Genomic DNA, 410,603 nt, shown 5'->3' on the forward strand with positions numbered 1-410,603 from the left:
GCATTAAATTCCTAGGTTGAGAAGAGGCTTGGAAACAAGTACAGCAAATCCTGCTGTGCTGTCAATGTCCGCTGACATTGTTAGGTGAAAGTGGGCTAGTGGAAGCATGGAGTGCTCTGCACACTTTTGCGAACGTGAAGTTGCTTTTACAATTGTCGTTCAATCAGTCTCCATATTTAGATGCATACTCCAACCAGCCCTTTCACCAGGAAAGCATGACAGTAGAATCACCTTTTTGAGGTCGCTGTACAGCACACATGGCGAACAGTTGAGAATTATGCCTGTGAGCCTTTATTAACAAAAGAGAGATCCCGAGAGTAACAGCAAAAGGTCTCGTAGGAAGACAGGTTAAAAGACCTCATTTGCTTGTGTTGAATGAATAAGAACGCCTCCGCGTCCTTTGGGTCTTGAGCAAAAATTGTTATTACAGGAGTAGCAATAAGAAATCGGCATCGAACCAAAGGGAAGCCAGAACATGGAGGCGGTAGGAACAACAGTGAAAAGCATGTCAGTCATCATTTGCCTGTTGGTCACAGAACAGCGACCGTTGGCACCATTGGGATTACTGTCCTCTTTTCCTTCTTTCCCTCTCTCACAAGTAACAACCTCACAATGAACTGTCCCTCTCTCTCTCTCAGCTATTTTTTATGCACTACACTGAAAACTCTGGGAGAAGAAACAGAAGGTGGCTCTGCACCAACATACGTCTTACACACATGCACACTGACACATGCCCCCACATTATAAAGGTACAGGATCTACACACATCTCAGAAACTGTGCTCACATGCAGAAATCAGCAAGCTTTAACAGCAAATTTCTGGAACACATCCTTAAAATGATATGTTTTGTTTTCATTCAGCCAGAGGAGGCAGTCCTCCCTGCAAAACAGTTCGCAATCGTGAATTCATTGCCACATGCAGGCAACCGGACATCAGAGCTTGTACGGGGCTTGGGAAGCGAGGCTGTGACTGTGCTGTGAGCTGCAGCATTGAAGTACAATAAGTGTGAAGGGAAAGAAATGCTTGACAGGACACAAGAACTGATAGAAATTACATAAAATGTGCATGGCTACAATTTCACGATGTGCTCACGTAAAAAGCCAGCAGCCTCTGAAATTTGTCTGAAGCAAGTACCCACCAGGGAGAGCCTCATGAACATGAATACATGACTTGAATATATGCAATGTGCAACACATGAAAGTCAACCAACACTGCTTCCATTTGTCATTCAAGAGGCATGATAGAACAGAAAGATATTGGCAAGTTTCCGTTTGGTTACTTCAGCCTTACGAAGCCCATATAATTCAGAAGCACCTGAGCATGTATTTATTTTATTTAATCCTTCAGGTATAATAATAAGTCAGAATCTATTACCTATGATCTGACTGACCAATGCCATTTTGGGGATTGATGAAAATGTAGTGTTTAATTCTTCAGTGCTTTGTGAAGTGGATGGCAAAAATTATGTGCCCCATGACAGACCAAAAGGACAAACAAGAAGTGCTTTAACACACTACATCCACAAGGGTATCACAACAGATGAGGTCGGTTGCACTAGTAAATTGTGAGCACAGTAAGGAATGAAAATTCGTTTCGTTCAATAATGTCCCAAATGGGCTAGAAAAGGAAACAGTAGCTCATTTAACGAGGTATTTTTTGCACAGTGCAGCAATACAGCAGAGCAACAAATTTGCATGGAACAATGAACAAAACATTTCAGGAGCCTTTCCCTCCCACCCACTTCCCAAAAGCTACAGCTACGTTCACAGGCTCTACCTCCTACCATCCACACCAGTTTATACACATTGCACATTGCATAATGGCTGCTGCCAAATCACATAGCTTTCTTAACCAAACAAAATTACATATTTCAGCTGCGTCAAATTTTTCTATACCTTCTCCATGTCATGACAGAACACTACAATGAGCTCTAGTCATGCATTTCTACATACATTCTTGATTTCATATGCTTTCTCTTTACTCATATGAAAATGATGCAGATTTCACATCAATTCTGCACAATTACTGTACAAACACAAGTAAACACTGCATACAGAAACTTTCAATAGGAAACTACATCCAAGATAAGTATCACTGTGAAGACAAACAAATAAGCACAGTCAGGTCTACAGCATGTGTACCAGAAGAAAATTGTGCATCAAACATTAATCTTTGTAGGTGGTGGAAATAAGGAGGCCACAGTAGACACCTCGAGGTGCGACTAAGTCAGCATAGTCGACAGGGTGCACAGTTGCTACCACTTAAGCCAGACAATGTCAATCACTGGGAGCATTTAAACATTAAATATCAAGAGATTTTTCCGAGCTAACTTATGTGCGACATCTTCGGAAACCCATGTGATCAGGAGAAACAAAACATACCTTTTTTCTTTTCTCATTTTTGCACCAACTGCACTTTATACAAGTTTCCAAACACAGTGGCAAGCTGAGTCAAGGCATGAGATACAGGTGCCATCAGAACTTTTCAAACAAAGTGCGATGCACTGTAAGCATGATGCAGCATCGTATCACATCTTACAGTGGCATTGCACTTTCTTCTTAAGAGTCATGTTTCTCTGTCAAAAAGAACCCTGCCAGCTGCTGCACAGAGGTGCACAACATTTAATGGCTACTTTGGTTTGCAGTGTTTAGATATATTTTCACTTATGTAAATTTACGCTACAGCAAAATTTGGCTTGCAGAGCTGTAAGCAAATTGTCACTTATCAACTTGCTGCATGAATTGCAATTAAACTGCAAATTGCCATAAAACCGCTGCTTCAATTAAAGAAGTTTTTGAAAAGGGCTGCCCACAGATTCCCATGAACCCCCATAAAAAGAAAAGCTTCATATAGTTTATTTTTTCCCAATGTTATAGCTGAATTGATTTAAAGGACAACAAGAACTCTGCAAAGTAGTTAATGTCTATGTGAGATAAAAAATTTCCAGGACTCGATAAGCTGTTTTTACATATTACACAAATTGCAGCATTAGTCCAATTTAGCATGCTGCTGTTCCATTTTGTGCGTATGTTCATCCTATGGCTCGTCACCAGAGAAATTGGACAGCTCCACAGCAGACATCACTCACAAAAATATCAGTTAAGCAATTATATTTAGTAGAAAGGGATGTTGATGCAGCCAATATTCACTTCCAGGTAGTTTGATTACAAACAAAATTGTTTCAGAAGCAAGTATTTCAGATATGCAAATACACACACATATTTTGGATATTACTTCATAAAAAACAAGTGTATGGTAGAGATAGTAAGGTAGCGCCAGCTGGTAATGTACCTTTCTTGTGACAATTTTTGCACATATAAATTTTTTCTGTATGCAGGTAAATTAACACACCATGCCTGCTCATGCCATCAATATGCTATATGGCAGGTTGTACGTGCTAAGACACTTAGAATGTTGCAGCAACTGTCCTTAACCCTAACGCTTCTCAAGATGGCCATATGGCAGTTTTTATAAATGCTTCCTTCCAAAGACAAAAGCCATCTGAACTTCTCACAATACTTCTTGTTCTAATGTTTATAATGTCTGCTTTGCCTCTTTTCATGCCAGAGCAAATGTGATAGAAGTTTAACCAATGCGAAAATTTTAACAAATAATTGTATATGAGTAGATACTACTGCTGTCTCCTTGTACATGTCATATCTCGTGTTCTGTACTCAGTCATTATAAGAAAGCATCAATTTTCCCAACAATTCAGGCTTACAAATGTTTTAATATGTGCGACCGGTTTTACGAGCTGCCACATTCCCCTTGTGAACTTTAACAGAAAATGCATGCTCTAAGTCCCTCAGAATTGCCTTGTAACATCCAGTCTCTACTGGTAACCAATACAAGACCATTTCAAGACTAACATTTGCAAGCCCCATGTATGTTCATTGCTTATATTTGCTGCTGATGGCAAGGAAACAGCTAGCACCTAAATATTGCAGCTAAATTACAGCCTGACAGTATATCGATATTACAGCAGTTTTGTTCCAGCATGATGTCTACGAATTCAGAAACAGGAAAAAAAAAAGACTTTTCAACAACACAGATAATAAGCACCATGCAAATGTTAATTATCAAAAAGGCCGAGCCCATATTACATGAAAAAAAAGGGAGGGGGGGGCTGACAATAACGAACAGCAGTGTTTTCATCTGTGCAACTAGTTTTATGAACCGCCACATTTCCCCTTGTGCAACAGCAAATGTCCTTGAACAAAGCTTGAGAGCTGCAGGTACTTTTTACATGACTCATGCACAAGCCATGTAAAATGCAATGTAATTCCACAAGGAATCTCAACACTCACTCCTGCTTTCCAACACTTTTAAAAGACACAGGCTGTATTTGTGTCCATTTCCCGCAATGGTCTCAAAAAGGACCTGAAAGATTTTCAGAGGGCACCAAGCTTTGGCACCAAAATCAACCAAAGCTTGGCGTTGACACAATTTGCCCAAAACAAAGTACACTAGTCCTGTGCTATGTGCCACTCTGACCACACTATGTACATGCAGCTCAGCACGAGGGCATCTAGTAAGCAGAGTAGAAAAGTAATGGCAGGACTTTGCAGACACCTTGCACGGAAAGTGCATTCCTCACTTAGTCGTCTGCCCAGCACAACCAAATGCGTCAGACCATCACAAGTTCTACAGCAAAGGGGCACTGTGGCCAAACGTTCCAAGTGCACACTAAGTGGGATCGGTCCTCAGAAATGCGCTAAATTTTTGTGGCCTGAGAATGGCCACCGGTAGCCACACAGCCGTCGAGGCTCCGTCCATGGAAACAACTATCATCATTTTGCACAACCCTGAAATTACTGTGTGGTACAAAACGGGAGAAAGAGAGACTGAGAGACTAGTACTGTAAGCAACAACCATGGTGTGTCACTTCAATGACTCAACCGGAGCATCCTACTAACTTTCGGAAATTAGTGACCGTGCTATCAGAAGTTATGTACACATTTAGCATGGTCGGTTAATTACAAGCCTGCATTTGCAGCGCGGAAGTGACGTCAGTGTCGAAAGGTCTAAATCTAGTGGCTCCTCAACATTGCAGCAGGTGGAATGTGTAAAGTAAAGGAGTTGTGAAAAAAAAATGCCAATAAACATTCTTGCGCAGTAGCACTATACACAGGCGTGCAGGTCACATAGAGCTGTCCATCTATTCCCAATTGCACCCACAGGTTCCAACAGGTACACCTAAGTGGTTGTGGGGCAAAAAAGTGTTCGAACAGATGGACATCTCAATAACCACTGACCTTGCCCTTGGAGCATGCGTCTAAACTGCAGATAGAAAGGGGTTGTAGTCAGAACAATATCCCTTCTCGGAGGAAGAAAAATTATTCTAATAGTATAACTGAGCTGCTAATGCCATGTGCCACATCTAAAAATCATAGCTTTAAAATTGACACAATATAAACATCAGAGAGAATGACGACTCAATGCTTGTTAAACAAGTTGTTACTTTGCATTAAGGCAGTACAGTTGCTCAAATGTTAGAGCAATGTGAACGGCTCTAGAGCACTTAGCACCAATGATCAACAAACATCAGTGCAAACAAGAAAAAAGAAAAGAAAAATTAAGAGTGACAAAGGAACGTAACTATGATAGTGAGAAGCTGGATGACAAGGGATACAGAAATATCCTTTCAAGTTTCTTCAGTGCCTGCAGAAAAGCAGCCCAGGGTGACGCCATCGCTGGTCACTGACATCCATGGCAGTGGTTGCACTTTTGTCGCGATGGTGGTGAAAGGCTGTGTACTCCACGGGCTTTTTTTGCTTCAGCACTGCCCTGGCACAGCTACTGCACAATTTTCACCCTCAGTCACTGCAATCCCACAAACAGCATCTTGTGGCTGCCTTGGGGCACAGTCTGCGTAGTCATCACGCCACTCTATCCTTCAGTCTTTCAAGGAGCCATTGATTGTCACTACCACTTTCCTGGAGCCTGAAAAAGTAATGTCACAGCTAAGTGTTGAGTGGAAATAAAAATTGTACAGAAATCATCAAAGATGATTGTAAAGTAAGTGAATCCCTACTCTCTTGGCTACTCTTGCCACCACACCTCTCACCAATCTTCACTGACCAATGGGCCGCTTCAATTGGAGCCATCCATGGAGTTCCTTGCAATATTACTTAAAGGGAAAAAACGACGCTGCGGCACTGTTGTACGCGTGAGAAAGCTGGGATGTCATGGCTTCGGATTAGCATCATTCTTGGAGAGCCAAGTTACCTCGAACATTTCATATGTCACAAAGGTTCACTCTTACTAAAACAGCACTTAGAGAGCTATTTTTCTTTAACATTACACAAAAATATTTTTCATTCAATCATGAGGACTTGTGCTTGAATTCACAATTATGAAACATAAGTACTGGTGAGCCACTAAGATTGGAGGACATATGACATGGTCCGAGTTTGCTGTGCGAGAGTTTGTCATCAGTTTTACGCACAAGCATAACTGGTCAGCCCACGAAATCAGCGGTGTTTGTCTGAAGCAGCGAAGCAAGCGAACGAGGAAGGCGCCTGGGCCTCCGTGCTGGCTCCGGTTTCTCTGCAAATTTTGTCTGCACATTTAATTAACACTGTGCGCAACGACAACACAGAAATTTAAGGATAAAAATCATTATGCGTCCTTCATACTCTTTAAACTAACGCTTTGAACACAAAGTATGACACGCATGTGCCTGAAATTGCACTGCTGGAATGTTTGCTATCAATGGATAACGAAAAAAATTTATGAAGAAGCAACCCCGCTTACTATTCAAGAATAGATTGAGCATGCAGTGGGAGGCAGCACTATATTACACTCTGTTATGGAGAGTGCTATGAACCACAACCAACTCACCCAAGTCTACCCTAATACTCCCCCTTACCACCATGCCTTAACCGTGCGTGGAAGCCAATCGGTACTTCGAGTGCCACTTCCTAAGCAACACGTTCAGAACCCCGCGCAGCACCTGCCACCACCTCTGATCACAGACGCTGCGCCTCTGGCCGCAGCATCTCAACGACAGCGCCTCAAAGTGGTAGCTGTCATGAGGGAAGAATGCGAGAATGGCCTCCTTACCACTGTGCCACCATGTGGTACTGAACGGTACTACCCTGCCAGCAGCACCACCATACTGTCCCAAGGCACGGCTGCATGCAGTCACACTGGCTTTATTTTGAAAGCAATCTGCTTTGGGGACACAGTCTAGGTGGGCAGACGACTCGTAGCTTTACGTGCACCGTGTTCTCACCGCTCAATTTGCGTTGAAGCGATAGACAGCATGAAGGTCACTTTGCTCACTGCTGCTGCCGTGATTCCTCACGCCAGCATTTTGACAGCGAGTGCCGGCGGTCAAGTGTGAAGTGTTCATGTTTGCCTGAGCATGCTAACACCATGCTAGGTAATTTAGATAGTAAGCAAATGTTTACAATGGGGCCTTCTACTCCGGCGGCTGCTGCATACGGCGCAGCCATGCGAGCACTGTCTTGAATACGTTCTGCGATGCAGATAGTGTAGGCATTTAGGTGCACTGAGGGCCGATAGCATCGTGTGCGCTACAGCACCCATACACTTGCGGGTCACCCGCATTCACGAAGTGAAACGTCACTGTAACTTTTTGTTTGATCACGCTTGCTTATGCACTGTAGCGAGTAAACTGTATTGGAAGATGTAGTACGGGTGAATGAAAACATTTTGTGAGGATTTTGTTCCAAGAAAGCTTTAGCCAGGCAGCCATGACCATGTCTCAGGCCAAGTCACATTCAAGACAAAGCCTCGCACACCCACATACTGGCATTCCCAAGGCAGCACAGCATCCGACAGGAAACTCACATAGACAATGATGCCAGATTTCCCACTACCTAGGTAATATTGTAAGAGTTTATGAAGCCATCTTTGAAGTGTTACATGATGCACTAACTGAGAGTGCTGAAGTAGAATGCATCACTGAGGCACATTATTTCTGCTGCAACCAAGTCCACATGCACATCTAATGCAGTGGGGATGATGTCATCCCTGACGCAACATATAGATCAAATCCATACCCTAAACATACACTATCCTGGTAGTGAAGTCATACGGTATCATCATGAACACTTAAAACTTTTTTCTCTATCCCTTTCTATACACATGCCTTATTTTATTTCTTCAAGCAATATATGTGCCAAAGTCAGCCTACCAATACTTTGATGCAAACTGCTGAAATTTAGCATTGTTTCCCATTTCTCTAAAAAATGAATGACTAGTGCCTTTCAAGGAGCATGACACAGTCACCAAACATTTTGTAGTTTTCTGCAAGAAACTGTACTAAAGGGTCTGTTATGGTTATACACGTCTAAAAACTGGGCGGTAAAAGCACATTTCTGTCCAAAAATAGAGTTAGAATTCGCCAGCTCTAAGCCCCACCCTCCAGCGCACGCCGCCATATTGCCAAGCCATGTGTGACGTCATGTGCTGCATGCAACCGAGCCATAGTCTGCAACAATATCAGCCACCGCACCATGCGAGGTCAGAGCATAGCTGCCGTTTGTTGCTGTATTTGCTCCAGATATCACAAGCCATGTCTTCTACAACGCCAATGAAGCAAGCGACGAATCTCTAAGCAGCAGAAGCTGCAATGGCACTACACAGTTTGACTTCGACCTCATCGCCAGCAGCTCAGTGACAAAACATGACCTCGGAGATATGCGCATGCCAGCTATCATAAAGTTTCTAAATAAATTCCCTAGAAGGAAATGTGGCACTAGTGTATACAGGGGCTCTCCTGAGCGTTGCCTCAACCTACATGGGAATGATGGGAAGTACAGGCTTCGGATTGACTTCAATCTTTAGACTAGCAGCGTTTGCTTGCGGTGCCGTAAAGGAAGCTATACTCAAATATTATGGCATAACATCTAATTTTATTTCTGCAGTATCTTATATAATGCACAACACATTACATAAGTTTGGTATGGCTTTGAGGTTGAAGCACGGTTTGCGACCAGGGAACACCAGGGTGTGCATTCTTCTGCAATTCTGTTCTCGATTTAGCGCCAAAGAATAATTATTTCTTTATTTTTACAACAACAATAAGAACCGTGCATGTACTTATACAAAAATACTCAAGTATTTATGTAAATAAAAATTTTGTATCGTGAGAAAGGGTTGTGCCTTTGAGAGGAATGCTACAAGTGTCGTCTGCTATGACACCTGCTCGCTGCGAACGTGACATTTTTCTCACATACGACAGGCACTTGCGAACTCTCTTGGTCTTTCGAAAGACTGCGTTGGCTGTCACGATTGCTGTACATCTTCAAGTACTTTCAAGCACATATGCTGCAGTGCTAGCTAGGACACTTGCGGCCTCCTATGAGTATGCTTCAATATATTTTATTTTGAAGTACCGCTTCTGAAGCGTTCGCCAGCAGCTGTTATGGCGTGACTTTGCACTTACCCATTTTGCGACAGCAGACTACAGCCAGGAAGCAGCAACGTTCCCTACCACAAGTAAGTTTGTGTTCTCAAAATCCTAAAACACACATTTCAGTGAGCACATAAACGGGCAATGCGTAATGAAGCCCTCAATAAAATTTGAATGTCAAGCCACTGGAAGTACAACTGTCTATGCCTTGTATCAGTAGTGCCTTCCTTTTGCTCTTCTGAAGTTTCATAAAGTATGTAACGCTACAGCGCCAACCTAACACATTTAACAAACCAAGGTCGAAACGCTCAAAACATGTTCTTTCAACATTTATGATGCTGTCCCTTTCTCGTCAGGGCTTCGACATCACACTGCTACACAAACATCGGCCCAGCCACTGGCCCAGCACACCATCGCCACTTCGAGCAACAGAACAAAGGCAGAGAGCTTTGCGTCGCACCGCCCCACTGCGGGTTATAGCAATTGCGCTTGGAGCGAAACCAAAACTGCCAAAAAATACTTGTACACTAGTTCGCCAGTCAACAAAATGCCAATCCGTAGCCTGTACTTCCCATCATTCCCATGATGGTTGAACGATCGCAGCGCCAGGTTTCCCTCTAGCTATAGTAATATGAAACTCTATGCCCGCTATGAACAAAGTCGGCGCATGCATGTCTTGGAGGCCATGGAAGAAGACGGCATAGTAAACATGATCAACATAAGATGGGGACACTGGTGCTGCACGAACTGCTGCTTATGCCTTTACACACTGTTGCTTAGCCAGCCAATCACAGAAGACAGAGCTTGGAGCTACTTCGCACAATGCAAATTGTTACGCATGTAGACTGTTAGCTGACATGAATTCCATGCATGCATGTCTCTCGGATCCATACTCAATGAAACTACGATTTTGTTAGTCTGCAGCGCTTTCCCACCAGTTAGTTTTGTTTTTTTTTCCTCTGTAGTTGTGTGCAGAGGAAAACTGGAAACAAATTCCCGTGCACATGTATCCGTGGTGCAAGGAGTTAACGTGATGTATGCTTTGCCTGAACCTTGAAATTGCTTGAACTTACTTTAATGCACTCAGTATCGGTAAAAAATATAGCAAGGCTAACGCTTGGCCGGGGCACTGCCTGCCAGATGGGTCAGTGCACAAACACGGTCAGCATTGCGCCTGGATGCAGCCTAGCTTTTTCACAAGTATCTCAAACTCGGCAAGCAGGAACAAATCGTCGCTATAGCCATCTGGCGTGAAGTGTTCTGAGAACAAAACAAAAGTGTCAGATGAGCGCCAGTCCTTCCTGCCCGCATTTATCTCCCAAGCCTTACGCTCAACGCACTCCTTGAAGAACCTGAAGTACAATACGGAGCACTCCTGGCTCCATTCAATCTGGCACCCTGCAGCGCTACATAGGCACAGCGGCGGCACTGTTTCAGTTGCTGCAAGCTGAAAAATTCCCATGGCAAGCTTAACAAAGCAGAAGTTTCCCACATGCATGCACAGCTGAAACAGTTATTCTTTGCCAGAACATACATGCTTGCTCGGAAAGCATGCAGCTTGTGACATCAAGGCTTGCGTGCATGCTAGTGTTGCTCGACTGTTGTGCCGTTCAAGTGTAATATAAAAAATTCAATTACAAATTACGTGCTGGCTCAAATGCGCTAAAATTTCACCAACATGTTCTTGAATGCATAAGGATTACCTCACACAATACAGATTATGATCGAAAATTGTGTGTCATGCCCACCGACAGGCCTATCAGCATTTGACAACATGTATGAAACATGGACAGACTTTCCTAAGCTTTCTGACATAACATTCTGACCTAGAGATGAAGACCATCTTAAACACTTGAAAATGATAAGCATGGTTTGCACTTTGTACAACATTTTTTTTTAAATTTATTTTCATCCTTTGTCACTGGCTTGCATGCAGCTGTGTTCATATCACCAGATTCACTGCAACATGTGACACAAAAGGAATGGAATTGAAGAGAAAGAATAATTGGAGGGAGACTCTGTGGCTTTAGTGTTGGACAAATAATAAGTGCCTTGCCATGGCACTCCATGTTCATCAAGTTGCCATTCTCAGCAAGCAATGCTTCCACACAGACATAGTAAACAGCAAGACTGAGGTGCTCACAGGGATGTGTCATGCTAGCTCGAGGGCAAGCACAGCATGTTTCTTTTGCTCTGCACACTAATATATCACATCATTTCAATCGATGACCATCGGAACATCAAATCACAAACAGTAGAACTTCTCGTCATGTGGCAGCAGCGCTGCTGCTCTGATGGTGCCTCCGATTAAGTAAACGGTGCCACAGTGAAGTAAATGGCACGAGTTCGATCCCACCTACCACTGAAAAAATTCTCAAGGATTTCTTTTTAGTCCCTGAGGAGTGGCACGTACCCTATGGCACATACCCAGTGACCTAATTTGTGCGAAAGAGGTCCATCTAAGAGCAGCGCGTACCCAGTGACCTAAGTTGACGTGAAAGGTTCGCTGATGAATGCCTCGCACCCAGTGAGTCAAGTTGGCGCAAAGGGGTTCGTTGATGAGCGGCACATATTCATTGACCCGAGTTGACGTGAAAGAGGTTTGTTGAAGAGCAGCACCGAGCCAATGGCACATACCCATTGACGCAAGTTGGCATGAAAGGTTTGATCAGTTCCACATACCCACTGACCCAAGTCGGCACAAGAAGGTTCATTGATGAGCGGCACATACTGAGTGACTCAAGTTGGCGTAAACGGCGTTCGCCGAAGGGCGGCACATACCCAGTGGCCCAAATTGGCATGAAAGAGGTTCACTGAAGAGCCACACCTCCAGTGTCACATACTCAGTGAGCCAAGTTGACCCATCAGTTGGTTTCAAATATGTTCGTTCAGCATAGCAGCCCAATTCTCTACCCACTAGACCATGAACTACCCAGTGACCCAAGTTGGCAGAAATGGTTAGATAAGAGACATAGAAACATGACAACGCAGAAACATCTCAGAAAGTCTGTGTTGTATCCTAAGAATGCCAACCACATTAAAATGTTCCGTTGAAGAAACTGCTTTACCACACGTGCATAGAAAAAATATATGACAATATGAGCCAGATACATGCATATGAGGAGGAAAAAATAAAGGGCTGCAGAGTGTGCTGCACTCAGAAGGTCACTGACCTGCCCTGTTTCTATGCTCGCAGAGCCAGATGCCCTGCCAGGTTCCCAGGTTGAGCTTGCCATCCGTGATCGGAATGGACAGGCTCGACCCAAATAGAATAGCCTTGATATGGGCAGGCTGAAATGAGAAAAGAAGGTGAGCAGCTGGCGAGTGGCTTGTTGTAGCAGCAGCAATACCAAACAGTTTGCACTGCCTAGCACTGAAATTGCAGTTTTCTGCTCAAACTGAATGCCACCAACAAGGGTAATGAACTGAATTACGGGCTTTAACACGCCAAAACTGCACAGTGGGTTATGAGGCGCACTGTGGTGGCGAGCTCTGGATGAATTTTGACCACCTGGGATTTTTTTAATGCGCACCTAAACGTTAGCACACAGGCATTTTTGCATTTTTCTACCATTGAAATCCAGATGCCGCAGCCAGGAATAGAGTATGTGACCTTGGGCTAAGCAGCAAAACACCACAGTTACTGAGCTGCCATGTGGGTCGACAACAGCATGTCAAATTCTTTTTTTTTTAAGCCTTTCGCAAGATGTGCCTCTTCAAAACAATTCGCCTGGCTCTTTCTGAAAGATTGCTATGATGTGATAATTGGCACCTTAGCCCGAAGACCGGCTCCTCAAAATTCGGAGTGACGAAAAGCCATGTGAAGAGCCAGTCAGTGATGTGGGCTTCATTAAAATCTGCCCGGAACAAAAAAACAAACGACTTGAGGCCACTTTAAATTGTGTGCAGTGTCTATTTTCCAAGAGTCAACACACTGATGGACTCCAAAGAAAGTGAAAAGAAGCAAGGAGTGCTATCAGAGGAGGCCGCTTTGCAAAAGCTAGCTTCTAAGCTTGACATCATGCTCACTCTCAAATTTTTCCTTCCTCTATAACCTCTATAGTGGCCTAGATTTTTACCTTTAAAACTTAAAAAGAAAATCTGTTGTGCTTTGCCATTACTCAAATTTTGCAGCAAGACCGCATCTTATGGCGTTGATCGCTAAATTTAAAACTTGAAAGTTGCTACTGTCACTTGCCTGGTTTTTTAAAAAAAAAAGTAAGATTGCTTTCATTTGCACCTCTCACCATAAGTTATGTACAAAAATACCACCTGTGACATCACTAGTCACTTCCAAAGCCTGCAACACTTTTGGCAAAGGATGGTCCTTGAATCTGGTTTTCATTACTCTGAGGCAGTGGCATAGCCAGAAATGTTTTGTGAAAGGGGGGTATAGATGTTTACAAGGCAACAGGTTAGAAAAACGCAGACAGGAACCATGGCATAGTGCCTACATATTCCGATGTCTTCTCTCTTTTCATTGCCTACACTGGCTGGCTGTGTTCATTTAACTTCATCTTTTTCTACAGGGGGCATCCACTTGACCAGGGATGGGGAGGGGAAGGAAGGGGAAAGGGGCTGGGACGGCCACATATTAAAACAAAAATTTCGGGTAGGTGCACGGGCCCAGGATGCCACCCCCTGGCTTCGCCACTGCTCTGAGGGAGCCCTCACTGGTGGCTCTCTAATTTTTTATTTATTTCAAACCAGGAGAGTGACAGTTCCAAGTGTTTTATACTGAACAAGTCAGAAAACTTGCTGAAAAACTTGAGCAAAAGCAGTAATAAATGAAAAAGAATATTTTTTGTAAGTTTTTATGATAACACATTTACACAATTGTTTCAAATTTATGTACATTTAGTTGAAAACAGGTATACTTTCATCTTTTAAAATTTTGATTGCACACTTTGAAGAGTTCAAGGGAGAAATGGCAACTACCCAAGAAGTAGCTAGCTGCACAATTTGGCATTGCATTACCTGCTGCAGGCAACTAAAAGAAACTGTATGTACATGAATAGCGGTTAACAGTTGCTGTTGACATGGGCAAGGACTTTGTCATCTACACAACAAGTTTTGCAGACTTCCATTAACAGTCAAACATATGGCAAAAACAAAGTACATAGGCTCATGCAATTTCTGCATTAGACAGAATCTTACCATGTCATCAGGGCCTTCACAGGAGTGCTGGTAAGGTAAATTCTGGAAACAATTTGAAAGAAGGCACAATTACTGATGGAAGTTAATACAGGAAGCATAGCTTGAAGCATTTGAAAAGTGGCACTGTACTTACCTCTGGTACTAATTTATTCATGAAGTTCTCTACATCATCTCTGAAAACACATAAGAGACAAGAATAAAGCACTTCATGCGTGAACAAACATTTACAGCAAGCACCTGTTCAGCAAGTTCGCACAATATGGAGCGATTGCACTTTCTCCGATTAAGAAAATGAATGTGCAAGCTATGAGTACAATACTCGCAACAACAAGCTTGCGTGTTATTAACATATCTGAGGCATGTACATCCAAAAAATGTGTTTATTTTAGAAGTACGCAAATATTTGCAGTTAACTACAATAAAAAGCTTAGAGACAAGCAACATATTTTAGTTATCTAATAAGCAATGCTGCTAGAGCACTTATGTTGCATGTGAGTGAGCACTGAAGCGCTATTCAAGCAAGTTGTGTTGACAGCACACAGTGGAGCTGCTGCTGATTGATAAAGAAAACATGGTTTCTCACCTTAGCATATTTTGCTAAAATGGAGCTTCTTAACACACAACTTTCAGAAAGTGTACATAGTGCATCATATTACATGTATGCAGCATGCAAAAATGATGATGAACATTCAGCTCACCTAACATCTGGATCCCAGTTCTAAAAAGAAAAGACAGGATAAAAGATAGCAAAAGTGTCAACAAGGCAAGAAACGTTGCCTGTCCAAATATGCTATTGAAAAAATGCTCACCTCATTCAATGCCAAACTTGCAGATGTGTGCATAACTGTAACCAAATGGTAAAGAACATGTTAAGACAAGTTATTCAAATTTGAGAAAAGAAGGGTCAGCTAAGCTTTGCATGACACATTAATACAATGGTTCTTTAAATTTCTATCAACAGGTATGAGTCACAGAGTTCAGATTAAAACCGCCTAATTAAAACAAACATGATATATAAAAACATAAAAAAAAAAGATATATTGTCTGCTAATTGAGAATAAAGTAGACCTGATTTAAGGGACTTGCGATTCTCAACTACAAGAGGGCTGAAAAATTCAATCGCTTTTCCATGCGACAGTAGTGCAAACATGCCAGAGATTAAAAGCATATAACTGCTACTTCTGTTTGAAATGTTGGGTAATGTGTATGGTTATCTTACAAAGGTACCTGCTCTAGAAACAACATGGCGCACTTTACAACCCAGATTGTTTCACATAAAATGCTATAAATCAGTTCTCAAAATTAAACTGGCGAATTTTGCATGACCACCACTTTTGTGCAGTGCTTAAAATCCTCCATTGCAAAAATATTAATTATTGCCACCTCAGTTACTAAACTTAGATAAGCAATAGCATTGAGCCAGGTACAAACATGCAGTGCATATGCACACCATGTCATTGAGTTCTGTCAGATATGTAAAACAGCACATGTCTGAGGTAGTGCAGCTATTTTCCAACGTGTCAGAAGAGCACATTCTACCATTAAGACACGTGCTGCATGAAAGAGCACCACTAATCACGAGCTGGTATGACACTTGCACAGTTCTCCTACCTATTTTTTTCTTTTTTTTGCTCGTACAAAAAAAAATGTGCGAGTAGATTTGTTTGTTTCCGCACTACCTTTCTGTAACCACGGTGTCTCCCTCTAGAACTGCTTCAGAAAGTGACTTCGTCACGGTACTCGTTGGCGTAGTTACGTTCGTACCCTTACCCGCATTAAGGAACTATGTTATTGAAGTCACTGCTTTCTAAAGTTCGCGTGTTTTTTTTTTTTTTTTTCTTTTTTAGTACTGTGTCAGCACTTCGTATTATCCAGATATTATTAGTACAGTTCTGGCGCTGCGTGCAGAACGTGGCAAAAACGAGTTCTGGACTGCAAGAGCATGAACTACCCAGTTTTATCAGTCACAAATGTTACCAGCATTAAGGCAAACTAACGGCAGAGCGCGCAACTACAGATAACGGCAATACATGGCGTAAGTGGCATTATAAACATTGCGAAACTTCGACTGAGGATGTCTGTTGGTAGAAAGTAACTCTCCGTCCTTTCTCTGCACACGTATACTGGCTTTAGAGAAGGAATGTCACCGGTATTTCAGGAAGATTATGATTTATTAAAATAACATTGTAAGCGAACGCATGATGCGGCGAAGAGGCAAATCACGGCAGCTGCCACCGCAGGTACCCGCCAAGCGTACAAATCAAAACATTTTTTTTTTTTTTTCGTGCACGTTTTTCTATAAAGCGATAGGCAGACGCACAAATTTACAGGAGAGGCGCGACGAGTAAGGTGAGATAACCACACACGAACATCAGCAAATACGACCGCCTTCAAGGACGAAGGCTGTGTTATTTCTTTAAGCTTGTGGATTTCGGAAAGCATACGACGAGTGCACACGAGAGTACAGCATCAGTGTCCTATAAATATGCTACTATTCCTCGTTCGATTAAACCGTCTGGTAAGCGCAAGGCGCACAAGTTTCTACCGTCAAATCAGTCTCGTGTAAGCATCCAACATGAGAAGCTGAAGGTGCGAGACGATCCGTTCAATTGCTTACTCTGTATGTGAAAGAGGCCGACGGCGAACTGGGAAATCTCTGGCACTTGTTTCACAACCTCGTCCGTTATCAGATGGCCGCCCCGATGTTGTGGCCTCAGGTTGATCTTCCTCTGTACCCAAGAAGAACCGTGCCTTATTCCGCTGCCACTGGCCGTCGCCATCACTTCCGAATCAGATGGGATCGCTCTCCACGGGAAAGTTTTTCTTTATCGGCACATCTTTTCTTTCCTTTTTTTTCCTACGCATGGACATACGAGCTGTACGTGCACGCTATACACGTTGATTGAGAATGTGGGCATGCGCCACCTGGCATAAATAAAGGTGTCACTAGGCAAGTCTTTTTTTTTTTTTTTGACTGTTTTTGTACTTAGCATTATGTCCCAACTAGCCAACAGCAAACTCTCCTTTTTGGAGTTCGCTCGCACCCAGCCACAGCCTCTGTGCCAAACATGTTGGACTGCGGAACGATTGTTCTCTTTCTCTGATGGAAAAGCAGTGGCGTAAAATTATGGCCTCCGAGATTCTATCATCCGTTCTGAAGACATTTCATGTCGGAGGCCATGCAAAACCTTATTCGGAGTTTTACGAAATTCGAAGCTCCCACGAAAATCTGAATTTCTGCATCGACGCCGCTATCATGCTAAGCAGCAATTCACAACAGCTCCCAAAATTATTTTTCCTCAATTCTACGTGTGTCAAGTACGCATTGAGTAGGGGAGCTGGAAGAGTCGCGGTACGGTTTAGAATCATTTATTCCGACACTTTATTTCCGCGTACCATTATTATTGTTCTTCTTTTATGACGTAACAGGCGTGTCCTTTTGCCAGAGGGAAAAAAGTTATCAAAGAGCAACCCTAAGAGATGCGCGCACTTCTTTTATTACGCGGGGAAATTTTTCCGAAAGAATATTGTAGATGCTAAATAGAAAAATGAAGAATGCAGTGTATGTAAATCGGGGTTTCCACGCCAGCCATTGCGAATTAAACCGAAATATTACTTCCAAACAGCGCTTACCTTTGTAATAAGAGGACATATATGAGGAATAAGCAGGAACCTAGAGTCACTAATCGAATAAATTAAGTGACTCCATCCGACCTATTTAGAGCCAGTGTCAACACCGACGTCGGTTTGTGCAGACGAATGTCGCTGCAGCAATTAGGTTGAGATGATTACACGAGGAAAAAAAAAAGCAATCTGTATTTTTTATGGCCAATGTGAGGGGTACCAGCCTTGGTTGCTTAATGGCTACGGTGTTGGGCTGCAAAGCTCTAGGTTGCGGGATCGAATCCCGGCCACGACGGCCGCATTCCAATGGGGCGAAAACACGCGTGCACGTTAGGTGCACGTTAAAGAACCCCAGGTGATCCAAATTTCCGGAGTCCCCCACTACGGCGTGCCTCATATTCAGATCGTTGTTTTGGCCTGTAAAACCCCAATTCTTTTTCTTTTATTTATCTGTGTGTGTGTGTGTGTGTGTGTGTGTGTGTGTGTGTGTGTGTGTGTGTGTGTGTGTGTGTGTGTGTGTGTGTGTGTGTGTGTGTGTGTGTGTGTGTGTGTGTGTGTGGGAAGGGGGGGGGAGAGCAAATACGGTATATAGGCGTTTCCTTTCTTCGCTGCTACATAGCAGTGCGTTACCTTCAGCCAAACCGTAATTCTAAAACCAATAATCACTGCTAAAACATTCCCCAGATTTCCTGATCGAAGACCGCGATGTGAAAAATTACAGCAAGAAAAAGGCATATGGAGAAAATTACCATTTGTTGTTAACGCTTCCGAGCCTGCTTTCGACTCTTGTTTAATTAATGTACAGAACGAAATATAAACAGCCACAATTCGCTCAGTTTGAATGAATGTCCAAATCCGAATCGGTTGTATGTAGTACATGTCTCTTGACATAGAGCACGTGCTCGCTCGTGACGACAGTCGCCGGCAGTCGGTGCGCTGAAAGGAAAAAGAAGAAACTGATAGCAATGTCCCCTCCAAGAAAAAGAGAAAAAAGCACTCATTCTCACGCGCCCAGAAGGCTCGACCAATAGGATTTACATACGTGTACCGGTGGCTTCGCGAATCCAAAAATCTTTGCGTGGCCAGTGTGGACCAGCGAGTTGGCCGTAAGCGCGTCGCTTCGAAGATGTCCAAAATGAAGATGGAGTTCGTGGTTCTGGTCTTCGCCTTTATGTTTGCAGGACGCGTTTTATGCGGTGATATGGACCAGACACTGAGCGAAGGTGAGCACCCACTCTTATAGCCTATTCCACGGTTTCGTCACTTTGCACGCAAGCCGGGTGTATACATTGTGGTGCCGTATCTGGTACCAGAGATGGTAATAGAGGTAGTCCTTCGGTCCAGGACAGGTATTCGCTGGATGTGTTGCTATTCGCATCTCCGAAGAGGCAGCGAGTTAGAACCACGAATCGACCTCTTGACAGAACGCCGAGTATGAAGACGTGAATGCTGAAGTATAAATTATACAGCGACGTGATGGCGCGACCGCTTTTTACCCCGTGCAGGTTTCCGCGGTCATTTTTGTAGCTTCAGTTAACCCAGGACGAGACGGCGCCAACGAAATATTAATACCCCAGTCACATCATAGGCACTTCCGATGTCGGTCGGACTTCTCTCGCGATTGGCTCCTTTGCGCAAGTTGCGAGAGGAAGCCTAGTGGTCATGAATTTCGATTCGGATCGACCTCGATTGCGATAGAAAGTGGCCGTGTGTATACCCTAGCCGCACGGGGCCCTTTTGATCGCGATCGAATTCCCCTATCACTATGGGCTCCTTTGGAGAAATTCGATCCCGATCGGGCTTGATCACGATCGAAAGCGCCTGGCGTGTTGCATAAACCTAAAGACAACACAAAGCAATTCGCTGCGCTTTAAGACTCCTTCATTCTCGCTCTCTTCTTCTATATTGTCTGCAATAGGCGATAGTTCGCAACGCGAATGTATTTGATATACAGTATTGGACTCTCTTAGGTTATTCCTCTTTGTCGGTACAGTTGGCATGGTGAAACCGATAAGATTGGCCAAGCTTAAACGTTTTGCACCAATACTACCGCCGCTGGTCTGTCTCAACACCATAAAGCTATCGTATATAGACGACCATATGTCGCTTTTTTTTTCGAAGATTCGAAGCTGAACCATAATTGCTCAGAAGCGAAACACGTGACTCGAAAAAACAGCTAGCTAGCCTTTGCTTGTCGCGATGGGTAGTTCTCAGGATTATATATGTTATGCGCGCACTGCAGGTACCGGTCGCAAAGAAGCCAGTCTGGACGTGGACAGTGGTAAGCTGGCACCGGAGCTGCAACCCTCGGTATGTGAAGCGACCAGCCTTGATGTTTCAGACAGCTTTAGTTATTTAGCTAGTTACGACGCAATTTCTCCTTGTCTTTTCTTTTCCTACTTGGTGTGATAGAAAAGTCAATGCTAATAATGAAGCACGTCGAGTTTCCAAACACGCTGCAGATTTTCTAAATGTTCACCTTCTTTCGACTGAGCGGTACCTGTTCCCCGCAGATACCGAAGCCTCCTATGTGACGTCACAAGCCGGTGGTGCCATCGAATTGTAGTGAAGTTGCATGTTTTAAACAGCGAAATCATTCGATAGACACTGTTGTTAAGCAACGCCAAACAGCGACAAAAAAGTAATAATAATATAAAAGCAGCTAGGGCGCACCGTCGCCACCCCATTGCTGATCTCCGCGGCTTAATCAAAGCCAGTCACTATACCTTTAAATATATTTTAAGCCTCACGATTGGTGATGTCAGTGAAAATGCTATTCTAGCCACACTGTGAAAAAATGTTGAAGAAAAAATTAACTACTGCACATTTATTAATACCATTCTGTTTTCCGTTTCTTACGTTTTCTGTGGTTTCACCGATATTTTTTGTTGGCGGCTTCTTCCTTCATTTTACAGTAACTTTTTGTTACAGTTTACTCCTTTACGGAAACAAATTTTACTCCCCTTCTCACTGCAGTTTTCAGCGAGTACTCCTAAAAACGTTCGCACCCTTTAGGACATATCTGGTCATCGAACAATAATCATCTGCCATGGCGTGTGTTCTCTTTCTTGAAAGCTCTGCACTCACCACTAGTAAATGAGGGTGGATAGGGCGTCCGCAAGCTCACTCACGCACGTGGCATTATATGGAGATGATCATCCATATGACCTACCGCACGCTCGTATAACGTCAACCTGCACGTGCAACTTGTCTGCAGAGCCATCTGGCAGCGGTATACCTCTAAGCGAGCGCTTAGAGGTATATGACTGACTTAGAGCAATATGACTGCGCTAAATGTGCAGTCCCAGAAGACCGAGGGTGGCGAGAGCGAGGCCAAAGCGGCGGAGGCCAAGGCTTCGGAAGGCGGTGAACAGCAGGGAGACGAGAGTGTGCAAGTGGAGACGGAGGACGACGAGGCCAAGGAGAGCGCGGCCGACGAGGAAGAAGAGCAGCCCAAGAAGCCGAAGTTCGAGCAGGACACAGCTCCCACGCTCACCGATGTTGACATCGAGGCTATGGGCGTGACCGTCGAGAAGAACGTGTTCAAGCTCAACATCTCCAACTTCTACCAGGTGGTCAACAACACGCGGTACATGCTCATCAACTTCTACGCGCCCTGGTGAGGCCCCAATACGTATCATTATGTCGGCGCTATATAGGGTATCACTAGCATTAGCCAACCTGTCCAACTAAAAAAAAACAAGAACATTTCATAAACACGCTGCAAGATACGATTTTAAGACATATATGCGGTGTTCGGTTGTCAGAGCGCTGACGATCGAACACCGTAGGTGTTATAATTGTCTCTTGCACCGTCTTTCTTTTTTTTTTTCATTCAACGTCTTGGCTCACGTTAGCTGGGGCACTCGGTATACGTAGCAGTTCCGCTTGCAGTGTGCATGCGTGAACTCATGCATTATTATTGCGTACATAATTAAAATGGCTTGCAACATAGCGTCCAAAGCGAGTGGCTTTGCGCATTTCATCACACAGATGTCAGAATCGCTAAAAGTCTCGATGTTAATGTTTAGCATTTCTCAGCTTTGTACGCTGACAAGATAACTGCAACTCCTAAGCAGAAGATTACACGTCGTTGCAGACGAATCAAACAGAATTAAAAAGAAACAGTAAGAGCCATTAACGTGTGCGTTGCGATGCTAAAACTTTATTTGTATATTCGGCTCAGGTGACCCAGGGTGTAAAAGCGGTTTTCATTTGCCACGATGGAGCTTTTGTGACGCCTTAAATGTTTAAGTGCTGAGATGGGTAGTGCCGCATGACGCCCCAGCCACGAGACTTCAGAATGAACTGCAGAGCGCAAGCAGCAAGATTGCGGCGCTGTGCGAGGCGCGGTGTACTAATGGCAAGCCGAATGAATCAACGAAACGAGCATGACTGGAAACCGAGGAAAACGCGCGTGGACGGTGCTGCACGTTACATGCACGAGTCGCATGTGTGCAGGTGCGAGCACTGCGTGAAGATGGAGCCCGAGTACGCGCGGGCGGCCCTCACGCTCCGGAGACGGGACCCGCAGGTGGTTCTAGCCAAGGTCGACACCACGGTCGAGCAGAAGCTGGCCAACCGCTTCGGCGTCAACAAGTACCCGACGTTGTTCTTCTCGCACCGCGGAAACACCAGCGAGTACGAGAACACCTTTTCGGCCGAAGGTCAGTCTTCCTCATTTTCGGAAGCCCATGTCTTACACAAATGGCCAATGTGCACATGAGCTACTAACCTGTTGCTGGGCCGTGCTGTGATGCTTTATATTTCTACGGAATTAGGGAGGCGAAAATACGTACACACAGAAGCGCCTTGAAGGACCCATCGACCCCCGGTTACACCTCGACATAGTTGAGGCTGTACGATGCGGCAGTTCGCTCTCTTGACTATATACATAATTCGCAAATTGTCAAATTTTACCAACACACGAAGGGCTACTGCAGGAAACGCTCCCCCTCTCCCCATTTTAAAATCGTGTTCAAGGTGGTGTCTGTATAAGAGCCGGTCTTTTCGTTGAAGTGTTGAAAAAAGTAGTTTCGCTCAAACGGCGAAGCATCGATTGCAATAGCAAATTAGTAGACAGCTATACGAAGTAAGGATAGCAGTTTTATCGACCGTATAAACTTGTAAACACTCGCTTACTAACTAAATTAAGAAGCAGCGTGCACAGGCCAACATGCACACATCACACTCGTTGACCGCGAACAATCGCTGTCAAAACGCTGGCGTGAGGAAGCGCGGCAGCAGCAGGGAGCGAAGTGACCTTCGCGCTGTCTATCGCTTCAATACAAACGAAGTGGCGAGAACACAGCACACGCAAAGCTACGAGCCGGTGGCTCACCTCGACTCTGCCCCCAAAGCAGATCGCTTTCAAGATAAAGCCCGCGTTGCTGCCTAGGTACCGGGGGCGAGGACTTACGGAGTCTCCATCTGTCGGAAGCGCCTCCTTTGCGTAGTATGAGGGATAACGTGGCGCGCTCCTCGTAGGTTTGGCTTACGGCGCTCAGTAAAAACACCACGCGGCAGCCTTCCTTGAGATTTCTGCAAGTACTCTCAACACGAGGGATGTCTTTCACTGGCAAAATAATAATCTTGGGCAAACTGAAAACACGGAATCATTTACAGACGCTATGTCTTTACCGAATATGTACAGTGAACGCCACTGCGCGTGGTCGCCTCGATGGAGACTCCAGAACCGGCTTCTTGCGTGAAAGGTAGGCAAACGCTGAGAGCAAACAATGTGAAATATGTTCTGATAGTGGGCTGTCTGTATAACTGAATGGAGCATAACAGAATGAAGCCTCAATGCAGCGATCGCACTGGTTCGAAGCGACCGACTACGCGTCTGCATGCATGTCCGCGCACAATGTTTTGCTTTCGCTACGAGTGCGTTTTCGCACCGTGCCGTGAGCTTTAGGCGGCAGAATATGAGCATCTTATAGTACACAAGCAACCATTGTTGCGTGCACGCTATCGTGCACGCTATCAGAGCTGTTCAAAAATAATTTCGTTATATAGACTTCGACGACTACGGCGACTGCGATGTGTCGTCGCGACGATTCAATCTTTTTTTTTCTTCTACATTCTTGGACGTTTTTCAAGTTTCGTCGCACTGTATGTTTATAGGCCTCAGCGTGCGTTTTCCCGCTGCTTCTTTTTTTGTAATCCTGTGCATTATTTTATAACACAAACATGACCATGTACCATGCCTTCTTTTAATGTGATTCTTACCGCTCCCTTTTCATTCAAGTGAACTTGTCAGTGTCTAGCATCAACAAGTTCATAGACCAAATAAAGCGTCATGACACTAGCCGGGCAGCGGGCGAGCGTCTCAGTGCGCGTTTTCTGCTACTCGCCGAACATCGAAGTCCCGACGCCGTATCAGAAATCTTCCTCGCGGCTGTACTTGATGCATACCAGAGTTGCAGCCGATGGCTGTTTGATGGTTCTAAGTTTCGCGAGCCAAGCTTCATGCAGCTTCTTGTCCTGCGGCTACGTGTGAATAAGACTGACACCAGGCTCTGTTGCGTTCGTCCGGCTTTGCGGCACCGAGCAGTAGCCTACCATGCTGCACGCCTCCAAAAGCCACTACCTATTATATTGCTTTTAAATGCTGTCAAGCAGGTACCCAAGGCAGGAAAATTTCACCACTTAATCAGAACCACAGCGCAGGTGGTTGTCAGTTCGCTTCGGCGCTTCCGAAGCAGCCGACGCGGCCGCTGTGTCCACTTGATCCCTCATGCCACGTCACGCCGACGGTGGCGCCAGCTTTTCCAGTGGTGGAGCTCGCCCCATAAACGCACCCATACACCCGCTCCCCCCCCCCCCCCCGGTTTTTTGCGGTGCGCTTTCTCCCCGCTTTCTTCCCTTGAGCGCGCGAGGCGCGAGATTGAGCCGCGATCGTCGACTCACCCTCGCACGCTTTCACTCGCACATACAGCATACGGCGCACGGCGACATTGTTATCCCCCTTGGACTTTGTACGGAACATCAAGGCGACGGCGCCGGGAAAAAATTGCCCGCAATGTTTCTATAATTGCTATCGCAATAATATATGAGGAAACTGCTGCACTAACACACGCCTAAACATTAAGCATTGGAAAGCGTGCGGTATATCTAGCCTTTTCTTTGTATAGAATATTTTTTTTTGTATAGGAGCTCTTTTTTAGACGCTCGTCCACACGATCCGGAGTTAGAGTCGCACCTTTTATTGTGTGGGGACACTCGACCCTCACGCATCCCCTGATATTCTTCCCGCATGGCATTCGTGTCACCTGTAATCAGGCTTCTCCGCGTAGCTAAGCGCCGGCACTGGGCGGTGTGCTTGTAGATTAGTACGAGAGATGGTGCGATTGTTGCGCTACTAACGACACCTAACGTCAAGGTTACTTGGGCGCCTCTTTTAGGCTTGGACCATGGAGGAAGGACGTGGCTTGGACATAGCATAAAGACTTGGAGTCGGCCAGCTGCGTGGCCAGTTTCGCGCGCTCGGCGGCCGTTTGCGGGACCGTCCTGCGAAATGCTTAGGAGCAGGGCATCGGAATGGACGAACATGATCGTTCGAACGCGCCACCGTTCGCGTGACCGTGCATGTCAACGATTAGGCGTTGGTGTCCAGCATGCGCGCGAGCGTATTCGCTCGCTATCAGGTCGGGTGAGCCGGACTTACTCGAGTTGTCGCGCACCCATCGGCATGTTCTATCGGTGGTTGGGCTGGCTGGATTGCTGTACAAGAGGCGCAATAAATGTTCTTGTGATTGTCTGCACGACTGTTTTGTTCCGTTGTCCCAAGATCACGTCCGAGACCCCACAGTTGAAAGTATGATCTGGACTAACAGGCGCGCTCTTACAAACCTATCAGTGGTTTCTGTGCACTACAGGAAAGCTTTGGCAAGTTATAGAACGGGTGTGCTCTTCTCTTTTCAGATATTCTGGGAGCCAAGTGCTCAGTAACGAACCCGTTTTGGAAAGGTGCCAACAAACGCTGTTTAGGGTCTATCTTTTAACTCCTGTCAAGATTGCCATGCGCGACTCTCGGCGCCCCGTAACGTTCCCGACATGAAAGTACCGGGCGCGCCGCGCCGTATGACGATTACCGTTGCCTGTCAAGTTACACCATAATTGGCGTACAGTTTTCTAGCGTGACTGTACTCTATGTTATTCTTTTGGTGCGTACCCTTGTCACGCTTGTTAATAATCACTATTGTGGGTATTCTTTTTTCTTCGACGCTATACACCCGGTGCATCCCATGCGTAGAGTTACTGTATATGGATCCCCAAAGAGAGCCAGTAACTCTACACCGTATACACTGTAAACATACTTGCACCATTAAGGGTCCTTAAGGATGCAGATCGTAAACCCGTAATGGTGTAAGTTATCGACAGAAAACACCCTTAAGGGTGTAAATCGGGTTACAGTGCGTAGAACGGACACGGGTGTGAGAGCGTCAGGTCTCTGCGCGTCCATTTAACGCAACGCGGTGTATCCTTCGTCATATGGCACCGCCCTCTGAAAATACTTAACCAATATACCTTTCCTATTTTAACCGCGTCCAGTTTTCACCCGTTCGTTGACGCGCACCGCTCTTCCAACAGGTATCGTAGACGCGATGGCAGAGAAGACTGATCCAATGTTCGAACCACCACCGGAGGCGACGCTGGAACTGACCGCAGTGAACTTCACGCTGACCATCAACAACGCCAAGTTGATTCTCATCTACTTCTATGCTCCATGGTACGTGTTTCGCATGTCGGTCTTTCGCCCTGAGCGATGTGTTCGCTATTGCATGTTGACATTTTGCACCCTCGCTACAAAGTTTGTGGATCACTGCATAGGATAAGCAGCTAACTCTCTGTGTGCCACTTTTTGGCTCTATCTGGAATCGAATTGAAAGCCTGCGCCTGACTGCGCGAACATCGATCCGCTTTTTCTGACAGCGAAGGTTGACGTGGATTCGAGCGAATATGAACGGTTCCACAATTTAAAATTTTATAGATTAATGGATGAAATTTCCTAACATAAAGGTATAAATAATTATCCAGTAATTTGCTCATGCGCACAGAGGTGGCACCATTTGTAAACAAATGTTTTACTTTGACCGGAAGCGACCTGCTTTCCGAACCCCCCCCTCACACACACACACACACACACACACACACACACACACACACACACACACACACACACACACACACACACACACACACACACACACACACACACACACACACACACACACACACACATATATATATATATATATATATATATATATATATATATATATATAATGTGGGTGTGTGGGTGGGGTTCGGAAAGCAGGTCGCCCCCGGTCAAAGTAAAACATTTGTTTACAAATGGTGCCACCTCTGTGCGAAGCTGAAATTATATGTTCTTCCAAGTTACAATTAATTTTTATATATATATATATATATATATATATATATATATATATATATATATATAATTTCAGCTTCGGTATTTCGTAATGGAAAGTAGACAAGGAATTGGAGAGGATGATCGCAGCGCCATCTAAGAATTGCATGCGAAATCTGCCTGAGTGAGCGACAACGTATATAGCAGGAAGGAATGCACGTCGAAAGCAACTGCTTATGTGCCGTCTGCTCGTTATATATATATATATATATATATATATATATATATATATATATATATATATATATATATATATCGCTGCACCTCAGTGACGTCTGCGGAGGAGAGTAGGCTTCGTGGCGTTCGTTGTAAGGCAAGAAATCAGCTGTCGGGGACGCCTAAGTTCCTTCGTTGTACCGCAGGCAAATTCCGTGTAGTGGCCGTTGTTGTAGAGGCTTTCACACTGCATGTTAAAGGATAGGAATTCGGCAAGGACAAAATTAATCCTTCGTTATACATGATATACATGTTATACTTCGCTATATACAGGTAATTTCGCTGTAGACGTTCGGCTTACATAAGAAGTATATCGTCTGTATGCCTTGCATGCTTGAAAAGTGCAACAAAGGGCTTAAATATAAATAGCACCCACTTAACATCCTTACGGGTGTCAGGTGGGTGCGATTCAGTGTTATCGTGAATCTCTTCTGGCGGCTTTTTACTTTTTTTTTCGCAGTATACTGTACACATGGTGGCAAGCACCGGGGTATTTCAACGGGGATATGAATGAAAGACGGCCTGTCTCGCTGAGTGTGCGATGCAACAGCATTCATCACGCTCGGTAAAAACGGCATTTCACACTCTAGCTAATTGAGTTAGAGTATACTCCAACGTAAGGGGAAAAAAGTTCGGGACACGAAATAATGTATCATTGGGCCGCACGAAACAACAGGGGGCAGAAAAGGACAGCATCACTACATAGCGTTGTTTCGCTGGACGGCGCCGGTTACGCGGGAAGGTCAAGTGATACAAGAGACGTACAACTGGACGCCACGTTCCTTGCGTCCGTCCTTCGCTGCTTTTTTAGTACACATGTCGAACCAACTATGCATAGTCCATCAAGTTGCTGTGCTCAGCATGATCGCCCAGCGTGCGATCATGCTGAGCCGTTGCGTGTCAAAACGCCAGGGTGCAGAGACATCGCTGTGCACGCTGCAGGTGCGGTCACTGCCGCCGCATGTCGCCCGAGTTCGAGCGAGCTGCGCGGCGCCTGAAGGAGTACAACATCCCCCTGGGCAAGGTGGACGCCACCAAGGAGAAGAGCCTGGCCGAGGTCAACGAGGTGCGCAGCTACCCGACGCTGCTGCTGTACCGACGCGGACGCCGCTTCGAGTACAACGGTCCGCGCGAGGAGACGGGCATCGTGAACCACATGCTCAACCTGTCCCAGTACCCCAGCAAGGAGGTCAGCTCGCTGAAGCAGTTCAAGAAGGCCATCCACCCCATCACCATCACCGTGCTCGCAGTGTTCAGCAAGTCCCGCGGACCCTTCTACAAAGAGTTCGAGGCTGCAGGCACGTATCTTCGCATGTGTACAATCTCGCGAGAGCGTGTGTATATTATGTATAGAACGACGCAAATGCCTCGCTATAGTTTCTTTCCGCTCACTGTTTGCAAATCGATTTTGGGTCCCAGATGACGCGACTAGTGTCAACACGGCACTGACACTTCTCGCAAATTGCGGATCGAATAACACTGAGTATGGCTAGTCGTTAAACATTTTGTAACAGATAGGATATGGGCCGGTGGTAGCCCGGTCTGCGTCATATATAGGGGCAACATAGCTCGGTCGTCTCGGTTGACTTATTGCGCACCTCCACCAAAATTGTAGCCGATTGGATAAGTTTATTTACAAGATTGCGGATAGTTAGCGCAAGGTATACAGGACGGTCAGACGAAACCAAAAGGCAGTTAGCGGCCAGCACGATGCGCGCTCTTCTTTTCGTATACCTTCGGCTACGCCGAGCCGTGTGACATCTTGTCAATAATGAGAGGCTGAATGCTGCGAAATGCGCATTGAGAAACGTGTCGGTCACCCGGCTACCTCGATCGGCGTCATGCAGTTACGATATTTCTTTCCACGTAAAGTGGAACTGGTACTTTTTACAAACGAGTATGAAACCAAAGCGGAAGGAACACGTACCGCGCTGCGACAAATAACGTCACCGAATCGCGGCCCCGAAGAACTGTAGATGCACAAGATATGCATAATATCGTCACATAAGTAGTATCTGGTGCACCACGTATAGTCGCGCACCAGATACTCCTGTGTGCGTGCGTGCGTGCTTGTGTGTGCCGTAAAAATGCGTTAAGCTTCTTTTTTTTTTTTGTTTGTTTGCACGTACAGAAGTATCTGTGTAGTCCTGTTTTGCCTATAGATAAATCAGGATCAAATATAGGGCACAAAATTAAAGAAGTGAAGCTACTCCAAATCGCGTAGGCGATATAGGGTACTCAATAGTCACTGCGATGTGGCGCCTCACTATACCAACGGTGGCGAGACCCGATGGGTGCATTTTCGCTTATGCACGCGCGCGTTACAAGTTTGCCTTGGGGATGCTTGCAGCGAACAACCTGCGCGGTCGGCACACCTTCTACCACACCTACTCGATGGAGCTGGCCAGGCACTACAAGGTGACCGAGAGCTCGCTCGTGCTCTTCCACCCCGAGATCCTGCAGTCCCAGTACGAGGAGCCCTACTACACCTTCAGCAGGGTGCGTCATGGGCTGTCTTTCTTTCAACCATAAATGGAAATAGTCGCAGCTTTGGAAGGTATTCTCGGTAGTCCTGATCGTGCTTTGGCTTGAACTCTGGCAGCTGTTTCAAAGTATATAGCTGCAGCGTTAATTCTTTAAAGCTTTATATCTGTCTTGGTTGCACTTCCACGTGTTCAAGTTGCTAAGCCAGCCAAGCAGTATCCTGTTGCATGTTGCGACGCGGAGTATTACAATGGCAAGGGATTGGAAGGAATGCAGTGAATACAGCCTGATCGAGCGCTTCACTTAAAGGGCCCCTCACCAGGTCTGGCCATTTTGAGCTGACAAACGCAGAGCATACATTGCGCGATAAGAGTGTGTCTGCGAATTATTACATCGATACGAAACGCGGAAAGATTTCAAATTATAAGCCGAACGCCGTTTTCCCTTCTCCTCGCGACCGCCGCGCTCCAAGCCGGTGGATGACGTGCTAGTGCGCCTACGTAGTACATGCGTGTTTGCACTATGACATCGCTCGTGGTGATACGTGAATTCGAGAATTAAGCAAGGCAACATCTGTTATTAGTGTAATATGTTGCTTGAATAGAATTAAAGCTTCGAGAAATAATAAAACACACAAACCGAATGTCTACATGTTTTTGTTTTACTTCGCACCGCAGCACGAGAGATGTACTTTCATTTCGTCTGCTTGTTCCCACGTCGTGCAGTCGCGCGCGCTGCCGCCGAAACTGTCATCTTCAACCGTATTCCAGCGCGGGATCATGCTCTCTGATCCGCTTGTGTCTGCCTCAGTATTCGTGTAGGACTGACTTAATTATACCGCTAGTCAGGTGTCTTCGTGCACAGCACGCAAAATCGTGCGCTGCGCGAAACGAGACAATAGAGTTTTAGAATAGGGGCCCCAAACGTTTTGGGGCCCCAAAGAAATAGCGTCGAAGCCACTGCGCATGCGCGAGACGCAAACTGCGTTTGGTTTTTGCGTTGGGAACGCTATTTCACCGATTTAGCGGGAGCTCAAATAGCGTTCCCAAAAGCTTTGCGTCAACAAACATGGCGGCACCCATCGAAGCGACGGCTCTGACCTGGCACCAAACTGGGTTCGATTCGCGGAAACGCGTGAAGTTCGCAAGCTAGAAGTGACTGCAGTTATCGCTTTCTCTCAACTAGCGTATGTTATGAAGATTGATTCATTAGACGCCGCTGATTCCGAATTCGAGTGTGGATTTTATGGCTCGTAGGCCTAACACGGCAAGATAGATAGGAAAGATAGATCAGCCGAAACCGCACTCCTTGGGATAAAGGAAAAAATTCTAAACAACATTGAAGAAAAGGCACACACCCTGGGAATTTTCCTCGACTTCAGAAAGGCATTCGACTGTGTTCAGCACGATGTTCTAATAAGAAAGCTTCCACTTTACGGATTCCGTGGCGTGTCGTTGACCTTAATTGAGAGCTATTTAACGTCAAGAGAGCAGTTTACTGTCATAAATGCTGCAGCCTCACACGTAAAAACAATAAAATATGGTGTGCCTCAGGGATCTATTCTCGGACCTGTACTCTTTATTTTATACCTGAATGATATTGTGAATATACCAGGCAGCGAAAACCTAGTGTTGTACGCTGATGACACTAATGTCTTTTTCTCAGGTATTGACCCCTATGCGCTCGAAAGAAAGGCTAACTATTGGTTGACCGGCTTGAGTACATGGTTAAAACTAAACAAGATGCAATTAAATACTAGTAAGACCAAATACATTCTCTTCAGAGCAAAAGGTGTAAAAGCTCCTGACAACCTAAACTTAAACTTTGAAAACACTCAGCTGAAACAGTGCTCGCAAATTCGTTTTCTAGGTGTTCTGTTTCAAGAAAATCTCTCATGGAATTCGCATGTTGATCAGCTTCGAAGTGATCTTTGTCGGGCGGTTGGCATTTTAAACAAATTGAGATATCTCCCGGCGTCCATAAAACGGCAAATATACTATTCATTAATACATTCCCGTTTAAGCTACTGTTCCCTTGTATGGTTAACGACGACAAAAACAAATCGAGATTCCCTCTTTGCAATTCAAAAGCGGGCGTTACGAGCTATTGGGAAAATACAGTTATTGCGCAGCTGCTGGCCCTTGTTTAGGTCTTATGGAATACTAGAAATAAGTAAACTGCACACATACAAATTATGTCTGGAAATATTACGCCAGTACAAACTAGACAAAATAACCTTCGAAACCACCTATCACACTAAACTTAGCACATACGAACTTAGGAAACAATGTATGGAAACACCTCGTGTACGCACTAATTACGGTTTTCAGAGGTTAGGATGGCAAATTCCTGACTTAATTAATCAATACCCTATTATTCTGGATACTGTACGCAACACTCCCTCTATACGTAAATACAAAATGTTAATTAAAGCAATGCTCATAAATGAACCTTAAAGGTGAAAACTGAACGTATACCTATCACTAGAGTGTTTTGTAAATACTGCTATGGTCGAATTGTGTTTTGAAGTATGCTGTTTGTTTTTCCGCCGAAAGCCTGTGTTTTGTAAGGATGTCTTATGTATTGTGTAAAAAATATTGAATGTGTGTTCTATTATGTAATGCTCTTTCTTGATTTTTGTAGCCTGTGGTGCCGCCTGTCATCCGGGTGGCGTGGCCTCGTCAGGCAAAGTATGCCTTTTGCCACGTCACCCTGGACAACCTTTTCGTTGTCTTAAATAAATTCTGAATGAAATGAATGAAAAAGCTTGGCTGGTGAAGGCACGTAAAGTTGGTTTTGTTGCTCAAAACTAAGCACAACTAATTGTTTGCTGCTTGAAGAATAACCTCTAAATTGTAATTAAACGCAAATACACGCAAGTCAAAATTACTATTCATATAATAAAATGAAATATTTTATTTAATTGTTTTTAATCGTTTTTCTTAGACGCCGTAGTGGCGCTGTCAGCGCAAGACGCTATCCGCAAACGCAAAGCCCTTTTCTAAAACTCTTCACTCCTGCGTGCCCCAACGCTAACACCCGCAAAGCTGTTTGGGGCCCCAAAATATTGGGGCCCCTATTCTAAAACTCCCTAATCACAACAGCTCGCGCACGACCCCGTCAGCAGAAGTGCGCCGCGCCGAAAAAAAAAAAAAAAAAAAAAAAGAGGGGGAAAAAAATGAAGGCGGAGCCCGTAACGTATGCGTCACGCGATCCTCGAGGTCCGGTACGGGAGAACGCAGGGAAGGAATTCCACTTGCGGAGGCTAGACGGGGCAAGTGGAGTGGCGCTCGCCTCCTGAAATCATGGATTCGCGGCACTGAAATATTTCTATCTCGGCTATTATGGAACCGATTTGAAAAATTTTTGCTGCAGAAGGCTCCCTAGAGGACACGTAACTGCTTGCAGCGTACAACCAAAATTAGCTATAGGGCTTGGTGAGGGGCCCTTTAAGCAGGGTGTCGAACCGAACCGGAACTGAACCGAAAACCGGAGCTGAACCATTATTTTCAGCTGAACTGGGATAGAACCGAACCGACCCTGAAGCGGAACATTTTGCAGGAACTGTTCTTAACCGGTTCGACCACAGATCCAGTCCAGGGTCGTTGCTGAAATTCAACGAAATCAGATGACGCCTCTTGTATACGGCGATCCGGCTAAGCGCGCGGTGTTAACCGAATGAACCGCGTGCGCATATGGTCGGCGCAAATACACGCAGTGCGCACAGTCGGCGGGCACTGTCTATAGAAAGACTGCCGCTGACGCTACATCAATCGTCTTGGTGGATACTGCTTGAGCTCAGGACATTCTGTTGTGCTCAGGAACAGTAGCAAACTGGTTGTGCTGTCCGATGTGCGTGTTGCAGTTTGTGCTGTTACTTGTTACTTTTGCAGCACGATTGTGGCTTCGTGGAAACTTGGTTTCAGTAATACCCGTGTTCGGTTGAATTTTTTCTCGGCACATTAGAGTTTTAGAATAGGGGCCCCAATACTTTGGGGCCCCAAAGAGCTTTGCGGGTGTTAGCGTTGGGGCACGCAGGAGTGAAGTTTCATAATAGGGCTTTCCGTTTGCGTATAGCGTTTTGCGCTGACAGCGCCACTACGGCGTCAAAGAAGGGCTATTAGAAATAATTATTTATGATAGCAATAGTAATTTTGACTTGCGTGTATTCGCGTTTAATTACAATTTAGAAGTTATTCTGTAAGCACTAAACAATTAGTTGCGCTTAGTTGTGAGCAAACCAACTTTACGTGACTTCACCAGCCAAGCTTAGCCGTGTTAGGCCTAGGAGCCATCAAATCCACAATCGAATTCAGAATCAGCGGTGTCTAATGAATCAATCTTCATAACACACGCTAGTTGAGAAAAAGCGATAACCGCAGTCACCTAGCTTGCGAACTTCACGCGTTACCACGAATCGAACCCAGTTTGGTGCTAGGTTAGAGCCGTCACTTCGATGGGTGCCGCCATGTTTGCTGACGCAAAGCTTTTGGGGCCGCTATTTGGGCATTTCAGAGAACTGACGCATTTCAGAGAACTAAGTAAAAACGAGCAGTTGTGCCAGTGGTCCGCTGTTTGAATCTTGCCATCGGACAATTTCATTTATGTTTATGAATTAAAGCCAACGTCTTAGCGACTTCACCACGACTTTTCCGTATCGGGTACGTTTCAAACCTCCTGTTTAAACACCCGTGTACTTAGATGTAAGTGCCCGTCGAAGAACCCCCAGGTTGTCAAAATTAATCATGAGTCATCCATATACGGCGTGCCTCATAATCAGATCGTGGTTTTAGCACGTAAAACCCGATAATTTAATTTAAAGCGCTATACTGCCGTTAAATGCTACGTTTCTGTCTTCTGAGAGATAAGTGCCACCGGATTCGCATTCAGTGGAGGCAGGGACTGTGTTAGCGGGGACCCCTGGGGAAACTAACGTTTCTGGCTTAATTACGAGTTTTGAAACAATTACTGCACCCTCTTTTTCACCCCATCATTCATGCGATATACGCATGGAGTAGGTTTCCCCGGTGTCCTTGGGTGAACTAAACGAGGCACCTTGTTCACAATCGGCGAAAATGTGGGGAAGGGCGCAGGTGATGTGCTGAGAGTTGAATGTTAGGGTTAGTTACTTCCTTTGCAGTAAATTCTATACATGTGGATGCGCTCTGGAGCACTATATAAGTGCGTTTTAAGAATAGGCGCATAATTTAGTCCGCTGTCCTGGAGACCTCTTGCGAAGTTAAGAGTGCGACTCCGTGCGAGGGTGAAGTACGACTCTGCTAAAAATTCCTCAAGCTCGAAAGTGTCACAAGCGGGCAACGTTCTAAAGCGTGTGGTTGAATTATACGGACAAATGAAATTGTTAATGCAACTTCTCCAAAGAAACAGCTTCGCACCGAATTGAACTAAAAAAAATGTTTTACGTGCCAAAACCACGATGTGGTTATGAGGCACGCCGTAGTAGGGGACTCAGGAAATTTGGACCACCTGGGGTTCTTTAACCTGCACCTAAATCTAAGTACTGTGGGGATTCGCGACTCTCACGCGTCCCCTGATATGTCGTCTTCCCCGCATAGCTTCCGTCTCCTGTAATCCGGCTTCGCCGCGTGGCCTGGGGCACGTAGCGGTCGGTGTGGTTGAAGCGCAGTACGAGAGATGGCGCGAGTGTTGCGCTGCTAACGCCGCCTCTCGGCGGGGTTACTTGGGCGCGAAAAGGGGAAGGCGCTTCCCCTTTGGCTGCTAGTCGGCGAACGCCGCGGACGTCCTGCGCGTGTACCGATCCATGCTTCTGCGAGACCGTCTCGCGTGGCCTCCTTCGAACGCGCCACCGTTCGCGTGACCGTACGCGCGAACGACCAGGCGTTGGGATCAAGCATGGGGCGAACATATTCGCTCGTTATCCGGTCGCAGTGAGTCGGACTTCTTAGATTTGTCGCGTGCCCATCGGCATGTTTTGTGGATAGCAACTCGGCTAGCAGGCATTGATCTATGAAAGGTGCAATAAATGCCCTTGTGATTGTTTGCACTACTGTGTTGTCGTTCCTTTGTCCCAAGAGCATGGGTGTGAGAACCCCACAGTACATAGGTGTTTTCGCATTTTGCCCCCACCGTATTGCAGTCGCCATGGTCGGGATTCGATTCCGCGACCTCGTGCTTCACAGCCCAGCACCACAGCCACTCAGCAACCATGGCGGGTGTTGCGAATTGAGCTGTGGTACTGAAAAATCGCATAAGTTTGCTGCATTTCCTTTTTTAACTATAAATGATCTCTGTATACAAATTAATCTTTATTCTTTGCACGTCTGCGATGGCTGCGCACCTTATTTAAAATATTGTGCATTAGTTCAGTGATTTCACGATGTTACTGATTAGGCTTCTCCACGCATTTTAGCTATAAATTTATGGATTCAGGAAGCATTCTTACGTTGCTCAATTTCGCGAGATATTACGTGTACTATTAGAACTATAGGCGCCTTAATTACGTTTTTGTGTCTCGCTTATTTTCTCTATTAGATAGCGGCCGACATCGCAACTGCACCACATGGTGTCAGAACTCCTCGAATATCCTCCTTTTAAAGCGAAGCTTTCTTTGCCTCTTCGTTCGACTTTCTCACTGCTGCTGTCCGGCACACCACGTCGGGGGGTGGTTCAAAGCGTGTATATACATAGGAGCGTGGCAGAGAAGAAAAGAGGAGCGTGGAATTCATTTGGACCGCACCGCGTCGAATGTGCACAATGCCCTCTGGAGTTTCCGGGTCGTCGCCACATTAGCTTCTTGACAGCTGTAATTATCCCCGATGCGATGTGCCATGTGAGGCAATGACAATGCTCAACCCTCTCAGAGGTTATGAAATATGGCGCACAACGCCTCAAGCAAACACCTCTCCCTTTGCGTTTTGTGTGCTACGCAGACGAAAAGCAGTGGTGCACGCAAGGTAACGTTTAACACCCGAACCGGAACCCGAACTCGAATCGAAAGTGTGTCGGTTGGACACCCTGCTTTAGACAACACCGAATTTCGACAACGCTCAGCTGTGCCGCTCTCACTAATTGTCACACAACCCCTCGTCCGTTATAACGATTAAATCAATGTACCGAGAGAATTTTCAGCCACACACGGGTATTACTGAAACCATGTTTCGAGCTAATTCGCACCAGAAGGCCTTAGTGGCACGTGGGTCTATGGATTCCACAAAACGCAGTTTTGCAGCGAGTTCGATCACGCGACTTATCATTCGGCTAGCAAAGCTATGAACGTAGTGAAATCACGAGCGAAAGCATTAGACAACAAAATTCACTTGTTCAAAGGCAGCTTGCCAGCTTAACACACCCGCATATAACTCTAGCGGACGCGACGAACTTTCTGTTCGAATGAACGACGCCCTAAGCGAATCTCGACCTCATCGAAAGCGGCGCCAGAAGGTTCCGTAACTCCCCTAGAAATCAGTTTTTATCGTTTGACAAATCTGAATCGTACACGTTCGGCGCTCCCACCGCGTGCAGCCTGACGCGACACAGGTGCACATGGAGCGATTCATGGAGGAGCACCTGTTCCCGCTGGTCGGCTTCCGGGACGTGGCCAACCTCTGGAAGTACATCAACAAGTATCCCCTGGTTGTCGTCTTCTACGACGTCGACTTTGGCTTCGACAACAAGGAAGGTACGCGACTGCAGCCACATGCACATACATGTACGTGTGCCTGAAGCCTCGAACGACTATACATCGGAATCGAAAAAAAAAAAAAAAATTCTGATTGTGACGCATGGGACGGAGGAGAGAGCTATAGGTGATGGGGCAGCCTCCCACCTATTTTTTTCAAACACTGCGTGTAGCTTGTCCTACGAGGTTTTTTGGGGGCGTTTCTATAAAGGAGACTAGCGCAACGGCCGCGCCAGACGCGTATAAAAAAAAGTGCAACGTGCGTGGTTACCGCGTGAAGTCGATTACATCGGACACGAATGGCGCGCGCAGAGACGCAGCGCATCCGGAACAAGGTTCTGAAGGTTGCCCAGCAGTACAAGGGCCGCGTGCTGTTCGCCGTGTCGCATGAGACTGACTTCGAGGACGACCTGAAGAGCCTCGGCCTGGAGGACAGCGGCGCCGAGGTCAACGTCGGCATGTGGATGTCCGAGCGCGAGCGCTACCGCATGGCGCCCGTGGACGACTTCAAGAGCGCAAACCTGCGCAACTTTGTCGAGTCCGTGCTCCAGGGTGAGAGCGAGCGCGCACGCCAGCGGTGAATGAATTTGTTCCTGCATAGTGAATCGGCGCAAATTGAGAGCGAACGTACTTCTTATTCGACGAGGACTTTGCCGCGACTCGAGCGACCACGCTTGGGGACAAGCTTGCGCTCATAATGCAGCGAGTAACCAGATCAGGGTGTAAGGTTTTTGGTTATATATGTATAAGGCAATAGGCGATTTTCGTAAAGAAAGGATACGCGAGATCGGCAGGCATCAGGAATGCGCGGGGTGTTTTCGCTCGCAGAACGGGACGCGCAGAAGCAGAGTCAAAACCCGGCACCCAAGCGAACAGGCAGCCGTTGCAATTTACGCGCGGCCGCTTCACGTGACACGAGGCGGTAAATGTCGCGCGCAGGCACGCTGAAGCAGTACGTGCGGTCTCAGACGGCGCCGCGCGAACAGACGCGTGACGTGCTCACGGTGGTGGGTAGCACGTTCGAGGAGCTGGTCATGGCCTCCGACAAGGACACGCTCATCATGTTCCGCGGCCCGGACTGCCACATGTGCGACGAGCTGGTCGAGGAGCTCGAACTCTGCTACAACCGCATCGACTACCAGGCGCCCGACCGCTTCCAGTCGGCCATCATCGACGCCACACAAAACGACTTCCCGGGCATATTCAAGGTAGGTGCTCTTACGAACACTTGTGAGGAAAGCTTACCGTTAATGCTTGCCGTCGCGTTGGAAGAGGCAAGTACGGTCGTCGTACGAAGGCCGAGTTGAAAAGATGCCCGCGAACAGACTGGTTACGCCGTTCGGTTGTGCCCTCTTTGAGGTTGGTGGCATCGGCATGCCGAGACAGAACTGCAAATATGTGCTGTCGAGCTTGAGTTGCAACACGGGATCCCGCTACCAGGAAGGCTCCAAAGCTTTCTCTCTCTCTGTATACATGGCAGTGCCGAGAGAGAACTTAGTGAAAGAAAAAGTGGCGAGTGCATATCGAAGTTAGAACTTACTACCCGATATATTTTGCCTGCATATATGCATGTATTGTCAGAAATATAATAAGGTAAAACGTAATGTGAGTGCCGGCTAGCGCCTGAACCAAGTGAAGGAAGCGCCTCTAATTGCACCATGCGTGCAGAGGTGCATCATACTGCACCTTATTGACGCCTGGACTGCACGGTACCCTCAGTGAGGCACGCCCCTTTTCGTCTTGCCCTTCCACAAGTAGACAGTGAATCATCTATTTAAACAGTCGTGTTTTTTATAAGAATCAGCGTTATCGGTCGTTAGAGGCAGATATGTCACGATATATATCCACGTAGCGTCTCGCAGTTCAGCTGAGGACACGTTGACTTAAGCTACCTTTGGTCACTACTTTGTATGCCAGCGATCTCTGCAACCATGGGACGCATTCTGCCTGAACGTTTAGGGGCACGTCACAGCCGCATAACAGGCCTTGATATCGCGTTCGCAAGCCGAACTTTGGCACCACCTCAACCGGATAATTTCCTCTCCACAGGTCGACGACTTCCCTACCATCTACTTCGTGTCAGCTAAGGACAAGATGCACCCCAAGTTGTTCCAGGGCATCCGCAAGGCTTTCGGGCTAATCAAGTTCGTCAAGGAAAATTTCTCCTACGATATCCCCGACCGCTCAGACTTCAGCGTCTTCCCTGCCTTCAAGCGGCCCAAGCCGCCCAAGGACGACAAAAAGGCGAAGGACGACAAAGCCAAGGACGAGAAAAGCGACGCTTCCGCCAAGCCAAAGGAAGAGCTGTAGCTTTTTTTTTTTTTTTCATTTCTCTCACCCTTGTTCTCACATTCTCATTTTGCCATCGCTTGGGGGGCCCCTCCCCAATAAAAAAGGCATCTTGTTGCATCATCACAAATATTTTTTACCTGCATGAATGTGCAATAAATGCTCTGTAGTCACTGTTACCCTTTAGCACACTTTTCAAGTTATTTGCGCGTGTTGTGGCAAAATGCAGCAGGCACGCGAGCACGTACAGTCGGGAGCAGAAGTCTGAGGAACACGGCACCAAGAAAAAATATAAATTTCTAGAACAGCTGTGCAAATTAGAAATTTGCTCAATACACTGCTGCCTTTGTCGAAGGGGTGCACACAGGCTCTATCACTTGATTTCAACCTGGATGCTCTAACAAACGAGCAAAAGACAACCTTCCAGAGAAGGTGGGGGTCCCCTCCCCATTTCCCCCCGTAGGTGTGTTAATGATGGTCTGTAAAATGCAAGAATCCCGTTCGCTCAATTGTTCTATTTACCGGTTCTTACTATTTACCACTAACAAAATTCCGTTCTAGTTGATAACCTAGGCTGAGCGCCGCTCGAACCTGACAAAACCAGAAAAAGAATGTGAATAGATTATCATATCCTGATCCATGCCTCGTTGAGACAGCTGTACTGTTATTAGCGCGCATCCAGACGTCGCGTGTGTTTCCCACGTTTTGAGGTAACATTTTTCTTGTTCAAAGGTAAAATTGCTTTATTTCTTTCCCACATGGATAGATGGAATAACTTTACTGAAAGGTCCTGCGAGCTACGGGGCGCAAGGCCCCATATAGCGGGCTACACAAGCGGACACACAAGCGCTCGTGTGTCCCCCTTCACTGTGTCCTTGTCGATTGTGCGCGCTAAATATTTCACTATATATGAATTTAACTCCCTGGCCGCATCGTGGGCTCGCTGGACAGCCAACATAAACAACACCCTACTGACACCGAATCCCGCATATGCACAAGTGCGAGTGAGAGCCCGAAGAAAAGTTTAAAAACCATGTACAGACTTGATAAAACTTTCCTATTGTAAACCTCCAACATAAGGACATTGCTGTAAGCTTTCCATGCTTTCAAACTTTTTAATTATCCTAATCCAGCGGGCACTTCATAAATGAGCAGTTATATTGTTTGCTCCAATGTGCATGTTTCAAGGATCATACCTAGCTGCAAAAATTAATGCGATCACTCAAACGTTCAGTTTTCCATACACGGATACGTCCTTGCTTAACACACGCTGATGGCACAAAAACGTATGAAGCTCCGGTAGTCAGTCAATTTAACTGAAGCAAGTCAGCCCCTTAAACAATTCTCAAGCCACCTTCCCCGAAACTTCTTCCAACATTGTTTTACCTTCGTTGCGACCACCAGAATAGTCATTGCGAGGCCGCATACGCCATGTCTCTGTATCAGTATTTGTACCCAGCTGTCACAAAAACGCAACTAAAGTTGACAGCATGCGGGACGCTGGGATTTCGAAACTATGTAAAATGGCGTCTCCGCGAACGTTTAGGCATGTCGGATTGACGAATTCAACTGGCTAACAAAAGCAGTTATCGTTGCTATCGTCGGCACATGGGGAGAGGGGTTTACATTACGGAAAATTTTCCTTTTTTACCTGATTTTTCCCATATGAGAAATCTCCCACTATTTGGCAACACTACCCTTTTTTTTACGAGGTTTTACGTGCCAAAACCACTTTCTGATTATGAAGCACGCCGTAGTGGGGTCTCCGGAAATTTCGACCACATTGGGTTCTTTAACGTGCACCTAAATCTAAGTACACGGGTGTTTTCGCATTTCGTCCCCGTCGAAATGCGGCCGCCGTGGCTAGGATTCGATCCCGCGACCTCTAAGCAGCCCAACACCTAGCCACTGAGCAACCACGGCGGGTTAACCTAGTGCTAAAGTGCATGTAAGCCGAGTGCTTGGAAATTAATTCACTTGGGGGTCAAAGGAACAGCTTGACTTGGCTTTCTGCATCATTCTACCAAAGGAAGCCTCCACAGAAGCAACCGCGGCGGGTGCAACACTACCTACAAGTCTTCTCAGCTATTATACAAGCATCATGTCACTAAATTTTGTATCTAAAATTATGCATCGCGTGTTAAACTGAACGCGTCCCACAGCGAGCTGGCAAAGTTTAGCATATATATATATTTGTGCTTTACCTTGACTATGACCGCTGGATAATAATAAAAAAAAAAAGGTACTGCCTGCCACGTCAGGCGGGCGGTATTGAGAGAGAACTCGGCCGCTTGGCTGGGTCGAACGGCGCTAGCTCTCGGGGACGGGACGCGTCGGTTTCCAAGGGCGACGGCTTTGGAACTTTATTCGAAGTGCGTTCCTCACGTATTTCCTAGGCCAATCCCAAAGAACCGTCCCCGACTGGTAGCGCCAGGCCGGATCACAGCGTTTTCGATGCATGCGACAAGCCGCACTTTTTTTTTTTTTTTACACCAGCGGCCGTGCCTTGACTCTCCAGCTGGAAGCAGGGCTCCCTTGAGAAAAAGGGCGCGCCTGCTTTTGTTAGAAATTTCAGCTGTTCTCGCGCCATGCATTGCTGATACACTTTGCAGAAGGGATCATCAGCACGGGATCTATGCACTGCGTGTTTGGAATGTCTAAACCTGTGAGATTGTTTAAGCGCATACGTCTGCAAAATAAATGGATGGATGGATGGATGCATAACTTTAATAAGGTCCTGAGGTACGCGACTCAGCGCGCTGCAAAATAAATGAAACACCAACATTACTGGGCCTTTGGGGCTCTTGCATTACCCAGGGGGCGCTGTGAAAATGGTGCTAAAAAGCGCCCTCTGTCCTGAACTGGGTAGTACCAAGCTCGGTCGTCTGCTTCGGAAAGCACGTTTACAATATGGACCCGCCACTTTCGGTTTTGTTGTACCACGGCTTGCAGCGAATATCGGGCGCCGAGTATTTTTTCATGGGTTGCAAGCTGCGTAAAGGCAATAAATTATGCAACGCCGAACACGTGTAGGCCGTTCAAGAAATAAGCGGCGATGTTTTATAGCGCGGCGTCAATCGCAAGTGAAACGAGTCGCGTACGAAGTTGAGCTTCAGGTAAGGTTTGCACGCTGCTAGATTCAGGCGCACAAACGCGAGGAAATGCTTGCTATAAATGAATTCACAGCAGCGATTAACAGACATCGTGTGTACGGAACTGCTCGAGCACACGATCGTACGCGCCGCGACGGTAGCGGTCTTTCGACATGCCGCCAAATGGTGGGCCTCCTGCAATCTTTGTTGACTGCATGCCGCTAGACTAGTTATGCCTGCACTGTAGTAACGGCCATCTGTCTCTTTAGCAACTGATAAATGATGCAATGCATATGAGCTCGCAGTCACGTACGTGCGAATCGCGCTGCAGCGCGAACTCGTGCGCTACCTTGCTGCGCTGCCTCAATGTGCTGGCGTGAGGTCAAGGATGAGCACATTTGACTCTCTAACCTGTGCTGCTCGTAGTGGGGTAGTGAATTGTCACCGAATCAGCCCGACCATTTGCGGTCATTTGCACACACCTGGTCACTTCACTTCGCGCCAGTCGAATTATTAATTGTAGCTGTGGCCGGGTTTCGAATCGTGAATCACCAGCCATGCCTGCTGCTATGTCGGTCTGCCGTCGCGACTGTAGGTGCAAAATACCGAATTTTAGAACGCATATAATCAAGCAAGCTTCAAGACAGGCGAAGCAGTCAGCATGGCGCGAAGTATCGCTTGCCCAGCGCGACGAACAGCAGCTATCCAGCGCGCCGACGCTCCGCTTTGTGAGGCCTTGAAGGAAAACGGTAGAATGTGATGTTGGGATTCAGGCCTTCTTGTTCATGGCAGCCCACGACGCAGAAATAACGACGGTGACGCTTTTGCGAGGCTGAGCTAGGTCTCTCCGGATCGGCGTCGCCGATTCCTTCTGCTTCCAGCATTTCGTCTCACGGAGAGTCCGTTTTCGTTTATAGGCTGCGGCTAGCTCGCAGCGTGGTCTGTGAGAAGTGACGAGCTTTTTCGCACTCGCAACAGGGCAGAAAAAAACGCGAATCAACGCAAAACTCGGGCTAGAAACGTGCTTCGCTACAGCCAGGGCTCAATACTAGCCAAACTGGTACTACCAAGGTAACGTTTCGCGCGCCGCCACCAGGCGCCGCTACTATACCTCAACCTCCAGCGCAAGACGCCCATGGCGCAGCAAGTTTTGGGCATAGGGGCCGCATCGGACAATGTTGTGTCGTCCTTAAATTGCGGGAGCTCCGGCTCATGCGCACCCCGCAGACCAGGCACGTACTCAGGATTTTTTTTTCGGCGGGGGGGGGGGGGTACATTTACTAGAGTAAATGTGAATAATGCCCACCGTTCGCCATAAAAACGCGTAAACCCGCAAAAGAGAAATAAGCTGCATCTCGCAGATATACGCCTGGAGGTAGACCTCTCCTTTGCTTGACAAACAAGGAACCACATCAAATGGACCCGCGCAGGAAAGAAGCGCAGGAAGAACAGTGCCAAGAACAAGTGAACAAGCGAAAGTGTAAAATAAAGATTTCTAGACAGCGTTTTTTTTTTACTTAGCTCTGGATGAAATAAATACAAATATATATTTGCGGAACAATCACAGTTATATTGGGTCCCTTGTTTACTGCTCTACCAAGTGACAAAACCGACTCGTATTGTTATTTGGGAAATTGCGTAACAATGCGTGGCTACCAGTCCCATACAACCGCATACAGCGCAGGATGCTGCGGTTCTAGACGTACTGCGCCCACCGCAGAGCGTTAGAAAAACACACACATAAGCATAGCTGAGAAATGGCTACGTCAGGCGGTTAGACTGATACGGTAGCAGTGTCATTCAAAACACACGGACTCATTCTCCACTTCTGGTGGCGTTTTTGCTACTTCTTTTTAAATAAAAAGATGTTGATCTATAAATAGCTTCACAAGCAACGGTTAAATTTGATAATTTTCATTTTTTTTTTCCTGTTTGGCTGTTGCCTCGGCTCTCTCCCTTGGTAGATTGCTTAATTTCTCAACTCCTTGCGACTCTTGTTTCCAGTTGCCAATTTTGCATGACCAGTGCTGTACAATTACGGCAAAACCAGACGAGGTAACAGGTGACATTCATATTCCTTATGGGTTTAACGGTTATTGCAGGGTTTGATCACAGGCGCTGTTTCACATGATTTTATTTTCCACCTTATCAAACCTATATCACGGGTATATGGTCCAGAGGATACGTTAGCGTTGTGGCGAGCTGTTACTCAAGGAAATAATGAAGCAAAAAGAAAAGTTAAACACAAATGGCGCTGTCTCCGGCTGCAACAAGCTCCACGAGCATACAGGCCAGCTGACTACGAACCGAATCCCTTTCCTGGTCCCTGAATCAGTCTAAACAAAGGTTCAACTAATGAAGCAACAGCTACCATTGGAATAGATGGTGACAACTGAACGCATCTCGAGCTAATCGCGCTGGCACCGAATTGATGTGAAAACTGGCCTTCACACCCCAGGAGATGCCAATAACTACCGCCATCCCAAAGGAGTGAAAAACGCAGCAAAATGTCCACCGAATAGCTGTCAAGTCTCAAGAATGATTTGGCAGTGCTTTAGCAATGTGTGTAAAGAGTGGTGGTGCGAGCTAGCAGCATGCAAGAGGCTTGAATCACTGTCCAATTTGCTGCAAGAGAGTTATTTTACATGAGCATCGATCAGTACGTTTTGAGTGTTTGACAGAGAATAATTCACTTTACCCAGTTTTGTTATATTCGGATTTGACTGCACTTCAAGCATAAAACTTTGGACAGAGGCTGTGTGTATCCACACTATCTGAATATAGGCTTTTTACGCTATATAAGGTTCCATTGCAGTTGGTGTTTAGAGTAAGAATTATATATTGTTTTGCTAATGTTTCTTAGGTGGCGTGGTCAGCAGTACTTCTTACGTAGCAAAGTGGTGTGCTGACAGTTGCTGTGCTTAAATGCACTTAGGTATGAAATGGCAAAAGATTGATAGTGCACTCAAATGCATCATGTGAATTTTGGGCACGATGATTTTACGTGTAGAGCTAAAACAGAGCAACTTTAGAAAAATATGAAACAATTGTTGATCTTTAATCAAAGCATCACTGTATCACAAAAAAATGTAATCAAAACCTCATGACTGCTCACAGGCATACATGTACAGCCCAATTTCTATGCAATATCTGAGATTTCATAGTAATTAGCATGTTATGTTTGAGCAAGTCACTTAACATGACACTGCCGTTTGTGTAAATGTATAAATAAATGGAAATAAATCAGCACACAATACAATAAGACAATGTCTGTTTTATGAACTAAAGATTACACTCTGTACCACAGACAACAAACCACTTTATAAAGAGCTGAGAATGTAAAGATAAACAAGCTGCATAAGTTACATTATTAACCACTAATAAGAAAACACACGCCAACATAAATACCACCAACCAGCTGCTAAGCTGATATGTAACACTAAAATGTGTGCTAATAATCCTCTCACCTCAATCAATTTCTGTTAACACGAGAGTATGCGCCATTTCAACACAAGGTCAACAACATCAAGGTCTTCATTTCTGGAAACCACATGTACAAAAAATGGCATCTTCTTCCTTAGAGGACAACAAAAGTCTAAGACGGCTCTCTGCATCATCTGTTCATTCCGACCTTAAGCCAAAAATAAAATTCTAACAAAATGCTTAGAATGCACACATTACCAAAGAACACTGGTGTACACAGCACAAATGTAGCCATTATAAAGCTTAATAAATATATTAATTTAACCATAAACATCCAAGCCAGACTAGACAAGAAGCAGAAATGAAAATATCAGGGTTCATCATGAAACAGCTGATGCAAATAATATTGTACAAAGCTGAAGCATGTACCATCAAGAAAAATAAGACAGCACTACTTCAGGTCAGCAGTAGATACTGAATTGCAATGTAGTTGTTCAATCAGACAAGGGGGAAAATATGCTTAGAGCTCGTCAAAAGTTGAGCCGTAGGCACAATGTATATTCAGTGCTGTAGTGACACTTGAGAAAATAAGTTTTTTTTGCAAACACTGCAGAGCTTCAGGAACACTCAAGTGATTCAGAACTAAACCACTCTTTGTATGCACTGTTGGGTGGGAGCCAGACAATGTTGTCCTTTAAAAATGCCTGGAAAAGGAAATATCACCAACATATGTTGCGCAGATATGAATGTAAAAAATTGTAATTTCTCCGTTGACAATTAGCTGCAAGCAATCTGGCTAACCCTGTGTCATCAACAATGTATTGTGCAGTGACAGGGAAATAGCATTTAGTGTCATCCCACTCTGACTGATATTTAGACAGATACCTCCCAGAATTGTATGCTTTGTCCAGCTATAGCCACAAACTGCACATGTGACAAGTGAGCGCACCTTTGGAATGAAAACCAACAAAGAATCCAAAAGGCTCTTGCAAGCACTTTCTTACTGTGTTTAAGTAAGGAGGTTAAAGAAATAGAATGGATTCCAATCGCTTCATGATTTTTGTACCCTTGTGGTACAACGATTAGCGATATGAGGCAGCAGTGCCACGGAACAAAAATACAGCAACAAAAAATTGACTGTGAAGTTCAAGATGGTAAGACTACAGGGGCTTATCTCACTCCCGTGCTCGAGCTGTTTAATATGCCCCCAGCAAAGTCTGTGTTTAATTATGACTGCCTTCTTGCATTAAGAATTAGAAAAACTAAGCAAGGCAAGAGCTATGTTGCACTTACTTCTTCTGTGAGAAACACTTATCGGTGAGAACAAAACTTAGAGCACAGAAAGCAAATGGCTATGGAAAGTATAAAGCTGCATTTCAAGATGTGTTAAAGGCAAGAAAACGTGAGCTGCTTGTGTATACATAACAAGATATGAAAAAGAAAGGGGCAGGGCTAACATTGAGAGAGAAAACTGTTAGGACACCTCAGCATCACACAACACTGCACGAAAATCGGTACAAATACACACCACACGCACATATCTGAGATCACTCAAGGTACATTACACTGGCCAATGGGTGCTGCTTCATTCGGCAAAGCTGAAGGCAAAGGCCCAAAGACTACTACCATACTGTGAATATGCAGCACACTTGACAAGCAATAACGTGAGTGATAGAATTAAATATCTGCAAAGCAGCCACAGCAACTATTATTTTATTATATATTGATGTGTAAGCTTTTCTCCACAGCTGATTCTAACACATAAGTAACACAAAGAGGCACTAAAGATAAAAATACCGACTGAAGCTAGTAGGTAGATTACAACACAGAGTTGAAAATGTCACTCTTGCCAAGCACAGCGATATTGAAGTAGAGAAAATGAAGAACACGGGGCAGGATATGCACCACAACTGCAAAAATGCAAAAACGGCTCCCAAAGCACCTTGCAATCGAGGCATGCCTGGCCAAGCTTGTGCTCTCTTGTAGGCCTACATAATCTTAAAAGTGGTGGACTCGCCCCTACTACGTACAAGCCATTACCAGACAGATCACAAACCTCGACATGGCTGACAACAAATGGAACAAAGCAGGTAAAGCCGGACCAGAGTTCTTGAAATAAAGTTTACCTTCTTTCTGATCCCAATGATGTCTAAAGTCCCTTGTTAAAATGTAAAATAGTAGCTGATCAACGATAAAACAAGATTGTTACATTACATATGACCATAAATGGAAATACAGTCTGGCCAACCTAACCAGGTTTTCCTGTTGAAAAACTCGCAGATGCTACTTTTTCAACACTGTCCAACAATGGAATATTTTATGGCAGCATACTGGCCCTCAGTGTGTGCTTGGAATAAGTATTCAAGCCATTAAACTGGGAAGGCTTAGGAGTAAGGATCAACGGCGATCATCTCAGCAACCTTCGATTTGCAGATGACACTGTCCTGTTCAGCAACACTGGGAACGAGTTACAATTGATTGAGGACCTTAACAGAGAGAATATAAGAGTGGGGTTGAAGATTAATATGCAGAAGACAAAGATAATGATCAATAGCAGGGCAAGGGAACAAGAGTTCAGGATCGCCAGTCAGCCTCTAGCCTGTGAAGGAGTACGTTTAGCTAAGTCAATTACTCACAGGTGACCCTGATCAGGAGAAGATAAATTATGGAAGAACAAAAATGGGTTGGAGCGCATTCGGCAGACATTGTCAGATCCTGACTGACAGCTTACCATTATCATTATAAAAAAAAAAAAAGTGTACAATCGGTGCATTCTACCGGTGCTAACATATGGGGCAGAGACTGGAACTAGGCGACTGACAAAGAAGCTTGAGACCAAGTTAAGGACCGCGCAAAGAGCATTGGAACGAAGCATTATAGGCATAATGTTAAGAGATAGGAAGAGAGCGGTACGGATCAGAGAGCAAACGCGGATAGCCGATATTCTAATTGACATTAAGAGAAAGAAATGGAGCTGGGCAGGTGATGTAATGCGTAGGTTAGATAACCAGTGGACCATTAGGGTTACGGAATGCGATCCAAGAAAAGGGAAGTGCAGTCGAGGACAGCAGAAGACTAGGCGGGGTGATGAAATTAAGAAATTCGCAGGCGCTAGTTGGAATCGGTTGGTGCAGGACAGGGGTAATAGGAGATTTTTATGGAGAGGCCTTCGTCCAGCAGTGGACATAATATAGGCTGATGATGATGATGACTGGCCCCCTCTGTGCAGCACTCCACTCAGTGTGGACAGCAGAGTTCAGATGGGCATGCGTTCGGAGATCATCGGTGCAGAGCAGTACCACTGCACTCTAAAGGGCAAGCTCTTGTCAACTGCAATATTATTAGCAGCTTATCTCTTGGAGCAGGGCACAAACACCGAGGGGTTTCTAGGACCCCAATCTACTACTCTTAGCTTGATTTAATGTCTCCCTTTAAGTGTCCCTTAAGGGCATAAATTGAAAGATGTTATTTTAGCATTGATGGACCCAATCGCAGGGTCCTACAATTGCATTGTTACCCAAGTACAATAGCAAATTACGAGATAACCTAATATATACCATGGTTCCCAAGAGTAAGAGAAGCCATGCCCTATGGATAAACTTTGTCATCACTCGTGTACAAGTGGCACGTGACCAACCACCTACCAATGCAATTTGCTTACTTGTAATTGAATGCACCAGGTACTTGTCCGTGAAAAGATTTCACTTTCCTCTATGTCACATGCACAATTATTTTCAATGCGTTTTCTGCTATTATAGAGACTCTTGCAGATTTAGGGAGCTGTCATCAGATAACAGCTGCGCAAGCTCCTAGATTGCTCCAATTTGGCATGGAGGAACCATGGAGTCTTGCTAAGCTAACCCAGAAAGCAATGCATGTGGAATGGGCACAGCGCTCACCAAACAAGCTGTGTGCCATTGCTATCACTCTCAATGATTGACGTAATAGTTCTGCAGAAGCCTGCAAGGCGGGGAGAAGTAATTAATAAAGGTAAAATGAGACCTCCACCCAAACGTCGCAAATTGCTACAAAGGAAACCCATATGGGTTCCAAGAAAGAAAAGCCTCAAAGTTGAAGAAAAATTCACCCTGGTCCGGGACTCAAACCCAGGACCACCACCTTTCCGGCGCAGCCGCTCTACCATCTAAGCTAACCAGGCGGCTAGCAGATGGCAGGGCGAAGTCAAATTTGTCAACAATTCGAAGCAATGAGTTTGACGTAATAGTTCTGCGGAAGCTCGCAAGGTGGAGAGAAGTAATTAATAAAGGAAAAGGGAGACATCCACCCAAACGTAGCAAATCGCTACAAAGGAAACTCATACGGGTTCCACGAAGTAAAGCCTTGAAGTCGAAGAAAAATTCGTCCTGGCCCAGGACTCGAACCCGAGACCACCGCCTTTCCGGGCCAGTCGTCCAGCTAAGCTAACCAGGCGTCTAGCAGATGGCAGGGCGAAGTCAAATTTGTCAACAACTCGCGCCCTTGCGGGCTTCCACAGAACTATTACGTCAAACTCTTGCCTTCACTTTGAGTTGTTGACAAATTCAACCTCACCCTGCCATCTGCTAGACGCCTAGTTAGCTTAGATGGTAGAGCAGCTGCCCCGAAAAGGCGGTGGTCCCGGGTTTGAGTCCTTGACCAGGATGAATTTTTCTTTGACTTCGAGGCTTATTTTCCGTAAAACCCATATGGGTTTCCTTTGTAGCACTTTGCTACGTTCGGGTGGATGTCTCTTTTTTCCTTTATTAATTACTCTCCATGATTGTTTACAGCACATGCCTGCACAGAGAGCATATTTCTCCCATTATAAATTTTTTTACGCTTTCAGTAGAGTTGCTCCTGGGGGAGTATTCTGCAAGTGTTCGCCTAGTGGACATGTACATTTCCTCGGCTGCTGGAGTTATGATTGGCTGGACTGGGGTACGTGTCATAAGGAGACAGGCACCCCCAGCCAATCAGCACTTCAGCAGCAGACAAAATGGACATGTCCACTAGGTAGACACTTACAGAATTGCCTCCCAGGTTTAGACAGTTTACTGCAATGATCTGTGCACTGTATTACTTTAAATCCTTAGCTCTTTCTTTCATTCTGCTGCTATGGAAAATACTTTCAAGAGTGCACAGAAGTTGGCTTACTGCATAACATTTTTCTTTTGCAAACAAGAAAGTATAACCATGCACATTTGCAAGAGAACTTAAGTTCTACTGCGCAAAAGAATGGAAAAAAAAAAGAAAAAAGAGATTTATATCAATTTGGTACATACTTTAACAGATTTTGATGATTTGAGGAAACCACCATTAACATATGGTACATATCTACGCACTCCATTGCACTTTCCCATAAAACTACTATAAAATTTTCACATAAAAGCAACAATAACGACACAGATTTTGCTAAGTCACCAAGTGAGTGACTAAGTGAGTGACTAAAGAACGGCATCCATCTCACGCTTTAGACACTAAATGTCTTACTCGAAGTGAACACCTGACAGAAGAGCATTGATCCCATATCCCCTTCAGGCATCAATCGAGTCTTTCCATTTAGTCTAGTTATATCAGATTTTTCTGTATCTTCAGAAACATGAAAAGCGTGTTGCTGCATAACAGATTATAAATTTTAAATTCTTCAGTCAGTTTTGTCAACTCTACAGAATGTGGACTTCATGCAAGAACTCTATATAACATCTCATATAAAGGCACCAACTATTTCATGTCTAGCACAATTGAAAAGCATCGGTCCAGCCGCTTGAAACACACAATGTATGTAAAACACTGTAAAAAAACAATGAAACAAAGTGTCCAATGATTACGATCTTCCTAATGGAAAATGTGAGCGCAGCTCGATACGCATTTTCATTTCGCGATATACTGAGGCAATGAATTTGAGACCGAAATCACAGCATAACTGGCAGTGGGCCAGTGCCGTTAGCGCCTTCACAGAGGGAGGGGCAGTATGTGAATGCTGGCACGATGAGCGGCATCGGGGCCAACTGTGATAGAAGGCGATGACGACCGCGTTCGCGCGGTTACACCGAGGGGCGCCGACACTTTACCCAGGAATGGGTGCCTAAGAGGCGCACTCTAAAAGTGGACCCGCTACACGACGACATACTAAGAGCAAATACCAAGACATCTACCTTCCAACTCATTTTTTACTAAGACAACTTACACATATTACTCAAACTTGCAACATAGGTCCAATCATAAGTGTTTCACAATGTCTGCGACACATTTTAGATATGATTATTTTCATAAGTGCTTTTTCTTTTGATGCACTATCTTGGTGTGCACAATTGTGCACACAGCTCCTGAAGGGGATGTGTTTCTCTTGTGATCACCTGCTTGTGTTGAAGCTTTATATGAAGCACAGACGAATCCCGATACATAGTCTCCTGAATTCAGGCATAATGGAAAACAAAAAGCACAGTTGAATGAAGAGATCAAAACATGACAAAAGTCAATACGGGTAGTTCTAAAGCTCATAGATGTGCTCATTCAATATGGCCACTCAAGTTATGTACAAGGTCTTGTTGACAACAGTTTATGCTTTGAAAATGGTCAATGCAACTGCCATGGAGCTCTGTTCTGATCTTTGGTTGGTTTGTTTTCCTCCTCAATCAAACAGAGGCCTAGAGAAAATGGCTGTGCTGGTAAAAACTGGCCATAACAGCTGCACATGGAAGAGTGACTGTGGCTGCAACAGTTTAAAAAAAGAAAAAAGAAAGAAAAAGAAAAGATCGCAGCGCAGTATGATATGGGAAGTACGCCAAGGATAACCCCAATGCTGCCTGAACTCATTTGCATTGATTTTCTTTAGCTGCGAAATTAATTACCCGGTGTTCAAAATAACATACTATATCCTCAAAAGATCCGCAAGATGAAAAAAATGGAAAAAAAATGTTGCATCCTGTCACTCAGGAAAGGTCACACCAGTGGCACATGGCAGGCTCGTTACAGCAGGGCACAGCGGGAGTTCCTCCACCACCTTCTCCGTCGCTTCTGGTTGACCTGTGGCGGTTGATTTCTGTATGGGTTTGGTCAGGATAAACAACAGGTGGTCAGCAGGCACGAGTGGGGCATGAAGAATAGGAGAGAAGGACCACTCTCTTTAAGCTAATGGACTCCTGCATTGGCTGTTGTTCCTAATAAACGGTGAGCCATTTCTCATGCTTACATATGTCATGTCAGCCTAGTACATCTGTTGCAAGCTATGCAATCTTCCAAATTCTTGCCCTTCTCACACTGCACTTTGCATTTGACACGGGATAAGCTTGGTCTTCTGCTGCCATTTCTCTCGGAATGTGCAGTGCGCTTCTCACATTCTTTCCACATTCACACACATTCACCCATTCTACATATTCTCACATTCTATGCCGCTGTCTAAAGCTTTCAGCAAGACCACAATGTGGCTTTGACACCTGCACTGACCTGGACATATCTGATACCACGCAGTCCACTCACACCGATTTTCAGGACACACCCAACACCACGAAAGCTGCCGTCCATTCGGGTGCGTTTTGAGTTCGTCACATAAAAGATGGCATACAATTCAACATTTGTTGTTTGCTTGAAAAATTCAGGTTCCAATTGTAATTAGTCAGAAGCTACCTAATACGTAAAAAAAATGAAAGGCCGGACAAAAATTTTATGTCGGTACTCTGAAATTGTTGGCTTTGACACCAAATTTATCAGCTTTAATTATGCATTGCACATAAACCAAATGTGCCTCAGAGCAATATGGCAAAATTTGAGTGCATTTTATGCAGTAGAAGTTTGTACTTGAATTGTTTTATGTCAGTTGAAACGTGCAGGAGTCAGGCAACACTGATGGAAGACAAAATGGTGCGCGCTCTGTGGTCAATGCGCATGGTTTCGTTTTTGCATTTCTGCCTCGGCAGTCAGCCCGAGATAGTTTCTACAGCCATTCTCTGGTTTGCGCTATATCTCTCACGTGAATGAAACAATTGTGGGCACAATGCAACGGTGACACCCTTGCTGCATCATTGGCTGCCAGAGCATGTGCAAGGCAAGTCTGACATCATTCTTCCAAAAAAGCATACGAAACATAAGGCATGGGAGCTGAACGTGGTGCAAAATGACTGGTAGGCTTTGGACTCTTCAATGTTGTGCTCCAAACACTTCACACCAGAAAGGTACATGTCAAGCCTGTGCCTTCCCGCCGAGTTTGGTGTCTGCTGGAGCCTCTCAGCAGCGAGAGGGTGGGCGTGCACACTTTTGGCACGGTGAAGACATGGTTTTGGAGCTGACAATTCAGCGGCTGCTCTGCATTCTTTTACGTCGCACAAGCCATGCCAAAACGGCAGTCACTGTCAGTGGGAGGGGCTTAGAGATCTTAAATGGACATTTTGAGTTAAAATGTACTCCAAGAGGTAACACTTTTTTGTACTCCGTCACGTCGCATATTGGCCCCTCTACTCTGTTATAATTATTAGATATGATTAGTTCAATGGTCACGTCATGGACCAAAGCTTTAAACCACAAATGCAGTACTGAAGGATTAAAATTTCATTTTATATAGGCTGAACAAAGATGGAAAGCTGGGTGAGCTTATACATATTCACGTTGGCAAAGGTTTATTTAAAAATTACAGATTAAAGCAAAGAAACACAGATGGACACGTAAGCATTGAATTTCAGCCTTTGCAGACATTAATTGTATTATGTTCTATTGCAGGACGAGTTTGAATAGAACAAATTCCTGTCTTAAGAGAGCAGACTAACACATTTTGCTATCTTGCATACTTGCAGCGCAGTAACGAACCTACGTAATAAGTACACATATTCTATTGCTCTCAATAAACATTTATTGAATCAACAAATGCACAAACATATTTTTTAGGCATGCGTAACGAAAAAGTGCCTGTTCCATTTAGAGTTAATGTTAAATGCTGGCATTAGCATGGTCGACTCATTCCACAGCACTCACCTAATTATCCTCACCACTTCATGAAATGCAGCATCCACGTTTAGAGGTGGGTCTTTGGCACTTGTCTCAATGTAGCTTATCTGCAAGATGCAAGAGTCCTCTTACTATGAACTACATGCACTACAAGTTCACAAAGGTATGCACTGTTTCCCCACAAGTGTGTGCGACGTGGCTGGCCAGCACTTTGTCACATTTACAACCCACACTGTTAGTAAAGGAGACTGAATAGAATAAATGTAGTGTGTTTTTATGTTATACACCATCAGATGTCACACCCCTCAATGACTGCAAGCTAAGTTGTTAATACCCCTGTTTGTATTGAACTACGTGTTACAGGCTACGGAACTGCAAGGGTACCACCGTGGGCAGCTCTCGATTAACAGCAATCCTAAGAGCTCAGGAGAACTATTATAGGTTATTATGGTGCCAACCCAACAATTTAATGAAAGCAAACTTAGTTTTTCTTTCAAGAAAGTTCTTCAATCTCGTGGATAGAGGAAGGCTACAGCGTGGGAACCGACGGAGACAAACGAGGCACACAAAGTACAGACACAGCACTCACTTTCAACAAAAACGTTTATTCTGCCGGTGCGCAGCTAGTTTTAAAGGGAACACTTGGCAAAAAAACAAGATCACACATGCGCACAAATCCTGCTCATACTGCTATCACACCCTGGCATTAGAATCAAGGTAGGTCAGCTCTTTCACACAAGGCTATCGAGGGACAACTGACAGTTATTTTCCGCACGAGAAATTGCAGTAGCCTCGATAATTTCCGCACTACAGTGCAGTTCCCGTGCTGTAGCCTTCCTTCAACCAAAAAGCCCGCCTAGTTACTCTGCTCAGCTTCATCTTGTAGAATATGGAAGAACTGATTTGCCATATTTCTGCAATTGAGTGTTCACTTCAACACTAAGAATTAGCCAAGGCAAGCTGTAGTAGAACACCAGAGCTGTAGCATACAAGAGTATTGACATAGTGGAATCAAGATAAATATCACAGTGCTGTGGCCAGGGGCTCAATTCAAAGCTTAAAATAGAAATGCAGAATGTTGCTAGCTACTCTAAGGCCCCTTTATATACCAAGCCGAAGCTGTACTTGTCCTTGCTGTTTGTACCAATATCCTCCCAAGACCGTTTGTACACTGCACATTTACTTCAATCATTCTCAAAACCAACTTTGAAGAAATTACGTATTTACCTTGGATATGATTTAAGATTCATGTGTGAAAGTAGTTTAATCAATTTCTTTCCACCAGCTTTTGAGAAATTCGCCAGTACATTGACATAGGCTGCTGCGTTGGTATAGACAAGGAAATGCAACCATGAAATCGTTTTTGAACGTGCCAAACTGATGTGAAAAATTGAGGGTGCGGCATCAAAGAGGCAACCCACCACACAATGTTGCATCTTCATTCCTTGTTTACTCAAAGAAAATGAGTTTGTACCATATCATCAAACATGAGGAAGATGGTTACTTTGTCCACATACATAGAGATGTTACTTCTGGCATTCAACAGTGGCATGCAAACAAAATAATGTTTTTTTCATTAATAAGAGCCAACTCATAAAGTCAATTATGTTCCTGGGATGCCTTCAGGTCTCGGGAGGATATGACCAAGGACGAGCCATATGCTTCTAGGCCACATTAGTCTATGCTCCTGATTTCTCTTGGTATCATTCATTCAGACAATTAAGCTCCGACCTTGAGCGAGTGATGAGGGTAAGTATCTTTTTCATTGCAGATGTCTTCCACCTGAAATTTACACAAGCATGTGAATACAAGAAAGATAAACCACACATGTAATATATTTTTTGAATACACATATAAAATGTGCAATAATTTGCTAGAATAAAAGGAATGGTAAAATTAGTAAACCTTTGCAAAAAAATTTGGGAGCTAAAGTGTTAAGAATGGCATAGCACATGCTTCGCCAAATCACTTTCCACATGTTGGTGCTTCATGTGCTACAGCCACCCAAGGTGTTGCATACATAAATACCCTCTTTCTTGTCTCTTATATTCCTTCCTCTGAGGCCCATGCAAAATATGTACAGGTTCTGGCCAGTAGAAAGTAGCAGCTAGCATAGACTGTTTCTGGTGTCAAGGAGCCATGTACAGACTTTCAGTTAGCTCAAATAAATGCCCAGTCTGGTTTGCAAGAGCGTAGCCCAGTGCAGCTTTGACCTGCAGGTGCATTTGGGATTTTGTCATGACTGCGTCTGCTGGTACAGGGCTAATTTAGATGCAAGGGTCATTATGGCCAACTAAAAGTTTTTTTGCAGAATGGACGCAGGTCAGTTCTATCAATTGCCAAAAAACTATGAGGCCTCATGTCCAACTAGGTTATAGTCACAATGGGATGCACGTATTTGGTATAAACAGCACCTCTTGCAATAATGTGTGTACATTCCTGCTATAATCCTAGGAACCCTTGTGCAAACATTTGATTGGTTGAATGTTGAAATTCATCTATACAGGGCAACGCATCCATACTCTTTTCTGTTTGTATGGACTGTGGGGTGGGAGCAAGTAAGCAATGGTTCCCTAGTACTATGTGAGAGGGCCAGGTTCCCCAAGGCCAAAGTGTTTAGGCACTACTGGGTAAGAGCTTTCAATCTTTTCATGACACAAATAGAAAGCCTGAAATCAAACAGGCCACAGACCCTCAGCTGTTGGGCAAGCTCTCGGCCTTGTTCTTCAGAGACTCGTCGGAGGTGCACCAGGTCCACTTTGTTGGCCACCAGCAACATGGGATACGAATCACGGTCTTTGACACGCAGGATTTGAGTGTGGAAGTGGCCGATGTTGTCAAAGCTCTGCTTGTCTGTCACAGAGTACACGAGCAGGAAGCCATCCCCCTTGCGCATGTACTGCTCACGCATAGCACTGAACTCTTCTTGGCCCGCTGTATCCAACACTGAAAAATGAGCATGTAAAATTGCAGCCATGTAAAGCGCAGACACTGATTACAGTCATACTAGCTTATGCATTAAATATGTAACTCATCCATCAGCAGGTTTGGGCACTGCAAACAGACATGCACAGGGCATAAATAACCCAGTAACAATTATGTCTGCAAAGTATTACACCAATGTACATTGCAAAAGAAGCTGAGAATTCAAACAAATGCCTCCGCATCTTTCATCTTGAAGGATTCACTCTCCCCTGCAGCAGAGACGATGTCACAGGCTATCTGCTCTCACGTGCATGCTGCCTGCTGTACCAGCATACCAGCTGTTGTGGACTTGCACAGGCACACGACACAAACCCTTGTTCTGACACGAGCCCTTGTTCTGACAGTCTGGCCTCCACAGAACCTGCATGCAGACTTCAGAAAGTGAAGTCGAGTCAACTGTAATTACAGGGTCTTACTGGTCTTCCTGCACGATGCAGGGTTGGTTTCTTACTTACAAGGTTGTTTTTTTTCTTCTTTACTATGCCGTAAGGCAGCTCTACACAAAATTAAAAAAGAAATGCAGGCAACATCAATGCAAGCCCTGTGAAATGCAGAGCACGCAAACTAAATCTGCAAATGCACCGCAAACAACAGAAGGGATTGAAAAAGAAATTTCAGTAAGGAAAGTAGGAGTTGCGAGAGTCTAATGGGGCCTCGAAGCTGGGGAGAAATGTTGCTTGCAGGCACTGGTTGAGGCAATGCGAAAGAGCCTCTGCTGTGGGGAGGGTAGCTTGCCTCCTTGCATCACCCGACTCTCCACATTTGATCTCTCTATTACTATTCTAAATGAAATAATTTTGTAACTTAACCTACACCAAAAAATCACTAGGCACAGCCGTCAGGGCTGATATGTCTCATATATTTTAATCAACAACCCAATCCCGTTTTCCCCTTTATTATACCGGTGTCACATGACTTCTGATCTCCAGCGAGCCATATCCGAATCAAAATTCTAGACCACCACTGGCTCCTTCCCACAGCTTGAGCATAGGAGCCAATCATGAAAATTCGATTGTGATCGAAAGTGCACTGTACGACACTTGCATCATTCAACACTGACCGTGATGTCACAAATGACATAGCGGACGACACTTAGTAAATTGGCAGCTCGTGCTACATTGTCTGCCCCACCTCCACCAGGCCAACCATCCTCATCCTCTTTATCAGGAGTTTTTAGATAACTTGCTCACAGCACATTAATACAGTAACTTCAAAAGGAGCCGAGACAGCTTTCATCTCTCTCCTGGAGCACTGGAAATCATGGTACAGATAATTTACAGTGGCACTATGCCTCCTATGTCTGGACCAGTCAAATAAAAACTGATGCCCTTTACCACACCCGAGACAACCTAACTGAATCAACACGTAAAAACAGAATGGCTTCAGAAGACTTGACAGTGTTAAGTTGAGAACTATTGCTAAGCCCCATATATATATATTTTTTGTCCCACTTTGTTTTCGACATTAAGTCATACTTGCAGCACTGGAGTTCATTACTGAATGAAGTGGTTCGTCCACCTGGCTGCACTGCGGCTAAAGGAACAGTTGGCAAACATCTGGCAACAGCTTAGTACTTTCTCAAGTTAAAGAAGCCGTTTCAACGCAGCGATTAACAAAAAAGTTCTTGCGAGAGGCATCCGTGTGCACACAAACTGCTACAAGATCTGCTCGTGAGTCACTGCGTCCACCTTCAGGTATTTAGCACTTCTTTATGAACTACATAGAGAATGGGACAGCTTTGTTTACGTAGTACTTGGTCATTTATGTGCTCGAAGAGCGAACCACGAGGACTATGGACGATCGGCGTTCATTATATCGCCCGCAACGTTGGCATTAGGCAGGCTCCACAGTGATTTCGCTCGTAGACTGTCTTTAAGCTGTAGCCTGCGCGTCGATCAGCTCCAAGCGCGCACAGCGCAGCACTTACCATCCAGAATGCACCCCTGGCCGTCAATCTTGCAATGCTGTACATACGAATCTTCGATGGTCGGATCGTAGTCCGTGACGAAAAGTTTCTGAATGAACTGGATGGTCAGGGCCGACTTGCCGACCCCGCCGTCACCAACCACGACCAACTTGTAGGTGATAACGTTGTCACACGGCGGCTCGGCCATTGTCGCCAATAGTTCTGGATACTACTCGAAAACCTAACCGCGCCAAAAACACAGCCCTTGGCTCATAACAATAAAAAGAGTATTTTCCGGTATGAGCAAGCACCGTACTGTTTTTACACAACACGCCGAGGCCTCTGGAGCGATTAGGGTTAAACCCAGCATAATTTTATCACACGTCTGTTGACACACGTTACATTTTCTAGATGAAATGGTACACACACAAAACGCATGTTCTTCAAAGCGCTGGACTCGACACTTCTAAGCTGGCGCAAGCTGTCTGTAGCATCGCACAACACATAATCACTACACTAAGGCGCAAATGAATCATGCGCGTAGAGAGACCACAGAACCGACAGAACACCTACACATAGAATAAAGAACCAGACGAACCAGAGACGAGATCGACGAGATCAAACACGCGAAGGTATCGCCACCTTTGGGCTAGTATTTCAGATTTCAGATAGCTACGCTAGCAATGAACAAAAGCTAAATCGAATGAAATAAAACTCAGCTTACCAGGTGAATGCAAACGCACTTTTTTATCGCGGATAAATATTACGCATACGAAACGGCTATCATCCGAGAAAAACGAAAGTGAAACCAGGCGCGCTATCGTCGACTACTTCTTCGGAAGTACATAAATCATGCCATAGCTGCATCGCCTCTTGTATAAGCTACGATCATAGTTGCATCGTTGCATCTGGTGACTGCAACAGTAGGAAAGCGCAGTTAACTCAATGCAATGCGTGCTCAAAGCAAGCGTTATGCCTACGTTATGTCCATAGTAGTTACAATAGTGTTTTTAGATGTTTTCGTTCATAAAGCTTGTTCTGAAAGCCGAAGCTAGCTAATATTTTGGAAAAGAAACGTTTCCAGGGTTTTTACAGGAAGATGGCTTCATTGAGTGTGACTATTAGTGCCCACGCCCACTTACCCTGAATATTCCTTATTTCCAGATTTAGGCCAAAGCATCATCCTTTACTAAAAAATAAAGTTCAATGAGAACAATTGCACACATCAGCACGAACTCTTTATTGCTCGTTGTTTATATAAATTTTATTGTATGTGCCTTAGCGTATCAAGAATTGGTGCGTAAAAGTGCACTAAACAAGCATATCAAAATACAGCTGCGTTGCTTTGGTGGAATTTTATGACTTCAGATGTTGATGTATGTCCAGAACTTCAATGGTGTGATTGGTGGTTGCGTCTGTGCCTTGACAGGGGAGCCAGTTCTGAAGAGGTAGAAAGCCTTTCCTTCGTGGCCAGTGGTACACGAAGCTGACAGCACCGATACACCGTTTTTCACAAGTGCACCTGAAAGAGCAAAATTATCACTAGTTTGCATGAGCAGAAAATATTAAGTGTACGTTGAAATTAGCATACATATCACCAGGTTTCTACAATGCGCCATGCAAGCAGTATTCTTGCTTTTAAGAAGTGCAGGGTTTCAATAGAGAAATGTAACTCCATGCAGGCATACGGTAGAAAAAAATTCAGCAAGAACCATCTGAGGATGACTGTTGAAGTCAAGTGTAGCTTCCTGGTTGATTTGTTGAGATATGCTGCTAAGACACTTATTGGTTAGCATCATCATCATCAACAGCCTACTTTAAGTCTACTGCAGGACAAAGCCCTTTTCCTGCGACCTCCAATTAGCCCTGTCCTGTGCCAACCGATTCCAACTTGTGCCTGCAAATTTCTTAATTTCATCACCCACCTAGCCTTCTGTCGTCCTCGACTGTTTCCTTTCTCTTGGTACCCATTCTGTAACCCTAATGGTCCACCAGTTATCTAACCTACGCATTACATGACCTGCCCAGCTCCATTCCTTTTTCTTAATATCAGTTAGAATATCCGCTATCCCCGTTTGCTCACTGATCCATACCGCTCTCTTCCTGTCTCTTAGCGTTACACCTATCATTCCTCGTTCCAACGCTCTTTGTGCGGTCCTTAACTTGTCTTCAACCTTTTTTTTGTCAGTCTCCAATTTTGAGCCCCATATGTTAGCACCGGTAGAATGCACTGATTGTACACCTTTCTTTTTAGTGATAATGGTAAGCTTCCTGTCAGGATCTGAGAATGTCTGCTGAATGCGCTCCAACCCATTTTTATTACTCTTAACTTTCCATCTCCTGATCAGGGTCTCCTGCAAGTAATTGATCTAGGTAAACATACTCCTTCACAGACTCTAGAGGCTGCCTCACAATCCTGAACTCTTGTTCCCTTGCCAGGGAACAAGAGTTCACTGATCACTATCTTTGTTTTCTGCATATTAATATTCAACCCCACTTTTACACTCTCTCTGTTAAGGTCCTCAATCAGTTGTAACTCGTCCTCAGAGTTACTGAACAGGACAATGTCATCTGCAAAACGAAGGTTGCTGCAATATTTGCCGTTGATCCTTACTCCAGGGCCATCCCAATTTAATAGCTTGAATACTTCTACCAAGCATGCAGTGAATAGCATTGGAGAGATTGTGTCTCACTGTCTGACCCCTTTCTTTATACGTATCTTCCTACTTTTCTCGTGGAGAATTAAGGTAGCTGTGGAATCTTTATAGATATTTTTCGAAATATTAATGTAAGCCTTCTCTGCTCCTTGATTACGTAATGCATCTACGACTGCTGGTATCTCTACTGAATCAAATGCCTTTTCATAAGCTATGAAAGCCATATCAAGAGGTTGATTGTACTCTGCAGATTTCTTCTGTTTGATTACATAGATGTGATCCATTTTACAGTATCCCTTCCTAAAGCCAGCCTGTTCCCCTGGTTGACTGAAGTCAAGTGTTGCCCTTATTCTATTTGAAATTATCTTGAATATTTTATACAATACTGGAAGTAAGCTAATGGGCCTATGATTTTTCTATTCTTTAATGTCTCCCTCCCTTATTGTGGATTAGTATAATGTTGGCATTCTTCCAGTTCTCTGGGAGCCTTGAAGGCAGCACACATGTACTCTGGCAACATTTTTAGGTATGCAGATCTGAATGAAATGTGTATTCTGCATTTTCCTTAGCACTTGAATTACGTGCGACAAGTAGTGCAACTGTGAATTGTGTAGTTTTTCCTTGAAATAACTTTAAGATTGGTGTGCACACTTGCGATTTGTGCCCTCAAATGGATAACTTCTACTGGCCAACGTGTGCTTACTGCTCTAACATCCCTACAGGAGGTGCAGCACTGGTGCTGACATCTCACGAAGTTGTCTTTAAACAACATGCACGAGACTCTTAATTATTGCCAAGGAAAGTAATAATTAAGAGTCCCATGCATGTTGTTTAAAGACAACTTCGTGAGGTGTCAGCACCAGTGCTGCATCTCCAGTGATGCATGCAGTGACGCATGCAGGGAGGCAGAGAAGGTCCCATGGCCGGAATACACTGGGCTGAGTACCCCACTCCTTGACGAAGCCTTCTCCGTATTAGAGGTTAAACACATCCTCTTTAACCTCAATAGCAAGTCTGCTCCAGGACCAGATGGCATCACAAACAAACTTCTAAGGAACTTGGATAACAAGGCAACAGAGATTTTAACAAATGAGATCAAACGAGTCTGGGAGTCGGGGCAAATCCCTTATGAATGGAAGGTGGCCAAGGTAGTTTTCATTCCCAAGTCGGGGAAGCCTATTAGTATGGAAAACCTCCCGCCCATCTCGCTCACTTCATGCCTTTGCAAAGTCCTGGAGCATGTAGTTCATAATCGCATATCAAGTCACATTGAGCGACATTGCCTCTTTCCTAACAACTTGATTGGATTTTGACCTTCCCTCTCCACAATGGATGCAATGCTCCTATTGAAGAAATCAATCTTTGATAACTGCACTAGAGACGTGATGGGCGTTCTGGCCCTAGACTTGGCTAAGGCCTTTGACAGGGTCAGACACCAACACATCTTAGGTGAGATATCCCAGCTCAATCTCGGCAGCAGATTTTTTAACTTTACTAAATCCTTCCTTAGTGAATGCATGGCGTTCATTAGAGTTGGGATGGTTACCGAAGGGCCTTTCCCTCTAGGTTGTCTCGGCACACTGCAGTGGTCGGTGCTGTCACCCCTGCTCTTTAATAGCGCTATGAACAGGCTCTCCGAGAGGTTGGCTAGCATCTCATATTTACGGCATGTCATCTACGAGGACGACATAACCATCTGGGTCCCCGGAGGGTTGCTAGCCAGATTAGAGAAAAGCTTACAAGAAGCTGTTAACATCGCAGAGGATTTCCTCGCTAGCACAGGGTTGACGTTCTCTCCCACAAAGTCAGAGCTACTGCTGTACAGGAAAGTGAGACAAAGAGGCAAAACTAAAGGATTAGCACCACTGGAATCACTTCCTATTCAGATAAAACTAAAGTGGGCACGTGCATACCCAGAGTTGATTCTGTTAAAATCTTAGGGCTAACTATTAATTCCAAAGGACATAATAGAGAAGCTCTGAGCCATCTAACAGGACAGGCAAACTGTGTTCTGAAACTCATTGCTAGGGTAGCTAGGTGAAGGAAAGGATTGAAGGAGGACAATCTCATCCGGGCCTTTCAGGCATTGTTACTAATTTACGTATCTTACACTGCACCTTATTTAGAATGGACACAAGCTGAAACTAAGCTTGACTCTTTCATTTCAATGGGACTCAAAAGGACCATTGGACTGCCACAGTCTGCTAGCATGGAAAGGCTGCTGGCCCTGGAAATCCACAATACTGTTGATAAGATTATTCAAGCACATTGCATAGCCCAAATCACTCGACTCTCTGCGACTAAACCTGGCCTTAAAATCCTGGAGGAGGCCGGCACTGAACCCCGGTATAGCCCTGAACCTACTAAATCTCTCAGCAAAGATACCAGGTCTCACTTTGTAACAGACCCTGTGCGCCGTAACATTCATCCCGTGTATAATGTGGGCCGGAGGAACGCACGAACAAGGGCAATCCTACAAAATTTACATCAACACTACATCAACACAAGCTAGATGCACTTTTTGTCGACGCAGCACGGTATCCCACAGGAGAAAGATTCTTCATAACAGTGGCGGACGTAAAGGGAAAAATCATTAGCGCAGCTTCTGTGAGGGTGAAGATGTCCCATGTGGCGGAGGAGGCTGCTATTGCTCTAGCAATTAATAGTGGTAAGAAGCCAGCCTTTATATACTTGGACTCACGCTCGGCCATTCGCCCCTTCTCGTCCGGATTGGTAACGGAAACAAGCAAGGTCCTTCAGGATCAGGACTTCACTATCAAAAGTGAAGAGCAGGGATATCACCACATTTCTTGGTTCCCTGCTCACCTAAGGGACATCACTGTACCGAATGCGATTAACCCGAATGAGGCTGCCCATAGGTTTGCGTGTGACCTCACGAACCGCACAGCAGAACCTGGGGCCTCAGAAATTCCCACAGATTTAGGAAAACACCTGCTCCATACATATCATGTGATTACCACTCATTACAAGCTTAGCCGTAGAACCTTCGCCCTACCACACCCCAAGCTTGACAGGGCCCAGGCCTCTACGCTTAGAATGCTACAGATTAGATCTTACCCTACCCCTCACTTAATGCACTTAATCTACGAGGAAAACTCACAGGAATGCCGCAATTGCGGATACGAATTTTGTAATTTCAAACACATGCTCTGGCTGTGCCCTGCCTTAGAGGCCTCTTCACTTCAAACCAAGGACTCCTGGGAATCCGCCCTGAAGTGACCAGAACATCAACAACTCCAGGCCGTCCAGAAGGCCCATGATGTTGCGGTGGGTCTCGGCCAGCCAGTCCCATCACGGGTGAAGCCATCGGCTCATCCCGTGTCCCCCAAGACGCGAGCTCTTCAGGACCTCAATAAAGTTCTTGTCATGTCATGCCATGTCTTAATTATTGCCACCATTAGTGACTGTGGTAAACTTATTTTACTGCTGTAAAGGTTTTTGTAGCAACATGACATTCATAAAGCAATCATTTATTTGTTGAGGCAAAAGCCTTTGACAGTGTTGCAAATAAAGAAGAAGGTGCACCAAGCACAAGCGGCAGAGTGCTTATGTGCCAAAGACATTAAGGTCATTATCATCATTATTATTATCAGCCACAGGCAGTGCTCACACAGTTGCTGCCAGATGATGGAGGAGTCAGACGTCTGGGTCTGGGTCTAATCCTTGTCGTCGTTTGCTACATTTCAAGTGGTGATGAAACCCACCCTGCTGTCTGGCCCTCGAGTTCCAGCAATGAAGAAACTTCGCACCAAGCACAGCTTCACCCGGAGCGCCATCACCAAAGCCATTGGTATGATCGATGCCCTGCTGACAGATGAGGCCACCCCTACACGAGCGCCGCACCAGCATCTCAAGCTCGTTTTAGCGAAGCAGGCGGAGCTCATCAAGTTCGACCGTGCCACACAAGTTACGCTCATGGATGAAGACCTGGAGGCAGACTTGGCCACAGCTTTTAAGTACGAACAAAAGGTCACCTTTACCAATAAAATCATGCGCCTCACCACCGAGCCGCATCCACCAATCAATCCTGTCCCCGTCGACTCCACCACGAGTCTTGCAGCACAACTTTACTCGACACCATACCCAGCTGCCCCTTCCGCCTCACCCGGAGTGTCGCCCGTGGCATCGCTCTCCTGCATTGCCCTGCCAAAGCTACATAACTCAATGTTTTCTGGGGAGCGGCATGACTGGCAAGGCTTTTGGGACCAGTACCAGGCAAGCATTCACAGCAATAACTCACTATGCGAGATAGACCAATTTAAATATCTGCAGACATACCTGTCCGGGTCAGCTAAGACGGCAATTCAGAGTATCTGCCTCGCCGAGGCCACCCACAATGTTGCCACCAAGGTGCTGTCTGACTGGTTTGGCCGTCGTGACATATTGGTCCATGACCATCTGGACCACCTACTCACAATAGCACCCATTGGTAGTTCAGCAGATCTCAACAAGCTTTGAAACCTCTACAATGAGATCACTTTCCACACAAGCGCACTGGAGGGGCCATGGCATTTCACCAGACGAGTATGCTGCTGTTCTGTGACGCGTCATCATGAAGGCCTTACCACATGACCTTGGTATCCTGTACAGTCAGCAGCTGAAGGAGGCTTCTTCGTCGAACCACGCTGACACGGCAGCGGTTACAGAAGAGAAGTCCCAGCAAGTGAAACATCTTATGACCTTCCTACGAAGTCAAGTCGAGGCGAGGGAGGAAGGCTGTCTCGACCAAGCCAGCTCATATGCAAGCCAGTGGCATTATCAATGGGAATCGCAACCTCCTGAGCTAAACCTGCCCTCTGCAATGGCTTTATCAATTGAAGTAAGATCGCCGTGCACGCGTCCCTGCCTCCTGTGCAATGCATCGGACCATACAGGTCAGCAACGCTCCACATCACTCACTTCAGAAGAAAAAGGCAGGAAGCTTCAGGTGCGCAGGTGTTGCTTCCACTGAGCCAAGCGCAACCACATCACCAGTGAATGCCGAAGTGTTAGAAACTTGCGATATGCTTACTTTACTGGAAAATACTTGACGTCACTGTGCAATATATGCACTCCAAGTCAAAATCAATCAAAGTGTCTGGGCAATGCATCTGCACCGTCCATGCAATGCACAGGCTGCCGGAATCCATCGACGCACCGCCTCGTGCAACTTCCATGTCAACGAGTAGCACCAGATTCACGCCTGTATTCCTACAGACAGGTAGACCTTGGGCTGTCGCACCAGCAAGGTCAATTTTGCTGCGGTTACTTTTAGACATGGGCAGCCAGCGCACTTTTGTTCGGTGGGGCGCTGCTAGAAATCTTAACTGTCCTGTTCAAGGCATTGAGCACCTCAACCTATTTACCTTTGGGAAAGTGCATCGCCTTGTGACTTTTACATATAACCGAGTGTCCATCACATTCTGGAGCCAGCACTATACCAATGACACCACTATAGATGCCCTCAAAGTGCCGGAAATTTCTGCGGTAAGCAATCCACCAGTGGATGGCGCAATCTTTACCATGATCACAAACCTCGGCCTTTTTCACGGTGATGCAAGTCCTGAAGCAGCTACTTTCCGAGAAAACGGGATCAGCCTTCTCATTGGCTCCGATATCTATTGGGATGTTGTAACTGGCGAGATATCTCGATTATCGCCTCAAGTTACTGCAGTGGAAACCCGTTTTGGATGGACTGTTCAGAGAACCCTTCATGACTTCTCCCAAGGTTCAGCTGCACAAAGCACATCTGGTCTTTGGTACTGGAGAGCCTCCCAGAGACAATGCATCATTGAAAGCAGACAGTTCTTTGATGTTGCACCTGAACAGAGTTAGCATACGAGACATAGCTCAGGAAGGTAACGAATACAAGTACGAAGCTCCCCTCTTAATGGAAGGGCCTGGGACAGTGCCACAGCTCCTTCATTGTTTAACAAGCTCCCATACAAGAGTGCTCCTGTCCAGAGAACAAGCCATCACCATGCTTAAGAAGGACAGAAAGAAATGCAGCTAGAGCAAAAGAAAGAAAGAAAGAAAGAAAGAAAGAGAAGGGAAATGCAAAGAACACAGAAGACTTCAAGAGACACAAGAGTAGCAAGATTGCCGATCATGGAACGCCACCTAAAGCAGCTGCCACAGACGTGCCTAAGGAACCCAAATCCAATAGTGGCATCACAAAGACTCCCAAAGGCAAGAAATGTCCACCTCCTACAAGACTGTCCAAGAGTAACAGATGAGGCTCAAGGCCATTTCCAATGATGGTTTCATGTGCTCTGGATGGTAATTCTAAGAGTACAAGCATGACAATACGAAACTATATCAGGACACAGAGGCACAAGCTTTGCCCTTCCGGAATGAACGCCAGCGCACAGCGGTCAATGGTCAACACTCAACAAAGCTCAACACAAGCGGATATACACGTCCTGCACAAATGCTATGTCGAGCCACGGGGGCCCGTGTGATGGAAGGCCACTGGCGCCTTCACATTTCTTGGCAAATGTGCAATGTGCTTGCCTCACGAGTTGGGATCCATGCTACCCAAATCAACTTTCAACATACATCGACAAGCTTTAGCAGACCATCTCTGGAAGCGCTGGCGTAAGGAGTGCTTGCTGCTTCTGCACTCTGCACATGAGGCGACACCGAAGCTGCCACCACGACTACAAGTTGGAGACGTTGTCGTGGTACACAATGACGATTCGCCACCTGTCCTGTGGAAGCTGGCCCAGGTGTCTGAACTGCTTCCCAATTACGACAGCCTCACTCGAGCATGCTGCCTGAAGTTGGCGTTCCGAACGTTCAGCATCTCCCATAAAGCTGCCAGGCAATGAATGGGACGCTGCACAAGTTACAACATGCACTTACCGATGACTTCGGCAAATGTGTTCGGGCTGTTGTCTCCTATTGCAACCAGCATGCCACCAGGCGACAGAAGCTGCGTAGGTTGAAAAGCAGCGCCATCCAAGGAGCACAGCAGCAGAGTGGGGCCACTCACGGTGCCTACAACAGTGTGGCCCACAGACCCACTCTTCACAGACAGGACAACTTCAGCCTCGCCAAATGCTGCTTGTGGCACATGCTTGTGGGAAGCCTGCAGACAGAGTTTTGCACAGAATGTTTACCCAAATGGCAGCTACTTATTTAAGGCAACAGTGTAGAGATGCCTTTTGTTCAATTCGTAACACACATGAAAATTGTGGCCATCAACCAATACCACAAGAGCCATCAACATCTCTATCTTTGTCCCTATTGTAGCAATAGCTGCCTTCCAATGTTGGCTGCCACTTCCCTATCGATGGTTTGATTGGTACTATAACACGACCGCAGAGTTCCGTGGCAATTATTTGAGCCACCAAGAGCGAGGTGACATATGTTGATGTGCTGGCAGTTCAGCATCTGTGTGCATGGGCTGTGGCTTTTACAAGCCCTAGTGAACATTCAATGAAATGCCAATAAATTTTCTATGTCTTATAGCATCAGCTGTTAAAGTTTAAGTCAAGGTGTCTTGCCCATCTGGCACACTGTGTGGAAAGGCTGAGTTTGAGAAAGATGTGCAAAGCTTAAAGGGGCACTGAAACACCTTTCCTTGAAACTAAGCAACAGGCAGAAAGGGGTGCAACACTTCCTTAAGAAATACAGTATTCTCAAAAATGTTTACAACTTAAAATTAGGGGTTTTAGTGGCCAAACACCATGATAGCATTATGAGGCATGCCGTTGTGGTGAACTCCAGATTAAATTTTGACCACTTGGGCTGCGTTTTTGCATTTCACCTCTATCAAAATGCAGCCGCTGCAGCCGTGATCAAACCCGTGACCTCAGCAGCCACTAAGCTACCAAGAAGAGTCCCAATAATGTTTTGAAAGGAACTGATATGAGTAATATAATATTGACTGTAACATTTATTTTCTTATTCCACCTCAACTCATCAATTCCTCTAAGCTGGAGCAGGGCTGTGCCCCGTCTTTCACTCCTTTCTTTCTTTTGTTCCTACCACAGCATGCTTATTGTAAAACAGAGACCACAGATATGCTAGTGGACGCGCGCAAGCTCGCGTCCACAAAGACGTGCGACAGCGCCCACTCACAGACGCCCTAGCAGACGCCACTTTGTACTTAGTTATTGACAGTGCTTCAAAATGCTTCGACATATATAACCGTAATTGTTAGATTTTTATAGCTGTTAGATCAGCACAATAAGGAAAGAAGAAGCACTTTCTTGCATGATATAAATCTGCTTCACTGAGAGTTGAATGTACAGTAACGTAGCTGCGTAGCCAGGCGTGCAGACGCAAGGCAGCCCAAGCGCGTGATAACAGAGAGGAGCTGTTTCCTGAGATCACGCCGCATTTCGACATGTACGAGCCATGTAACACCGTCTGCGCATGCGTGGGCACGCGGATGCGAGCTTGCACGCGTCCGCAAGCGTACGTGTGGTCTAGGTTTAACCCTTCAAGGCTGGCATCTGGAAACAGCACTGAAGCACCACAAACCAATGGGGAGAGGACATGTTAACAACTATTGCTTCTCCATTAAAAATCATGTGGAAGGGCGTGCACGTGTATGCCCAATAGTTGGCATCTATGGGCTACTGCACTTCATGTCACATCATTGCTGATGTCCTCTAAGGTCTGGAAAAAAACTGCTGTCTTCAGAAGGCTGAAATAGAGAGCACACAATCTAATATGCGAGATTGTAGGTTCCCTGTTGCATGCAGCAACATATCTGGCCAGTATGTTCAGAGAAGTATAGTATACATACTGTATTTACTCGCATAATGATTGCACTTTTTTGTCAGAAAAATTGACGCAAAATCAGGGGTGCGATCATTACGCGGGTTAAATTTCCCGTGAAAAGAAAAAAAATTTTTTTTTCGTCCCACGTTTGCTGCGGGACACCAAAACAAAAATTTAACGTATCAGTGTAACAATTTTAACGTATCAGTGTAAACGTGGCTACTATCGTTGGTGGCTACTGTCGTTGCCGCTCGCGATTTGTGGCGTGCCCACGAGTGCAGATGAGAAGAATTGAAAGGTGCCTTTTTTGTTGTTGTTGACCACAACCATTATAAAGCTTAGACATAATAAAGGCAAGTTTAGTTGCAGCTTTTTTTTTAGTCATGGAAGTGCAGAAAGTGATGAAAGTAAGGAAATGAGGCATCTACTTAAGTATGTTTGGTGCGTGCAGACCGCTTGGTTTGTCTTGAAGAATCGTTCACATAGCATTCGACAGATGGTAAGCGCGATCATTATTAGCTAGACTTGGCACACGACATATCGCTGCGGCAAGTTCGAGATGCGATCATTACACTGGAAATTTTAAAAAATCGAATTTTGACGACAAAATTCAGGGGTGCGATCATTACGCGAGTGCGATCATTATGCGAGTAAATATGGTATTGGGCATGTTTCTTTACCTTGTTGAAGAAGTGTTTCAGAGCCCCTTTAAACAGTGACTAAAAGATAACCACACAAGACATGACAAGTATCTGTAGTACTACCGATAGAAACCATAAATGTTACCGGGTTGAAATGTAAAAAGTTATGAGGAGCTCTTATGGAAAAAAAGCAGCAAAAGTGAAATTCTGAGAGCTCCAGTGTACTTCTGAAATTTGTTAATGATCACTATATGAATAAGGTAAGAGCTAGTGGATTGAAACACTCTGTGAAGTGATGGGGTAGGAAACGTTTGGTAAAGGCTTGTAGCAATGGAGAAGTGTGGGTCTGGATGAAAGGCGGGCAGGCAAGGCAAACCTGACATCATGCCATAGCATGTGTAAGGGTGCTTCTGTAGTGGCGTGAGAAGTTGCACAATGGATGATGTCATGTTTTAGTACAAAACAAAGTATGCTGTTGACATGCTTTGATTGCTGTGGATCTTACATTGCTGAATTTCAATTATTCTCCATGTGCCTTGCAACAAACTAAAAGAAAAAAGATCTGATGCAGAAATTTACGCCATAAGAGAAAAGGGATAGATCAGGTGTGTTTGCAGGGTCCTGGATGGTGGAAACTCCCAAGCATAATCTTTGCAAGCTTGCTAAAGGCTTAGGAGGAGGAGATTGCAGACACTGTATTTGATATGCAATACTAAAAGTTGCATAAATCAGCAAGGGCTTCTCTGTTTAACAGTTGCGTGTACTCTACATTCATTTGTTAAATCGTCAGCTAGTGAAAATTCACAGACTGTGCATGGAGCTGGAGATAGCGTCCTTCATCTGAGCCCAAACACAGCCTAGCACGGCTGAAGCATGTGCACTTGTAAAGGAATGTTCTGCACATAGTGACCACTGGCCATGTTGTGCTGAATATGATGGTTGACGGTTCTCATCTGATATTTGAAGTTAAGCAACACTCTCCTTGGTCAGTAAGTGGGAATGAAAGCATCCTATATAACACCAAGCACAGATGGCTCCCCTGTTGCTATGGGATAGTCCATGTACCTGCCAGGAGCAAGACAGAGGAGATGTCCCACTCCTCCAACACGTAACAGGCACCTAACCACAATGACATGGCTAGCACAGATGGTCTTGAGTCTGTCAAGAGGTAATGCAGCAAACCAAATAAATTCACTCTCATCTTAAAAAGGCGATATGTGTGAACACACCTTGATACCAGCATCTGATGAAAGCACGGTGACATTGATGAAGTTAGCATGGCTTTGACCAAATTGGTTCAGAAGGCCAATACAAGCTGCAGATGTGAGGAACTGACCCTTCTTCTCAAGCCCAGCACCTGGAAAAAAAGGGAAAGAGAGACACACATGAACAAAAAGAGACAAAGTGTAAAAAGTACCTGTAAACAATAGAGCAGTGTGCATCACTGAAGCTTGTGTATTCAAAAAGATTTGCTCCCAGAATGAAACAATCACAAATACACCAATCACCTCTTGTAGTCAGCTCAACCTGCAGTCCAGATGCCAGAGAGCCTGCCAGCCCAGCTGCAATCTTTCCCAGAGCAATGCAGAGATCTGCCCAGGGCTTGTTCTCAGGAACTTGTGTTTGGGACAGTGATGGAGCATTCACCTGAGTAACCAGTATACAAAACATGACCATTTGGTCCGCATGTACAGTCTACGCTTGTTACAATGGACCCACATACAACAGACTTTCAGATATAACGGGCCATATTTCACCTTAGTTTGGTCTGCCTATTTTATTAATGCAACAAAGTTTGTGAACCATGCTACAATGGACTATCGGCTACAGCGGACGAAATTAGCGGCAATTTTTGTCAAAATCGGGGGTATAAAATGGACTGTTGCCATGTCAGTAAGGGCTGGCAACTGACTTGCGAGGGTCAGCTGACGATCGCGGCTCAATATTTCGCGTGCGAGGGAGGGAGGAAAGAGGGCCGGAAGTGCACCGTCTTGCGTACGCGAGGCACGGGGAGGAGGCGCGAGAAAGAGGGGGGGGTTTACTCCATTAATAGCACAAGCTATAAAGTGTTACTTGTTTTCCTAGACACACATATGCCCAATGAAGAGCTAGATTTCAGAATCCTAGTTTCGGCACTGTCTGACAGTTCAACGTGACAATTATGGTCAACAACTTCGGCGTCTTATTATGAGCACGTTGCCCCTCCATTAGCACAGTAACCACACATATCGAAGGTCACCTGGCATAATGGAAAAGTAGCAGCAGCAGCATGAACTGGTCAATTGCCCTCTAGATTTTATATACCTCACTCAATATCATATTCAGTTTTTCCACATTCATTCATTCAGAACTCCACATTCATAGAAGGCCGCAAATGTAAACTGCTAGAACAATGCTAGCTCCATGCTGGTTGATGAAAAAATTTTGCTGCCTGCATGACACTGCCATGCTGATAAAGCTGGGGTAACAGCATGGTATCAGGGGTTGATAACACATGACACATACACAAAAAAAGTAAATAAACAAAATATGTAGGGCAGTCAATGTGACCACAATCAAATGAGAATGCTTCATTTGCACTTTTGTGTCCTTGACTGCTTGCCAAATTTCATTCAAGATATTGGCTAGCAAGGTGCGCCATGGTGACTGTTCTAGGAATTAGTATGCTGCAGTCGCAGAATGATTACAGTGTTTCATACTGGATAAACATAGATGATTAACCATTCCACATCCAGTTCTTATGGTTTGGTGTGCTCCAGCCTAATTTACTGTCAAGAACAAATGAACAAAAACTGGCAGGCTTAAGCTACTCTTACATTACCAATAACTAGTAGCTCATTTCATTCCTCAGTCTACTTATATTCGTGTTGTGGCACCCTCTTCTGCCATGGTGCTTTCAAAGAGTACGCATGTGCTCCTAGGCTGTTAATTATTAGGCTTCTGGATTTTTGGCTTTGGTCAGTTGATGTGAAGGCTTTAGCTGCACCTCTCCGTCATCTGGTTCAGTGGCAAGTCTTTTTTATTTATGACTGCATACTCCGCTGTTAGCAAGTAACAAAGTGACACTGTCTCTCACACTTATATTTTTCTTTAATTGCTCATCCCTGGCCTCATGGCAAGCCCTCTTCTCCTCTCCATGTATCATTCTGCACAGCCCAGTGAATCTTCTCTTCCAGAAACAGACATGTTCAGCCCATTCTTTAGCTTATGACACTTGTTCAAAGTGTAAGGTGAATGTGGAGTAGCGAACTTAAATATCATTTTAGCACTAGCAGGCAAGGACAAAAGGGACATGTAGACACCACAATGCCCTATTGCATCATGGTGTATAAGTTTCCCATTTGCTTTTGTGTGCTAGCACTAAAATGTTATCCAAGTTTATTTCAACATGCCCAACACCCATCAGTGGAGTAGCAGTTAAAGTGTTGGGGGATTGAATTGCGTCCCGGGCCTTTGAGCCGGCATTTGCCTACTCTGTCGTCCCTAGGATTCTCCCTTTCCACCAGTGATGGTTGCTAGGGGTGGCTTTTTCCACCAACCAGTTTGCGGTTGTGGCGTTCGCACTGCTGGCCTTACCAACACCGCTGGCTCTGGCGAGGGAGCTTCTTTCTCTCGGGCAACACCAGGAGCATACATGTTTTTCCTTTTATCCACAGGCCCTTTTGTTTTGGGCATTGTTCCAACTTGAGCTCGCCCACAGTGCCTTGCACCCATGGCATTCCTTGTACCTGGTGCTGCTCCTTTTATGAATGCTAAGCCGACAAGCAGTGCCTAGAGCTCGTGTGTGGTTGTACTATGCAGAGCCGCACTTGTTGAAGGCCCAAGCCAGCTAAGCTTGGTATAGTTCTCACGAGGGGGCCCACTGGTCATCGTGAGAGTATGCAGCATAGCTACAGGGACATTTTTCGGTATCAGCGAGTTGCGGGGAGCCATCCTCCCACAACAATAGGCTAGTGGCCCCTTTTGTCTGTATTTTTTCTCTTGTCACAAGAGCTTTTTTGTTTCCCGCACCTCCCCGGCATTGGCCGTTTATGCAGTGTTGTGTGTCATCCGAGGCGAATAAACTGTTACTGATAACTTAGGGCAATACTGTGTTTATTGCCACGCAGCACACTGTGCCCTTTTGCAGGCTAAACATGCACCCTGGATTATGTGAGGTGACAGCTGAAGGGGACCTGTGACTGTGACCCACAGTTGTTGGTACTTCTTTGATTTATCAGACCCCCACAAGTGCTTGGCTTGAAGCACTGGTTCAATTCACGACACTACCTGCAACCTTCTTGTGTTTTGCAAGAAACATTAAAACTTTTGTTGATAGATGGATACGTTCGACCAGTTTCCTAGTTCATAACTGCTGTTCACAGAAAAAAAAAAGAGAGAGGCACATAAATTGCCACAAGATGTGGTGCGAACAGTAGCTCTCACCACTCCTGGAACAGTCTGTCCTTTGGAGAGGGCAACAAACTGCTCAGCAATTTCCTGAGCCACACGCAGCTGGGCCTCCTTGGTGTTGGCACCTAAGTGAGGGGTGCAGACAACCTTTGGGTGGTCAATGAGCTTGGTGTTCTTGGGAGGTTCCTGCATGTATAATCATGAATAAATATTGTAAGGTACCAAAGGCAGCAGGAAAAAGAAAAGAAAAGGCAATTAAAGTTGTTGCATTATTGTGATTTAGCCAAGACAACAAAAGTATTCTCGCAATATAATCAGAATGGCCCTTTAAACACTGCAGCATACTGCAGGTGTCAATATTTTCCGTAGGTAGTAGGTGCGCCTAATTATTATCAACTTCAGATATCACCTCCCCAGAATGAAACGCATCCCATCACATGAAATAAAAGAATATGGACTACATATGTTCAAAAGTAGCATGATCTTCAAATCATCTGACTATAATCCCTTTAAAACTCTTTTGCTTATGTTCTCAGAAAATATTGCATAAAGTATGTATCAAGTAAAAGCTGCTGCGGGCAACCCAAGTATGAAATATCCCTTCCTGTCCTCACCACTTTCTTGCACCCCAAAAAACAACTTTAAATTTAGCTCCAAAATGAAACTTAGAAAAAATACAAAAACTGCACCTGGGCAGGTGCTTTTGGCTAGCTGCAGGTAGCTTGCCATGGTGGCTTATAAGATTAATCTGTCCACATCACATATTCACTTAGTTATCAAGAAGAAGAAAAAAAGAGTATTGCCATCTTAAATAATCGAAGTGTGAGGAGCGATAGGTACTTAAATGGTACATGCAAAACAGACACAAGCTCCAGAAGATAAACTCAAAAACTCAGAACACATAAAACGCATAAACTCAAAGCCCTTCTACTCCGTACACTCCAAAAAAGTTGAAAGAACTATATGTGTGCAAATACTGGCTCAAATTAAAAAGATTATTGAGTCAATGTTCTGACAAGTTTACTGCGTTTTTTCCAAGGTAAACTGTTACATAAATGCTAAATTATAATTTCTGATCTGTGCTCAGTCATGGACAACGTGTAGGTGCACAACCTAAGCAGAATCATTCAGATAAGGACTGAATAGTACTATTCAGAGTCTACATTTGGCTATACATTTTCCTACACTGCCAATCATGAATGTGCTCAAACGTTATGCAGCCACAGTGCTCTGCATAATTCAGCTCAATGGCATTCCCAAGGAGTACTCCCCAGCTACTTTCAACAACTGAGTGCTTCAAAGCACACGCAAGGCCTTTTGCTCCTTTGTCCTCGCAGATTATGCTCTCGGCCTTCTACTGTAGCTGAACGTTTTCCCTACCGCATCCATTGGACACTGCACTTTGAGACCTTTGCGCTGCGCATGAACACACTGCACACATAGCAGGAAAAGTAAAGGTTAGTTTTTTATAGATCTAGTTTTTCCCCTCATTGTGGCAATTTTTGAACGAGCTCTGAAGATGTTTGTGCACTTCAAAACATTGGAGATCTTGCAACTCCCCTGCGTCTGCAGCAGATTTAATTGACAGGTCAAGCAACAGCGAGTCAGAGGTTACTGTCTTTTCATGCGACTGATCCTGAGAGTGATGACGATGGAAATCAACCCAGAACTTAAGGTGCACTGCTAGTTCATGCTCCTCTGCCAACTGTGACCTATCGCCTTAACAGAAACATTAAAGACATGTTAGTGCACGCAAAAACCAGTCAACATCATTCCCCCGTAATAAAACAATGTTCTCGCCCCAGGTAAAAAACCTACAGGCACCTTCAAAGTGACCTTAAAATTAATAGCACTGCAAATAGCTTACACACAAAATGAAAACTAGCTTTACTTGCACTAGTTCCAATGTAATTTATATGCTTTAATGTTCGTTCTGTAAGAAAATATATATAGGTGAAACGGGACAATCAATGAACATCAGGTTAAATGGACATCACGCCAACACAGCTAAAATGCTTCTCAAAGCCATCGTCGCCAAGCATTTAAACCAACCAGGTTATAACTTTGATGAACTTAAACTCGACACCCTGGAGTCAAATTTCCGTGCTGTGCGAGACAGAATATACAGAGAATAATACCTCAACCACAAGTTCAAGACATCGCAACCAATAAGCATAAACGTTTCAAAGGAAGCTTTAGAAACTATTCGCTATGCTAAATTTCAAGTTACAGGCAACAGCACCTGGTTATTTTTATTTCTAATTGGGTTGCTCAGCTTCGTCTTTTTTTTAAATCTTCCTTTCTTTCATTTATTTGTTTATATATTCATTAATTTTTTTCCGCGAGCACCATTTTCTGCTGCTACTTTTATTTTCTCTTCCAGTGAGACTATAGCTCACTGACCTCCCATAGAACAGATGGCTATTAGATAGCGAAACATTCTGTATATTTCAAACATTTTTTAGCATTTCTTTTTCTTTTTATATACAAGTGCATCTTTACAAGTTCTGTTCGATGTTATTCTACAATGTTGCTTTGGCAATTTATATGTTTAATTATATAAATCTCGTTAATAAATGTTCTATGCCTGAAAACCAGATTCCTTTTGCTTTGCTTTCATGTATTGCATAAAATTTTCAGTGCAATGCTTTCTTCAGAAAAAAAATATATATTGGTGTTACCTATAAAAAAAGAAAAGGCAGAGGTAAGAGTGGCGACAGTAACGACTGCGACAAGAGCCACCGGTATTCGCATTGAAGACAGACTCTGCCAGTGACCACCACAGCTGCGTAACTATTTAGATGTCTCGAAAGGCAAGTGAAATTTTAAGAGGTGCATTAATAAAATGTTTAAACAAAGGGGGAAAAGAAAAATAAATAATTGGAAAGCAATCAGATCATCAAATGCAAATATTGTGCTGCCAATGAAAATCACTATGACACCAAGACTGTATACAAGTAAATCAAAGATCTAAGCCAAAACTTCTCAGTCAATGAAAGCACTTTTTGGTAGGAGTGCCTGCAGTATTAGAAACAGGCTTCATGCTATATTAGCAGGTCTCTGCTTCTGATCAACAAATATTACAGCATCAGATGCTCTGTCCTGAACCAATTTGAACTGCTTTAAGGATTAGTGGATTTGGGTAAGCCTTGTGTGGAAGGCCTTACTTCAACGAAGACATCCAGCCCAGCTCCGCCACAATGACCAGACTCCAAGGCAGCCAGGAGGTCATCCTCATTGACAATACCACCTCTGGCAACATTCACGACCTTCACCCCTTTCTTGCACTTCTGCAAGCTAGCTTTGCCAATGAGATCTGCAATAACAGGAAAATGAAGGGTTGGTATGAGGTACTGCTTCAAATGCCACATGAGAACTAATATAACCGCTGCACTGGTTTCTCTTTCTTTGAAAGAAAGGTATGAGCAGACTAAATTTTACTTTGACAAAACTACTGTTCATGTGCAATCAACAAAATATATGTTGAAACTACATTTTGTGTTCCCTCTGTGGGGCGCACTGCACGTAACCTATATGCGTGTGAATCTGTCAGTCACTTCATTTGATACTTTGTTGCCCTTGATGTGGTGTCCTCTCCTTTGATATGCATTTTGTTAGTCAAACCACTACTAGTATCTTCACACAGTTGTTTCAGGCTGCACTGGCAATGCCGCAATGGTAATTTAGCACAGCCTTCAACCTACATTGCCAGAATAAGCAGGCTATATTGATAGCTATAATTAGGCTTCGTTACTCTAGTGAAGCCTGTTTAATACCACAATAGACAAGTTGGACTTGCCAGATGTGAAAAAGATACTTGTGGCACGTTCAACTGGCCATTTCAAAGCCCTCCATCAGACTTGCAAAGGTTGCGTACGACAGAAACTAAGCGTCATATACCATGCAAGTACCTACAAGGTAGCTTTCCTGCAATGCAAAATTTAAATTGCAATAAAGGTGCCATCCGTCCTTATTGCAAATGTTAGGTGCAATGTAGCATGTGCTAGTGCACATTCAGCTTGTGTAAAAACCTACATACTGAGGTTCAATCATTTCATAGCCCCTGTATTGATAATTTTGCAGATAATGTTATTTCCATTTGAATAGCACCATCGCAAGACGATTCTGGCATGCAGCACAGGCATTTGCGAAAGCCAAACAGACAAGACGCTACATGCTGCACGTAACTAACGCAGAGAGGATGGCCTGCATCCCCACTGTGAATAAAATTTTGCAGGGCAGAAAAGCAGCCTTGTAGGTTTTGCGACAGCTGTGTATAAAGCTTAGTTTCTGTGTTAAAACAACCTCTGTAGAGATCCAAAAAGGCCAGTTTTTAGGTGCCTCAAGTACCTTTTTTACACGTCACCTATCCACGCTAAATCCACTTAATCAACTGACATGCTCATTCTCATAAATGTTCCCAATGGCCACAGTTCATAATATGCCAAGCGTTGTTTCTTATGCAGATAACTTTTTATATGCCATATGTATTCTCTTGCCATTTTTGCAGATAGGCTACGTGGCTGGGCAAGCACTAGCAGCAAAAAAAAAACTTCAATAATTCTGTTGATTAAGTAATATGAGCTAATTAACATTATAATTATTTACCTTAGGGCACATGTAATCTCCAAATTATAGTGAAGGAGCAGGCAAGTCATGTCTGCTTAGAATAAATCCTAAAACTAGCACAATTTCTGAGAGGTGATCTTAAAATGTACTATGAAATACATTGGCATCCCAATTAACAGTTACACAAAAGCGTACTTTTAACAGTTCAAGATGATCTTAAGTGAAACACCAAGGCATTGTTTAAAAGGCTTTGGGGATTGATATCTTGAAAGTGGTGCTAGTCTTATAATTCCTGCTATGCAGACGTGATTTCACACCTGCTTTCAATTTTGCAATTGCAACATGTGCCCTGAGGTTAGTAAATAAGAAGTTAACTAGCACATTTCATGTAATTAGCAAATTAACATTGAAAATTTTCTAGCGGCTAATGTCTGCCTAGCCATGTAGCCTATATGCAAAAACGGCAGGGGCCTACATATGACAGTTTCATTTTGAAGTGTCCCGCATAAGAAAAAACATCTGGTAGGTGCGTGCATGTGCATGTATATATATACAAAGGGACAATTTTTGTACCCAGCATTACAGCATACTTATTCAACAAGTTTAGCACCCTCATTTCCCTCCCTCTCCAAACAAGTTGAATTGTTCACCCTTAGTTTGAGGTATGAGAGGCGTGTGGACGGTTATGTAGTCAGCCAGAGGCCAGATCTCATCAAGACTTAAGCTCTCCACTCCGAACTCCCTGGAGACTTCCTTGGGAACAATGGGGTCAAAACCAATGGTCTGAAAGAAGATAAAAAATATGGCCACTTACATCAATAAAATAATGATCACTGTTAAACCATTATGTATGAGAGTTGCCCAGAGGCAAGACACCAGAAAATCTTTTTTCTTGCCATGTTTCAGAATCCACCTTTTGCGACGCCGAACTGCGTATGCGTAGCGCCCTAGCGGCTGAGGACCGAAGCGATTTAGAAGGTGCGCTGCACGGCCAGACTTGAGTCTCTCCGAGTGAGTCGAGACCAGTTGTGGCAGGCGCTGCACTTGACAGTTAAATAGAGCACAAGCCCTTTCTCTTAGACTCTTACAAACTGGAACATATCTGTGTCTGGCAGTTCTACATGAAGTTTACCCCGACTTATATCGCGACAACGCTTGCCCATCCTGCAGACCTCCACTCTAGCACACATGCTCTGGGAGTGTGGGTCGAGACACCCCAAGTTTAGCAAGGAGGAGGGGGACTCGCTTATGCATAGCCCCGCTGTAAACAAGCAAATCCTGGCTGTCTGGCGTGCCCGCAACCAGGCTGCTGGGCTAGAACTGCTGGTCCTGACGTGGGACTAGCCAGCTGCGCGACGAGCTCATGTCCTCGCTGGACCTCCAATAAAGTTCTTTCACTCACTTGTCAGCCTCGCCATTCTCGCTGCCATGTGCACGGAATGCCTTTCGAACATTATTGCCATCAAAATTTGACACGATGCCAATGTCGTGTGTCGCTTACGGCTGCACCTCCCGTGACCATTCCAGCAGGACAATGCGTTTTTCGAATTTCCATCGGTAAAGCGCGATCGACAGCGCCATGAAGCGTGTATTAGGGCTGTGAAGCGGCAGATGCTCTCTGTTTTTGTCGTTACTGACTCGTGCAAATATACTAGAAAAAGAAACAAATATATGTTTTAGCTAGTGAAACAAACGACCTCTGAGCTCACGTGAGCCCGCTGAGTGAGACGCGAAGTGTTCTTTCTTTTCCTTTTTTTTTCTATCGTCTCTGTGGAACTGCCACTAGAACGCAGTCATTTCGCAACTTCACACCGTGTGCACTTACAGCACACGAACGCTCGTAATGTCAGCGCAGTTATCTGTCGGAGCCAAGCGGGCCTGCACTGCCGGGCTGACGTGTGAAAGTGAGCACCGTGGAAGTAGCTGATGGTGCCAGTTAGCAATTGTTCCTAGTTGTTGTTTCGTCATTCTTGTCAGCACTAAGTGATATTTACTCGCAGAAAAGGCTTATGTTCGTTTAGTGAATCGTGATGTAGTACCGCATGTACTAAGGCCCATTTTCCCGTGCGACGTCTTCTGCAGTCAAGTAGCGCGTCTTATTGTGTAAGTGACATTTCTGGGGCACCTTCACTGTCGCCCGGATATCTGGACCATACCGATGCTGTTTGTGTACATGTACCAGTTAAAAAAAAAAAAAAAAAAGAGAAGAAGAAGAAGAAGAACGGACACGGTTGACTGCTATGTTCGTACCGTAGCACGTTCTAAGAAGTAGACAGGTGCCCCACAAACAAGAGGTATCACCGATTCTGGGCATTATGACCATTTTTTGGCATTTTTGTAGAAATCACACACACTTTATGTGGGTAAATTTTGTATGCAATTGGCCTCCCCACTGCCTGTGTGTGTATGCATGCCTAGCAGTATGGCATACCATAAAGCAAGACACGCAGTGGTAAAACATATTTGCCCTAAGAACTACACCTCATGTCCTATTCGAGTCATACGTTTTTGTGCGTAGTCATACTGTTTTACTGCTTATTCACCTTACACCGCAGGTGCAGTGGTTTCAGGTCAAGAAGGAGCTTGTACAGCATTGCCGAAGTGCTTTTTTACGTCCGTTCGTCACGCTCAAGAAACCTCCGGGTAACAAAGCATTCACCAGCGGGCTCCATGGCTAGCTGATGATGACAAAATATGACGGCGCGTATACGTTGCTTCGGTTTTTGACTCACACGCTACTCGTTTGGTCACGAGTCTTGCGTGGGGCTGCTGTCGTGGCACGCAGCGGCGCCTGCCAAATTGTTTCTCGTGACCACCGCACGATGGCGCCACAATGCATTGCAAAAGGGGGATTGTGTATGGAGTTTCTGGCTAAATTTCTGGTCTTTGGCCAACATTGAATAAGAAAGCGCCATTTGTTCGATTACAGCAGGAACGGAGGACATGAAAGTTTGGCATGCGATTCCCTTTCCTTTGAAAGCACTGTCAGAGGAGATAGACTGATGAAAGATCACCAGCTGGAGTGGTATCACACAAGTCATCATCATCATCATCATCATTAGCCGCAGCAGCAGCAGCAGCCTATCTTATGTAAACTGCAGGACGAAGGCCTCTACCAGCGATCTCCAATTACCCCTCTCTTGTGCTACAATGTTCCAACATGCATCTGTAAATTTCCCAATTTCATCACCCCACCAAATTTTCTGTACCGGTTATCTGGCCTACGCATTACATGGCCTTCCCAGCTCCATTTTTCTTCTTTAAATGTCAACTAGGATATTGACTACCTCCGTTAGCTCTCTGATCCACACCTCTCTTCCTGTCTATCATCATCATCATCAGCCTGGTTACGCCCACTGCAGGGCAAAGGCCTCTCCCGTACTTCTCCAACTACCCCGGCCATTAACGTTAACGTTACGCCTAAGCCTGATAACGTTACGTCTAACATTTTTCATTCCATCACTCTTTGTTAACATCCAAGTTCATCACACAAGTGACATAAAGCAAATGCCGTGTACATCTGTTTCACATGCAATTACTTAAAAAACAAGTAAAAGTAAGTAACACTAAATTCAGCATAAGGCCTAAAGTTGGTGTTCAGAAGACAAAGCATATGCAGGTATCTACGAAGGTTGCGACACCCGCATAATGCATAAATTTTATCCATTAAAAGTGACCAGTTGCTGCGACTGCAGGTCATGCAAGATGCACACCAATGCAAAACAATGACAAGTCCGAAACTTCATGCTTGCCTTCATTCCAAATGACTGCATCCTCAATGCCACTTCCTTGCCAATCCTTCCAAGTCCAATGATAGCAAGTGTCTTCCCGTACAACTCGTTACCCATAAAGGTCTTTCTGTCCCATTTGCCTCCTTTGAGAGACATTGTGGCAGCTGGAATTTCTCTGTTAGAGCAATGAGACAGATGAAGATATTTACAAACTAGCGATGATAATATGGCCTACAGAATAAGTGACACATAAGTGGAATTAATTATCAATCAATAAATCAAATGGCTTGCTTGACATTGATTGCACAGTCATCATCAGCAGCCTATTTATGTCTACTGCAGGATGATGGCCTCTCTCAGCGATCTGCAATTACCCCTGTCTTGAGCCATCTGAGACTATAGAATAAATTCGTCTATTTGCTGACAATTGTGTTTTGTTTAGAGAAGTTACCTGCATTGCAATACGATGTGCAATGTTATGTATGTATGGTACACATGTGTATATTTTGAATGAATGAAAGAATGTGATGCTGCCTCTGCCCAAATGAGAGATGGTGGATTTGTCAAGCTGTCCAATGGACAGCCTTTTTTCCGCCACCCCCCATCTGTACCTTACAAGATGGAAATAAACTTTCATTTCATTTTCATTTCATTACTGACCAATGTGACCTTAACTCTAACTTAGGCAATGTGTTGAAATGGTGTGAGCAATGGGGAATGCTTCTTAATGCAACTATGTGTGTCTATCACCCCATAACGCAAAAAAAGATCCCCTTAGGCTACACTTCCAATTTGGCTGCAGTACTTTTACTGAAAGTAGCCTGCTATAAATATTTAGGCTTAACATTAACGAGTGACTTATCATGGAATTTGCACATAAATACCATCTGCTCTGCTGCTTTTCGGAAACTATGCTATGAGTATGCTTGAGTATGCTTCGATAGTTTGGGACCCTCACACAAAAATTAACATTAAGAACCTAGAAAGAATTCAAAGAAAAGCAGTACGATATATTTACAGTAATTTTAAGGCTACTGACTCCCCCAATGCATTACTAACCGATAACGGCATTAAACTATTACAAATTCGAAGAAACAAAAGTCGGCTAAAGTTTCTTTCAAACTTAATCATAGGCTAGCCTTAGACACCGCAAAATACGTATCCCCCTTGATAAGCAGACCCACTCGACACCAATACCCTCATTCTCTACCAATTTTCGCAAGGACTGACACTTTTTGGCACTATTTTTTTTCCACAAACAATAGATGACTGGAATAAACTAACTGAAGCATACCCCCAGCGACCGTGAGCTGTATATCATTTGTGTAAATAATCTTGTTATTTCGTGTATTAATTATAGTTGTATTGTAATCAAGTTTAAATTTTTCTTAATCGTCTACCTTATGACCAAACAATTTGTGTGAAAAATGTGTTACACACTTGTTTCATCTTCAAAAGTGTGGCAGTTTGGGCGAGTTGGTATGTCATGACTTTTTTAGGCTTGTAGTGCAGCTCAGAACGAGCAAAAAAGGAAGGTGGAAGAGGTAATGAACAGGAACGGAGAACAGGGTGAGTGCTCACCCTGTTCTCCGTTCCTATTCATTACCCCTTCCACCTTCCTTTTTTGCTCGTTCTGAGCTGCACTACAAGCCTAAAAATGTTGTTTCATCTTGTTCTGTGCATATAATCTTTTGTATTTTGCTCACCTTGCTTGGGCTTCTTGTCCGTTGCATTGTATAAAAAAAATAAAAATAAATCTTAAACCTTCAAATTTTCCACTTTCATCACACCACTTAATTCTCTGCTGCTCTTGACTGCACTTCTGTTCCCTTGGCTTCCATTCTGTAACTATAGACCAATGGTGCCTCACGCCGCATTACTTGGCTGGCCCAGCTCTATTTTTTTCCCTCTTAATGTAAACTAGAATATTGGCTACCCCCTTTTACTCTCCGACCCACACCGCTCCGCTCTCTTCCTGTCAGTTAAAGTTACACCTAACATTTTCTTGTCCCATCGCTCGCTGCACGATCCTTAATTTCTTCTCAAGCTTCCTAGTTAAGTTCCAAGTTCCTGCCCCATATATTAGTACCTGTAGAATGCAATGATTGTACACTTTCTTTTTTTTTCTTCAAGGATTGAAATTAACCTGCACAGTACAAGTTCTTAAATAGGCTGGACCCATATGACTGTACTCGAGACACGGCAGAAAAAAACAATCCTATGAAAAAGAAATGCTGGTGTAAATGGCTTTATAGTTACCTAGAGAGAGTGATGATCATGGCGCATGTCAGTTCAGCTGCACTGAGAGTATTGCCGCCAGGAGCACTGCAAAAAAGCGATCAGACTCGGTGACTATTTGGTTTCCGTAACTCAATTACCATGGCAGTTACGGGGCACCAACTCTGACACAATAAGGTATGTTGCCCATTGCGTTTTTTTTCTTTTTTTTTTTTGCCTACAGCTGCTTCACCAGTGGCATTTTCTTGTATCCCTTAATTGGCTATACTGTGTACAGCTAGACCTGTGTGAAAATTTATGGAGATCACATATCTCATGTTACCTTTTGCGAGTGTGAAGGTACTACTGTGAGTAACGCTGTGTACGCCATTTAATATAATGTGTTTTTCATAATACAATTTATAAGCAACACTAATGTGGCCCTTATGTATACGCTAATCATCGTATTCAAAGCTTTCCCAAGGGCAGTTTGGATGTGCGGCACGGGCCGCAAAAACGGCATTTGGTGAAGCAAATAGCAAAATACTGCCGGACATTGCCCTCGTGGTTATTGCGTATGGTACGTCCTATCATCAACGCATCTCCGAGGCTTTCGTCCTTATCTGTGTCCATTTGTGATCTGTGTTGGCCCTGTGTAGCTCACTCACTTGATGACAAGGATTCCCTGTCTCGTGGCAGCATCGCAGTCGATGTTGTCGACACCCGTGCCGGCGCGTCCAATGACCTTGAGTGATTGCGCGGCTTTGATAACATCGCTCGTCACTTTCGTGGCCGATCGTACGATGAGACCGTCGTACCCCTTCATGGCGAAAAAACAAAACAAAACAATAATAAAGCCAGCAACAGCCGCGTTCGTGAACTGCAAAACTTTCCAGCTTATTTGCTTTTGCTGCCATACAAGATGCCACGCGTGCCGCCTTCATGTTCTGTGCACTTAAAACCTTCGCGGGGCCCGTTTGAAACAGGCCGATTACTTGCGCAAAAGACAACGATAACACTAAACTGAACGACTCCCTACGAGTTCGTGGCACGTGTTAAAGACAACGTGGCGCACGGATTTTTTTTATTTGTATACTTTCAATAAAAGCAGTCGGCATTAGCTTGTGCGATTTACGTATGGGGCGTTGCCCCAGCGTGCATGCGCTTGCAGTTTCGTTGATTACCCGGATTATTCTAGTACACTGTACCTGGATCGCTTCCAGCAGCTCGGGCTTGGTGTGGTCGGTCTTGAGCGTCACTTGGACGCCGTGGTTTTCGAGGATCTTGACGCAGGAAGCATCAACCGCGTCGCTGATGAGGACCTTCTTAATTGCTAACGCCATGCTGCCGCTCTGTAGTGTTCCACTCCCGGTAACAATGCGAAAAGTCGGAGAATGCGTACGTGCGTGCGACGTGGTCTGACGGAAAGCGGATGAACGCGTGTATGCGAGCCCCCAAGATACAACAGACTGCTGTGGCTGCGTGCGGGTGACGTTTGCCGGGGCGAATGGGCAGAGTGGGGAAGGACCGGTCCGAGCGAGCGGCCCTTCGCCAAGCAGCCAACCACGGCACGAATATTCGACACGACAGAGGCGAGAGAGCTACGGAAGGCAGTGTCTGTGGGCACCCGCAGTTTAGACGCGTCACAGACCCACAGATTATGCCTTCCGTTTCGTCAGGCACGCGGGCAAGCCGGAGAGACGGCTCGCTTACTTAATCGTGCTTATCACTAGAGACGGCGGCCAGCGAGAAAGGATGGCTCGCGATAAGAGCATCGGATGCCTAGCGCACTGCATTTTATCTCGGCGCGGTTCGCAGTCGCATATAAAAAACGCGTTATCACTATTGTAAGGAGGCGAAAAGCGGACACTTGAACACTGCCTATGCTGCGTCATCCTGTTGATCAGACAGTCGGCTGACCGATAGCATCACAGGCGTAGTTTTCATTTTTCCGGGGATGGGGGCTGGGGCTCCACCAGCTTTATACAAGTTCTACACATGTATAAGTTCTATATGCAAGTTCTATATATATATATATATCTTAAACTTCGTGTGACCTCGAAAAATTGAGCGCTGAAGTGACAGCGTTATACGAGCACGAGCATATACAAGACCTCATAGTAGGAGACAGTTTAACTTCACAGCCCGAGTCCTCTGGGTGGTATAACCTTCCTTTGTGTAATTGTCTTATACTTTGGCATCACTAATACTGCTTTGCCTTTCCGGCAAAACTGCAACCTTTCTCTCTTTTTTTTCCTTTTCTGTGAAGCACTGCTGCGCATGATCGACTGCTGTTGATTCTTATTTCGAGTGAATCCGGCTTGGCCTCATTTCCGTTGCCGAGTAAATTACAGTGTTCCCCAACTATCATGCACCAAGACTTAAAAAAGGAGTAGTTGTGTTATGCAAAGAAAACCTAGTGCATATTATTTTCTAGTACAGTTTAGTATCCACCAGTAATTCTTTCGTTACTGAGATTTAATTCGGTAATTGCAATGGATTATCTAACTCATTTTGTGCGCAATTTTGTAACTCAATTGTGCGCAATTAGTACGTCACTGAAAATACTGCAGTTAGATGTCATGTTGGGGTGCCTACAAATGCCTCATTTTCAAAGCTTCAATGAGGCATTTGTAGACGCCCCAAAATGACATCTAACTGCAGTATTTCCAGTGATGTACTAATTGCGTAAAATTTTTTCTGACTGGCAAAGAAATCTCGTGAAGTATGAAAAATACTAAGCGAGTGCACTCCCACCCCCATCATAAAGCAGTGCCCTCAAATAAGCTGATTGAAAGCAACTGCATTGCCTGTCACAAACCCGAAGTGACCGTGCATCACTTTGATAATGGTATGGAAGGAGCAGCAACAGCAGGTTTTGCAGCTATTCCTTCCTTTCATTTCTATGTCACACTTATTATCCGTCTCTCAAGGCCGACTGATCACATTGATAACAAAAGCCCCTTGATAACGTGGCCGAAGCACCGCTCTGACCACGCACGAAATGTGAAAAGAAATGTATTAGGCATAGCATCTTTCAACATCCTGGCTTTGCTCACACCACATCGAAAAAGTGTGTGTGAATCTATATTTCGTGACACAAACTTGCTTCGCACCAAAGCCAAATTAAAGTGACCGTTTGATTTTTCATGAAAGTGTATACGTGCTGCAAGAACAGGTTCATGTAAAAAAATAAAAGTGGAATAAACAGACCGGGAAGCAACCAATGTGTATAGAAAAGGCAAAACCGATGCGTTCAAGAAAGTGAGTATACCACTTCTAAATGAGCCGAATTGGCAATCGGATGTGGGGGGGGGGGGGGGGGGGGACATCAGATTGCAGTGTGCCCTTATTATCTATGAATTCATAAGCTCCGCTTGAATACCAGCCTAGAGGACACGTTCGAATAGGTATCCTTTTTTTTTGCAGCTATGCAGTAATGTTTCCGTTTAATCACATTTTCAGTGGCTTTCTTGGTGACCTACACCGGAATTATACAGCAGACAATCGTTATCCTTGCCTTAAACTAATCTGATGTTCATCTCGATCATGTAAGCGCAATCTTTCACATAACGCCAAAGAAAGAAATCGAGTGGAAAGAGGTCAGACGACCTAGCGGGCCAATTTACAAGCCAGTGCCTTCCGATCTATTGCGTATGAAAAGTCACATCCAGCCAGTTTCGTGCTCGGCTGCAGCTGTGTGCGGGTGCCCCATCTTACTGATACCACAGAAGTGGAAGACGGGACAGTGGGACTTTGCTGAGAAACTCATCCACCATTCCTCCAAGGGTTTCGTCCATGTGACACTGTCCAGTCAGTGTGTGATCGAAGAAGATGGCACCCATTATAGCACCGGCGTAAATTCCAAACCTCACATTCAGCAACCATTGGTACTGGTGCCAATTGCGCTTTACCAAGTGTAGATTGGAGTCCCTCCAATAATGTGCATTATGCAAATTTACCTGGGTGTTTCTGCAAAAAGTCCGGTGACTCATCAGCTTTTGTGAGGACCTAATTAGAGAAATCTAGACAATTCTACAGGTCCATATCTGCCAAGCATTGGTGCTAGTTAAGGTGGTACTGGTGAAACGCTGTCATTTAGAATCCTCCAAACTGATGACTTGGAAATTCTGGGCGGCCACATCCCGCACGCTAGCATGAAGGTTTGAGGCCATAAATGCTAGAACATCCGTGCTTAGGCTAGGACTCAAAACTGGAGTCCTCTGCCGCTGTTTCTTGAAGCTGCTCGTTTGTCTCAGGTTTTCATGATTTCTGATGATAGTCAATGCATTTTGTCTACCGCCACACTTCCATGACTGATATATATATATCTGCGGCCTTGCTCTTGTTGCCATTTGCAGATCCCAAGGCGAGGCTCATGTTTACTTTCTGCTCATTAGAGAAACACATGGCGACTGGGACGAAACAAAATGCACCTTTAAACCTTTGCACTGACATTGTCAATTCGCTTTTGTGATGGTAGGTATTGTGGGGAAAAAGAAAGAAGAACATCAATGCACTTTAACTACGCTAAGACAACAGCTATCGCAGCTTGTTTCCAACACCAAACATGACGTGTTACTTCGGCTGAGACGCAGCAGATAAAGCACTAGCTTGATCACGATGTTTTTATTTCCTTTATTTCGTTCTGGATAATTCAGTTGGAGCCTGTTTGAGGGCGCTGCTTTATGATCCGGGTGGGAGCGCAGTCACATGGTATTCTCCATATTTTGTGGGGTTTATCAGTCGGAAAAAAATTAGTACACAATTAGTACATCACTGAAAATACCACAGTTAGATGTCCCTTGGCTGTGCACTCAAATGCTCAGTGACACATTGATAATTACGATAGTATGTCTCCAGTTAGATAATTACAATGACCTAACTAAATCTAAATAACGAAAAAGTTACTGGCAGCTACTCCACTGTACTGTAAACAATATGCACTAGGTTTTCTTCGAGTAAAGCATTGTTTTTTTTTAAGAATCTTGGTGCAGGATAGTTAATTAGGACACCTTATATATATTTATGACCTTTGCATGCAACTGACGATGTTTCCATACCTTATAAATGTTGTAAATTATAATTTTTTGTAATGAGTCGTGAGCATTGCTTACTGGAAAGTGAAGCAATAGCGAAACACAGAACGTTCACGTGCATCGTCTCTGCCGAAGGGGTCGCTGACGCCTATAGTTTTTCATGGTCAAAAAAGCACGCAAAGCACTCTGAAGTCTGGTGAACTTACAGCAAGATATTCATTCTCTAGGCATAGGCTATCCATACCTTTAGAAATAATTGTTAATTGGCTACTTCCTTCTCTTTCAAAAATATAATGAAATTTGTCCTGTGTGCATATTTAAATATATTGTGTATGAACATGGTGTTTACAGTGGAAATTTAAAAGCATGTTGAAGTGAGAAAATACGGATGAGGCAGCCGCCGCTAGTGCTTCTAATGCACGTGTCCTCCTGTTGTCAGGATTTGCAGAAATAAAGCGAAAGTAAGAATTTAATGCCGTGGACGCCCGCGTCAACACTGATGCTGTAAGTTATTAGCCCCAGTAAAATCTCAAGTGAAAAGGTCGAGGAAAGTCTGAAGAAACCTGAAATGATGTGGGTGACAAAGCTCTGGTAACGGCACTTTAGGTGTAGGGGGGGGGGGGCTCAGCCCCCCCCCCAAGTAAGAACTCCGGAGGGGGCTCAGGCCCCGGAGCCCTCCCTGTAGTCGGCGCCTATGGATAGCGCTCTGCAGTTCCACTGGCGCAATATTGTGCGGCTTGCTCAATCTTCTTTATGATTCATACATAAATGCGTAGTGTCACGGCCCTGACAGTGGCGGCAGACGCACATTTTAACAAATGCACATATACACAAATTCGCGTTCAGAGGCTACCGCACCTTCGTTAAAACGCAGGTTTATTAAGCTAGAGCATTGGGTAGAAAAATTTTTAGTGTTTTATTGACGATGCGTGTCGCTGCGAAATTGCGGCTCATATTAATTATCTTTTTTTTTTTTCTTTCACTGAGCTGGATAGCAGCATTCAAAAGCAAACTTTGTAAAGGAATGTTTTTATTTTCTCACTTGCATTCTGAACAGACATGAATAGGCAGGGTGCATACGTCAAGCAATATGCACATACAATAAGTGTTAACACCACCAACTCGATTTCATACATAAGCTTCTAAAACAAACTTGTATAAAAAGATAGCTGCTCGAAAGACAAGCCTAAGCAATACTATATGCCAACCCTGCCGTGACAAGCTCCTTTGACAAACTTGTGTTGGATTTGCCAACCATAAACTCACAACTATGGTAATTCACATGACCTAGCATTATTCTCTCTCCCTCTGCAACAACTGGTTGCAGAAGGAGGTAGATTGTTCAGGCTAAACTAGATAAAGAGATCATCAACAAGCTCTTCTTTGGCGTACATTTTTGCTGAACCAATGCACAATCAAGCCTACAAACGTTTTTCCAATCATGTGCATCTGGCAGTGACACGACCAGTGCAGCTATATCTGATTGCAGGAATATGTTGGAAGCGAATAGGCATTATACAGAATGATGTATCCTCAATGCCTCCTGCCTTTCCTTTTCTTACATGCTTCTGCAATGATCAGCTGCAGCAAGTCGTCACATCCAAACCACATACCACATACAGTTCAAACCAGACCTGCCACTGTTGGCAACGAAATGCACAAATGTGCACCATCCCAAAATACATGCTTCTTACACATACTCACTACATGCCTTCAACATTGCAAAAACGCTGACATGTGAGCGGCATTTTCACAAATGTGCATAGGTTAGGAAAAAAAAGTGTAGATCTTTGGAAGCAAACTTGTAAAAGGCCATTTTGTTCAAGCTCAACTAAAAATCCCCCCTTTCCCCTTCGAATTTTGCTTCTCACAAACAGAATGAGTTCATGACATACAACGTGACACACTTAAAGGGTTTAGCTATTTTGTTAGTGCAGCACTCCTAAAATGAGGGGGCAGGCTACTTGACCAGTCACAGGGATTGTCCCAGATCTGAAAGATAAACACACAAATCTTTTAAAAAAGAAAACGCTGTTAGCAAACAAGTGCCTGTAAGGCAACCTTCTTCACCACTGGGAGTAGAAACAGCCCAGGATTCTTACACTCACACACACAAGCACTTTCATTCAAAGTGTCATCCAAACCACAGGTACCGAGCAGGAAGGGGCCGCCAAAAACACAGCGCGAGCAAGAGCGCCAATGGTTCTTGGGCCTCTCTCCCTTGAGTAGCATTCCTTGCACGAAATTCTCCGACTTGCACCGAGCCCTCAGCTAAGACTTGAGCAGCAAGAAAGAAGGTCCTACCAACATTTTGAATTTAGAAGTTAGAAAACGCGCTGTACTTCCTTGCACCCGCCAACACAGAATTCCACTGGTCAATCTGGAGCACCTTTATTTGTCTGTGGTGGAAAATACTGTTTATTGATTTAAGGCTCACCTGCCACAACTTAACCTGACTGAAATAGCTCTCTGGCCGCACTGCAGGGATGGTATTGCAAGTCGCAGTCATTTGCGTCGGTTACAGGTAACAAATTACACTCAAACGCAGTGTGGAGCTCCAATGAGAAATTTAGATTAGCAAAATCGAAGTGATTTCAGCGCTTACTTGAGTACTATGGTAGCTCCACCGAAACGACCAGGGGAATTCACGATGAGACTGCTCATCCCCCTAAAACTGAAAATGACATTTCCAGCAGAGACTGTTTAGACGTAACACGCACTTGATCAAAACACTAAACAGCATTACTCGCACACTCTGTGCGATCATTTTGAGGAGAGATACGACGCCATGGCACAGATGCTCAAACTAGTTGCCATGGGCATGTTGATGGTGATAAATAACACAAACTGTTAAGTGCAATTTTGAACCCTTGCATAGGTCCAAATTTATGCAGACTGACATAGCCATTGAACATGTTGGATACAGCACGCAAGAAAAATCACGAAATCAAGGTGGCCATTGCGCACTGCAGCGAACACCAAGAGAGTAATGCAGTGGACGATGATTTTGTCGAGGTAAAGCACTATGCTACTACCTTGTCTCTAAAGGACTTAAGACTCCTTCAAATAAATGAACATGGCTGCGCAAAGGTTTACAAATATCTGACTGCTGGTTAATTAGGTTTACTACAAAATAAGACATGCTCATAGCCTGTTTGATGGCTTTTATCAAACTAATGTGCGTCACATAGTAATGTCATGTGCAAAAATTTTGACACATGCAATGTGCTGCTTTTGTTCTGAAGTGGGCAAAACAGTCTGCCAGCCACACTATTAGTGGCATAAGTAGTTGATTGACCAAACATTTTCAGGGCAATGTACATTTTTACAAAGAATTACTGAAGTAAGCTTGTTAATGTACACGTCAGACACACTTAACCTTAAGATTTTGTTGCAGGAACAGTGAAAATGTCTCCCTAATCATGACTGTTTATCATGAGCTAAAATTTAGTTACTGCCCACAAGTGGGCCCAGCTTTGCTCACTGCTATGTAAAGCTGTGCCCCAACTACGAATCTCTCATGACCTGCGATGCATGTAACATGCCTCGGCATTTATGTGCACGAAGGAAGTTATCTTTGGTACTTCCTCCCTTTTGCGTAACTAACCTCCTTAACACTGCTTGGCCAAAGCAGCGACTCTAAACAGGCACAGTAAAAATTCGGGAACAGGAATGACAGCTGATAGAAAAGGGTTAATGTTTCAAAGCACACACACAGGTAAGTGCATAGGGGAAGAGGACGGCGCAATGGTACTTCCTTGCTGCTTCATACTACTCAGTCACATTGTTGACGACACAGTTTTTGAGAAGGACATTCGCAATGTCCAATCCTGTCCTCCAAGGGTGCACCTTGGCCTTGGCCTGCTCGGGGTCCTTGGCAAGTTGCTTGGCAAGTGGGTAGTCAGCACGGGGAAAAATGAGGTCGCAGGGCCGTAGCCGTAGGCATGGGCAGAGGTCATTGTTGCCATCGCCAACGTATGAGACCGTGTCAAAGTTTACGCCCTGCTTTCGCCGTCGCTCCAGGTACTCCTCCATGATTGAGCCCTTGCAGAGGTTCACCGAACTAAGTTTGCACCAGTTCTGCATGTGGTACTCGCTGATTTGAAGACAGCCGTTGGCATCAAAAACTGCGTAGTTGGTGAAGATTTCGTGCACCAGGGGCCGCACTCCAGAGGCCTGTGAGAAGGAGGAGGAGCAATGGATTGTGGGTGCAGAAGAGAAGCATGTTATAGAATCTGACTATAGTAAACCAACGAACTGCACAGGCCCTGAGAAGCAGTCCTGTGGTGGCTCTCGAGTTGCCATCATGTGAGGCACAACCTTTACAGCTGCTTTTGATGCAAGAGCATCAAGCGGCCTATTGAGCAAAAAAGCCAGCGTGTGTCATCTGCAGCAGCGAAAGGGAACCTAAACTAGTATTGCCATTGGCTGCGATGCTGTGTCATGAGCTGCGCCTTGATGGAGCAGCGCGGGTGTAAGGGAACACCTGCTCTCTCAGTAACGCACCAGGTGTTGCGTGAGGGGAGAGGGCATCTCCATGATGCCACGTCGCTCTCGCTCTTGGCATGAGTGCTCCTCGGCAGAGCATAGCGGGCGAGAGGGAACACCTGCTGTGGCAGTAGTGCGTTAGCTGTTTCGTGAGGGGAGAGGGCATCACCACGTCGGTGGCATGAGGCATTGGCACGGCAGGCTGCTGCTGCTTACTGGCTCGGGCAGCACATACTGCTACGGTACATTGCTCACAGTACAAAACTAGGACTGCTCAGTGCCGTTCAATAGGACATTAATGCTTTTGCAGTCACAGCTCATAAGAAGTGCTTAGGTTTCCTTTAATTTTAATTTTCCAATTAGCCTTTCTAAAATGTGCATGAACTGTTGCCGTAAAAGGGTGCTGAAACACTTTTCCAACTAATCATAGAACAGCCTCACCACTATAAAAGGATGTCACCTTATAAATCTCCTGCCATAAAATTTTGTCTAATCCTTCAAGTTTAAGTGGAGTTAAAGGTAGTTATTGCATCGATGCACAGCTTTCTCATTTCATCTCCACTAACACACTGGAAGCTACACAAGAAAGATGGCAAGGAGGCAAGGCCCAGTGCAAAAGTTTGGCACTTTCTTTTGTCTTTCTTCACAACGCTACTTCCGATTCAGGCATGTGCGGCGCTTCCTCGGCACAAGGCGGGCGCTCCAGTCACTGATCTCTACTGTGTTTTGCTCACTATAGTAGAGATCAGTGGCTTCAGCTGCCCTGCATCGCCACACACCTGCCACCCAGAGAGACCAATCAGAGCATGTGGTTGCCAGCGCATTCCACCAGCGAGAGAGGGCTTGTTGCACCACCTCATGGTGGCCACCGTATCTACGCTACGCGTAACTGTCATGCGTAGTATAGGGAAATGCGGAATGTTTTTCATGCGCACAGCAGAGCTGGAGTGCGTGCTCATGTGTTCCAGTCTGACCGTGCTTTGTAGTGCGGACTGGCTTTGTCCTTCACCAGTTTGACTGACGGTTAGTAGCCAAATCCAGATTGTGCATTTTGAAGCACTATCAACAGCTCAATACGAAGTGATGTCTATCAAGGTGTCTAGCCAGGCATGAGTGCTTGCTGCCACTTGTGAGACGTGGCAGGCACAAGGCATGTACAGCTAGAACGTGCAAGCAAGTGCAGTCTAGAAGACGACAATATGCATTGGTGAGTACTGTTGTAGCACACTCAGTACAAGGCAAGGTACCAACTCAGGCATGCAATATTTGAATGAGCATGCATGTAGTACGCCGGGTGCAGCCTCACGTAGTCAGAGAAGAAAAGGCAAAATTATGCAGATGACCATTGAATGAGACGTAATCAATTATGAATAGATTACATTTTTGTTTGCTGTAATCTTTATATTGATCCAAATAGATATGGCTACAAAAGAAATCACCGCAGTCACGAAACTAGGTAGGGGTGCTGGCTGTTCTTTCGCCTTTCATATAGTGGCATACCTTGTGGGAGTACTCCTCCGTGCTCTTGGGACAAAGGAACGACAACACAGTAGTGCAAACAATCACAAGGGCATTTATTGCACCTTTCATAGATCAATGCCTGCTAGCCGAGTTGCTATCCACAAAACATGCCGATGGGTGCGCGACAAATCTAGAAGTCCGACTCACCACGACCGGATAGCGAGCGAATATGTTCGCCCCATGCTGGATCCCAACGCCTGGTCGTTCGCGTGTACGGTCACGCGAACGGTGGCGCGTTCGAAGGCAGGCCACGCGAGGCGGTCTCGCAGAAGCATGGGTCGGCGCGCGCGCGGGACGTCCACGCTGTTCACCGGTCCGCCGGGAAAGAGGCAGCCTGTTCTCCCCTGCGCCCCCAAGTAACCCTGCCGTGAGGCGGCGTTAGCAGCGCAACACTCGCGCCATCTCTCGCACTGCGCCCCAACCACATCGACCGCCGCGAGCATCACGCAGGCCACGCGGCGAAGCCGCACCGCAGGAGCTATGTGGGAAAACAAGAGATCTGGGGACGCGTTATGCGGGAAAAACATATCGGGGGACGCGCGAGAGTCGCGCATCCCCTACAACCTCTGGCCTCTGTGCACAAAAGCTTCTCACTTTTGTACACACGTGAGCAACCTTGTCGCCTTGCTGCCTCATTTTGCATTTTGCCCACGTGGTGCAGGTTTCTCAGCTCAATGCATAATTGTTTTCGCAACATTTTTATTGTTCGCAGTGCTGCACTGAACTAAGAGCAACTGAAGAAGAGATGTTACGCAGCCCCAGGATGCTCAACCAGCGTCATCAGCACAGTGAAGCAACTGGAATCCGTGAACATCGAACATGTAGGCAACCACGGAGTGCAAACTTCTGCTCCGTAGGTGCTTCAGGCTCTTACCACTGGCAGCAAGGAGTTACATCAGTGGGTGAAAGAAATGGGGAAAGACGACTGCGCAAAATCTGATTTGAGGCATGCATATTTTTTCGTCTATTTTGAAATTTCTTGGCTGAATAACTTTGTACTTCATACACCTATCGCTGCCATTCTTGTTGCATTTATCTCTCCAACAATCAATCTGCACAACCCGCAACCGAAAACCAGTGGCTTAAAAAGTGTTTGAGGGCCCCTTTAAAGGACCAATGAAACAAAATTTCAAACTCGAGATGTGTATGTTGTTTGATTCCCCGGTATACACAGGTTCCTCTGGCCAAGTATTAATGGAAAACATTGCATGAACATATTTTAATTTGGTTTTAAAGTCAGTACGTGTGGCTCATCTCAAACTGCACCACCTCGCGACAACATCATCAATGTAACATGTTTAGAGGCTGCTTGGCTCTCTGTGACGCTTTGCCAGCTCCACAAATATTGCCAATGTCCTGGATAGGGATACTTGCACAGAGCACGACTGGATGCTGCTTCCTCACATCGGTGTCGGGCTGGTCATCTGCTTGCATCTGAGGAGACATGCGGCATGATCCAGCATCCGACTTGGTTACCAACTACTACACCCAACCAATTTCCAAAGTTACGATGGAATGCAGCATTGGAACGACAGCATACGAACAACCAACTCATACAGTTTGCACGAGATGAGCGACAGAGCTGGCACTGACAGCAAGTTGATTCTTTGCTGGTTCATCACCACAAGCGAGGCGTTCGTGTCTATTGCCACTCATGGAGGCACAAAAATTGGCTACAATTTCTGATATGAAACAGTAACTAACAGAATAATGTTATGATGAAAGTGCACCTGTTCTCCCAAGCAGTGCCCAGTACTAAAACATTGGCATGATTGGGAGCCGTGATGCCAGGGAATTTAGTCTTGCAGACGGACAGCATACACCAACAGTATCGACGAGGTGTCTTGCCTGGCTTACACATTTGCTCTTTGAGCCAATAATATTGAGAATCAGAATATTGAGAGTTAGATTTATTACAGCACGACACAATTGTACAAACGTTAATATTGTTGGCCAAAAATTAGCACTCTACATGATAAACTGCAGCCAGACCACAAGTGTCATTGGCTACAGTGGCCAGCAAGTAGGCCTACTGGCTCGATCAGCGGCTATCATTGGTGCCATATGTCAGAGAACGGCACACCTTTGTGAACTGTTTGTTGCTCGTAGTAGTACACTTTTACTGAAATGTTCTATGTAAAATGATTGAGCGTCATGCAAAGATATTTTTTTTTGTACTTCTCAATGAGGACATGAAGTCTTCTGTTCATATATACATGCAGGGATGCCAGATCTGGCTGGAGCCTATGTGCTGCTCACTTACTCACACGCCTGCCGCTTGTGTACTGAATCATCGTATGCGGCAAATTTGAAGGGCAAGCATTGTGTGAAGGATGCCACGTGAAATTCTATCATGTGCAGTAGTAGTCTGAAAAGTTCTGAACACACCAGCATGACGGGGCATCGGTGTGGGGCACAGCAATGTTTAACGAAGCAAAAATATGGCATTGAAGCAGCCATATATAATTTTAATTGTTTTCCCACTTGGAGTCCCAGCAACAGTGGGTCAACTTGCAACAGCAGTTGGACTGAATGGACACCAGGAAAGAGCAGTTGAATTTGTTCGGTTCACTTTGCGATAGCCATTGCACATGTTTTCATCTTCATCAATGCTTGCTGCGGTGTGAATTTTCGACTTGCTACTCTCGCAATTTTCGACTTCATGCTGTGAATTTTCAACTTGCTGGCAGGAGCCAAACTGAAAATTACCTGCTACATCCACGATGCCAGTGATTCCAACTTGCACATGGTTGGCCTCACCTAACAATGATGCTGACCACGAATCTGACACCGACTCTATAATGTAACATGCTTGCGACTAGCAGACGAATATTGCAATTGGCAATTCAATAAGCATGCTGCTCAATGTTACCGGTTTTTGAGCCCACGTGCTCGATTCAGTTGCAAACACCATGACGCAGTGCTCATTTCTTATGGTTCTTGGCATGCAGTAGGAAGGTACACTAGAACTGATCATTATTGAAAATACTACTGGTTATTTGTCACATTGGCACATTTACGGCTTCATTCCATGGTTATCAGACACAAAGCAAATCATTAAAGGGGTCTAAACCACCCCTTGGGCTTGGTGAGAAAACAGTGTGCGGATGGCATACACTGCTGTGAACATCCCAGCCATATTTTGCAGTCGTGCGTGCCATGCGGAGCTCACAAGCTGAGCACAAGTTTACCTTTTCCTTCAACACTGTCTTTTTAAATAGAGGCCTCCTCCTCACCAGTTTTGAAGCTGCTTACCAGTGCCACATGTCATCACATAGCGGATTCCCATAGATGGCTGCTATTGGCCTATAGCTGACATCAATCAAGAAGGATGTTTTGACCAGAGCACTTCCACCTACTTTTACTGCATATACGAAAGGAAGTAGTTAATTTAACAGGCTTAAGTAAGCAAAAATCTGCATTTCAAATTTATTCTTATTGTTTTCGTAGCCCTGAGGTCTCACTACTTTTGATCTGTCTAGAACAATCAACTACCCTCAAACCACGAGCAACTTAACCCAAGACCACATGCCCCCTATGCCAGCTGTACCTCGCAAGGAATGGCGGTTCGCATCTACAAAGGACAAGCACCAGCGCATGCTCACTCCCAGCCCCACCTGGATAGATGCCTTGGCATACATTGCTTCGTATTGAGCTACTAATATTGCATCAAAAGGTGCAATCTTTATTTGGTTACTATCCCTGCAGGACAAAGCTGGTCCACACCATGCATGCAGCACAACCAGATGGGAGCACAAGCAGCGTGCGTACTCCAGCCTTGTCGCGCACACGGAAAGCACCAAACATTATGCACTACAGTTGATGCACAGTGTAGATAGCACTGCTGCAGCGGGGTGCCATGATGAGCCCTCTCACCATTGACAACCGCATTCTGACTGGTATCTGTGGGTGATGACTCGGGTGTGATGATGCGAGCCAGCCCGTGCACCTGACGACATCTGATTGCATCAGGTTGTCTGGTTCCCGAGTTGCACACCTTCAAGGTGTGTCGCTATTATGGTCGTCGCTTGTTACATTAGGAATCCTTTCAACGCGAGTCTGGAGTGTGGCATTCTGCAACTCGCATGGGTGAACATTAAGCCAACATTTAGTTCCAGCCTTGGAAATTGTGTGTTGCCATAGAGATAAGTGAAAGAAAATGACCTACTCATGCCACTTCGTACGAGAAAAGCTGTTGCACGTAGCTATCTAGTCATACTGCAGCACAGTGAAGTATGTGTTACTACGAGTGCCCGTAAATGTCCTCTAAAAGAAGAAACAACACTGAAACCAGGCGACCTAACACCATAGGTGGTGTACTGCCATCGACAATGCCTCGTCACCGGCGTCGCCCTGCTCCTTCAGAACAGTGGACGTTGAGGGAGAATGAGAAAGGTAAATATTGCACTCTTAGTATCTATGCTCGTACTAGGTCTTTTTGAAAAATTATTTTGGCAACATTCGCGGAAGGCACCATACTCATTCCAAGGCATTCTTGAGGTTTCAAAGAAAGGTGGTGCTGGGACCCTTTAAAGCATAAAATCAAAAACAAATTTTACTGCCAGTGGTCCTTTGAAACAAGCCTGTTACATTTTGTCTGGCACAATATTTTCGATACCCAGTTAAACAAGCATGACAGCTGCATGAGGACAACTCTGCATAACTGAACCAACAAAGCAGAAAGGAGTAAGCACACAAACATGGCAACTCAGTTCTGCGGAAATGCAGCTGTATACCAAGCGATACAAAGTAAAGCAAATACAGTCACCCATCCAAGTGTGGCATGAAGCTGCCAAGGAAACCCACTCATAAAGAAAGCTATGCAGCAGAAGACAAATTCATCCTTGACAGGGGATCGAACATGGGACTGGCGCCTTTCTAGGGTGGTCGCTCTACCATTCGAGCTAACCAGGAGGCTAGCAGATTGCAGGGCGAGGCTGAATTAACTGAAAGTGCAGGGAACACTGAATATGGCAAGTCAGCTCTGCAGAAATCCATGAAGTGCGGGAAGTTTCATGAAGGGAAAATATTGTAATCCACCAAAGTGTAGCATAAAGCCATGAATTTCAGATTTTTTTTCAGCTGCAAAGCTTTCTTACTGAAAAACCCACACAAGTTTTTTTTTTAGCTTTATAGCTATAGGTGGGCGAAAATCTTTATCTTTCACAATCGCATGTGCTAATAATAAAGGGTGATTAAAATTGATTACTAAGTAGCCTGAGCCGTTATAATAGAAAGTTGCATATGCTCTGCTCTGTCTAAATGACTCTGCATAGAATAGGTTACTAACACAATAAGCTAAAGCACCTTGGTGACTGCAGAGAAAGCAGTCTGCGCCAGTTCATGCAAGAAAGAGACTGAAGGCAAATGTATTTCGCTATAGACTCACCTGCATGATGTGCTCGATGAAGACAGAGTTTGAGTCTGATATAATGACCACCTCAAAGCCACCAGCCTTGTGCAGTTGCTTGAGCAGATCAATGATGCCATCCACAAACTTGATCTCAAGTAGGCAATCTAAAATATCGTCTGGCTGCACATGGCTGTCATACAGGAAGTGGAACACAGCACGCATGAATGGAGTCCATCTGCAGAAGGAAAAAATGGTGGAAGCCGTAAGAAGAAATTGTTATTTTGAATATGTAAGAAGCCGAACCACCGTATGCTGTTGGATTAGTAAGCATGTCACTCGATGCAAAATGCAGCTCCTGACGCATGTCGCACACATTTTAGAGCAACCATTCAAAAAGAGGTTTGCCACTGTCAAGAATTCATCCACCTCCACAATAACTGCAATACAACTAATGGTGGAACTCATTTTCGGCAAGAAGCATACTATACTTCAACAACACAAGACTGGTGCATCACTGCAGGTTGTAAACAATGGAAATCACTGATAACTCTTACTTTAGCATCTGCAAAACTGTCAAATTTTGCAGTGCTTGAATGCAAGTGAAAATAAAGCACTAAACATAATGTAATAAATAGTGAAAATTTTTTCATGAATGCAAACAATATATAATCAACATTTTTTCATGGATGCAAAAACAATGCTCGAAACCCTTTCAGCAATGCACGTGGTGGCCAAACTTGAGAACTGACGTGCTAAAAAGGTGCTAAGCTTCTCAAACTGATGGTAAACAAAACATATCTGGTTGAATTTGCATAGTACATTATCCTATTATTTTCTGGAAATCCCACGGACCACCCTTTACTATTTCCCTGCCTGGACAAGATGATTGCAGCTCACTTGACATTGGAAGCACAAAAGAAAGTCGTGCAGTATCGTACTACTTAATTGACATGGCTTTGTTTTGCACCAAACAGTGCAGGTGTGAGCAACCATAAAGAAGGATTATTGCGGCAGTTGCACTACAAGGATTTATGCCCATCAAAGAAGTCTCATATGTCTGGAGTAAAACATAAAACCAGTCATACTGAGAATAAATATATGTATTCAATTAGCTTTAAGTTATTTAAATAGCTTTAAAAATGAAATCTGAAATGTGTGTTAATACTTGCTTACTAGATGCATGAAGTGCATACAGCTGGTCAACACTGACATACACATTCCAAACCTGACATCGTGATTAATTAACCAGCACTCAAAGAAAGAACAAAGAAAAGCACAGGATGAATGTTGGACTTAGAAGTTTACTGCAGAGGAGTAGCAGGAGGCACGTACAAAAATGCATTACAGAGGAAAAGGAATCATAGGTTTCTAGGCACCATGTATTAAGATATTGCTACAGTTGAATCTCAATATAGTGAACTTGGATATAACAAGGCATTGGATATAACCAAGCAATTCCAAGACATTTCTTGCTAATATCAGCATATAACAAATATATTCTTAAAAAAGGAAACCCAAGGACACCTAAGCACTTATTAGTTGCGAATGCAAAAGCATTATATAACTGAACACTACTGAGCAGTCCTTCCGAGTTATGAGCTCCGTGTGGGCAAGCGAGTGCATCGAGACGCTTGGTGCGTTTTGATTTGGCCTTACCAAGGCGCAGTTAGAATGCAGGCAAGAGCTTGTGCAGACAAGGAACACATAGATAACACAGGCTTCCGAGAGTGAAGGTGACGTAGCCTCGCGGCGATGTCCTCTCCCTTCATGCAACACCTGGCGTGCTGGCATGCCATTTCACCCACTTTGTTCCGTCAACTCACGCTCGTGCGATGGCGTCACAGCCAATGGGAATTTAGGATGCTATAGATGGCGGACACTAACTTTTTTGTTCAATTAGCTATTTTATGCTTTCGCATCAAAATACCGAAAGAAAGTATTTTCATGTTAATTGTGACTGTGTTATGACAAGGCCCAAATGTACTGAGCAAGTGGAACGTGTCAGTTCAGATGGTACTTCATGGGAATATATGCATTGCATGGCATGCCTATCAACCTCTATGGGATACAAAACCTGTTGTACAGTTCCCTTGTTGCTTGACCGCTGAATGTGCCAATAATGCTTTTGTTGAACCGTGGAGCACACAGTGAATTCTTGCAGAAGTTAGCCAGCTCCCCACTAACTGCACATGCCTTTGCCACTGTGTAATGTTTTAATTATGGGGTCTTTATGTGCCAAAACCACGATTTGATTATGAGGCATGCCTTAGTGGAGGTCTCCGGAAATTTGGACCACCTGGGGTTATTCAATGTAGACCTAAATTTCAGTATGTGGGTGTTTGTATTTTGCCTCCGTCAAGATGTGGCCGCCATGGCCAGGATTTGATCCCGTGACCTCATGCTTAGCAGCCCAACATCATAGCCACTAAGCAACTGCAGCGGGTTACTGTGCGATGCTTCAGTTACATAAATTTGACGATGTGCCAATGAAATGATGGCATCACTTTGAACAGCTGAAAAATGAGGGCTAATTTGTTCTCTACTGGTCATTTTGTCTCACGGCCTCAACGATTATAGCTTCATGTGACAACCATGCGAGGATCAAATTCACTACAGGAGAAAGGCTTCTCTAGAGATCATAAATTTTACCCCTACTGTGTCAACCAAGTTATCAGTCATACCTGCAAACCTCCCAACTCCAGCCACTTTTATTTTAGGACTAGCCTGTACTATCTTAGACAAATGGGTGTGCTTATTCAATTATGTACAGTGCTCTTTGATTAGCCACTCCTGCAAGCACTGGACCAATCCTAAAATCAGTGCGCTCTTTCTCATCACAAGCATACGACACCAAGTGACAATGGTGAGTACTAGAACTACTGAAAATTGAGGAATTCAGTGGGGAATTTACGGTATAGAAAGACAGGCGTGCAAACAAGAACACAAGTAGAATGAGCATGTTGTTCCTTTCATTCTACTGGTGTCTGTGTTAGCACAGCTGATTTTCTATATTGCGAAGGCAGAATAATCTCTTCACTGGTTAACACCAATAAAGCTGACTAATTTTGCCATTTTCCATTTTTTGTCTGCAAGGAATATTCCTTCAGAGCTTGGGCCCAAGATCACATGGCCAGCAATGCACTTCTGCTGGGTTGGAATAGCTATCATGTTTTCATCACCTCTTCCTTTTATGCTGCCTAAGCTTTAATTCAAGACTTCCGTTGCCCCCAAAAGGTAGCAGTGCAGCCTGCACGAAATTACACATTAGGCATGCAGCAGTAGCCGCCAAGTTTTGAGACCCCTGCTTTAGAGAACCAAAGTGAAGTTTTAATAGAGAACACAGAAGAAAACCATAGCTCAAGCAATCTAGATCCTCCAAACAGCAGTTCAAAACAATGTTTTTACCCATTTGGAGTGTAGCGCTCCTTGATTTCTGGAGGTAGCTCGCCATTCGGGGCTAGCTTCTGGATGTACGCATCACTGTTGGCATCGATGATTGTGTGATCAAAATCAAAGACAATGAGATGCTTCCTCATGACTTTGGCCTGCAAAGACGGTCACCACATCAGCAGCAACTTCAGCGGTACCATTTTTCTGCCCAGTAATACTTCACGGAAACCTTTTTAACAGCGGTTAATTTGGCATTCAGCGGTGGCTGAATCTCGGAACGTGCCTGTGCCACAGTGGTTCCTTTAGGCTCTTCACACAGAAAGCACAGTCCTGCTGTTTCTTTTTTGTACTGAAAGATAACTATACCAAGCAATGCAAACTACAGGCAGAAGTTCTTGTTCATTTAAGGTTAACGTAGAGCTTTCCTCATATCTTCAGTCAAGACCCAACACAACGCAATGCAAGCTGCTCCTATGTGCTGTTACAAGTGGCAAGTTTTCAAAGCAAGTACATTCACTAGCCTGGATTAATGCAAACAAGCAAGCATCACTAACTAGTAGCTTACATAATTTAACACACACTTAATTTTATTTGCAGCTCAGCTGACACTGCTAAGTGCTACAGCGATCATTGAAAAAAAAAAAAACGAAAAGAAACACAAGCTTCCACAGAGTACTGCCAGCTTCACCTTTAGGCTCACAAGGCAACGACACTATGAATTCTCATGATTAATAGTTGCCTACAGGTTACTTTAGCAGGAGCTCTCAAGTGCCCCCATTTTAGGCTCTTATGTTCTTCCAGCCACACTGTCCAACATTCAGCAAGTCATTTGCACACAGTAAAGAAGCTCAACAGACACTTCGAGTAGAATGTGTCCTTCAGTTTAGCGACACCATGAGTAAGAGACAAATATTGATTAAACAGCAGACAATTTTTATGACTGCTCTGCCAACTGACTAAAACTAAACTAGCCCATGCTGTCATAAGCATCATATATAAGACCATTACAAGAAGCCAAGTGTTTGTTAAACAAGGCTGGAGAGATTAACAGGCTTGAAAAATAGCACAGGAGATGCAAGAGACGTCAGGGAAGGCTACAGATTATGCCACCTAAGGTCCCGTAATGACACCCAATGCTCGCCACACAAGTGCTTTTAGATTTTGTCCTCATCGGCATGTGACCACTGCCGCTAGGAATTGAACCAGTGACCTTATGTATAGAAGCAGCGTGCCATCGCCACCTATAGACACTACCACAGCAACAGTGCAAAGTGCTGAAAGCGCAGCTTATCTGTACAACTCAGTGGCAATTCACAGACTTTGCTTCAGTTTGTGTGTTCACTTACGTTTCTTGCAGAGTGTGTTAACTTGGTGCAGAAAAGCTTACACTGCGAAAGCCGCCCAAAGCTAATGCAAAGCGTACTAGGACACAGAAATACAACACGGCTGCCTATGTGCACGTTTTCCTCCTTTCCTTTTTTAGGGTGGAAGGGAGGGCTGGACACATACCTCCCACTGTAGTTATCGCTAAAATGAAATACGATTGCAAGACTATTCAGTTTATGTTACATTGAAGACTGCGCTGGAAGATAACAAAAACAATGCCAAGTTTAACAAGCTGTCCCGTGCAAAGACATAACACTGTGCTGAAAAATTTACCAGCACCAGAACACTGCAATTTATTTTTCCCTCGGTGCACTTTTCGTGCTACCTGTACTTTCACAAGGTCTAATAAGCCAATAGCATTCACGAATTGCATCAACAAAAGCCGGAATCAACTAGTGGCCGGCGAAACAACAACTCCGCAAATCGCGAGAACTTCGCCTTTCAGTGATATTTACAAGACACCTTCTGTTTGCTAAAGAAACACCACGAAGCTGAAAGCAGGGCGACCTACTTCAAGAATATGAACGACCCGACTATATACGTGAAAGCGTACAGGCACGTCTAGAACACGCAGTTTGTCAGTGTATGTTTAATAAAAATGTGCTTAAAACTTCCAGCAGACGAACTGCATGGCTACCACCGGTATCGTGACAGCGGCAATATTGCATTCTGACAACTCGAAAACGACGGACCAAAACAGTTACAGGCGCCGGTCGGTTGTTTGACAGTGCCGCGCTGAACGCCGGTCGCATTGGACCGTTATATATCCTTTACGGCTGCGAAACCTGACTCCACATGCTGGCAGCTTCACGCTACCTACCAAAATACAGAAGCGAAAAGTAAACGCACACAGGAGAGCGTTTTCGCCGCCTCTTCCAATTTTCGTTGCCGCTGTGTCAGGCATATGTCGGTGCCCACGGTACGTCGCGGGCTTCCATCTTCCATCTCCAATGCTTGTGCTGTGCTTCCGCAGAGGGATTACCGTTTACGACCGGCGCAGCCGCTCTCCGAAGGCAGCAATCTTGGGGATGACAATGACGACAATGGCACGGCTCGTCGGGGCCCACAGGCGGACCGCCCCAATTTAACGCCGTCGAGGAGGGTTTCTCGCTTGCACGGCAGGCTCAAATGGAACTGGGAAGTCAATTTCAACTTTCCATCGAGATTACACGACCAATTTATGTGCTGGCCTATCGGCCCGCAACGTTTGCATTGGGCAAAGTCAGCTTTTGCATCGAGCCGTAAACAACGGAACAGCGCCTGACAACAGCTGATCCGGAGGCGAAGAGGAGGAGCGAGGTGATTTGTCGGTCCAGCCGCCCAGCCAGGCCTAGCCTTACCAGCCTTACTGCGGCGAGCCCACGGAGGAAGGAAACTAAGGAGAGGCCCTGACGTCACTCTTTGTGAAGCAAAAGTGAAGCCGGAAGTTGGCGTTGCTCATGGCGATGCTCCGCCTTTTGTGCCACCCTCCTCTCTTGTTTACATCTTTCGCGAAACCACGCCGCGCTGCGCGTGGTATCGCACGCGGAGCGCGCGCGCTCGCGCAACATCCGGCAGAGCACGGTGCAGGTAACACAGCGCAACAAGACACGGTGACTAACGCAAACCCGCCCACACAGCGCCTTTGCCACGGCATGAAACCTACCAGAGCAACACGTGTGCGCGCTCAAAAAATCAGAACAACGCCGCCATTGTGGCCCAAAAGGCGTGGCCATGCAGCAAAAAAAATAAAAAAGCAGCAAAAGAAATGAGAACCTATACGTCATTTCCGCCACACTTTTCTCCTAGCGCGCGGAGGGGGTAGGGCCTCTCCTTAGTTTCCTTCCTCCGTGGGCGAGCCTGTCAAACAAGCAAGATTGAGAGCACAGCAGAGGGCGCAGCCTGTAAATGTAGTGGGTAAATGCATAGGGTTTCCTACAATAATTGTATGAAACTCTATGAGTAAATGTCGTGAAAGCGGTATTACCTGTAGCGCAGCTATTACAATATTATGAATTCAGTTAAAGCATACATGTCTTGCAAAGAAAGGGTGATCAAAACATGCAAAGCTTTTGTCTTTTCTTGCTACGGATTTGGTGAAAAGGTGCGGTCGGATGCGTCTCGATTTATACCCAAAGCTTACGGCCACACGCCTTCAAGTTGCACCGATTCACATCACGTATTTAACAATAAATTACAGATGTCGGACACAGAGGCCGAAGTGTCTAACATTAGAGTAAGAAGCATGCTTTGTTAATGTAACTCGGTTTCCGTCTGCATGCCGTCTGCTGCAAAGCACCTCACGCCATCTACACTGGTAAAAAACAAGAAAAACAGAAAGTGCACAAGCATTGAAAAATAGTTTCCCGCTTGACGTAAAGAAAGATCGCAGAAGTTCTTAAAAAGAACTAATAAAGTCGGTTTCAACAAGAACAGAATTTAAAAAATCCCCTTTTTATTTTACCTTTTTGTCGTCTGCTAACGATTGCTCATCCGTGCTGTAGGCACACGAGAGAGATAAAACCGAGATCATGCGACTAATGACTCGTTTAAGCATACGTTCAAGAAGCGTCAGCATTCGCGCAGCAAGAAACACACTCTGGCGTAGGCCGATAGAGCATAGACCTGGCTTTGTTCAAGGTGAGCGCTCGCTTTCGGCGCCGATGCGCAGAAAATCAAGTGCAGAAGCAGACGACCAATCTGTTTTTCTAAGACACAAAAGAGGGGCCTTTTTTTTTCATCCTTCATAGGGGCATTCCGTAGTACCATCCTTCCGCCATGCATATTACTCACCGACAGTTTCCGCGTGAACACGTTCTTGGGTGCTTCGTTCATTATATATCCTCAGACTGACGAATTATGATTCATACTTCGAAAAAGAAGGAAAGCGCGCGTCGATCTACTCTGCAGGTCTGCAGCTGAGCGTCGGAACTGGGCTACACCGCTATTCCGATTACTGCTTTTTAACTCGCCGCTACTCGGAAGATCACCTGCTTGGGGCGCGAAGAATAAAACTGCCGGAAGTACTGCGTCAACTTGTAGGTCGACGCGCCTCGTTGTTGACACAATGCGGAATACACAGCTCAAGGTTACATTTGCTCATAGCGGAGTGGCGCGTCGCACAACGATAGTTGTTTATACTCTATTTGCGGCTGCCCAGCGAGACCGACTGGCGCCCCGGCACTCGCGCGCCCGACTAATCGCCGCTGCTGGGCTCTGACGTACGTATGTAAGTACGTACGTGCGTTCGTACCGCGCCAGGTCTCGCTGCAGCTGCACGCGCGCGTGCGAACGAATAACGATCGTGTTCGCGCGCGCAGTCTCGGCTGACAAGCAAGACGAGACGTTGCGCCGTGAGCTACGACGCATGCCTTTGTCGTTCCCATGTTTTTTGTCTCACGACATATGCATGTGTGCACGTCTCCAATTATTTGTATGTTTTTGTTTTCCATCTCGATCGGGACGTGCACGTAAAGAACGGGCCACCGTAAAGCGCTGACCGGATCATCGAAACGCACGCGCAAAAATACACTTCGCCCCCCGGCAGCCAGAGGAAAGTGGTGGATGTACGCGGAATACGTGTACGAATAAAAGTCGAAGGAAAATGTTTCAAGCCCACTTTTGTTGCACATCGTACAAAAACACAGAACGACAGAAAAAAAAAAAAGAGATATATATGATTATATGATATATGATATAGATATATGATTAGCCAATGACCGCAAATACCACGCACTTGTACCGCGGGAGAGTTTTTGTTGGTCTTGAAGTGGGCGGTCATTGAAATGTAAAGCAGATGCCTAAAAATGATTAGCTTGTATCACAGAGAATCGTCTACTCATGTCTTGCATACTCACCGATTGCATGTTCAATGTCTTCTTAGTTCATCACCAAAGCATAAGTATCCTGACGACGGCTATTATTAGTTTTCTTGAACTAGCTTATGTATGAACATCTGCACCTGTATGAAAACCAGACATGTCATGCAAATGCATTGTGTTGCAGTAAGAAGCCAACTGGGCACATGTTAAAGACAGATTGAGAAAATGAGTTATTCACGGAGCATCTCGCTTTGCCTTGGCATGTCCAAACTTCATGTTAATTGTTACATATCGGCAAAGCAGGCACTGTCCCCAAATTGTGGCTATGTTAAGAAAGGTTTCGTGAAGTAGTGGCTGACCATTTCGTTGATGACCATACTGTGTGGCAGCATTGCTACCACTGGAAAAAGAAAGGAAAAGATCAACTGTACATTTCTCTTTATTCTGTATGTTCAAGTGGAGAAATGAGTGTAGAATCAGACTTACAAAGGCTTGTCCTAAAAAGATGTTTTCTCATTTATATATAAACTGTCATACAAAAATTTTACAAGATACAAGAAAAACAGGAATGAACGATCCGGCTGCACAACCTTGTATAAAGGGTGCGAAGACATGTGCTAAGGCAAGATTACACTCTCATAAGCCACACTGTCACATTCAATTAAAAAGAAAAAGGAGAAAGAAAATTTCATTAATAAAGAAGAAAGAGAAACATATGTACAATGGAATAAGAAAAAAAAAAGAACAGGGTTTCATGTAAGAAAAAGGTGACGGTTTAGCGAGCACTTACAATGCACATTTTCCTTGATGGGAAAAATAATGAATGTGTAAATACATGAAACAAGCCAGTGAACAAATCAAACACCAGCAATGTATGAGAACTCAATGCAACTTTCCTCCCATCATAACAAATGTAAGGTCATGAGTTACATGATCTCATCAAACTCCACACAATTATGAAGATGAAAACATTCTTACAAATAACCCAGAGTCAGCAAGGCACCTGCACATTCTTTTGTTCCTGTTTGTTAGTAAAAAAAAAAGGTAAGAGCTTCTTTCATGGTGCGTAAACGCAACGATTTCCTTATAACACACTATATCGCTTCCACGACAATACAAAATTGCATTCTAAAAATACAATCAGCTGCACTCATGTCTGCACTACACAAAACAGCATTGGACACATGGCAGGGGTAGTGGTGCTCCTTTTCAGTTCTATCTCCTATTGTCACTACCTTGCATAAAAATGGCACACTTTTCTTTAATGTCATACCCAGTGCAGCTTGAAACATAGCAATGCACGCGAAAAAAAAGAAAGGAGAGAGAGAAACGATCTTGGGCATGCCCATAAGGCAAGCAACAGCAGTACCGAGCTTGGACGGATGACTCTCCTGGTCCAAACAACCACATCCTACACTGCTTCGTGCATGAAACAGACATGTTCCATCTTTGAGGTACTGGTGGAAGTCAATGTCAACGCTATACACACATGCATCTCAGTGTTCATACAACACGATAATGAAAAAAAATTTTAAGAAGCAACAAGGCAGAACACTGCAATGGTTCATTCATACTTTGGAGCCAGGCATCTGCTGACCAATGTCATGACGTGACGTGATACCGTAGACCTGTGACAAATGGTTTGGAGAATGCCTGTAGCCAGCCATCGTTTGGAGGTGTGCCCGCGGAGCAGCCCGCGGAACAGTCTTGATCATCACTCCAACATTGCCACTGCCAAGAGCACTATGGGTGGGCTGCATTGTCTGTTGCATTGGGACCGTTTTGGCATACACCATGCGATGCCCAGCCACGTGTGCGTGCCGTGGAAGTGAATTGGACTCTGTTGGGCCCATGCCGTTCCTTTCCTTTTGGGGCTTTGGAGGAACACCCTGGACAGTCTCGTACTCAAAGTAGTTTGATGACGGGCGTTCTGGGCGAGACCGATTGGACATTGGTGGTGGGGGCGCTGGCTGTGATGAACTGCTGCAGGTGGGATCTCGAGACTGTGAGGAGACCTGCTGCTGCTGCTGCTGCTGCTGCTGCTGCTTCTGCTGGAACTGCCGGAGGTGTAGCTGGATCTCGTTAAAGTTAACATAGTGGCTGTACTGGGTGGGGTCTACAAGTCCAACCCGGCTTCCTGGCCTGTGTCAGAAAATGTTAAGGCAATGTGAATTTGTAAGCAACATAGCAGACTGGCAACTGCATGAAGCACAAATGTATAAAATGCTGTCAACAAAGAAGTCTGCTGTTGGTACTGCTCTGCAAAGTGCTGGTCTCGCTGTGTGGCGGCTTTATAACAGCAGTTGTATGCCAGTCTGGCAGTGAGTCACAAAATAGATATCACAGAGGGTATGTGGCTCACTAACGAGAGAACATGCTAGATTTATAGTTTGGTGCTCAGAAAGCATGTGTGCGGACTTATGCAGAGCAACCACCCCAGTTTTTAACACCTGCACTTGGACATGCTGCATATATGATTCATGGGGCCACGGAGGACTCTTCATCCCACATACACTATATAAAGCTCCACAGCTTATTCTGGGTGCTGCAATAACAAGGCCAGTGGTAGAACTGCGCACTAACTGCAGCTGGCACAATGCTGGTCACTGCTAATTTTAACAATTCACAAATGTTACAACTTTGATTCGAAGTATACATGATGCACTGCATTGATATCAAAATAAAAGAAGAATTCCTTACCGTTCCATTTCCTTAAATATGTCAAAACTTTGTGACCTTGAGTGGACAACATCACTATCTCGTCTCTGCAGAAGGGGGAAAAAAGATAAAGGGAGGTTTGAGAACGGGAGGTTTCATTTCTTTGCAGCGAGACATAAAAAAGTAAGATTTGCACTAGGCACAAGAAAAAGGCAGGGCTGCAGCAAAGAAAGAAGCAGCATAAATTACTGATGCAGCATTAAAAAAATAATAATGCAGAAAAAGAACAATGCACAAGGCTATAGCCTCCTACATACTTTCTGCGCCAGCAGCGGCAGCGTCGTTCACCCTCCTCACCTGACCTACTTCATTTCATTCTTGGCTAACAGCGTCCTCTATAGCGGTGCAATTAAAGCGTCTGCGAGCTGTGGCAGACATGTGGGAAAATGCAAAGGTAGTGTGCACATGTCTGTAAGTCTACCAAAATGTGACAACTGTTTGCCTGCATAAAGCAGTGGCTGCTGTCCGCAAAGCAAAGAGGCACTTACATCTGTGAAGTTTACTGCGGGTATATCCTTTCCAGAAAAAGTACAGATCAGCCTGTCCTAGCAAATTTGTTGTCGTGCTTTGAGCTAAACTAACTTCCTTTTATATAAAGAACTGCATTGGTTGAGACTTCATATCATCATGTGCCACGTCCTAAAAGAAATTGAATCAGTGTGCTCTCTCATTCTGAGCATTTTCTTTAACAGTCACAAGATTATAGGGCCGCATTTCATTGGGTAGTGGAAACACGTCAACTGTATACTGCATATTGAGAGCTCAGACTGCTAAGTTATTCTTGGCATTCGATCAGTGTCATGTCATCATGAATGCCAGATTGCAATTTTTGGTGTGTGGCTTCAGCAGAAATGGTGCTCAAGTGCTGCAATAGCGTGAGGTCTTCAAGTATTCAGGCCCCAATTATCACGAGAAGTTGTGCGTGACAGTTGTGACAAAGTTTTTTTTTCACCATCTGCTAACTTTGTCCTGAAGGTAACAGATAAGAATAACATCGTCAAAATATCTACAGAAGCTGCTGTCACGGATGGTTCATAAGCTGTAGCTGCAAATGTCGACAATATTTGTGTTTGTGTTGCACTTTTTAAACTTCATATTGCTTTTTTACTTGGCTAAGATGTAATAGAGCTTCAATATGGAAACGTGCAAGAACGTTTCTTAGTACAGAGGAGAGCAATCTCTTATGCTCGTCCAATTCTTGTACACATTTTTTTGCGACAGACACAATTTGTGGAAGACTGTTTGTTCATGCCACTGCAGGTGTTACTGGCACTTAGATTCAGCAAGGCGATAGAAGCTGCACACACACAAAAAAAAGGGGAAGGGAGGGCATCTCTAGCGGGCACCGCGTTATAGTATCATCTTCTCCATTCTGGGCTAGCACCACTGACTGGTGACAAGCGCTGTAACCAGGTGCGATGGCTAGCGCTCTGTGCTCTTCGTGCCAATGAGAGTGCTGAATGTATACAGGAGGCTATGACAAGGCATAACCATTTGGTTGCGTGGTGTGTTCAAAGATGCACTGAAACACTCCTTCAGAAACCTGAGCAACATACTGAAATGAGTGCAATACCATTCGGGGAATGCATTATCAAAGAAAGTTTTGAAGAGGACCTAATATATATGAATGAAGACATAATGAGTGCTGCATATTCACAGCAGCATTATGTACAGGCCAGGAACCTTTCTTTACCATGTTCAAGAAGTGTTTCAGTGCCCCTTTCAGCATTCTGCACAAACATTCTTTATCATGGTTTCATAGTTTGTTGCATGCATGACATGAAACGCATGCTTTTTTTAAAGCTTGTGCTGCAATCGAGCCTAACGCAGACACAAGGTGCTTGCACATGGTTCATGCAGACAGTGCAAACAGTGAGTGCATTGCAGTGGTGTAATGATGATGATAGTGGTGGTGTTGAATGCAGTGATGATACCTGAAGACCACGCGATGTTCTCAGACTAAAAGATCGACCAAATGATGTGTTTCTGTGAGGACTGCAAACCTGCACAAACGAAAAGACCGAGCGATGCAGAAAAACTGCTGAGTGATTGCTCTAGAAGTCCTGGGCTTATCGTAAGCTTTACTGTGCTGTTAAATTAAACAGGTAAAGAGACACAAAAGCTACCTTTTTAACTAGCTGAAGCAAAATTCCAGCAAGGGATACTAAATACCAATCACCAATAGATAATAAAATACAGCATTTTTATAGAACTGTGACCCTTAATGCTACCAGTGTCTCTAAAGATAGTCATAACGTAGCGTGACACATTCCACTTTACTGTGCTACAATTGTGCCTTCAGGAGTATGTATATTACATAGACAATATCTTTTCACTGCTCCAAGAAGGCGGTAGGAACCTTGCCTTGAATACAAGCTCATCATTAACCCAACGTTTTGCCTACTACACCAAGATAACAATTTGAGGAAATTCAACAGCCATTTTGATGCCTAAAAGACTATTCTTTGTCATTCAATTGAACTTCTAGTTAGCAGAAGTGCTCTTTGTTTGCCACCACATAACTAATAAAGGCGTACTGACATTATATTTTTGACTATTCATTTTTTGGTCTTAAATTAATGTCCTAGATGCTCTACCCCTAGAAAATAGCAACATGCCACAGAGCACCGTTTATAATTTAATATAACAGCAATTTTTCAGCCAGTCTCGGTTTCATATCCAAGGAGGATATTGTGTCGTGGCATCATCACACAGTATGTGGGAGCAGGACATGGCGACGTTTTGACACTCGTACCGGCTTGCCCAGCCGTCCAGTGTGCTTTTACATCGGCCCTCACAATGAGTAGCAGTGCATGAAGTGAGTGAGCAAACCGGATTGAGTGTCAAAACGTCACAATGTCTTGCTCCCACCATACAGTGCCATGACGTCACGGCACAGTATCCTCCTGGAAATGAAATCAAAACTGGCTGACAAAAGCTGTTTTAATAAATTATTAACGGTGCTCTGTGGCATGCCACTATCTTTTCTAGGACTTAGTGGTCTAGGACTTTCATTTAACAAAAGAAATTAATAGTAAAAAAATCATACTTAATACACCTAAAAAGTTGCGATCATTTGGATTGTCTGCAGCATGTGATACTTAATATACCTAAAAAGTTGCGATCATTTGGATTGTCTGCAGCATCTGGAAATCTTGATCAAGGGCAGCACATTGCATTCTGAGTGGAGTGCACCAGTTCCCACCATACATACAAACTGTGCAGACTCCGGGGCATGAGTCCTTAAGCGGCAATCGGCAGGCACACACCTACGCCTGAGTCCATGCATACCGGGAGTCACGAGAGGGACGTGCCTAGCAGTTCCACCCCGATCTGATACCATTAACCTACACCCATATCCTACAACACTACCGGCTTTCACAAAGAACACTACAGCCACCTCATAATGCTCTGACGTGAGAGGAAGCTGTAATATGGCGGAAACTCCAAACAAACACATATCCACACTTGAGTCTCTACCATGCCATACACCCTGCGCTGTATTCCTATAAATGCCCACACTGCAATCAATGCACAATGCTTGATCACATGGTATGGGCTTATGCAAGCCCACCAAACCTCGCACCCGTAACACACGCTACCATACAACAATGGGAGGCAGCGCTGTTTAGCTCCAACTCAACAGATCAGCTCAACCTGGTCAACCAAACGAGAAAGGCAGCTAAGATCGCTGGACTCCTGGACTGAGGGGACCACCCACTCCAGAGCGGAGGAGCATCCTACGCTTGTGTGTCCCTTTGCATAAAGTTTATTCTTTCTCTCTTTTTGCAACATCTGTCCCTAGTTCTGCATCCAAGATTAAAAAACAAAATAAATGAGCATGTGATTGCTTCATACTTATGACTTTGTGAACTGACTATATATGTAAGATGGCAAAGATCCTGTTAACTACTTATGTTAACAGAAGCCTAATTGGTGTTGTTATAGGACCTTTGACAAGCACAAACATCAAGACCTGTAAGAGGGGATACCAGAAATCAGGCTCTTTTTAAATTACAATATTTGCCGGTGCATAAATTTCATCTTTGTATAAGATGCAGCTCCTACTTTCAAAGACTTTCGAAGACAAAAATTGGTATATTATACACACCAATTTTAACTCAGTTGGCATGATGAATTATACATGCTTATACACCCATCTTAACATGTCGTACTCACCCATTTTAGGGCACTAAACTTTCATAAACGAAATTTTTATGAACTGCCAATTCTAGCAGAAAGATCTGAACCAACGTTCTTAGGCACAGCAAATCAACATTTACTGCATGTCACTTGAAGCCACCGAATGCCTCATCCTCTGACGAACTGTCAAAAACCTCGGCAACTTTAGTAGGAAGCATCGCTGGGCTACCACTGTTGTCATCCGAATCAACTTTATGCGACGATGTAAGCATCTTGAAGCACATCACTGGTGTTGCCTCTGTGGTGTGGCGTGCTCGGGACAAACACACAAACAACAACCACATAACGTCTGAGCACACGCACATAAAAGCGAAATGGTAACCAGAAGCCAGAAGCACTGCGACTGCTACTGGACTGCTGAGATAAAGCTAAGGCTTCTCGCACAGAAGACTTGATAATGGTGATAACCAAGAGGCCCTCTCTATTTTAATGGGTATATGTTGCATGCTACAAGGTAACAATGAAATAATGGGGTCTATTTTTCTTATTTATTCGTCAGTTTTGTGGGTTTAATCTTTATTTCATGTAAAACTAAACTATAACAGCAAATCACAAAGGCACCTATATCCCGGAGGTCACAATGGCAGCCTTTACTGCGGCCGCCACACTGCCTACACAGCGAGCCCTAGAAGCTGACATCTGTCGCCACGGCCGCTACGTTGTTAAAAAAAAATTCCAATTTCTTTCAGAATGCTGCTGGGCATGGTTTCTTGAAAAAGCACACTTTAGCCATACCAGAGTGCATGGTTCTTGCTTATGCAAGATGCACCGATGAAAATTTTGGAGGGAAAATGCGTCTTATACACCAGAAAATGTGGTACACACACTGGAACAAGATATACATTATGTGTCAACTAGATACACTAGGTGTGAATCTATTGGATTAGTCATCTGAAACACTTTCCAGGTGGTCAGCACAAAGCAAGCCTACATTGTCAACAAAGAACCTGCATACACAATAGATAGTTTCAGTTTAGGGGACGCAAGCGGCTTGCGTACGCAAGAACTAGGGACGACGGTACTGCGCATGCGCAGACCGCTACGACTACTTGCGTCCTTGGGTTGTTAGGGCGGCCGAAAACATCGCTGCCCCTAAGCGGGGCGTTGGGGCGGAGGAGTAAACGGGAGTGGCCAGCATGGTGCATCCACCTAGTGGTGCAAAGCTCGAACACACAAAAACAGTAACCAAGTATATTCTACTTCGCTGCTGGTGCAAATTTTCGGCACTGGCGTAATCGTATTGCTGCCGAAAATTTACACCCACAGCAAAGTAAAATACACTTGGTTACTGCAATATTAGCTGTTTTTGTCTGTTTTTGTCCGCCTGCATTTACCCGAATACCGGACACGCTAAACCTCTCTATTAACTGCTTTTAATAAAAACAGTTTAATGTGCTTTACTTCATACACTTGATTTCGTATTTTAAAAAATAATAACGCAGCAACGATCAGACGTTGATGGCGCTACGAACGCATGCGACCTCACTGTGGCTTGTGTTTGGGGCCGCTAACCTATAACGTGTTTCTGCTTGCGTACGCAAACGCAAATGCACCCAAGCGCTAGGGGCCCCAACGCCTTGCGTCTCCTAAACTAAAACTCTCTAATGACCACTTATGCGCTGATGTTCTTACAACTTGAAGCTGGAAGCCAGTGACTTATCATATCTCAATTAATTAGTGAATCAATGAAAGGAACTTCTATTTGTTGATGTGAAACAGAGGGGGGTATTGAACGGGCATTTGCAGGGGAGTATTTTCACAACTCTAATGTACACTTTCATGTTTCTTCTTCCAGAAAAATTTAGTAAAAATTATATGCATGCTATATTTGAGCAAGAAATAAAGCACACTGATGGCAAATGTTGCCACTGCCCTCGCAAAGTAGCGAATTTTTTTTTTGCGTGCAAGTGTGCCTCCCTGGCATGTGCACATAGCGATACCTGCATTAGTCGCATGGAGGACGGCAGCCACCATGTGTCTCATGCATGTTACAGCTCTCGCACTTCAACTGGTGCATTTGATTTCTTGTATTCATATTATTCTTTCCACATTTCAACACTAGCAATGCCCTGGTGGGAGAACATTCTACCAACATGGAAGCGGTGGCTGCAAAGTCATGCGGTGCTTTCTATGATGGTGAAGTTGAAGGGAAAGAGACCTTCATTCATGGAAAAAATGTGTGCTATGGGTTCCCCATCACCAATGAAAAGTGAAATGCACAGTGCGAATTTGGTGTTTCTGTGTTTTCTGTGCATGACTTATGCAAACAGACAAAACGAATGGCTCAACCATTTTGATGGGTGTGCATTGCGATCGAATGCATGAGATCGTGCAAATGTGCATGTAGGTGTCGCTGTCACCATATTTGCATGAGATCATGTAAATATGGCATTCTCTATAACACTTGCCAAACGGGAATTAATGAGAAGGCACGGCTAAACGCAGCTGACGGCATTGTGAGAATACCTTGGGGATATAAAAATTGTCCAACCCTTGTGTTCCGTTACACCTGGGATGACTTCTCAGATCGCACAATAAAAATATAGCACAATGCCTCCGAAGCAAAGTGCCTCCTAACCGCTGCTGCCCTTGACCTGTTGTGCTTTTTTCTGATGCTGCTCAAACACAGAGAAACAGCATTAAGAACTGTTAGGGTCTGATGATGTGCTCAGGAGAAATATAGCACTCAGCAGGATTTACATTATCTTGCTTTTCATTAAGGGTGACATGGACATGAAAACGAGAATGCAGACATGAAGGAATGTGCTGCTGATCTATTTTGTCAAACGTAATCACTTCTGGCTAGCATCGTGCCTGTGATGCATTTTAGAGCATTATCACTTACCAAACTGTGACCGTTAGCCAGTGGTTTGTTACAGTATACACAGCTTGTATACATTACAGATTGTATGCGCTTCTGAGTGTAACATGTCCTTTTTACAGCCTGTAAAAGTACAAAACAGAAAGAGTCTACAAGTGATCGTTGTAAAGCGTTAGTATTTACTACAATATCATATCAAGAACTGTGTTTGAAAGACAAAAATCAGCAAAGCTGTCTTATAAGTTGTCACAGTCAGAGCACCAGCTTAGTATTTTGTGGCAGTGCTTGAAGTTGGAACAGCTGATGACTATTTGCAACCACTGCTAACATACCTGCCGAATCTTATCAGAAGCATTGCATGCAGTGCCTTGTTGCTAGTGTGTCGATCTTGCTTTAGACAGCCATACACGTTTTGTTGACATAAACAGATAATGAACATTGTTCAAATAAAGATGAATATAAATGCCAAACAAGCGTCATTACCAGAGTATGAAAGTGATTACTGCTTTTCCTTGAATATGATTAATTGAAGAGTTTAACATTCTGAAACTGTGCAGTAGGTTATGAATAGAAGTTTATTTACGATATACGTATTTACTCGCCTAATGATCGCACTCGCGTAATGATCGCACCCCTGAATTTTGTTGTCAAAATTCAATTTTTTTTTCTTTCCCGTGTAATGATCGCACCCTGAACTTGTCGCAGCGATATGTCGTGTCCCAAGCCTAGCTAATGATGATCGCACTTACCATCTGTCAAATGCTACGCGAACGGCTCTTGAAGACATACCAAGCGGTCTGCACGCACCCAACATTTTTAAGCAGATGTCCCATTTATTCACTTGAAAAGAGGGGGGTACCAGCGAAACACAAAGGACACGCACACAAGGAAAAGGCGTTAGACACCAGCATCCGTCCTTTGTGTTTCGCTGGTACCCCCTTTTTTCAAATTCATCATGCACCAACTGGCCCAAGAGCTTGCGCTAATGCACCCCATTTATTCCTTTCATCACTTTCCGCCACTTCCATGAAAAAAAAAAAAAAAAAAAACCACAACCAAACTTGCCTTGGCCTTATTGTTTGTGGGCTTCATAATGGTTTTGGTCCACAACAACTACATAAAAGGCGCCTTTCGATTCTTCTCGTCTGCACTCGTGGGCACGCAACAAATCGCAAGCGGCAACGATAGTGGCCATGTTTACACTGATACGTTAGAAGTGTACCCTATTCATACACCGACGCTTGTAACTCAGCTAAGATATTCGCCCACCCTTAGCGGAAATGTGTCGTATTAGGATACCGGTGAAGACAAATGTCGCAGTTTCAGCAGCATGCCCGCCATGTGTTTCTATGTCACTGGCAGCTAAGCGCGCCCATCTCTGTTTCTGTCCCCTCAAAGTGGACATGGCTACGTTATTGTCGCAAACTTGCCGATATTAACGATATTATTCATTACTGATACGGAAGAAACTGTTTCAATGTGCGTAATGTACTCATGAGAAGAAAAATAATTGCGTTCGGCGCGTTCTGCTTGCTCAGCCAGCCGCCACTTTTGTTTTGGTGACCCGCACTGACAGCAGCAGCCGCGGGATTAAAAAAGAAAATGTTTCTTTTCACGGGAAATTTAACTTGTGTAATGATTGCAGCCCTGAATTTGTGTCAATTTTTTTGACATAGAAGTGCTATCATTATGCGAGTAAATGCAGCAAGTACACTGATATACTTAAGCAGTGGGGATGGCAGAATCATGAGCGATGATGAGTTTATGAGGGACACCGTAATCAAGAGCTCCAGATTAATTTTTGACCACCTGGGTCCTTTAACCTTTCTTGAATGTAGGCACTCCACTCTTTTTGGGGCAGAAAGGACAAAAAGTTGCATGCGAATGTGAGCACCCCTTTATCATTTTCTTCACATGTGCTGTCAGTGTTTGGACCACGGTGTGACAAACAATTTTAAGTAGTATGAAATTCAAAATGATTTTGCAGTGTTTAACTATGAGCTCTTCAGTTTTTATTTTTTTATGTATGACACTCCTTGACCAGCCTGTACAACACATTATTTGCTGTGAATTTAAGCACTCCTTCCATTTCGGTCTTCAAAGATGAAAATAAAGGAAGAAAAGTAGATCCGAAAGATCAGCGGGTGCTTAGATCCAAGGAATAGAGATGAACCTGTACTAGTGCAACCAGGTCTGCGAAGAGTTCATTCTAACGTACAATGAATGAGGTGTTATCACTGACACATGGGGCTTATCTTTCAAAGGCATGCTTTAGGCATGTGCTATGTCAGGTTGCATTCTTTAGATACCAGGGAAACAACAGCTCTTGGTCCTATTGCTGCACCTATTGTAGAAAAAGGCCTACAAGATACCTGCACATCATGCAGTGGTTGACAGGCCTTTGTAATGGCACAATAGATGATACGAACATTAGAGATAACAAAACTCTCTACAGCTGCTTCTGGTTGATGGTAAATAGAAGTGCAAGGATCGAAAACAATAGTTCCAAGCAATTTTGGCCCACCCGAGAGCAACGGTTATCAGCACTGCCCAGAGTATTGGAGGTGTGCTGCTACTCCTACAATAGCCAAATCCATCTCTCGCAACAGTCACCGTAGGTGTCAGTGTGTTTACACATTGTGCTTCCTGCTCGATTTGGAACATTAAACATGGCAGACACGACCAGGCACAGATGCTATACAGCAACCAGGAACAATGCCCACAACATAAGGGACGGTCCCTAAGCAATACAGTTGTCACTGCCTTTGAGAAGTAGTTCCACTAATGACATGAGTGGAACTCATGTGTCATTAGTATAAGAGACATATTTGTATAAGAGACACCAATTTATGCTCTAGGCCACAGCCAAAGATCTGTGTCGATAAGTTTCCAACCAAAATAGATTGTGTGTGAGCTGCTAACCGAAAGCAGCAGTAAAAACTGTGGGTAAGGGAAGGAATAGGCTACATAGCCTCCTGACATGAATTTCTGGTTCCCCCTTTGTTTGAAAAGGTGGCTATGACTAACCATCAGTAATGCCACTGAGCACATTTAGCACAACAGCACTATTATAATGCCATGTAGGTTTTGTCGGCAGTTACACATTGGATTACTTGAAGGATGTTTAACAAAAAGTTTGTGGAAGCAGCACAGTACACATGTATTTGGCAGCTACTAGTGTGCAAGAAATCTGTGTACGAGAATGTGGGCAAAATCACTTCTCTATGCATGCTTCTGCACGTCACTCCTATGTTCGAGCTTCCTAAACCTGGACAGCTACGTAGCCCTTAGCACTAAATTGTGAAAGTTTCTAAGAACAGCATATCTTGATGCTCCGTTGAAACGTAGAAGGCATAACGCACATACAACAATGGACTTCACATGTGGCATAGTTCTGATCACTTCACCCACTGGCTAATCACACTGAAAATTTGTGCAGATGTAGCATTTCGCAGTGCGTTTTGTTTACTACTGTGTTTGGTTACATCCACAATAAATCACCACTATGCGTTGTCTGCAGCGGTGCAGCACCAGAAAAGTAACCATACAATTGCTGAAAGAAACAATGGCACCACTTGTGAGTTATGGCATGATGCTGCTATGTCCCGCTCTAACAGTGATGCAGCCACCGTTCCATTACCAAAAAAATTTTTTTTTCTTCTTGTATGGCAATGCCACAGACGACAGATGATGAGCACAAATTCAAGCGCAAGGAACTAATAAATGACTGATATGTGTAGTTGCATTCACTTACATTTGTAACAGTGGCTGATTCAAACTTTAAAGTGTAAACTCTGGACTAAACCGTTCTTAGAAACTGATTACAGAGCGATTTAATGTCGTCCTCCCACGTAATGACGTGTAAAAGGCATCACGATCACCTTTCTTTCTGCTCATGTTTAAATGTACACTGATTGTACTTCCGATGTTTTCTGAACAAAGCAGGTAAATACTGCAGTAAAACATGGTTATGAAAAAGTTGCATTGAACAGAAAAATGCCTTCGTTATATCCTCTATGCATTTAAGTGTACATGCATATCGGCGAAAGAAATTGCGGTCACGTTTATGCGTAAGAAAGGCAAGCAGGGTAGTTCTGATGGGTCAGCAAAGAATCTTTTGCAGATTTTGATGACCCATCAACATCCTGCCGTGCCTCGTATCAGCACGAGAACAACAATAAATTATGCACAAGCACTCCGCATCGCCACGAATGCGCAACCGTGCAATCGGTGTTATTTCGCAGGATCAGCACTTTGGCTGGCTGACTGCAGTTCAACCAAGCTCAGCTGCAGGCCAAAACATGCAGGCCTCACACACTCTTCAAACACGGTGGAGACCATATGTGGACCCATACTTTGCTACTACAGTCGTCAGTCTAGCCCGTGCGTCAGATCTCACACTCAATCGCTGATGAGGTACCTGTGCAAACATAAATATGTGCACGCTGCTGACAGGCTTTTCGAACACGAAGGGGACTGTATGTGAATCCATACTCCGTTACTACAGCCCTCAGTTTCCACCATGCATCTGAGCTCGCGCTCAATCACTGTTAAGGCCTACGAGTGCAAACAAGCTGGCAACGAACTTCCTGTGATTGCTTGTCACCAGCAACTCTGCTAGCCACACTGCTAAGGCCGTAGGCCTAACCAGCGCCGCTTCTTCAGTAGTCGGCAATCAAAGTGGCAGTTTTGTGCTAGTTGATATGATGGCAACTTTGATCATGGCCACCGTGTTTGCCATTATTTCGATCATTGCCATTATACATTGGTGCTAGGGGTAGGTGGCAGTGTCACAGGAAACACGCCAGTCCGAAAAATCAGGAGTCTGGAAAATTGGTCAGCGGCTGTATTTGAAATTTTTGCTATGTACCAGAATATATATATTGAGGCACCTGCAAACAAATATTTGCTTCGCTATAACTGACACCAAGTTGAATATTGCACTTTCTATTTCATTACAGAAGGAGAATACTCCACTGAAGTAAGCCATGACCAACCAAATTTTATATTTTCTTTGTTGTATCCATTAATTAATTATATAAGGGTTCATTATATCGAGGCTCGACTATATATTAAGTAATATACAGTGCGAAATGCTACCTCAATTCTAAATTTGAGTGTAATTGAGACAGTGGTTTAGACAGAACAGGCATTTGACCCTGCCTTCCCCATTTGCACAACAGTTGGTAGTTTGCTGTGAGCAGGCAGCAGAAATGGTGGGAGAGAGTGGGTGTCTAGAAGAAAGAAGTATAATGGGGAAAGTGAGCGCACCAAGGAAATAGAGTTGCCATGTGAGTGAGCAATGTGGTAGTACCTTAGGGATTGCCCTCTGAGCATAGCCGCACGTGCCATAGGCAGGTGGCAGCAAGGCATGAGGCACAGGCGGCAGAGGACGGCCTTGCTGAAAGCACAAGCACGGACGCACCAGCACCGCGGGAGGTTAGTAAGTTGCTGGAGACACCGGCAAGACAGCCTCAGTTGTTACGATTAGAGCACAAACAAACACCCACAAAAAACAGCATAATCGCAACACAGAACAAACACAACAGAAACAACAGAGACAAAATCAGCAATACATAAATTTATAGTATTCAGTGTTCAAGTACTCCTCCTCTGCCTTCATTTTGTTGTTTACAGAATGAAAACATTTTTCTTGGCAAAACTAAGAATGCAACTAATCAAAACTAAACACAAGCAAAAAGGCGACAGTAATTCATGTCAATAATATACATGGAAAAGTATCATCGGATACCTGCCGCTCATTTACTATTGCACATTTTTCAAAAATTGTTGCGGAGGAATGTTCTTTAAACAAGGCCTTAAAACTATTAGTTTAAAGTACATGTTTGCACATTCTATGTTCATTTAAATGTGTCCAGCAAAGAATGTGTGTTGAAAAAAGACCAAGTGTCCTTTTCACGCTCCCAATGATGTGGTAATAACAGTTAATTGTATTTGAGGCCCTGGTGATATTTACTGCCGTGGGTGCTACTTGAGCTGTGGGGTGGCTACAGCTTGGCTTAATGCGATTTACGCTGGCTCAGCTAGCTAAGGCCATCGAAAATGGAAGTGCACGAGCACATACAAAGGCAAGCACACAAAGTACTCAGCACATGGTTTTATCCTTGAGCTGTCTCTCCTGAACGCACGCAGGAAGCTGGTGTTGGAGGTGAAGTCTTGTTTCTGTATGCCAGGAAAGATGCCACCTCCTTTGCTATATTATTGTAGCTATTACAAATGGAGACTCCCGTGACATATGAATGCAGACATATAATGAATGCCATGAGAATGCAGGCTCGCTCCATGCTGGGGCTTGTCATATGAGTTAGAATTTATCTTATGGCGCGAGGTCAAGGTGCCATCTAGGATCCATATTGTATATTACAAAGCAACATTAGCAGCCAAGGCTGAATTTCACATGATGCTGCATTTATCAGTGTGTTGGCACCACAGATGCAAATATGTCATAAGTGCGCCTTCTATAAAAATGGAATGAAACGCAAATGCACTGAATCTAAATGCGATCAACAAAAATAGGATGCTATCAAACATGCGTGTCACTGACTTGTGGATTGCAGGTTCGTGCCAGAGCCAATAGGGTCATTAACTGCCTTCTTTCTGTGTTTCATAAATAATTTAGAGCTCTGGACCGCACAAGAACTTTGCATTAGTGAGCTAGTGTACCATGTGGTCTATAACATTTATTTAGAATAGAAATTCACTTTAGTGTCCATTTAAAGATCAAACACTAAATGAAGAACAATTGCTACAATTTAGGAAAGTTCTGAAGAGGCCGCACACAATGCTCCCAATCTCAGCAGAATTTCAGAACAGATGATGACTACTGAGCTGTATTCTTGACTGTACACCTTCAGCAATACTTTCATTTTTCTGTGGTCCTACACATGGTAAAATTCATTATTCATTGACTCCACAGTGTTTTAGGCATCCAACCTGTTACTCGATGCACATAAACTATACACAATGGCAGTAATATTGAGGTGTCTTCCGCCTACACGTTTTTGCTGTCATGTTCGCTTTCCCTCCTCTGGTTCAGGCAATTCGTGCCAAACTAATTTTCATGAAAGCAATCCATCGAAGACAGAAGCTCGATTACTATGCAGGCTTACCGGTGGCACAGGGCTGCGCATCTTGTGTTGCAGGTCTTTCTCGTACCACTCTTCAAGGTCGTCACGCGGATAGTGGCCCTGCCGCTCCACATGCCGCTTCTGGTGCTGGGCCCGCAACAGCTGCATGCGTTCCTGACGTGATGCTGCACTTGTGGAGGTTGGCGTGCTTCTGCTTGGACATGGTGGTGGCGAGGATACCGAGGGTGAGGGCTGCTGGTGTTGCGCAGGCCCTCGCTGTAAGAAGAGCCATCCCTGTGAGAGTGGCAGACTTTCACAAGAAGCATGATTGCGTCCGTGGAGGCAGCACGAAATGTTAAATGCCTGAGTAGTTGCTTTATTTGCTGCAACAGTGCAGTTCGCCATCTTTTTAGGCACCATACCATATCAACTGTGACAAACAATCTAGGGCTAGAAACGCCGAATCCTCGTAGGAACATTGTAGACCTGCTTGGTGCATCAGCGGCTATGAAATTCCACCACAGAGCAAAAAATCACAGCTTTGGTTCCCAGTCACAGCAAGCTGCCATATTGCAATGGAGGCAGAACACAAAAATACTTGTGCATTTCACTTCTTATATCTATGTTAAAAAGCTCAAGATGTCAAATTTAATCTACAGCCCTCCACTACGCTTTCTGTCAGAACTGAAATGTTGCTATGAAATGTTAAACTCCATAATTTATTAGCTTAACACAAGCGTGGACTTCACTGCTTTCACATGAACATAACCATCATAGTCACATTTCATCTTTGTATTTACGTTCGGCCATTTGTGCATTGTGCGATTGGCCTCCGTCTCTCAAGTGGTGGAGGTGGACAATTATTGAAACATGGCCTCACAGTCATGTTGATTGCACTGCGAATAATTTGGCTGTCTATCCCCACGTTTACCTTTGAACACTCAGTGTGCACTCACCTGATTTTGAAAGTGATGGTGCTGTTGCTGCTGATACTGCTGTTGCTGCTGTGTTGGCAGGGGTGGCAATGGTGGCTGGTGGGAAGGCTGCATGTGCTGCTGTTGTCGCTGCTGCTGCTGCTGCTGCTGCTGTTGCTCTTGCTGCTGCTGCTGTTGCTGCTGCTCTAGCAGCTTCCTGTACTGCTCTTGAATACGCTCTTGCTCATCACGCGCTGCTTGCCTTGCTCGCAGACGCTCTGCCTCTTGCTCAAGTTCTTCTCGGGAGAGCTTGGAGCCTGGTTCTGGAATCGTCTTGCGGTTCTTGCCAAACCTACTAAGCCCCACCCAAGACATGCCCCCAAAGTCAATACTTGCTACCACTGAAGCATATCACATTAGAACAATAGAACATTAGCATCACAGGTTAGAACAAATGTGATAAATGATGCACAATGGCTCAAACTGTGACTATATCCAACTTGCAAGGGAGGGCCAGGATATGCTTAGAAGCTCGAAAAAAGAACAGCAAATGATGTCAATGGCGTAATGCTGTGCTCACTACTCAGATTACAGTGGACCCGGAAGTTTATGAAACATGACACAGCCTTAATGAAACATTTCCCTGGAAACTTCCGTGCTGCCTTCACTTTCATACAATACGATACAGGTGGCTCTAGCCTCAGATGAGTCCGCCAGCAATTGCCCTACCCATGTGTCTCTGTACACAAATCAAGCTAATTACAGGACCAACAAGATGCCAAGCCTGCATTTTCTAAAATGTGTAGAGAGAGAAGGAGAGAGAAACGAAAAAGGAAAGGTAGGGAGGTTAACCAAGTACTTGCCCTATGGCTACCCTACGCTTGGGGAGGGGAAGAGAAAAGTTGAAGTTGAAGTTCAAGTTCACGTTTATTCATCAGCAATGTCAGTTTTACAAATAATTGTATACAGAATTAGCACTACTCAGGGAGTGCTAAGATAAGGAGAGAAAAGAAAAATAATAGTCATTCACAGTGAGTTGCAGATGAATCTCCACTGTCACAAACGTTCATATAATCCAGTGTCCTTCAAGAAGCGAAGGGCTTTTGTGGCCTTTTGCATGCAAGAATACATAGGCCAGGGTCCAAGAATCTTTTCTTCTGAGAGCGCTCTATTATCTAGCAGGTTGAGTTTCGCTTGTAAAGTACGTCGCTGAGAGTCAAAGGATGGGCAGTGACACAGAAGGTGCTTTAGAGTCTTAGCGCACCTGCACTGTTGGCCATTTTTATCAGGAATGAATAGGAATTTGTAAATGCAATGCCCAACCACATGCGACAAATGTGTAGAAGTTGTCATGACACTTTCTGTCTTGCTACTTCAGAGGCCTTTCAAGAGAGCAGTATTGAAGCGCACATCACGCCACATGCAGCTATGCTCGTTCAAAGCACACATTATGGATCGTCAGTACGAGTTAAATAAGAGTAATACAGCAGATAATGTGATACGTCACAAACAACACAGCATGGGCACAAAGTAATCATGAACTGCGATAAACATGTCAGTGTCTGAGCCAACAAAGTGCAGATGATATAGGAGTGATACCTTCACGTGGGATAAGCTGTCAGCTGCTATTAAAGCAGCAAACATTTTCCTGCTCGCCCAATGGAAGATCCCGCCAGCAGCTCTTGCTCAACCACTGAAAGTCCCATGCCCACGCAAAGTGCAGTACGGAAGTGGAAGATTTTATCACATTTACCACCAGTGGCTCGAGCATTGAGCACCACATACCTGAACACACTGCCAAGGCCTTTGAGCAACCCTTTCTTTCGCTGTGTTGGCTTAGAGGAAGCTGCATCCTTGCTGGCATAGGCAGCAGCTTCACGGGCATCCAGTGGCACCGTGACCGAATGCAATGGGCAGCCGCCTCGATGCTCGCCACTTGTTGCACTGCCAGTCTCACTCTCCTTTTCCTCCTCCACTGCAGCCCAGAAGCAAAGCAGATGCACATTTTATGCTCAAAAGCGCACCAAATATTACTCAACTTACACATGGCAAGAGTATATGTTTTTCAGAAAACCATACTATCTCAAGGCTTCATGGCATATTTAAATGAACATTCATAAATGAAATTCAAATAGCAATTCTGGCAATATTTATGCACTTGAAATACTTTAAACATAACTTTGTACGATTATGAAAGCAGGCACTATTACTGGGTGTAAAGCATATAATAGGTGAGTTGCAGCAGCAGCTTAGTTGAAGAGCTACTGCAATGTAGAGATGAGTAATGACTGGGTGTAAAATCTAAAAAAAAGGCTCCGAATCTGAGGTTTTGCCTGTTACTGTAACTTCAGATATTGCAGCTTATTATAATTCCTATGAACTAATACCCATTAGACACATTCAGCAAAGTGTCTAACACTACTGTTACTGTTGTCGCTCAGGCCCACAGATGACCTTCAAGCGTCGCAATCCATGCAAGATGCATGCCAAAGGTGGGTAAGCTGGTATACACAAATCTTGTGGGTGGCTACGGGAACAGTGGTAATACTAAGTTAAGCTCTGGGGTTTTAAGGGCAAAAACTACAATCTGGTTATGAGGCACACTGTAGTGGGGGAACTCCTGATCAATTTCTTACTGTCCTAGGGTTCTTTGACATGCATTTAAATCTAGGTGCACAAGGGTTCTCGCATTTTGCCTCACTTGAGATGTGGCCGCTATGACCAGAAACGAATCCACGACCTCAAGCTCGACAGTGTAATGCCATAGCCAATGGTAAGCAGTAGCACTGTATTAAAACTGTCTCATTATCATCATCAGCCTGTTTTATGTCCACTGCAGGTCGAAGGCCTCTCCCTACGATCTCCAATTACCCTTGTCCTGCGCCAACCGATTCCAACTAGCGCCCGCGAATTTCCTGATTTCATCGCTCCACCTAGTCTTCTGCCGTCCTCAACTGCGTTTCCCTTCTCTTGGTATCCATTCTGTAACCCTAATGGTCCAACGGTTGTCTAACCGGCGCATTACATGACCTGCCCAGCTTCATTTTTTTCTCTTGATGCCAATTAGAATATCGTCTATACCCGTTTGCACTTCTTCGTTCCATCGCTCTTTGCACGGTCGTTAACTTGTTCTCAAGCTTCTTTGTCAGTCTCCAAGTCTCTGCCCCATATGTGAGCACTGGTAAAATGCACTGATTGTACACCTTCCCTTTCAATGATAATGGTAAGCTTCCAGTCAGGAGCTGACAATGTCTCCCACATGCGATTCAACCCATGTTTATTCTTCTATGAGTTTCCTTCTCATGATCAGGGTTCCCTGTGATTAATTGACCTAGGTAAATGTACTCCTTCACAGACTCTAGAGGCTGAGTGGCGATCCTGAACTCTTGTTCCTTTGCCCAGCTATTCATCATTATCTTTGTCTTCTGCATATCAATATTCAATCCCGCTCTTACACTTTCTCTGTTAAGGTCCTCAATCGTTTGTTGTAACTCGTCTTCATTGTTGCTGAATAGAACAATGTCATTGGCAAACTGAAGGTTGCCGAGATATTCGCTGTCGATCCTTACTCCTAAGCCTTCCCAGTTTAATAGCTTGAATACGTCTTCCAAGCACGCAGTGAATAGTACTGGAGAGATTGTGTCTCCCTGTCTGACCCCTTTCTTTATAGGTATCTTCCTGCTCTTCTTGTGTAGAATTAAGGTAGCTATAGAACCTCTGTAGATATTTTCCAAGGTATTTATGTAAGCGTTCTGTACTCCTTGATTACGTAATGCCTCTATGACTGCTGGTATCTCTACTGAATCAAATGCCTTTTCGTAATCTATGAAAGCCATATAGAGAGGCTTATTGTACTCTGCGGATTTCTTGATTTCCTGATTAATGACATGGATGTGATTCATTATAGAGTATCCCTTCTGAAGCCAGCCTGTTTCCTTGGTTGACTAAAGTCCAGTGTTGCCCTTATTCTATTGGAGATTATTTTAGTAAATATTTTATATAATACTGGTAGTAAGCTAATGGGCCTATAATTTTTCAATTATTCACCGTATCCCCTTTTGTGGATTAGTATAATGTTTGCATTCTTCCAGTTTTCTGGGATCCTTGCAGCCTATAGACACTTTGTATAAAGAGCCGCCAGTTTTCCAAACAGTATGTCTCCTCCGTCTTTGATTAAATCAACCGTTTTTCCATCTTCTCCTGCCACTCTTCCTTGTTTCATGTCTTGCAAGGCCCTTCTGACCTCATTGGTAGTTATAGGAGGAGTTTCTGTATCCTGTTCATTACTGTTCCTAATGGAGGTGTCCTGACTCCTCTGGGTATTGTACAGGTCAGTATAGAGTTCTTCCGTTTCTTTTACTATATCTTCGAGATCGCTGATGATATTACCCTGCTTATCTTTCAGAGCATATATCTTGGTTTATCCTATGCCAAGTTTCGTTCTCACCGATTTCAGGCTGCACCCATTTTTTACGGCTTCTTCAGTCTTTCTCACGTTATAGTCTCGAATATCACTTATTTTTGCCTTGTTGATCAGTTTTGACAGTTCCGCGAATTCTATCTTATCTCTTGAGTTGGACACTTTCATTCTTTATCGTTTCTTTATTAGGTCCTTTGTTACTTGGGAGAGCTTGCCTACTGGTTGCCTTGGTGCCTTGCCTCCCACTTCAATTGCTGCCTCTGAAGCCCGCCTAGTTACGGTTTCATTCATTCGATCGATGTCATCATCATCTCTGCATGTTTGTTTTATTGGTGTCCAAAGCTGATGGGATCACATTATCCCCACCACTGACCCACCACAGGTCAGCGGTGGGGATAAGCAAAAACGATTAGAGTACTAATTAAAAATAAGCAGGGAAGAGATGGGGATTGGGCCATCACGGGCACAAGTAACATTTCGAGATAAAGCAGAGATAGCTGTAATGCTAGATTATGATGTGGCAGCACCTAAGTGGCTCAGACAGGCTAGGGGAGTCTTTGTCACCACCCGATCACAAAGGTGATACCATTACAGATGATTGTCATCTATTGTGCACTTACATGTCTCCATCTGGTCAGCGGAATTCTGTGCCCCCGCAGTGCTTGGTCCATCGTAAGAACGATCGACTGCCGCACGGAAGCTCTCATTGCAACCTCTAGCACCCCGCTCTTGCCGTGGATTCTGTGACGTGGAAGCCACAATGGTGCCATCTGGCCCCTGAACCATGAGTGTCTGGAGACTCTCGAGGCTGCTCGACTTGCGCATGCCCAATGAAGGACCGACAAGCTGCGCTGTGCCATTGCCACTGCCGCTGTGGTTGCTCTTGGTCACCGTTGTGTTGGTCGTTTGGCAGCTCGCGTCAGTGCTTGGCGAGTCGCCATTCACCATAACTGCGGCATTGTGAATGGGATTAGAAAGCTTGGCATTCAAAATTGCACTACGCAGTATGGAGACACTTCACTTAAATCAACAAATGACAATGATGGATGGTATCTGTGTGCTGCAGGCATAATTGTACGCTATAATAAAGTACAGGCAGAGCAATGCTATACTTGTGGGACATGCTTGAAAGAATATGCAGGCAGAAATGTACACACAAACATGGTACTTCTAGCAAAAGCTGACTGATGAAAATGTTTGGGTCATCATTTGACATTTTTGCAATGCAAACCAGATAGGTAATAAACCCCTGCAATAATGTCAAGTGAGGTTTGTTCTGTTCTGACAGCTGCGTGTACAAATATGCAGTTAACCTTATCAGAGAACATTTTTTTTAGCAGCCACCTTAATACCTGTCTGCACCTTGTTCTCATGTTTGTTCCATAAGCTTCTCTTGTGGAACACCTAGTTGTTTTACCATGTGCACCTTGTTAAACTAAATGTAGTACAATGAGCAAAGTTGTACCTTAACTTGTGGATAAATGGCACAACAGTGCCCTCTCTATTGCTTTGCTTCTTTGTTACAGAGCTTGCCTGTACAATTTAAGTTATCTGTTATGGCTCACAAGTACAATTTACCAGTAACACATTCTAAATGCCCTAACTAAAGGAATACACCAGCTCATGCTATGGATGACATGCCAAAAGAATGAGGAGTGGGTGAAAAGAGAATATACTCCTGTTGCCTGCACAGCATTAAACAAAAATGTTTCTCTTGCGCTTGTGAAAAGGATGAATTGGTCTTGAAATGCACAGAACTGAGAAAGCTGCACAGATTTTTCTTGTGCTATTCCCAGATGTAAACTGTAGTGTCCCCTCTTGAGTTCGTTGTATATTGCATAAGCTGCAATATCTTTATGAAATCTTGACAATACCACCTGCTGTGAAGAAAACTAATAACACCTCCTATTTCTGTCATAACAATTCTGTTAGGCATGTACTATATGTTATGTAAACTTGGTAAGCATGGTCCTTCATTTTTGGATAACGTCTAACTTTTCCTTGGTTTACAGATCAAAAAGTCTTTACATATATTGTATCAAGCCTGAAAACTCCAAATTAAAGGAAAATTGTGGGCTCACTCTGTGCAAGCATTATGATTATGAAATCAAGGAAATGCAGCAACAGCATGAAAACACATTGTAAATAATCTACTTTCAAGCTAAACATGTTTAAATCTGACTGCAGGTTGAATTAACATGTGTGATCTTAATATGTGTGATCTTTATATTTTTAAATAACAAAAATAAAATGCGATTCTGGGTTCTTACAAGCTGAAACCACTATCATATTATGAGGCACACCGTAGTGGGGGCCTCTTGATTAATTTTGAACACTAGCATCCTTTAATGTGCACCCAATGCGTGGTACACAAGCATTTTTTGCATGCCACCTCCATCGGAATCTGGCCACCATGGCCAGGATCAAACCTGCGACCTCGTGTTCAGCAGCGCAAAACAAGACACTAAGAATGCTTTTTACGCTGCCTCTCGTTTTTTGGTGGCTTTGTCTAATGTAAGCCATAATGTTATGTCCAGTAGTAGTAATAACTCATCTACTAGCCTTAATGCCACTAAGGCACAGCCAAGAACGTCTGTAAAAAATGTAACAACTATTTCTGATGAACTGCCTCCAAATACTATCCCAAGTTTCCTGAAATACTAAGCTAAGAAAGGATGCATTGCATGTTCCTAAAGTTACGAGGCCCGAAAACCTAATAATAAGCTGTGCTGTAATTACACTTCTGGCAGTGATAGTAGAGGAACCCATAGAAGCATGACGAACACTTCACTTATACTTAATATGACACATATTTCCTATGAACTAGACAGATGAGCTTAGGAGACAGTACAAAATGCGTGACCTCAGTGGAAAGGTTCTAAAGACATCACTTATTGAAACACATAGACACCATTTCACACATTTTCATTGATCACCAAATGCACAAACAAGATTAGAAAAACTTGCGCACAGTACAGTGACGTTCAACAATTCAGTCATGTTGTCAGTGAGTTCAATGCATGCAACACACACATTCCAACTGTACTGATGATGGGCAACATAACACATATATTCAGAGGACAAACCAGAACACTAAAAGTGTTTATGTAAGACCAGGTAGCAATATGCCACAGTGCAGAGGTCAATCATGCAAAAAGAAAGTGCTCGCAGCCATGCTGATGAACTCGAATTTTGAGAGAGACGAACACAAAGCGGTACAACAAAGCCTACAATAAATAAATATAAACTTGTTACAAAGCAGTGCCAACCGCAAAGGAAGTCACGATCAAAAGATATGGCGAGAAAATTACAGTAAATGTACATCCAATTTGGTAAAAAACAAACAAAAAACATGAACATGCTAAAGGGGGGATCACAATTAAAAATAAAAGCGATACCACACCTACAGTGAAGTTAATAAAACTGTCATTTCTCTTCAAGTGGCCTTTTCAAGCAGTAACACAATGTTTTAGTTAAAAGATGCTGGTGCATTAGTGCATTTCCAGGGGCTAGCCTGATTACTGTGAAATTAGAGTGCTCCAAAATATGCCAGTGGTTTAGCCATTAAATAAAATACTACCATGCTTCGTGAGATCACATTCAGCCAAGAGTAGCACTGCAGATGTCCTTGCTTTTTTAGTTATCATCCATTCTTCAATGGGTCACCAATTTCAGAAATATGTCAACCTAACTTAGCTAAGAATCTTTAATGTTGCTTAACAACATGCTGTCCTAGCTCACTTAAGGAGATGGTTAACAAGGACATACTGGCACAATATGAGGCACCACAGAGCAAGAACAGACATGATGGGTTAACTAGAGCTAGTTTAGTCGTCACCTGAGGCCTAAGTTATCTACAGGTGTACACACAGAATTGCGTGATCTTTCAGAATCACAGCCCAAATTTCAGTGAAGCATAATTTGAGACAAAGAGGCTGCAGTGCCCAGTGGGCTTCTTAAAGCCTCCTCATTATGTGCTTCATTTTTCAGCAAAAGAGGAATTTCTGCTTCCTGCAGAATTTTCTTGAAACCATAGTGCTGCCTACTCACTGCCTCCATGTGTCGCACAGATGCTACACCGGCACTGGCAACCTCAAACACACATCCCTTTACAACTTAATGCTCTGAAATTAATATTTCTCAACTTAGAAACAACGAATGGTTGATTCAATACATAAAAGGTCTCATTATGTGTGTGCAGATTTTCAAGCAGAAATGATGCGCTGTTTGCTTACAGCAACACTGCTAAGACTTAACTGTCTGCTCGAAGAAGTGTTCCAAAGGCGCTGACCACGCTTTGGAAATTTACTATGCTGCCCCCAATATAGCTACAACTTTGTAAGTCTTTGAGCATGTTCTTCCCAATGGACATTTTATTTCTCCGAAGCTTAATATCTATATGCAAACTAGCTAGCAAAGTGCAGTTTAGCATCCTGGAAAGCATCAGCAAGAATTCCCAAATTTTATAATTTTCTGCACCACCCCCACAGCTCCTATGACTGAAATTCCTCTGTGTTTCTCCTAAGACACATTTTGTTCCTACCAAAATTTATTTAGACACACTCAATCGTCCTGAAACAACGGTTCATTGAATAATGTCCCACAGAGCTCCAAAGCGCAATTTACAGAACTTAGTAATGTCCCACAATGCACAGAATTATCCCACACACTTTGCCCGCACATCATCATCGACATCCCAATGCGCTCTCTAAATTTCATTCTACTAGCTCCAATTGTTCTCTCTATACCTTTCATCAATAATTGGAGTAGACATTCTTCACCACATATAGTTGCGATAACAGCTTTGCTATGCTATCATGCAATTCAAAACTTCTTAATCATTCTTTGGTAGTAAAACGAAGTTTCCTTTTCTTTTTTGCCTTGTCACTCACAGCTGCAACGTTGTTTCTTTAACCTTTGTGTGTATGTGCATAGTATTGGTTGATGCGTAAGTCAGCTGTAATGGATCCTATAGAGATCTATCAGGCTGGCTTCCCCACAATGGCGACTTCTCTATACTGCAACAAATGCTGATAGATTTTTGGAATTCCTTGCTGTTATAGTTATTGCATAAAAGCTTGTGCTGCCAATGTAAAAATGGTGCTTGCTCACCACTTTCAATATGCTCCGGCTTGCATAATTTGGCCCACTGCGAACTGTGGGAAAGCCAGCTTGGCTGTTTTCTCATTCTGTGGTGTCTCACTTTGCACTTCGTCAACCAATTACCCAGGCAGAGTATTTTTATAGATCTTTTTTAGGCACTATAATTATTGTGAAGTTAAATGCCACACCTGATAAAGGAATTGGCGCTCTTTGGTCATACTTGGCCCTTGCGCCATAAAACACTACATATCATCATTATAAAGCGAAATAGATGTGTTAGAGAGGAAAAAGCAATGCTGCAGGTAAACCAAGCAAAGCTTCTTTTTTATCAGCTGCAGGATTGTGGAGGGAGAGGGTATGGAGGGTGCAGCGTGGCGGGTGCATGTGAGGTGCCGCAGAATTAGCGTTGTGTGCAGCCGCGTAGAGCTGTTCAGGCAAATTGAGAGTGGAGGGATGGGGCTACCTACAGCAGCAAGCTGGATAGAAGAACAAGTGATTCCTATGCACCTTGCTCACTTGCTGACATTTGACTAGATCTGTTGGGGAAACATCACACAGGAAAGAAAGCACCCAGATTAGAAACTTTTTTAAATTTTTACAGAGAGAGAACACTCTGAAAGAGAGCGAAGAGCTGCAGAGAAGCCTGCCAAATGACCACCATATATGCCACCCATTCCAAAAAGGCCTCAACAATGCAAGAACCTGACAAGCAGACAACTGTGAGAAAAACTAGAGATAGGCGAGGCTCATAAAAAAGAAGTGCCTCTACACAAAATTACGAGAGGTATGTACATAGTATATTACCCTAGAAACATTTTAAGAACACTGCTTTGCGCCAATCTACTCAGCATGCAAACATTCAAAAATTAACACTTCCTTTTTGTATTCTTAGCGGTTAGTGCCACTGACCGTGAGCAGCACACAAGAGTAAAAAATTATGAGTCAGCTTAATGCTTTTATCTCTCAGATTTCATGCATACTTAGGTTAACCTTGTTAGCATGTCATGCTGATTATGACACTTGCTGAAAACAGACTTAAACACTGCACCTGGCATGCAGGTCATGGGAAAAGCAAGTGAAGCAGACAGGGACTCACATGTAGATTCAGGAGGGCCATGTGACCTGGAATGACTCAAGAGGGAATCTGCCGAGTTGGACCGCATCAGGTTGCCGTTCTGCTGCTCTTTCCCATTTAGTGCTTTTTTGTGCAAGCCACAAAAATAAAGAAATTTCAATACACATGCATCATCACACAAGTGATGCATCTGTTACAACAGTGTAACAAGGGTAGAATCAACAACTGAATGCTGCCACCACTGATATCATACGGATATGTTTATGCTTATGACAGATACTACTGCAGCACTCTACGAGGGGCATCCATAAAGTTCATATTATCGGTACCGTAAACTTGAAACAGGGATACATGATAGGAATCAAAATGCACGCATGTCTCTCTAGTTCTAGCACAATATCAAAACTCTGTTCTATATACTATCACAGAACACCACAAGGGCATGAAAACAAAAATGGCAGCGTTCATCGGGAAAGTTGGTTAAAGCACATGCAGTCATTCGCTTCCAGAATTTAAATGGCCACAATGCCAAAGAGATTCATGCCGAGCTAGTGGCGGTAAACGGTGATCAGACACCGTCAAACTTATGGTACCGATAATACAAACTTTATGAACGACTCTCGTAAAAGTCACCTGTTACTCATCACATCACGTGTGACTAGCGGGATGCAGCTACAAGCTTTAATGAGTCTGTGTGAGTGTCCAGCAGAGAAAGCATTCAATAACGAAACTGGTCGTTACTACATGCTCGAAGGCAGCAGTTTAGGCTTGTTAAAACCAGAACAGGTGAACAACCTTTGCACTGGTTGTCAAAAGGGCCACAGCTAACCTTAGCTTCCATTGTTAGCACACAAAGGTTTACACGTGTTCCCGCGTTTTTTAGCCTTCCAATAAACTTGAACATCATGCATCTACTGCAATCCTTTACACAGTGTCTCTTTCTACCAAGTAGTGCTATCTTTCTTATATGTATGCTTATAGACAAACAATAAAAGTTGTACCAGTCACTATTTCTAATTTTTTTTCCTTTTTGCAGAGGCTGTACGTTTGGTTATTTAGCAAAGTAATTTTACAATGTGGTTTCACATTTACAAAAAATCTGACAACACTGCAAGATTACGCCTAATGAAAGTGACTATCTTCAATAAAAGCAATATAAATAATTCTTAATCTTAGCAAAGTTGTTGGGTCCCAAGAGTGTTTACCTTGTAGCTGTATAACTAATTTATGTTAACTAAACTTTCAAACAATCATATTTCTGCATTCCTTTCAGTATGCAAAAAGATTTTTGACAGTCTGATCCCCATCCCATTTAAGCTAGCAGTGTAGATATTCAAGCAACACAAAGCTAAAGCTTTAATGATGATCAAGAGCTAAAGAAGAAAAGTAAAGAAGCTTGTCTCCTGGACTGTGTTCTCCATCCAATGATATTTCATACTGCCTTATCAACTCGCCACCCATTAATATATCACACAAGTAAGTGTGAGTTGCAGTTCACGCTCACCTGTAGGCCGCCGGGGATCAGCTCCATCTCGATGTGACCCATTGCCGATTGTTGGGGGTGAAATAGATGTCTTGACCTCTGTCTGCTGCTGCCGAGCGTTTGCCTTGTCCTGCTCTTCTCGCGTTCGCTTGTTGCGCTTGTAGGTGTCTGTATTACGAGCATCCAAGTGGGCGTGCCTTTTCTCAGAGATGCTCTGCCGGCCAAAACCATCTCGGCAGAAGATGCCACCGTCTACCAAGGACAACCTGAATGCATGCGAGATGGTAGCCGTGGCATCAGAGGTACTGTAACCTACACCTTATTTAATTGAACCTGTAGTCTCTGACGAGTTTGTTCTACTAAGACATTTTAAACGCATGAAGTCTCTGAAGTCAGTTATGCAAGTGAATAAATCTGGTATCGTCAATGAGACCCTCAAGTAATATATACAAGCAAGGCAGACTAGCGAGCTGCATTTCTCAAACAGCACACAAGTCACTTTGCTGAGCATAAAGGTTCGGTATCCTAGGAAAATGACACAGAAGTGCAATGAGAGACAGCATGGCAAGATTATCACTCAATTCCAAAAATAAATTTCTGCAATATAAATCGTATCATGCATTGTAACAACAGTTGGTTGAGGATATTAAAAGAAATGTGTTTGAACTGTACTTAAAGGTAGAAGAAACATCAACTTGGGCAGCTATTGCAAATTTTTGCCACCAGAAGATGCCACAATGAAATCTGTAATATTATGCAATATCAGTGTTTGAGAGCAGGAACTGAGACAGGAAAGTTTAATATCCAACAATTTTTTTCTTCCCTAATAAATAATCTCTCTACACTGGACAAGCACTGAAAGTGTTGCCAGATGTGCTACTCTATTAGTGCCTGATTTAACATTTGCTTTCAGTGACCTTTTGAAGTGAGAACTATGCATTGCAGTTGATCGAAATGGTAGCTAAGCAATGAACCTTTGTACCAGAAATTCACAACAAAAGACAGCTGCATCCCCGATGTCAAGATTTCAACATTGACATAACCCTAAAGTTAGTAACAGCTGCTGCTCTTCAGAGCTGCACTTACATGTTCAATGCATCTGCTGAAATCTATAAATGGCTGCTCACACTGCATGTGTGGACAAACTAGTGTAGCAAATGCTCTGTAATTATTTGGTTTGACACAGCCAACAATTTGACCCTTTGCCGACAATGGCAAATCAGTTCTGCATTAGCCCGCAAGGTGAAAGAAGGTTTACAAAAGAGAAAATTGTTATCTGACTGACCGTAGCACGAAGCTACAGAGAAAACACTTTGTAGTTTTGTCCTACATTCAGGTGAGTGACAATTTTTCCTTTGAGGTTTTCTTAGGTGCATCGACACTGCCATGATGAGCTGTCTTTTGAACTCTGTTAGTGGGGAGTGAGCTCTTGACGCCCAGACCTTGTACTTTTTTTAAAGAGACACTAAAGGCAAATATTAGGTCAAGCTAAGGTGATAGATTAGTGTTCGAGAATCTCTAAAGCGTCAATATTATCGCGAACAGAGCCTTAATACTTAATTTCAATAATAATAATTTAATAATAATAATAATTTCAAAGCTCAAACAACAGATTTGTACATATACAGTTAAGCCTCACTATAACAAACTTCAATATAACGAAATTCTCAATATAACAAAGTATTTAAGATTTTTATAACTTCTTGTGCATGGAAAAATGTGTATTTATAACCTCAATATAATAAAGTGTGTTCATACAAGATTTCAATATAACAAAATTTCACTGCCGCTGCCAATAAATACCGAGGCAAAACGGAAACTGCCGTGCACACATATGGTCAAATGGTTGAATTACAAGGGGCTGCTTGTGATTACACCTCTCCAATCAAACGCTGCGTGACCAAGAGCGACCGCTGAAGGGGAGCAGCATCATGTTTCGTATAAAGCTAGTGATAAGATCTTATCGTGCTCCTCGCACTGCATGCTTTGGGTGCAAGTGAAAGCAGGCGAGGGTGAGCCAAGAAGGATGGAGGCTTGATGAGCACAGTCTTCTCGCACAAGCAAGAAGAAAGGAAGGAGGGAAGCGAGCTCACAGTAACGCGATCAGGCATGCACAAGGGGGGGAGGGGGGGGGGGGGCGGCTGTGGCGGCACATGGCTGTCAGCGCGGCTGAGTGCACACGCAGCCCCTGCACCCTGTTTTAGAGGTAATCTGGCGCATGTGCAAAGAGTGGGCGAGACAAGATTGCGTGGCATCGTTTGTGCTGTCTTCCCGTGCGTTTGGTACTGGAGGCCGCATAATCTCGATTTCTGGAGACGTGTTGAATCAGCCGCTGGGGGCGGAGTGGATGTGAAAACATGGCTGGTTTTGCTTCGCATTGCCGGTGTGAAAATATCTCGACATGAAATGAAACCCTATCTTTTGTCGCCAACTTTCAAATTAAACAAAATAAACTTCTTTCTCATTCGAGCTTGTTTTTTTCGATTGCCCGATAACTTGAAAAATTCTGAGGCACCTTTCGTGTAATGTAAATCCATCGGCAACTGTGCTTATTTCATAAAAGGGTCAAATTTTAATGTAACGAAATTTCGATATAACGAAGCAAATTGTAGATTTTATCGACTTCATTATATAGAGGTTTAACTGTATTTCCATTTCACTGTATATGCTCCTATCCACATGTGAAGTTTTGACTGGATATTAATTAATACACATCTTAGAGTACAACGAACTTGCACAGGTTCCACAACATGAATTCTCATTGCCAAATTGGCCAACGTTTGCATGCTCATTCATTCAATTAATGAATGAATGCAAAAAAAAAAAGCAAGTGCAGGCAGAAAGCATGAGGACATGCTTGTGTAATCAGAGTGACAAGCCTATATAGTCAGAAGTGGCACATACTCGCTCTGATTGAGATTGTTGCTATCGTGACCAAGAGTGGGTGTTGGGGCTTCCTCTTCAACAGGTGTCATGGGTGGGACAGAGGTGTCCTCACCCCGCAAAGAGGATGAGTAGTCGTCCTCTATTTGCACCGTGTCTGCAGACCCCCGGCTGGTATTGGGGGACAGCGGAGTGGGCCGGTGATTGGGTGCGGTGCGAGGTGCCGTGTGGTGCCTGCTGTACCGCTCAGCCGCCCAACTGTCGTGACTGGCACGAAGGTATGACTCATTGCGAAGGTTGGATGGCAATGTGCCAGAACTCTGGCCCATAAGCCGCTCCAGCACAGGATTCCTTCCATAGCCATCTGTGCAGGGAGAGAGAAAAACACCGTGTCGTCATATAATGGCAGAACAAGACTTGGTGAAGCTGTTCATGGAAGGTTAGAGCGTGCTGCTTGCTTCTCTGAAATGTGGGGAAACTCTCCCGGAAAATTGCTTTTTGCAGCTGCTAACAGATGGTGACACAAGTTAGTGCTAGTGCAGCCTTGGCAGCAGCTAGCTTACCCGTAGAAGAATGCAGTTTTGCAGTGCTTTTTTTAAAAACCAGGCAAGTAACTGTGCCACATGCTCTATTGAACAATTCGGACAATAAAATGCAATCTTTCTGCAAAATTTGAGCAAATACAGACCAGCATAGGTGCAACATCTTTTTTCAACAATTTTGAGCACAAAAAATGCACATCCTTGTATATTTAAAATGCTATAGGTTAGTGCACAATACAAACATGGTAAAGTTTCTTTTTTCTTTCCTTTCCTGGAGCAACAAGCATTATCATAGGTTGTTAAGTAGAATGATGTGGCTATTACGATATACATTACACATAAGGGTATCATCGTACATTTTAGTTTACCTTTAGATATCAGCCCAAGTCCGAGAACATGCTACAGTAATTGCTTTTCGCGTATACACCTTATATACATGTGTCTGCGACATCCGAGAGCCAGGCACCCCGATATCATGATCACTTCTCACGTGATGGCATAAATGGGATAATGTGCGTTATTTTTAATGTGACAAAACGTGCGTGGCAAAATGTTCGCTACATGAAAAAAAATTTTGAAGCACAAGATTTTTGCCAATTGTAGACTGTAACTAATGAGTGATGGGTGTGGAACAGGGCACAGCAGTTAAAAGATTAAGTCAATTAGCTCATGTTGCATGCGTTGCATGGAATGCAGTCCTCACATTCGTGCACAGGTGGTGGAGGTGGCTGCTTAGGCACATAGACCACAGTGTTTTCAGAGTTGCCGCTTGTGGAATGGTCAGGTGTGCGACCACTGCCCCCCGAGACTGAGAGGTTTTCACAAGATGAGGAGGCGGCCGTTGAGTCTGAGCTGAGCAGCGAGTCTGATCGCAGGTGCACCGAGAATGAGTCCCCGCTGGACAGGAAGCCCTCCTCGAACCTGCACCAGCACACACCAGTGTCTTCATTTAAGCATATTGATTTTCACAGTTTGTGAGCACTGAAGATGACACACCACAGAAGGAAGTTTGCACATCATACGAGTATTATTTAACACCTGCACCAGAAGTTCCAGTAGCTGGGAAGTCTAGAAATAGTCTTCGTACGGTAGTATGTTGGTGACAAAAGGTAAAGAGGGGAATATAAAGTTCGCCCTTGAAGAAGACGCTTTTGAATATTAGATTAGCTAGCAGTGAATTACGCTTCTACAAATGAGAAAATGTAAAGAGAAACAGTAATTTGTGATAAACAGCACGAACTTTATAACAAATTGGTTCAATTTTCACAGGCTCCAATAAACCACCCACAACTACTCTGTTTTCTTGCTATAGTTTCAAACTGCCTAGGCCAATATCAAAAAGCAAGCCTCAGTGTCATGATCACCTCCAAGATACCTTTTGCACATCATCGAAAAATCATAGAAGTGCGACATAATAAACTTAACACAACCTTCAACATCGGCACATGTTCCATGCCTCTGCTTTCGCATTTTCAGTCTCACAAATGACACTTCAAAAATTACTGATAGAAGAAATGCATCACCTGAGGTTCTCGGCAACATCTTGCGAGGGCACCCTACGAGCTATGGTGAGGGTGATGGCATTTGGGTTAGGCCCCTCGCCTTGAGTCATGGCACGCCGTAGTGTCTCCATGGCTTGGCTGTTCGTCATGCCCAGGAGTGAGATCCCATTGATGTTGAGTAGCTGATCATTAGTGCGCAAGCGGCCATCCTGGAAAGTGATAAAAAAGTGTCACTTCTTATTATATGAGCATGAGAAAATAAAACGTCCATCAACACAGAGTCAAACAAGAAAGGCGTGTTTATAAGATGAGCAACTAGAAAGCAAGTAAATGTACAATAAATAAAGGACAGCATGACGTGCCTGTCTGCTATAGCCAACTGAACTTTTAACAGTCTGCTTACACTTTCCCACAATAAAGTGCTTCCATTCTGATCAAAAAATTACTTTTAAGTTGAAAACTAACGGTATATTGAAAGTGCATGTTTCCCTTGACGACTTGTGCACAGAACTGGGCCACTGTGTTAATTCAATGCATTATCAAAGTTTTAATGTTTTATATAATGTGACGAAACTAGTTAGCTAGCTGATGGGACTAGCTCACTTCAATATTCCTGTAATTTATTTTCCAGTCTTTTCTAGATATTTAGCAGTGTAGCATTTACAGCACAATTCTTGGTGCCTCATTTACAATGTAAAGAACAGTATTTGTACAAAGCCAACCTTAGATGCAGCACCGCCGTGGATCACCGATTTGACGAAGATGCCCAGGTCAACAGGGGAGCTGGCGCCAGTCGATGTCTTGCCCTTAACACTTACGCCAAGACCAGCTGAGCCTGTGTCGTTGAGTGGAATGTCAAGTGTCAGGATTTCCTTCTGACGCCAGGGGAAAATGCCAACTTCATCGCCAGCCTTTTCAGGGGGCTGCACAACGGGAAGTTCAGACAAGGAGATCAAGGAACAACTCTCTAATGAAATACAGTAAGTTCAAATTCTAAAACCCTTTTAGAAGGACTCAGTCAACCTTGCGTGCTTGCACAGATTCTAGCTAAAATGAAAAGCTGAGAGTCTTATCACACAATACAGATCTTTGATGTAAAGAGTTTAACTGCTACTATACTGTCACGGCATAACTCTTTGTTTGGCTCTGGAAAAGCGAGGCAAGAATTAAGCTGCCATAACTGTTGAAATGCAGGCAGACTCTCCGACCACAAATGTCTATACTACTATCTAAAGTGCTTCGCCTATAATTGCTAACAAGGTGAACAGATGCCTCCGCCTATAATCATGGCCAAATGCAGGCTTATGAGCCACATTCCCTCAGCACAACAAATTCTGACATCACTTGGTAAGCTGACTACACGTTGTACCTTGATATAGTGAGAAAGGTCATCTTGACAATGCGCTATGATGGGTGATGAGTCCAGATGAAAGCACTACCTTCAATCATGAGCAGTGACATAGTACTATTGAATGGTTGCCTTCAGGGTTTCTTGTTCTCTTTGGAATATGGACTAGCCCTTAACATTTTCTTCCTTTCATCTACGTGACTCTGAAATTAGGCAGGCAACATTTATGGCCAATTTACATTTGGATAAATAGGGGGGGAAATCTAATGCATGGGCATTATCAGATCATAAAGACAACAATCAAACAGAACAAAACATTCACTTTAGTAGTTTCATAAAAGCACAAATAGAACTTACATATCAATAATAAAATGTGGGAGAAATGCAAGAGCTGAAGTGTTCTGTTATATTAAAAAATAACTTATAAGTAACATTTCAGACATCTACTATAACAGTTACCATTACACATATGCCACCTATGTCAACCAAGAAAAACCAAATGAAGTTTATGAGTGTGCATGACACACTTATATCAGACAATCTAAACATCCACAATACCGTTAGGTAACATTATGCTCGAAAGACAGCATGATAACCTAGAAAGACACATGGCCTTCATATCACAGTGAAGATTATCAAGTTCCTTCCTTATTTGTAGAGCTCTACCGCTTTAAGATAATTTATAGTATTTCTAAACATAAATCTGCAGCTATCAACAATCGCCTCCCATGCTGTCCTACCTAATACTTCGGCCATATGAAGACAGTAGTCAATGGACAAGGGAAAACCAGGGGCTCTATTTTATTCAGGTAACAACCATAGCAACCATATCAAGCTAGTAAGCAACCGTCACTTTTGTGTGACATGACTATCATAGATGTACGGAAGATACAACACATGCACTAGCTTCGACAAATAATTTTTTTACAGGGCGCGAGAATATAGCAGCACTCACAATTTCCCGCGGAAGGCCAGGGCTAGGTGAAGGATCCGGTTCCTGCCTAGATACCACCAATTCCACAGTGCTGCCAGGTGGTGCATTTCTCAAGATTGTGACAGCATCAGTTTGCGACCGGCCTGTCATTTCTACGCCATTCACCTAAAAAAAAAACATGTTAAAATGTGAATTCCCATCTTTACTGTTAGCAAAGGCGAAACATCATGCAATGTTTTCACATGAAGTTAGCATGATGCCACATAAAAGACTGAGCTCTAGAAAACTCCTTGGTGGTCATGAAAAAGCACTGATGAGTGGAAAAGGTAGCAACTTGTCACATATTATGCAGTCTATCATCCTTGTGGCTGAGAAGGCTGTTTCTTAAGAAGGCACAACTACCTCCGCTAAAAACAATTGTGAGGATATCTATAGCTCTAGACTTTCTATTACAGAACTGTAGAGCTCAAAATTAGAGGTACGCGAATAGTCAAATATACAAATATGAATTGCACAGTGAACTTTTGAGTACCATATGTGCACGATTCGAACGCAGACTTTTTTAAAATAAAAGGTGCATTCAAATTTGCACGCACATTACAATCGTATTTAATTCTATAAAAACTAAATGTGAAACCAATTCTTAATAAAAAAGAAAGTTCTATGTAAGGTAGCTACCCACATTGCCATCAAACGAGTCGTCCGAAGAAAGCGACGCTAAGAGACATCGCAAGGGGGGTCCATGGTGCATGGAATGCCCTCCCGCAGACGGTGGTTGCGCCTTCAAGAAGTGTGGCATTTTTAGTGCATTAAATGGAACTGAAGATTACTTTCTGTGGTTAGTAGACAGCGAAAAGGAGGTGTCGTTGGCCTACGATAGCGGCTAGCCACTAAGATTCAGCTGTGTGTGTATCTGTGCGCCTTTGTATGTTCCATAAAATCGTTTGCACATGCTACACGTCGGCTCAGGTTTCGTTACTTGATGTGCGTGGTATAATCGGCACCAAGTTTTTTTTTTTTTTAATATTTGGACAGTAATATAAGTGTGTGTTACAATTGGTGGCACGATAGAATTGTGCAAATACGGTAACTTGGTTCACTAATCAAAATAACTTTAATTTAGGCAGTGGTATATGTAATGTTCCACCGTGTTGCAACATACTGTGGCCCTTATTTTGGACAATGCGAACTTTGGATATGACGGATTCTTGTTGCTGGATTATTACGATACATTGTAAGGAGCATCAACTGTATACAGAAGAACCTCGTTCATACGTTATGGGGGGAAAAAAAAGGACACACGAGGAAAAATGTGTCAACCAAACAAACGTAAGATCCACAGTCACTAAAGAATTTGTTAGACTCAATTGTAGTTCGACATATACGGAATGCAAAACGCTGCGTGAATCGTTATGGCACCAAACATCGAGGAGCGCCAATCTGGTGGTGCCCGAGCAGCCGGAGATGCGCATTGTCGTTTTTGAGCCCTCAGCAATCTTAAGTTTGTGCTGCTTGAATGTGGCTTGGGTGAGCAGCTTCTTCAGTCGAGGCATTTTGGCGGAAAGTTTTCTTATGTTCACTTGGCGAGAATCGTCGCAGCTAGAGATGCCGATGTGCATTGAGCTCGCGGGGCCCAAGTGACCTGAGATATGCGGTGTCATTTGAGACGGCGATTGGAAACCAAAACGAAATCATTGTCATATGGTGCAACAATGCCGCCAGAGTGAATCATGACGCTCAATTCACGCCGCCTGCAGCAGGGAACAACGGCACGTTAAAGCCTATTAAAGGCATTTGTGCAGTACATTTACAACAACGTTAAAAGCTACACGCAATGTGATACAGGTACCGTATTTACTCGATTGTAATGCGCACCTGTTATCCATGCCCCTCCCCAAAGAAAGAGTACAATACCGAGTACCACATGCTTTCATATAGAAATACTATTTTCTTTCATTTGGAAAAAACAGATTTATTCACAATACACTAATGTTGCAATGAATAAAAACACAAATGGAAGCGGCGTACCTTGCCGCCAAGATTTTCACTGCGCTGCTAAGAGTTGCGTGGGGCAATAGGTATCACCCGTCGTCGCTATCAGACAATTCCTTATCACTATCAACAAACCAAAGCATTTCATCCTTGGTGCCGTCCATGGCATTCGAAAAGCCGCACTTTTTAAAGGCCTTGTTTACCATGGCAGACGGGATCGTGCACCATGCATCTTTCATCCATCCAGCAAAATCCTGCAGCGAAGCATGCTTCATTTTATTGGCGGGGGTGAATTCGTGGCAGCCACTGACAAGCCATTCGATGTAGAGCGCCCGAATTCTCTCTTTCACTGGCTTGTTCAAACAAACATCGAGCGGCTGGAGCTGCAATGTCATGCCGCTGGGTATCACGACAAGGTCGGTGTTGCATGCAGCCAGCTTGTCCATTATGCGTTGGTCAAGGTGGCACTTGAATGCGTCGAGCACAAGCATCCCACGCAGACCCAAACTGTCGCCGGGTCTCTTCCGCCAAACGTTATCAATCCAATCAGTGACCAAGTCCGTGGTCATCCAACCTTTTTCATTTGCACGCACAATCACGCTACTCCGAAACACTATTACTTTTGGGAGCGCCTTCCCTCTGAAGATAAGATACGGGGGCAGCTTATGCCCATCCGCAGTGCAACAAAGCATTGCGGTGACTGCAGTTTTTTCGTGGCCGGAAGACAAAACACGCACTTGCTTCGCCCCCTTCTTTTCAACGGTTGTGGTGGCAGGCATGTCAAAGTAGAGCGGCGTCTGATCGGCATTTCCAATCTGTCCGAAGTGGTAGCCATTTTTATGGCGCAACTTCAGAATGTATCGCTGAAAACTGCAAGTTCTCTCCATAGTCATCGGGCAATTTTTGGCATATCCCTGTCCACCTTCGAAAAGAAAAGCCTTTTCTTCTCATAAAATTTGATATACAGCACCTGCTCACTTTGAAGTCACTCCGCATTAGCTCTTTCTGTAGGGCTAACTGCATTGCCCATACTTTGAGCAGATCGGTCGTCACAGGCCACTGTGCCGCTCGCTGTGCAAGTTTCGGGAACTCTGAACGCCCGTGATGCGGCCCGATTTCCATCTGTCTCTGCGCATATGATAACTTTCCTTTTAAATGCAGCATCATGTTGGACTCGGCGTGTCTTCACAGTTGGCGCTTACATGCTGATTGAATAAACACAGAAAACTGGAAGACAGGCGGTAGACTAGGTTACACCAGTGCCTGGTTACACATACAACATGGAGGTGTGCAGATGGAGGAAGCTACGGCAGCTAGGCTAGAAGCACATACGAGGCAGCCATTTTTCGAATGTTGATGACGATATGGTAACGCAGATTTAGGGTGGTACTCAATTCTAATGCGCATGCAATTTTTGGACCCGTTTTATCAGAAAAAAGGCAGCCGTTAGGTTCGAGTAAATACAGTAGGTGAAACTGCTTAGCTATTGTAATGGGTTGGAGATATCTGTGAATGGAGACATGCGACGACCCATGAGGAGATTTGCTGGTACCGGAATAGGAAATGGAGTGTGTGGCGGCGTTTTTCACATGACAAGGGTGAGTGAGCACTGAGGGAAAGCAGCCGTTGTGAGCACCTGCTCTCAGTCACACATGCCTCTCAACTTCTTTTGTTTATATGGGATCTAGCGGCCAGAAAACTTATCATAGCATCGCAGTTTGGTGATAATACTAAATGTTGGTGCCGAAAGATTGTGTTTTCCAGGAATGTATTGGCCGGCAAAAAAGAAGTGTAACTGTATTAGGTGATTTTCGGTGTTCTCAATCCCAAACAGTGCCACCAGTAAATTGTACAAAATGGGATCATATCAACGAGGTTCTACTGCATTGCTTCTAATAAACCATGCAGCAAAGCCTGGGTTAAGCTACTAAACTTTTTCATGGCTCTTATGTTACAGAACTGAACACAGTCAGATCCAAAAGTGCTGGTCAGTGTTTCCATGAACTTTGCCTCACCTCAAGTAACCGGTCACCTGGCCTGAGCCGTCCATCATCAATGGCTGCTCCTCGTGGCAAGATGTTCTTGATATAGATGGGGCAGTTCCCACCGGCTGGGTTGTCCCGTGTCGTGACACTGAAGCCCAAACCTTCGGGCCCCTTGACCAACTTGATGTGCACCTTGCGGCCGATCTTACGCGTGTTGGCCACATTCAGGCATGAACTGGTTGACCTACCATTGGCACCGACATTAGGTGGAGGTGGTGGAAGCTTTTTTGTTGGTGTCACTGTTGCCACCTTACTGTTGAGACCACCTGGGAAGTGGAGAGTGAACAGAATGTAGTTAAGCAGCAAATAAATAAAAAAAGGGATGACTCCCCCCCCCCATCTTGCTTAATTTGCTACCGCAATTGATGCGTCACCTTTTGGGCGAAACTGTGACTTTTTTGTTTGTTTTCTACTTTGGACGTTCATCACTCACTCTTTGCAATAAAGTTGTTAGACATCACGACGAAAGTTTCGGAAGTGAGGCGTCTCGCATATCACATACTCCAAGATAAAACGGATGTCTTTTTGTCGGATTATCAGGGTCCGTCATAACGAGAGTCGACTTTATTACTAATAGTATAAGAGAATAACTGCTAGGAACTATAATAGCAGTAATTAATCATCTTGCTCCAGTTAAACAGTTAAAATGACCAATATACATGCCCACAATTTCATTTGTACTGAAATTTCTTAATATCTCCACCACTGCCAAGAAGCTCAAAAAATGTAATCAGTGATTATTCCCAATGTCAATAATACTGAGTGGAACTGCATATGCTGAACCTTCTGTCAGCCATCCAGAAAATAAATTCATGAAGCTGTCTGCAAAAAACAGTCGTTCAAAGCTTTTGTGCAGCGCTCAGCAATTAAAATGCAATAATAGGACAGCAATGCAGCTGGCGCTTGTTGCGCCACCAGAGAGCACTGATCACTAGGCAAGTAATTGCAGTCGCAATGCAATCCAGAATCTCTTGCTTTTATTGTATACCATAATGCATCAGCTCGGTATAGCCAGCACCCACCAGTGGCACAAAAGTGCCAGCAGCCATTCACTAAGAGTATTGCATTTAAATCCCTGAGCACCACACATGCGCGCAGGCCAATCAAGACAGTAAAAAATATTAAAACTAAAGCATCAGTCAATTGCATACTGCATTTCTTTTGTATAGCTAGCTTTACCAATTCAGCTCTAAATTAGCTGATGTCAGCAGTAGCTTCCACAATGCTGCATGGTATTAGTGGCACAGAGCACAGGCTAGAAATACCCAGCCACACATGTGATACTGAAAGCTCAGTAGATGAATTTCACCATATTCCAAGTGCACATGTAGCGGCCCTGCCACTTGCCTTCCTGTTGTACTAGGGTTCAAGGAAACATTGAAGGAGAATGCCAGTATGAATTTTTCCGGCGAATTATATATATATTTTTTTAATGTCGGCACTCCTATCGTAGTAAAATCATTTAATGCGAAAGCATGAAATGGCTCATGAGGTGGCAAATCTGGCGTTGGCGGCATGACCAAACGATGGTACAAAAAGGCTACGAACCCTCAACCTTTGGTGGGAGTTGAACCCATAGCCTTTGGTATTAATTAAGATATAATTAATGAATATATAATTAATTAGGGCACTCGAACCTACAACCTTTAGTAGGAGTCACACCCATGACCTTTGGTGTTAATTAAGGCAATGTTAATTGAGGCACAATGAATTAAGATAGAGATAATTAAAGCACTCAAACCCAGGGCCTTTGTTAGGAGTTGAACCCTTGACCTTGCATTGTGGCCTAATGTCTAAGCATCGTGTAGTGGTCACAGTGCTTTCACATTCATCCACGTAGGGATAACTAAGTGCCTCCTGAATTTTTTATCCTCACCAGAGTTGTCCTTCAGCCCGCTATGACAACTACCAACATGCCTTGTGGCAGCAGTGGCATACTAAAAACTCCCTGTGAAATCAGTCTAATATTTTGTACACTCGGTTAAACTTCATTGATACTCACTCCTTTCTTCTCCCTCAACGAGACCGTTGACGGAGCCATTGTTGAGCTCTTCTGCTGGGTCCTTGCGGAAGGAAGATGGAGGTGGGGGAGGCCGCTTAGGTGGACTTTGGGTTGAGGATGTGAGAGAAGAGCCCGCATCACTGCCACTTAGTGTTGATGATAATGATGGAGGCAGTGACAGGGGCAGAGGAGGAGGAGGTGACGAAATAGGAGAGGAACCTGAATGTGTTGGCCTACGCCGCGACAGGTGCAAACAGATTTCTGGGGACTGCAGCGCCTCCTGCAACATGACAGAAAAAAAAGAAACAGCTTGAATATTCAAAGCATCTATTTCTATTCCATTAAGCAGAATAACAAGAAAGGTTTACAGGTTCTTCAGAAGAGCTTGGTGCAGAAATGTTTACTTTCACATGTGATGGCATATTCACGCTCAAGATGGTGGTTGCGGAACAGGAAGCTCAATGCGAAATGACTAATATAGGTGAGGAACAGCATGACTGCTACAACATTGAGCAAAAAGAACTTGTTTTCTGTGTTCCACGAGAGCCAGTAAACCAATAGAAAAAAAAAAAATTAAAGGCGTGGTCATCTAACAATAACAGGATTTAACTTGCTTACTCATTAAAATACACTGGCATCTGTCTCCGGCGCCGAATCCACACATGATGCCTGTCGGGTGGCACCAAAACCAGCGTTCTTGAAGCAAGGGATGCGTATTCTCGGACGAATCATGGCCCGATGCGTGACACTTCATATGCCGCGACCACCATCTCAAGCGCCATAAACAATTTTATGTAGGTGGGATGTGGATTTCTTTGTGTTTGCTGCATCTTTCTCACCGAGGCGCACATTACGCAGTGCACTGCCGCAATCGGGGATTGTTGTTCAAAACGCGCATACAGTTCGCGTTCAGTTTCACCTCACGTGATTGGTCTAGGCCTCGCTGAGTCGTCAGCCGTGGGGAACGCAAACTGAATGTGCATTTCGAACAATGATCTATGATCTCGCCTAGTAGGCGTGCAAACATCGTCGTCACATGTAAGTAGCAACGTGCGTACCGCTCATGGTGCCGCTTCAAACGGGCGGTCAACAAACCAGATGGCGGCCATGACGTGTTTCCAGCGCACTGATCGTTTCCGGCGCCCACACAAGTGTAATGTGGTGGTATTTTACGCAATTTTAGTGCAAAACAATTGCTTTTGAGCACATTTAGGAGCCTGCTAGCCTTACGCAATATGCGGAGTTACGTTCCGGCAAATTTCGTTGATGCGGGATTGCAGTACAGCGACATTGCGTTGCCGAGAGGTACGAAATTCATTGAATCCTATGGGCGTTCGCCAGGGATACGAAATGTTTCGTTGTCGCGAGAATTTCGTTGTTGCAGGTTCCGACTTTATCAGGTTAAACTGTGCAAGGTCCAAAATGTTTCCACTTTCCTATTAAAATAACATGTTCCAATTGACCTGTGCCCTTTGTGCAGCGTGACATTCTCTACCCTTAAATAAGAATAAAAAAAAGGGCAAGAATGCCCAGAAGGGGTACTGCGATGGGAGGCCTGTCACGCATTGGATATAAAGCATTGCCCTTAGAAGCAGTATAAACCCTTGAACCATATGCATGTCCTTGTGACACTAAACAACTTAAGCTCTGTAATATTTGCCTTTCTGCCATCAAGAATTCCTACACTATTTTGTTTTCAGAGCCACGTTTCAAATGCCATGTTTACACGTCGTGTTTAACTCTCAACTTCTTTTTTCTCTCCGCTCGAGCTGCCCTTACTTGCCTCCTTTCTCTACAGTGGTTATACTGACACACATGGTATGCACGTGTGTCAGTATAACCAATGATTAGCTGCTTTTTGGTTACCAGTTTCCATCATCCAACCACTGTCACAAAGTTATCGCTTGGTGGAAGACGCACCCACATGCATTGGAACTTTCTTCGATGTTGTTGCTGACACCATAGCAAAAGAAACTTCTCTGACCAGATTTTGTGCTTTGAGCATTACTTGTTTTTCTGGGCCCAAGTTTGCACAATAAATAGCTAGATTAGTGATTTAGAGTTTGGCCATCAACTGTTTCTTCTCCATCACTGCAACGTGACAAACACTCTGGCATAAATCTGTATTTTGATTGGCTTCTATCTTCTCTTCTTCTATGCAATGAAGATTAAGGAGCTGGTTCCCTGCACTTGCCCACCTTGAACACTTGTTGTGCAGCCTGGAAGCTCAGGTTCAGGAGGCTCCGGCCATTCACTTCCACAATGGTGTCACCGACCCGCAGCCGGCCATCTCGGTCTATCCGGCCACCAGGCTCAATGCCCTGGATCACCAGGCCCATGTCCCTAGTTCCACATCAGAAAGAGGTATGAGCATAAACAACTCGGCAAGGAGCCTGTGATGGGAGTAGTAAAGAAACCTCTTCGACACCGAGAAATATTTGTTAAACATCCACACCCATTCTACATGTTTTAGCACCCATTCTGTTTCCTTGCCCAGTCATATGCATGTCATGGACATGCGTGTAGTTAATGGCATTTTCTTGTTAATGATTTTCATTATACTAGGGGTGTGCAAATATTTTTTTAACAAGTGGACTCTACACAAACTTTATATTTCAACTTGCTTAGAAATGACAAAATATTGAGCAATCTACAAAAAAATCTTGCTATTCAAGCACCCTTGCTTAATAGGGGCAAAGCATGAAAGGTCTTTCACTGTTACACCATTTGCTTACATTATGCATTTTTTTCTCGTAAATCTTGATGGACACCAGTGCAGCCAATGCTGTGTGTAGATTAAAGCGCCTCATTTCCCTGTGTTTTCAAGTTATGTTCATCAGTCATGAAAACAAAGCATCAGGGTTATAACATGAACAACTTGGGCACAAAACACTAAGCAAAACATGACAAAGAATGAGAAGAGATGTCTGTTATGTATCTCTGCAAGGACATCTCATGAAAATTTATGAAAACAAAAAGAGACAATAACTATTTTTGCTTTCTTTAAACTCTGCATCTGCAGAAGATTTCACGAGGTTATTTAATATAGCAACACTAGATTTCGCTGGGACTACAAATTATTTTCATGCCATGCTGAGTGGAAATATATATTTGAAAGAAAAAGCGGCATGCCTCAAGAAGAAAGAAAAAGAAAGTTTCCTCACCTTCCCCCACTGCCTTGCTCTGGAACAACATGGATGCCCAATGGACCGGCCTCATTCTTGAGTACAACTATGGAGTCCCTGGATTAAAAAGCAAAGAACACCAATTAGAAATTCTGCAAATATATGCTTGCTTTAACTTACCTTCCTGCACGGTAACAGTTCATTTTGACACTAACAGCAATGTGTAAGATATGAGCACTGTGTCACAGTTTGAGTACACTTGACTGTAGCACACTGCATCAAAAATAACTGCTGCTCAACTGGTTAGACTGAATTAGATGCAGATTCCAGTAGCTGTGCTAGTTCACTGAGAGCACACCGTAGGTGCTAGCAAATGCAGAGAAGAAAAACGCTCGGCATACACTTTGGCTACTGCCTCAAATAGATGAACTGCAAGTAGGGTAAGTTGGTACTTATACTGTGGGTTGGGCAGTAAGCACACGGATGAGAAGGGGGACATTAAAAAGACAGGAGACACATGTGTCAGTCAGTCACCTATTTTGCTGACACAAAAATAACAAGCGTATCCGTGTAGCACATGTCGCAGGATTGGCCAATAGGAAAGGTCAGCCACTGTGTGTTCACGTGGTTTCGATAATTCTCTGTTTTGTGTTGTTTCACAACCAGGTTACGTTTGTAAGAGATGTTTTTTGTACAAGTTGCCATGCCTTCAATAAAAACACCACTTGAGAATTTGCATTTGTGTTGTCCATGCCTTCCCTTCTCATCTGTGTGTTTATTGCACAACCCACAGTATGCCTCAGGTAGAACTTATTGTCATCCACGATGGGGATGGGGCATACTCAGTAAGGCAGCTTGGGGACAGTAAAGTTAATGCTGCAACTTTAGAGAAAAGGCTTGGCAAAAAAATGAAGGTAGTCCAAACAAGTTCACTGCCATTGCAGCTACCATGGTAAAACTGTGCTCTGGCTAGCATAATTAATTGGAATGTGGCTAGGGTATGCAATGCTATGATCACGTAAAAATGTTGGTGCAGCTTGGCAGGAGAACCAGGATGCTAAGCTAATATAAATAACTGTTGATGATAATCAGCGCTGGAAAAAATGCACACATAGAAAGGGAAAAAAAATTATTTGCTTTGCCAGCTATGCAAAACCAACTAGCACAACAGTTTGTCCTCCTTAGTTCACATGTTTTGAAATGTCAAGTAGCACTACTGCGCAGGACATATTGGAGCAAAGGTGAGCAAGGTTCTGCCTGTGTTCACTGGCACAGTGCCTCTATTGCCTTGTTCATTTCACTCTGGATGTATTGTCTAATAGCGTTTACTGGCTTTGCATTAGCATGCCAGCGGCCACTTGAGTGCAGTGCACCGATCTGCAGTGCAAAATTTTTTGGAGCATGAGAGTTGTAGAAAAGCCGTGTTCACCCTCATATAATTGTGAAATGCCAGGTAGGTCGGTGATTGCAGTGAGGCATTCTATGCATTTGATCAGTTGCCGGAAGGCAGAGCTTGGGAAGCACTGGCCTAGGATGTCCAATATGCAGGCGAATTGGTGGCACAAAAAATGCATTTCCATTCAGTATCTTTTACTTAACCTCCTGTCCCAAATGCCTTCGTATGCTACATTACCTCGTGTCAAAGCCAGCATAACTATTACAGTGATTTCATGTAATGGACGTGCCATTACAGATGTAGCAGCAGGCATCAGCAGAGCCCAAATGGCTAGTTCATGCAGACAGGCAGGTGTACTTGAGATTCACATAACTGTTATCCCAGAGATATAGATGCATCTCAATTTTTATTACGCAAGCATAAACTTCAATTCTGCAGGAAATGTGTGGATGAGTAATTTGGCATTCATTAAAAATAGCTTTATTGCAACATCATACAAGGTCTAAATTTCCTGTGACAAAAAAAAAGACAGTTATACATGTAAGGACATCCCTTGATTAGAATTGAGCACTTCCTTTAAAATGAAAGTTCATCACAGCTACATCGAAAGGCTCAATACAGACACTATTGCAATGAAAATCAGCTCTTAAAAGTGTGCCCTGCTCACCTTTCCTCATGGCTGCTCCCTGATGAAGCAGCACTGTCCCTGTCAGGAGAAGAGCCAGCACTGCCCAGCGGTTCTTTCCTGCTGTCTTGAAACTGCAAATGCAAACATGCAAGACTTGTAAAACAGCAACTGTAAGTGTTCATTTGATAATTAGGCAAAAAGCATCGACCTCTATCCCATAGTAGCATGAGCCCCTAGACATGTCAGAAAATGAACCAACAATAATAAATTAATGAACCCGAAAAGTTGTGACACCGCTGCAGTAGCATTGATAACACAGTAGACATGCACTAGCCAGTTACCAGATGCACTCGCGTAAGACACACCTTTGTATGAGGCCTATGTTGTTGAATTCACACTGTGCATTCCATGGCATACCTTGTAGAGCTGCCGGTCAGCTGCCTCTGCCCACCGAAGCATGTGGGGGTTATTGCCCAGCATGGATAGTCGTCCAGAGCCCCGCGAAATGCGCGACAGCGTCCCTGCAGTAGACTTTTCTTCGCCGCCACTTCCCTCACCCCTCTCACCAGGTGGGGGAGGAGGCTGCTGCTCATTGTCTGAGAGGCTGCCATTCTATGGGGTTGCAGAGCAAAACAAGGGACACATGTAATGTCAATGCAGTATGTACGCAGCATGATGGTGTGCTATATGACAGTGCCTGACCCACTGGAGAACGGAGATTACAGTTAATGGCAACAAAGTACATGTGCAACAATCTTGTTTAAAACCTGCAATGACATTCTGACTTATTGCCCATCACTGAGACATTACCCATGTCCACTCCGCCGGGTTTTTCCTTTCCTTTTTTTTCGCCAAAATGTCAGATTTATAAGATGATTGTAGGTTTAACATACCCCTCCCCCCCGCACACACACACACGGAAAACAAAAGAAAACCCTCACCTCCTTTACTCCTCGGGTAAGTGAGAGGTCATCCACAACAACAGCAGCTGACCACCTCTTGCTGGGATCAAGTTCACATGAAACTGGTGAAAGACGATTTAGCGTCGGCTCACTGCCCCTTCGTACCTGAAGAGGAGCGACGCCTGAAAGGATAACAGAAAGGTTGGAAAGTTTGAGTTTTCTGCACACAAACAGGGCTTTGTATAGTCTTCATTATTATGCTGTGTGTTTCATTGGCAACTGTCTCCAATTATCAATGATGTCTGCTTCATAACACAACATTTTTTTTAGGAAATATTCACAGGAATGACAGAAAAAAATACTTTAGGGACTCCTTATAACCTAAATAATTAAAGCCCACTATATAATCTTTCAATGAGAGTCACCAATGGCAACCAGAAGTTTGTAGCTAATGGTAAGCTTGTATATCAACTTCTAAAATAAATAAAATGTCCTTATTTTACGCAATTGCAAAAAGACTGGCCCGAAAATTTTCGCCTTCTTCTTGCCCACAGAACCAGAACTAAGTGCAGCAGGAAGTCTACATAACCATTCCCCTAGAATGACCATTTATACTGTAAATCTAAGGAAAAGCAAATGTTGCTAGTCTCTGGCAAGACAATATTGGTCTAACACAAAATTACAACAACCAATACACTCAGTGATCAATTTCTGAAAGTACTGCAACTGAAGCTTGGCTTCAAGCTTTCTCGCTAGCTGGCACAAAGAGAAAGTTCACCCCAATATCACCAGCAAATATCACAATTATTTATAGCAATAATAGTCTGTCGATGTTTGTAATAATAGCCACACTACTTATAATGAGGCCAACAAACAATATTGGCACTTGTCGTGGCATGTGTTAAATGCTACTGTGTACACAATACAGTACGCACACTTGTATGTTGCTGCTTTTTATTCTAATTCTTTGTGTACAAACTGACTGTATTGAATAATAAATTAGCATTATTGGTCAATGCCACATTCTCACTTTGCCTGTGGTCCTGGACCGTCATCAAGAAAGAGCATACATAACTTTACATTGTTGTTTCCTTTATTTATCCTGAGGGCCCACAATTGGGCGCTACATAGAGGCGGGAGGGATGCTATTTCAACGTTTCTTTTTATCTGATCAATGCAATAGAGATGCAGCTAGGATTGGAACAGATTAGGGGTCATGCTCTTGTGAACATGAGAAAAAAGTTATGCTCTGTGGGATCCCGCATAAAAACTGCACATTTTATGCAAATGTGTGCACATGTATGTGCATATAAACTCAAGTACAATATGAGCTGCAACACGGCCGCATCAACATATAAAAACTTGGTTTAATAAACACCAACAATAAGAATAGTGTTTAGCTCTCCCAATTTTTCATCCGTGGGCACTGCCGTGCAGTCTTGGAGCCCTTTAGAACCTGGACACAGTGGTGCACCTCGTACTGAATGTGACTGTACATGTGTGGAGCTCACATATCTGTTCACAGCTCTGTTATTTGCATGGCAGTGCTGCTTTCTTGCCTTAGTGACACCTCGTATTGCTGCCATCGACAATGGCTGGAAGGGCAAAATGTTCTGTGAAAAAGCAATGCGACCTTTGTCAACACTCAACTCACCCACTGGAAGCTTGTCAGCAGTGATTTCTTCCACGTCCACATAGCTGGAACCGCCCTTGACGCCACCATTGTGGTTCAACTCATTGCAGTGGAAGATGTCGGGACTCTCAGTGCCCACAGAACTAGCACTGGTCCCATCTCCAGCATTGTGGGTTGGGCAAGGAGATGAGTGCTCCTCAAACACAGCTATGATCTGCACAACAGGAAGTTGACATTCTCTCTTACTACTGAAGAACAAAAACAGCAGTCAATCAAGCAGAGTTAATAAAAGGGACACAACTCTCTTGTCTGATCGCAAAATAGTCACCACCTTAATTTAGGCTTATCTGGATAGATAATGCATTTCTAGGACATTCAGAAGCAATTCACAAATCTTCTGTATAGACCTTGCCAGACAACAATGGACAATTTATCAATTTTTTGTGATAGTACTGTATGGCCAATGTTGGAAGGTAACAGGCTCACTAGTACTTTTTCTCATAACTCATGACTGAGGTATTTCATGTTCCCAACTAATGTGAGCAAGTAAACAATCAAGGATAATAGGCACCTAATTTAACCAAAGGAAGATCAGCACAAATTGTGCCTAACTCCTACTGAAATGGCACAAACGGCAAGGAACCATGAGCAAAAGCTAAATTTATACGCAAAAGTTGTATGAACATTATGAAACAAAAGTGCCCAAACAGGTGCGACGAAAAAGAGGTTAGTGCATCAGGAGTGGACAAGAATGAACACCACTCACTTGTTCTCTGTCATCGACGACATCATTGAGGTGGTCATCAAGGTCCAGGATTCCCCCATCATTACAGCTTTTAACATTATGTACAGTAACCCAGGTGTCTTGAGGCTGCAATGAAAAAAAAAAAAAAAAAAACACACATGCATCCAGATGTTCAGAACCTTTAGAATGATCCATCTCTTTCAACAGTGCACAAAAGCAGAAAGTTGTTTCATGCATGTAAAGCATCTGCGTTTCATCCACGCATGTCAATATAAACCAGTGCTCTCCTATCCCATTCATACAGAAGCTGCCGGTGCCAATCTGCGTGTATATGTTCATTTATTTTAAGTGTTGAGGATCCACTATTACCACTGATGCAGATGCAAAATGTGTGATGGCACTGACTAGAGCTAGATTTCAACAACTTGACAGCAGTCAATTGAAAAATGCAAACATGCATACGAACAAGAAATGAACCCGCAATGAACTTATTTACCCCATGTAATATTTCAGAGCTTTTGCACTGTTATACAGCAAAAATTCTGTAATAACTGTAAGAGAACCTATTCAAACAAGTGTGTAGTTTTTCTGATTCATAAATGTGTGCAGTGCTACACTACTTCTGAACTGTGTCAACTATAATTCTAGTTATCCATTGCCTTAATAGCCCTAAAACACTAAATACCATACGAATTATTGTTATTGGTAAAGACAGGAGCATTGAAGTATAAATTTTCATCGTTATGCTCTAACTTACTACTTGTCTGGTTCACAAGGGGAGAGGAAAATTGAAGCATGGGAAAGTATACTATTAAGAATTACGCTGTGGGCATTGGCATTAATTGTCAAAAGGCTCAGAATACAATTGAAGTAGCATCCCCGTACAAACTCCTGTGCTAGAGACAGACGTCAAGACAGCTGCTCAGGGAGCAGAGCTAAACAAAGCCTTCCCTAGTGTCTTGACGGCCCAGTTATTGCACTCGGAAACTATTTATAGCATGGCAGCAACTCTTGGAGCTATGGCCACAACAAAGAAAGAGACAATGTCCAGGAAGGTAAGTGAACCCCACAAAAGACAGCTGGCTGCCCATTGTAGCTCAATGACAGGTAGTGGAGGGGATGAGGTGTCAAGTCACTGAGCTCTTCAAATCCAGAGACTTTTCCTGAGGTTGCTGTACCGTTGACAATCGCTCCGATGCAATTATCAATGTCACAGCAGCTGAAGAAAACTCAGTATTCCTGTTGCGACTATGACTACTACTATGATTGGTGGATATGTGCACGAAAACTAATGAAAGAAGATGCAATGAAATTGAATCAATAAGACTGAATATCAGTTGTCTACTAGTTCCTTTTGCAGCAGTAGTGATGCATTCAAATTTCACGGAAAGCTAACAGACACATAAGGAAGGACAAATAATACATTAATTATAACAATATTTAATATTATTACTGTGTTATATATTAATAACGATAATGTCTAGTGCATTAAAATAACAGATGCACTATGGAAAGCTAACCAATTAAGTGTACAAGACAAGTTCATTGAATGAAGCACCAAACAATTTTTTAAGGCTTAAATAAACATACATAGCAAATATTCGAAAACTAAGAACAAATATAATTAAAAGCATTTGAGAAAGAATCTCCTCTGCAGATGAAATCTCCCCTCAGAACGTACACAAAAAAAAAAAAAAAACCTGCCAAGGCTGCATTTGTAGGAAATGACATTCATGGAGGAATTAGCGCATGCTACTTGATGCTCTAGTGCTACGAAAACACCCACTAGAAAAGCAGCTCCAAAAGTTAAAAGTTATCTGGTCCAAGAAGCGTACTCAAAGATACCCCCCTTTAAGCCACCTGCAACAAGTGCACTGCAAACTGCAATCGTCTTACGTGACAAATGCACGCCGGTCTCGAATCTGCGCCGGCTAGAGTGCGAAAATAGACCAGACACCAACGTGCCCATTCCGGCTTGGTGGACGACGACCACGACTAACGTGGGAACTTCTACTACTCAAGCGAGAGAGACGACAAAGAGATGCGACCCATGGCGGTGCCTTGGCCGGCAAATCCAGCACACGGTCCAATGAGCATGCATGCACGCGTCGCTGCCTCAACGACGGCCACCATCGCCGCGCAGACAAAACGAGGCTGCGCCGACGGTCACGGTTGGTGCGCGCCACGGCTCATTCCAGGCGGCTCTTTTTTTTTTTCTTTCTTTAGTCACAAACCCGGAGAGACCATTTGCCTCTTCTAGCCGAATGCCACGGGTTCGTCGATCTGCTGCTATCGCCGCTATACTCACAGGCCATCGTCCCGTGGCCACTGCGCCGCTGCTTGGAAGCACCATGCCGAGTGCGGACGATTGTATCGCACAGTAAATAATGATTATGCTATACGTGCGGACGTAAATTGCACGTTGAGGTACGCCGAGTACAACGATCAAAACTTTGGGCCAGGTGATGAGGAGCTGAGATGGAGCACGTGGTGGCCGAGCAGCGCAGTCGAAGGCGGAGACTTTCAAAAGTGCCCGCTGCATGTGCGCTGGTCGCGATGGCGATTCGAAATCCGAGCAAGCTTAGTTTGTCACTTGTTTCGGCCGTAGCGGTATTTTGATCTTTTTTTTTTTTTAAAGAACCAATGCTGTCGGCAAAAGAGAGGAAGAGGAGCATGAAAATTATGCAGAAACCATCGACGACGATGCCTTTGACAGCCACTGTTTGTAGCAGTGTTAAGTAGCGTTCGTTGTTTCGCGGTTGTTTCACTGTGCGATTCCGTGAGAACAGACTAGTGTGGTTCGAGTGTTGTTGTTCTTCTTTTCTGCCCCTAATCCCTTGAAAAGAAATACTGTAAAGCGTCACAGCGCCTCAAATAATTTAATAGCTTTTGTGAAGCCCGTTTCTGTGTCGTTTCTACTGTGCTGTGACGCCACGACGCAGTATGTGGTCGTCACGTGAGCACAGCATTGCGAAATTTTTGACATACCTGCGGACAAGCTGTTATATTACATTATTTACGACGCTCTGAGGTTTGCCACTGTTTCTTTTCTTATAGAATTTAGAGGTCTAAGGCCTTCATTTGATGCAAGAAAATGAGTAGTCGACCATGTAGTGTCAATACCCTTCACGGCCACGTTTTCATCAAGCTACAGTGTACTAGACGGTAATCGAGAGGCCCTGGTAGTTCGGCTATGGTTCGGCGACGAAGGCGCCCCGCCAGTGAGACTGCACGCCATTTGCATCGGTGCCTTTGTACCTGCGGTGAAAGTACAACCACAGATAAGGGCGGAATGAGTGAGTAAAAACTTTACTGAAGTAAGGCACGACGGTTGGAGCCCCTATACTAGGGCCCCACTGGCACGAGCGGCTCGCTGGGCTTAGTCCAGAAGAGCCAATTGGCTTTCCCTACCCTCGTCCGCAAGCCATGCCTCCCTCCCACTGCCTATTCCTCATTAGTCGATGTTGGTGTAATATGGGGCTGTCTATGTGCGGAGGCCTCCTGGGGCACTCCCATGTGATGTGTTTCAGTGTGGGTGTGTCTGTGCACCACGGGCACTCGTCAGTGAACCTCGTCAGGAACCTCGACGGGCACTCGCCAGTCCCTCTCCCGTTGGCTGTTTAAATTGGAGTGAGGATGTCCAAAACGTCTCCGCTCCTGCCTTTGCTGTAGGAGGATCTCACGACAATTTGGTGGAAAGTGGTCGCTGGGCCATGCCATTGCTCGGATGATTAATCCTCGAGCAATACGGTCTGCACTCGCGTTTCCTGCCCGTCCTTGGTGTGCCGGACACCATATAATAGTGTGGTGCCCTTCTAGTTCGACTGCGTAAAATTTTGATTATTGATTGAAAGTGCCGTTTTTTATTTAGAAACAGGCGGCAAGCTACTTGTGAGTCGGGTAATATGACAGCCGAGTTGGTTTGGCGCTCAGCGTCTTGAATGGCCAAGGCAATGGCTGCAGCCTCTGCCACGCATGCCGAGGTGGTTTTGAAGGATGCCGTATGTTGTGACACGTAGAGACTATGGTGAAGGTGTCTGAGCTGGTTCGACTGGCATCCGTATAATACACTCCCGGTCCCACGCCAAAACATCCGTGAAGAGTCTTTACCCTTGCTCTGCGTCATCCGGGATGGCACTTGGGGTGCATGTTTTGGGGAATTGGGGCCACCGCGATGTGCGATCGAACGTTGCGGTCTATCTGTGCCGTTTCCTCCCCGCAATACTGGGGTCTCAGGGGAAAGCCTAACCTCACCAATACTTTCCTGCCCTGAGTAATTGAAGAACAAAGTCGTTCTTTCTGAGAATATGACGTCGCGACTGCGTACTTGTCAAACGTATCGTGCAGACCCAGTGCCTCAAATCTCTGTGTGCTAGCGCATTCGGGAAGACCAAGGGGGGTTTTGAAGGCTTTTCTTATTATTGTGTTTGCCTGGGTGATCTCTTAGTTTGTCAAGGCCTGATACGGAAGGACGCATGTGATGCGGCTAATTACGAATGCGTAGACCAGGATGATGGTTTCTCCCTCAGTTAGGCCATCTCTGCTTCTTGCCACTCTCCGTATTATTATTGAAGAGCCAAAGAAAGCTGTTCACTCAAAACAATATACGTCTCACGCAAGTCTGATAGATTGGTCTCATGATTTCAAGAGAAAGACAATTATGCATTGAATTTCCCTTCGGCACCTCAACTCCGGCATCTATGGTACACTCGGCGCGACAGGAGTTTACCATATTGGCTTGTCGAAACGCAACGGGCTCGTGGGAAATGCAGAACACACAGCGGTATACACAAAGAAAACACGAGGAGAGCTACGCAGGAAGCAGTCCCCGTCTCCCCCTGTACCAGAGGGCAAGTCGTGCACTTCCGATGGATCATCGCCCGAGTCACCTTTCATTACGACCCGATCACACCATCGCCAGACAATGGGCTCCGCATACCGGCATCAAACGTGACGGATAACGACCGCGGCGATCAAGGCTCGCTGCGGTGTGCTTGCAGCACAGCACATCACGTAAGGCCGACCCATGCGCAACCCTCGCAGCAGAAGAGGGACGCAGCAGCAATTACTTCTTGTGGGCACGAAACGAACATAAGACCGTCCCGTTGTCCGACGAGAAGAAAAAAGACGAGCCACAGACAAGGAATGGAACCGGATGGAACGCAGCGAAAGTACGCATGCAGTTCGAGATAAACGATGGCGGTAGTGAGACGTACAGACTAGAGTTATGCTACCGAAGGTGCTTGGTAGCATATACGATAACTCTAGTACAGACCACGGTCCAGACTGCAATTGTTTCCTTCTTGCGTACTGCACGCACATACGCCGACGCGAACTTGGGAGACCTCACCCTAACTTTGACAGCAACCGCGTCATCGCGACGTCTCCGACGTGGCTCTATAGTGAACTACAATGTGAACTACAGTTGAAACTCGATGTAACGAAGTGATGACAAAGCTCGAATTATTTCGTTAAAATGGAAAGTTCGTAAAATCGAGAAAGGAATTTTTCGGTCCTTCGAAATCTAAAATTGTAACGCGGCATTGTATTTGCCGCTAATCCAGCCATCTCTTGCATAAACCATGAAATAACGAAAGGAACCACCACCGCCGCCCCTACTGAGGCGGTGCTGAGTCGGCTGTTCCGTGCATGGGCGTGGCATGCAGCCTTGTCAAAATAAAGCTAGGGATGTGACCGTGGCTTCAATATTGGAAAGAAATCGCCGTTTTTTTAAACTCATTTATTTCAGGAAAAACTTCGTTAAATGGAGTTCGGCCAAGCTTGTTTCGTTAATTCGGGTTGACGACAACATTGGACCCTGTGGGTACCTGCCGGGGAATGGAAGTTTATTCTTTAGATGGGAACTTCGTCAAATCAGGTTTCGTTAGATCGAGTTTTAACTGCAGCATTCTAGTTCACTGCCGACGTGGCATAGGCGTCTTTTCGTGTGCGTCTCGCTAGACAATGCGAGAGGGCACTTTCTATTATTGGCATCGTCAGGTAATGGCCGTGCTCGATCGACGTCGGTGTATGCGGATGACTGCAGCCATGCAGACGACCGCCGAGCTCGCCGTCTCTGTCGCCGGGCTCTCGTCTCGTTTCCGCTGTGCCCGACGCCTATTGTGTGAGACCGGCTCGCGAATGGAAGAAGAGACTAGAAATTAAAAAAAAAAAAAAAATGCGGTCGTCGTGTGCACGCGTGCATCCCGCGCGGCATGACCTTCTCTGACAAGGTCTCTCTTGGTCCCGGGCGCCTTGGCAAGCACGTCTCTTTCAGAACGCGTTAAGGACGTGGCGCAGCAAATAAGCTCCACAGGAGCTACATCTATTCAAGATTGACGCCAACTGCAAAACGACGACTTAACCCCCCAAGAACGTTACTTCAGTATAGAGCTCACTTTTAAGTGACTAGAAATAGTTTCGGAGACCTTTGTGAGCACCATGGTGGTGCTAGCACGTTCGCCGACGTGTGTGAAAGGGCTGAGAGGCTCTAATCCAATCTGTGACCAAGGGCTGAGAAGATGCAAGAGCTGAACATGGCGTTGGAATGCGCCGTTGCTGCGTTGACACTTTGACGGCATTTCAAGACAGGGCGAAAGCTGGGTCGTCGTTATATGTCCACGATAGATAGCTCCGCCATTGGTTGTCGGCCCGTAAGCAGCATTGTATATGCTTTGCGGACGTACTGGCGCAGCGTGCGTTGAGACCGCGTGTGAATGCCTCTGTTGTGACCCATGTGTGAACGCGGCGACAGCAATAAGCTTCGGGTAGTTCAGTAGTGCAGCTCATAGGCGTGCGCGCAGGGGGCAGGGTCCGGGAGGGGAATTTTCTTGAACAGAAAGAGAAGGCCGTTACTGTCCTTTCTTTTTCACTATAGTTTGAATGACTGGTGCATGGTATTATGCACCATGTCTGTGGATGAAAGCTGTGGATGAAATACACATTGCAAACCAGCCGAGGGCACTACAATGTAGAATTGTGACAAGCGATATTTGAATGAATATTATAATATATGATTGCTTTTCGTTTTTTCCTTCTATATTCCAGGAAGCTTCCCAGCGTGGATAGAACGCGAAAAAGAAAGTAGACTGGAGCTCTGCAAGATAGTTTGAGCTCGTCGATTACGCATGTCCGTCGCACCACATATAGGCCTCATCAGCGGAAAAGACGAAGTGAAACACAGCTCGCAATAAAAAGACACGCACCTCGAAATCCAATTCTAAAAAGATTGCCGCACGCAACTATATACAGAGTACCATCCGTGGCCCGCATATGTCACAACAGGGCATGTACAGGTGTACGTGTTGCAAGAGGGCACGTTGAGTTCGGCAGGAAGAAAGAAAGAAAGAAAGGAAGAGAGATAGAGAGAGAGATAGAGAGAGAGAGAGAGAGTTATAAACGTCAGGAACGCCCGCTCGCTGTCGTGTACGCGTGCACACGCGAGTGCTGCGGCTGCGCCAGGAATGCGAATACGCTGTCCGACGGTTCTCCAGTTCCACAGACGCGGCTGCTTCAGCCGAAGTTCCCGCACAGCGGCCACAAGCATGCAGTGCACGCGGCAACAAAACGAGCAACGCACAGCTGCAGTGCACACTTGTTGCGGCATACAACTGCCGACCTCAACTAAGACGCCGCCATTATACGCGGTCGATGCATGCAAGCGCGCAATATACGTGGACGCTATATGGCACAGGCAACTCGACGCAACTCGAGGTATAGCACCACGCAGTGGTATACACGCGTCGAAGCAATGCCGCCTCAACCGCGGTGCGGGCTTGCCATACAAGACGGCCGTCGGTATAGCTTGCAGATGCCGGACGGATCCTATCGCAACGGTGTTTCGAAGCACACGAGGAGGCCGCCGCACCCCCGCGCATACAATGAGAGGTTGCCACACGCACGCAGTCCAGGCGCGTGCACGGTGCTACTAAACACCGCATCGCCCACGCAACAATTACGCGCGGCAGAAAAGTAAGAAGCCGGACAGCGCCTGCTGCTGGCAGAAGCGAAGAACGGAGGCGGCGGCTCATGGACGCCCTCGGAGTGGTTCGCACGCACGTGTACGCAGGCACGCACGAATCGTTCCCCAAGGACCACGAGGAAAAGGTGAACGCTCGCAGGCGAGGAACGCGGGAAACTTCGTATTGCATACCGCGTGCTCGGGAGTTATATATATATATATATATATATATATATATATATAAAATGCCGCGTCGAGATGAGCTGAAAAGAACAAGAGCAAGAAGGACGGCCGAGAGTTGAGCGCGAAACAAAAGACACAAAAAAAAGAAAGAAAAGAAACAAGCAAAATAACAAAATAGACGACGCTAATCGCGGCGCGGAAGCGAGCTTCATGCGTGCTGCTGCCGCTCAATTGCCTCGCGCGCATGCATGCGGGATGAACGCGGGCATCGAGAAGAAGAAACGCCTCCAGGCGCCACTTCCTCCCGCGCGAGGAATGCCGACCGGCGCTCATTAGACGCGCGTACGTGCTCGAGATCTTCTCCACGTCCCTCCGACGCCGCCGGGCCTGAAATGCCTCGCTGGCGCTTTGGCAGAGCAGTCAATGATGTGCAATCAATCGACTTACACAGTCCGGGCTTCGGATAACGCTTGCTGACACTGGGCGTCGTACTTCGTTCGCCCGCACTCCGGAGATCCTACTTTGCGACGTAATCTTGATCCACGAAAAATATAATGGTTCGACCTCGTTTTTCTTTGGTAGTAGCTGCATGCGCGCGTCCTTTGTAGTGTGTAGGTAATCGCAACACGCAAGCTGAAGCACGGCTGCAGCTCTTCTAGCTTTTCTGAACGCGTACAAAATTTGCCGCCTCTGCATGCTTGCAAGGAAATTGTTAACTACTCCAGGGCCCCCCAGTTCGAAGCAAACATGAACGTCATGACTTCCTTGAAGAGGAGAACCCTTGAGCTGTTTTAAGCCCGAGGGTGCGCGGGATCGAAACACGGATGCGGCGGAGGCATATTATGGTTTTCGCACGTGAAACACCAGAACTTAATTTAAATGCCCGTCGCGGCGGCTGCATTTGAATGGGGGCGAAATGCAATAACGTGCGTGTATCGTGCATTGGGTGCACGTTAGAGAATCCCTGGTGATCAAAATTAAAACCATATCGTGGTTTTAACTCGTAGAACCGCAGCTCTTTTTAAATACTGCTTCCACGACGGTTGCCTGTGCGACTGCTCGCAACCTGTACACCCTGACACAATTGGAATTAGCGGTGCATTCCCCGCAGCTCGATTGGTGAGAGAGAGAGAGAGACGGGACAGATTGCACAGCTCTTGAACAGCAGTGGTCGTGTGCAAATTGCCCTAAAACGTCTTTTTTTTTTTCTTCGGGAGATCGAGTGCGCAGCTTACCGAAACGATAACGTGATGAAAGAATCTACCCTATATCTTTGCACCATACGCAGCTAAGTTCTGAGTGCTACAAGGAGGTTGTGCTTCAGGCAATCTGATGATCCACAAGTAAATCTGAGCATTTCTCGCCTCAAGCAGAAAAACGGCGCCCGTGTATATATATATATATACGACCTCCGTTTATACTGCGGACGTGAAAACTTTGACATCGAGCGATCTCTGTATTACGCCGCGATTGGAGCTTTGCCTCGGACGCAATTCACCGAGCTGCAATAAGTCAGTGTACTGGCTTGTGTAATATGCTTATATCTCCCGACAGCTTATATACTGTCTCTGCCTATACAGCGGTTGGCGCGCGCCGCACCGGAAAGCCGTCGGATGTTGCGGCGCCAACCGCCGGCAGCGGCAGAGCGAATCGCGGGCCCACTTCCACATCCAGCCGAGAACCCCGCAGGCGCGTGTATAACTTCCACCGGCGGGCGCGGTGAATCACGTTGCATCCATGCACGGGTGCGCAGCAGCACGCGCCGTTCGAAAATTAATGCACGCGCTGCGTGCCAAACAACGTGCTATATAGTTATTTATACGCTGCGCCACCGTTGGGCTAACGTTTTAGAGCGCAGCTCTTTAGCGGTGAGCGCCGGCGTAACCAAGGGAACGAGCACAGCGAAAGATGAAAGAGCCAACGCGGAACACAGCGGGGGATGAGAGACGCGATGGAACAAAGCGGAGGAGGAGGGTATGGCGAAAGCGCGAGAAGAAAAGCGTAGTGCGGCGGCGATAGCTACGAGATGGCGCCAGAGTAGCGCGTCATTTGGGAGGTCTGTCAGCGGCTGCTGCTGTGAAAAGCGCCCACGCGTCACCCACGCGCTGCATCATGCAGTCTCGCAGTCGCGCCACACTTCGATCCTCTTGCAACGTGCCGCACGAGACAGATTGCCCGCGCCAGCCAATACATCGTGAAATGAAAGAGCACATAGAGCTGCGCTCGAATTCCGCATTAGGCAGTATCGTAATCGTCGGTGATTTTTATTTCTCACAGCCTTCCAACAGATATTCCCTTGACTTCCTGCGTCGCACTAAGACCGGTACAGGAAAACATGGCGCAAGTGCTTGCATAACCCGCTGTGGATCGGCTGCGGCTATAGGACGCTCCGTTCACTGTAGTGAGCATAAGGCTGCGGGTTCGAATTTTGAGAGCACTCTGGTGGGGCCGGTATTCGAAAAAACAAGAAACAACCGAACAATAAATAGGTAAATAACAGGAGTGCAGCTGTAATCGAGCGCGCCAAGAATCAAAATAAAGTGGAGCGCGAGGTAGGCGCGGACGAAGCAGTGAAGGATGGACGGCAGGGCCGAATGTCCTACTTATCCCAACTTGCTGACAACGTACGTACACATGCGTACAACATCGTGTATACGCTAACCACTCGGGGCCCGGGCGCAGCCTTGAGACGTTATAGACGCCGTCACTCTATCAACGAGGCACTTAATGCGAAACCACGAGAAAGCCGAGACAGAAAAAAAATATACGAAAAGCTGCAAGAAAGTTCGCAGCAAAACCAATTAAGGTTAGCGTGCTTTCATCGCTCTTGCGTTCTTGGAACGGTTCCATCGCCATTGGCAACTTATGAGCCACGCCACACACTATATACACGCCGAAAGAACAAGGACAAGATGGAGAAAGAAATTCGTACGAACGTCGCGTATCTTCCATGCCCAACGAGTAAAGCCTTGGATCTTCGCTTACAAAGAAAATTCGCCAGGGACACGCAGGCAGAACGCAACGCCGCGTGTCTCGTTCTCTTCTGCGGGGTCACGAGTGCAACAGCAGCATGCAGCACCGAGGTCGGCGGCGCTCAACTGAACGCACTCGGGCGAGCGCCTTCGTCAGAATGCGTGTCTGTATAGCATGACGGCGACTCGCCTCGTGGAACCCGTACATATAGAGGCTGCCACACGGCCTTCAAGAGTTGCATCTATACATATATGCTACGTGTGACCAGGGTATCGTACCGGAACTGAACCGAAAACCGAAAAAAAAAAGGTTATTTTTGCTTGCGCCGGAACTGAATCGGAACGTTGCGACTTTTCTCACTCCGGAGCAAAACCGAAAGGAAAAAAATAACGCTTTTCGATTCAGGCGGGCCAACGTTTCTGGAGCTTTTCATCCATGTATTGCCTGCACTTGTGGCTCAATTATTCTATCTCATTTGTACATACACACCATCTTCCGTTGATTTTAAAAGTAGCAGCACCGTTAGGATGGTTTTCAGCATATTGTGTCAGGGGGCAGGCTATGTACATGTGCTGTGTTAACGCGACAATATTTACATCGCATCCGACGCACGGACTCGCCAGGCTGTGACGCGTGTAAAGAACCCGAGACAGTGGAGCACATAGCTTGTCCCCAGTATGACTGTGAACGGCAGGCGTTGATCTTTTTGTTAGCGCCAATTAACAACAGGCCGTTCAGTTAAGAAGTGTTATTGAGACATTGACCAGACATGTCAATGAAACGAGTCATCAAGGCTCTCATGGAATATTTAGTTAACACAGGCCTATAGACTCAAGGCTGTGAACGGGTCCTTCAAACACGAATGTGCATAATCGCGTCGTACTGCCTGTCCTCATCATTGCTCATCAGTCTCGGCCCTATTTTTCTCATCTTCCCTTTCCCTCTGAAGCTGGATGAATATCCGCTTTTTCTCTATATATTATCTCTATTCTCTCTCCTTTCCTCAATAAAGCTTCGCTTTACATAGGTTCCAGCATTGGTATTGGATCCGCATAATTCTTTTGTAACTACGTGTGACCGGAAGAACAAACAGGCGTAATATTTTAGTGCAGCTTAGCAGCAGCGTCGAATTGCTGTACAAAATAAAATTTTGCCGTCTGCCTGCAATTATTCTTCAGTTATGCGAATTAACTTGAATCCGTTCGAACCGTTATTTTTTTCACTCCGGAGTTTAACCGTAACTTAACCGTTTTCGTTAAACCGAAACGAAAAGCGGAACGAAATAAGTTTCGGCTCGACACTCTGCGTGTAAACAGCTCCTCCCATATACGACTTCGTTGCTATACACCCTGGGGCTTACTGGGCCAGCAAGGACTTCGCCTGAGCGTATCGTTTAGTGTAATGAACAGGAAGGCATGTGTCACCATATATGTACGAGTTCATTTCATGCGCTGCAGAAACGCAAGCAGAATGGCGCGGCACCTCATTGTCCGCCGGTCGTTCCAGAAAAAAACTATTCAACATATCGCGCGAGGGAACCTCGTTCTCCTGCTGTCTAGGAGCCCCTTTCTTTCGACAGTGAAGAGCATGGAAGGGCCAGACGTTGCGTTCAGGAGCAGCAGAGCACGATCGACATTAAAGGCACAGCCCTCCAGTTTCATCGGCGGCATGTGGTTATAGGCTCTTGCGAAAAGAACACAAGTGAGAAGCTAAACTAACAGAAAGCGCGCACACAGTGTAGAACGCAGCGTCGGCACGCAGTCTGTCATAGGAGTATTTCTCGTTGGACTATAGCTGGTGAAACCTATACAGCTTTTAGAATTAGGCGCAAATCGACACGCATGCACAGACACTGTATGTCCTCCTCTGTGTATGTGCGCTGAATCGCGCCTCTCTTCTAACAACAGTCTATTATGCATGTCCGTATAGAGCTCGGAACCCGAAGAAGAAGCCGGAGCCTCCAGAGTGAGCGTTCTCAGGACGTTCTGTAATGACAGTGAACACCGTAGAAAATAAACATCGAAAAGAGGTACACTGGTGACGAAAGAAAGAACACATATACAGTCGAACCTCGTTATAACAAAACGGGATATAACGAAATAATGGATATAACGAATTAAGTGAAATTCCCCTTGATATATGCATTTTGCTTACTACTATATAGCCCGCACTCTCCCAGATCGCTTTTAAACGTGGAACGCCCAGTCTCGCAGAAGACACAACCATACACATGCCTGGCTCCTCTCGAACCAATTTCAGTTCCCTCGCTCTTTTACCACTTGTTTCGGACAAATTGCCAGTCATCCAGTACGAGACCACATATCTTCATTGTAAAAACTGAGGACGGTGCTCCGCAACACCGCTCGCTCGTATATGCTGTAATATTGCTCGTTATTCGCAGCCTGCACACATGGTGAAACCGTAGGGCTGGACGGAATTATTGGAAGAGCTGTCTGTATTTACCACACCTATCAGCTTACCGGAGCACTAGGACATGCTAACACGAAGTTATATGACAGTTCCGAGCCAGCAGATGGCAGCTGTTACCGCGAATTAGAGTAGAGTTAAGACCACATCAATGAAACGAAATACAACGGACGAAAGGAATCCGCGACTATACTTACAGGGACGAAAACGGAAGCAACCGGAGGGTATCCGCAGTTCGTGGCGCCGGAAGTACGGAACATGGTTTCTCGTCCAGCGAGTGCGAAGACTCGCAGTGGTCGCGAACACGAAAAACAAATCACGCACGTCTAGTACCACGCTCGGCCTAAGGAACTGCCGGGAACCGCAATACTCAAAACGGGCACATGAACGCACACACAAACGCGCCGGAGCAGGTGCGCTGGAGGCAACGGGATCAAAGCGTCGCGGTTATTTGCACGGCGACGGTGCTGGTTCCTGTTGCTGATCGCTGCCGAAAACCAGACGGGAAATCCGCAAGACCGACGCTTGTAACGCACGTTCCACCACTGTCCCGCTCTCGAAAACTTCCTAAGAGCGGTCGGTCAACAGCCCCATCGATGAGGTCATCGGCGCAGGTGAAGTTCCGTCACCGGAGTCCACGGTCGACCACGCAGTGCCGAACGATGCCATCCACATCCGCGACAGGCTTCGCAAGTGTATGCGCAAAAACGCGCACGTCCCGAGCTGCCGGTTTCCCAACGGCGAGCAACGGTCTCTCCCTGGGCGCGCCGGCCTGGCCGGACAGGCCGCAACCGTGGCGAGGGACGACCCCGCGAGAGAATGCCGCGCGTCAACTAATCCCGCCGGCTCGCTCATGGCGAAGGAAGCCCGTGAGACGGGGGCCGCCAGTTCGGTCGGCCGGGAATCGCCGCAGCTGCTCGGCCCTGTTGCGCCGCGAGATCAGCCGAGCGCGTAATTCCCGTATACCCGCGCATCCCTCTCACTCGCTCATCCTCGGCCAACGAAGACAAGAGGGAGGAGGAAGTTTGAGAGGGCGGCGGAATCACGCAACCCCGGTGGGGCCGTGGTCAGAGCGGGCAAGTTCGCCTCGGTTCGAATGAACTCAAGTTCAAAGCTGACTCGAAACTGAGATAACCCACGCGGCGCGGTGCACTGCATGTCATTATCATCATCATCATCATAATCATCATCAGCCTGGTTACGCCCACTGCAGGACAACGGCCTCTCCCATACTTCTCCAACTACCCCGGTCATGTACTAATTGTAGTCATGTCGTCCCTGCAAACTTCTGGCACCGCACTGCATGTGCGGTGCCAGAAACTCACTGAGCGTTTGCCTGTCTGCGCAATCTTAGAAGCCTTCGAGGCAAAAACACGAGCTCGACACACAAGCGTGTTTCGTCGTTTGCGAGAACGATGAAATATTCTTTTGTTGCTGCATGTGGGCCGTAAGGCTGGTAAGTTCATCGTCACATGACCACAGCGCTTGAAGGCGGGACATTATACGCATTCGTCCTGTCCGCGATTACTGGAGGTGACCTATACTCCTGCTAAACGATGCGGCGCAACAATACATATCGCTACCAGCGCTGCTGTTCTCGCACTTTCGCTATCGCTGTTCCCTATCACTCGTATTCAAGATTAACGTAAAGGTTTCCAACGCACGAAGCTGCCTTGCAGGCTGCCGAAATGAGAAGTATACAAGAGCCCTCGTTACGTTCGGTTATATTATGAAATGATTCAAAAAGGGTGCCTTTAGGAGCAGTACCGAGTGTCGCTGTTCGCCCACCGGAAAGCATCACGTAAACCAAGGCGGACGACCGACGATAAGCTACCCTGCTGCACTACAGAAAGCACCACGCAATGCACATGCAATGCTGTCTGATGCCGCGATAACCGGTATATGTACCTTTCCCAGGAACCGCCCGCGGCCACGGTACGGGAAGCCCGAAAGGGAAACAAAAGGCCAGGACGTCTACAGAGAGAGAGAGAGAGAGAGAGAGAGAGAGAGAGAGGCTGTTCATGCGAAACTCTGCCAAGAGCAAGAGGGAGAAGGGGCCAGGCCGGACGTGCGTGCCCCAGGGAGGGCAGCGTAGCACGGGAGGCCGCAGCGGCGGCGGTCGTCGTTTGGGACGGCGACGAAGAAGAGGGGCGGCACGCGGGCGACCGGTCGCCGTCTCCTGCGGCCACTCACCCGGCCGCCGGACAACAGAACGACGCCTCCGATGCCAGCGGCGCGCCACACTTGCGCAGCTCGCTTCCGCTCTCCCAACGGAGCGGAACAATCGTGGGAGAGGAGGGACCGCAGTAACAAACAAACAAACAAAACAAAAGAGACAGAGAGAGAGAGAGAGAGAAACACAACCTCGTGCTCTCACGAAACCGATCGGCTCGCGTTGGAATTCGATCGCGAGGGAGGGAGGTCGACTACGAGTCTCGTAAACAGGTGAGCGCCGACCTTAAGAGGAATAAACAAATAAATAAATAATAATAATAGAGAGGAAGAGCACGACGCGAAAGGAACAGGTGGCCCGGCCAGGTTTTTCCCTGAGGTTTTCGTCGTTTAATGTTACTTCGAGCGGGCAATTCGAAGAACTGACAATGAATCCCAACCTCGGGCGCATTACTGTTGGACTTATTTTGCTAATTTAAGAGATCGAAACTATTAGATAACATTCTTGCACTCAAATTAGACATCGACGTCACGGAGTTCATGGAACAACACGGCGCCAACCCAAACATACCGCGAATGCAGTCCGGAAGCCATTACAACAGCTGCCTGCCGCAGCTTTAAAAGAGAGAGAGAGGGGGGGAGGCGGGTGTTTTTAATTGGCACTTACTGCGATACAACGACGGAATGCAATGAGAATGTTTTGCAGTTGGCATGCCAATAATCACAGAGACACGGTACACGCGAGGACAAGGTCAAATTGTATACTGCATTGCGCCTGCTGCGCGAAATCTGTGCCCACAAAATACTGCACGAAAAGCACCCAAATGTAACTATATCTACAGCGAGAGCGAAGACGAGCAAATATGGATCAACAGCCATCATTCATTAGCTGACAACGTGCCATCAACCAGTCACAACAGGTCAGGTTACGTGAAAGTGACCGCGATACGAGACCCTCAGCAATGTAGTAGTTGTACATAGCACGGCGTTTGCACGCACATAATGAGCCAAACGCAGTACTACGCAAAGTAATCATTGTCACAATATCACCAGAAATTCAATGATGCCGCATGAACGGCGATCGCACAGGCTGCGCTTTTGCAGCTGCATGAGGTGGGCGGCTTGCGCATTCGTATAGTTATTTTACTGCTGTTCTAAACGCGGTTCTGCACCAGTTAATTTGGGGCTGCAACGAGCACCTGCATATCCAGTGTTCCGCCGGCAGCGTCTATACGACTTCCGCCCGCAGAGGCAGCTGCCGGATCTTGCGCAGAACAATTCTAATTTAAGGAAAGGAAACAACACGTATGTTGCACGCGCCAGCGCTCGCGTGCACGGTCTAGTGCCCAGGTAACACGATTACTGCCGCACACAGGGTCGAGCTGGCACTCTTGGTAACTTCCAACACGAAATGCTACCCCCCCTCCCCCCCCCCCCCCCCCCCCTGGCTAGACTGTAGCTATATTCTAGGCACTATATACTGCAACGCAGGCCTTGCCCACTCATGCAAGCGGCAATGCAGCGTGACGATTGAGATGCGGCGGCACTGTCATCGGCTAGCGAGCTCCATGCACTCAGATAAATGCAGAATTTACTTATAGCTTGGGTGCTCCCTAAAGACAATATTAATATCCCCAGCCGTCGTGCTCGGTCTCTCTCTATCTCTCTCCTTTTTTTGCTCAGCGCATGGCCATGCCGTTTTGTTCACAGGCGTGTACCTTGTTGTTGTGGTGGTTATTGATGAAGATGATGATTTCTTTCTGCAATAGCAGCGTTCAGCGTTTTTCGCTTTGCATGGCTGTTCATTAATCTCCCTCTTAGTGACACCCCAGACAAGGAACTAGTAGGTAATAACGGATGCATGCGACGTGGTCGTACAAATTCTTATACATGTGCACAGAGCACTCTTGGGTCGCGCAGGCCGTGTGGGAGGATGCGAAGCCATCGCGTAGGACTGGCACCGGTAACGACGCCCTCATGCACACGAAGCCAGAGTGTTGACTCCGCCACTTGGAACGCTGCTTATGGTAACCACAATCGTTGACTTTCCAGGGTTGTCAATCACAGCTAACCTGCACGTGTTGACAAAAACTGAACCGTCCAAGGACTACGTTCTCTCTCTGTTTCCCAGACGCGACACGTCACCGGTAACAACCATGAAGTTTTATTCTACGACATTGAAAAACAAAGGACCAAGACAAATTTAAGATGGCGGTCTCCATCTCCAAGTCGCTCTGTGGGGGCCGGCTAATGATAAATATATCCTATGTCAAAAAAAAAGGGACGCCGTTACTTCGGAACCAAATGTGCTATATATATATATATATATATATATATATATATATATATATATATATATATGCGTGTGTGTGTGTGACAGGCGGGTTGATGAAGGACACGTGAATTTATTTTCTCATTTCTATATGTCGATCCGTAGCTGTGTTGCCAAAAATACCTCGCACTCCCGGCTTTTGGAGTGGATGTAAGCGAACATTAATACGGAGTAATGAGGGTGACCGATGTTGATCGAAAAGAGTTATGGCGACTCGGGGCCAGGTCGAAGACGACGAAGCTTCGTCTGAGCATGCTCCTCACGCTCGACGAATTTCCTGTAGCTACCTTCATCATCATCATCATCATCATCATCATCATCATAGTACGGCGTGCGCAAGCACATCTGCGGATCCAGCAGCGTGCTGGTTTCGTGGTCGCCGCCGGCCGTGAGAGCATCGCCAGCAACGCAGAAGCGCGATGCGCAGGCGTTTACTGCTGAGCACTCGGACTTGTATACGCTACAGAAAAAAAAAAAGAGTACATTTACAAGTAACTTATAAAAATGTTATTGATTCCAGTGATCAATTACTGCACCACGAAAGTAACTGAGCAATTACTGAAATGTAAGCGAAGACTTTTAGGTTACTTTCTTCCCAATTACTTCATTTACATTGCACAAACACAGTAAATAGAACGAGCTGGCCTGGCTCTTCCAGTGCGCCAAGCTCTGCAGCCCTTCACATGTTCACACGTTGTTTATGTTCATTAGCAATATAGCTTTCAAAATTTCGTCGGTAACATTCCCTCGTTCCCTTGTCAACACAACAGCAGCGACATCGAAAGCTCGGGTCGGTCGTGTGCGCTGGGGCAAACGGCAGTGTCGTAATATACGAACACCTTGCGCACAAAGCTACGGTTACTGAGTGCCACGATGGTCGCGTCTGCATGCAGCTGCTCCCCTACAGAAAGCGCAGCGCGTCATCATTGGTGTTAGGGCTCGGAGAAGGCGCTCCCAATGAAAAGAAAAAAAAAAAGAGAAAAGAAACGTGCGCAGCTTGCACTAACGGAGCAAGGCTGGAGCCAACAGCGGAGCTTGTGAACACCTAGCTTTTACGTGGTTTGCCTAAGTTGTTTGTAGGTTTTGCGAGGTTATGCTAGGTTTTACTAAGTTGTTGGTAGGCTTGGCTAAGTCGTTTCTAGATTTTGCGAGGTTATGGTAGGCTTCGCTAAGTTGTTTCTAGATTTTGCGAGGTTTTGCTAGGTTTTTCTAAGTTGTTGTGTCGGTGGGCTTGACGCTGGAAGTTTTCGAGCAGTCGCAGGCCGGAATCGCTTTCTTTCTCGGCGATGTCGAGCGTTCAGGCGCTGACTCTCGCGTTCCCTGGACTGAAATTCGGGATCCTCGACTCGGCGTCGCCTCTTCTCAGCCGCAGCTTCGGTACGGCGTTCCGCATCAGCTCGGCGGCGACGCATCGCTTCTCGCTTGGTAAGCCGCTTCTTCTTCGGGCGTCCGGACTTCATTCGCTCTTCCCATGGCAGCAGCACGTACGCACGGAGTAGAGGAGGCGAGAGGTGTGTCGCCGCGCAGGCTGTTTCAAGCTTTTACTCGCCTGTGACGTCACTACTCCGCCCTACGCGAGTGGGGTGCGAGGAGGTTACGTGGCACGGTCTCTCGCAGGTGGTTGCTAGGCAACGTCTGCGTTTTCTGGTAACGCTCCACGGCGGAACTAAAAGCTAAAACAGCTCCGCTGTTAAAACGTCCGGCGATTACGATACTCCCTAATGCGAAATTTGAGCGCAGCTTTACAAGCGTTTTCATTTCGCGATATATAGAGGCAAATAATTTCTGACCGAAATCACTGCACCGACTAGCAGTGGCCCAGTGCCGTCAGCGCCTTCGCAGATGGAGGGGCAGTATATTGCAACGCTGGCACGATGATCGAGCGGCATCGGAGCCAGCTGTGGAAGAAGACGACGACGAACGCGCGAGCAGTGGCACGCGCGCGTTCGTGCGGTTACTCCGAAGCCGACGCTCAACCCAGGAACAAGAGCTGCGCTCTAAAAAGAAAAAGAAAAGTCGTCTGCAGGTTATTATTATTTTTTTTTTGCATCAACATCCGCATGGCTATCACTATCGAGACATAGCAGCGCTGGTTCAAATCGTCGGCCAACATCCCTGGTTAAGATGCAGACACGAATACCGAGGGTGTGTTCCAATTCTGGCCAGCATCGGAGACAGTCTGTGTAGACAGCTGAGACAGCCAAGACAGCTTCGATGCCATGTAATAGAATGTATATTTATATACAGAGTTTCTTTTCCAGCCATCTGGAAAACGTACGGAAAAAAAACGGAAGATGCGTCCGTGACGTGACGCCACCTCGCGGAGACAAGAAAACGTTGAGAAAAACACACATTATTTCTGTAGTTTAAGTTTGCACATGCGAACTTATAATAAACACAATGTGACATACATTAAGGGCATAGGAAAGCGTGTCTCCATTTTCTTGTGGGTAGACGACCTTCCCGTCAAGTTCCCAAGCGTCCTGCTCAGCCGCCATATTGTCTGGACACGAAAGTATAGCCTGCATCGTCTTTGACTTCGATGCTGTCTTCGCGAAGCTGTCTACTTTGACGCCTTCGTGAGAATTGGATCGAGACTTAAGATGGCCGCTGTCCGCCTATCCGTCTACTTAGCCATCTACGGCGAGTATTGGAATACAGCCCGAGTGTCTGCGTTTGCCTGTCTCAACACGCGCATCTGCGACGCTGACGCGAGACACGACAGCGGGCGTTCTACTGCAGTTGCCGCCAAATTCAAGCGCTCAAAGCTGCGTCGTCTGTGACAGCTTGTCTCGAAAATAATGTAACTGGTTACGTTGAGTGATCCGTTATTTAAAAAAAGATGTGATTGAGTTACAGTGGGCGTTATTATTACTATTATTTATTCTTATTTGTTTTGAACACACATATACAATTAAGAGGGAAGGGAAAGCGAGGAGCAGCACCGGAAGGGGCACAACGCCTGCCTATACTCTTCAGAAGGGAGGTGACAGCAACACAGAAATGGAAGATAGGAAGGAGGGGAGAAAAGACGAAAGGAAGAGCAACAGGACAAATCTAAAGAATAAAGTAGAACACGCAGTACAGATCACACATAGTACGGCAGGTCACCGACGGTCACGTTGCTACAGAATGTTGAATAGAATAGTTTTGACGCTACAAACGTGGACCATAGTTAACGCTAGAACCATTACCGTAATCGCAAAGCGTTACTAAGTAGGAAAAAAAGTCATCACTCAATCGATCAATTACAAAGCTATCAAGAAATTTAATTGATTACCAGTAATTAATTACACGTTACGCACGCACCTGTCAGTACTGCAGCTTGTGACACGTGACGGGAGAGCGAAGACGAAAAGGTTGCTTGTGCCCGCGAGTCACACGTATAGGAACGAACGAATATCAAAGGAATTTGCGCGTGTATGCATGTATGCAAACGCACGAAGACCGCGTGGGATGAAGGCGAATAAAATTTTAAACGGGGAATGAAGAAAGGAAACGCCATGAAAAGGAAGTTCACAGTTGGTTGCAATTCGGGAACGTGCGACGCAAGAGAGCCTTTAGGGTTACACCGCGAAAGTAGCACCAGGAAACAACCGGTCCATGGCACGCTCTACCGATGCACGCAACAGCCATGCGCTGCGGCAGTGGCACCGGACAGAACTGTTAGACTCGAAAGAAACGAGGAAATGCAAACCCAAGCGTCTCGAAAGTGAATTTTGCCGCATGCACACACGCCTCCCTGGCGTCTGCCTTCCGGTGTCATCGGTGGCGTTACATTGCAGGTGATGGTGAGAATCATTGACAGTGAATATGTTTACGCCAGCTGAAGAACACCTGCTACTACATTTCGCCCACAAACTTCAAATGCAAGTTTAATGAGACGACCAATTGATTAAACAATTGAGTATGGAGAACAAAGAAAAAAAAAACTTATAGAATAAACCTAACGTGAAAGAAGGAATACACAAATAAACTAGCGAAGGAAAAAGCACAAGAAAGAAAACAAAAATTTCGGGTCGTACCATTCATATAGTGGCGGATTAGCCAGGCAACCAGTAGATCGCAGACTGAGCAACTATTGGTCAAACTCAGCTTCCAGAAACATAGTCTTGAATTTGGAATTCGCCCCCGTCAAACTCGAAGGAGGTGGCAACTCACGCTTCTGCCACTTGAACGTATACACTCGAACGACCTATATATATATATAGCTATTGACGCTTACGAGCGGCCTCTAGTGCGCGATCTCCGTCGGTAACTTGCGCTCGACGCCGACGATTAGACTCGCATCTGCTCTCGCTGACGTTCTTCGGAGACAAAGTCACTGGCCGCATTCTCTACTCTCGCACGGCCACGTTGTCGTTCGTCATAGTCGTGTCTCTGCTGTCGACGCCTCTCCTCGTACTGGGCTTGTTCCTGGGGCGTGGGCACAACGCGTGGTCTACCCACTTTTCCCATGTTTGTTGGAGTCGCAACTGTTGCAATGGTCTACCTCTGCAATGCGCAATCCCCTTCTTACACACCGCGGCGGATACCGCGGCGCACGTCCCCGTGTTTTCCCGCCACAACTGCCGCGCCGTTGTACTGAGTGCAGACGACAGCAAACGCAGCCGGCAGCAACGGCGGCCACCGTAGTTTCACTTCCCCGCTGCACAAGTGAGGCGCGCGGTCAAATAACGTGTCCTTTCTTTCTTCTGCGCCGTACTATCGTTCGTTATTTTATCATTCGTTATGGTTGTTCGTTATCTCGTTCGTTATCTTATTGTACCCTTTACAGACGTTAGGTAGCCGGGCTAACCGGGCTTTTATAAGGCGCGCAAAGATGATGTCTTTCGTTAAAATACAGCATCTGCAACAAGCAACCCCACGACAAAGATTCTTCGCGCAACTTAAGAACCGAATTTCTTTTAAGCAGTTACTTTTAACGCAATATAGTATTACAAACGGACTGCATCAAATTTGTAGGTGTCCGTCTGACGAAAAATACGGGCCGATCCCGAAGACATACAGCGCATGCAGTCTGCAAAATGTGGGCCTATCGCGAAGGCAGTGCAGTCATAACGCAGCGTTTAAAACGCGAAGAATGCGAGAAAGTGTCACGTGACGCACGCACCAGACGTCTCAAAGAGCGACTCTGTGTAGCGCGAGAGAAGCATGGGTGCGACCGTGGCCCGACGGTTGGCATTAGAATGCCTTGCTGGAAAAGCAGAAGTTTGAGAGCCCACAATTGGTCCCGCATTTCCTTATGGTATTATTTACGGTCGTATACTTCACCCACCTTGGAGTTATCTAACAGAAAACTCGAGGTGTGTCGAACGAGCGCGTCACAGTGCGCGCGAAATCGCAAGCCTGCAAGAGATACGAGGTATAGAGGCTCACTTTGATAAACGAGAGTGTGCAAGGTCTCTCCCGTGACGCATACGCGCGCAAACGTCGAGCCGTCACAATCTAAGTATGCTATCGCATCTTTTTTACTTCCCCTGCATGGCAGATCACGGGAGCACTAGGAGTAACGAACCGAAAGTGCACACTCATAGGATACCTATACGAAGGACAAGTCAATCGCAGCTTATTGCAATGTTTGCTCGCTTTCTTCTCTTCTTGCGAGAGAAAATCACCGATACAGCCTGCAGAAAACTCAAACTGCCTGGAATCGCACGACGCCTGTGAACTCTTTACTCAACGACGTTATCCAAGCTTTATTATACACCACGGCCGTGCCGACGACGGCCCAGTTTCACGCGGCGACCGAGTGCGATCAGATGCGAGAAACGCGCTCAGTGAGAGTCGGTGGTGCCGGCGACGCGGTGGCGCATTCCGAGCACGTGCAGCGTTCGACGAGCAGTGAAAGCCGACCAGCTGAGCACCGTCGCCGAACACGACACAGACGCCCACACGGCGGGCGAAAGTAAACAAGGGGGAGGGGGATAACACGTCCGCATTTCTTCATGCTAGTCCTGAACGACTTGTGTTGGCCCCAAAGCTGGTGTAACATGTTGTTTATTCATTTATTTATTTATTTATTTATTTATTCAAATACCCTAAAGGCCCTCTAGGAGAGGGTATTACATAGGGGGGGGGGGGGGGCACACGAAAAAAAAAAGTAAGAATAAACAATTCAGCAAACATAGTAAGAACACCACAAAATACGCATACACCAATATTGGAAGTGGATTAAAGTTTGAATAAAGATAAGAATGAAGTGCGAAAATTGAAACACCGGGGGTACAAGGATAACACAAAAAGAGAAAAAACTGCAATACGATGTCAAACAAGATGCAAAGGTATTAAATTAGCCCTGAAAAAAAATAGCTAACACCAAGACGCACAGAGACGTCAAATTCTGATATGAGTCCACAGCATTTGATGAAACTGATCGGTGTTAACTTCAGTGGCAATATCAGATGGTAGGTTATTCCAGTCAGCTATGGTTTTGGGGATGAATGATTGTGCGTATTGGGCCGAGTGGCAAGCTGGGCGTTTGACTTTGCAGGGGTGATCACGGCGAGGGAAAATGACAGGGGGTGACTGAAAGAAGTCGCGCAAACGATCATGATGATAAAGTTTGTGAAAAAAAGATAGGCGGGCGTGTTTCCGTCGTAGTGATAGCGGAGGCAGTTCGGCACGAATTTTTAAAGATGTAACACTGGAGTACGGAGAAAAATCTGAAAAAATGAAGCGAGCAGCACGGCTTTGCAGGGATTCAATGTTACGTATAATGTAGTCTTGGCTCGGGTCCCAGATGGCACATGCATATTCAATTTTAGGCCTGATTAACGTGGTGTACGCGAGTTTCTTTACTGTTGTTATTATTATTATTATTATTATCATTATTATTATTATAGTTGTTCATGTTCACACCATTTACTGTGACATCAGCGAAGCTTTTGATGTAGTGAGCCACTCACTACTTCTGATCAAGCTAAGCTTACGCACTTTTAGTGTTGGCTCATCAATTGTCAATCTCTTGCGCAGTCATCTTCTTGGTAGATCATGTTATGTTTACGTGACTGGCTAAACGTCTTCTTTTCATACGAGCAGCGTCCCTCAAGGACCAGTATTAGGACCACACCTTTTCTTAATTTTTATTAGTGACGTTACTTTCTCTATTCGGAATTCTTTGTTCCTCTTATTCGCCGATGACAACAAGATTTTAGAGGAAGTCCATACTTTTGATGACTGTCGCATCCTGCAGTCTGACCTTTTGTTCTTGTTTTTCTAAATGGTGCAAGGATATTAACTTCACCTTGAATGCTGCTGAGACCAAAGTCATGACTTTCACACGCAAATCAGCAAGCATTTCTCTTATTTATTCTGCAGATTCTCTACTATTGTGTAAGGTCGATGAGATTAATGATCTCGGTGTACTTACTATCTGATACAGCCTTACACTTTTCAGCTCACACTAAAGGCGTTTCAGTGCGGGGTATGTACTCTCTTGGCTCTGTTTGCAGACTATCGAGAGAATTCAATTCTCCTACACAACGGCGCAAGTTGAAAGCAACCATCTACCTACCTGAGCTCGAATATGTGTCGGTCGTCTACCTTCTAAATCCAACAGTGGCATTATAGATCGGGTCCAGAGAAAAGTTTCTAAGCACATATCATCACCGCCTTGCTAGCACGGGCACTGGACCTTATTCTAGCATTGTTGGATTATTGCCATTGCCCTTATACTTCGCTGCCGACGTAATCGCGCTGACCTTCTATTTCTTTCCAAACTCCTTCAGGGTAACTTCACCTGCTCCGAAGTTCTCAGTTGTATCATACTTCGTATTCTGCGCAAGATCACCAGAGAACATAGACACTTTCCATGTTCCTGCCTGTCATCACCAACACTTAACCGTCCACAGAATAAATAGTCTTTATAACACTTATTATCATGAGCTTGGTACTTTTCATAATTCGCTGTCATCGTTCTTTTCAGAGCTTCGCGTTGTTGTGTCAGTGTCACACACTGTTCAACTGCCCTGCTCTTCCTTTTTGGTTTGTGCTCACCTTGCGCCTTCCTGTACTCAGCTTTCCAAGGTTCTTTTTGTTCACAGATTTCTTTTACTTATATTCCTTTACTGTTCTATTTTCTTTTTTAATGTACGCGTGCGCCAACACTTAGAACTTATGGTTGTTCCTGGGCACGATCAATGATTGACTGATTTTATTATTATTATTATTATTATTATTATTATTATTATTATTATTATTATTATTATTATTATTAGCGCAAGTATGCCTTACGGCATAAACTAAATAAAGAAATGCAGGCCTGTCTCCTGGATGAAGGAAGCCCTGGGCGTTTTAAATCAGGATGGCGACCTGGGTGGTAGCCCAACCAGGTCGTGCAAGCGCCCAGCTTTTACCGTCTTCCGCTGCCTCTTCTATGCTCTCGATGATGATGATGCTTCTGCTGATGATGATCAGCACCTGGGACAAATAGTCCGCTAACCTGCTTGATTTATATCGCTTTTTGCTACATCTATCGCTATCTAGCATTTTGCCTGTCCGATCTCGATCTAAACTTTCGTATTTAAAACATTTACCTGTACCTTTACCTACACTTGCAATGACCCCTTTTCCGCCCATCTCTTCCCTGCTTTTCTTCCATCGATACTCTAATCGTCTCTTACTTATCTCGACTGCTGACCAACTAATCCTTCCATCGTCCGTGAATCCCAACGCTTCTGGAAACGCAGACACCCAACGCCCCATGAACACAACAACGCGAAACTACACCACCCGCAGCTGCGGCTGTCAAGGACACCGCTCCAAGGTTTATGGGCTAGTCCTAGAGTCAGTGCCATACACCGGTGCATAAACCAATCGCGCAGCCAGAACATACGGGAACGACCGCGGCGATTTTCGTAGCTTTGTTAAGGCGCCTGTTAAATCTTGTTTCCATCAAACAGTGGCCGAGCCCAACGGTGCTTAGTTTCGCTGATTTGACTGTGAAATTGTATTCTAATCGACGCGACACGGCCGCTGCTCTGCGACTGAACTCAATTTTCAGAGTGTATGCAGAAATTCAGCGGGGACAACGAGTCGTTCACAGGAGCAGCCCATCGAGAAAATTCAGTCGTTGTTGTTCCTGTATTTCTTTCTTTCTTTTTCATCCGTTCCCGTTTTGGCGTATTCGTCTAGACGCACCCACCTTAATTTGTGCGCTATACTATGGGCTCGCGTTCCACTTCCCTTTGCGTGCGAGCGACAACGAAAACGTGAACGTAGTTTAGCAACGCCCAAGTCACGGCCGCGCCGACCGACGCCACGTCCCCGCCGTTCAAGAGTACAGAGCAGCAGAAGAGGAGGGGGAATGTAGCACGAATATGAGGATACCGTATAGAGTCGTGTAACAGTCGCGCACGTGTCCGCACGCGAACTCTAAACGAAGTGTCCCCTAAAGATGGCTTTATGTCATGCGCCTGCGTAATACGCAGCGCTGACAAAATTCAGGAACTAACCTCTCTCTCTCTCGCAAATATATGCAGACTGGTAAGTTTAAGCGTATATACTAGTGAGGTGGAGCCCTAAAGAACCTCGAGGATTTGCAAATGCAATCACTGGAGTCTTCACAGAGGTAACTAAAGTCTGTATAATTTCACACGAAGAACACCAGAAACTATGGGAACAACGCGTGTATAGACAGTGCGCTCTATGTACATAAACCAACCAGGACAACTACAGCCTACCAGCAGCGCGTGTATCTCAAAGTAAAACATACCCTGTAGTAAAATATTGGGGTATTACATCCCACAGCAACCATCTCGCTATGGGAGACATCGTATAGCTGGTGACTTCCGATTAATTTTGCCCACACCTGCACGTGGCTCTTGTGCACTGCAAGCTCCGCACAGAAGCGATATTGCTTTCCATCAACACGGCCCATCAGGACGCGGCATCCGCAACCGGGAATCGATCTGGAGACTTCCGTGCCCAGGAGAACGGTATATATAGCCTCGCGGAATCACGACGGCAGGCGCCAGCACGTCCTTATGAACCCATGGAAGTTACCATGGTAATAAACGAAAAGTTTGCAGCTTAGGAGCAACTATACGCGAGTCTATACGGTATATAATGACACCACCGAGCAGGGGCATATACAGACGGCGCAAGAAAGGCGCCTCGATAGCATCGCAATTCCCACGCGACGCCGGCATACAAAGGGGCAGGTGGAGAAGGCATGCGTCCAGCGCAAAGCGGGAGAGAAAGGGGGGGCAGGCGGGGCGATCAAGGAGAGCCATTACACTTTGCCTGCACACACACATATACTGCACAGACGTGAGCGCCGCAGGAAAGCCATTACCTCGTTACCTATAGCTAAGTGGTCGCATCAAAAGAAAGTGCGCGACCGGAAACGGAAGAAATGAAACTGTCCACACCGCCTCCACGAGGTGCTCCGACTCATCGAGATAAAGAAAGAAAACCGAGACACAACATTTCGCACGCAACCCGCAGAGTTGCGCAGAGCTCAACGACCGTACATATTGATAAGAAAAGCTAATTAAAGGTACGTCGAAACGCTTCTGCACCGCGTATGAGAAGTTTGTGCAGTCGTCAGTGTGCGGGTTTCATATATAACATCGGATTCAAGTTCTACGCATAACGAATGTTTCACATACTACTTGAAAATTTGGGCGTATCTTTTCCTGCGACTTGATTTATGTATTCGCATATATTCTAGCTCGCCTCTGTATATACAGGGTGTGTCAGCGAACACTTTCAAAAATTCTTAAAGGTTGCCGGTGGCAGCGCAATTCTAGGTCACGAGATGGTCTACTTGAGGCGGCGCACATTACGTGCACAAGAAATTGAAATGCAGAACCGACTAATTAACAGAAATTCGCTAATTAAATTCTTAACTAATTCATTTATGGCCCATATTGCAATTTACAAATTCTAGGCGCGGAGTTCGCAAGCGTATACCAATTCATTTCTCCGCAAAGTTCGGGAATTAGTATTTCGAAACTGGTGTCACCCTGACGATTCGTTCCAAGTGAACCCGCCTCGCGAACTCCACGCCTAGAATTTGTAAATTGCAATATGGGCCATAAGGTAATTATTTAAGAAGTTAATTAGTGAATTTATGTTAATTCGTCGATTATGCAGTTCAATTTTTTTTTGTGTGTGCAAGTAATGTTCGCCTCTTCGAGTAGACTATAGCTCATGAACTAGAATTGTGCTATCTGCCACAGGCAACCATGAAAAAATTTTGGGTGTTCGCTGAAACACCTGATATATTAACGCTGAATTGAACCGTGTAATACATTAATAAACAAAAAATTAAAAACAAACATCAAAGTTTGTTTTCTTCTTCCATGCCTGAGTTTGCCGTATCCAGCGTGAATAAATATAATAAACCGATCCAATAAAGTGCAGCAGGTCGTGCGAATGCGTGAATGTGTACACTGTATATAGCTGCAGTCCTGCCTCCGAAAGAGTGAGACGGCATTGGAAGTGGAACACCTCGACTGCAACGTCTATGCAATAATGACAACGACGACGACCACAATGATGGTTTCAGAAACTCTGGTACATAACCGCTGTGGAGAGATTGGCCAAGAAACCGACAGCTCTATAGCAAACAGAACGTAAGGGATGTTCACTTCAAATTTGATCTATAGAAAAGTTCGAAAGAACGATAAAATATAAGCGAAATTGAGAATAGCCGGACTTGCACGAGCAGAAAAGGATAAAAAAAAAAGAGGGATAGGGGGGAGAAAGGCGGGGGGACACGACAAGCGGAGAGAGCAAACAAAAACCATTAACAGCATGTAGACGGTGAGATTTAATTATGGAAATTTTCATCAACCTGTAAACGTTACTGTGAGTGTAGGCAAGAACGGAGGCAACAGAAGAAGGCACACACAAGTTCGTACGAACACCAACGTGGGTCAGATTTCTGCGCCTGTTCGCGCGCACAGCTCGTTTCTTGTCGGCCTACGCCTACGTGTGGCCACACGTTACAATTCAAATGAAGGCATTTTGTACAATGATGTCAAGAGAAACTCATCACGCCGTTGGCGCATCCCTCTTGGCCGCTCGAAGGACAAGAACGGAGCTGTTGACCACATGCAGTAACTATCTCGAACTCTTATCCATATTTCCTCGTTTTCGTCATTCCGACCCGCACGTTTTATAGCGGCGAGTGACAACGCGTATGTAATTGACCTTCGTTAGCGCATAAAGAGGAAGCGACGCCGGAGGGCAAACAAGAAGGCATGCGACCGTGTGCTTTCGGATTCGCTATATAAGCGTACACATACAGCGTGATCACCTTCTCTTACAGGCGCGCAGGTATATGCCCAAAACGTATATACCCGGTCGAAGAGCTGCAGCGCATAGTTAAATGCGAGGTCGGCGTCTGTCGGATACCGCAATATAAGCTCACAGGAAAGTTACGCATTCTTCTTTTTCTTCTGCAAATTCTTGTATCTATAGGTTTTGAATTCTACTATTTTACGAAGCACGACTTGTGTGAACCTTCTTGCTGCTGTTCTATTCGCGTTGCAGCCGCCCCGCCCGAACATGCATCTCGCATTCATTGAACGCAAGCACGCGCGAGTTTCTTTAGATCCGGCTACGTTTCTGTATCCACGCGCAGACGGCAAACGAACGCAGAATTCCGCCCTGCATGCGCAAGAATTCGATCTTCACTCTTTACGACGTCGCCCACATTCTGTGGAAGCTTTGATAGGCACGGACCTTGCTCGTGCGCGTCCATGCATTATAAACCTATACGTAGAGGAAAACGGCCAGGACGGTATGGAGTGCAATGATTTATATACTATACATGCACACCGCGCACCCCACACTCAACCAACGGAGAGAGTGCAAGTCTAGCTCATTAACGACGCGCGGAGTTTCCTAACCAGTCAACGTCGGGACTGGTTTTAGCCAACGCGGCAAATCGAAAACGAAGCTCATATATATGCTATGCAGCGGCCAGTGCAATTACGCGCCATCGCTTTCTCAGCGCAGCGGGAAGCCACACGAAGTGACTCGCGCGGAGGTTGCGCAAACCGTACACGAGCGACAACCGAAACGCGTGCGTAACACGCCCCGTGGACGGCGAGCCCGTATAATGGCTTGACGACAACGACGGAAGGAATATGGGATGGCTTCGCGCCGGTTTCTTCTCCTGCGGCGTCTTCTCTCGCGCATAGGCGTCGCTTGCATTGTGCAAGCCGCTTGCGCGCGCTGTACACCACGTGACGGCCGCATCTCGTGTAAGGGGACGTCCCACATGCCAGCCAGCTTACAGCCGACCAGCCAGCAAGCCAGGCTAAGCGAAGAGACGTATACGTGTACACCGATGGCTATGAATTCTCGACGCTTGGTGTATTGCACGAACCGCGCAGCTCTTCTGCGCGCGCCGCTGCGCACGGGTTTCCGAAGGCATGCCACATGTCAGGCGCGGCACCGGTGTGACGAGCTCTACGCGAGCGGAGAAGTCAATAATATCCGCGTGACACTGACAATCCCATGACGTGCAAACAAAAGGGAATGCAGCATTTTCTTTTCCCCTCTGCGTATAAACAGGGATATTTCGCGGAGGACGCGCATTTAAGGACGTCATTTGTATAGCAGACTAATACGACACCTTTTAACGGCTTTGTTTTACCTGTAAAAGAGCACAAGGACTGCTGCTGCAAGAATGCGTTCGATAGTCGATTAACGAAGCAATGATATAGACAAGCGTGCACGATCCTCGTAGGATGACTGAAGAACAGAGGAATAACTCGTGCACTTTGTGTGGTTATTACGAGCTCACTGTAACACTGTTAACTGGCTGAATTCATCCGGTGAATTATCGTAGCACTTGCAAATAGCATTCCGCTCACACGAGTCCGCGATACCGTGTCCTGAGCATCTGGGAAATCACCACTGATAGATCGACGCTACATCTTCATTTTTCTCGCATCGCTTCTTTTCTCCCTTTTACGTGTCGAGACCAATCACAGCTCTCCTTCCAACAACCCAGCAGAGAGACAGCGACGGGCCGTTTGCATACGAGTATGTATACCAGGATGCGCGACAGAACACGAGTCGTTCAGAGTCTCTTCGCGATCGACAGGCAACGCGCAACTCTTTCGAGCGCGCTCAGCGTGAAGCAAAGCGACAACTACCAGCTACGTGGAGTCACAACAAACACGCATGGACAAAAATGCAGAAGACAAAAATAGAGCGAGACGGCGGGGATCGAGGCAACAACAGCATCTCTCTCTTGACATTCTCAAGTGAGACAGCGCCACGAACAAGCATGCAGCACGCCTGCTCGCTCGTTCTGCTCGGCCCGCGCTCTTGACCCCGTTGTGGCCTCAGGCAGCAGCGGCAGCAGTCGAGCACGAGAGAAGAACAAGGAATCCCTCCGGCAGGTATGTATGCGAATCAGCGGGATTCCGCCGCCGCCTCAACTGGAGACCCCCCCCCCCTCGTCGGCGCTTTCTTGGAGTCAGCGCGCTGCTCGGCTGCCCTTGCCTCGTTTCAGCGCGTACGTCTGTGAAGACGAAGAATTCAGGTCGACCCTGCCGCTGTCTTTCGAAACAGAACGCGAAGCGGCAAGCGCACTGGCGCAGCTGTATACATCTATACGTACAACGAAAGACACGGCCTCACCGCGTGCATATAGTACACACTCCATGCCACAGCAGTTTCACCCCAGCCGTGGCTCTCCGCGCGTACTGCACCACAACGCATGCAGGACGCACCTCTCCAGCATGACTCGGCACAGCCGCAATGCTGCGCGAGCTGGGCTCCGATTATCGGATACGGGAATAAGGCGATCTAGCTGCGAATGCGCATATATATATATATACGCCATCATGAGAAAACTGCAGGGCAGGTGCAAACGGCGACCGAGCGTACGCTAACTACGGACCGTGCCTAAACGGCGCCTCAGGAGGGTAGAGTATACTGCGTGCGAGGCAGTCGCCGCTACGCAATTTGTCAAAGCGTCGCCGGCCGAATCGGCGAGATAAAGCGTGCGGTCGTCGCGGAATAACGAGATCGCGCACGTGTGCCGAGGAGCGCTGCGCGGTCGTCCCGACTGGTTCTGGAGTACACGTAGTACATGCTAAAACTAGACTGTGGCACAGGTATAGCCAGGCAAGTGGGCAAAGATTCGTCCAAAGAAAAAAAAAAAACGAACCAAAAAAACGAACTGATCGTCGCCTAAAAAACGTACACCTTTCCCTACCCCACAAGCGAGTGGTCGGACCCCGCAACCTTCCTCGTTCTATAGAGGGGCGTTGGATTGCCACAGGGTTGGGTCGGCAAGTGTGCGCGCGTGTGCGTGCGTGTGGTGCGGCTTCGTTTTCTTTACTTTCGCCTCCACGCAGGCCTCGTTTCGAAGGACATGTAGCCCGCTTTGGCGAAGACAAGCGAGTTGCCTCGTTGCGCCGCAGCTGGACCCGCACGAAATGTTGGTCAGTTCGCTGTGTTAGGGCGAACGCGGCCGGTGAACCGTGCAGAGATCTACCGGTTTGCAGCCGTAACTCGCACGCACTGCGCAAGAATGAAAAATAATAAAAAGAAGATATCTAAACGCACGCGCATACGCAGCATTACACAGTGTCCGTTTCATAGTCGCCTTCTAAATGCCTCACCTTGAGATCAACATGCACAGCGTTGCACGGAGCTTTCACGCGATTCGAGGCTGTCGACAACAGTGCATCGTGCAACACTGAAGTACGACTGGTACGTACTTTTGATCCAATGCAGGAGCAGATTTAGAGAGACGACTGTAAACAAAGCACGAATGGATATTGGCAAACTTAAGTTTAGTGTGAATTCTGTTTAACAGCAATGTCACGAGCACAATGCAAATGAGTTACAATCCTGCATAGATGATCCATGCATATACGTATCGTGTTTATTACACCTGCAAAAAAAGAAATCAATTAAATTTTGGAGTTTTACGCGCCAATTAACCACGATCTGGTTATAAGGCTCGACGTAGTGGGAGACTCCGGAAATTTGGACCACCTGGGGTTCTTTAATATGCACCAAAGTCTATGCACACGGATGTTTACGAATTTTGCCCCCATCGAAAAGCGGCCGCCGTGGCCGGGATTCCAACCCGCGACCTCGCGCTCAGCAGCCCAACAGCATAGCCACTAAGCAACCACGGCGGGTTATTACACCTGCAGCGCGAAAGACTGCGGTCTGGGGTCCAGCAGTGTACAGAAGAGCTCGCCAGGTTATATACACAACCACACCATCGCCAGCTCGAAGTAGTATATACATATAGCGCTCCGAATGAAAGAATTTTGATTGCAAGTAATGAAAAGAAAACGAAAAAAAATATTCGCTATGGGTTGAAGACACTTCTTGCGGGGCGGACACATATCCATGCGATGACGGGCGGTCGATGGCTGGGTCACGGAGCGTGACGACCGATCCTCAAACACCATTATTGCCTGAATCATGCATTGTGTAGTTGGAATTAATATAAAGCAAGAAAGAAAAGCGTAACGAAATACACGGACAACAATCTTGCAAATATGACCTTCGCGTCTGACGATGGAGCTATGCCATATATAAGTAGTCCGGTATGTCGACTCATTGTTCGAACCGACACATCCAAGCTGTCGAGGGCATGAGAACCAATTACAATTACAATTACGCGCGCAAGGAACCGATCTGCCCGCGCGACAATATGACTTGCACTCCCTGCATGCATGCGAGCTCTGCTGCTCGTCGACACCTTTGTAATAACGTCTCTCGCGAGAAAGCCGCGTAGGATATTGCAACTTGCTGTGCACACACTAAAAAAAAATCATAAGAAATAATTTTGCGTGATCTTATTGGGAGCCGACAGTAAGGCGGACAGACACCAGCGACTGCCCCTATGAAGAGCGAAAGAGAGAGAGAGAGAGGTTTATGATAACAGGAGAGGTGCCTATAGTGATGGGCTTGATCAACGTGCTGCTTCACGCTATGAAGTTCCATGAAACAAAATGTCACCAACAAAAGCAAGCAAGCGAAAGGATGCTTCACGTAAGCAAAAATGAAGAAGGGGGGGGGGAGAGAAATAGCATTATGAACGGCTAAAAGGAGCGCAGAAGAAATGAAGACCGTAAGGACCACACATAGACGCCTGCGTCCTCCTTCCTGTCCAAGTCTTTCGCGCTGCTCCACCGTTCTTCGTGTCAAACCAACTGTATAGTGCACGCTTCCAATAGCTTCCATCCTGGTCAGGAAACTGAGCAGCTAACAACAACGCGAAGCAATCAACAGCTCTCCGCGAATCTCCGCCGTGTGGCTAAAACGCGTTCGTGGGCAAGTCAAGCGCAACCTTCGTCTCGGTACGTGTACTCGATCTGCGCGGAGTTTTCACGCTCCAGTAAAAAGTGCGCCTCACGAGTCGCTGCGGGGCATCGCCGGCTCTCGCGACTCTGCTCTGCAAGTTCGCACAACACAAGGCCAATACCGATGTGAGCGATCTTGATAAACGTCCGCTTTGGTGGAAAGTTCGCCGCGAGTATCGCTGCAAGCTATTCATCTCTCGAAACGTACTGTATTGCATGCGGCCCAAGCGAGACCGAATTTCGCGTGGACGTGGAGGCTTGAAGTGACCAACAGTCGTCGAACGAGCAATGTCGCTGGAGCCAACGTTTCGAGAAAAGAGCTTGTCTTCGTCAGGGCAGCAACTGTTCTTTCTTTTTCAAAGAAAAAAAAACCTGTTGTTGCATTGACGAAGACCAGTTGGTTGTTGATACGTTAGCTCCAGCGACATAAATTTCTTATGCGATCACTTCGGTTAATCACTGCACGTGGCGCAGTCTTTCGAGAGGGTGTTTGACAAAAGAGATACTTGTAAGAGGCAAAATGCAGCGCACTCGTCTGGTATATCTCTATACTAATTGAAGTATCTACCCCCTCCACCCCCCCCCCCCCCTCCTCCCCTCAAGTGCGCGTGGATGATGCCTCAAAGCATTGCAGGATATCGAAATGGGTTCCCGGGTGCATGCATCGCGCACGCCACGGCGGCAACAGCTGCTGCGGGACGTCAAACCAGCGTCTGTCGTAATTAAGTATAACAGCGCGGCGGCGACACCCTCCACCTGTGCGGGCAGGCACGCCTGGAATGTCCTGCCGCTGCGCAAAAGCGAGAGCGAAAGAGAGACGTGATATTGACAGCGCGGCCGTCAGGGGCGTAACCTCTGGCGCTCTCGTATCTTATCGGCGATAGACGTCAGTGCACAGTGTATACACAACCCGCTAACGCACAATCCTATTGTTTCTCGGAAACAAAAAAGGAGTACCTGGTTATGTACGGCGCAACGCAAGCGCGTGTACATTGAAACATGGCAAGCGCCAATCGGTAGTGTAAAATCGTACGTTCGTAAAACATTCGTCCGTACTTACTTCTTCCATTTCAGCACCCGCACTTTCTTGGTAAACGTTTGCTGGATGGCAGCTCCTATAAGACAGACCGCTAGAGCCCGTGTCTTCTCGAAACGTTGTTCAAGTTCTCCCTCTGGTGAACTCGTCCGTACAAGTCGCACCACGTGAAGCCCTGGCGCCAGGCCTTTCTTTATTTTTTCGCTTAGGTTTCCGTTAACAGGCCCAGAGGGCATGGCAAACGGCAAATTACGAGGCACAAAACACAATTTTACTTATTTTCTCATAGCAGCCCTTAAGACAGTTTGAGGTGTCATTTCAGTAAAGGCAAATTATAGCAGTGACACCCCACAGCATACGCAGTCTCGCGACACACGCGCCCTCGGCGATTGTCAGCCAAGGCATGCGGGAGACGTGTACGCTCTCGAAGAGACGCCTATCCGCTCATTAGGCTCGCTCCCCTGCCCCGGAGCAGCACGTTTTCCGCTGGCCACGAACATGCGAGCAACGTTGCCACCGGTGGAGTTAAGGCCTGCCATTTCAAGCAGGCAGGCTTGCCCCAAGGGAAACCGATTAGCGGCACCGCGCGGTGTGAGTCACGGAAATATCCAAGGTCACGAAAGTCGGGGAATTCTGGGTAACGCACATTATATATAACGCAGATAAAAGCGCCAGCCGGAGGACCCCATGTCTATAACTCTCTGTAAACACTGGAATAGAGAGATGGCCGGGGAATACCCTCGGCGGTAAATCGTGCACACCTGAGTTCGCCTCCCCCCCCCCCCCCCCCCGTGCCATACGATAGGCGTCCAGAAAATTACATAGCGGCTCGCAGCCTTTCGGTGGGGTTCAGGCTCGTGGCCGCGATCACGTCGGTGCAAGTCGCCCGAATACCGGTTGTCCCATAACTTGAGCCAAACATTAAAAAACATGCAAATGCCACGCAGCTGGACAGCTAGAACCAAGGTAATATTGTTTGCTGTCGCTTGGAGATATTCAGATTATTATTTTTTTTTTTTTGAATTCTGCCAAAAAAATACATAAGTCGTCTTAAATACTTAATCAACTTAATCAAATATTATATTTAGATTAAAAGTATCAAAGAAAATATGGCGGGGCAACATGAAAGACTCCCGATCCAGCTTTCTGTTCAAAAAGAAAATAACTTATGGGGTCTTTAATGCATAAACCACGATTCGATTATGAGGCACGCCTTGGTGGTGGACTGCAGAATAATTTAGACCCCCCAGGGGTTCTTTAACGTGCAGGTAAATCTAAGCACAAGGGTGTTTCCGCATTTCGCCGCCATCGAAAGGCGACCGCAGGCCGGGATTCGATCCCGCGACTTCGTGCTTAGCAGCCCAACACCATAGTCACCAAGCAACCACGGCGGGTAGCTTTCTGTTGCTCAATACGTGGTGCATAAATGTGTTTTTTCGAGCATGAAAGAAACCTGCGAATACAAAAAAAAAAAAAGAAAGCCGCGCGAAGTGCCGCTCGCAGCACTTTGCGTGTATTCGCGGGCTTTTCTCATGCTTGGAGAGAGAGAGAGAGAGAGAAACAACTTTATTCGGTCCACTATAGACGTAAGCAAGCTCCACGTCACCTGGCTAGGCCCACTCGGGGACCATCAGGTGAAACCTGACGGCCCTCTCGCGGAAAAACACTTTTATGTAGCACGTATTAAGCAACAGAAAGCTGTATCGGGAGTTTTTCATGTTGCTCTAGAATTTTCTCACTGACTTTTAATCTAACTATAATATTTGAGAAGTTGATTAATTAATTAAGACTACTGAGTAATTAGGCTGAACGCAAAAATTGTCTCAGTATCTCCAAGCGACGGCAAACAACCTTACCTTGGTTCTGTCAAGCTATGTGACATTTACATACTTTCTTTTTTTTAATTTGGCTCAAGTTACGTGGGTCAACTGGTATAGTTATAAAGATGCGAGAACACGGAAATTGCTACACAATTTTGAGCACTTTGACTCTTGACCGGGAGACCTGATTGGACCCGTGGCCAAGAGACACTCTTTAGAAACGCGAACTTGTGATTTTAAGAGGTCATCGGTACTATACTCGCCATTATTAGTATAAAATTGCATGTGAATTGTAAGTGAACGTAAGCATGGATGTTTGGCCAGATATTGCAGCCTGTTTGTCTCTCTCCCGTCCCTCTCCTTCATGACGATATCGATAAGCACGCTAGCCGATATATGCTATGTGGATGCGTATAGAACCTTCTTTACAACATGTATTGAGACTTGTTGGAAGTGCGATGACGGTACACAGGGCTACGTTTTCATTTTTCGCGTGTTACATGTGTAAAGTTACTGCATGTTTTAGAGCGCAGCTCTTTGGCGTCCGTTCCTGGGTTTCGCGTCGTCGTCGGCGTTGTCGTCGGCCTCGTAACCAGCTCCGCCCCCCTTTCATCCCCCCAGCGCTAGCAGCGACCGACTGATACCGCTGGATGCCACTGACGCCGCTAGAGAGTCAAGATAACGTGACTGCATAGAACACCGTCGCCGCCATGCAGAAAGAGGAGGAAAGGGTCCCCCCCCCCTGTTCTTGTGTGGCGGATAGGGTGCTCTTCAGTTGCCGACGCGCCGGTTATTTCACGTAGGCCCCGGCACGTCAACGAATACGTGACCACCTTCCCACGGCTAGACCTGGTTCTTAGCGCTGCGGAAGCGAGGGTATCATATTGTTTGTGTCGGCATCGGCGGCGTTGTCCCTGAAACCAACTCCGCAGCTGGGGTTGACTCACTATCGGCGTCAGCGGCATCAGTCAGTCGCTGCTATCTCTTCCCTCCTCCCTTTATCGTGTTGTCCGCTTGCTGCGCGCGCTTCTGCCCCCATCGTTTGCCGCTGGGTGTACACGCCGCCCCCCTCCCCCCTCTTCCTGCGAGTCTCCGGTTGTCAAAGCGCCGGCTCGAACTTAATTCCTTTCTTCGCTCCTCCTCCAATGCAACCCCTGTGCGGTGGCAATCAGAGAGCCAGATCGGTGGCGGCGGATCTGTATATGTGCACCGCCCGAGCCGAAATTGCCGCTGCCGTTCGCCCTGTGCGGTGGCAATCAGAGAGCCAGATCGGTGGCGGCGGATCTGTATATGTGCACCGCCCGAGCCGAAATTGCCGCTGCCGTTCGCCACTGCGAAATTATCTTGCTGGTAGTAGCTGCCTACTTCGCCCCTACCGCACTCACGAAAGACGTCGTGCACTTCCTGCAACTCGCATTAACCGTCCATCGATCCACACCGATGTTAGTAGTGGGGGACTTTAATGTTGACATAAAGACAAACAGCAATTTCCTAACACTTATGCGGGAGAACATCCCGTTCCTCTCGCTCGTAACGCGTCCCACGGCTGTGACAACCTCGCGAGGCACTTTTATAGATCTCGTCTTTGAGAATCAAGCATTGGTGTACCAAGTCGAACATATATCAGTCTATTTCTCCGACCACAAAGCTTCCTTCATGACTGTCAAGAACTGTTAGTGGAGTCTTTGTTAAAGGAATACGTGTGAAAAATAAAAAAAAAATTCTGTGATAGCGCATACATGTGTTGCTCGATTTCTTTGCCTCAATCTATCGAAAAGGTGAAACAGCTTATTTGCTGCGCTCAAATTTCGCATTAGGAAGTAACGTAATCGTCGGTAATTTTTTTTAATAGTCCCTTTGCTGTCAAGTGTATATATGTTTTCAAAACAAATAATATATGTTAAAAGAAGTGGGGCTGATTGAAAAAGTGTGCGTTCCCCCCCCCCCCCCCCACTTTCCCCCGAATCTTCTCTTGTTTCCTCATATTTTCTGCCCATATTATCTGCCCCCATGTGCAGCGTTTACTATAGAAGACATATGCATTGGAAGCATTGGGAGCATGGGAGGCAACTCTCTATAGCGACGATGAGTGGCATATGCGCCACCTCTGTGGCGCGCCAACATGTCCTTACATACTCACGGCAATAAAGAACATAAAAGGAAATAAAAAAAAAAGAAACGTTTGTACTGGGCAGTCGGCCTCCCCTGGACGCCCTACGAGTGCGTCTTCCGTATAACGGCGCTCGAACTACGTCACGCGCGTTCCGGTAGTTCCGGTAAGGCACGCCGCCATTGCGAGGCCGCGCGGTCAACGAGAACGTGCGCCACGTCACAGCGGCGGCGGTGATTGTGTGCAAATGACGGCCACAGGCCACGCACCGACGCCGAGTATGCGCGTGCCCGCGTTCGCAGCTAGCCCACGCCACCTGCCTTCGAAATTAATCGGCGGCCCCGTTTGGTGCGCGCTTGTACGCACCCCCGCTCCCATATGCCGACCCTGCAGCTCGTCGGCAACTGGGCGCTACGTAGCGCTGTGCACGCCGCGGCCGCGCACAATGTCGGCACGCACTGCACCGCGAAGGTCAACGTCGAGGTCCTGCGGTACTGCACGCTGCAGGCAAGGGGGTAAGGGGGGGGGGGGGGCACGCTGTGTCAGCTGGCGGTCTTGAGCGCTTCTACACAGCCGCAGCTCTATAGCTCAGTACGCTTGATAAGGTTCGCTATAATATACGCAATTTCTTAAAGTACATCCGCCTAGAATCCTAGTAAGCAAACGCAGTGGTTCTTGTTGTTTATTTTCTTCGCTTGCGTTTGTGACTGCAGAGTAGTTTCGTTTGTTTCGTGAAGATGACTGCGTACCTCTCCCCCGCCTCGTTTACGACCGCGCACCGGAAGCGGCATGCACGTGCATCTCAAGCTCACCGTGACGCGCCGGTTTACGACGAGGCGCGCGTCATCTCCGGCAACGAAGCACGCCTTGACGAACGTAGTAGTCTAGCTGTTAGCGCGGCAACAGCATGAAGGCTCTTTACAGATTAGCCAACCCAACGTTACTAGACTAGCTTCAACGTTACTAGAGAGCCAACCAGACTGCGTTTCTATAAGTAAGGGGTTAATTGTAACCGCAGCTAGTGTTGGAATTTAGGACCAAATCCGCAAAGCTTCTCGCTCGAAATAATCGAAAAGGGACACTAAAGAGAAATACTAAATGAGTTTAAAGTATTCTTCTATACTTTAGTTTGTTTTGCGGTAACAGGCTGATAACTCGAAGCGAAAATGGGAGTTCAAATTTCCATTTGAATTTCGCACCGGAACTCCAGCGCCCGTACGTACGTCAGCGTGACTTCACGGATTTTACAGTATATTTTTTATTCGTAACTTGGTCGTTGAATAAAACTTGTTGAAAATTGCCGAGTTATGTCTTTGGCTATATTGAAATAAGATGTAGGCCATCTTTGCCGTCAACAACTACGCCGAAGCGAACGCCATCAGATACATGACGTCACGGCAAGCTGGTGCGGGAACATCGCGGTGGCGTCGCCACTTGTCTCGTTCGTATTTCGAGCCTTTTCTGGCCTCTTCTCACGCTGACTTTTTTCTATCTATCTATCTATCTATCTATCTATCTATCTATCTATCTATCTGTCTGTCTGTCTGTCTGTCTGTCTGTCTGTCTGTCTGTCTGTCTGTCTGTCTGTCTGTCTGTCTGTCTGTCTGTCTGTCTGTCTGTCTGTCTGTCTGTCTGTCTGTCTGTCTGTCTGTCTGTCTGTCTGTCTGTCTGTCTGTCTGTCTGTCTGTCTGTCTGTCTGTCTGTCTGTCTGTCTGTCTGTCTGTCTGTCTGTCTGTCTGTCTGTCTGTCTGTCTGTCTGTCTGTCTGTCTGTCTGTCTGTCTGTCTGTCTGTCTGTCTGTCTGTCTGTCTGTCTGTCTGTCTGTCTGTCTGTCTGTCTGTCTGTCTGTCTGTCTGTCTGTCTGTCTGTCTGTCTGTCTGTCTGTCTGTCTGTCTGTCTGTCTGTCTGTCTGTCTGTCTGTCTGTCTGTCTGTCTGTCTGTCTGTCTGTCTGTCTGTCTGTCTGTCTGTCTGTCTGTCTGTCTGTCTGTCTGTCTGTCTGTCTGTCTGTCTGTCTGTCTGTCTGTCTGTCTGTCTGTCTGTCTGTCTGTCTGTCTGTCTGTCTGTCTGTCTGTCTGTCTGTCTGTCTGTCTGTCTGTCTGTCTGTCTGTCTGTCTGTCTGTCTGTCTGTCTGTCTGTCTGTCTGTCTGTCTGTCTGTCTGTCTGTCTGTCTGTCTGTCTGTCTGTCTGTCTGTCTGTCTGTCTGTCTGTCTGTCTGTCTGTCTGTCTGTCTGTCTGTCTGTCTGTCTGTCTGTCTGTCTGTCTGTCTGTCTGTCTGTCTGTCTGTCTGTCTGTCTGTCTGTCTGTCTGTCTGTCTGTCTGTCTGTCTGTCTGTCTGTCTGTCTGTCTGTCTGTCTGTCTGTCTGTCTGTCTGTCTGTCTGTCTGTCTGTCTGTCTGTCTGTCTGTCTGTCTGTCTGTCTGTCTGTCTGTCTGTCTGTCTGTCTGTCTGTCTGTCTGTCTGTCTGTCTGTCTGTCTGTCTGTCTGTCTGTCTGTCTGTCTGTCTGTCTGTCTGTCTGTCTGTCTGTCTGTCTGTCTGTCTGTCTGTCTGTCTGTCTGTCTGTCTGTCTGTCTGTCTGTCTGTCTGTCTGTCTGTCTGTCTGTCTGTCTGTCTGTCTGTCTGTCTGTCTGTCTGTCTGTCTGTCTGTCTGTCTGTCTGTCTGTCTGTCTGTCTGTCTGTCTGTCTGTCTGTCTGTCTTTAATTGTAGAAGGGGACTTTGCTAACACAGCTTGGGTAACTTCTTTTTAGCCTTCCTTTAAAATTTGAGTTACACAATTTACACTCGAGAACCTAGAGCGCAACTCCGCGAGCTACAGCTGTCTCGCCCAATTTCAAGAATGTGAAAATAAAGCAACGGGCCAGAGGATGGCGGCGGCACTCGGAATGAATGAATGAATATATGAATGAATGAATGAATGAATGAATGAATGAATGAATGAATGAATGAATGAATGAATGGTGTTTATTGGCGCAAGGGCCAGCTATGGCCAAAGAGCGCCAGGTCCGTGGTAAGCGGCGGCACTCGGAGTCGCTCGAAACGCGTCGCGCTGGCTCCGCCGCGGGCGGGGAACAACGGCGGGGGGGAGGGGGGGGGGACCACGCACAATGGCCGCACGCATGCAGAGCAACGCGGAAACGAACACCGGCGCGTCACTCTCTGCGCCAGAACGCGGGCACCGGAAGACCGGGCGAGAATTCAGGGCACGCGGCGCACAACCCGGCGCCGATGTGTACCGGGCGCGAGCGAAAGGCACGGCGCATATACGGCACGGGCAACACCTCCTGTTGGCACACAGCGGACACGGGCGGCGTGCACGATGGCGTACATATAGAGTCGCCTACACAAATTACTGTACAGGGAACTCTGGCGCCGTTTATTTACCAATGCTGGTGTCGTTAGAATCCACGGGTGTATACCACCATCGATTAACTGTGCGGTTTTAAATTGAAATGGAAGAATACTTAACGAATCTGCATACAAAATATATCTTGTTTCGAAAAGAAAGAGCAGGGTTAGTAAGACAAGCTGCGGCGGAAGGTAAAAAAGGTATCAACTGAGCGTTTAAATTAAGGAATGCAACGCCTGTGCTGTGCGTTGTCAGCCTTTTGAATTATTCTGAATCTGTGAATTTCTTTTTTCCTTACCCGTGCTTCAAGCAAGTTACGCTTGAAATTTGGAACCGCAACACCATAACGTGATAGCGTAGAAATTATTCAGCCTGATGTAATTACGTTTTATAGTGTCACTTTTATTTTTATTACGTAATGTGTATTTACGTATTTGTGCTCTGGACCATTGCAATGGAGACTGCGGGCTCGTCAAGCTGCCAAATTGCAGTTTTTTTTTTTTTATCCGCCGCTCCTTTCGTCTGTTTATTACAATAGATGAAAATAAATTGCTTAGCGGGTACTGATGAGCTAGTTGGTAACTAATGATTTAGTTAAGCATGAAAAAACACGGACACATGAGAAATGATGAGGACCAATACACACAAGGGCTGAAATCGAGAAAATAAATGATGAAATAAATTGATCGATTTATCGAGTGATTGACTGTATTAATGACAGTTGCAACCATGTCGGTTTAGTCAGCACGGTAACGACGGATAATGCATGGATGTGCCTACCCTGCGTTCTTCCCGCTTCAAACGGCTCTGCGACTTCTCGATTTGACCACTTTCAATAATATATCGCGTTATAGGTGTAACAATTAGCGATGATTATGCGTGTGCGCAGACACTTACTGCCTTCAAACGTTTATAAAAACAAATATATATGCTTGCCTGGAAATGTAGAAACTTAAGGCGTATTATAGATAACGCCTCACGAAAGTCTGAAGCCACAAGTACGAGGACTGGGCAAAGCCATGTATACCATCCATCGTATCAACGGTGGCTGAATAACTGTAGCGCCACGGACAGTTTCATCTATGGCAATTTGCATACGAAACTTATGGCCTGTATAATGGAAGCTGCAACCAGGTAAGCAGTCACTGCACACTGCGCTGCCCGAGCACGTGCGAACCAGTACTGGTCACCGAGGCCGTGCGACAACGCGAGGCAGCCGATAACCGTGGCCTGCGCGATAACGGCCGACATACCTCCGAGTGAAAGGACCTTCGACCGCGTATACGTGCCTGGCGTGCTGTGCTTCAAGTGCGAGTGCCTTCTTGACTTAGTGTTTGCAAACGATAGCGTGTATGAAAAGGTGGCCCCCAACCCCCCTCTCGCTATCCGGCCGCTTCCGCCTTCTCACCTTATTACACCATGTGCTGCTCAGCAGGAAACCGTCGGTGACAGCGGCCCTGTCGAGTGCATATATGAGCCGCGCACGGCAGTGGCTAAACAGTTGCGTGAAACGATTTCGCTGTATCCATGCACGAGACGGCGAGCATAATGCAAGAACTGTTAATGGAAACGCTGACAACTCTTTTACGGGACCAACTGCTAATGTCGTGTACTTGCCTCCATGTCAGAGAGTTCTCGCACTTCCTGATCAGAGAGAGAGAGAGAGAGAGAGAGAGAGAGAGAGAGAGCTCTGCAATGTATCTTGGAGAGGTCTGCCCAGCGGCATGCCTATAGAAGGCTGCTCCGGATGTGTATGATGAAAAAAAAAAAAAGATCACGTATACAGTGGATGTCACAGGCACAGAACACAACGCAACATGCAAACTAAATAATATGCACGAGCGTTCTTGCACTTCGCGGCCCGTATAATCCAACGCGCGAGCACGTGTTCAGCGGAAGGACGCCACATCAACCGAGCCACCGCGGCGGGTCTCCCGTAACCTACGAGCCCCGTGAAGTCAAATTTATTGACCTTTGCGCGGTCGGGGGACACATCGGAATTGTACAAACATGACAGGAAGGAAAGTTTCACGAGTCGTCAATAACCAGTTAAAGGGACACACACACACACACACACACATTATATATATATATATATATATATATATATATATATATATATAGTTGGGCCGCTGCACCTATGTAAACGTTATTGAAACCTGCGATGTTCAGTCTTTCATTTACTCTTTATGGAAAACAACGTGGTCGATGTCTGCCGATGAAAAATTAACTATAGGCTCGAGCAGACGCCGTCAGCACACGGCGTGCCGGTGCGGGCATTTGAAGGCTCGGCGCGCACGCCACACGTGTATCGCGTCTTTTTCTGGTCTCTGAGCAAAACCTCTTCTCGCGATAAGGCTGGCTTTCTTACTGGCGCGTTGGAAGGGCAATTTAATGATAGCAAGAGGACTCCGCTAACAGAGTGAACATGGCATTTCTATTTAGCGTCCCTTTAAAGATCATCTCGAATCCTCACAGTATACACGGCGGTGCAGCGGTGCCTCTCGCGTGCGCCGAGGCCACTTTCTGTGCTTGCCTGTGCCGCATATAATAGAAGTCGCCGCAACCCGTTCGTAGGCAGGCGCTGTGAGCGGCCTCAAAAAGTGGATATGGCGCGCCACGTTCAACCACCTCGACCCGCAATATGTTGATGATGACAACGGCGCCGGGTCCCAGCAGTTCGACGTGCTTGAACGGACTCCGACACGCGCTCTACTCCCTCTCTCCCCGTGGTGGTGTGTGCGTGTGTGTGTGCGTGTGTGAAGAGGGGGGGGGGGGGGAGGACGTTCGCGTCAAGTGCCTCCCCCCCCGACCAACGCACGTCTGGGCGGCGAGGCATGTGTACGCAGCGCTGCATAGGCCCGGCCGATAGTACCGCTGCATCGACCGCGCCCGGCTGAGCACGGCGTCGAGCGGCCGGAAGAAGAGCCGTTGCGAATACATCTTCATAATCGGGAAGCGAGCACGCATAACTATGCATGCGACTGATCGCCGGAACCACGTGGTACAAGTTACATCGGCACGCGCTTGCGCATACGCGAGCCCGCATATCCTGCAAGCGGCAGCATGCCACGTCCTCGTGTGGTGTACGGACGGAGATCGCGCGGACTCGGCGCAGTCACGGCGCGTCAAGCTGCGTTTTGTGACGGTAGAAAAACGGACCAGTGACATTCGCTGCAAATAAGTGAAAACAGCGCACACACACAAAAAAGAAAGACGAAACAAGAGCGGGGGCAGAGATGAGAGGAAGGGAATCGGGGGTAGAAACGAAAACATACGTCCTCGCGAATAATAATCGCCCAACAAACGCAAGCCTATAGCTGCCCGCGAGGCACAACTGTCATTGCCGCTGGAGCAAAATAAACGCGCGCACGGCGGCGATCTTATCCGCTGACGTGTACAACGCGCGTACGAAAGTGGCCTCTCGCGCCGATGTACACACAGTCGCGGAGCGAGAAAGGCGGAGGAGAGGAGCGTGTTGAAGCAGTAGCCCGAGCGATCGACGGGCACAGTTACGTGACCAGCGTACGCCACATTGTAATCAACTCTGGCTGTCTGCTGCCTCTGCTGCGAGAACGAAGGGGGCGCACGAGCCCACAGGGTTAGGCACGACGTCATGCCAAGCCAACGCACCGGAAAGCGGAACGAGCAGGAAGCAAGAGGCCATCACCACCGTGCAACCTCTCTCTCTCTCTCTGATGCCCCCACCTTTTTACATACCCATCCCCACCCTCTTTATAAGCAGCAGGTCGCGCCAGGGCTTCCCCATACAGCTGTTCGCAAGAGGCCCCGCTGATGGCGGTGCATAAAAAGCGCAGCGCCTGATATACATGTATATGTAATAGAAAAAGGGGCGCCACACACGGAACCAGGCTTACATAAGCACGCCAGCCACTTCGCTCTCCGACGAAGAGCGCTCGTAAACACAAAGTGTGGTTCACATGTTCTGTGGGTTGGTTTCAGTTCGGTGCTCACCAGGGAGGCCTTAAAGTAAGATTTAAAACCTCCCTGGTGCTAACAGCAATGGTGGTTCGAGCATTAAACAAGCAACGCTTCCGCTTTAACTTATGCTGAAATGGGGAGACAAGGAACGCGTTTGGCGACGTATCTCTGGCGTGGCGTTGGCGCTATGATCGTTTTTTTTTTTTTTTGTCCTCACTGTCCGAAGACTATACTGACCGGAATGTGTTGGTTGCCTATCAAATTACATGACCCGTGGAGTGCATTTCAACCATTCAACGCTCCGTGAAAGGGACACCTCGACGACACTCTGAATTAAAATGCGTACGTTACGAGTGGTCCCCGCTTTATAATTCTGAAGTTGTTGGGGCATAGCCAGCTAAGGAGGCACAGGCGCAGACAACTTAAAAGCTATGGCTACTTCGGGCGCATTATTTCTGGCAACCCCTAACGTATACAGGTATCGCGGTGAAAATCAGCTAATTTCTTCGCCATGAGACATTGAAGCCTGCAATAGCGCGGTGCACCGAGTCTATGTCCGCCACAAAACAGATTTCATACTTCAAGTTTTGGTTCCAGAACACATATTGGCTGCGAGGGATCCTATAGAGCTCACTGACCGGGGCATGGCTTGTTTCCTTTACGCTTGAAGACGAGTGAGTTTTAAAAATACCAACTTGGCAGGCGTAAAGCAGGCAATTTAGTGAGGAATAAACGGACGAAATTGAGTGTATTTATTTATTTGGTTTAACATTCGGAAAAAACCTAGGGGATAGATGAAAGGCGCCGTATAGTGGAAGGCTGAGGATGGATCTTGACCCCTACTGTCAAAGCTCCGTAGACGAACTTCCTTGCATTCTGGCCCCTTTGGAGTGCGCCCGTATTCGGGAATGGGACCCGCGACCTGTAGCTCAGCGCCAGGACGCCATAGCCACTGAACCAGCGGCCACGACAAGTGCACTGACGATACTTATCTCGGAGAGCACAGGTACAAGCTGTTTATAGCCTTCCTCGGCGCATGAAATACAAAGAAATGATATTCCGTGGGAACGCTGGCGCAAAGTTCACCACGTATGCGCGCCTATTATCGTTGCATCGCGCACCGTCTGCAATTCCAAACTGTGGTGGCGGCCTATAACCAGGCGGAGTGAAGGCAACGCGTTTCGTATTCAAAGGGCGTGCTGAGTGTATATATACATTCAAAGCGGCCGCGCGCGCGCGCTAGCGACGTGCCACACGGCGACGTCTCGAGCACGAGCGCGTATACAGCATCTGTAGCAGCAGCAAGCGGAATCCATACCTGAGGAGCGGCTGCGGCTGCGATGCATCCCCTGGCGTGCACCTTGGCCAAGTCGTAGCGCTTGGAGCGGCGGGTCAGGCATCCGGCCGCGATCTTCGCGGCCCTGGCCACCAGCTCAGACATGGCTTCGGACGGGTCCCGCGCGCTCACCGCACCGTCACCATATCACCACGAAGCGCACCAACACAACACGCACGCACAAAGAGACGCGGCTCCGACAAGCGGCCTGTGGGAACGCGGTTCCCTCACTCCGGTTCGCACAGGAGCGCTCGCGGCAGTACAGCAAGAGCCGGCTACCACAAACAGCGGAGAATGAGAACAGGGGCGCTAAAGATGTAAAACGAAAAAAAAAAGAGGACAAAAGGGAGAAACGATACTCCGAGGCACAAGGTGACGGAGGCGATCCAGGAGGCGAAGGGGTCCGAAGGGGGTTGACGCCCACGCGTGCACCACGCACAAGCAGTGCTTCGCACGGTGTGGCGAACAAAACTGCGACGCCCGTCGAGCCGCCTCGAGAGATGAAGAGTTCACGGCGAAGAAGCAGATCAGGGCAGCGACGCCGCACTTCGAGGACAATGAGCGATTTCGCCGTCTCCGCGATGAGCTGTAGCTCCAAGGCGGGAGCTTACCCCTCCAGGCGAAGCACTCGAAGCACACGTGCGATGACGGCTGCGACGACCGCGCGAACAATATAGATCCAGGTCAGACCTTCTAGACAAGGAAGGTCCGATGTCCGTCCAACTTTTCTCGGTCAATCTTGATGTCGTTTTCAGAGCACGCTCGCACAGAAAAGGTGAGGAACGCTCTCCCCAATTAAAGCCCTCGGTGCCACGAGAGGTTGCGCCGAGCGAAACGAATAGCAGCTAAGTTCGTAATGGCAGGCCTCACGACAATACACTGTTCAGCGTGAATCAAATGGGCTGCGATCAAGTTCAAAGAGTTCCTCTTCAAGAAGGTGCAACGGCGGGAGAGCGGGGTAATGGGTCCCCAATGGGGTCTTCGAAGCGAAAGAAGTCCGCACGGCGTCACCTCACTCCTGTCTCACCTCACACTCGTCCACAGGAACGCTCCCGCTCAGCGAGAGAAGCGCGAGCCTGGAAACAGCGGGCTTGTCGAGAGCCCGTGGACTCTTGCTCGCACCTGACACCCGCGACGGTATATGCAGTGCGCGAGCGCTGGGCCGGACTCGGGCAACGGTGGATCGTGTGGCAGCGCGCAGGGCAGGTGCTAGCGCAAAGACCGTGTATCCGCGACAGACCGGTGAGACGCGAAGATAGGTATGCGCGACCGCGCGTCGGTGCGTCGTCGCCACAGCAAGCACACACGGCGGCACCCGTAGCGGAACCCGCCCACTTTAGGCGGCGGCGGTCGACCGCGCTTATCAATCACACGGCGATGAGGCGGCGGCGGCAGAGAGGAGAGAGAGGACGTCCGTCCAGCCGCCGCCACAGGTCGTCCGTCGTCGACACGTTACGGCTGAAAGCACTGCTCGGCCGAAACCACGCACCGCTGCCGCTGCATGCAGAGAAGGGCCACTTGAAGAGACGGCTAAGTTTTACTTCTTTCTCGCGCAGACAGTTCGACAAGGGAGGCTCCAAGAACGGTAGGTCGCAAGCCGGGAAGGAGGATACGGCACGGAGCGCGCTTCTCTCTCTCGGCGCTGTCTTCCTTTCTGATCGTCGGTCCGTCCCTCTTCTCTGCAGAGAAGGTGGTGCAGATCGCGTTTCGCGACGACCGTTGCGCTTGGGGATTCTTCTTTCGTGCCTATAGCCGTCTATTGCTCCACTGAGTACGCCTCTCCGCCCGCTTCCGGCCCGTCGGCCAGGAGTCGGCGGCGGCGGCTGTGGACGGGCAATCTATAGCAGTAGAGCCTACGTGCACATACACACACACAGTCGCAAACGGAAGCTTCCAGGAGCGTCTAGTTTTTCTCCTCCCGGTTTCCTCCTGGGCGCGAGAAAAAAAGAACAACAGCAAAGACCGCCATTCCTCACCGTCTGGCCGTATCGCTACTGCTCTCGTACGGCCTCCTTCCCGAGAGAGGGAGCGCAGAGAACATCATAAGCGGCGGCCGAAGCCGACACCGATCGCCGTCGTATCCGATTCCGGGAAAGGAAGAGTGCGCGTCGCGGTCGATCCTGAACTTGTTGAGCTTATACTGCGAGCTCTGTTCCAACTCTGTGCGGGAACTTCTGCCAGCAGGAGGAGTTAGGCACTAGAGAAATGAATGCTATATAGCGATGACAGAGAAGAGGTTGACAGCTCCCAACAACGCGCGATCGCAGATAAGGAGGCGACTGCGTGCATTCGCAGAGTTTCGTTCTTGCACTAACGGCTTCAGGATAAGAGGCACGACGACGCGTACATCTCCTCGATGCTTTGCAAGCTCTGAGACGACGGTGTCACGGAAGGCAGCGGCAAATTGTTGAGGTACGTCCCCGTAGTTTAAGCCTCCACTCGGCCAATGAGTCCATTGCCAGCGGGTATACGGGCAGACTTGTACGAAACTTTCGGCAGCCGCCGCCACCGCTTCGTCCTATACAGAGCCGAGGCAGCGCGAACCCCAGCGGTTGTGTGCATACACACAGAAATGGGGCCGCCGTTTCGCTACACCACACTCGACGCGCGAGGGCTGTCAGCTGCTCCGCGGCCGACAAAAAGAAGAAAACAGGTGACGAGCCCGCCAAGCGCAAACAGGCAGATGGGGCGCGTCACGCCGCGCCACCGAAACAGTCCCGACGTCTTCGGTGCAGTGCGCACCTGGACGCTGAGGGTTCGATTCCTTTGGCGCGACGCCACTCTTTGCCGCACGTCAAGCGGGGACACGACGACACACACAGCACACGCGGACTCGCGCACGGACAAACGAGCGCTGGTCGCCGCGACAGCAGCAACAGCTCGTGCGCCACCGCGCTGCGCGCAGACGCACACACGACGCGCGTCGAGAGAGGGCGAGCGCTCGCGGGCGTTTTATGCGCGGCGGAAGTCAGCTGGCCTCGGGACGCTGAACGACGACGCTCGGTTCCAACGGCGCAGTCGGTGGCAGTGCCAACATCCGCGCGCCAGGGTGCGTGCTTGTCTGACGCGGGACGAGCTTCTCCCGAAGATGCGCTTCACCCAAAACCGATGGCGACGTCAGCGGCGGCTACTGTCTTCGCCGCGATGTTCCGGTCGCAAGTCACGGAAGACGCCGAATTTACGGGAACGGCAATCGACGCATCCAAGTCAAATGGCCAGACTTCGGTGCACGGCTGAACGACGGGTAACGGTACTCGGGGAGCCGCGGCTTGGCTACCCAAGTAAAAGGCACACGCTCACACACACACATAAGGAAGGCGCGACCAGTCGGCTGGGCCGGCGGTGCCATCACGGCGCCAGTTCACGCGCGGCGCTCAGTACGCCGGCATGCAGTCGGCCGTGGAAGACGAAGCCCCGGCGGGCATGCGTCCTCGCCGCGGCGTCGGCGGGCGAGAAAGAAGCCCCGCCGACGTCGATCCAGCGGCGGCAGCGAGGAACCAGGTTACTGGAACTAACGACTCGGGCCAGCGGCGCTAGCGGCTCGAGCGAAACAGCGACGGGCAACTCCACCGCCGCCAGCGCGCGCGCTCCACGGCGAAGCGATCCCCTCATCTGGCGCGGCGCGAGCACTCGTCCAACGCTAGCGGCAACGGCGACGTCGACGACGAGGAGGAGGAAAAGGAGCCGCAGAAAAAAACCTGTTGCGCCGAGCAGACACGCCAGGAATGCGCTGAAGGCACGCGCGCCCGCTCTCATACACACGCACGCACAACAGTTATTCTCTCTTTCCATATCTCTCGTTCTCTTTATTTTTTTTTCGCGCAGACGGATATAACGCCGTACGGCGCGATCGAGCGCACATAGCGGCACCAGACAAGCAGCGTACGCCGGTGCGAGACGTCCATCACACGCAGCCCACGCAGTGCATACCAAAGCCGCCGCCGCCGCCAACGGCCTCGTCCGAAAGAAGCGCGGCCACGGACGGTCCGCGCGAAGCGAGCGGGACGGGACACGAGCAGAGGACACGCTCCCATCGCGCGAAGAGAGGCGGCAGAGGCATGCATCAGATGCGGGGAGGTGCCAGGTGGTCATTCTCCCCTTCGGCCTCGGTATCAAACGAGACGACTGGCCCCCCACGCGTCTATCATGGTATTCTCTCCTCTTCAGCGCAGAGTGACAGAAACCAAAGAAAATCTTGGCGCGCTCTTCACTGATGGACGCAACGACCCGAAGCGGAAACCGCAGACGGACGACAGCGATGTTCCAGTAGAACGTGCCTGGACGAAGAGTGCGCGAAAGCCACGAACGCTAACACGGCTTCGAAGGCGTCAGTCCATACAGATAACTAGATATAAGCGTCCCGCATTGAGGGAGGACCAGAAAGAAGGACACTGGGTGGCATTCCACAAAATAAGGTATTGGCATAATGTCGCTACGTTGCGATGTCGCAGCGCGATCACGCGCTGCTGGAAGCTTTCAGTCGCCACACGTCACGCCACAGCTCCGGGTGCCCTTTACAGAACACTAAACCTAAACGAAAGCATCAAGACCAAAAGGGGAACGAAAGTGGCTAACTCGCGGAAAATTCATATTGGCTAATTAACTACACGCTATACGCTATGCATATAAATACCTATCCGTTGTGTGCATGTAAACACGCACGCGATAAGCACATGCGATCGTAGCCCAGAGAGAGAGAGAGAGAGAGAGAGAGAGAGAAAGAAACAAATGCAGGGAAGTTAACCAGACGGCGCAGTTATACGCCCGGTTAATATATACTAGGGCGAATCAGAAAGTCTTTGTTCCCATTCTTTATTAGCCAAAATTAGGTATATACAGGTAATACAGATATACGTACTATGCTACGTACCTTACACTACAGTAAACTCTATGTTGTACGAACGTCGGTTTAATGAATATTTCAGAATAACGAACCTTTAGAAAATCCCCGGCGGCTTTCCTATGCATATATGCAAAAATGTTTCAGCTAAACGAATTTCTGAACAGCGAATATATCGTTTGAACGAACTTGATCAGTGGATCCGGGTTCATTTTTGAGATCATTTCAACGAAGTTTTTCTCTCTGCAGCGCTGGCGTAGCCGATGCACGCCACCCCCAAATCGCCCCTCCAGCGGTGGCTATGTGCAGTGTGAAAGTGAGCTCGTTGCCCGTGCTCAACCACCAGATTTGGAAATAGTTTCCGGTGTTCGTCCCGAAGAAGTGTGCGACAAGGAATGCAATGTCAGAGGAAGATTCAAAATTCTGTAATTCTAGCCGAGGCTGTGGGATGACCTGGAAAATTGCGAGACTTCGTGTCTCAGCAACGTACAAGCTATGTCAGAGGAAGTGCACAAAAACACAGACTTTGTAGACAGCTTTGTTACTTCTTACGCTTTAAGAGCATCAGTGCAAATGAAAATTATATATATAAATATTTTTCAAAATGAGATAGGCAGTAAGATAGCTGTTACGCACATGTATATATTGATGTACATAACTCCATAAATTGCATTTCACACTTTTGACTCGATGTCTGCTGTGCCCTATGCTGTTCCATGTTTTACTGAATATTCATTTTAGTGACATATTTCCTTGGGTCTTTTAAAGTTCACTCAAGTGAGAGCTCACTGTATTTTTCCACATAACCCCCACACCGGTTCAGACATTTGTCCCATCGCAGCAATAAATTTGAGGTGCCCCTGTGGTAGAATCCGTCCGGCTGATTGTGGAACCACCGTCGGACTGCTTACTTGGCTTCATCGTTGCACGTGAATCGCTGCCCACCACCTCACACTTCACGAAGCGAGACACCTTTCACTGTACGTGGGCTGCACTTCCCTATAGATTTCGACGGGCGTTCGCCACTTGCTCCATAGAAAACAAATTCACACTTCGTTGCTCGCACGCCGTGGACGTGTGAAACACAACCGTCATCTTCAATAACTGAGAGCAGCGCCGTGCCGTGGAAATACCGGCAGATAAGGGTGGTCCGGTACAACAAAGGGCCACCGCTGGGAATGGACTTCACATCTGGCTAAAAAAAAAAAAAAATGATAAAGGCAACGACTCCGATTCGCCCTCGTAATTATGCGCTTAGCGCAGTTCGCGATTCGACGTACATATCAAGACGGTTGTTCACAAAATACATGTTATAAACAAAGCAAAGAGTGTCATGTGAAGAGACAGCGCGACTCGCACTGAACATTTTACTTCTTTATTTTTGCGATAACAATTATATGAACACTTCAGGCGCATTTTTGCTATCGCCGTCGACGCGATGTTCCGTATAAAGTCCAAGGGCGAGAACACCGTCGCCGCGCGCCGCGTAGTGCGAGTGAAAGCACGCGAAGGGAGCCGAGGATCGCGGCTCAATTTGGCACGCGCAAAGGAGGAAAGCGCAGAGCAAACGCGCCGTCTTCCGTCGCGCGAAAGGCCGTAGGGGGGAGGGGGGCGGCGTTCCATGGGCTCGGGCAGCAACTGCGTATTTCGCGACAGGACGATCGCGGCTCATAGCGAGCGAGAGGAAGGGATGTGGGGAGACAGCGCGGAAGGAAGGGAGAGGGGGGGGGCTTCTTGTCCGCTAGCAACTGCGTATATTTTGCTGTCAGCGCGCGCTCTAGCGCGCCGCTTGAAAGCGAGCTGCAGACGGCTCGTACTTTTGAGCGTGCTTTTTCTCGCCGCTGTTTGGGTTCAAGCAATGGACAACACGAAGGTCACTTCGCTCGCTGCTGCCGCCGCGTTTGCAACAACAGCGTTTTGACAGCGAGTGCCCGCAGTTATCTAGTGTGATGTGTTCATGCTTGCCTGTGCGGGCCGACACCATGCTTGTTAATTCAGTCAGTAATTAAGCGAATGTTTCAAGTTTATACGGCCGATAAAACTACTATCCTTACTTCGTATAGCTGTCTACTAATTTGTTGCCGCAATCGATACTTCGGCTTTTGGAGCAAAACTCCGACTTCATTTTTTTTTTTTTTTTTTCAGAAACGAGGTGGCGATTGTTGCTGCGGCCAGCTCGCGTGTCCACCGCGACGTGGTTGCTGCCGGCGTGCCTGAATCTGCCAGCGGCGCTATATAAGGCTGCATGCAAGAAGACAGGCAGGTGCTTGGATAAATGAAAGACCGAGACAAGCACGCCCGTTCCAGGGTCGACGACCTCGAGCTACGACGCAGGTCAAGTGGGAGGCGACGGAAAGAGGCCCGCTGGCCCAGAGCGGTGCGCCGCGCTCCGTCCGCGCCCGCCCGCAGGTCAAACAGCTATCGACACCGTTTCGCAGTGCGCTGCTCGAGAGAGCATGCACATACTGCAAGCCGCCGACGGCGACTGCGAAGAGCGACAGCCATACAGTGCGACCGTGCCGTTTACGCACGGCTGCTGTCAAAAGTTCAAGCGCCCCTTTAGGCGCCTGTCACATATATGCATGAATGGGCGAGACAGCGCGCTGCGTCTGCCGCACTTCTCTGAGCATCACCCTCACCCGCTTCAATATTTTCGTATACGCCGCTCTCAATGTGAGAACGGGTATGCGCGATTAACTCACCGTGGAGTTCAATTTCCCAAGCCGTAGCAGGGGAGATGGCCCTGGATAAGTTTGACTACACTACACGACTTCATTTCTGCTCGGCAGCATAACGCCACGGACACTGATAAAGCGCGGCGGCTTGTGTTATTTTTATAAGGTGACCTATTCTCTACATACACTGAATGCAGTACATTTACATTACTTCAGTCGAAAGCTATTCCTGTCATGCTAGAATGCAGAGCCAAAATTGGAATGCCCCGGGCCCGATCCATGCTTTGTGACAAGCACGAACGATAGTGAGAGAAGAGGGTGAAAACAACACGAAAATGAACCATTGTAGTAAGGCGACTTGCTCGAAACTTCAATAATGCGTCCCTCGAATGAAAATGTCCCGAGACGGTGCTGCCAACCGAGTCACAGTTTAATAAGCTTTAATTTCTACACATATACTCACGTATACACAAGTATATCAACGAACGGCCAGGGGAAAGCGTATACGCGTGTCAACTTAGTAGCGCCTGCGGTCTGCGTGGTCAGCTAACGACGGAAGAAGGCGAGACGCTCAGGAAAACAAAGAGCATGAGAGATTTCACCCTGGACTGACCTAGCGTGCCCCGGTGCGCGCGTCCCCAGAGCGCAGGCATCAAGGCAGAGCATGTAGACTGACCGATAATACCCATCAGCGAATATATAAACGCCGACGACCGGTGCGGCCGCTGCCCAAACGAGCACGAGAAGCAAAATGAGGGCAATGACCGGGAAACGTAAAGAGTATAGGCCATAAAAATAAGTAACCATAGTTGCTGCGAGGACAACCGAAAAGGAAAAAAAGAAGTAATACACCCGGAGGCGTTGCCTCCGCAGCGGTGATTGCCATTATACACGTGGAGCCCCTGTAAATGTAGGTCGGGACTCGTTGGCACAGCGAGTGCTTGAGTATAGGCACTGCACTCAGCTCTGAATGCACGCCGCTGGTACCAGGGCGAATCGCTTCAAGGGCGGCAGGGCCGCCTGCCTTCACACCACAGGAGAATCGCCGCAACCTTGCGTAACAGCCTGGATGCAACGCCGTTCTGCTCGTCGCCGCCCGGAGGACGCAACCGCGCAGCATCGTGCTTGCACGACCGCGGTTTATTTAGGCATATAGTACATCTCCAAGTCCCATACAGGATGGGCTCAAATGAAGCAAGGCAAGGGTATAATGGGAGATCACTGGGAGAAGCATTCGTTCTGCAGTGAACATAAAACGGGATAATGATGATGACGTGAAACGAGAGAGACTGATGGAGAGGAGATGACCACCCGGCTATATATAGTTTCCGTAAGGGTGCCCAAACTGCCTGCAGACACGCGATATGTATAGTTCACATCACTTACAGGCTTGTGCAAAGAGCCTGAAACAGTGGCGCAGTCCCCAATATGACTGTGAACGGCAGGCATTGACCTCTTCGTTAGCGCAAGTTGCCAGCAGGCCGCTGGGCGAGGAAGTGCTAGGTGGGCCCTTGGCAAGACATTATATCAACTGAGCCAGCCATCAAGGCATTCTTAGATTGATCGATTTATTTATTTATTTATTTATTTATTTATTTATTTATTTATTTATTTATTTATTTATTTATTTATTTGACATATGGCTAGATTCAGGGTTGTAAATGGGCCCTCCAGACTCGAACATGCATATAGTCACGTCCCACGTATACTGTCTTATCTTCTTAATCTATCCTCAGTACCCTCCTTCAAAGCGATATCTTTCTCCATGTATACTTCGCACACTTTTGATGGTTATGGATGAACGGCATTCCCGCAGGGCAAATTGGAGAGAGTAGCAAGATAACGATTAAACGCGGCAATGGATAGAGATATTTGGCAAGCTAAAGATTGCAAAGATGGCAGCTAGGCACAAAGATACATGTCGTAGCGATGACAAATAGTGCACACGGCTTTCTTCTAGACAAATGAAATCTTGTCGTTATCAGATTTTTTTCTGTGGATTCCGTACAGCCGAGCCATGAACGAGAACAGGACGAATGGCAGTTTATAAGTGAGGAGTCTCGTGTTAAGAAGGGTCGAACGTATGGTATAGTTGCAGATATCCTGGATATTTAAGCAAGCGGTTGCACAGCTGTTACACGTGGTGATACCAAGACATAAACTTCGAGAAAAGAATACAGCGTTAAGAACAACCGAAATAACAATGTGAAGGAGAAAGGCCAGTGGGTCTCTGTACAGGACTCGTGCTTCCATCGGGGTGCGTGGATAACCCTCTCTGGACTGCATAAAGCAGTCGCGCTGCCGCTGCCCTTAGCGCTTATAAGCCGGTGCTCACGTAACGTTCGCAACAGTCCAGGGGGCATCATGACAACGCCCAGAAAGCTATCGTTGGAAAGATGGTCGAAATCTCGGGACGCGCGACTTCGTCCGCAGCTGTGACGAGGCGTGATCCCGTGCCGCGCCTCCCCCCTCCTCCCCCCCCCCGCTTCCCCCCATTGTTGACACACGGGAATTTCGAACGTACCACACACGCACGGGCGCATTGCCCATGGCGTCACTTCGCGTGGCGACAGGGACCGGTGCCAACGAGGGGAACATGACAACAGCCACGCCCAACGCATTGCCTCATAATCCTCGCGGGCGGGGAAAAAAAAAAAAGAAAAGAGCAAGAGAAGAACACGACAAAACCACCATAGGTGCGCGCCATTTGAAAAACAACGAACTATTGTCAAGCTTCGGCGATTATGCATTTTCGTGTGCGGCGCAGTTCGAAGCCGCAGACCCGCGCCCGGCCTTCTTTCGCGTGGCCTTCGAACGAAAGTCCAAGCGCCTTTCTTTTAAGGCGTTTGAGGAGCAAGCTGCCAAAGCGCTTCTTCGAAGAACGCGTCGAAGGTGTGCTGATGAAATCAATGCGTAGAATGCGAAAGACAGAGGCATCACGCGGCGAGCACACGCCCGACCACGTGATACGCCGTCTGTCCTAAACGATGGCAACAGGGCGGGGGCCTCTTGTTGGGTAATTTGTCATCGCCACTGCAGTGCTTCAGGAGCGGATGGCGAAACGAAATTCTCAACAAGTACAATTTAACAGTGCGTGTGCATGCGTCTGTGCGCTGTGCACCAGTTAGAGAAGACACGCCGTCGCAATTAACAGTACTTACGCGCATATAAACTTACGCATGCTGGCATTTCTGTCTGCAACAACAAAAGAGAAAACGCAAAGAAGCGAATTTAGTAAAATGTCCGGAAATCCTGAACGACTCCCTATAACCACCATTACTATGGCTGCAAGAATGCAGAGAACACGGTAATAAATGGAACCGAAGTGGTAATAAATGCATTATAAATACATAACTTTTCGACAGCACCGCAAAAGTGACATCAAAGCGTAAAATAATAATCTACAGGCCTTAAACACATATCTCAGCTGTAATTTAAGTGATTCCGGAATGCTAATCGGGTAGACCATATCGCACAATCGTCATTCCTAACCAGTGCTGATTGATTGATTGATTAATTATTTGATTGATTGATTGGTTGAATTTTATGGCGCAAAGACGAATTCTGGCCAAAGAGCGCGGGCCACCGAGCAGTGCAATGCATTTCTCGACGAGTCATCGGCATTCCCGTAAATTTATGCACAAGCATATATATGTCAGCTGCAAAGGTTCTGCAGAAGTATATCTGCTAGCTGGAAATCAAACGACCCTATTTTTCTGATTGGCCTGGCCAGGTTAACTTATTGACGAGTGACATATAATTGCCGCAAAAAGTGCGCACACAAAAGCTAAAAGAAACAATTGTCACTCAGCAAGAACCAATTAGGCCGAGCAAGCTTTCTAATGAAATTAGCTTAAATTATCGCTCGGAGTCATCTGAATGCGCCGATAATCTACGACAAACTGCGCTGCCGGTCCAGCATGGACAAAGCGGTCGGGGAGCTTTAGCGTTAGCAATTGTCGATCTTACGTCAAAAGAGCCTGGTTTTTCTAGATACGTAGTGTCACCGCTATAAGGATGCGTCACCATGCGCCTCGCATCCCAGGATGAGTGACGCGTTAACGGGACATGACATCCAATTTTCGAGCTTGAGAGAGAGCGACAAATAAAAGCGAAAACAGGGAGGTTAACTACAAGAAATACCTTTGGTTTTCTACCCGGCACTGGGGAAGGGGGAAAGGCGTGCGAGAGATCGAGCGAAAAAGAAGGGAAAGAAAAACACAGAACTGTCTTTGTGGGCGCTGTCACACAGTCTGCGAAGGCGCCACATGGACGTATATGTACAGCATACAGTGTCAACTTGCAGCTCATGAATTAATTGCGAATTGCATGTTAAACGGTACGCGTCCCACGGCAAGATGGCAAAATGTGAACGCGTTCGGTGCGGTAGAAAAATTTGTATTTGAGTTTTTAAATATGGCACTTAAACCGCACAACAGTCTAGCAACACTAACTGGTGACGAAAAAACTTTCACCCCAAGCCGTAGCTGGGGGTGCAAGTGCATATAGACGTCTTATGACTAATAAAAACCGAGCCGCTCGGAAATTTTCTTTCTCCTCGTGTGTTTACACACTGTTACGTTTCGCCTACAACGCGCGGTAATGCCGGCGCGGATGCAACGGACGCCGGGGCTTTGTTCAAAGCGGCGGACATTTTGGCCCGTCCGACGCCGCCGCAACGCCTACCCGCCAAGCGTGTCCAGGCGTGTTTCAGTGCCACGTGTCTTCGTGTGTGCGTGTGTGTGTGTGTGCCCTCGCTTGTCAAAGCGCGGCAGCCGGGGAGCGGAGTTCCCCGAATGAGGAGCCTGGACGTCTCTCGGCTCAACTGTTCGCGCCGTCGTGTGGGTGAGGGTTGGCGATGCGTCACTACACTCGGTTCAGCAGGTCTCTCGGCTCGACCGTGCGCGCCGTCGTGGGCTCATGCTCCGCCGTCCCGTGACCTTCATCCCGTGACCTTCATCCCGTGACCTTCCCTTTTGGACCGCGACGCCGAGAGTATAAGAGCAGCTGCCCCCGGACGCCAGGGGAGAGGCTCCGATTTGTACTGTTGAGTTATGTGCTCTCCCGTCTCTCCACTTCGGTCGACCTGACCGGCCGCTCTTTTGCTATGTTAGAATAAACAAGTTGTTCTGTTACCAGTCTTCTCTTGCTTTGCCGGGACCTTCGGATGCTTCCAGTGCCCCAGGCCGCCAGGCCAACGCTACCCTTGGGGCTTGCGACCCATTGGCAATAACGGGCGTCAGCACCGAGACCCCAACAACTCGTGCCAGCGGTGCGATTCGCAACAATCTGGTTGCCAGCGGTGAGATCGCGACAACGGAGGCCAGCAGCGAAGAGATGCGGTTGACTGTATGCTGAGCAGCACAACGACCATCCGGGAGCAGCGCAACGAGCCCTGTGTGATGACTGGTTGCCTGCAGCGGAACGACTGCGCTGAAGTCTTGGCTGCGAGGTTTGGTGAGTGCGGGACTTTCTTCTTCTGAGTTTTGCCAGGCTTTTGTTAGTGTCAGAAACAGAGCTGGTAATTGTGGTTGTCGTTGCTGCCGGGTTAGTTTGCGGCAAGACAATAGTAGGCAGTAGAGAAAGCAGCATTCAGAGCAGCCATGGATTTGAAGTCGTTGCGCAAACCGAAATTGCTGGAGCTTGCAAGAGAGTTGGGTCTGGATGTCTCAGACAAACTCAGAAAACCAGAACTGCTAAGGGCTATTCTTGAGTTAGAAGCTGAGGATGACGAGCTGTCGGAATGCCTTGAGACCATTGAGGAGAGGGAGACGGCAAAAAGACAGGAGCGTGAACTTAAAGAACAGAAAGAGAAAGATGAGCGTGAACGAAAAGAACAGAAAGAGAAAGATGAGCGCGAACGTAAAGAACAGATAGAACGAGAGCAACAAGAGAAAGAAAGAGAGCGCGACCGTCAACACGCTTTGGAAATGAAGCGTCTCGAGTTAGAGATGGAACGCGCTCGTAATGGAAGTCAGGCACACGGTGCAGGAGAACGAGTATTGTTCAAAATGACTGACCTGATGCGGCCGTTTAAGCTTGGAGAGGACATTGGTTTGTTCCTGGTTAACTTTGAGCGAACGTGCGAGAAGCAGGGGTTCTCTCGGGAAACGTGGCCACAGCGCTTGCTCACTTTGCTACCCGGCGAGGCGGCCGACGTAGTCGCTCGCTTGGAGAGAGAGGAGGCAGAGGATTTCGACAAAGTGAAATTGAGTCTGCTAAAAAAGTACCGGCTGTCAGCGGAGGCGTTCCGTCGGAAGTTTCGGGAAAATGAGAAAGGCAGAAGTGAGTCATATACAGAGTTTGCCTACAGGCTTATGTCAAACATGCAGGAGTGGCTCAAAGAAGAGAAAGCGTTTGGTGACCACGAGAAAGTTCTGCAGTGTTTCGGGCTAGAACAGTTTTATAGTCGGTTACTTGAGAACGTGCGGTACTGGGTCTTGGATAGGCCAGACGTTAGTACGGTGGCTAGAGCCGCTGAGCTAGCCGAGGAGTTTGTGACGCGTCGGGCTCGTGGAGCTAAGGACGGTCAAAAGGGTGAATTTGGCTCCAAGTTTGAGAGGCCGAAGTTCACGCCCATGAGAAAGCGGTTCGAGACGAGGCAAGCGCGCGTGTGTTATACGTGCCAGAAGCCGGGTCACTTTTCGGCGCAGTGTCCGACCGAACGTGAGGAGACGGCGGCAGCCGAAGCCGAACGCGGAAAGCGGTTCGAGATGAGGCAAGTGCGGGTGTGTTATACGTGCCAGAAGCCGGGACACTTTTCGGCGCAGTGCCCAGAAACAAAACCAAAAGTCGTGTTTTTTTTCATTAGGCAGCACTGACGAGAACATGAAGCTTCTCGAGCCTTACATGCGAGACCTCCTCGTGAACGGGAAAGAGTGCCGAGTGCTTCGCGATACCGCAGCTACGATGGATGTCGTTCACCCCTCTTACGTAGAACCCGATATGTTCACGGGCGAGTGCGCATGGATCAAGCAAGCAGTGGAAGCTCATAGCGTGTGTCTGCCGGTAGCAAAAGTGCTTATTGAAGGACCTTTCGGAGCACTTGAGACGGAGGCCGCAGTGTCATCTATGCTGCCCCCCCAGTACCCGTACCTATTTTCGAACAGGTCCGATTACCTCCTGCGCGAGAAGGGGCTTTTGTTTGGTGAGGCTAGCGTTCAGGCCTTAACCAGATCGAAGGTTCGGGAGCTCGCTGCAAAGGCGGTAGTTGCGGGGCCGACGTTGTTGAACGATGAGAAAGGGTCAGAGGCGCAGCAAGCTAGTATTCAGAGCACGCCCGAACGGGATAAAATTGAGCATGTAGCGTTAAAGGCACCAGATACTGGAGAGGAAATTCCCGATGCGGGAAAGTTAGAAGAGCTTCCGGTCGAGCTTCCGGGACTAGGCTCAGTGACAAACAGGAAAGACACCGATCAAGTCATTAGTGACTTAATAAGTAAAGCATCGCTGTCGCCTGAGCAGAAAACAGAACTACACCAGCTCTTACAAGAGTTTCAAGGTCTGTTCTCTGAGAGGCCTGGTAGGACTTCTGTCCTTACTCATGACATAGAACTTACCTCCCCAGAGCCAGTACGATCCAAGGCGTACCGGGTGTCACCCCGCCAGAGCGATATTATGGAGGCTGAGGTAAAGAAAATGCTACAGCTCGGTGTTATTGAAGCGGGTGAGAGTGATTATACCTCCCCTTTGATTTTAGTTGAGGTACCGGGCAAGGAACCTCGTCCTTGCGTCGACTACCGCAGGCTTAATTCCATCACTAAGGATCAAATTTATCCGATCCCTAACATCGAGGAGCGCCTTGAGAGAGTGAGTAGCGCTCAGTTTATTTCCACCCTAGATCTTGTCAGGGGTTATTGGCAGGTTCCACTTACAGAAGAGGCTAGTAGGTATGCGGCGTTCATTTCACCAATGGGGACATTCCGTCCTAAAGTTTTGAGTTTTGGTTTGAAGAACGCGCCATACTGCTTTTCAAGCCTCATGGATAAAGTGTTGCGGGGACAGCAAGAATTCGCTTTACCGTATCTAGACGACGTAGCGATATTCTCCGCATCCTGGCCTGAGCATATGGCGCACTTGCGGGCAGTGCTAACCCGCCTGCGCGATGCGGGCTTGACAGTCAAGGCTCCCAAGTGCCAGTTAGCACAGGCCGAGGTTGTCTACCTCGGACACGTGATTGGTCGGGGTCGTCGCCGCCCCTCTGAAATAAAGGTGGCCGCTGTGCGAGACTTCCCGCAACCGCGCACGAAGACCGATATTCGGTCGTTCTTAGGTGTCGCCGGCTACTATCAGAGGTACATCCCCAGGTACTCTGATATCGCGGCTCCCTTGACGGATGCTCTAAGAAAGACAGAGCCGCAAACAGTCGTCTGGGATGAGACGAAGGAAAGAGCTTTTAGCGCCCTAAAGAGCGCCCTAACAAGCCAGCCTGTGCTACGATCGCCCGACTACACAAAAGGGTTCGTTGTTCAGTGTGATGCTAGTGAGCGAGGCATGGGCGTTGTACTGTGCCAACGGGAAAATGGAGAAGTAGAACACCCCGTCCTGTATGCTAGTCGTAAGCTGACCAGTCGTGAGCAGGCGTATAGCGCCACCGAGAAAGAGTGTGCGTGTATCGTGTGGGCCGTTCAGAAATTGTCATGTTACCTAGCCGGCTCGAGGTTTATCATTGAAACGGATCACTGCCCTCTCCAATGGCTGCAGACCATCTCTCCCAAAAATGGCCGCCTCCTGCGCTGGAGCCTCGCTTTGCAACAATATTCCTTTGAGGTGCGTTACAAAAAGGGGAGTCTCAACGGTAACGCCGATGGCTTAAGTCGAAGCCCCTAACGTGGGAATCAGCCTCAAAATTGCTTGTTACTGATGTTTTTCTTCCTGAGGCAGGATTTTTTTTAACCTATTGCTTTTGTGTAGTGTTTCAAAGTGATGATGTGCTTTTTAGTGCAATTTTTCCGATTTGTGGACGCGTTCTGAGTGCTGCTAAACTACTGTAAGGAACTAGGCAGCAGTATAAAAGGGGAAAGAGCCTGGCAGGGCTTAGTGAGGGTTGTGCCGTGCTTGCTGACTGAGCGGTTGACTTTCAGGCGTGGTTCTAACGCTTGCCGGAAACGAGAACAAAAATGTCAACTCTCCCGAAGTCACTTTGCAGTGTCCTGTGTGCACCTGAACGTGAGAACGAGGGCTTCTCTGTGCGCTGCGCTCAAGAAACGCCAAAGGACGCCCGACTTCGGTTATGAGCATCATCGAGCGACATCCCTCCGGACAGCGGATGCAGTCCCCTGACCATCGGGATCTCCTTCCCCCGGCGGGGCGGTCTGTTACGTTTCGCCTACAACGCGCGGTAATGCCGGCGCGGATGCAACGGACGCCGGGGCTTTGTTCAAAGCGGCGGACATTTTGGCCCGTCCGACGCCGCCGCAACGCCTACCCGCCAAGCGTGTCCAGGCGTGTTTCAGTGCCACGTGTCTTCGTGTGTGTGTGTGTGCCCTCGCTTGTCAAAGCGCGGCAGCCGGGGAGCGGAGTTCCCCGAATGAGGAGCCTGGACGTCTCTCGGCTCAACTGTTCGCGCCGTCGTGTGGGTGAGGGTTGGCGATGCGTCACTACACTCGGTTCAGCAGGTCTCTCGGCTCGACCGTGCGCGCCGTCGTGGGCTCATGCTCCGCCGTCCCGTGACCTTCATCCCGTGACCTTCATCCCGTGACCTTCCCTTTTGGACCGCGACGCCGAGAGTATAAGAGCAGCTGCCCCCGGACGCCAGGGGAGAGGCTCCGATTTGTACTGTTGAGTTACGTGCTCTCCCGTCTCTCCACTTCGGTCGACCCAACGTTACTAGACTAGCTTCAGTTGTAAAACTCCCCGCCCGCGCGCTTACCGCCGCTGTCGCCACTTCTGTGACAGCCGCCAGAGGGCAACGCTGTTCCATCGGGCTCCACTGCAGACGCCTCGTCACAGCCTTGAGCTCGTGCGGACGGGCAGTTTGCGCCTGTTTCACGCTCGCTGGCGTTCTCCCTTGTCCGAATTAGTGATACCACGAGAAAGCGATATCCACCTACAGCAATAAGATTTATCGCGCCAGTTCGTTAACACTGAAAGAAGGGTAAACTGCACGAAAGGAAGAAACGCATACAGCGAAGCGCAGAAGCTGCGTTTCTAAATGTCGTGTGTTTCTTCCTGTCGTCTTAACGTTTCGCGCAGTTTAGGCTCACGAGCCTGAATATCTGGCCAAAGTGTGTGATTGTAGGATGATCTTCATCGCCACCAAAGCTTCTCACCACGCCAAAGAAGCGCTACAAAAAGAAAGATGAGGTCGGTCTTTCTACACACAAGCAAAAAAAAAAAAGAAGAAAAAAAAGAAGTCGGATTTTTCATTCCGTGAAGAACCTTAATTAGCGAAGCTGAAATGTGCGGCCCCTGTGTTTATCACTGGGTTAATGCCGAGGGTTCATTAAAGTATTTCTCACTTATGAAGTTACACACACAATCGGCTGCGACGGAGAGAACGACGTCACTGACGGTATGCCCGCAGTCCGCAGTTGTCGCTTGCGTTCGATATCTCGAGTTTGCTCGGCGGCGTGGTTAGCAGCCTTCGCCTGCGATTTGCCGCTTGTGATTCTTCGAAATTAAATTCCTTCAAAATTAAATCTTTCCGTTACGTAAGACCATGAGTGGCTCATACCCCCGTAAACGCGGCCTCCCCATTACGACGACAGAAGTGAAGTGAAATTCTACGCTGGAAAGATGGACGGCCACGCAGTCAGCTGTGGAAGACGACGACGAACGCGGGAGCAGTGGCACGAGCGCGTGCGTTGATTTCTCAGAGAGTTCCCGGTCGGCACGAGGAATCGCTCTGTTTCACGCCGAGCGAAGCGTCGCATTGCTGGGAGCACAGAAAAAGTGGTGCGCCGAACTGTCGACATCGTTCCGATAGCGGCCTATGCAGCCAGGTACGCAGCACGTCTACATCGTCTGCTGATATTCTTAAAAAACTCGGCGAAGGCTACAGTTCCACGGATGACATGCTTGCTGAAATTTTCTGCCAACAACAAACGACAGAATACACCAACGCTGCACCGCGTACTTAGTCCGGCCCGCCCTCGTAGCCGGCTAGTGAGGAAGTGAAGCTGGGCGCGACTGCAGCGCCACGAAGGCGCGGGCGGGTGGCGGTTCCGCGCAATGGCGCCGAGTTTTAAAACTGAAGCTAGTCTAGTAACGTTGGGTCGACCTGACCGGCCGCTCTTTTGCTATGTTAGAATAAACAAGTTGTTCTGTTACCAGTCTTCTCTTGCTTTGCCGGGACCTTCGGATGCTTCCAGTGCCCCAGGCCGCCAGGCCAACGCTACCCTTGGGGCTTGCGACCCATTGGCAATAACGGGCGTCAGCACCGAGACCCCAACAACTCGTGCCAGCGGTGCGATTCCAACAACACACACACACATTATATATATATATATATATATATATATATATATATATATATATATATATATATATATATATATATATATATATATATATATATATATATATATATATATATATATATATATATAATTGCAACTCATCTGCTCAACACAGCGCTCACACGGCCACAAACACAAACACCAACAAGTAAGACGCGTGACGTCAGAAAAGGGATTCTCTCGTCCCACTCAGCGCCGATTCGACTCCCCGCATACGCGCATACCACCGCCATTACAAGGCGCTCACCTCCAGGAGTGAGCGTTATTCAGCGCCCGCCCGGAACGACCACACGCGGCCTCCTGTCGTGACGCGCTCGTATACGATGCGCGCCGATCATCTTCCACCATCGCTAAGTGAATACTTCACTGCGGGGAGGCACAGAAAAAATGCAGACGGCACAGCGCGCAAGCATGCACTATAAGCGGCCTTTATGAAGGCACACGGCTGCGACCGCGCGTCGCATCATTCACATGAAATATTGCATAAAGGCAAGGGGACGCGCATTTTAGACTCGGATGGGTGAGTGAAAGCTACAGGATTAGCGAAATGATAACTTTACTCGGGAATAATAATGGGATGGTAGAAAGAGAGTATTTAGCCACGTTTGGTATATTTATGCCGTAATCTTGCTGCGAAGTTTAGGAACCACACATAATAAGATGTGTAGACAGAACATCGCACAGCCCCACCCGCACAGTGCACGTATTATAGGTTTTGATTAATATTGCTCTCGATCGACTAAGAAACGAAGTCGACGAGGCGAGCGTGCAACAGCCACTTACTGGTGATGTGCACACGGCGCGAATAATTTTTAAGGCGAATGCTTTAAGTGGTTCGTTGCAATGGCTCATATCCGAAAAGGCAGCGTCTAGCCCAGTGAGACAAAAAAGGAATCGTCATCAGGAATGGCTTATGCCCCCTGAAGCTGGCAAAGATGCGACGGCTGATTATGAATGAAGAAACGAAAGAAAGAAAGAACGAACGAAAGAAAGAAAGAACGAAAGAAAGAAAGAACGAAAGAACCTTTAGGTAGTGCATTAGGCGCTCGCATGTGTCGTTGAGGGGGCCGACCTACAGCGCCGTACGTTTACTTCACCATGCGACTCGTTGTGTCCTGCAAGAACTTAATGCACTATCACGCGTGCAAGCAGGCATTATTTAGCCTTCACAAGTTACAGGAGTGTAACGTGTTGCCGATTTTCTTATTATTATTTTATTTGACAACGTATATACATTTGAGAGGAAAAGGAAATCGTGGAGCAGGCTGGCAACTGCCACCGGAAGGGGCACAACGCCTACTTTCTCTGAAGGAAGGTGGAGACAAAAACACAGAAATGGAAGATAGCACGAAGAGGAGGAAAGAGGAAGGAAAGGGCAAGATGACAAATTTCAAGTAATAATCCAGGACACACAGTACAGGTCACGAACAGTAGGGCCGGTCACTGCAGCGAATACGGAAACAACACGAACAATATCTTCAGCGTCAGAAGGTAAAATATGAGAGAAGCCCGGTCGCCAAAGTTCTCTGTTACTTAGACGTTGCTGCTTAGGCCAGTGGCCAAGCGCAACGGCCACGTTTCTTGCTCACACCGCAGGACATGACACCAATGCACCAGCGCGGACTTAGTGAAAAACTACTGTGACGGCTATTTCGGACAGTACACAAATTTCTCCGATGCCTCGACGCGTTGAACTACACGAAGCCGTCCGCGTAAAGAGCGCCTTTCAGTTAGCGAACAGTGGAGCATTCGTTCTTTTATTTGTTGTTTGTGCGTGCGTTCCTTTTTTTATTTCGCTCTGACAATTTGTGCTCACGCTCTCGCCTGCACAGCACGTAGTACGCTACGCAGTGGGCGCGCTGCTGCAGCCCTTCGGAGGGCGCTCCGAATGCGAAAACGGCGCAGATGAGAGCAGCCAGAGGCGAGAAGCAGGATTTCTTTTCTTTTTTCCGTAGGCACAAAGGCTTCACCCACTTTCGGTCAGCGCGCGCCACTCGCACGCACCAAGAAAGAGCATCAAGAGACAACCGAGGCCCGCTGCCTTTCCCAACCGTTTCCAATTCATTACCGCGGCCGCCGCCGTCTACCGCGGCTGTCTCGGCGGGCGTATACGGAGTGCGTGTATGCGCCGCCAGCGCCTCCGGCAAAGCCGTCGTCTGTTCACAGTCCGCCGCCGATACTTATCGAGGTTTGGAGAACAGGCGCAACGGCTGGGCCTCCCACATCATTTTCTGTTTGTTTGTTTATACCGTACACTCAGTGTCTACACGTCTAGAAGGCGCCGAGGGCATAAGAAACGAACATACATCGCGCAGACGAACGGCGGGGGGAAACAGACACAATGAAATGCATATCGGTCCGCCGGCATTGTCCCAGACATCACCCCCTACCCTCCCCCTTTCTTTCCAACTACTGCGACTGCTGCTCAACGACAGTTTGTAGCATATATCTGCGGCTGTGCATCTAGGCTGCGCGTGTCGCCCGCGCCATCCCGTTCGCGGCGGGCGCCCTGGATGCACGTCGCAATCGCGATGCCGCGACGGAAGCCCGCGGCCGTCCGATTCAAAGCCGTGCTTTTTTTTTTCTTCTTTCTCCACGTTTGCGAAACACACAGCTTCGCCCATCGGGAGGCGAATCCGGTCGCCTGGTGCGCGCAAGGCTTCACCGAGGCGCACTGCGGTGCGCGTCTCGTCACAGCAGGAGCGGGGCGAAAGTCAAATTTGCGAGGAGTTTTAGATGCACCAGGGCGCCTCGGTAACGAGGCAGCTTCTCTGTCTCCGTCCTGAATAGAGACAGCGTCTGTTGCGTCTGTCTACTAGGTGGGGCGTGAAGATAATTTTGTTTTCACTCGGATAGAGATCAACTCGAAAGGCACAACGGCGTTGTCGAGCAGCGCACGTACTCGGCATTACCGTATATACGTGGTATATAGTAGCAACCGAATTCAGGAACCTTTTTGTTCGTAACTTTGCTATTGGCCGGCCGCCTTCGCTGATAATATGTACATCACCAAGATTGGCAGGAATATGCTCTTACGAACAATTCGAGCGTCTATGAGAGCTTTTTTGCGAATACACGTAGGACCAGATGAGGAACAAAAAAAAAAAAAAAGAAATCGCGAACTTGTTTTTCACTATAACGACAGAAAAGGACTGCTACACATTACTTGCTATACAGGGAATTCAGGAACGTGTATACAAACGCAAGGCCCGTTGACATAAGACATTGTCATTTACAACGGTCACACGGCGCGGTGTCTCAACTGACAAGCAAGAAAGCCTACTGCATGACTTCACTGCATGACAGTTACCGCGCAAACAGTATAACTGAAAGCGCACAGGCACATTTTCAATGTTTCCCATTTAAGTTGGCAGAGCAAGTTAAAAGCGTGTTGTTTGGAACACAAAATGTGTCCGTAAGTAGTTAGCTGGTACAAGTGCTGTAGCCACACAAAAAAGTTAACATAGAAGAAACTAAACTGCTCGTAAGGCAGCATAAAGACGCCGACTATTTGCGTGCAACGTGTGCCTGAAAACAAGATCACCGCCCAAGCACTACGTACAGATGGCTAACCAGCGAAGCTGAAACATGCGGCCCCGGTGTTTATCCCCGGGTTAATCACGACGGTCCATAAAACGACGGCTTGGTAGGCTGCTGGATCCTTGGTACGCAGTTGCTGCTTGCGTTCGGCTGCTCGAGCCTGTAACTGCGCCCGGGCTGCAGCATCGGCACGGCCTAGACGAGCTCGTTCCTGGTTCTGCTCGCAGCGTGGCTGATCGAAAGCTGGCTGCTCCTAAGGAGTACGTATGACGCGTGGCTTACCCAGTTAGGAGCCGGAGAGAAACTGCTGCGAGCGCGTTCGGCTGCGATGGAGAGCTACAACGTCACTACTGGCGCAGCCAATCGCGCGCCTTTCTCTTCTTTTTTTCGCGCACGCGCACGGGTCTTTCGGCGTACAGGCGACAGACAGACTGACCAATCGGCGAGGTATACACAGCTTTGCTGCAATACGTCACGCTGCACCGTCGGTCCGGTGCGTTTTGCTTGATTCTCCGTAACAAAGGCCCTTCAGAGATGACAAGCAGCATATTTTACGCTCTGAACAATACCTTATACGCAGTACTAATAAACTAAACGCTCGCTAATATGAACTTTTAGATAAGAAGTATACACCATTAAATGCAAGCAGTGAACAGTGCGGAATTATGCCCTTACTGTACTTATGTATTTATGTACTGTAGAGAACGAGCATCGAGCTTAGTTAGCAGCAGAAAAGCATTCTGGAAGAGCTCTGCAGGCCTGTAGTATAAACCTATAAAGCTCAACCATTTTGAAGGTAGTCAGTGGGCAAGGACTGCGACAAACCAAGCTGCCGAATGTTGCTCAGCAGCAAATACACATGTTGAAAGCTGCGCAAAGTAATTAAGAGCAGGAGCTAAAGCGCCTCACTGCTGTGCAAAACAAACCATCGTACAGCTAAATTACCATCACGGTTTCACAGATGCTATCCAGATGAAAACGTCGAAAGCAAGGGGAAAGGCGCTTGCGGAAGCAGTGGTGCTTGGCATAGCTGTCAAACGATGACACTCTTCTCGTTTCTCTTTATTTTCTTTGCTGCAGGCTTACAGCAGCGCATAGCAGTGGCGCTATCTTTGACACAGTAGACACACAAGTCCCGTTATCCACATACTATAGGGGCGGCAATCGGTGGGCAAACTTAGCAAACACGGATATCTCGACGACGGGATGTAGTGACGACATTATGGCGCCTCTTTGGTCCGCTTCAACGGAAATTTCGCAATGTATAACTTTGCGGCCTTGCGACTTACCGATATTACCGAGAAGCCGCGTTCGTCGATAACTGAACATGTCGCAGTATTACTTGCGTCATGGAGAGAACGGAAAAGAACCAGTTACTTCTTTTTTCTTTCCTTCTATATAATTTCATTCACAACTACCCGTCACACTTCAGAGTTCACGCGCAGTACACGTGGAGCAAACGAGCCACGTTAGCTGATCGGAAGGTTGCACGAAGAGAACGCGTGGTCTGCAAGCCGAATCACAAATAGTAACTTTCAATACTAACACCCCTAAGATTACACACTCCAAGGCCATTCAATGCGGATGTGAAGTACGCCTACAGCTGGTAGCTAGGAATCAGAATTTCTACGGGGCATAACGTTAGACTTTAAGAACGCCGCCCCCTACCGCTCTATAGTGTATGCGCTTTGTTAGTGCTCGTCTCGCTTTCTCTCTTTCTCCCCCTTCCACACTTTCTCTTTTTATTCCGCTTAACCCTACCCCCCGTGCAGGGTAGCCAACCGGAACTACTTCTGGTTAACCTCCCTGCCTTCCTCTGTATTCTTTCTCTCTCTCTCTCTCTATTGCATTTTGACGTTAAAAATTATTTTAAGAAAGAATAAAAAAAAAAAACGAAAGTACAAGAGAGAGAGAGAGAAAACTGGAGTTTTAAGCGCCAAAATCATGATCTGAATATGAGCACGCCGTAGACTACGGGTTAATTCTAAGTGACCACCATAGGGATATTTAAAGTCCACATATATCTAAGTACAGGTGCGTTTTTGCATTTAGCCCCTATCGAAATGCGGCCGCCGTCGAACCCACGGCCTGGAACTCTGCAGCAAAATGTCACAGCCTCTTTAAGCTATCGCGGCGGGAGAACAGAGAAGTGTACAATGCAACAAACAGTCATAGCATGGTACGAAAGAGGACTGTTTAGGCAAAATCTGGTATTTTGCTACGGCGAACAACTCTATATATGGGATACCACTGGCGACATCTACAATTTCTATTGCCAGATGTAGCCAAGGAGCAGCCAAGTCGCAGAAGGCCGGAACTTCCGCAGTTAAAGGGCGTCAAACGCAGTCATGTTGGACGTAAACTATACGTAACCAAATCTGGCGGCAGCCCTCGGGAGGCGCGCAAACTCGGGGCATGCGACGAATTGTACCTAAACGCTCCTCACCGTATGAGCAAACGTTATATCACTGGCACGCCGCCGGTGAGGAAACGCGGGCCCGGGCCACGCCAGAGCTCTCTCGGAAGACGCGTCCGCCGAGCGTGCGTGACCGCGCGCAGAGATGCGATAAAAAAAGAAGCGAGGCCGCCGCGGCCTTGCGAAACAAGTCGTCTGAAATCCCAATCCCAGACAGACAGACAGAAAAACTTTATTCATAGCAAGTGAGTTTGGACTCCTCTGGGTCCCTGGACCACCGCACGGTCCCGCACTACGTCGTAACGTTCATGCTCCTTTTGCTCATGACGTCGGCAGCCCGAGCCACCGCAGTAACCTGCGATGTTGGGTCCGTCGACGAGAGCAGGACCTCCCAGTCCTCCCAGCTTGAGATGGCGGGCTGTCCCTGCGGGGGAGGATCGGCAGGGCAGCCAAAAAGGATGTGGGAGAGAGTGGCGTGAGGGTCTCCGCATAGGGAGCATGTAGGGGAGATGCCACAGTAGTGGGATAGCAGCTGAGGGGATGGGAGAGAGCGGGTCTGGAGGCGTCTCCAGAGGATCTGTTGGGAGTGCGTCAGGGAGGGGTGGGGAGGAGGGTAAGTCCGACGGTCCAAACGGGGTATTTGCGTGAGTTCCGCAAAGCTGTGTACCCGCTCCCTCGAGAAACCCGGATCGAGGCTGTCCTGAGCCCGGCAAATTAAACCTCGGGCCAATTTATCGGCAGCCTCGTTTCCGGGGTTCCCACAGTGAGCCGGCACCCACCGGAGCTCAACCCTGCGTGGTAAATTCTGGGTGGGGATGTTCAACAAATTCCAGGCAGGGCTGTGAATTCTGCCTCTGGCAAAGTTGGACAAAGCAGTCTTTGAATCGCTAAAGATGTATTCAGCATCCGAAAGGGCAAGGGCTAAGGCAATGGCGGTCTCCTCTGCTTCCTCAGGTGTAGAGCCCGAGGGAAGATGGTGAGTTAGGGGTCGGGGTAAGGATGGGTTGTAAGCAACTGCTACAGCTTCATGCGTTGTACATGCGGCGTCCACCCAGATGGCTTTCTCGACTTGTCCGTAATACTTGTGGAGGGCATTTGCGCGAGCTACGCGGCGAGAGATGTGATATTGGGGATGGACGTTTCGAGGAAGGGGTTTCACTACAAGGGGTGTATGAATGTGTCGAGGAATGGCTATAAGGGTTGACTGATTAGCGGGTATGTTGATGCGAAGGGAGGCGAGGATATGGCGGCCAGTGGCGCTCGCGGCAAGTCTTAAATACTGCGTCTGAAGGTGCGCCTCAACTAGTTCAGGAAGCGTGTTATGCATGCCTAGTGCAAGGAGTTTGGCTGTGCTAGTGCTGCGAGGCAGGTTGAGGGCTGCCTTAGTTGCAAGGCGGATCATGGCGTTCACGCGCTCGGTTTCCGTGCAGTTCAGCTTGAGATATGGAGTGGCGTACAGAATGCGGCTAAGCGTAAAAGCATGTACAACTTTCATGTTGTCTGCTTCGTCTAAACCCTTGTGCAGGGAAGATACGCGGCGTAGAAGCTGCAACACTGATTGCGTCGAGGCCTTCAGTGTTTTAAGGGTATGGTCATTGCGTCCGGAATCCTGCAGGTAGAGGCCAAGGATGCGCAGGGTGGGAGTGATGGGGATAGGGGATCCTTGTAAAGTGATTTGGATGGGTGAGTTAGCGGCAGATTTTGGTCTAATTAGGAGGAGCGCGGACTTAGAGGGGGAACATTCGAGTCCGATAGATGATACGTGAGCGGAGATCGTGTCGACTGCTAATTGTAGAGTTTCCTCAATTTCCCCGTCTGAGCCATGAGTGGTCCATGCGGTAATATCATCAGCGTACAGAGTATGTTTTAGGTGTGGGATGAGATTGAGCTTCTGGGCTAAGGGGATGAGAGCAATGTTAAATAAAAGGGGGGAGAGGACCGCGCCTTGCGGGGTTCCAAATTCACCGAGTGTATAAGAGGGTGTGCTGAGCTGATCAATGTGCAAGGAGGCAGTGCGGCCAGAGAGGAAGGCGCGAACGTAGTTGTAGGTCTTAGGGCCTACCTGTAGTTCCTGCAGTTCCCGTAAGATGGCAGCGTGTCGAATTCTGTCAAATGCCTTAATGAGGTCAACCGCCAGGATGGCTTTAGTAAGATGGGGGATGGTATCATCAAGCACATCATGCGTAATTTGAAGTAGGGCATCCTGCGCAGATAGATGCGCACGAAAGCCGACCATACTGTGGGGGAAAAGGTGATTTTCTTCCATGTACGTTGTCAGTCGGGCAAGGATTATGTGCTCAAAGGTCTTGCCGAGGCAAGATGTAAGAGAAATGGGGCGGATGTTCTCGAGGGTGATGGGCTTGTGAGGTTTTGGGATAAATATAATTTTTCCATGCTTCCAGGAGGCAGGGAGGGTACCTGCCTCCCAGCACTCGTTAAAGTAGGTAACGAGGTGAGATATGGAGACATCATCAAGATTTCGGATGGCAGCATTCGTAATTTGATCTTCCCCGGGTGTGGTATTGCGCAATTTCAATAGGGCTGCGCGAAATTCAGATTCTGTAATAGGAGCGTCAAGCTGTGGTTGGGGTGAGCCCGTGTACTCGGGATGTTTGCAAGGAGGACCTGGGGTGGTATAGGTGCATTTCACCTGCGCGAGGAAGGCGTCGGTGTCCTGCCGATGATTATTGGTGAGGCGGCGAATGCTAAGACGCGTCTGAGCTTTAGATTGCGTGGGATCGAGCATATGGCGTAACAGGTGCCAAGCACGGGTTGTGGAGAGATTGCCTCGGAGGCCGTCACAAACCTGAGCCCAGTTAGCTTTGCAAAGAGTGGCACTATGTTGTTCTATTTGGGATTGAAGCTGGGTGAGTTTGAGTTTTAGTTTCCTGTTGTGCTTTTGAGTTCTCCACCTTCGCGTTATGTTCTCTTGAGCTTCAAGAAGGTGGGCGAGCTTACTGTCGATAACGGGGGTGTCTGGGGTAGTATCGAGCGTTTGGGTATGTTGGCGAATGTCTTTCTGTAACTGAGTAGTCCAGGTGTCTAGGTCGAAGGGGCCCTGTGCTGGCTGCGCTTGCCTAAATTTACGGAGCTGATCCCAATTAGTGTGCCTAGCGGTAAACTTGCGCTGAGGTTGGCGATAGTTCACCGCTATGCGAATCAGGTGGTGGTCGCTGCCTAGTGTGGCTTGCGTTCTTTCCCACTGTAGGTGAGCCAAGTTTCTACCAAGCGTGAGGTCTGGGCTAGTATCGGCAGTAACACTGTTACCAACCCGCGTAGGTAGGCTAAAATCATTAAAGATGGTCAGGTGAAGTAATAGCGTATTATTGTATAAAACTGTGCCTCTGTGGTTGGTGCGTCGATAGCCCCAGTCCACGTGAGCGCAGTTAAAGTCACCGGCAACCAGTAGGGGGTTTGATCCGGCCATTTGGGTTACGGATTTGAGGAGTGGAGCAAGTAGGTGAATCGGCTGTCGTGGGAGAAGATAGCAGTTAAGCATGAACAGGGGAGATTGTGCAGGGGTGTGGGGTAAAATTTCGATGAAGGTGTGAGCAATAGGAGAGGTAACGTCGTGCTCCGCGTAATGCAAGGTGTTACAGACGTATGTAACCACCCGAGGAAGATCAGTGGAGTCAGAGGGGATAACAGCGTATCCTGGCAGTTGCCTGCAAACATTGGCATCCTGGATAGCGATAATGTCTGGTGGGGACAAAGAATTGGCGATAATCTGCTGCAGAGGGTCGCGCTTTCGCCGAAAGCCCCTGCAATTCCATTGAATAATTTGTAAGGAATTATGGTGCCTCGGAGGAGCCATGTTGAAGGGTGGCGGGGCGAAGGAGGAGTGCAGAAGGCGGGACTGCGGGAGGAGAGGCCGCTGACAGTCCAGATATAAGGTTAGCTAAACGCTCCTCAACCTTGGCCATGATGCTAGATATGACCCTATCTATTATACCGGTAATGGTTGCTTCAATCATAGTCTGGCACTGTGCAGTGACCTGCGCAGTAATGCGCTCTGTGAACTTGGATTCTAGGTTTTGGGCGAGGTCCTGAAATTTGGCTTCCAGGTCTATAGGTTGGACTGGGCTCTCATCAGGCCTCCTCTTTTTCTGAGGAGGTTGGTCGGACGGGTTGGATGAGGAAGATGGGGATGGTGGAGGGGGGGGTAGAGCAGGGGTGGAGGTAGAGAGGGCTGCCTTGAACTGCCTTACCTCATCCCGCAGAGCCTTCACGTCCGAGTCCTGGGAAGTCATGATGTTCGTCTTGGCAACCTTGGAAGCCCATGTAGAGGTAGACGGGAGGGTCGTGCTAAGCGGGGGAAAGTCCTTCTTGGTGGGGAACTTTGACTTCTGGGGCGGTGGGATAAGTCGTTTGGTGGCGGTATTTCTTGCCTTGCACGAGCCGGTGCCCGTGAGGTGCTGCCCCCCACAGAGAATGCAGATCGGGATGCAGGAGGGAACATCTTGCAGCTCATGCTTGTCCCCGCACCGCGGGCAGAGACCACTCTTGGGGTGGGGGCACACGTCGTGTCTGTGGCCCGGTCGACGACAGTTTGTGCACGCGTCTGGACTTCCCTTGTACGCCGTGCATCTATGCACTACACTCATGTAGCGTATGGTGTGAGGGACTGGGCCATGCGCAAATGTAATCAATATGGAAAGGGTCCTACCCATTCTGCGGGCTGCGATGATATCAGCTTCCGGGTTGCGAGTCTGGAGGTCTTGTAGCATCTCTTCCGGTGTTTCCGCCCAGTAGGCTTGCGAGATGACTCCGCGCGCAGCAGCGGGCGGCGGTGCGATGTAGGCGGCGACGGGGTAACTGGTTTCTTGAAGGATCACTTCCTTGATTTGGACGAGGTGAAGGGCCGTTGACTCGTGAGGTGTAGCGACCGTGAAGGTGTTATTCGTCGGGTGAATCCGGAGGTGAAACTCTCCTAGGTCCCGGTCAGCGGCGGTGACTCGCAGAGCTTTCATGAGTGGCTGCGCCATGGCTCCGTTCAAAGCGAGGCCTCCTCTTGGTCGGAAGACTACCCTTATAGTGCCGGGAGGGAGTGAAGCAAGTTGCTTACTTCGCAATGCGATTGCGTGCGTCACGCGCAGCTGTTGTTGTTGAGCACGGTATGTCGGCTTGAAGGTCGCAGGGGCAGTGTCGGCCGGAGCACCGACGGCGGGCGCGGCAGGCTTATCTCGAACAGGGGCTGCATGAGGAGGCACAACCAGCGTTTCCGGGCTTGGTTTGCCTCCCTTGTACGCGCGGAGTATCGTGGTCCACTCACTGGGTCTGAACGTTGTCGGGTCGAGGTCTTCGCCCTGCGATTGCACCTCCATGGCTGTTGGGGGTGGGTGCGCTACCAGTGATTGGCCTAGCCTCTAGCGAGGCAAGACCCAGTGCGGCGGCTGGCCAGGAGCAGACTTTCCGACATCGATACGGTCCAAAAAAGTTCGGATGTAGGTTTAGCGGTCGGCAGCGGCGCAAACGGAGGGGATTCGTGCGTATTCCGTGGTGACTGGCACATACAGCGCACGGCACCTCGGGAGGCCCGGGCGGGGGGCGACGGGCAAAGCTCGCGCCTCGGGAGGCCCGGGCAGGGGGCGACGGCCAAAGCTCACGTCGGATCGGTTCGGAGTGCGCGCCGACGGCACGTACGTTCTCTTCGGGCAGATTTCGGGGTCCGGAGAGCGCCGACGGCACGTCCGCTCACTTCGGGTGGCTGTGGTCGAGTCCCCTCCCAATCCCAATGAAGACGTGCGGGAAAGTGAGCCCGCACCACTGGCCGGCCCATTATAACGACGTCATTCCCGTCGCATTCCGCTGCTATATTGCGAGCGCACAGCATGCTCCTATATATATATACAGGGTGTTTCAGCGAACACTTTCAAAAATTTTTAAAGGTTGCCTGTGGCAGATAGCACAATTATGGCTATAGTGCTAACCTGGTCTACTCGAAGAGGCGGACATTACTTGGACTAAAAATTGATATGCATAATCGACTAACTAACAAAAATTCACTAATTAAATTTTTCACTAATTACCTCATGGCTCATATTGCAATCTACAAATTGTAGCCGTGCAGTTCGCAAGGTGGATGCACTTTGAACGAATTCTCAGGATGAAACCAGTTTCGAGATATAAATTCCCGAACTTTGCGAATAAATGCACTGGCGTTCCAGTTACTTCCTTAACAAAACGTCGTTTATTGCATTCAAGCACAAAAGTAACTGGAACGCCAATGCATTGCCCCGCAAAGTTCGGGAATTAATATCTCGAGGCTGGTGTCACCCTGAGAGTTCGTTCCAAGTGGATGCGCCTTGCGAACTCCCCGGCTAAAATTTGTAATTTGCAATATGGGACATAAGGTAATCAGTTAAAAACTTAATTAGTGAATTTTCTGTTAGTCGATTATGCGTTTCAATTTATTGTGCAAGTAGTGTCCGGCAGTTCGAGAAAACCCCCTCATGAACCACAATTATGCTATCTGCCGCAGGTAACCTTGAAGAGTTTTTGGAAGTGCTCGCTGAAACACACGGTATATATTCCGGTGCTCGCGTAGCACCGCACGACGGCTTCTGTCTCGAGACGCCGCAACACGGCAAGACGCTGCCAGTGAGTCTAGACTATGTGACGATGTGTAGCGACCCGGAGGATAACTGCGACAATCGAACCATTACTATAAACGTCGATATCTTTATACATACACACGAGGCATATATGTCTGGAAAGCATCCGCGGCCCAGGGGGCGCTGCTCCGGACCCTTAATTGTCGAACTACGCCACGTCATCGTAATTCCTTCGTTTGAACGAGTATAAGAAATGATAAGCGATCGCCCTCTGGGTCAATCAGAGCAGGCGAGAAGACGAACCCGACAGTGGCGAATCAGCTAAAACAGAAATTTTTACCAACTCAGCTGACATACCTTTCACTTCCAGTTTCCTTATCATTTCTACATTAATTTCAGTTAATGATAACATTTAGTTTTCACAGTGATTTCTCCGGCTTCATTTGTCCGCTTGCACCCCTTGGTTGTAACTAAGAGAAAATCGAGCGTCTCGTTGCCCCTTATTCTTCTCGTCCCTGTAACACAGTATGACCTATGTATAACAAGCTTCGATCGCCAAAAAAGAGAGAGAGAGTGAAAAAAAAAAAAAAACGGACTTTGGAACATCGAGTTCGCCTTAAAGTAAGCTCGTATTGCTTAAGGCCAGAAGTTGAGGACCCTAGGGTGCCTCGAACCCCAAGGAGCCCACGGGCTGGTTAATCACAGCAAGACCACTTCGATAACGTGTAAGCGCGTTCCTCCTACCTCCAGCGTCTTCGAAGGGGAAGGCTTGGCGGCGAAAACCCGGACTGCGTGCGCTGCCCGTGCGCACAACAAAGGCAGGGGCGCCCGCGTGACGACGAAAGTCAGCTACAGCTGACGCACAAAGTGCAGAGGAGGGGGCAATGGAAAGCCGTTGTCTCACTTCGCAAATCTTCTCTCTCTCTCTCGCTTTCTCTTCCACCTCTTTGGGGAACGACTTCGCGCACAGCACCCGGCCGAGAAGAAACTTGCACGGAGCACCGCACGAAAAATCTGTGTTTTCCAAGAGCAAACGTATAGGACCGCGTGCCTCGCGTTGGGGTTGAGCGTGGTCGTAATACGGACGGCGTGCGCGCGCCTCCCCCGCTGATGTACGCGTACATTTGACGCAGTCGTGTACACACCTACGAGTCGCTTCCTAAGCCGTAAAGTGAAGGAAACGCGAAAGAAGAAAAAAAGAAATGGAGAAAAGCAAATATTTGCTGCACACTCGACGAATTTCGCCTACGCGTCTACCGCAGACTAAACGCGCGTACACGTCGTCGCCCGAGCCGCCTCTGGCGGCCTTGAAACGGCTCAGCGCCGCCACGTAAAAGCTGGCATATAGTTCGGGTGTGTAAGCATAAAGTATGTACCTCGGTGCCTCTTTCCAGTCTGTGGCGACACGCTCTAACATGGCCGGATGCGCATGGAGACGGGAGACGCGCGTAGCGATCCACGAGCAAACAAACACGTTCGGAAACCGGGCCACCAAAACTAAGCCTCACCCCTGTCACACTGGAAGTTTTAATGTCATTCGAATCGAATGGCATTCGGTGCAACGAATGTCATTCGCCCGCGGAGGCGCTACACTAGAAAAATTAATGTCATTTGGTGGCGATATCAATGGCGATCATCCCTAAAAAAACGTGGCGACTAAAATGGAACAAGATAGGTATCAAGTGCTTGCATAAGCAATCCATATATTTAAAAATAGTTTTGGGACGTCGCTTCACTGAAAAAAAATTACTTTAGTAATGCGTATAAAAAAAAAAGTTCAATTTCAGACTATGTGGCCACTATAAGCCAAAACAAGGCTTAACCACATGAGTAGCCGATAAATTGAAAACAAACAAAATGGCTGACATGGCGACGCTGGACGACAACGCTAAGTTGCAGCAGGTGAAGTGATTTGTTGCTGCGTACTTTGCATTACGAGCAAGGCGTAATAATCAGAGGAAATGATTAGACGTTCTATGGCCGACGAGCAGAGTGGCGGCGGCATGGGCGGCGACCAGACGCTGCTGAGCTGGAAGTAACAACATTTTTCGACAGCCTGCCGCACACATTTTGTCTCTTTAAAATAACAAGCCAATTAAAACTTGCAAAAAGTTATTATTTCTTTATGAGTATGGCTTTCATTTTGCAAACGCTCTGTCCTGTTTTGCTTTGTTTCTGGGGTTGAGAGTACACATTCGCTCCGAGTGTGAAGCCGAATGAGTTTCTCGAACTCATTCGACTGCAAAAGTCATTCGGTGCTAATGGCATTAAATATTGCTGTGTAGCAACCAAATAATGTCATTCGATGCTAATGCCATTCGGTTCGAATGACATTAAAACTCCCAGTGTGACAGGGGTATAAGACTGCTTGAAGTGTACGGCGCGTCGGAACTCTCTTTTCAACTACGTGACATTTTGTGCGCGACAGGACGCGTAGGTGTACCCGCGAGAAAATTTCAACAACAAAGAGTCGATGGACCTTCCTCCGACACGTCGTCTGCCGTCGAATATGGTAGGAAATGAAAACTTCGTCTCTGCCGCCAAAGGAGGAAAGGTGGATCCCCCGCAAGCACGAATCCCATCGAGGTGTGGGACTCGGATGCGGAAGTCGCAGCTCCGAGGTGAGTCCATTATACTCTTACTACTGCAACTAGCGTCGCAGACGCATACATATATCTCGTGCACGATACCATAACACCGAGAAAAATACTTTTTTTTTGTTTTCCAATTGTGTTTCGTTATGTGTTGGCAGAGGAAGCGAGATCCTACGCATTGCTCTTTGCAAACCGGTGCATGGTGAATACAGAGCCGACCTACCACCATGCGCAAGGTTAAAAAGAAAACTGGACAAATACGCCTTCGCAAGCCGGAAAAGCCCGTACGCTATAGCGGCTGTTGAGAAGCAAGGTGCATGCTGCCACGGAGGATTCGTTGCAAAAATGTAAGCGTGTAGGATGAAGAGCGACGTGGTGGCCTAAAGTATACAGTTAACGATTGTGGTATGCAAGTTACTCGCGCATCTGTAATGCAGGCGGGTTTGCGAACTATGTACGTGTGTTTGAAAGTGAATGGTATGCTTACATCTATCGTTTAGCGAACTACGGTGTTGTGATATAGATGACGCAGGCCACACTTTTTTTTTTTTTTTTGCTTTCCTAAGGTGAGAGCGCGCGTTTCGAAAACTTTTGTATGCGGCTGTACGTGTTTATAGAAAGAAGCAACAGCACCAACAAATTAAGGTGGCGACACAGAAGATACGGAGACAGCGCAAAAAAAAAGTAAAAGAAACTATTTTGCAGCAACATCAGTTTCGTTTGAGTTGCTTGGTTCATAAATACTATCGCGCAAAGCCTAAATTTAGAAAAAGGGCACGACGGAGGTCACACGACACACGATTGACTAGCTACTCAAATGTTTATTTAATGCACAGGAAATATTGTATATGAAAGGCATATGCGTGAGTACTTTTTCATGTGCATGTGCGTTTTATATGTAAAGTGGTCACGCGCCCTAAATAAATATTTAATCTGTGGTGTACGCATCCGTGTGTTGCGTAGCCTCCTTGCCATTTATTTGTAGTTTATAAATTAAGCATAACTGTGCTCCGCAGTGATATGGAAATATATACCCACGTGCATCTCCTACATAGAAAGATGTGGTTTGAGTATCCATCCACGCAGGATGGCTGATACGTAGACGTGAAGATCAATAATTTTACCAGTCTATAGGATTTTCAAATATTTCAAATTATAATACGACACCAGCCTATGCAAATTATTTCGGGAGAGCTCGGCGAACATATGAATAGCCACACGTGAAGCTGGTTGAGATGCAGCTGCACTTTTTTTTTTCGTGCTATATACGTGGTTCATAAGGAAAACGCTCTTATTCAGTTCATACTTATCAAACTACAGAGTGCCGAATAACAGAGACAATTTCCAATGCTATCAGAATAAATCACTCATATATCGGAGACAAACATGCCCCAATTGCAAATTACATTAGCTACTGCAAAAGCCCCAATCATGCGCTTAATTCAAGCTTACAACTTTGGAGGGATGTGGGCTGTCAAAACAAGGCTCCACGAGGAACTCACCTGAGAAAGAGAAGAAAAACACAAATCAGACAACATATCAAGTGCACATACACACAAAAGTAAGTTTGAAGCATTAGATTGCCTGTCTTAATCATTTATGCACGGCTCAACTTGTTCAGTTGTGCTGCGGCAGCATGAAATACAGAATTACCGAACGAGTCAAGGCTGTGCATAGAATGCAAAACATAAAGCAACACTTCGTCGCCGGCTTTTTGAGTCATGCAGTAGTTCGTTGTTTACTTATTCCGCGAATTCTTCTTGTATCGTTCTTTAATGCAACCACACATCGGCCAGCTGGCTGCTGTTTTGTTACATATGTTCCAAATCCGACGGAACGGGACTATATGACGAACGCTATAGGTCTTCGAATCAATCTTAAGCTCCTGAGGGACGCCACTCTTCAGGCATAATAAAGGAAAGGTTGAATGAATCTGCAGTGGAGAATAGTATATAGGAAAAAAAAAAAGACAAACAACGGCCGGATTAATGTGGCGCAGCAGCAGGGAATATACAGAATATATTTCAGGGAAATAAATCTTTACTTCGGTTCAATGACTCGTTAACACGAACAGCGAGAGTTGCAAACAAGATATCCTGAAGATCCTCTGTGCGCGCACACAACAGGGAAACAATGCATAAGCGAAACAAACAAGCATTGTAATCAGACAATAGACAGCACGAGGAAAGCTGGCAAGCACGCGAGCGAACGCATTCCGTTTATATCGCCAATAATCACCACACACTCGCGCCCGCACCTGTGCCCTCAAGTGCTGGGAGACATTATAGCACGAGTGTGCTGCGGAGGAATTAAAGGAAGAAGGTGTGTGTGTATGGGGGGGGGGGGGGGTTACGCTTATTTATTTCGAAGGTCGTTAATACCGAGGAGGGCAATAAACTCGGCCGTCTGAAGCGAGCATGGCAAGCGAGGACCGAGCCTACAGTTCTGGCGTCGGAATGCAATCTGGCCAGGCGGCCAGTTCGTCACGGATGAGATCGCGCGGTTGCGTGCGTGTAAGCGCAGAGAAAGGGCTCCTGCGGTTGGGGGGGGGGGGGGGGGGGGGCGCAAAGCGCACCTGGGTGTCTGCGGAGAGACGGCGCTGTGGTCTACAATGCTGTTGTGTTGTGGCTGCTGCCGCTGTGCTCCCAGTTAAAAGCGTTTACAGCAAGGGCGGCGGTGCGTAGCTGCTGCATGGGTGTCTTCGGAGTGATACTTTACTGCCATTCACCTTGGCCACGGTGTCGATCATATTTGCGTACAGTACGGAGTCACTGCTTCACATTGTGTTATGTGGTCTAGGGTCCCTAAGCCTCAGCACAGAGGGTGGTGATGGACGCGGTATAGTGGAGGGCTCCGGATTAATCGTGAACATACCTAGACTTTGACTTGCACCTATACACACGAGCGTTTTCTTTAGCACTGCGCAACCATCGATATCGTGCTCAGCAGCAGAACGTCACCAGAGATCCCTGAGCCCAGCTCGCGACGGGCATAATGGAACCATTAAATCGGCTTGCCGAAACATACCCGCCATTGTTAACAGAGGGCGTGCACGTGCTGTGCAAGTGCTGCTCCACAAACTGATGAAAGGGACATTAAAGGCAAATACTAAATCGGCGTGGACTCTCTAAACACCATTCCAGAAACCTCGCAGCGCTTGTTTCGCGCCAAGAAAATACTTGGCTTACGTGAAGATGGCATCTGAAGGGTCCGAATGCCTTTTTCGAAATTGAAATCTCCCGCCACCCAACCGGGGGAGTGGTGACGTTGCATATGCAATCACCACCCTTTGCTGCCGTCGGTGAGTAAAACGGCGCCCGACAGACGGCGGCACCGAGTCAAGGCAGATAAAGCCCATTGACAGACAAAGCGGTGGATTCGCCGCTGAAGCTGCTTTTCGGTGAAGTGGCGTAGAGCGTTCGGGCATCCCACGACATCACATGGTAGTTGAATTCTATGCTACTTGCAGTTTGTGCGAGTTTCGTGAGCAAGCAAAACCAGCGTAGCACTACGCGATAACGAAACTGCTGAAATGCGAAAGCGTGGACGGCGCAGAGTCAAGCGAAAACGAAACCTTGCGACCGCTTGCGTCGTTGTCAACGGTAATTTCAATGAGTTCTTTTTTCTGAGCATAAAATGGAACTGAACAAGTAGCATTTTATTTCGTCTTCTAATACAGTGCAAGGATGTTTTTTGCAATGAGTGGTTGAGTACTAGTGACAGAATTTAACTGAGGAATGCTGTCGTCATGAGGCAAGTATACTTGAATGTCCCGGAGGAGTCTCTAATCATGTCCTGCATTTACCTCAATTTCTCGATTATTAAGGCCCTGTTCGCAATAATATTGACGCCTTAGAGATTCTCGAGCACTAATCTATCACTTTAGTTTTACCTAATATTTGCCCTTGTTGTCCCTTTAAAATACGTTGGCGGGTAGTTGATTTGAATCCATGATAGAATGTGTAAGCGCGACTGAACGAAGACGTAGAAAGAAACATATACACAGAGACGGCGCTCTCTTTATGTTTCTTTAGGCGTCCGCGTTCAGTCGCGCTTACACATCGTATCATGTCCACAAACTGCACCGCGCGTCACCGCTGTCTCCATCAGCTGCAGGACAAGACATTTACCGTCACGGATCAGTACCACCACGTTGAAACCAATCGCTGCGCTCTTCTTTAAAACTGTGTGCGTTGAGAAGAGAACGCGCTTGGCGCTCTCACGCCTTCTTGATGGTAAGGGCTGTAGATATGCGAGGACCGTAATGATGTGTTTGCGGTCTGCTGTGGTTCATCATGACGATAAGCATCGACCACGAGCCTTCAAATTTCTTGTCAGCAGCAGCTCAGCTGCTCACAGCGCGGTTGATGGATCTGCATGCCGAGGCCTTTAGAAATATCTCGACGGAATGCTTGCACTGATATTGGCTACAGCCTACACTGATATTTAGCAGTGGCTTTGGCCCCCGATTCATGTATTCTTAAAGTCACTAACTGCTCTTCTCCAGTGACGTCACTCGTTCGAGAACTGCTCGCAAATTCCAAGTCTCCGTCTTGCATGTGAAACTCTCTGTCATGCTTGTTCAAGTCCCTCTCAGTACAGTGCTTGCGAGATGAGCGTTGCAAAACATATATCGTCAACCACAACTCCATTTCGAGACACGACTTCTACGAAATTACTTTTGCGCATGCTGCGCAACTTCTTCTCAATATCATTATTTTCACTGCGAAGACAGTCACGCAAGCGCCAGACAATAAAACAGAAAAAAACAACCCTGCAGCTACTTGCCGAAAGGGACATCGCATCGGCCCACTTCGTGCAGGGCAAAGGAAATAATGAACGAAGAAAAGCCTCTTTCACTACCAGAGTCAGCGGGACACACAACGAACATTCGCAGCGCTTGTGTCTGTCGTTCAGTCAATGTATTACTTGTCTTTACTACAGAAAGCAATAAATTAGAAGACACACACAGAAAAAGCCACACATCTCGTAAGTTCGTATAGGCCCCGATCGAAGTTAATCGCAACGAAAGCAAGGGCGCGCTCTTTCGCATAAACCCGCCCGACTGGGACAGCGCCTGTCCATACACCCCGCGGCAGGTGGTCCGTGCATAATGCGTGCGCACACACACCCGCATGAATCTCGTGCGCGGCGGCAAGGCCCAACCCGCAGATCCAACACAACCGAGCTTTCGAAGCCCGCCGGTGTGGAGGGGATAAAAATTGTGCCACGGGGTCGTTGGCTCGGGACAAATCGATAGGCTCCTGGCTCGCGTGAGAAGCCACGCTCGGGCCGCCGACCGCAGCCGGAAGGAAGGCGTGCGGTGCGCGGCCGCCGGTTAAATCCAATTAGAGGCACGCCGGTGGGCGGACAGTGGCCACACGGAGCCCGCGATCCGGCGTTGCAACTCCTTCCTTCGCGTGCGTGCGCGTGACCTTTCCGTGTAACACGGGCACCGACTAAGCAAGATAACATTACTTCGTTGTCTCCTTGTTCTCTATAGCTTATCAGTTAAATAAAATAAATGCGCACGTAGCGTGTATACGGTTCGTCACGTCGACCCGTCACTTCTCGTCTTTCTAATCCTACCACCTCTTCCATGTCCCGCTATGATTGTGAGGCCCCTTCGACAAATACTCAGCGTGTTTCGTTATTTAGTCTTTTGATTCTTTGATTCATGCCGAGTATAGCCTTTACGGCTGTCCTCGCTTCACTACGCGCGTACAGGCTTCTTGCTGTTGTGCCGAAGAAAGGATAGACGAAGGCAGATTCAAGGCATGGTGCACAAAGGAACGTAAAAGCGTCTGGCTCAACCCTAGTGACAGCAACCGTTGCGACACTCGGTTCTCGACGAGGATAAAGCCTTGTCGCATACAAATGTGTTGGTTCCTGTATACCCCTTCCGAATCCCTACCAGTTCCGAGCAAATTGTGACTAGCAGTTCGGTAGTCGCGCTGCACGTTCACGAAAATAAGAAAGCCAGATTTCCAACAAAATTTGTCGCCCGGTAATCCTGATAGACCACAGCGTATCACAGCGCCAAAATGGCCTTTCCGAAACACTTTCCATTATTTAGCTCCCTCTATCTGCTAGCTGAATTGAAGTTTTATGCACTGAAGCAAACGACAGCCTGCCGCTACATGGTGACGTCACGTTTTGCAGGTTGTCACCGAAAGCCCCATGGGAAGCTCCAGAAACTCTGCTGCCTTGGCAAGCAAGAGACAGGACAGTGTGTTTCCGCAGGAGAATGCTGGACTACACAATGGCAGAGCTGTAGTCGGCGCGCGTTACATTGTTTTGGTTCAATTTGGGCCTTCTTGACAAAAACAGTTGCGAAACAAAAAACCGAGTAGAATATTTCTTTCCTTTTTTTGTAGTTGTCTTCCTTCACCTACTGTGCAAAGCCAGGCAACAATGACACCTCGACACCGATCACCCCTCCAACATGAATGTCCAAAGAAACCGAAAAAGAAGGTGGCTCCGAAGAACCGGTTGCTTCAGAGGGTTACGACTCACACAAAAGCCGGAGAAGTTGAGGAAGTGGCTATTGGGCAGCCTGACACCGAAGTCTACGAGGCCGACACACAGGATTCCGGTGTGTCGAAAACGGGTGACATAGATCACGCAGTGAACAATGTACACGGAACTGAAGTCAACAGAGCCGCTGTCGCCTTGCTGACTCTTTCATTATCATCTCGTTATTGCTTTTTCCTTGTTTTTCGTGTACGAAAGCAGCAGTAGCTGTGCCTATAGCGGCCCAAAGAAAGGACAATGATTCGGCTGCTCGAAGCATCACTCGTTCACTGCTGCAGTTTCACCGCAGCATGGAAGCGTGATGTTTCCCGCAATGGACTCTCGACCATGAAAGAAAGGGGTGGGGAGTGACGTGTTCAGCGGTGGGCCACGAAGCAGCGCGATAATATTTAAGCAAAGGTGTTTTATATATACCATTCTGTGCCTGCTACTTTGCTTCACGTGTTTCAAAGAAGCTGAAAATAGTTTTGAAACCCAGCACGTTTTCAGCGAATGGAATGGAATGGAAAACTTTTTTGACTCTTATAAGGTTTTAGCGGGTCGAGGCCGAAGTCTTCATTCTTGAAGCTTGGGTCCTCTTCAGCCATGGATGGGCCCCTAGTCCAGGGCTACACTGAGCCGGGCCGCCTCGCACGCGTGCGCTATTAGAGCCCTTTGAGCCTCTAGCTCGCGGCTGGTGAGCCAGCTCTCCCATTGCTCCGCACTTGGTGTTTTGTGTTTGTGGAATGCCTGGTTTCTTGTACACTCCCATGTAATGTGGTATAAGGTTGGTTTAGCTCCACACCACGGACAGGTTGCGCTATACTGAGTGGGGAACATCCTACTTAGTATGTGTAAGTTTGGGAAGGAGCCCGTTTGCAGTCTCCGCCATCCTGCGGCCTCCTCCTTTGTTAATGCTTTATTTGGTGGGGGATATTGATATCTTAGCCCCTTATAGAGGTTTAATAGCTCTGAATAGCTGTTCCCGCAGTTGATCTGTGGCCCCTCTGGGGCGGTTCACGTTTCTGCTCAGCTGGTCATCCCTCGAGCTAGGCTGTCTGCCCCTTCGTTACATTATTCTGTGCACTTTCAGACTGCCTACGGCCGCCACATCCGCGCCGCGCAGATGCTACGAACTAGAAAAGCCAAACGGCACTGCAGACAAAACGTGAAGCAGACGACATAAGCGTCTGCCCCCTGTGTCATGTATGCAAGAAACATTGGGCGAAGTTACTTTCTTCTATCGAAATGCGACCGCCGTGGTACTGAACTGAACCCGCGACCTCGTTCGTACTTAGTAGCCATTGAGCCGCCGCATGGCAGCAACGTACGAAAGAAACAACCGGAACGAGTCTACGGCCCCATCCGTGTCCCCATTCAAGTTTCCTCCTCTCTTGACAACAACACAGCGGCCATGAAGGGGTCGGTGCTGCCACCTGTCGGCGTTGCCGCAAGCTAACGTTGTTGCGCCACGGCCGCCTCGATCACGCGCGCACGGCGGGGCTTGCTCCGGCCGTCCCATTCAGCGCGCACCCCATTGGAGAGGTGTAATCGGAGAAGTTTCCTCGCGCGCCGCGGAGCGGCGCTGTTCTCCCACCCCTGCCGACGGCGCGGCGGCATGGCATGGCATGGCGGCATGGCACATGCTTGGAGACGCGAATACATCGGAGAGTGCACGTGTACAATCTGGCGTCAGCTTCGCTCTAAAATGTGTTGACAGCCAGAGGAAACGGCAAGGAAATCAAGGTACGTCTCTGTATATCCTCAAATTAGGTTTGCACAGTGCACGTTGTTTCTTGTAGCATAATACGATCGAGACGCAGCTAAAGCTGCGTTGATGCATGACTGTTTCGTTTTCTAGCATTTGTGAACCACCGAGTTTCGTGGATGACGTCAACAGTTTGTTGGCACCCTTGAAAGTGATGGCCTGTAAGTAGGCAGACTTAATGTATTGTGCATGCAGTTATAATAGCCTTTCGCGCTTATTACTTTTTCAAGCCGGGATTGGAGCTCCATATTCCTTATTCAGTCCTGATATGAGCACTTTGTTCTTACCTTTTCTTTTTCAGTGCAGCGGCCACCTTCAACAGTGGAAACCGCTGCAGTAGCATACGTCGCCGGTTTTGTCGTGAAAGCGATAGAAGAACAAAGAATGTGCAGCGCCTGCCCAAGACTGAATGATTCGGGACCATCAATATCACCAGTGATGGGACTTATTGACCACGGAACTAGAGGGGGTATGGTGTTCCCAAAGCCCGAGATTGTAGCTGTTCTTGTAAAAGTAAAGAAGGCCATCAACATCGCAGTGCCACGTATTGGCACAAACGATGTGTGCAAGAAGATCACGGCAATGATTTTGCCGCATCTGGAGAGCTGCCCTCTATTTATATGCGTGGCAAGAGAGGACCATGCCTCGGTCACATCCTAAATAGTGGTAAAGAAATTGATAAAGCCTCTCCTATCAAACATTGCCGCTCTTGTTACGGACAGAGTGGCCTATCACAAAAAATTAATCACTAAGCCGCTCAGTCGAAAGGTTTTGCGCGTTTAAACAGCTCGAGCGCGCGCGAGCTGACAACTTCTTATTGTAAATAAATTCCTGCATACACTGACTTTGTTATGCTGGTAATTTTTACCACGAATATAGCCATGATATTCAAGTATACGGACTAATCAGAGCCACAGGACGTTGCCCTCCGCGGCTGTCGACTCTGGTGAGCAGATTCTCTCGTACAGGAGGAACAGTGATGAGCTCGCCTAAGGAATATAATATTGACAGCTCAGCGTGCAACATCGCCTGCCTATTTTCTTCATAGTACAATTGCCATTTTCCTTCCAGGCTGTTTTTTTTACCGGTAAATACATTCTGACCGAGCTAGTACGTCATGCACAAACGTTCATGAAATTACAGGGGAAAAAAATTACTACAGCGTTGCCTCGTGAGACGTGGCACTTCTTTCATAAAGAAGTAATGCCTTTCCATACTTCCATGCTTTCATTGGCCTGCTGCGCCCAAACCCGCAGATATGATTGTTTTCCGGGGAGCACTCGTTTCGCATGGCATCATGACTGCCCGCTTCGGGCAACATGCGGCCGCAGCGTCTGGAGCAAATAAATACCTAGCCGCAGGAGGCATTGGTGTTTTGTGTGACTTTGTATTCATCGCGGTTTTCCGCCACTCTTCATCACGCAATACGTCCAAGGCGCCGCAAATCGCCTCGCGCGAAGCCATAGCAGGGGAGGCGAGGGGTCGGGCACGCGCGCCGCGGTGCGGCGAAAGGAGCGGGCACGCCACTCTCCGCAATTACGCCCTCTCCGTCCGAATGGAACGGCCGGAGCAAGCCCCGCCGTGCGCGCGTGATCGAGGCGGCCGTGGTTGCGCGAGCTGAGCGTCATCCCCCACGATGGCGCTGCAGTCGTAGCGTACGCTCGTTGTAGTTCGAAATTTCGCGCGGTTTAGGTTTGCGCTTTTCCGAGCGGGAATGGCAACTGTCATTTTGTTTAAGGTTTGCGCACTTTATCAAAATGGCGCAATAAGTTTTAGAGGTAACTAGATGGAATGTACTACTTAAACGGACACTAAAGGGTGATACTAAGTCAACGTGGATTGTTTAAATACCATTCCAGAAACCTCGCAACGCTTGTTTCGTGCCAAGAAAAGACTTACGACAAAATCCATCTGAAGGGTCCGAATACCTTTATCGCAATTCAAATCTCCCGCCACCCAAACGGGGGTGGGGAGGGGGGGTTGCATACGCCATCACCACCCTTTGCTGCCGTCAGTAGGCTTACAACCACTGTAGTAGGGTGTCGTCGGTGAGTAAAACAGCACTGGTACCGAGCCAAGACCGATTCAAGACCAAGAGTGGATTCGTGGCTGAAGCTGCTTTTCGGCCAAGTGGCGTAGACTGTTTGGGCATCCCGCGACATCACATGGAAGTTGAATTCTCTGCTACTTGCAGTTTGTGCGAGTTTCGCGAGCCAGCAAAACCAGCGCACCGCTATGCGATAACGAAACCGCTGAAATGCGAAAGCGTGGGCGGCGCGGAGTCGAGCGAAAACGAAACCTTTCGAACGCCTGGGTCGTTGTCAAGGGTGATTTGAACTAGTTCTTTCTTCCAAGAAGGAAGTAGAACTGGACAAGTAGCATTTTATTTCGTTTTATAATATAAGGATGTTTTGTGCAACGAGTGGTTGAGTACTAGTCACAGAATTTAATTGAGGAATGCTTTCGTCATTGCTTGAGTGCTTGAACGTCCAGGAGGAGTCTAACCATGTCCTGCATTTACCTCAGTTTCTCGATTATTAAGGCTCTGTTCACGATAATATTGACGCCTTAGAGATTCTCGAGCACTAATATATCACTTTAGCCTGACTTAATACTTGCCTTTAGTGTCCCTTTAAGACACACTCAGAAGGGCGAAAACGGCCGTTGGAAAAAAGAAAAAGAGAAAAAGCGCTCTTTTAGAACGAGGAAGGCACTTTCATTACGACGAAACCAGCTCTCGTCTAACCTTCCGACAAGTAATAGAAACAATTTCCTTGTAAGCAAGCAGATGACATTTACGTTGAGTTCATTGTCGACGAATGTCTCAGCAGCCAATGGCATCCAGCTAGACCGATCTCCCGCACCACTGCGTATTTACGGCTGAGCTGAAGGACAGCTGCGGTGAACACGGACTCGCAGGCGGCCTGACGGGCTGCCTAGGCGGCGCTGCGGAAATGCCAGTCAACAGAGCCCTCTATGCCGCAACTATAGGTTTCGGGTAGTACAAAACGCGATGTCCTGCTTTTGAATGAACGGCGTCGCGGTATATCTGCTCGTCTCAGCTGCGCTGCGGTGGGAATTTTGGAGAATTTGGTGCATGAGAGGCATTGTAGCACGCCTTCCATCGCCAAGGAAGCAAAACGCTGTGTCGAATGCGTGCACTGCGCACGAGAAGTCGCAGGCGCCGTTTCGGTGCGCGGCCGCTTTCAATGCGTGACTGCTGCAATATGTGTCTATTCGCTTAAGCGCGTGCACCAACTCAGAACTGTGGCCTAATAACAATGAGTTAACTAATGAAACTAATATAATAATCTGCTGACGTTAGCACCATGCTGACGTTAGCACCATCAAGAGCTTGAGCGGCTCTTGTATGTGTTGCGCTGAAACTGCCGGCCACATGCATGCTTATGCCGCAAAAGCACATTTCAAGACATGGCAATCAGTAAATACTGTGACTGAGTGTCTGTTTCCTTAGCGCTGCCTGACGCGCAGTGGCTCTTTCTTTTTTCGGAAGAAGAACGATGCGGCCGCAGCAACAGTTTTGTTTGTTGTCATTCATTTGTTTACAGTAACATATAAGGTGACAAAGGCTGTTTAAACACCACTTTTTATGTACAGTTCCCTATCTTATTGCTGCAACTGACTGTGCCACTTAAGTCGATCCGTTATCTTTCCCTTGTCTCAGCAACGCGCTCTGAAACAGTTTCAACGGCTCTATATGAACTTTCGCCTAATTAGGTGGGCCGCTTCACCATAAGAAATTGCTTTAAGTCCTGTAAGTTCCTGTGCGTGACAGTTTTCTGATAAAATCATCCGACTGCGGTTTTCATGATAAAGCTAAAATTACATTAAAAATTTTCATGGCTAAGCACTTTCGACGAGATTGGGGGCGAGCTGCACCACTGGAAAAGCTGGCGCCACCGTCGGCGTGACGCGAAATGAGGGGTCACGTGGACACAGCGGCCGCGTCGGCTGCTTTGGAAGCGCCGCAGCAGCCTTGTCAGTCGGATAACTATACTGCAGCAGACACGGTATGAATTAAAAAAAAAAAGAAATGTTCATTTTACAGACAGTCAACTTCAGACACTGAGAGGGCCGGTCGCTGACGGCCGCCCCCTTCCCTCCTCACTCCCCGTTCCGACTTCGGCCACTCGAAAGTTGGCAACCCTAGGTCACGCCCCAGGTATAGCACGTGGTAGGGACTTTCGCCAGCGTGCGCCGTGCTGCCAGGCTGCAGTTAGCCTCCTGCTGGTTACTTATACACCAGTTTACTTCGTATTCGCGATCCATACTACATATAACGCTCTAATACAACCACTATGCCAGCGGTGAACGCGGTACAGACACACACACAACAATAAGCAGATCTCGAGAAGCCCGAATAAACAAACAAACAAGACCGAGAACGGCACTTTCCTGTCGACGACAGCGTGCGGGTGAAAAGCGTCACGGAGACGATACGGTGGAAATGGGACACGCGCGTTCGCCAAAGCCCAAGCCTATATACCGGGAACAACGCATACCTAATAAGCGGCAGCGTTAAAGCGCAACTGAATCAACGGCACCATAGTCTGCCGATGGCAAACGCCGCAGGAGAGACCACCACCCCGGTCAGACTAAGGCAGCGCGAGTGCGCGTTATGAATAATACAGGGCGTAATACGCGAGACAAGGAGGGCGCGCGCGCGCGTATATGTGCGTTGCGCAATGCAACCTGCCGAGGCGCGGCTACAGGCGTCCGCCGGTTGAGGCAGTGATGCTGATTAATGCAGCCAATGGGCCGGTCCGCATTCGTGCACAGCGAAATGGGCGCGGACAGGGGGGCGAGCACAGCAACACAAGGGGCCTTATCTCGGTTCGCGTGTCTCATTACTACCAGTGCCCGCAGTGGCCAGCACGGACGGAAGCAGGCGAAGGGACGGACATGGGCCAGCAGCAAGGAATCAACCCTAGATAACGAAATCATGCATTTTAGAAAGCCTTGCAACGGCGGTGAACTGTGTCGCCTGAGCCCGCCCCTCTGACGTTTTCCTGCCGAGGGCCTCCGTTTTTTATTGGTTTCATTTGCCTTTTTTTTTCTTCGCTTACTCTACCCTTCCGGGCTTCATTAAGATGACAAACCGCATAAAGAGACGCAGAAGCATATTTATGAAAATTGATGGTAAATTTGGTGGAACAGAGCTGGTGCTTTGGCACGTGTGCGGTTGGGTATCAACCATACAGGGTGATCATTTTCTAGTTTTATGGAAATTTTAAAACACGCCTGTGGCACATAGCGTAATTCATGTCCTCGAGCTGGATCATTCGAAGAGGCGGACATTACTAGCACGAGAAATCGAAACACATATTCAACTCATTAACAAGAAATCACTATTTAACTTGCTAATTAATTAACTCACTGCACATATTGCAATTTACGAATTGTAGCGGGCGAGCTTGCAAGGCGTATCGCCTCGAAATGAATTTCCAGAATGACGCCAGTTTGGAGATATTTGCCAAAGTGTGAAACGAAATACATGGGCGTTCCAGTTACATTTATGGTTGAATGCATAAAAGAGCGTTTTGTTAAAAAAAGTAAGTAGAACAAGAGTGCATGTTCAAGTTTTCTGACGCGTATCTCCAAACTGGCGTTATTCTGGAAATTCATTCCAAGTGGATACGCCCTGCAAACTCTCCGGCTACAATTCATGAATTGCAATATGTGCCGTAACGTAATTATTTCAAAAGATAATTAGTTAATCTTTCTTAATTAGCTGAATATGTGTTTAGAATCCTCGCGCAAGTAACGTCCGCTTCTCTCTGAAGAATCATGCAGCTCAAGGACTAGAATTCTGTTATCTGCAACAGGTTATCTTTAAAATTCCATAAAGCTTAGAAATCATCACCCTGTATACGCCAGCAGTCCGGGCCTGATCTCCGCTTTGTTTATCACGTTCCTCATTCTCTTTGAGGAACTACGGCCGCAACATAAGTCAGTAAGCTTTATAAACCGTTTCGTTCGTTCGTTCATTCATTCATTCATTCAATCAATCAATGACAAAAAATAAAAACAAAGACGCATTAACAATAGTCGGCCAGGCAAACAGCAGAGTTATACCAACAAAAGTGCAAGCCCTGCCGTCAGCGTGGGAGGGCCGGAGCTGATAAACGATGCAAGAAAGGGACAGTGAAGCAAGTCACGAGCACGGTAATCGTCTGCGACGAAAAAGAACTGCACGCAAGGAGGGCAACCACCGACCATAATGAAAAGGGCTGCCCAATGAAACAATGGAACGAAGTGCAAACGGCGGACAGCAGTTACGTGCAACAGGCGGGAGCAACCGCAAGCGGTCTCCGGTGGTAATCTGAACAGCACATTGAGTCACGACTCTTCGACCCGCGGTGCCCTGCAAACCCTATAAGCCCGGTAAAGGCCACGTCATGACAGCTTCCCAAGCGTCCCAAAGTTTCACGAGGCAATAGGCGGACATACGAGCCTTTCGGAATGAGCTACACTTTTCAAAAGTTCGTCGCACTATACAGCACCTGCAGTGAGTGCTTCGTCTTTAAGCCCAGAGACTGGTAGAAATAGTGCTTAATTACCAGTCTAGCTGTGGGCTTCGCAGCTTTAGACGTGCTGAAGCAGCTAGGCTGACACAGGACCCGGCGACAGATCTTGTTACTTTGGGAGCAGCTTCGAAACTTTTGAGGAGGAGGAGGAGTGTTGCTTGCAGCAGGCGGGCCTGTAAGCCTTGTTAAAGTACGGCCGGACTGGAGTAAGCGCGCGCGATGCATACGCGCCGCGTAGTAAATACCGGCCGAGGCTTAAGTTTTACCTACTATTATATGCTGTTATTATATATTAAGTTGCCGGCAATTGCTCCGCTCCAGGCCGCCAATCAAACGCACACTTTGTCAAGCGCGGTACGGTATTAAAGCCCGTCACAGTCCGTCTTGTAACGACAGCACCCGGTAACACGAGCAACTTGACACGGAGCGCTACAGGCAGCTCCTTATCCAATCCACGTTGACCAGCACGGCTCACCGCACGGACACCAGCTTCGTGTCGCGGAAGACGCTTTGCACGAAGGCTGTTTGTTCTATGGATATTTACTACGTGGCGTCCGAAGAAAGGTAGCGAGTGGCCGCTGCTCTAGACTTTAAGGCTGACTCTCTATTGAAAACATTCTCTAGCTGAGGAGTCTAGTGGCAGGTAACAGCAATTTCACCTACATTCACCCGCCGTCGATCTGCAATGTATTCGCGACGCCCCTGAAATTGTCTGTTCCTTCTCTATCCAGTAGCCATTTAAAACCCATACGCGCCGCCCCACCTAAGACATCGACATATGTGGCAGCAGATAGGAAAAGGAAACACGAAACTACTGTCGAATGTTCCGGCGGGCCTGCTGCTAATCGAAAACAAACAAACAAACAAACAAGGAAAACTCTGCAGCTTTCCCTTTCGGGAATTTGAAACGAAATATACTGTATACGAATCTCGTTCCAGTCTCATCCGCGCTGTATTTCTTGAAACAGTAGTATCGCTATCCACGCTATTCATAACTATCTGGAAGTTCTAGTGGCGCGAGGGATCTTCTGGACACTAGCTTTCACTGCACGCAACTGCTTTCAGAGACCCTCGGGCGGACGAGAAGAACCGCCCCGGCGGTGCCCAATGCCCCAGCGGGAACAACAAAAAGCGACACCGACAGTGGACGCCTGGCGGGCTTTCACTGCGTCTCCTCCCCGCCACCCTCGCTCCCTCCTTTCTCTCTCGGCGTTGCGTGCTGTTGACATCTGATGCTCTCGCAGAGAAGAGGGCGCAATCGGGGTAAGGACACCGCGGGGACAACAAACAAGGCGCGCACCGCCGCACCCGGCATCCAGCCAGACCGTCCGCAAACGACGAAGCGTCGCTGCCTGTGCGTCACGTGCCAGTGGAGCGGTTCGCGGGGCTAAACAGCGGCACACAACAGGCAGGACAGTCGCGAGACTGCCGCCCTGCAGCAGAGCGGCGATGCTTGCGACCACAGGCTGACGCCAACACCGCACGCACTCAATCCGCCTCGTTGAAAATGCATTGAAGAGCAACACCAAATCAGTTTACACTGGCGATGAAAAATTCTTTCAAGGCACTAACTGCATTCATTTGACGCGAAAAGGTTGGTATACTGTTAGCAGGGAAATCTGACGGTTATGTTTAAATTTCGCGCCCAGGCAGCGGCGCCGGTTCACAACTGTGACGTCACGGATTTAAACGCAATTTCGCATATTTTGTACGTTACTATGCTTAGTAGGTTGACAGTGGACGTCATCACAGAGAGAGAGGGAGAAAGGTAAATTGCAAGGCAAAGAGGTTAACCAATACTGAACTCAGCTGGCTGCCCCGCATTAGAGGGAAGGAGGAAAGAAACTTTGGACAAGGAAGAAAGGTTAAGTGTTAACGTGCAGTGAATTCACCGACGTAATGAAAATCCTCAGCGTTATGTCCCAGATAGCCGTCATAAAAAGTAAAGTGAAGGATTTGGCTAACTGGTCCCAATTAAGTGATCTTGGATGCTACAGCGCGAACTGAATCACATACATAATAAAACAGAGGGGAAGACGAAGGTGCGACCAGAATTACGATTGGGTTTCTTATTATATTCGAGAAAGAACCAAGGTAAGGTCAGTATTTTGTTTGTGTTCCCAATTTGAACTTTACAACAACCGAAATGCCACGCTCAGAGAAAAACGGCCCAATCGAGAAGCTGTACCTTAAGTCCCGTTATAAGTGCCACACAGTGTTCGGGATTCTCACGGGAGCCCGCTTCTAGATGTGTCCTTAATAGACGCTATCCTTTTGAATGCCGGCGAGAGGCGCCAAAGTTCAAGAAACAGCCAGTTCGCACTCTTTCTTTTTTCGTCTTCTTCTTTGAGAGAGAGAGAGAAAGAAAGAGACAGACGCGAAGCCATGCGCAAGACGAATGCGAAAACATCTCGGTAAAACACCGGCTGGTACATCGCGCGCAGGGACTCGGCTATTACGAACGTTATCCTAAACGCCCCGACAAACAATGGCTGAAGGTGATCACGAAGGCGTAGCAAGCAGTTCGTTATATGCGCAAAACGCCGTTGCGGCGAGGCGTAATGCACTCGTCCGCAATTCACGAGAAGTGGGGAGACTTGCGACCACAGCTACACAGCGGCCCGCAAGTGACGCGGCGATGGTTAAGCGGTTGCTCGCGCGAGCCAACCGAGTTGCGTGTGTGCGTGGCTCGTGCAGGAAGTTCGCAAGGTCGTCGCGGACTCAGCGCCGGCAAACCTTTTGTTCTTCCCTGACGGCGACGGCAGCCGCCGCTTCGACGCGCAGTCTTTTTGTTCCCGCCTGGTCGCAAACAACCGCAAGGCGATGCCATTCCTCGCCAACACGTGCACGTATGCCTCAGTCGCTCGCATACAGCGCGACGAGCGAGCGCCTCCCGAAATCTGTCTCACTCGAAAATTACCTTCAACGCGAGGCGTAATTCGCTCGTCCGCAATGCACGAGAAGTTGGGAGACGTGCGACCACAGCTATACAGCGGCCCGCAAGTGGCGCGGCTATGGTGTGCGCACAAACTGTTTCGAGTTCCTGTTAGACCTCCCGCGTAGTCGCCACACCAAATGATCTTACGGTTAACAAGAATGAAATAGTAACGAAAAACGACTTCGAGAGGGAGGAAAACGCGTTAACCGAGAAAGTTAAGTGAGCCATGTCTTATACAGATCGCTGGTGGCGCGGTGCTATAACCGGGGAGCACGAGTGCAATGCGCTTTCGCGGTTCATGCGCAAAGTGGCACGGGCAGGCGGCAAATGCTTTCCTCATCTGTTACTTTTTTGTATCCATGGAGTTAAGAATACTGAATGTGCAGAAGGCTTCGCCACTTTGGGGGGCGAAACTTCTCGAGCTTCCTTTTCTAGTTTACGCACGGTTCATGGAAACGATACGCGCCGAGTCACTGCATGCAAGATGCCACTAACCTTTCAATCGTGTCAGGTATACTTGTGCGTACAAAAAAGATACAATGTGTGCCCGCCATACGTACGCACCGAGCATGACATGTATCAAACGAACGCATGCAGGCACAAAGCTTGGCTGTCAGAAGCGCACTTCCGTGAAGGCACACGAGTGTTCGCCCCGCCGAGTCTAAATAAACAAAGGCAAGAGATACAGGCGATTGTCCCTATTCCTGCCTACCGCATGCTCTAGCAAGTTTCCGGCTTTCTCACTATCACTGGCCAAGCGGATAGGTCACCCGACACGACAGAAAATTCCCGCGGGCAGGTACACATCTTGCAGTGTAAGCCATGACGCGCCTCGGCCAACAGACGCGCGCACATTCGTGCAGACAGCACTCGAAAGTTCGACGACCGTTCGCGAGACAGTTAACCTTTGACTCGGAGCCACATTGTTAACTGCCGCGGCCTGTACACGCATAGGTGACCTTACCGATATACGAACCGGCGGAGACGAAGCCGTGAGAGCTTCCGCAAATGGAAAAGCGCACTGCCCGCATTGCGGTTTTTCCAGGTCCACTTTTTGTTTCAAAGCTTCCTGAAGAAGATGCTCATTATTTGCACCTTATTCCTTTCCGCGAATTCTACCAACATGTCTCCTCGAGCGTTCCTGGAATCCACGCCGTAGTTGCCAATTGCTTGTTCACCAGCCTGCTGTCCCCTCACTTCTGCATTGAAGTCACCCATTACTTGCATTGAAATCAATGCAAACAATGCAAACAATCAAAATAAACAGTACACCGGAGAAAGACAGTTGGAAGCAGGCGAGGTATGTGATGAGGCGGGATCGGGAGTACAACGAGGGAGCAGCAGGATTCTACGATGATTATTCTGCACACAGGCAGAATAGGTGCGACGGAACCGGGATACCTAACCGGCATGCGACGCTGACCCGCAGTTCGGCAGGCGAGGTTGGAGCGCGCCCATCGCCCATCTGGCGAGGGGACGAGAAGGAATGGGTGTTTTCAGCCTGCAGCTGCCGGCCCCGCTTCCGACACTCTCGGCGAAAGGGAAGGGGGGCGGGCGCCGGGCTGCTGTTCACACACACGGCGGGGGCCCGGCTGCTGCTGCTGCTCCGTACACGCGGTCGTATACCCTTGCGCGCAGCTAGGCCGCGCCGCTAAAGACCGTTGCTTGTCTTCTCTTTCTCGTAAATTCGCGTGACGGGCAGCGTGAACCATTCCCACAATCGTTATCACCGCTTCCACTTTCGTGATCTGGGGTACCTTTCTTTTTTTTCTCCTTAAGTCGCAGAGTACACGGCCTCACGCTAATCAACGATACTACCACCCGCACCAGAATCGGCAGCCGAGGTCAGGTAGACACTAACCCGGACCTGACGTTCGTCGTCCACTCGCAAGACTACGCCTGGACGAACACGGGCGAAACTCTCGGTAGCGATCACTGCATCCTTCACACGGAAATCTATGCACGCGGCAAGCGTCGGCGGAAGCATCGCTTCTCGGTTACAAACTGGGACAAATTCCGCGAGTCCAGAAGAATGCGAGCCAGTGAGGGATCCATCGCCAATATCTCATCCTGGACGAGCCAACTCCTGGCCGACGTGGAAGAGCATACGGAACATCTTGACCCGGAAGACGCCCCGGAAACCTCCAACGTCGACAGCAGGCTGCTTCACATGTGGCAGGCAAGATCGAGCATGCTCCGGCGTTGGCAACAGCAGGGGAAAGATAACCAAGCCCTAAAAGAAAGAATCACTAGACTCGACGCAGAGATCTCCGATCACGCGACCGAGGTCACCCGGCAGCAATGGTACCAAATATGTGATCGCATGAGGGGACGCCTCAGCGCAGCCCGGACGTGGCACCTCCTACGCCACCTCCTGGACCCGGACACCACCAGGGCCGAAGGCAGAAGAAACATGGCCAAGTTAATCCACAGGCATGCTCAGGACCCGGGGGCGTTCCTGGCCGAGATGCGAGACAAGTACATCGGCCCGCAACTCAAGACACCGTTACCTGCGGCCTACCAGGGCCGGCCGAACGCGCACATAGACGAAGACATTACGTTCGCTGAGGTGTCGGCAGCCGCCTACAAGCTGCGGACGAATTCGGCGCCGGGTTCGGACCGCGTTACCAACAAGATCCTACGCAACCTGGACGAGGCCGCAATGGAGCAGCTCACCGAGTTCATTAACGAATGCTGGAAGACGGGCGCCATCCCGGAAGAGTGGAAGACGTCAACGATCGTTTTTATACCAAAACCAGGCAAACCACTCAATGCGGACAACCTCAGGCCGATTTCACTCACATCATGCGTCGGCAAACTGATGGAGCACGTGGTCCTAGACCGTCTCAATGAACACGTAGAAGATGGGGACGAGTTCCCCCACTCTATGTTTGGTTTCAGGCCACACCTGTCCTCGCAAGATGTGCTCCTTCAGTTAAAAAGGCAGGTGATGCAACCCGAAAGTCCGGTCGACGCTCGCCGATTCCGGTGCCTCCTGGGCCTCGACCTGAAGAAGGCCTTCGACAATGTCGCCCACGCAGCGGTGCTCGAGGGCCTGACCCAACTGGGTGTCGGAAACCGAGCATACCAATACGTCCGAAACTTTCTCACCGACCGGAAGTGCCGGATCAAAGTCGGCGAACATGAAACTGAATTTATAGAGCTGGGGAGCCGAGGCACGCCGCAGGGATCAGTCATCTCCCCTTTTCTCTTTAACGCGGCGATGCGCGGGCTCCCGGAATTGCTGTGCTCTATCCCTGGGCTTCACCACAGCCTCTACGCTGACGACGTGACGTTATGGGCAGCGGCGGATGATCCACAAACTCTTCAAGAGATCATGCAACGCGGCATCGACGTCGTACAAGCTTATGCGGAGTCGAGAGGCCTGACGTGCTCACCGGAAAAATCCGAATACCTACTGATCAAGCCCGGCAGAAGCAGATGTCCCAGGGGATTACCACGGAGAAGGTGCTTCCTTGAACTTAAGGTCGGAGAACTTACCATCCCGGAGCGCCCCAGTATCAAAATATTGGGGCTAGACTTTCAGAACACGCTGCGCTGCGGGCTCATGTTAAAGAAACTCCAGAGGGCGACCAACTACACATTACAGCTCATTCGCCGGGTGGCTAATCGGCACCACGGCATGGGCGAGGGCGATCTGCTTCGGCTTGTGCAGGCTTACATAACCAGCAGAACCATGTACTCGACACCATATGTCAAACTCGCAGCCACGGACTTAGCCAAATTAAACACCATGATCCGACGAAGCACAAAGGCAGCCTTGGGCCTTCCGGACCACGCGGCCACCGCAAGGCTAGAGGCCTTAGGCATGCATAACACGATCGAGGAGCTCTTAGACGCTCACCACACAGCCCAAATCCGTCGTCTCTCGCTAACCCCGGCTGGCCGCACAGTCCTCCGGAAGCTCAGTCTCGAGGCTATCCCCGAGGGGACAGAGTACATTACGATTCCGCGAAAGGTCAGGGGGCATATTTATGCCCCACCTCTACCCCGCAACATGGACCCCGAGTTCCATCAGGGCCGTCGGCAGGCACGCAGTGAAGCCATTTGGCGACGCTACGGCTCGCAAGATGGAGTGCTTTACACAGACGCAGCCAGACACCCTCGGGGTGACCTCATGACCGCGGTGGTAGCGGATCACAACGGAGGACTGATAGAATATACAACAATCACGGCTGGCCGAGTGGTGGAAGCGGAGGAGACCGCGATTGCCATGGCCATGCATGCGGGAGCGAATACCGTCATCAGCGACAGCAAGCAGGCCATCGGCAATTTCGTCCGTGGTAGAATTTGCAAACAGGCGTACCATGCCCTCACACGACGCCCCCTAAGCGGCTTGAAAACCCTCGTGTGGACCCCCGCTCACGCGGCTGTGCCCGGCAACGCGTCGGCTCACAGTCTGGCTCGAGATCTCGCGCGCCGAGCCTCGTCCGCGGATGCGGACGGCGTGAATGAGGAGGAGAGACACGAGGAACCCTGCGAGACCTATTATGAAATAGCTCATCGGTATCGCTTGAGGCGTCGCGCGCTTCCACCACCGGCCAAGCAACTCGACAAAACGCAAGCGGTCGCGTTTCGGCGACTTCAGACAAATACATACCCACACCCAAAATACATTAACAAAATCACGGGGGGCAGGCAAAGCGACAAATGTAGGCTATGTTCAGAAACAGGAACACTAACACACATAATGTGGGAATGCACCTCGCTCCCGTTCTCTCATCCCCCCGTCAGCAGCGAGACTGACTGGACAGCCTGGCTCAGTTCCGGGGACGTCGACCGACAACTTGAGCTGGTGGACTGGGCGGAAAAGGCCAAGCAGGCCCAGGGCCTTACTTGAGCCCTAACCCTCAGCCACGTCCCTCTTTACCCTTCCCCCTTTCAATAAAGTTTATTACCACTACCACCACACGGCTATTAACAGCCCCTTTTCTACCTCTATTTTAATCGTATCGACATGCAGGCCTCGGCTGCGCCTCTTTCGGTGAAGGAGAGAGAGAGAGGGAGAGAGGCACGTCCAATTTGCTACACGGCACTAAGGACGAGAAAAGAAAGAGAGACGAGAGACCGAGACCCAAGCGTGTAATTGTCAAATCAGGTGGGCATCGCCAGTTTTGATCTGGTCTAAATGCCACTCAGTTATAACAACGCCAATGTTCGAGTTGAGCTAACAGAGGAACCAGTGATTTATTTTCTGGGTTGATGCCACGTGTAGCGTCGTTATCTGCGAGCGTAGACAGAGAAAGAAGAGAAAGGAAAGGAAACGAAACTATACGTAAGTACGGAACAATCTCCAAAAGTGCAAATGAAGAATGAGAAGAACGTTGATTGCAAGGTAAGTTACACGGCAGTGTCCAAGGCTAGACGAATACAGCAGCCCGTACGCGCGTGAAACACACCTTCGCAGAACACTTTTGCTAAGAAGTGGCATAACCCTGCCATCGACGTTAAAACTTACGAAGTCTCCCAAACAGCTCAGCAAAAGCAGTAAACTGACGAGTAATCTCATTGTCCAGAAGTATATAGCTGGCCAAGTAAAACCATTCTTCTCACAACGTATGGTGTGTCAAGGGCAGTTGGAGAGGGAACCTGTACAACAGATCCCCAACGATCCCCAACGCGCCTCGATAGCGATAACGTGTCTGCAAGAAGCTCGAACCACAGGCCTGGACTATAGGCGGACGCGTACCCAGAACACCTCTCGCGTAGCCCAGAGAACGAGGGAGGCAACGAAGAAGCGGTGGCGGACAGCACCGCCAAAGAATGTTCTCAGAGCTCGTTCAAGAAAAAAAAAAAATATTGCACGGAAATGCAGCACGAATGAGATGGGCGGCGGGGGCATGCAGAGTAGAGCCGACAAGCTGGCGCTGTTCGTCGTCGTAAATCTGCCGGCAGGCGTGCGTGCGTGTTTGTGTGCGCGAGAGAGAGCAGTGCGCCGCACCAGAGAAAGGCCACGGCCACGGTCCTCCGCGCAAAAGAGCGCGCCTAGGGGCCCCGTCTCGTCATGGGCGGGCAACGGGCCTTGCAAGAGGGTTGGGGGCATCACCACACACTAACGGCGCCCATATAACACTTCCTCCCTCGCTGGCCTGCCCCGCCCGGTTGAGTGCTCTGGTCTGTGTCCCGCAAGCCTTCAGCCTACCTCCCACCCCCGCTTTTCCGAGCACCCCCCCCCCCCCCCCCCCCTCCGAGCCAACTGCCCTTCACGAACCCTGTGCGCCTTCGACGCACAGGAGTGCGGAAGAACGCATGAAGGATGGGGCCAGGAATTGCCTCCCTTGAACCACTGGTTTTCGCGAGAGATCGAAACGCAGTCGGCAACATGGCGGCTCGAAAGTCACTGCGCGGTTCTCGTGGCCGACAGCAAAAGAGAGAGGAAGAGCGCGAACAAACAGGTACACACAAACAAAAACACAGTGAATTCGCTCGCTGTCTGCTAGCAGCTAACGCACTGACTACGTGGAAACCGTCTGTCGAGAGACAAGCGACGAGAGCTCCGCATCATGAGCCGTCACTATTGGCGGTAGCAGATGCAGCTGGTTCGCTTCTGTAGCATCGCTTTCACCACTGGAAACCCATCACTGTCACCCGTGAGCGCTAACAAGTGGTTCCCCGCGAGAAGGGGGAGCAAAGCAAGCTGCACTGCTGAGAGAAGGAGAAAATAACGAGTTTGACTACGGTGTCGGCGGCTGGGCGCGATAAATGAGCCAGTGCCGCGCAAGCAATGAAAAAAGAAAGAAAAGGAAAAAAAAGAATAAAAGAAAGAAAGAAGCAATTACCCAAGCAGAGCATCGACGAATTAGAGTATAGGCGTATCGCATGATGTATACCAGCATTCCGCGAGATGTACTCGGTAGCAGTGTTGTGATCAACAACAGACAGCAGACTGTTTTAATATGGCGTCCACTACAGCTCTGCGTACACAGGAAGCCCACGGAGGCAACAGTGCGCATGCGCAGTAGGCGGGAGCACGCACGGTCTCTTGCGTGCGCCCGTAGCTTTTCAAAAACTGTTTACGCTTTGCACTGCTACACACACAAGCGTTCATCGCTGAGTCAACCACAGGCGGTCATACACAGGCTGGCGCATTTCAAGAAACACAACAGCGCCTGTAGGGCCTTGCACGTAACAGACGCACGAGGTCACGGGCCCAAGATCTCCTCTGTGTTTTAAAATCATGTCGCCTAATAAGTGCCCCAAAACTGTCGAGACAGCGTTTACATCTTCACTAGCGGGTTGGGAAAGTCAACCCACCCGCCGCAGGCAGGTCGACAGAACTCACCTCCACGCTCGCTCGACCCCCAAGCGTCTACACGAACCCGAAGGTGTATTTTCGGTCCGACAAACCCGAATCGACCCAACTCCTGGCACAACTCATATCGACGGTATCTCTATCGGATCGTAGTTCTCTCATTCCCTTCTTCTCCTTAACGGTCGAACTTTTACCATAAGATAAAGGTTGGCTAATTTAGGCTGGGCTCGGGTATAGGCTATAGGTTAGGTGTAGAGTCACTTTACCGTGGCCAGCAATAAAGATTGCATGAAGGGCCAACCCAGAGCTCTCAAAATAGCGGCAAAAATAAATTTTCTCGCTATACTAGTCAACACGCTCAACCGAAAAAACTGTGAACAGAACACCTTAAATTTAATGCTTTCCTTTAGTGTTGCTTTAAGGTATACACGCTTACTCTGGGGCTCTCAGATGAGTTTCCGGGTCCATTCTAAGTACATCACAGCTTACAAGTCGCCGCGAAATGCTCCCCCTCTCTACAGCCAACACGGCTCCGGCGCCACACGATATAACCACCGCGTTTAGTGCAGGGAGAAAAAAAGATGCACGGCGCTTATTATCGCTTGTGCTGCAGCACGCGCGCACACACACACACACACATATATATATATATATATATATATATATATATATATATATATATATATATATATATATATATATATATATATATATATATATATATATATACACCCACTCCACGAGAGCTTGTACTGCACGGTCAAGCAGACGGCCGGACTCGACGGCGCCACAGCTGTTCCTGCGAGCGTCGTGGAACGCACGTGTTGGACCATGGAGCCTAAACTTGGCGTCTGCGCGTCGCCGACACGTGAAGAACGGCGAAACACGACTCCGCCGCCGGGATAAGGTGCACGCACTCTCGCCGTCGACCAGGCCTCAATGTGAGGCAAGGGGGAGAGGAGGGCGACCGAACCTGAGCAGACCGGCACAACGGTCGGAAACCGAGCCCTCCGGCGAGAGATCACAACACGGAAAACACGCGTGGCGGGGGCGGACGATGCACGCCCATCACCGAGATCGCGTCTGCGGGTTGCGCGGATTGAATGTCCACCGCCACTATGTGATGCTGTGCGGGGGATGGGGGGAGACACCCTCTTTCGTCGGAAACCGTAGCTGCGTGTGTACAGCGTGCGTGCCTGTTCGCGGCCCGGACCAGCCGGCGAGCTATACCGACTAGAGAGGGAAGGGGGGTGCGCGGCGCAGCCGGTGCCAGGCGCGAGGAAAGGGGGCGGAGAACGGCGCGACGAGTCATTCTTGCATTTGTTTTCTTTGTTCCTGCTATGTGCAGTCACTGTGGACAGGCTTGCGGAGAAAGGAGCAAACTGAAGTTGCCCGTGCAAAGTTTTTGACGCGCTCCGCATGTGGTCGCGAGTCGAAGAGTATTCTGCCATCAACGTGCCAAATAATGATCTGCAGCGTGATGTTCTATGAGGCAAACAGAAACTGGGCTCTCCGTGAACTTTGGTATCTGCGTGTTATCGGACAAGAGGACATCCAGTCGCTTTTCCTTCAATTCCTCTTCCGGTATAACGGCGGTTGTCCGCCAAAAGTAAGGTTGGGTGGGTGAGGAGGAAGGGGGGGGGGGGGGGAGCCGTGGAAGGAGAGCGATATACCGTGTGTGCAGTCTATGTAAGAGAGAGAGAGAGAGAAAGAGAGAGAATGAGGAAAGGCAGGGAGGTTAACCAGATATGAGTCTCCGGTTTGCTACCCTACACTGGGGATGGGGGATAGGGGTTAGTAAGATGACAGAGATGAAAACGCGAAAGAAAAAGAAAAAAATAAGTCTATCTAAGAAGTTTCCAAGCAGCTGCGCACTTAATTGTCCACACTTGCTACCAGACCGCACATATCTGCGCTCCTGTAAAGGTTGCTTTACTGCTAAAGAGAGTTGCAGAGTGGGTACCACGAGAAGGGAAGCGCAGTCTAGGAGGGCAGAAAATTAGGTGGGTTGATGAAATTATGAAATTTGCTGGCGCAAGTTAGAATATGGCACACATAATAATATATAAATTGCAGGGTTCGGCGTCCCGAAACTGAAAGATAAATTATAAGGCAACCCGGCCCCCCTCCCCCGTGTAGTGGAGGTCTCCGAATTAATTTTGAAATAGACTTCCTTATTGTGCACCTCAATTTAAATGCGGTCGTCGTCGTCGTCGTCGTCGTCGTCATCATCATCATCATCATCATCTGTTTTATGTCCACTGCAGGACGAAGGCCTCTCCCTGCGATGTCCAATTACCCCTGTCCTGTACCAACCGATTGCAACTAGCGCCCGCGAATTTCCTAATTTCACTGCGGTTCTAATTTCAAATGCGGTCGACGCGGTCTCAAATGGAACCCGCGCGACCTCGCGCACAGCAGCCGAACCCCGCAGCCTCCGCGGCGGTTCACAAGTGGTATGCCTCGCGGACGACGCGTCGAAACATTTGACGAATTCTGCATACTTTCAACCCGGGCAGGCAACATATATGTGACGCGCACTCTATATATTATACCGTAAAGTAGTCAGAAATTTCGATCGGGGGGAGGGGGGGGGGGGTCACGTTGCAGCTCGGCCTCCTCCTTATAGAATTTGTGAAGGGATCCAACACATCAAGAATAACAGCACTGCCATTTCCAAAGATGCTGCAAACGAATTCTCGAATGCTACGCGCTGTCAAGACAAGTAAAATATGCATGTTTTCAGAAAAGAATATATTCGTATCTCCCAAAAATTGTGCCAGGAAGAACTGATACCAACACTTCCATGTTTTTTTGTCTACTTAATAAGTAAACTTTAGAACTATATCAATTAGAAACCAGCAAAGTAGTGCTTGCCGCTGATATGAAAAACGTAGAAGGTCATGAAATGAACAAGAGGACAAATATTTCAATGAAACTTTGTCATTCAAGAGACTTGTTTACATTGTTCTACATATGCAACGGCCAGGGAAAAACCTCAATGACGCTGTCCTTCGTTCCGATGTATTGCGCAGGAGCAGCTGTCACCGGTCGTGTATTGTGAGTAATTGCATCGAAATTATAGTAGCAACAGAGATCACATATAAAAAGCTGGAGTTCTGCAAAACATGCATTAGAAATGCGAAGATAAAATGGAATATACAAATGCGAAGATAAAGCTTGATAAAGGGCAAAAAAGTGACACTGGAAACAAAGTTCACTGCATGTATCCAGAAAACCTCGCAACCAGATATATAAATATACGTATAAGTCTCCAATAAATCTATGTATCTAAGCAAAAGTCACTGTATATAATGCGTCAAACCAGCCAAATAAAGTTGTTGCGCAATCACAGATTCACAAATCACAGAATCCTAAGGCTCCGCCCCCTCCACTCCCCCCGATGCATCGCGCGCGACGGAAGGCGGCGCGCATCCTCCGCGCTTTTCTCCGTTGCTCACACAAGACTGACTCAACATCTTCGGCTCAACCTCCCTCCACCCCCCCCCCCCCCCCCACGCTTTCACTCGCACATACAGCATGCGGCGTGCGGTGACGATGTTATCGCCCTTGGACATTATATGGAACATGACGGCGACGACAGGAATGCGCCTGGAGTGTACGTATAATTGCTATCGCAATAACATAATAAGAGTATCCAGCAACTGAAGGGTTCCGTGGCCCATTACTTTCCGGAAAAGAAGTAACAAAATGGTACTTTCACCATGCGACAATTGGCCGTGCCGCACCAATGCCTTTTTCTTTCTTTTGTGGGGCGGGGCCACTGACATGAAAAAAAAATGAAGAAACGCAATGGAAAGCATGTTGGCCACACTTGAATGCCTACTATGGGCACCTAATGTGACTACCGAAGGAATATCGAAGAAAACATGAGGTGCTTAGTCCACAAAAAACCATACGCATGCTGCTCGGCATCCTACACTGGCGAGACAAAAGACTTTTCGGAGAGGTTGCGATAACATCGAAATGAAACTGATGCCCTCAAGCGAAAGCGTTGCAATTTTTAAAGTCCCCACAGTGATGGCGGCGAGCGACCATTGTTTTTTTCTTCTCGTCTGCTAGCCAGAAAGCGTCCAGAATTCTGCCAGGCCAAAATCCACTCGGCCAGAGAAAAACGAACGCGCACCGAAGTGCGCCGATTGGCGGTCGGGGCAACACGAGAAAAACGCATGCGTTCTAGCTGGTTGAGGCAGCCCCAGGGTAGCGAGAACAAGAAAATTGAAGAGGCTCAGTGTGTTCTTGCGAATTAGAGCAAAAGTAGAAAAAATAAATAAGAACGTAGTTACCTTTGCTGGCTTTAGTGTCCTGACATGGATGCTTTGGCGCAGGTGAAAAAAAAATGTAGATATGCTTTTCTGAGAGATGACGGCACAAATGAACCACTACAACGCTTCGTCTCATCGAACCTCGCTGCGTGCTTTGTCAACTTGTCTGATAGTAGTATGATGATTTGGCTTGTCTCGCTGAATGGTCCGATGTACGACTTTAGAAAAGTCAATGCACCTTTGGCGTCAAATGTTTATAAGAACATTAAACCCACAAGATTCGGAATTGAAAATCTAGAGCCCGAACTTGGAAATGTCAATGCATCTTTCGCATGAAAAGTTTACGTGATCTTTGTATACCCATAAAGTTTCGAAATTGAAATCCATGCGCTCCGTAGATTCGGCAGCTTCCGCGAGATGCCGCGACGAGCCCGCTCGCCATCAAAACACCCTTGAACCTTTGTGCTCGGATGGGGTTCCTTTCGTTACGTGACTCCAGGTGCATGGGTCTTGCCACAAAATCCAGCCCGAGTTCACAATCTTCGCGCCAAGATGCCTATTCGAGCGTGAAAAATGCATGCTAGCTAGATAAATTCCAGAATGATTTCCGGCGGTGGTTCTTTTGGTCGGCGGTACATGACAGCGCGAAAAAAAATACGGGGGGGTCTCAAGCCCCATAAGCACCCCCCCCCCCCCCCTGGCTACGCCCCTGATTGTATGCGACCAACTGCCACGGCCATGACATCGAGCGCTGTCAGTTCCCCAGGAAGGTCGGCAGTGGACGCTGCGCGTACGAAGTCGACTAGAGTGCCTCGGTGTCCTCCTCACCCGCCGAGGGCGAGGAGGACATCGAGGCACCCTACAACTATACGATCGAACTCACCGGAAATGGGTCGGCCTTGGACCTCGCGATGGGGTGCGGTGTCAGCCGGACAGGGAGACGATCGAATCGTGCTCAACAAAAGCGTTTGAACGAGCGGCACACACAACGACCCGCATATAGAAATGCCCGCGAAACAGTATAGCCGAATGAAAAAGTAAAAAAAAAGTAAGACAGGTTCGAAAGCGCTCGATTTCCACTGATATTTCGAGAAGACCAGCGACGCACCGGCGTTTGGCGTGTAATGGAAAAAGACTGACAAGGCACTGTTTTTGCGACAAGTATGGAAGTTGAAGACGCCCCCAGCCGTAATTGTACGACTGTGCACGCCTATACACTGTGGCATCATTGAGCACAACAGTAGTATTTCATTTATGGGGGTGCTAGCTCTACTAAGCACCGAAAATTTCCCATCCCCTCCCTCACATAACTAAAATTTGTGACTGCAGGGTGAAGGCGAAGATATGGGAAACAGATATGCGCTCGGCTGTACCTGAGGATGACGTGCGTTGGGTATACATATATTGTATATACAAGTCAGGAAGCTATAGTACAAGCGTTACGCTTTTTATATAACATTGTAAAACTTTTCGCAATTATTTTCACGTGGCCGATCGAGATCAGGGCATGTCGTTTTCAAAACAAGGCTCATGCAATGTGGCAATCTCGGAGGCCATGGCTATGACATCCTGCTGCAATTACCGTCGCTAGCCGCCAATGAAAAAAACAGAATTTTTTTTTATTTTTTGTGCGCGCAACGATGACATGCATCGTGAAGGCTGAGTTCAATGAGCTGCACAGGATATTCGGTGTCGTTGATCATGCTCAAAAACACTTTTTGGCATTACCAATACTCCGGAAACGCCTGATCAGCCAGTCGTGACATCACATGCGGACGCTCACTGGTTCGCAGCTGGCAACTACAAGAACTCGAACAAAAATAATCTGCACAGCGCTATTTCAGTTTGTCTGTCCTTTATTTCCTTAGTATGTGTGCCTTGTGAAGCCCATCGAAACGAACCACAAAGAGAGATATGCGCATGGCAGTGTATACAATGAGACCGTCGACATAACTAAAGCTGCAGGCATGATAATTAAACAACATGAACATTGCCAGAGGCATGTATGTGTACCGCGCCACTTGATGTCGTGTGCACAGGAGGCCACGCGTTGTTTCGTTCCACGTGTAAATTCAAGCAACTAACCGCAGTTACCTAGATCGAGGGATAGTGCATACGTGCATATGCGGAGTAACGCATGGAAAACTCGCAAACGCGACCTACAGCTCAGCGGCGGAGGAGCGGGACGCTTCAGCCACGTGGGTGCTATTTTGGCCGCCTGCAAAGGTGACAGCGTAATGAAGCCACGTATATACCGCACAGGATTGGCACCCCAGTCAGCGCAAGCTACAAATGCGTGCCACTTTATCACAACTTTACGAAAGCACTTCATTCTACGGTGTATACGCCTACGGCGGGCCGACTGGCTGAGAACGATTTGGGCGTGCGAAAGAGACAACGTGAAAACGTACATACCACCGTAAGCACCAGCCACAAGGAAAGAAAGCAAAGTGCGACGGAGGAAAAAAAAAGGGGGGGGGGGAGAGGAGACAAGAAAGAAAGAAAGAAAGGTAAGGACGATGAAGGGGGCAAAGCGCCGGACGCCGCAGAAACAGACGGACGGAGCTGCAGTACGTGTGCGCCAATTGAAACGTCAAGACGTCCGACGGACAGAAAGAGAGGCCACTGTCAGGGGAACGGACGAACGCGCGCGCCCGAGAAGCTAGAGTACGAAGGCATATCTCGCGCAAACCTGCACTCAGGCCAGCGAGAGACAGCCGTCAGGCTGCAAGGAGAGCGAGACGATGCCGACTCCGCAAGCGTGTGAATCTCTGGCTCGAGCGGCCGCAACAGCGGACAAAGTATACAGGGACGGGAAACCGCACGTTCACGATGAGACGTTGCTCTTGTCCTCGGCAAGAAGCACTCCTATTGTGAGCCAGCAGAACCCGTGCACGGGGAGAGTCGGCCGAAGCGAAGCAGCGGGGGAATTATGACGAGCCACTGTATAGCGAGGTTCGAAGTGTACAGCGTATACCGTTATTTTTATTATTATTATTATTATTTTTTTTTTTTTTGCGGTCAGCGAAGAAGTGAGAGACAGCGCCGCGCTGATCTGTCGAGCGACGAAGCGTCGAGGGAAGTTGTACACTGTCACTAAATGAGGCACACAGGTCGAGCACGTCGAAAGACAACGGGCACAGGTGTCTGGAGAGCGCGACGGCCTGTGCCACATACGTATGGCTTTAGGAAGGGATCAACGATACAGCGCCGCCGCTCTATTATACGTACTCAGAGTCACGTGCATAGTCAGAGGGGAAGAATTGAGTGCTCACTGAAAGCAGAAAGAAGAATAAGAGTATCCAGTGGCACACTTGTGCGCTATACAGTGTAATAATCGCACCGCTGGCACGAGTTGTTGGGGTCTCGGTGCTGACGCCCGTTATTGCCAATGGGTCGCAAGCCCCAAGGGTAGCGTTGGCCTGGCGGCCTGGGGCACTGGAAGCATCCGAAGGTCCCGGCAAAGCAAGAGAAGACTGGTAACAGAACAACTTGTTTATTCTAACATAGCAAAAGAGCGGCCGGTCAGGTCGACCGAAGTGGAGAGACGGGAGAGCACGTAACTCAACAGTACAAATCGGAGCCTCTCCCCTGGCGTCCGGGGGCAGCTGCTCTTATACTCTCGGCGTCGCGGTCCAAAAGGGAAGGTCACGGGATGAAGGTCACGGGATGAAGGTCACGGGACGGCGGAGCATGAGCCCACGACGGCGCGCACGGTCGAGCCGAGAGACCTGCTGAACCGAGTGCAGTGACGCATCGCCAACCCGCCCACACGACGGCGCGAACGGTTGAGCCGAGAGACCTCCAGGCTCCTCATTCGGGGAACTCCGCTCCCCGGCTGCCGCGCTTTGACAAGCGAGGGCACACACACACACACGCACACACGAAGACACGTGGCACTGAAACACGCCTGGACACGCTTGGCGGGGAAGCGTTGCGGCGGCGTCGCACGGGCCAAAATGTCCGCCGCTTTGAACGAAGCCCCGGCGTCCGTTGCATCCGCGCCGGCATTACCGCGCGTTGTAGGCGAAACGTAACAGACCGCCCCGCCGGGGGAAGGAGATCCCGATGGTCAGGGGACTGCATCCGCTGTCCGGAGGGATGTCGCTCGATGATGCTCATAACCGTAGTCGGGCGTCCTTTGGCGTTTCTTGAGCGCAGCGCACAGAGAAGGCCTCGTTCTCACGTTCAGGTGCACACAGGACACTGCAAAGTGACTTCGGGAGAGTTGACATTTTTGTTCTCGTTTCCGGCAAGCGTTAGAACTACGCCGAAAGTCAACCGCTCAGTCAGCAAGCACGGCACAACCCTCACTAAGCCCTGCCAGGCTCTTTCCCCTTTTATACTGCTGCCTAGTTCCTTACAGTAGTTTAGCAGCACTCAGAACGCGTCCACAAATCGGAAAAATTGCACTAAAAAGCACATCATCACTTTGAAACACTACACAAAAGCAATAGGTTAAAAATCCTGCCTCAGGAAGAAAAACATCAGTAACAAGCAATTTTGAGGCTGATTCCCACGTTAGGGGCTTCGACTTAAGCCATCGGCGTTACCGTTGAGACTCCCCTTTTTGTAACGCACCTCAAAGGAATATTGTTGCAAAGCGAGGCTCCAGCGCAGGAGGCGGCCATTTTTGGGAGAGATGGTCTGCAGCCATTGGAGAGGGCAGTGATCCGTTTCAATGATAAACCTCGAGCCGGCTAGGTAACATGACAATTTCTGAACGGCCCACACGATACACGCACACTCTTTCTCGGTGGCGCTATACGCCTGCTCACGACTGGTCAGCTTACGACTAGCATACAGGACGGGGTGTTCTACTTCTCCATTTTCCCGTTGGCACAGTACAACGCCCATGCCTCGCTCACTAGCATCACACTGAACAACGAACCCTTTTGTGTAGTCGGGCGATCGTAGCACAGGCTGGCTTGTTAGGGCGCTCTTTACGGCGCTAAAAGCTCTTTCCTTTGCCTCATCCCAGACGACTGTTTGCGGCTCTGTCTTTCTTAGAGCATCTGTTAGGGGAGACGCGATATCAGAGTACCTGGGGATGCACCTCTGATAGTAGCCGGCGACACCTAAGAACGACCGAATATCGGTCTTCGTGCGCGGTTGCGGGAAGTCTCGCACAGCGGCCACCTTTATTTCAGAGGGGCGGCGACGACCCCGACCAATCACGTGTCCGAGGTAGACAACCTCGGCCTGTGCTAACTGGCACTTGGGAGCCTTGACTGTCAAGCCCGCATCGCGCAGGCGGGTTAGCACTGCCCGCAAGTGCGCCATATGCTCGGGCCAGGATGCGGAGAATATCGCTACGTCGTCTAGATACGGTAAAGCGAATTCTTGCTGTCCCCGCAACACTTTATCCATGAGGCTTGAAAAGCAGTATGGCGCGTTCTTCAAACCAAAACTCAAAACTTTAGGACGGAATGTCCCCATTGGTGAAATGAACGCCGCATACCTACTAGCCTCTTCTGTAAGTGGAACCTGCCAATAACCCCTGACAAGATCTAGGGTGGAAATAAACTGAGCGCTACTCACTCTCTCAAGGCGCTCCTCGATGTTAGGGATCGGATAAATTTGATCCTTAGTGATGGAATTAAGCCTGCGGTAGTCGACGCAGGGACGAGGTTCCTTGCCCGGTACCTCAACTAAAATCAAAGGGGAGGTATAATCACTCTCACCCGCTTCAATAACACCGAGCTGTAGCATTTTCGTTACCTCAGCCTCCATAATATCGCTCTGGCGGGGTGACACCCGGTACGCCTTGGATCGTACTGGCTCTGGGGAGGTAAGTTCTATGTCATGAGTAAGGACAGAAGTCCTACCAGGCCTCTCAGAGAACAGACCTTGAAACTCTTGTAAGAGCTGGTGTAGTTCGGTTTTCTGCTCAGGCGACAGCGATGCTTTACTTATTAAGTCACTAATGACTTGATCGGTGTCTTTCCTGTTCGTCACTGAGCCTAGTCCCGGAAGCTCGACCGGAAGCTCTTCTAACTTTCCCGCATCGGGAATTTCCTCTCCAGTATCTGGTGCCTTTAACGCTACAGGCTCAATTTTATCCCGTTCGGGCGTGCTCTGAATACCAGCTTGCTGCGCCTCTGACCCTTTTTCATCGTTCAACAACGTCGGCCCCGCAACTACCGCCTTTGCAGCGAGCTCCCGAACCTTCGATCTGGTTAAGGCCTGAACGCTAGCCTCACCAAACAAAAGCCCCTTCTCGCGCAGGAGGTGATCGGACCTGTTCGAAAATAGGTACGGGTACTGGGGGGGCAGCATAGATGACACTGCGGCCTCCGTCTCAAGTGCTCCGAAAGGTCCTTCAATAAGCACTTTTGCTACCGGCAGACACACGCTATGAGCTTCCACTGCTTGCTTGATCCATGCGCACTCGCCCGTGAACATATCGGGTTCTACGTAAGAGGGGTGAACGACATCCATCGTAGCTGCGGTATCGCGAAGCACTCGGCACTCTTTCCCGTTCACGAGGAGGTCTCGCATGTAAGGCTCGAGAAGCTTGATGTTCTCGTCAGTGCTGCCTAATGAAAAAAACACGACTTTTGGTTTTGTTTCTGGGCACTGCGCCGAAAAGTGACCCGGCTTCTGGCACGTATAACACAGGCGCGCTTGCCTCGCCTCGAACCGCTTTCTGCGTTCGGTTTCGGCTGCCGCCGTTTCCTTACGTTCGGTCGGACACTGCGCCGAAAAGTGACCCGGCTTCTGGCACGTATAACAAACGCGCGCTTGCCTCATCTCGAACCGCTTTCTGCGTTCGGCTTCGGTTGCCGCCGTCTCCGTACGTTCGGTCGGACTGCTTTCACTCGCATCCGAACTACGTGTATCCCCCTTTGCTCTCATGGGTGTGAACTTTGGCCTCTCAAACTTGGAGCCGAATTCACCCTTTTGACCGTCCTTAGCTCCGCGAGCCCGACGCGTCACAAACTCCTCGGCTAGCTCAGCGGCTCGAGCTACCGTACTAACGTCTGGCCTATCCAAGACCCAGTACCGCACGTTCTCAGGTAACCGACTATAAAACTGTTCTAGCCCGAAACACTGCAGAACTTTCTCGTGGTCACAAAACGCTTTCTCTTCTTTGAGCCACTCCTGCATGTTTGACATAAGCCTGTACGCAAACTCTGTATATGACTCACTTTTGCCTTTCTCATTTTCCCGAAACTTCCGACGGAACGCCTCCGCTGACAGCCGGTACTTTTTTAGCAGACTCGATTTCACTTTGACGAAATCCTCTGCCTCCTCTCTCTCCAAGCGAGCGACTACGTCGGCCGCCTCGCCGGGTAGCAAAGTGAGCAAGCGCTGTGGCCACGTTTCCCGAGAGAACCCCTGCTTCTCGCACGTTCGCTCAAAGTTAACCAGGAACAAACCAATGTCCTCTCCAAGCTTAAACGGCCGCATCAGGTCAGTCATATTGAACAATACTCGTTCTCCTGCACCGTGTGCCTGACTTCCATTACGAGCGCGTTCCATCTCTAACTCGAGACGCTTCATTTCCAAAGCGTGTTGACGGTCGCGCTCTCTTTCTTTCTCTTGTTGCTCTCGTTCTATCTGTTCTTTTCGTTCACGCTCATCTTTCTCTTTCTGTTCTTTAAGTTTATGCTCCTGTCTTTTTGCCGTCTCCCTCTCCTCAATGGTCTCAAGGCATTCCGTCATCCTCAGCTTCTAACTCAAGAATAGCCCTTAGCAGTTCTGGTTTTCTGAGTTTGTCTGAGACATCCAGACCCAACTCTCTTGCAAGCTCCAGCAATTTCGGTTTGCGCAACGACTTCAAATCCATGGCTGCTCTGAATGCTGCTTTCTCTACTGCCTACTATTGTCTTGCCGCAAACTAACCCGGCAGCAACGACAACCACAATTACCAGCTCTGTTTCTGACACTAACAAAAGCCTGGCAAAACTCAGAAGAAGAAAGTCCCGCACTCACCAAACCTCGCAGCCAAGAATTCAGCGCAGTCGTTCCGCTGCAGGCAACCAGTCATCACACAGGGCTCGTTGCACTGCTCCCGGATGGTCGTTGTGCTGCTCAGCATACAGTCAACCGCATCTCTTCGCTGCTGGCCTCCGTTGTCGCGATCTCACCACTGGCAACCAGCTGTTGGGGTCTCGGTGCTGGCGCCCGTTATTGCGAATGGGTCGCAAGCCCCAAGGGTAGCGTTGGCCTGGCGGCCTGGGGCACTGGAAGCATCCGAAGGTCCCGGCAAAGCATGAGAAGACAGGTAACAGAACAACTTGTTTATTCTAACATAGCAAAAGAGCGGCCGGTCAGGTCGACCGAAGTGGAGAGACGGGAGAGCACGTAACTCAACAGTACAAATCGGAGCCTCTCCCCTGGCGTCCGGGGGCAGCTGCTCTTATACTCTCGGCGTCGCGGTCCAAAAGGGAAGGTCACGGGATGAAGGTCACGGGATGAAGGTCACGGGACGGCGGAGCATGAGCCCACGACGGCGCGCACGGTCGAGCCGAGAGACCTGCTGAACCGAGTGCAGTGACGCATCGCCAACCCGCCCACACGACGGCGCGAACGGTTGAGCCGAGAGACCTCCAGGCTCCTCATTCGGGGAACTCCGCTCCCCGGCTGCCGCGCTTTGACAAGCGAGGGCACACACGCACACACGAAGACACGTGGCACTGAAACACGCCTGGACACGCTTGGCGGGGAAGCGTTGCGGCGGCGTCGCACGGGCCAAAATGTCCGCCGCTTTGAACGAAGCCCCGGCGTCCGTTGCATCCGCGCCGGCATTACCGCGCGTTGTAGGCGAAACGTAACAACAGCAAGAAAACAAGAAAAAACAAAGAAATCGTCATGAAGCGGGGTTGAATGGAAGTTTTTCTTCTGTTCTTTACCTTTCGTGCGCGCGCGTTTGTGTGTGTGTGTGTGTGTGTGTGTGTGTGTGTGTGTGTGTGTGTGTGTGTGTGTGTGTGTGTGTGTGTGTGTGTGTGTGTGTGTGTGTGTGTGTGTGTGTGTGTGTGTGTGTGTGTGTGTGTGTGTGTGTGCGTGCGTGCGTGCGTGCGTGCGTGCGTGCGTGCGTGCGTGAGTGAGTGAGTGAGTGAGTGAGTGAGTGAGTGAGTGAGTGAGTGAGTGAGTGAGTGAGTGAGTGAGTGTTCTTTTGCGGGGTAGGCACTGAGCCACTGCCAGGGGTCGCATGAAAATTGATGGTGTAAAAATATGTTAGGAGGCGTTACCGAGGGACCTATTACTTATGTACTTAGTTTTATGCGTACACCATTTCACACTGCACGTGCGATAAATATATCTCTTTATAGTTTACGAGTGTCACCATTTTGCTTCCTTCACCCTCATAACCTGTCTTCCCTTACAGGAGGCCACAGTCACGTTCCTCCAGCTGGCCAACTTCTCATTTTGCCCGGACTATGCTTGATATAGTACTCCGGACGGGAAAAGTGTAAAGAGAGATAATTCAAGCTGTTTGACAGTCCGACACCTCGGACAGCACTGCATCAGGCCTCGTAAAGAAAGGAGAAAGAAAAACGAATGCCGCAGCTTCGACCTAACATTCCACTGCAGACAGTTCCGTACATACACCTGCACCCCGGTGACACGTCACGGAGAAGCGGACAGACAGCACGGACACGGCGCTCCGACGCTGGTCACGTTTCCGCCGAGGTTCCACGTCGAACGAGAAAAAGCCCGTCACGGGAGGTGAGCCGAAACCCCCCTTTCGTTCGAGGCCCTTACCCTCTCCTTTACACTTTCAGAGACCTTTAGCCTAGTGCGAGCCACTCGGCTTAACACCGAGCCTGACCCCGCTGTCGGATGCTACCCAGAGCACACTAGCTGTGCACATAACGAACGATACAAAAAAAGAAAGAGAAAAAAAAATGAAGAACGGCAATGGCGCTTGAACCGGTGCCAGCTTCGGTCGGCCGAACAAGGCCTCGTGACCCCCTATACTGGCCAGCACAGGCCGTCGAGGCGACGCTATCACTGCACAGGCCCGCGTGCAGAAGACCACGCTCGGCTTATCTGGAATTTGTTCGGCGCAGTTCGAGTTAAAGGGTCAGCGTGCCTGCACTCAGTGCGTGTGTGCGCAGCCGTGAGGCGCGATATATATTCTTCTTCCGGGCGCAGGTGGCAAGTTCGCAAACACAAGCGGAGTTGCGAACTTTAAGGCAGAGCTCCCACCATTTCTCTTGCCGCCACAAAGGACGCGGCGTGAGCGCAGCTCGAGGGACGCGCATCGCTGCACCGCGCGTGCCCAAAAGTGGAGTTTTCCGGATGTATTCGCGGCGAGTGCACGCACGAAGTTTGCAGAAAGATGTTGTATAAATAAAAAAATAAAGCTTATATTATAAATGATCACCTAACCTTCGATTTTGGCGCACACCTGTCAGCTCTACCCGCCGTGGTTGCTTAGTGGCTATGGTGTTGGGCTGCTGAGGACGAGGTCGCCGGATCGAATCCCGGTCACGGCGGCCGCATTTCGATGGGGGCGAAATGCGAAAGCACCCGTGTACCTATAGATTCAGGTGCACGTTAAAGAACCCCAGGTGGTCAAAATTTCCGGAGTCGCCCACTACAGCGTGCCTCATAATCAGAAAGTGGTTTTGGCACGTAAAACTTCATATTTATTTATCAGCTCTGCGCTCGAATCACTGCAACTTTCTATCATCGCATAAAGATTTTGGCTGACAAAACGCCATGATAGTTTATGTTTATGAAACGTAATTGACAGAGGAGAGTGAAGCCATTGCCAGCGGCTTTCACAAACACGTGATCGCAGACACAGAATCGCACAACCTACTATACGCATTCACGACAAGTAGGGTTACGTGCACATGCAGTTAGACACTGGCAGAAAGCATGCTTGTTGAAACGCGATGTTTATACCCCCCCTCAATCTCTTTCCCTGACAACTCTTATTTTCAGTCTGTTGATAGAAAAAAAAATAAAAAAAGAAGAAGAGGCGAGAGGGGAGGACAGTGCAACAAAAGTGATGACGCTTGTGAACGCGCCGTCCATCTATGCAAATGTAAGTCTTGCACAAGACACCGCACAAACAGCTTGCGCCCTACATTCCGTGCGGGCGTCATAGACGTCCACGGGGGCACATAAAAGCGACGGGGGCTGCCGTTCGGTCCACGGATAACCTAAGCGGCAGGTGGGGGGTACTCGCTCCCGAAGTCATCGTCGCATAGCTGCTGCACGTGTCGACGCGCCGACAAAGATGCGCAAAGTAGCCCGCCTGACGATAAGAAGAAAAAAAGAACACGTAAGGAAATTGCAGAGGGTCTGGCCAGGGAGCGCATTCTTCGCCCGATTCAATCCCCGGCAGCGACTGGCAGGAAGGGGGATAGCGTGCGCGCAGAGCAGCAGGCTGGGCTACTACATGGACGCAGCCGGCAGGGCGTGGGAACAATGAAGGAGCGACAAGAGCGTTTACACGAGCGCCGCAACAGAGAGGGGAGGGAGATACTACGAGGAGACGGGACACGTCTGAAGGCGCCCGTCGCCGCCGCTTGGATGCCAGGGGCAGCGCCCAGTTCTTCAGTCACCCGCAGAGAAAAGCGCGAGGACGGCACGTCGTCATCTCCCTGGCAAGGTGCCTCCTCCGTGAACGCCATGCCTCTCGCTTCAGCGTCCACGCGCTCCAAGCGAGTTAATTGCGTACAGCGTTGCGGAGGCTGTAGCTGACGTTAGCCAATCAGCTGCGTAATTCGCAAAGCGTGTCGTACATGAGGAGGACCCTGGGTTGACCGGTAGTCTTGCACTGACTAGCCGAGTCTACAAACGACACGGCAGAGGCGACCGGAATCCGGCCCCTCAGTGACTGATGAACGGGGTTCACTGCGTAATCACACTGCAAAGTTTCGAAGAAATGACCGCGCGCTGGTTTCGTCTAGTGGGCTCAGTCCTTGCGTACAGCTTCGTATTGGGGCCAGCGCGCTTCAATGTCTCTGAAGTTGAGAGTGTACAGAAGTCCTTGCAGTACACATGCAAACCAGTGAACTACGGTCGAAGCATCTTTAAACTTATCTTAAGAGGGCTCTGAACCACTTTTTATCGAAGTGGATAAATAGATTTGAAGTTAAAAGGGGCTATTTCAGGAAGACTTTGCGGCAAAAAGTATTTCAATGCGTTCAGTAGAAGCGGGGTTATCGACATTCAACCACGCCATTCGCGGTGCTTCCACTCCTTCTTCAATGCCTTGCACTGCGAATGCTACGGCAGTGCGCGGCATGCCCACAACGCTCCGCCTACTGAACGTCACCATGGCACGCAGTTCAAGTTTCATTTTGGATCTTAACGTAGACGCCACTAGTTCCGATTTTGGCGCCTACGAAGCGCCAAACTGGCCAAACGCGGTTGTGCTCAGCGAGCCGCAGTGCGCTTAGCCAGTGGACTCGTCGCGGCACCTAGCGGCGGCCGCGGTATCTACGCTACGTAGCAGACCGCAGGTACATGGAACTGCAGTGCGTATGCGCAGCGTTTGCTTTGTACTCGACACGGCTTGAGTGCGTGCTAGCGCTCATATGCACCATGCAGTCTAACCATGCTACGTGGTACGGACCGGCTTTGTTCTTCACCAGCTTGTTCGACGGATAGTAGTAAGACCCAACTTACGCATTTTGAAGCGCTATCAATAAGTCTGCCAAGACGTCTAAGTAGGAGCGGTGTTGGGATCGGCATGCAGAGGTACTACTCTGCAAAGCTATTTCAGCCTGCTGCACGCGCTTCGATCGACCTGCGGTGCTGGCGCCCTTCGGAGAACCAGCGAGGACGACAGCGTTAATCCACCATGCGCCTCGTTCGGAGAATCGGTGACGGCAGCAGGGCGGGCCACATTTGGCACCCAACGTATTGTTGGTTGATTTGCCGGGTCATCACGGTCTCTCTGCAGCAAGAGCTTTCCCTAACAAAAGGGGGCTTTGCGGTACGGGGGCCCCAGGATTCGTCACAGTCTGCTGACACTCGTGGCGACTACAGCAGAAAGGCAGCTCTGGAATTTAGAGGCGCAAGACAATGGGCAACCGGCAGCCGCGCTGCGGGGGTCAGCTCGGGGAACCGACGCGACTTTCAAGACCCAAGATAATGGACAACTGGCGGGTCAACTTCGATGACTGGTCGAACGGCTCTCTCACCTAGGGAACTATGGATCAATGGAGCGTTTATAAGCAGCTGTTGTCGGCTGCTAGAGGGTGCTCGTCGTCGTGCTCTGTGCTCGTGTTCGTACTCGTAAGCTGTGTGCTGTATGTTCGTCTTGCGTGCTCCATTTGGGAGCCACGCTCGACTGTCGAATGTATCTCTTGTTTAAAATGTAAATACTGTAAATAAATCATGCACGCCTAAGTCCCGACGAAGAGTCAAGGTCATCCCTACAACTACGACCGTCAACTCTAATATCTGGTGGCAGCGGTGGGATCGTCCTCCAAATCTTACAACGGCCAGGAGCGGGCGCGCGCTGACAAGAGTGCGTGCAGTCTAAGTTTAGCGTGGTTCGATGCTAGTTAAGCGTTCAAAATTACTAGTCGAAGTTAACAAGACCTGACGGCTACGACACCGAAATAAGCAGGGCGGCCGAGCGTGAGCAGACGATAGTCGGCTCCTTACGGAAGTACGTAATTATCGAAATTCGAAAGCAGATTTTAGCTTGCTTCAGCCTGTTTATTAAACTTCGTCAACAGATACCCACAGTAACAGTAGGAAGAAGTGCATTGATGCAAACACCCTTCTTGATTGATGTCAGCTGTTGACCGTAGCAACCGCGTATGGGAATCTGCTTTATTACGAAATAAAGCGTCCAGAAAAGAGTGAGCAGCAGGCTTCTGTTGAAGAGAGAGCGTTGGCTGAGAGAGAGAGAGAGAGAGAGAGAACTTACTTTAAATAATCCAGAGAGGTCGGCCTGAGCTAACGTGCTCTAGCCTGCTACTCTGCACAAAGGGGAGGGGGGAGGCTGAGGTGTTCACAGCAGCGCATATTATCCGAGGATTATGTTTTTTCACCAAGCCCGAAAAATAGTTCAGGCCACATTTAAGAAGTAGTGCAAAATATCACCAAAGGGCACTTAGGTTAAAGTACCAAATGTTGCTCTGCAAAAGTATTTGTGAAATACCAGAACGCTCGCAAAAATACGTAAAATACAGCAGCCTAAGTAAGGTAGTTGACGTACGCACAAGAATGCAAGACATTCACTCCCCGAATAACGTACGCCAGCGTCGACAACACTGCGCAGCTTTAGTCGGGCGAACTACGGCGCAATGCGAAACGCAGACCCGCCACCAAATGTTAACTGCGCACACAGCGAACTAGGGGCGGCGGCCGTTCAGCCTGGCTCAGCGCCCACCTCCGCACTTATAAAACGTCCCTGCATACGGCTCACTACTCCTCACCATTGCCTCCCTCTCTCGCCCCTTCCTCCCCCGCCCGCAGCGACCCATCCCCTCGCCGCATACCTCGACGACAGCTCGACGGCGCTTGAAAAACAGCCACCTGAGCTGCCTGAGCGCGAGAGCAATTCGACGCCCGCGGTTTCCATTCTTCACGATGCGCGCTGTTGGCGACGGCTATGCGGGCGAGCGGCGGCGGCTATGCGGCCCGCGTCCGGTTCAAACGCCCGGGCCGCACCGCGAATAGCAGTTTCCGTACCGCCGCCCGCGAGAGTCACGGTCGGTCATGTGTCGCGGGGAATATGCGGGTGGATACGGTGTCCACGAGACTGGTGCGTTTCGCTTTCACGTGAGCCGAAGTTCGTGGAAGCTTGACGGACAAGTGCGCTTTTCGGAGAAAGCGGGCGTCCGCTATACGTATCGATCAAGCCGTAGACACAGAACCGCCTGCAACACTGTGACACCACTTTCCATCTCTTCTGTATTGCCCTCCTTTAATCCCCGACATAATCTGAAGGGAAGGGTCTGCGGGCAGTGAAATATCCAGCCTTCGACAAAGTAGGTCACTGAGGTGCTCTACTCTCGGCAATCTCAACGTGTCCAGTACAAATTCAATTAAAGAGTATAATAGAACCCTGACGAGGAAGACGAACGATCGAACAGCGCACGAACTCGTTAATTTGCTCAGACAGGGCCGCGCTCGCCTGTACTTTACGTATGGACGCGAACTCGAGTGCAGTCGCTCAGCGCATGCGATGCAACGTGTCGCCATGCAAGAATGCGCATTCTTCGAACCGCTAAATAACTTGCCGCATAAAAAAAAAAAAAAAACGAAAAGAAGAAGAACATAAGAAGACTCGCCATCCCGGCCCTGCGAACGTTGATATTGCAAAACCACCATGCAACTGCTAAGGGAGATATGCAACGCTTTATTAATGATTTACACATGCTTCTTTTGAGCTTGTTCTTTGTTGAAACGTATGCTGTTCTGTGTGTTGTAGGGTGATTTCAATGAATGTGTGCACTGTTCGTTTCACTTTTCTGAGCGCTTGTAGCCTCTGCCACACGGGGGTGTACGATCCATTCCATTTTTTGCATGGTTACGGGGGTATGAGCCATTGCTGATGATGATAATTTTGTTCACGGACGCACACGAAAAATACCGACCATCGAGAAGCCAACAGCTTCGCTGTAAAAAAAGGACGGTTATGCCAGCGCGTATATACAGCGTCATGTGGCATCGGATCATGTGCGCGCTGCAGGGGCGGTGAACAAGTGCGCAGTATCGTCGCGTCGGAGGAGGGTGCGGTGCAGCGCAGCTTTTCCTCAATGCATTGAACAAGCGGTTTTTGTAGAGCCGCTGCAAGGTTATATGGCAGAGAAATAAAGAAACAGAGAGAGAGAGAGAGAGAGAGAGAAAGTCAACGCATACGGACGCGGGAACAATGCGCGCCAAAAATTTATTCGCGCTCGAAACCGCGTGGAATGGCGAAGACATGCGCGCACCAAGCGACGGCTACGAACCGTGCGCACGCTACGTAACTCGGCGCAACAGAAAATTTACGGAATCGCTGGCTTCGGCTAGAGGGAATCGAGAGCAGCACACACAGAGGTGCACACGCTCGGCACACAATGGCGGCGACAATAAGCGCGGCTCGTGGGGCCAAAACAAGTAAACTAAGGAGTGGATGAAATGGAGGAAGCAAAGAAAGGAAGACTTCACTCGATCGCGTGGAAACAAGGAGGACGCATATGACCGGACGGGGTGATCCCCCCCCGCAGCCTGCGCATGCCTAAGTCGCACAGTGACCATCAATTCGGAATCACAGATGCCTAGGTTGCATGCCCGATGGGACGGCGGTGATACATTTCGCCTTGACCCAGAAAGACTGCATTGTGCGGATGCTCTACGACGTTCGTGCCAGACTAATAACGCGGGCTGAAACATATGTACAGGCAAAGGAGGGCACCTTGCGCGGCATTAGCGAGAGACGCGGGTTAGTTTGCCTTCTTGTGTTTTCTGCGACGTTAGCTTTTGCACACGAGACACGTACGTGTGAGGACAAGAGATAAAGGAGGACGATTAATGAGAAGAGGAAATAAAGTCGGGTGTCACGACCGGAAGGGAGTTTAAGCGTCTGTGCGTGGGAAAAAGTACGCAAGACGCGTTTTCATTGCGTGCTGCGCAATTCTGTATAAAAGAAAGCCTGCGCAAACAACCGAAAGCTCTTCAACACTGAGTTTATAATATTGACTCCATTATGGCTCACTGCTCACGGATATATATATATATATATATATATATATCGAATGTCAATTTTCAAGCGAGTGAGTATGTAAGTATTTCATCTGGTCGTTCAAGAATGTTAATGTCGCTTTTATAGATCGACCTTACCGAACAAAACGACTGCAACTCTTTGTCGAGATCTGCGGCGCCACCGCAAAAGTGACCGAGCTCTTGTCAAATCGCGTACATACTGAGGCTCTTGTAGAATTCCCTAAGGCCCAAGAGAGCGAAAGGGGCAATGTTCCACGCTCTCCTCAGCTTCGGGATACCAGTCCTATGGCTGCAATACATAAGCTTTGCTAGAGTTTTTGTCATTGTCAGACCGGTTTCAAAAGCCTCTGACAAAGACCACATGATCAGGATACAACGTCTCGGCGAACGCAATAACGTTCGATCTGGCTAACCGTATTTGCTAAAGCTAGCTATGAGAAGATCGAGGCGGAAAGGAGAAATCACATGTACATATATGCTTTACAGGACGTGAGTGGGGCGACGCAGCTAAATGAAAGTCTGGGCCAAAGACGTCATATGGCGGAAGGATGGCGAATCCGGAGTTCATATAGCGCGCTATATACGAAACAGATAAGCACGCACAAACAAAACACACCGTTACGCTCAGCTTGTCCACTTATAGTGGGCAAGCTGAATTTGGCGACCCGTTCACGAGACTGACCGACTGAGCATCCCAAGGCAACACGTGTACTATGCATATCCGAGAGACACGACGCCCTAGTGGAGGGCTTCGATTTCAATTACGTGCAACCAAAGATCCTCTACGTGTACCCAAACTTCAGTATTCGAGCATTCCTTATTTTTTTTCTCCCCGCCGGAATGTGGCTGCCGCGACACAGGAGAGAAACTTCGGTCTCGTGCTCGGCAGCAGAACGCCACATCTACAATGCTACTGCGGCGGATGATGCACACGGGGTTCACCGCTGACACTTCAGTTCACCACGGTCTGACGAGCACACAGACTTTAAAAAGGCAGCCGCGCGCAGGTGGCCTTGGCTGGCGTCGCGCCACACAACTTTTTCGCACGCTGCCGAGCGGATTGACGCACACACACACAAACTAACTAATACGCCGAAAGCCGTTTCTACAGTCGACTCACACGGCGTATACACACGCACGGGCCTCCTCTTTCTTCTTTATACGAGAAGGAAATCGGCTTCGAAACAGTGAAAGTCCGTATGCGCACTCGTCGCTCCCTCAAGGTTTCTCACTCCTCACCCTTGAAAGCTTGCGCAACTAAAAGCCGGCCCTTCCTCTCACAAGGCGCGCGCAGAGAAAGCATGACGCTGTGCCCGGACAAAAGGATTCAAGGAACCGCATCGCGCTGGAAGCTTTTTTTCCTTTTAGAATTGCGCCTCTTTGCGAGTTGCCAGGCGGACAGGCTCGTTTCTACCCAGCCGATATCTTCTAGACGAAGGGCGAACATGCTCGCTGCAATAACATTCGGAAAAAAATGTCGCGGAAGCTTAGAATGGTGTTCGAGCACGCACGCACGCACGCACGCACGGAGGCGACCATGAAAACTCCGATAGACAGAGCACCGCAATCTGGGGAGACAAAGGCAACTAGAGGGTTGCTGGAGTCGCTATATATAAATGCTCAGCTCAAGTGCGTGAGCCCACCACGCCCGAAGGAAACTCCAACCATCTGCGAAACAAAGAACACGGGGGCTGTCCATGCCTAAGCTACCTGCGTAATGAAAGGTTTCGCAGTTACACGTGTGATACAGATAAAGGAACGGCGCGGTGATACATCTACTGCTCATGTGGGCCGCCGCGCTACAGCAGTCACCCGGTGTAATCACTTGGCCTTTCCATCAAACAAAAGCCGAAACGTACAATTTTCTCGACAGAGCTAGCACGCGCTCTGCGCTCCACGTCGCTAGAAGCCAGTGGCGCCAGGAGGGCACTAAATAGCAGCCGGGACGTGACTGAATCCATTATTGTACAACTGCAGCAAGTTTCACGAAGTCATAGCTTTGTTCGTAGGCGCAATACTCGGCTATTCACTTCAAACGTACACAGATGGACAAGGCAGTTGCCGACGGGGTAGTTGAAGAGCTAAAGGAGAGAAAGAAAGGTACAGAAAGGGTTACAAAGCTTTGGAAATACTAAGTGTCGCTGGCACGCACGTGGTGGTTAAGCCAGTCTTTATAAAGGTACTTGTGGACGGTCCAACGCGCACAATAACGCTGCTTACGGGTTGACGCATACATACACAGATGCAGGTACTAAAGCACGCACTGGGTCTATTATTGCGGTCTTGCACTTAGTATTGGTATGTTTTACCTTATACACCAATATCTGTACAACTAACGCTTCTGTGCTGTGTCAACTATCAGTGGCGAAAAGCTTCGTATCACTGACAAGCACTATATCGTGAACATCTATGAGGAGAATCAGTAATACAGCAAGCTTTTTCGTAATTGGAAACATCTGGAACAGAGGCCCGAATAGCGACAGTTCTGCTTAGAAATCTACATGGGACAAGTAACGTAGCCCAGCGCAACAACAATGACTAATAGGTATCCAGACGTGCAGTGGTACGCGACTGCGGAGCCCGTCTCTTCTCCGCAAGCGAGCCATAACGATCGAGTTCCATCGTTCGGCTAAGTTAGCAATCGGCGCTGTTTCCTTATTTTTGCAGCGTGGTAATAACAAGTGGCGGCTAAAAATAGTGGAAAAGAGAGTATATGCTTGCTGCACCTTCTACGAACGTGGTATATACATATAAGCGCGCACGCCCACGGGCACGAATAGACGAAGAGCGAGAGAAAGCACGCAGCTTCCACAGAGAACACAAGCCGCCGCATGATGAAAGATTCGCGTATCAAGCCGCGCGCATGGTCGTCTCCGGGTCGGCCGCTCCTCCAGCATGCACGAGCAGCCGGGCTAAAACACAAGTGCGGCGCGGCGACTCACTACACAGTGCGTGCGTGCCACTGAGGGCCCGGCCGAAGTGGCGCCCAGCAGCCCGCGGCTATATGGCCGCGCAAGCGGGTAATTGCTGCATGACTCAGCGCGACGTCTTCAGCCGTGTATATATATATACATGCACGCCGCAAGGTCGCGGAACCTAGCGCAGAGACTGCCAGAAGCCAAGGATAGGAGACGGTCCAGAGGAAGCGACGAAGGATGGAAACGCAGAGGTCCTGGCACGGAGGCCTATACAATGCACGCACACGTATGCGTAATGATGCTCGCTCGGAAGACACAATGAACCCTCCCCTTCGCATCCAGCGCCTCTTGATCTTTGCTTGTTCGTTTACTTCTGCCGTACGCGCGACACTATATGGCTGCTGGCCCAGAGCGCGCACGTACACGGTGCACCGGCAGCCCTATTGCCGCCCGCCGCTGCGTCCGCGACGGGGCAATTATTTTATAGCTGCCGCAGCGAAAACGCAGGAAAGTGCATCGCACGTGCGCGCACGCGTGCGCTATCCAGTCACGCGACGCGCGCCGTGGTCCGCTGCGCGCGGATTTGCGTGGCCTATAGCTCACATTGGAGGCTGACCAGAGAAACTGTTCTTCGCCTGCCTCGCTCATATGCTAATCAAGTGGCACCAAAGGCAAGAAACAGTCAATTACGATGCACGGCTGGAAAGACAAACAGATGCAGCCGTATACACTACTGCCGGCGACATTGGTTACGGGTGCCCGTGCACAGCGTGACACAAGCCCGAGCCTCAGCTGCTAAGACACAAAGCAGAAATAATGTGTATGAGAGAGAGAGAGAGAGAGAGAGAGAGAAAGAGAGAGAAAGAGAGAGAAAGAGAGAGAAAGAGAGAGACCCGCATTCTCTTTTTCGACACACCGAGATAACCCAAGCAAGGGATGAAGCGCGGGGCTCGGCAACACCCCCCCCCCCCGCACGTATACGCTTGCACCTGTGCTCGGAATACAGAATGGGGGAACGCACGCGCGCATCGGAGTCGCACTCGAGGCCCTCACACACGGAGTACGATGACGGCGACACGAGCGCGGTGCGCCAGCCGCACCTGTCGCACGGATCAGCTCCGCCGTGCCTCGTTTACTTCTTCTCGCGCATTCGCTTACTCCACCGCGGCCATTTTCTTTTCCATGGAAGTGAAGCCAGAGAGCCAGCCATTATTACCAAGCTGTGCGAGGCTTCTTTCCCTTTCCCACAATTTAAGACAGCCCCTCCTGTAAGGAAATAAACAAAAGAACAAGTGGGCCCCCTGGTTCCTGCACAGTGATCCCGAACGGTGCCCTGCACTACCGTCGCACCGTGACGCACCTTGACCTGCGCTAATAGCGCGGCCGCGAGTAATGCGGGCGAGCGAAGATGCGCGCCATGGTGCTTGGTTGGACAAAAAAGCAAAAAAGAGAAAGACACAGAAAGAGCGACAGGTGGTGTGGTGGGGCACCACACAAAGGAAGTGAATAAAAAAAAAACGCGAGGTTTGGGGGGGGGGGGGGGTCACCAATTTCTACTGGTCAGTGCTGACGCAATGAGTCTAGATGCCCCTGATTTCATCTCGAAGGGTGGCCTCTGCTTGGTACCACATGAAAAGGAACACGCCCCTCTCGTGGGACCCGGAGAATGGACGCTCATGAACTTCGAATTTTGCAGCGTTTGTCCGCGGCAACTGCCATCGAATAATTTGCTTTCATTAGGACGCACAACGAACTCGGGGTCTTCGGCAGTAATGCTTCTGTAGCACCTCAACTTTCTGTTCCTGCTAACACACTGCCGTGCCTCTGTCGATTAGTGGTAAGTGTGAAGGCAGTTTCGCTGCAAGCATATGTTATGTCCCGGGCCGTTCCTACAGCTAACGCGCAGCACTAAAAAGAAAACTGCCCGCGGCGACGATACACACAGCTGCCGTTGGACTGACTTTACGTACAAGCAGGGGCACCTTCTTGCGGCATTTGAAAACGCGTCCCAAACTGCATTATTGTGCCCTCTGACGAAGCAAGAGCCTGGTACATTGTGTATTGGCACGCATACGAGCACGAACGGTCACGCATGCGCAAAGCCATGCCTCAACACTTTGTGCCGTGTTATTGACCGAAGACTAATTAATTAATTGCAGCTTTCCCACCGTATCTCTCGCCTAGCTGTCTTCTGCTCGCTTAACAGCCCACTAGCCTGCATTGTTATAGACTTCGATGCTGTCTCCCTGAAGCTGTTTACGTCGAAATTCGGGTGCTCTGGTAAATTATCATACTCCGGGTCGCGAAATGATTACGCACCGCAAGCCGTAACGACGCTTTACGGTTCGATGTACGGTCAATCGTAGTGCGGTTATCTGTATTCTTCGTTCAGGACAGGCCGGCAGCATCGTTAACATTAGCAGAGGGAGCAAGCAATTATAACACATATCTATACATTTCGCTATGCCAGTTCCGTAGAAAAGTGAGAAAAATGACTGCATTTTCCAACAGCCTTGGCAAAATAACATGATAGACACTCTGATGTTAAAAGTAGCGCACTGCTAATAAAGCCTGACACGCATCCCCGTGATACAGGCGTCACGGAGTACAGTCATCATAGCAGCGCTTCTGGCGATGTCTTGTGAGCTTTGTTCAAGGCGAGTGAGCAGAACTCTTATTACAATATGCTGCCTGTACTCGGCAGTAATGTATTTTTCATAAAACAGTATTTATGACTTTCTCCAACCGAGAATGCCCGTACAGCCATGCATATGTATAGAAGACACATTCTTGGCGAGCACAAGGTCGCGGGATGGCCACAACAGGTTCACAATGGCTTCAGCACACATTGCGTTCGGCAGCGCCGATATAAAGTTTCGTACACTGGCGACACGGGACAGTACAAAGAAGCGCGCATAGCGTATTCCACGCGCGGTCCGCGGCTGACGTCACTCCCGTTACCGGGAAAAGTTTGCAACTCGGGAATCCTTATTTAGTGTCGCGAGAAGCAGCTCCAAGAGATCTCGGCGGCGATTTTTTTATGTGTGTCCGGGAGTGTTTTACGACTCCTTGGAAGAGCAGGCCGGCAGGTGCGCAACGCAAGCGATGTGCTCGCGCTCTTCTCCGCTCCGGCAAAAATGCCGCGTGACTGACAGGCACACAAACGCACGCACGGCCCGACGGCTCGCGAGGCAGGCACACAGTCGATTTCAAGGCCCCAGCGTAGTTCGCCGGCCGCCAAAGTTCGCCGCAAGAAAGGAATGTCGCTTTCTCCGGAAACGCGCGCACTCCCAACCGCTATACGGGCGCGCCCGCGACTCCGTCGGCGTCGTCGGAAACAAAACAAATAAATTCTGGGACTCCGTGTTCCAAGTGCGAGCGAGTTGTCTTCGAGCTTATAGACGGCGGTGCGAAGTAAAGGGGAATCTCTCGAAGAGCGACAGCGCCTTGTTTCGCTTTCAGTCAATCTGCACTGAGCGAGGTGCGTCTTCGTTTGCTAGGTGCGTGCGCGTCAAAGGCGAAATAACACGCTCCCCCGTAGCTGAGTGGTGCCCATTGTCCGGTGGGTTCCATGGAAAATGTCCTAAGATACAATCTCTGGACAGAGAGGCGATGGCTTTAACAGAAACAATTGGTGTCCCTTGTCGCTCCGCACCGTCAATAGCAACGCCAAAAGAGTTCTAAAGGTGACGGCATATCACATATACATCTATAGAAACCTTTCACGCTTTCAAGAGCTTCTTTTAAGCTGTCATATGTCCGGCTCACTGAGAAAACATGAAGGAAACAATGTGCCAAGCATTAAAAAAAGAAATGGCTACGTTTCGGTGCGCGCGTTTTGTGGGAGGCGCGGAGGAAGGCGTGGACACGTCATAGCCCCCTTTACTTTCGCTACCCCGTCATCATCCTCTTGGATGGGTCATGAGCCGCGATTCTACCTTGAGGTCGGTACAAATCCGGGGGGAGATCGCACTGGGCTCTACCCATGTCGAGATACCACCCCACTCCTCAATTTATGCGCTGCGTCCCGTTCGAAGCGGAAAGTCCGTCCTTATACTCCGCGTGCCGAATGAAGAGGGCAGTTCCTTCGCAGTTTTGACTATACATGTACGGGGTCCGCTTACGTGAGCCGAAATCATAAGCACACGAAAGTTATCGCAATCTCCCCGCGCCGGAATGCTACACTATCGCGGTAGCTATGGTACGGAACCCACGGCTTCGCGCTCAGCAGCCTGCAGAACGCGGCAGGTATAGCCTCTGAGCTACTGCTCGACCGGTGAGTTACTCACGGTCAGCTGGACGCTTTGCTGCTCGGTGTGCGCGCCGCCGTGTTCCGAAACATCGGACTTGCGAAAGGCCATTCGAGCGTTTCCCGTCGCGCATGTGGTCGTGCACCACGGATGTCGCCCCCGGTGCCGAAGCACGCATATTATTATTTTATTTTATTTCTTTGTCTCGTCTGGTTTGTTACTACATATTATTTTCTCATCTACGAGAATGCGCCCATTTCGGGCGCATTCTTCCGCACGAGAAGACACGCGGAACGCGGGTCGCCGCCCTTTCTTTCCGCCGATTGTGTGCGCGCCGCGCGCGGAAGCGAGGACACGCTTCCCAAGCGGTGACGAAACGGCGCGTACACGTGCCTATAGTAGAACGCAATCGCGGTTCGCAAAGAGATCGCAGCGCGCCGTATACACGTTACGTCACGTGCCTGCGAGCCGCGCAAGCAGCGGTCGCGCGACCAGCAAAGAAGGACATTTGTATGCACGAGCAAGGAAGGACACGGGGGTGCTCACTCACACAGCCTCACCCCCTTCCCATGCGTAAACGTGCACACCTGCCGCCTCTTGTCTTCTGCACAGTCAGAGTCGGCATCTGCAATTCATGACGGCGAGCATTTTGCTCACAAACTAAGGGGACGAGAACACGTGAATAGACAAGACACAGGCGCAGTGCTTGTATTCGTACGTCTGTCTCCACGTTTTTTCCCTCCCTTAGTTTGTGAGCAAAATATACCCGCCGTCGTGGATTCTGCGGAGGGGCGCCCACCCAGCAAGCAGGGGTGCGCAGTGTTTTCCAAAATGACCTCGAGGCACGGAAACCTCTCTAAAACGGCATCGAGCGAAACGCGGCTTCTGTGCGCCTATATATAAAAGCTACCACGACTGCCATGCCCCCTACCCCCTCCTCCTATTGATCGTCAGCAGATCTCTACGTGTACGAATTCTTCCGCACCGCGGTACGGCAGCACACGGGCATTTCCGCGTTTTGTTCTCTCTTTTCGTATATAGCGAGGAAATGCGGCAAAGCACGATGCCGCCTACCCAGAAGGACGACCGAGAGAGATATTTAACACAATGGGAAACACGTGACGCAGCTTTCCGCAAGAGAGAGCCCCGACCAACCACCCCGTACATAGCAATATCAAATAATGATAGACGCCTGTGAAATGTTGGAACGCTTTAGCAGAATATGTCCCGGAGAGATAGACGCTGGGCAGTTCCCCAGCCCACGGCCCAGTCTGTCCCATGGCCTGATACAACTGCGAGGCAGACGAAAGCGTTATTAGAGTTCGTGCATGATACGGGACTACGCAAGCAGGTTTAGTATAAGACCGCCGTTGCAATATATACATGAGCATCCAATCCTTCCCTTCTCCTCGTCATCACTAATCGGCATGCTTTTACCTCGCCCTCTCTCCCCACTCCCCTCCAGTCTCTTCGCCAGTGCAGAATATCAGCCTTAGCGATTCAATTTTATTTTATTTTTTCTCTAGTGCGCAGTAGAAACGTTCTTGAGGGGTAAACGAAGCTGCGGTATACGTGTGCAGCTTGACTGGTACCAGGAGCCTTCCTACTTGGCATTCCGTGAGAAAAAGAAAGTACTGAATAGGCAGTCTTTCTTACAAAGCAACCCGTAAGAAGCACGTGGGATAAGAAACCCAAAAGGTATGCCAGACAAACGTTTCTTCGCGCTGAACAGTATGACAGCATGACAAACAAGCTACAGCACGAGACAGTATTTTATAACGAATAACAAATATTACAACGACAATGAGGTGCACGAGTCAAACATATTAGTCACAATACTGTCATATCATATTAAAATATAATATCCAATAAAAAGTCGAAGGAAGTTAATGCGAACATCCAATAAAACAAAAGTACGAGGTATCTATTACATGTAAGTTTTACAATCAATACATATTTACATACTTGACAGAACAGTGTCACCCATCATCAAAACAGCGATATTATGTTTCAGACACTTAGGCCTGACCCTTCCCTCTAAATAAAGTCCGTCCATCCGTCCATCCATCCATCCATCCATCCATCCATCCATCCATCCATTCATCCATTCATCCACCCACGCACGCACCCACGCACGCACGCACGCACGCATATTACGGTCTTACGGCTTAGTGGAGACGCAAGTTTCCCGAGTCCGCCGTAGCCGCCAAGAATGACACCGAGGCAACAGAGAGCCGACGTTTAATTCTCTTCCGGCGCAGCGTGGGCCGTCCCGTACATCAAGCAGCAGTTTCAGGAGCGGCCACGGAGAGGCGTCTTTATCTGAACAGCCTTACGCTTCTGCCCCGACATATCGCGCAATTCACCTTGGTCCCTTTGTACTGTAGGCGGGGTGTATACGCAAGAGGGGCCGTATCGATCCCACGACTCAGAACGCATGCAAGTTGCACCAGAATCCTGACGGATGCATTGCGCGCAAACTCGGAACCGCGACGTGCAGACAGCAGCGTTACACACTTGACAAAACCAGTAACTATCAAACATCCACAAGGAAAGCGCTTTTTCGCTGCGTATAGAAAAACCGACTGTCCTGTTGAAGAAGAAAGAGAAAAAAAAGGTTTCCCAGTATTCTTCGATTACCGTGTCGCACGCACACATAGATGCATGCATGCACGTCGGGCCAGGATTCCCGCCGCAATCGCGATATGTCCACGTGGATCACGGGCGGAACGTGAATGCACCGAATATGCGTATACAACGCGCGCCCTTCCCCGCTTTTCGTATTCCTCGCAAACTCGCAGCAAGCGCTTTTCGCTCGAAACGCGTTCACGACAGCGGGGTCAGTGACGAATACATGGCAAAAGAGACGGGAGAGAGAGTGGGCGGGGCTTTGCACAGCCAACGGCGATGCGGAAGGAATCGGGCTTCATCCGTCGGACACGAACGACCCGCGGCCGCCGCCGAGTTTCGAGAGACACGCATCGCCGATCTCTCATCGGGCATGCACGCAACGAAATACGTCTGGGCAAAGCGATCTGTCGACCAGTTGGAAGGAGGGGGGGGGGGGGTGGGGGGGGGGGGTGGGGGGTCCGCACGATAGGGACGAAAGACGATATCGCGTGGTGCAGGAAAAAAAAGACATAAAAAGAAAGGACACGAACTGGCACACGGAATGAAGCGCGTTCTACGTTAGCGTCGACACCTGCACGGACGGTTTCCAAATGGCTTCGATACTTGGAGAGGGAGCGGGCTGGCGGGACGACCGGCTTCCGCTCTTGGTCTGTCCCGGAAACGTCGCCGCCGCGCAGACGGCAAGCATGTATGCTATACGGGGCAGGGCTTCGGATGGCGGAAAAGGGCGTCAACAATGCGAGAACGGCGGCGCACATACGACGACGGGAACGACTAGACAAGAGCTTTCCGAGCGCCGACGTTATTGAGTATTTTAGGCTTCTTGATATACTGCCGTCTTTTCGCCCCTTGATTCGTAGTGTCTTTCCCTTTGTAGACGTCGAGACAGAGAGAGAGAGAGAGAGACAGAGAGAGAGAGAGAGGCATGGAGGTTAACCAGAGGTAGTTTCGTTTGGCTACCCTGCACGAGGGGAATGAGTAGGGGCAGGTACCTTCCCGGGGGGGGGGGGGGGGGGGGGGGCGAAGCGCCCCCCCGCCCGAAACTAAGTGGCATACACCTCCCCCGCCTTCCCCACCCACGCCACCACTCCTCCCACACATTGCTAAAACACCGCCAAATCTTCAGACTTGACAGCTATTCGGCGGTCAACATTTTGCTGCCTTTTTCACTCCTTTTGGATGGCGGAAGTTATCGGCATCTCCTGAGCTATGAAAGCTAGCTTTCTCATCGATTCGGTGCCCGCGCGAATAAGTCGAGCTGCGTTCAGTTGTCACCACCTATCGCAACGGCCAGGCGCATCGCCTGTTGCTTCGTTAGTTGAACCTTCTTTGTTTAGACTGATCCGGGGACCAGGAAAGGGATTCAGTTCGCAGTCAGCTTATGCTTACGGAACGAGTTGCGGCCGGAGACAACGCCAGTTGCGTTTAACTTTTCCCTTTGCTTCATTATTTCCTCGAGTGACGGCTCGCCGCGACGCTGGCATATCCTCGCAACCATATACCCGTGACATAAGCTAGATCACGCGAAACGGCGTCCATGATCAAACCCTGCAATAATCGTTAAACCCATAAGCAATATGAATGTCACCCGTGACCTCGTATAGTTTTTCCCTAATTGTACAGCACTTTTCATGCAAAATTGGCAACTGGAAACAAGAGTCGCAAGCAGTTGAGAAATTAAGCGATCTACAAATTAAGGGAGAGAGCCGACGCAACAGCCAAACAGGAAGGAAAAAAACGAAGAATAGCAAATTTAACCGTTGTTTGGGAAACTATTTATGGATCAACATCTCTTTAATTAAAAAAGGAAGTAGAGAGAACGCCGCCGGAAGTGGAGAAGGATTCCGTGTTTTGAATGACGCTTTTATCGTTATCAGTCGAGCCGCCTGACGTAGCCACTTCTCTGCTATGCTTATGTGGGTGTTTTTCTAACCTTCCGATGCGGGTGCAGTACGTCTAGAACCGCAGTGTTCTCCGCTCTATACGCGATTGTATGGGACTGGCAGCCACGCATCGTTACGAAACTTCCCAAATAACAATACGAGTCGGTTTTGGCACCTAACTTGGTAGAGCAGTAAACGAAGGATCCACAAGAACTGTGATTGTTCCGCAAATATATATTTATCTGCATTTCTTCCAGAGCTAATTAAAAAGAACGCTACTAGAAATCTTTATTTTACACTTTCGCTTGTTTACTTGTTCTTGGCAGTGTCCTTCCTGCGCTTCTTTCCTGAGCCAGCCCCTTTGATGTGGTTCCTTGTTTGTTGAGCAAAGGTGAGGTCTATCTCACAGGCGTTACCTGTGAGATGCACTTTATTTCATTTCTCTTTTGTGGGTTTACGCGCTTTTATGGCGAACGGTGGGCATTATTCACCTTTACACCAGTAAGGGTACGTCTCCACCCCGCCCCCTCATTTAGTTGCACAGAAAAGTTACCTTTAGTTGCGGGTGTTGTTCCATGCAGTCGTCCATCTACAGAGAGCACACAAATAGTGTCTAAATCTATACTTGTCAGACATATTGTAATGAGCACATCGCTTCAGTGTCAATACAGCGCACCCTACTCAGGAATTTTGGGCATTGATCCTGCAGTTACTGTCCAATTTCACCGCAATGAAATATATATATATATATTAATTGGCCATAGAGTTACGTTTGTTCATTGCGGTGAAATTAGACAGTAACTGCAGGATATATATATATATATATATATATATATATATATATATATATATATATATATATATATAAAATTAAGGCCGCTCGAATCTCAATTTAATTAATTAATTAATTATGGGGTTTTACGTGCCAAAACCACTTTCTGATTATGAGGCACGCCGTAGTGGAGGACTCCGGAAATTTAGACCACCTGGGGATCTTTAACGTGCACCTAAATCTAAGTACACGGGTGTTTTCGCATTTCGCCCCCATCGAAATGCGGCCGCCGTGGCCGGGATTCGATCCCGCGACCTCGTGCTCAGCAGCCCAACACCATAGCCACTGAGCAACCACGGCGGGTGCCGCTCGAATCTCAACAACTTTCAGTTATAGCAACGTCAAGAGCATACACTTTTTCAAATAACATGCGTATTTACGGCACTTTTTCGTAAATTTCCGGGTACCTTATAGCAGTGTCCTTATCCTGACCAAAATTCGGCTACAACGCAGCAAAAAGACGCTGCCGCAGCTAAGTACCGTAAATGCGCATGTAAATAACAGGGCGTACCATCTCGATGTTGGTAACTGAAAGCAGCCGCCATTCGGGCGGCCTTCTGAAATATCGTTACTTGAAAAATGCTGCCCCGTGAGTTACGCTGGTGCACTGCGGTGAAGTTCGACAGATAGCCGAAGGGCCAATGTCCAAAATTCCTGGACCTGCTCTTGCGTTAAACGGTCTAGTAATGTGACGATCAGCGCGTGCCAGTAAAACATTTTAGCGTGCCGTTGCATCTCCACCGCGAATTATAACACCCCTACGAGCGTGATAGCTCAGCAGGCGCTACAGCCACATCGCGCCGCCCATACCGCCGAGATAAACCTGTTGGCGGTGTCCACATGGAACATTTACGATTGTGGTACAATTATTTGCATACTTTGTCCAGGCGTTTTCTACGTCGCTGCTACAGAATTTATATGGATTCAATAGAAATTCCAGATTACATTTATAAAAACATAATTTTGATATTTTGAGTTATTGCATTGCGTAATGAATGTTTCAACAGGTATGCTAACTCTCAGAGGATGCAGTGCACGTAGCTCACCATGGCATTGAAACAAAACCAGTTATATGCGAATTGCGAATAACGATCCATCTGACCTACATGCACCACGAGGCAGTCACTATAGTCACCTTACTTATACTTACTTGTATTAGCAATACATGAAAGGAGATAAGGAAAAGACATACTAAAGCATATGCCTGTACGTAACTTCCTTTTCGTTATTATAGTGCCAAACGCACATCGCACTCGTGGGATACAGTCAAATAGTGTTGCACGGCCGCCCAAATGAGCAGCAGTGGCTGATAACTACTGCAAGCGCTCATTCTCCGACGCCTCCCATTCGGACAAAGCTAAGGCTGCCTCGTTAGGCCTGAAATACCCTACACACGCTTTTAAAAGAGAGAGGCGAGAGAAAAAAAAATCAAGGATATCTAGGAGCTTCAGTCAGCCCGAATACTTCAGCGCTTCCCGCATCCCAGCTCGGTCACGTCGCCGATCCCGCTGCGGGCACTGCGAGATCGCCGCAAGCGCGCGTCCGTAGGCCGTGGTTCAGGGTCACAGGCGATGCATCCGCGCGTGCAGGCACGGCGACCATGGGGCCGTTGTCGGCGCGAGTCCCACGTGCATAGATACGAAGCAATAGAAGGGCCGGCGCCCAGGCAGCCCCCGGTAATAGTGTGGGTGTGCGCGCGCGCCTCTTCCGGTGAGCAAGCCACATAGCGCGGGGGCCACAAGTGGGAGCGGCCGCCAACCAGCCAGCAGTGAGTGACCATCCGAAGGTGCGGGTAAATGAACAACAACAAAAAAAAAAAGTCGAGCAGCGCCGAAAAGCCGGGCCCGCCCGAAGGTACGGCGAAAAGGCGGTACGCGCTCGCCGTGCACTCGCTCGGTCAGCGTGCCAGCAACAGCAGTCGCGGCGGCCGCGCGACCAGCCTTGACGGTCACCCACAAGCCGCACACACTGCCGCCGCCTGAGACCTATACCTATGCACTGCGAAGCAAGCGCGGCACCTCGGGCGCTACTGCCAAAACCTCCGCGCGCAGGCGATCACGTCTCTACGGATATCTAGCGCGTGCACTGTACAGTGAGTTCACGTTACAGCTCGGTGTATTTTCGCGAAATGTGAAAGATGACACGTTTTTGGGCAACGGAAGAAAGTGCACCAGCAACTGGTCGCAAGCGCGGAATGCGAATACATGCAAGCGGTCGTGTTCGTCGCCTGTTCTTAAGTATACATACTGAGCGACTTCTTCCATTGGCTGAGCACGCACCAGCAGAGGTATCCTATTAGGTGTACGGCACCTTATACACACGCCTGATTACGAGCCGATTGCTCGGACTGCATACACTTGCACCAGTTAATTCTGAAGAGAACACGAGCGTCAGGAGGCGACGTTGTGCACGCGCTCTCGGCTCGAAAATAGACTTCAGACAGACACAGTGCCGTGGCACTGCTGATGCATCTGTTTAAAAACAAGCAACCAGCTTCAACCACCAATCGCAAGCGGTTTTCGCATGATATATACATTGCTTAACAATCGGCGTCACCTGAGAACAACTTGGGACCGCTCGCGGCTTCCAAACGGCGCACCACGAAACGCTCTGTCAGCAGCCTACAAAACACTGCGCGTATAGGCAAGACGGCGAACGACACGGCTGCAACGGTGTTATTAATAACAATGGAGGAAGGGTACAAAGTGGATGGCACAAATGGTCCACTTACCAGGCGCACACAGACCCTGGCATATGGCCTTCCTGAAGATATGCCTCCTACATACCTCCACAAGCGCGACCCCTGCATGCGCCGCAACGTCCTATAGGACTCATCCCCTCTCTTGCGAGCGCACATCAACGAGACCGGCGAAGACACAGACATCGTTGCCCGGCCAACAAAGGGATCGCGTTCACGGCTCTCTCACCGGAGCGAGAGCTATAGACCACGGTCGCGTTTACGACAAAGCGGGACTCCGGAGAAATGAATAGACCTGAAGAACGGGCCCCGGTGTATACCGAGCGTTCCAGTGCCGCCGCCGCCGCAGCAGCAGCTGCAGCAGCATAGTACATATATACGCTATACGTATAGATGCCCTAATGTGGACGGAAAGCACGTGCGGACCATTTCGGCCACAAAGAGGCGTTTCTGTCCGCCCTCCGACAGGCACAGGGGAAACGCGCAAATGCCAGGTCCACCTCAAGAGTGCGCACAGGGAAATGCAGCCGACCTCGGAACGGGGCGACCTTTCATATATCGTCCGGACAGAAGTGCACCCTATAGCAGCGATGGGTGAAACATCCGAACGCCGGACGAAACAATGGACGCGAACGTTCGATCAATGGTTGTCCCGCCTCCATATATGGGAAGGCAGGTTGCGCGTATAGCCTATATCATATATACGGCGGATGCATATGGCCGCGTCTCCCACACCACGCCCCCGGTCAGGGTCGGTCGTTGCACGATTTTTACTCTAAGAGGAGTCCATGGACTGCAGGAGAACGATAGGAAGGACGCAGTCCTATATGAGAATGGGAACGATCGACGTATATAGCTGAGGGGATGATGCACGCCGGCATCCGGTGAGCGCCTCGTAAAGCTAGGGAGGATAATGCCCGAGATTTACTGAAGTTGCTTTGCTCTGCGCTGGAAAACGGAATAACGAATATACTTTACAAGCAGCAGCGTCATCTAGACGAGGACGAAGAAAAGAGAGATCAGCTCTTGCGTTGTGACCGTCTTTTTTATTATTATTTTTATTCTCCTCTAGTTGGCGCTGCTTCTTGTCCAATATAAACCTCCACCAATTCGCCTAAGTTTGCGTATACTATTGGAATAGCGATCGCTTTTGAGGCATATGCACGATTACTTAGAGACGACGGACGAATGTCCTGGCTGGACAGTTGCCAATCAAATACGAAATTACAATGCCATCCTCTACATAAAACATTCCTGTCGAGTAGCTAGTCTTGTAAACCACCACGACAATAAGACGCAGTGACAACGAACGGGAAGTTCCCCTATAACAGGGCTCAAAGGTGCATGCACTATACATCGCATGTGCAGATCGCACATCCTAGAGAAAACAGGAGACATTCAAAAATCGCGCGGAAGCCTAAACGATAATGTATAGTAAATTTCATTGAGCTCCTTACAGCAACATTCGGAATACAACCGCGGGCCGAAAGCGTGTTGTACATAAAGTTCGACACGGAACTGCGAAGGAAGGCGTCCTTGAACAACAGCCTGTCCCTGTTAGCACTGTGAGCCTTATATTCACTGAGAATGCGTTAACCTCATCGTTAAGAAGAAAAAGAAAACAAGAACGACGACGCACCGAAGTAACTTCTCGTGCATTACGCAGATCATTAAATGGATATTAAAGGTTAATATTAAGTTAGCACTGCTATATTACATTGTGCCGGACTGCGAGTAGAATCACGATAATTCTGGCCTCACCGAATCGTAGGAACCATAAGGAAATAGGTAAAAGCCAGTTGATAAGTTTTTGATGAGACCAAGGAAAATGAACGTACGATCCGGATAAACATAACTTGCGATAACGCTTGCGGCATCACTATACGTGAAGCAGAAAGTAATTGTCAAACACAACTTAGTCTGAACTTGAATAAAAGGCCAACAAACTTCGTTAGATCTATTTGGATTTTCAGAGCGGACGTAGCCTTCAATGACACTAAATGAAGCTTGCGATTTCCATCTAGCGCTTGGGCCGAACCTTAGATAACATCACTCTCTTACTGAGCATTCACATCACTTTTTGAGTTTCCGCGCATCCTTGCATAGCGAAGTAATCGAGCCGGCGTTCCAGAGCGTAAGAGCCGCGGGAAAACATGACAAACAGGAACATATCAACAGGGTTCTGCTGCAACACTATATCTGACGTGTGTCAACTGCAACTCAGCGTACCCAAGGAGTTAAACAAAAGGAAGGAAACGACTGTTGCCCCACTGCACCACTTGTTTCCCGAATCCTCGCGAGTCTGGAGCCAGGCATGCGGACATAAGGCGAGTCGACAAAGGAACGGGAGAACAAAACTCAAGCACCGCTGAAGACAGACAGACAGGCAGCAGTGCCGGCGGCACGGCAGCTCTGACGAAATAAATGTACAAAGAAAGAAAGAAAGGCAAGAGAGGGGAAAAGAACGAACGCGAAGTAGGAGATAAAAGTACGACGCAAGTTGAGGCGGAAACGCCCCGTAGAATAAGTGGCACGCGGAGAGCGGCCATAAAGAGGATTTTACCGAGCGGGACAAAAGGTAGATCCGAGGTGATATAATCGACCAAGAGAGAGAGAGAGAGAGAGAGAGAGAGAGAGAGAGGGGGGGGGGGAGGGAGGGAGGGAGGGAACATGTACAGCGCGCTGAAAAGACGAAGAGCGAAAGAGACGGAGGCTCAAAAGAGTTTGCCGAAGCATCCGACCGCAGAAATGTCGCCGCTGATACGAGCGTTCCCTCGGCACAAAAACGGGACGAGGTGCGTGGCTGCGGCAAACGCGCGAGTGCTCCAGCACCGGTGAAATAGCCAAGCACCAACTCCTCCCCCCCCCCCCCCCTTTCTTTATTATGTTTTTTCGTAAGCGTATTTCGTTTAGGTCGCTTCGAGATGTGGACTGCGACGCTCCAGGTCATAACGGAGACGTGTCACAGGCGCCAGCGGGATCATTACTTGCTAGCAGAAAGAGGTCATCTTTATTTGTTTTTTGTATCTAACACCGCGAGCTTCAGAAAAGAGAGGCTAAATAAGACTGGTAAATTACGCTTCTGAGATTCCAGAAAGCGGATCGAGTCTTGCCAAGTAAAAGAAAAAGAGACGAGAACAAAACGCTAAAACAAATGATTATTCGGTTTGAAGTTCCCGCTGTCACTGCTAGTGACGCCTTGAGATCTGGACGGCGTCTGATCGGCACTAGTTAAATAGTTTGTTGGTAAACAAGGCTTACCAATACAGTGCACTCTGAGAAACCAAAGGCCCCTCCTATATACAGTGAGCTTCGAAAACGTTTCCTAAACGCAAACGGTCCAAATGGGCAAATATGCCGTGAAATCGGCGCCGTCACCTAACCGAGCGGCGCTACGATTCTGGTGCCGCATTCAAATAGGGGAAGCTCTGCATTCATTTCCTCCGCTAATAACACTTTAAGGCCGAACAAATGCAAATCAATCATTGTGAAAACACTTCACCAGAATAAACCCTCATCTTTGGTGTACCTTAAGGAAACATGGCGCTGCTGTCTCTTCGTATCTTTTGTTCTAATATTTTCCACCCTTTCGCCCTCCCCCACGGCGGAGTAGCCAATCGGACAGTTACACTGGTTAACCTCTTCATCTGGCTTTGATCTCGAATTTTTTCTCGCTGATACGCATGATGGTGACATTAACGAAAAAAAGAACGCCACGAAGCCTATTTGAAGCATGAGATAAACAGTTATATAACTCCAGAAAAGGAGAAAGGAAAAGGGGGAAAGAAGTGAACCTTTAGGATCCGCCCACCTTCAAACCACGCAGCCGCGATCGTTGGGGCGTTTCAAGCACGTAATGCACACCTACGTTCGTGCTACTCTTCGTTACAAGCTCAAAGGAAAGACGGGTCTAAAAAAAGCCACGGCCTTGAATGGAGCCGCGCAAGTAGCGTTGACTGCCTCCTGATACAATGCACCGCAATTATTACCTCAGCTGAGGCGAGCCAGACGAGGAAAACGGAGGGGGGGAAAAAGTACATAGAGAAGGAAGCAACTGAAAAGAAAAAAAATATATTTGGATGAACAATAAAAGAAAACGAAATAGAAAAGAAAAGAAAAATCCAGAGAAGAAAGGTAATGTCCTACTGCAGAGTCGAAGTGATGGAAGCATCTCCGTATCAGGAAATGGCTTCTCCATCCTCCTCAACGACCACCGCTGGCGAGCGAGAGAGAGAGAGAGAGAGAGAGAGAGAGAAAGGACCGAGAGAATGGACAGGCCATCCGTCGCCAGTCATTAAGGCGACAGTCGCGTGCACCTGTTAATGTTCTGGCGGTGGCGGCACACACACGGGCGGACGGTGATATTGCCACACCACGACCTCACACACGCCGCCGCGGACACGGCCTCTACGAAAACTTCGCAGAGGGGTCCGTTACCACGAGCCACGGCGGCGATTCAATGATCCTTCACGCCGGCAGAACGGCCTCCGAAAGGCGCCGGGAAAGAAGATGTGGGGTGGGGGGGTTGACAGACATTAAGCTGGGGACATCCCCACTAGACGCGGTCGTTATTGGCACTGGTCACAAGAGGACATGGAAGAGGCCTCGGCTGACCCTCATGAGGCGGACACATCAGCCCAACACCGAGAATGACTCGATCGGTCTGAGTCACTCGACACGCTAAGCTGTTCCTCGCACGAGTAGTACAAATGCTCGGGAGACGCCGCAACAGCGAGTGTGGTCTCCCAGGAGGAGGAGGAGGAGGAGGAGGAGGAAGGGCTGGCGAAAAGCGCCGGTGGTCTTCGCCTTGCTGCGGCTAAAAGCCAGTCGGGCTAAGGTAATGCGCACACCAGACCACAGAAGCTTTTGGAACGGGGTAGAGAAGCTGTTAAAAAATACGATATAAAGACGAGTCCGAACTTTATAAACAAGCTATGTCCAGAAAGCGAGGTACCAATCAATTGCGAGAAGTGTAATGACACCATTAATTACTCTGGATCATATGCTTTGTCAACATCCCGTGTCTTTCACAGACTGTGACAAGGAAAGGGACTGGTGGCGACGAGTCCTTCACAGTGGAATTCTTTTAGATCAAGTACAGGACGTCCGGATGGCCGATGATACGGCGGTAAGGTTAAACCTCACCGCCCCGACGTGGGAGCCGCCTGCGTCAACCTAAGCGTTGATCTTCAGGACCTGAATAAAGTTAATTCATCACACCATACCATAAAACAATATCGTGAGCATTTATATATATGGGCCACATCTTCCTCATCTGTACATATCCACCATCATCGCTTTGCTTCGACGTCTTCGGCGCGCGAGCTCGTTTTCTGGAACAAAGCGTCGGCTCAACCGTTGCTATACAAGCACCACGACAGATACCATGAATATTTTTTAGCGAATTTCACTGCGATGTCGCGAATTGAGAAGCGAAGTGTCGTGGTTTGATGCACCAATCATCAACCGCGCTTTTCAGTTGCAGGGGGGATGCATCGGATTCGTTTCTTCGGGGCTGTCTATACAGGGTGACCATTTTGAGGTTTTCGGGAATTCACCAAAATCGCCTGTAGCAGATATCGTTCTAGTTCTTGAGCTGGATTATTCAGTGAGGCGGACATTAGTTTCACGAGCAATGGAAACGTATATGCACATATGAAACACACGCAAACAAACTTGCAAACAACTAATGAAGTGCACTTTAATTATTAAACATTGCGGCACAGATTGCAATTTACGAATTTTGGCCGGTGAGTTAACAAAACGTATCCACTTGGAATGAATTTCCAGAATGACACCAGTTTGGAGATATGCGACATAAAACTTTTCGTAAAAACGGACTGTTGTTCCACTTACTTCTTTAACGAAACGCTTTTATGCATCGAAGCCCAAAGGTAACTTGAACGCCCGTGTATTTCTTCCAAAACGTTGGAAAATAGTATCTCGAAACTGGTGTCATTCAGGAGATTCATTTCAAGTGGATACGTCTTGCAAATTCACCGGTTGCAATTCATGAATTGCAATATGCACCACAAAGTAATTAATTAGGAAGTTCATTAGTGAATTCTTGTAATTATTTGACTATGGGATTTCATTTGTCGTGGAAGTAATGTCTACCGCTTCGGATAATCCAGCTCAAACACAAGAATTATGCTCTCTGCAACAGGCGATGTTTAAAAATTCCGGGAAACTTAAAAGATGATCATTCCACATATAGAAAACGTTATAGTGTTCCATAGAATTGCGTTTTATTCGGGCGCACGGACTACATTCGCTCACTGAGACGAGTACAGATGCGCTTGCGGTTAGAATCCTTGCGCAGGCCAACAATATAACTCGACCCCAGCCAGCTGAGGGTACATATATACATTGTTCAAGCGGTCTCCAAGGTCAAAGACATGAAACAGCTTGAATACAGGCATAGCTCTGCAAATCACCAGGTCACTTCAATCGATATGTTGTTGTCGTTGTTGTTGCTATTATTATTCGAAAGAAGAAATATGCAAGAGAGAAAACGAACAAACGGCGGGAAATAGTACAAAGAAGCAGAGACAGCGAACCTCTCTCTCTCATGCCAACCAAATTTACACGAACTTCAACAGGCGTCTCAAAAACCGTGTGCTATTGAATAAGCAACAATGGACGCTGCGCATGCATTTAGTACACACACGTGTAACCTGGACCTATACGAAAGAAATATCCGGCAGACCTACACATAGGTTAGGTGTTTTTCCGACTCGCGGCCCCTGTGCACGTTACACTCATACACATAATACCGTAAGAATGTCTCATATCTGCGTGTGGCACCTTTTTAGATGCCAACACCTATGCATCATCGACACCGCATACGACAAACATGCGGCGCCAAGGAGGAGTCACCAAGGAAAACGCGGCGTGTTTACCGAGTCAACGCTCTCTCTGTACTACGTGTACTGCCTTTGTAACCCGCGTCCAGTCGCGATTATAGTTTCGTGGGCGGCTCAACAATAGCAGACACGTAGGGCTCGTGTTTCCGGAAAAATAGCGCAAGCAAGGAAGCAAGCGAGCGAGCAATCCTCTGACGCAGCCGAAGCGTGACTCGCGTGTCGATGAGGGACGCGCGATTAGCGAGGACCCGCCGCCGCAATGCTCGGCGGTGACGTAACGAACCTTCCGCACCAACGTAACTCTTTCGCGTCTCGAGAAGCACACCATCCGATTGGAGGAGGAGTGGCTGCCGCCGCAGCCTGCTAGCCAAAGGGCGTGTACAGTATACACGCAACCAGGCTGCGTTCGCCATCAGTAGCAGCAGGGCTGTACGCGCGAAGATAACGTATAACGGCCGAGCGAGTGCTCAACGGGGTGAATCACCATCAGTCCCTGGCGGAGCTCCAACGCTTTTGCGTCATACGTGGTGCGGCGCCGCTTTTCGCCGCCAAACTCTCTTTCAGGAGAACTATTCGGCAGCTTTAGCTTTGCGTTGTATAAGTGATACGCTATAGCGTATAATACGCTATCGCGAGACGTCCCGTGCGCATGCGCTTCCTAAAGCGTGGGCTACCGAGGCGGCATCGGCGGTTACCGTCGTTGCGTATATATAACAACATGACAGCGTCCCATACCGCCTACTTCGACCCGAATTCGCCCTGTCGTGACAGCAAGAAAAAAGGAAAAGGTGGATTCAGGCATCGCTTAACCTAATCTCAAGTAGGACAAAGTACTAGCGATGTTTTTGTGATTATTCAGAGCAGACTTAGTCATTATTGAGATCAGGTAGCTGAGGCTGCTTTGTGCCTAGAGAGACGACCTATATATAGTATGCACTCTAACCGAGCCGGGAAAGTGTTTTAATTTCCACCTATAGCAAAAGACCCCACAGCATTAGCGCTGCTGGTGCGTTGGCGACGCGGAACTCTCTAAATGTCTTGCTTATTCCCTGCATCAATTTACGTCTGCCAGCACGGCACGCGATGACGGTATGCTAAAGAGTCTATCTCTCGGTATACGTATACCGCGGTTCTGCGGAGAGGAGGTGCATGATTATGCAGGGTGCCTAAGGTACAGCGATAACGTATCGCGTAAACCTAAAGCACTATATACATTTATCAACTAATGTAAGGCGAATGTCGAATACACATATTTCAGCTGAAACCGGCGAATTCGCTTAGTCGAGTTCTAAAAGAAAACTTGATAGCGATTTCATTGACTAAGAAGCTCGACAAAGCACTGATCAAATAATGGTTTACAATAAGGGAAGAAGAAATGACCATGCTGACTGCAGCACTTGTTGCCTACGCCAGACCACGCTGACTACTCCCGAGTGTGTGTACGGGGCTCTCGCGCGGCCTTTACGAGTGACGTCACGCCACAGAGCGCGCGCGTGACTCCTGTTACTTAGGGGGCGTTGATGTGACTCACCTGTTTACGACTGTGACGTCGCAGAGTCCCGGACGGACGCAAACTCGGTAAGTTCTCGCGCAGTGAAAAAGTCGCGATTTCATTACCATGCCAGCCGTACATACGTGAATAGTTCACAACGTGTCAACATCGCGGTATCGCATGTCTATATATAACAGGAAACTACGATCTCATCATGAGACACTCATTTCGACCTCCTGCAGTTCTTTAGCGTGCACATAGACCTTAAGTACACGAGCGTTATTTCATTTCCCCCCCCCCCCCCCCCCCGTAACGCGGACGTTGCGGCCGGGATCAATCAAACATGCGACCTCACACTGAGCAGCTCATGCGCCATAGCCACTGGACTACAGCAACGGGTGCCTATATCAAACAGTGACGATGGCTGAAGAGTGACGATCCTCACATTCTTCCAAAAAGCTTCCCATCTCTCTCTCTCTCTCTCTCTTATTTATTTATATATTTATTTATTTCCACAACGAAGTTCGGACGCAAGGAGGAAGAAACGCTTTTCGGCGAGTCGTTAGCGTGGTCAGCGCAAGAAACAAAACAAACAGCTCATGCTCTTTTCCTTGCGAAATCAAAGGGGAAAAAAAAAAACGGGCCATGAAAACAAGGTCATGAAATATACGAACGAATGGAATGCGTGGCTATAAAGCCGCGACCACGCAAGAAAAGAACAAAATAAAAAACCGGATCGTCCAAACGCCATGCGGCTCGTCGGCCCCACAGCGAGATGAGGTGCGTGCGCGCCGCAGGAGTACAAACGAGCAAGAAAAACCGGCTCGGGACGAACGCAAACGCCGATTAAGCAAAGCGCGCAACGAAACAAAGGGATGAAAGGGACCCCTATACACCTCATCCCTCTCCCCTCTCCCCCTTTTTTTGTATTACTTTCGTTATTTCCCCGTTTTTCGCGAACCAAGCGCTTAGTCAATAACGCCATTCAACGCACGCATCACAAGAAAGAAGCGAGAGAAGCTGAAGTCGCATCAGCATGCGCAACGAGCGCTTGAACAACGCAGTGGTCGCCATTGCCTGACGGGCGCATTCTGCGTTCCTCGAAAGTTTCGACTTTCTCAATACCACTGCGTCATGAAGCTCGATCACACTGCGTATCAACTCGATGAAAATGGCTCACGCCAGGATTCAACATGCGATAAATGCGAGTTCGAGGCGCGTGCGCCGGGTACACAATAATAGCGTTGACGGTGGAGCCACGCATGGGCGAAAGAACGAAACTATCGGTATCTCCATATCGCTCGTCCGGACAAGTACCAAGCAGGCGTGACCGTTCTGTTCCCGCTAACCCAGATAAAGTGCATTCGTGAACAGAAAAACTGAACACGTGGACCAAAGAAAGCGCGTGAACACGTATAATTTATGAACATATAACAACGTATAAGAATGAATAAAGCAGTTTTCAATTACGCACACTGCAACGCGTTACAGTTTTGCAAATGAGCTCGATGCACAGCGACCTTCGACAGGTCAATGTCCTGCAGTGTATCGCACGACAGCTGACTGCATGCCTGGTCTCTCGCAGCTACAACTCTAGGCTGCAAGGGACGCCGGGTTAATTTTGACCACGAAACGCCAAGTAATACATTAGTATTGCAGTGGTATACGTTCTTGCCCTTCGCCTGTGGGAATGCTGCCACTGCGACTGGAAATTGCAATTCGAGTTCCTCAAAAAGAAGGTTTCGAATACGAACAAAGAAAAAGAGAGCTCAACCTTTCCTCTCAATAGGCCCATGCTACGCGGAAGGGCGGAAATAGGTAGAGGCAGAGAGGTTGAACTCGCTAAAATGCGCCATCATTACATGTCTGGTATATACAGCCCCTGGCCCAGGGCGTTCGTGCGGATACGCGTAAATGGAGGATCGAGTGCGGACAAAGATATACAAACGACGCCAAGATAAGCGGCTGTACAGACTTTGAGGTCATCAAACCGCTTAAAACCCCGCCGCTAATCGCCAAACGGTATAGCAGGTACGCGACGCCATGCATAGCGACGAAGCGCGACTAATGAGACTTCAGGGCGTAGTTTAAGCACCCGTTTAGCGCTTCTGTCTTTCTGTTGAGTTTTTTACTTCTTCCTGGAATACGTGACGAGGCTGCACGTCAACATACTAACGAGTACGGCGTAACCGCAATACGCGTATACGGTGTGTAGCGCGACCACAACCTTATATACGACATGCTTCAAGCGACAATCAAAGTTCTACAGAGAACGAAACATTCTTCAACAGATCGACGTTAGAGACGTTTGGTGATGATTATAGTACGTGGCTTTTATTGGCGCAAGGGCCAGGCATGGGCAAAGAACGCCAGCTGGAGACGTTTGCCAAATGTCTGCCAACTGTTATGTACAGTTGGAACAGAGAAGATTGGGGTCGGATTAACACACAAATATAAAATTTCAACTGCAACCATACGAAGCCAAGAAAAGCAACGAATGTGTGTTTCCAAAATGGAGCGCAGGTCGAGGGTTCGCGGCTCCCACTAGCGGAAAGTGGTCTAAGCTTCCCTCCGCTTCCACTTCCCTTTTTATGTATTAGGAACACGGAGCTTATCGTAAATTGAACGCATAACCATTTATTATTTATATATGATATATATAACATATATGATATATATGATTATATATGATGATATTACCTTGCTTAGTAACTCAGGGGACTAATTGCAATGCATGCTCACTGACCTGGAGAGGCAAAGCAGAAGGGTGGGTCTAGAAATTTATCTGCAGAAAACTAAAGTAATGTTTAACAGTCTCGGAAGAGAACAGCAATTTACAATAGGCAGCGAGGCACTGGAAATCGTAAGGGAATACATCTACTTAGGGCAGGTAGTGACGGCGGATCCGGATCATGAGACGGAAATAATCAGAAGAATAAGAAAGGGCTGGGGTGCGTTTGGCAGGCATTCTCAGATCATGAACAGCAGGTTGCCATTATCCCTGAAGAGAAAAGTCTATAACAGCTGTGTCTTACCAATACTCACCTACGGGACAGAAACCTGGAGGCTTACGAAAAGGGTTCTACTTAAATTGAGGACGACGCAACGAGCTATGGAAAGAAGAATGATCGGTGTAACGTTAAGGGATAAGCAAAGAGCAGATTGGTTGAGGGAATAAACGCGAGTTAATGACGGCTTTGTTGAAATCAAGGAAAAGAAATGGGCATGGGCAGGACATGTAATGAGGAGGGAAGATGACCGATGGTCATTAAGGGTTACGGACTGTTAGATACGGGACCTTTTCCTGAGCCTCCTTCGAGTTCACCAGACCGCATCGAATTGCGCCACACCTAAGTAAGGAACGCAGAAGCAGATCTACCACGTTCCGGAGGCGCAGCACGTACAAACAAGTTGGCGTCCCCCACCTCGTGCGCCGCATCTGGAGCAATTCACTGCTTGACTCTTCCCGAAAGTGTAGCAAGAGCCTGGCACTGTTCCAGGTAACGTGGGTCCCGAGGCAAGACTGCTGTAATGCACCGTGAAGCCCTGACAGCAATCCCCCCATCCGCCTTTGTGAAGGCAGTTGCGGACCGGGAAGGCAATACCGCAGACAAATAATCCCTCGGACCAAGGAGTGACCCTCTGAGCCGAATATGACGTACACTCGCACGGGCGCCTACCACTGGCCGAAAATGACGACACCTGTGCGGGCTCGCTGATTGGCCGAACGTGACGTGACTTCGAGACACCGAAGGGGTTAAAAGCCAGAGACCGGGAGCAGCAAGAGAGCATTCCTTCATTCATCTCTTTCGAACTTCTTGCAACGGGCCGCAGCACCCGAGTTGATGCCGGCCCGTAATGACTTTATGACTGTTAATTTCTTTGTACTCTCACTGTAAATAATGTAAATAAACCTCCAGTTTTCATCGCAAAGTCCTCCTCAACCTCGGCCAACTCCCGCACCCAACGGCAAGGTCCAAAATCTGGGGGACAGCAATAGGGACTGTCCTCCAGATCCAACAGGACTGGGTTCTAAGAGAAGGGAAGCGTAGCAGGGGGCGGCAGAAAGTTAGGTGGGCTGATGAGATTAAGAAGTTTGCAGGGACAACATGGCCACAATTAGCACATGACCGGGGTAGTTGGAGAAGTATGGGAGAGGCCTTTGCCCTGCAGTGGGCGTAACCAGGCTGATGATGTCGATGATGATTTAGATAGTTCAAAAATGTTTTTTTTTGTACATGCTTCCCTATTTATCGCCAGTTGGCTTTGTATGGTTGTTATTAAAGAGTCTATCCCCTCTGATCTGCAGATTCTTCGCACTCAAATCTCTGGTGGTTACATCTGTATATTCACTGTTCTGTCTCGCCCCCCCCCCCCCCCACACACACACTTATTTTATGTTTTCTTTTTATTTGACGCTGCTCGTTAAAATAGTCGCCAGGTATACGATGTAGTAGCCGGATGATGTAGGCTACGCGTTCGGAAACGTCCCCAAGGGTGACTGATCGTAACGCGGTCTCCAGACCCTGCAGCTTCTCAGGCAACGCCTCCTATACTCGGGCTTTCCGGGCGCACGCGCGAAGACATTTCCCGCATGTCAACCAAACTCTCCGAGGCCCAGTTTCCCTCCCTCCCTCCTACAAACACGCACACACCGGGCGAATGCCACCTCCAAACCCACTTTCCCAGGGTTCTCGCTTTTTTCGGGCACCAACAGCTATTCGCTCGAAAACTAAGAACAACCAACGCACGCATCTCTTTATTTTGTTATTTTTGTAGAAGTAGAGAGAGAGAGAAGAGGAGGCCATCCCTCCTGACCGAGTTGAGAGCATGCGCGTGACTGCGAATCGCGCGCGGTCCCCGTTGAGACGGACTCCTGTGCTGTTGCCGTCGCGGCACAGTAGTAGAACAGACACGTTGCGACGCCGCTCCGCGCGGGGACGCGGGCATCCAAGCCGAAGCCACCCACCGGCACCATGATGGCGAGCGCAACATAAAGAAGAGGCTCGAGGGATGTCTCTCTCTCTCCCTTGGCACCCACACCAGAGGCGACGAGAGAGCCCGTCATTCAACGAGAGCAGCCAGAGAACAAGAAAACAAGAGCGCCGGCAGACAACGTGCGGGCGGGGGGGCTCCGCGGTGAGCCCCAAAGCTGCGGCCCGCTGCACCCGCCGGTCTCTCGTTGCGGTGCGTCCGTGGTGCCGAGAATCGGAGCGGAACCCCGCGCTGTGTTTACGCGGCGCTGCAAAACCAAAGGCAGGCGGACGCCTCGGTTCGCCCCGTGTGCCGCTCAAGTCAGATATCACGTGAGCGCGCGCACCCGCTTATTACGTTGTTATACGGAGACGGAGCAGGGGAGGCACGTATACGTCTCCGGGACGCCGGGGCAAAACGCGCCACCGCAGGCAAGCATCGTGCGCGCCTCTAATTCCTGCGCGGCTTCTTTTCCTCGCTCCGCGAAACGACGAAAAGACGGGACTGCGAAGGACCAGTTTCCCTCGAACGCACGCGTAAGGCCACGAAAGAGAAACAAAGAAGAAAGAAAGAAACGTGTGCAAAGGAGTATAACATATTCGATGTTGCAAGCTCTCGATCATCGCTACCACTGGCTGACTTGGTTTTCATCGCGAATACCTCGACTTTGCTTGACTTCATTGACAAAGCTTATTGCGGCACTGCTAATTTTCAATCGTCACAGGGCTATATACGAACTACTAGAGCATGATCCGGGGCGCCTATTATCATGGACATCGTCAAATTCCGCCATATTGTCTATTTCTGTATAAATGCGCAGCTTTGAGCCAAGAAAGGCCGTACCTGCCCTCTCGGCCAATTAGAGCTGACGAGATGGCGAATTTTACAATATGTTCGGACATTGCGATGTTCAGAATACCCTCCCCCACGCCCGGTTAGCCCGTGCACTCAAGGCTTGCCGAAAGAAAGAAGTTTGCTTACGCGGCTATACGTATAAGCCGCCGACACAAAACACGCTCGTATCGCTGGAGCACTCAAGGAGCGCGAAGATGCCGAAAAGGCGAGCAAAAACACACCAGACAGCGGAGCGTCTAGGTGGGTTTTGTTTGCACAGATGCGGCGTGCGTGAGTGCGAGCCCTCGTGTTTAGAGCGACCGCAAGACGACTGCCCTCCTTCACTTAGTGCGCACGCTCGCTTCTTCGTAGGTGAAAAATGACGCCCGCGCAGTTTTCGGTGACAAGCCAGACTGCACAACCACACGCGGGGCCAGTATACGCTCTGAGCAAAATTGTTGCCCTGACGCACTGTCATCGCGCTGTCGTCGCGTCTACGAGCCAGCGCTTCTTCGTGCAACGACTGCATGGTGGAATGACGCGCGGCTTCTATGCAGCATGTTCTTACTCCCTTTGTTCTTGAAAAAGCGCCGGCTCCTCGCTAAAGTGCTATAGCAAACGGTGTTTCCAAAGTTGTCCTTACAATCAGATCGGCGTGGTAATTTTCGCGTCCCTTCTAGCCCGAAAACCAAAGGCGAAGGATAAGAGAGAAAATGCAAGCCGCCTCTGGCAGGCTGGCTTTGGAGGAGGGAAGGCCAGTCCTACTTAAAAAAAAATAATAATAACTTTTTTTTTTTTTACATTGTATGCATCCATAAAGTTTGGATGTATGATGTACTATCTTATTACAAATAGAACAGGATATTGTCGAACTCTTCCGGCTTAAGGGCTGCATGACGTAGATTTCTCTGTATATGTTTACATTATGTGTCAACTATTCGAGACAACTGCTCTACTGCTGCTAGTTTCGTTCATGGTGCTAGCCAGGTCAGGCGTACTTGATTTCCTCTTTAGCTCCGCCTCCATGACAACCACTGAACGTCAAGTATCGACAAAGCCAAACTGCAAGCAAAAATTAATATGGCATGCTTGATAAGGGTTCTGACACAAGCGGATATTATGAGCCGGCCCGCTTCAAAGCCTACCAAGTTGGTGAAGGAACTTCGTCTGCTTGCACTCAAACAGTCACAATCCTTCTGGAATTCAAGTGCATAAGCTGGACTCTTTGTTACGGCTGCAACTGCCATCTAGTCTTTCCCGCGGCGAAACAACCTTGCGGTGCCGCATGCGGCTGGGAGTTACTCCTATCGCATGGGAATGGCCGAGAGCCCGATGTGCGACTCCTGTAGGTGCGAGGAAACTATCGAGCACCTACTGCGTATCTGTCCTCGCTACGACCTACAACGCCTTTCTCTCCGTACAACTTTACACCAACTGGACTCGAGACTGTTCTTCGAGTCCAAGCTACTAGGACCATGGCCACATCCGTCACTGCAGGCACAAAAAGCGATTACTCGCACAGAACTTGAAGTGCACCGGTTTGAGAGACCGCTTATAGTGTCCCTGTGCGTCCTCCCACATGCGCTCAGTGCTCACTCTCTTCCTCTTTATATTCCCCATCTCCCTTACCCCCAGTGTAGAGTAGCAAACCGGACGCTCGTCTGGTAGACAGACAGACAGGCAGGCAGGCAGACAAACTTTATTTACATCATTAAGATGATGATGGAGACATAGGCAAAAAGCTTTTCACAGGCTTGACGAACAGGCTGACAGACCTTCCTACCTTTCTCCTTCTTGCTCTCGCTCTCTCTCTCTCTCTCTCTCTCTCTCTCTCTCTCGTTTGTTCCCTGTACCTCGCAGTACGTGTTGCTATACCATGCAGGTAGAGGTACCGAGGGGATCTTGGCGCAGGAGAATGCACGGGCTCCGTAGAACTCGTGCTCCACAAATGCAGACGTGGGATAGCGCAAAACAGGTTTCGTGCTCCTTTGCGCGGCACCTTATTACTAGCTGCTGCTGTTGCTGATGTTGCCTCAAGATATGACTCGTACCCACGAGGTTTGTAAATACTACTTCGCTTCTTGTTCCTTTAGTCCGTCTTGCGGTGCCTTGGTTTGCTCTTTGTTTACATCATCTCACCATTTAGTTTGGGCTTCCGTGTAGTCTCTTTGTATATATGAGATATCAAATGAACACAAAATAGAAATACCAAATTAATCTACCCTAATGCAATATTTAATAGCACATTTTCGTTAATTTCTGTGTAAGCGGTGCATTATTTCAGGAGAAAATGAAGGACCATGTCCCCCTTTTTTTTTGCTTTATTTTTCTTCCCGTGCCGGTGAGTCAGTGTGACGTCGCTGATTTCAAAGTATATTTTTGTACTCGGGTCGTTCTGGCTCGTTAAACGGTTTTGAAACTTGCTGAATTCAGTCTTTGACACTTTTAAAATACAAGCTAGTCCATCTTTACCAATTGAATAAATGATAACTGGGCCACAGAAGACACCTCCAAAATCTGTAACGTCAAGGCGAGCTGGTACGGGAACTTCTATAGGAACTTCAAGGCGGCGCCGCCCCCGGTACGCCTGTAGTTGCTCGCGTATATTCCGGCTTATCGAGCGCTATATCAAGGTAAGAGCGGCTGTTTCTGGCATTGCAGAAGCGACATTCACCAAATCAGCTCAACTTATTTTTCTCTTCGGTGCACCCGTACCTCTAAATAGTGTGAACGTAAAATTGCTGTTATAAGTACATCTTCGTGTTCAACACAAATCCACTACGTTGTTCCCGCTAGTATATACTTCCTGCAGACTTTTCAGCGTCACGCTGGATGGATGGATGGATGGATGGATGGATGGATGGATGGATGGATGGACGGACGGACGGACGGACGGACGGACGGACGGACGGACGGACGGACGGACGGACGGACGGATGGATGGATGGATGTGAATGGATATGGATGGGTATGGATGGATGGATATGGATGGATGGATATGGATGGATGGATATGGATGGATGGGTATGGATGGATATGGATGGATGGATGGATGGATGGATGGATGGATGGATGGATGGATGGATGGATGGATGGATGGATGGATGGATGGACGCAATAACTTTACTGAAAGGTCCTGAGAGCGGGGCGCAAGTCCCCATAGAGCGGGCTACTCCCACGTTGGGACCGGGAGTTCTAACATCCTGGCCGCATCGTGGGCTCGCTGGACAACCCAGAGCTGCTCGCTATAGTTCCTAATGAAACTCGCAGCTCCAGGGGAGAATGAAGGGTCGTAAGAATGACCGCGGACACGCCGCAGAACTATAGCTCAAGCATGCGAAACCGGAGCACCACACAGTCAAACGCACCTGTATACGCGCGGTTTCCTGTTCACAAGCAAGGGATCGACATCGCTTCGATAATGACGTTTGAAGGACCACCGTGACTTCACCCTCATTTCGTCCGACGAAGAAACAAAATCCCTCCGCGTGGGCCCGGCGCCGACATGTCACATTCAGGAGTCTGGAACGGAACGCAGGCGCTGGAATGGCAGGCGCTGACCGAAGGATAGGCAACTTCTTACTGCTGGGGTTCTTTGTTCCTCGTTTCTTTGTTCTCTCTCTGTCGCGGTGCGCCATTAGCGGCCACCGGCGACCATTCGGCCATGTTTTGTGTAATTAGATTCATATTCGGACGTGACGTTAAAACGTGTTTTTGTATTGACTCCCAGTTTAATAAATGTACTTTCTGGCTTCTCGAGAGCTTTGCCTAGGGTCACCCTTGCTGCGCGCGCGGTCTCGCCTTCCCCTAAGCTGTGGGGCCGGCGGGGCGCGTACGCGCGCAGCTGCGCGTCGGCACACGGAGCGGGCCGGAGCAGGCGCGGGCGCGCGGTGCCCTGCACGCATGGCGGCTCGGAGTGCTCGAACCCGCGGTGGTCGTCCGGCGCGCGCGGAATCGGAGCGTGCGCGCCGTGAGCGTCGCGGGTGAAGACCACAATATATATATATATATATATATATATATATATATATATATATATATATATATATATATATATATATATATATATATATATATATATGTGTGTGTGTGTGTGTGTGTGTGTGTGTGTGTGTGTGTGTGTGTGTGTGTGTGTGTGTGTGTGTGTGTGTGTGTGTGTGTGCGTGCAAGGGAAGAATGCCTCATGGAAATAACTGTGACTAATTTACCATTAGGCCGTACCAACAATCAGAATTAGGTAGACTACAAGATCGAGACACGAAGTATGCAGCTGCCTCCGATGACACAGACGTGCGGCGCGACGGAAACACGACTGCTCAGAGTGCTGGAATGCTGTTGTAACCTGCTGGGTGCAATTGTTTGTGCGACTAGACGGGCATCCGATCGCACGCGGAGTGCATTTGCGTCGCCATGCTTTATATGCGCCCTTGAATGCCGAGTCACGAGACACCAGCGGCGCCGTCACCTCCACACGCGCACTCGAGACGATGCCTCTCCACAACGCTATCGGAGGCCCCGAGTACGTGTACACCGGAGACCAGCCACTGATCGCTTTGGTCCCCGTATACCCCTTCGCTCTCTGTTCGAATAGGCGACTCGCCGACGCCGGAGGAAATGGGGGATATCGAATTGCGCCGCCAAGCCTGTCGCGCGGGCAAAACATGACCACGCATTCCGGTACTCGGGGCCGTACGTTGACAAGAAACGGGCGCCGCCGAGAGCAAAAGTTTAAAACAGAAACAATTAAACGAATTCTAGATAGAGCCACTTATAGGAAATTTTATGTGCAACCCAATACAGCGATAGCTAGCCCACCGGCAACAATAGCGACCGATAGTTGCTCACAAGTTGCCGACATGGGATCGAGCGTGGGCGGAGTCGTCAGACAGGCGCCTCCTATATAGAGGATTTCTTCTGCCAAGGCAATAAGAAAAAGAAAACGTGATTCATATGGTGATGACAATTACGACAGAGGACGACGAACGCTGGCTGACGTATACCATTAAGAGCTATCGCTGTAAGAGCACGACCTGGACTTGCGAAATTTAGCCTCCACGTTTCATAGAGGAGGAATGCAACAGCCTTGCGGAAAACCATTCAAGCTATTCGCTCGAGCAACAGAAGAAAGGCATCCACGGCACAGCGCGAAGTGAACGGGCAGTAAACGGTAATGGATGGTAAGTCAGAAGGCACTACACGGAAGGACTCCAGCTTCTTCTTTTTTTCTTTTTTCTTTTTCAATAACGGCGGGAGCCACCGCTTGCTCTTTCTCCCTCACCTACCCATCAAGCCACGCGCAACGAACGGCAGAGCTGCTGACCCACCGGCTCAGGCCATACGACGTGACACCCGCAACGCGCTGCATGCGCCTGAAGGATTAGACAGACAGAGGGAGGAACTCGCCAAAAAAAAAAAAAGAAGGGGGGGGGGGGGGAGAAAACGTGCGTCTAGACCAAACTTCTCACTACAGGAGGGGGGAAAGGCAGCTCACAAGCACGTTTCCCTTCTATCGCTTTTTTTTTTTTTCGTTAAAGCTTACCAAAAATGCGAAAGCCGTTATATAAACACCATGTTAGCTCCGTCAGTAGGAACCTGACGAACCCGGTTGGAAACTTGCTGGGTTCGGTTGTAAGTGCCAGCACTCGTATACTAACGAATCCCAACACGGAGTCTACAGTTCGTTGCTGACACCTCACGCAGTCGAATACGAGGAACGATAAAAGGCGCGGCTGCAATTATATTCCGGAGCTTTAAATTACGTGCCGAAACCACAGGCCTGGTGCCAATTTACGCTACACGATCGTTTTTTGCACTCGGTCCTGCCTCCACCGGAAGGAGGCTGCCGCGGCCGGGATCACACCCGCGACCTCATGTTAGGCAGCGCATCGCCACTGGGCTACTGCGGTTGGTGAAGCACGATTCCAAAGCAACGAATTAAACGAAAACGGGGTCGCGAAGTGCTGCTGCCTCCTCGACGTCTGTGAGCCGCTTGTGTCTTTTTAGAACAGGTTAGTCGCATCGGCTATACCAGTAGAACACGTTGTGGGGCTAGTTGGTTCATAGCTTTCAAAAGCCTTGTCCCGTCTTTGTTCCTTCCTAGTATGCTCTCACTGCTGGCGCTTCATCTTTTGAAAGCATCGACTATAGTCGAACACCTGTGGACACGTTTTGTAGACGCTTCGGTGTTTACACTCTGCATGCCTTGAATACGTTTCATGACAAAGCGATCCCCGTCATCTGCTCGTTGAACCGGGCTGAACAACGCAGCCGACGTCATTGGAAAAAAAAAAAAAAAACAAGACTGCATCGTGCCCCACCATTGTGAGACACATTAACGCATAACAGCGGCTGTCTCAGTTAAGCCTTGGTACTATAAGGAATACATCTGGAGACGTTTCTTAAAATTACCGCTGCGCTATTTTGCGATGTCATCCTTCAGCACCGTGTGCAGCGCAAGGAGGCCCTGAAGCTTGGCTCAGCGCGCGCATACGGGACTTCCAATCGAAAGAGACAGGACGCTGCAGCCATATTTCTTCTACTGCTGGGTTTGCGTGTGCAGCGCTGCCGGCGCTCCGCTAGTTCGAAGAACCGTCTAACCCCTCCACCTCCCACCCCCCAAACTTCCTTTCCTTTTTCGCCGTTCAGAGGAGGTACGCGGAGCCATTTTCCTTTCCTGCCAAGATGAAAGAAGATATCCTTTGTGGCGCAGCTCTCCCAGCCGGAGAAAACGGCATTGTTGTGAGCGGAGCTAGGGGCCGGGCACCCAAGGTGCAAGGCACTACCGCATGGCGCCGTGTGCTCCCTCGAACGCACAGCACGGGGCGCATGCGCTTCCAGCGAGCGCATAGTTCGAAAACGCTGACACAGACGCGCGGGCGAGCGGACAAAGAGTGCGCGCTGTTCCGAGCTGCGATACAGCCGCCGCCGCCGTCCGCGCACCCACACTGGAGACGCAGGAAAACGCCGAGGCATGCGCGCATCCACGCCGGTGCTTCTCGCAAGGGGGTCACTTTCGACGGGGACTGCGTGCACAGCGAGCACAGCTGGGTCGGCGTCTACGAGTTTTCGCCTGCGGAGTCGTGATATCCATTTCGGCGATGCGTTACGTCGTGCGCGTAGCGTGAAGCACGTTAGCCGCTACATGATTAAGCGACGTTTGGTACTCTCTTAAACAAGTATAGGCCAAAAGCGGAAGCGTGGTGACGGCGGAGGGCATATCCCGGATTTTGTTTATCCCCGCGTAATACTGTGGCAATATTTAGAAGTATTGAAATGGCCGAATACATGCAGAAGTTAGGCTATGATGTGGCGCGTGCGATGGCACAGAAGGCTCAAGAAATAAGTGGATGCTTATTGCTTTCATTCGTATTCGTCGCAGACCAGATTCGTGCGAGCCGCATCTAAAAGACGATATATAGCGCCGCACCGTAACCGTCTAGCCGACGGCTGACGCCCGAGCACCAGCAGGGCGGAGAGGTAACGGGTCAAAAGTGAACATAGGAGAAAGTACAGAGCGGGAGAGAGAAGGGCGAGGAGAAGTAAAGGGGGGCTATTCACAGTATTTACTGTACGCGCCAGCCGCGCGCAGCGGTACCAGATATGGCGGGGCAAAATTTTTGGAAGGATGCGACCATTACTTAGATGTCTGCTTGGTATCGCTTTCACGTTCCCGTGACGGAAACACAACGCCGCGCAATATACGGCCCCTCAGCAGCCCGCCTGCTCCGCGCACTGACATCACACCTCCGCGTTCCTCGCGAGCCGGGACGGCGCAGCGCCCCCCATTTTGCCGACGGATGCGGCAACTCGCGCGGCACGAAAGCGCACTCGCCGAAGCTGCCCGCGAGCCTCGGCGGCGATAAGCGAGAGTGCAACGGTGCGCGCCCGACGGCGCAACAATGCAACAATGGCGAAAGGCTTCGGAAACGACTATACAGGCCGCCTCAAATGCATCGAGGCGGCGTAGCCGCACCGTCGAACTTTGCTATCGTAACACTGTCGACGAATGGGCCGCGGGCTGACAACGTGTTGCGTGTAGCATTAATGATTTGCAAGGAAATCCGCTAAGGCAGAACCACAGGAGAGAGCGCCGGCCATTTCCGCACCATCGCAACTCGGCTCCGCGCGCACTCCGCGGTGTTGGAATCGCACCGCTGGCACGAGTTGTTGCAAACTCAGCGCTGACACCCGTTGTTGCAATCGGGTCGCAAGCCCCAAGGGTAGCGTTGGCCTGGCGGCCTGGGGCACTGGAAGCATCCGACGGTCTCGGCAAAGCATGAGTCGACTGGTAACAGAACAACTGGTTTATTCTAACATCGCAAAAGAGCGGGCGGTCAGGTCGACCGAAGTGAGAGACGGGAGAGCACGTAACTCGACAGAAGAAATCGGAGCCTCCCTCGGCGTCCGGGAGCAGCTGCTCTTATACTCTCGGAGTTGAGGGCAAGAAGGAACGCCTCTTCACTGGCGCACGTGACGGCGCCACGGACACGCTGAGAGACATGTTGAGACGAGTGTAGTGACGCATCCGCCAAGCCGGCGCCGGTCAGACCTCCTCGCTTCACACTTGGGGAGCTCCTCTCCCCGGCTGCCGCGCCTTGACAAGCGTGGGCACCAACATGCACACACACACACACGCGCACACGAAGACACGTGGCATTGAAACATGCCTGGACGCGCTTGGCGGGGAGGCGTATCGGCGGCGCTGAACGGGCCAAAATGTCCGCCGCTTTGAACGAAGCCCCGGCGTCCGTTGCATCCGCGCCGGCTATACCGCGCGTCGTAGGCGAAACGTAACAGCGGTCTCGATCTAGACGGCAGCTCACGTGCAGATCCGAAGCGCCCTCGCGGGCAAGCAACGAGGTTAATGCCAACTTTAGCGGGCGTTCAATCAATACACGCGCGGTAAATTGGCGTGAGCTTGTTATGCGGTGAACAACCCGCGCCGGTCTCCATGCGGGTCTCCAATCCGCGGCGATGACCACGCGCACCTGCAGGAGCATCAAACCCACAAGCATTCACTGTACGTTACACATGCCCGCAGAAAGTTATGTATCCTCCGCACAATGGACGCACGGGCGCACAGAACAATTTGTTCCACTGGGAGGGAGGAACGTAATCAGAACCCCGTCGCTCCCACAGCCCGCCATCTGAAAGGGGAATGGTGGTCGCTGCCGCCAAGCTCATTAGCTTTACCTTACTGCTGCACCTATATTCAATGGTTCGTGGCTTAGTGTAACAAGCAACCGAATCTTGAAGTAATGCTTTTCGTCTCGTGTTTTCCCGACCCATGTCTTCAATCTTCCAGTAATATTTTACTATAGCACAAAAATACAACTAGCAGATTCATCAGAAGGACTCGGGCAAGGTAACTATACGTCCTCATTTACCTCTGGCGAGGCAAACAAAGCATGCGCAATTGTTTCTGCCCTGTCTCCGTATGCTAGGAATTAACAGTCGATATGTGCAAAATTTCTCCTCTGGAATCGAACAGTACGAGACCCTTAGAATCAAGATAAAATTTTCTGTTCCGATTCAATTTCTTGCTGTTAAATATACTTCCATTGCTGGTTTCCTGCTCATCGCGCCTCGTCAGGCTACCACGGCAGCAATAACCCACCAGAAACAAATGGCAGCAACGTATTTTTTTTTTTAATTTTCGTACCTGAAACGGGCAGCAAAGTCTGTCACACCCAAGAGCAACGCCCTCATGCAGTCTGAAATCGTTCCACCCCATGCAGCCCGCCTGAGCACGGAAGGTTCGAAAATCAGCTGACTTCGACTCATGATTATACCATGGCATAGCTATACGAAGCCAGAAAAAAAAAAAAAGACACACACGCACACATGGAAGGCCGCAAGGCGTGACGAGTGTGTGGGGTGCAAACATGAAAAGAGTATAGCTTCCGGACACAGGGAATTCCGTCACGCCTTCGGATTCTCAGCCAGAAACGGAACAACGGCGTCGCAAACGCCTACGTGCGGAGCCCTTTGGAGAGAGAGAGCGAACTTGAGGGGGGGGGGGGGACACGTGCCCGAAACTTTGATCTCACAGGACGCAAGGACCATAGGACATTTGCATAACGCCACATGGGCGTTATACCGCCCTTCGAGAAACAACTCGAGCAATGTGCGCACGCACCCGAAAGCAAGCTCGCAAGAGCGTTGACATCAGGGCAAACACGCCGAGCTCTTTGATGAAATCAATGGTCGGAAAGGAGGCAAGGAAGCCGGTGCGGCGTTTAAGGGGAAAGCAAGGCATTAAGAGGTTGCGCAGGAAAAAGAAAGAAAACAATGCAGGAAGCTAGAAGACGACGACAGCCGTTAGGCTAATGCATACGCGAACGTTGGCCTCCCCAACGCGTGCCGACTTCATGTTCGTGCGCAGTGCGCGAGCCACAGCTGCGCATGTGCGGGTGCATATTCAGAAGCGATAAATGTATGCAGCGGTGCTTCAGAGGCGAACCCTTCAGCCGCGTGCAACCGATATGCGCCGCTCCCGTTCCAACTTACCTAACTCGCCATCGGTGCACTGACGGCCTTCACAAACGCGCCCCGGGCTTACATAGCGCAATTTCGCGTGTGTAGTCATGATTGCATAGATATGACAGAACAACGTGTACTTCGTTTCTGCGCGTACATTGCTTACCATCTCTCTCTCTCTCTCTCTCTCTCTCAACATCAACGCCCTCGTACAAAAGCATCATCCACTCTTACTGCTTAAAACATTCTTAAGCGGCACATTCCGTGCCTGGATTAAGTATCGATACATCGTACCAAGGCTATGCATGTTGCTTCCGAGCATAGTGGGGCCTGCAGAAAAGCTCGCGAGAGATCGTGAAGCAGTGAAAGAGGTGTACACCGTAAACCTCCAATGAAAATTCGTGCATAATCCACAACCGTGTATACGTTAGAATTTTCAATGCGAGCAATACTAGAAACGCGGCACGTCGACGCAAAGCCGGAAATACAGTGCCCTACCACAGCGCACGTGCTACGTGTGATTTCTTCGCCCGATTCTCGAAGACATAAACAACTGGTTAGGCAATTCTCTGCGCGCTTGGGTAAGTCGACAACAACAACAACTACTGATTTAAGCAGAGATACAGCTAGCGCCGGGACATGCATACCTAGGGAGACGGCGGCCTGCCCTGATCGTGTTCGACACGGAATCGCAACGAGCAGCTCGACGACGCATCAGGCGCTCGTTCGCATGCGTCTGCAAGCCGGTGCGTATAGGCACACGCACGTAATATGCGAGACGCCGCGCGGCGTATGCAAATGTCGCCGCACTCGCACGCGCAGCTATGCGCCTTCTAACCAGCTCTTCGCTGTGCAGCGAGATCTACTCGTCCCGTTGGCCAACCAGGAGGGAGATACAGAAGAAAGGAAGGCTTGTCCCACACTCGGTTGCAAATCTGGTTCGCGACGCGAGTTGAATGGAAATATCACGGAAGGACGTCCCATAGCCGCAAACAGTGGCGGCTAATGAATTAGCGGCAAACAATGGGCGAGCCTACAGCCTCCTTTGCATGTGAGAAATGCGGCCAGTTTCATTTTCCTGACTGGCTGACAAGACCCGCAGCTTTCGCCGCACTGCGCGGAATAGGCGATACGGAGTTATGCCTGTCCCTCTCAAGACCCTAAAGCAAGACACGGCCCAGCAGCGGCTCAGGTGAGGGGCGGGCGAGACTTGGCGGCGGTGGCGGCGAGGGTGCAAGAAACAGTAATCGGAGAGCCCCCAACAAAACTCCCTAGGCTGGCTGGCTGCATGCGAGGTGGAAACTGGTCGCTTGCTTGCCGATCCCAGGCGGCGTGGTGAGGAGCTTGCTCTCTGCGAGGAAAGGAAAAGGAATGCGCTTCGCGTTCCTCGCCGATAAGCGCGTGCATACGTACGCGACCGACACTGTACGCGCACCCCACATCAGTGAGATTGCAGCGCACACGGAGTTGGTAAAGCGGCAACGTGGGCATGTCTACAGTCCGCACTACATGATTCTCATACGGCGTCGAAATGCGCTTTGCGACCACGCCCATCTGGAATGACAGCGTCGACGTTTGTGTGTGTGCGTGTGTGTGTGTGCGTGTGTGTGCGCGTGTGCGCGTGCGTGCGTGCGTGCGTGTGTGTGTGTGTGTGTGTGTGTGTGTGTGTGTGTGTGTGTGTGTGTGTGTGTGTGTGTGTGTGTGTGTGTGTGTGTGTGTGTGTGTGTGTGTGTGTGTGTGTGTGTGTGCGCGTGCGCGCGTGTGTGTCATTTTTTGCATTGTTTGTCTGTCTGCCACCCGCAATATGGCGTGCCATTGCACTTTGTCGGCAGGAAAGAAGTTTCGGTTGTCGTCTTAACGAGTTGACGCCTCGTTGCGTTTCTGTCACAAAGCCAGGAAACTACTGCTTGCGCAATGGTTGCGTAGTCCACATATTCACACATTCAACCTGACACCGTCTGCATACTCGATAAGCCTGCAGCAAGATCTTCTGCGTATACTTTTGTTAGCGTTGCGCACATACGACTACACTGTTCCGGTAGGATAAACTGGGGGCCGGCTAAATAAGGACAACACATTCACGGTCTCCAGCAGTATACTCGCTTAACGCTCCGAACTAAAGGGAATCACATTTCTCACCGAAATCCATGCATAACAGAAAGCAACGGTCCAGTGCTAGTAACAACAGAGCGTCTCATTACGATATTGCTAAGCTTTCGCTTCCGAAACAAACATCGCCGAAACGCCTGCGTGCCAAAAAAAAAAAAAAAAAAGCCGAACAATAAGCGCAACGAAACCCGCATGACCAGCCCCAGCGCTGAACGCATTACAATATTCGCCAGTTTACGGAACCGCGGAAGCTGCGCGACGCTCCGAACGCAACGCAATGTGGAGAAGCCCGCTGCTCACCGCGGCTCACAGCTGGCGACGTCACAACCGATTCAGGCATGCCGCGCGTGACGTATGCTTCACGCAGTCCACAGCCGCGCAATAAAAACAGCGGCAGCAGTGGGCTCGGGTCGGCGACATGTACACACACGCACACGTACACACACAGCTGGCGGAAGGTCGCGGAACACCCGGGCGCATATGCGCGATCTGCGCATTAGGCACATGAGCCAACCTTCACCTCATTTCCTTCTCCGCCTCTGTCCATCCCCGGCAGCCGTATTTCTTTCCCTTTAAAATTCCTTTTGAAGTTCGCGTTTTTTTTGTTTTGCTTTGTTTTAATGCAGTTGTAAAAGCACAGATGCTTGCAGCCATGCAGCCCTCCAGGCGCGCCTGTTATACACGTACGCTGCGCGCACAGGCCGACATCTGCGCAACGGGTGCGCGACGTTCCGCCTGCGGCTCGGCGCACAGTGACGGGCGTGTATAAGGCTCGCGCCGAACGAGCAATGTACTGCTGTACGCGCGCCGCAAGAGAGATCCCGCGAGCTTGTTCGTATTCCCGTATGGCCTTGGTGGCTACGTGCATGTCTAACACCACCTCGATTCTCTGACTGTGATGTCACGCGGGATGGTTCAATGGTAGCCATACTTCGAGAAGAGATGATATCGACGTCAACCGTCCGCTACGGGAATACATACCTGCCAACTCTCCCGGATTTTTCGTGACGTTTACGAATTCGGGCTCGTCTTACGATTTGAGAAAATTTTAATTCTGGGGTTTTACGTGCCAAAACGACGATATGATTAGGAGGCACGCCATATAGATTGGGGTACACGGGCATTCTTACATTTCGCTCCCATCGAATACGATTTTACGAATGCTGCGTCACCCTGCCGAAAAATAAATTTCGCTCGTCGGTCTGTGAACCCTACGTCGGAGGCCTTCCGTTGGTGAAAGGAGGTCGGAGGGGTAACTGCTTCGAACAAGTTTATACGGACAAGTTTTTCAAGCAGTCGCTGAAAAAGACAATGTGATCTAAAAGCCATGTGTTGCTTGTCGCTATTTGACGTGCCAAATTTGTTGCTGCATGCGTGCGCGGCGTCTGAAGTTAATTAAATCCCCTTTAATAAAATGCATATGCAACTCTGAAAAGGCGTGTGCTTAGCGAAGCTTTGAAACACAATTCGTGAACCATAAGAAAACGGCACGAAATATCGGATAAGAAACCTCGGCGGGAACGTCCTGCACGATAAATCTATAGTAGATAAAGCAAACTGCTTTCGTTTGGTAAGCGTGTCAGGAAAAGGAAGAGAGATCAGGAAAGATTTGCGAGACGTTTACGTACGAAGAGTCTTTATAGCACTTATATAGAGTGAGAAAAGGAGCAAAAGGAAAAAGTGTGTTTCAGTATGAGCGGTATCGAGCCAACATCATGCGGTAACCCATCGCGTCGGCGGATGTGACCGCATCCCATAAATGAAATCTATAGCACCGCTGAGTGGCGCTATAGTTCGGAACATGGACAAAGCAAGTACATAAACACATGGGATAACTCCCAATTTTAAAACTTGCATGTATTGCGTAAAACACAGCATGTTAAAAAAACGATAGTTAACGGTACCCAAACGCCAAATACTGACATAACCAACTTCATCTCTCTACAACGTTTAGAAGCACCTCCAGCGAGATTCAGCTTCTTTATATAAGATAGATCGGATAGGAGAAGACTCACAGGCAAGAACTATCACAGGCAAGATATGGAGGCGAGATTTGGCACATCGCGAGCAGGCATGGTGCAGATCGATCTTTAGCGGTTGTCCGGAAAAATCCTAGATCTTGTAACTGACAAAGCTGCAAGAAATATTAAATCGTATTCGGAAGTTCTTGCGACTGTTTAGGTGCTTCTCCGCTCAGCTTATGCAGCTGTTCTCGACGTATGCGTGCTACGAGTTCCCATATTTATTTACTTTTTTTCATCGGTGCATACTAAGCACTTTCTCTCAAAATGCGTGAAACGACTAACTGAATCCGTCGCTCGAGAAAACGCACCATACTCTACACTGCAGCTGACAATCGGGTCATTTCTATTTAGTATACCGCGCGGTCCATGCTTACGACGTTGCGTGAACGAGGACGGTTGAAGGCACGCATCGGTATGCAATAATAATGGGAAGCAGGAACCTGCAGCCGGACATGACCGGCGGAAAGGGGCGCCCACGGGACTAATTGACGTGCTGGCACGGTTTATTTTCGACCGCGCAAGGGAGGGCGTCGTCCACAGGTTGCAGGAGGGGGGCGACCGCCGCGTGCGGACTTGGTCACCGAGGCGGATTCGTTCGCACCAACAAACGCCACGTTGCCCAGCCCTGCCTGGATTCTCAAGTAGCGCTGTGTGTATGTGCGACCTCTTATTCGCGGTGTCTCCTCTCGCTGTGTCCTCGCCTCTTCGCGCACGTGTAGCTGCTTGACAGCCGCATACCAACTTGCGAGAAATTATAGCCTTCTCGAAATAACGGCTGCCGAGAAGGCTCACAAGCTACACGCTTACACAGTTCGGCGACCGGATGTGTTGCCAGCGGAACGCTTTACGGAATGACTGACGCGAAAACAATTTCCAGTGCCAGTTGCAGCATAGTCTACTCTCACCGTCACTTATACAGCCGAAACTGTTGAAGGATTATTTCTGTTATCGACGTGTTCATCTACACACCGCGAAAGGAAATAAAGGAAGAAAGAAGAGGCCGGTATGTTGCCATGCCAGTGATAAGACGAACAAATATATGTCGAGAAAGGCGCCGCCATATATATTATATATATGTATATATATAAGCAAAGCAGCCCCTACACGTTGTCGTCGTTGTCGTTATTGCGGTCTTGTCTTAAGCAAGCAAACTTAAAAAACCTACCAGTGTTTCTCGTCTTTTTTTTTTCTTTTTTTTTGCTGTTTCCTGTGAAACGTCTTTATTACATTTAAGAGATATTTCCGCTCTGGACTATTCGGCCCCCTCCGAAAGGGAATGGGACAGTGACGCAGCCAGACATTTTTTCTTTTCCTTCGGTGGAGGGGTGGGCACGCATTTGTTCGCGTAGGGGGAGCGTGAGGGGAGAGAGAGAGAAGGCTGGGCATGCCTCATACCAAGACAGAATTTTCAGTGGGGGCGGGGGGGGTGGCGGGCACAGACGCGGCGCCCCGAAAGCATAGCTTCACAGCACATAGCTTTACAGCGCGATTTTCCCATTTTTCTTTATTTCATCGCGTCAAAGATGGCACAAGCAAATGCGAAAGCCAAAATGTCTTACGAGGAACAAACACCAACCGTTTTCCAAGCACATCAAGTTGCAGTAATGCCCTCTATATCCCCGCCATTACTACGTTCTGTCTCCCTGCCACAGCACTCTACGGCCTCTCCGATAATATGCATATCCGCACCCGTAATTCTCCGCGCCGACTGCGCGCTACCCCGCGGGACGTGCACACACGCTTATAACGAACCCCGCATATCTCTACCGCGGTGCGTGCTCCGTACGCCGTACAGAGCTGCCGCCTCGCGCGGGGACGCCCACCCCAGATCCACCGGATAACGGCGCCGGTCGAAGCCCGGTAGTGAAGCTGCGCAAGGAGCCCAGCGAAGGCTGGTGGCAGCACAGATCGGCGCAGCGGGCGAGCACACAGTCGACCGATGAGGCGGGGCCGCCTATATATCCCGCATCACCGGCGCGCAAGCACACAAGCGCACACACACAGCGATCAACGGTGGCGGCGGCAGCCTAGCAGCGCGTGCCGGTCGCGCGCGAGTTTAAGTATGTCAACAACGCGAGAAAGAATTTCCGCCCGACTGCCAACCGCGACCGCGCACGACGACCGCAGGACAACGCGCCGCAGAGGCGGGGGAGCCTGCCGCTGACGGCGACAGCTTTTCGTGCGCCCTTGACGCCCGTTCGGCGTGCAAACAGCTGTCCGCGCCGCACGACGCCTCACTCCGCCAAGTGAGGGACAGAGGGAAGGAGGAGCGAATGAAATCGAACGAGCAGAATTAACGAAGACATATACATATATATATAGACGAGAGGCTGCACAACGACCTTTCTTCGCATGAACAGCACGCATCGCGGCACACAGAAGGGATCGCGCGGTGAACGCACGCGTGATCGCCGGCATGCGCCTCCGAGTTGCGGCCACCCGTCGTGGACGACCCCGTCGCCTTACCACATACATACACGCCCTAGCTGTACGGATCCTGCTGACAGCGGTGGGAGATCGCGAGACCCCCGTCCGTCGATGTTACTTCTAATGTCGTTCGCGCGCGCACTTGCACCGCAGCCATACATACATTGACATACATGACATGCACGTATGTCACGAAAGGAGAAAGCCCGGGCCTGTATAAACGCCCGATCTCGCGCTGCACGCAGGCGTCCACGCACGCGCGCACTTGCAGCTTCCTGCCGTACTGAAAACGTTTCTGTCCTGGCCACAGTTCGCGCGCCCACGAGTCGCGTGCGTATATACGCGTGGCCACTGAGCTGAATGGGCTCGCCACTTGTCAGCTTGTTGCGACGCCGCGAGGCCGTCGCCGACTCTGCGCCGCAATAGGCCTTAATTTCCGAGCAACCAGAGACAGTCGTTAACGGTGGGACTGCGTCTCTGGGACGTACACCCCGCCTCACCGGCTGCGTGCAGTGCAGGCGAAAGCTGTCAGGATCGCGTCAGCCAACCAGAGATGCGATGACGAGCGTGAACGCGTTCACCTTTGCACAGAGAGGACTGTGTACCACCAAACCCCTGTGTAATAAATGTGATTTGTCTCTATCTTCGCCTCACATCCGGAGACCGTGGTGCCCGGGGTTCTTCAGTAAGGCGTCCCCCAATTACAACATGTAACTTTGGGCTGTCACACCCAACCAAAGTGCTCGGAGCGGTTAGCCGAAGCCCAATATATATCGTTATCAATATGACGCTTTTAGTGGCACGTCATACTCTCTGCGACGTTTCGTCGGTTCCGCGAACGTTGCCGACGTCACAGATCGGTATAGTTGCGCGGAGCCCGACGGCAGGCTGCTTTGCTCGCTTTCATGTCGGGCGGGTCGTCTATACTCGCGAGAGACATACGGCACAAGACGGCGACCGATCCGACGTCCGCATTGTATCACGATTCTGACGCCGACAATTTCGCGTAACTAGCGACCGAATTCTGCAACTGACAAGCAACAAGCGCGCTACTCAACGCCACCGGCTTTTGAGCTCACGAGATCACGTGATCCGTCAGACGCGACTCGTTTCTTACGGTTTTGGACGCGCGTCTAGAGGTGGCGTTAAAATTTATAATAATTAATGAAGCTATCTAATTATTCATAATTATTATTTTGTATATTTGTGATGTTGTAACCACTTTTTCTTTTAACCAATAAATCTGAATCTGAATAACACTGAAGCACTTACGGTTTCATTCCATGATTACCAACACAGGCGAACTCATTAGAGCAAAAAAAAAAAAAAAAGAAATTGGCCTGTCAGTGGTCCTTTGAGCTCTTTCTTGGGCACTGGCCTTATTGATAGGGTTCAATCAGAGTTGTAAGAAGAACGAAAAATGAGCGGAGGATCTGCTGGCTGCGGCGCAACCGTATAGCCGACGGCTGACCCCTGGACATCGGCCAACAGGGAGGAGCGGTGATAGGGACTCGAGAAAGTAAAGAGAGAGAGAGAGAGAGAGGACAGCAATGAGAAGCAGCGCTATGTGCAATATTTACAATATTTACAAGAGCGACCTCACAAACCGTGCGCACACTGTACCCACTACTCCACCACTGCCTCGATTGTGATGTGTCGACACGTAGGCCAGCATTCCCCACTGGTGCACGTGCGTTCAGAAAAAGAACGCAAGTGTCTGTGCGCGCTCATTTGTCGAGGCGCTCGCTTTTCCCTATACACTCGCGACGAAGCGGAAGCCACGCTGCACGATGGCACGCAGTGCTGCTGTGGAAATAAACGAAACAGGCTCGCGACACTCGCATCCTCGAGCATCAGCACTGCTTTTTCGCCCGGGCAGGCACTCGTGACTCGCCTCCTAACCGCGCGTTTACGACGTTTACGTCACGCTCCTGGGGGGAGGGGGGAGAGAGGGAAGGGGGAGGGGGCTATCTACTTCGGCGCTATTTCCGTTACGCGAGCGAAAACTAGTGCGTCAAGAAAGCTGATGTTCCCCAGCCTGACGTGCCCAACGCGCGAGTAGCGCTGCACACGATTCCTCGGCACTTGCTTCCTATATACGCAGCTGCGCTGTTTCGTTTCCTCGCGCGCTTGAGCCGGCCGGTTTTCCGGTGCTTTCCACTAAAGCCGCACTCTTACGTTTGTCCTCGCTCCCTGTTTTATGAAGTATACATAAACTCTTTTCTCTGACACGTTGGAAACAGATAGGAGTGAAAGGCCAGGAGAGCGAAGTGAGAGAGGAAGCCAGGGCGTTCAACCAGGCTGAGCCCGGTTGGCCATTCTACACCGGGATAGACGGAAATGGGACTGCAAGGTGAGAAGCACAGAAGTTCACAGTATACGTACGCAATGAAGCGTTCAGCCTTCGGTTAGCCACAAAGTGTCACATATATATGCTGCATGCATCTGAAGAAACACCGCGGCGCTTTTGTGGCTTCTTGCGCATCGCGTACGATGCGCAAGAAGCGTACGAGGTCGCGCAAGAAACGTACGAGGTCGTGGTCCCAGGATCTCCCCTTCTCTTAGGACATGTCGTCTAATTTCCATATAAAGCTGTCTGAAAGGCAAGCCTTTTCATCTTCGTGTGATGGGAAGTCACACGGACGTTCTAAGTTTCTTATGTGCGACGTGTGTTGCAAACGACACTGTCTGTTATTCCAACTAAGAATGAATAGGAATGAAAATCAAGGAACTGAACGAGTGCCGATACGCCCTTCAATCATTCTGATCACCTTTGTACAGCTCTTATACTCTATTGTAATGCGTTCCTTCCGATGTTTTCCAGCCATAAAATGAAATATGGAAGAAATGGTAACACTGATACATTTCAGTCAATTTCCAGTCATGCAATTGTGGCACAGTACGGCGGTCTTACTTCTCTTTTTGTAACGCTGCGATGACCGCCCGTATAGTTTTTAATTAACTGGTAATGAAGATCAATGACCTCGCTCTGACAACCCCTTATAGGCCGGTACTTTTGCCGGAACGTCTTTAGTACTTCACACGAAGCTGCGTGCACGCAAACGTAATCTGTGCCCTATACCTCGCTGCCCGTATACACTGCATGAGCTCACAAATGTGGCAGCGGTTTTTCGAAAAGACTACTCGCTGTCAACTGCGGAAGCGCAACAACGCCGCTCTATTTTAGCTCACAAGAGACGAAAAACAGGAGAAAATAATACACAGACCAAAACGAGAAGGGCGAGAGGTGGGAAAGGGGGAGGCGAGAGCTCGGTTTGCTCAGCTACGCAGAAAAGGCGCGCGGGTATATACACGTCGGATTATTTACGATGCCTCGCGCGCACACACGTACTAGAAACGACAGAGGAAAGATGAGCGCCGAGATTGCAGTCGCTGTATAGTTGCACCGAGAAACACACGCACAGTCGCGCCGCTTCTTTGCGAGTGTCTCGCGGGAATCCGCATTGAATCTGCCGCCGCAGAGCTTCACTCGCGGCTCGAGCGAGCGATAAGGAGGAGAGCTCGGAGACACGCTGCCGCCGCGGCCACGGACACAACGGGCTCCATGGCGCCTCCCAAATACTCGCGCACGGGAAGGAAGACGCGCCAGCGCAGTAAAACAGTAGAAAACTGGCAGAGGACGCGCCCGGATAAACGCTGCTCGTCGTCGATAAGGAACGCGTTCGCACAAACGCTATTCACGGCTTTTTCCTCCCCCAATAAAGAGAGAAAACTAAAAGCCGGTAAATGAAGCTCTGACCCAAAGGTGGAGACTCCGACGCGTACAGGACTTGGCATAACATGTTTCAGGTTTGTCGACGTCAAATCTGTGCGCCAACCCGACTTCCTGGTTTCGTATCTCTACGTGCCAAGCGTGTGTACACTGATCAATATGACGCCGCTTAATGGGAAAGCATTTCGCATCAGGGCGAAGCCTAACAAGAACAGTCGCCGAGTTGTGCCATAGCGATGCGGCAAGCAATGGCTTCCCAGGCGTACGTCGGCGTCTCGGTGTGTTACCCTACACGATTTTACGAACCAAGGCAACGAATTTCAAGTTTCAGCAGCACACAGTGCCGGTGCACTATCGGCTTGTCATTATTCGCGTAAATGCCGTTTTCCGTGCAGGCAAAACGTGCGCAGGATATTGCGGCGGCTTCACTGCAGAACACATTTGGAGACTCAGTTTGATGAATATTCAGTGGGCAATTTCGAACACAATCCGGGCGATATCAACCCCACCGATACCTCGTAATGCGTTCCCATATTCATCTTTCATTCACATATTTCTATAGTTGTATAAAATTTGCGCTTCTGTTCTCTGTACTCCCAACTCTTCGGGCAAATATTACTTGTTCATCGAAGGGCCCCCTTCACAGTGTCTGCTTTAAGACGTGAGCAGGTGTATTTTACTGGTACCCTAAGTAACGCCAGAGGGACTTGGATACCAGTATATAACATGCCAAGTAGCATATCGTCATCCGTCTTTTGCGTTCTAGACTGCATGCCGAATGCGAGAACAGCAAATCGTCAAGGTCAACTACCGCCTACCCTACTCCGAACGATGGCGAACGAGCGCTCTGGGGCTACAGATACCTAGTTACGCTCCCACGCAAGGAACGGTCCGCAAAGCGACCATTCTGTCCACTGGCAGCGAGCTCTTCTGCGCCACCGTTCAGGCTACGTCTTCTCCCGCACACGACCATTCTCTCTCGAGCGATGCCGTGCGCGAGCGGCTGTTCTCAGACCAGCCGTGGGAAAAAAAGCGAGCACACACGTAGTACAGGGGGCCGCGAGCATCCCTTTAAAAGGGGCCCCTCACGTCTCTCCGAGAAGAGGCGGCGTCGCCGTGCCTCTCAAGGCCGAGAGGTGGAGGGAACGAAAGGCGTATTACCTACGCGGAGAATAAACGCCCGTGAGCAACGGCGAGTAGATGTATTTTTTATTTTTATTATTATTTTTTTTTTAATAAGCGGGGATCCCATGGCTTCCTCTGCATACCTGCAAATCAGAGTCACGCTTAACTCAGTCGGGCAGCTGACGGGGTCGGGAGAAGGGACGAGAGGGGGGGGGGGGGGGGAGGTATAACTCCGTCGCCGGCTGCCGCCGCGCTACCGGGAAGCGCGTCGCCTATAAATAACCTGATGGTGTTTTAAGCGGCGCTCCGGGCACTATACTGGGCCGCGAGAGAAAAGAAGCACTCGGCAACTTTACACAGAAGCACTCGGCAACTTTACACGAGTGTGTAGCAGCAGCAGCGTAGAAGAGAGGCGCGCGCGCGCGAGCGTGTTTATAGTGTAGGGGGCTCTTCCCGTGACCAGGCACGACAGAAGGAAGGCGATGAATCGCCTGGCGATACTCTCGTTCTTGTTCCTTCAATCGGCGCTGACGTCAGGATGCGAAAATGAGCAGCGCGCCAGTCGACGAGTGAAATAAGCTTATGGAGTCGCCCGGATAAGGAATTCAAGCCGATATGCGCTATAAACAAGCAGACAGATTTATTTCACCGGGCAAAGTAGTGTCTCCAACACTCAAGGAGGCAACACAGTAAAAAAATAAAGGCATTCCGTTTAGAATAGCCGCCTGCATCCAGCACTATATATGACGATATCTTGCTTTAAAAAAAAGAATGAAAAAAAAACGGATTTTGGGACAACGGTACACGCTGCAAACGGACCGAGCAGGCGCTGTAATAAACATTTGTATTGTTGTTACAGCGCACTTTCCTGCGGCCACCATCGTGCTGTACGAGGCCTTTACAAATGAATGGAATGGATTTAGCCAACAACGGACGTTCCAAATAAACACTTTCATGAAATATATTCGCTCGCACCCTCTGGCCATCCTTGCCGAGATAGCGCGCTCAGGGAATGCGAAGGAAGGCGAGCGAACAATACATAATTTATTGAACTAGAAAAAAAAATTCTCCCGGCGCACCAGCAAACTATGCCAAAATATGTCTCGCAATATGAGTGCCTGTATACGCGCGGTTGTACCCCACTGTGCAGCTGATGCGTATGTGCGCCTGTGTCGTAGGCTGAACAAATGGACAACGTTCGATCGTGCCGTTCATAAATCGTATATTTTTCCCCTTGATATTGATAACGCCCACGGGCAATGACGCGTTCTACTTTGAGTACGTTCGGCACCAACGCGTGCAGCGCTCCTGGTGGTGGTGGTGCTGCAACAGGAGGGGCATATTGCCAACTTGTTTGGCCGGCAATTGCTCCGCCTGAGCATCTCTTACCCTTTCGACACTGGTACGTGTTTCAGCAAACGTTCATCAATTGGGTGTCTTGGGGGAAAGCAATCACTTAAGAGGCGCAGAACATGTTATTTTGATTAAGCCAAGTGTTTGCGAGACGGCTACGTCTTGAAAATCCGTTTGTGGATATGGCCCCTCTCATATAGAGCGTTAAAGGTCGACCATTGCGATGGGGAGCTGCGTTGTTTTTGAAGGCAAACTCTGCGCATACCATCGCCGACCGGTCAATGCAGCAAGCCTTGTTTTTGTCTCTTTGGTGGTCTGCGTTTAACAACGTGTGCGCACGAACTTGCGCCGCTCTGAGTGCGCAGTTAGAACAATAAAATAATAACAACAAGGGCGCACCACGGCACAGTTCCTTGGGCAACAGAAGACGGACCTCCGTTATAACACATGATGTCGGCGCTTGTTCCTTCACTGCCAACACACAAACACATACACATGCGCGAGCTGGCAGGGGTATTTTCAGAGAGGAGGGGTTCGCAGACGAGAGAGGAAACGGGGGTCGCGACAAGAACGGCACCGGAAGCAGGCAGGTGCGCTGCGCTGCAAAACCGCGCGGTGTAGGAGCCCGAATCCCAAAGGGTGAAAAGGCCCGCGGAACGGCTAAGAGTCTCTCGGAGGCAGACGGCAATCGCGCGACTTCCCTTCGCGTACGCATCAGTTTGTTTGCGTGTTCTTTCTTTCATTATTTTTTTTTTTGTCTGAGCGAACGGCCACTTCCTCCCGTGTATAGAGGGACACTGGCGAAAGCGAAAGCGACACTGGCGCATACGCAAGATATGTTGGCAGAAGGCAGTGTTTTCCAGCAGTTTCACGATTCCCGGATTGCCCTCGGTGATCCTGCGGTGCCCCGAACGCCCCGCACCGCACGGGGCGGTCATTCGAGAGAAGCGAAACGGACGCAGCAATGGCATCCCGTGATTCAGTTCAGTGCCGTCGCGTGGAGGGCCCGCCCGCCAGGGCGCCCAGCTGCGAGCTGGGGAAGGTTTTATAGCAGCATAAACCTGGCGTCGGTGCCGTGTCGAGTTCCACAATATCGGATTGCCGAAAGGGAGAAAAAGGGTGGAGGACGAGGCACCGAGCTGTCGCCCGAATCCAGCGCGATATATCTATAGTGCTGCCTTTCGCATGATTCAATCCTCAATGCAAAATCGAAGACCACATGTTTTCTCCTATCTCTCTCTCTCTCTTTCTCTCTTCCCCGCACCCTTCCTGCTCTTCTCGAACTAGTGATGCGCGGCCGGGCGCCCCCAGGCAGCACAAGAGAAGGCCGTGCCCGCAGGGCACTGCACCCGGCACCTCCTCTCGTCTACACCACACGACGCGCCCTAACCGAGTCCGGCGTGATCAAACCGCGCCGGCGGTAGCAACAACGGAGTTGCTGTGCTGCTGAAGCAACGGAGGCGGAATCGGAGAGAGTGGAGTGCACTGTATAAACTTCCGCCGCTCTCGCAGCAAATATGGCCGCCAACTCGCCGCCATAGCTGCCTGCTCGCGCCGGCCGTTGGGCACCACCCCCTCTCTCTCTCTCAGGCTGACTCAGGGGAGGAGGGAGGGGTTGTTCCTCCCAGCGTGGCGGACTGCTACACAGCGGCGCCGGACCGACACGGACCGGCGGTCACGCACGCATGCGTCCAACGGCCGCCACTCGCCGCAGTGGCCGCCTTTAAACGAAAGTCAGCGAGCACAGTGCCGACGCTCTCTCGATGCGGCGCCACGACACGAAGTAGGGGGAACAGTGCGAGGAGCGGGTTACGGCACGGTCACGCCGGGATTCCGGGGTGGAGGCCCGCAATGAGGTCATTTTGCGGCGCCTGACGGCTTCACCTAACATCTGCACTGCACGCAGTGAATCACGTGCGCAAAGACACGTGGAGTGCGCTTCTTGTAATGCAGTAGTGAACTTCATTTCAAACAGTGAGCGATTATTGTGGTCACTTAACGGTGCGCGTCTGCCTCCAATTTCGCTCAAGGGGTAGAGCTTGGCTTGTCTTGCTTTTAACTAGTAAATCAAGTTTTTGATTTCACCGGTACTAAATTTCTGAAAAGTAATAAGCTAGAGATAAAATCTACATGGTATCTTTATATAAAGAAACTTCCAACGGGTTTCCACCCACCTTAAAATGGTAAATCTTCGCTCTACATAAACGCGGATGCCAACTTTCATTTTTATTAATTTACTTCCTCTATATGAGGCCTTTCGCAGCACTGCTTCGGTTTAATACGCGATATTTCATCGAAACCGCGTGCCGACCGTCGTCTTGGCAGCGGTCACATGCGTTCCAAAAGCTGGCTCAATGGAAGGCTCTCTGAATACCGTACGATACCCTTTCGACGAAGCGCATAGGTCGTGCCGAAGCTATTGATTACATTTCCGTAACTCCACTTATCAAGCAAACTACCGCTTCATGGTTTTCTGGGAAACAAGAATACCTACGCACCTCCTATCATCAACAAACAGCAGAGGCATACGTCGTCTTCCATGACCCGTTTCCGGGACATTTGAGGCCTCTTGAATAAGAATACAAAGACTAGAGATTGTTTGGCATATGTATATACGCTATGCATTGCAGCATTCTCAGCCTCTGATTTCAATTCCCTCTCGGAACGTCCTGTGGGAAATAGTGGGGATTGATATTTGTTTTATTAACATCAGAAGCGCCGCTGTGCTTTTTGAGATGTGCCAGCCTATAGACCGCTGTGATGAACTGATCTATGAGTGCTTCATTGCATGTATGTCTGTTGTTAAGAACGGCCAGCTGCAGTGCAAGTTTGCCAACCAGTTACAACTATGGCGGCAACATTCCGGTGCTGTTAAGAACGGCCAGCTGCAGTGCAAGTTTGCCACCCAGTTACAACTATGGCGGCAACATTCCAGGAGCGTCGCCGCCAACTTCTAGCCACAGCGTGACTAAATCGACTTAGTGTCGGGGAACAATATGGGCATCCCCCACTCTCCTTCGCTTCAGCTAGGATGCGTTCGATGAAGCAGGCTTTGTGCTGAAACCGCCACCAACCTCTGCTTCATCGCCGTTGTGGAGGGATGAGTTAAATTCGGCGGGCCAACTATTGTTCCCAAACTCCCCAACGCGCTACCCGGAACGGCTCAGAGTTCTACGGGGCCCCTCTGACGTCGGTTCCGGACCTTCGCACGTGTGTGCATTTGTGTGTATAAACCGTCCTGGGGAGAGGCGGCTAGTTTGCGATCACCAAACGAACGTTCGTGTCGCCTTGTATCGCGGGAGGACCGAGTGTTTAAAAACCGCTGTTGTGCGGCTGCTCAGGACACTCTCTCTCAAGCAGTCGTGTTAGACTGATGTACTTTCTCAAACAGTCATGTTAGACTGATATAAATACTGTAAATAAACCCATATTCCTCGTTCTCGATGAGAAGCAGTCCTTCCCTTCATCAACGTCCTCAGCGTGGATAAACTGGACGACGGCATGGGCCAGCTACCTTCTAATTCATGCCCGACTCCAATCTTGACAACGGACCACGAGCGATGGGATTGAGCCCCCAATCCTGACACTGTGCATACTGTGAACTTTTCTCCTTCTCATCTTTCGATCCCCGTTCCTCAGTTCAGAGCGGCCAACCGGGCTCATGAAGCCTGTTTAACCTATATATTTCCCTTATCACCACTGGGTCCCCGAAAGCTTTTGTCTATTACATGGAGAACTGTTCGTGACCTCCGTGCAACCCCTGGACAAAGCCACCCATTTCATTCCATAGCTTTTTACCTACAATGCAAAGAGGTTGAATTCGCAGAATCCTTCTGTAGGAGGATTGCCGGTGAAGCAAATTCCACTGGAACGCAGGCTCCACACCACTCACCATTTTTACGTAGTCCCCATATGGAGTGCCGTTTTTCTTTGAAAGAACTAGAGGCTGCGCTTGCTTGATGCAGGCATTCCTCAGCGTCAGGACCAGTAGTCATTACATAGCGCGCCCTTTGTAACTTTGGTGAACGGGCTCGAAAGGCACTCCTGCTCCTGTACAACGACTCGTGGCAAACTGGCACGGTTCCCCAGGAATGGAAGACAAGTCGCTTGATACCGCTTCTCAAAGCAGGCAAGTCGCCTTTGGACATTGCGTCATGCCGTCCGATCACGCTTGCTAGCTGTGTAGAAAAAGTAATAGAACAGATGGTTCTAACGCGCCTGGAGTAGTACCTAGAGCACTATGAAATTTATCCAGACACGTTGACAGGATTCGGGCACGGCCATTCATCTATAGACTACGTTGTCGACTTTGTAACGTACGTCGAATTCCAGAATGCCTTGTAAACGCTTGTCTGCTGGCTTGTTTCTAAACGTTAAAGGGGCTTACGATAACGTTACCCATAAAGCCATCCTTAAAGCGTTAGAAGCAATAGGATTTGGTGGCAATATATATCTCTGGGTTCGTAGCTACCTACAGATGCGATCATTCTACGTGCTCACCGGGGATGGCCCGACACTCCAGTATTGTAGTGGCTGCAGAGTCCCTCAGGGCGGAGTACTAAGCCCAACGCTTTTTAATCTAGTCCTTACTGGACTACTCGAGGACCTGTCAAGCACCGTTCGACTCTCTATCTACGCCGACGGCACCTGTATCTGGGCGTCGTGGGTAACACGGCTTCAGCTTCGCGCTCGGCTTCAGAAGGCGGCCTCATCGACATCATGCTAACTTCGTAAACAAGGTCTGGAGGTGACGTGGGAGAAGTGTGCAGTGGTGGCGTTTACCCGAAAACCAATGTACGCCATATCAATCAACAGACAAATGATATCGTCCAGGAGAAGTCACAGGCTCTTGGGTGTTGTGATTAGAGACTTGTCCTGGACTCCTCACGTGAACCACGTTAAAAAGCAACTGATTGCCATATGTCATCTGGTGAGGTTCCTTGCAGGAAAGAACTGGAGGATGTCCAGACAATTCATGTTACAGCTGTAAAGGGTGTTGTTTGTTGGGTTCTTCCGGTACAGCCTACCTGCTATATCCAACACCCGCAAAACCAATTTGCGTACAGTTCAGATCATTCAAGCCCAAGCTCTGAGGATATGCCTTGGATTACCACGCAGGTTGTCAACGGCTGAAACTACTGCCATTGCTCAAGATTATTCAATCACGACGCACATCGCCGTCGAGAACATGCGTGCACATGTCAGGCACATTGCCTGCGGACCGCTTGCCACCACCTCGCCGCACTCACCGTGGAAGGACCCCGCATGTCATTTAGCACAACTGTCAGTGCATATCGTTCCTCGCTTACATCAGGGTACACACCTGCGGCTAGGTAGGTGTCTCCTCCATGGTGTTTGAGCCGTCCTGAAGTACATCTCAGAGTTCCAGGACTTCAGAAAAACTTAGATCTACCCCTGTCTGCACAAATACAACTGACCTTACTTCTGTTGTGCGAGAAATACAGTATATATATATATATATATATATATATATATATATATATATATATATATATATATATATATATATATATATATAGCCATGTACACATCATTACTGACGGATCGACCACATCGACCAGTTCTGAGGGTGCAGTGCTTATACCGGCAAGAGGAGTAACACTTCGATTAAAGACGTCAAATGTCACGATGTCCACAGCTGCAGAACTCGCGGCTCTGCGCAGTGAGCTTCAATTTACTGACACTGAGAGTCCTGGTACATGGGCCTAGTTTTCAGACTCGAAACAAGCTTTACGCAGCATGCAGTCAATTCTCAGACGTGTAGCGCACGAACAGCTAACATACGAAATAACATACGACGGCAAACAGAAAGGCCACGAAAGTATTTTCCAGTTTCTAGCTGGCCATTGCGGGATCAGTGAAGATGATCAAGCAGACAAAGCTGCCCGAGAGTCGCATCAAGAACAACACAGCGTTCCCATTCCTCTTTCCAGGACAGACAGGACGACGCAAGACAGCTTCGTCGCCTGGCACGCAAGCTCTCTTTAACAAAGTGGAACACCCCAAATATAAGGCGCACCAGCTTGTACGAACTGAACCCTTCGCTCCAACTCCGACCTCCACCCGGGCTTCACCGACGTGAGGCATCGTTTCTATACCGGCTGTGGTTGGGAGTGGCTTTCACGTAGGCATACACTACCTTGATTGGAATGACCGACAGTGCTTCATGCGACGTCTGCGGCGTCGAAGAGAACATCACTACCTTTATACTCTGTTGACGAGGTGTCGCGTCGAAGATATATCTACAGCATCGGGCCCATCTTCTCTTCATTTTATGAAACACGGGGAGCGTGTTACGAGTTATCACAATAAGTGGGCCCGATCAAAGGACTGGCGACCACATTGCCCGGTGACAAGCCAGCCAGAACTGCAACGTTCGCGGAGCTCCATAAACGCGCACTGACTCGGCCAGCACATTGCTGCGCCACGTCCTGGTCAGAACAGTACAGACCTCGCCAATTGCACGGACATGCGGAAGAAAAGAAAGGGCTCCGTGCAGCGAGGTGGTCCAGTGGCGGACAGAAGAGGGCTCGTCGTCGCCACCTAATGACAGACGCGTTGCCGCTGCAGGGCCGACAATAAGCGCCTGGCTCACGGTCTCTAATGAGCCGTCGGCGGCGACCCGGGCGGCGCCGGTGGTGGCGTCACGCGGCTACCCGAGGCGCACACGCGGAGCGACGCCCTTGCTTAGCATTCAATGCGTTGGGCAACGACACGGGGCGCGCTGTCGCCGGTCACGCGTCTCCATCGGGAGGAGGCACCCCGCGTCCTTCCTCTTCGAGCGCCGGCGCGCGCGCGCGTATCTGTGCCGCGGTCAGCCACGCGTCCTCTGGCTCGGCACCGCCGGAAACATGCCCCCGCTGAGCGCCAACCTGGCTTCGGCAACATTTGTACAGGGGCGCCACGGAGGTTTTGCTTGATTGGTTGGCGAATTGAATGACGGATTTATTCATGTTTACGGCACAACGGGCTACACCGTGAGTTACGAGGAGCTACGCGGGGAAACTGGGCGTGTGCAACGTTAGCGCGTTTAAGGTTACGCCCTATAAGTCGGGCAGAAAAAAGAAAAGAAGAAAAAGACTGCCAACGAAGGCAGTCAATTGCGGCACTCATCAGTTCGCTGCGGCCAAAACGTTCGCGCTGACGATGCCTTTACACGACTCCTTAAAGTTGCTCAAAAAGTTTCCCACTAAAGACAAGCTATAAACGATGGCTTCTTGTAATGCGGTTATGGGGATTTCCCGGTCATGCGGACTGGTCGCAAGCATTAGTCACGCCTCGGCGATTGACGTGCGCGGGCGGCAGAGCTAGGCACTGGGCTAAAGAGAAAGGAGTGGGAAAAAAAATAAAGATAACGGCAAGCATCAATCACTGGTTGTACAGCTACGGAAGGTGCGCGAAGACTGAAAAGGAGCCTAGACAGCCTTTTCTCCATTTAGGCCGGCTTCACTCTCGGGCGTCGCGAAACGAACAATGCGATGAGGAAAGCAAACAGTCTATACTCTGCCACTTATACACCCAAGACAGAGTTAGTTCGAATGTGGAAGTGGTGTACCGCAGTTAACGAGTTAGGGCATATATAGATGGAATTATAATCGAGATTAAGATGATCGAGTAGACTTCGGCAAGCCAGGTAGTGCTAAGACCTTCGCTCTATTAGGCTATCATAGCGGGTGCGAAAGAAAGAAAAATTGCAATCTAGGGCAGCATAGGATACATATAGTTAAGAGATTGCGAAATTCGCAATCTCACAGGGTTCGGCTGACTGATAGCAGGACAGAATGGAGAACTCTCTCTCTTTCTCTCTCCATTTTAAAGCGAAATCTACACTGGCCGCGAACTTGCGATTTCGCCGTGGCCGTGCTCCGAGGAGGCACATGACGTCACACTGCGTTCCTCGTCGTTGCGCTCGCCGCCGCTCGCCTCGCCAGCTGCGTCGCATGCCTGATAACATGTCGGAGGACTGAAAAGGAGAGCTCGCGTGCACCGCAACCACAGTTGAGGCGGCTGTACGGACGGCGACAATTCTGATAAGCAGGAGGAGGCCTGGAATCGACATCGGAACAAGATGAAGATGAAACGAATCGCCCAGGAAACAGACGAACAGCGCACCGAACGACTGGCTAAACGCCGTAACATAGCTAGACAACCAGACTAACCTGGACTTGCAATCAAGATTAACCAAGGCTAACCATGCTATGCCTTAGCTTTCGCTACGTATATCCTGGTATAGCCGGGCTAAGCCACTGCCAATTTCTTCAGAACCCACGCATATATAATATATAGTACTGCAATGGCATAATACAAATATGATGACGGTGACCGTAATGACAAAGAAGAAGAAGAAAAACGCAACGACAAGGCAGTGTAGCCGTGACGTCTTGAAGCTGAGACCCGCTATACAGTGTGGGCCGCTCTCACAGGTAGTTGACGTCGGGAAGACGGGCTTCCGGCTTCAAGCAGATAAGTTTACCTTATACGACACGTAACGAGTCTCAGCCTCATATCGCTTCTAAAATGTGCGCCGCCGCTATGCCTCATGACGACATCGTTACAGACACCGTCACCTCCTAGAAAAGAAAAGAAAAAAAAAGGGGGGAGGAAGAAACGAACTTGGCTGGTAGAGTCAGTTATAAACGCTGTTCGTTCGTTTGATATTCTATCAACAACACAGAATAAGCTCGCCCTGCGTTCCACGCGGCCCCCTTTCATGGCTGCGCGGTCGGTGTCCGAACGTGCTCCAAGGCTTTCGCAGCGAAAGCACGCGCGCACCCATGGTATGCAGCACGAAACGCGCCGATCACGCTTGCTCCCACGACATTGCGTACACCGACGGAATGCCTCGGACAAGGAAACGCAGACGCATAAAATTAAAGCAAGAACAACAGAAATGAAGGGGGAAGGAAAGGCGAGCTAGATGAACCTGGCGGGCGCTCTCGGTGGACATGAGCATAAGGTGCGAGCGAGCAAGCACGAAATTGCGTCCTCCACGGTAGAGCTGCTGCTCGCTCCTCTATAGTGGAAACGAGGGTCGTGATCGGCCGATTCACGGCAACGATCGCTTCTGGAGCTGGGAGCAGCCAGGCGTCCTCAATAAAGAGGCGGGACCCGACGGTGCTGCAGCGGCACGGCTACGTGTAAGAACTGTGCGGAATCACGCGCGCCCCGGCGGCATGCAGAAGGGACGTGCCTTACGCTATAGCGAACTTGTGGAAGAGTCGCACGCGTGCAAGGCACGCACACACGATGCGGAGACAACACACACCGTCCTGGGCTTTGCTTGCATGACTGCTGATGAGGACCCATTCCGGAGGACGGAGGAACGGGAGCGATGCCGTTTCTTTCACGCGCGTCTCGTGACGGCTGCATATATACTCGCGTAGACGGGCAGGCAAAAAGGACGCAGTTTTACATCACGTGCCATAAGCAGGTGCATCCACACGCCGTTTCAGAATATGGGATTTGTGCGAGGAGCTCCGGGGCGTACTCAAGAACTTGATACTGAACAGACGACCCCCTGCAGAGCAGGGACACGTGCACTTGTACGTTTGCACTGTGGACACTGGCTCGCGTCACGGCAACTTCTGTTCAAGTGCCATATTATAGTATTTCGAAACGGAGTACACGCGCTGTGGGACTCGATCTTACGCGAATAATATTGCAGGTAGCAGGCTATGTAGCACCGTTTGGGGTTCTGCGAAGCACTATCGGATGCACGAACATGTTAGCGTAAGGCCTCTCCACATTGTGTGTCACGACCGCAGCAAGGCGATGACGACGGGGATGTGCTCAGGGTTTAAACTCTAGATATGTTCGACGTCCTAGTTATATACCGAAAGGCTAGAAAAATTTGCTTTTACGGCTGCACGTGCAGACAGCACGTGCAGCCATAACAGCAAGCCAGACTACGGGGAGACCAAACTCAAACTGGCGCCGGAACTAAGCTACGCTCGCGTGCTGAAATAAGCAAAGTTTCCGTCGAACTGCGCGGCGACAAGAGTAAGTCACCGCCGCAAAGCTGCTGAAGCCTTGAAGTGCAGGAGTGTCAACCGCTTCCACCGGGGTGTGTCATGCCAGCGCGCGCGCGCGGAGCACGCCACGAAGTCGGCCTGCTTACCGCCGTACTACGACGGTGCCAGCTGTAAAAGCAAGATCCAAGACCAGTGGAGGAATATACAGGCGGGGACGGACCGTGGCCGATTGAAGCAACCGCGGCGGGTTCGTTGCTGCCGCCGCTTCCAATGCGCGATGCGGCGACAGCAAAAAAAAACGAAGAGCGGAAGAATTCGTGCACCCATGAAAAAGTGCATCGGCGGTTTCGTACGCGGCGGCGGCGGCGGCGGGAAAACCAGTTTTCATCGCCGCGAGAAAGGCGGCGAGGAAATAAATGAATAAAAACAAATAACGAACGAAAAGAGGGAGGAAGACTGCCACTAGCATGGCTCCTCCTCGCCGCTGGACGCGCAGAGCAGGAACCGAACCCGCCAGAGGGGCCCCCGGAGCCCCTCCGTAGACCAAGCTGGCCGGGAGACGGTTTTCGGCGCACACTTGAGGTCGAGAGACGGAGAAACGAAACAAAAACAAGAAAGCAAAAAGAAAAAGAATGCCCATGCAAGTCACGTGTTCCAACGCCCACGTGAAGTTTAGAGGCGTGCGTTTTTAATGTAAACGAATGCTCAGAACTGATTACTCTTGGCGTGGAGAGGAAACACAGGTGGCGAGAGCAGACGTTACTGTAGGTGCAGTGGGTTATATCGGTGTTGTGTTTACATGGCGCTATGAGTGTGCCTCACTAGCTTCGTCCGTTCTACTGCAAAATAAGGAGTAGGAAAGGTGTGCCCGGAACGAGTTTATTACAACGCGTCCATATTTTGTTTCGATAACAAACAAGAACTTTTATTTCAGGATATGATGTGAAAATCAATTTACAAGGTATATGTATCACTTTTGCGCCTTTAATTCATCGACTGCATTGTGAACAGTTCTGACGTCTTACTTTTTCGGTTAGCAGAATCTACAGCATTGTACGCCGTGGAATTAGCGCACAAACAGTCATGGCGATGTTGTTGCGAGCTTCCCAATAACAGCGTGCAGAGGTATCTCAAGGAAGCTTGACAGGCATCTGCACTTAACTTTATATAGCCTGATAAAAATGCACCAGTGGCCACGATTCGTATAATATGAACACAGGAGGAGCAATGACTCGTCATATGAGAAGTCAGAGTAATCGTCATGGCAAGGGTAGAGTCAATGGCTGCACGGATACGAGACTGATCGACATCTCAGCTGCGAGGAGACATGGGTTTACCTGCCGGCAAAGCGCCCGCGTCGGAAGTTCGGAAGGAAGAGTTTGGGAAGTATTAAGCAGATAAGAGACAGGCCGCAAGAGTTTCCGCCCGACTAGCACATTCTACACAGATGCGCTCTCGGCAAAGGTCGAGTCCCTTTTGGCGGTCTAGTTTTCGGGCGTTCATTTTCATTCTTTTATGCGCACTCCTCCAAAGATTAGGTACGCAAATTCTACCGATGAATTACAACGGTCATTTGAAACCGAGTCAATGACATGGCTAGTCGTGAGCAAGGAGCATCGTTCATCTCCGCGGACGAATATTTCGAGGAAGATGATATCACGCGGAAATATTTAAAGAAAGGAACGCAAGGAAGGAAAACGGGCAGTGGATAGGATACCTGGAGAATGAGGACACTCTCAAATGATTTGAGCGATAACTTGCGGTAATCAACGTGTCCAATGTGTCGACACGTATATCGAGGCTGAAAAAAATAAATAAATAAATGCAATGAAGGGCAAGAGTCTAATACGGGCGCCACGCGGCGCACTTCCGATCGCGATCGAGCCAGGTTAGCTAAGCTAATCATATGTCGTGACGGCACCTATATACGGCATTCGATGTCATATTGTATGTCACACGGAGACCACAGAACTCGGAGTATTCCCGCACAAACTCGCTTGCGTATAACTGAATTATCAACCATGAGATCAATTCGCCTCTTGAGAAGCCGCTTTGCATCAAAGTCCAGGCACTCTTGCTCCAGATTTGACGTCGCACATGGTTGGCCAAGCACGTGGAGTGTGAACTCATCGCGTACGTGCGAGCTGCTCTGGGCGCTATTGCATTAGCTGGAGCAAATGGTTTAGCTGGTTTGGTTGAGTCCACAGTTGAGTCTGCCGCATACTTTTTCTTTCTTTTTTTTAAAAACGTAATTGAACCTTCCCACTTTTAATATGCTTCCCCGCATAACCAATTGTACTGCGGCGAAGTTAACTTTAACCAGTGATGCTTCTGATGCAATGACTGCTGATGCTACTGAGTCTAGTGAACATCTCATTAGGACATTCCTATTCACGTGGTCAATCATGTTAATAAAGCGATAAAGTTTCTCCGGTGTGTAAAACCAAATTATGCAACTTTAAAAAGCCGAATTATGCAACGCTCTTTAGACTGTGTCTGTGTAATGACTGCAACGATTAAATGATGATTAAATATGTCAAACAAAACTATATTTAAGTTGTGGCAGAAGCAGGCTGTTTTCGTGTCTTTCCAATGTGCAGACAAACACTGATGGTGACTGGAATGCAGCTGTACCTTTGCCAAAAAGAAAGTAAAACTCCAACTAGGAAAAAAAAAAGTTACATAGCCAGAATGCACATCAACATCGTAGAAATGCTCCCGGCCAGGCTTCAAGGTAAGTGCCGGGCATGTCAAAGTTTACATAAAGCAAGGAGAGCAATAGCATTTGGCTTTTTCAGTGAGCACTAATGTGATGACGTAGTCGGCAGTTCTTAGATGATAAAGGAAAAATTCCATTCATATAGAAATGTGAGTTGAAGTAGTTTTAATGTTGTCCCGCCTAACCAGCCTATTCTAGCACGAAAATACAAGCATGTTAGAATAATTAGAAGCAACATGTTTGCTATGTTACTTTGTGAACTAATTATTAATTTGCATCGTCATAAATCAGTAAGAGCATCTAGGGGAAAAAAGGGGAAAATCAAGAAGGACTGCAGAAACGCACGCACAGTACAGACACACTGGCTTAAAATGAGGAACAGCGGATCAACTTTATCGCTTCATTAGCATGATTAACCACGCGAATAAGAATGTCCTAACGAGATGTTCACTTGACTCGGTAGGGTGAGCAGGCTTTGCACCAGCAGCACCACTGCACGAAAGGAAATGTCTCTCTGCAAACTACGAACATTCGTATCCACTGTTTAGGCACACGCACACACGAAAAGATGCTACCGTAGCAACGAAAAGGTCAAACAGCACACACACGGCCAACACGACGCGTTCGATCAATCTCAAAACGAAGTTGAACGATGCCGACGACCGAGTTGACGCGACATTTCGACGTAATACTGTCGTCACATCCGGTAGTTACTTTTTGTTTGTTCTTACTTTTTTTTCTGCCCGCTCCACCTCCTTTCTCGGCATCAAGTGTGCGCCGAAAACCGTCTCCCAAGCTACCCATCCTCGGTGCACGGCAGAAAAGCTGCCGCACCGACCACCGTCCCGTTTCCGCGAGTTGCGTGCAGTACGTTAAGCGTCCAGGAAGAATCATCGTGGCTTGCATTTGCTGTATCACTCCGCTGACGCTCCTCCCTCCCTTCAGCCGTCTGCAGCTCTCAGTGATTTCAAGACACATAGCAGGCTTAAAACACCGTGGACACGCGTTATTCGTTACTATAGGGCAGATGAAACAGGTTAGTAAAGAGGGTCCTTAAGAAATGAACTACATTTCCTTGTTTCTCTGGTACAGTTCGGCTCGCGCTGCGGTTCAAACCGGATCATGCTTGAACTTCAACTAGCGACAAAAAAAAAAAAAAAAAAAAAGAACGGACGTTCAGGCAGTTTCAAATGCCGTACGTATCATCAATTTCATAACCAGTAAAGCCGGGCGTTATTCGTGAATACATACGCGAACGATGCCCGATGACCCCCTAGAGAAACGTTTCTGAAACCGAACTACATTATCATGCGCAGTGGTGTATGCCTATTTCCTAGTGCACTTCACCTCTGGCGATGCTGCACCGAAATAGCGAAAAGACTGATCACGATGCGCTCGCGGAAGTCGTTCGGCACTCGGCTCACCAAGGAGAATTCCTCTCGAGGAGGAAAAAAGTAAGCGGCATCGCGACGCACGAAACTTGTGAGCGCGCGGACGCAGTAAACAGCCACCGTCGACCACGTACCACCACCGGGATCCCCAGGTTCAAACGGTGCAAAAGGACGTCGTTGGCGGGGTACGCTGCTGTCGGGACAGACGACAAAAGACGAGGCCCCGCGCCGTTCCAGCACGTTCCCCGCAGTTCGGTTCGGCAACGAGCGTGCATAGAAACGCGCTCGAACTCTTTCTCCCTCCCTTTCTGGCTTACAATAAGCTCTCCCTCCTCTCTTTCCCATTATACGTCCGTCCCAGTCTCGGATTGAAGGAGAATATAAAAAAGCCAAGCCACACCTCCTCCTTCTCAATGGTGTCCTTCCAGTCGTGAGGCGGCTCAGAATGGGAAAGTGGGAGGGAGGTGAAGAAAGAAAAAGAGAGCAAACAGAACACACACGCAAAGCACAAAGCATCATCATAGCGAAACGGTGCGCAGCTGTCAAAATAAAGATAGAAATGGTTTGGATACAGACGCGACGAATATAACGAAGCGCGCAATCTGCTGCACATGAGTCGCATGCATTTTTTTATTATTTTTTCGAATAAAGTTATTTCCTCCTCCTTCTCTCATGGGGACGCCCACATACCAGCGATTTGAATCGTCTATAGTATAATAGGTGACCGATGTCGGACTAACAGAAGTCCCATCTATCGAAGTTAGATAAAAAAAAAACTCCGTAGTTCGCGCAATAGATGGTGGAACTAATGCAACAAAAAAATAACGCCAATGCCCAATGGCGCCAGACGGATTGCAGTTTCCACCTGCGAAGCCATCGACACGCCTATAGCGTCCCTGTGCATCAACCCACATGCACTCAGTGCTCACTCTCCTCCCTTTTTCCTCTTTATATTCCCCGTTTTCTTACCCCCACTGTAGGGTAGCAAACTGGGCGCTCGCCTGGTTGACGTCGCTGCCTTTCCTCTCTTTGCTTCTCTCTCTCATGCGTTTAAAATGTGTCACAATTCGTGAGAGCTCTTAATATACGCACAAAAGTAGTGCCAATGAAGCACTTCGTTGATACTTCGTTGAACTTCACCGCAGTGGTCCGCATTCGGAGACACAACCTACTAATCAGCACGAAACCCGAGTCCCATGTCACGCTACTCGCACAGCGTGTTGCGAAATCTCGCACATCAGCAAAAAATGACGTCTAAAGAAGACAAAGTGAAACAAAATGCCAGAGAAGCGAGCTTGTGGCGTTGATTGTTAAAATTGAATGGAATACTCCCGAACTTTCGGCTTCTGCGAACCGCAGAGTCCTCCCGGATATTACGTGACACTTTCGGTGTCAGTGTGACACAGCCGAGCAGAATTGGATATAAGGCGGCAGCATCAAAGGGCACGATTCTTCGGAAGCGTATATACCGGAGCCGGGCAGCGTACGCCCGTTTCTTTGGCACTTCGCCACCTCTCTACTCCATTAAGTGTTCATTCATCGCCGTGGAGTCATTACGTCTCGGCTGCCGAGTCGGATGACTAATCCGAGATGAGGTCGATATCGGTAACTGCTCTGGCATTGCGCCACCCCGGTTTCCGTTTTCGGCTACGAAGAAGTTCCGAGCAATACTGCATGCGCGTGATCGAAAGCAATAGTAAAATGATCCTTACCTGCTTCCGTGAAGTGATTTGCAAGCATAGAGACAATTAGGCAAAACTTTTTGCGTCAGTGTGTGAATTTCAAAGCCGGTAGCGGGAGTCTTCTTTAGACTAATGTAGTACAGTTAGCAAAAAAAGCACCGGTTGAAACTCGAGCAGTGGATTCTCGGTGCAATTTCGAGTCCGCCGCAAGCAGTTAAGTCTCTGGTATGAAATTTAATTATCAGCTGATCATTCGATGCATCTTCCGTGTAATCTGAGTTCCGCGTAAACCGCATAGTCATATTTTCTTTTTCCAATCGCGCAAAGGTAACAAAAATGTATTCCATTTCCGGTGTTCGTCCTTTTCTAGCTTCTATGGAGCTGAATGCCACAGCTTTAGCCGAAAATCAGTCACTAGGTTGTCATTCTGTGGAATTGAACAGCTAAGAAAACCAGCCAGAAAGAATCAAACGACAGAAAACGTCACACGTTACAAGGAATAATAATTTTAAAAAAACACGGTTTAAACTACCTTGCTCAGATCGCTAACCAAAGGAGGCAGCTTACGGGTCAAAAATGTAAACACCGAGAGCATTATATACGGGCTAAACGTCAACTTACCGTAGCACTTTTCGTTAGCATTTATATACGTATTTGGCAGTGGTGTATACGTTTACCGTTTACGTTGCCTTTTATCTGTCTTCTAAACGAGGATAGTAATATGTGACAGCGACGACGCAGGATAATATTTAATGTCGGGGTCACACGAGGCAGTCTGTCCGTATTTTGAAGCAGATTGATAAATTCAAAATCTGACAGCACGCGGCCAAACGAAATGCAGGCACAGTATGCGGCACTTGGAAACGACCCCAGCGATAGCAGCAATTTTACGCGTGCGCGACTCGGCGCACTCGCGCGCTTTGTTTACAGGCCTGTCCAGGTGAGACTTTTCAAGAGCAGCGTGCAACCTTCGAGCGTAGCGGCGACGGCCCACTTCATGAAGGGCTGAAACCTAGGCAACGGGGCCGCAGGAAAACGACCAGAAACGGCGCGACATTCGTGACATAACTGTCAGGGCGTTATGCAGATATATAAAGGCGACGGCGCGGTTCTAGTTTTTGTTTGAGAATGGTTTCGTGATCTCACCTTTCCCGCTGCCTTCTTGTATCTTGTGATGGCCAGGTCAACCAGATCACGAACTAGAAGGTCGCCATTCCCGCACGGGACGATCACTCGGACCGGCCCGAAATTCACTGTCACTTTCATGACGACGCGACCAAAGTGAGACGAAACACCGGTTTGCTGCAGCTAACTGGCGTAGCGTATCCAACGCAAAGGCGCGGAAAGACACAAGCACACCGGAGCACACACATCCACAAGCACGCACAAAACCGTGTAAAGAACCGCGTAATGAAAAAAAAAAAAAAAGAAAATACACGAGATTGACGTTGAAACGATTCACGAAGAGCACAGGAATACAAGCGGAGATTTCTTAAAGTCACTTGAACTTCCTTCGTTCACAACGGGCGGCAAACGGCAACGTATGCCGATGACGGACGGCACTTCACCCGCACGACAAAGCAGCGGCGGCGGTTCTTCGCCGCTTCATCTTCTACGGTTCCGTCAGGCTAGCTTCAACTCCGCGCATGTAGCAGCCGACAAATAATCTTCTTTCAACAGCCATCGCATGCTTCACGGGGTCATTCACACGAAGGAATCAGCCGGAGCTGGCGTTTGGCGTTGTTCCTCACTCGGGGAGACGAAGCGTTGTCGATGGCACGCGGGCTCTCGCGAACACGCACGCACGCACACACAACAGGCACCCGTCACACCTGGCCCCTGACCCAGGTAAGCCTAACAGTCCGACAGCGACCCTGGCAACGCACGAAGTCGCTGACTACGGTGCAGTCTTGCGAAGTTGAGCATCCCACGCAGTCAGTAAGGGCTGCCTTGAGAAAACAAAATGGCACAATCTGTCTTCGTATGCTTCGGCGAGAGCGCACTGTTTTTGTTCGCGTCAACGGTCTCTCCGGCGCCGACAAATGCACAGGAGAAGCCAGCCTGACGCTTGCGCGAGAGCTTGAGTGCACGGCCGCTGCCGCTTCGTAACAAACGCTTCCATTGGCTGCAAGAGTTTGGGACAACCTGCGGATTGTAACCAATGGCAGCAAAGCGAAGGCAGCGACGCCGTCACTCCGCACTTCGTGCACTTCAGCGACTTCGCCGGCTACGGTTTCGGTTTCGATTGCGGAGCGCGCGAAGAGCGCGCGAACGCGCGTGCTGTTTTGTTTGCGCGTTCTAAGAAGTTTATATAATCAAGAAAAAAAACTTATTAATGGCTATATTATTTCAGTTTTGAAGGCCTTAACGTTCCGCAACACGCATGGTACTACGGATGCTCTTTTCCGAGGGCTGATCAATATATTCTCGAACGTTGATTCACCTTAAGAGGATAAATAGGATGAAGTGCTCTCGCAACTTTGCTAGTAAAAGAACAATACGCCTTATTATTAACGCTTGGTTAGTTATAGTGTGCTCACGAAACTATGTTACTTCTGAGATCGTAAAAACATTCGCAACCTCATGAAAAAGCAGCAGCGATGTTTTCTGTAGCGCTGTTGCTGCCATCTACCAGCTGAAAGACGAGTCACGCCAAGCGGCCTCAGCAACTTGCCGCTGGAGGGCGGCTTTCCCGCTCGCCCGATGGCAACGAGGGCTTAGAGGCTAGTGGCAAGGTAGCATTTGAGGAGCGATTGAGAAAAATGGGGGAAATGCGGTGGGCTAGGAAGGTTTTCAGTTACTTATACACGAGGAATGTTGACACGAGGTGGAGGAAGCGAACTAGAAAATTGACAAGCAAATACTTGGGCAGTAGCGGGGCGACAGGTAAGGAATCATCTGTCAAGGAAAAGGTTAAGGAGACAGAGAGGGGTATGTGGAATACAGAGATGCAAACCAAATCGGCATTGGAGACATACAGGACGTTTAAGCAAGAAATAGCCAAAGAAAATATTTACGACAACTCTAAGGGAAGATCATTGTTGTTTGAAGCCAGGACAGGTGTACTGCGGACTAAAACGTACCGAGCCAGATACCAGGAGATAGATTTGGTGTGCGAGGCGTGTGGAGAGGAGGAGGAAACGGCTGAACACCTGATACTTGCTTGTAAACAACTTCACCCTGCAGTTGAATCTAACAAGGAACTATTCAAAGCTTTGGGTTTTAAAGACAGTGAAAGTAAAATAGACTTTGAACAGGTAGAAATAACTAAACGGAGACTATCTGATTGGTGGACACGGAGGAAGGAAACTAAGGAGAGGCCCTGACGTCACTCTTTGTGAAGCAAAAGTGAAGCCGGAATTTGGCGTTGCTCATGGCGATGCTCCGCCTTTTGGGCCACCCTCCTCGCTTGTTTACATCTTTCGCGAAACCACGCCGCGCTGCGCGTGGTGTCGCGCGCGCTCGCGCAACATCTGGCAGAGCATGGTGCAGGTAACACAGCGCAACAAGACACGGTGACTAACGCAAACCCGCCCACTCAGCGCCTTTGCCACGGCCCGAAACCTACCAGAGCAACACGTGTGAGCGCTCAAAACCATAACAACGCCGCCATTGTGGCCCAAAAGGCATGGCCATACAAGAGAAAAAATAAAAAAGCAGCAAGAAAATGAGAACCTACTACGTCATTTCCGCCACACTTTTCTCCTAGCGCGCGGAGGGGGTAGGGCCTCTCCTTAGTTTCCTTCCTCCGTGTTGGTGGATAATATCAACGCAAAAGTAAAGGAGTAAATACATAGGTATGCATGCATATAGTGCCATTAAAGGCTAGGTGGCGCGCGACGCCGCCGCCCGATTCAAAGGGTTGAGCCTCAATCATCCATCCATCCATCCATCCGATAAAATAGGGCACTGTGGAATTGCAATAGGTACAATGTGGTGAGATAGATTTGGAAAGAGGTGATGGTTCCTAGTCACTTTCGGGAATGAGGTTCGAGCAAGTTGGGAAATTATGCAATGTGGGGTGGGTACGCTTGCTTTGGGGAGCGCACGGAAATGCACCAAATCAAGGGGTACATGGTGACAAGGGATGGAAATCATTTGAGGGCAGGGAAGCTAGCAGCAAGATAGAATTTGAGGAGCGATTGAGAGAAATGGCGAGAAAGCGGTCGGCTAGGAAAGTTTTCAGTTACTTGTATAGATGAGGAATGTTAACACAAAATGTAGCAAGCGAACCAGGAAATGGAAATATTTGGACAGCAGCGGGGAGAGGGGGCGGGGGAATCATCGGTAAAAAAAAAAACGGTTAGAGAAACAGAGAGGGTTCTGTGGAAAATAGGGATGCAGACGAAATCAGTACTGGGAACATACAGAACTTTCAAGCAGGCAATTGCCAGAGAAAATATCTACGATAATTCCAGGGGAAGCTTTTTGTTGTTTGAAGCCAAGACGGGAGTATTGCGGACTAAGAAGTACCGAGTCAAGTTCGAAGTTATGCGGAGCGTGCGGAGAGGAGGAGGAAACGGCTGAGCACCTGGTACTTTTCTCTAAAGGGCTTTGCCCTATAGTACAAAGCAACTGGGCTGATTTTTTTCAAAGCATTGGGGTTTAGGAACAGTACATGGAGGCAAAATAGACTTTAAGCGGGTAGAAATAACCAAACGGAGGTTATATGGTTGGTGGCTAAATAAAGACAAGAGTAAAATTTCACCCTCCACAAAGTGCAAAATATATTACTCACTGCTAGGTGGGGTGCGCCGCCGCCCGATTTATAGGGTTCAGCCTTATCCATTCATCCATCCATCCACCCATCATTTGTTTGAGGAAGCTTTAGCTCCCGGAAAGGATAAATCGTCTTTCTTGGCAACCATTGCAACATTTTAATGATAATTGCGGCATCTAAATGTAGAAGTAAAGAACTAGTAACTGACGCAAGTGGATATTTTATTTACACTGCCAATTTTTCTAGAACAATTCTTTAAAACTGCAAAATTGCAAGAACCTCCAGTACTAAGCTTACATCTATGTAACTCAGGAATAACAACGACCTCACAATTTCGTAAACTGCACCTAATAATGTATCTAAATCTGACAAAATTGATTTATTATACACCACTGTGAAAAAATAAGAAGAAAGACATGCTGGCGTTGCTCTGAATTGCGAACTTAGGTGCGAGGATGTTCACCCAATTAAGTTACGTTCAAATAAGGATGGCTGATTCGTCTACTTGATATTCCATTCGTTTTGTTGAAAGAGCACTCACTATAGGAACCAGTAAAACAGGACGACATAAACAAGGACGAAATGTCCGATCGGTCTATGCGATGGACACAAAAACACTCCCATTGCACCGTCATGATAACGTACGTTAACAAAAGTTTGTAAGATAAGCTAAGGTATAGCACCTCCTGCGGAGCATAGTCGTGTGCACTACGTTTATTTTTTTTTTCTTAAAAAGTGCAGAGAAGAAAGTAATGAAGGGGTCGCCCAATCCATCTCTATTTGGTGTTTATGTTGATGTGTGTATGTTTAATGTCTTAATAATGGCTGATAACGAGATTTTGTGGAGATGAGTTCGTATATATATATATATGTTCCTATGAGTGATACCGCTAGTTTATGTAGCCAGTTTGTGCTGAAAAAGAGGCCATTGCGGGTGTCATAAGTGCCGACTACGGGCGGGTGCCGAGGGCCAAGCCCCCTCCGGAAAATGCCCCCCCTCCGGAAATCATAAGAACTGGCGAGCATTCGCAAATAATTAAACACGTCGAACAATACAGCAGAAAGTCGAACTTAAAAATTCATGGTCTGCCGCAAAAAAAAAAAAAAAAAAAAAAAAAAGGTGAAAAGCTTCTGCCTATCATCTCTGATTTGGCACAAAAGTTGAAGTTAAAATACACAGAATCTGACATCGAGGCTATTCATCGCCGTCTTGTCAACCGAGATCGCCCGCCAGTTCTGCTCGTTATAGATTCACTTCTGTTGCGCTGAAGGAAACTTGGTGGAGCTGCAGAGGCAATTTAAGGGCGTTTGCGGAACAGGATGTGATCCCTCAACTTTATTTTGCAGACAATTTGACCACACATAACAGAGAACTGGTCTGGGCAGCTCGCCAAAAAGGAAAAGAAAGACTGTACAAGTTCGTCTGGGCTAAGCAAGGCAAAAGTTTCGCCAAGAAATCTGAGGGATCGTCTCTTGTCCGCGTATCAGAGCATTCTGACTTTGATAAGCTTGTTTAAAAATGAAGAATTCTATTGACCTTGACTAATTACACAAAATGAACAATGCATTTCATAATAGTGAGAGATTGAACGACTTCATCAGCTTATCAAGTCAAGGGAGACGGTCCTTCAAGGTTTTACACGTTAACATCCGCAGTATCCGTAGGCACTGGAACGAATTCCTTGGCATCACACAAAATAACGATACTATCATTGATGCGTTTGTACTAACCGAAATTAACATTCATGAAGAGCTCATTTATTTTTTCAAACTACCCAATTATTCTAGTTTTGCGATAACGTGTCGCATCAGTAGAGGTGGTGGTGTCATGGCTTTTGTACGTGAACGATATGTGACGTCATCTGTGCTCTCAAGGTTCACCTCAGCCGAATTCCTGGCATTGCATATTTCCTTGCTAGATATAACACTGTAACACCGTAACAATATAACCCTACTTGGAATTTATAGACCACCCTCCGAAAATGCAAACGTTTTTGTAAATGAACTGGGTGCGTTTTTACTGTATTTGCCTTCAACTTCACTCTTTTGTCTGGCAGGCGATGCTAACATAAACACTTTATCTCTCTTGTGCCCGATTGTTTGCGATTACTTAAATGTATTAGCTAAATCGGGGGTTCTTCCGACTATCTGTTCTTGTACTGGAGAAGAATAACTTGGAACCCAGCATGTGACGTCATTCGTCGATCACATCAACGTTAGAGCTCCGATTAACACGTCAATTCGGCTGTAATCAAACACAAACTGGCTGACCTCTATTTTGTGGGCCGCCATATTTATTTGCCCATTCTTGAAAAGGTATCATCCGAACATTCCCAGGTATCAATCCTCGACATAGCCAAATTCGATAGTTTGATGCCTTTGACTGGAATATACTTATGGAAGGGGCAACCGTACAAAATGTTTACACTAAACTTGTTAATGTTCTTGACAAATTTACATACAGGGTAAGGAAAACCATAAAAATTTTAAAAACGCTATACTAACTTGCATTGGCTTACACTGTGGATTCTCAAGCGATAAAAGAGAAGGATAAACTTTGGGGAAAATGTAAGAACTCGCCCAACAACAACGCTCTGGGGAACTTATACAAAGTTAATAGAAATAGGGTAACTGCATTACTTCAGTCTGAGAAGCGCTCATATTAGTTAATCATTTTACGAAAATAGGCAGAATCCTCGAAAAATGGGGTGGACGACTAAACAAATATTCGGCCGCCATACAGGCTAATCAGTCGACGTTTTTGGCAAACATTTCGCTAATTTAGAATCTGCCGTTACTGATTTCAATGTTCACTTCGCTAAAGCATCGTCGATTACTCAGCCAGCTCACACTCATTGTTCCGATAATATTATCAGTTAGAGTCCTCTGCATTCCTTCCTTTAATCACTGCTTGCAATCTCTGCAGCATATTATTCAGTTTTAAAGAAAAGAAGGCACCTGGTTTAGATGGCATATCTATATGTACGAGCTGCAACGTAACTTTCTCGTTCTAGAAAATATACTTTTATTTATGCTGAACGGTTATATTGAACTCGGTTTTCTTCCAGATGAGCTAAAAATTGCAGATGTTAAACCATTACACAAAAACGGCTCTTTTAAACAGGTTTACAACTACCGGCCGATTTCGATCTTACACCCAATTAGTCAAATTCTGGAAAAACACTTGTCCAGAGTGATGACCGGCTTTCTGCAAATAAACAATTCTTTTTCAACTTCTCAATTTGGTTTCGTTCCTGGGAAGGGGACTGTAGTACTCTTGGAACAATTAGTTGATTTAATCTTCTCTGCTTTCGATAACAACGAGGTAGTAACGTCTCTTTCCCTGGAGAGAGAGAGAAAGGAAAGACAGGGAGGTTAACCAGAGATTATCTCCGGTCGGTTACCCTGTACTGGGGGAGAGGCAAGAGGATGCGATAGGTGAGAGAGAGAAGGATAAAAAAATATTAAAAAGACACTACACCACACACGAACGTACACACACTGTTTCTGTGGGCACTGTCATGCAGCTCGCAAAGGCGTTCCTAGTGTTATGCAGTGTCACCGTACAATCCTACGTCACACAGTGTAGTCACAATTTGTCAGAAACTCTCGTGTGTTTTAAGTACCGCAGCAGCGCCTTCATAGCAGGTCGCGCTGATGTTCGCGTAGGCCAGTTTCCAAGGATCTTTGTTTTCTGTCATTGGGTGCTTGTGCAGTTGGTCTAGGGGGCTGAGAGGACTGCTCTTTGCGGGTTGAAACGAGAGCACTGACAAAAGAGGTGCGTGATTGTTTCATTGCACCGGCAGAAGTCACAAAGTGGGCTGGTGGCCATTCCGATAAGAAAAGAGTACGCATTTGAAAATGCTACTCCAAGACATAGACGGACTAGAAGGGTGAAATTACGTCTGGATGCAAGCAAAGATTTTGACTTCCTAGTGCACACATTACTTTTGCGCAAACTACATCTCTTGGGATTTCGGGGGCCTTTAACAAATTATTAACTATCTTTTCAATCGTTCACAGGTATTCAATATAGGGGATCACGTTAGTTCGAAGGTTTTCTTAAAATCTGGTGTCCCGCCGGGATCCAGGTTAGCTCCACTACTATTTAACGTTAATGTAAATGATCTGTCTAAAGCTGCATCCCAATGTCGAATTACGCCGATGACACTGTTGTTCTTGCCACACACTCTGTTTTCATTTCATCAGTTGTAATGCTACAAAGTGACTTTGTGTCTGTCACGGACTGGTTTTCCAGAAACTGCATCACTATTAACAAGCAAAAAACAAACCTGGTTTGTTACCACAATCCACATAGACGAATTGATCCCACTCTCCCAATCTTCCTTCATGGTTCACGATGTACCAATTGTCAACGCTCTCCTCTCCTACCATCGCCGAATGTAAAGTACATGTGAATTATCTTCGAGTCCGATATGACATGGAATAGTTCTCTGTAATAAACTCTGTAATAAATATGTTCTCTGTAATAAACTCCGGGCGTAAGCATGTACTATTTACGATAGCCGCTTCATCCTCCCCTTTTCTGTGCGCAAGATAATTATTCATGAACTTGGTTACAGTATATACTGAGATACGGTATAACAGTATTTTATCATTGTTCTTTCACATGGCGTTAAAAAATAAACTGTATATTAAAATTACTGCTATGAAATGTGGCCAATAATGTTAACATTCCCGGTAATATAGCTTGTTTTCTGCTTTACAGTTGCCTTCCTTTGATGCATTATTTCTTCAGATTATTAGTTGCCGCCATCTCTGGAATAGTGATTTTCCGTTTCCTTTCGTGCCCACAAGACCACTCAGGCGTCGTTCCATGCTTTGTACACCCCGATGGTATACGCGAATTGGACGTTTTGTGCGAAATTGTCATGTCCCCGATACATTTAATTCCGTGCCCACGGAATTTTTTTTTTTTTTCATTTCATCGAAACGTGCTCTGAAATTGTATTTAAGGGAAAACTCATCTGACGCTGTTTGATGTCTGTTTGTTTTCAGTATTTCTTCATGTAGTATGGAACCCCAATTTACTGCCTTCTCTTTTCTGGCTTTTTTTTTGTTCTTTTTTATTTTTTCCCTCACTCCTGTAGTTTATTGCGTTCCTGAAACTGACTGCCGGGTACAGCCCTACAAGCCTCATTGGCGTGGGCTGACCAGTTTTGTACCTGGTGCTTTTACTACAAATAAAGCATTTATTATTATTATTATTATTATCATTATTATTATTATTATTATTATTATTATTATTATTATTATTATTATTATTATTTGAGGTTTCGTTTGACCACATGCTTTCTTCAGAAGTTGCAGAACAAGTAACACACAGACTTTTATAAATAGTTTTATCGTACCTAAGCAAATCATCTCCAACCATCAGTGTGGATTACAGGATTCTGGAAAATATCGAGAATTAAAGATATGATTTTCTTTTTTAATTTTCGGAAGGCATTTGATTTTTTTAAAAATGATATTTCAATATGTAAAATTCAAAACTATGAGATTAGAGGCATTGATCTCGATTGAAGAGTAGTTTGCTTTAGTCACGACTAACAATTTACCTGCTTAGATCTAGGCTGTAAATGTGACATCAGCGCCAACGAATATGGAGTGCCGCGTGGGTAAATTTTCTGGTCATTGCTGTGCACAATATATATATATATATATATATATATAGTAAAAATATATTGCTTTAATCAACCAAATTGTTTTGTACACCGGTAATATCAACGGTTCTTTTTTCTCGGGCCTATAGCTTAATGAGCTTGAACAAACAGCAACGGTGAGACTAAGAGAACTCAGTATATTTGGTTATAAGGCAACAAATTTGAATGCAATGCTAAAAAATAGTTTAAGCTCTTCTACCCTAAAAAATATCGCGACATAAAGCTACGCTACAACGACGCAGGGCCAGAACATTTCGACAATATTTTAAGCTGGAATAACCATACCAACAACATACGCATGAAATATTCGAGAGCACTTAAAATGATGTAGTTTTCGTAACGTTCTCCCTCCCTCGATGAAAAAGGCAACTATATTTCTCTATCTATTCATTACAATACCAGCTAGCTATTGTTTATTGTTCTGGGGTATAAGTAACAGGTAACTTTCCGTCCTTGCAGCGACGGGAAGCAAGGTTATTTAAGCATCCAGGTCAAGGAAAATGTGCTTTAGGACAGATGGTCCATAATAATCTACCTAGTCACTATAACGTTACAGCAAATGTAGTTATATTTAATGAAATGTGAAAACATTATTGCAGAGTTTTCTAGCCGTTATATAAGCAGAAACATTGGCAAGCACGTTAAGTCATAAGTCATAGGTCAAATATGGCCGAAAAATGAACATGCCGACACAGCAGCATGATCTGCACATGAGGAGGGCTTGCAAGACTCCATTCCATTCTCAAGAACAGACGCTGCAATGAAAATTCGTGTGCTTGCAAATGAAGCCATCAGAACTTTATGGAGCACACCAAGTTTGAAGAACACACGTCTACACCGACTGAACCCATCCCTTCGACTTCGACCCCCATCTGGACTCTCTCGACTCGAGACAGCAGTACTTTGCCGACTGTGGCTTGGTGTCGCCTACACAACATCTTTCGCCTTCCGAGTCGGTATGGACGACAGCGCGGCTTGCAGACACTGCGGCGGCGAGGAGACCATCGAACACGTGCTCTGCCACTGTCCTCAATACAGCGCGCACCGGCTGTCACTAACGACCGCGTTGGCACGCCTTGACGGCAGGCCACTTTCAGAACAGTCAATCTTGGAATGCCGACATGAACTGTCGTCGCAGCGAAAGGCGGTGAAGGCTTTGTTGACCTTTTTACGTGACAGCGGCCTATTAGAAAGACTATAATGATCCCATTCCGTCCTTTTTCATTTTTTTTCACACGCTTTTATTTTTGTCATGCTCTTATCTCCGTCTTTACTTCCCATTTCCCTTCTCCTAGTGCAGGGTAGCAAACCGGAGGTTTTAACTCTGGTTAAGCTCCCTGCCTTTCTCTCATTTGCATCTCTCTCTCTATGGTAGAAATGTGACGCACTCTAATTATGGCATATAAAAAATTTTATCTCAACCTATGATATTGTGCAATATGCTCATCTAGATGTAACCAGATAAACTAAAAAAATAAGATTTCTAAACAGGCTATGCACTCTTTATATCTCACAGCACACCTAGACGAATGATGCTGCTTGCACGCAGACAATATTCTCACTACAAGGACGGTATTATATTTCCACATTTATTAGTCTGTCTGTATTTTTCTCGCCTTTGTAGATGATTGTTTATCACTCATGTTTCATAACCTATTCTGCTTGCACTTTGTTGTTTCATGTTCTATACACCTTTTTCTTGTTTTATCTTACCGGAGCAATCATTCTGGCCTTCAAAAAAATTTGCGTTGGATTTGTCGGAATATGCATACGTCCGTTATATATACAAATGTTTCACCATTCTACCTGTATTACGAGTCACTGGTGCGGCAACGCACTACGAGAACAAGAGCTGCAGTCAGGAATACAGTTTCTGCATAGACGTGATTCGTGTGTGTAATGCATTTGTATTGGCTGAAACAATAAAAACCCAATAACAATAACAACAAGAAAGTTTCCATTTTCATAGATGACATGCATATGCAGGGTGTCTCAGCTATCATGCATCCCGTTTCTTTTTTTCTTTCTTTAAAAGAAGACAGGTCATTCTACGCGAAGATAACCGAAAGCAGCGCCCTCAAACAAGCTCTACAGGAGTTAGTGGGCGATCTGTCGCGCTCCGGTCGCGATAGTGCGATGCCTTGGTGATGGGGACCGTGCCTTGGTGTTGCTACGGGACGAGGGCCGGCACCTGCTAACTCTTGTGGAGCTTGTTTGAGGGCGCTGCTTTTTGAGGCGGGCGGGCGCAACGTTTAAGGTATCTATAAACGTTGAGCGTACGGTTAGTCGCGATATTTCTCATTTGTTGCGGGCTTTCTTCACCACTCGGAAAAAATGAACGGGCAAAACGTACGTGACTGAAAACACAGTAGCTTTAACTATCTCAATATCCTACAAGTACTTCATTAACCGCATGACATTCAGAGTAGTAATTAAAGAAATAGCTAATTGCACTTAAATATTAAGTTGACTAGCCACAACAAAAAATTACAGGTGGTTACTGTACTCGACTGTGAACAATATGCACTTGGTCGACTTCGCGTGGAATGGCCCACCTTAAAAAAAAGGAGAAGAACGCGATGCATGATTGCTGGGACACCCTCTATATTAATTAATTGTTTCGCACTTCACTTACATTGCACCATTCATTTATCTAGCAGAGAGAAAAAAAAAAACGAGCCAACATTCAGCTGGGTGTCATTCATTGAATATTTCATTGAATATTCAGAGCCCTTCGCAAAATCCCCGTGCACTGTGGCAAAACATTTACTGGATCGGAAGCGAATCCACGATGTGTTGGCGCATCGAAGTTTGATTGTCAGCCGGTTCAGTGAGCAGCACATGACGACCGTTGGCCCGAAGGACTCTGTCACACAGTACCTATCGAAGCGTTCTTCACGGTCTGTGATTCCTCGCGCTGTCGTAGAGGCTGCAGTTGTGGCTCGTCTAATCAAGGGTACAGCAACAGGGAACGCGCGTATATGTATATAGCCTATCGCTGAGAAGTATAGGGCAACCGACCTTGGCAGACAACAGCCGAGCGACCTTTACATTTGTGTGTGTACGTGTGCGTGTGTGACAGGTTGTGCCCCTACACTATTTCTTGTCAGCTAACTTCGGTAACTTGACTTTGCCCCCCGGTCGCGTCTTTTGTCTCCCTGCGACATTATCACAAACGGTAGTCACACGTTCTTCAGACGGATTATGCAATACACAGTAGAGTACTGCTGTTACGCATGATCTGAAGTATTCACGGGAAACGCATGATAACGGTCAAGAGTTTTCCGCCTTGCAGGGGCCTGTGCCAACGCCTCCTAGATAACGCAAAGCCAGCAACATCAGTCGTGCGACGTTGCGCTGTGTGGATCGGCGGTCGTATGATCGCGACCTTGAATGCTTTTGCATTCGTGCTTTCGTCACGCGGTGCTTGGCAATAGGAACAATAGGAACGTCAGTCCAAATGGCATGAAGATAGGGAAATGAGCGCGCGAAAGAAAGGTGGGCCGTGTCACGTAGAAGTTGTCTTCAGAGCTGACGCGCTGCAGCCGCACGGCTTCCGAGATGCGCGGCACGGCGATGCGTTGCAGGCTGCGGACGTCGGAGGCTCTACGTTCCGCTGCTTGTGACGACAGCTACGCTCGGCGAGGTGCGGTCGTGGTCCCCGCACTGCCGCTGCCGCCTTTGCAGCGCTCCCAGCGCACCTCCTTGTCACAGCAGAGCTTCTGCGGTTGCTGCGCGTCAACATCCCGCACGTCCTGATCGCACACGAAGGCAGCCAGCTTGACGAGCCCACCGGTCACCGGCTTCTTGGCCATGTCGCACAGGCTCTGGCCAACCGACACGTTCGTGGGTGCAAACATCGCATCCAGGTTGCCTGTGAATGCCGACATCTGCAAGGGGGAAGGCAACGCGAATGGAAAACAGTGCTTAAATAAAAAGAAGCCAAGCCAGGACAATGCGTGTTCCTCGTGAGCATAGCTCCACTGTAAAGCAAATCTGCCCCAGAAACCGAAGCAAACGATCGAACGAGACAGTTCCATTGTTTTATGCCGCGCAGCTGAGGGGACCATCGAAGAACAAGGAAGAAAGAAGTGTCACTCCGGAGGAAGCCGATTGTGGCTTTGCCTTCGTCAAGGTGTCAAAACGTTGCTTCCGACATGAGGCTTACTTCTCCATTGTTCTCCTTTACTTGGTTTCTCCCAAGCACATACATTATGTCATACATTCCATTTATATACTGCGCAGCTGCCATTCAACAAATCACCACGGGCAAGCACTGCGACTGCATTTGTGGATATACGCGCAAGTAATAATGGGAAATTTCAGGTTTTGCACACCCAAAGATATACGTTACGCAAACCGCAACGAGTACAAAAGAATAGAAAAGGGTTACAAAAGAACGTAAGCAGTGCGTGGGCTTTTGGGAACGCAAAGACGCTTGGGTTCTGAACCCTCTAATGAGTTTAACGACGCAGCCCTGTTTGACGAACTCCCCCTTCCCCCCCTTCTTTTTTTACTTGTTTTGATATCAATTTTACAGTAATACTTTCGCACGCGTCCTTACCTGTATACGGCACCGCTGTGGTACAGGAAATCAAACTCGCGCCCTCTCACTCAGCCACGAAACTCCACATGGGCCTAAGCCATTGGCGAGTACGCACAAATAAATCACGGAATAAAAGTGAGCGCTAGAAAGAGTGCAAAAAGACCGCTGGTGCTCTTTTGTCTTGTCCGCGTCTTTCCTTCTTTTTTTCTTTTTTTTTCACTTTTTAAATTGTGTTGCGTATCATGAACCCCCTACTCGCCTAATAACAGGCCTTATAAGCTGCAGTCAATGCTCCCTTCGCTGTGGAGGAACTGTAACACTGTCGGCTCTTTCAAAATTTCGCTTGCTGCGGTGCAGGTTAATGCGTTCCGCGAACTCTTGAGGGCACGGTTTTCACAAATGCTGAAAGCCTGCCCATACATCATCACACAACTCACCGCTCAGTTCTTCGACGTTGGCACCCGCTCACACTGTCGTCTGCGCGTTAATGTGCTGGGGACAGCAAGAGCACATTGGCTTGAGGAAATCTTCAAGGTTCATTTGCGGAAAACCACGCATATTCTAAACTTTACTATGCGTATGCCCGTGGTGACGAGGAAAACTTCCGATATATATATATATATATATATTACAATCATAGGCGTAGTACGGTCATATGCGTATTAAATATTTTATCGGGGCTGGTCACATCTCTGATATCAATCATGAGTGAAGCGTCCCGCTTCATATATATATATATATATATATATATGACAGATCCGTGGACCTCGAACAAACTTTACGGCTGCTCTTTCGCGTCGTGGCTGTGCGGGACGCTTCACTCATGACTCTGATATCAGAGGTGACCAGCCCCGATAAAATATTTAATACGCATATGACTGTATTACGCCTATGATTGTAATGACAAAAAAAAACACATGAAACTCAATGTGTTTTGAGGATCCCAGGACTTGGAACAAATCCTGCAGCTGCCCTTTGGTGCCGTAGCCGCGCAGAGTGCACCATTTATGACTCGGCGATATCAGACGTGACCTGCCTAGATACGACATGGAAAGTCGCGAAGAGGGCATTGTGAACAGGGTAGTTCAGACGCTCCTCGCGTCCGCATGTACCACGAACCTCTTTCTTGCAGAACTGGCTGCAGAACTCAAAGTCGGCATCGGTGCACAAGCTGCCCACAATGGAGGTGCACTCCTTGTAGAGTTGGACCAGCTCGGCACCCTCCTGATGTAGCATCACGACGCAGCTACATTCGTTGCCGTCCTGAGCCCTGCGAGCGACGTGCAGCCGCCGTGAAATGCAAGCAACAAGTGAGGGACACGGTGCAAGCGTGTATAAAAAAATCAACAAAGATGATTTAAATCAACATTTTTTTGAAAATCTATTTAAAAATCAACAAAGATGAGTGTGTGCAGCTTCCAGGAAAACGAAGCAGTCGTGTTAATCATCAATATGTTTTACGCCCATACTTTGCTCGCAGTGATGTGTTTCTCTTTTCTTTTTTCCCTGCCGTGATTGAACTTTGGAACGCGATACCAAGCTTTGTGGCAAATGCCAGTGATGTTTGTGAATTTGAAAAATTGTTAAACATGTATTTTTGTGATTCCGCTGCCGCTTGATGCACCTGTATATATGGTCTGCCTGTATTTAAACCCTCCCTGTAAGAACCCTCAGCAGAGGGTGAACAGTATGAAGCAATAAAAATAAATAAATAAATAAATAATGAAACGAGGTTCCGTTAAACGACTGGCGCATCAGTCCTACTAGAGAGACGCTTGTGCGCCACTAGACTGATGCCACGTTACTTGCTGGATTATATACGCTTACATAACCGAGGCCTAACACGCAGGGCAGGAAAGCATGTGCAAGATCAATGGACACTTAATGTGCATCAGTAAAATGCGCAGCCTGCTCGCTTGCGGATCAATCAATCAATCAATCAATCAATCAATCAATCAATCAATCAATCAATCAATCAATCAATCAATCAATCAATCAATCAATCAATCAATCAATCAATCAATCAATCAATCAATCAATCAATCAATCAATATTGCAGTAGGCGCATATGCTGAATAGGTCATTTTGGGCTAAAAGCTACGTAAGTAGCTTGACGTGTCCGAAAAGACCTTACGAGGCAAAAGAAATCAGTGTGTTCACAATTCACAACTGTACTATATAACATGAATAAAAAAGCAAGTGAATGCTGGAATTCATGGAAATGTGAAATGCAGCTTCACGGGGCCGGTTCGTCAGTGTGATGGCACGTGAGTTCTATTATGGAGTGATCACACATGTAGGTAGCACGCCCACGTATACAGAGAAGCTCCTGTAGAGGATTTAAAAATAACATTCGTAATTTCTCCTGAATAAATAAAGAAAAACGGAGCAAAGCGGTCGCCCAAACAAAACAGAACCAGGAGTCGGAAAACCAACTCGTCCACTCAGAGAGCGGTGGTTATGCCGCGGGCGCATCAACGCCAGCACGCGTTGTCTAACTTGGCACATGGTCTTAACTTGACGCAGGGTCTACTTTGGCACACGGTCTTAACTCCGTATGACCACGGCCGCGAAAGGATGGGCTAGTTGGAAGGGGAATTCTGGAGCTCCCTGAATAGCGCGACCCCTCGGAAGAAGCCTTCAGAGACAAAAGCACATTGTGCCATAGCTGTAGAATGTTTGAAAGGCACATAATTTATGTCAGCCATCTGTAATCGTGGGCTAACATTTCCAACGTCTCCAACGCACCCGTAAAATCAACCTTTCCTTTATTTCTAATCTCCCATGCACGCCCAGCGTAATTACCAACAACCCCCATGTTTCGCGGCGTCCAATATAAGCAACTTTCCTCTAGGACTTTGAAGGCGGTCTGCTAAAGGTCAGCAGTTACTAAAATGGGTTATGGAATAAAAGTATCATTTTTCCCCTTTTATTTTGGCGAAGGGGAGGGGCGGAGGATGAGGTGGTGTTATTTCCCGCTGCTGCTCTTGTTTACTTTCTTCATCTCTCTTCCTTTCCTTAGCACCACAATGTTTCCTTCCTCGAAAAAAAGATAACGCGCCAAAACTTATGCTCTTGAGTGTTAAAGTACGACCAAACTAGCGGCAGAATGCACTCCGCGAAAACTGACGGGCGGCTGTTTCCTGCCGAGGATCGAACGGGTTTCGGGAGCTGCGGCATGCCGCTCGCCGCCTGTCAGGGAGACCAATGAGGAGCGGCCGATTCTTCCACGTGGGCAGACGCTGCGAGGAACTATGCCACCGTCTCTCAGCATAGCAGATTATAGCCACAGAGATTACAGCTCAGAACTAATCTATCACTTGTTTTCCCCGACAAACAAACAAACAAACAAACAAACAAACAAACAAACAAACAAACAAACAAACAAACAAACAAACAAACAAACAAACAAACAAACAAACAGACAGACAGACAGACAGACAGACAGACAGACAGACAGACAGACAGACAGACAGACAGACAGACAGACAGACAGACAGACAGACAGACAGACAAACAAACAAACAAACAAACAAGCAAACAAACACGATATTCCGTTAGAGGGGCAGTGCCTAGCGTGGCCGTGACCCAACAAAAGGAATTAACACCGACAAAAACGCGACAAAGAGGCGTTGAAATTCAAAGGGTTGCAGCTGTGCGACAATTTATTTGGGCCCTGTCGATTATTACTGAAGCGCGACACCGACGTAAGTACGGCCATGCAAACCAAAGCGTCGCGAAATGGATCGACTATACGTTGAATGCAATCGAGCAGAATTAATCTTTTATTTGTTTTTCTGGTTTGTATTGTATTTGCTTCAATTCTTCGGAGCGCAATGAGGATGGTTACTTATAGGTATTTACGAAACCTTGAGCTAACCTACCACACCGATTCGCATGTAAACTGCAGTGGCTGCTAGGTCGCGAAAATTGAAGCCTACTCTCGCCAAGCCCATCGCACATGTCTCCTCCGAAACTAAAGTATGTAAATATACGAAAATCCTGGTTGATTTCGTATTACGCGGACTTACAGAGGGCCACAACATTTTGTCGCTGCGTCAACTGTGTTCGTGCAAATTTAGTGATTTAGCGTTCGTGAATTTAGTTCACCAGCGTAACCTGTATGACCTCGGTTAATATTCCTGAAAATATAAGGGGTAACTTATACGCAAGCCGTTCCCGTGGGTAAAGCTGCATGGGTGCGGGCCAAGTGGTGTTGCTGCGTCGGCCGTCCACATCCGGCGGACGCGGCCCGATGGCAGCAGTAAACAGGACGTCTCGACCGTTATACAAAAACACGCGAATTAAAACCTCCAGCTTCTTCTCATTCTCTCTACATGTCCTTGAAATCGAATAAGTAAATGGATAGTTGTTGCATGACATGGCTACGTACATACTGGATCCGAATCACACATGTACAGTCTTCAACCAACTCACTTGGCGCTCAGAAATATAGCGGTGACGACCAGCGGCAGGAACATTCTCCGAGTCATGGTTGTGCAGCAAAATGTCAGCGCGGTGCGCTTCGCGGACGTCTTGTACGAGAACTGTCTGTCGCCACTGCCAACGCCGAAACTCCGGCGGCTGCTGTCATCTGCCCAACACGCAAACCTGTTAGGTGACTGTTTGCTTGAGCGTGAGCCCTGCTGGCGGTTTCTCTTCTCGTGCGCACGGGAAGTCGGCCAGGTGCGCGCGGTGTAGTGGGCAGGGCCAAGGAAGCGACGCGAGAACGCCTGCACTTGGGCTTCGAACTTACGTGCAGCACAACGTCATGTGGCTCGGAACATTCTGCCGTATGGTATCGCAGCGCGTCAGAGCTCCCCCTCACCATTCGTCGTCACCGCGCTCCTCACTTCCAATGCACTGCGCAGGAACGACCATGCAACGAACCGTCGGTCGTCTCATTCGACGTGACCGGAGAGCGGACGCGGTTCTATACCTTCGGACTGATTTCTCCGCGCAGGGCAAAAGCGCGAGTGGACGAGTGTCATTAAGCGAACTGCGCTGAACGGAACTGGCGTTAGGCTCTCTGATATGCGACCGATGGCGTCCTGCGCGATTCCCAGGGGCCCGATAAGGACGCAGCCGCCGTCGCCGCCAGAAGGCGTCGGCTGGGCTGGCCCCGCATGCATTGTGGTCGCCGAAGGCAGGTGACCGGCTATCGGTGGCTCGACGTCGTCGTCGCCATTGCGCCGTGAGACGATTTATACGCGCTGATAACAGATGTAACCGGCCTCCCGGTATTATTCCGCTGGAAATTCGTTTCTTGCATTTTACTTGACGCTCATATTGGTCAGTGTGACATGATTCATTCATTCATTCATTCATTTGTTTGTTTTCAGTCGTTCATGGCTACCTCGCCATGCATGCTGCACGGGAAGACTTGCTCGAACGGAGTTCAATTTTGCGCCGCCGATCTCACCTTACACACAAAATAGGTATTTATGGCGACAGAAATATACACTGAAACATACAGCATTATAATATAGTCTTTCTTTCCGATACTTGGCTCTTCGTTGTTACATTAAAATTAAATTCTGATGTTTTACGAGCCCATAGCACGCGATCTGATTATGGCAGACGCCATGGTGTGAGTGTGCGTGTGAGGAGCAAGGAGGGGGGGGGGGGGGGGCGGAGGGTTCGGAATTACTTGTGACCACCAGGGCTTCATTAAAGTGCGCCCAATGATGGGCACACAAGTGCTTTTGCATTTCGCCCCCAGCGAAATGTGGCCGCTAAAGGCGCGATTCGAACCCGCGACCTCGTTGCTATCGCAGCGCAACACCATGGCCACTGGCTAACGCGGCGGGTGACCCTCTCCGTTGTTTTTGCAGTGCAATGAGTGCCAGCCTTTCCTCCATTCCCCCCTGAAGAACCACTTCTCTTCAGTTACACAGGCGAACTCTTCTAGTATACGTATAGCTTACCTGTGATATTGCAAATCACAACGCGCAAACAGACAAAGACGAGAAGGGACGAAGATAACACTCGTCTTCGCTGCTTGTCGCCCTTGCCTTGCGTGCTGACATATGTAATACCAGGTAACATCAACAAGCCCCGTCCCCCACCCTGTTGTAGCCTGCATGTATCTGGAGCATTCTTATCTAAAACTTACACTTATTCAACGATATGGCGGACTCGAAAGGACCAATTTGCTTCTAGAGGGCCTATTTACGCTATTTTCTGAGAGCATGACCAGGTTCGTCGATGAGACTTAAGCAAGACAAAGGGTAAGGTGAGATGGGTCTTACTATTGGCACCGCAAACCATGCAAGTACTCTCTCTCCACTACGCAGTACTGTTAGCCAAGACAGGTTATAGCTATAAAACATTTTCGGTGAATTCTTACTCCGGTAAGTCTGAGTGGCTCTGTGTAAGCGGAGAGGACCCGAAAAAACCGTTTGATAAATCTGTCTTTCTCCAGTTAGTCAGCACGAGCGACACTGCAAACACTATACTCGATCGGGTGACAAACGTGATATACTCGGGTGATGCTCCGGTTTTGCGTGGCTTCTGAAAGTTCCCTCCGAACCGAATTCACCTCGTAGAAAGAAATATAGAGCAGTGAGAATAACAGACAGATGCTACACACGCCATAATACCAACGGGCAAGTATATACAACTGATTATCTGTGATATCCATATTGCATAATACCTTTAAGAGTTGGCCTATGTTGGCGATACACTTTATTGAATACTGTTGATGGTCAGCGGAGGTTAATGGTCCTTTCAGTGTAACATGTTCCTCTGGTGTTGGGCTGCTAAGCACGAGGTTGCGGGATCGAATCCCTGACCACGACGGCCGTATTTCGATGGGGGCGGAAGGCGAAAACACCCGTGTACTTAGATTTAGGTGCACGTTAATAACCCTAGGTGGTCCAAATTTCCTGGCTCCCCCACGACGGCGTTCCTCATAACCAGATCGTGGTTTTGGCACGTAAAACTCCATAATTTAAGGTGCAGCAAGTTCCCGTGAATATGCAGGACATTTGCAGAGTTGTGTTCGAATAAAGGGAAGTCTGTGTTGCACGAGATTCAGTCGATCCAGCGCGGTCGTCGCGTTAAGTCTGCGGAGCACATCCGCACAGGGGTTCCTGCGGATGTCCTTCACTGTTTATTACCTGACACCAGAATCGACTGAATCACTGGCAACATTAGCTTGCTTTCTTTTTTCTTTTTTTGCAGCAAAGCTGTTAGCCTGTACAGTTGGCCGGGATTTCTCGCGGCGCGTCCTCAGGAAAAAAAAAAAAACGTTCAGCTATTGAAACCTCGCACTTACTGAAAGAAACAAAAGCAAAATTCACGACGTTGTTCGAGAACATATAGCATTATTACCAAGATTTGTATTACGCAAAGTGGATGTTAGTTACCCTCCCTGGATGGTAACATGTCCTAAAATAGAATTATCGGTTGACGGGATTATATCTGAGACATGTTCATAGTAGCCGCTCAACAACTGGCGCTCTTCCAAATTTATTCATTATATGCCCAGTACATCCACGTTTATACAGATGGTTCGTGTCATAAAAATTCCTAGACTTCAGCATTCGTCATTCCACATTTAGAGCTAGAGCAAACGTTTAAATTATATCGAGAGACATCTTCCACCGTGGCAGAACTGTTTGCAATCCTGTGTGCTTTGCGTTTCATAACATCAGAAAAGTATTCGCAGAAATGGGTTATCTTTAGCGATTCGCAAGCCGCTCTCACATTACTACAGAGCAATAAGAAAAATTCTTTGACCACTTTGCTATTGTATGAGACACTCAAAGAACTTACAAAAGCAAGCGCAATGAACCACGTAATTCTATTTCAGGGGATACCTGGGCACTGCAATATTCCTGGTGATACTGCAGCGGACGCAGCTGCGAATCGGGTGCACAATAACGCAGAGACAACCAATCTTCCCTTATTGCGTAGTGAAGCCCGTCTGATCCTAAGAAAGATTTCTTGTCGCCTCAGCAAAGCTACCTGGTTTGATCAGCAAACTAAGAATTCGGAGTTATACTTTATAGACCCATGTATAATCTTATCAATGCCGGAAAATCTAAGAGACAACAGAAAATTTGAAACATTGATACACCGCCTGCGTCTTGGTACTGCATTTACGAGACACCTCTTGTACAGGATAAAATGTGTCTCTAGTCTGCAGTGTTCTTGTGGCCATCCAGACGAAGATGTGCATCATGTTCTCCTCGAGTGCACGAAATACGATCCACAAAGAAGGGTACTGCAAGCAAATTTGTTGATATTATACAGAAGACCATCCACCCTAAAAAAGGTACTTGGCCCATGGCCAACTGCGGGCCTTCAGAAAAGAGCACTTCTTGCTCTGAAAAAGCTTTTAGAGGACACCAACATTTTGGGAAAATATTAAGTTTCAGATGATCCTAATACGCTAAATGAGTAACATAAATGTTGTTCTGGGTTCAAAATTGATTTATGTGGTGATCGCAACTTTTACGCAATATGTATAATTCTGTTCTGTACTTGCAGTGTATTATATATGTTGTGTGTTTTGGCTGTTCAAGATATCTGACTTTATATATGCGTACATGTACTAAACTCATGCACAAAACTTTGCGTTTCATGTACTGTTGAAATGTATGTTTTTTATTCGTCCAGTGTTCTACTGAGTGTCATATTTTGTGTCACTATTCTCCCTTTTTACGCAAATTTATTTCCTTTGCCAAGTGACAAGGAGTAGCCGGTGCCACCATAAAGGCGCCAACCTCGCCTAATATTCCTTTAAGAAAAAGCGAGAACTGCATACATTCTTTGGTATCTCGCATACAACTTACAGTACAACATTCATTTCAATAAAGAACAAGCACAAAACAAGCATCCAAACCACATCATCGATGATAAGGTGCTCCTGATAACATCATTCATGATAAGGCGCTCCTGATAACAATGTGAAGCACGTAGCGCTCTCCGCATGCGCTTCCCGGTAAAGATTATTGTTGTGCAAGCGGCCGCGGCGACGGCAGCTTGCAACGCGGAGAGTGACGTCACAGGAGAGTGCACTCTTAAACAAGTGTACACCCTTTGGCGTGTATATTTACCGCGCAACGATAATCATCATCTATCTTGGTTGCGTTTCCTTTCTTGAAAACGCTGCGCTCGCTAATTTCCTATCCAGAATGCTCTGTGACGCTGATAACGCGCATGCCGTTCGTGACTTGGAAATGCCGGTTTCGCAGCGTTAAAGAAAGGAAATGCGGACGAGACAGATGACGATTATTGTTGTGTGGCAAGACACGACCCAAAGGGTGTACACTTGTGTAAGAGTGTACGTACGTCCAGATTTTCACGTGGTTGAATAATGCGCCGGAGGGAGGAATTGAGAAATACAGCATTGTATACTTCACTGAGCAGTTATAGTGGTGGTTTTCAACAGCTTCGCTGGACATCCTCTTTCGCAGGGCCGGGCTGGCGAGTCAACTTTTTTAAATGCGCGCTGAAGCGCAATGTTTTCGCAGCTGCTACCAGAAATGTGCAATTGGTATGGACTCTCTCAGTCTACAGTACGTACAGGGTTGTCCACTCTTAGTACGAACACGGCGCATGCAGCGTGCACATAGCTGCTCCGAGCTGTGTTAGTTACTAAGAGCGGACGACCGTGCACATTCACACTTATGCGGTGCGGCTCTTGCAGGATACATGGTCAAAAATACCACTCGCCATATATCGTTGTGCACGTGGTATAATAAGAGAAGTTCACAAATATACGCCACATTCACGACTTTTGGCTGATGACTGATAGAGTTAATAACGACCTAATATAAAAATAAAAATGAAGGCCATCACACACTACGTTCCGGAATAGCTTTGATTGCCTGGGGTTATTTGCCCTGTGTCGAAATGTCGGTACGCGAATCTTTTTTCCAGAACTTGCGCTCCAATAGAAATTGACCACCGAGGTCGACAGTCGATCGAACCCGCGACCTCGTGCCCAACCATTCACTGCTCGCAGAGTGGTGCTTTGTAGATAATGCCACATGAAGCGATTCTTCTGTTCCAAATCAAAGAAAGCCGTCGAATAAACAGGCTGGGAGGCACGCGGCGCAGTGACGTCTGAGGAAAGGCGGGCGAGCTTCGTCGCTATCTCGCCAGTAATGCAGCAACTGCACGCGCATAGAAGTGAAAACAGGAAAGCGGCGCCAGGTGCGCGCACGCATCTATACCTACCGGCGTTATCTAAATGACGCCAAACCCCGATATGGAGCCCAGTGAGGCGTCACGTGGCTAACTGTATACGCCTCACGCGTCCGCGCGGAATTTACCACTGCTGTGTACACCATGCTTCAAGGCTAAAGTGAGCGACCTCTGATAAGAAAGGATTGTCCTTCATTAGGAACACACACAATGCAGTGACATGAAAAAACATGTGCAGGTCCAAGGCACATGTTCGGAATCTATGTGAAGCGAAGCTTTTGTTAAATGCCTAATCAAACGCTGTATGCAGCTATATGCGATGCGTATAACGGTCTTTATTTTCATCCTATATTCAACGTGCAATATCATGCAATGTTTATGTACCGCAGAAGTCACTTCAATATAATACAATGTTGATACTTACGCGCTACACTGGTGACAAGCCACGTCGAAATTAAAACACCAAATCAGGTGGATGAGCACTGTGAGACGTTTAACGCAGCGATGTCACGAGGACAAGTGCGACGTATGATGCTTGTCGAGGGAAACGTACAGAATTAGGGCAGATGTAAACGCATTGAAATGCGACACATCCCCGCTACATTTGAGAAATCGATCTGTACCTCTTGTGTCCCAGTGGCGCATACCCGTTGCGCTGGATTCATAGCAATATTTGAAGGGTAGATCCTTCTTCGTGTTTACCGAGGATGAAATGACATGCCACCATCTAACCATGCAGAGGTGCATGTGCCGCAAGGCGATGTGCTAAGGTCTACGCTCAACGTAGCACTGCTGGGACTTGTGGGATCACAGCCAAGGGCTGTCACGATATCCATCTATGCAGATGAAATCTGCATCTGGGCGTCCGGCGTGACACGTCCGCAGATGCGAGCGAGGCTGCTGAAGGCGGTCACACAAACGTCTTCTCACATGCATAAGAAAGGCCTAGAACTACCCTCATAAAGGTGCCTATTAGTCGCATTTACACTCAAAACAATGACTTCATATGTTATAGGCATAAATAATGGACAAGTGATTGCTTATGAAACAAATAACCGTTTTCTTGGAGCCATCATCGACCGTGATTTGTCTTGGAGACCACACATTTCATATATGAAGAGGTTGACTGCAATAGTGCACGTACTCAAATTTCTCGGCGGAAAGTCTCGGGGCGCATCTGTCTAACCGATGTTACACCTATACCACGAATTATTTATGGACTTCCCAAGATACAACCTGCCAGTGCTGCTTAGCACCAGTAAAACGAACCTTCGCACACTCCAGAGTATGCGAGCCCAAGTTTTACGGACGTGCCTCGGCCTCCCTAAGTGCGCATGCATCCACAATCGCTATAGTGCGCAACCACCCTTATATGGCAACGTATATTGCAGTCGACGCTTAAAGAGTGCACAGTCAGCAAGTCGAAGGATACTCTTTCACCATACTGGTGAAACGTCGCACTTGACATGAACTACCGCTGTCGAACTTAATTGCAGCCGTCCGTGCAGCAATTCCATTGATCAATCAGGAAATGCTACAGAAATGGTGCATCTTGGGCGATTCCAAAGTCGACCGTACCCCAGAGTCTGCTCTCTGCATTACGCTGTGGATCTCACGAACGACTTGTCGCAGACACATGACAGGTTTAACATCGGGCAGTTGAGAAAGGACATGACATCGTATTTCAATGATTGCCAAGTCATTGTGGTACCCTTGGAAACGAGAAAGCAGACGTAGGAGCTCGATCGATTTCCATATAACAGTGGCGATTGCGTCGCTATCCCGATGTCAAGAACAGACGCAACGAGAAAGCTCCGAGCGCTTGCTCGCGAGATTACGTTGGCACAATAGAATTCGCAAGACTCTAAAAACCAGCGCCTTTGTTCCTTGATATCCTCACATGAAACATCGCCTTCTACCTGGCTTACCACGACGGGAGGTAACTCTCATTTGTTGTCTATGGGCCGGTTGGAGTAGCTTTTACTAATGCGTACTCATATACCTCATCGGAATAGCCACAAGCCCAGAATCTGAAGTCTGCGGGGGTAAAAAGATGCTAGCGCACCTTCTGTGCGATTTTCATCGCTTCAATGCACAAAGTCCTCAGCAACAGACACGATTGACAACCGTCCCCTAACGGAAGCCATAATTCTTGGACCCGGGTCCCAGCCGACGTCGGCCCGAACTGCCCTAAAAACGCTAGTACTCTCTTTAAGAGAAACGGGACTGATCAAAAGAACTATAGTGCGCGCGAACTGATGCGTTATTTTACAGCGAAGCTGTTAGCCCCTATCAGTCAGATTTTTCGTGACCGCGTGCGCGGTTTTCACACAAGAACAAACGGCAGCTGGAAGGCATTGTGTTTGAGTTTCCGCGTAACAGAATTGTGTTTTCTAGTATATTTGAATAACAATCCGATGATATCATGTCTGCAGGTTGTAAGTCGTACTTAACGAATTGTCTGACGCGTTTTACTTTGAGAAATTTAATTAGTTCAGTAACGCACTTGCGCTAGGCGGAGGGCCTACAAGAATCAGGATGTATGCTGCGCTAACGAAACCGTCCCAGGGGTGAATCTCCGCATGGCTGCCATTGGCTATTTTTATGCAGACGCTCTTTCGACGCTAGCGCCAAGGTCTCCTTCAGTTACGGCCCTAGCAGGAGGGCGATACTTTGGCAAAATGGCGGCGCACACGATTATTTACGTTGTCATGGCAACAGGAGCAGCAGCTGCGCGGCGCCTCTTCACCCTACACCCTAACACCTTTTGTTTTTCTTTTTGTTTTTATTATGACGACCCGCTCCGCTCCCTCTCCACCCTTCACCTTCACTTATTTTTGCTTTCTTTCTGCCTGCCCGCGGCGCGTATTTTCTTTTTTCTTTTTATCTGGCGCGCGCGCTACCACAGGCATTGTTTGTGAACTGGCGCGTGGTGCGCCGTGGGTTCTTTATGTGTTTGCACGCACGCAGTCTTGACCATACTATGAGTATGCCAGCATATGCCAGAACAGGTATAAATTCCACTTCCAACACAACGGATCCTTGGCTTCGTTTTATTGACGTCCGTTTCTGAAAAAAAAATATTTTCGCATAACTTGGTATGATACAGGCTGAGCAAAAGGGAATAATGCATGACATGCATATGACTACTAAACAACAGAGAAGTTCACAGACAGTGAAATAAAATAAAACTCAAGAAAACGCGAAGGCTGTTTCATGTACACACATATAAAAGATTTTTATATAATGCCCTCAAGACCAAAGTGCAGAAGGGCTTCTGATATACTCACTGAGGTACTGCAAAAAACTGGACGACGTGTATGACATAACTAAAGAAAGGGAAAATTCACCGTAATAACCAAAACAATGACACGTAAAGTACCTAAGAAGCAGAATAAAATCCTAAGATTGTTTTATTGACAGCCATACAAAAAAGAAACAAGAACTTACTTATGAACTTGCACAAAAGTATATGAAATGCGTGACATGTTCATCACTACTGAACAAAATGAAAAAGACATGGCAGAAAAAAAATAACATTGTATTAAAAAAGGAAATACCCACTAACACATTATTTTGCACTTGGCCACAGCTTGAGTAACGGTGGCAAGGGGGAGCAGACGGTAGTCAGGTTTTGCAGCAGCACACAGAAAACATTCACAAAAAGGCCTATTCCTCAATCAAAGACCAGCTGAACTAAGCCAACAACACGACTTTTCTTTCACCACGAATGCAATGCTTAGCAGTAAAATTACAAGGGTTGCAGTGTGGGCGTGTTGGTAATGCATCTTCAAGGGGTGTACGGTAGCGAGATTAAAAGACGGCACAAAAGAAGACACTGTGTGTCTTCTTTTGTCCCGCCTTTCAATCGCGCTACCGTACACCCCTTGAAGAAGTAAAATTACGTCAGCAGTAAGTCGTACCTACTGGACACTCCTTTGTGTAATAAACACGAACTGCAAAAGTCTGCATATAGGACGCTTGCAATGCTCACGCTTTCCAGAAAAAAAAAAAAAAAGCGTATCACGCCTACACATGAAGGTTGTTCGCGCGGTTTTACCATCGGCAATTACTGAGATAATATATAAACACGAACAGTAATTATTCAGCTGTTAGTACGTTTGATGAACGGTGACACAGAGAAAAAGCACTGAGAGCGGAATGGAAAGTTGGGCGAGTTACTGATGTTGCAGAATGAGACTTGGCACAGAAAAGCACAAGTTATAGACCAGGTGACAATGACGACGAACATCTACACTCTAAGAAAAATCCCGGGGAAAACGGGAGTAACTGGGCCGTTAGTCCTAAAAAGGGCGCTTTCGTCCCTCAAAGGACTAACTGCATGAATGTGCGTGCCGTGTGCAAATTTCGGAGAGTAAGTGTTGAAAAGAGAGCAACGGCAGGACGAACGACAACAGTTACTCCCCATGCACTTCGCTGTTTTCGTCCATGTCATGGAGCGATGCGGCGAAAACGGTGTTGTCTATAAATCGTGAATAGTTCGAAGTTCGTCCACTGTCTATTAAACTACATGAATAGCAGCACCTTGCCTCTTCGTGGGAAAATTGCGTGAAACTTAAAAGCTGCAATGTGAAGAGCTATGCCCTTGGTGCGCACACTATAAGTGAGCGATACACATTAAACGCGCAAGTCATTGATAGACTGCTAGATTTTCTTGGTCAATAGTACCTAAGTTCCTTCCGTTCCAAGTAGGTTGCGAACTGAAGCGATGTGTAGCTCAAACGGGACGAGCTAAGCGACAGAGAAATTGGCCTTGTCTGTCATCTTAGCTGCCCCGTTTGAGCTCGCTAAACGTATACATCGCGTAGCGCCTGTTTAAGTCACATTAAGAATACTCGGGCTGATTTCTTTTCGCAGTCGCTTATGGTTGCAAATACACTCAACGTTAGACTCTCACTGCATAGCATGCAAAAAATGCCTAATCGCTTTTACATTGCCGCACTTGCGTTTCAATGCTTAACTTCGTCTAAATATCCCTTGCTGTCAACCGAGCATCTGTATGTCTGTTTCGTTTGTCAAAGAATGGCAATAAAAAAAAAAAGCATTGTGGTGAACTGGTTATAGTGCCTGGCTTGTAAGCGAGATGGCATGAGTTCGAATCCTACTTTCGGGCACGTTTTCCTTTTTTTTTCAGCTCATTAATTTTTTATTAGGGTATAAATGCCTAATTTCATTAATTCCACCTTTGCGGAGCATCGGAAAGAATTACCGTTACTCCCTTGAGGAGCATCAGAAAAGGGCAACTGTTAGTCCTCGAAGGAGTAAGCGCATGGGGAGTAACAGTTCATCCCATGCCAGTTAGTCCCCAAAAGAGCTAACCTCCCTACCCCTTTTAGGCCTTTTTTTTTTTCTTAGAGTGTATTTGTCAGCTTTCTCTACCGGTAAGAGGGAAGTGTAGCACAATCAAGGCGCAACGACATACGGAGACTCATGGAGCACGCACATGTACTGGGCCGTGTTCGTGTACATGCGCCTTCTGATGTCCTTGGGTCTGCGCGCTCACCTGTTGTCTTTGGGCACCCGGAAGAACCTTGCAGGGCTTGTTTTTGAGGTATTCGTGCACCACTGCACGATACACGGACGGTGCGAGTCGTGGAACGGCTTAAACATCGCGGAGCAGAAGCACACAGCTATCGAGGACAAAACTGACAAAACTGTCCACGCCAGTCAACGCACAGCAGCGCATGCTTCTCGATAACAGCAGATAACGAAACATGAAACTTCATGCAGCAGGCTAAGCTGGCGCCGGGCCGGCTGGCGCGCGCGGAGACAGTCGAAGGTGAGGGAGTTGCGAGGAAGGGCAAGGGGAGAGGAGTTGCGAGAAGAAGCGAAAGAACACGGCCTCCTGGATCGGCACGCGCCCGCGCAGGCCGATCTAGAAGGCCGTGCAAGGGAAGTGTATTTGCTTTCCCGCCCTCCTGATGGATGGCGCCAATTACCTCTGCCACCAAAGCAGCGGAGTTTCCGAGGCGGGGTGCCGTCACCTAGCGGCCGCTCGGACAGACCTCAAACCGCAGCTGACAAAATAGCTTTGTCTGTCAGTTTCCGCCTCACAGATTTATGTTTTCTCGTATATTCTACTAACAATCCGAAGCAATCATGTCTGCATCTACACTGTATGTAAGTCGCACTTTGCGCATTCTTCAGACGCAGTTTACTTTTAAACATTCATTTAGTTCAATACTGCACTTGTGCTTCGCGGAGGGCCTAGCAGAATGAGAATGCATGCTGCTTTTCCGCACACGTTCATGCTGGTCTTCCGTGCGCAAGTGGTTTCCAGGCAGACTTCTTCAGAACCAATAAACGTAGCTGCGGCAGCAGTGTGTTTGTGACGCGACAAAACGTCGGGTAAAGCGTTTTTGACAGTCAGATTTGCCAAGAAAAAGGAAGTATTTTGTCCCGAAGTCTGTTATATAGGTGCACGTTTTTGATGTGTTCAAACTTAAAGGGGCCCTGAGCTACCCATCGGGCTTGGTAAAATAACATAGTCCGCGGGTAGCATACGCTGCTGTGAACATCTCAGCCAAGTTTTGCTGTCGTACGCGGTGCATGGAGCTCGCAAGCGGATCGCGAAGCCACCTTTCTCTGAAACGCTCTTTCTTTTTTCAACAAAAAGCCTCTCCTCACTCTCTTCTAGACGCACTATTTCATCATTCCTTTAGACGGTTGCTATTGGTCGATAGCTGACATCAAGCTGTGGTCGGCTACGCATGGCTGGACTCGACTCACTCGCTCCACCGCGCTCTCGAGAGCCGAGTCCGGCCGTGCGTCCGGCCGTGGGCAACATTGCGTACATACCGCGCCCGCCACGGGGTGCCGCCACAAGTCAAAGCCACCTAGAAAAAAATATTTCCCGAGTCTACTGGCTAAACGCACTGCGGCTCGCTGAGGACAACCGCGTTTGGCTTATGTTTAGCGCGTGGTAGGCACCAAAGACGGAAGTCGTCGCGTCTACGTTAACATCCAAAATAAAATTTGAACTGCGCGCCACGGTGACATTTAGAAGGCGGAGCGTTGTGGGCACGCGCCACTGAGCCGTAGACTTCGCAGTGCTAGGTGGAATGAACGGGAGCATAGCCGAGGCCGTGTTGGATTGCCAATAACTCCGCTTCTGCTGAACGCAGCGAAGTACTTCTTGCAGGCAAAGTATTTCTGAAGTCGCCTACTTTCACTTCAACTGCATTTCTCCACTTCGATAAAAAGTGTTTCAGGGTCCCTTTAAGAAACATGCCAAGGTAAATCGATTGCATGTATGTAGCTGTATTGCGCAGTTCGGAGAAAAATTTATTAAACAATGCTTTCACTACGTAACAAAACAGGTGACAGCTGGAGGTTCCTAAGTATTCGCTGTCTACCGCAACTTAATATGCTTTTCCGACTCTTCGTCACTTGCCAAATTTAGCGGGCTGTTCCACAAGCGCGAAACCGGAAGTCCTCTCGCCGACCTCTGCGCGAAAACATTAAGGGTTTTCATAGGAGGACTTTGGCGAACGTTCTTTAGTGCAGGTTTCACAGATTGATAAATAAATAAATAAATAAATAAATAAATCGGTTGGGCGGTTTTGTTAACGAACTGTGATTTGAAATTACAGCTTTGTTTCCGAATCCATGTAGCGTACAGATGACAACAGCAATGGCAAAAAGGCACTAATTCACCTTGCCTAGGTCTGTGTCCCTTCCGGTAATTGGCAAACACGCATGTAAACAGAACACACACACACACACACACACACACACACACACACACACACATATATATATATATATATATATATATATATATATATATATAATACAACATGCTTGCGCGCTATATTCACAGGGATTGTCGTGTATGTCTCTGTGCAGATGAGCTTCTACGCCTCTGTAACCGCGCACTCCAGGCGCTCCCTCTCCCCCCTACCCCCCTCTCAAGTGCTAGCCAGACGTCGATAAATCGCTGCGGAGAGCCGACAGCGCTGGTGAAAGATAGTATTGACTCTGTTCTTCAGTCCTTATCCGCTAAAGGGATAGCGAAAATACCGACAATTGCAACATCGCAGTGTAATGGAGCTTCACGTGTAGAATAGTTCACGTAAAATTTGTGCTACACAATAGCATTTCGTTTTGTTGCGAAACCGAGGTCTGCGAATGATCAGGAACGTCTCCGTCGCAGTCGTCGTCGGCCTGTGGGTGATAAGAGGCTAAACTAGAGCACGCGAAGATGAAGTCTGCCTTGTTGGCGTTGTGCGTGCTTTGCAATGGCGCTCAGGGATGGTTCGGTGCCTCCATGCGCAGGCTCTACAATGGGTGAGTACGAGTTTGCGATAGGCCTTGTTTCTGCAGCGATAGTTCTTAAGAGGTCACCAAAGAGGAATATTTTGTTAAGCTGCCATAGCAAATTGCGTTTATGCAAAGCGGGCACTTTTCCCTTAAATGGAGGCGGTAAAATCCGCAGAACAAGAAAACAAAACGGATGACGACGTCATCCTGAATGTCCTGCAACTACCCACCATAGTGTCAAGAATATTTACAGCACCTACTCGGGTATAGCTAAACGTTTATTGATAACGCAGGATTAAAGTGCATTCTAACGGAATCAAAGACTGGATATAGGAAGTTTCGAGGTGTTTTCGTACTTTAAATCCGCCGAAGCACGAAAATATACTTTGAGGTACAGTCAACCACAAAATCTTACGGAACACAAAATCTGAGAGAAAGCTGAATATATGCGCAGCCTCACAACGCAGCTTAGTATTCGCATTTACAACTTCTACCAGTGTATGTCACCATCATTGTGATGTTCGGCTTTACAGACTACTGTTACAGGCTGCTCGGAAATTGAACGTTCTGTGAGATCCCGTGGTCCGTAAACTTTTGCGGTTGACTGTACGTGATGTGACACTTATGTACCGGCGCTATGAATCCATTGCGAAATTCGTGAAAGAAAATTTATATCTTTAGTTTCTCCAGTAAGAATCGACCTCGTTCGACCAAATGAATTGAAATGGGGTTTTAAAAGAGCGCTTAATGCCACTATACACGGATATAGTGTTCTCGTTAGCGTCAGTTTAATGGCTATATATATCATCCAGTATTCGCGGCTTTTTCACGTGTGTCGTCATCATGACTGTCATTATTTACATCACGATCATGCTTCGCTAGAGGCAGAATAATGGCCAGAAAATAATATTATGTCCCCGCCCAGGATTCGTTAGCAGGTCCGCAACGGGTATGAACCTTCCTACGGTCTTCGTCGGGCCGAATATTCGCTGTCATTGGTGGCACTGCGTACATTTATTTTGTTTTAATAAGCCGCAGACTATATAAAAACATTGTTTCCATTCCTCCCGTCGCAGGTCCACAGTCGTACGTTAGCTCATGATTATACAAAGTCTCGGTTTTGTACGCGACAGCATCAGACAACAAGGAGGCACAACAGTAACGCGAAAAGTTAAACGAACCAACGTTATGTTTTAATACTCAAATTCTCTTACTCCACTCAGCATTGTGTTTCTAGTAACTGCCATACATGCTCGGCGGATCATGTCATGGACGAAAAAGCAAGATTTCAGAGGGCGGAGCCGGGGACGTTTGTGCGCCCAGCCTGTCATTTGCACGGCCGCAGTACCTATATATGGGACTTCTTCTTTTCTTTTTTAGGGGGAGGGGGCAAGCTTGTTCTGAGAGTCTTTAGAAGTTAATGGCTGCGGCAAATTAGAAACGGGCGCGCAAACTGCAAGCGTTGCTCTTGCCATTCTTTCTATATGTTTATTACCATCTCTGCCGTTGCAGGACTGCAGTCATGACGCGCTTCATGGGAACGCGAGGAACTTAAATAGGAAAGGAAGAATAGAAAGAAAGACAGAAAAAAAAAACACGTCGTTTAACGGAAACACTTTTCACCTGAACTTTCGTGAAAAAGGGAATATCGCGAGACTTTCCGTTCCTGCAACCAGTGATTGATGTACTTCGTTGCGCAGAAAACATGGCCGCAGGATTACATTTCAACGAGTTTGAGGGACACTGATGTAGCTTAGACGATGACGAGCTCGCCGACAACGGGGCAGGGTGCTTGCAACAGCGCCACGCACCGAAACCAGCGCTTCATTTTCTCGCCTGCACAGATTAATCTAAAGCGCGAAGTTAACGCATGCACATATATGTGACTCAACCAGTTTTAAATCTTCAAGTCCTCATAGACTCAACCCGGAGAGGCCACAAAGTTTATTCGGTCTGCTACGTGACCGCAGGCCAGAGAACGCCCGCAGAGCAACGTCGCAGTTGGGCGACGTGGGCGACCCGCTCTTCCTCACACCGTTGATCGAGGCTGGCCAGCTGGAAAAAGCGCGCAACCTGAGCCGCGTCGCTTCGCTCGGCGCTGTGCCGGACTTCCCAGGATACTCGGGGTTCCTCACAGTCAACAAGCAATACGGAAGCAACCTGTTCTTCTGGTTCTTCCCGGCCAAGGTAGATAACGTGTGGCTGGATGCGGCCATATAGGTCTCGCGTAGACTCCATATTGCCTCCTGGTTCTGATTCCCCTTGCAGGAGAAGCCGGAGGAGGCGCCCGTGGTTCTGTGGCTGCAGGGAGGACCGGGAGGCTCCTCGCTGTTCGGGCTGTTCGTGGAGCACGGACCGTACAGGGTAGCCAAAGGCGGCGTGCCCGAACTTCGCGACACCACGTGGGCGCAGCGCTACTCGATGCTCTACATTGACAGCCCGGTCGGCGCCGGCTTCAGCTTCACACAGGACGACCGCGGCTACGCTCGCAACGAGGTAGACGTCGGCCGTGACCTGCACGAGGCCCTGCAGCAGTTCTTCACGCTCTTCCATGAGTACGCGGCCAACGACTTCTATGCAACGGGAGAGTCGTACGCCGGTGAGTTGATCTTGGTTTTGTGCATTTCGGCACCTCATGGAGAGCGCGCAGACGCTATTCACGAATAAATTAAGCACACGGCATATGCGTTGCACCTTGCGTTGTGCATGTCAGTGTATTATTCAAATTTTTTGACGTGCTTATCTGCTTGTCATGAACATCTCATCTGCCTTCTCACATCTATATCTTTAGGCACTGGGTATCTGTCTTCCGGTTAACCTCCCCGTCTTTCTTTCTTTCTTTCTTTAGGTACCAGCTCTTCCAACAACTTTTGTCGCATATATTTATCTGAGCACTGTCCTTGAGCACTCCTAAGCAGTAAGCGAAGTATCGAATCCCGCGCTGCAACTTTTCATATTAGCAGTGTGATACGAGCACCCTCTCGCCTATCGCTTATAGTGGGGGAGTGAGAGAATATTGTGAATTAAGAAGTTGGTTATACAGGGAGTTAGCTCTTCTAAAGCATAGATGCTGGTAGACCCTCAGATGCCAGCAACATCTGTCGTAATATGGAGGGAGATAAGGACAGATGAGGCGGCTGATGCGTAAAGGATAGCTGAGTACATTAGACAATGTCCATATGCTAGAGCTCCCTTGCTATCCCTTGCATTCTTTCTTGACATGAACGGCAAGTAGCCGGATATATGATAGCATCGGAGCCTTTAAACATGCACCACCTGAGAAATATGCGGCTTTGTGAATTTCACCCCGATTGCATATCTTGTCTCCTCGTTATAGGCAAGTACGTGCCGGCCATTGCGCACGCCATCGACACAGCCGTTGTACCCAGGGTCAAGATCAACTTGCGCGGCATCGCCATCGGAGACGGAATGGTCGACCCGGAGACCATGCTCGACTACGCCGACTTCCTCTACCAGATCGGCCTCGTAGACAGAGGACAAGCCGACTACATCCGCGCGGAGAGTGCTCGGGTAGCTGCCTACATCAAGCAGGGAAGATACATGGACGCGTTTCTCATCTGGGACAAATTTATAAACATAGACGCTTTATACCAGTCATCGTACTTCAAGAATGTCACGGGTTTAGACGCGTACTACAACTTCCTGCTGTCCAGTAACCCTGACTGCTTCGACTATTACCAAACATTCGTCGACTCGCCCGTTGTCCGCAAGGCCATTCACGTGGGTAACGTGACTTTCAACAACGGACATGCCACTGAGAGGTACCTTCAGGAGGACATCATGCAGTCCGTCAAGCCGTGGCTCGCATCCCTCATGGACAAGCCGCAGTACAAGGTGCTGATATACAACGGTCAACTGGACATTGTCATCGCGTACCCACTGACGGACAACTTCGTGTGCAGCATCCAATGGTCTGGCAAGCAAGCTTTCGACAAGGCGGAGCGTAAGATTTGGAAGAGACCGGACGGAAACGGTGTCGCTGGATACGTCCGAAATGTGGGAAATTTCACGCAGGTCCTTGTTAGGGATGCCGGTCACATCCTGCCCTACGACCAGCCCGAGGTTGCGCTCGACCTTATCACTCGATTCATCGAAGGGAAGCCCTTCGGCGCGTGAAATCCTTACTTGCAGGAAGGGCAGATCAGGAATTATTTGATTTGACGTGGATGCAAATAAACGCATCGGAATGTGAAGGGCATAAGTGGGCCGTCTCTTCTTGGTTTGTTGTGTTTCTGGTACTGTTGGAGAGAGAGATGGGGTGGCAAAGGTAGGGAGGTTAACCGAAATAGCTTCTGGTTTGCTACCCTGCACTTGGGGAACGGTAAGAGGAAAATAATGACGGGAAAACTAGCGGAAAGATAAAGCAAAGCCGCGAAAAAGAAAGAGGATATGGGGAAGCCTGTGAGAACTATAGTCTCTCTGATAGGCCACTAGAACGTAAAAACTTCATGGGTGTCTTGACCGACTTGTGGTGTGACGACTTATATGTGTCGGCGTTCCAGGATTGTCTGGACGATCGTGAAACCAACTCGGTCGCGACAGACTGCTTGTGTGCGCTGTATCGAGGTCAACGACAAAGTACGCGTTCAATAGTTTCCTCACTGCCGCAGTGGTCACGAGCAGCACAATTGTTTTCCACAGAAGGGCAGCGGATTGGGCGAGTTGGTGTTGCATGGTAACTATAAAATTCAAACAGCGCTAAACGACAGGACCAGAATGAGGAGGAGACAAACACGGCGCTGAACTTACAACAGTTGTAAGTTCAGCGCCGTGTTTGTCTCCTCCTCATTCTGGTCCTGTCGTTTAGCGCTGTTTGAATTTTATAGTTACAATTTTTTCCCCTTTTGATGCGAAAATCAAAGGATTTTGTGAAAGCGACGCGAAGCCACAGTCGGCAAGGTACTGTTAACTTGGGTCAGGATAATCCAGGTGGAAGGCGGTGCTCTTTGCTTCCAAAACATGCACCAACTATAGCTCACATATAGTCTCGTTATGGCACAAACGGCCACGAGTTTCCGCAGAGAATGAGCACGAGTTCAAGCCTTGCTTTAGGCGGTTACCGAACATGCCGCTTCGCGCTATGCCGTAACACTGCTGGTTATGGCATTTCAAGAGGACAGGCTGGTGGGCTAGTTGGTATTGCAGAACATGAGGCAAATCGCAAAAAAGAAAGGCACGAGGACAAGAGAATTAAATTTAGGTAGAAATAGTAGAAATGAAGCTTGCTTGCTTGCTTCCTTACAGACGCGCTGTGTCTTCGTTTCCTTCTCTTGTCCTCGCGCTTTTTTTTCGCTTTTTGCGCTTTGCTTCAAATTATGCGGTTATTGCATTTCTTACAATTTCGTAAGATAGCATATCATTTTACTGTTCATAAAAAATGACGTCGAATAGTATAATGCCTAAATATAGTATAAACAACGATGAAAAACGAATAGCCGGAGAGTCGCTGTCAGTCTACAATCTGCACAACGCATACGAGCGCTCACTGATGCGAACGCAGCGGCTAGCAAATATGTGAAACTTCGACGGCACTTCTCACCCAGCTTCATCAGTGGATTACTTGGGATCCTCGCGACAGTTGGAGCTACATCTAAGGTAGAAATGGAGCTCGCTTGCTTGCTTGCTTGCTTGCTTGCTTGCTGACAGACAGACAGACAGACAGACAGACAGACAGACAGACAGACAGACAGACAGACAGACAGACAGACAGACAGACAGACAGACAGACAGACAGACAGACAGACAGACAGACAGACAGACAGACAGACAGACGAATGGGTAGATGGCTGGATGGATGGATGGATGGATGGATGGATGGATGGATGGATGGATGGACGGACGGACGGACGGACGGACAGACGGACAGATAGACAGACAGACAGACGAATGGGTAGATGGATGGATGGATGGATAGATGAATGGATGGATGGATGGATGGATGGATGGATGGATGGATGGATGGATGGATGGATGGATGGATGGATGGATGGATGGATGGATGGATGGATGGACGGACGGACGGACGGACAGACGGACAGATAGACAGACAGACAGACGAATGGGTAGATGGATGGATGGATGGATGGGTGGATGGACGGACGGACGGACGGACGGACGGACAGACAGACAGACAGACAGATAGATAGATAGATAGATAGATAGATAGATAGATAGATAGATAGATAGATAGATAGATAGATAGATAGATAGATAGATAGATAGATAGATAGATAGATAGATAGATAGATCCTCACAGGTAAAGGCAGCCATTATGGACCATACAGAGCTCGCACCGCTCGTTTGAGCTTCGCTGGAAGTAGTGTCCTGATTCTGTAAGTTCCCACAGGTCTGTTGTTGTTGTTACTGCTACTGTTTTGGCCTCAAAACATCAACTGCCTTTGTCTTCTCTTTCTTTGTTTTTACTACATTACGCCTGCAGGTTCATACAGACGTTAATTAGGCGTGTAAGCGCAATGCGTACAGTGCGATGAGGTATACTTAAATAAGGTTTCTTGTGCTTTTTCATTTACTTCCATTGTGCGCAAGGTTCCAAAGCGGGAGTAGTAACATTCCATTTAGACAAAGTTCACATTGGTTGATGCTGTGTTTCGCAAGGGGAGTGAGAAACACAGGTCGGAATAGAAAGAGATAGAAGGAAGGAAAGAAACGGAAGATAAAGCGAACATTTACCTTACAGTTATAGACACATCAAGTAGGTAAATATTAATTCGCTGGAAAGGTAATATAAGCAGTGATCACAGTATAATCAATTACGTGCACAGAAGCGACAACCAAGTGGACGCTAACGAAACAAAGGCACAACAGAAATTAATGTTACTCAGTGAGAATGTGCGAGAGGAAAAACAGCCCTTAAGCAAATAGGCTAGGGAAGGAAATAAAGGAATAACCCAATCAATCAATGAGTTAACTGATAAGTCTATCGATCAGTCGTCAGAGGCTGCAGAATACGAGAACAAATTTCCATTCTGAAACAACTTTGTGACAGAAATATCTATAGCACGTGGGAATCTGATTAAACAGATTCGACGACTTTTAGAAACATATATTCCAGCTCATAGCTCCGGTGTGCGTCCGTCGAAGGCAAGGCGCCATTGGTCCAAACCTGTGCAAGAAGACACCCCGTATAGGCTTACATCGGCTGATGCAAGTATTTACGCACAAAGCCACTTCAGGCAGGGCTCACGTGCTATCCATTTGCCTGATACTTGCGGCGGAGGATCGAGAGTAGCGCCTCTCGTTTGCAGTCTTTATCGGAAAGGGAGATAACGAGAACGCCGATGGCCACAACGTGGCACCCTGCAGGCGCCTCAACCGCACACGTGTAAAATTCGCAGGACTGCCGGATTTTGTTACGAAACTGCGTTCCGCCAACGAACTGGAATACTTCGCCCTCAAGCGTCGTCTGACGGTTGAGAGGAAAAGGCTAAACTGAGGGTGGAGGCAACCATCACGGTCCTGTGAGCTAAGCACTCGAATATGAAGCCTGCCTTGTTGATTCTGTGTGTGCTGACCGCAGGCGCTCAGGCCTGGTTTGGGACCTCAATGCGAAGGCTCTACAATGGGTGAGTAGAAACTTGTGAGTACGTTGCGAGTACCAAAACATAAATCTCTGCCATCTGCAAGTGAGATGGTGTGGCTTTTCTCGGATCGACGGAGTCTGCGGGCGGCAAGGAGACATCATTATAAGTCTAACGCACTTGTTTTTTATAACACAAGTTATGTTTTCTTACCCTCCACTTGATAGTCTTTCGCCTTTTTGGTTTCTTTTTCTCTCTGCCTATCTTTCTCACTTTCTCTTGTTGATCGCTGAAGGGAATGATCTCAAAAGTTAAGAGAAAATGGATGTGTACAGGGCGGTCGCCGCCTCTGAGCTAACTGCAAGCAGAACGGCAGCCCTTACAAGGACGGGAGTCATTTCCTTTAAATGTTCTTTAAAGTCTTTGCATTCATAAGCACAGCAAGAACACGGTTCCACGTGAATGTGACGCGATGCAACACGTGGTGCGTGGGAAGTATACACGTAGACTGTCGTACCGGTAAAGCTCGAGAATGTTCACGCAACTCGCCTAACGACGGCCGGTAAACAGAGTGTAGCCATATCTCTCATATCATCACGGTATTTACTTTCTACGTGAAGCACTCTTGTTTGCTGTGCATTACACGCGGCGATTGCTTCCCCCGGTCTGGATTGTCTATGCAGACGCTAGCCAATAAAAGCCGTCATAGATGAATAACATACGTCGCGAGAGGAAACAAGCAGGAAAAACAAGACTGCTATACCGTTAAACATCTGCAGTCTGTTTCTGCAGAAATCCCAGTCCTGTGTCCTATCGCCCCCCTCTCCCCCCCTCTCCCTCCGCATAATCATCAGCGTAAAGAAAAGCGTGTTTTTCCAATTGGCTCCACGTAAGAGATGCTTCTTTCTACGTGTTCAAATCAAATATAAATGCGTACCGTTACCTCAAGCGCACATATTTATCATTTTGCGTATGTGCAATACACGGTGAAATTGACTCGCAAATTTGCGGTGAGCTTCAGAGGAAAACTATTGAAAATCCATGTGCTTCTTCTTTACCGCACTACAGCAGGCTTGCCATGCTTTTTCGTGCCCGCTCTGCTTCGGCGAATGAAACCGGAAGGTTGCCAGCGTAAGAGGAGGAGGAGGAGGAGAAACATTTATTTAAAAAAAGAAAGGACAAGCAGGTGTCTTTCTGCTTGTGCATGTATCCTTGTAAACAGCGAAATGGTATTGCGGGAAGTGTCAAAGAAATCTCGTCTTCACGACCTCGTCCCAAGCGAGGGAACTCTTAGATCTCGCTCCTAAACATGGTGTCACACACACACACACACACACACACACAAAAATGATGCGTGCCACCGCAGGCCAGACAGCCTCCGCAGAGCACCGTCGCAGCTGGGCGACGTGGGCGACCCGCTCTTCCTAACGCCGCTGATCGAGGCTGGCCAGCTGGAAAAAGCGCGGAACCTCAGCCGCGTCGGCTCGCTCGGGGCTGTGCAGGACTTCCCAGGATATTCGGGGTTCCTCACAGTCAACAAGCAGTACGGGAGCAACCTCTTCTTTTGGTTCTTCCCGGCCAAGGTACGTTGCCCAAGGCCCCGGCCTGAAGCTCCGTTAAATCGTACGGTTTACAGGTATGAAGAATGCGAGAGAGAGATCCGACGGGTCGTCATCGCGTCATTCGCACGTATGCGCGTGCACTGCGGCGCAAATATGCATTAGGCAAATCCCGTCTGGTTTCTCTCTGCGCTCTCTGAAGCATGTTCTTCTGGCCGCCCTGTAAATCATGGAATAGATGCTCCGCATATCAGGTAGGTTTTAGTGCCATACACTGCATTCTCGACACTGTATACGGAGTTTACTGATGATCGCACTAATATATTTGTGCCGGGCACTTCGGTGGAATTGGCGGCACCACGTCGGGACACACGTTCATGCACTTCTTTATTTTTCGCGCAGGTTGGTGACGAGTATTTCGTATATTCTGTTCGAGATGATGAAAAAGCCCTAATGGTGCTACCGAGTCCATTTGGTGTGCAGGTGTTATGATGCCATAAGACTGTTACTCCTAAAATCAGGGGGTGTAGAACTCAATCTAGGACTGCACATCTGACTCAGAAAGGGATGAAGGCACGAATACTGACTTACTGAAGAAGATGCTGAAATAACAAAGTAAAACAAACGAGACATTGAAGGAATTGACTTCTAACCTGAAGCAAGTGGGAAAAAACAGTATCCGGCATACAAACAAGAATGACTGTCATTGAGGATAAGCCAGCTCGATTGAGACAGTGCGAACAAAATATCTTGGAATGTGAAAGTTGTATCAACAACACCTGCGTGACCTCGCTATAAAAGTTTATGGCATGAAGAATAGAAGCTGCCGAAATAACTTAGTAATTTATGGCGTTACTGAGGAACCATAGGAGAAGGCGCCAAAGCACGGTAAAAATAAAATGAAAGAAGGTATCACGCGGAGAATAATTAACCTCAAACGAAAATTCATATGGCGACGAAAAAAAAAGAACGATAAATTCTGCAGAGATAAGAGAGCTAGCGTGCAAATTGAAGTTAGAAATAAGAGCTGCGAAAGGCGATTTCTTTTCAAATACGTTAACGAATTTCATAAGAAAATCAACCGCAAAAGTTCTGGCCCCGCTTATCGAAGCCACAAGGCTTGATCAGAAAAATAGAAGTGGCACGTTTGGTCGTAGAAGACATGCGCACTGCAGCAAACATTTTTTCACTAGGTTTGTGCGCATGCGCGGCAGACGCTGATGCACGGGTGGGCGAAGTCGTGATAACAGTATTAGGCATTTTAAACTTGCTTTTGCAAATAGATACCAAGATAGTGCCGGGCCCCGATAATGTATCGAATGTATATTTGAAACGATATGCGCAGCAGCTGCCTCCCTTTTTGCAGATTATATTCTCCGAATCGCCGAGTACATCTACTCTTTCCGCGGGCTGGCTCTGCGATAAGGTAATCCCCATACGTAAAGAAGGCAATAAATTACACGTGGAAACATACAGACCAATATCACTAACAAGTTGTTGCTGTAAATTTTTATTTATTTTATTTATTTCGCATATACATGCCTGTCTGTATTACAGGCCTTAGGGAGGAGTGGGGTACAGATACAATAAAAACAGAGAAAACGTACATTTCAACAGAAGAAGCAAACAACGAGACTCGACCAGAGTCCAAAACGCAGTAAAATCAAGTACGAAAGCAAAACGCTTGGCCCAAACAGATTACGTGTCGAACACAATTAATGGAACATATTGTAACTAAAGCCGTCATGGTGTACTTAGAAGAAAATAACATATTATAGCCTATGCAGCACGCTTTTAGAAAAGGGTTGTCAACTATAACACACTTATTAAAAATAACACATGATTTTGCATCTATAATTAACTCCAGCTTTCAAGCTGTTGCCATTTTTATAGAGTTATCGAAGGCGTGTGATCGTGTCGTGCACTGCAAACTAATCGAGAAAATTAGGTCTATCAGAAGTGAACATAATATATAGTAGAATGGACAGCAGCCTATCATGTCAAACCGAACACCAGTATGTTGCCATAAATAATTATGTCTCTGATCAACTCGAAGTTTATTCAGGGATGCCACAGGGGTCCGTATTGGGACCATTATTATTTCTTATATACGCTAGTGACATCACTAGTTGTGCAAGGAACGGGGTAATATTGCGGCTATTCGGTCACTGACGTAGTGATTTACACTTGCGTGCGAGTAATCGATGACTAGCTCACAATAAATACTACAGGTAACAATATAAGTCGTTGGTGAGACATGTGAGGAATGGAATTTATTCTTAAGGAAACAACATATATTACTGCAACTCATAGAGAGACGCTCACTGAATTCAATCGTAGAATTATGAGTAATGATTTGATACTGTTACGGGGAGAAAAGACGCTTGACAATATATTTACAAGATGTATACAGCGGGCAGGAGACAGGCATACAAGATGGAGCCCGTGCGCACGACTATGGGCGATAGTCGTCTTCGTCAGCCCTCTCATCATCGTTCGCTCCTGCAGCGCCTCGTTGCAATACATACTGACACAATAAAATATTTAGGCGTAACGTTTACGCGTGAATTGAAATGGAATGCTCATATTGATAACACATGAATGAAGGTCTTCCGAACGCTCGGTTTCTTGCGAAGAAAACTAACTGCAGTACCATACTATGTGAAACTATGTAGCAGTACGTAAAGCTTTCGTAAGCCTGATTCTTGAGTATGGTAGCATAATGTGGAACCCGTACCACAAAGGGCTCACATAGCAATTAGAAATCATTAACAATAAAGTGTTGTGATTTAACATCATCATCATCATCACCACAATCATCATCACCACAATCATCATCATGTCCACTGCAGGACGAATGGCAATCCCTGCGACCTCCAACTGCACCTGTCCTGCGCCAACAGATTCCAACTTCCGTCGGCAAATTTCCTAATTTCATCACCCCATCTAGTCATCTGCCGTCCTCAATTGCGCTTCACTACTCTTGGGAATTATTTTGCGATTGACATATCTAAATATTCTCGACACGAAAGCGTAAGTGCTCTTGGAAACAAAGCTGCGCCGCCTACCACTGTTTCCCAGCGTCGTGGTGGCATGAAGTTTACTTTTATGCCATATCATTACAATATTAATGTAAATAAGCGAGATGGCATGCAGCCACTTCATCGACATTCCATCGAAACCTGCGATCAAAAACACATCACGCAACACATCACGCAGTATCTCACACAATGCGACACGTTCAAGTATTCACTTCTTCCGTGGGAAATCGAAATATGGAATGCTTTGCCAAAGAAAATTGTTGAATCAGATTCTGTGGATGGCATTGTTGAAAAATTGGATCCATATAATTTGGTTGCGCCTGATATTTTTTGAGGGTGTAGCTCAGAATACAATGCTCAGTATGAATGCTTGGGCAATGGTGCAAGTGTATTTGCATGCTACTTTATGATTTGGGATGTAGGTACATATTGCATTGCACTGAAAAGTGGTTGTTTATTGAACTCCCAGTAACTACAATAACGCCATACGACCAACATTGTAATTGTTGTGAGCACTTTATTGTTATTCCTTCTTCATTCACAGGAAACAAAGTTTATTGTGTTGAATGGCAGTGTTGTATGGTAGCGTTTTCTGTTCTCTTTTTCTTCCTTCTTTTTTTTTTTCCTTTTGTCCTGTTATTCCCGTGCTCATGCGCATTTTTACAACCCACTTCCTGTTTGCGCCTGTGCAAAAAAGGCTCACAGAATGATTAAATAAATATAGTACATAAGAGCCAGCAAACGCAGTTCAAAAATGGCAGCAAAACCAGCCTATATATAATCATCGCACACCAGCGATGGGAGCACAGAGCCGCTGACATCGTCTTCCTCATGACCCCGGCCGCGAGGTAGGGCCATCCTGGCGACTTAGGGCTTCGACACAATCGAGAGGGTCCTAGTGTGGCTTGAGGTGGCCGACGTGAACCGTCTCTCGTCCACGGCGATCGATGCTTGGCGGATCTACGATGTATAACTGACGGATCCGACGTAAACTGGACTATCCAGTATAGAGCCATAGCATTTATACCTACAAGCTTGGGAGGCCGAAATGGAATTCGAAGGTACACGAGCGAGCCAACCGGGTTGTATACGATATGAACAGGCTTGTAGATGTCATGTCAGTATTTATGTCGTCCGAGCTGACTACATTCTTCAGCGCGCCGCTGAGCGTCTTCGAAATCTGGGTTCTATTCAAAGGCATCCGGTAAGGGAGAATGATGGCAAGGCGTAGACAACGGCGGCTGGTGCGGGTATATACGGCCGCTAACTTCATCATCCTGATTGCAATATATTCGAAATAAGTTCATGTAGTGCAGTGATGCTGGTGCTAAGTTGTTTGGTAATGTCGATCCCGTAAAAGTGGAACAAACAATTCTACCCCAGAGAGCACCGCATCGGGGAATTCGCAGGTTTCCCTCGTATCAAACATTGTCCTCTCTCTCCTGAGCAAGGCGTTATTTTCTCGTACGCCATTCAGCTCTCAAGCACAACATTAAACTCAGCAACGCAACATAAAGCGTCGTCACGCAAAAAAAGAAAGAAAAGAAAGAGAAAGAAAGCGAAAAGGAAAATAATGAAAGTTGCACAGTACAGAAATGAAAAAAAAAAGAAAGAAACACCGAGAGAAAAATGTTTTAACGTCTTTTTATATGACCCACGGTATGACCGGAAAAGCAACGCGACGTTTGATACAACACTCCGATGCGGCAATACAAACGTTGCTAGTGTGTGTCTTTCGTATAAACAACCCAACGTTGCAAGCGGAATGCCAAATTTGACACCAGTCGCAGAATGGTTTCGCCTGGTGTTCCCGAAGGCAGAGCGCCTTCGGACCACGGTGGCAGTCTTGGCCGGGCTATAGGTTGTCTCCGTCAGCACTTTACGCAGCCGCGCAGCAGACATGGACCACTACAAGAAACGTATACGCACCGACGGCGGCTGAGCGCCGGAGCCCCAGTGTATGCGATCGCGGCGTGCATGCCACGGACTACGTCTATACCGAGCTCGACGGCACGACGACTACGGCGGCATTTTAAATCACGACTGGTGAGGACGTTCCTGTGCAGTGCCTTGACCGAGGGAACATAATTTCACGTGGGACGTGCGATGTACGAACTAAGGAAGACCACGCGCACAGAGGGTTTTTAATCAAACCCGAGGGGAGGGTCGAGGAGACAGAACTCGGAATGCGCCGAGTGCACATCTTGCAACAAACCAGCTGCATTTATCTTCTTTCAAAGTCTCCTCTCGTCAGAGGTCTACCAGAGCTGGCTTTATTCTCAGTAGCAGACAGCAATGGAGAAAGGGGCTCCGAATTTCGCTCGTGGCTTTGGCTTGGCTTACAGGAGAATCCGGAGAAGGCGCCCGTGGTTCTGTGGCTGCAGGGAGGCCCGGGCGGTTCCTCGCTGTTCGGACTGTTCGTGGAGCACGGACCGTACCGGGTGGCCAAAGGCGGCGTGCCCGAACTTCGCGACACCACGTGGGCGCAGCGTTACTCGATGCTCTACATCGACAACCCGGTCGGCGCAGGCTTCAGCTTCACCCAGGACGACAACGGCTACGCTCGCAACGAGGTAGACGTCGGCCGTGACCTTCACGAGGCCCTGCAGCAGTTTTTCACGCTCTTCGATGAGTACGCGGCCAACGACTTCTATGCAACGGGAGAGTCGTACGCCGGTGAGTAAAGCTTGTTCGTGCACTTTCCCTGACACGTGCTAAATAGGAAAAGAAAAATACGTGTAACGTAAACCTAACCTCCATATATTTAACACGAAATTGGGTCGATTAATAATAGGTGGTATGCACATACAAATAACTTGATGAGTACAAGTTATACCTATATCGTCTGCACGTCGTCCTTGAGAATTTCCCATTAGAGCCCTTAAGCATATACCTAAAACCAAGTTCACTACTACAACAAGAAGTTCCTTTTATAGATATGGTTACTTGTCTTGCGGGACTCGCAGAGAAGCAACATGTATACTACAGTCGCTGAGCTCTAGTTTGATGAATTTTACTATCACGTCATACACGTTTGTCACCTCGTTACAGGAAAGTACGTGCCGGCCATCGCGCACGCCATCGACACAGCCGTTGCACCCAGGGTCAAGATCAACTTACGCGGCATCGCCATCGGAGACGGAATGGTCGACCCGGAGACCATGTTCGACTACGCCGACTTCTTGTACCAAATTGGCCTAGTAGACAGAGACGGAATGGTCGACCCGGAGACCATGTTCGACTACGCCGACTTCTTGTACCAAATTGGCCTAGTAGACAGGCGACAATCCGACTACATTCGCAACGAGACTGCCCGGGCCGTCGCTTACATCAAACGGGGGCGGTACCTGGATGCGTTCCTCATCTTTGACGAACTCATAAACGGTGATACCGTCTCTAAACCGCCGTATTTTAAGAATGTCACCGGCCTCAACTTCTACTACAACTTCCTCCTTTCAAAAGAGCCGGAAAGCTTCGGCTGGTACCACGCTTTTGTCGACTCGCCCGTTGTGCGCAAGGCCATTCACGTGGGTAACCTGACTTTCAACAACGGTGACGCCACTGAGAAGCACCTTCAGGAGGACATCATGCAGTCCGTCAAGCCGTGGCTCGCATCCCTCATGGACAAGCCGCAGTACAAGGTGCTCATATACAACGGTCAACTGGAC

At 47.7% G+C, this 410,603-nt stretch overlaps 10 protein-coding genes and 4 long non-coding RNA genes across 29 annotated transcripts in view; 6 read left to right on the plus strand and 8 right to left on the minus strand.

The window, feature by feature from the left end:
• Nucleotides 1-268: 268 nt before the first annotated feature.
• On the minus strand, nucleotides 269-18,086 carry LOC126542357 (UPF0047 protein YjbQ). Its single transcript, XM_050189396.3, has 7 exons — nucleotides 17,161-18,086; nucleotides 15,353-15,387; nucleotides 15,242-15,261; nucleotides 14,677-14,716; nucleotides 14,544-14,585; nucleotides 12,560-12,677; nucleotides 269-5,944 (listed from the first exon to the last, which is right to left on the minus strand). Exons 1-7 carry the CDS (start codon nucleotides 17,321-17,323, stop codon nucleotides 5,898-5,900), a joined length of 465 nt encoding a protein of 154 aa, XP_050045353.1. The 5' UTR covers nucleotides 17,324-18,086; the 3' UTR covers nucleotides 269-5,897.
• An 832-nt stretch (nucleotides 18,087-18,918) lies between these two features.
• On the minus strand, nucleotides 18,919-28,002 carry LOC129387722 (uncharacterized). The gene is made up of 2 exons (XR_008614908.2): nucleotides 27,868-28,002; nucleotides 18,919-19,103 (listed from the first exon to the last, which is right to left on the minus strand). It is a non-coding gene; the product is annotated as an uncharacterized lncRNA (long non-coding RNA).
• Nucleotides 19,102-40,431, plus strand: LOC126542349 (protein disulfide-isomerase A4-like). The gene is made up of 11 exons (XM_050189390.3): nucleotides 19,102-19,390; nucleotides 20,410-20,477; nucleotides 21,470-21,786; nucleotides 22,629-22,834; nucleotides 26,763-26,901; nucleotides 28,762-29,117; nucleotides 30,170-30,318; nucleotides 37,807-37,963; nucleotides 38,276-38,515; nucleotides 38,903-39,171; nucleotides 40,013-40,431. The coding sequence occupies exons 1-11, from the start codon at nucleotides 19,294-19,296 to the stop codon at nucleotides 40,271-40,273; spliced, it is 2,259 nt and encodes a 752-aa protein (XP_050045347.1). The 5' UTR covers nucleotides 19,102-19,293; the 3' UTR covers nucleotides 40,274-40,431.
• A 6,167-nt stretch (nucleotides 40,432-46,598) lies between these two features.
• LOC126542355 (ras-related protein M-Ras-like) lies at nucleotides 46,599-61,205 on the minus strand. The gene is made up of 4 exons (XM_050189395.3): nucleotides 60,596-61,205; nucleotides 58,376-58,629; nucleotides 55,711-55,790; nucleotides 46,599-53,788 (listed from the first exon to the last, which is right to left on the minus strand). Exons 1-4 carry the CDS (start codon nucleotides 60,780-60,782, stop codon nucleotides 53,716-53,718), a joined length of 594 nt encoding a protein of 197 aa, XP_050045352.1. The 5' UTR covers nucleotides 60,783-61,205; the 3' UTR covers nucleotides 46,599-53,715.
• On the plus strand, nucleotides 60,240-99,573 carry LOC140216093 (uncharacterized). The gene is made up of 2 exons (XR_011892750.1): nucleotides 60,240-60,362; nucleotides 99,275-99,573. It is a non-coding gene; the product is annotated as an uncharacterized lncRNA (long non-coding RNA).
• On the minus strand, nucleotides 61,800-89,162 carry LOC126542350 (D-3-phosphoglycerate dehydrogenase). Its single transcript, XM_050189391.3, has 11 exons — nucleotides 88,723-89,162; nucleotides 88,183-88,334; nucleotides 87,557-87,622; nucleotides 85,319-85,472; nucleotides 82,217-82,349; nucleotides 80,165-80,313; nucleotides 77,031-77,183; nucleotides 74,114-74,252; nucleotides 73,835-73,962; nucleotides 70,096-70,321; nucleotides 61,800-62,096 (listed from the first exon to the last, which is right to left on the minus strand). The coding sequence occupies exons 1-11, from the start codon at nucleotides 88,855-88,857 to the stop codon at nucleotides 61,939-61,941; spliced, it is 1,593 nt and encodes a 530-aa protein (XP_050045348.1). The 5' UTR covers nucleotides 88,858-89,162; the 3' UTR covers nucleotides 61,800-61,938.
• On the minus strand, nucleotides 93,567-112,809 carry LOC126542665 (pyridoxal phosphate phosphatase PHOSPHO2-like). Of its 6 annotated transcripts, none has more exons than XR_008614905.2 (5): nucleotides 111,135-111,283; nucleotides 107,321-107,460; nucleotides 103,952-104,150; nucleotides 96,268-96,729; nucleotides 93,567-94,545 (listed from the first exon to the last, which is right to left on the minus strand). XR_008614905.2 is itself a non-coding variant. In XM_050189807.3 (4 exons), the coding sequence occupies exons 1-4, from the start codon at nucleotides 111,503-111,505 to the stop codon at nucleotides 96,325-96,327; spliced, it is 786 nt and encodes a 261-aa protein (XP_050045764.1). In that variant the 5' UTR covers nucleotides 111,506-112,809; the 3' UTR covers nucleotides 93,567-96,324. The 6 variants fall into 6 exon arrangements, 4 of the variants coding, with proteins under 4 accessions (XP_050045764.1, XP_054933173.1, XP_050045763.1 ...); XR_008614904.2 differs by having other exon boundaries at nucleotides 95,159-96,729; nucleotides 111,135-111,282; XM_050189807.3 differs by lacking the exon at nucleotides 111,135-111,283 and adding an exon at nucleotides 111,464-112,809 and having other exon boundaries at nucleotides 93,567-96,729.
• On the plus strand, nucleotides 111,235-129,479 carry LOC129387721 (uncharacterized). Its single transcript, XR_008614907.1, has 3 exons — nucleotides 111,235-111,310; nucleotides 127,195-127,214; nucleotides 129,397-129,479. It is a non-coding gene; the product is annotated as an uncharacterized lncRNA (long non-coding RNA).
• baz (par-3 family cell polarity regulator) lies at nucleotides 112,913-363,458 on the minus strand. Of its 11 annotated transcripts, none has more exons than XM_072286397.1 (26): nucleotides 362,532-363,458; nucleotides 164,015-164,119; nucleotides 163,270-163,462; nucleotides 161,655-161,797; nucleotides 161,131-161,325; nucleotides 160,753-160,844; nucleotides 158,729-158,806; nucleotides 157,763-157,907; nucleotides 155,565-155,844; nucleotides 153,533-153,828; nucleotides 149,547-149,690; nucleotides 147,966-148,166; nucleotides 147,265-147,452; nucleotides 146,445-146,662; nucleotides 145,221-145,563; nucleotides 142,338-142,582; nucleotides 140,855-140,956; nucleotides 140,226-140,294; nucleotides 135,276-135,605; nucleotides 132,021-132,210; nucleotides 130,278-130,587; nucleotides 129,364-129,615; nucleotides 127,548-127,634; nucleotides 122,258-122,356; nucleotides 115,192-115,256; nucleotides 112,913-114,633 (listed from the first exon to the last, which is right to left on the minus strand). In XM_072286397.1, the coding sequence occupies exons 1-26, from the start codon at nucleotides 362,649-362,651 to the stop codon at nucleotides 114,060-114,062; spliced, it is 5,064 nt and encodes a 1,687-aa protein (XP_072142498.1). In that variant the 5' UTR covers nucleotides 362,652-363,458; the 3' UTR covers nucleotides 112,913-114,059. The 11 variants fall into 11 exon arrangements, with proteins under 11 accessions (XP_072142498.1, XP_054933169.1, XP_054933168.1 ...); XM_055077194.2 differs by having other exon boundaries at nucleotides 130,278-130,590; XM_055077193.2 differs by lacking the exon at nucleotides 362,532-363,458 and adding an exon at nucleotides 212,914-216,510 and having other exon boundaries at nucleotides 130,278-130,590.
• Nucleotides 129,479-140,904, plus strand: LOC129387720 (uncharacterized). Its single transcript, XR_008614906.1, has 4 exons — nucleotides 129,479-129,566; nucleotides 132,677-132,727; nucleotides 140,360-140,542; nucleotides 140,818-140,904. It is a non-coding gene; the product is annotated as an uncharacterized lncRNA (long non-coding RNA).
• On the minus strand, nucleotides 238,086-243,573 carry LOC140215920 (uncharacterized). Its single transcript, XM_072286248.1, has 2 exons — nucleotides 242,070-243,573; nucleotides 238,086-238,285 (listed from the first exon to the last, which is right to left on the minus strand). The coding sequence occupies exons 1-2, from the start codon at nucleotides 243,183-243,185 to the stop codon at nucleotides 238,154-238,156; spliced, it is 1,248 nt and encodes a 415-aa protein (XP_072142349.1). The 5' UTR covers nucleotides 243,186-243,573; the 3' UTR covers nucleotides 238,086-238,153.
• Nucleotides 363,459-373,676: 10,218 nt separating the features above from the next.
• LOC126542672 (uncharacterized) lies at nucleotides 373,677-381,361 on the minus strand. Its single transcript, XM_050189814.3, has 3 exons — nucleotides 380,773-381,361; nucleotides 377,455-377,605; nucleotides 373,677-375,679 (listed from the first exon to the last, which is right to left on the minus strand). Exons 1-3 carry the CDS (start codon nucleotides 380,826-380,828, stop codon nucleotides 375,422-375,424), a joined length of 465 nt encoding a protein of 154 aa, XP_050045771.1. The 5' UTR covers nucleotides 380,829-381,361; the 3' UTR covers nucleotides 373,677-375,421.
• A 13,089-nt stretch (nucleotides 381,362-394,450) lies between these two features.
• LOC129387718 (probable serine carboxypeptidase CPVL) lies at nucleotides 394,451-398,990 on the plus strand. Its single transcript, XM_055077186.2, has 4 exons — nucleotides 394,451-394,803; nucleotides 396,747-396,963; nucleotides 397,045-397,375; nucleotides 398,114-398,990. Exons 1-4 carry the CDS (start codon nucleotides 394,718-394,720, stop codon nucleotides 398,911-398,913), a joined length of 1,434 nt encoding a protein of 477 aa, XP_054933161.1. The 5' UTR covers nucleotides 394,451-394,717; the 3' UTR covers nucleotides 398,914-398,990.
• Nucleotides 398,991-402,042: 3,052 nt separating this feature from the next.
• Nucleotides 402,043-410,603, plus strand: part of LOC129387719 (probable serine carboxypeptidase CPVL) — an 8,901-nt gene continuing 340 nt past the window's right edge. Inside the window, exons 1-4 of the mRNA XM_055077187.2 lie at nucleotides 402,043-402,380; nucleotides 403,702-403,918; nucleotides 409,281-409,611; nucleotides 409,987-410,603. The exon at nucleotides 409,987-410,603 is cut by the window's right edge and continues 340 nt beyond it. Coding sequence (XP_054933162.2) covers nucleotides 402,295-402,380; nucleotides 403,702-403,918; nucleotides 409,281-409,611; nucleotides 409,987-410,603 — 1,251 coding nt within the window. The 5' untranslated portion in view covers nucleotides 402,043-402,294. The remainder of the gene's footprint in view (nucleotides 402,381-403,701; nucleotides 403,919-409,280; nucleotides 409,612-409,986) is intronic.

This window comes from Dermacentor andersoni, chromosome 2 (genome assembly GCF_023375885.2).
Source record: "Dermacentor andersoni chromosome 2, qqDerAnde1_hic_scaffold, whole genome shotgun sequence".
Lineage (NCBI taxonomy): Eukaryota > Metazoa > Arthropoda > Arachnida > Ixodida > Ixodidae > Dermacentor > Dermacentor andersoni.

Coding starts and splice junctions, on each gene's coding strand:
- LOC126542349 (XM_050189390.3), top strand. CDS start 19,294: ATGTCCAAAATGAAGATGGAGTTCGTGGTTCTGGTCTTCGCCTTTATG. Junction 19,391..20,409: donor GGACCAGACACTGAGCGAAG/GTGAGCACCCAC, acceptor CGCGCACTGCAG/GTACCGGTCGCAAAGAAGCC. Junction 37,964..38,275: donor TGGCTTCGACAACAAGGAAG/GTACGCGACTGC, acceptor TGGCGCGCGCAG/AGACGCAGCGCATCCGGAAC.
- LOC140215920 (XM_072286248.1), bottom strand. CDS start 243,185: ATGGAGGTGCAATCGCAGGGCGAAGACCTCGACCCGACAACGTTCAGA. Junction 238,286..242,069: donor TGAAGGCTCTGCGGGATGAG/GTAAGGCAGTTC, acceptor CCTCCCCCGCAG/GGACAGCCCGCCATCTCAAG.
- LOC126542355 (XM_050189395.3), bottom strand. CDS start 60,782: ATGGCCGAGCCGCCGTGTGACAACGTTATCACCTACAAGTTGGTCGTG. Junction 58,630..60,595: donor CCAGGGGTGCATTCTGGATG/GTAAGTGCTGCG, acceptor CTCATTTTTCAG/TGTTGGATACAGCGGGCCAA. Junction 55,791..58,375: donor AGCTTGCCCAACAGCTGAGG/GTCTGTGGCCTG, acceptor TGCATCTTGCAG/ATAAGCTACATTGAGACAAG.
- LOC126542357 (XM_050189396.3), bottom strand. CDS start 17,323: ATGGCGACGGCCAGTGGCAGCGGAATAAGGCACGGTTCTTCTTGGGTA. Junction 12,678..14,543: donor GTGAAGGCCCTGATGACATG/GTAAGATTCTGT, acceptor TTCTCATTTCAG/CCTGCCCATATCAAGGCTAT. Junction 5,945..12,559: donor CGAGCATAGAAACAGGGCAG/GTCAGTGACCTT, acceptor TTACTTTTTCAG/GCTCCAGGAAAGTGGTAGTG.
- LOC129387718 (XM_055077186.2), top strand. CDS start 394,718: ATGAAGTCTGCCTTGTTGGCGTTGTGCGTGCTTTGCAATGGCGCTCAG. Junction 396,964..397,044: donor TCTGGTTCTTCCCGGCCAAG/GTAGATAACGTG, acceptor TTCCCCTTGCAG/GAGAAGCCGGAGGAGGCGCC. Junction 397,376..398,113: donor AACGGGAGAGTCGTACGCCG/GTGAGTTGATCT, acceptor TCCTCGTTATAG/GCAAGTACGTGCCGGCCATT.
- LOC126542672 (XM_050189814.3), bottom strand. CDS start 380,828: ATGACTCGGAGAATGTTCCTGCCGCTGGTCGTCACCGCTATATTTCTG. Junction 377,606..380,772: donor GCTATATTTCTGAGCGCCAA/GTGAGTTGGTTG, acceptor CGTCGCTCGCAG/GGCTCAGGACGGCAACGAAT. Junction 375,680..377,454: donor GCCAGTTCTGCAAGAAAGAG/GTTCGTGGTACA, acceptor TCCCCCTTGCAG/ATGTCGGCATTCACAGGCAA.
- baz (XM_055077188.2), bottom strand. CDS start 164,332: ATGAACATATACACGCAGATTGGCACCGGCAGCTTCTGTATGAATGGG. Junction 146,663..147,264: donor GATGTTGCCGAGAACCTCAG/GTGATGCATTTC, acceptor GTGCTGGTGCAG/GTTCGAGGAGGGCTTCCTGT. Junction 132,211..135,275: donor CGCTGACCAGATGGAGACAT/GTAAGTGCACAA, acceptor TCTGGGCTGCAG/TGGAGGAGGAAAAGGAGAGT.
- LOC126542350 (XM_050189391.3), bottom strand. CDS start 88,857: ATGGCGTTAGCAATTAAGAAGGTCCTCATCAGCGACGCGGTTGATGCT. Junction 82,350..85,318: donor TGCAGTCATTTGGAATGAAG/GCAAGCATGAAG, acceptor ATCTTCTTTCAG/ACCATTGGTTTTGACCCCAT. Junction 80,314..82,216: donor TCTCATACCTCAAACTAAGG/GTGAACAATTCA, acceptor CTGTTATTGCAG/ATCTCATTGGCAAAGCTAGC.
- LOC126542665 (XM_055077198.2), bottom strand. CDS start 111,248: ATGCTGACGCTTCTTGAACGTATGCTTAAACGAGTCATTAGTCGCATG. Junction 107,461..111,134: donor CGTTAGCAGACGACAAAAAG/GTAAAATAAAAA, acceptor CCGTCTTTGCAG/GCCAAAGTCATGAGGAAGCA. Junction 104,151..107,320: donor GAGCGCTACACTCCAAATGG/GTAAAAACATTG, acceptor TTCCTTCTGCAG/ATGGACTCCATTCATGCGTG.